Source organism: Lepus europaeus, chromosome 16, assembly GCF_033115175.1.
Source record: "Lepus europaeus isolate LE1 chromosome 16, mLepTim1.pri, whole genome shotgun sequence".
Classification (NCBI taxonomy): domain Eukaryota; kingdom Metazoa; phylum Chordata; class Mammalia; order Lagomorpha; family Leporidae; genus Lepus; species Lepus europaeus.
Window position 1 is genome coordinate 73,676,325 of NC_084842.1, and position 576,716 is coordinate 74,253,040.

Below are 576,716 nucleotides of genomic sequence, written 5' to 3' on the forward strand. Positions count from 1 at the left end.
CGACCAGGACTAGAACACAGTCCGGGGTGCTGGCCTGTATTGTTGATTTGTTTTATTTCTATTTATCTCTAGCCCGGCCCTAATTGCAATCCTTAATTGTTTTGCTTTTTATTTTTCTATTGTCCCAAAATTTTCTGCCTGCCCTATAAAGTGTGCTCCTAAAAGAATAAAAAGAGCTTTAGTTTTACATTTTGATCTTAAAGAACCTGGGATTTATTCAGCATTCTGATTATTGAATGTGTGACTCCAGAGAGATGTGCATGTATCTCCAGCTCCTATTTTTCTCACAACATTGTAACTGTGCAATGAAGACATCTTAGAGTTAGTGGAGCATCCATCACTCCACAGTCCCCTCAATCTTCCAGTAACTCCAAGCGCTGTGGGAGCGGTGGTCCCCCATGGGCTCTGATGGGTTCCCGCTGGCACAGTGGGAGGGGGACTCATGCAGACTTCCTCTTCCACTCTGAAGGCTTCTCTGATTCCACAGACAGGGACCCTCTTGGGGGGCCACGCACATCCTGGAGGCTACTCCTGACTAGTGAGAGGCAGGAAACACGGGTAACTGCTTCTCCCTTGCATTACTGAAGAAGATGATTCTAGGCTGCATTTCCTAGATCCTGCAGAAAGGCCTGGTGGATGCTTCCTCTGTCATCCACTGACCTCACCAAATCGCCTCCTCCTCTCTGTGTCACTCCACTCTATTCTGCACGTCAGCTCTGTGGAATACCATCCTGAGAAACCACCTGCACACACACCTTCATTCCAGAGCAGCTTCCTGGGAAACCAGCCCGAGAAAAGTAGGATTTTTATGCATTATCACAAATTATCCTAAACTAATTTTTAAAAGATTTATTTTATTTTATTTGAAAGTAGTTACAGAGAGACAGAGAGACAGACAGACAGAGAGATCTTCCATCCGCTGGCTCACTACCCAAATGACCACAATAGCTGGGGCTGGGCCAAGCCGAAACTAGCATCTAGGAGCTCCATCTGGGTCTCCAGGCACCCTGGCCATTCTCTGCCCTTTCCCCAGGCACATTAGTAGGAAGCTGAATCAGAAGCAGAGCAGCCAGGACCAGAAGGCACCTACATGGATACTGTTGCCACAGGTGGCAGCCCCACCCACTACCCACAACCCCAGCCCTCTCAGCATTATTTTAATAGCACCATTTACTCTACGAATTACCATAGTCTATGCAAAAGGATTTTAAGATTCCTGGACATTTAGGTGGCTTAGTATCACAAATAAAACTATGACACCTATCATTGCACAGAAAGTTTTACCTTACATAGGAATCAAAATTAGGGAGTCTACTGTAAGAATTTTGTTAAGTTTGCGATCATCACAATGACAAATTACTTTTGGAAAAGGGTTGCGTGACTTTATGGTCCAAGTGGCAATATGTGAGTCTGTTCCTTTCATTGCACCCTTGCCAACAGTGAGTACACTGGCTCAGAGTGCCCATGGTTCCACATCAACATATATTAAAATATTAGGGGGGAAATCTATATGTGTTGTGATTAAGGACAGGCACTTTTTCTTATTATAATTTCCCAAACAGTACCACATAGCAGCTATTTACATAGCATTGTATTATATATCATAAGTAATCTAGAGATGAGTTAAAAGAATAGGAAGAAATATGCAGACTCTTTGCAAATACTACACCATTTCATACAAAGGACCTGCTTATCCTAAAATTTTAGTATCTTAGAAGGGTCCTGGAACAAATTCCTTAAAAATACCAAGGGATAGCTGTATCATTATCTTCTATTATTGATAACCTGAAAGATCAGATACCATTTTTATTTTAGTTCACATTTCTTTTGTTTCCAATATTTCCTCTGTTGGTAAATGTATCTTGCCAAACAGCACTACTTTTCAGAATTTTGTGAGAGTTTGAGTTATATATACTCTGTGACATGGGGAAAGTCATCCTAGGAAATGGTGACTAGAGTAAATGCGAGTTGGAGAAGTCTCAGAGAATCTCTGCATTGGAACAAGAAGGGGAAGTGAGCTATTCATCGGGACAAATATGGGTGTCTACCACATGCCAGGAACAATGGCAGATACAGGAGATTCACAGACAATGAACACCATAGAATCATCATTTTGTCACTAACATTCTAGTGGTCATGTGAAGAGAGAACGGAATACAAGAACTGAAGTCATCCTAGAGAAAAATTATATAGGGGGCTTCCTGAAGATTGCTTTGTCTTCTCCGCTGTAGGTTAATAAAACCGGATTGTTTGGCCTGCGGTTGCTTTGGCTTTGAAAGAAAGTAGATAATAGTGTTGGTTCAGAGCTAGACATGCCTGGATTAGGTCCATGTGGTTACAAGGAAGGGGGATGACAACGGGATGTTGGAAAAAGAAAACCAAGACCTGAGAGTCAGATGCCTCACATTTCAAGGCTAAATCCAACCACTTCCAGCATATGCCCTTGGGTAGGTTAACTTCTCTGGTTGTCTCTTTCCTTATCTGTGAAATGAAAATTATAATAGCTTTCTGACAGGATTGTTATGAGACTTGAAATGTGTATAGAAGAGACTAGCAAATTACAATGGCACGAAATAGATAACCAATAATAGTCATAAAGAAAGAAAAGTTAAAGACAAAATCCTCCAAGTATGAAAACTTCCTCTGTGCAGTAAAGAATGTCAATATGACTTCGACTATGAAAATATAGATGCAATGCCAGAGTCCTGACACGAGGCAAGACTACAGAAGAAAAGACAGGAAGAAGATAAGAAATAGGAATGAACAAAACAAGGAGTAGGCACTGATTAAAGAGAAACTATTCCCAAATCACTCAAGAACAAATGATATGAAACATCTACTGAAAAGTTGTCCACTGGACAATGCTGAGATGGCTTCTTACTCCAAAACTACAACAGAGCAAATACTTTCAAAATTAGACACTATTCACTATTGGACTATTCATAGTCTAATACCAGTTAACTAATATGCATATATATGGATTGAAGATTACTACAAGCTTTATTTTTTTTTTCCTGTAGCCAGGAATGGTCTATTTAAAAATATATTGTATTGGCCGGCGCCGTGGCTTAACAGGCTAATCCTCCGCCTTGCGGCGCCGGCACACCGGGTTCTAGTCCCAGTTGGGGCGCCGGATTCTATCCCGGTTGCCCCTCTTCCAGGCCAGCTCTCTGCTATGGCCCGGGAGGGCAGTGGAGGATGGCCCAAGTGCTTGGGCCCTGCACCCGCATGGGAGACCAGGAGAAGCACCTGGCTCCTGGCTTCAGATCAGCACGATGCGCCAGCCGCGGCGGCCATTGGAGGGTGAAACAACGGCAAAAAGGAAGACCCTTCTCTCTGTCTCTCTCTCTCACTATCCACTCTGCCTGTCAAAAAAAAAAAAAATATATATATATATATATATTGTATTAAAGAATCATAAACATCACATGTATATACAGTATTAGTTCATTTTCTGTTGTTATAATTAATTGCCTGGGTCTGAGCACTGTATAAAGAAAAGAGGCTGCTGGCGCCGTGGCTTAACAGGCTAATCCTCCGCCTTGTGGCACCGGCACACCGGGTTCTAGTCCCGGTTGGGGCGCCGGATTCTATCCCAGTTGCCCCTCTTCCAGGCCAGCTCTCTGCTATGGCCCGGGAAGGCAGTGGAGGATGGCCCAAGTGCTTGGGCCCTGCACCCACATGGGAGACCAGGAGAAGCACCTGGCTCCTGCCATCGGATCAGTGCGGTGCGCCGGCCGCGGCGGCCATTGGAGGGTGAACCAACGGCAAAAAGGAAGACCTTTCTCTCTGTTTCTCTCTCTCACTATCCACTCTGCCTGTCAAAAAAAAAAAAAAAAGAGGCTTGTTTAGCTCACAATGTTTGGAGGGTTAAAAGTGCAAGGTCAGAGAGCCCTTTCAGTTCAGCCTCTTGTGAGTGTTTCTGGCTATACTACATGCTAGGCAGCATCATGGTGGCAGCACATGCAAGAGAAAGGGAGCAGTCATAGTACAGGACAGGATACAAGAGGGATTCAGGGCTCAGGCTTGTTCTTTCTATTACAGCCTGTTCACTAAGGTCCCATAAGAACTGTGACCCTGATGACTTAGCCATCTCCCATCCAGGCCACAACCCTTAATGATCCCACCACCTTCCAATGCCATCACGTTGGGAACAAAACATCTAGTACAGGAACTTTGAGAGACAAAGTCAAACCACATACAAACCATTGCACATGGTAAAATATTTTTATCAACCACTCTTTGGATGTGTATCCAACGTCTTCTCTTCAAGTAAACCTCTCCCATTTGGTCTTCTTGCCATCTTTGTTACAAAAACCATACCTATAATGCAGCATCAACTTTCATTTAAGTTTCTTTAAAGTAATACAAGAACGTATAATAGTTGCAAAGTCAGCTGAGTACAGGAGCCTAGATTTTACAAATCTTTCATGTGGGTTTTCTCTAGGTTTAATTTAATTCTATTTTGTTAAATAATTCATCTCTATTGAGAGTAGCCATCATTGTTTCATAATAAACAAAATCTCTCTTACTCATTTACTTGATAAAGATAATATTTCCATAGACTAATCATTTATATCTTTAAAAACAACTATCATAAGCAAGTGTGATAATAGACACCTTTAATTTTGAATACCATGCACTTGACTGGTAGAGGTATACATGGATGAGGGTATATCTAGAGGGTGGCCTAAGAAGACATCTATTACTAGCAGTAGAGCAGACTAGGTAAGTCTGAGCAACCTTATGACTGAAACAACTAAATGTTGGGTAACACTTGTCTAGCCCATCTTTTAAAAAGCACTGCTTACTGACACAAAAGGAAGCAATTCACAGTGGTTAAACTGCAACCAGGAACTGTGAATGGTAAGAGGATACCAAATTCAAAATTTGTTAAGAAGCTTCTGATAAAAACAGACAGCTTCAGCTTCTGCGCTCATGCTATAAAAGGTGCAGGGGATCATACTTAAAATCTAGATTCTTTGGGGCCATCAAAGAAGGAGGTACCTTTCTCTGAAGGGAGGAGAGAACTTCCACTTTGACTATGACCCTGTTGGAATAAGATCAAAGTCCGCGAACCCTAAAGGCTTCCATAGCCTTGGCAACTCATGACTAGAGCCTAGGGAGATTACTGACGCCATAAACAAGAGTGTCAAATTGTTAAATCGACAACAGGAGTCACTGTGTACTTTCGTCTCATGTGGGATCTGTCCTTAATGTGTTGTCCAATGTGAAGTAATGCTATAACTAGTACTGAAACAGTACTTTTACACTTTGTGTTTCTTTGTGGGTGCAAACTGATGAAATCCTTACTTAGTATATACTAAATCGATCTTCCGTATATAAAGATAATTGAAAATGAAAAAAAAAACAACTTGGTCTTAAATTGGAAATTGCATAGAAAATTAATCAATTTTTAAAAAATATCATGTAGGATCTCTGTCCTTAATGTGCTGTACATTGTGATTTAATGCTATAACTAGTACTCCAATAGTGTTTTTCACTTTGTGTTACTATGTGGGGGCAAAATGTTGAAATCTTTACTTAATATATACTAAACTGATCTTCTGTATATAAAGAGAATTGAAAATGAATCTTGATGTGAATGGAAGGGGAGAGGGAGCGGGAAAGGGGAGGGTTGCAGGTGGGAGGGAAGTTTCGGGGTGGGGGGGAGGCCATTGTAATCCATAAGCTGTAGTTTGGAAATTTATATTCATTAAATAAAAGTTAAAAAAAAATCTAGATTCTTAACAAGATTGATCCTATAAAGACAGCTTCCATAAGACTCATCCCACAAGACTGCATATTCAAAGTAAAAAGAGACAGCAAGAAAAAAATGCTTTGTTTTCTTCTTGCGCTAAGTGAAAAGAGGAAAATGGAGAACTTGTTAACACTAGGCAGTCATTACAGAGATTTAAAATACAAATCCATTCCTCAACTTGAATTTAAAAATCCAAAAGTTAAGATATTGGGTTTATAATGCTGACAAACAGCTCAAACAAATACAAATGTATTTTGGAGGAATCCAACAACATTGTCCTTAATAAATTCCCACAGATAAATTGCCAAAGAAAATGAGCAGACTGAAGCCAAAAATTACAAAACACAAAGAGAAACACAAAAATGATAGTGAGCAAGAATGATGAGATTGCAATGTGAGAACTGAGAATCTTTGGTGATTGCAACAAACACATAATATAAAATATACACATTTGATGTGTTTAAAGAAGCACAAAAGTTTGAATATATGAATAGAGTAAAAGAACAATCAAGAAGACTTGTAAAAAGCCTAAATTATATCCCAATGTGGAAAAAATCGAAATTATATACATAATTGTTAGATTAATAGCAAATCAGAGACAATTGACAAGTTTTATTGAACTGTTAGTTCTAAATAAAATATCTACTGTGTATCCCAAAGAGAAGAATGACTGAAAAACATGAAAGACAGTGAGAAATATGGAGTCTAGAAGACAATGTCTGAAATAAACCTGATTGGTGTTCCAGAAACATAAACCATTAGTCATAAAATGGTAGTCTATAATGTAGCAACAAAGTCTGCCCCAATCTCTGATGACTTAACAGACAAATGCATTACTCACTTATATTAAATCCCATATGGAATAGACAGCTGTTCAGGGAAATGGTCTCCCTTGCAATGCCTTAGAGATCTTAAGGATCTTCTGTCTCAACAAGTGGCCCCCATGGTTGCTACGAAGGGGAAGAGAAAGCCGAGAGGTTTCAGAAACAGAAATCATGTGTTGGATGCCTAGTTGTATCTCTGCCTTTGTTCATCACTCAGTCATCAAATCATTCCATTTTACTCACACATAAAACACACTCAGTCACAATCCTATATCACATTAGCCACTGTCTTCAGCTCAGATCCAGGAATGTGGAGTGTTACGCATATTAGTGTCTTCAGACAGAGCTGCTCTGATTTCTGAGATCTATGAAATAAAGAATTTTCATTATTCCCTATCCCATCCAACCAGCAGTGGTGAAACAAGAACAAAATATTATGAAATTACCTTCCAAAAGGAAAATAATGAGAGGCATGTAATTTATTTCACTGAAATACTCCTGGTTGACATTGTGCATTCTCCTTACTCAAGTGAGATTTTTACTCATTTCTGCCTCATTCTCCTTTATGGAAGAATCTCTGTCCATTGGTCTCATGAACCCTGATGCCACTGTCTGGATAAAATTACTCCTTTTCAGTTATTGTCTTTGGCAACATGTGAAGTGGAATTTAGGAGTCAATCACTCCTGTATCCTTCACAACTGATTTTATGCTTAAGGCAAGTTGGAACCCAAGTGTAGTTCTACATGTTGAGTCTTTTGATGTTTTAAATCAAGGTACATATTTGATTTGTCAATAAAACTTTCCTAAAATCTTAGTAAATTCTAATCTCTTTGTTTCCATTCATGTATGTATACCAATAATGATACTAGAAGTATTCTTATTGACATTATTTTCAGATATAACATTTCTTTTTTTCCTATAATTCTCTCTATATATACTTTGATTTAATGGAATTTCAAGATTATCTAACAAAGAATGGATGGTCATACCACTAATGTGATTTTATCTTGCATCATTTTTATCTATTAGTGGGTTTTGCTAATTACCCTTTCAGCTCTTTTGGCCTTTCCCATTCCAAAATGGTATGAGATTCTAGTATTGCAATATTCTCTTTTATCATGGTTGCAGAGTGACCCTACCCCTCTTGAATAAATTACTTTTTTTATTTAAAGCATATAAATTTCACGTATTACATATATTCAGATTTAGTAACATAGTGATACTTCCCACCTTACCCTTCTCCTGCCCATACTCCCAGCCTTCCTTCTCCTTCTTCTCCTATTCCCTCTCTTAATGTTTACAATGATCAACTTCCGATTCACTTTATCCTCATAAGATTAACCCTATACTAAGTAAAGAGTTCAACAAATACTAAGAAGAAAAAAACCCTGTTCCTCAACAGTAGAGACAAGGGCTGTAAACAATAATCAAATCTCAAAATGTCAATTTCACAAATTATATTTTTATGACCCTGTCAATGGTTGGGTTCTCCAGAAAATAGATTTAATAATACAGTTTAATATTCAGGGTGTTTATTAAGGAATGACTTCGGGATTAACAGCCATGAAAGGGAAAGCGAAGAGGCGGGATTGACAGAGGGGGAAAGTGAAATGTGAAGCAGGCTCATAACAGCCTCAGCCTACCTCACAGGGAACTCTAGCATTTAAATTGTGCAATAGAGTTGTCACATGGTGGGTCAAAATGACTAGGTGTTTAAATGACTGTCTGCTTTGGTCAACCATTGGAAAGGAGCTACTCCTGGAAGGCTGTGACGTTAGGCAAGGTGGCTACCTGCACTCAGCCAATTACATGAAGAGGATGCTATCTAAAGAAAATGTGCTAATAGAGCCACAGGGAAATAATCCTTCGATGAAAAGAGATCTAGGTGACACACCTCCCTGACCATCACAGCCTCTGCCTGTGTCCCTCAACTATACTTCTCAGCTTATGTTTGGAAGCAATTTCGCTGTAATTATGATGGACTTCTCTTCTTATGGAAAACTTGGAAGAGGATCATTGGAAAGGAGCTGCCTCCTCTGAAAAAGCCCTTGGAGCCACAATCAATATACAATGTTTCCATCTACCACAATATGACACAAGGCCTGAAGTCATATCATGTGGGATGGTCCAAGTGAATCAAAGATCCTTAAGCACTTTATAGTGGTGCTCATTGAAGTCCTATAGACAGGAAAGGAAAGTGTATGTTACCAGTTCCTGTAAGAATCAATGGTAGGAACAGCTCAGTGTTGTCAATTAACCACCAAAGTAGCTCATAGACCTCCTCTAATAATGATGCAGTATCAGAAGCTCACATTGGCATCTATTATTCATCAGGTGAATATTCAGCAGCAGCAATGACTACATCAGTTTGGTAAATGTGAGCCCATGTTGTTGAGTTCATAAATGACCTCTATCTATCACCATAGCCACTTTATTCATGTATCCACTATGGCAACAGTAGGATGGCCACTAACAAAAGGTTTGCTCATGTAAATCAGCCAAGTCATTTTGAATACTCGATTATTTTGTACCTTTTTAGTGCTGTTTCCATGGGTGATACCCTGTGATAAACACTGATACAAATTACAAAGATTTTTACCCTTCGCACCCATTCCCATATATATACCCACATGTCTCTGTATCAGAGTTTTTTCTCCCTAGTCTTCCAATCTTTTTTGCTGCAGACCAGTTGTCCAGGTCATACACAATATCCTATGAATCCATATTTATAAAAATTATGGCCACACATGGTTGATGACTTAGTACCTCCACACATATGTCTGTGAAATCTGAAAGAGGCAGGCATCCTTACATACATCCCTTTTTCCATGAATCAGTCACATACCTCTATCCTAATTAGCTGAAAAGGTTAATTTAATTCTGTGCCTGGAATGTCCCTCTGACCCAGAGATAATAGAGAATGGGGATATGTAGTACATAGAGAAAGAACTGTTGAGAATTGGCTGTAACTGCTTCAAGACACCAATTCTCACATCTAGTAAATGCAGCAAATTTCAAGGAGACTAAATAAAATAAATCCACATCAATCCTGAAGAACACCAAACAAAATAAATTCCTAAAAGATAGATTTGCACTGTGGTGTAGCTGGCTGAGCCTCCACTGCAGCATCAGCATCCCATATGAGCACTGGTTCATGTCCCAGCCACTTCTCTTCCAATCTAGCTCTCTGCATATGGCAGAGAAATGCAGAAAATGGCTCAAGTGCTTGGGCCTCTGCACTCACATGGGAGACCCAGAGGAAGCTCCTGGTTCCTGGCTTAGCAGTGGCCCAGCTCCCCATTGCAGCCATTTAGAAAGTAAACCAGCAGATGGAAGACCTTCCTCTCTGTGTCTCCCTCTCTCTCTACCTTCACCTCTAAGTAATTCTACCTCTCAAATAAAATCTTAAAAAAAAGAGATAAGTTTGGAAGCAAGTGTTAAGCTACCAGTTAAGACATCCATGCCCCACATCAGATTACCTGGACTTAATCACTACCTCCAGCTATTGTTTCCAGCTTCTTGCTAATTCATCCCTCTGAGGCAATGATGATGGCTCAAGTGATGGGTTTCTGCTATTCATGTGAGATACCTGGATTGTTTTCTCAGATCCTGGCTCCTGCCTGACCCAGCCCTAGACATTGAGGGTATTTGGAGAATGAACAGCAGATGAGATCCATCTTTTCCTTTCTATCTTTTTAATCTCTCTCTATCATTTTGTGTATGTGTGTCTTTCTGTCTTTCAAATAAATCATTTTAAAAAGAAGATTGCTCATAAGGAATGGAAATTAGACTTATGGATGGTTCATTGAGAGCAAGAATGAAAGCCAGATAATATGGAAATAATACCTTCAAAGTAATAAGGGAAAAAAGTGAACTATTTCTCAAAAAGGAAACTAAAGATATTTTCAGAGAAAAAAATACATGAGAAGCTCAACTCAGCGCAGGCCCTCCCTAGAGCACATTCTATGGATGTACTTTACACAGAAGGGAAACGATCACACAAAGGATGAGCTAAAATAGTGAGAGGAATAATTGGGAAATACATAAGTAAATCTAAATCAATATTGACGATCAAAAGAGCTGTAAGAATTCTAAATTATTGGAAGAAAAATAGAAAATCATCAAAATACAGAGTAACAATAAGATTTAAATTAGAAAAAAAGGATTATCATGGTTAAAGTATTTTTAGATCCTTGAATATCTGGTAAAATAATAAAATTGTGTTTTTTTAACTACTGATGTTAAAGAAGGTCCTTAAAGATGTAGAATAACAAAAGAAAAATAGGTGCATAACATCAAAACATATGAAAGGAAAAATCTGAAATAAGAAAATGAAAAAAGGAAAACAATATTTAGCCAAATAAGCATGTCTCAGAAGAATAATGAACTATAGAAATGATCCCTGGAAATCAGGAACTTCAGATTTGAAGGCCACAGTAACTTTGTTTTGTGCATGTTTCTATTTTCATTTTGTTAAATAAGAAAGTTAGTCACTTCTTTTCCCACTGGCAACATACATGTATGTGAACGCCACAGTTTCATTTTAATTGCCAGGTGCTAATAAAAGGGCTAAATTTTGTCTTAATCTGTTCTTGAGTTTATGGCACAAATATAGTAAAAGGAGCTTATGAAAAATTAAAAAAGAATATATAGAATACTATTATACTTACATACAGATCAAAGAGCAACAAAATGAAGCAATATATGTTTTAAGTGTACATATAAAAACCATAAAGAAAATTTAAAGAGTACTTTAGAGACAATTACCCTAAAGAGAACATAGGCAGAAGGAGGACTAGGGAGAGGAGGACAAGGCAGGGCACACAAGTTCCTGTATTTTAACCTGGATGGGTAGGTTCCCAGGAATTTGTTTTATTACTGTCTTTGAAAGGAATAATGTTTTAAATTTTTGTATGCATGATATATTTCATGTAAAAATCAATACACAAAGAAACGGATTTTCAAAAGCACAGCCTAGCATCTCTAGGTATCCAAATGCCCTGATTGCCAGTGAGTGTGGGTTGTCAGCAGACATGTTATAGGGAAGGGATAGATTGTCAAGAAATGCAGGAAATCAGTCCATCCAGAAAAACGTGACCCCAGCAATGCGATTCATCAGAGATCCGTTAAGAGGGGCTCCACTTTGCAGAGGTGCATCTGTTTAAATGTGCTCGCCCTGGGAGGTTAAGAGAGGAAAGAAGCCCGAGTAGAATTCAAGCTCCTGTTTGTACTCTGTGGAAACTGCTCTGGGTCTTGGATGTGGGTCCATCTGAGAGCAACGCCTGCAGTGTTAAACAGTGTGCTGCTAACTGCGTTAATACATCTGTGCTCATTCTTGTGGACTATATCTCTTCCTATCCAGCATTTTTTCCTCCATGAAAAGCACAGCATCAGGTTATTGTTTGACAAAAGAGATGATAGTTAATAAGGTTTGCATTTCTTCTAAAGTTCCTTGAATAGTGTCTGCTCAGCTCCGGAAGAAAGGAGGATGAAATAATGGTATACATTTTAATAAAATAGGCAAGGAGTTTGAGCACTAAAACTGCCATTATCAATATTACTATTATCAGTAGAAGGCTGTATACCTAATTCTCCATACAGTATGTGAAAAAAATTAAAGCATTATGTCTAATGCACTGTCAAAGGCAATGTTAATGCAAAAATTAACTATAAGAAAATACAAAAGCAAAAGAATGAAATTAAAAAAACTGATTAGAAAGATGGCAGCAAAAAGATACCTTGAGCTTCTAGAATTAATACAGAGTTTTCTAATGTAAAGCTCTGAAAAATGTCTTCTGTGAATATTCTACCTGTAGTCATTTGCATTTTCATAAATGATATGCAAACTGGCTAGGGGTTAAGATGAAATACTGACAAACCCACAAGCAAGAAATGCCCATGAATGCATCCATCCAAGCTGTCACAATTGGCCAACACACTGTTTTGTCTGAGAGAAAAATTAGAACAAAGTAATCATGATTCCTACCTAAGTGCATGAATGAAGCCAATAAGGGAAGACATTCCTTGTTCAAGTCCTGAGTTCCTGACTCCAGTTTGCTGTCTCAAAATGGTTGGCTACTGAGATGTCAGGGGAATGATGGCTATGTGGTAGATTGGCTCAGAGTGCTACAGAAATACCAAGCAGTAGTTAAGACTTAAGTTGAATCTTGAAGGGCAGACAGGGTTCTTCCAAGTGAAGAGATACTTAGGGATGAATTAAGAGAAAGATTATTCCATCCAAAGTACAAGGTAACACATGGGTAAGGGATAGTAAAGGCCTAAAAGGTTCAGAGCTCCTGGAATGAGGGCTGAGAGGAGGCTGGGAGAAAATTATGTTATAAAAGGCATCTGTGCCAAATTAAACAGCTTGCACATTCCCTAAGGAAGCTACAGCGCCTCCACAGCTGTTCCTGCAGGGGAGTATCAGAAGCAAGTTTGCTGCTGTAAGGAAGAGAGTTCCTGCCCCATTGAGGAGATAGGTTGGAAGAGGGATACTATGTCCTAGGCCCAAGGTTGGTGGCCACAGCAAACTGAAGAGAGCTTCACCATTGCCTTCCAGGTGCTCATAACCTGTCCAGAGGTGCTCATAACCTGTCCGGGGGGGGGGGGGGCAAAAACTAGCCACACAAAACCTGGCTAAGTGTTAGGATGAAGATATGCACAGTGGTGCTTCGGAGGTACAAATGAGGAACACCTCCCACATAGAAGAGAAGTCGGGGTGTGCTTCCAGGACCAAGGGTCAACTGAATCGCACCTTGGAAGTTAGTAAATAAAGGAATATATTCTGGGCTTTAATTCACTGCTCAGGTCACACCATAGGGTTAGGAGAGCATAATCAACATGAATTCAATTGAGAGTAATTTTTGGAGCATGGCAGGGAATAAATACAAAAGTAATCAATTTAATAAACCAATAAAGTCATAAGAATAGATTAAATCTTGTCAAGCACAGGAACATTTAATTGATAAACCATACACTGAGTGCTTACCAAAGGCTAGCACCCAGGAAGCTTCAGGGGAATTTACAAAGTGCTGGGGCTGTGGCCGGAGGAGCCACACACCAGGAAAGGTGTCAGGTCTTAGGTCTTTAAGCTCTTTTGAGGACTAAGGCTCCATTTTGACAACTTCTAGCTTAGGAAGCTTATATCCTAATTGATGAAGTAAGTTTTTCATGCCAGGAAAAAATAAAGGTCTAAAACAAGGCTCAGAAAAACACAGGAGGAAGTGATTTTGTATAAACTAAAATGTCCAAGGATTCTGAAAAGTAAATGAAGAAATGTAAACTCAAGGGTTTCAGACAGTGGGAACAGGCTGAATCCAGGGTATAGAAATAAACAGAAGCTTCTCTCCCCACCACCCCTTCTGCTAGTATCCATTGAGTCTGGAAATATAAAGAAAAATAGCAAAAAATTTCTTCACCTGAGGTCATTTGCTTTTCAGGGAAAAAAAAAACAAAATAACCAGTGTCCCTCCCCACTCGTAGGAGTTAGTCACCAAAGAGGTAAACGCTCAGCCTAAATCCAGAAGGAGCTTGCTGGGCACTCCAGGCAGGAAGTAGCCCCTGCCAACTCAGCACCCAGTGTGGCATGTTCAGGGGACTACCTGTGCAGCAGAAGCTTGCGAGGTATTGGCGAGGCATAGGGGGCAATATCAGAATAGCCCTCAAATGATGACATGCAAGCCAGAGGACTGACCTGGCTCCGGGTAGGGAAAGGTAGGAAATGCAGTTGAATAGGTCATTTAAGGTCCTCCAGCCAAAAAACAGCAGATGGACTTTGGTTTCTGCTAGTCCTTCGGAACTGTGGTTGCTAAGCGATTTTGCACACTTGAAAGCAATCTGAGTACATGTAGGTCTTCTAACTCCAGTTTGTGTTACCTGTAATTATTATTAATTAAGGCAGGGGCTCCTGTATATGAAAGGAGCGTGGAAATTTGCAGGGTTCATTTTCGTATTTGTCAACTTTTATTTGAAAACAGCAGGTGAAATTCTGATTTGAGCAATGTTTAGCCTCAAACTATCATGCAGATTGTTTTGGTATCTATGTAATTGCAAAAGACTGCCTTGGTCGGAGCTCCTGAACACTTTTTTATTGCTAATTTTGGCAATAAACCTGTTAATTAGTTAATTGTAAAACATTAGTGAATCAAGCAAAAAGAATCCATCTGTTTATAAAATTTCAAAGATCTCTTCTGGGCATAACATTTAAAAAACAAGAGCTGGCTTGCACTGTATTGCCTGCTAATCACAAGCAATCTCTTTGAATATTTGTACAGTCTCTTCTTAGGGCTAAAGGGTGATATTTTAATGCAATCATTTGCAGCACTTTAAGGTAATTTTGTAGGTACATGGTGCTGCATACAATTTGTTTCAGGGACTGTTGCAAACTGGAAAATTGATGAGGGATATACCTCTTTTTCAACTGTATCCCAATCTGAACCTAGAAAGAATTAGCCAGGCAGAGAAGCAGCAGAAGGTCATTCTACATAGAGAAACACAGTTATACAGGCAAGGGGTGCCCAAAGGTGCTCCACTCGGTGCCCAAAGGAACGTGCCATGGGAAAACCCAGCAAAAGCCAAAGCACTAGCCAAATAAGCAGGGGAGAAGGTCAAGCGAGTAGGGGGTGGGGTCCTGGGTTCTAGACTTCCTCAGCTGATGAACTTTCTTTGTGAATGGGGAAACTGGCAGCACATTTAGTGTGGGTTCTGTTCGGTCACTTATACTTACACTAAGGTTGTTGACAGTCATCTGGATACAGGGTTGGCTGTGAGGAAGGCCTACCACTTAAAATACAGACTAATCCGCTCCCACGATGTGAAAGCTGAACAGATAGATGTCGCAGGGCAATATAAGCCAGTGGATTCAAAACTGGAGGTACACAGGAGTGAGGGGAGAAACAGAAGCAAGTGCAAGTTGCCAGAGCTGGCAGGTGGTGAATTCTAATCCTCAGACATATGAAACCATCATTTTCATGGACACCCAGTCAGAATGAAAGTTACTGCACTTACTATAATCCGCGGTTTTTGGTTTCAGTTTGGTTCTTGAAGCCAGGATGGGTTTCTTTATATTTCTCTTGTTGCTGATCTACATACCTTTTGGTTCACATCCCAGTAGTTACCTGAATTTTCTCTCACATCTTCCAGTCCAGCTCTCTGCTATGGCCCAGGAGTGCAGTGGAGGATGGCCCAAGTCCTTGGGCCCCGCACCCTCATGGGAGACCAGAAAAAGCACCTGGCTCTTGGCTTCGGATCAGCACCATGCACTGGCCATGGCGGCCACTGGCAGGGGTGAACCAACGGAAAAGGAAGACCTTTCTCTCTCTCTCTCTCTCACTGTCCACTCTGCCTGTCAAAAAAAAAATTATAATAACAAATGTAAAAACTCCACAAAGAAGGTACCATTCTGATATCTCTAAATAGAAATCACCTGTTTTTTCTTTAAAATTTCCAATACATCTTAAACACCTTTCTAGAATGCAATTAAAATGAGGCTCGATTAGACCTCTGAGCAGGAGCACCAAGGGATCTAAAACTTTCAAAACATTCTATCTCATTTATGCTTTCTCTCTCGGCAGACTCTATTATGTCTTCACGCAACCAGTAATTTCAACACCCTGAGGGGCCCTGGCATCAATAATTCCTACGCTCACAGCTTCACCTTTACCATGCTTTCCTGCTTGTAATTCAAGACTCTAAATATTTCATGATTTTAAGGTCTGCTTTGCTTTGGTATCCCCGGTGGATCCCAATGGACGTCTGTCCCTAAGCAGTGTGGCTCGTTCCTAAAGTCCTCACTTACCTATTCAGCAAAACTTGAAGAAGAGCAGGTGCCATGAGTGCTGAGGTAGAGCGCATCCTGTAGTGGGAGCCAGGAGACCTCATGTTAAGATTTCACAGCTCCTTCACACTTCAGTCTCCTTCACACTCAGTTTCCCCAACTTCAGAAACCAGAGGATTGGATCAGACGTCACTTAGAGTCATTCCAGCTAAAGCTCTCTGGACCTGCGTTGCCCAGGCTGCTCTGGGGGACCCTCTTTATTTCCAGTTTGCTGCCAAGAGGGACAGGAATGACAGCTTCCCTCAGTGCTCCGGAGCCTGCTTTGTGTAAAGAACAAAAAGACTTCATATTCCAGAGCAAACCCTAAGTTGCAGAAGTCATTTTTTTTTCCTTTATGGGAAGCAAAAACAAAATACCATCTAAAAATATGCCAGCGTGGAACATCCCATTTGTTTCCATATTGTCTGATTTAAGGATCAAGGTCTTTTTTCAACACCGAATGTAGAACCTTCTAAATTCATCTGGCTTCCAGGATCATTTACATATCCAGTGGAACATTTATTTTATCTGACCTGAAATGAAGATGATACAACATTCTTGGCTGAGATTAAAAATATATAAGGGTGGAATGTTGATGACAAAACTCAGTATAAAGAAGAACAGGCCCTATAATACACTGTGGATGCTGATAAGAATGAAATGGTTCCTAGCTAAAGTGAGATGATAACCTCAAAAGATACAGATTAATGACAGTAGTTCCAAGATTGAAAAAGGAGAGGCAAGGATAAAAGAGGAATAAATTCAAGCATTTCAACAAAGGAGGGAGAAATTTAAAGCATAATGTTAATTGAATTATGTGTTGTAACCAGATAATACTCTATTATACAAAGATGAAAGCCAGAGTCATATCAAACCATCTAGTGGGAAGACATCAACTCAGATCCACAGGGTTTATTTTTAAAGTGGCAGTCTCTAATATAAATCTGAATTTCAGAGGCACAAATTTAGTTTAATCTTCTTAATTTATAATGGTGATAAACTTGGTTGGATTGCTCAGGAACATGTATCAAGATTTATGGCAACATTGGGATAATTGATTACATTGCTACTTTTCATCCAGAAATATATACAGAGAGAGAGAGAGAGAAAGAGAGAGAGAGAAAGTTGTCCCTTAGTGTCCATAATCCCAAATGGATCAAAGGGCTCTGTTCTTCAATCTTTATTCACTCAATAAATCTTTCTTAAGTACCTCCTTTGTGAAAATCACAGTGCTTAAGTTCAGAGCCTAGAAAATATTAGTATACTTTTTGAGAATGCAAACTCAATCATCTTTATCTTTCTATGACTAACAAGGGGCCTGTCCTAATATATAAGGGATCTTCAAGAAAAATACACATTTCACAGAAAATGTATATCATGAAATAAACTCTTCATGGATTTCAAAAATTTTTATGCTCATATTCTCTGTAGGAAACAGCTTCTAAAATACCCCCACCAGATTCCTGCACCCTAGTATTCCTGCCCTTGTATAATCTACTTCCATTGACCATGGACTAGGTTAAATGACTTTCCTATTCTACTTAATTCTATTTTATTCTGTTCTATCCTATTTAACATACTTATTTGTGTTCAATTCTACTGAATAGAAGATAACACTTTTGCAAGACAAAAGTGTTGGAATACCTCTTCTAAGACTGGACTTCAGGAGCTTAGCTGTGGCACAATATGTCAATCCTCCTCCTGCAGTCCTGGCATCCCTTATGGGTAGGCGGATCTAGTCCCAGGTGCTCCTCTTCTGATCCAGCTCTCTGCTGTGGCCTGGAAAAGCAGTGGAAGATGGCTCAAGCCCTTGGGCCCCTGCACTGTGTGGGAGACCTGGAAGAAGCTCTTGGCTCCTGGCTTTGGATCAACTCAGCTCTGGCCATTGTGACCATTTGGGGAGTGAACCAATGGATGGAAGACCTTGCTTTCTGTCTCTCCCTCTCACTGTCTATAAAACCTCTCAAATAAATACATAAAATCTTTAAAATAATCCGTCATAATCATCTGAAAAATAAATTATTCTTTAAAAAGAAGACTGGGCTATAAAAAGATTTTGGCTTTTGGGTTGAATGTTTTCTCATCCTCTCTAACTGACCTCCTCTGAAGGAAAGCACTTGCCCTATTCTGAGTTGCGCTATACTAAGGCAAGGAAAGGAGAAAGACCTCCAGCCGGCACTCAGAAACAGAAGTCTTCAGTCCAACAGACTGTAAGGAATTGAGTCCTGTCAACAACCAGGTGAGTGAGTTTGAAAAAGATCCTCTCCCAGTTCAGCTTCCAGTGCAAACACAGCTCTGACCAACAGCCCTGTTAGGATGGCTGTTATTGAAAAGACTAGAGAAAAGTGTTGCCAGGATGTGGAAAAAATGAAAACCTTTCACATTGTTGTTAGGAATATAAAATGGTATAGTCATTATGAAAAACAGTGTGGAGGTTCTTCAAAAAATTGAACCACCTTTTCATTCAGTGATTCTACTTCTGGGTATATACATAAAGGAAGCCAAATTAGTAGCTACAAAAGATGCATGCACTCCCATATTTATTGTGGGAGTATTCACAATAGCCAAAATGTAGAAACAACCTAAATGATTGTTGAGAACGTGATATATTATTGTGGTTTTAATTTGCAGTGCTCGTTTGACCATTTTGTCATACACCTGTTGGTCATTTTTATGTCATTTTTAGAAAATAATCAATTCAAGTCTTTTACCTATTCTTTAAATCAGATATTTTTCACTATTGAGTTGTATCAGTTCATTATGTATTTTTTAATTTTTTAAATTAAGAAAAATACAGAAGAGTTTTAAAAACTTGCTCCCACTGAATTGGTTTGTACATACTTGGATTGTGCCCACAGGTACTTGAAGAACACTATTCTAGAGCAATATATAACACCATAACACAACCAAAAATTGTAAACATAGGACAATTTTATTTACCTGATCACTATATCCTCTTAAGATAATCAGAAATATATACTCTCAATGGAATCCAAAATATTATATTTGTTCAGAACTGTTAACTCTTCATTTATGTTAATTAAGGGACAACTCATCACAGATGTCCTCTAGGAAGGCTCTACTTAAGTTCGGAGAAGATTTTCAGATGTCTTAAAGAGTTTGTTCCTGTCTTGAGAGTTGGGCTACGGAAGAGAAATGTTAACAGCTGTGGGAGAAGCAATTAGTGTCCATTCTATCCTGATTGAAAATTCTGCAAAATGCCCAGTAGCATTTTCTCCGGTTTTACAAAATGGCGCCCTTCTGTTTCAGAGTCCTGGGTAGCTATTGAGTTCTGATACAGTTATCATCATGCATTGCCCCATGTGGCTCCCAATTAGGGAATCGAGCTTAATTTCTCTCCCCGACCAGACTGAAATATAAAAGAGAAAGATAAGACCATCAGAGAGAGGTATGAACTGAAATTTCAGGCAAGCAGAATACATGAATATCAACTTTTGGGAGCATTCAATTAAAAATGCAAAGGCAGAGCTCTCTGAGAAACTGGTAGGCGCTGGATGAAAGGAGAGAGATTAGTAAGAACCCTGCCATGAATGCACTGTTTTCATACAATGCCCTAATCAGGAGGACAAGTGGCAGTTGTTATGAAGCAGTAAGATTCAGAACAATGCCTTTTCCAGAGAAGCAGTCACCACCAAACAAGGGCTGCAGCAGGACAATACCGACGTGTACACATGAAAGAGAATAATTACTTCAAGACGTTATGCCTGACACCTGGTGAGCCTTCCAGGTCCAGAAACAAAAACACTGGAAACTGGAAAGTTGTAGCTTATTTTTCTTTTGGCTTCCAGACTTCTTATTTCTCTCACCATGTATTTCATATTACCCCAATTATCTAAGTTAGTGCATTAACACAGAAATACTATGATCTTCCATTTTCGCTAATTAAGACTATTAGGAAGACATTTTATGCTCTTATTTTTTTAATGAAATTCAATTTAAAGTCACTGTATCAGATCTTATTAGCTGCTACATTATAACGCATAACATTTCATTGGGGTAAAATACCCAAATCAAAAATTAGATCCAAATATCAAGAATACAAACTATGATAGTAACAGAGTCATGGTTCTTTGCATATATTACAACCTGTATAAAATAAAACTTTCCTTGTGTCAAGTTTTAATCAAGTATGTCTCCAGGAAATTATATGAAGTGGAAGACCGTCTTTTTAATAAGAGTGTCCAAATTAAATGTTGTACCTATTTTAAATGGGTATGAGGAATGAATAAGGGAATTGACTCGCACGGTACCATTTTCAAAAAGGAAGAGAATGAGAAATTTTCATACAACAGAGTCAGCAAGTACATGTAAGTGTTAACCACATGGTGAGCATGTGGCTAATCACCATGAGACAGAATAACATATTGGAGGCAGATATCTCCAGAGTACATCACACAGTCAGTATTCAATATAACATTTTTGAAGAGATGGAGAAAGACTTTCTTCTCTAGTTGGGATTAATTGATACCCTCTCAGATCATATTTGCCAGGCCTACATAGGAAGGAAATATTTTAAAAATAATTTTGTGAAGGAAGAAGCTGAGGCTCTGCAAGGTTATTTATTACTGATCAGAGAACTGGAAAAAGGCAACCCTGTCTGCCTGACTCTTCAACACAACCCACTAACTTGGACTTACATGTTCTGAGTGCTAATGGGTCATTCCTCTGAGAGCTGAGGTTGGCCTTCAATGATCTCTTCTTAGTCCTTCTGTTCTAAACTATTTTAATATGTTTTTTACTCCTTCTATTATTTTGCCTTGGAAATGCTGTAGAATAACAATTCAGCCTCCTTTGGGAAATGTTTCAGCAATAATTATTAGAATATAAGTAAACATGTACCTGCAAAGCTTGAGAGAACACCATATTTCAAGTAAAACCTTAAAGGCAATATAGAAAGCTGCATAGCAGAGACCTAGGGCTCAGAAAAACCACATCCAGAACAACTGATGTGCAAGATGTTGTCTTTGCCATTGCAAGACAGAAGTGACCTTTCTCAATGATTTTCTATCAGCACTTGAAAGTGCTAAGTTCTATGAACAGTCTAATGGCCAAATAAAGGATTTCTTGAAGGTATTCTCAATTTTGCTCTTCTTCCAGTATATCTCATAGATTTGCTTCAAGGATACATCAACGTTCAAATTTTCACCAGGCTCAGAGTCACCTATTTCTCCTGGGACATCTTACCTTCAGCAGGGCTCAGCTATAACTAAAGATGAAACACATTTGGTAGGTGATAGTCAATAAAATATGAAACCTCATTTTTTAGCTAATAGGGATGGAAATGTTTTCAGCTTAAGGATAATAGGGTTTTTTAAAACCTTAATAAATTTGAATAAAAAGAACAGTGTAATGAGTAAATATGTCAGACAATAAAAAGGACAATAGAGTTTAAAGCTCAACAGGAATAAATTGCTTTACACAGACCAAATATCTTATTGCTTGAGTTTTATATACATATATATGTATATATAAATTTATACATTTCATAAAATATGTATAAATGCATATAGAAATAAATTTACAAATATATTTATAACTTTATAACTATACATATAACTATATATACAATAGCATTTAATACTTAATCCATGTCATTTATTCTTGACATCCTATCACTCTTGAAGGAGGCTTAACCACAGTTGGCCATAAAACTAAATCCATTCACCAAATTTTGGATCAGACTAAGAAAACTGGCAACCCTAATTTCCAAAAAATATTGGCAGATTGTCAAATGTAACAAATGATAGGAACTCTCAAATGCACCAAAGACTTGCTCACAAATAAATTTTTGCTGATATCTGATCTGTTGCCTTTCTTTTTTTTTATTTAGTAAATATAAATTTCCAAAGTATAGTTTATGGATTACACTGGCTTCCCACCCCCATAATTTCCCTCCCACTTGCACCCCTCCCATCTCCCCCTCCCTCTCCCATTCCATTCACATCAAGATTAATTTTCAATTATCTTTATATACAGAAGATCGATTTAGTATATATTAAGTAAAGATTGCATCAGTTTGCACCCACACAGAAACACAAAGTGTAAAAATACTGTTTCAGTACTAGTTATAGCATTATTTCATATTGGACAACACATTAAGGAGAGATCCCACATGAGAGGTAAGTACACAGTAACCCCTGTTGTTGATTTAACAATTTGACACTCTTGTTTATGGCGTCAGTAATCTCCCTAGGCTCTAGTCATGAGTTGCCAAGGCTATGGAAGCCTTTAGGGTTCGCCGACTTCAATCTTATTCCAACAGGGTCATAGTCAAAGTGGAAGTTCTCTCCTACCTTCAGAGAAATGTACCTCCTTCTTTGATGGCCCTGTTCTTTCCACTGGGATCTCACTTTCAGAGATCTTTCATTTAGGTCTTTTTTTTTTCCCCAGAGTGTCTTGGTTTTCCATGCCTAAAATACTCTCATGGGCTCTTCAGCCAGATCTAAATGCCTTAAGGGCTGATTCTGAGGCCAGAGTGCTATTTAGGATATCTGCCATTCTGTGAGTCTGCTGTGTATCCCGCTTCCCATGTTGGATCATTCTCTCCCTTTTTGATTCTATCAGTATTAGCAGACACTTGTCTTGTTTGTGTGATTCCTTTTGACTCTTAGACCTATCAGTGTAATCAGTTGTGAACTGAAGTTGATCACTTGGACTAGTGAGATGGCATAGGTACATGCCACCTTGATGGAATTATATTGGAATCCCCTGGCACATTTCTAACTCCACCATTTGGGGCAAGTCCGATTGAGCATGTCCCAAATTGTACATCTCCTCCCTCTCTTATTCACACTCTTATATTTAACAGGGATCACTTTTCAGTTAACATTTAAACACCTAAGAATAATTGTGTGTTAATTACAGAGTTCAACCACTAGTACTAGAACAAAAAAAATACTAAAATGGATAAAGTATTACATTGTACATCAACAGTCAGAACAAGAGCTGATCAAGTCACTGTTTCTCATAGTGTCCATTTCACTTCAACAGGTTTCCCCTTTGGTGCTCAGTTAGTTGTCGCTGATCAGGGGGAACATATGATATTTATCCCTTTGAGACTGGCTTAATTCACTCAGCATAATGTTTTCCAGATTCCTCCATCTTGTTGCAAATGACTGGATTTCATTGTTTTTTAGTGCTGTATAGTATTCTATAGAGTACATGTCCCATAATTTCTTTATCCAGTCTACTGTTGATGGGCATTTGGGTTGGTTCCAGGTCTTAGCTATTGTGAATTGAGCTGCAATAAACATTAACGTGCAGACAGCTTTTTTGTTTGCCAATTTAGTTTCCTTTGGGTAAATTCCGAGGAGTGGGATGGCTGGTTTGTATGGTAGGGTTATATTCAGGTTTCTGAGGAATCTCCAGACTGACTTCCAAAGTGGCTTAACCAGTTTGCATTCCCACCAACAGTGGGTTAGTGTCCCTTTTTCCCCACATCCTCTCCAGCATCTATGGTTGGTAGATTTCTGAATGTGAGCCATTCTCACCGGGGTGAGGTGAAACCTCATTGTGGTTTTTTTTTTTTTTTTTTTTTTGCTGACTTAACAATTTTTTTTTATTAAACTTTTATTTAATGAATATAAATTTCCAAAGTATAGCTTATGGGTTACAATGGCTTCCCCCCTCCCATAACTTCCCTCCCGAACGCAACCCTCCCCTTTCCCGCTCCCTTTCCCCTTCCATTCATGTAAAGATTCATTTTCAATTCTCTTTGTATACAGAAGATCAGTTTAGTATATATTAGGTAAAGATTTCAACATTTTGCCCATATAGCAACATAAAGTGAAAAAACTACCATTGGATTACTAATTATAGCATTAAATAGCAATGTACAGCACATTAAAGACAGAGATCCTACATAATTTTTTTTTCAAATTAATTAATTTTCTATGCCATTTCCATTTGAACACCAGGTTGTTTTTTTTTTTCATTTCCAATTCTCTTTATATACAGAAGATCACTTCAGTATATAATTAGTAGAGACCTCATCAGTTTGTGCCCACACAGAAACGCAAAGTATAAAAATACTGTTTCAGTACTAGTTATAGCATCACTTGGCTTTAGACGACACATTAGGGACAGATCCCACATGGGGTGTAAGTACACAGTGACTCCTGTTGCTGATTTAACAATTTGACACTCCTGTTCATGGCGTCAGTAATCTCCCTAGGCTCTAGTCATGAGTTGCCAGGGCTATGGAAGCCTTTAGAGTTCGTTGACTTTGAACTTATTCCGATAGGGTCATAGTCAAAGTGGAAGTTCTCTCCTCCCTTCGGAGAAGGGTACCTCCTTCTTTGATGGCCCCGTTCTTTCCACTGGGATCTCACTCACAGAGATCATTCATTTAGGTCTTTTTTTTTTTCCATGATATCTTGGCTTTCCATGCCTGCTATACTCTCATGGGCTCTTCAGCCAGATCTGAATGCCTTGAGGGCTGATTCTGAGGCCAGAGTGTTGTTTAGGACATCTGCCATCCTATGAGTCTGCTGTGTATCCCACTTCCCATGTTGGATCTTTCTCTCCCTTTTTGATTCTATCAGTTAGTATTAGTAGATACTTGTCTTGTTTGTGTGATCTCTTTGACTCTTAGACCTATCAGAGCTATCAATTGTGAGCTGAAATTGATCACTTGGACTAGTGCGATGGCATTGGTACATGCCATCTTGATGGGATTGTGTTGGAATCCCCTGGCACATTTCTAACTCCACCATTTGCGGCCAGTCCGATTGAGCATGTTCCAAATTGTTCATCTCCTCCCTCTCTTTTTCCACTCATTTTGATTTGCATTTCCCTGATTGCTAGTGATCTTGAACATTTTTTTCATATGTCTGTTGGCCCTTTGGATTTCCTCTTTTGAAAAATGTCTATTGAGGTCCTTGGCCCATCTCTTAAGTGGGTTGTTTTGATGTTGTGGAGTTTCTTGATTTCTTTGTAGATTGTGGTTATCAACCCTTCATCTGTTGCATAGCTTGCAAATATTTTTTCCCATTCTGTCGGTTGCCTCTTCACTTTCCTGACTGTATCTTTTGAAGTACAGAAACTTCTCAAATTGATGTAATCCCAAATGTTAATTTTGGCTTTGACTGCCTGTGCTTCTGGGGTCTTTTCCAGGAAGTCTTTGTCAGTACCTATATCTTGCAGGGTTTCTCCAGTGCTCTCATAATTTGATGGTGTCAGGTCATATATTTAAGTCTTTAATCCATGTTGAGTGGATTTTTGTGTAAGGTGAAAGGTAGGGGTCTTGCTTCATGATTCTGCACATGGAAATCCAATTTTCCCAGCACCATTTATTGAATAGACTGTCCTTACTCCAGGGATTGGTTTTGGATCCTTGATCAAATATAAGTTGGCTGTAGATGTTTGGATTGATTTCTGGTGTTTCTATTCTGTTCCATTGGTCTATCCATCTGTTTCTGTACCAGTACCATGCTGTTTTGATAACAACTGCCCTGTAGTATGTCCTGAAATCTGGTATTGTGATGCCTCCGGCTTTGTTTTTGTTGTGCAAGATTGCTTTATCTATTCGAGGTTTCCTGTGTCTCCGTATGATCTGTAGCCTTTCAACTGTCCTTGCTACATTCTTCCTGCAAGCTTTTTTTTTAGAGAACAGAGATTCACTCTAGCAAGCCCCTGAGACACATTCCTCCAACTTCAGCCAATTATACATCTAGAGATAGGTGGCAATGATGGCAGCTAAGAGAAAGATTTTAGTTTCAGAGATTTTTTTTCAGCTTATGAATTGCTTTCAGATACATTGTTTAGCTTCATCCTCTGACAGTGTCATAGGAACATGTGTTCTTCATCTGAGGGCAAACACTTGGAGAACTTCAATGACACGATTAACATTATCAAGGTATTCAAACAGTGGATCTGGAAGCTCCAATCAAGTCTTCTGATTCTTAGGCCAATATCTTTGTACACCTCATCATTAAGAGTGGTTCACTTACTAGCATATACCAAGTCCTCTCAAAGAAAAGTGAATCTCTAGAGCCCACATCAGAACTCCTGAGTCAAAAACAAGCCCTCCAGAAGACTGAGGTCTACAAAAAGTGAAGAAACACAGCATATGCTAAACACACTAACCTAGACTATACTATGATTGACACAAAATTTTATTCTAAATTCCATATGGCCCATCCAAAAGATTCCTACCTATACTGCAACAAATCAAACCCAGAAACAGTCCATATATCAAGCCTCCACAATCTTCAACATCATGATAGACAAAACCTTTAAAGACTACCCATGTAATGTGGATTTCCCAGCCATTACTTGTAGATTCTCTTTCCCATATTTCTAGCATTTGAAGATAAAGGCAATTATTTGTGCTTCTTGAAATAAAGATTATCAAGCTACTCAATTCCATTAAGGTAAAAAAAAATTTCCTATCCATGCCTTTTCTTGAGTACTTTCTTTCTTTTTTCTTTTTTTTTTTTTTTTGACAGATAGAGTTAGACAGTGAGAGAGAGAGACAGAGAGAAAGGTCTTCCTTCCATTGGTTCACTCCCCAAATGGCTGCTATGGCTGGCACAGCATCAATCCGAAGCCAGGAGCCAGGTGCTTTCTCCTGGTCTCCCATGCAGGGGCAGGGGCCCAAGCACTTGGGCCATCCTCCACTGCCTTCCTGGGCCATAGCAGAGAGCTAGACTGGAAGAGGATTAACCAGGACTAGAACCCGGCGCCCATATGGGATGTTGGCGCAGCAGGCAGAGGATTAACCAAGTGAGCCATGGCACCGGCCCCTTGAGTACTTTCAATTCCTTCTCCGTCTACACAGGATGGTGCTTTTGTCTAGTTTGTGGAAGCCAAAAGGAGTACCTCCCCACTTCCTTATGCACCCCAGGCATTGTACACACCAACTCTTTCAACAGCTTTCTTCCACTGTAGTTATATATATATATATATATATATATATATATATATATATGTGTGTGTGTGTGTGTGTGTGTGTGTGTGTGTGTGTGTCTTGGATTTCATACAGAAAAGAGAAGGCAAGATAAGGTTCCCATGTCTTATGCTGTGTAGCACTGTATTTCTTCTTTACAGTGCTCACCACATTTCTAATTACTTGTTCGATGTCACTACCTAATTACTTGTTCTCCACATGTTCTCTATTACGACTTTAGGGGCTCTATGCTCTGAGAAAATAATGGTGTCTTCTTCAATACCAGATGGATTTTGAAATTAAAAAAAAAAAACTTTCAGATAAGCTTAAGAAATGCAGTAGGATTTTTATTTCACTCATCATGACTGTTTCAATGCTTTGCTCCTAAGAGCAGATGCCGTAGCTTTTATCTGTTCAAATAACTGTGTATAATTATGGTATACAATATGATGTTATAGGATACAGAGAAAGACAGCTAAAAGGTTATTATACTGGTCAGTGTTCTTCAGAGAAATAGAACCAACAGGAGTGTATTTATACCCATGTCATGCCCTCATCCTTTCTCCCCACCCCACTATACACACATTAGAACGAACTGACTCATGTGACTACGGAGAGTAAGGAGTTCAGATCTAAGAAAGTGTGTAGTGCAGTTGCAGTCCATGCTGGAAGCAAGGAAGCAAATGGTGTAAATTTAAGTCTGAGTCGCATTGCAGAGAACAGTGTCCCAGCTTGAAGACAGTCAAGCAAAGGGTAATCATTATCTCTTACCAACCTTTTATTCTATATAAGATTTCAACAGATTGGATGATGCCCACTCAAATTGGGGAGTGCGGTTTCCTTGACTCAGCTTACAAATTCAAATGCTAATCTCATCTCAAAACATCCTCACAGATACATCATGATAACATATTTAACCAAACATATGGGCATCCCATGCTCTAATAAAGTTGACACATAACAGAAACTAGGGTTACTAGGGTCAAGTAAATCAACATATATATTATTTCAAATACTTGCTTAGTTTTTGTTTTGGAGGCAACAGCAGGCAATATCTGCAAATTTAGCATGAATCCCATATACAGTATAATTTTATTACCTATAGTCCTCATGATGTCGAGATTTGTTCTTCATACATATCTGCTACATCATATTCACTGCATTATTCTTCTGTATTTTCTCGAACCAGTACCACCCTTCCATCATAACCACTGTTTTGTTCTCTATCTCTGCATATTTGACGTTTATTTTTATATTCCACTATACATGAGATCATGTACAGTACTTTTCTTTATTTATCTGGTTTATTTCACCAAGCCTCATTTTCTCCAAGTTCATCCATTTTGTGGCAAATGTCATGATCTTGTCATTTTTAGGGCTGAATAATATTCTATTATATATATATGTATATATCACAATTTATTGATCTATTTGGCCATTGACAGACACTTTGGTTGTTTTTACATTCTACCTGTTGTAAATACTATTGAGTCTGGGGTCATTTAAATTCTTCTTGATATATGAGTATACTCAGAAATAGGATTTCTTGGTCATATGATAGTTTTATTTCTTATTTTTTTAGAAACCTCCATACTGTTTTCCATAATAGATTTACCAATGTATACTTGCACCAATAATGTACAAGAGTTCACTTGTCTTCACAGCTTTACCAACACTACTTACATTTTGACTTGCTGGTAATAGCCACTCTAATAGGTATGAGATGGTATCTCATGTGATTTTGGTTTACATTTCCCTCATAAATAATGATACTGGACTCTTTTTCACATAACTGTTGGTCATTTTATGTTGTTATTGGAGAATTAGCTATTCAGGTCTTTTGTCGGTTTTTTCAATGAGGTTATTTGTTTTTCCACTTGTGAGTGGAATGAGTTTTCTTCAAATATTGGATATTAACCCCATATCAAATATACATTTGCAAATGTTTCTCTCCTATCTGTAGGATAACTTTTCATCTGGTTGACTCTTTCGTCTGCTCTGCAGAACTTTTTTTCACTTGACATAGTCCTATTTGTTTAGTTTTGTTTTTTGCTTTTGTGGCCTGAGTAAAAAAAAAAAAAATATATATATATATATATATGTATGTATGCATATATATATAGTCATGAGCTTTTCTCCTATATCCTCTTTGTTGAGTTACTTGGTTTCTGTTCTTACAATTATACTTTTACCCATTTTGAATTCATTTTTATGTGTGGTTAAGGTACAATTTTATTCTTTTGAATACAGAAATCCAGCTGTCCTAGCCCCATTTGTTGAAGATACTATCCTTTTCCTATTTTTTCCTTGTAGCGTCCTTATCAAAAATTAGGTGACCATAATTTTTTTTTAATTTCTAAGCTCTCTATTCTGTTCCAGTGACCTTTGTGTCTATTTTAATGCCAGTATAATACTGCTTTGATTACTGTAACTTTGTAATATACTTTTGAATCAGGAAAGATGATACCTCCAACTTTTTATTTCTCGGAATTTCTTCACTCGTGGGGTCTTTTTATGCTTCTATAAGACTTTTAGGAATTTTTATAATAATTATGTGAAAAGTGTTGGGGCCAGTGCTTTGGCATAGGGGGTAAAGCTGCCACCTGCAGTGCCAGCATCCCATATGGGCACAGGTTCAAGTCTCGGCTGCTCTACTTCTCACCCAGGTCTTTGCTATGGCCTGGAAAAGCAGTAGAAGATGGTCCAAGTCCTTGGGCCCCTGCACCCATGTGGGAGACCTGGAAGAAGTTCCTGGCTCCTGGCTTTGGATAGGTACAGCTCCACCCATTGCAGCCATCCAGGAAGTGAACCAGTAGATGGAAGACCTCTCTCTTTGCCTCTGTCTCTGCCTCTGTAAGTCTGCCTTTTAAATGAATAAATAAATCTTTTTTTAAAAGTGTCATTAAAGTTTTGATAGCTATTGTATTGAAGCTGTATGCTACTTTTAGTATAGATATTATAGATATTAATGTTTTCGATATACAAGTAAGAGACATCTATCTTTCCATTTACCTGTATTTTCTTAAATTTCTCTCCAGTGCTTCATAATTTTCTGTGTACAGATTGTTCACTGCTGGTAACATTCATTCCTAGGTATTTTATTTTTGATGCTATCATAAATGTGATTGTTGTCTTGATTTCTTTTTCACATAGACAGATTTCTGTATTGAAATGCTACAGCTTTTTGTGTGTTGATTTTGTGTCCTGTCACTTTGCTGAATTCATTTATAAGTTTTGAAAGTTTGTTTATATGAAATCTTGAGAGTGTTTTAACATATAGGGTCAAGTCATCTGCAAGTAGAAATAAGTTTGTACCTTCCTTTTTATTCAATGTCTGTTATTTATTTTTCTTATCTTGTTGCTTTTGCTAGTCTTCCAGTGTTATGTTGAATAGAAGTGGTGAGTGTGTGCATCCTTGCTTTATGCCAGACCTTTCTGAAAAAGCTTTCAGTTTTCCCACATTGATTATAAGATTAGATGTAGTTTTTTTAATAAATGATATTTATTATGTTGAAAAACTTTCCTTTTATACATAAACCACTGAGAAATTTATCAAAAAAAAAAGCTAGACTTTGTTTATTGCTTTTTTAACACCAATAGAGGTGGCCATGTATTTGTATTGCTTAATTATTTTTACCTACTTCAAAGGCTGAATGAGAAATAGAGACAGAGAAAGAGAGAAAAATCTTTCATCTACTGATTCACTTCCAAAAAGCTCTTATAGCCAGGCCTGGGCCAGGCAAACCAGGATCCTGGAACTCTTTCTGGACCTCTCACATGGGTAGCAGTGATCCATACCCTTAAGCCATCATTTGTTGTGTCCCCAAGTGCACTAGCAGGAAATTAGAACTCAAATGGAATAGCTGGGATTTAAGCCAAACTCTGATGTGGGCTCCTGGCCCCCAAGTGGTCAGTTAACTATATCACAATGCCTGCACATGTTATGTATTTTTTTATCTTTCATTCTGTTACTATGATGTAGCACATTAATATTTGCATATGTTGAACAAACATTTCAAACCAGAAATGAATCCCATTTGATCATATGTAATCTTTTAGATGGAATATTGGGTTCAGTTTGCTAATATTTTTGAGAATTTATTCACCAATGTTCATCAGAAATTAGTGTGTGATTTTTTTCTGTCATTTTTTTTTTTTGGTTTAGGTATCAAAGTGATGTTGGCTTCATAAAATGTGCTTATAAGTATTATCTCTAGGTCTCTATTTCAGGAAACTTCAAAAAGTATTCATTCTTTTTTGGTATTAATTCTTCTTTGAATGTTTGGGAGGATTTAGCTGTAAAGCCAATAGTCCTTGGCTCTATTTTATTGGGAGGTCTTTGATTATTTTTTAATGTTGTGTTCAGTTTTTCTATTCCTGAACCAATATTGGTAGCTTCTGCTAGATTATCCAATGTGATTGCACATAATTGTCTGGTATAGTCCCTTATTATCACTTTTACTCCGAGGTGTCCTATGCAAGTTTTTACTTTTATTTTTGATTCTATTTATTGAGTCATTTTTATCAGATTAACTAAGGGTATGTCAGTTTTGCTTATTTTAGTGAAAATCAGCCCTTAGTTTTATTGATTCTTTTTATAGTTCTCTGTTCACTATTTGACTTATTTCTGTCCTGATTTTTAACATTCCCTTCCTTTTGCTAATTTTGAGTTCGGTCTTTTTGTGTTTTCTTGACATATAATGTTAGACTATTTGGGGTCCTTATTTTTTGTAAGATAGCCATTTTTGTTGCTATAAATTTACCTTTTAGGGACTACATAAATAAGACCAGTGTCTGCAAATAATAATTGATAGAATTAAAAAGGAGAAAATGATCATACATGGGAAGCAGGATACATAGCAGACTCATAGAATGGCAGATGTCCTAAACAGCACTCTGGCCTCAGAATCAGCCCTTAAGGTATTCAGATCTGGCTAAAAAGTCCATGAGAGTTTCTCAGGCATGGAAAGCCAAGACACTGTGGCAAAAAAAAAAAAAAATTACCAAAATGAAAGATCTCTGTGAATGAGATCCCAGCGGAAAGCTCCAGCCATCAAAGAAGGAGGTACCTTTCTCTGAAGGGAGGAGAGAACTTCCACTTTGACTACGGCCTTGTCTAAATAAGATCGGAGTTGGAGAACTCAAGAGGCTTCTATAGCCTTGGCAGCTCATGACAAGAGCCTCGGGTGATTACTGACGTCATAAATAAGAGTGTCAATTTTTAAATCAACAATGGGAGTCAATGTGCACCTGCTTCCCATATAGGACCTCTGTCCTTAATGTGTTGTACTATGTGAATTAACAGTAAAACTACTACTCAAACAGTACTCTATACTTTGTGTGTCTGTGTGGGTGCAGTCTGTTGAAATCTTTACTTAGTATATACTAAGTTGACCTTCTGTATATAATTGAAAATGAATCTTGATGAAGAATGGGATGGGAGAGGGTGTGGGAGAGGGGATGGTTGTGGGTGGGAGGGAGGTTATGGGGGGAAACCACTATAATTCAAAAATTGTACTTTGGAAATTTATATTTATTAAATAAAAGTTGAAAAAAAAACCTTACTTTCAGAAATGCTGTTGCTGCTTTCCACAGGTTTTTATATTATACTTATATTGTTTATCTCATGATTTTTTTTTAATTTTCCTTTTGATTCCTATTTTGACCCACTCTTTATTAAGGAGCATGCTGTTTAATTTTCACATATTTGTGAATTTTCCAAGATTGCTCCTATTACATATATTTAGCTTCATACCATTGTGGTCTGAATTGATACTAAATAGGATTTTAATCTTCTTAAATTTGTTAAGATTAGCTTTGTGGCCTAAATATGGTATATACTGGAAAGAGTCCATGTGTGCTGAAGAAAAATGTGTATTTTTCTGCTGTTGGATGGAAACTTTTGTTCGTCTGCTAGACTGTTGGTCAAAAGTACAATTAAGTCCAGCATTTCCTTATTAATTTTCATCTAGTTGATTTATCTGTGGTTGAAAGTGGGTATTAATGTCCCGCATTTATATTGTATTGTAATTTCTGCCTTTCTGTACAATAATATTTGCTGTTTATATCTATGTGCTCTAATTTTTAATGTACATTCATATATTTGCAGTGGTTACATCCTCTTGAAGAACTGACACCTTTATCATTAAATAATGACTTTCTTGTCTCTGGTTGAAGTTTCTGATCTGAAGCCTACTTTATCAGATATAAGTATAACCATCCTGCTATCTTTTTACTATAATTTACATGAACTGTCCCTCTCCCTCCTCTTGAAGCATATAATGTAACCTTTAAGCTTAAGTGAGTTTCTTATATACAGAATGGAGTTGGATACTATATTTTACCTTGTCAACCACTCTGTGTCTTTTGCTTTAAAAACTAATCCATTTACATTAAAGGTTTTTATTAATATGCAAGGACTTACTCCAATCATTTTATCAATTTACATAAAGCAATTTTTTTTTGACAGGCAGAGTGGATAGTGAGAGAGACAGACAGAGAGAAAGGTCTTCCTTTTTGCCGTTGGTTCACCCTCCAATGGCCACCGAGGCCAGCGCGCTGCGGCCGGTGCACCGCGCTGATCTGATGGCAGGAGCCAGGTGCTTCTCCTGGTCTCCCATGGGGTGCAGGGCCCAAGCACTTGGGCCATCCTCCACTGCACTCCCTGGCCACAGCAGAGAGCTGGCCTGGAAGAGGGGCAACGGGACAGAATCCAGCGCCCCGACCAGGAATAGAACCCGGGGTGCCGGTGCCGCAGGCAGAGGATTAGCCTATTGAGCAGCGGCACCAGCCAAAGCAAATATTTTTTTCAATGGTGTACCTTAGTTCTGTATTGTACCCTCATTCTGTTTCATTTTTTTCTTTCCCCCCCTTACTGAGTCATTTCAAAGGACTTATCTTTAAGCTCCTATATTCTTTTATCTGCTTGGTCTAGTCTGCTATTGACTCTAAATTGTATTTTTTAACCTCTAGCCAGTATAACAAAGAAAAATAAATAAAATTTGAGATGAAAAATTACTATGAAGAACTACATGCTAATAAACTGGAAGCCTCAAAGAAATGGAATCATATAAGCTATAAAGATTATATCAAGAAGATATAGACAATCTAAACAGACCCATAAAAAGCAATGAGATTGAAGCAGTAATCAAAAGTCTTCTGTCGGCCGGCGCCACGGCTCAGTAGGCTAATCCTCCGCCTTGCGGCGCCGGCACACCGGGTTCTAGTCCCGGTCGGGGCACCGATCCTGTCCCGGTTGCCCCTCTTCCAGGCCAGCTCTCTGCTGTGGCCAGGGAGTGCAGTGGAGGATGGCCCAAGTCCTTGGGCCCTGCACCCCATGGGAGACCAGGAGAAGCACCTGGCTCCTGCCATCGGATCAGCGCGGTGCGCCGGCCACAGCGCACCTACCGCAGTGGCCATTGGAGGGTGAACCAACGGCAAAAGGAAGACCTTTCTCTCTGTCTCTCTCTCTCACTGTCCACTCTGCCTGTCAAAAAAAAAAAAAAAAAAGTCTTCTGTCAAGGAAAATCCAGGGCCTGATGTCTTTATTACTGAATTCTACAAACATTCAAAGAGGAGGTAACTCCAATACTATTCAAACTATTCCAAAATATTGAACAGAATGGTACTCTGCCAGACTCTTTTTATGAGGCCAGCATTACTTTGATACAAAAATCAAAGACACGACACAAAAAGAAAACTACAGACCTATATCCTTAATGAACATAGATGCAAGGATTCTCAATAAAATACTAGCAAATCAAATCCAAAAACACATAGAAAAGATCGTATATTGCAATCAAGTGGGGTTTTTCCCAGAAATGCAAAGGTGGGCTAATATTTGCAAATCAATGAACATCATAAATAATATCAATAGAATAAAGAAGAAAAACCATATAGTCATCTTAAGAGATAAAGAGATGGGGCCGGCACCGTGGCTCACTTGGTTAATCCTCCACCTGTGGCACCAGCATCCCATATGGGTGCCGAGTTCTAGTCCCGGTTACTCCTCTTCCAATCCGGCTCTCTGCTGTGGCCCGGGAGGGCAGTGGAGGATGGCCCAAGTGCTTGAGCCCCTACACCCATGTAGGAGACCAGAAAGAAGCACCTGGCTCCTGGCTTGGGATCGGCACAGCACTGACTTTAGCGGCCATTTGGGGAGTGAATTAATGGAAGGAAGACCTTTCTGTCTCTCTCTCTCACTATCTATAACTCTACCTGTCAAATAAAAAAAAAAAAAGAGAGAGAGAGATAAAGAGAAAGTATTTGACAGATTCAATGCCCATTCATGATTAAAAACCCTCCTCAAATTAGGTATAAACAGAACATTCCTCAAAATTATAAAGCCTATATATCACAAGACAACCATCACTATCATTCTGAACAAGGAAAAACTGAAAGCATTTCCCCTCTGGAATAAGACAAGGATGTCCACTTTCACCACTCTTAGTCAATACAGTACAGGCAGTTTTAGCAACAGTGATTAGGGAGGAGAAAGAAGTAAAGGGCATCAAAATTGGAAAAGAAGAAGTCAAATTGTTCATGTTTGCAGATGACATGATGCTGTACATGGAAAAACTTAGACACTCCACAAAAAAGTTGTTAGAATTGATAAACCAATGCAGTATGGTTGTAGGTTACAAAATAAATGTACAAAAACTGTAGCTTTTTTGTATGCTAATGATGAAATCACAGAAAGAGAAATCAAGAAAGAAATACCATTCACAATAGCCACAAAAAAATCAAATATCTAGGAATAAATTTAACCAAAGAAGTGAAAGATCTCTACAATGAAAACTATCAACCACTGATAAAAGACAACATCAAGGACACACAAAAATGGAAGGATATTCCTTGCTCATGGATCTGAAGAATAAATATCATCAAAATGTACTGCCTAAAGCTATTTACAAATTCAATATAATCGCTATCAAAATGTCAATGGCATTCTTTACAGAGCTGTAAAAAACAATCCTAACAATCATATGGAATCACAAAGACCCTAAATAGCCAAAGTGATACTGAGCAAAAAAAAAAAAAACAAGCTGGAGGCATCATAATACCTGATTTAAAAGCATATTACAAAACTATAGGAATTAAAACAGTTTGGAACTGGCATAAAAACTGACAAGTAGAGCAATGGAACAGAATAGAGAGGTCTGAAATTAATCCATATACATATATCCAACTGTTATTTTTTGAAAGTGCTCAGACCATATAGCAGAGTAAGGATAATCTCTTCAACAAAGGATGCTGACAAAACTGGATGTATATATGTAGAAGAATGAAATTAGATCCATATCACTCACCATATACAAAAATCAACTCAAGATGGACCAAAGATTTAAATTTAGGACCTGAAACTATGAAGTTGCTGGAAGAAAATGTAGGGGAAACACACCTGGACATTAATGTAGGGAACGCCTTCTTAGACAAGACCCCCAAAGCACAGGCAGGAAAAGCAAAACTAAACAAATGGAACTATAGCAAACTCAGAAGCTTCGGCACAGCAAAGGAAATGATCAATAGAGTGAAGAGACATCCAACAGACTGGGAAAAAATATTTTCACACCACCTATCTTACAAAAGATTAATATCCCTAATATATCAGCAACTTAAAAAACACTACAACAAAAAAAACAATCCATCTGAAAAATGGGTAAAAAACCTCAACTGACAGTTCTCAAAAGACCTCGAGTAGCTAAAGCAATTTTATACAACAAAAACAAAGCCGGAGGCATCACAATACCAGATTTCAGGACATACTACAGGGCAGTTGTAATCAAAACAGCATGGTACTGGTACAGAAACGGATAGATGGACCAATGGAACAGAATAGAAACACCAGAAATCAACCCAAACATCTACAGCCAACTTATATTTGATCAAGGATCTAAAACCAATTCCTGGAGCAAGGACAGTCTATTCAATAAATGGTGTTGGGGAAACTGGATTTCCACGTGCAGAAGCATGAAGCAAGACCCCTACCTATTTTTTATTTCAATGATTGAATTTGTCAGCTCCAAAATTTCTTTGTGTCACTTTTTCATGATATCTGCTGAATTTCTCATTCAGATCATGAATTATTTTTCCTGATTTCATTGAATAATCCACTATATTCTCTTTGATCTCAATGATTTTCCTTAAGATCATTATTTTTAATTTCTTTTCAGGTAATTCAAAATTTTTCTTTGAGGTCAGATACTAGAAAATTATTTGTTCCTTTGACATTGTCATATTACTTGCTTTTTTATGTCTCTTACAACTCTGCCTTGATGTCTAAACACTTGGTGATACAGCTTTCTATTTGCAGCTTTGCTGAGTGGCTCTCAAAGGGGAATATTTTCACCTACAGATGGATTGAGGGTACCAGTTGTGCAGTGTTTTGGTTCAGATTGCATGTGAATGCAATGGTATAGTCTCCATGAAGTTTCTTCAGTTGTGATAACTATGAGTGCCTCAGTTGTCCAGGATACATGAGTTTATGGCAGCAATGGTGGTTTCACAAGTTATTAGAGCAAGGGTTTTTGAGATCCTCTTATTCCTGTTTCCCTCCAAGTAGTGAAATGAGCCAAAATTATTTTTTGGTGTTGTGGCTGACAGTTCATAGTCAGCCACAATGACCCTGGGATCCAGGGCAAGGTGCTTGAAGCACCCAGTTCAAAGTAGTGAGCCAAGTTCTTGGGATCAAAATCTTGCAAAGCTACTATATGATCTGAAGCTTGAGGTACAGGCCTACTCTGCATAGCAAAAATGGATACAGTTTTCCCACTAAGTTAGGATCTGTTGTTCTGAGGCGTACCCCAGTAGCTTGGGCTCAGAGGGCTGGAAAGTAATTGTGCAGGACAGGGCACGGCACTGGCAAAGCTCCAGGGAAGAGACTACTCTCTAGAGGTTCAGACCCAAAGGACAGGCTACAGCTTCCGTTTGGAACTCCAAGCCAATAAGACACAGTGACAACTCAGGCAGAGGGGCATGAGGTACAACACAGGGGCAATTCTGGACTCTCGGATGACAGGACTCAGACGCAGTCCAGATTCTGTGAGGACAGTTGCAGCAGCAGCAAGGACCCAGGAAGGGAAAGATGCTGCTTTGGTGTGGGCCCAGCAAGGTAGGCACCAGCCAAAGAATAGCTCTGCTCCTCAGGTGAGGGCTGTCTCAACAGCTCAGACAGTAGGGGGCTACTTCTGGTCCAGGTAGGCAGGAAAGTGTGACTGTTCATCCCAGCATGTCAGGTGACACAACTTTTGTCCCAGGGACAAAGGCACTCTATTTGTTCAGCCCCAGAAAGAATCACTTACAAAGATCAGCAGAGCCTCTGACTCCTTGGGGATGAGGTGTGACCAGCAAAGTGGCTCTGTTTACCATGGCTAGGAGCCCTGGCTGGGCATTATAGGTATGATTACTTCCATGTGCAAGGGACCTGAGGTCCTGGACAGGTTGGGTGCTCTCTTAGCTGTGGCACCCAGGGCACAATCATTGTGAAAATTTAATGCTCTGGGTCCCTGGACTCAGAGCATGATTTAAGCTCAGCCCTAAAGGAAGGGTTCAGCAGCTTCAAGGAATGAGAGCATGGATCAGCTCTATGGAAGCTCGAACCTAGGCGGGACATAGTAGCAGCTCTGCTCTCTGGTCCCCTTCTTTAATTATTTTGGTTAAAATGTAATTGCTTATATATAATGTACTCTGTGTGTGTGTGTGTGTGTGTGTAGTGCTGGTAGGGAGAAGAGAACCAGGAGCTTCTATTCATCCATCTCACTGATATTCTTTAATTTATAAGAGGGAAAAGGGAATGGCTTCTCATTTGCTGGTGCCTGAAACATGAACTTGGTTTTCTCATTGATTAAAAAGGCGCTATTTGTGGAGCTGGCGCTGTGGCGCAGCGGGTTAATGCCCTGGCCTGAGGCACTGGCATCCCATATGGGTGCTGGTTTGAGACCCGGCTGCTCTGCTTCCGATCCCATTCTCTGCTGTGGCCTGGGAGGGCAGTGGAGGATGGCCCAGATCCTTAGCCCCTGCACCTGCGTGGGAGACCTGGAGGAGGCTCCTAGCTCCTGGCTTCAGATCAGTGCAACTCCGGCCATTGCGGCCAATTGGGGAGTGAACCAGAGGATGGAAGATCTCTCTCTCTCTCTCTCTCTTTCTGCCTCTCCTCTCTCTGTGTAACTCTTTCAAATAAATAAATAAATAAAAATCTTTTTTAAAAAGGCACTGTTTGCACATAACCTTTAAGTTTCACGAGGACCAAAGCTATATCTGTCTTGGTCACAGTGTACACCCTGTGCCAGCACAGTGCCTGAGACAAGATGTGTTCTTCCTAAATGTCTGATGGAAGAATAAGAAAGTGAATGAGGGAGTCAAGGACAAGTGAGTGGATGGAGAGAGGAAGAGAATAAGAATTGAATATAAAGTCATGTGGGGGAGAAAAGCAGAGAACAAAAGTCAAGGAAGGGAGGAGGAGCAAGAGGAAATGATACCAGTTGATCACTATCTTAATTAAGCTATGGGGAGGGATTGGGATATGCTGGTACTAAACTTCCTAGTCCATTGCTAGAGCTCAAAGAAGCACCTGTTTCATTACAATTTAATTGTATAATAAACATTGTTATTATCCTTTACTATATTATAAATTGTGTCCTTATTTACTTACACAGAACAATTTTCAAATACCTGACAGTCTATTTCTCATGTTGTCTTTGTCATGGAATTAGGGAAATGTAGCATAAGCTTTAACTTGCAGCTTCTGCCTATTCAATAAATGAGGAAGGCCTACCTCGCAGGTAAGGCTGCAATGTGTGATATTAGGTATGCAGCAGTTATAGTCCTTGGGACTTCTGAATTTTGTCACCCTAGAAAATGAGCATCATTTGTGTTGACAGCTTTTTCGTCATTTTCCCCTTTCTAAAGAATCTATTCTAGACTGAGCTACACATTTAAATAAATTTAAAGGCAATATCAAAACAGCAATATTAACAGGACTTGTTGCCACAAAAATCTCATGCAAATTACAAAGAATTTACACAGTCAATACATTTAGCCAAAATGGAGCTTTTAGATGACATCAATCTTATGAGGTGTCAGCACACAGCAATGATATGCAGACCTTATTTCCCACATTTCCTTGATAAGCAACAATAGTGTGCTTTGGCATAGCATCCAAATTCATCAAGTAAGCCCCCGAAAGCAGATTTCTTGCATAGGATAAAGTTGAGAAAAGAAACCCCACATGCACCAAAAAAATAAAATAAAATAAAATCCAGTATCTTTAGGTCCCAAGATCCTAATGTGACAAGGATATTATTATCCACTAGAGTCCTAAAGCCTTTCATAGAGATATTTTCCCCTTAGCCCTGTTATTTTAATTTGTGCATAGATTTTAACACAGGCAATTTCCCCCTGCAAGGCCTTTGTCACTAGTAGAATTATACTACTTCTGCTCGAGTCCACTGGGCCCAAAAGATGATTTCCTTGAGGCAGAGCTCCCCACCCGACCCAGGAGCCCACCATTATCTGCACCAAGCACCCCTATCCTCCGCATACTTCAAAAGGCTACACAGCGGGGCCCAGCATGAAAACGATAAGCACTAGAAAGCTCTAGGAGTTTATTTTCCTCTGGCTGGGCATCTCAGTGTCTGGATTCCCATCAATGCCATCACAATGCATGCCTTTTAATAAAAAAGTGATCCTAACAGGATTAAATGTAATTTAGAGTCAATAAGGAGAAGTTTGCCATGGGGCAGAATTATAGCAGACAGCACGATCAGAAGGTAGAGAACGGGGAGGGTGTGCAGGGGTGCACTCTTCTGTAAAGAAATGAAACAGAAGGAGAAAAAAAAGTTCATTCTCAGCCAAACCTTCCACCAGCTCCAGCTTGCATGCAAATCAATTCACAGTCTATTAAAGCAACAAGAACTGTGTATTGTAGTTTACAGGGAGGAAGAGAGAGAGAGAAAACCAGAGATTTGCAGGAGAATGACAAACAGGGTGATTTCTCCAACAGCCTTCTTCACTGCCACACAAGGGATAAATAAAATGATTTCCGTTCTGCACAACATGAAACCTGAACCCACCGAAGGCCCACAGAGCCCACCGCAGAATTATATTTGATGCAGGACAGTTCTAAAATCATCACTCAACAGGCAGCAGCTTTGCAAGCTTGTCACTCTTCCGGGAGGCAGCCTTCTATCTTCTTCTTTTTCTTCTTCGTTTTTTAAAAGCTTTTATTTAATGAATATAAATTTCCAAAGTACAGCTTATGGATTACAATGGCTCCCCCTCACCCCATAACTTCCCTCCCACCCGCAACCCTCCCCTTTCCCGCTCTCTCTCCCCTTCCATTCACATCAAGATTCATTTTCAATTCTCTTCACATACAGAAAATCAGTTGAGTATATATTAAGTAAAGATTTCAACTGTTTGCCCTCACATAGCAACACAAAGGGAGGCAGCCTTCTATCTTCTAGGCGGGGTGCAGCAGGAAGAGTCACAAAGGAATTTAGCACTAGGCTAGAATGCTAGTCCTAGGAAGAGGGAGCCCTCACTGCAGGAGGGATTCCATGATTGCTTGGGAGCTTCCAGTGGATGGTCCTCGTTGAAATCGTTGCTTCCAGTGGAAGTGGAAGCTGGCCCAATGACTCAGGCCTCTGCACCCACATGGGAGGCCCAGAAGCAGCTCTGGCTTCAGCCCAGCCCAGCCCTGGTCATTGAAGCCATTTCAGGAGTGAACCAGCAGATGGAGGGTCTCGCCTTCTCTCTCTGTCCCTCTCCCCTCTTCTCTCTGTATCTCTGCCTTTCAAATAAATAACTAAATCCTTATAATTTTTTAAAAAAGAAATTATTGCTTTCTTTCAAATGGAAGAGATAAGCTGGTAGGTGATGCATGTAGCGAGAATTGACTATCTGAAATTATTTTTCCAATTTTAGAATCTTTACACTAATATGAATATAAAATAATAGCTACCTCTTAATGGGTATTACAATTACCACTTACTGTACAATGTTCTAAATTACTTTATATACATCATCACATTTAGTTCTCATTGCACTCCTATAAAATAGTTTTATTTTAATTTCACTTTACCATTGGGGAAAATAAAAAAAATCAAATATCTAAGTTGCTGCAGGTCATATGTTTCATAAAATGTGGGGTTGCAATCAAACCCTGGGCTATTTGGCACTATCCACATGCTTACCCATCACATCTGTTCAACTGGTGACTGAGACAGCAAAACTTGAATCAGGGGACGAATTGTGATTTGGTCAATATTATTGCCAAGAGGGGTAGCAAGCTTATTAGAAGATAGGATCCAAACACAAAACAGCCTGGGTAAGTGTAGAAGCAAGGGAAGTCATGTTTGGTGGGGACAATGACAGTCTTAGGAAAGAAGGAGTTACATGTGTTCTACTCTGTGAAATGTCAAGCTGGTGAGGGGCTCTTAGAGACACAGAGCATCTTCTGCTGAAAGGCTGTGGTGCCGCATACTTGCATGTTAGAGTATCTCTTGGGAAGTGATGGGAGCTCAGAAGCCCTGGGTGGCAGGCCTGATTCTACCACAGCCTCATTGGGAAAGAGGATGAAGCCTCTGATGCCTCCCAACCAACCGCATGGCCTTCAACACTGCCTCTGCCATTTATAACCTCTATAGTTTGCACAAGGTACTTATCTCCTCTTGCCTCAATTAACATAGGAGACCTTTACATAGGATGAACATTAAAACCTTTTGTGAGGATTAAATGAATAAATCTATATCTTAAGTTTCTATTGCAAATAAGAATCTGACTTCTTAACATCTATTGCTTTGAGGATTTAACACACAATTTTTAACTACTTAGTCATGCATGACAAGTGCTGGAAATGTAAAGATGATTAAGATCTTAAGTTATCCATCATTTAGAAGGGCAAACAAATAAACAAAATCATTCCAAACATCATGTGTCCAGTGATTAGTCACACACAGCCTAGGTCACAACACCTGGGTTTGATTCACAGCTCCCGCTCCTGACTTCACCTTCCTGCTAATGTGCATCTTAGGAGGCTGCATTAGTGACCAAAATGATTTGATTCCTGCCACCCACATAGGAGACCTAGATCTCATGTTCCCAACTTCAAACTTTGGCTCTGGCCCAGCCCCGACCATCGCGGACATTTGGAGACTGGGAGTGAACCAGTGAATGGCAGTCTCTCTCTCTCTCTCTCTCTCTCTCTCTCTCTCTCTCTCTCTCTTGAAATAAATAAAGCATAAATATTTTGAATTCTGTGTGTATAACCTTAAACCTGTTAGGATGGCCATTACCAAAAAGATTGAAGATAAGTGCTGATGAGGCTATAAAGGAAAAAGAACCCTTGCATACTGAAGATGGGAGTGAAAATTAGTACAACTGTTATGGAAAATGCTATAGAGTTCCTCAAAAATTGGGCATTTATGTAAAGGAAATGGAATTAGTAGCTCAAAGACATGACTGCTCTCCAATGCTCACCATGGCATTATTCATAACAGCCAAGATATGAAACCAACTTTAGAATACCATTCAGTCTTTACAAAGAACAAAATTCTGTCATTTAGGACAATATAGATGAGTGGAAGGTATCAGGTTAAGTGAAATAAGCCAGATACACAAATACTGCAAAATCTCATTTATGAATGGCCTCTGTACAAGCTGGATTCATAGAAGAAGAGGGTAAAAAGGTGGTTGTCAGTGTTTGGTGTGAGAGCAAGAAGGATTTGGGAAATTTTGCTCAAAATTAGGGATTGTAGACTAGAGAATGCTATTTATTTAAAAATACCTCAAAATTTACACAATCAATTTAAGCCATTTTTGTTGTCATGTCCAACCTAGATACCATAATGTATATACTGGCCAATTTCTACCAATTATTCCATTGCTCCCTTAAAGAGCCATTGCTTTCACAGCCATCTCTTATCCAAACAGCCACTGAGTCATTTTAAATGTTGAGGTTTGTCTTTAAAAATGTTTCCCTAATAATAAAGCATTAACTATGGCAAACATGGGAAAACGTTATAAAAAAGAAAATTCATCTATAATACCTCAACTGAAGTCACAGAGAAAGCCTCCGATTGCAATGGGAGAGGCAGACAAGGCAACACAGAGAATCCTAGCTTAACTCAGGGACAGAAACCTATGGGCACCAGAAGTGGCAGCAGAGTAGGACAATCCAAAGTGTAATTATGACTTGATAGAGGCTCGGTGTGGATCAGTTGAGAGTTACAAATAATGGCTTTCCCTAACTGTGCTCTCACTGTGTTATAGAAACTTCTCTAAATACATCCGCCAGCTTATGAGCAAAGTGTCCCCATTTAACAGATGAGGGAAGTGAGGCACCAGGGTCTTCAATAAGTTGCTTAATGTCACTTGGTGAGTGAACACTGGAACCCAGATTGAAGTCAAAGTCAATTGGCTTGGGAATCCCCTCTTGAAAATGACACTGTGTTTGCCTGATAGATACCAATAGTCACTCAGGAAAGGTAGCTGGTCAGGTGGCACACTCAGACATTAGCAAAGCCAGAGACAACTGGCTCTGCCTGCTCTCTCCAAGAAACAGTCCCCGACTTCTCCACAAGAGGGCATGGATCCTCCCTATGCCCCTGCCTGGCACTTGCACCTCACCTCCCATCTCACCTGCTGCTGCAGTTGATGGGGTCTTTTCTCCATTCCTGCTGCCATACCTGTATTTCTAAAACCCACCATAAAACATCTGTCAAAATTTCATCCACTCTCATTCTTCAAGCTCATCATGCTTTGTGTTGTGTACTGTATGCCTCCCAGGACAACCAGAGCCTCAAATATTGTGATCGGTGATGACTATGTGTCCTCAGGTGAGGTGTCTTGCTGGTAATTAACCAGTATTAATTCCATCAGCTGTGATTTATATGCTGCCTTCTGAGTAATAGCAGTCGGTATTCTATTCTTTCTCCCCAGCACTGAGTAATAGAATCGGTGTTTAAGGATTATCATATAAATCTACATTTTGGCGAGTGAGTGTTAGGGAATGTTTTCAATATATTACAAATGTATTCATTATTCCCTGGTTCATAAAAATAATTAAAATCTACAGGCCAAACACAAATTCCCAGAACATGAAACATTGATTGGCACTCCACTGCCAAGGCCAAGGTTGCTTGCTTCCTAGTTTACAGGTTTCTTGCTGAGAACTTGTGCCTTCATGTTCAGTAAAGGGCTTAGGTGGACAGTTCCCCCTGGTACTCTCAGGAGTTAAAACACAGCAGTGCTACACATCAGAAAGGGAAATGGCCTGTTGTCAGGTTATGTGTGTTTTTAACAATTCAGGAATGACTTTCCTTAAAATAAAAACTATCCCCCAGAAAACCCATACATAAAAAAAAAGATTTATTTATTTGAAAGGCAGAGTTGCAGAGAGACAGAGGCAGAGAGAGAGAGATCGTCCATCCACTGGTTCACTCCCCAAACAGCCGCAACGGCTGGGGCTGTGCTAATCCAAAGCCAGGAGCCAGGAGCTTCTTCTGGGTCTCCCACATGGGTACAGGGGCCCAAGGACCTGGGCCATCTTCTACTGCTTTCCCAGGCCACAGCAGAGAGCTGGACTGGAAGTGAAGCAGGCAAGACTTGAACCTGTGCCCATATGGGATGCCAGCACTGCAGGTGGCGGCTTCACCTGCTACACGACAGCACCATTCCCCCCATACCTTTCTCTTAAAAGGTTATAAATAACATGTGTTCGTGCTCTGAAAAAAAAATAAGCAAGGAAGGAGTAGAGCAAGAAATACAAGAAGATCCAATCCATCTTTGTGAGATTTAAGTCTCCAGTTAGATAAGACAAACACACATTACAAGGCTCAAATGACCTCCAAGACACCTAACTAGGGTATCTATGGATTTTTTAAGTACAGTGAACAACTTCTGTTTATCTATTGAAAGAATTCAAGTTCGGTCTCCTTGACAGGAAAAAGCTAATCAATCTTGTTCTCAAATGCTAATATAAGCAATTAAAAATAACATTGGCCAGCACCTTGGCTCAATAGGCTAATCCTCCACCTGCAGCACCAGCACACTGGGTTCTAGTCCCGGTCAGGGCACCGGATTCTGTCCCGGTTGCTCCTCTTCCAGTCCAGCTCTCTGCTGTGGCCCAGGAGTGCAGTGGAGGATGGCCCAAGTGTTTGGGCCCTGAACCTGCATGGGAGACCAGGAGAAGCAACTGGCTCCTGGCTTCAGATTGGCGCAGCGCGCCGGCCACAGCAGTGGCCATTGGAGGGTGAATCAACAGAAAAAGGAGACCTTTTTCTCTGACTCTCTCTCTCACTGTCCACTCTGCCTGTCAAAAAAAAAAATAATAACATTAATTGAAATACAGCACGGGGTTGCTATGGTTTGGGCTGGTGGCGTTTTCCTCTTTTCCTTCACCTTCACCTCGTAGGGATACAAATTTGCGGGACTAATTAGGGAGGCACCGTTTGTGTGATCCGTCTCTGGGCCATCTCTGAGTTGGCCTTTAAAAGCAGCTGAAAACTGCTGAAGACCCGAGCACTGTGGGGAAGCTCAGGCGCTAGCAGCTAGAACGTTTATTTCACCTGGTAGACCAAACGTGACAGATTGTTTTATTTACAACATGAATATTAATTTTCTAGTTTTGGTAACGAAAATACAGTACTCATTTGTATTGTTGTAAAACTTGTAAAGATGCCCTGTAGGAAAAGTAATATTCAAAGCAACATCCTAATTAAAAGGAAAGCTCAGCTGTCTTGCAAGATAATACAAGAGGGCACATAAATTGTAAATAAGATACATGATAAAAATGAAAAAGACAGGCTGGATAGGAGAGGAATGAAATAAGATTTGGAAATGTGCTTCTTAAATGAACACAAATTGTGAGATAATGTCTCATTGAACAATAAAAATAACAAACCAGTGGCAAAGATGTAATGGAATTTCCTGTGCATACCATTTTAATCTTAATATAATTTTCCCAAGTGCATCCACATTTATTGAACTACTACGACCATTTCTTTTTCACTTTGTCCAAAGTTACTGAGAGTGTGTTCTTTGCTGTAAATAATTCCCTGATTATGAACATGAAAATGATCCAGAAATTGACCATAGCTTGTAAAAGAAAAAATGACATAGCGTCTGCTCATGGCCAAAAGGCTCACAAGAATGCCAAAGTATGTGCAGCATCCTAGGAGAGACACAGTAACAATACAGACAACCACCTTCCCATGTCCTCCTGTCCAAGGTGACTCCACACCCCTGCTTACTTTTCCCTCTCATCAGGACTTTAATAGCTCCCTAACCTGCAGTGGGCTGGACAAGGAATAAGGTTGATCTCAAGGAAGTGCCAGGAGCAGTTAATGAGCACTGATGTGACTTGAGAAAGAGGTACATCAGTAGGGCTTCAGTTTCTGTCTGTAAAATGGGCAGAATTTTTAACCTCTTAACTACAAGCCTGATGCATAGTTGGGGTTTAAGTAAACACTACTGAAATAGGGATGTAAGGGTCCCAAGTCCACATATTGAAAAGTTAGCTGGAGATATGGAGTCTAGAGGATGCCCTCTGTCTTCTATTGACTCCTACTGCAGAACCATGGCAGAACTTCCAATTCCAGCGAGCTCCACAAATGGCACAGGCATTTCAACCACAAAGGCAATGAATTCCTATCTCATCTTGATATACAATCATTTTGGTCATCCAATTAATGTGTTTATCTCCCAATATATTTAAGGGCCTAAAAATTAAGAAAATACACAAACGTAGAGACCACACCCTGTTTCTTATTGAAATCTGGTTTTTGATGAACATCAACATTCAAACACTTTCTTCATCATTCAAAGTCTAATTGATTTTATTATTTTTAACAAGTTCATTAGCTGAGAATAAAATGTACCTGCTCAACTACAGGTAAAAATAGGCCAAACAAATGAACAACTATTTCATTAAATAGGTTATCAATGAATTTCTTTTGTTGAAAAGAATACATAACTAAATCACACAACTAATTTTTAACTTTGACTTTTTATGTTTGATTCGGCAGTAGAAAAATGATGGGTCATGTGATAGTTTATCAACTGAGATAGCTTATGTGATGAGACGTAGACTCATAAACAAATATTCCTATAATAAGACATCTGGTGTTACAATAGAGAATTATGAGTATCTTCACAAATTTTGTGGTTTTTATCCTAGAAAAATATCTAAGGATTAAAGTTAAAATTTCCAAGTCTGATTTTTTAATAGAAAAATCGATTTAAATAGTATTCAGATTTCATAATCACAGATTTGCATCCACGAGTTGCTGCCAAGCTCCCAGAGGCAAGTGGAGGCTGTCTGAGTGTTCTTCACCAAGGCAGGACCCCTCCTGGTGCTGCCATGCAGTCATCCTTTCTATGGTTTTTCTTCCAGGCCATTGTTTCGAATGACCTTGGCATACTCCTTGGCTGATGTGTAAGGGACTCGAGGTCTATCCAGGTCTTCAAAATCAACATGGAAGAGGCCAAACCGGGTGCTATATCCGTCGTTCCATTCGAAATTATCCATGAGAGACCAGGCGCAATATACTTGCAGATTGACTTTGTCAACTTGGATAGCTGAAATTTTCAGAACAGAGATGGAATGTTATCATTTCTGGGAAGGTTTCCTGAGAATACAGATAAAATCACTGATGTACAGATGGATCTCCTTTTCCCATTCAGCAGGTGGTCACAGTGGGAACGGATCTGCTCCCTCTCTCTCCTTCACAGCAAAACAATATGTGAGGTAATGCCTATGTTAAGTAGCTTAATGTAGCTCCCTTACAGTATACATAAATCAAAGATCATACTGTATATCGTAAACACACAGTTTCCACTTACTAGTTTTAAAAGAATTCCTTTTTCTAGTTTTTTGCTTGAGCCAAACAGGGGCTTTATTTTTAAGAAGTTGCATATTATTCTAATTGTGTGGTTATTCACTCATTTTGAGATTTGTTGTGTTCATTCTTTTACTTGAGGTACATTTTTTTAAGTAACTACCACTTTTCAGACACACACACACACACACACATACATGAGCATGCAAGGTCCTCTCTAGTAACTAGGAGTATATTCAAGGAAGACATTGTCTGGAAAAATCCCTCAGTAACTTGGCAGAGTGGCAATAAGCATCGCTGGGGAAGGCCCAGGGGTTACCTTGTATGCCCACGGCCAAACTGAGCCCTGTCTCACAAGTCTGCAAACAGAATCTCCATGAAATGGGTCAGCACAAATCTGTGGCTGTGCCTGTATCCTAGACTGAGCAGGCACAAAAGCACAGTGGCATCCCAACTGAGTCGGCTACAGTCGCCATAGCAGAACTTCACAGCCAGGGTACTTACCAACAACAGACATTTACTTCTTATAATTCTGACAGCAGGGGAGTCTAAGGTCAAAATGGCAGCAAACCAGTATTGTGAGAGGAAATGCATCCTTCGTCATAGATGACAATTTTCTCACTGTGTCTCACATAGAAGATGGAGTGAGGTAGCTCCTTTGTGTCTCTTCTTAGGAGGGCACAAATCTCACTCATGAGGCTCTACCTCTTAATTCTATCACATTAAGGATGAATTAGCACATTCATTCTGCCCCACGTCAAAACTTGGAGGGATGCCTAAGCACTTGAAGAGCCAAAGCAAGGGTCTTCTCCCCCTAAAAATTGAAAATGAATCTTGATGTGAAAGGGATGGGAGAGGGAGTGGGAGATGGGATGGTTGTGGGTGGGAGGGAGGTTAGAGGGAAGAAAAGCCACAATGATCCAAAAGTTGTACTTTGGAAATTTATGTTTATTAAATAAAAGTTAAAAAAATAAATAAATAAAATATTGGATATCATATTTTTGTGGATGCACCAGAGCCCATCCTTGGATCTGGGGATTGAAACACCAAAGTGTCAAAAATTCTATAGAGCTGTACACTGTTTTCCATCAATTTATTCCGGGAATTGAACTCATTTTTATTAGTATTTTAAGTTATGCAAATCTCTGAGGTTGTGTGAATCTTGACATTGAGCATTACTTTTTTAAAACTATATTAAGTAAACCCCATCTATGAGGGGGACTAATACTTATTTATCAGCACAGAAATTAAGAAAAATAGAGGTTTGCTTTTCAAGTGGGACATATCCTAAGTAAGTGGGGTAAAAATGGACATTCATGTAAGAAATCGGAGTTTAGTTGTACTGGGAATTGCTTTCAACCAAAATGGCTCCTGTAGCTAAATATTCAGCCAATCAATATCCACACTTCAATTTTTCTTTCGTTTTGAGAACATTTATTTATTTGAAAGTCAGAGTTACAGATACAGAGAGGGAAAGACGGGGGGGGGGGGGGGGAGGGAGGGAGAGGGAGAGGGAGAGGGAAAGGGAGATCTTCCATCTGCTGGTTCATTTCCCAGATTGCCATAATGGCCGGAGCTGAGTCAAGCCAAAGCCAGGAGTCAGGAGCTTCATTCAAGTCTCTCATGTGAGTGCAGAAGCCCAAGTACTTGGGCCATCTTCTACTAATTTTGCTAAGCCATTAGCATGGAGTTAGATTAGAAGTGGAATAACCAGGATACACACCCATGCCAACGTGGTATGCTGAGGTTGTAGGGGACAGCTTCACCTGCTACACCACAATGCTGGCTGCTGCTTATTTTTTCTTTACTGTCAATTTGTATTTTTCTGTATCTTAAAAATGCCATACTCATGCTCTACTACACATGTGCAAGTCTCCAAATCTTGGAATTTTTTAAAGATTTATTATTCATTTATTTGAAAGAATTACAGAGAGAGAGGGAGAGACAGAGTTCCTCCAGCTGTTGGTTCACCTCTCAAATGTCCAAAGCAGCCTAGGCTGAGATGTCTGAAGTCAGAAGACTGGTACTTGGGCCATCGCAGACACATTAGCAAGGAGTTAGATTGGAAGCAGAGCAGCTGCTAACTCTAACCAGCAGATGATATGGGATGCTGGAATTGCAGATGGCAGCCTAACCCACTGCACCACAATGCTGGTCCACAAATTCCACAAATTGCTTTTTTTGGCAGCAGATATTCCATAGAAAAATGTCCCTGACAAGTTAATTGAGGCATTGCTCTTCACATGTTTGCCTGGTGCTTTGCTTAGACAGTGCCTTATAAATGGCCTTGAGGGAAGAATTCAGAGATGCTGGATTGGCTCATTTTAAGTAAAATATTGTTGGAAAATAGAAAATATGGCATTGAAGCACATTAAGCTTTGCAGGAATACAAACACGTACAAACCACTTTTGCTTTTCCTACCCATCCATGTTTGCATGTGTGCTTCTTCCTCTATCTGTCAAGTAGAACCTGGAAAATGCTGTTCTTCTAACTTTAAATAAATCTAACTTAAGTTGAGGAGGCTATCTATCTAAAAATCAAAACAGTCAAAGCCAGGTATCAGGCCAAAACAACCATTTCCTTTGCCTTGTGAGTCCATCTGGGTGTACTTGAGAATCTGGTTGTTTTCTTTCTCATTTGCAGAATTACTGCCCATCAAGAAAACCTGCCAGGTATGAAGTCAGATAGTCTCCAAAAACAAACACAGTCCCACTGATCACACATAAATGGATTGATTCATGTGCAAAACTAAGGAATAAAAACGGTACCCAGCCTGCTTGGAAAGGAACCGAAAGGAAATCTTGGCAATTTCTTTGTTAACTCCCAGGAGTTCCACAGCAAGCACTTAACTGCCCCAGAGACACTGGTGGATGTCTGTGCGTTCTCATTGCAGGAACATTCAAGTAGAGAATTACCTAGTTAGGGCTGAGCAACTAGCCTGCTGGAATCCTTCTCACAGTGCCACTGCTGGGAAAAATTACAAAACCACATTGGAACCTGCATGCCTCTCCTCTCCCAACCTCCTCAAGAATGTAAAGAGACACCATCACATTCCTTGTCACAATGATTTATAAGGTCCCAAGTCTGGTAAGAAAAAAAAAAACTTATGTGACTTCACTTTCTTTCTTGAACCAGAATCATAGGCCAATTAAATACAGACCAACAGAAGCTTTGGATGGGGACAAAACATGCTAGGATAAAATGACATCTATTCAAGAGTCAGAGTTAGATTATGGATCACAAGGCCAGTGGAAAGGGCTTCACAGCCAGTGGGCTGCATGTAAAGATATAAGGAGAAAAATAGCTAAGCCATGCTGCGATGTTATAGCTGTGGCCAGGCGTTTTAATTGTCAAAAGTGCATGCTAGTGTTGTATTCAAAACATACACACACATGCACACAAACTCAAAGAACTGAAGGTACAACCTCAACTGCAAGACCACTCTCACTTTTTATACCAACTGCAAGTTCAAGAGGTTCCTAACAGCATGCCAAGCTTCACAAAATTTCATGAAAGACTCACTGAAAGCTACTAGACCCATGGTGATGGCTTCTCATAGGCAAAGACAGAGAGGGACATCAGCTAAAGAAAGAGGTGTCTCGGACAAGGTCAGAGCCCTAGAAATTGGAACTTATTACCCTCGTGGCAATGGCGTGGGTGATGCACCTGAGTGTCAAAGTCCAGAGTTTCTACTGGGGGCATTAATACATAGCTCCTCCCAGGAGCTGAGAACAAGGACCACACCACAACTGAGGTGAATCAAATTCTTTACAACACATATTTTAGAAGCTCATTATTTCATGGTGCCAGGCAGAATCTGCTCACAATTTCCTGGCTTATATAACACTGCATATATTTGTCACATGCAAGGAAGCTGGGAACCCAATACCAATGGGAATTCTTTTCTACAATTCCTAAATACAGGTAGCCTCTGCTTCCAGGATTGTGTAGGACTTTCATAGGACATCCACGAATGTGGCAAAACTCCCAAGTGATCAAACCATGAATCCACACAGCCGTGCTGCCAAGACAAGAATCAGTGGAAAGGTTCAAGACAGTGCGAAAGACAGCCACCTCGCAGAATAACGAGGGAGATAAAACCCCAGGAATGAGAAGGAGGAAAAAAATGCAGGCCTCTACATTTCCGTGTTCAGGTAATGATCAGTTCCTTTGTTTGAGCAAGCTCCTTTAATGAAAAATAAGTATATAAAGTGCTACATACATTATTTAAATAAATCTTCAAAACAACAGAAAGCTGACTATTTAGAGAATTGTGATGTCAGACCTCAAGTTTGGAGTCGATCTTCGTTGACATGGCACTTAAAGCCCTATGGAATTTTCCAGTCTTAGCTATCTGACATGGGTGATAAACACTATCAACCATGGAAGTACATCTGGGGTGAGGATATGTGTGAAAACCAATAGCCACACCACATGGCAAGTCTAGTAAGAGATCTTGGGCAGAGGAAGAGTAAGGCCTTCAATAGACTAAGCCTTTAAGATAATGGGGAAAGTGAGCCAGAAACAAACCAGTCATTGGAAAGTCTTGAATCACGTGGTGGTTCAACAAATGTTAAGTGCAGATCTTGGACTCAAGTGTTCCCAGACTGGTGGTCACTCAACTGCCTGGCATCAAGATGCACATTCAAATTCTTTTTAAAAGAAATTACTTCCAATTATTATTGCAAATATTTCAAGATGTAATCTCAGTAGACAATCATATATACCCAAACAAACACAGAAAAAATGTCTTCACGCTTAGGAACCTCCAAATATTGATGTGACATATTTGTAAAAGGAATCACTACAGGCTTGGATTTCAATAGAGTTGCACCAGTTGCTAGCTGAAAGCAGTCTCTCCTTCTACACAGAAGTGAACTATGGAGACACCATAGAGACACTCGTATCAACTTCCAGGGCTATGGGAAAGATTAAATGAGATGGCATGGACCTCAGTATAATGCTCAGTTCATGCTGGGTTTCCATTGCTTTCCTTTCTGGCCCCTGCATAGAGAAATGCATAATTCAAGGTAAAACTATAGTTATGACAAGAGAGAAAGAGAAATGAGGAGGGGGCTGGCACTGTGGCACAGTGGGTAACGCCACTGCCTGTGGTGCCGGTATCCCATAAGAGCACTGGTTCAAGTCTAGCTGCTCCACTTCCCATCCACCTCTCTGCTATGGCCTGGGATAGCAGTAGAAGATGGCCCAAGTCATTGGGCCCCTGCACACAAGTGAGAGATGAGGAAGAAGTTCCTGGCTCCTGGCTTTGGATCAGCGCAGCTCTGGTTGTTGTGGCCATCTAGGAAGTGAACCAGCGGATGGAAGACCTCTAGCTCTCTGTCTCTGCCTCTCTATAACTCTGCTTTTTGGCCGGCACCACGGCTCACTTGGCTAATCCTCTGCCTGCGGCGCTGGCACCCTGGGTTCTAGTCCTGGTTGGGGCGCCAGATTCTGTCCCGGTTGCTCCTCTTCCAGTCCAGCTCTCTGCTGTGGCCCAGGAGTGTAGTGGAGGATGGCCCAAGTCCTTGAGCCCTGCACCCTCATGGGAGACCAGGAGAAGCATCTGGCTCCTGGCTACGGATCAGCACAGCGCCAGCCGTAGCAGCCATTTGGGGGGTGAACCAACGGAAGGAAGACCTTTCTTTCTTTCTCTCCCTCTCACTAACTCCACCTGTCAAAAAAAAATATAACTCTGCTTTTCAAATAAACAAATACATGTTTTAAAAAAGAGACAGAGATCAAGAATACTTGTGAACAGACAAAAGGCTATGTGGGGATGCAGCAAGAAGGCAATCATTTGCAGGTCAATGAGAAAGGCCACAGGAGAAGTCAAATCACCTGACACCTTGATCTTAAACTGCCAGCCTCCAGAACTATGAAAAATCAATTCTGCTGCTTCAGCCAAACAGGCTGTAGTATTTTGTTATGGTAGTCCAAACAAACTAAAGCAGGTCAGGACCTGAGAATGTCTCCTTAAACTCCTTAGTGATTTCATTCCTAATCAAGTTCAAGACACAGAAGCCTATGACAGACTCTGAGATACCACAATGTTTTACACATAGTTTCCATCCTCAGAGGCATCCCTGCTGAGGCTTATAAAAGTTGGGATCACCCTCAACCCCTGTCCCTAATAGTTGTAGATGAGGAGCACTGTGCTAAGAGATGCAGCTCTATCTAGTCCAGCCCATGCCAGTTCTAGAAGTGGACAATCACTGAGATACCATGGGGCAGCTGTGTGTTCGGGACTTCCACAATGCCCATCAGCCCTCTGCTTAGTTGAAGTCTAGCCTCATCCCCAGTGGATCAGAAGAAATCCTCTCAATTCACAGTGTGAAATGGGTTCAATGGTAGCCTCCCAAAAGATATATCTTTTCAAAACCTGTGAATGTGATTTTATTGGGTCACATATATTGGTCTTCACAAATGTAGTGCAGTTAAAGATCTTGACATGACCAAAGATAATGGTGAGTCCTAAATCCCAAAAGCTGTCTTTAGAAGAGAAAGTAGAGGACACACAGAGAAGAAAGTGACAGAGCTTGGAGGGATGTGTCATCTACAAGCCAAGGAACAGCAAGGCTTCTCAGCACCCACCAGACACTGGTAGAGCAGCGTGGAGCAAATTCTCCCTTGGAGCTTCCAGAAGCAACCAATCCTGCTAACACTCTAATTTTGGACTCCTGGCCTCCGCCCCTGTGAAGGAGCACCTTTTTGTTGTTTTGAGTTACCAGGTTTCTAGTAATTTGTTACAGCAGCTGCAGGAAACTAATGCACCATGCTCTTTTACAGTGGTCGCCAACCAGGCTCCAAATCCCAAACCACCCACCTGATGTTGCTGGGGGCTGATGAGCCTCTCAGAGTCTGTTGAAGCAGGAGAGAGAAAGCCTTGCAGGGACACAGTTTGAAGCCGATTTTCTGGCAATTGCCCCCACGCTAACTTTGGAAATGTGCTTCTGTGTGGTGGGTTGGAATGCACAGGAGCATTCCACTTGGAGGACACCGCAGTTCCCACATGAGAACTGGCACACCGGCTGTTTTTCCCCTCTCTTTGAAAAAGCAAAATAAAACAACATCAGAAAGATCTAAACATAGAAAATGCACAATAAGCCCCCCAACTCCAACTAATCTGTGAAGATGTCCCAATCATCCCAACACCAGTGGCACCACTGCAGACAGGGACTCCTGGTGGCAAAAACTATGACGCTGAAAAGAGTCATTGACAACCAAAGATCTCATCTTTAAATATTTTTTTTTTGACAGGCAGAGTGGATAGTGAGAGAGAGAGAGACAGAGAGAAAGGTCTTCCTTTGCCATTGGTTCACCCTCCAATGGCCGCCACAGCAGGCGCACTACGGCCGGTGCACCACGCTGATCCGAAGGCAGGAGCCAGGTGCTTCTCCTGGTCTCCCATGGGGTGCAGGGCCCAAGCACTTGGGCCATCCTCCACTGCACTCCCTGGCCACAGCAGAGAGTTGGCCTGGAAGAGGGGCAACCGGGACAGAATCCGGCGCCCCGACCAGGACCAGAACCCGGTGTGCTGGCGTCGCTAGGCGGAGGATTAGCCTGTTGAGCCACAGCCCTGGCCCACATCTTTAAATATTTTATAGGAAAGTCCCAATTAGCCACAAATGAACTTCAAAGATTTCTTAATTACATGTACCATTTTAACTACTTCCAAAGGAATTTGGGGGTGTGAAGGGAGGCTATAAGTAGCCAGCCATTGAAAGGGAACATATGAAAATATCTCAAGTGGAAAGCTGCTCGACAATAGGTACACGTCCATGCCATCTTCTATAATTTCTCCATCAATATTACTTTTACAGTTACTTCTGCTCCAGTAGAGAAGTTCCTATGGGAATTAAAATTCTTCTCAGTAAGGAAAGCTCTCTTCTACCCTGAAAGTTGCCTTTCTTCCCCTGTGTCCTCCCTTTTTCTCTCCCTTCTTTCCTTTCCCTCTAGGACTCAATTTTCTCCTCTGTAAAATGAGGGCTGTACAATCTTCTTTGTAGGATTATGATGAACATTAAACAAATACATACAAAGCTCTATGAATAATGCCTCTTTTAGAGTAAACACTCAATATTTGCGACTTTGTCATTGCTATTGTTGTTGGGATTTCTCTCAGAAACGCGGAGGGCAACGAATGAAATCTGTTTTATCTTGTCCTCCCATCTGGCTCCAGACAGCTTTCAGAGGGTGTGGAGTCAGCACTAAATGCTCAGTGCTGAGAACCAGAGAAATCAGGGCACCGGGGAGAGTGCTGCATCTGGGACCCAGTTGCAAGCTGTGGGAATGGGTCAGCTGTGGGTCATGGAAACAATCAGTGAAAACAAAGAGATACTGCCAGGAACATCATGTACTGCTGAAGTATCCCTGCTTTTTGTGAGCTGGGAGGTAGGGAAGGCATGTCTCAAAGTCCCTGTAATCCTACCACAATATCCACCCTCTGTTTGTTAAATAACTATACACTGTGCTAGGAATTGGGTACACAATGATGAACAAAATAAGCAGCCCCTCTTTTACTGAGATTACAGCCTAGGTGGAAGGCAAACTTTAGTCAAATCATCATCCTCTGTGAAAAATGGAATGAAAGCAAGGAAGTGGGAACCATGAGGAAGAACAACATATCAGCTAGATTTCCTGGGCACTTGGGTACAACTCCCTGAGTTTCATGTGGCCATTAACTCATTTAATCTTTATTATCAGTCTGTGAGTTAGACAAATATTATCATTGGCCCCATTTTACAGATAAGGGGATTGACCCTGGAAAAATTCATACATCAGTAAGTAGAGATAGAAACTCAGCAAGGCTGATGCCAAGCTACTACAATCCACTGAGTCTTGACCACATACCATCATGGAAAAGCTCTCTTAATCAGCAAAAGTGGGATAAGTAGGCTAATAGGAGAGTATTCTACAATGAACAATAACCTAGGGCCCAAGGATGAAGTGGGGCTCCTGCCCCTGTCAGCCAGGGTTTTTTCTTAGTTTTAAGTAACAAAAGCTGACCTGGACCAATGACATATATAAAGGGTTGGTCTGAGGAAATAAGCTGAAATGAAACTTTCAGGAACAGTATACCAAAAGCAGGTACACAAAAGCACACCACAGAACTGGTTGTCTGAATAAAATGCCTCGGCTGCTAATGATCAATGATCACTGTCCTATACTTCATACTGCTGCCAAAATCCAACTTTCTTGCAATGTCAGCAGTCACCAGCACCCTGAGTTTTCCTGTACCGGAAACTAGACTGCACAACCAATGGCATTCTCAAAAAGTGGATGTGGCATTGTGGCAGAGTATATTAAACCTCCACCTACAACAATAGCATTTCATGTGAGCACCGTTCCTAGCCCCACCTGTTCTACTTCTGATCTAGCCCCTTGCTAATATACACAGGAAAGCAGCATGTTACCCATGTGGGAGGCCCAGATAGAGTTCCAGCCACCTGGTTTCTGCCTGCCTCAGCCCTGGATGTTGGGGTCATTTGGGGAGTGAACCAAATGCACGTAGAGGAAATCTCTCTCTGTCTCTTTCAAATAAATATTTTTTTAAAATAAAAGTGAGAGTCTCTGTTGCCATCCTCATCAGCACAATGAATAATGACTTCACAGTGCTATTCACCTGTCAATGCAGTACTCGGATGGGTCTAATTAATGAATCACATGTTCAAAGAAAGCCAGGGAATCTCAACCTTTATGCTGGTTAAACAAAACTCCAAAGTTTGGACATTCCTCCTATGGAATGAGTATATTCAACAAATGCTAGGCAGCTAGAAAGAATGACAGATATTCAAAGCACATGATAAAGAAGACAAGAGCAATGCAAGAAAAAGTAACAGAACACATACAAAAGCTCAGATATGGGAGCCACACCATGTAGAAAGAACATAAAGAAGACAGCTCAATGGGATCACAAAAGTAGTGGGGAAACTCAGAAGACAACATCTAAGAAATGCAGCTCCTTACAAAAATTTTAATTTTATCCCAATAGCAATGAAAAATCATTGAAAAATTTTAGCTAGGGAACTGACCTAAGCTAATTTGCTTGTTTAAGAGACTACCATAACCTCTGTGAAGAACAGATTTGAGTATATTAATTAAAGAATCAGAGATTATTTGAGAGTGATTTTAGTAATCACAAAGAACCCAGTGAGAGTCTGATCTGGGTGGCATAGTGAAGGAGAAAAACAGATGAATTTAACAGATACTCAACTAAAATCAACAAGATTTAATGATTCACTGGCCTATCAGTAGTGAAGGAGATAAGCAAACAAAATCAGCACAATTTAATGGATAATGTCGTCAATCTCTGAGCTGGGAAATACTGGACATAGACATGTGTCAGAGGAGTAGCAGGGAAGTTAATAAATCAAACCTTGGTTATGATGACTTTGCAGTGCCTTATATGACCTCCAGAGAATTGAAAAAGTAGCTGGATAGATGATACAGAGCTCAAAGTATAGCCTGAGATAGACATGCAAGTTCCGGAGTCAACATGTAGAAATGGCCATTGAAATCATGGCTGTGGGATAGAATTCAAAGAATAAGAAAACAAGCCTGACAACATTCCAAACTTTAAAGATAAGTTGTAAAGGGTCACTGAGAAAAAGAGCCAGAAATGCCAGAAATGTCCCATAGCCTTGACATGATAAAGTCACAGGGGCTACTTTCTGTGGATGTAACTTCACAAAAGTCATCCTTCCTACGAAAAACAACTGGAGAATGGAGCCTAAGGACATGTGACTCCAAGGCCCATAATCTTTCCATGGGAATAACATGGAAAGATTGGAAACCAAGAATACAAGCTTCGTACATGACACTCAAGAGTCAAAGCTGCTATGGAAAGCACACAGCCAGTCCATGTGGACAGCACAAAGTGGGTGGAGGTAGGAGAAGCTCCTGAAACATGAGTTCTCTAAGAACACTCCTGTGATGCCTAAGGCCCTACATGATCAGCCCCTGTCTAATCTCCTACATTTTCCTGTCCTCTTGCAGTGAAAACTAGAATTCTTTTTCCTCTTGAAATTTGCTGAGTTTATGTCTTTAAATTAACTTCTCCATCTACCTGGATCATTTCTCTTAGTTATCCTCTTATAGCTCTATGCTGCCTTTTTGGTCTTAGTTGCTCCATTAAGAGGTCTTTTCTTATGTCCCAATTAAAAAATTTATATCAAACACCCTATTCTTCCTCATGTCGTCTTATACTACTCTCCTTGTGGCATATATTATTAAAGAAAAATACCTATGTATTTATTTGTTATTGTACATCTTTCCTATTAGACTGAGAATGTCAAGAAAAAAAAAAAAACAGGGAGGGGCAGACTTGTCTATTCTCTTCAGTATGCTCCAACCCTGACACTAATACCTACTATAGAGTAGAGGGGAAAAGATACGAGAGAGTGGGAGGAAGGAAGGTTCGATGAGTCATTTTAACATCTTTTTTTAAATTTTATTTATTTACTTGAGAGGCAGAGTTACAAACAGAGAAGACAGACAGAGAAAGAGGTCTTCCATTCTCTGGTTCACTCCCCAAATGGCCACAAGGGCCAGAGCTGGGCTGATCCAAAGTCAGGAGCTAGGAACTCCTGCTGGGTTTCCCATGTGGGTGCAGGGGCCCAAGCACTTGGGCCCTCTTCCACTGCCTTTCCAGACCATAAGCAGGGAGCTAGCTGGATTGGAAGAGGAGCAGCTGGGACATGAACCAGCACCCATATGGGATGCTGGTGCCCTGGCAGAGGTTTAGCCTATTACGACACAGCACCAGCCCCTTAACCTTATCTTAGTAAGACTCTGATGTCACTATTTCCATGTGGGTTTTGGAATCACAGCATCTCCAGACTGAACAACCAAGACTTCAATGGCTATTTATCGCAAGTCTCCACCCAGCATCTGAATCTTTGTTGCAACATTGCTAACTATAGTGTCACATAATCAGCCTTATTTCCAGTTTCAAACTGTCCCATTCAGGACAATTTCCCATCACTTCCCACTGGCTTCCCACTTTGAGGCATTTTCAACTATTTCAGTGGCTGCTGCCACACTTTGACTTCTGGTTTCTCATGTTTCTCCAGGGACCCCCAGGTAGCCATTAGCTGCATCTCTGGGCAATTCTCTTGAGGGCTTTGCCTTGATCTGTTATCTCTGAAAGCTCTCAATGCTCACTGCCTTCTCCTGAGGCACAGCATTAAACTTGAAGGGTGACTTCTTTGTCCCTGGAGTCCCTTAGGTTATCAAAGTAGAGCTCCTGGTAAAAATGTCTTCTCAGTTCTCAAAAGAAGAAATACAAATGGCTAACCCATAGATGAAAAAGTGCTCAACATCACTAGCCATCAGAAAAATGCAAATTAAAACCATAAGGAGATATCACCTCACCCCTATCAGAATAGCTAAAATCCAAAACACTGAGAGCAACAAATGCCCGTAAGGATGTGGACAAAAGGGAACATTTATACACTGTTGGTGAGAATGTAAATTACTGCAGCCACTGTGAAAAACAGTGTGGAGTTTTCTTAAGAATCTGGAAATAGACTTGCCATATGATTCAGCATTCCCACTACTGGGTGTATATCCAAAAGACTTGAACACAATGTATCACAGAGATACTTGCACCACCATGTTTATAGCAGCACTGTTCACAAGAGCCAAAATTTGGAACCAAAGTATCCATCATCAGATGAATGGATGAAGAAAATGTGATGTATATACACAATAGAATATTATTCAGCTATAAAAAGTGAAATTCTACCATTTCCAGCAAAATGGACACAATTGGAGGACATGACGTTGAGTGAAATAAGCCAGACCCAGAAAGACAAATTCCACATGTTCTCTGTTATATGTGGGAGCTAAAATTTTAGAACAAACGAGAGAGAAAGAAATGTCTGTATCAGTATTGGTGCAAAAGTAATGTTTTAAAACTTTGCTTTATAACTTTGTCAAACCAAATGTTAAGTACGTTATACCACTATAGTTTTAATGATCTGTGATTACTTTAAAATTTCCTGTAAATGGGTGAAATGGTCATTTTTCCATTCAATTGCTGTTTATAGCCTTCGTCTATATTCCTATTCAACTAGCATCTTTTTGATTTTTACTTGTAAATAAACCTTGTATTTAGTGAAGTATTAATCCTTTTTAGTGTAATGCTTTTTAAAAATATATTATCACAAAAACTAAAACAAAAAAGAAAGAAAAAGAAAAAGAGAGAAAGAGAGAAGGAAAGATAGTGAGAAGGAGAGAGGGGGAGGGAAGAATGAAGGGAATATCATTATATTCTTAGAAATGTATCTACAAATCACATTGAATCTGTTAAAAACTAATTAAAAGTTAAAATAAAAATTTAAAAATAGAAAACATCTTCCATTGTATGAACTTATCTCTAGATTAAGATGTACATTTTGAAATAGATATCCTTTTTGTCTGTAAAAATATTAATCTACCTGCGTATAGAAATAGCCTATCTCTCCCCACCACAGTCACCTAAGAATAGCCCTCAAAGGAAGTACTGGTGCCCCAGATAGAAATATCAGAGTCATATATTTTTATGCTCAGGTTAAAGGCTAAGTTCTGGTCCCATTGGTCTAGGAGTGAAGAAAACTACCCATGGGTATATTAAAATAAAGGCAACCCTGAATGTAAGGATAAAAGAAAAATATGCAGTTTACTTCAAAAATTGATGTTAAGGCTCTCAAACTGTAATTTGCCAAACTAAACCCTAACTTAATGGACTAATCTTAACACTTTCTTAATTTCTTTCTTCTATTCCTCCCTTAAATCCACACTTACTTTGTTAAGTGTGTACTGCTGTATGAAAGTTATTGTTCTAGTCAGGATGGTTCTCATATTGGAAAAGTCAGTCTGACGTAGACCTTATATCTAAGTTATTTTAAGAGAAGTAGGGAAGCAAGGACCACATATGGGTTCCCCTAGTATAGGCGTTCACTCAATACCCACGACTTCCTGTTGTAACAAATGAAATGCATGGACCTGGTCATCTGCTCAGTGTCTGTCTTCCGCTCGCAATGTTCAGCTCCCTGAGGGCAGCAAGCACGTGGATCTTGCATTTCCCAGTCTCAGCACAGAGGCTGAGGAGGGACACCTGCTTAATGAACACATGTCCATAAATCGATAAGAAATTGCACATAGTATCAGCAACACAAGAACAGACAGTTCACCAGAGAGTAAGATTATTTTCTTGACAAAATGACAAAATTCAACCCCATGTTCCACTTTTCCAAATAAGCAAAAAGAGGTGTAGGACTTAATGTTCCTCCAACCGGATCTGTATAGTGCTGGTTTCATAACAGTAGGGACCAGAATACTGCGTTGTGATCCTTTGACCCCAGGACTAAGTCAGTAACTGGTTTTCCTATGCACAATAAGTGCTGCATATATTCTATTAGTTCCTCTACAAAGCCATTGTCAGAGGAGTCCATGCCACTTTCTAATAACAAAGGGAAAGCCGGCAAGGGTTGGTTTGAACTTCCCCACATTCCACTGCAGAGACACTTTAGTGCTCATGAAGAAGAGCTACTGTAATGACCAGGAGTTGGGAGATACAGCAAAGCAATTAACAGAGCATTAAGAAGAACAATGACACCTCTTTAAAATGCTACTGTGAAAGTTTTCATATTTCCCTGGCACCAAGTTCAAGCCCAGGTGGGCATGCCTCACCCAGACTGCCTGTCCTGGCCTAATGCACAAGTCTCGCTCGTCTGCTTTTTAAGGACAAGGAAGGACACTGCCTGGTGATACGGCCACAAGCTGTTCAGGGAAGAGACTTTGCTCAGCACATTTCAGCTTCTGAGCGAGGCTGGGTTCATTTCAGAGGGCCACACAAAATAAATAATCATGCAAAAGCAGATTCATTCTGATAGGGCTCTGACAGCTGCTCCAAGAGGTAGGTCCTTGCAAGCCCATCTTTCAACAATGAACTGACCCAAAGATCCAGGAAAGCTCCAGACAGGACCATATGGCCTGAAATAAAAACATATTTCAAACTCTGTTTATTATGCATATCTTTCAAAGGTTCACTACTCTGTGATGAAACATCGCACCTGCAAGGTTTTAATAAGCTTCCCAAGCAAATACAATTATAAAATCACAGGCACCTGAAGAATTTGTCTTCTCTTATACTCAGCCATGCACTGTCCACCAATGACTGGCCTCATTCATTTTAATTATATGAGTTTGCAGTATTTTGTAAGTTGTGATCAATACTTACTCAGAAAATAAAACTTTTATAGATCTCAGAATGAAGGCCATGAAATCTCTCTCCTTCTACACCTTGGGAACGCCAAAATTCTGGCACAGAAACCCTCCCACCCCCAGTCTGTCTGAAAAGAAAAGAAGCAATTCAATCATAGAGCTCTACAATGACAGGAGAGTGGTTGGCATGAATTTAGGCTGGACTTCTTTCATCAGCAAAGTCAGTGCAAAGTAGATGGGAGCACTGTTATTGCACAGATGAGCCCGAGACTCCTTTTGTTGGCCAATATTTGAGAATCAGTTTGTTCATCACTCAACAAATATCCACTGAGAAGCTATTATGTGCCAGACCCCAGACTACATGTGGTGATTGAGAGGCGAATGGTGAAATTTCTGTCCCCAGGAGTTAACAGAATCATGGGGAAGAGGGACCCAAACTGAGCTGGGTTGGGAATGCCGAGGGCTGTGGGCTGTAAAACACTGGACTGGCAAAGGAGTGGATGGCACAATCCTTCCAGGAAGGTCAGAGACAACTTTCCAGGGGAACAGGTGTTTAAATAGAAACTTCTGGTGCCGGCACTGTGGCGTAGCCGGTGAAGCCACCGATTGTGGTGCCAGCATTCCATATGGAACCAGTTCAAGACCTGGCTGCTATACTTCCTATCCAGCTCTCTGCTATGGCCTGAGAAAGCAGCTGAAGATGGCCCTGCACCCATGTGGGAGACCCAGAAGAAGATCCTGGCTCCTGGCTTCAGAAAGGCGCAACTCTGGCCATTGTGGCCATCTGGGAAATGAACCAGCGATTGGAAGACCTCTCTTTCTTTCTCTCTCTCTTTCTCTCTCTTCCTCTCCTCTCTCTGTATAACTGTGACTTTCAAGTAAAATAAATAAATCTGTAAAATAAAATAAAATAGAAGGCACGTGAGAGTTTATCAGCAAGTTGGGAAAGAACCATATCAGATATAGAGCTGTGAGGAGTCACCCAAAAGCTCATAAAAACTGCATATTATGGATTTCAACACATTTTACACCAAAACAAACTACCTTTTATTTCCACTTTTCTATGACCTTTTCCAAATCCCTTTGTGTGTTCTTCAGTTAATTTTCTGACCTCTCCCAAGGCTCTGGGCATTGTGAGTCACTCTGAGGCCCCAAGTCCTGTTTCTATCTCTGTCTCTCATCAGCTTGTGCCACAACAAGGCAGGTGTGTCCGAGACTGAACACTTGATGAAATGATTCATTGGAAATGGATGATCATTATGGTACGAGAATATTTTCAGGGTTGTTTCCTAACTGAGGGGCTATGTAAAATCTGCAACCTTCTATTCTCTCTACCTAAAAATAGTGCACAGTTTTTAAATCTTAGGATTTAGGGAATAGATTTTATATAAGAAGTCTCAGCCCAGCCACTATGCACGATGACAGAGTGACTAAGTCTTGCCTGCTAAGATGTTGTCTTATTCACCTTGACCCCCCCCCCCGCCCCGGCTCAACATCCAAAGAGTGTTTGAAATGTATGACAAAGGGATTATATCATACTTGGCCTTCAAAATGTGGAATATAATAAATGAAATAAAGATTTTAATGATGAAATTACATGGTACACATGGAGACGAATAAAAGGAGTGACTGCTGCTTGCTAGAGTTACTGATGATGCCATCACTACCCTGCATATGGAAAGATGAGAGGACGTGCACAGGGCAAGGGAACTGAAAACCTTACATTTCACTGTGCAAACTGCAGGGAAGAGAAAACCACCCAACAAAGGTAGGATGCATTCAACAAGTTTAGCTCCAGCTCATGCCAAGACTCTGCAAATCTTTAAACTTCATTCATTTAACTTATAAGTGTCGGCTTTGTTTGGCTTTTAATAGATCCACTCTGTCATGAGCTACGTCAATGGGGGGAGGAAAGCTATGCAGACCTCCTCTCCCTTCAACCTTTCATTGATGTGAGGGCAACTTTGGTAAATGAAAGATGGGGTTTAGCTCCATGTCAGAGAGAATAAGACAACGTAAATTCACATTTACTTGATGTTACAGGGTGCCAAGCATTGTTTCGAGAGTTTTATATGTATATTTCTTTTGCTCTTTTCCAACAATCCTAAAAGGTAGACGTTATTATTGCCACTTAATAAGATGAGAAAAAAATGTGGCATAAAAATGCTGTGTCATTTGCAAAAAGCCAGGCATTTGGTAAAAGATTTCAAATACAGTCTCCTCTTGCACAGTACAGAAGATTAGCAATTTGGAGAAAATTCTTGAAGAATAATTATCTCACCTTATTTTCATTAAGTATAATGTTTATTCTTTCAGTCAATCAACATATCCTGTTTCTGTTCCCAGCCACTGGGAATACCGAAACAACAAGGATGGGATCCCAGTCCTTAAGGGCTTCTGCTAAAGGAACACACACACGAAGGAACATCTGTGATAGAGTGTGATAGAGCTCATGGTGCATGCCCTGAGAGCAAAGAGGAAGAAATCCTAATGCAGTGAGGATGTTGACTGGGGGAGCGGGGATCCACTGAAGGCTCCTTTGGAGTAGATGATGATGGAGTAACCTCAAGGATAGAAAGAAGATAATGAGGAGGAAATGGTCATAATGAACAAGAAAGCACTGTGGCTCACTTGGTTAATCCTCCGCCTGTGGCACCAGCATCCCACATGGGCACCGGGTCCAGTCCCGGATGCTCCTCTTCCAGGCCAGCTCTCCGCTGTGGCCCGGGAGTGCAGTGGAGGATGGCCCAAGTGCTTGGGCCCCTGCACCCGTATGGGAGACCAGGAGGAAGCACTTGGCTCCTGGCTTCAGATCAGTGCAGCACCGACCGTGGTGGCCATTTTGGGAGTGAACAGATGGAAGGAAGACCTTTCTCTCTGTCTCTCTCTCTCTCTCACTGTCTATAATTCTACCTGTCAAATAAATTAAAAAAAGAAAGAACTAAGAGCATTGCATTCATCAGAGTTCTCCAAGAAAACAGCACCATGAGATCTATATTAAAGAGACACAAAGAGAGACTCCAGCTTCTCACAACTCAGATTCTGGAGGCAGGAGATCATGGCTCAAGTACTTGGGTTCCTGCCACCCATTTGAGACCCAGATGGGGTTCCGGGCTCCTGGCTTCAGCCTGGCCCAGCCCTGGCTCTTTCAGGCATTTGGTGTTTGAACCAGCAGATGTGAGCTCTGTGTGTGTATGTGCTTGCATGTGTACAGCTACCTCTCTCAAATAAATAATAAAAATACAATTTGAAAAAAGTCAAATAGAAAGAAACGAAAATATTTGTTTTAAGGTGTCAGCTCGCATAGTTTAGAGGTTGGGAGATTCCCAGATCTGCAGTTGGTAAACTGGAAAAAAACAAAGATACAGTTTTTGTCTGAGCTTTAAGGCAGGCTAAGACAAATGTTATCACCCAAACACAGGGCAGCAGAAAGAGAAAATTCTGCATTACCCACTTCTGTGTTTTATCCATGCTTTCAGCAGATTGGATGAGGCCAATCTGCTTGGGGAGGTCACCTGCCTTACTCAGTTCACAAGTCAAACATGAATCTCATCCAGGGTAACATTTCCAAAACGTCTAGGCACCCAGTGGCCTAGACAGGTTGACACATGAAGGTAACCAACACGGACACATTCTGAGAGTCTATCTAACTTGGTGGGATGCACGGCCTTGAGAAAGGCAAAAGGCTAAGAGTGACCCTAAGTACATAAAAACCATGTCATGAATTCCTTTGCTTGCCATGCTAAGAAACTGCAATGTTATGTCACCGGCAGTGTGAAACTATTAGGGAGTTTTAAATAAGGGAATTAGAAGATTAAATTTGTGCTAGGAACAACCTCTCTATCAAAAGAAAAGACTGGAGGCCATAAGGCCAGTTTGGAGGCTGTGAAAGCCTTACATTAAGGCAAATGCAATGAGATAAGAGGAAAGGACCACATAACCAGAGATATTATCAAATTTTAAGAGCCCTATAACTGGGAAGAAGAGCTTAAGCAACTCTAGTCTTATCAGTGTGTCAATTAGGTTAATAAGAAAGAGAATTCAATAGAAAATCCAGGTCTGGGGAATGAACAATGATAATGAACATAAAGCTTTTCAATTTAAAAAAGAAATTCACAGATATTAATGATTCCATTATTTCTTTAAGCAACCGTAAGAGATGAGTGTTCATCTCATCTGGGTTGAGAACACCCAGCCTAGAAGGCAACTTGCTCAGTTTCCAAAAGTAGTAAAGGAAAGAAAGGAGCTTGAACTCTCCAAATCCCATTTTCTTTCCACAACATAATCTAATGCAAAATAGTAACAAAATAATAAAGATGATGGTTAACATCATGACAGCAACTTTTCATCTACCTAAGCACTGGATAAGCCTTCAGTGTAATTATCACATCAATATGATTTTATTCTCCCTGAAGATGGGTTTCATGCAACTTCATGCTCCCATAGAACCATCCAAACACTAGCTATTTCTTGATTATTTGAGTAAATTTCTGTTATTCCTGATAAAAAAAAATCAACTCAGTTGAATATTGTTTGAGTAAATGGCACCAACCATGAACACGCAATTCCTTGAGATTGGACAACTGCAACCATTTCAAGCTCTAGTCATGTTTTGGTGTCAGATTAGACAAAGACACAGTCACACCTTATCTTGGTACATCTGTGCTGCTATAATGAAATACCCAAGCCTAGGTAATTCTTTAAAAAAAAACAGGCTGGGGAGTCTCATGAGCAAGGGACTTACATTCAGTATCTGGAGAGCTGTGTCTTGTTTGCAACCTCAGAAAAGGGTCTACCCATTCCCTCTAGCCCCTTTACAAGGTCAATGACTCTGCTCATGAGGGCTGTGCCCTGTGGCTTAATCCATTCCTAAAGGTCTCCCCTCCTAAAGCTATCACATTAAGTCTCAGTTTCCAACATACAAATTTTGTGGTGAAACATACATCTAAACCATTAACAAATGCACAGAATAAAATATAGTATTAAAATCAGCCTGGACAAGAGCTCATTATTTATAAGCCATAGGCAGTTTGCTTCATAATCACTCCATAACATTGCTAAAGTATACAAGTATGAAAACCTTCATGGTGTTAACTCTATGGGAACTGGGTGACAGTTCATCTAAGAAGTAGAACCAACTACAAAAAGTAAAATGAAGTTTTACTTCAACTCCGTGTAATGGTCACAAAAGCTGTGCAACCTGCATCAAATAATTTTATTGTCAACAAAAGTTTATGCTATTCTAGAATACATGAATACTATACAGTTAGTATTATTGAAACAATATTACCATTGTAACTACATGGGTTTGATTACTAAATGATCACTGTTTGAAAATTATAGTTGCCAAGGTAAATATTGAAAATAACTTTATTATTTGATTAAAAACTCAATTGTTATTGAATTTTTATCTTTAAGACTAAAAATAGGTTGATTTTTAAAGAATATATTTTTAAATGTATTTATGTTCTTAAGTATATATATATATATATATATATATATATATATATATATAGCAGTTAAATGGAAAAATCAGAATTCTATGCCTTTAGACCTGTCATTCACTCATACATGAGGAAAAGGTTAAATCACTCTTTATTATCAAATCTCTATAGAGATTTTTCTTTAATTTTATTTAATTTCATTTACTTGAAAGGCAGAAAGAGACAGTGACAGACAGAGACCTTCCATCCAGTGGTTTACTCCCAAAATGCCCTCAGCTACAAGGACTAGGCCAGAACTATGGCAAGCAGGCAAGAACTCAAGTATCTCATGTGGGTGGCAGGGACCCAAGTCCAGAGCCATCACCTGCTGCCTCCCAAGATGCACATTAGCAGAAGACGGAATCAGAAGTAGAAGTGGGACTCGAACTCGGGCATTTCATTATGTAACGTGGGTGCACTAAGCAGCATCTTAATTGCTGTGCCAAATACCTACTTCTCCATGGAGATATTTCTGTACTTTATAAGAGATAAGAAGCTCCTCTTTATGTTGGTCATTTTCCTGATCTCACCAACAGAAGCAAATGCAACATGACTAGTTAATTCCCTGCTGTATAAAGATTTAAATCCATGTCTGAAAACTGGACAATCAAATTATGTAGTAGCGCCGTAGCCAGAAATAAACCCAACACATAAATGCGGTTTATTCAACATTATTAACACAAATAAAATTTACACCTACAGCCCTGTGCATTAAAAAATAAGTTCTCCCATATCATATAGCAATACTTGGCTATGCCAATCAAATTAAACCACCAGAAACATGTGGAAAAAAATCAATTCTATAACAAAGCTTTGAAAAGTATGATATTTATCATGTTCAAGACAGGTTAATACCATTCCTAAATAAACTTTCTCCCTCCAAGTTAAGGCTTTCATTTCATTTTCTTTTCTTTGTTTTACTAGAAATCTACTCAATACATACATTCTGTCAGAATGGTCTTCAAGCATTTTTTTTCTTCCACATTACAGTAATTAAAGAAAAAAAAAAACAAAAATAAACCAATAAGTGTGTGTGTGTGTGTGTGCATTCACAAATAATCCTACTGGACCCAAGCAGATTTAAATGTATTGATTTTCGGCAAAGGTGGGACTAAAATCCTGTGCCAAGAATGAGAGTCTGAAAATGATCTGGTGAACAATGTTTCTAGCAAAAGCCCTGTCCCCTTGTTTCCTGTCAACAGCTTCAGCTTCAGAAACGAATTGCAAAATCACCTCAGCCAATCTCCTTGACTAAGGGGAGAGAAGCCATTTTTAATGGCCGTCGAAGCCCAAAACTGCGCACAGCTCTGCAGATGGAAACTGATAGCCTCAAGTAGAGCCTTTGTCTGAACAATAAGTGCATCGTCCATACCAGAGGATTCATATTCTTAAATTAGCAGCCTCTGCAGCCGCCATTAACTCGCATTTGAAAGACATAGTTGAGATCAGTCTTCCAAATCATGTACCACAATAGTCTCATCTGCAAGTTATTGAGCAGGTGAACAATACAGATGAGACCGGCAGAGAAGTGCGCACAGAGAGGAATGGGAGGAAAAGGAACGCTTAGGGCACATGCTGCAGAGCAAAAAGAGAACTTACAATCACCCAGTCTCATTTTGTAGCTTCTGCCATGTGAGTGTGGGGGTAAAAATGTGGACTGCAAAAACAGCCTCACTGGCAGAGAAGAAATAAATGTATGTGCCAAATGTCCAGGGCACCCTCTCAGTATTTGTGAAGAGCCCTGCTTGCTCCTTAAGAAAATGGAAACACAACTACTGTGTCATGGGGCAGATGTTGTGTATAGCAATTAAGACACCGTTTGGTATACCTACATCCTGCATCAGAGTGCCTGGTTAAGTCCCTGCTCTGCTTCTAGTCTAGCTTGCTTGCTTTCTATCTATCCATCTTTCTTTTTTTAAGATTTTATTTATTTATTTGAGAGGTAGAGTTACAGACAGAGGGAAAGACAGAGAGAGAGGTTTTCCATCCGCTGGTTCACTCCCCAAATGGCCCCAATGGCCAGAGCTGCTCTGATCAAAAGCCAGGAGCTAGGAGCTTCCTCTGGGTCTCCCAAGTGGGAGCAGGGAGACCAAGCACTTGGGTCATCTTCTATGCTTTCCTTGGCCATAGCAGAGAGTTGGATCAGAAGAAGAGCAGCCGGGACTTGAACAGGCATCCGTATGGAATGCTGGCACTGCAGCTGGAGGCTTAGCCTACTTTGCCACAGTGCCAGCCCCTCCAGTCCAGCTTTCTACTAATGCACCTGGGAAGGTATTGAAAAATGGTTCAAGTACCTGGGCTCCTGACACCCATGCAGGAGAGCAAGATGTGCTTCCTGGCTCCTGTCTTTGGCCTGGCCTACCCTGGTTTTTGAACCACTTGGGAAGTGAGCAATCAGATGAAAGATATCTCTCTCTCTCCCCCCCACCCCCCACCACCGTGTGTATGTATGTCTGTCATTCCCCCTCCCTCTCCTTCTCTCTGTCACTCTGCCTTTTAAAGAAATAAAATCTTTTTTACGAAGTTTTGAAACTCACGCATACAAAGTATCTTCAAAAGTTTATGGCAAATGAATATTGTAAAAAATTCTGCATGGATTTCAAAAATTTTGTACCACAATAAATGTATCATTTAATTCCACTTTCCCACAAACTTTTTTGAAGTTTGTATGGCAGAGGGAACAGTGAATGCAAAGGCTCTTGGACGGAAGCACTGCTGTCATTCACAGGAAGCAGGAGGAAAGCCAGGCTAGATTTGCATACACAAAGATGGCCAAGAGGTGGGAGAGAGGAAGAGGGCCTGGACAAGGAAGGGGTCTTGCAGGCCACAGAAGGCACTTGTTCTGAGTGAGGTGGAATGCTACAGAGCATTTTAAAAAGAGAAGTAATAGGATATGATTTGGTGACGTGTGAAGAATAGATGCCTAGAAAGCAGAAAGGTTACTTCAGAGGCTATTAGTCCAAGCAAGGGACATTGAAATGTCTTTATGTGCAGTAGCCATGGAGATAGAAGGGATTCTGGATGTGTTTTGGAGGAATTGATATGCAGTACTATAGAATTACATGGTTATGGTCCACAATTCTTAGTCTGAGCAACCAGAATCATTGCTTATGGAGGCAGGAAGGATTGTGAGATAATTCTTCAGATTTCTTGGGACCAAGCTAACATTTGAAATATCTATTAGGAATCCAAGTAGAGATATTGGATAGGAAGTTAACTGTACAAATTTGAAGTCAGGGAAGAGTTTACAGTGGAGTTATATAAATGGGAATCATCAGTTTATAGCGAGTTATCTGAAGTTAGAAGACTGAATGAGACCATCTATGGAGTATGGACAGAACGGATTTTTGGAAAGTGAGGTCTGATGTATGTCAGTGTTTAGAGTTCAGAAAAATGAGGAGACTACAAAGAGGCGGAGAAGAAGCTCTCAGTGAGGTAAGAGGATAACTAAAAGAGACTAAATAGTGCCTTGGAGGCTCAAGGAAGAAAGCATTTCAAGGAAAAAAGGAACAATTATATCAATTGCTGCTAATATGGAAAGATGAAGACTTGGGACTTTGTCACTCTATTGGGCCATTAGAGGTCATTGGTGTTCTTGTACTGGTTGTTTAATTGAAGTGATGGAAGCAAAGGTGCAATAGATGATTTCAAGAGCGAATTATAAAATGTAAGTGTTCAGAGGATTCTACACACTATGACGATGAACCCCAAAATGCAAACTCTTAAACACGTATTGCATTGTTAGCTCCAAAGGAGATCCAGACACTCATAAAACTATATCCATGCCCCCTCACACTCATACAAACATACAACACACACACACACACACAGAGGAAGTGAAATGAGAAATTTTATAGGAAATCTGGTGGTCATAGTGGGTGTTCTCAAGACATGGGCCAAAACATGCCGAATCTGAGTCCAAAATTGTGATATCTAAGTTACAGAAACAGAATTGGAGCAGTAGGAATTAAAAAAAGGTGGCCATCTGGCCTTGACTTACCAATGATGTTATCCTGGGATTAGAATACCAAAGTTGTGTCTTGACTCTTGAAATACTAACAGGAAATGGAAGTTAAGTCTGAAACTACACTTAGAGAGTCTCCTTCTACAGAGAAGGCTGGGGTATTCCAATAAGAAGGGAACTCCTCAACTACCAGTAGAAGCCAAGTTTTCTCTTCCCAGATTCCTGACAAATCAGATTCCTTTGTCACTGCTCATGAGCCTGTATAGACAGTTTGTTTAGGTCACTTCTCTTTCCACACACAGTGGATGACTGGGTGCACCACTCAAAGATCTGCCAATCATAAGGGCCTTCTTATTGCCCCATGATGTCTTTTAGGACCACTCCTAAGTGGGGCTTTAAGAGAAGCGACCACCCTTTTGTAGCCATACTCTCACACTTGGCCTACCTAGCACAGGTACTGAATGCCATTCTCAGGCTCTTCATGCAGGAAAACAATGATAGGGTAAACATACTATTTGAGACTTCCTCTGGGAAATTACCTTTGGCAACTGAACCAGAGTCTCTTAGTCTTTCATTTCCTCTGTAAAGCACTTCTGCGATTATAATGTCACAGTCAGGCTTATGTTGTTGTCAGTTAGGCACTTACTAATAAATCCACTAGATGATGATGAGCTCCTTGAAAGCAAGAACTATGCCTTTATTCCATTCTCTAATAAATGCTACAGTAAATACAGTGAACTTCAGCATCAGACATGGGTTCTGACTCCAAATTTGTTGACAGTAAAATCGTCAGAAGCTTAACCTTCTCTGTTTCCATTTCTATATCTACCAAATGGGAAAATTAATATCCATCCTTCAGTGTTGCTTGAATTAGCAATAATGCATACATAACCCTGCTTAAAGATCTGGCAGAAAGCCCAATAGATGGTCTCTGTGGTTGCTCTTATTGGAATTCCCAGAACCTGGCCCAGAACTTGGAATGTACTTGTAGACACAAATTGACATTTGCTGCACTGTGTGAGGAGAAACGTCTCTCAAACTACCACATTTGGGGAAAGACTGACAAATGGGTGAGATTCTGAAGAGAAAATTTGGCAGGGAGAGAGAGAGAATTCTTACAAAGTTCATGGATAAAACTATGTAGGCCTGCCCCCTCCATCTGATTTAGAGCTTATTAGTTACCCAGGGTGCAGTTAGAAGCAAGGAGGTTTCCTATCTTTGCAGCAGTCATAAGAATAAGACCAAGAAGACACTGATCACCCTACTCTCTATATGTGGAGAATTGCTAGTAGTCAAAGGCAGCCCCACAGCAGAACTTGCTTATTTCAAGACCTCAGTTCATCACCCACCACTGTGATTACAACCACTCCTCAATCCAAACTAGTCAGGTAGGAAGGTGGGTCATCTTACTACAGTGTGTGGAGCAGGAAGTATCCCTTCTTAGAATTCTCCACACTAGTTCTTATAACATGAATGGGACCCAGATGTCCTCTCTCATCTTTGCAAAGTCGGGGACTGGTGATCATTTCTTATCTGAAGGTTTGAGCAATAGGACCCTCAGGTTTCTTAGTGCTGCTGAGGTTTAGGACAAATGGCAAGAGTAGGATATCGGAAACAAGAGGGGTAGCAGTGTAGGACACGCTGTACTCCCACGATTTATCATAGCAAGGATGTATGGAATGGTAACGAAATGTCAGTAGATAGATGGATTTAAGCACTTCCCAAAGGAAGTGAGTGAAGGGACTCTGAAGTAAGGAGTCATGGGATGCATGGCCTGCCCAGTGGCAGAAGGAAGTTGAGACTAACCCAATCCTCCTGGGCCAGGAGACTGTGTAGGGCACATGTGAAAGCGTCCTCCCATTTGCACTCATAAGAAGCAGCCATTTGGGAATATGTCACAAAGAACATAGCCAGTCAGTTAAAGGAAGCAGGCCAAATGGCTCAGAGAAAGCCTGGAAGAAGCCCATTAAAACTGTCGTGTGTGTGTGTGTGTGTGGTAATAATGTAATTCTAGTGAAAACTCAAGAAATTGCAAATATGATTTCCATGCATATGGCTTAAATGGTGTATTACCCTAGCAAAAACATTTCTGTATTAAAAATGGGAGCATGAGATATTCTGATTAAATAGAGAAAATATATATTACCTTTTTAAGAGAATTAATTTCAAGGGTTGGTGTCATGGCACAGTGGGTTAAACTACTGCTGCAACAGCAGCATTCCATAACAGAGTACAGGTTCAAGGTTCGGTTACTCCACTTCCAATTCAGCTCCCTGCTAACACATCTTGGAAAACAGTGGAAGATGGCCCAAGTGCTTGGACCCAGGCCACCCACATGGGAGACTCAAATGGAGTTCCTGGCTCCTGGCTTCAGTCTGGCTCAGTCCCAGCCATTGTGGCCATTTGAGGAAGGAACTAGGGGACGGATGATCTCTCTCTCTCTTTCTGCTTCTCCCTCTTTGTCACTCTGCCTTTCAAATAAATAAAGTATTTTTAAAAGAAGAATTAAATTCAAAACTATCAACAGAGTTTTCATGGGTAGTTTCCCCATATACACATACATTTATGTTGGTATCAATATACACACATTCACTCATGAAGGTACTTCAAAAAAATTATGGAAAATAAAATTAAAAGACAAGTTTATTTGAGTGCAAAAATTTTTGAAGTCCATGAATAGCCTTTTGCATACATGCACTTACTGTGATGTTTTGAGGATCCCATATGTAGTCACTTGCTCTTAGGCTTTTCAAGTCTTCCTTAAAATTAGATTAAAAAATCACTTTCAAAATCTGATAATTTTCTAATCGTTCTTAGAGGTAACCCAAGAAATATCCTTGTCTGTTGGAAGAGTACTAGAATGATGTTAACCTGCCTCTATGGTTTTAATTATGACTCCATGGACATGTCATTGAGATTTCTTCCTGAGCAAAATGTGGTATATGTACACTATGGAATACTATTCAGACATGAAAAAGAATGAAATCCTGTCTTTTCCAAAAAAATGGATGTAGCTGTTTAGTGAAATAAGCCAGTCCCAAAAAGACAAATATCGTATGTTTTCCCTGACCAGTGGTAACTAATAGAGTATAAAAATTGTTATGTATATGAGTGAAATTCACCTTTACAGATGTAATTGTGGTTTGCGAGCCCTTGCATATACTGTTGAGGAATAGTAGTTTTTTTCTTCTTACTATTTGTTGAATTCTCTACTTAGTGGGTGGTTAAGCTTATGATTATAAAATACACTGAAAGCATGTCATTGTAAAAATAAAAGGAAAAATAAGAAAGGAAGGAGGAAGGAGGATGGGAGCATGGGCAGGAAGGAGGGCAGGTGGGAAGTCTCACTGAGCTCCTAAATCTGCACATATGAAATACATGGAATTTGGTCACTTACATAAACAAAAACTGTTTTTTAAAAGATTGAAATAGCAACAGTGTTCCTTATGTTTGGATTTGTGATATGTTGGGGAGGGTCCTTACTAATAGCTCGTACAACTCATCCTCTTGTTACCCCAATGTATTCCTGGAACCCACTCACGAACTTCTCTTGGGCATCTCTTGGTTCTGCCTGCCTTGCATCTACCTCTTATCAACCACTCCAATTTTCTTCTGAAGAAACCCTGACTACCCACCTTCAGACATGGGGTTCAGGCAGTACTCACTCCCTCCTCTGAATCTAATCACTATTTTTGCAGAACTAATGTCATGATAATTGTTCCAAAGATGGACTACTAACTCAAGTTATCTAATCAGAGCTAAGCCAAGCATTAACTAGTGAGGTAGGAGGAAGTTGTTATTTTTCCTCTGGTCTGGAACCTGGAGGAAGTAAGGCTTTATCTGCTATCTGCTATCGACTACAAGAGCCAGGAAGAAAATCCACAGAAGAGCAGAAGCAAATCATGGAGAAGAAATGGGACACTTTGGGACTTGGAGTCCTGCTAATTTGAAAAACAATCCTTGGGCTTTTCAGCGGTTTGAGCAAATATATTCCCCTGCTACTTAAATCAGTTTCTACTAAATTTTTTGTAACTGAAAGAGATGTACCTGATACACATGGTCTGTAGGTTGAATAATTATTCCATTGAATATAGAGATATCCAAATATTTTAGCCTATTTGTAGACAGTGTGTTAAGTAAAATTTAAATCAGTGAAAGTCTTCTTGGTGTTTTTCATTAGGATTTTCTCAATCAACATATGTCAAGGTATGATTAGAAAAATATCAGCAGTTCCTTCAAGTTCTAAAACTAAGATGTTTAGAGCTTTTGTATTATATAAATCAAGGAATAAACCTTGCACAAAATGGTATAGAGGACACTTGTCCCAGGAGATGATTCAATAAGTATCTCTGTTCCTTTGCTTTGCGAAATACTAGAACTTTGAGACAATGCTGTTACATTTTCAGTTGTGCAGATTAGAGACATGGAAATAAGGGTGTGAATTCTGAATAAGACAAAAAAAAATTGAAAAATCCGAAAGACGCCTTTTGTTTTGATCCCTTCTTTGGTAGCAGTAGAGATTTCACACTGGGTAATATAAATCACCAATGTGCTAATTAAGCTATGTTTCTCACTTTAAGGTCTTTTTGTGTTTCGCTCAAAGTGATAACAAATAGAACATCATCATTTTCCTTAGATCTGAGATCACAAAATATCCACAAGCAATATACAGTTGTGATACAATAGCGAGCAGAAAAATAAAGCTTTAAATATCACCTACCACAAAACTTGGAATATAAAATGTGAAATTTGCAGAGGCATGACTAATGGGGTGATTTCTATTTTTCCAGCAACCGAATGCCCAGTCCATGAACTGAGCACATATAATACTTAGAAAACAGTCTTAGAGAAAACTGACAGATATATGGGGTATTTTATCTCGTATTATGTGATTTGTGGAAGTCATCTCCACTGCAAGTACTTCAAAGGAAGGCATTAAACAAGTGTAAAATAACTAATCTACAAGTATTTATTAAGTGTTTGCTATGTAGCCAGCCAAATCCAAGGTGATTGAAGAGGAAGTAAGAAAATGAAATCTAAAGACCTTGTGGAGTCACCTGCTAACTGTAGCTCCTCTTCCATCCCTTCTCTTCCAGTCAATGTATAGGAGGCTCCCAGGCTCCTTTGGGTCAAGCACTATCTGATTCCCTGAGCTCCCCAGTTCAAGCATGTTGAGTGTCTCTTTGCTGACTACAGCATATATTCTGGTCTCTGGAGTCAGCACATAGTAGCCCCAACCTCATCTTTTAACCCCATCTCCCAGAATCCCTTCCCAGTGATAGAAGATTCATTTTTATCTGAGAAAGGTTGTTTCTAGAATAGCTGGGACAATGACAACCATAGCAACAAGGAAGATGGAGAAAGAGAGAAGGAAGAAGAGGAGTCTGATATTTTTTGATTGGTTACCATGTGCTAAGTATTAGACACTTGCTAAATAGTGAATATCTGTAAATCTCTTTGGAACACTATTTGGTATGCTCTAGTATTATCCCTGTTTATTCATATTGCAATACAAATCATACAACACAAAACTAAGTGTTTTTAACATGAACAAGAATTTTGCACATTTATAATATTGCACAACCACCCCCTCTATCTAGTTCCCAATTGTTTTTGTCACCACAAAGGAAAATCTCATATCCATTAAGTAAGTATTCTTCATTCTCCATTCCACCCAGCCTCTGAGAACCACAAATACGCATTCTGCCTCTGTATCATCCTCATTTTTAAGATGAGGAAATGCAACCTTAAAGAGGTTTTCCAAAACCTCACTTCTAGGAATAATGGAGCTAAGATTCTCTCTCCTTCCTCAAAACAACTTAAGCTCTGAGGCTTTTGAAAGTTGGAAGAATAAGCTGACCATGAATACAGGGGTTAGAGAGAGGTTGATTGATGAACCCTGGGAATCTGGTAACTATAGATCCTCTACCCACGCCAAACAGACAGCAGGTAGTTGACCAAGGACACTTCCCCAGCAGTTCTTACTCTGAGAGTCACTAGACCATACTTTCTAACCAGGGTTTGCGCCACTATTTATATATGTATGTGACAGGCATCAAACATGAGTGCAATGTATGGTTCTCAGTCAGCCAGAAGCACAGACTGCTGAATATTTTATGCTTTCAAAACTTTGAAGAAGGGATCAAATCCAAAACCTAATATAAGCCTAAAGGTGCCATCCTCAGAAAAATGGGCCATTTTGTTTCTCTCATGTTGGGATTTGGATAAAATATCTTCTATAGCAGATGTGGAGAACCTATGCTATAGCACAGTATGCATATTGTAATATTAGAATCCCACAATACAGTATTGTGTATGCCATGGTCTGGATGAAGACTGTCCCCTAGGCTTTCATGTGTTGCAGTCTTGGTCTTCAGTGAGTTGGTGTTGAGGCAGTAGGAACTTTAAGAAGTAGGGACTCTAGTTAGTTCCCAGGAACTCTTTTTTGGCATCCTGTCTTCTTATGTTCTCTCACTCCTGCTGTGCTCCTGCCAGGGCAATGCCAGCCACCATAAGCCCTTCAGGAGGGTAGCTGGTGTCTGCACTATGCCCTTGAACCTCCATATCTATAAGCTAAATAAACTTCTTTTCTCTATAAATTTCGTATCAGGTATTTTGTTATAGTAATGCAAAGTTGATTCACTCAAACTATGATAATAATCTAGACTACTAAACACACTATAATTATACTTACATCCCAATTATCCTTGCTACCTGTATCAGTCAGGATACTCTAGAGAAACAGAACCAACCCAATGTGTGTGTGTGTGTGCGCGCGCACGCGTGCATGCTGAGAGGGAAACACACACACACACACACATACAGGGAAAAGGAACATGAGAGGGAGAAGGAGAGAGAGAGGGAGGGAGGGATAGCTGAAGGGAGGGTGGGAGAAAGGGAATGAACTCACATGATTATGGAGATGGAAAGGTCCAAAATCTGCATAGCAGGCTATAGACCCAGGGAAGAGTCAGTGTTGCAGCTCAAGTCAAGGGCCACCTGGAAGCAGAATGCATTCTTCCTTGGGAGACATTAGTCTTTTTCTCTTAAGGTCTTCAACTGATTGGATAAGGCACATTATGAAGAGTGATCGTCTTTGCTCAAAGATTTAATACCTCGTTTGGATTTTAGCCACAGCAGCATCTAGACTTGACTGTGTTCACACATCTGGGCACCACACCCTAGCCAAGCTGAGACAAAAAATTAACCTTATATAATCTGTTATGGATAAACCATGTGAACCCAAAATTCATATTTGGAAGCCCTAACCTCCAGTGTGACTGTATTTGGAGGTAGGGTCCTTTTTTTTTTTTTTTTTTTTTTTTTTTTTGACAGGCGGAATTAGACAGTGAGAGAGAGAGAGACAGAGAGAAAGGTCTTCCTTCCGTTGGTTCACTCGCCAAATGGCCACCACGGCCAGTGCTGCACCAATCTGAAGCCAGAAGCTGTTTCCTCCCGGTCTCCCATGCGGGTGCAGGGACCCAAGCACTTGGGCCATTGGAGGTAGGGTCTTTAAGGAGGTAATTAGGTAAAATGAGGTTATAAGAGTGGGGTTTTCATTTGCTAGGATTAGTGTCCTTATGAGAAGAGAAAGGACACCAGGTTGTATGTACACAGAAAAGATGACACGTGAGGACATAGACAGAAGATGGCTATCTGCAACTCGGAGAGAGAGCCACCACCAAAAATGTACCCTGATGGCTCTCATCATACAATTCTAGCCTGCACAACTGACACAGTCAGTGTCTAGTATTTAAACCACCAGTTGGCTGTATGTTATAATGGCAGCCTGATGATGTCACACACACTCCAAATCCCCCCAATGGAATAATGAGGGATTTCCTTAATACACTCATCAGACTCTGACGCTCCAAAGGCTCCTATTTCAGTCCAGGCAGAATGCATTGCCTTTAAAGGCCTACCCTGCCCTGTGGGATCTGTTTCCACAGGTTCCCTCTCCGGGACCTTACTCCTCTCATCCATAACACTCCTTGCAGACTCTGTGTCATGCCAGCCCAGATACTAACTCGGGGATTTTGTTCTGATTCCTCCCTGTGCCTGGATGTTCTTCCCTCGATGTCTGTACTGCTTCCACTCTCATCTCCATACAATCCATCCCCGATTACAATCAATCCCCTGATTAAAAGAAATACATGTTGCCACCAGTTTCTCACTTCCATTTCTGCTTTGACATTCCCTCCCAACATCTCTGGTTTCCTCCCTAATCTCCATGAGTAAGGGCTATGCTTATCCACAATTTATAGATGAGAAAACTGAGGGGCAAAACATTTAATTACTTGTTTCTAAGCCAGTAGAGGTATCTCAATTTACATCCAGGCAGTGGAAGTCCATTCCTTAACTGCTCAACTAGACTGTCTCTGGCTGTTTTAAAGGCTAAAAGCAAATGTCAGTTCCTAAACTCAAGGTGTCAGGCACAGCCCAAACCTGTCATCTTTTGATAGACAATTGGGCTGATTCCATATCTTGGTTATTGTGAATAACAAAGTTTAATTGCATAGTTCCCTTTATACAAACGTGGGGACTTCCTTTTAAGAGAGATTAGGTAACACATAGGCAAGAGAGTTAGAATCTTCCCTCCATAATCCATGATATCTCCACTACTTGGTGCTATTATTAACAGCCTGGATAATAAGACTGTTATAATCACAAAAGTGACTCTTGGGTAAGTTCAGAGGCAGGTCTGTACTATAATTCATGACCTTCTCTCGGACAGAAATTAGTAGAGTTCAAGTATATATTTGTGTGTAGAGTTTTATGGAGATGCACTGTAGACAATTCATTCCTTGAGATCAAAGCCAAACTTATATGTGGCTCACATATTATAAACTTAAGGATACTATATAGTCTGCTATAACATCCATTCAATGTCATCATTAAAAATGAATTCTTAAGCTTTATTCCACTAAACCTTCCAAAGTTACCTCTGAATATCTTCTTAAACACTCTCTTTTGAGAACATTGGACATCTAGGCCTACAGAAAATTGACAGACTTGGTAACTAAAAGTCTAGTGTCATCTTGGCTCAAGGTAAGGTTTGGTCCAGTAGCTTGGATAATCTACACATAAGTCCAGTTTTCCCCTATCTGTCTGTTCTGACTTGCATACTATCTTCTTCAGTTTCAGGATTCTCTCAGCACTCCCCAAAGCTCCAGTTTCTCCCTCTGTGGATGAAACACAGCTGCCAGTGTTTTAATTTCCCTTTTCTATGCCACATGAGAAAGAACCAGGATGTTTTGTATTAGCTCTTGTGGAAGAAAGGAAATGCATCTTCGTAGAAACACCAACAAATGTCTTCTTGCTTCTCATTTATTTCTGCAGGGGCTACAACCCCTTCCATGCTCCAATCAGAATGTCTCAGGAATGGAATTCTATGATTGACTTGAGATATTTAGGACTCTTCTCTGGAGCTGAGGTTGGAGCTTCATTTTTACCAATGGTAGGTAGAAGAAATGGGGACAGAGTGACCTAATCAAAGGAAAATCAAAATACTATTAAAAGAGGAAACAGATGTGCGCTAGAATAAGGTGAGTCACAAAGCCACTTGAAGCTTTTAATCCCTTAACAAGACCTTGGTACAGCCCGTGACTGCCAATTGTGACATCTGAGAAGAATGCTCAGAGAATATAAGTCACAGTGGGTTCTGGGAGCAAGGCTACCTCATCTCCTGAAGTGGACACCTGGTACAGCAGGCAAATGCAAGGACAGAATGCTCTAGGTCACCCATGAGCACCAGAAGGTACGAGCACACCAAGGGGAGGAAGGCAGAGAGGTAGAGAAAAGAGCAAGAGATTTTTGCCTATCTGACAACTTTGTGTTCTCTGTAAGCCACAAGCTATAGCATGACAAGCTACAAAATGAGCAGAGATAGACTCTGTGAAAACAAGCATACATTACAGCAATCCTCAGATGAAGTGATTCTCCTGGGAATTTTGTTATGTCCTAGCTAATTAGCCAAATAGATAATTCATTATACTCTGGGGAATCCAGCTTTCCCTGAGGGGGAAAAAAATACTCAAGATCTGCAAAAAGAGAATCCCGCAACACTGGGAGTGAAACTAAACACAAAACAGCCCTCCTCCAGAACTTAGTCCAGCAAGGACAAAGCAAAGACAAATTATCTGGCTTTGGAAGTAGCCACTCCCCTCAGACTTCCCTCCATCCCTGCCATCTAATTTCTCTGTCCCCTCCCCCAGCATTTAGGCCTGGAGAAATCTCATGCCATGGGAATGCAGATCCTTGAAAAAAATTCTCTTTGTTACTGCCAAAATATGGAGAGACTCATGCAATACACGATGCAGACAGAACAGAGAGGGAACAAAAGGGCCAGAACTCAGTAAGCTAGAAAAGTATCACACATGTAAAAGTAGGGGGAGCAGGTAACAGCAGGAGTCCTCTCAAGCAGCCAGTGTTCTCCCAGTGCAGGACAAATTGGAAAACGGCCAAAGCGAAGATGTGGCTACACCAAAGCATGGGATCCAGTCATGAAAACCAGAAATTGGGCAGTTTGTCAATGTGTTTCCAGTATATCCAACTATTGCATGCCCTGGGCATATAGTAAAATATTTGTGCTCCCCAGAAGAAATAACCATTCTATCAGAGCTGAGTGCAGCAGGCTACTAGGTTACAGTGCTGCCCTGCCATGATGATCCAGCCACTTTTTTTCTTTCGGCTTCACTTGTAGCTGTTCTCCAGAAAGAGAATATATCACCTATTGTACATCAATAGCCTACAACTTTGAAATTTGTAGTTCAAATCATACATTAATAAATTGACATTTTGGTTAATACATCAGTATCTTACAAGTTGCTAAGTATGAGTCTACTCCATGACAAACTTACATAGTGTAGGAATGATGACAACATTTTGGTTTCTGAGCAAACAAATCTGAGGAGCAAGGCTAGAGCTGGCTATGATAGTGCCATCCAGAAAGCATTGCCCAAACATCTGGCTGGACTCTCCAGATACCATGTCTATGCTCATTCCCTTTCAGGGGTGGGGAACCTTCTTTATGCCAAGCACAATACTAAGTTATCAACTTAAAAATTATAGCTTTGGGGGGCCAGTGCTGTGGCATAGCAAGTAAAGCAGCAAACCTACAGTGCCAGAATTCCATATGGGAGTCATTTGCTTCAGCTCTTTGCCATGACCTGGGAAAGCAACAGAAGATGGCCCCAGTGTTTGGGCCCCTGTACCTATGAGGGAGATATGGAAGAAGCTACTGACTTCGGGCTTTGGATCAGTCTAGCTCTGGCTGTTGTGACCACTTGAGGGTGAACCAGTGGATGGAAGACTTTCTCTCTCTCTCTCTCTCTCTCTGCCTCTGCCTCTGCCTCTGCCTCTGCCTCTGCCTCTATGTAACTCTTCCTTTCAAATAAATAAATACATTTTTTAAAAAAAAATACAGCTATAGGCTTATTGAATTTCAAGTCCTACCCATGACTGCCTTAGCAGAGTCCAACCAAATAACTTTGTAGGCCTTATATGGCCTACAGGATAGATGAACCCCACCCCAAAACTGCATCAGCAAAGCAGATCATCAAGGTCAACTTCTCTGCAAAGGATATGTCTCCTCTTTGATTAGGTATATCAAAATGGCCTTTGCCGGCACTGTGGCGCAGTGGGTTGAAGCCCTGGCATGCAGCGCCAGCATCCCATATGGGCACTGGTTCAAGTCCCAGCAACTCCACTTCTGATCCATCTCTCTGCTATGTCCTGGGAAAGCAGTGCAAGATGGCCCCAGTGCTTGGGCCCCTGTATCCACATAGGAGACCCAGAAGAGGCTCCTGCCTTCAGATTGGCTCAGCTCCTGCCGTTGCGGCCATTTTGGGAGTGAACCAGTAGATGGAAGACCTCTCTCTTTCTCTTTGTCTCTACATCTCTGTGTATTTATGTCTTTTAAATAAACAAAACTAAATATTTTAAAAAAGAAAGTGGCCTTTGCATGTTGAGATATTGTGACTTCTTCACACATAGTAGCCAAAATTCAAAACACCACACAAAATTTTCATGAGCTCCCATTTCACAGGTGATGACAGTCTCTGAGAAGTGCAATGACTTGTCTATGGTCTTTTTTTTTTTTTAGTAAAAAAACAGAAACCAGCATTCTTAAGTGTACATTCTTTACACTGCATCAAAATGCTGCCCTAAGAAAGATGACCAAAATTATCATTAGAACCACAAGAAACCATGTCTCTATAACATTTTTTGTAGACACAATTATTGTCATGCGACTTAAACTTCAAAGCATCATTATAATCTCTATCAATATCCTCCCTTCACCAAAGAGTGAACAAATATTACATTTCAGGGATAAAACGCTCTGACATAAGCAGGTGGGAGATGTGAAGCAGGCCAAGGAATGCCAGCAGCACTTTGCCCGTGCCAGCATGATTGCAGGATCACTTTTAATCCATAAAACAGGAAGGACGGACTTGGCGATTTCCATGGCTCCTTCCAGCTCTAAAAGCCCATAATTTTAAAACATGGTGATGCTTCTTTTCACTAAAGTGAGAATCATTTTTATTTCTTAAGATTGAATAGCGTATAACACAATTTTCTTATTTATACAAAGCTATTCCAAACCAAGCTGAATTGAGCCTCAGGCTTCACAGTTTGCCTATTTTGAAGCAGAAAGAGCATTAGGGGTAAAAGAATAGCAGTGAACACAAAAGGGTAAATGGGGAAAAGGAAGGGCATATCAAGGAAATAAGGGCATCCTCATAGAATAAATGAGGGAAATAAAAGTGGACTTTGGAAAACTGCCATTTTTCACAGGCGAATAATTCTACATCTTTAATATTGAGATAAATGAATTGTTGACTAAAACATTTGGGGACAACTAACAGCAGACCTTGAATGTTAACAAAATCCTTAATTTTCATAGTCTTTATTGCACCAAATCCTAGTTTGTACCACTATACCTTCAATTTGACACAATTGCAAAAATCATATGAATCTACTTTGCCCCAGAGAGACCCCGTAGATCAAGCACAGACAGAAAAGGATAACACAACAGATTTATGTTTATCTTGGATTCAGGATATGCCTATCAGATGAAAGTGAAATTTGGCCTATGTTTAAGGTGTCATTTTAAAAACTTTCATTTTAATGACAGTGTAACAAGCAGCGTTTCCCTTCATTATCATCACTGAATTAATTACAGATTCTATAAGGGATCCATCTCAGTCCTAGGCAGCTACAGATACATGTCACTTGACTGACAAATGTTATAGGCAAATAAAGTTATGGTGAAATGATACCAAAGTGTTGGATGAGCCAGAGTACAAAATCTTGGAGAAGCTCTAAACTCTGGTTTCTAACCTGAGCTTCATAAAACTATAAGAATGTCATAGTGTAGAAGACAGAACTCAAAGCTCCTGTCCCCCACATCACACTCTTTGGGATGCTCTAACATAGTATCAATTATACAACATTTTAAAGTCTGATTATAGGATTCAAAACTATGTAAAACAATATCTAAGATGGTAATGAAGGCTTCCATGTTTAAAAACATTGAAGACTTTGCCCCATATGTTAGAATCATCATTGCTACTACAAAGTTTCCTGAGGGCTTCTGGAGGAAACAATATGTATTGATTATAATACCTATTGTTTTCTTAAAGCACTTACTAATCACAAAATTCACAATAAAATGGCCAGAGGACATGAACAGATACCTCACAAAAGAAATTCAAATCATTGATAAGTAGTCTTCTTTGTAATTAAATTGAATATAAATCAAAACAACAAAAACAGATGCATGTAAAATTTTTATCATATCAGAGTAGCAAAATGTATGTGAGTGCATGTGTGTGCTTTAAAAAGAACTCAATTTTGGTGAAGGTGTGTCAAAATTATTATACTAATAAGAGTTAATAAAAAAGTTTCTAGAAAGCAACTTGAAAAACTAGATATCTAAATAGTTTTAAAAGTACATATTTTGACTGAATAATTTCCCTTCTAGAAGAACATCCTAAGTATATAAACCAAAACTAAATAATAATGTATTCTCCAAAGATTTATCATGATTTTAAATAAGCTGTCAGTGTGAGCATAAGAATTTAATTCTCCCAATTTCCATATTTCTATAGAACATTTCAAAATATACAACGAGTAAAATTATATTAACTCTGGGAATCCGAAAATATTTATTCTGATTATCAATAACTTAAGGTTTCTAGTTTGTCTGCTGGAGAGAGGAGAGGGTAGATGACATCAAATTGAAAAAAGAAGGAAGATAGATCCGTGTGGGCAGGAAGTAAACAACACCGATGTGGAAGATGGACACCACCAAACAGCAAGATCTGAGGCTGAATTCCTCCCAAAAGAAAACCAATTAGACCCTCGAAAAGTGACTGCTTTCATTTAAAAAAAAAAAAAGAATCAGTCCTAAAAATACAGAAAATGCTTCAGTCCAAAGAGACTTACTGGAATAAAAGTGCACGTTTTGGAAAATTTCACTTTTTCATCTCAAAAATGTGTGAGCATTTGTGGCAATTATGAGACTAAAGTAAGTAATCATAAGGCCAGGAAAGAATACGTAGAAGACATAAATGGCTGAATCAAGAATCGCAACATTGAGAGAGATCAGAAAATTGGGCATAGCCAAAAATTAAATTAGAAAAGTAGAAGGTCTAGATGGAAATCTGTCCAAATCTTCCCATAAAAGAAAAAAGTTTAAATGTAAAATGAAAAAAAAAATAGAAAACAGATTAAGAAAATCTAATATTTTATTTGTTAAAAAAATAGATTCTGAGGTTCTAGAATAGATGAGCAGACCTAATTAATAAAAATAGACTAGAATAAGGGGCTGGCATTGTGGCTCAATGGGTTGATGCACTGGCCTGAAGCACTGGCATCCCATATGGGCGTTGGTTCTAGTCCCGGGTGCTCCTCTTCTGATCCAGATCTCTGCTATGGCCTTGGAAAGCAGTAGAAGATGGCCCAAATGCTTGAGCCTCTGCACCCACTTGGGAGATCTGGAAGAAGCTCCTGGCTTCGGATCCATGCAGCTCCAGCCATTGCAGCCAACTGGGGAGTAAACCATCGGATGGAAGATCTTTCTCTCTTTTTCTGCCTCTCCTCTCTCTGTGTAACTCTGACTTTCAAGTAAATAAATAAATCTTTTAAAAAAATAGACTAGAATAAACTTTCCCTGAAACTATTGTTGCAAACAATTTTCTGAAAGTCTATGTTAATGAAAAGACAAAAATCATCTAAACGTATTTCATGCATAATCAAATAGATGTTTAATCACCAACAAAGAAACAAAAGTCAGCCTATCTACAGACTTATCCATAACACTAATGTCTGGAAAAAAATGGAGCAGCTCCTTAATTAGATGAACACAAAGAAGAGGAGTGGAAGAAGAAGGAATATAGTTCTACTTACACAGTGTTGGATTTTCTGAATCTATCCTTTATGTCTTCAATGTCCTTTCTCTTATGTTAAATATCCCTTCCTGAGGAGTTTTTATAATGTTTGTTTATTTTATTTTTATCTAATTGAAAGGTGAGCAATAAAGAGATAGACAGCTTCTTCATTTGCTGATTCACACCCCACGTGCCTGCAACAGCTAGGGCTGAGCAAAGCCATAGTCTGGAGCCTAGAACTCTGTCCAGGTTCCCAGATGGACAACAGGAACCTAAGCACTTAGGGCATCGTCTGCTGTCTCTCTAGATGTATTAACAGCAATGCTGGATAGGATGCAGATGAATCAAGACTTGCACTTGGCCCTTTAATATGGGCTGATGATGGTGGCTTAACCATTATTTCAGAAGGGGCCTGAAAACATTATATCTGTTTAAAAAATACTCTTCCTCAAAAGCTTTTTCAGCAAGATCATCTACCATTTCACAATGACTCGACATGAATGAGAACACTAAGGTGAAGTATCTCATAGAAACAAAGTGTTTGGGGTTTTCTGTTGTTTTGTTTTAACTATCAGATCCATGGGTAATCTGGGTTTCATGCAAACAATCCTCTATGTATAATAACAAAGTTTTTTTAGATTTTGCTTTAATATTAGATCATTAAACCTCTTAAAATAGTGATTATCAGCATTACTGGACATTAGAATCTCCAAGGAAGCTCATAAAATCCCCAATGCCCAGGAAGCACCCTAGATGTTTAAATTAGAATCAGTGGGGGATGGAACAAGGTGTCAATATTTCTTAAGTCTCCCTAGGTGATTCCAATGTGAGCCAAGATTAAGAAGCAGTGCTCCAAAGCTTTGTTCTACATGGTACAGAAAATAGAACATAAAAAAGAACAATATCAAGATAATGTTTTCTCCCCAGCCAGAAGGTACAAACTTCCACTCTAATATTTTTAACTTGCAATATTTATTGTCTTTTCAGTTAAGATCCTGTTTAACTACTTGAATGCCATACTACGTGGACACTCTTGGCCGTGCTGGATATCACTCTTTGCAACTCTAAAGCAGCAGCTTGGGAAAGCTGTTTCCATCAAAGACTCTGTACTACATTCTTTCCTAAGAACAAAATAATCTGAACTATATTTAAAGAGCATAAGTTTAAGTTGGATTAATTTCAGAGCCAACAAATGAAATATAGATACAAAGACACTTCAGCCAATAGAGGAAATAACTATGCCATCAGACTACATACCACAGGAATATTTTTAAAGATTACCCAAGTATTTTGTGTATTTATCAATGTAATCATGAAAACAAACATTACATATCTGGGACAGTTGCCTATGTGGGGCCAAGCAGTCTCCCAATGTTATGTTAAGTAGTCTAAGGAAGCACATTAATTCTTCAGGTCACCTCAATAGCATTTGGATCAGTGAGCTGTGGCAAACATTACATGCATTCGTGCGATTCTAACACTCTTGCTACTGAAGCATGGGAAAGACAAAGAGGACTTATCCATGCAGCAGTCAAGGTCATATCTTTGATGCAGGCCAAGGAATTCAAACCAAAATGCTAGGTTCACAATGTGATATCCAGATTTACCTCTAAAACTCTTCCATCCAGATATTTATTTATTAATGTTCTCTCTTGCACTGAAGAAGCCTTCCAAGTCAAACAGTTTGTGATTGATTGGGGAAGACTTGACTTTAAAGAATTAAGTGTGCTTACTTATAATTCCACAAAGTCTCTACTTTATAATTCATGCTTTAGTCATCAATGGGAATTACTGAGATTCAATTCAAATGCAAAAATATTTACCTTGACAGAGTTTGACTAAATAAAGCCAACACATATTATCTTGAACTCAGAAGTCATATTAACTTTCAAGACCCAAAGAAAAATGAACAAAAGAAACTTTTTATGTACTGTAATCTTTCATGCCACAAAAGCCCAACCAAAACTTAAATCAAGAGACAAAAAGGGGGACTTGGTGATGAAGTGGGTGATGTGCACCAAATTCTCCCTGTTGCGTGGAAGGTTAGGTATTACCATTAGATCATTACTGCAGATTGCTCTAATATGGAATTTATGAGAATTTCATCAAGGTTTTGGCTTAAACTCCCTGAGATTCACAGAATTTAAGATTGGAAGTGATCACGACCAGACAGCAGCTGTGCCTTATATATTCCTGGATCCCCACAGAAACAAGCACACCATGGGCACTCAATAAATATTAGGTGATTGCTTGCATTTGTGGAATGACCCACCCACATGTGGTAGATATCCTCTGAGCAGCATCTTTGACAGATGGGTGTCTGGCATCTGCTTCCACCCCATCTATTGACAAGTATCTAATGATCTCCCGAGGACACTCATTCCCTTACTCAGCTCCTTTAATTGTTAGAATGCTTTGTCTTGTGTTAAACTATACCTGTCTTCATGTAATGAGCCCCCACAGGCCTGAGTTCTGCCCTCAACAACAACACAAAATGAGTCTTTATAGTCTGCTGATAGTTCCAGAAGCATTTGAACAAAAACAGTTTTTTTCCTAAACAAGGTGATCCTAGACACTGTCTTCTAAGTACAATTTCAAATGTGAATATTAATGTCTGTCAATGATGCCCAAGATGGAAAACAATATTCTCAATATCTACTGAGAATGATATAATCACATCTTAATTTAGGCAATGGTTTATGGTTTGCTTCCATAGTGTATATTCAACAATTTCTACCATGCTTCTAGTGTTGCCTCTTTCTAAATTTCTAAACTCAGAATCTGATCATGACACATTCTTGCCCAATAGTCTTCAATGATTCCACTATTTTCATTGAATCAATAGAAGTGTGTGAAGTTCCCACCACTTGCTAGGAAGGCTTCTATGTCCTGGGATGCCAGAAATGATTGGGAAGCAAGATCTCTATCTTCCTAGAGTTTATAATAGACAGAAGTACATCACAGAGCCACTAAACACTTAACACATTTAATTTCAGATAAAGAAGATGGGTAGAAATTGAATGGAAATGCTAGCCATACTTAGATCCTCTGGGAAGACTTGTATGAGGCAGTAACATTCAAGCTAAGATCTATTTGATGAAAATGCATGACCTATAATAGAAGCAGAAGCAAGCATGTTTTATCTCTCCCTTCTAATCTTTTTGACATCTGTAAAGTTTGTCAGATGCAAATTTGGAAGGCATTCCCTCAATCTCATTCAAATCATTAATTAAAGTATTGTGTTGGGCAGGGTCAAGAAGAAAGAGACTTTACAAATTCTTACTAGAATGTTTTGTGCAACATCTAATTAACAAAGCTTTGGCCGAGCAAATAATATGCTTTCAAATTTTCCAAAGGAAGATGGAATTTTTCCTCTATCAATTTTCAATTCAGTGAAGAGAAGACATTGTCTTGCATGCTATGGAGTTATTTATCTCCCTTGGCAAACTACCTAGAAAGGACCAAAGGAATTTAGATGAACACATCTAAGTGAATCAGGATTTGCAGCACTTGATCTTGTGGGAGTTGCACTGCTGGGAACAATTCAAACTTCTTCTCCCAGAGGAAGGGTATATATGCCTTCCCCAAACACCTTCCCTTTCTTGGTAGCATGTTATGAAGACTGGTAGTATCCTGCAGCCTACACACATCTATACAGTGGAAATTTGAGGGCAATATCCTAGAAAGGAGGGAAACTAATGGATAATGTGCACATGCAATGTCAATGGACCCTGCCATTGATCCTGAGAACTGGACAAAATCCAAAGCCTTTTTAATCCTCCTATGTTCTCCATTTGTAACATGGAGAATCTTCTGATGAAGGCACAATTTCCCCAGGCCTTGCCCTTAGCTGGAAAAATCTCATGTAAAGACTAAGCACAACTACTTTGTTTAGTCTCTCATCTGTTAAGCTAATTCACCAAAACTCTGTGTATTCTCCAGATTTTGACATCATAGCATCCCCTACATTTAAGACTGATGTGCTTGATAATGCAACTTTTGCTTTGCACAACTCTAGTAAAAGCTCTTGATAGCAAGTCATCTCAGACTCCTGCAGACTTTGCAACCATTTTTGGGAAAATGTCAAGTGTTTTGAGGAGAGAGAACCTCATTCCAACATTACAAAGACACCATATGGGTTAACAGTAGGGCTCATTTATAAACTCTCATGTAAGAAATACTGTTAAGCATATGAGCTGCTCAAGGTTCAGAGCAGCATCACTGTAAATGCAAAAAAAAATGTGAAGACCCCAAATATTCACAAGCAGAATCAATCAATAAATAAGACCTGTTCATACATCAGAATACTGTCACTCCAAAACTATTGTGGCACAGAGGGTTAAGCTGCTGCTTGCAACTCTAGCACCCCATATTGGAATGCTGGTTCAAGTCCTATCCCCTCTGCTTTCCATTCAACTCCCTACTGATGACCCAGGAAAAACAACATGTGATGGCCCAAGTGCTTTGGAGCTTTGTGGGAGACCAGGATTGAGTTCCAGGCTCCTGTCTACTGCCCAACTGATGCAGGCATCGGGGGAATGAACCAACAGATGGAAGATCTCTCTCTCTCTCCCTCTCTCTGTGTAACTCTGTTTTTCAAATAAATTGAAATTGGAAAAAAAAAGAATATTGTTGCTCCATTGAAAATAATAAATTAGAGATAAAAGTAACCACAGATAAATCTCAAAGGACAGAATGTTGAAAACAGATATGTGTCATAAGATAACATTAATGTAAACAGTAAAATGGAGAAAATAATATACAAATAAATTATGGATGGAAAATATGCATCTAGCACATTATTAGAATCAAGGGGATTTCAAAAGGTTCACTAAAATGCATGTCATGAAAAAGTAAGCCCATATTTCAACTTTTTTGTACAATATAAATTTATTTTTTAATTCTATATTTCAACAAATTTATAAAATAACATTTTAAGTAACACTTTGGTTCTTCTTTCGTAAAATATATGTGGGAAAATATTAACATTTGTCAAATCTGGGGCACAGTTATACAAATGCTTGGAATATTTTGTATGTTTGAAAACTGTTTTTTTTTAAGTGAAAGAGAAAGCAAGCTCAGTTTCATTTCCCCAAAGGAGTCACTGTGTTTCTTACCCCTCTGATAATGAGATCCCTATTATTCAGTGGTTCTCCAATTTTTCTTTTTTTAGCAACAGACCTCTTTTCAAATGAAAATTTTTATGGATTCCTAATATATACAACCAATAAGACTGAGGTGCCCTGGAGCCCTGCTTTCCCACCCTCCCTCTGTACAGGCTAACAGAGTCCCCAGAGTCACCTCCATGACACACAAGGCCTCTCCAAGCACAATCTGAAAGCTTCTGATTTAACAAAGTGCGAATCTCTCTTGGCCTGTACAGCAACAGGCTATGAAACCATCTTCAAGCATCATACTGGCCACTCTGGCTAGAACATTTGTGTCTTTCCTCTTCTTTCCATGCTCCTGGCTTACTAGCTGGTATTCCTTTGTATCAGAGCATGAATGTAATGAAATGGACCATCTCCAATAACTGACAGAAATTAATACCTCCACCAGCTTTAAACTGGCATTTCTTAACTGTCCTGTCTTCCATTAATCTGAGTAACAAAGATTTCACAGTACTTGTGAAATAATTTTTAAAATAGAATACCAAAATAATTAGAGTACCAAAACAAAATAGAGTACCAAAATAATTTTTTAAAATAGAAACATCAGAGATTATTTAAAAGAAAAATCTCCTTTAGGTAAAAGGAAAGCATAGGGCCAGTGCTGTGGCATAGAGGGCAAAGCTGCCGCCTGCAGTGCCAGCATCCTGTGTGGGCATCTGTTCTAGTCCTGGCTGCTCCACTTCATATCCAGCTCTCTGCTAATGGCTTGGGAAAGAATTGGAAGATGGCCCAAGTGCTTGGGCCACTGCACCTGCATGGGAAACTGGAAGAAGCTCCAGGCTCCTGACTTCAGACTGGCCCACCTATGGCCATTGTAGCCATTTGGGGAGTGAACCAGCAGATAGAAGACCTCTCTTTCTCTCTCTCTCTCTCTCTCTCTCTCTCTCTCTCTCTCTGCCTCTGTTTTACTGTAATTCTTTCAAATAAATAAATAAAATCTTAAAAATAAAAGACGGTCATAGGCACTATGAATTTTTTTTTTAAAAGGAAAGTATAAAATTACTGAGGGGGAATGTATTTACACATATTTACAAGAGAATTCAGCATTAGAAATGTCAAAAGTTAAAGAATGAGACATACTATATAAATACCCTGCAACTAATACCCAAAATACATATTTAATATGCATTTCTGTGACTAATTATGTTCCAGGAAGAGAAACCTACTGTACAAATTTTAACTTTAATTTCATGAATCTCTTAAATTCCAACATTTTATATTAACATAAATTCATTTGTTCTGCCAGGTAACCATATGCTATACTTATGAAAATGTCACATTTTGTTTTAAAAGCCTATTCAATGAAGCATTGCAATCAACCATTCAAACTTATCAAAGTTCAGAATCAAGGTGCCCAGGAGATTCAAAATAGCCCTGTAATATAAATACATATTGTCAAATATGAAGCACTCTTGCAGTAGTTGAATAGATACAAGTTTGCAGTAGCTGGAATAACAGAGACAGCTATACCATCGAGCTAGTGACTTTTAGTAGATGTCAACATGAGAAAAATCATTTTGGGGAGAAATTATACTCGATGATAGGCAACTTACTGAACCACTCCTCTTCAGCTAACCAGTTTGCTCAGTCTCTGAGAAATGACTAGTTTCTAGTAGAATGCTCATTGTTGCTTCCCAGCTAGGCAAGGGGCTCCCATGCAGTACCCAAGCTGCCATTACCAAAGAAGCCTTCCACATACTCACAGGAGCATCCTGCCCAGCCTTGCTTCCCATACCAGAGCCAAGAGTTGCTTGGGCTTGGAGTGCAAAATTACATCTTGGCCAGCTATTTTGCTCTTTGGCCTTGCTCCCCCTTTACAGAAAACAAGAAGTCTCTCCTAAGACCCTGAGTAAGTGCTGGGGATGTCAGCTAGGATGTTAACAGCATGCCACAAGAGAGAATTGGCAGCTTGCAAGGAGGGATCTCAGAGAAGGGCAGAGATGTAAAGGAAGCCAGAATGGGCTGGCGCTGTGGCATAGCAGGTAAAGCCACTGCCTGCAGTACCAGCATCCTTTATGGGAGGGGTTCGAATCCCAGCTGCTCCACTTCCTATCCAGCTCTCTGCTATGGCCTGGGAAAGCAGTAGAAGATGGCCCAAGTGCTTAGGCCCCTGCATCCATGTTGGAGACCTAGAAGAAGCTCCTGGCTCCTGGCTTCGGATCAGCACAGCTCCAGCCAATGCAGCCATTTGGGGAGTGAACCAGCGGATGGAAGACCTCTCTCTCTCTCTCTCTCTCTCTCTCTCTCTGCCTCTCTGTCTCTCTCTGTGTGACTCTGACTTTCAAATAAATAAACAAATCTTTAAAAAAAGGAAGGCAGAATGAAGGATGAAGGAGACAAAATGAGATCAATGAATATCACTACTAGGGGACTACAAGGTGACAGTATTGGTAAATTTTCGAAAAGACTTGGTTTTAAATACAAATCGTATGTCAAGCCACCTTTTAAAGCAGCATATGGCATTGACACGATGTGGGAGACAAGTGGGGAAAATGTGAAAGTGAAAAGAAGAACAAAAAAAAAAAATGAGGAGACTACAAAGTGCAGTTTCCATCAGGAAGGTAGCACAGCCTAAAAACCATTGTGAAAACAAGTCTAAAACATGCTTGAATAAGAGTGAAGGTTGATGGAACACCAAGCTAGATTGATTACTAATGTCGGTTGAGAAATCTGTCTCTAGAAATCCATAAGAAAAGAACAGCCAACCCCAGGGCTGGAAGTTTTCATTACTCATCTGCACCAAATAAGAAGGAAAAACCAAGACTAGTATCTTATGATCAAAATAGAGTGCAAAGAGCACCTTGAATAGGCTGTAAGACTGCTGGTCCAGATTATGTAAAGACTAATTCTAGAACGTCCACCAAGCAATGAGTCGACACGTTGGCTTGTGGAATTGGTGTTAAGATATGTGTGAAGGGAATCCATGCAGCAGACGCCCACTTTATCCACAGGGCAGAAGTCTAGGTTCCAACAATACACAATAAACACTTTATTAGTCAGATAGTCAGGAAGTGTAGTGCTCCAGCTAATCAAATAGCTTCTGTTAATTGTTACCACATGCAGAAAGATTAGAAATTTTTAAGGAATGAGAATAAATTAAAATACACTTAACACTGAAACTAAACTGATTATAATTTAATCTTTCTCTAATTATTCAGAATGCATTTCAGGGTCATCAAGAGAAGCATAAATTATCAGTGCTTGAAGACTGTGCAGGAAGTCACAGTTTTTCTAAAATCCTGGTTAATAGATGCTGGGTAACAAAGAATTCACCACAGTAGTTATCATTTAGAGGATTTATGTGCTAAGCATTTTTCTAGGATACGAAGTATGTCATTAAGCCTTAGCAAAAATAAATTTTCAGAGATAATGAACTGATATCCATAGAGGTAGATCAACCTGGCCAAGACTCATACCTGAAAGGATGTCCGGGCCAGGTCTTGAACACAGATTTGTCTGTAAAGAATATTCTCTTCCCTATGTCAAATGAGCAAATCTTCTTAATGTAAGAGTATTCCTAACATTTTCTGACTTTTAGTATTAAATGTATACAATCGAGGGTCTTTGTTTTCCTAGGAGTAATGAAGTATCTTCCCACACCATCCTTGACTTTGCTATCATATATATATCCACGAGGGCAACAAACTCTGGCCAAAAAATATTTTTGAACGTTATTTAAAAAAAAAAAACTGGCCAGCAGCCAGCGCCGTGGCTCAATAGGCTAATCCTCTGCCTTGCGGCGCCAGCACACGGGGTTCTAGTCCCGGTCGGGGCGCCGGATTCTGTCCTGGTTGCCCCTCTTCCAGGCCAGCTCTGCTGTGGCCTGGGAGTGCAATGGAGGATAGCCCAAGTGCTTGGGCCCTGCACCCCATGGGAGACCAGGAGAAGCACCTGGCTCCTGGCTTCAGATCAGCACGGTGCGCCGGCCGCAGCACGCCGGCCACGGTGGCCATTGAAGGGTGAACCAACGGCAAAGGAAGACCTTTCTCTCTGTCTCTCTCTCTCTCTCACTGTCCACTCTTCCTGTCAAAAAATTAAAAAATAAAAATAATTTAAAAAAGAAACTGGCCAGCTTCTCATTCAAAGGATTGGCAACATATTCTGAACATATTTAGAAGAAAAATACTTTCAAAAAACTAAGGCAATATGACTTCAGCCACATGAAAAATAACCTACTCATTCAGTGTTCACTGAAAACACAGATTCATTCACTCATCTTTTTGTGAAGAGCTAATTTTTGCATTATTCCACTCATTTTCAACTGTAAAACATTTGTTTTGAATATAACTCATAAAAGGGCACCATCCTTTAAAAGTATTGAAGATTCTGGGCTGGACTGAAATCTGTTAGAGAGAGATGAGAACAGGGACCATTTCAGCAGCAGGTGCCATCCATTCCCCCTCCCATACTACTTCCATTACCCGCTGTTTCGTCCTCAGATCACTACTCTTCACCTGAAACCCTTCTGGTTTCCTGTTCCCCGTCTCTCACCAGCACCAGCTAAAATTCTCCAGGGTTCAAATGCCTTTTCTTCCTTCCTTCATCATGCTTTCATTTATCACTAAAGCAAAAATGATCCCTGCACTGGACTTTCACAAACAAGGAGGAAGACGAGGAGGAACTTGAGGATGGTGCACGACAGCCTCAAGCCATGACACTGTTTCATTAGCTCATCTCATTCACACCCAGAAGCCTGTGCTGAGGATGAAGAGCCTGTCCAAAGACCTGGGTGACCCTCCCCCAGCTCTGCACACAGCATCGCAGGTAAGTCTGAAGAATCACTTTCTAGTGCTACAGAGTCTGTTTTCATCTGTAGCATCAAGCTGATGCTTTCATTGTATTGAAGAAAATACTACCTAAACAGTATGTTGGGATAAAAGCAGCCCTGATTGGAATGAACTCTGTGCTCAGAAATCATAACTTAAAAAGGAAAAAGGGAAGAAATCCACCAGACTTTCCCCATTTAAGGTTGCTACACAGAATTGTGGCAGTGGGAGTTCTGAAAATGCTACAACTTCACCCCTCCTAATTCAGGATCTTGCTCAGAGGTAAAGGTGTGATGCGCAAAGTAAATTTATGGAAAGTTAAAGTTACTGTACTGTTAACTGAATTAGATTGTGCATTTATGGCGAAGTTTGGAAAATCATACTTACCTGTCTTACAACTTGATATATTAGGTGGTGCTCACCATGACTGTTTTTTTTTTTTTTTTTTTTTTTGAAAGGTGATTTTGCGACTGGTGATTGCAACTGCGATGGAGTTGTCTCACTGGGGATTTTACACAAATACTTGCCACTGATTCGTTCTCCCAACTTCCTTTCTGAGGTTTTATGTCTCAACAGTAACTACATTAAACTTGAATCTGAGGTGCCCTTCTAACTGTATGAACTCCAAGGGATAGCTTTCTCAAAGGAAGAAAAGTGAGGGGAGGCTAATTTTTAATGACTGACTAGAAAACACACAGATTGAAGGTCAAAAAAGGTTACCTGGAGCATAAATCAATATCAACAGAAACAGCGCAGTGACATGCAAGATCTAATTTTATGTTCATATAACAAAGCTGTTAAAATTCAAATTAAATAACTGAATAAGAAGAACCTAGAAAGTTTTTTTAAAGGCCATTAATTATAATTCCTTAGACTTAATTTTAGAGCTTAAGTAATTATCAAGTGTTCTAATAAAATGTGATCCATGACACACCTCTCTAGAAAGAATATTTAGAGGGTCACGAAATTCTACAGCTGTCCAAATCCCAAATATCAATTAGTTCAACCTGTTCATGTTTTCCAAATGAAGAAACTGAGGCACAAAGAAGTTAGAAACAATCATAATAAACAGAAATTCTATCAAATTATTGTCATGTCAAGCACAAATTTAATATCAAAAGAATAAAAACCCATGTGTGATAATAATGCTTAAGAATTTTTCTTACACCAACAAAAGCAATCCACCACTTCTTTAAAAATAAAAAAGTACAATGGTGCTATAAATCTAATATTTTATTGAAATTCCCAGAAGTAATTCAGTTTTCCTGCTGACCCAGACACAAATCACCATATCACTCATTAAACATTTACTGAGCACTTACTGAATACCAAGGACAGAGCTCAAAACTCCAACATTTCACTCTAGCCAGAATTTTGTCTTTCAAAAACGGTGAATAAAATCTTTACATGCACTGTTTTGGCCTATGTGTGCTTATATCTTTTAATAACTTCCATTTTCTCAGGAAAATGGTTTTCTTCCTTCCATTCAGGGATTATAATGGGTATCCTCTTCAAGAATCAAAGTGTCTCTCAAGTTCAATCTATTTAACTGTCTTGCTCAACGAGTACTTAATTGTGACAAGCCTGTAGTAAAGCAGGAATACCATAAAGCAGTTATAGCACCAATTTTTAATGTTTATGTACATAATATTGCTGGCTTTCTTCTACATGGTATCAGACTCGCTACTGCAAAAACAAGACACAATGTTGTTAACCAGTAATTCACAAAATTGTGAGTCCGTGAAAGTTGGCAGAAGCAATATGTACATCATTATAGAGCAGTTGAGCAACATGGGCAGTGTTGAAGTTATGAAAATGTAAAATAAGAGATGGAGAGGAAGGCCACAGGATGGTGAGACCAATACCATTTAGGGTATGACAGCACCAGTCCAGAAACTCATTTCTTTTTTTTACTCTGAGTTAATCCCCACTGATGAACTCACAAGATCTTCATTTACAAAACATAATGTCAATGTATTAATGTTTAATGTGGAAAATCTCTTTCCAAGCACTGGAAAATGCATATTAGTTTTGTTGAGCAAGAATGGCTAACACCTAGCAATCCATTTCTTTCCATTCTTTCCATGAGCCCTCAGGGGTCCAGTGGAATCTTTTTTAACTCTTTTATCCAGGAAACTTGCCAGACACATTAGAATGAAATCTATTGGCCTCAATCCAAAGCAGTGCCCTTTCACTCATGATAAGAAGCCATGTGGAGGTCGGCACCATGGCTCAACAAGCTAATCCTCTGCCTAGCAGCGCTGGCACACTGGGTTCTAGTCCTATTTGGGGCGCCGGATTCTGTCCCAGTTCCCCTCTTCCAGGCCAGCTCTCTGCTGTGGCCCGGGAGTGCAGTGGAGGATGGCCCAAGTGCATGGGCCCTGCACCCCATGGGAGACCAGGAGAAGCACCTGGCTCCTGGCTTCGGATCAGTGTGGTGCGCCAGCCGCAGCGTGCAGCCGTGGCGGCCATTGAAGGGTGAACCAACGGAAAAGGAAGACCTTTCTCTCTGTCTCTCTCTCTCACTGTCCACTCTGCCTGTCTAAAAAATAAAAAATAAAAAAAGAAGCCATGTAGAAATCAGATTATTTTGCAGATCAGGCTATAAGAGCTATGCTAGACAGATGTTTAAGGACCACTTCATCTACACCCTGGGGGGAAGTAGATAAATTCACCTTTCCTCATTCCAGTAGTCAACTGTGTATTCCAATAGGGCTCTCTTCTAGAACCATTTTCAAAAATCATTATTAAATCCCTCCTCTATTTTCCCCCTTTGTCTAGTTTCTACTCAGTCTACTCTCATATTGAAAAATATTTCATTCAGATAAATTATACTTTATATTGTTTATGTTATATGTCTCTTTTAGAATCATAAAACTGAGCTTCAGTTTCCTGCTATTTCACAAAATAAGACAAAAAGATTGTTATTAAAATGGAGAGTCAGTATAGAATCATTTGAATTAATAGAAAATGGATTTATAGTGTTTCTTAAATCTACAGGGCTTGGGTTGGTGGGGAACCTTGAGAAATTATCTCTCTGAGAGGTGGAACTCTAAAAAGAAGCTCAAGAGGATGTCCCTCAGTTGGAACACTGCATAGGTATTAGAAAGCTAAGACAGAGAGAATAGAGAATGGCTTCCAATCAGCACAAAAACCAATTCTTGAATGTGTGATTGAGCTGCTTCTCACATGGACAACTCCATAAAATCTATTCCCATGATGCAGGTGCACCGGGTTCCTATGTTCCCAAGAGGATAGGTCTTCCAAAAGTCCTATGTTTCTAATCTTGTCAATGTGTGCCTCCCTGAGACAATGTGGGCAAGTACCTCAGCAAGAACACATGTATGCTGGAAAAAAAGTGGGGGGGGGGGGGAGACAAACTCTTATACCTTGAAACAACATGGATGGAGCTAAAGGTCATTGTTTTAAGTGAAATAAACCAGACTTAGAAAGACAAATATCATATACTTATATGTAATGTAGCAAATAAAAACATTGATTTCCTAGAATTTAAGGGTAGAATGATGGCTGCTAATAGTAGTCCCATTTCAGAGGTGAGGAACTTCACACTCAGAGTCCTAATGGTCACCTACCCAAAGGCCCAGAACAACATAGAACTCTTCTCCCAACCTCTTCGCTGAACCCTGAAAATTTTCTACTTACACGCTTTCTATTCTCCATGCTTCAAGAGGAAATGAAGGGCAAAATGTAAGTTTGCTATGGAGTGGAAGTGAGAAAAAAAAATTAGAGAGGGAGGTCATCTTGCTTTTTTCTACTACGGTTAGCTCCATAATCTATGGCTGAACTTATGTGTGCTCTAAGTGTATGGTTCGTCAAACACAAATACTGGAAATTATTTTCTTCATGACTTCTGAAATTCCACAAATAGAATTACCATATGAAATCCCACTAGTGAGAGCATATATTCAATGAAAATTAGATCAATTACTATGTTGAAGAGATGAGTGCATTCCTATATTCACTGCAGCATTAATCATAATATCTAGATATAGAAACAACCCAAGTGTCTATCAACAGATGAATGAATAAGGAAAATGTTGCATGTATACAATGGGATACTACTCAGTCTTACAAAGGAAGACAATGCTGTCATCTGCAACAACATAGGGGGCTCTGAAGGACATTCTGTTAAGTAAAATAAATAAGGCACAGAAAGACAACTGCTGCATGATCTCACTTATATGTGGAATCTAAAAACTTGATGTTATGAAAGTAGAAAGTAGAACAAGCGTTACCAGGGGCTGGTAGATGGGAGGGGTCATAGAGATGTGGATCAAAGGATACAAAAGCACACTTACATGAAACAAGTTCAAGAGCTCTATTGTTCAGCATGGTGACTATAGTTCATAAATATATGTGTATATTTATATATATATATATATTCTTGAAAATAGCTACAAAAGTAGATCTTCAGTGTTTTCCCCACAAATAAAATGGTATGTTAAATAATGAATGTTATCTCAATTTAGCTACCCCAGAATGTACACAATAAGTAGACACAATTTTTACTTGTCAATGTAAAAAAAAAAGAAAGAAAACAAAAAAGCTAGCACCCTCACAGTTCCTGTGCACAGCCTTGGACTCTCTTCCTTCTCTGGTCTGACCTGGCTCCTCTTTTGGTAGCAGGAGCCAGTGCAGCTGGTAGCAGCCTTGCAAGCAATACCAAGTCAGTCCAACATCCAAGGCCAGCTACACCCAAAGCCAAACAAGCATATGTCATGTGGACCCTCTGTGAGCACAGAGATGAACTGCTTCCTAGGGCCAAGGTGACAAAGGTCTCCTTTGAGAAGCAATAAAATAATATTTGTGGAGTGGGAATCCACACACAAGTCTTTGAGTCTCTCTTCTGAGCTTCCAATGGATTTTTAATTGGCTAGAGTTTCTCAAAGGTCAGTGTATTAATTTTTGAGATCTTTCCTTAATTCACAGGGATTCTCCATGCACATTTAGAAAAGCACAGGTGCTTAACACATTTTGTCCAGTTAAATGGGCCTCTGTGATCTGAAATTGGCATAGGCAGGTGGCTGCCAGGTCTTCACTAGTTTGGGAAATGGATGTATTTCTTCTTTACTGGCTCTCCACAGGAAGGGGGAGGGCGATGCTGACAGACAACAGCAGGGTGATTCTGCACTCAGCATCTTGTCTTGGTGGTACATCCAAGCTGCAAGATTTATAACCTTCTTGTTACAATGTATCAGCTTCAACACTTCCAGTGAAGTCTTCAATAACTTCGATGACATCTTGCTGAGGGGTTTTGTCATTAAAAGCCTAAAGCTGGTCATTAACAATCCTTCTCTGCGATCATCTACCGCTGTGCCAACTCAGGCATGGATCTCACTAAAAGTTGGGCAGCCTAAGAAACTTTCCAGAAGGCTGCTGCTTCATTTTTTTTCCTGTGTGGAGTATATTTCTTTAGGGAAAGAAAATACAGCTCCCAATCATTTAATCATTTATTTCCCATTATCTATGGATCAACCCTTCTCTGATAGACACAGCCAAATTCAACAAGCACATGTAGAACACTAGTTTGTAATAGGTAGGGTACTTGTGGTTGAAAAAGTAATATGAAAAAAATGCAGTTTCAGCCCTCAGGAAATTCTTGATACCCCCAAAAGTTAGCCATCATTCACAGAATCGAACTGTTTGGCTAGTTCACTTTTCACCACCCTTTAAAGGACAAATGTTCTTATTATCCCCATTTTAGAGAATGCATGACAGAACCATGCCTATGTAAGGATTTTCCCAAAGCTACTGAGCTCTTAAGTGAGAAAGCAAGGTCTCAAATCCACGTCCGACTTCAGGGGCAATCATGTACTCCAAATGACAGGACTGGGCCAGGAAGAAGGCGAAGGGTAGGGAATCCCAGGCTGAAGATGGCATGCAGCAAACTGAAGCAGACTCATGGGGGTACATATGAGGAATAGGTTGAGACAGGCTGGAACCCCCTTTCAGAAGAATCTGGGCCCTGGGTGGAGTACCGCCAATGGGGAGCCACCTCCCCTGGCTTCACAAACTTCTTCACCTCCATAAGAACCCTTATGATAGAGCTAGCCATTTGTTTACAGGTGAATACAAACTTAGCCAATGGCTCTGGTGTGTCAAGGGCTGGTATAAATGTTAGGAATATAATGAAGACTCATACCACATGAAAAAATCTTATCAGTTTGATCACCACTGAATCCTAAATTTTGATAAAGATTCATGTGGCAGAGCAATTCCTCGCTCCTTGACAGCTGTTTCTGCTGTCAACAATTTGATTTTTCACCTAATCTGCTAACCTCTCAGATGGAAACACTGATTGGAGTTGCTGCTTCTCCTCCAGAGATGCAGACTGGAAATAGCCACCAGGCCAGTGTTACGACACCCATTCAGGGTCCTCAAAAACAATGATAGAGAAATTCAGAAATGGGGAAACATTCTGCTATACTTTAGAGAGCAAGGAAAGAATAGAAAAATAGCAAGACTGGGAATGGCATTTTTTTTTAAATAAGAATTAACTTGGAGGGGATAGGCATATTTTTAGAATGTACACTTTATAATAATAACAATAATTGTTACCATTTGTTAAAAGCCCTACTATATACCGGGCAATCATTAGGGGGTGTTTATATAGTAACTGATTCAATGGAATCTAATGGAAAATCTAAAGGAAAGAAAAAGGAAAGGAAAGAAAATCTAAAGGAAAGAACTATCCCCATTTTCACAGACAAACAAACCGAGGCTTAAAGAGGCTGCACAGTAAGACAATGACCCCTATTGAATAATTTGAAGAGCTTAAATGCAACCAGAATTATGCTTTTGCACATTTCTGGTGTTGCATTACTCTCATCTCTATCTACCTTAATTAAAATATAACCCATCTAAGGGGGTTTAAATACAATTAAACAATGCAATGATTAAAAAGGCACACTAGCGGACTTCTCTTTCTCAAAATGACACTTTTCCTCTCTTTTTTTTTCTCCTTTCCCAAAAGGAAACAGAAACATTAGCTTACTTTTTACTGCTCAATTAATTACTGTGGGATTTTACCTGAAGAGACCAGTAAGACTTCCAGGCAGACATCATTGATCCAACTATAGTGTCATTATGTGCCTGTCTACATGTGTGATGTTGGAAGAAGACTTTGTTCGTGGGAATCACAAAGCCATCATCCATCTGACTCCCTGGGTCGTGGTGGGCTCACACCTGCAGTGCTTCCACAATTGTCTTCCTTGGCTGGCATGATTTTTAATCGCTCATAAGGTGTTTCTTACTACTGAAGTTCTTGCCAACCAGCACCATCAGGACTACTTAGAGGAGCATCAGGAAATTGGTTAGTGAGTTCAGCTCTGCTCTTCCGATGAGAAGTGGGATACAAGGTGTCTGAGCTTTGACTAAGGTCAGAGAATCCATTGGCTCTTCCAGAGTTGGCATGAGGCACTTTCATAGACATCATACAAGCCCAGAACACTAAACATAAGGAAAAGCTTGTGTGTAAAAAATCAAACAAGCACTTTGACTCCAAAAGTCCTGAATTCACAGGTCATATACAGCTAACACCAGAATAAGTGATAAAAATGACGACAAATGTATTCTGCCTTGTTCTGAAAAACATTGTTTAGTAACTTTGTACTCTTGAGTAAATGACTTCATATCCTTGGAACTCAATAGGAGTACTGATTTCCAACCATGGTTTTGAGAATAAAATGAGATGACAGTATCAATTAAAAAACTTTCTGTTCCAAGTGATAAAATCCCAATCAGAATAAGGATAAGCACAGGAGCACTTTATTGTAAGTAAAAGTAATGTCTCCCAAGAATATAGATGCAGCTAGATGTGAGGCCATTAGCAGTGAGGGCACTGAATCAAAAGTGGAGTGGGACACAAACCAGCATCCATGTGTGATGCTGGTGTTGCAGGCAAGGGCCCAACCCTCTATGCCACAATGCTGGCCCCGTGTGGGAAACCTGGAAGCAGACATCCAAGTGCCATCTAGAAGGCCTCCCTGTTTCCTGTCTCCATTTCCCTCTGCTCATTCTTGTCTCCATTCTCACTGCTCCTAAGTTTATATGGTAGAACCAAGTCATCAATGGCCTACACAGTTACATTTCCCTCCACCCAGACTAAGAGACACACTAATTGATCCAAGTTCTCAATCTCAAGGAAGAATTGACCCAGCTCATGCCATTTGCCTATATCTGGGTCAATCAATCAATTACCAGCAAGGAACAGTGTTTCATCCTACTTGCTTGTCTCTGTCTGTGGTAGGCATGCGGATAGAAGATGGGCATTTCATAGATGAAAGCGAATTGGTTACTAGGAAAGAGAATTTCACCACAGAAGAAATAAGTAGGTTCTACTACAATAATAAACGAAAAAGAGCCATCACTGCATTCCAATTCAGAATAAAACATTTATGTATAGAATTTTGGTCAGGGTGTATATTTCTACACATTTTAAAAGGTTATATTTGTTTAAAAAGCAAAACAAAAGTAGTAGTATGTGCTCCTTATAATGAATATAGTCTATTGCTAAAGTTCAGAAGTAGACAAATGCCATAACAATGTTTTAAATGTGTAATACTTTTTCCACTGAGTACTTGAAAGATTCAATATAAATTCAACAAATGGGAAACTAGAATTTTAGGGGGCCAGTGCTGTGGCAGAACAGGTTAAACTGCTGCCTGCAATGTTGGTATCCTACATGGGCACTGGTTTGATCCCAGCTGTTCCACTTCCCATACAGCTCCCTGATAATGCACTTGGAAAGGCCGCGGGGTTTGGCCCAAGTGCTTGGGCCCCTGCACGTACATGGGAGACCTGGAAAAAGCTCCGGGCTCCTGGCTTCAGCCTGGCCCAGCCCCAACTGTTGCAGTCATTTGGGGAGTGAACCAGCAGATGGAGGATCTCTCTCTCTCTCTCCGTCTCTCTCTCTCTCCTTGGCTCTCTCTGTCTCTATCTCATCCTCTCTTCCCCTAGCCCTATAACTCTGCCTTTCAAATAAATAAATGTTAAAAAAAATTAAGGAACTAAAGTACATATGATTCCACAATGTACAATGATCCAACTTATAATTTTTAATTTTATGACAGTGAAAAAGTGGTACACATTCCAGAAACTCTACTTCAAACGTTGAATTTTGGTCTTTTCCTGGGCTAGGAATTTGTGGTCCTACACTCTGTCATGATACTGGCAGCAACAGCCATGGCTCCCAGTGAGCCATGGACCCACAACTCACACTCCACAGCAGACTATGTCATATGCTGTGATATTCAGTAAGTTAGGAGGATTTAAGGTATTTTTAACTTATGATATTTTCTGTTTAGGATAGATTTATTGGGACATTACCCCCATTGTAAGTCAAGGAGCATCTGCAGTTGAAACTATTTCCAAAAGCAAGAAAATGCCCTCATGTGATTAGCACTGAAGAGCACCAAGCTGGGAATGAAAAAAAAGCCAATTTCTATTTTTCTCTTTTTTTCCCCAAAATACAGAGAACAATTTTAGACGAGTCATTTGCACTCCCTGAATCCATCCATAAATCTGCCTGATGGTAATTAGCCTCCCTGTCCTTCAAGATAGAGCCTGAGAACATCCATGGACTGCCAATGAACAGGATTCATGCACAGGGGAAAATGCAGGGGAATCAGAAACCCAGACGTCTCTCTAATCAGAAGGTGAATCCCCACCGAAAGAAGAATCCATTCAGTGTATAAAAAGTAGAATTATTTTGCTTGGGTCAAACTATAGGCATCCAATTGTTCTCTATCAGGCTAAGTGAAGAATTCAATCGGTGTATCTCAAGTTTCAAGAAAAGACCATTTTGTTCACTTTCCAGAATTCCCTCTGACTGCTTCCAGTTTAATACTGAATAATTTTGGAAAGAACCTTTCGGTTTGAATGATAAGAGATAAGTGTCACTATCATTGTAAAAGCAAAAAAGAAAGAGGAAATTGAAAACCTCATTTTGCATTGGATTTTGCTGTCACCATATGATTGGTTTATAGAGAGGTGGAATTAAATTTAGTAAGCACCAATGTTCTAAGAGTTGGCTAAAGCAAGGGGCGTGCAAACTGGTCCAGAAATGTGTGTTACCACTTAGGGATGGTTCCTTCACATTCATTTTCAGTATAAAAAGAATTCCAGGAAGGGAAGAGAGTTATCATAACAGTAATAGTGTCAGGAAACACAATTCACATGTTCTGTATGACAGAAAAAAAGGAAAATGACTTCTCACTGGGCTGCTCGGCAAAGCTTAAATGAAACAAACATTGACAGAGGACCCATGCCATTTTGAAGTTGATTGTACGAATGGTGAAATTCGGGTCCTTTAGAAGTCCTTTCAATTTGTTTCTTGGTAGATAGGACATTAAAATATGCAAATAAGCATGCTATAGTTGATCAGGGCTAATCTTTTTGTAATAACTCATGTTCTCTCCCAACAGCCTCCACTCCTTCTATCTGTGTCACCTTCACCCTGGAGTCAGAATACTGAAAACAGTTGCTTTTTACTTGAGTCAATTTCAGGAGGTTGAACCCGGGCCAAAATCCTCGCCTTCCTCCTTCCTGAACACTTTTTCTCCCCTGTCCTAATTACATGACTTTACACTGATTTACATGAATTTCAGCTTTCAAAACCATTGGTCTTTGCTGAATGCAAATAGGCACATGAGAAAATTATATTAAGTTTGCACAATTGATCTTTCATCATTTCAAATGGTACCTTTGCACAGCTCCTGCAATGTCTGTCTGAAACACTCCCAGCGCTGAGTGTCATCAAGAGATGGGGGGTCACGCTGGGGGAATCCATTCTCAGTGATGTAAATTACAGGGTTATTATACGTATCCTAGAACAAAAGAGCAGAAGTTTTATTCCAAACAGATGTTTAAAGAAAAAAGAGCTCATAAAATCAGGTGCATTACCCTCTATCTTCTCTAAGCTACAACCCCAAAACTAGTTTCCATCAAATTGCACTGACCCTATTAACTTAATTTTCCATGCACTGACCTTTTATGACTAACAATGGAAAAGCAAAACTGTGCAAATGTCCATGAAGACAGTCAAATGACTCTTATTATAATGAGAAGACAGAAATATCTTTCTTCCATCAGCATCTGCCAACTGTCACTGCTCTTTAACCCCTTGGTCTTGCAAGCAGCTACATTCTCTCCCCCACAGGAGAGTCCAGAGAAATGATAACTTAAAATTTCAACTTCAGGGTCCGGTGCTGTGGTATAGTAGATTAAGCCTCCACCTGTGGAGCCAGCATCCCATATGGGCACCAGTTCGGGTCTGGGCTGCTCCACTTCCAATCCAGCTCTCTGTTAATGGCCTAGGAAAGCAGTAGAAGATGGTCTGTGTGTTTGGGCCTCTGAGCCCATGTGGGAGACCCAGAGATAACTTCTGGCTTCAGATCAGCCCAGCTCTGGCTGTTGCAGCCATTTGAAAAGTGAATCAGTGGAAAGAAGACCTCTCTCTTTGTCTCTCTCTCTCTTTAACTCTGTCTCTCAAATAAATAACTTTTAAAAAATTTTAATTTCTGCTGAATGCCATACAGTCTAGCTGACACCCAGAAAAGTCTTATCACCTCATTCCTTAAAATGCCTTTGTGTAACTGCAATCAAGACACTAGCCTAATACACAGGCCCAAGTTACTCTTCTACTTACATCTGATTTTAACAATAAGTCCTAACTCTGACTACCACTTTTGAAGCCCTTTAACAACTGGTTACCCCTCACTAACTCAAGTATTAACCTGTATTTTCCAGGCCAACATATGTACATGCTGATACCTAAAACCCCTCTTTTTAAAGGTCCCTATGTACACTTTGCCACCTTCACATAACTGGGTGTATTTGCAATCCACCCATGCATTTACCTTAATGTGTTTCAGTAGTTTACGTAGGCCCCATGGTACCACGTAGACCCAATGCACACCTCTCCAAGATGGATCTGCAAAAAAGTCGATCTCCACATCCTGGAGGATGGATAGTTCTCCTGTCTTGTTCTCCTGGTGCTTTACTAAGCGGGTTGTATAATATTGCACAGCAAAGAAATCAGCAGTACCTTTGATCATTTTCTTCTCTTCTTCTGTAAATTCAGGGAGCCTGGATGATGGGTAACCTTGCTTTTTACTCATAGAGGCTATCTGGGACTTGACGACATCGGGATAATCACCATCGATGAATATGGGTTTAGCAAATAAGCCCACCTCGAAAGCAAGGGCTCTTTTAGTAGCTTCTTGGTCAGACACTGAGTTGGAATCTGCTGGTTCCAACCAGGCAGCAAAAAGTGATAGGGACACCACACCCTTTTGCTCTTTTCGGAATAAGGAATCATAAGTGTGCCAGGATCTGGCATGAGCCTTAATCAAATTATGTGCTGCCTGATAACCTCCAGTCCCAAGATGGGGTACCCCAGGGGGGAAATGACCTAGGTCATAGGCCACCAGGGCAAAAACATTAGGCTCATTCATGGTAATCCAATGCTTGACTCGATCCCCAAAGGTACTGAAGCAAAACCGAGCATATCTGACAAAGATTTCAATGGTGGCCTCTGACAACCAACCTCCTTGGTCTTCTAAAGCCTGAGGCATATCAAAATGGAAAAGTGTCACTATGGGTGTAATCCCATTTTTTAACAAGTCGTCAATGATCTTGTTGTAATAATCAACTCCTAAAAGAAAAAATAATATGAAAAAGAAAGTTATTTTCAGCCTATTGACAATATATTCTTAAAAGCAGAAAAACACAAGTAGTTTCCTAAATGATTTTTATTCAAAATAAAGTACATCATTTCCTAGATATAATCAATAAAAGGTTTGGCAGAACCAGAATTCCAAAGAAGACTGGCTGATCAAGAAGTAAGAGTGAGAAGTAACATGATAAGAAAATCATCTAAAAGGGGTCCAGATGTCCAAGTCACCATCACCTAACACTGTGTTATATTCACCCTTATTTTGAAATTATTTGATTTTTGGATCTTCATTTTTATCTATCCACTTCCCTAAAATACCAGCCCCACGATAGCAGGGATCTTATGTCCAGTACATTTCTAGATCCCCAAATCCTGGAAGAGTCTCAGACATTTATTAGATAATCAATATTTGTTGACTCAATCAAAGGACAGCAATAGTATCACCTATACGGTAAAGGAATTGATCAAGATGACTTTCTTATTGTTTTTTTCAGACTTGTTATGCCCATAGGCCAGGAAAGAAGACCTGTAAACAAGAACTTGGCATCTGTCCCAGAATGAATGTGGGATCCAAGTTCAGAAATCCAAAGCTGGGATATTGAGAGAACTGGAGGGGATGGGTTGCTCTAAATTTCTGACCTAGTCCACACGAATGAAAGTCATCCTTGACTCTCAGCTGATTCTTCTAGAACTGCACGTGTCTAAGGGAGAGCTTTTAGGATTGTGAGACTTCAGAAGAATGTTACTAAGTTGCAGATGATTCTGCATCACAAGTTAATGCTAAGAAGATATTGGGTTTAGCCTAACTCTTAACTTGGAGAAGACTTTTTGAAGAGAGGCTGGTATCAGTGCTTCACATAGTTTTATTGTTAAATATATGGAGGAAACCTAAACTTTAAAAGAGACATACTATCTTGTTTTAAGAGGTTGTTTCTTGGAAAAAGATTATAAAACTGTATGGACAATTGTATTAACATTGAACGATGGCCTGGAGTAAAGGTCCCCCTCCTTAACTTAGCAACCTCCCATTCAAGAAATAACAGATGCAGGCGTTTCTTATAGCAGTTAAGATGCTGGTTAGAAAGCCAGTGTCCCATATTGAAGAACCTGGACGCAGTTTCTAGTTTCTGCTCCGGAATCCAGCTTCCAGCCTATGCAGACCCTAGGAGGCAGCATTGCTGATTCAAGAAAATGGGTTCCTACCACCAACTTAGGAGACCTGGGTTGAGTTCCAACCTCCCAGCTTGAGCCAGTCAGGTCCTGGCCATTGCAGGCATTTGGAGTAAGAACTAGAAGATGAGAGTGCTTTCCCATGTGTGCGCTCTTTCTTCCTCCCTCCCTCTCTCTTTTCTCTCCCCTGCCTCTAAAATAAATGCTGCTTTAAAAAATAGATATATATATATAATTTTAAGACTTTGCATGTACCTCATTCAATCAGTCTTTTGTTCATTCATTAAATACACGTTGATAGAGAAACTACTAAGAAGAATATACAAACATAAGCAAGAAAAATACAGTCTTTTCGTAGATTTTTCTACCCACTGGTTCATTCCCCAGTGCCCACAAGAACCAGGGGCGGTGGGGCAGTCAGAGGCCAGAAACTCAATCCTAGTCTCCTGTGTAAAAGGCAAAGACCCCATTACTCAAATGTTCACCTGCTGCCCCTCAGGGTATGCACTGGCAGAAGATAGATAAGAAACAGATCCAGGACTCAAACCCAGGAATTCCAATATAGGATGTGGACTTCCCAAGAGGTTACTTGAGTTCTCTACCAAACACCTGCCCTGATAAACAGTATCTTTGTCTTCAGGAAGCTTATTAGGACACGCTACAGATAAATTCATAAACAATAAAAATATGGTACTATCAATAATGATAGAATACCCAGTCTATGCAAAACCCAGAGTGTTTGAAAACACATTCTGAAACTAATGGAGCATAATGATTTTATCACTGAACTATGATAGAAGGCTACCTAAATTCCACCCCAGCATCTTCCACTACTAACTCTATGACCTTGGGAATTTTACTTGAGCCTTCTGAATTATCTTTCCCCATCTGTGAAATGTGGATAATGCTAGAAACTGACTTCAATGAATTGTTGTGAGAGTTTAATGAATTGATAAATGGAGCATGCTTAGAATAGCTCTTGGCATTTAGGAAGGGTTCAGTACAGGCTAGCTATCAATTTAGCAAAAAAAAAATTATCTTTACTGTTCTTATTATTAGTGAACATCTAAGCTAATAGTTAAAAGATGAACATAAGTTATCCATAGAATGCAAGGAGGAAAGAGTGACCCAGGAATTCAAAAAGGGAAAATGAATGCATAGAAGACCAAAAGCAGCATGAAAATTAAGAACCCAAATGGGAAAAAACCAGGATGCCTATTTAGAATTTGCTACAGTAAGGAAGGAACTCAGTCACCATCACATGTATTTGACAGATACTGCAAAGGTAGTCAGAGAAGAGGAACGGCTTTATAGCACCAAAGTGTGACTTCAGGTATGCTCTGATTAGAGGCTGTTGGCACAGGGCAGCTGGAGGCAGGCTAACTAGAAAGGAGACAGCCTACACAGCTGCTTTGAGGAGCACAGCTGGCTTTCTCTGGTTTGTCCTGAGTTGGAGGCAGGGGGTGGAGGAGATGGCTATGGAGAAGCTGGCAATTGTAGACCACATTCCGACTATTTTGGACTGCTCGCAAAGGTTGTGTTTTGACTTCCTGTGCTTATTATGTAAGTCAGAGTTTTATCGTTTATTATATGACCTGGCCATTATTTATCTATTTCTTCTCTTAGAAGAGGTTGCAAGGAACTGAAAATTCAGTATAATGGTAATTTATTGCTCATGAGAGGAGGACTAAGGATGTGAAGAGGTAAGTAGGGTGAGCAGAAGCCAAATCGAGCACCATCATGTTTTTCAACTTTATCAAAACATTTTATTTATTTTGCAAACTAGACCATGATATGAATCAGGAACACCTGTATGCTAATTCTCACCTGGTAGGCAGAATAGCTCCTCTCTCTCTCCTGTAGATGTCTATGCTCTAGTTGAGGAATAGGTGAATCCGTTTCCTTACACAGCAAAAGGGACCTCACAGATGTCATTAAGATAAGTATCTTGAGATTGGAAGATTTCTCTAGGCCCAATATGAGTACCCACATGAGTAATTAAAAGTTTAAAAGTAAGAAAAAAAGAGGTTAGAAAAGATGTAACAAGAGAAGAAGAAAGGGAGGGATTGGCAGCAAGCAAAGGATTCAACCCACCACTGTCGTCTTTAAAGACAGGAATTCTTCCAACAATCTGAATAATACAAGAAACAGATTTTGCTATATATCTTTAAGAAAGAATGGTAGCCCACAGACACCTTGATTTTAGCTTTGAGGAGATCCATGTCAGACTTCTGACCTACAGACCCTAATGGAAAAAATTTTGTTGATTTAAGCAGCTAAGATTGGATCATTTACAATAGCAAACAGAAGGAAAATGTTCTTCAAAATGTCTTTTTCTTTCTCAATGAAAGAGAATTCTAACATCTAATCCCCTATATGCCCACAGTTCTTCATTTTTACATGGAATATCCAAAGATGGTATGAGTAGAATAATCTTTTCTTAAGATTTATTTTATTTATTTAAAGGGGTGGTGGGAAGAGAGACAGAGATCTTCCAACTGTTGCTAAACTTCCCAAAGGCTGAAAACAGCCAGCATTTGGCCAGGTCAAATCCAGGAGCCAGGAATTCCATCTGGGTCTACCACATATGTGGCAGGAATACAAATACTTGGGCCATCTTCCTCTACTTTCCCAGGCACATTATCAGGAAGCTGAACTGGAAGTGGAACAGCCAGGACTTGAACCCGTCTTCCAACATGGGATGCTGGTATCATAGTAAGTGGTTTAAACTGCTGTACCAAACACCCACTGTGATGGAATAATTTTAACATTGATAATGTGTGAAGGTTTTCATAGCCAACATTTACATTGAATTTAAACACAAAAATACTAGCTTAATTTATTGAAATCTGGTACTGTATTACCAGATACCATGTTTTGCTTAATCCTAGCACTAAGCACAAGAAAAGGGCATTTTATTCCCATTAAACGTAAGAGAAAACTGAGTCAGAAAGCCTCAATATTGGCAAATGGTACCAAGATTTAATCCCAGTCTGTCTCAGTAAAAAGAAAGAGCTGTTTCCACCGTGACATACTGGACCACTTCCCACATTTGCTGATGTTTCTAAATCAAACGAGACACTCATAGCTGTCTATACTGTCCTTTGCAATCACTTCCTCAGAGCTGATCAGAGTATCAGCTTTATTTATTTATATTAATTCATTCATTCACTTATTTCACACATTCTTTGGAGGAATCACTAATGTAGATCAAATAACATGATAATCATCAGTTGAACTGAAGATAAGTAATTCTCTTTCTCACTCATCAGCATGGTCGGCAACAGAGCATTGCATAACTAATATTTAATTTCCCAGAACTGAGTACTTTGCTTCTGGTTTGTACAGTTTATTAGATGCTGTAATGAAACTTTTCCATGTGGAGTGGAGTGGATATTTAAAAGCAGATTGCCACTCTCCAACAGCTCATGCAGAGGATCCTGTATATATCACAGAGCCTCTCTACACCTGAGTTTCCTTGTCTGTTCAAGGGGAAGGTCAGTGGTGCTGCTTTATGAGTTCTGTCAGTACTAAATGAGAACAAATTGTCCAAGCTTTATTTAGCTTTGTTTATCAGACAAGTACAATTCAGTGGTAACTAATTCTCTAAATACATGTATATTTGTAAAGGGTCATCTGTTACCAGTGTAGACACTTTGAAACATGCAAGGTCATTTGGATCCTTCTATCCTGCTGGATATTTAGGACAGGATTGCTTCTTTTAAGGACTGACATTTCTATAGCAGTCTTCATAGTCTTTGTTCTTCTATTTGAAAGGACAGAGAGCTCACATCTTCTGGTTCCTCTGCAAATGCCTGTGGCTGGGCTGGGGTAGGGCTGGGGCAGAAGCTGGGAACTAGCAGCAGGGAACACAACCCATGTCTCCCATGTGAGTGGCAGGAACCCAACTACTTGAGCCATCCTGCTATCTCCCAGGGTCCCCATTAACAAGTAGTTGGACTCAGGAGCCAGAGGCAGAGATCAAACCCAAGTGCCTGCCCCACTTCTCTATTTTAATTAAGCCCATTTCTGCTTATTTGATCTTTGAGTTAAAGGCATTCTGGATATGGGAAAAACAAATGAACAAGAAACCAATCCAGGCTAACACAAATCGGAAGGTGGCATGAGGGGCAGTTGGGTGATAGATGTGGGGAACATTGGCATCTTCTGAAATAACAGAGTGATATCTACACTCAATTCTAGAAAATAACTGCAGCTGCAAATCAAGCAAGAGCTGTGAAAAATCTTTGCTTCTTAGGAAAAATGTATCTCTCTTCTCCCAGCTCTTCTCAACACTTCTATTTCATGCCTTTCCCATTCTTTAAGAACCAGTTTTCTTCATATACCCAATTTTCCAATGTTTAAATTGTCTATTCCATCTACCAAAGCTACCTCCGTGCCCCAGTGCCAACCACCAACCAACCCTGCCTCACAGAATGTCAGTTGCAATGGTCCTTGTGGGAGGAAAACAACTGGGAAAGCTCATCTTTTGCAGTGAGGTCACCCCAGTTATCTATCACAGGGAAGGAAGACTTTCCTTTGTCCTGTCAGTTGTGGCCAAGAGAGGAGAGGATACAGAATACAGAAACAGACAAATTCCCTTAGAAGAGGATATGGCTGAAACTTACAGGTATGAAATATTCAGTAAATAATAGTAAGGAGCAAACAAGAATCCTCCTCCATCAAAGAACAGAATTCCTTTTGATCAAGTGTTTGCTAAGTGTCATGGACATGATCACTCTCTTGGGTTAATTCCTCTCTAGAGCCACACCGTGAATTTCTTCAAGGGCCATAGGTTGTATTTCAAAATGCGTGTATTAGTTTCTTATTGTGGTTGTAACAAATTGTCACAAATCTATTGGCAGAAACCAACAGAAATTTACTATCTTATAGTCATGGGAGTCAGAGGTTCAAATGACTCTCAGTGGACTAAGAATCAAGAGGCTATCAGCCCTACTTTCTTTCTGGAGGTTCTCAAGTAGAATCCACTTCCTCACTTTTGCCAGGTGGTGGAAGCCTCCTGCATTCTTTCGCTCATGGCCCCTTCCTTTACCTACATCCTCCTGCCTTCTCTCTGACCTCTGCTTGGGCCCTTACATCCCTTCTCTCCGACTCTGATCCTCCAGCCTCCCTCCTATAAGGACCCATGTGATGATACAGGGACCACGAAGACAAAGCAGGATAATCTCTTCGTCTCAAAACCCCTAACTTAACTACATACATAAGATCACTTTGACCCTGTAAGCTGATAGAATCACAATTTCTAAGAATTAGAACAGGGACATGCTTGGGGAGCCATTTTTCGGTTTATTTTGTTTCCCAAAATAGAATAGAAGGTTAATGCTTGTTTGCTAACTGCACTCAAATTTTCATTTATTTTTATAAGGTTTTTAGTACTTGTATCCTTTTTTTAAATTTGAGATGCAGAGAGACACAGAGATAGAGATACACTGCCGAGATCTTCCACAGATTGATTCATACCCCAAATGCCCACAACAGCCAAGGTTAAGCCAGACCAAAACCAGAAGCCTAGAATTCAATCCGTGTCTCCCATGTGAGTGACAAGGGTTCAAATAGGTAGGCCATAACCTGCTACTTCCAAGTGTATGCAGTAGCAGGAGGCTGGAATTGGATGCAGAACTGGGCCCTGAACCCAGGTACTCGACTACAAGTTGTGGGCATCCTGAGCAGTGTCTTAACCACTGGACCAAACACCCATCCCATATTCAAAGAAGCCATTCTGTGTAAATATTCCTTGTTTTAATTTCCAATACTTCAATTTCCTAGTAATCACCTGAAATTTACTCTCATAATAGATAAAAAAATGCATTTGAAGATTTGAGAAATGCAGCAATAGGTGATTTTGATTGCCAGCTCAATCCCTTCTTGCTAAAGCTTAGAAATTTTCCATTTGAAAGACAAAGGCTGTCTAACAATGCCACTTTGTAAAATATTCTCCCCATGTGGGGACATAGAATCTTAAGTTTTTCAAACGTCCTGCAACCTGGTTTTAAAATGGGAGTCAAACACACACAAAAGGGGTTCCTTGGAAAAGACAGTGATGAGAGTTTTCTAATTCTTTACATGCTCTTTGAGAAAATGTTTAAAAGGAAAAAAACAAATGATGGCCTTTCTGAGTTAAAACAGTTCCAATTGCTTCAACAGATCACTGCACAAGAGTGAACAACTGCTTATTGAAATTCCACCGAATGGAAGAACCTGTAGTGCCCCAGTGTCCAGGGAAAAGCCTGTCAGATTAATCAGCTAGGGCTTTACAAAAGCAGGGACAAAACACAGGCAGCTCATTGTAGCAGACCCAGGGTCACCTCATGAGATTTGCAGGAGCGATTTCCCCACATCTTTCAGGTAGCTCCAATCACCCCAGGGCCACCACCTCCACCTTCTAGGTTTCCTGCTTCTCTGCTCATGGATTGCTGATCTGCAGTTTGCTCCCATGAACTCTTTTTTTACATCTTAAGCTGGGTTTTAGAAGCACGGTATATTGACCCATCAGTACACATCCATAATCCTTTATATGAAAATCTCAGAGGAAAACATGTTCAGAGTTTAGGGGTTTAGTTTAGGGGTTTAAAAAAAATTAAACACAGAACATAGACCATTCCTGATGGATCAATTCCAATGGATCTGTACCAGTATCTCTTAATAATTCTGCAGTAAAGTATATAAATATTCTCACCAAGTAGAATAAAGATAGTTTTTTAAAGTGACATCAATTCAGGTCAACTTTTTCTAACCCTTTAGTGTTGTAAGAAGTCAGTATAAGGGCCTTTGGTTTTAAAATTTCAGATAAGGGATTATGGACCTATATTATAAGTGGGTATTTTGTTTTTGTTTCCCATCCAAATGGAATTTCAGGGAAAACTTTAAACTCCTAGAACGTTTGGAAAGAGTTATGGTGATGTGGGGGCTCCACTTCATGTTACCAACAAAGATATTGCAGCACAGGGCATTCATGATGGTTGGTGAGACTGAAAATGTGTTCTAGACGATTTATTAGGTTTGTTAGGTGAGAGAGATTTAAGTTGAACTCTGTTATAACTTTGTTATCAGCAAATTTATCTCAGGCTTATACTCTGTTATTATTACTCCTCCCTATTTAGGGGGGACCCTCATTTGTAGGGCTGTTATGAGTACTAAGCCAACAAAAGCAAAGCAACTCTTGGCACAGTGAGCTGCAGATACTACATGTTCAATAAAAGGCAACCATTACTATTTTTAAGGTGATTTTTGACAATTGTTATGGACTTAATTCAATTAAATTCAGCAAGTATTTGCTGCATCTTACCCTGAAGGCATTGGACTAGTTTTTAGGGGTGAACTAGACAGAATTATCTGACCATTATGCTGAGAGCAATTTAGGAGATTCTCTTATGCCTATGTTACAACTACTTAGCACAGAACATTTTGTTTGAATTGAATTAAAGTCAAGGTGCTCTCCACATAACAGGAACTATCATAAGAGTAACAAAGAGGAAGGTGAAAAAATGCCCAGAGAGCTTTGCAAAGTGTTATGAGAATATGAAAAGAAAGAAAAAAGATTGTTTCTGGATTAGAAAGAGAAAGGCATTAAAAATGGGTCATCACTCATGCTGGGCCTGAATAAGAAGCTAGGCTTTCACCAATCTTAGCTGAGTGATAAGAAAGACCATTACAGTCAGGAAGAAGGGCTTAAGCATATTCCCACACAAGTGAAAATATATATAGCATGTTTAATAAACAGTAGGTTATATACTTAGGAGATTGCATGGAGAAAATGCATGGGTCAAATGAATGGGAGAACTGCAGCCTGTAGAGCCTCGGAGGTGAATTCAAATCAAGTCAAATAGAATTAGGAATTGCACTTGAAGAAATGGAGACTACATGGAGGCTTAGAATGACTATTTTTTTTATCTTTCTTTGGTGTTAGCAGGAGATAGTCCAAACCAATATAATTTGGGCCAAGCTTTAGGAAAATTGGTGTGGTGGCAATTTATAGGAACAACAGAAGGACAGAGAAAGAGAGGGAAGTAGGTAGATCTATCAAGGAAAAATCAAAAAGTCCTTGGTAAGAATGGTAAACACCTAACCTAGGGTAGCGGCTGAGAAATGGTTAGGAGGGAATGAGTTAAAACACATTTGTTTAATGGATCATAACTGACAATCAATTTTGTATTGTTATCAAAAAAAGAACTCAAAGATTTTTTCAGTGTTTAGGCTTTGGAGGATGCTGTTGCCAGATAGAAGGGAGAATTTGGATGTTAGGTTAGAAGAGCTCTATTTTAAACTGGACAACAAATTACCTCCTACTTAAAGTGAAAAATAAAATGGCAAATGGAAAGAAAGAAGTAGGCATTCAGCCAAAAGTAATTCATAGAGGGCTAATGTCTTCGGCAACAGATCTGCTAAGGTTGCCCTGTCTCTATGGGTGGAGGCTACTGGAGGGCCATGACTTGTAATTCCACTGTAACTCCCTTCCACAAAGCACAATCATCCCACCTGAAGAGAAATGATCATTGCAAGTGAAAAAAGCCATGAAGAATTATTTCCATGGGTTGGTACATGTGGGGAATCATGTAACTTTCTCAAAAAGAACCCATTGGTATCAATGAAGGCTCTTGGAGCAAGGAGAATGGGAGGTAACAGGTGCCCTCACCTTCAGGTCTTGTAAGTGCCCATCCTATTTTAAAGAGACACTCCTTCAGTTTTACATCCTAGGCACCCCACTAGCCTCACCCAGCCCTGATCTTATATGTAATGTAAAACCTTTCCTCAGACAGAGTAGTAATAAAGGTTATTTTTTAAGAAGCCATATGTTGTAGTGTAGAGATTGGCAAACTTCCTGTGAAGGGCCAAATAGTAAATATTTTAAGCTGTGTAGGCCATATGGTCTGTACCCCAGCTCCTCACTTCTGCCATAGTAGTGGGAGAAGCAACCATAGATGATGTGTAATGAACAGGCATGGCTGTGTTCCAATAAAACTTTATTTACAAAAACAGGTGGCAGGCCAGATTTGGCCCCCAGGTCACAGTTTTCCAACCTTGCTATGTGGAATGTGCTAGATGGACCTTAGGTTTAAATTCCAGATCAACCATTTACCAAATATGTGGATGTGGACATACGTCTCAGGAAAATGTGATCATTATACCTTCCTTATTGATGGTAAGGATTAGAGAAAGTGTGTTTAAAGTGCCCTATAAATAACAGGCATTCGATAGGCTGGTGAATGGTCCTTTAAATTACAAGGCATAATAGCCAGGGGCATGCATTATGGCACAGTAGGTTAAGGCACTCCTTGAGATACTCATACCGTATCTAGGGGTACCTGGTTCAAGTCCCAGGTACTCAAAATTTCCAATTTGGATTCCTGCTAATATATCTGAGAAGGCAGAAAATCATAGCCCAAATACTTGGATTCCTGCCATCCACGTGGGTGGCCTGGATGGAGTTCCTGGCTCCTGGTTTTGGCCTGGCCCAGCCCTGGCTGTTGTGGCCATATGGGAAGTGAACCAGTGGATGGAAAATCTCTCTCCATCTTTCCCTCTGAGTTGCTCTGCCTTTCAAATAAATAAATAAATCCTTTAAAAAAGAAAGAAAAATATTATAACTAATAGTAATTGAATGTTTATGATCTATCAGTTATTCTGTTAAGCATATTATAAATACTTTATTTAATCTTCCAAAATTCTCTGAAGTAGATCTTATCATAGCATTCCTTTCTACTCATGGAGAAACTGAGGCATTCAGAGATGTCCAAGAGATGTTTATACAGAGGGTAAACGGTATAACTGGTACTTAATCTTAAGTAAGTGAACTCCAGGGGACTCGATGCTAACCCCTGTGATAGAGAATTAGCTCCACTAATTCAGTTCTGACTGAAATGCTCAGATTCATCTCAAGTTCTTCAGGGATTTCCAGAACTTATCACAGGGTTACACAACTGAAAATAGTTTAATACATCACCTTCAGGCTAGCACCCAGAAACACTTATGCCAATCTCCATCCTGCCCCGCTACCCCCACAACCCAACAGAGATCACCATCATGAAAACTAAATGATATCTGAAAAAGCTAATGCAAGCCCACTTCAAAAAAATCCATCCTATAATCACTCTAAAAACTTGCAATTTCAAAGCTACACTGCAGAATAGCATCCTGGATTAATTATGCCAGACTGCAGCAATAACCTTGAATTAAAGCTGCAACCTTCTATTTTTAAGAAATACTTGCCTTTCTGGTTGATGAAACCTGTCGTCCCATCAGGTAACAGACGTGACCAGGAAAGAGAGAAGCGGTAATGAGTCAGTCCAAGCTGTTTGATACATTTCAAATCTTCCTCCCACAGAGTGTAGCTGCTACAAGCTACATCGCCAGTCTGGTTCTTGAAAACTCTCTCTCCTCCTTGATGGGTGAATGTGTCCCAGGCACAAGGGCCTTTTCCATCTGCATCCCAGCCCCCTGAGAAAACAGAGAAAAGGAAATGGTTACATTTTTGACATCAAGAAGCATATGTGGAATGTAAATATTTGTCACCAAAAGATCATACCTCATGAACCACAATGTGCCATATTTATAACTTTTTTTTTCCTTTTTTTTTTTTTTTTTTGACAGGCAGAGTGGACAGTGAGAGAGAGAGACAGAGAGAAAGGTCTTCCTTTTGCCGTTGGTTCACCCTCCAATGGCCGCCGCGGTAGCGCGCTGCGGCCGGCGCACCGCGCTGTTCCGATGGCAGGAGCCAGGTGCTTCTCCTGGTCTCCCATGGGGTGCAGGACCCAAGGACTTGGGCCATCCTCCACTGCACTCCCTGGCCACAGCAGAGAGCTGGCCTGGAAGAGGGGCAACTGGGACAGGATCAGTGCCCCAACCGGGACTAGAACCCGGTGTGCCGGCGCCGCAAGGCGGAGGATTAGCCTGTTGAGCCACGGCGCCGGCCCATATTTATAACTTTAAAATGTGCTTTTCAAATAAGATGCATGTGCAGGTTATGTGTGTTTAGCTGTTCTTGATCCCTAAAGCTGACTAGTGGCAAATGAAAATGACGGCATAGTGCTGCAGCATAGTAGGTTTTCATGGTTCAATATCTGAAGACCTCCCAGCATGTAAAGAGAGGCAGGCCCTAGCTTGTGTAAGTCTGAGTCTGGTACACCCTGTCCCCATGGCCGTGACTAACAACAAGCCTTGTGCTGATGTGTGACAGGGATTTGATACTTTTGATGGAACAAAGACATAAGCCTCAGTCATTCTAGCTCATTGTCCAAAAGATGGATAAACACGGGAATGGATTCCTTGCCCTTGAATCTCAACTGGGTCTTACACCCCGTTGCCTGCATACCCCACCCTCCACGGCCACCTGAAAGACCAGTTGCTGGAACATCTGAAAGACCAGTTCCAGGAATTCCCCTTAGCCTGCTGCCCCCTACCGTCACCCCCATTCCTAGCCCTCCTCAGATATAAAAAGGCCAGGCCCCTAGGGGCCACCTGTTCCATCATGTCCATGCTGGCAGTTGATCGCCCACCTCTGAGAATTTATTTCTTTGAATAAATTCTGTCTGGCTGCAAATTTGTACACTGCCTCCTCTCTATTCTGCACCTCTTTTCCTAACAATTTTAACCTTAGCTAAACCTTATTTTTCTATTACTCCACAACAGAGACTTTGGTGGTCCAGTCAATTAATTGTGGAGAGAGGCTGGTTTTCACCACTTTTTAAAATTTTTATTTATTTATTTGAAAGCCAGAGTTACATAAGAGAAGAGAAGCAGGGGGGTGAGGCGGTCCCCCATCCAATGGTTCACTTCCCAATTGGCCGCAACAGCCAGAGCTGCACCAATTTGAAGCCAGGAGCCAGGAGCTTCTTCCAGGTCTCATATGTGGGTGCAGGGGCCCAAGGACTTGGGCCATCTTCTTATTCCTCTCTCAGGCCATACCAGAGAGCTGGATCAGAAGTGGAGCAGCCAAGACTAGAACTGGTGCCCATATGGGAGCTGGAGCTCCAGGCCAGTGCGTTAACCCACTGCAACACAGTGCCAGACCCCTTACCATTGTTGAAATAACATTGGTATCAAAATTCATTCATTCATACCTCCTTTAATTCAACAAATGTTATGCTACAGCAGAATAGATAAAATCAGTTACAGGAAGTTCTTTGAGGCCATCACTGAGTGACTACTATTCCAGTTTCCTGCCTGGTACTCAGAAGACTAGGTAAATCTCTGGTCCAACAAAAGAACAGCATGGGTTATAGGAAGAGACAGGAGGGTGTCCTGAGGAGACAGAAGCTGCCCAAGGAGGAACTCTGACAAAAAAAAAATAACTATTGATATCAAGGTCATATATCAAACATCTATACTAACAAGCCATGCATATTGAAATGTATCCTGGAACCACGTGGCTGCATAGAAGCAAGTTGTCTTACACACTCCAGTGACTCGCAAGTAATGTCTACATATGGGGTTTAGAGGAACAGGGACAAAAGAATATGAATATTTAATCTTAGAAATGCATATAAATATAGGCCGCCATTGTGGCATAACAGGCTAAGCTGCCGTCTGCAACACCAGCATCCCACATGTGTGCCAGTTAGAGTCCTAGCCACTCCACTTCCTATCAAGCTCCCTGCTGAAGGCCTGGGAAAGCAGTGGAAGATGGCCCAACTGCTTTGGCCCCTGCCACCCACATGGGAGACCTGGAAGAATATCTGGGCTCTTGGTCCAGCCCTGGGCATTGAGGCCATTTGGGGAGTGAGCCAGCAGATGGAAGATAACGCTCACTCTCTCTCTGTGCCTTTTCTCTCTGTGTAACCCTGGCTTTCAGATAAATAAAATAAAACTTTTAAAAAAGAAATAGAAATAAATAATAAAATATAACTTTTCATATATGATACTAGTTTTTAATAATTGATTTGATAAATGAAGCAGCTTAATCTCAGAGAGTTTAAGCAGTCATATGCCAGCAAATATTTAATTTGCTATTTGAAGGGATCTTCAAAAAGTTTATGGAAAATGTGTAATACAAAGAAACTATGCTTCAGAATGTTTTTGAATCAAAATAAACTTATATTTTAATTCCATTTTCCATAAGCCTTTTTAAGTCCTCTCATGTGTAAAAATGTACATTATAAATTTTAATGATGTAAAGGAATATAATACACAACTTATCAATACTAACACTCTTCTGTCAATTCTGTGTACCAACTGATTCTCACAAATGATCTTCTTGATGTTTTCCAAACTGTTTTATCAGCAACTGACCTACAACTACAATCTAACAAATGTGTGTATTTCTCATATGACTCTCAGCTGTTATTCTTATTTAAATTAACAGACAAAATGAAAGGAAAACAAAGATATACCAAGACTTCTCTTTGCTGAATTGGGAAACAGCTTTTAAATATTACAAAAATGTTTCCTCAGTCTTTTGTGCATCTGTAACAACTACAGATATGACATAATTTTATGTCTTACTAACATTTTCTCTATCACTTTCCAAGGTCTAGACAAGCAACAAAATAATAAATTAAATTATGACTGATGCCTGTGATGTCAGCATCCCATATTGAAGCTCTGGTTCAAGTATTAGCAGCTCTATTTCTGGTACAACTTCCTGCTAATGAACCTGGGAAGGCACAGGTGATAACCAAAATGCTTGGGCCCTGCCACATATGTAGGAGAGTAGGATGGAGTTCTTGCTCCCGCCTTCAGCCATGCCCACACCTGGCTGTTGTGGCCATTTTGGGGGTGAAGCAGCAGATGGAAAATCTATCCTCTCTCTCCCTCTTTTTTTTTTTTTTTTGACAGGCAGAGTGGACAGTGAGAGACAGAGACAGAGAGAAAGGTCTTCCTTTTCCGTTGGTTCACCCCCCAGTGGCTGCTGTGGCCAGTGCACGGCGCTGATCTGAAGCCAGGAGCCAGGTGCTTCTCCTGGTCTCCCATGGAGTGCAGGACCCAAGCACTTGGGCCATCCTCCACTGCACTCCCGGGCCACAGCAGAGAGCTGGACAGGAAGAGGAGTGTCGGGGGTAGAATCTGGCGCCCCGACTGGGACTAGAACCTGGTGTGCGGGCGCCGCAGGTGGAAGATTAGCCTATTGAGCCATGGCACCGGCCTCCCCTTTCTCTTCTCTCCTCTGTCACTTAGCTTTTAGAGTAAATTAAAAAATAAAAATAAATAAAAAATAAAATCATGACTTGTAGCACTTGCCAGTTTCTTTGGTGTAAATACCCCCATCACGTTAATTTAGGCAATAATGTGGTTCCTACCACAGAGGGCAGAGTTGGGGAAAGATGAACAGCAGAATACCTCTCCATAGTACTTCTCCCACCAGACACAAGAACTCTAAATAACTTCAGGGGCATAGATAATAGTTAGGAGTAGCAAAATAATAAGAAAATAATTATTTTGAGTATTTGACTTTGCTTTCAATATAAACTATTTACCTATAACTTTGTATTATTAGTTTTTAACAATAGCTAATTTAAGAGTAAGCTCACAAAATTGCCAGAAACTTAACAGTAGGCCTTCATGTACCAGAACAAGCTGGCTTCTCCACACCATTGATGGTAACTTGCCTAAGGCCATGTGGTTAGCATGGAACAGTGCCAAGACTCATAGCCAGATCTGGCAGATCTTAGAGTCCAAGTGCTTTCACTGAACTGTGCTGTTCTTAGGAACAATGACTCTGAGTGATTAGAGGGTCAACTGATGTCGACACTACTCTCTGTATGTATATTATAGGAATTGGCTCATGTAATTACGAAGGCCTAGGAGTCCCACCTGCCATCTGTAAGCTGGAAAACTAAGAAAGCCAGTAAGCTGGTGGTGTAACTCAGATCGAGTCTGAAGGCCTGAGAAACCAGGAGCAGCAAAACCCAAGGGCAAAGAAGATGCAGGGCACTGCTCAAATGCAGCAAGTTTGCTTCTCCTCACGCTTGTTGTCTTCAGGCTCTCAAGGGGTTGGCTGATGCCTACCACACTAGTGAAGGTGGTCTACTTTCCTCAGATCACCAATTCAAATGCTAAACTCTGCCAGCAACACCTTCACAGACACACCTAGAAACAATGGTTTACAAATGATCTAGGCACCCTGAAGGCCAGTCAAACTGACAGGTCAGTGGAACAATTACCTACCACTTCTCATTTTTTAAAATATGTTTTTTATGTTTATATTTTTTAAATGTTTTTTTAAAATATGTTCTGGGATTTTCAACATACGCAGAAGTAGAATAGTACAATGAAGCCAACATACTTGTCACTCAGCCAGAGCAGTTTTCAATATTTACCAATCTTGTTTCAGTTAAATCCACTCAAGCTTCCTCATTCAATCTGTGAACATTCCAGTATGCATGTTTAACTGATAAAAATACCTTTATAATTGTGGTAACATATGCATACCATAAAACTAACCACATTAACCACCTGTGAATTTTCAGTTCTGTGATGGTAAGTACTTTCACACTGTCCTGTAACCAACACCACCATCTATTGCCAGAATTATTTTCATCTCAAAAATCAGAACTGTAAGAATTAAACAATGATTTCCCATCCTTCCTCCATCTAATCTCTGGAAGCCACCATTCTACCTTCCATCCTTATGAATTTGAGCACTCCATGAAATTCACATAAGCAGAATTGTACAGCATTTGTCTTTGAGGGACTCATTTAATTCATTTAGCATTACAAGTTTCATCCATGCTGCAGCATGTCTCAGAATTTCTTTGTCTAAAGCTGAATGGTCTGCCATCGTAGTCTACATCATATTTTGTTTGTATATTCATTCAACATAGACATTTGGTTACCCCTAGATGATTCTCAATAATGCTGCTAGTTACCTTACATACAAATATCTCTTTAAGATCATGCTTTCAGTATTTGGGGTATATGCCCAAGAGTGAAGTTGCTGGATCATATGATAATTCTACTTTTAACTCTCTGAGGAACCCCCTACTGTTTCCATAGCAGCTTCCCCACTTTATTATTCCATGAGGAGGGTACAAATGCTGCTATTTTCTTACATCCATATCAACATTTATTTTCTGGTTCTTTTTTTTGTTTTTGATTGTAGTCAACATGTTAGTTATGTGATGCCTTATTATGGTTTTTATTTGGAAAAAGAAAATAAGAGGTGCTAGTGCGTAGAAATAATAACTAAATAAACAAACATTATAAGGCCTAAGAGAGGAAAAAAAAACAACAAAGCTATCACTAACCAAAGTACAATTACCTATATAGAGATTACATCAAACCAAGAAGCTTCTGCACTGCCAAGGAAATACTCAGCCAAGTGAAGTGGCAACTGACAGAATGGGAGAAAACACGTGCAAATTATGAAACTGATAAAGGATCAATATCAGAATCTATAAAGAGGTAAAGAAACTCAACAAAAATAAAACAAACAATCCAGTTAAGAAATGAACAAAGGACTTGAATAGGCATTTTTCAAAAGATGAAATCCAAATGACCAACAGACACATGAAAAAATATTCAGGATCAATAGCCAACAGGGAAATTCAAATAAAAAACAAAGTGAGATTTTACCTTACCACAGTTAGAATGGCTCTCATACAGAAATCAAAAAATAATAAATGCTGACAAGGATGTGGAGAAAAAAAGTTCCTTAATCCACTGTTGGTGGGAATGCAAACTAGTACAGCCATGGTGGAAGACAGTATGGAGATTCCTTAGAAGTCTGAAAATAGATCTACCATATGATTTGGCCATTGCACTCCGGCAATTTACCCAAAGGAAATGAAATCATCATATCAGTTATTTGTACCCCCATGTTTATTGCAGCTCGGTTCACAATAGCTAATATATGGAATCAATGCACATGCTCATCAACTAATGACTGAATAAAAAAATTGTGTACACACACATACATACTACAGAATATTACTTACCCATATAAAGAATGGAATCCTGTCTTTTGCAAAAAAAATGGATATAACTAGGAACCATTATACTTAGTGAAAAAAGCTAGTCCCAAAAAGACAAATACCATAGGTTTTCCTTGATCTGTGGTAATTAATACAGTACAAGAAACATAATGTATATTTGCAAAATTGAAGTTTTGAGAATTTACTATTATTTATAGTTCTTATCTCTACTGTTGTTGAACAGGTTTTTTTCTTACTTATTGCTGAAATCTTCACTTAGTGGAACATTAATCTTATGATTATAAAATAAACTGAAAGTATGTCATTGTAAAAATTAAAAGAAATAATAAGAAAAGAAGGAAGAGGCAGGGTGGGAGCATGAGCAGGAGGAACAGTAGGTTGGAAAGTTTCACTATGCCCTTAAGTCTATAGGTATGAAATACATGAAATTTGTCCATCTTATGTAAATAAATAACTTGCTAAAAATTCATTACCTAAGTACAAATTGCAAAATTGTCAATAAGTATAATTTATATAATTGAATAATGGTTTGTTACAAGTGAATATTGAAAACCATGCATTCTAAGACAGTAATAATTACAAAATATAACATTACTATAGCAACAAAAAAATGCCTGAAAGTACATATAATAAAATATATGAACATTTTATAGGAAAATATAAAATTTCATTGATAAATACATTTTTAAAAATGGTGTCATATTATGCAGTATATAGATATTTATTAATGTTGTCTTCACTGACTATGTTTTACATATTACTATTCCCTTCTTTGCTCATTTTGTAATCTACCTTAGGTGAATATAAATATATACATCCCTGCTTTCTTTAAAAAAAAATCTCATGATTCATGGGGAATTGAGTAAAGTAAATAGAATGGCTTTGCCTCTAGTGAGGAATATAGCTTTAGGCTCTGGTCCTGCCTAGCAAAATTTAAAAAGAAAACTAAATGCATCAAACTCTTTCTATGCAACTCATCAACTTTCCAGAACAAAGTTCAAGAACATTTTTAGGAATACAAAAGTATTCCATTCCAAAAAGGTAAAATTAACAATTTCACATCTGATTAAAATTTCCCAGATGTTCAAATAAGTAGCAAAATACAATTCCAAAATATCAAATAATTGAAATCAGCCCCAAAATGACCTAGTATTAGCATTAGAAATCCACTTTTAAGCAGTTTTTATATCTGTATTCTACATGTGCAATAAGCTGGAGGAAAGATCGAGTATCTTAGGCAGACATGGAAGATATTACGAAAACTAAGTTGAACATGTACAGATAAATACTAGAATACCTAACATGAATAATACACTAGATGGGATTAATTGCAAGTTAAATATTGTAGAGGGAAAAACTGGGGTGCTTGAAGACATAGCAATAGAAACTCACCAAAATGAAACATGGGGTAAAAGAAATTAGCTCTGAGACAACTTCTTCAGTCAGACAAATAGACATATAATCAGAATTCCAAAGGGAGAAATAAAGAGCCAAAAAAATTAAAAAATAATAACTCAAAAATTTAAATGTGATTAAAACTGTAAACTCTTCTATCCAAGATCAATGAATCCCAAACATGCAAGATACGTGAAGAAAACCGTGAAAGCACCTCATAATTAAAGCCAGTGATGAAGAGAAGTATTTTGAAAGCTATCAGAGGAAAAACACATACTCGTATAAAGCATAGCTAAACAATGACACGAACATAGAAATGCTTCAATTAAGAAGACAACGCAGTAACATCCTTAAACTAAAGAAAAATCTATCTAACTGTAATTCTATACCCTGTAAAATTATCATCTAAAAGTTAAGAGTAAATACTTTTTACACACAAAAGATGAAAGACTTCATCACCAGCAAGCCCTCACTACAAGGAACTAAAGCACATTCCGTACGCAGAAGGAAATGGATGCCAGATGGAATGCCTCCTAGAGCTCTGCACAGAAGGATGAGGAGAAGCGGAAATGGTAACTCGATGGGAGAAATATGATTTTTATTATTATTAAAATACCTTTAATAGGTGACCTATTGTTTAAATAAAATAATGGAAATATGGAATAGGTGTTATACCACATGTAGCTTGAAAGTGGATGACAAAAAAAAGTTTAAAACAACACTAGCATAGAGTCTGGGAGGGGTGAAATGAAAGCTTACTGTTTTACGACTCTTAAGTTATACATGAAGTGAGATGCTATCACTTGACAGTGACAGGCTAGAAGAAATATACTAAAAACTTGAAAGGAAACAGAGAAATAATAAAAATGAGACGTAATATCTAATAAGCCACTAAATAATAGGCAATGTAATCACTAAAAAGTTTATCTGAAACAGCAGAAAAGAGGAAAAAGCATAATATATAGATGGGACAAGTAGAAAACAAATAGGAAGTTGTAGATTTAAACCTAACAATACTGATAATATTAAATGTAAATGAGTCAGTTAAGAGATCATCAGACTGGATAAAAATGAGACTCAGCAAGAAACTCACCGTAAATAGAAATTCACAAAAAGATTAGAAGTGATAGTTTGAAAAGATCTACCATGTTATCATTAATCAATTCTGGAATAGCTATATTGATATCAATGCAGATTCCAGGGCAAGAATATCATCAAATCTAAAGGAATTCACTTTTTAATATAGAGGTATCAATGTATCAAGAGGATATAACAATTTTAAATGTATGTACTTAATAACAGTTTTGAAATACAAAATTCAAAACTGATAAATTATATGAAATTCATAAATACACAATTATATTTGGATTTTCTTTTTTTGTTTTTTTTTATTTTTTTAACTTTTATTTAATAAATATAAATTTTCCAAAGTACAGTTTATGGATTACAATGGCTTTCCCCTCCAAAACTTCCCTCCCACTCGCAACCCTCCCATCTCCCGCTCCCTCTCCCATTCGGTTCACATCAAGATTCATTTTCAATTATCTTTTATACAAAAGATCAATTTAGTATATATTAAGTAAAGATTTCATCAGTTTGCACCCACACAGAACATAAAGTGTAAAATACTATTTCAGTACTAGTTATAGCATTAATTCACAATGGACAACACATTAAGGACAGATCCCACATAAGGAGTAAGTGCACAGTGACTCCTGTTGTTGACTTAACAATTTGACACTCTTGTTTATGGCATCAGAAATCTCCCTAGGCTCTAGTCATGAGTTTCCAAAGCTATGGAAGCCTCTTGAGTTCGCTGGATTTTCCATTAAAAAGACCAACTAAAATTTAGAAAAATATACAAAGATGTCAACAGTTCCACCACAAAAGGGTAGTAAATGTTTTTTAAAAGTAAGAGGTCATTAAAAATTTGGGAAATGCAAATCCACATGAAATGCCATTCTACACCCATAGACTTGGCACAAATTTAAAAGCTGGGCAATATCAGCATTGGAGAAATTGTTGCTCAGCAGGAATACAGACATAGCGCTGGCTAGAGAGCAGTGTGGAAACACACAGTAATACTGAAAAAACAGAATATACCGAACACCAGTGATTCACATACCACAGTATGCCCTGTTTCTACAGATGTGGGTCAGGAGACATAGGTAGCCATAACTGAAAGAGTGTAAAAGAAGAAGGAAGAAAAGGAAAGAAAAAGAAAACCACTGAAAACAACAAAACCTCTTTTATTCAGAGCATAAACAAACTACAGAATATTCACACAAGTACAGACTATGCAGGAGTAGGAATGAATAAAGCACATCAACACAGATCAATATGCTTAAATCTCTCAAATATGTTACAGAGAAGGTAAAGCAAGTTGCAAAAACATACATGATATATGTCCATTTATATAATTCTAAAATATGTAAAACTAATGTTCTCATGTGGCAAAATCACAAAGAAAAACAAGGAATTGTTGAATGAAAAACTTATTTTAGTGGATTCTCCTGGGCAGAGGAGTAGGAAGACAATCTAACAAAAACTGATTTTAAAATGCATTCTATTATTCATAGTAAAGGCTCTTTATTGAGCACTAGCTGCCAGTCAATCATATCCCAACAGCTTGCTACAACAACTATATTTTTTCATAACAACCCTTAGAAGATGTACTTCTGTTATTCCAAAAAAGTATAAAAGGAAAGTAAGGCATGTGAGGATGGAGTAACTGTTCCAAGATCACATAGCTGATAAGTTTGAATATCAAAACATGATACCCCACTCAAGGTTCAATGCAATGAGTATTAAAAATAACTACACAAAACATGGCCAGTTGTTGTTTGTTTTCCTTCTCAATGGCCTACTGTTGATTCTACAGTGTACATCTAGACAACACTTCAAAAAATAAGAAGCCCATGAGAGTATTTCAGGCATGGAAAGTCAAGACACTCTGGGAAAAAAAAAAAAAAAACGAAATGAAAGATCTCTGCGAGTGAAATCCCAGTAGAAAGAACGGACCATCGAAGAAGGAGGTACCTTTCTCTGAAGGGAGGAGAGAACTTCCACTTTGACTACCACATTGTCTAAATAAGATCGAAGTCGGCGAACTCAAAAGGCTTCCATAGCCTTGGCAAGAGCCTAGGGTGATTACTGACACCATAACAAGAGTGTAAATTGTAAAATCAACAACAGGAGTCAAAAAGTACTTTATACTTTGTGTTTTGTGTGAGTGCAAACTGTTGAAATCTTTACCTAATATATACTAAATTGATCTTCTGTATATAAAGATAATTGAAAATGAATCTTGATGTGAATGGAATGGGAGAGGGAGCGGGAGATGGGAGGGTTGCAGGTAGGAGGGAGGTTATGGGGGGAAAAAGCCACTGTAATACAAAAGCTATACTTTGGAAATTTATATTTATTAAATAAAAGTTAAAAAAAAATCTACACAAAACATGGCTAGTTGTTGCTTGCTTGTTTTCCTTCTCAATGGCCTACCGTTGATTCTACAGTGTACCTATAGACAACACTTCAAAAAATAAGAATATTCCATATGTGTCTCTAACTAAGAATCAGTGGCCTGTCTTGTATGACTTGGTCTGTGGGGCTCTTGGTTTCCTAATTTTACAGGTATCATGGCAAATGACATCGCATCACTTTCACTATTGTCATGGAAATGCCCTTTGGAAGTTCATTGATCTATGTACACCTCATTCCTCTGCACAAAGGAAATCACATTCAAGTAAAAATAAATAAATACAGGGAAGGTATATGTGTGTGCCTACCTGCTTATTTTCCCTTTAAAAGCTAAATTATGATACAACCACATCACCTTCACACCACCACACTCACAACAACCTCTAATCACCCACTGAATAGATTACACCTATGGAGGTACCTCAAAAGTTCATGGAAAATGATTTAAAAGGTCAGTTTATGTTGATGCAAGAAAATTTTTAAATTCACACATAATTTTTATAGCATCCATTTTTCACAAAATTTTTGAAAACCCTGTAGTCATGGATTTAAAATATTTTTCTACCAAAATAAATTTCCCTCCTATTTTCATTTTCCAAGAACTTTTTGAAATACTTTTGTAGCGCTAGTCATTTTTTAAAGTACATCTTTGGCCTCTTTCACTTTGAGTTCTGTTGAGGCAGGGTCCATGTTCTCCTGACTTATCTGTGTCTCCAATAGCCAGAATGATGCATAGAAATAGTATATGCCCAGGAAGATGCCTTCTGCGTGGTGTATTTGACATAAAATAGAAATGTTGATGTTTACTGCTCACTGCTTTATTGAGACAGGCAGAAATTATCATCCAGCTTGAAAGTTATTGCCAAGTCTTTATCTGAAAGATAAAATGTGGCTAAAAGTCCAACTAACTGCCAACATAAGTTATGAGCTTGTGTGCTTTCAGAAGAAATTGCTTGTTTATTTTTACAACTGAAGCTCATTAAGTATATTAGACATAACTACTCTGTGGAAAAGTTTGAGATTGCGATGGGCTAAAATCCCTTGAGCTGAAAGCAGCATTCTGTGCCCTATGCTGATCCAGAAATGACCAGGGTCACAAGCAAACCCGGCACACCCATGGAACCACATCTCACTATCATGTCACAGTAACACGGAAGCTTCTAGACAGGATGTCTCCAAAAGAAGAAGAGGAAGAAAGAAATGAGGAAGTATCTGATATATTTGAATTTATTGAGAAGCAATTTACATTTCTGGCAGATAGTGTAGGAATGAATTCATGAAGATCCCCAAAAAGAAAACCAACAACAGCAAAGAGAGTTATTAATTCCCAAGAGAAACAAAAACTACACCAAAAAATGGAATCATAGCACATTTGAGGCTCAATTTAGAAGAATATTTACATTAAAATGATATAAAAACTGAGTAACAAACAAAATTTGTTCCATAACAAACTTAGGAAATTAGAGAAGAGGAAGTTTGCTTTGTGAGTATCATGGGATAAATGGGTTCAAAAAACTCATATGACCTAATAGAAAGGAAGTTCGTATGTCAAATGTTTAACTAGAAAATCAAATAATAGCCATTAATGCATGTCACTTAGCAACATAGAAATAACTATAAGAAAAAGAGAGTGAAAAGATTCAAAAGTTTTGACCTAGAGGAACATGAGTAAGTTGAAAGAAGTGATCTAGAAGACTTTCATTTTTTACTGGACAGTATAACTTACAGTATACTATTTCAGTTGTTGAATGATGAATATACTCCACAAAGATAGCACTAAAAACTAAGTTAGAAAAATAAAGATAACCATAAAAGGAGAGAAATTTTAGACTTAGATGCCAAGTGAGTGAGCACTGCCGTTTCATCAGGGTGAGATCCCTAGGAGGCATGGAGAAACATGCAAGTGTGTTTCTGGTTGTCCTAGTTCTTGGGATGATGTGGATGTTGAGCGGCAGTACCAACAGCAAGAGCTGCCAAGAGCAGAGTGGCCAATGCAAACAGGAGAGTGCCATGCCTCCACTGGGAAACTCTGCACTAGATGGGCCAAAGGGAAGAAAAAGCAGAAAACAGAGGGAGAAAAAAAACTGAAGTAAATTATAGCATTGAATAACAGAGTAGAAAAAGTTGAGATATATCAGTAGTAAAAGTTATATATCATCAAATAATCCTGTTTGAACAAAGGTGAAGGTTGAGGAAAAATATTTACCATACAAGTACTAACAAATATAAAGCAGACCTAGCAATACTGATATTGTTTCAAAATGAATAGAAAGAAAAAGCATCAAATGGAACAAATAGTAGTATTTCCATATTCCTCAAATTCATAGTCCACCAAAATCATGCAACAATCATGAAATGTTATGCATCTAACAATGGAGGTTAAATATAAAACACTTATATAAGTATAGGGACATATTGAAAATCCTACTAACACAGTGAGAGATTCTCTCAGATAGCAACAAAGAAAAAGAAAATTTAATGAGCATAGACTATAAGCATATTCTCTATGGTAAACACACATATGTCTATATATGCAGATATACGATTCACAATTCACAATCACATAAGAAAGAACAAGAGGCAGAAATTTTTACTCAATAACAACCAAAAATTATTTTTAAAGATTTATCTATTTATTTGGAAGTCTGAGATGCACAGAGAAAGGGAGAGAAAGAAAGAGAGATCTTCCTTCCACTGGTTCACTCCAAGATGACCACAATGGGCAGAGCTTGGTGAGGCAGAAGACAGGAACCAGGAGCTTCTTCTGGGCCTCCCATATGGGTGCAGGGCCCAAACACTTTGGCCTTTTTCCACTGCTTTCCCAGGCGCATTAGCAAGGAGCTGGATCAGAAGTGAGGCAACTTAACCACCTGCACCACAGCACTGGCCCTCAAAAAGTTATTTTCAAGCATCCTTGAAATATTCACAACTGTAAGAATTCATGTGAGATATATTGTCTGACAACTAAACATAAAAGACGAAACAAGTAAGGAAGGCAACAGAGGAGGAAGGAAGAAACTGTGGGAAGTAGTGAAAAAAGAAGCCTCTCCATTACCTCCTCCAGTCTATCCACTTGGAATTGTTTTTATTCTAACTAAATCTTAAACAGAAAATAAAAACAATTATATTTAAGGAAAATTGTGTCAGTAACATTAAGGAAGCAAACACTTGAACATAAGCATCTCTAATGAAGCTGAATTCTTTAAAATAGATGTTTCTAAATTGAAGCATTTAATGTGAAAATTTTTAGAAATCTCTGCACAGAACATAGTTGTTTCTGCTGGACCATTGCATCCATATAGCAACAGCAACCATCAACCCAGCAGTACAAGGATCTTCACTTCAGGAGTGGCCCCAGACAATCGACTTTCCCTCAAGACCTCTCGGCTAAGAAATAAAGTTGTCCAGTTCTCCCGAGACCTGCACCTCCAGCTCTCTAGAAGTAAATCAAGTTCCCAGGCTGAGAGACTCAAACCCAGTCAAGGTTGCTTTTATGTCACTGTGGAACTTCACAGATGCACAGAGTTCAATTCCTTTTTGTCACTAAGCTTATTTCTTCCAGGTTCAGGTGAACATCTGTGAAATTAGACAATTCTACATAGCTCCTTCCTGAAACACAACCGTCCAAACTCTTCTCTGACGTTGGGGAAGCCATCCCTTGATGGATTATCTATTCATTTAAGACCTGACTTTTCCCTTCAAGCTGCCCAGGCACACACATACACACACACACACACCACCTCTTCTATACACAGAGTTAGATGCAAAATTTGTTGAGAAATTTCTTCTTTTAAAAAAATCTGTCAGTAAAATTGATCAAGTTGAAATAAATATGTATTGCATTCTGGGATTATTTAAGTAACTAGTAGCCTGGAAGAGTCAAAAAGACCCAATGACTGAATAACTTTGCCCATTCTTTCTTTTATTTTCATTCCTTCACTCCTTGGTAAACTTCTACATAATGGTTTTTAAATGGGGTATGAAACTGAGATTTTGAAAATTGGATTGAAATTAAATAAAAACAACACCAAAGTGACTAATTCTAAGAAACACTAAATAATGTGGAAGTACATATAATTTACTACTCTTACATACTAATATATACAGTATATTAATATATACTACTAATATGATACATGTAGTAGATGACAAAATGCAACATCAACAATAGCAACAAGATAAAAATAGAGTTTTGGGTGCCAGACCAAATCATACTCAAATCATCATCCCAAGACCAAGGTCACAACCCCTCACGCTCATCCCCATCAAGGGTGTCAGTATGCCAGCGGAGTGGGGATTAATGAGAATTTTCCAGACACACTCTCCCTGAAGGAGAGAACTGGCTGTGTGGTGTGAGTCCCCCATGCCTCAAAGAAGCTGGAAGATGATTACCCACCTGGAAGACACTTGTTGCAGACAACATTCTCTGATTCCAAAATTCACATACTGCAGCCCTATCCCCCAGTACTTGGAATGAGACTACATTCGCATAAGGTACTTCTAAAGAGGTAATTAAGTTAAACTGGGGGGGGGGGGTGCTTTTGGAATGAGGCTGTAAAAGAATAAGATGGGTGCCCGTACAAGTAGAGGAAGAGATACCAGAGATGCCTGCAAAGACAAAAGAGCATCTAAGGACAGTGAGAAGGCAGCCGTTGGCAAGCCACAGAGTGAAGCCTCAGGAGAAAACAAAGCTGCCAACACCTCAAGCTTGGACTTCCAGCCTCCAGAAAGGTGAGAAAATAAGCTTCAGTTGCCAGTCTGTGGTCCTGTCCCCCGGCAGCCCAGCAGACTAACACAGCGCTCAACTGAGCAACTCAGAGGTATGATGTGTCCCCTGCAGCCAAAGGGATATGTGAAATTGGGGTCTTGTCTTCTACTAAGCGAATCTAGAACCCAAGAGAAAAAGAAGAGGAAAGAAGCAAAGGAAAAGAAAGGGGAAAAAAGCCAAACAAAGCTATAGCTGGGTGAGAAAACCAACCCCTCAACCCCTCCACAAGACACTGAAAAAATGACACACTTGTGTTTCCCATGGACACAAGAGGGCAGAGGTGCAGAAGTAGGTGTGGTGCTGTTGTAGCACCTGGCCAAGGACGTTTAAAGGGCAAGTGGATTTTGTATTAGCTTCCTGGGGATGCTGTAACAAATTACAACAAACTCCATAGCTTAAAACAACTGAAATTTATTCTCACACAGTCCTACCGTCCAAAGGTCCTTAATCAAGGTGTTGGGAGGGTTGGTTCTTTTGTAAAAATTCATTTCAGGCCTCTCTCCCAGCTGCTGTGGGCTGCCAGCAATTCTTAACGAACCTTCTCTTGTAGATCCATCACTCCGTTCCCTGCCTCCATAGTCACCTGTCCTTCCCCTTTGTGTCTTCACCTTCTGTGTCTGTTATAAGGACATTTATCGTGGGATTTAGGGCCCAACCTAAATCTAGGATGATTTCATTTCAAAATCCTTAACTTACTTTAATCTGCAAAAATCCTATTTCCAAATAAGGTCACATTCACAGGTATTAGGGGTTAGGACTCAGAGCCATTATTCAGCCCCCTGTAGACTTTACCAGACTGAAGGTAAATGTCTGGATTCCTGGGGACAGTGGAAGTGATGAGCTGCAGGACACAGCATCACCTGCAGCTGAGACACTAGGATCCTCCCAAGCAAAGGGACACAAAAGATGGCCAGCAGAAAAAGAACCTGCCAAAATCAGAATGTGAAGGTCCCCAAAGAATATACTGTTGCTTTTACTTTGACGTCAACAGGTCTGAAGCCATGATCAACACCAGAATAAAGAAGCAAGGAAAGAAAGATGGCCTCACAGCCTCCTACAATAGAGCCAAGGAAAATTTAACCCTAAAGCTGATTTCAAATTTTAACTATCTCATGGTTTGATTTTCTAAATACCAAAATGAGACTGTGTTTTGCAACCTAAAGTGCCCATATGTATCAGCCAGGGTCCCAGCAGGAAACAGATGGCACTCAAACTCTGGTAATTTAGGAGAGTTTCATAAAAAGACTACTTAAAGCAGTGTGAGCAGGGTTTGGGTAAAGCAACAAAGGATGGTGGTACTTCAGGGTTTGCAGCAGAGGGAAGCAATTACAGCACATGAAGGGCCCAGGGGCAGAACTGGTTTCCAAAACCCACAGGGAGTAGCAGTTTGCTGAGGACCACTTGGCAGGAGAGCAGGCCTTTAGCAGAGGGATGTGGACAACCCCCTGGCCACACAGCAGGAAGGAAACTGGGAGAGTAACTGGTGTCTCCATCCTCCCACTCTACCCTCGCAGCTCTTGCTAATGCTTTCCCTTGATCAAGGCCAAGAGAAGATAAAGGACAAGAGAATCCATTGATGCCATTCCCATAGGTTGGCTTCCCAGGGCCCAGGACAGGTAAAAGGAGAGAATGCAGCTGGGCAAGCAAATTGAAAATATTCAGTGCACAACAGGACTTGAGGCTGTCAGTAAAATAGATCCCTCTGCTGTTTTCTTCTAAATGGGGAGAAAGGAGCTACCATGGGCAACAACATCAAAGTTGCCTCCATGAGAGTTCCCTGAGACCCCTACTTGTTGTATGCACGGGTGTAATCTATAACAGAACAGGATTGTAATTTAACTCCTGATGTGGCAATTCAGGGAGGTAATACACCCCTATTGGAGGAAGCAGGGGGAGGAGAAACTTCAACCCTGTTTCTGGGACTTGACCCACTGGAATCCAACCCTGCACTTGCCATGATTATTTTCTACAGAGCCTAATCTCTTCAGCCACAAAGTCTTCTCTTGCTTCAGTCTTACCTGCTTTTGCTTCTGCTGTTCTACTGCAATTATTCTTTCCTCTTTTAGTTAACTCCCCACGTGCAGCCATGCACGCATTGGATCGTAGCATCTGGTGAAAGATGCTTTCCTCTGTCTTTACAAGAAAAAAACTCCTCTCTTGCCATCATGCAAGCTTGGCATTACTCTGCTCTGGCCTTGGCTTCCACCCCGACTGTGCTCATCGGAGCCCCAATTGGAAGAAAGGAATGGTACAGCTGAAAAAAGATCGTAAAGCCAGCAGCTATCAAGTACTGAGCCCTGATAATAGGATAGGCACTCTGCTGGGCACTTCATGTGCCTACACTACTGATCTTAACACCTTCCATTTAAATATGAGGAATCTTACGTTTCCTTAAGTCAAGAATTTGGAGAAGGCCGTAAGAGCTAGCAATTCCTGGAACTAAAACTGTAAGCTCTGTGTAACCAGAAAAGCCTTATCTTTGTAAAAGTCTTTTTAAATTTATTTTATTTACTTGAAAGGCAGACAGGGAGAGAGAGGGAAAGAGAGAGAGAAAACACAGAGATCTTCCATCCACTGTTTCACTAACAAATGCCTGCAACAACCTGGGCTGACCAGGCTGAAAATCAGGAGCCCACAGCTCAATCCAGGTCTCTAGCATGGGGGGCAGGGACCCAATTCCTTAAGATGCCATCACCTAAAGGCCTCCCAGGGTGTGCATTAGCAGGAAGCTAGAGTGACAGAGCCAGGACTTGAACCTGGAGACTCTGAAATCAGATGTGAGCATCTTATCTGCTGTGTCAGATGCCCACCCCAAGGCCTATTTTAATCATTGCTTTATAGTCTGTCAACTAATATTTTCTATAATTGACTTGTTTCTATGGCTTACTATCACCACGACTTTTCACCAACTTGTGTGTGCCTCCATTTCGTCATCAATAAAATGAGAATAATACCCGTCTTCCTACTTAGCAGAGTTGTTGAGAACATTCATTGAGTACATTCAGTTGATGCACTCAAAACCAACTCCTTGGAAAGCTGTATAATTGCAGTCATTATAAGCATCTTTTGTACCTGCTGTGCTTTGCTGTGCTTTCTCATGGCTTCCTCCTCTTAGAACAAATTCCAGAGACACACATCCTCTGAAGAACCCGCACTCTCCAAGGATCACAGTACTGGTCTCACTCTCCGGACCAGCCAATGCTCTGGCTGCAGGGGGCTCTCCAGACCTGTGACCACCAGGCCTGCTGCTGTGCCCAGTGAACTGGGTCCACATATTCCTGTGTCTCCTCAGATGCTTCTCTTCAGCCATCCCACTGACCACTCAGCACCTTGAAAACTGTGTCCATCCTGTCCCACCGCCTCTAGACAGGAGGAATGGCTCTTGGACAAAATGTACCAGAAAAGCTGTCCACAAGGGCAGCAACATTTTTTCTCAGAGGCCCTTTTTTCTGTTTCCCTTAAAAAAATAATATTCTCTTATTACATAACCATGGGACAAGGGATCAAATGGCAATATTTAAAATGCAAAATGTGCCCTACATCCAAAGAAGAAGTACCTAAGTCCTTTAACCCTTGCGTTTCTAGGCTACATAGAAATTACAAAGTGCTATTGAGCTGTCATTTCCTAGTGGCATCATATGAATCATGAAATACCTCCTCCCCAAGAAACCTCAACTCCTGGGAATTTACCTGGCCTGATTCCAAAAGCCAATCAACTATAGACTTCTATAAGCACTAGCTCAATTTCCACTGCTTGTTTATCATTCAAAAATCACAGATTTTCTTTGTACAATACAAATTAAACCCAAAAATTGACTTCCAGAATCTATTTCTTGAATTGGGTAGGTAGACTGATCCTGGTTGTCAGTTAAAAATGAGCGTCTTATTTTAAATAATGCCACTTTGATGTATGTTTTCTAGAATGCCTATATAAATTTAGAATCCATGAAAGTGTGTTCTTGGTCCACTTTTATGTCTAAGGAAACTCACAGGCTTCTAAGGCAGCTGGATCATTCTTTTATCATTTCAACAATTATTCATGGAGCACTACAATGCTCTGGATAGGAGGCCTAACTCTGGGGTTAAAATCCTAATTCCCATTTCCCAAGAAGTGAGACGAGCTGAAGAGAGATGGGTCACATCCAGATATTAGCATCCTAAAGAATTCTGAACCCACCACCTAATGAGGCAAGAATTCCTAACTTGCTGAAGCAAGAATGTGAGGTGACTTTTTTCCTCCAATAATTAGGAAAAAATTCTACCACTCCCACACATTAATTCATCCTGGACAACTTAGCTTCTTTGAGTCTGTTCTCTGTGGAAATAATTATGTCCACCTTGCAAAATTTTTGCAAAAATGTATATAAAATGTCTGGCATAGTGACTGGCAAATAGCAGCTGTTAAAAGAAAAAAACAGGCAATTGTTATTGTTATTTGTTCTATGTTGTCAGGGTGGTAAGCTTTTCTACAGGTGATTTCAATGTTTTCAAATATCTCATTTGACTTGTAACTTATTTAGATCTGTGCCATAAATCCAAATGCATTTAAAGACAGACTATGTTTATAAGGGAACTCTGGCATAATTTTCATCTTTTGGAAACCTGCTGCCCAGAATCAAAGCATGAGAGAAAGTAATAGCCCAACTTGAAATATAATTGTCATCTCCATTGTCCGAGGGGACCAGAGCCATCCATGCCCCACAGATAGGTGTGTGGTGGACAGAAGGGGCCTCTTGCAATCTGCATATCCTGTTTTTGTTACCTTTGAAATAGTTAAGGAGAAGAGATGGGGGAATCTCAAATGTCACAGCAATTTCCTCTTGGCCCACTGTCACATTTCATGAATTCTTTTGCTGAACCCATTTGGATTAAGCAGTGACCCAATCCAAACAAACTGCTTCTGTGCCTCATCTCCTATCACCTGTTTACATTCCAAGACATCTGCATTGCATGGCCCAGGTAGATCCATTAAATCCTTGAACAGTGTTCATGGCTAATTTATTTATTACTATTTCTCTGAAGCTCAGGTTTACAAAATAAACTGATAGAAAACTATGAAAAATATTTTTAAAAAGAGAGAGAGGGGAAAAAGGTGTATAAGATATGCAATTTCAGCCTGGGAATTCTCAAAGCCACCTGGTGAATGAGAGACAATCATTTCCTGTAGGTTTTAGGTAAAGATATAATTTACCTTTGTTTGCAGGCACAAAACTCTAAGAAAACATTACTTGCTACCAATGCCTCTGACTTGAAAAAATATTTATGAGATTGAAATAGTTACCCAGAGGCAGATATTGCATTTCAATGTCATAGGTCAGGCACATTGGCTAACACCCCAGATAATATTGATGTACCTTCAAAATTTAAAATAACATTTAGACCATTTATTTATTCATTCATATAGAGAGCACCCATCCTGAAGTATCTGGGACACTGAACAAGGTTTACATAAATCTGACTGTTTTTTCCTCTGGGCCATTTGGCTCAGTGTGGTAGACCATAAATATTCAATAATACTTTACAATGACAAAGCATCTTTTATGCAAACATCGCTAAGCACATTATTCACCAATATTATAATCTCCTTTTTAACCTACTGGTAAAGTCACAGAAACTAATTGACTTTCTTCAAGGTCCCAACACAAATTGTTTATTTTGTAGATCAGAGTCCAGGTGTCCTGATCCTAGTTATAACTAAAGGGAGAAACAAACAAACAAACACATTTTTAGGTGCTTAAGCAGATGACCTACACTAAATATTTCTAAATTGAATCTATTAGGCAAAATGTCTTCCTTAAAGATGTTAAATGTTGTGATGCATCCAATTGAATTTTATAACTTTTGTTCCAATTTGCCCAAGGCCAGTTACCATTTTCTGAGCCCCAAGAATGACCTATTTTAATTGAATTCTGTTACAAACACTTAAACTTTCACACTCTAATCAAATCAGGTCTCTAAATAGAAATTAAAGTTGGAGTAAGAAGAAAACTTTTCATGGAAAGGACCAATTGAAGTAACAGCAAAGCCATACGACAATATCCAAGCAAAAGGAAAAACTGGGCAATTCCAGTGAGATTTGTATAAGTTTCACAGTCCATGATACAAAAGCAATAAGAAATACCTTATTTTATTTTACCTCTCTCCCCAAATGTTAAATTATGTACATTGACTATAGATAATAAAATACCAAGTGCAATGGGAAGACTTATCACGCCACCCACAATTCTGTCTGTGACCATTGTAAACCCATGTTTCACAAACCCCCAACCTCAGGGAGTAGACTGGATGGAGGATCACAGCCAGGAGCCCTGAAGATCCATCAGTTTCTGCAAAGGCCACACTTCCCTGGGCTGTTCCAAGCCAGAGCTGAGTGTGGCAAGGCTACAAAGGCTCACCTTTTCCTGGAAGATGCAGGACACTTCTGACAGGTGACTTTGGATCAAGGACCCCCAGAAGACCTTGTTCAACTTCTTTCTGAACTGCACTGAAGTCCGAATGGCTCATTCAAAGTTGCTTTCTTTCCTTCTTTCTTCACTTGTCAGATGTACATTCCAGCCCCTCTGGCTCCCTCCCCATTTTCTATCTTGGGATTTCCTCCAACAAGCTTTCTTCATGTTCAATAGAAGATGCAACTAACACACCTCCAGTTGGCAATAATGATAAAAGTGGTGATGATAATGGTGATAGCAATGGTGATATTGATGGTTGTGAAGGAAATTACGATAGTGAGAATTATCATTCATTGAGTTTTTTAAATGTGAGGCTCTGTGCGAAGAGATTGCCTAAATTATTCCATATTATATTGTCAATAAACTCCAAAAGGTGGATGTTACTCACCTTAGAGATATGTATTAAAGAGGTTAAGTAACAAAAACAAAACACATCCTTATCAGATTTGAATTTTTTATTTTCCTGTCCGAGTAGCAAATAGAAGCACTGATGACAATAACCACTGTTACCTCTCTATATTTCACATTATAGTCTTCCAGGTCTTTTTCTATTCATCTATTATATAGTAGTAATTAATTCAATCTAATAAATGTAAAAAGCCACTTTTTGCAGGAAATAGAATTTTTCATTGAACTGTTTAATTACTCTAAAACTTGCAGTTATCCAATTCACATTGGTTGTGTGGACTTGATCCAATCATTCAAATACTGCTAGTTAATATATTCTAATGAAGTACTTTCCAGATTTGTGTCACATATTTGAAAGGGCACTTCATCCAATCTGTATACTTTTGGAAGGATTTTTCCAGGCCATTAAAACAAACAAAGGTCAAGTAAATGAGTCAATGCCAAATAACTAGACAATAGAACCATTAAAACACCTAAAATAACAATACCCAGGCTCCAATTTTAAAATTTATTGACACTACTAAATAGACTACTTAATAACAAACCGATAGGCTTTTCTAAGTGAAACAACTGGTACAATGAAATGCACTTAAAAAGATTTATGCCCGAGAAGCATCTTTCTAAGAACGAACATTTGCTTGGAACTTGTAGCAGTTTTCTGATTCAAAAACAGAACTTTGATGGCAGCAATGCATTTGGAATAATTTGAGGTTCTTTTGATTCAGAAATGAATTGACTTTCTTCACAGTCCCCCAAGAACTGCTGGGTCAGTCTGCAGTCTTGGCAGATTTCTGCCAGTGTCTCAAGGCAACTCCCGGATTGCTGAGTTTTCTGGGCTCTTCATGTTAAACATTATTTGAGTAGCTACAAATGATTTCTACCATCTGCCAACTGGTGGCACAAAGTGGGGTGTTTCATCAGCAACCCTCAAAAGAGACCTCCTAAAGAAATATGCGTTCTAACATATGCAATGATACTTTATGACACAATACCAAACACCATCCCTCAAACATGCCATGTATCCAAGCCCCTAGTACCTGCAAAAGACAGCTATTTGTGGGCTTCACTCTGACTCAGCGATTCCACTATGAGCCTTCCCCTGCTATTGGAGTTTGGATGAGTTCTGAGCAGTAATTGTATGGCAAAACACTTGACAAAGGTCTCAACTTTGTAAACATTGGAATGCTCTACTTTCTCTCTCCAACTCAGTAAAAACCTTTACCTCTAATTTTTTAAATGGTTTAGAAACTAAACCTCTAAACGTTTTCTTAACTCACCAAAATCTTCCACATTGGGAACTCCTTTCCCAAATATAACAATTCTTTCAAGTATCACCTCTGTCCTTTGAAACTTCATATTATCTACCCCATTCATGAGGCTGTGAGTTCCATGCTTGTGCTGTGTTTCTTGTGGAGCTTGTCACATCCACACATTCCCCCTCTGTCACTAATGAGCTGTGCAGAATTGATTATGTCAATCTCTCCAGACCCTATACAATTAGGAAAGTATATAAGTGTTTCAAAAATTATGTCTCCTGAAAAGGAACAAAGAATGGAGAAGAAGCAATGAAGAGTGGGATGCTGAGAGGATAAGCACAGATTCTCCCTGCCTTCTCTTCCAATCAGAGAAGCTCTATCTGTAGCTTTTATTTATTAGAAACCAGTATGAGATTTCCTTGAAAACCTGATTTCTGCTCCATTAAAATACATGCAAAAACCACAGGAAAAAAAAGCTTTCTGAAATTTTACTACTCATCTCAAAGTTCAATAAGAATGTCAGCTCCTTCTGATTCTTAATCCAAACATGCAACCTCACTTATCTTCACTCTTCTTCTTGTTTCCCTCAGCACCATACACTAGCACCCTCTTTCCATTCTGATTTTAGTCATCAGCTCTATACTGGCGACTATAAGCCAATCCGGCCCGAAATGTAGATCTGAACTTTCTGCTGCCTCCCAGACATCTCTTGTAAATATCCCAAGGGAATCTCAAACCCAGAATGAACCTGTTATGCTTCTGCCACAGGGTCCCCAAGGCTTCTCCTTCACTAGGATGCTTTACTTCTGTTCTTAGCATTGTTAGCCAGGCAGCCAGCCACCTAAACTACAATCACAAGTCTCCTGACTCTTCTTCTTGTTTCCTTCAGGTCATACGTTGCATTCATAAATATGTTCTTTTGGTTTCCCCCTCAATGATATCCCTCTAGTCGTTTTTCCCAGGCTGTCTCTCCCACCCCAGTTAAGCTCATCATCATCATCTGCTCCATCAACTGCTATAACCTCACAACTGGTCTCTAGACTCCATATGTCTTTCCTTCTAGTCATTCTCCATACCACAGTCCAAACTCTAACATCCAGACCTGATTGTATTATTTCCTTTAATTAAGAATATTTTATTTTAAAGTTACCAGGTATCTAATGCACATGATCCAAAGACCAGATACTTATCCTTGTACTCTATGTGTATGGACGTATTCCACCATTCTAGATTCAGAACCTGTCATCCAACCTATCATCACAAAGCAATAGCTTAAGGCAGGCTCTATCAAAGCATGAGCTAGCTGCTGGGGTATTTGCAAAAACTCAACTTCTACACCCCCCTATAAATATTATCATCATAGAGTCACATATGAGATCTCAAATCTACATTTTAACAAAAATGCCAAGTGATTCTAATACATTCTAAAGTATAGTTGGCCTTCTGTATCCATGAGCTCTGCATCTAAGGGTTAAACCAACTGCATATTAAATTTTTTTTTAAATAATGTTTATATATACTAAACATCTACAGACTTTTTCCTTTCTGGATGTTATGCCCTAAACAATATAGTACAGTAAGTATTTAATAGTGTTAGGTAATATAAGTAAATCTAAAGATAATATAACATATACAAAAAACTGTGTGGGGCTATATGCAAATATGACATAATTTTATATAAAAGTCTTGAACACCCCTGGGAAGTCTTAGAATCAGTCTTCCATGAATAAGAAGGGATAACCGTCTTAGAATCCTAAATCATTTGCCTCTTTAATTTGACATGACTGCCTCATTCTACATTTATAACATAAGTTGTCATACTTTTGTCCCTTCACTCAAAATATGTGGTTGGCTTGTATACCCTTTCTTGTGTCTTTCCCTGAAAACAAAACAAAAGCATTTCTCCCAAAAACCCAACTTAGATTCCTCAAATAATCTCCTACATAGCCTTTATTCTTGCATCTCCTCTCCTCCCACTTTTGCTCCTACAGGATTTTGTTTTCTTGGCTGTTGGATTTGTTAACTCATATCATATTCAGGTGTATGCTTCTGTCCCCCATAGACTACTGGTTATAAGTGATCATTTTATTCACCTTCATAGCCCCAGGCTATAAAACTCATGGTTGATCAATGCTAATTGGAATAAAGAAATTGGTACACAGCAGTAATTCAAATAAATATTCATTCAATTTAATTTAATTATTCATGTTATGCTAGAAAATCCAGGTCTCTAAATACAAGATGGGGACTTTTCTGGATCTTCTTGAAAAATTTCTCTCTATAAATCAGTCATCAGTCATCAACAAGCCAACCTTATCAGAGATTTGGTAGGATGGTGTGTGGTCTTTATTTGAGCTGTGGTGAGAGAACAAACAGTATTCTCTAAAGATATCTGCCTTCAGCTGTATAATATCCTGAGAACCCCTCCATTATCTCTTCATCATTTTCCCACATTTGCCAAGTTCTCGGCACAGTGGGCCACGAAAGAATAGACTGTAGTCCCAATCAGCTCCATCACCATATCCTGCTCTTCACTCAAACAGTAGGAGGTGATGAACAAAGCCTCTTTGTAATAGTTCATCCTGTGAAAGAGCTTGGTGCCCCACACTCTGTTACTGAATAGCTGATGGGCCTCTCTAACCTGCACCTGCAATCTAATCCTAGATAATAGCTCCTAAGTAATGGACCATCAAGAGAAAAGGTTGCTTTTTCAAAGATCCCCAAGTACGCATCTGTATGATGGACTACAATGACTTCAAGGAAGATTATTTTCTTTAGAGTAAATAATACACTTTTTTCCCCAAGTCTCAAAGCCTATGTTTAAATGATTATTCCTAAGTGTTGTGGGAGACATTAAGCCTTATCTTGACAATTCCCAATGTAAAACTGGGTAATGTTTCAAAAACATTGCTTGTGTGTCACATGCCCAGAAACCTACCATCATCTCTTGCATTGTACTCCAAATTCCCAGGCTGACCCTGAAATCTATTTATCTCAGTGCCTACCTGAAAGCTATGCAGTGACTCCTACCCTACCCCACTATTTACACGATTGTTCCTTTGGGAAAATGTCCTCTAAATTCTCCATCGAGAGGTAGGCAAGTACATTTCTGCCAGCCTGGGGGGCATGGAGAAGATAAAAGGGCAAGAATGAGAAGTGAATGAGGTCAGACATTCCCAGGAATCAGGATCCTGTTAGTATTCATTCAAAAAACACCCTTCTCTCAAGGATCAGTGTTCACTAAGAACAAAATATTATAGTCTCCACTTGTACGAGAGAGATTCTCAGAATCCAAAGTGGCTCCCACCCCCTCTTTGTCATCTAGTTGGAACATAAATGGCGTTGTAAGATTTGACATTGAATCTGAAACTCTCTGACCTCCTCTCTATTTCCAATTTTCCTCTAACTCTTTTAAGCACACATTGTAACTGATATACATTAGATACATTTTAAATGGGTACATCATAGGAAATATTTTCTTGTTACAGCAATTTAAAATGAAATATATTTACAGATTCAAAAATTTTAAAAGTTCTTTCAGATTAAAATAAAATCAACTTTTATTCTATTATTAAAATGTAAAGGATTTTTTAAATCTCATTTATTTTGTCAATTGGTTCTGCTTAGTATTCTTCAGCCCAGTCCACTCTCAATTATCCATGCTAAGAAAGAGGGATCAGTGGCCTGGATAATCTAAAACAGCAGACAATTTTAAAAGCCCTTGTATTTGGCCTGGGCATACTTTACAATCAAACTCTGATTATCCACATTAATGAAAGGAAGAGCAGACACCTTGAAAAAGATCCAAAGCCAAAATAGATCTGTTCAGCTTATTTAGGGCACCCCAAAGAAAAGGGTCACCCAGTGTAGTAACAGGAAAACAACGGCAATGTGTTGCTGCCCATGGAAACCACCCACACCTTCAAAAATGCAGACAAAAAGCTACAACTTCGCAGCAACACTTCTCATGGTGTTTGTCATCTTTAGACAAGGGAGTTACTTCAAACATTTCCCAGGTAAAGAGGCATATGATCCACACCATTTCAAGTACTTACTGCCAGAATAGACGGTTCATATGTGCTGGACACTTTCTTGGTGGGGGAGGATTCCCTTTGCACCATGAACACTCAGCCCCTCACTACCACTACCAAATTCACAGCAACACACTTGGAAGAGTAGCATAAAGATTAAAGATCAAAGAGGGGGCCGGCACTGTGGCATAGCAAGTGAAGCCGCCGCCTGCAGCGCCGGCATCGCATATGGGTACCAGTTCGAGACTCGGCTGCTCCACTTCCAATCCAGCTCTCTGCTATGGCCTGCGAAAGCAGTACAAGATGGTCCAAGTCCTTGGGCACTTGCACTCACGTGGAAGACCTGGAAGAAGCTCCTGGCTCCTGGCTTTGGATCAGCATTGTTCTGGCTGTTGCAGCCATCTAGGGAGTGAATCAGTGGATGGAAGATCGCTCTCTCTCTCTCTCTCGCTCTCTCTCTCTCTGCCTCTCCTTCTCTCTGTATAACTCTTTCAGTTAAATAAATAAATATTAGACAGCACCTTTCTTAGCTCCTCTGATAATGACTCTGTCCGTTGTTCTAGACCCTGTCTAGTGCACTTGGGCCTCATTCCTTTGTAATCATAACCTCTACTCTACCACCAATGGCTCTACTCCCAACCTGTGTGTACTGATGGTCCTCTTCTCCACTTAATGCTGTATAATTGTTCAAACCTGGTAAATGCCACTCTTAGGATCATTGGTTACTATCCTCACTCTGTCTTTTATGACCTTGTCTAAATATGATCAGAGTCGGCAAACTTGGAAGGCTTCCATAGCCTTGGCAACTCATGACGACAGCCTAGGGTGGTTACTGGCACCATAAACTAGAGTGTCAATTTGTTGGGTCAACAACAGGAGTCACCGTGCACTTGCTCCTCATGTGGGATCTCTGTCCTTAATGAGCTGTACATTTTGATTTAATGCTATAACTAGTACTCAAACAGTATGTTTCACTTTGTGTTTGTATGTGGGTGCAAACTGTTGAAATCTTTATACTAAATTGATCTTCTGTATATAAAGAGAATTGAAAATGAATCTTGATGTGAATGCAAGGTGAGAGGGAGCGGGAGAGGGGAGGGTTGCAGGTGGGAGGGAAGTTATGGGAGGGGGAAGCCATTGTAATCCATAAGCTGTACACTGGAAATTTATATTCATTAAATAAAAGTTTAAAAAAAAATCAAAGAGGCAGTGAGCTTGAGTAGAAGCAGCCCCATCCTGGACATTAGGAAGCCGGAGTCTTTGTCCTCTGCTGGTCTCCGTTTGTGTCAATACTCAGGTGTGCATTTAAGCAAAGAGAACAGCATGTGCAGAGATAGACCTGAAACCCATGGAATATAAAGAAGTACATGTGTTTCCTTTTGGTCAAGGAATAAGATACAAATGGAGAAAAAAGCAGTCGATGGAACTGGAAATGTAATTATACATGAAATTACAAATTTTCCTGTCACACAAGAGGTCCAGAAATCATCCTGTACGTGGTAAGAAGATATGAAAATCTTTTAAATAATTGTGAGAATTCACTGAACATTTACGGTTTGCCATGCACTATTCCCAGCATTTGCTATGCATAAGCATTTTTAATACTTACAACAACCCTGAGAAGAGCATTGTTACTGTTCCCATCCTACAAATGAAGGAACCAAGGCCTACAATGTGCTGAGATTGCTGCCAAGATCACAAAACTGGAAAGCAGTGACATTAGGGCTCAAAGCCAGGTCTATTTTCTCAGCTCTTACTCCCTCTCTCAGGAAGTAAACTGCAGTCGGAGCGGAAAAGGCCACCTAGCAGCAAGGTGCAGGAGCAACTGGAGGAGCATGAGTAGGAGGGAAGAAGGCTTAAAGAAGAAAAGAGATAGATGAGAAGTTCCAGAACAAAAGGAAAGGAGATAATGACAAGTGGTGGAGACAAGAGCTGTAGAGGAGAGAGAAGGAAAAAGCTAATTGCTTATGTTGTACCTGAGCGAGTGTAAGCAAATTTGATGGTCCTTTATTGCCGGATTGCTGGCGGTGGAGAGTGGGCTCATGCCCTAAAGAACTCTCGACCCTGAAGCCCAAAGCAACAGGATTTATAAAGGCAAAAATGGCAAAATTGGGAGGGGAATTCATGGTTGCTAGGAACAGGGGGGAATACATGGTTACCGGGGTCAAGCTGACCTAAAACCTATGCGAAATTAGTATCAATTATAATCTTGACAATACCAGTTACAATCTTAACAATTCCAATTATAATTTTGACATTAATCCAGGTATTGGTTTTAATCATATGTAGGACATAGACAAATTACATTTTTATCATTAACCCAGGTGTAGCCTATCCATTTCCAAGCTTGAGCGATCATGGTAGGGGATTTCTGTGCTCTGCCAAGTGTGATGTAGTGGACTGCTATTGTCCAACTATTTTAGATCATAGTTTCAGACCAGAGTCTCACAGTGGGGGGGGGGGGGTTCTCCAAAATGGAGTCCCTACTGTCAAGATGTTACTACACTTAAAGGAAAGAGAAAGAAGAAGCATCTGCCATGAGTTCTGTGTTTCTGGCTTGGCTTTTCTGTGATAGCTGATTTTTTTTAATTATTAATTTGAGAGACAGAGGGCTCCTATCTACTGGTTCACTCCCCAGATAAACCCATAATAAACATGGCTGCGCTAAACGCAGAAGTCAGGAATACAATCCAGTTCTCCCACATGAGTGGCAGGAACCTGAGGGTCTGAATTGATAGGAAGTTGAAATTGGGAGCAGAGCCAGGACTCAAACCCAGGTAGTCTGATGGGGGATGCAGGTGTCCCAGTGGCTCCTTCCCACTAGGTCAAACGTCTGCCTCCCAATATTGAGTCATGAATCACTTAGCTTCGTGTACCAGTGTGACTTCAGCTGCAAAGCAACCCACACCACATGGGAAGGCCCAGAAAGCAACAGCACCATTGCCGTTTTGATTTCCCCAGTATGATGTTGGCACACAGTCATCCAAATAAGCAAATGGTCTTTTTTTAAGATTTCAGCCAGTCCCAAAAAGACAAATATCACATATTTTCCCTGACTTGTGGTAATATACAGAGTATCAAAAACATGTAATGGACATGAGCGAAATTGACATTTTGATTTAGTTATGGTTTACAGCCCTTGTGTATACTCCTGAGGAACAGTGTTTTTCTACTTACTACTTGATGAGTTCTTCATTTAGTGGAGGGTCATGCTTATAATTATCAAGTAAATTGAAAGTATGTCATTCCAAAAATTAAAAGAAAAATAAGGGGGGGGGGTGGGAATGAAGAAGGGAGGGAGGGTGGGATGGAAGTGTCATTATGTTCTGAAAACTGAATATATGAAATGCATGGAATTTATTCCCTTTATATAAATGATAGAAGACAGGAAAAAATATTTATTTATTTATTTGAAATGTAGAGCTACATAGAGAGAGGGAGAGACGAAGAGATTTTCCACAGCTGTTGTAAATAATTGGAGAGTGAACCAAAAGGCAGGAGTTCTCTCTTTCCCTTTCAAATATATAGAAAATGAAAAATATTTTTAAGTAGGTGGAGAAAAGAAATTGTGAAAAATGCAAATGGCTTGGAGCAGCTGACACCAGAAGCAGAAGCCTAGCTATGTGGTGTCTCTGGATCCCAAGAGACCTCTCCACTATGACTTTTTCACACAGTCTGGATCCTGTACTTTGTCTTTTTACACTGTACGGAATTCCATTAATTCCACAGTTGCTCATTCTCCTACCCTGTTCCAGTGGCTATAACGGAAGACCATAAAACAGGTGGCTTGTAAACAACAGGCATTGATTTCTCAGTTCTGGAGGCTGGAAATCTGGGATCAGGGTGTCATAAGGTCAGGTTCTGGTGAGGGCTCCCTACCTGGATTATCCACAACCACCATCTTGCTGTGTCTTCACATAGCAAAAGAAGTAAGTCACAAAGAAAACTGTATTTAGCACACAGTTTTGGAGAATTAAGGTCCAATATTGAACAGTTCCATTTGGCTGGTCTCCAGTAAAGGCCTTTGGGTAATTCAAAACATGGCAGATGGTGTCCAAAGGTGGAAGCACATGTAAGACAGATCACATGGCAAGAGAGGAAGCAAAAGAGCCAGCCTGACAAAGCCAAACCCACCTTGTAACACCTGCTCTTGGACTCACCAATCTGGTCCCTGGAGACCCAATCTACTCCTAAGACGTGAACCTTAATGCCTCCCGAGGCTGGTCCCAGCCCCCAGTGACCAAATCACCTCCCAGGAGGGTTCACCTCTTACAGTCTTCACCAGCTCTCAACACCATTACACTGGGGACTGAGCCTCCAGGACATGAATGACGAGACCATAGCAGTGATCATGGCTCTCTTACAAGTGAGAACCAGGATGATTTGTCTCTGTGCCTGACTTGTTTCACTTAGCATAATGCTTTCTACTTCCATCCATGTCATCACAAATGATAGTATTTCCTTGTTTTTAAAAGGCCTAACTGGGGGCTAGCATCATGGTGCAGTGGATAAAGCTGCCACCTGCAATGCCAGCATCCCCTTTGGGTACCAGATCGAGTCCCAGCTACTCCAACTCCCTGCTTATGAGTCAAGGAAAGCAGTGGAAGATGGTCCAAGTGTTTGGGCCCCTGCCACCCACATGAGAGATCTGGAAGAAACTCTGGGCTCCTGGCTTTGGTCTGACACAGCCCTGGCTGTTTGGCCATTTGGAAAGTGAACCAGTGGCTGGAAGATTCTCTCTCTCTCTCTCTCTCTCTCATTCTCCCCCCCCCACCCTCTGCTTCTGCCTCTCTCTGTAACACTGCCTTTATTTATTTTTTTTTTGACAGGCAGAGTGGACAGTGAGAGAGAGAGAGAGACAGAGAGAAAGGTCTTCCCTTGCCGTTGATTCACCCTCCAATGGCCGCCGCGGTAGCGCGCTGCGGCCGGCGCACCGCGCTGTTCCGATGGCAGGAGCCAGGTGCTTCTCCTGGTCTCCCATGGGGTGCAGGGCCCAAGCACTTGGGCCATCCTCCACTGCACTCCCTGGCCACAGCAGAGAGCTGGCCTGGAAGAGGGGCAACCGGGACAGGATCGGTGCCCCGACCGGGACTAGAACCCAGTGTGCCGGCGCCGCAAGGCGGAGGATTAGCCTGTTGAGCCACGGCGCCGGCCAAACACTGCCTTTAAAATAAATAAAATAAACCTGTGTTTAACACAGATGAAGTATAGCAATTCAGGAGAAAAGGTTGAGGAAATCAACCCAGAACCAAAAAAGCACAAAATGTAAAAATAAGGTCTCCAGGGCTGGCACTGTGGCTCACTTGGCTAATCCTCCACCTGTGGTGCTAGAATTCCATGTGGGTGCCAGGTTCTAGTCCCGGTTGCTCCTCTTCCAGTCCAGCTCTCTGCTGTGGCCCAGGAGGGCAGTGGAGGATGGCCCAAGTGCTTGGGCACTGGCACCCACGTGGGAGACTAGGAGGAAGGAGCAGTGGCCATAGCAGCCATTTAGGGGGTGAACCAATGGAAGGAAGACCTTTCTCTCTGTCTCTCTCTCTCTCACTGTGTAACTCTACCTGTCAAATAAGTATAAAAAATTAAAAAAATAAAAAAATGAAAGTAAAGTCTCCAATATTCATCCAATAATTTTTTTTAGAAAGAGCAGGAGAGAGAGAACAGCATCGAGAATTTTGCAGGTGAGAAATCTAAGACTTAGAGAAGTGATTCTAAAAATACTGCTCTAGTAGTCCACAACCAGACATTTATATGGTTTAGTTGTTTCCCACTCCTAAGCTCAAGGCTGAAAGTCAATCAGCAATGGAAACATGGCCCCAGCGGTTGCTAAGGGCATCCACTCTGATTGGCCATTGCAGGTCTGGTCTAGTCTATGTCTACTATTTACAGTTGACATCTGACTGGTGAGTGTGGATAGTGCTTTCCTTGATGAGAATTTGAATATCACTCCTAAGCCTGTATTCTTTCAATGATGCCTACATCACTAACTTCATGGTAAAAATGCATATTTGAGATTTTTATGAGTATCAGATTTGAAATAGAGGGAAAGATACTAGAGTGTTCTCTGTCATACTTACATTTAAGCTATGATAGTTCTCACAGGTAAATTTTTTCTTTTCTTTTTCTTCTTTTTCACTTTTCTTCTTCCTTTTTCCTTATACACCAAGAGATAAATGACCATGCTTTAAGCCGGTTTTTCTTTCTTCTTTCTAGATATGAGGCAGATCTTAAGCAGATAGCCCAGTTCTAGAAAACTATGAAGGGCTTTCAAGAGAGAAAGTTCCAATCTAGGATGTTTAATCCAAGGGGGCAGGGAAACCAGAAAAGAGGGACCAAGATACACAGCTAAAATAGGCTGAGTGGAGAAAGCAGACAGGAAGTGGTCTGCAGAAATACAGGCTCTGTGCTGACATCCATAGCAGGTACATGCAACATGCTGCTAGCTCAGGTTGATATTGACAGTCGAGCTTTCGGAAAAGACCAGAGAAGAAATAGCCTGTATAGAGTTGCCAGAAACTTGACCTAAAACTAGCTATTACAGCTGCCTTGTTCATTCGCTCATGTTTGTAGGGCAAAAATAACCACAGATTTGCTAACTATATGATTCCACCTTTGACACGCCAAGGCGACAAAGAAATGGCCAAAGTCAGAGATGACCCCTAGTTTCTGCCAACATAAAGGCAAAGTTAAATCAAAATCACATACTATATTGGTATCTAGTGCAACATCAAGGGCTCACAGTGGCACTCACAAAGCTTCCCCTTTGTCTCCTTAACACCCACAAATACAGATCCCACTAGGAAGTATTAAGGGAATAGTGTAGACTTTGCTTAGGATTTGTGGGATTTTACAGGAAACATTCAGCCTTGAAAGTATTGGGAGTTACAAGCCCATAAGAGCTGTAGACCTGGGTCCTAAATGCCATTTTTGTAGCTCCTCTATGGCCTACCAAGAAAGTAAACAAAATGCCCCTGAAATTCCTCCTGGAAAGAAAACAGAGGATAAAGTCAGACTCACAAAGGGTTAAAAATCATGAGAATTTTTCACTACTTAAAAATATTCTGTACGCATGATGATTGCATTTTCTTCCCTGCCTCTTAGTCTAACAAATATATTTTATAGGTTTTACAATGTTCTTTACAACTCACCTAAAACACATAATTTTCTTCCTGCTTATACCACTTATTTATTATTTATTTATTAGATTTATACTGTGCTTTCCTCTAAAAGGCTCAAGGCACCACACAGCCTACTCTTATATAATAAACATTAAACTCTTCTTTAAAACCATAAACAGTGAAGTATCCAGAGGAGGGGAAGAAAGGACATAAATAAGAAGAGGAAGAAGGGGGAGGGCAGTGAGGTGCAATGAGGCTGCTGTTTGACACACACGTTCCATACAGGAGTGCCAGTTTTATTCCTGGCTCTTCTGCTTCTGATTGGCTTCCTCTTTACATTTCCCCAGACAGCCGACGATAGCTCAAGAACTTGAGTTCCTTTTCATCCACATGGGAGACCTGGATGGAGTTCCAGGCTCCTGACCCAGCCCTGACTATTGCAGGCATTTGGGGAGTAAAATAGCAGATGAGATAGATCGCTCTCTCTTCATCCACCCCCCCTATCATTCTATCACATATATAAAAATAAATTAAAATTTTTTAAATACTAATCACAGATTTTTTTAAAAAGAGAGAAAAGCAGGCATTTGATCAAATGTGCAACCAAGGGACCAGCATTATAGCACAGAGGGTTAGGTCAGCTCCTGCAATGCAGGCATCCTAGTAGAGCACCGATTCACATCCCAGCTGTTCCACTTTTAAACTAGCTCCCTACTAATGTGTCTGAGAAAAGAGCAGACGATTGCTTAAGCACCTGAGACCCTGTCACCCATGAGCAAGACCCTGATGGAATTCCTAGCTCTTGGCTTTGGACTGGATCAGCTCTGGCTCTTGCAGCCATTTGGAGAATGAACAAGCAGAGGGAAGATCCTTCTCTCTCTCTCCTTTTGTCTTTGCTACTGTTTTTCAAATAAGTAAAATAAATCTTCTTAAAAACATATACAACCAAATAGTCAAGATATGCCCTGGTTTGAATGTGGTTAGTCCTCTAAGACTTTATGTGTTGGAAGTTTTGTCCCCTGTGTGGTGATGGTGTTAAGACAGTAGACTCTTTAGGAGGTGGGGCTTACTGCAAGGTAATTATGTGTTTGGAAGCACTGCTTGCAGATGGGATTAAGATAGTTCTCCTAGAACCGCAGTTAGTTCCTATGAAAAAGAGTTATTATGAAGGAGCAAGCTTGTCTTTCTACATTCACTGGCTTCTTGTCTCTCCTCCTAACCCCTCTTGCACGTGCTCCTGCCATGATTCCCTTCAATAGACTCTCACAGACACCAAACCAATGGGGCCAACCAGATCTTGGATACTGAAACTGACTCCAAAATTGTGAGCTGAATACATTCTCTCTCTCTCTCTCTCTCTCTCTCTCTCTCTCTCTCTCTCTCTTTCTCTCTTTTTCTCTCTCTTTCTATACACACTCACACACACACACACACACACCATTCTTGGGTACTTTGTTATAGTGACAGAAAATGAACTAATACAATGAATATGTGATCCCTGTGGCTTTTAGTTGACCTAACCTGCAAAGACCAAGACGATGCCCTCATCTCACATAACAGAGCCAGAATATCTCTACTTTTCTGTGGGAGAGAGGGGAGAGAACACTAGTTTTTATTCAGAATTCTCAAGTGAGTATCTGAAAACAAAGAAGAGTACACTTAGACAACTGTGTTTTCAAAATCAGCAGCAAGAGATACAGAGTAGTGTTTTACAAGAAAACACTGAAATGTTAGATTTTATTTATAAATACAATTCAGAATACCTATGACTTCTAAAATTCTATAGACTTTCAGAGGCCGTGGAAGCATAGAAGTTCAAAGAGTCTCAAAAATCAAACGTGACAGATTGGCCTCAGCTTTTAAATCTCAGGTCATCCTGGTTTGACAAAGACACATGTTGACTTGCTGTGTCCATAATGAAGGCAACAGTCGAAAGGTTGGTTAAGCATTAACTCTCCCAGCTGCTGCTGTGGTAGAACTTGTCAAAAATGAGCAAGGAAAGAGTAGATTCTAATTTGCAATCAGAGTAACAAAGGACAATTCCCACTGAATGGAGCAGACGATGTTACTCTCCTTATCAAGGACAGCATGCATCCAAGAGAAAGAAAAACAATGGCACTGATGTCTGAATCATTCCCTTTACAGTGGCTGGTTACTTCATAAAGAAAGAAGTTTCCATCAGTTCACAGTGTTGGAGGTTCGACAGCATGGCACTGACATATGCTGGTTCTGGTGATCACATGATGGCAGGAGCACATGTCAGAGGGAGAGGTGACATGGCAAGACAGGAAACCAGAGAGCAAGGAGGGACCAGTGTGGCTCCTTCCTAGCAACCTTCCCATTGGAACTCCCAGGGTCCTTTCAAAGCTCTATTAATTCCTCCAAGAGGAACACCCCAAAATGACCCAATGCCCTTGGGCCAGGCCACACCTCCTAAAGCTCCTATCACCTGTCTAACTACCACACTGGGGACTCAGCTTCCAACACACAAAGTTGTGAGGGACACACTCAAACCATGCTGGTACTAGTATTGATATTTTAGTATTCGGGAAGTACTGTGTGCCAGGCCCCTTTGTGCTCCAGTTACATATGCTAAGCTCTTTAATCCCTAGAACAAATGTACAGTGAGTGTGACCACTTCCCTTTTCTGCAAGTAAGGAAAGTGAGATATAAATAAGTTACATACTCAAAGTCACTTTGAACATAAGTGCTTGAGTAGGATCCAAACCCAACAAAAAAGGTTAGGAGGAGCTCCCAGGCTAGACAACAAAGAAACATAGAAAAGCCACTCTGAGTTGATAGACTACAGGCTGATGACTCTTAGCAAAGCATGTTGGATCGAGTTCCCTACCCTAGAAGCTGCTAGGAGAGTTAATAGCACAATCACAGGTTAAAGAATAGACAAAGGTCTTAACACCGCAAGGCCAAATTTGTCGCAGTGCAGAAGAGCATGGGACCAGCTGGCTAATGGCAGACAGAGGAACTGCAGTAACTTTGAAACTGCCTGAAGAGAGGAGATCAGCCTGGATCAGTTTGGTTGCTCCAGGTCCTAGGAAAGCAGAGACTGGAAGTTGGTAACTGACACCCACTGTGCTGTCTTGCACAAGAGGCTGCTTATTTATTCTAAGTTAACTGAAAAGTTCTATAGTGAGTCATTCTCAGTATTCATTGTGATCTCTCAAATATGAATACCACACTAAGTGTCATCTAACTTATGCCTCATAGCTATGTGATACAGTAGATACCATCATTATTCCCATCTTACAGTTGAGAAATATTAAATTTTGCCTAAAGCACTCTGTATATAATAAATTATAACCTAATATCTAAACAAAATGCAAATTGAGAGGCTATTTTTCTAGCAGGTAACTGAGTCTCAGCTAAAGTAGAAAAAGCTTTTAGCCAAACACAGGCTGCACACTGATAAGACATTTCCCAACAAGTTACACTCTGAGTTGTAACCAAGTGGGCTATTTCTGCATGTCACATCCTTTTTCTGTCTATAACTACTGCCTGAACAGAGCTCTCTTCCCTGCTTCAGAGAGAAGCTCAATTCATGACTCCTTTCCTTGCTCCACTGCTAAACTGAATTGTTCTAAAGTTTCTCTTATATCAGGAGGCACAGAAAAGTTGAGTGCATTGCCCAAAGTCACCAGGCGAGTGAAAGCAGAAACAAAGTTCAAGTCTACAGAGCCTGGCTCCAGAGCCCAGCTTCATGATCGCCACTCTGCCGCTTTCAGAGCATGGTTCTGTGCACCCAGCACCCGTGTTCTGCCACCTGCATGATCTGCCTACCTGCCCTTCGAGAACGAAATGAATAAGGATCAGCTGTTTTATTTTCCCTCCTAGACGGCCAGCCCACTCAATCACCCACCCTAACCTAATGAAAATTGTCTGGGAGGTGAAAGAAGATACCCTGTAGGGAGAAAGTAGCATGGAATCCTTGCTAACCAAGATGTTCTCAAACATTCTTTTAAGAGAGCCTTGTAGCACAAAACATATATGTGCAATAATGCGGGGTCCTCCACAGGAGGCATCTTCCACAGGGCAGTCATTGCAATTGCTGTAACAGCAGCTCCTCACTCCCATTTATTCAGGCCTGGTAAATATGCACAGAAGCTGGGAATACTAAGCAGCATGGGTTGCTCCAAGATCAAGTTGTACTGCCTCCCTTTCTAGAAAAAGAGCCCATCTTCAAATGGCTCTCTCTCCTTAACATCTCTAAAGTCTTGGATGAACAGACACTAATTCACAGAGATTCCCCCTTGGTCATCCAACCTGGAGTGGCCACTTTCACTGATCCTTTACTATAACACCCTCCTGTCATTCTAACATGTACTATAAGAATTATTTCATTGATTGGTTAATTTGTTTTGGTTGGTGTATTAGATTTCCAGAAGAGCAGTAAGAAAGTACCATACCACAGATGGCCTAAACAACAAAAAGTTCTATCACAGGCCATAAATCCAAACTCAAGGGGTTAGCAGGGCCCTGATCCCACCAAGACTCTAGCTAAGTCCTGCCTTGCCTCTTCCTCGCCTCTGATGGTGGCCATTAGTCTTTGGAGTTCATTGGCTTAAGGTGCATCCCTCCAACCTCTACCTCTGCCTGCCATGGGACATTCTCCTTCTGTGTATCTATCTGTGTTCAGATTTCCTTCTTCTCAGGACGCCAGTCCCATAGGATTAAGGGCCTGCCCTAACCCAGGATAAATTTATTTCAGTTAATTCTATTTTTGAATGGCTAGTTCCTGCCTCCAGAACTGTAAGAGGATACCTTTCTGTTGTTTAAGCCTCTTAGTTGGTGATAAGTGGTTACAGCAGCCATAGGAATCTACTACAAGGATCTCACTTAGCCTTGTTTAACCCCAGGTTTCACCACTTATTTAACCAAATATTTTCCTCCATGGTAACCTACTAACAATCCCTAAATCCTTAATAATTTACTTTTAGAAAACTAAATTCAATCTTCCCATTTTACACATGACAAAACTGAGACTCGGGGAGAACAATGGAGGCACCCATGGGAGGACAAGGCCCAGGGCCCAGCCTCCACGTCATCCCGGGTGCTCTTTACTATATCAGATACTGCTCCCCTTCACTGCACGGAGCCCCTGCATGTGGGGTGACCTTTATGAGATTTGTCTCCGTGCCTGCTAGGAAAAGAACAGGGCACTTTTCTCCGGTAATGAAGGGCTCCTTGAATCATTTCACCCAATATTTTTTTCAGCCACTAGGAGAAACTGCTCTCCTTTTGAGGGGAGCTGGGTAAAATGTGCCCAAGAAACCAATTACAAACAAGCAGTTGCTCCAGTGTAAACTGATGTCTCCCGTAGCGTTAGACTGCTGGAAAATACAGCAGTAGCCCGAGCTTCACCTCCACCCTCCACTACCCCAGTGCTCAAGGAAACAGACATGGGAACATGGGCTGGTGCTGTCTGAAAGGGGGACCATGTCATGGATGGCATCCTGAGCTCTCCAGTCCCTTCCCTTCTTGTGGTCAGCCTCCTCCCCCTACCGTCTTCCCCAGGCACCCAGCACCCACCACAAGGGACCCAGTCCAGCCATGGCGAAGGGGAGGGCACTTCTCCTACCTTCCACTTGATAAGCTGCAGTGGCGGCCCCCCATCCGAAGTCTGCGGGAAAAGCCATGGTTTCGGAAGCTGCCAAGTTGGAACCCTCAACTAACACAGCCCCGTGCCCTTCAGCCAGAGAGCCAGGCAATTGTGCGGACAATAAGTGATCTCTCAGGTGGCAGATATATATGCAAACGAGATAGGAGCCAGATTATAGGATCCCACTTGATTGGCCACAGCCTTGATAAGAATCCACACTTTGTACAAGGTGAGCAATTGCACTTTGTTTTCCCACTGCGCCCTGATTAACGGAGTTGCTTAGTCAGCTTGGGTGCTAAGTTGATCTTTTCCCTGTTCCTGCAACACATGGACTTTTACAAGGTTATATAATCCTACTAGCACGTTCTCTTGGTTAATTTTCCCAATTTCTGACGCCTACCCTTAGAGATTACCATTTCAATTGCTTCTTCTGATATTTATGCCCATGTTTTATAAGAATGGGCTGATTTTGCTACATAAATTATTTTTCAATTTCAGTAACTTTTGACTTCTGAGTCTAGGGGTGGACAATCTGGTTGTGCTCTCTCTCTCTTCTCCTTCCCTTACCTGCCTCAATCCACCCAGCATAATCATGGCTTCTCTGTTTAAATAAACTCAATCTCTACATTACTCTGACTATATGTGGTTCAAAGTTGAGCCATGTTGCACACCATGCTGACATGCAGCGTTTTATTTTCTCTGGGATTAACCATCCACTCTTTATAGCTACTTAATCTTCTCTAATCACTAATTCACCACAAAACACTCCAACAGAAGTGAGTCTCTGAGCTGTTCCAACAGCTCTCTTCCCCGCTCCATTCTGCTCTGCGCAATATGAGGCCACACAGAGCTGTGGTCTGCCATCTCCTCCACATTCCTCCGAGAGCTGACTTCATGTCTCTTCACCTCTCGCCTCGCCTGGCCCCCTCTGTTCCCCCTCCTCTTCCCAGGATGCAAATCCGTGAACACACCTCTCTGTTAAAGGGGCCTCGAGAGATAAATGTCCTGAAATGCTGTGGTTCTGGGATTGTCTTGAGTCTAACTCATGCTTCCCATGCGGTGTGTTTACTTCAGCGTTTTATGATGGAAATAATTTTCCCTTGGAATTCCGAAGCCGTGGAGAAGTTAGTGACGACCCAGGCACTAGCCTTCTGTACATAAAGCCTGCTCTCTTGGCCATCCTGCCCTGGCTGCTCCCCACACTTTGAGTGCTGAAGTTCCACAGTCACACAGCCTATCCTGAGACTTCCCATTGATTCTGCCAGGTCCCACAGGCGCCAAGTGGCAACGCAGAACAGTACTGCACAATGTGGACAACTGGAAGAACTGCGTGAAGGGTGTATGGGAGCTCTGTGCTTTTGCAACTATTCTATGCTTCTCATAGTAGGCAGAACAAAAAGTTTACTTTTTTAAAAGTGCCCATGGAGAAAGGAGTTAGGCATAATCAAAGTGAGGAAGATGCTTTATTGAGTTCCCCACGACCGCACTACATCTTCCTACACTGTGTCCTAACAGGAGCACAGGTTAGGAGACAGAGATTGAAATCCTACTCTCTCCTGTTACCTTAACCCTGAAAAAAGAGGCTACCTGTAGAAGGAAATAAGGGAAAACATTTCAGACATCAAAAATACCTGTTTCCTGAAATAATATCAAAAACGCAGGTCAAACGATTAAATATAACTGGACAGTCATTCGATTTTGAAGTAATCATAAATAGTAAAGGGTAAAAAAGAGAAATGTTTTCACTATGCAACACTAGATGGCAGTATTGCAATTTTTTAGGTTTACAAGCGACTGTGTGGCTTGGTGTTAAAATTGAGTTATCCCACCAATCACTTTCTGCTCGCTAACACGTGTGCTCTTCCAAAGACTTCTCCAGAAGGAACAATCCAACTTTTCAGGGATCCATGTTTTCTGAAGTCATTTTTTCCCAAAGAGCAGAATTTAATTGTTCTCTGATCAGATGCTAGTACAGCATTCTCAGGTATCGGGGTGTCAACGACCTCTTTATAGTCTCTTTATAAGTGAGGCTACCAAGTAGATTTGTTTTCTATAACTTAGGTGGTCTCTATTACTATTTATGGTGTTAGAATATAAACCTAAACTTTTTTACACAATATTTATTTTTGGCTTCATTTAAGACTGCAATAAAAAGCATGCTAACCTATTTTATAAATATTTAATAATCTATTTTATAACCTATTAACCACTGAATAAAAGACAAATATTAACTGAGAAGAGTTGTATTGTTTTATTTTTTAAGACTCAATTATTTATTTAAAAGTGTGATGGGGCGAGGGGGAGAACTTTCACCTACTGGTTTACTCCCTGAGTGGCCATAATGGGCCTGGACTGGGCCAAGCTGAAGCCAGGAGCCAGGAACTCCATCTGGGTCTCCCTCGTGGGTGCCACAGTCCCAAGTACTTGGGCCATCCTCTGCTACATTGCCAGCTGCATTAGCAGAGAGCTGGATCGGAAGTGGAACAGTCAGGACTCAAATCAATGCTCCAATATGGGATGCTGGCATCACAGGTGGTGCCTTAACCTGCCAAACCACAATGTTGGCCCCTTGTTTTACATGTCTGCAAATCTCTTTCACACCTGCTGTAATAGGAGACAGCTGGATACTCATATCTGCTTCCTGGTGGGCTGCTTCCTCTGGAAAACTCCACTGTCCACTCATAGAAGAGAGATGGGAGTGAAAGCAGCAAACCGTGTCTGAGTGTTACTACAAAGCCTTGTGGACCCCAGATGGGTCACCAGGACCTGGGGACAACAGCTCTCTCGGTGTTCTCTCTACCCTGTCCTGTTACCCAGAGCCCCATCTGTGTCCTTCTCACCTTTCAGAGAACTCATTACTACATTTCTTTATTTTCTTTATACAAACAAAATTCTAAGTTCACAGTCCCATCAAGACAGGCTGGTAATTTAATTTGTCATTATTTGGGTCCCCTCCACTCCAGTTTTGGGCCATTAAGAAAAACGAGGTCCTTGGGGCTGGTGCTGTGGCACAGCAGGTTAATCCTCCGCCTGTGGCACCAGAATCCCATATAGGCACCTGTTCTAGTCCCGGCTGCTCCACTTCCAATCCAGCTCTCTACTGTGGCCCGGGGAAGCAGTAGAAGATGGCCCAAGTCCTTGAGTCCCTGCACCTGCATGGAAGACCAGAAAAGGAAGCTCCTGGCTTCTGGCTTCAGATCGGCACAGCTCTGGCCATTGTGGCTACTTGGGGAATGAACCAATGGAAGAAAGACCTCTCTCTCGGTCTCTCCCTCTCACTGTCTGTAACTCTACCTCTCAAATAAATAAATAAAATCTTAAAAAGAGAAGAGAAGAGAAGAGGAGAAGAAAAGAAGAGAGAAGAAAAGAAGAGAAAAGAAGAGAAAAGAAAAGAAAAGAAAAATGAGGTCCTGGAGCAGGTGTTTGGCACAACAGCTAAGTTGCCACCTGTGACTCCCAGCTCAAGTCCCGCCTACTCCATGTCTGATCAGCATCATTCACAGCGGATTGAGTTCTGAACTCCTGGCTCCAGCCGGGCTCATCCCTGGCTGTTGTGGGTATTCAGAGGGCAAACCAAAAGATGGAAGATCTCTGCTCAGTCTCTGTCTCTCTGCCTTTCAAATAAAGTGAGAATAAATAAAATTTTTGAATTTTTAAAAATTAATTTTAAACAACAATATTGGCAATGACTAAAGCTTGGAGCCTTTTCAGGGGCCTGTGAAAACATTAGAATTCTTGCAGAAGAAAAGAAAGAAAACTGAGGTCCTATAAGACCAAAAGTGTTTTAATTGCCTGGTGTCTCTGTTCTCCCACCCCTCAGTTTGGGGCCACACGGGTTAAAGCCAGATATTCACTCTGCAAACTATCAAGTCCCTTCAAATCCACTGATTCTGCTGTTTAGACAGGGAAATCCTCCTGCAAGAGTGTACATCTGAGGATGTTCAGCTACGTTCAACATAAGCACACAATAACCCCTTTGAGTCCTGCCACCTTCCCAAGAGACTGCTGCAGAAGAGCAAGACCAACCCTGCTGTTCATGAGAGGCAGGCACTGTGTGCATCCCAAGCTGGAGGCCTACATTAGTTACTTGCATTGAGGTCCTTTTCTCTAAGCATTCGGTTTCCAGAAGTCCTGGGAGTGCTAAGGGACTATGAATTCAGTGCTCTCTAGGAGTAAACCAAACCAAACCAAACCAAAACACCTTGCAGAAGCCTGCTTCTTTGTTAACGCCAAGACCTTTAACAAATACTAAGCCTCATTAGTCAGACTCTGCTGAGATTCAAAAATTGTGGCATTCAGAATGTGCCCACGACCTGTATTCAGGGAAAAGTAAAGTTCTAAATGAGCATTTTCTGTCTGTAGCAAAGATGTCTGGGTGTTATAGCCAATTCTATCTCCTTTTCCAGCTGGGTCTGCTGTTAAATACACTTGTCAGGTCCCTTGCAAATAGGTGTGGCCACAGAACTCTGTTCAGCTAGTAGGGACTATGGGCAGGGGACTGTGCACCCCTTCTAGGTGGAGTCACTAACATTTGCCTACACAATCACAATATTTCTCTTAATTCTTTGATCCACTGGTTAGGTAGACAGACTGCACTGGCAAGCTCCAAGGCCCTAGGAATTCCTAGATGGGAGGAACTTGGTTCCCATGGAGCACTGCCCACTCACGACCAGCCCCTCAAGGAAGCCACTTAACACTGCAGTGAATAAGAACAGAACTTTGGTTTTGTTAGAGAGTTGATAACAAATACATTCTTGGAATAATAACTAGATTGGGGCAGAGGGCAGTTGCAGGTTCTGGAGGGGAAGAGAGGAAGTGATCCTGGGAAGCAATATAATGACTTTGTGAGGAGCTAGATGGGCTAATGTGAAGCTAGGTCTGGCCTTTGTTGGAATGGTGAAAGGGGCAGTCCATTTAGTGTGGACAAAATGCTTACTTCTCCCAAGAAGCTGCCATTAGCAAGATAAAATTACTGAACCCAACCTTCTGAGCTTCTATCATGAGCATAACAAGAGGAAATTTCCAATCCCATCCTTCTGATGGGTTTTTTGTTTTATCTTGAGCAGGCCACACAGGATTACAATTCTGGTCCTCGTGATTTTCTCCCCACCCTCTGATTGATTGTTAGCTGTTATTTTGCTCCCCCAAATTATGCATAAAAGACCCCACCCTGCCAGGCTTCTCTGGTCTTCCTCCCTTGGAGCCCCTCTCCTGACTGCTGCAGCAGGTTTCAGACTTAAGGAAATCTTGCTCTGCTCACTGTCCAGTCCACGGAGAAATTCTACATGAGACAAGATCCAAGAACGCCCTCGCCCTCACTGTTTCCTGTAACAACTTCAAAGTGCTCTCTTCCAACAGGGGCTCCTCTTCAGTGATAGCACAACCCTGGAGAAGAAAGGAAGCAGGAGAGCAAAGGGAAGAAGCTCAGATGGGCAAGGCATCCTGAAGACCAACACGACCCCAGACACACACGGGGTTATTCATCTTGATCTCTGCCTTGGCCAACAAAGAGCTAGTCAGATGTTGGCCTAGGAACCCACATTTTACAAAAGTTATTCCCAAACAGGGCCCCTCACTCCAGCAAGTCATCAGTTAGCTGAACATCTCAATAATTCTAATTGCAATCATATATTTACTTCCTATGAAGTCTTCCAGGCTATCTACAACATCAGTTTTATTGCTTTATGCTGCAATTATGTAAACTCACTGCGATAATACCAGCTTCTCGTGTATGAAAAGGCAAAAATGAATTCGTTTGAATAACGCTGTTGCTTAATCAATAGGATCTGACAAAGTGTGAGGTAAGGAAAGTCTATCAGTAATAAAGGGAATCTTTGAAAATTCTGACAACACATGATGTGTGTGTGGTGCGTGTGTGTGTATTGTGTGGTGCACATGTGTGTGTGTGCATGTGTGACAACTAGGGGTCCAGGATATTTATTCATCTGGACCACCCACCTCTGGTAACAGAATCGGATTTTCCTATGGAGATATGCTTTGCCCTATGCAGCCTATACGCTTTGAGAAAATCTGACACTGGGCCCCATCCAATAACTCATCAGTTCCAGGGATCAGTGCAAGGCTGTCTTCATATCTCATTCATTGACTACAGGCATTGGATCAGACATAGGCCTAATCAGTTGCGCGGTGCCGGCTGCAGCGCACTGGCCACAGCGGCCATTGGAAGGTGAACCAACGGCAAAGGAAGACCTTTCTCTCTGTCTCTCTCTCTCACTGCCCACTCTGCCTGTCAAAAAAAAAAAAAAAAAACAGTGATAGGTGAGAAAAAGTTTGTTGGGGTCTCTGAAAAAGAAACTTTTACCCTCTTTCCTAGAAGGTATCCCAAGGGTCAGGCTCCTCCTGCTGCACCTCGATGAGCAAGGGTTTAGCAGCCATTGCAGAGATGTAAAAAGCATCAACCCAGTGATACAGAAGCAAGGTGGAAGGAAATAATCCTTGCAAACCAGCCAATTCCCTGTGTGGCTTAGGCCTTTCTGAGTTGGGTTTCCTGTTGACTTGGCAGCTAAAAAACTGAAATACTGGGTATGTGTGTGTGTGACCCACTCGTAAGTGCATGAGTTACACCTATCCACCCATGTGGTCATGCCGCTGTAGATATGACACGTGAAATTGAACATGTGTATCTGTGCACGGTTCCTGCTTGTGTGCCTTTGTGTCATCAATCCCCACCAAATAAAAGGATTTCAGAACCTTCACTGGGTATTATTCTTCGCTGTCTTGAATGCTGGCCCAGATCACCAGCCTGGAAATGAAGATATATGTGAGATAATTAATGGCAGGCTCACGTGGGATTCAATTACACTATTTGCGTTTATTTAATGAAGGCTGTACACCCCATAAGATTTAGCATGAAAGAAATAGAAAACAACAGCCGTGTATCACTCACCATTTCAAAAAGCCATATTGCTATAGAATTAAGGATTTATTGTTGAGTAATTTTCAAAACAAACAAAAAATGTGCTCTGCCTTCAAGGTGTTGACAGGCTGATACTAATAATGGCATACAAGTAATCACAAAAACCACTCAATACCACTCGAAGCTCAACTGTGAGCTTATTGCTCTGAGAATAAAGGGCAGTCAGTAGAGGCAAAACCCTTGCAATTCCTTTTGGGAGCTTTCCAACAAATACACACAGCTGTGGTGTGGAGCCCAGCAGAGCTCATTTAAGGATGTTATTCAGACCCCAGCTGCCAGGGCCTCTGTCTACCCCAACAATAGGATTCAGACTCCTCAGACAGGCTCTTCCCACAAACTTGGGGTTAGAAACTCAGGTCCTCGATTTTAAAATGCCCATCCTCTAATGTGATCTAACTCCACTGGTACTTTTGGAGAAGTGGTGAGCAGAGCTGGGATTACACTGAGGCAGTTCAGGTGCCAGGAGGGCAGAATTTAAGGAGGCGCTGTCTCTGAGTCCTGGCCCTGGTAAATACCAGGAAGAGCGCAGGCAAGTTCAAAGCCCTTGCTGCACACTTAGAGCTGGTTTTGTTTCGAAGCCATGGCAATGCACAGGTGTGCCACATGCCTCAGGAGCGGGCTGCAGCTAATCCACCTAAGGCCCATGCGTGTGTGCACACCGGCGAGTATCTTTGATTATTAATCTTGCTGCAGGGATTGAGTTTGGAACTTCCAAAGAGCTTTCCTCCCATGGCGAATAAATCAGTGTACTGGAGGTTCACAGTGTGAAAAGGAAATATCAAAGAGTAGAATGACACCCAATGCAATGTAGTATCAGAGAGAAAAAGAACAATGTCAATGACAATACAATTATTTGAGATCAACTAGATTGGAAAACAGGCACAACTTGGAGCCTATGAAAAACTAGGAGAGTGTAGCCAAGTTTCTCTTTGGGATTTTTTTCTTTTTATCATTTATTTTATTTGTTTGAAATGAAGAGAGAAATAGACAGGAAGATCTTCTGTTCACTGGTTTATTCCCCAAATGCAACAGCTGAGGCTGTGCCAAGCAGAAGCAAGGAACCAGAAATTCCATCAGGGTCTCCCACATGGGTGGCAGGGGCTCAAGCGCTTGAGCCATCTTCCACTGCTTTCCCAGGTACATCAGCAGGGAGCTGGAGTGGAAACAGATCAGCCAAGACTCGAACCAGTGCTCATAGAGGATGCTGGTGTTGGAGGCAGCAGCTTAACCTGCTGTGCCACAAAGTTGGCCCCTGTCCTTGGGATCCTGAATCAAAGGCTAGATACCCCTGTCCTCCTGCTTCCCATCACCTCCAAACACTGAGGATGCTAAGGTCTGGAGGTATCCTTAGGATGTCAGTTCATCTTCAGCCTTAGGCCTCTTCTCTATTCAAAGTCAACATAAATATTCTCAAGCCTGCAGAGTTCAAAATGTGGATTAGAAGCACACTGATCCCCAGTTCCAGATCAGTGTGCTTCTAATCCACATTGCTTTCTGGGCACCCGGGGAGAGGTCCATACAGTGTTGTTCCTGATGCCGGGCATGCTTTGAGCCCTTGATGTCCTGCAAATGAAGGAGAAGGATGTCTTCAAATTTCCTGTAGCCAGAACCCACTTAGGCACCAGCCTTGACTTCCCCATGGAAGCAAGTGATGGTGTCTACATCACAAATCTGAGGAGGACCCACTGAAACCCTTGCTAATGTCAGTGTCACATCCTCTGGGAACACTGGCAGAGAAGTGCTGCTGACACTGGCTGCTCCTACTGGAGCTGAAACAGCCCCTAAACAGTGCCTTGAATGCAGATGCTATACACCATCAAGTCCAGTCTCCTAGGCTCCCTCCCTGAGTTTAAAGTGTGCCTTGCCTTTTCATAGTACTAAAATTAACTCACTGAATGGAAGAAGTAGGAGAACCAGCCCTACAAAGTTCTAATCACCAGACTCATGAAGTCATTTGCTTCTCCAACAGATAACACCTTGATGGCTCATCTTGTTTCAAGAGGTTCTATTTAGAGGAATTCTAGATCTGGGCAGGGGAACTCTAGGCCCAGGGCATAAAGAAACCATCACCTACTGGCAGCTCCTAGGCTGACTGAAACCCCCTTGGCCATCATAAAAGCTCCCAGAAGAGAACAGCATTACTGACCAAACAGGAACTTGCACACAAGCTGAACATGTATCTGAGCCAAATAACCACTGTGACTCCAACCAGTCCTTTTTCTCCTGGCTAGGGGACAAAATGCAAGCTGTCCCTAGTCTTTGTTTCCCTTATCCTTGATCCCCCCTTCCCCGTAGCCTCTTTACCAACCTCAAAGCACCCTCATTCAGCAGGACAGTGGTTCTGGAAACGTGATTATGCTGCCTCTTCATCTCTCAATAAAGTAAATGTTCTCTTTGCTTTATCCTCAAGCTTTGTCCTCATTATTTTAATTTGATACCATTGACAAGGACTGAGCTTTTGATAACAGACTCACTCCTATTGATGTAGGCACAGGTGTATTAATCTTACTTCAGGCTCTTGTCTTGCACAAAGTGGTAAGAAAATGTATTCAAAAGGTGAGAAAGTGAACACACATGCATGTATAAGCTTGGACTGCCCTACACAAAGAAATACCCATTATGAGTGGGCATTGAGCCAGAGCATTGCTCCAAGGGATGAGAGGTGGGGAGGAGGAAAGGGCACCTGTGCAGAACCTCCATTCATTGACAAGAGAGAGATCCCTCCGCCCCAGTTGTTGTCCTCTTGTGAGATAGTAGGTGGTACCTCTACAGGTGTGAAGCAACCTGGGAATTTTATGTACCACCCTAAGTTCCATGTGAAACTCCATATCCATATTTTCATGGTATCCCCCCTTAAGTCCCAGCTGAAGCAGGTTCATCCAAGAAAGGGGGCATTTTGATTGACAAGCAGGAGCAAAGAATTAGATACGGAACCTGGCAGTGACTTCTAGCTCACACAGACCGAAACTAGCTCTCTAGCCAAAGCACATCCTTGCTGGTCCTTCAAACCTGAAAGCTTTGTTCACCAGATTCAGGCAGCCTTCAGAGAGCTGTGTTTTCTGATGGTTAGTGACTCTAGGGCTGACCAGTACCACCAGCCTCTCATAGAGGTGTATTATTATTACTGCTACTACTATTATTTTTATTACCTTTTTTATTTTTTTATTTATTTGACAGGTAGAGTTATAGACAGTGAGAGAGAGAGAGACAGAGAGAAAGGTCTTCCTTCCGTTGGTTCACTCCCCAAGTGGCTGTCACAGCTTGTGCTGCACCAATCCAAAGCCAGGAGCCAGGTGCTTCCTCCTGGTCTCCCATGGGGGTGCAGGGGCCCAAGCACTTGGGCCATCCTCCACTGCCCTCCCAGGCCACAGCAGAGAGCTGGACTGGAAGAGGAGCAACTGGGACTAGAACCCAGTGTGCATATGGGATGCCAGCACCACAGGCAGAGGATTAACCAAGTAAGCCATGGCGCTGGTCCTATTCTTTAAAAAAAAAAAAAAAGATTTATTTATTTATTTGGAAGTCAGAGTTATACAGAGAGAGGAGAGGCAGAGAGATCTTCCATCTGATGGTTCACTCCCCAATTGGCTGCAATGGCTGAGCTGTACTAATCCGAAGCCAGGAGCCAGGAGCTTCTTTTGTGTCTCCCATGCGGGTGTAGGAGCCCAAAGACTTGGGACATCTTCTACTGCTTTCCCAGCCGTAACAGAGAGCTGGATTGGAAGTGGAGCAGCCAGGTCTGAAACCAGTGCCCATATGGGGTGCTGGTGCTTCAGGCCAGAGCGTTAACCCACTGCACCACAGCGCTGGCCCCACCGCTACTACTATTATTCACATGCAAAGAGATAGAAGTAGACATTGAAAGATCTCCCATGCACTGGTCACTCCACAGATGTTCTCAATAGCCAGATTGCACCAAGCAAAGCCAGCAGCCAAGAACTCTATCTAGGTCTTCCACATGTGTGGCTGGAATCCAGCATCACCTGCTGCTTCTCAGGGTGTGCATTAACAGGAAGCTGGAACAGGAAGTGGATCCAGGATTGAAACTGTCCCCTACACAGTTCCTCTGAGGCAAGATGCTAAATGCCATCAGGTCTTGGACTTCCATGGCTCCCAGCCTCCCTCCCTTAGCTTAAAATTTCTGTGTCCTGCTTGGATTGAAAATCAACCTCTTACTAAAATTAGCACAATGAATTGAAGGAGTGATGTGACTGATTCTATAGGATCCCTGAACACAAGACTCATGAGGTCCCTTATCTCACATAAATAACATCTTGATGTCTAGTCTTCCCTTGAGAGGTTTCTTTCCGAGAACCTCAGGCCCTGAGCAGGAAGCAATGAGTGCCTGACAGGAGCCCACTTTGCCAGCATCAAAATTCCCAAAATAACAATCAAAGGAGGGTCACAGTACTACAAACCAACCAGCATCCACCAATGGAGCCCAGGTGTTGGGTCTGAACGGATGGATGCTGGCCCACAAAGTTCTGCATATGTATGGACCAACCATGGAGTTGGAGACAAATTGGACAAAAATCTTTCCTTCTTTCTTTTTAAGATTTATTTATTTATTTGAAAGTCAGAGTTACAAAGAGAGGGAGAGAGAGATCTTCAATCCACTGGTCACTCCCTGGATGACCACAATGCCAAGGCTAGGCTAGACTGAAGCCAGGAGCCAGGAGTTTCTTCCAGGCTGCCCACATGGATGGCAGGATCTCAAGTACTTGGACCATCTTCTGCTGCTTTCCCAGGCACATTGGCAGGGAGCTAGATCATAAGTGCAGGAGTGGAGACTGCAACCAACACTCATATAGGATGCAGGAACTGTAGATGGAGGCTTAACCCATTGAGCCATGGCACCAGCCCCAAACAAACACCTTTCAACCCCAACTAAGAATCTTTCATCCTAATCCTTTAGACAGAACAAGAATGAATGAATACCTTCTGGATTCCTTGCTCTGAGCCTCGAAGTAAACCTGTACTTTCTTCCACCACCCTGGTATCAGTAATTGGCATTCTGTATGTTGGGCAAGTAGGCTCAGTTTTGGAGGTTCTATATCAATTCCCCCAACAATTTTGCGGATCTTTTTTAAGCAGGACTCAAAACCAGGCACTCTTATAAGGGATGTTGGTGACCCCTATTGCACCAGCTGCCATTGTCTCTTATCCACACCTTCCTGCCATTGTTCTGTGTGACACAGACTCTTTCATATGTGGACATCGCCATCCCATGCAACAACAAGAGAGTTCATGCACAGGGGAGGGGATGGATGCTGGCCCAGAAATTTCTCCATATGTATAGCACTGTCTCCCAGGAACTCCTTTAGGAGGTCAGGGCTCATCTCTAATTCTTTTGAGCATCTGCATCTGCAGAGATTGAAAAGGAGGACAAGGATGCTGCTGACAAGGCTGAGATCAAGGAGGAAGTTCAGGGTCAATGGACAGCTCTAGCTTCTGGGTTCATTGCTATTCAGCCCAAGGTCACAGAATGGACTGAAGATGCAAGTAGTCTCCTTGCCTACTCAGCAGATACTTACTAAAGATGGGAGTACTCAGTCTAGCCCTGGAGACCTGTCAGCAGCCCCTGAGGCTCGGGCCCCACAGTGGGCAGGAACCACCACTGAGTGGCCTAAAGCTGCTATTCCACAGGCTGTTAAGCAAAATGAAAATAACTCTGATAGAAAACAAACACCAGCTTCTAAAAATTGACCTGGAAATAACTAAGTATTATAAAATAAAAAATTGATTGTTCCTTGACTTTGTCCCTTGTTCTGGAAGTTCTAGCCCCTTGGTTCCACAGAACCTGAGTGATCTGAATTCATATGCCCTCTGCCCACATCCACAGCAGGGTTCCTCTTGCAACTTCCAACAAATCTGCTAGTTTTCCATTCACCACTATGATATTTTCCTTTATAAATACATGATTAAATTTTAAAATGGGAGTCAATCTAAAGTCAGTAAAGCAAGCATTATACAGTTACGGCAAAATCAAAGAAGTGGTCTTGAGGGGTTTTCGATCTGGGAAGCTCTGTCTCAGGCCTTCATTTTCACCCTTTTTATGGCAAAAATTTATGTATTTTATTTGAAAGGCAGAGTGATGAGGGAGACAGAAAACAAAAGAGAGAGATTTTTCCATCCACTAATTCACTCCCCAAATGGCCAATATAGACAGGGCTGGACCAAGTTGAAGCCAGGAGCTGGAAACTCTACCTCAGTCTCCCACATGATTGGCAGAGATCCAAGTACTTGCGCCATCTTCTGCTGTATTCCCAGGTGCATTAGCAGGGAGCTGGGTCAGAAGTAGAGCAGCAAGGATTCAAATCTGCACTCAAATATGGGACATTTGCATCACAAGAAGTGGCTTAACCCATTGTCCATAATGTCAGCCCCTATTTTTAAGATTTATTTTTATTTATTTGAAAGGCAGAATGATGGAGAGAAAGGGAGAGATAGAGAAAAAAAGAGATCTTCTATACAGTGCTTCTCTCAGCAAATGACCCCAGAGGCCAGGAGCTAGAACTCCATTCAGGTCTCAGTCATGGGTGGCAGGGCTCAAGTGTTTCCCAGGCATGTTAGCAGGAAGCTGAATCAGAAGCAGAGTGGCTGGGACTTCAACATGCACTCTGTCATGGGGTGCTGCTGTCTTATGCAGGGGCTTAACCCACTGCACAACAACATCAGTCCCAATTTTTATCAATTTCTCCCTCTGTTTTAGCATGTACTGTAATAGTACAGAAGTGTTGAAAATGTTGACCAGCTTTGCCTTTGGTTGTTTTATTGGAGATGTGATTAGAATATTAAGAAGTATTTTCAAAGGACAGTGACACCTCTTTTCTCACATAGCAAAGAGTAGAGGCATAGGCTTGGGGATCAACCAACAGGCCAGGCACGAGGCACAGCTTGAATCTTTCTGGACCATGAGCACTTGAATGCTTTTCTTGACTGCTCTAAGTGAAAGCTTTCCATCTGTAAAAAAGTGATCCTTATTCCTACTTCATGTGATGGCTGTGAGGATTATATGAGACAACACACATGAAGACTTTTGAGAACAATGCCAGACCTGGCAACTCCCACCTCAGCAAAAGCAATCATGATTAAGATACTACAATATATTCAAGGTAGCAACTTGACTATCAGAAGGCTGTAATGATAGTATAACCTGGGTTGGAATGGGGTATTTTTCTTTTTTTAACTTTTATTTAGTAAATATAAATTTCCAAAGTACAGTTTATGGATTACAATGGCTCCCCCCCCATAACTTCCCTCCCACTCGCAACCCTCCCATCTCCCTCTCCCTCTCACTTTCCATTCACATCAAGACTCATTTTCAATTCTCTTTACGTACAAAAGATCGATTTAGTATATATTAAGTAAAGATTTCATCAGTTTGTACCCACACAGAGCATAAAGTGTAAAATACTGTTTCAGTACTAGTTATAGCATTATTTCACATTGGACAACACATTAAGGACAGAGATCCTACATGAGGAGTAAGTACACAGTGACTCCTGCTGTTGACTTAACAAAATGACACTCTTGTTTATGGCGTCAGTAATCACCCTAGGCTCTTGTCAAGAGTTGCCAAGGCTATGGAAGCCTCTTGAGTTCGCCGACTTTGATCTTATTCAGACAAGGTCATAGTCAAAGTGGAAGTTCTCTCCTCCCTTCAGAGAAAGGTACCTCCTTCTTTGATGGCCCATTCTTTGCACTGGGATCTCACTCGCAGAGATCTTTCATTTAGGTTTTTTGTTTGTTTGTTTGTTTGTTTTTGTTTTTGTTTTTTGCCAGAGTGTCTTGGCTTTCCATGTCTAAAATGCTCTCATGGGCTCTTCAGTCAGATCCAAATGCCTTAAGGGCTGATTCTGAGGCCAGAGTGCTGTTTAGGACATCTGCCATTCTATGAGTCTGCTGTGTATCCCGCTTCAGAATGGGGTATTTTTCCTCAGAACTCAAGATATAAATTAATTGGGGTGGACATTTGCCCCAACAGTTACAGTGTCAATTGGGACACCTATTTCATATCACACTTCTTTTCTAGCTTCCTCCTAGTGCATCAGGAGATAACCCAAGTGGCTGAAATCATTGCCACCCACAAGAGAGATCAGAATTGAGTCCTGGGATCCTGGCTTCAGCCTGGCCCAGCCCTGGCTGTTGTGTGCAGTTGGCGAGTCAACCAGTGGATAGAAGATCTCTCTCTATCTCCTTCTGTGCATGTGCATGTGTATATATTTAACAATATATACAAAATAAGCTAATTGACAACAGAGCATGATCTAATGGTAAGCTAGTGGGGAGGAAGCACAGACCACATGTTCAGGTTTTTCCTTGTCTCTCTATCTCCAGAGTCAAGGATGTTCCTTTCCTCTGGGTACAGGAGGAGCTACTGAGTGAGAATCTCAAGATCTGCTTCAGAAAAAGGTAAGGAAATACTTTCTGGGTTTTATGTCCTGATTCAGGGGAAGAATGATGGGAAGGTGAGAGTGACCTTGCTGTTTCAGCTGCCTCTTAAATACAGCAAGGTGCAATATTTAGGGGCAATATCCTGAACCCTATCACAACCCAAGCAACAACAACAGATACTAAATCTGTAACCTGTTTCCATATTCCAAGCAATATTTTCCACTAAAGTGTGACAGAATATGCCGCTTTAGCAATAGGCACTTTACAAACAGCAGAAACATGGGGCCAACAATGTGGTGCAGAGAGGGCCAGCATCACTTATCAGAGTACCAGTTTGAGTGCTAGCTGCTGTTTTGCTGTTTTCAATCCAGCTCCCTGCTAATGCACCTGGCAATGCAGTGGAAGATGTTCCAAGTGATTGAGTCCCTGACACTCATGTGGGAGACCAGGATGGAGTTCCTGGCTCCTGGCTTTGGCCTGGTCCAACACCAGCTGTTGCGGCCATTTGAGGATTGAACCAGTAGATACAAGATCTCTCACTCTGTCTCTCCCTTTCTCTTTCTTGCTCTGCTTTCCAAATAAATGCATAAATCTTAAACACACACACACACACACAAGCCAGCAGAAAGAGAAGGGGCAGTTTGCCCCTCTTGTCCCAGTGAAAAGAGACATTATCATCATAGAGAGGAGAAAACTCCTTGGACAAAATGCCTTTCCTGTTCAAGGAGAGAAGAAATATCCTTGTCACAAAAGACTGAGAGTCAAGGTAGAGAAAAATCTGTACCATCAGAGCTCATTAAAATAACTCTTGAGTTTCCTTCACCTTCCCATGTGTTCTGATGACTTTTCCCTAACTGCCACTCTATTGAATCTACTGTATACACACTGGAGTCTTGTGACTTCTTTGAGTCTTCATTTTCCTACTGGGGCTCCCATACACATATAGAAGTCTATATGCTTTACTCCTGTTGATCTGTCTTAAGTCAATGGAATTCTCAGGACCCCTGAATTCTATGAGGTGAAATGTCTTAGTCCATCTCTGCTACTGTAACACAAGACCTGAGACTGGGTAATTTATAAACAGTAGAATTTATTATGCTCCCAGTTCTAGAAGCTGGGAAGTGCTGAGGGCCTTGGTGATAGGTCATCCCTATGGCAGAGGGAGAGAAAAACGCAAATGCAACAGAGGAAGGAGGCAGGGGCAGATCTCAGCCTTTTTTTTTATAAAGAACCCACTTCAGAGATAACCATGATAGCATTAATCTGTCCAAGAGGGCGACCCTCATGGCCTGATCACCACTTCAGGGCCCCATAACTCAACACAGAAGCTTTGAGAAGCACATTCAAACCATGACACCAAAGATAAAGGAATCACTGCTCTTCGTGTGGTTCAAGTTAAGCCCTACAGTAAGGTGGACATGTTCTTTGTGTGGAGCTGTCATGAGGTTATCCTTATATTCTTTAGAGAGGTGAGCAGAAACCATAAAAATGAGAGAAGAAAGAGGAAAAATTATAAATCTGTTTTTGAATTGCATGTTCCACTAACTTTTTTTTTCCTACTTTTACTTATTTAAGAGGCAGAGAGAAAGAAAGAGAGAGAGAGAGAAGAGACAGCTCCATTTGCTGGTTCACTCCCCAAACACCAGGAACTCAGTCCAGGTCTCGCAGGTGGGTGGCAGAGGTCCAGTCACTTGAGCCATCACTTGCAGCCTCCCAGGATGTGCATTAGTTGGGAGCTGGGATCGGGAGCAGAGTTGGACTAGAAGCTAGGCCTTCCATATGGGAACCAGGCATCCCAAGTGGCATCTGAACCACTGGACCAAATACCCTCTCTGAGAGAGAGCACATTAGGGATGAAATCAAGCCCCTTCTATTTGGGTACATTTGGACATTAATTTTGGGAGGACAAAATACTGGCCTATGTTTTTATATCCATTTCTGGATCACTTTCCTGAGCTTGAATGCAAATTTTGTTTTATTTTTACCTCTGTCATTTAGAAGCCTCAATACTTCAGCTAACAATAAGGACTATTCCATGGTGTGATGCCTAACACATATTTAGTTTGGATTGTTTTCTATTTCTTTCAGTAATTGTATTGTCAACCACTAAATGGCATACACTGATAAACATCTCAAATTATATTTTGCGTAATTTTAAAAGGTTTATTTATTTATTTGAAAAGCAGAGAGTTACAGAGACAGTGAGAGGGAGAGACACAGAGAGATTTTTCCATCTGGTTCCCTCCCCCAAATGGCCCCAACAGCTGGGGCTGGACCAGGTGTTAGAGGCAGAAGCTCAAGTTGCTGTAAAATAAAGCTCCTCACTCTCCCAAATTATCTTTATTTCCCTGCTATACTAACTTATTTCATTTTACCTCTGGCCTCTGCAAACATGTCCCTGCTAATTTTGGTTCTTGCTCTCTCTGGGGGTGTCCTTTGTGTTGTTCTCCTGTGTATAGATCTAGGCTTCCGAAGCTCCAGTGACTGGGATTTTGTGGCAGTAAGAAGCCAGATACTCCAAGGATCATTGCTCCAATCTTGGCAATTGCCCAGAAGAATGAAAGTCTCTCACATTGAAAAGAACTACTATTATTTTACCCATTTTTGATGCATTCAGGAGAACTGTCCATTTTTATTTAGTCTAAGGAGAAAAACATTTTTTATTTGCAATATTCCCCACAAATATGCTATGTGTGGCTTTTATAGTTAAAAACGCATCATCTCCTCCAAGTGTAAATATTTTCTTGGGATGAGAAATCCAATAAAACCACAGGGCCCTAGCTTTTGGGGTTGATAGAGACAAACCTTACTTTTCAAGCTTTCACTCTAAATGTGACAGCCATGGATTTTATTTTAAAGGTTACACTTTGCATTTTTAAAAAATGTGTTCATAAGATTTATTCCTATGTGGTTAAGTGTTTCCACAGCTCTGAAGTCACCTGCTGTGGTTGGCCTGGCTTTACATTTGGGAAATCATTTATGGGAAGTGAACAGTATTTCCTTTGTATCTTTAACTACAGCTGGCTCAGCCTCACCTTCACAATCAACAGAGTTTCCAAAATTATTTTCCTGGTGTGCACTGTGATTCTTTACTTCTCTCAGACACACAGAACAGAATTGCCTTATCCCAAGCCCATACTTGAAATTTTGAATGTCAACAATGCTTTCACTCTTTTTGAAATGGTTAGTTGAGCCCCAAGGAGGGGCAGTGCGGTACCAAGGCTCTGTTGGTGCAGCAAAGGTTGCTCTTCCAGGTCTCCATCTCTGTATCTGTATTTCCTACCACCCAATCTCTGTCGGTTTCCCACTGACGTATTTCTTACAAGACACATTTCCATCCTAGTGTCGAGGTCATGACAATATTTATCTTCATTGACATTTGTGTTTTTTTTTCTCGGTGTTCTACAATGGGGTAACATTATCTATCTAGAAGGGGCAAAGTACAGAACACCCACAGACCCTTGATTCTAACCACGAGTGTTCTTCAAAGCAAGTTCTATGTGCATTCCTCTCCACCCAGCCAGCAGGGAGAGGAAACACAGAGCCACACAGGCCTACTGTTCTCTCCTGAGCACTTGCAACAACTGCTTTGAATGGCAACATAGACGCCTTGAGCAATAATGTCACAGCTGGCTGCTAATCATTTGAAGCTAAATAAAGCTAGCATTCCAGGGCCCTTGCCCTTCTCCTGCTCTGTCTTTCTTTGTCCACTTCAGCACATCTATTTTTTTTTTTTTTTTGGAAGCAGAACTGCATGAAGTACAGCAGCTCTTTGTACCATTTGCTGTAGCAGTGAACGACTCACAGCCCTTTCCAGAACTCTCTCCTTCCTCTCTACAGTGGTCAAGTGGAAGTCAGACCTTCATTCAGAGTCATAAAACATAGAAATGAAGAGGCCTTATTCATGGGCTTTGGAGAGGCATCCTCAGCAGGGGCCAGAGAGTCTTTACAGATGGAAGCAATATTAAGAGTCATTTAGTGTAGCTCAATATTCGTAAAGGAAGCCTGGAGCCAGAGAACTGACGGGAGAAGCTCTGTGGCTAGTCAGCAAAGCCAAAACTCCAGTCCAAGTTTCCCCCTACGTGGCATTTTCATTCCCTGTGAAAATGCAACCCATTATTATTCTAGAAGGCAGAACACATCTCTACTTTAGAACCCACGCACCAAAAGAGCTTCCCCCACATCTTGTCTGATATAGTACCTTGCTAGGACATCAGAGAATTCTGTATTCCTTCCATCAGCCACACACTTATCTTCACTGGGAGTTCCAGTTTCCATAGGTTCAATGGTTCTTCAAAAAGTTCTTAGAAAGATGGCATTAAAATAAGTTTATTTTGGTGCCAAGAATTGTGAAACCAATGCATAGTTTTCTCATAATATGCATTTCCAAAAGCATCACAGAATTCCATTCCTAGCCAACTCTTTTTTTTCCCATGGCTTTCATAAGTAAAATCACCCCATCTACTCTTTCTCTCTCTGTGTCTGCTACAGAAGTAAAAATGGCTAAGGGAAAAACAAAACTGGACATACACACTGATACATTTTTGGCCCTGAATAAAGGAACCAGAATAAAGGAACCCATGATATCATGCACATCCTGAAAAACTGGTAGAACATTGACTAACAATACTAAACCAGAGGCCAAGGTTGTGGTACAGTGCATTAAGCTGCCACCTGCAAGGCCTGCATCCCATAGGACCACTGATTGGAGTCCTGGCAGTCTGATCCAGCTCCCTGCTAATGCACCTGGGAAAGCAGTATAGGATGGCCTAAATACTTGGGCCCCTGGGTTCCTGGACCAGCTTCTGGCTCCTGGTCTTACAGCCCTGGCTGCTGCAGCCATTTGGAGAACAAACCAGTGGATGGAAGATCTCTGTCTCTCCTTCTCTCTCTGTAACTCCGCATTTCAAATAAATAAATACATCTTGAAAAAGAAGGCAGAAAGAAAGAGTAAGCTCAGCCTCCAAGCCAAGGGGGAGACTTCATGTGATCAGCTTACTTTGGGAAAATATTCCTTGCTAGGATCAACATATAAGCAGAATTCTGGCATATTAACAGTACACTTTAAAAAAAAACCTGCCAAAATATGTTTTTAAAAAGATGTATCTATGTACTTATTTATTTGAAAGGCAGAGTGGAAGAGAGAAGTGGGGAGAGAGGGGGGTCATCCATCTGCTGGTTCATTCCCTAAATGCTTACAACATCTGGGACTGGGCCAGGCTGAAGCCAGGAGACAGGAGCTCCATCTTGGAGTTCTGACATGGGCAGCAGGGGCCCAAGCACATAGGCCATCGTCTGCTGCCTTCCCAGGCACATTAGCAGGAAGCTGGGTGGGGAGCAGAGCATGTGGGACTTGAATGGACACTCCACTTTGGTGTGCTGGCCTTCCAAGTAGCAGCTTAGCCTGCTGAGCCACAACATCGGGTCCCAAAATACCTTATAAAAATTTACTCCCCATAATGACAATGATTCCATGACAAGGAGACAAACACTCTACCTGGGCTAATTATGTAATTATAGTAACATGTAGTAACATGAATATAGCTTGTGTTTGACAGCATGGCAACACACAAGTGTGGGATCCCAGCAACTCCTGTCTGTTTAGTTTCCTTTTTTTTTTTTAGATTTACTTATTTATTTGAAAGGCAGAGCTACAGAAAAGGAGAGGCAGATACACAGAGAGAGAGAGAGGGAGAGAGAGAGAGAGAGATCTTTCAACCGATGGTTCACTCCCCAAATGGCTGCAATGGCCAGAGCTGTGCTGATCTGAAGCCAGGAGCCAGGAGCTTCTTTCAGGTCTCCCACGTGGGTGCAGGGGCCCAAGGACTTGGCCCATTTTCCACTGCTTTCCCAGGCCATAGCAGAGAGCTGGATCAGAAGAGCAGCAGCTGGGACCTGAACCAGCGCCCACATGGGATGCCAGCACTGCAGGCTGGCTTTACCTGCTATGCCTCAGCGCCAGCCCCTCTAGTCTTTTTTAGCCTAAAGCACTCAATTTGCCAAGATATCATCCTTTTGGGGGAGCGGATCATGCTCTGACACTCAACAACAAACAGGAGAATGTCCAGCTCCTCCTTTGGAGACCAAACAGAGCCAGCACTTGGTTTACCACTACATTTGGACCTCACACTCAGTACACAGCCTCAATCTAGAGACCTGTACTGCCAAGCCAGTTAAAAATAAGAGAGAAAGCTGGCCTTGCCAAGCTGAGTACTGACCATTTACCTTCCTACTCCTTTCTCTCTTCACTAACACCTAATTCACAGAGAGGACACGGATGATTTGAGAAATAGAATGAACAACAATAACAAGCAGACTTACAGACGTGTCATTCTCTCAGTAAATGTCGACAGTATGAATGAGACGTGGAATCACAATGTGCAGGCCTAGGACAAGGTGTTTTTCTTATTTATTTTCTAATTGACATGTCAAGCTGTACATATTTATGGAGTATCACGTAATGTTTCAATACATGTGCACATTGTGTGATTTCCAAATCAGGGTGAGCATATCTAGCTGCTCAAATACTTAGTGTTCTTTGTGTTGACAGCATTCACAATTGTTTCTTTTAGCTTTCTGAAATAGACTACTGTGTATTATCATTCTGTGTGCTTATCCTATGCACAATTCAATGGCGGGCATGGGGAGGGAAAGCACACTAGTGTGGACCCCAGGTTATCATATTCACTTTGCCACACAGACTTAGTTCCTCTTCACAGCCAACCCGAAGGCCAGGAAGTCCTACTCTTTTTGAAGATTTAGAAATGAAGGGTGGTCAAGACTAAGTACCTTGCTGAATTCAAAGCTACTGGAGAGTGGGGATATATTTAACAACAAAATATACTGGCTGTGCTGCAAATCATGATTCTTTTTCTAATATTTTTAAAAAATATTTATTTGTGAGACAGAGTTGTAGACAGAGAGGAGGAGACACAGAAAGACAGAAAGAGTGCTGGTTCACTCCTCAAATGGTTACAAGGCCAGGGCTGGGCTAGGCTGAAGCTAGGAGCCCAGAGTTTCTTCTGGGTCTCCCACATGGGTGCAGGGGCCCAAACACTTGAGCCACCTTCTGCTTTCCCCGGTGCATTAGCAGGGAGCTGAATCAGAAAAGCAGCAGCCAGAACATGAACCAGGGCCCATATGGAAGGCCAGCATTGCAGGTTGAGGCTTAACCTGCTATGCCACAATGCCAGTCCCCCAAATCATAATTCTTGCTTCAACAGCTAAACACTCAAAGCTAATATCCAAAATTCGAAGATGGTGTGAAAATGCTGGCTCTTCATTGCTCTGCAAGAGGACAGACTTAAGCCTCATCCATTCTACCTTTTTGTAAAGATAAATTTTTAAAAAAATCACCATTTTCCAAGTAGGCAAATTCCAGACTTTTCTAAACAAACAGTAGCTTTGAAAGAGAAGGTTAAATGCTGGAAGTTTAATTGTATCTTCAAATCAGTGGGTGAAAGTCTTAGGCATTAAATGGGCTAATAGGCACTTAGGTCTGGTCCCTGCTAGAATGAGAAAAGGTGGACAAGATGCTTGCTTCTTCCCAGAAGCTACTTTTAGCAAGATGAAATACCAATCTTGCCCCTCTGAGTTTCTAGTTTTATCATGAGAATAGAAAGTTACCTATCCTGCCCTTCTTTATTTTTTTTAAACTTTTATCTAATAAATATAAATTTCCAAAGTACAACTTCTGGATTATATCAGCTTTTTCCCCCCGTAACCTCCCTCCCACCTGCAACCATCCCATCTCTTGCTCCCTCTCCCACCCGATTCACATCAAGATTCATTTTCAATTCTCTTTATATAGAGAAGATCAATTTAATATATACTAAGTAAAGATTTCAACAGTTTGCACCCACACAAACACAAAATATAAATTACTGTTTGAGTACTAGTTATACTGTTAATTCACATAGTATAACACATTAAAGACAGAAACTCCACATGGGGAGTAAGTGCACAGTGACTCCTGTTGTTGATTTAACAATTGACACTCTTATTTATGGCATCAGTAATCACCCTAGGCTCTTGTCATGAGTTGCCAAGGCTATGGAAGCCTCTTGAGTTTGCCAACTCCAATCTTATTTAGACAAGGCCATAGTCAAAGTGGAAGTTCTCTCCTCCCTTTCAGAGAAAGGTACCTCCTTCTTTGATGGCCCGTTCTTTGCTCTGGGATCTCACTCACAGAGATCTTTCATTTAGGTCATTTTTTTTTTTTTTGGTCAGAGTGCCTTGACTTTCCATGCCTAATATGCTCTCATGGGCTTTTTAGCTGGATCCGAATGCCTTAAGTGTTGATTCTGAGGCCAGAGTGCTGTTTAGGACATCTGCCATTCTATGAGCCTGCTGTGTATCCTGCTTCCCATGTTGGATCATTCTCTCCTTTTTAATTCTTTCAGTTAGTATTAGCAGACACTAGTCTTGTGTATGTCATCCCTTTGATTCTTAATCCTATCATTATGATCAATTATGAACTGAAACTGATCACTTTGACTAGTGAGATGGCTTTGGTACATGCCACCTTGATGGGACATTTCTAACTGGCACATTTCTAACTCTACCATTAGTATCCCGCCCTTCTTATGGCTGTTTGTTTGTTTGTTTTTATCATGAGCAGGCTAGGCAGATTACAATTCCTGCCTTCTGCTGGGTTTTGTGCTACTTCTGATCAACTGTTAGCTGTTATTTGGCTCCTCCCTGGAATTGTGCTTAAAAGACTCCACTATAACAAGTTTCCCTCAGGTCTTCCTCCCTTGGAGCTCCCCTCCTGACTGTGGCAGGAGGTTTCTGACTTTAATAAATCTTGCTTTGCTCACTGCCCTGTCCGCGTGGAAATTCTTCTTGTACACGAGACAAGAACTGAGGTTGCCTTTCTCATTGCCATTTCCCTGTAACAAAAGGAAATTCATTTGGAATGTGGGGACACATGTTTTCCTGCGTGACAGTCACTGCAGAGAAAAACTCGAGAATATCACCCTCCCTTTCTTTGTGACTCCTACTATTGCTGAAATCATCTTTCTTTGGGGCTTTGACATCTGATGTCCTAGACTGCTAACAGAAACTCTGTCTCCAAGATACCACTTCTTTGGTATAACACAGGCTTGCAGTTTCTTTCCAGGCATGAATTTAAAGCTCTTTCAGTACCTAGGCTCTGTCTTAAGGAACTTGACATCTATAAAGAATCCGAGCTTATATTCCCATGTAAGACTCTGAATAAGTTAGGAAAGTGGTGGTGAGCAAGGAATAGAGAGAATTGGATACAGCTAGGATTTCTAGCCAGAAGAAAAGCAAAAAGGACAGGAGGAAGGAAAGGAGTATTAACAGTTAAACTTAGGTGCAAGGTGTTCAGTATGCCACCTACTAGAGTTGGTACAAGGAAACCTGCTGATTCAAGTGGGAAAGAGCAGACTCTAGTTCCAAATGTGCTCTTCCTAATTTTGTAAGTCAGCAGGAGGATTTTTAAAGGGAAAAGTGGATTTGGAGGGGTTGTCAAACAGGTTTCAGGGGTAGGTGCTAATATCACTTAAGTGCAGTCTTCTTTGATAGGAAACTTGGCAGATTCGCCACCTGCTGGTAGTGGTCACTTAAGTGCAGTCTTTCATAGGAAACTTGGCAGATTCGCCACCTGCTGGTGGTGAATTCCTGTCTTATCCAGGTCTGCCTTTCTGACCATCTATTTTTCCAACATAAGCTTCTGAAATTCTTAGGTCCCATCCGCTTGAACAATCATTTTGATCAGCCACAAGATTAGCAACTAGCTTTGGTTAATTAGACTGTGATAAGGAAAGGAAGATGTGCTTTCTATCATGGCAAATGTAAAAGGAAAATGTAGTATGATTATAGGATGGCAGGGGAGGGAAGGGAAGGCACAGGAAAGGGAGGGAATGGGACAACAGGGGAGGGAAGGGGAGAGTGATGATGCTTTTCCCAGCTTTCTGCATCCCCTGCAAAATCTTTTCATGTTCATTTTTCAAGAATCTTGGTCTTCCTCTTTCTCCTCTTAATGCTTCTCTTCAACACTTTAAAATCGCAAATTAGGTAGACCATCATTCACTAATGGCTCAATTGTACTCCATGAGCAAAAGTTAATTTTCTGTTGGTGGACAAGCCCACACCTTAAGACTTCACGACTTAGGAGCTGTTAACGACTTGTAAATCACCCCCAGGAAAATGGCTCAACAAGCTGGATCTGACAGCCACGGCAAGAACCACATCAGTGGGTGGATATGCGTTCTGAACACAAGACACAAAGAAAAAGCAAAGCAAAGAAGAACACTGGTTGTTCTTATTTAAGATCATAAAGTTTCTCAGAGATGTTTCTTCCTACCTGATTTTATAAATGAGGAATTTGAGACAATTGCCAACAGTCTCAGAACAGTGCGAATTGGTCCCAGAATTTATTGCATTTCACTTGCTGTAAATAAGCACCATTCTAGGCTGGCTGGAGGGTGCTCATAGAAAGGTTGGAACATTACAAAGATCATCTTGACAGCCACTGGGAAACCTATAAATTTGAATTATTACTTTCAAATAAATCACTGTATAGATTTGCATAGTCACAACTATTATACAGTACTGTTACGAATATCAAGTCAAGTCCAGAAAGAATTCTTTTGTCTTGGAAATGACACTTATTATGCATTTACATTAACTGGGAAAATACATAATGGGGGGGTCATTAGATTGAGAACAGCAAAGCCTTAGATTTCTAGGTACACAAATCAAAGTCTAATTAAAGGTAAACAGTAAAATGAAAATAAAGCTTAACCAATCAGAAAGTGCTAACCAACGTCTAACTAGAGATCTCATATGCTCCTATGCAAATAGGATTAGACACCCAGGTAATTTCTTTACTTGGCATCCATCTCAGTCTCTCAAGGCTCACTACTAAAGAAGAGCTCTCAACTTTTCCTAGCTTTGAGTGCTCCCTAATCATAAAACATTAATGCTCAAACAAACCCTGCTAAATTTATTTTTCCTAAAGTTTTTCTTTTAGGTGCCTGCATTGTGGTGGAGCAGATTAAGCTACTGCTTGCAACAACTCAACAATTATTACGCTTGAAAATGACAGTGAATTCCGGTGAATTCAATTCCAGGCTCTGCCACTTATTATCTGTAAGTATTAGGGTGCTACTTGAAATGTGACGCATTGGAGTAAAACTGACATTTTGAGATTTGATGATTATTTACAGCCCTTGTCTCTATTGTTGAAGAATGATGTTCTTTTCTTCATACTATTTGTTGTACTCTTTACTTAGTGTAGGGTTAATCTTATGAGTATAAACTGAAAACAGATCTTTGTAAGAATTAAGAGTGGGAATAAGAGCCGAGACCGCGTGCAGCTCGCTACCACCGCACCTCGCCCAGCCGCTCCGCCGGGCTCCACACTCCCGCTCGGCAAACCATGGATGACGATAGCGCCGCGCTCGCGGTGGACAACGGCTCCGGCGTGTGCAAGGCCGGCTTCGTGGGCGCCGATGCCCCCGGGCTGTCTTCCCCTCCATCGTGGGGCATCCTCGGCACCAGGGCGTGATGGTGGGTGGTCCTGACGCTCAAGTACCCTATCGAGCACGGCATCGTGACCAACTGGGACGACATGGAGAAGGTCAGGCACCACATCTTCTACAATGAGCTGCGCGTGGCGCCCGAGGTGCAACCGGTGCTGTACGTGGCCATCCAGGCCGTGCTGTCCCTGTACGCCTCTGGCCGCACCACGGGCATCGTGATGGACTCTGGCGACGGGGTCACCCACACGGTGCCCATCTACCAGGGCTACGCGCTGCCACACACCATCCTGCGCCTGGACCTGGCCGGCCTCATGAAGATCCTCACGGAGCGCGGCTACAGCTTCACCACCACCGCCGAGCGCGAGATCGTGCGCGACATCAAGGAGAAGCTGTGCCACGTGGCGCTGGACTCCGAGCAGATGGCCACGGCCGCGTCCTCCTCCTCCCTGGAGAAGAGCTGCCCGACGGCCAGGTCCTCACCATCGGCAAGGAGCGCTTCCGCTGCCCCAGGCGCTGTTGCAGCCCTCCTTCCTGGGCATGGAGTCGTGCGGCATCCAGAAGACCACCTTCAACTCGATCATGAAGTGCGAGTGGACATCCGCGAGGACCTGCACGCCAACACGGTGCTGTCGGGCGGCACCACCATGAACCCCGGCATCGCCGACCGCATGCAGAAGGAGGTCACCGCCCTGGCGCCCAGCACCGTGAAGATCAAGATGACCGCTTCCCCCACCGAGCGCAAGTACTCGGTGTGGATGGGCGGCTCCATCCTGGCCTCGCTGTCCACGTTCCAGCAGATGTGGATCAGCAAGCAGGAGTCGGGCCCCTCCATCGTGTGCCGCAAGTGTTTCTAGGCGGACTGTTAGCCGCAGTGGCGGGACACCCTCTCCCGACGGAACCTAACGCGCAAGAGACAAGATTGGCATGGCTTTATTCGTTGTTGTTTTTTTTTTCTTCTTCTTCTTCTTTTTTTGGTTTGTTTTTTTTGTTTTGGCGCTTTTGACTCCGGATTTACACACTGGAACGGTGAAGGTGACAGCAGTCGTTGGAGCGAGCATCCCCAAAGTCCTCAAAGTTCTGCACTGTGGCCAAGGACTTTGATTGTACATTGTTTTTTTTGTTGTTGTTGTTGTTTTTTCTTTTGATAGTCATTCCAAATATCATGAGATGCCTTGTGACAGGAAGCCCCCGCCCCACTCCTGCCAAGGAGAAACAGCGGCGCAGTCCTCGCCCGGTGCCACCCAGGGGAGGCGGCAGCATCTCTTTTGTGTAAATTATGTAATGCAAATTTTTAAAATCTTCGCCTTAATACTTTTTTCAATTTTTTTTTGAACGGTCAGCCATCGTGGCACCCCCTTTTTTTGTCCCCCACCTTGAGATGTATGAAGGCTTTTGGTCTCCCTGGGAGTGGGTTGAGGTGTGGAGGCAGCCAGGGCTTCCCTGTACACTGACGAGACCAGTTCAATAAAAGTGCACACCTGAACACACACACACACACGAGTGGGAATAAGAGAGGGAGGAGGAAGACGGGTGAGAGCATGGGTGAGAGGGAGGCTTGGGTGGGAAGTATCACTATGTTCCTAAATCTGTGTATATAAAATACATGAAACTTATATAACTTAAATAAAATTTTAGGAAAAGTATTAGGGGGCAAGATATGCATTGATTTCCTTATAAAATGGAGATGGTACCAACTTTTTTCACAGGGAACATTTAAAGTGATAATGCATGATTATATTTCACATATATAGATACATACACTTTTAATTTGATTTCATCACTACTCCAAGTCCTTGTGAATTGAACCACAGGATCCAGTTGAAAGAAATTCCATATTTTTAAAAGAAAGAAAACAGATTTTTCATTTATTTATTTGAGAGGAAAAAAAACAGAGATAAGGAGGGAGAGAGAGAGAGAGAGAGAGAGAGAGAGAGAGAGAAAGAGGAAAAAGATACCTTTCATATGCTAGCTCATTCCCCAAATGGCCCCAACAACCAGATCTGGGCCAGGCCGAAGCCAGGAACAAAAGTTACTCCATCCTGGTCTCCCACATGGGTGGCAGGGACACAAGTATTGAGCCACCATCCACTGTCAGCAGAAAGCTAGACTAGAAGCTAAGCAGCCAGATCTCAATCCAACACTCCAACATGGAATGCTAACATAGCCAAGAATCAACTAAACCTGCTGCCCCTTCTATATTTTAAACAAGGCTGACTGCTCCATCTTTTTTTGAAATATGCTAGAACATATAGCTGAACCAATAGTTAAGTTTATTTTTGTGCGGTGAGCTAATCTATCTAGGACATCAAATCATCTATCAGCAGCTTCCTGTGGATCACAACAGAGAATGTTGGGTTTTAAGGTCTTCCAGAAATTCTTTTTCCTAAATATCCTTCTCAGACCCTGCAATCCACTAACAGATATGACTTTAGCATTTACAAAACAAGAGCTTTCGATTAATTATGCTCTAAGATTCCCAGGTCTTGTAAAGCCACTAGTTGGGCTCCAGGGAGAGATGATGAAATATGAGTTCCGCTCTCTTGCTTCAGAGAGAATATAGTATGCAGAGCAAATATTTTCCATTGACTAAGGAAGGAAGAGGAGTTATGGAGTAGAATGCAAGGCGGTCTGTTCTTAGCTTAAGGGTGAAAACACAGCATACTCTTATTCTGGTCTATTTTCCATTTTGTACCATATCTTGGATTCTGCAGTGTTTCCTGCATTGCTGTGTGGTATATACAATCACAGCACTCAGACTTGCAAAAAATCATTTTCAGTGGGGGCACCGCCTGACAGCTTCTTGCTTATCTCATGAATGCTTCTGACAGCCTAACAGGGTTGCCTTTCTGAGACTCTTGCTTTTCTGCAGGTTCTAACATCTTCCCCATCATCCACTTCATCCTGACATCTGTTCACTCACTTCAGGAAGGCAACATGAAAGGTGACAGGGAGTTTTGGTGTCAACAAAAGGGAAATGAAGCATTGGATTGTTGTTTTTGACTCTCACTGGAAGAGCTTTGAGGACATTTAATTAGCTTTGAATTTCATGAACTGTAAGAGTTACCCATTTCATAAGACTTGTGCTACTATGCGCCTTTGTTAAAATTTTCTCAAACAATTGATTCTTTGTAGCCATTTCATTTTCATTATTTTCACTGGTATAATACTAATTTTCATTCTACTCAAATGATTTGTTTTTTCATTCTATCTTCTCTAAAAGTAGCCAACATTTTTAAGTATTTAATATGTATAAACATTGTTCCATGTCATTTAATCCTCCAACGATAGCCATATTAAGAAAAGTATTACCTATAACCCATCTTATAGGTGAGAAAATAGAGACGTAGAAAAGGCATATAATTTGCCAGGAGGTAAAACAGCATGATTAGAACTCAGTTTTGTAGCCAGCGCTGTGGCATTGCAGGTAAAGCTGCTGCCTGCAGCGCCAGCATCCCATAAGGGCTCTGGTTCAAGTTCTAGCTGTTCTACTTCCAATCCAGCTCCCTGCTAATGCACCTGGGAAAGTGGCAGAGAATGGCCCAAGTTCTTGGGCCCCTGCACCCACGTGGAAGACTTAGATGAAGCTCCTGGCTCCTGGCTTCCATCTGGCCCAGTCCTAGCCATTGCAGCCATTTGGGGAGTGAACCAGTGGATGGAAGACCTCTCTCTCTCTCTCTCTCTCTCTCTCTCTGACCCTCCCTGTAACTCTGACTTTCAAATAAATCAATAAATCCTTAAAAAAAAAAAAACCTTAATTTTTCTGACTCTGAGTACTGAATCTTTAAATTCTGTGTATTAGCAGCTCTGAGATCTGTTTAGGCTAATTTTTAGAACAGAAGCAGTGTATTGCTTTCATATGTTTGAGTCTATCTCTTTCTAACACTTTTCACAGAGCCTCTTGCCTCGTAGCTTCTTACTAAATATTTCAGAACAATATGGAGGAGAAGGAAAAAAAGGAGGAAAGGGAAGAAGAGACGGATTCTAAGAATGCTGTAATAACTGTAATAAGGCTCTTCTTTCTACAAACATCCCCTAGTTACTCTCAAACCTTGAGCTCTGGCCAACAGCATCCACTCCCCATTCCAGCTTCCTGAGGGGGGATGAGGATGGGAGGTGAGCAGGACATGCAATTCTAATTTTCTGCATGGATGCCTTAGTTACTGTTAAGATATTGTCAAAGGGAAGTAATTTCAAAGAAGAGAATTTAACCTGATTAAGAAGGTCGATTAAGATTGGCTTTTGAGAAAATATTAAAAGCTCGGAAGCAAAAGAAAGATGAAGATTTGGAAGCCGTTAAAGGGGCTCCTCAGATATCAAAATGGCAGCAGACAGCTGCTCACTGGCATAGCACAAAGTCTTTATATTGATGCCTTTTATGACAGCAATCACAACACAAGTGTGCCTTGCCAGTCTGTTCAAGCCAAGCACATGCATGTTAGCTGTGATCCTAATGAGCTTCATGTTTCAGCTGAGAGCCTGGAGGTCTTCCATTTAATTGCAAGAGTCTCCCTGCATTCTCTTGTTCTCTTGTTGGGCATTAAGGGCTTAGATGCTTATCTTAGCACATGGAATTTAGCCTAGTCCTGTTGTTTGAGATCTTGTGAATTAATTTTTTTCCTCCCTGGAGATTCAATGAAACCAAAGTAAACATCCCAACCTCTTCTTACTTAAAGAAGAGATTTATAACTTGTAATAAACAATATTCCATATGTCAAACTCCTTGTTTGAGCAGTCATTGGCAGAGCGTCCAGCTTCTTCTAAACATCCTTCTCTTTCTTCTCAAGCTGTGCAGTAGTTATGACCTAGCATTTGGCCTGAAGAGTAGCCAAGAAAGAATGTTGGTACCATGTCCTCTGGAAGTATCTCAGAGACGAATGCTCTGAGAGCAGCTAACTTGCATTCTCTGACCTCTGCAAATCCTACCTGTTTTTATGTCTGGGTTTTATATCTTCGGCAGAATCCGAAAGCTGCCAGTAAGGAATGTGGTCACTCACTCTCTGTTCAGACCAACTCTACTCAAATTTGGTGCTGCTAATAGTAACAACTAAAGAGAATGCTGCCAAGTTGGACATTGGCTGAGCTATAGCCAGTGGGCAATGCCAGGCAGGCAAAGCTACTACAATGGAAATGGCATTCCCCAGGAGAGACAAGTGGTAGGAAACAAGAATCAGCAGCAAATGACAGAGTCCTTTTTATTTTTCTCTCTAATTTTCTTTCAAAGTGAGAAGCAAGACTCTAAATTTCAAAAGTCCATATTTTATTTTTTTCCAGAACACAGAAAAGTGATATTACCCCTCCAGGAGTTCAAATGACAAAAGGAAAACCTTGGTGTTGCTGTACACATGTATATACTCAGCATCCATCGGACACTTCACTTGGTGAAACTGGGCAGGGTCTTCCTCATTTTACATGGAGAAATTCTAAACTGAAAGTGACAACAGTTTGCAACTTGACACTTCCCAACATGATTCCTGTAATAATATGCTACCTTTAGAAACCCCAAGTATACTTCAAAAAAGTTCATGGAAAAATGGAATCAAACGTTGAGTTGATTAGGATGTAAAAAAAAAAATTGTTAAAATCCACACATAGCTTTTTCATAATATGCATTTTCTATGTCCTTTTTGAAGACCTTATGCATGCTTGAAGAATAAAGGATACAGCATAAATGCACAATGTGTCTTAGGATTAGACATGAGTACTAGGTTTTAATCTAATCTTACATCTGTTTCTTCAGTTTGCTAAGCTTTCAGGAACTGTGAGACAATTCTATCATTAAACTTGGTCATCTCTTTTGGATGTGTGTGCAGACATATATGGATACATGAGTTTTACTCAATCTATTTTTTCCTATTTTCATTATTTTCTTATCTTAGATTTGGAGAAGTATTTCAGATACATTAGAAAAACTAGAGAAACAAAGATAAAAATAGAAATCTCACTCCCAGAGGTAAACATTTAACATCTTACATTACCTCCTATCAGTCAACATGTTATGTTTCATACTTTTAAATGAAACAACCCCATTTCACTGCATTATTTCTGATAGTTTGTTTCAGAAGACACAAAAAGACTATTTTAAACTCAGTTTTAGTATCTACAAATTAGAGCTGAGGGTATAGCACTTATATGTATTTTCATGTATATAGAGAGTCCAAGAAAACTTTCCAAAACTGAAGCATATTTAAAATTAAATATAGTATAGTGAATACTCATTTACTCTGTATTCAATCCATACTCCCTTCTAATATTCTGTAAAATTTACAAGATAGGGATAAAATGACAGGTCAAAGAGAATGAGAAACGAGAGAGTAGCAACACATTTTGAGAAGATGAAAACCAAATAGTAACAGATTCATCAAAAGAAAGGAAAACAAAACCAAAGCTGCTAGTGGGAGTCAGCTCAGACACAAGATGATTTAGTTTTTGGACTTTCAAAACCTAAAAGTGATTTCGCAGGTGGGGCTGAAAGCTGCAGGATTTGCTGAAAATGTTTCTTCCAAGAAGTAAGATCCAATACTGTGCTAGTAACCAGCTTCCTATCACACACCACCCCACCCCAAACAGAATCCTCTTTTCCAATTTCCATGGTATAAACACTCCTACCACGGCCATCTACAAGCCAACAATACAATGTTACCAAACACAGCATTGGCAAGATGTAAGCATGTGCATTCGAGAGAAGTGGCTCAAGCTGGTATTATCACATCTTCTATTGGCCCCTTTAAACAGAGGAATTAGTCAAAGATTGGCTGCTCCTTCTATGCGGACATTTCAGAGACAGACACAGGACTTCAAGGATATGAGGGTTAGTTAAGTAGGAGGTGTAGCATGAAGGGAGGTTACATGGAAATGTATTTACATTTCAGCCTCTTTCTCTCCTAGGTTTCCAAAACAGTCCACTGTTTGAAGGCAGGAAAATTCCTTTAGGAGGAAACTGAAAACAGAGCAATAGATAATAGTATTTCGGGGTTCCTCAACAAAATGGTCCAGCCACATCACTCCACTCATGCCCAGAGCTTCAAATCTCCTGTTCCGTGTACTGCATTTAAAAATGAATGGTGGGGCAAGCATTCTGGCACAGTGGGCTAAGCCAACACCTGGGAAACCATTTAGTCACAAGCCCTCTGCTTCTGATTTAGCTTCCTGCTGATGTACATCAGAAGGCTTCAGATGAGGACCCAAGTTCTTTGGTCCCTGCTACCCATGTGAGAGATCCAGATGGAATTCCTAGCTCCTGGTTTTGGTCTAGTCCAGCACCACCAGCACTGAGGAGTAAACCAATCAATGGAAGATCTCTCTCCCACTCAGACTCAAATAAATAAATTAACAAATCTTAAAAAATGCCAATGAATACAGGAGATATTATGCCAAAGTATAGTGCCTTGGCATATTAGGTATAGTAAGCTCAAGGAAATTGAGAAAACAGCATAAGCAAAAGTGTTTCTTTTTCTCTTTCTCTCACCTTTTCCCACTTTCTGCTCTCAGGAAATAAAGAGAATTCTCTGACCTATCTCCCCTCAAAGAACATTTTAAGACCCTTTGGTTGCACAGAGTCCCATCCTGTAGCTGGTGGCCAAGAAGAATCTGAACAGGTCTTGCTCACATCCTCCCATTAGAGCTTGCTCTTTGTCCTCCAGTCACTTCTACACAACCACCTGTTAAAATACTTTGTTTTTCCTTGGTTGTATTTATTTCTCATGCCGTATAAAACTTAGGTTAAATAAAGTGCGTATGCTTTTCTCTTGTTAATCTGCCTTTTGTTCTACAGGTGTCAACCACAAGCCTTGTGATGACTAAGGAAAAGATACTTCTCCCCTACAATGGAAAATTATATTGGTGTTGGTAATATTAGTTGTGCTACTCTGAAACTCCTGTGTGTAACATAGGGTTAGCATGTGTAGTTACTTGACGCTCTGTCATTCCCTATGAACTTGAGATCAGAATTCTTGATGTAGAACATAAGAGACTAAATGTAATATAGAAAGAGTTAGACCTTCACATTCACGGTTAATTGATTTTGGCTGTCAAGGCCAATCAAAGAGTAAAGGAAAGTGCCAATTAGATTGTTGTAGGCCAAGAACATAATGCTTCAGTCACATCTCACACCATCTATAAAAATTAACTCAAAATATATCACAAATCTAAATGTCTACTCTAAAAATATAAAGCTTGTAGTAAAAAACATACCAGATAATGCTTGTGACCTTGGATTAAATGAATATTTTTTAGATACAACACTAAAAGCAAAATCTTTTTTTTTTTTTTTTTTTTTTTGACAGGCAGAGTGGATAGTGAGAGAGAGACAGAGAGAAAGGTCATCCTTTGCCGTTGGTTCACCCTCCAATGGCCGCTGCAGCCAGCATATCTTGCTGATCCGAAGCCAGGAGCCAGATGCTTCTCCTGGTCTCCCGTGTGGGTGCAGGGCCCAAGGACTTGGGCCATCCTCCACTGCACTCCCGGGCCATAGCAGAGAGCTGGCCTGGAAGAGGGGCAACTGGGATAGAATTCGGCGCCCCAACCGGGACTAGAACCTGGTGTGCCTGCGCCGCAAGGTGGAAGATTAGCCTGTTAAGCCACAGCGCCGGCCCTGAAAGCAAAATCTTTAACATAGAAAGTCAATAAATTAGGGGCTAACGCTGTGGTATAGTACGTTAGCCTCTGCTTGCACTGCCAGCATCCCATATGGCCACCGATTTGTGTCCTGGCTGTTCCTCTTCTGATCCAGGTTTCTATTGATGGGCTGGGACAGCAGTAGAAGATGGCCCAAGTGCTTGGACCACTGCCCCAATGTAGGGTGCAGATCCAAAAAAAGCTCCTGGCTTTGGATTAGCTCAACTCTGGCCATTGCAGCCATTTGAGGAGTGAACCAGAATATGGAAGATTCTCTCTCTCTCTCTCTCTCTCTCTCTCTCTCTCTCTCTCTCTCTCATCCTGTTTCTCCTCCCCCTCTGTAACTCTGCCTTTCAAATAAATAAATCTTTTAAAAAAGAAAAAAAAATCTGGCATCAGTAATTATCAGGGAAAAGCAAACTAAAACCACAATCGGATATTACCACACAGACACTAGAGCAGCTAGAATCAAAAAGATTGACCGTAAAACACATTGGCCAGGACGTGGGAAAATGGAACTCTTAACTTTGCTAATGGGAGCACAGGTTGAAACTTTGGAAAACATTATGGCAATCTTCTTAAAACTAAACCTTATCATGCAACCCAGTAATTCTATTCTGAGGTATTTGCTTGAGAGAAATGAAAACTTAGGCCTATCCAGAGATGTGAATGACTCTAATAGCAGCATTATTCATAATATTCACAAACTGGAAACAACCCAAACATACATCAACTGCTGAATAGAAAACAAAATGTGAGCTATCCACACAATCCAATCCAAGTCAGTAATGAAAAGGAATGAATTACTTTTACATACTGCAACGTGGGATAACCTCAAAAATACTGAACATATTGTGCTATCTACATAAAATTTCCAGAAAAGGAAATTCAGAGACAGAAAGCAGATCAATGACCACCTGGGGCTAGAACAGGGATGGTGATTGCCTGCAACTAAATGCAAGGAAACTATGTGAGCTGGTGAAAAAGGTTAAAAACCAGATTGTGATGTTGGTGGCTCAACTCTGTAAGTTAACTAAAACTCATTGAATTTACAGTCATGATCAGTGAATTTTATTGTATGTAAATTGTACCTTGATAAAGCAATTAAAATTAGAGAACTTGCCAGGCCTAATTAAAAAGTGAACAAGACTGAATTATGGTGTCTGTCACACACACTTTGGTCATGAATCTACAAAGAAATGCAGGAAGTGATTATTATTCCATTGTTTAATTTTATAGTTATCTCAAATTACCTTAGTGTTCACCATCCCATGGGTAAAAAAAGTATACTAGCAGATGGCCCAATTTTCCTAATTTTAGTATTATCTTTTCCTGTGGGATTTCCTGCTTCCTGCAAAGTCTCCTAAAGTTAATTTTAAAAGTCTGTGTGAGTGACTTATGGGGCTCATACACTGAATTCTCAGTCAGAATTATCTCATGGGATCAATTATGTTCTTCCTCCCATTGTTACAAATTATGTAATTTTGGCAATTCTTCCTATGAGTTAAAAGCTCTTATATTTTCATTTTAAATTGGCATCACCAAATATAAAGACAAATGGTAAAAATCTATGCTAGTAATTTAAAATTTTAATTTTTTACTTAGGTTGACATGAAATGGCAAGTACATCATAAAATTTCAAAAGAATCTGTAGAAGGAAAGAAATTTATACTTAAGCATCTTTAAGACTTTTTTTCCAATTTTTTCAACAAGACCAGTTAGGAGGAGGTACATTACAATATTGTGCAAGATCTCACAAATGTGTAGCTGGCCCTGACGTGAAGGAACAATTTTGATTAGGGACAATGGTGCTCAGGTATACTTGAGAACAGATACTGATAAATGTAAAGGCCATCCCAATGTGTTGATTTTTAATTAAGACCTGGGACTCATGCACAGGCCAGCTCCCTACACTGGCAAATGCAGGATCACCTGTAATATGGTTAAGTAGCAGGAAATGTAAGTAAGCTCCACAAATTCTTAAATAAGATAAGGCATGTTCTGCTCTTTCACTTTAAAAAACATATTCCTTTGCAACAGCTGAAAAGTCAGATGCAAATTTAGAAGTTTAAGACTTCTTAGAATTCTGTGTAGGATGTATTCGTATGGGATTGCTCCCTTCCCCCCCACCCCCGTTCTCAACTCTCAGCTGTGACATTCTCCATTTTGTTTCCACTTCTTGTTTCTTCTCATATAAAAGGGCTTCATGCTAATATGTGTAGATACCCGAGCCCACATATTCAATCTCCATCTACACCCCTGCAAGCAGCCAGCCTTGTCTTCCCCACAGACAATTACACAGACAAGACTACACTAGCTATAGCAGTAGAACTCTGATCCATCACCCACAGCAATCTGCCCAGAAACCAAATCCCATCTACAATAATTAGCCGAGGAAGTCAGCCAGTGGTAAGCCAGGTTTACAGGAAGCCAGATCACCGTCTTCAGTGAAAATTCAGAAATCTAAACAAAACTTCTCCAACAATCAGCCCCAAATGCCCCTGAGTTGATTAATAATTGACAGTTTCCCTAATTTTTGTCCCCACCTCCAACTTAGTACCAAGCAGAAAAAAGCCAAGTGCATACCACTAACCTATCTTATAGGATTCCATGCTTCTGGTTAGCCCACCTGACACTCCCCCAATCCAACAGTCTCTAATCAGAGCCCACCTGGAGCTTTCCTACTCCCCAGAAGGCTGCTCCTAAGGCTGGGCTGAAGCCCTCTGCAGCCTGGGTGACCTGGGCCCACCCACATCTATGAGTAGGGTGAGGGCACTTCACGCCATCTGCCAGGGCTTTCCTCTCCACACACCTGGGACAGTCTTGACACCTCAGTCCTCCAGTTTTGACTCTGTGGCAAGAGAGAATTACATTGATGGTTTCAAATCTCATTTCCATGACTTCAAGATCCACTTACGGACATTGCTCCTAAAAACTGGACTTGCCAATACCTCCCTTGTGAAACCACAGCATTGGGTCCAGTTGAGTGCAGTTTCTGTCTTGGGATCCAAGCCCTGAAGAGCCATAGGTGTGTTAAATAAAAAAATTATCCCAACACTTTTAAAGATGATAAGGCAAACTTTAGGCAAAATAGATGGCTACAGTGAGGTTTGCAGCATGAGAAAGCAGGCTTCACTCCGAATACAATAAAAACAGAGATTTACAGCCAAGGAGCCTGCTGAAGAGGCAGTGGAGTAAACGTTCCTAAAAGAAACCAACTCAGCAAAAACTGGACTCACCAAGCCAAACGTAGAACCCAAGGTCTGGACCTACTCAGAAAGTGGAGCCGGAGGAGCCTGACTCAAGTTTGGTCAAGGAGCAAGTCTTGGCTCGCTCTCCTATCTCACTCTCTGTTCTGCATTAGATTGTGGAACTGTCCAGCAGCTATTGTAGCCAAGGGCACTCCATGCCCATCATGTCCACTGTGGGAAGAAGACCATAGTTTGACTCTGGGCTCTACTACCTGCAGCTGTAGTACACTGGGCAAACCATTTATCCTTGTTTAAATGACGGTTCCTCGTGGATAAAAGGAGGACCCTAATATCTGATTGGATAGAGTTGGAGTGTTGCTTATATTGGAGAAAAGGTAAGTGTAATGTTGGGCACACAACTGCTGTGTTCTGAATGCTAGTACTTACTTATGTCCTTGCCACTGGCACTATTGTCGTTATTGGTGTCTCTTTTTCCTAAACATTCTATTATTTCTATCTAAGTAAATATACCAAATTGTGTGTTTTTGTAGCTAAGAGAGATTTGTAACAAACACACACACAAACGCGCGCGCGCACACACACACACTGCATTTTAGAGAACAATCTTGCCTTGACAGAAGGAAGACAATGATCCCCAATGGGACTTTTCCATTTCTAATTTCAGTCACTCTGTGGTCCTGTGATGACTATAGCTGACTAATCAACTAAATATAATTATGCACAATTCCAAACATATTATGAAGTAATAAGGCCTTTATTTTTCATTGTGCCCTGAATGCCTGTATCATTAAAGTTGTAAAAACAGAATTTAATTTGGGCCTATTGAAGGGAAAGTCAAAGGAGTGAAAGAGGTGACAAGAAGGCCTAGGCTTTTTCTGTTCAGCCTGCAAAGATGCAAACACCTGAACCAAGCTTTAAAGGGGTATTAACAGAGGCCAGTGTTGTGGCGCAGCAGGTAAAGAAACCCGTAAGGATGCCAGTTCGAGTCCTGGCTGCTCCACTTCTAATCCAGCTCTCTGCTTTTAGCCTGGGAAAGTAGTAGAAGATGGTCCAAGTCCTTGAGCTCTTACACCCAAGCAGGAGACCTGGAAGAAGTTACTGGCTCCTGGCTTTCGATTGGCTCAGTTTGCCATTGCAGCCATTTGGGGAGTGAACCAGTGGATAGAAGACCTCTCTCTCTCTCTCTCTCTCTCTCTCTCTGCCTCTGCCTCTCTGTAACTCTACCTTTCAGATAAATAAATAAATCTTTAAAAAAAAAAAAAGATGTGAACAGCCTCACAGCTGCCAAGTCATACACAAGACTCACTTATTCAAGTCAGTATTGTAGAAACTATATCCTTGAATCCTTTGGAAATATTTGTACATGAATGTCAGAAGTTGCTATTGAAATGCAAATGGTCACATGTGTCCTTGAAGAACTAAACATATATGCCCAGATCACTAGAACATGTTCAGATTGCCCCAGAGGAAGGCAAATGTGTTGATCATCACGGTTTCCAAAGTTTCAGAGCTGTAGGTGAAAATTGGAAAGCTAAAGCAAATAAGACCATAGGCTTTTTTATAAAGATTTATTTATTTATTTATTTGAAAGTCAGAGTTACACAGTGAGAGAAGGAGAGGCAGAGAGAATGAGAGGTCTTCCACCCATTGGTTCACTCCCTGGTTAGCCACAATGGCAGGAGCTGTGCCGATCCAAAGCCAGGAACCAGGATCTTCTTCTGGGTTTCCCATGTAGGGCCATCTTCTACTGCTTTCCCAGGCCATAGCAGAGAGGTGGACTGGAAGTAGAGCAGCCGGGTCTCGAACCGGTGCCCATATTGGATACTGGCACTGCAGGCAGAGGCTTTATCCGCTAGGCCACAGGGCTTGCCCCAACCATATGCTTTTACAACATAGTGAAGATATAGCTTTATGAAATGCTGAGCACCACTATGCTCTGTAATCTATAAAGTAACAGAGTAGCTAGAATCATTATCTCTGATGATGAAACCCAATATGATTCTCAGAATTAGCCACATAGAACTAAGGTATGCGCTGCAGCCTACATCTTCAGCCTACAGCCAAGTGTGCTAGTTGTCAGTATATGCTTTGTTTAAAAAAAAAAAAATAAGCGAAATAATAGATGTACTTTCAAAAAGAAAAGAACATAACATCTCTCACAATTAGTTTGGAAATTATTTTAACAATTCTTCTCCGAATGAGAATCTGAAATATGGTAATACCAAGCTCACTTCCCAAACTTTAAAACCACAGGTCATTGGCCGGCGCCATAGCTCACTGGGCTAATCCTTCGCCTGAGGCACTGGAACCCCGGGTTCTAGTCCCCCTCTCTGCTGTGGCCCGGGAGGGCAGTGAAGGATGGCCCAAGTCCTTGGGTCCTTGCACCCGCTTGGGAGACCAGGAGGAAGCACCCGGCTCCTGGCTTCGGATTGGCACAGTGCTGGCCATAGCGGCCATTAGGGGAGTGAACCAACGGAAGGAAGACCTTTCTCTCTGTCTCTTTCTCTCACTGTCTATAACTCTCTCTGTCTCTCTCTCTCACACTGTCTAACTCTGCCTGCCAAAAAATTAAAAAAAAAAAAAAAACCAGGTTATTTTGAATTCTAGGTGTATGATATTCCATACTTTCCCCTACAACCTGCTTCAATTTTAATTGTAGGTAAAATCACGCGTGAATGTGAATTTCAAACCTCGGCCCTTTTATCATACCCAACATGGACCTACATTAAAATCCTAATTAGCTTCAGGAGAGTACTATAGTGAATAAGACAGGAAAATTTGCAACTACTTCAATTCAACTGCTTGGATCTGATGTTTCAGGATCTGGGAAGGTAACATATTTCTCTCTTCAGCACTTTAGTTGTATGCGTCTCCAATTCTGTTAGAAGTTACAAGAAAAATGTTGGGTTTCACATCAAAGATAGATTACCCTTAAAAGGAACATTTATCAGAGGAAATATTAATTGGTTGCTGGAAAGTACAACTATACAGATAAAGAAATCTGGAGTGAAATGAAAGATAAAAGTAGGAAAACATAGTTAATGAAGAAAGGAATTTCCTTTTATGCATGTGGGAGCCTGCATGCACGTGTTCATTTTTCCTGAATATTTAAGATGTTTAGCTAAGCAATAACATGCTATTAGCTTTGCCAGGCAAGTTTTGCCTTCGCCTCTTCTGCTCTGTGATGGGAGGTCCTCCCTCCCCTCTTTTTCCCCTTGACAAAGTTTTATAATTCTGCTCAGTGTTAAAGAATGCCTGCCATGCTGCTTATGCATTAACAGCCACAAATTAGGATGCAGAGGAGTGGCATGCCTATTTCCAACACACACATGCTGAGAGCTGGCCTAAGATGCATGAAGAGCAGAAAGAAGAGTGAAGATCGTTGTTTGGGAGATGTTGCCATCTGAGACAGCATTCGCAGCTGTTGTACCAGGGTTTAATGGTTCCAATCCAATACATTGGAACCCTTAGCACTACAGTACTGATTATGCATAAGGTAAGGTGCACGGGGTGTGTGCAGATTGGCAGAGAAATGGTCCAGAGGTCTCAGGAAGAGGAGCAAAAAGATCAATGTCAGAATCCTTCCTGCTTATTAATTTCTGAAATGCAGTCTGGAAGAACTAAAAAAGAGAGCTAAGGATGAAAGCAGCAGACACAGCAGAAGTGAGACAAGTTGCTTCCTTTTCCAAAACTGTCTTCCCCAAAACTTCAGATCACCTTCATTCTTCTGCAGTATATCATTAAACATGACCTTCGTCACTAACCCCTCTCAGCCCTCAGAGAAACACTTATGTGCTTCCTTGGCATATATCACCTCAATAAAAAGCAATTGTATTCAATGTCATAGACACGAGAGTTGTGCTGCTGCAATGTTGGAAACAGATAGGGATTCAGAGTAAGCAGATCATTTGAGTGAAAGGAATTCAGCAGGAGAAAATATGAAAATACAAGTTAACCTGGAAAGTCGTCTTCCATGGCATGAATCAATACATTCTTATCTCATGAAATATAATTTATGCCATGGATCTATTTCCTTACTTCTCTTTGTCATTCAAGTCTTATTTTGGAGATAAACCCTTGAATTAACTCAGTTTTTGCAACAGTTATAAGTGGTGGTTAGAGGTCATTCTGAAATACTAAACAATTACAATACACTTAACTTTGCATAGGTACAGGTTAAGATGTAGCATGCATAAAGGGAATTACTAATTCTTCAGATTAACCACTAGATGGACATTGAATGCCAGAATTGAAAACAAACATATGTATTTGATAAAATTTAATTAAAATTTCAAAGATTAAGTTAAAGTTCTAGTTATTCCAATGTAATGAATATAAATTGGTTCCTTAAAATTTTAATGGATGATTTAATATTTTAATAGGATAACTATGTATACATAAAAAACTACCATTTTTTCTTTTAGTTTTTGTTTTACTTTGCATTTTTGATGAAATATTAATTCTTAAATCCTTTAGATTAGGATTAACAAAGTATAGCATGTGTAAATAACGGTTTATTAGAACACATCCACACCCATTTGTTAACATATTTTCTGTGACTATTTTAGCACTAAAATGGCAGAATTGAGGAGCTGTGACAGAGATCATATAGCTGGAAAAACCTGAAATATTTAACTTCTTTGAGGTAGCTTTGTGGTCTCCTATACTTTAATACTGCCAAGAGAACATAAATTCAGTGAAATTTTGGTAACAACAATATAGTGATTTTGTTATTTATGGTGATTTTTATAAAATATAAATATTGGATCCATAACCAGAACATCCAGCCACTTGTGAAAATTATAAAATCAGTCATCATTGATACATTTTTCCAACTTTCAGTCACCTGAAATTCATAGCTTTACACATATTTTTCCATTTTGTCATTAAGAAGGCATTTTTTTGATGGTAGGAAATAATTATGTAACTTAATAACTCATAATTTGATTTATAACTTTCAAATAATTAGATAAATTGTCTTTGGGTCTGCACTTGTACTTGTGCCTCAGGCTCTGAACACAAAAGGGGAGAAAAATTAACGGAGAGACCTGCTTCTCTCCTGCAAGAATCCCTGCCCAGGGAGTCTGTGCAATTATCTATCTGCAACCCAAACTCAGGGTTCTTCCAAGCACAAGAAATTGGGAGCTTTGAAATGACTTCCCTCTTCCCTTGCTCAACATTTTTAACTCTAGAAAGCCTCAGGAAAATCTTGGAAATCTGTTTTTCCTTGTATCTTGGTCTACAACAGATTCTTAGATAGGATTTGTGCCTACCAATGTTCTTTGTAAGAGAGTGCCAAGGTTGGGTGGGAAGCAAATAATACAACACTGATTTATGCATTTATATTTAAACACTTATATTTAATATATTTATTCTCTAATTTTAAATGTGAATCATAATGAATTTCCCCAATTTTTCCAGGTTGGTATAATCTGGCCGAAAACGAAGACCAGAGATTTTTCTCCCTGCTACTTACGTTCCTACTCCATTGTACCCAGATATCCATTCTGCTGGCTGAATGTTGATTTAGGTTGGCAAATGCACCATTTCTTGAGGGATATCCATTACCTAGAACAAAATGCGTGTCTGCCAGGTTTATATTTCAACCTCGGCTTTATTGCAGAGCTAACGAAGCTTCCTTTACCACCTGTCATTTGCCCAGGCCTGTTCTAAAGCCTGGGAAGGCCCTAGCAAGGTGTTCCTCTGGTCATGCACCACTTTCTTCTACGATTAAGCTATTGCTAACTTGCCAAAGAAAGAATTTTGTCCACTTTGCTAGCATAACTAGCAAGAGAATATGAGGTTAGGACCTTAGGGTGTATCATGGCATGACAACATCATGATTAGTTATGTTCTCCTCATTCATAATGAGTAATTACTTAAATATCTAACTTTACCTGTATACATCTGTGCTGTGTCTCCCAGATTACATAAGGTTCCCCCATGAAACACAGATATGTAGCTACTAGTTATTCAATAAATGTTTGATACAGGACTGAATGAGCTTTCACAATGAGAATAATCTCAATCTGTCTGATACAATAATTTAATTTTATTAAAAAACGTATGACAGTAAGTAAAATGCTTAATTCCTTACAAACTACTCTGGTATATTGAGAAGAGGTTGGGAAGAGCATACACTTTAGGGTCAGAAAGAGGTTTGCCTCCTTCCTCCTATAGTTGAAACATGGTCAAGTTATTCAATTTCCCTTGAGCCACGTTTTCCTAGTCTGTAAAATTACAACAACAATACTTTGAAGAGCTATTATGACGATGAAATGAAATGCTATACACATATGTCACCAAATCAGACCGCTGAGCATACAAAAAGCAGAAAAGTGTTAGGAGTGCCGGTACAGGAGTTGAATGCCCAAACTCTTAAGCCAGATCTCCCGGTTCAAACCCTCACTCTGCAGCTAGTCCACTATATAGTCTGGGACAAATTATTTAACTTCTTCACACTTCCATGTCATCATCATTAAAGCAGCAATAACAATGGTACCTATTTTAGAAGGTGGTTATGAAGATGAAATGAGTTCATCTCTCTCAAGCACTGAGGGCATTGCCTTTGGCACCTAGAAAGCTATATAAGTATATATTAAATTGTCAGCTATTTATTTATTGAAAATCTTTATTCCACTAGACCAGAACTGTTCTATTAGGTACATGCTATAGAAGAATAACCATAGCATTATCTCTGAAAATGTAGGGAGTTTGTTCTAATTAAATCCACATTTCATTGTTTAGGCTTCTTGTAACTGCAGAGTTATAGACCTTCTTGAAAATCCAAAGTTTTGCATCTATGGCAACCTGTTCTGCCTTGTTACCACACATAAAGACCCCAATTATACTACTTGGTTACTGCTTTCAAAAGCATTTTTGGTAACATTTGAAGAAAAAGAGTTCTAACAAAAAAAAAAAAAAACTATTGTTTTCTTTGGGATCCAAGAAAGTTTAATTAAAATGCCAACATGATCAAGCAGGCTAAGAATGTTTTCTCATTATTCCAATTAAGAGTCAGTAAGATTTGATTAATATTATTCTGACTGCTTTGGGCTCTGGCAGATCTGTGTGTTTTCATTTAGTTATTCATCTCTAGTATATCCTATTAATTATCTCTCTCCTTCTCCTTGCCTCTCTCTTCTTCAATATAATCTATTTTTTCAAAAGGCCTCCAGAGTTTTTTCCTTAAAATAGCAAGAATTATTTTAAGTGCTACAGTTAATTTTAGTCAAAAATTTAAATACCATTTTGAGGTAATTCATGTCCTAGATTCTTAATATAAAAGGAGCACGTGAGTTTAAAAAATGAGCTTTCTCAGCCTTGATATAATTTACTAGGTAATCCAGTGTCTACCAGAGAATTAAAATGATTATTTATGTCCTCAGACTCAGAGAATTGGGGAAACACTGAAGTGTGCTGATTTTTTAAAAAACACAGTTGGAATTGTTTAGTAATGCTTCATTTATATGCAAAAAAACCTAACACATATTAAAATAAATATGCAATTCTGTGTTGATTTCAACAAAATGAAAGGAAGCCTATTTATCATCAAAGCTTATATACTCAATACCTACCCAAAAATTACATAAATGCTGTGCCACGTTTGAAATATTAAATAGATAGAAGTCTAAAATCCAAAGTTACGACTCCCAAAGAAATGATAACTCATTTCTTTATATATTTGGAATATTGAATTCTTGGCTTAATATGTGATTCTGAGTAGGTGTATAAAATGGTTTTCTTTGGGGAAAATGCCTAGTTAGTGTTCTTTTTTAGCCTGATAATTGTGCTGGTATTTTAAAACACGTTATTACACCCAGAGGTTTTGGAAATGGCCGTATGTTTTATAAAAATATGAGTAAATGTGAGATAGAATTATGCTGCAGTTTCTGTGAAAACCATAGATCTTAATTGAGTGGCTTTTGTATTTTTAAACCTCACTTACATAAACACAAAAATAAAATATGAGTTTTAAAGAGGACATCTAGAATTGTTTCCACACCCCTTACAAACTTAGCTCCATACTTATGTGCACAAAAACACACATGCAAACACATAGACAAGATTTCTTCCATGAGAAAAAATAACTCCAAAAAATCAGTCATATTAGAACATGATATGTAAACACAACTGCATAATGATTTTCTGCTTTTTATCCTTGACTTCATTTCTCTTTTACTTTTTTTTTTTTTACTTATTTTTTGCTTGTTTGCTTACTTATTTAAGAATGTGAAAGAGAAAGCAAGATATACGGGGGTTGGTGCTGTGGTTAAGTCCAGCTATGGCGTTGGCATCCCACATGGGCCCCAGTTCATGTCCCAGCTGCTCCCCAGCAATCCAGCTCTCTGCTAATGGTCTGGGAAAATGGTATAAGATGGCCCAAGTGCTTGGGTCCCTGCACCCACATGGAAGAACCAGAAGAAGCTCCAGGCTCCTGGCGTATGATACACCCAGCTCCAGCTGTTGTAGCCATCTAGGGAGTGAATCAACAGATGGAAGTCCACTCTCTCTGCTTCTCCCTCTCTCTGTCTGTAACTTTCCCTTTCAAATAAATAAATAAACCATTAAAAAGCAAGATATACTTACTCTGCCCCATGTGCCTATTACCATCACAGCCAGAGGCAAATATTTCTGTCCCTTTATCCTTTGGGTAGCAACTTCTGTTGCTGAAAGGCAATGTTCTTAACAGCACTCTTATACACAAAACACTAACTTTTTCATGTACTCAGTCTGTATTAAGTAAAAGACAGAAAGCATTGTTATGATGATCATTATTAAAATTCCACAAGATTTTTGAAAAGTCTTAATTTATCCAGCTCTGTTTGATGATGTAAAGAAAGGAATTCAAAGTGAAAGTATTTCTTTTAAGAAATGAAAAACCAAAGCTCTTGAAAGACATCAATGTCAAGGAAAACTCTCCCATGAAAAGAATTAAATGTGGCAGTTGGATTCACTCTTTGATGGCAAAAAGAAACATAAGATGTGATATAATGATATTACAATCATTTTATTGCAAAGTAGATGAGAACCAGTCATTAACAGTGATAAACTCTAAATCTATTTCCTGTGCTATGCAAAAATGAGGATATTTACTACTTTCTGGGCAATGATAAATCTCAATATCATAATTCATATAAAATATTTACTTAATGCCTGATGTACACTGGGTGTTCAGCAAATGACACTTCATATTCCTAAGTAAGATCTCAAAAAAATTTTGTTTACCATTTCATACTATAGATACCTTTCTTTTTTCAAACTTACATCTTAACAATTAATAAACACAAAATGGGAGAAAATATTTGTGAACCATACACTTTGTAAGGGACTCACTACCCAAAATATATAATGAACTCATATGTAACAACTCAATAGCAAGAAAAAAAATAACCTGATTAGAAAATGGGCAAAGGACCTAGACAGATATTTCATAAAAGAAGACATACAGGGGCACACATTTGGGAAAGGGGTTAATATGCCAACTGGGACACCTACATTCCCTATTGGAGTGCTTGTATTTGTTTCCCATCTTTGCAGGAAATAGCAGGTTAGAAGCGGGTCCCTGCCACACTTTGGGAGATTCATAGTGAGTTCCCAACTCCTAGCTTCATCTTGCCCCAGCCCCAGCTATCTCTCGAATAAATAAAATGAATAAGCAAAGATTATTCTAAATAGAAGAAAGGAAACAAATGGCCAATAGGTATGTACATGAAAATACACTCAGCATCACTAATGTCTAGGGAAGAGCAAATTAAAACCACAACAAAACATCACTTCACACTTTTTAGTATAGCTTTTGTCAAAAAGATGAAGGATAACAAGTGTTGGTGAGATTGTGGAGAAGAGGAAACTTTGTAAACTGTTGGTAGGACTATCAACTAGAAGAGCCAGATAGAAGAGTCCTCAAAAAACTAAAAGTAGAACAATCATCAGATCCAGCAATCCCACCCTGGATACAAATCCAAAGGAATTGAATTCAAGATGCCAAAGAGTTATCTGCACTCACATTGCATTGCAGCACTAATTACAATCAGCAAGATAAGGAATCGACCCAAGTGTCCATCAACAAATGAATGGTGAAAGAAAATATGGCATACATACAAAATGGAACACAAGACAGTCTTAAAGTAAAAGCAGTCCTATTACTCTCAACAACATGGATGGAAGTGGAGAACATTTTGCAAAGTGAAATAAACAAAAGAAAGACAAATGCTGCTGGTGCTGTGGCTCCATAGGCTAATCCTCCGCCTAGCGGCACCGGCACACCAGATTCTAGTATCGGTTGGGGCACCAGATTCTGTCCCGGTTGCCCCTCTTCCAGGCCAGCTCTCGGCTGTGGCCCGGAAGTGCAGTGGAGGACGGCCCGAGCCCTTGGGCCCTGCACCCCATGGGGAGACCAGGATGAGCACCTGGCTCCTGCCTTTGGATCAGCGTGGTGCGCTGGCCACAGCACGCCAGCCGCGGCGGCCATAGAAGGGTGAACCAATGGCAAAGGAAGACCTTTTTCTCTGTCTCTCTCTCTCTCTGTCCACTCTGCCTGTTTAAAAAAAAAAAAAAGAAAGAAAGAAAAGAAAGAAAAACAAATGCCAAATGCCGTATGACTTCGCTTATGTGTAGAATCTAAAAAACCTACTCACAGAAGTGGAAAATATAATGATGGTTAGCAGATTCTGTAGGTAGCATGGGAAAGGATGGGGAATTGTTGATCAAAAGAGTATGAAGCTTCAACTAGACAGAAGAAGGATATTTGAGCTCTATGTATGGAAAGATGACTATAGTCAATAATAATGTGTATTTCAAAATAACTAACAAAGTTCCAAATGTCTCAGTACCAAAAAAAATAATACATAAGCTGATAGAGATGCTAAATAGATAGATATGATTATTCCATATTATGTGTGTATATGTGTGTATAAATGTATGTTTTAAAGCATCATATTGGGCTCCATAAATGTATACAATTATGATTTGTCAATCAAAAATAATATTAATTTAAAATCTCATACAATACTCCCATGTCTATAATATGAAATGTTATCTTAATAATATATTAATCATTTTGCCATAACTCCCTTAAATTTTACTGTTCATTTGCTTTTAAATTTCTAATTAAAGAAAATGTTCTTTTTTTTCTATTCCAAAATAATTTACTCAGATGTTTATACATTAAATGTTTGAGAGTACTTCAAAACATTTGTAGAAAATGCACACTATCTTTTAATCCCATGTTTCTATGAATATTTTGAAGTATCCTTACATTTTGAAATCAAGTTCCTTTACTTTAAAGATGAAATATCTTCATCTCTTTGCAAATTGTTTTTGTTTAAAGAAACCCCTTGTTTTTTATCAGCAGCTGTTGTATCTAAAATAATAGTGTTAAACCAACATTTCCTCTTAACCATGAATTAATGAGTATGAGAAAGTTACGTAATTGAAATTTCTTTCAAGATTCTTCAATTCTGTTTGTAAAAATAAACATCTTTACCATAGCCTCCTGAACACTCAATGACTAAGTTAAAACTCAGACTTAAGCATTTTGTAAAGAAAACTAAATTATGTTTAAACTCCTCAGTTACTTAGAATTTTAAAACTAAGAAGAAAATTTGAAGGTACTAATTCCTTGAACTTAAATGTGCTTTTGTCCCTTTGTTGTGGTGTTTAATTTCAGCAACCCACATTGCATTCAGGATGCATGAGCTCCTTTATCTAATCACAGGCTGCCAGGAATCTGCTTAGACATTCACCTGGGTTAATACACATATTATTGTTCTCTAGTTTGGAAAATGAAGCTTCGGACAGAATCCATTATCTGTGTCTGTTGGTTTGCCTGAGCAATTGTTTTCCAAATGCATATTAACTTTATTTTTTATTATTTTCCATTGTGATCCACCTGCATCCTTGTACCCTGAGCCACAGCTCAGTTCTTAGATGAAGACAGCTTTGACAAGTTGTGCAGTGCTGAGAGGTGGGGATGAAATGTCTCAGATGGTGAAACCCTCAGTGACCTTGACCTCCTGGGGGCAGATCCGAGCTAACCTGTGAGGGACACTGGGCAGCAATCACTTGGCAATCATTTGGCCTTCAGATGTCTCTTCAGTATCCATAGTGAACTCCAACAAACAAAAACTAATTCCCAATATGCCCAGACAGGATAAAGATCCAGAGGGCATGCAACATTCTGTAACCCACTGGAAAGTCAAGTTATGCACTATTGGTCATTAGAAGGCCCTGAGACGTTATGAAAAAGTTTGCTTGATTTTGGTTAACCTTACACTTTATTGAGCCTAGAATTCTTTAAACAAAACAACCATAAAGACCTTTGCCTTTTTACACATACCTATTTTTACAAGGGACAACTATTACTAACAAAAAGTACACAATTGCAGTTGCCACACAAATGGAGTAGAATGCCTGTTAGCAATCATTTTCCCATCTGCGAGGCACAACCAAGATCACATCTCTGGCCAACTAATGGTTTAGAGTAGTGTTTCTCAAAGTATATTCTATAGACCATTAGCTTCTAGAAATGCTGGTGAAAATAGTCCACAAAAAAAAAAAAAAAAAGAGTTTCAAGGTCAAAATATTTGGGATCTACAAGGTTGGGATTCAATGTCATTGTGCATTCCAAAATAGGAAGAATTTGCTGAGTTTCATCAAATTTATTTGACAATCGACCACCTTTTTGTGAATAATATCTTAATGGATTTTCCCTATCAAATTCACTTTGGCAAACATTGGCTTAAAAATTTAGCTCAGAAAACATTCAAAGACATACAGATTGGGCGCCGGTTCTAGTCCCAGCTACTCCACTTTCAATCCAGCTCTCTGCTATGGCCTGGGGAAGCAGTTGAGGATGGCCCAAGTCCTTGGGCCCCTGCACCTGCATGGGAGACCAGTAAGAAGCACCTGGCTCCTGGCTTCGGATCAGCGTAGCTCCAGCCATTGTGGCCATCTGGGGAGTGAACCAACGGAAGGAAGACCTTTCTCTCTGTCTCTCCCTCTCACTATCTGTAACTCTACCTCTCAAATAAATAAATAAAATCTTAAAAAAAAAAACATACAAATGACTCAGGTGAAAAGCTATCAGCAGATGAGCTAAGATCTGGGTAAGTTCTTAGATTAGAGAAATAAATACAGAGAAGTTGCATAAGAATTGTCAGACATCTTGGAAATCAAGAAACTTTGCACTTGTTCTTTTTTTTCTTTCAAAGATTTATTTTATTTATTTGAAAGGCAGATTTGCAAGGAATGAAGGAAAGAGAGAGAGAGAGAGAGAGAGAGAGAGAGAGAATCTTCCACTTGCTTGTTCACTCCCCAAATGGCCACAATGACCAGGCCTGGGTTTGACAGAAGCCAAGAGCTAGGAGCTTTTCTGGATCTCCATCTTCTGCTGGTTTCCCAGGTGCATTAGCAAGGAACTGGGTCAGAAGTGGAGCAGTGGGGACTCAAACCAATGCACATATGGGATGCCGGAATCACAGGCAGCAGCTTTACCTGCTATGCCAAAAGGCTGGCCACAAGAAAGTGTTTTTAAATATCAAGGAAAGATAGATTAGATAGGAAGGTTGAAAGAGAAAGAAAGACACAGATATAGACAAATTTATATAGATGATGTTATAATTATGATAATTAATTATATGTAACCAAAATATATTTCCCTGAAAGAATATAGTATGTCTCTCTGTGTGTGTGTTCATTTTATTTTTGTCCAAACCAATATTTATTTTGCATCAAGTCTATTCCAAAAGCAGGTGTCTTTCTAAAGATACTAAAGGACTTAGGTGGGTCCATGGCTTCTGAGAGCCTAGGTCCACTGTTGAGGCAGTCATGCAAATAGACTCAGTCTTATGACAACTGCAGGGACAAAGCTGCATCTTGAGAGTCTCGGAGACAGAGTAAATGGACCAAGAGCTAGCAAAGACTCAGGTCAGGAAAGACTTCTTGGAAGACTCTCGAGCCCTTTTTCAACCACATTTCACCATCAACCTCTTCCCCTACTTGGAGATCATATAAAGTACAGAATTATATCCTGTAAGTTTATCTTTCTTTTGTAGCTCTGAGAATTTGACAACAACAAAAATGTCTTTGAAATTTCAATCGAAAGCCACATTTACCCAGTGGCAATAAAATGCTGTCATTAAAATAATTAATGTGACCTCTTGTGCTTTATAAAGAACAAGAAATTATCACTAATGAAGACAAAAAAAAATATTGGTTTCAAGAGTGAGGTAAAACTATCATTCAGATCACCCATGTTGAAGAAATACTAAAAATCCTCTTTTTTTGCTGACTGCAATCTGCTGCTAAATTGAACCTTTGAACCATTGAATCATTAATTTTAAAAAATCGCACTTTGCCAGCCAATTACTCAGCATTCCATGACATGATCAATGCTGTTAAAGGTTTTCAGCTCATTGTATTAATCAATTAAATGCAGAATATAAACAAAAAACAACTGTCAGCTGGTCCGAATCCATTGCTGATGAACTGCTGTTTAAGACAATTAATAACGAAGCAATGCTTGAAAACTAAGGGCAAAGGCCTAATTGATTTTTCAAAAGTAAGAACACTCTAAATGCTCAATTAGTTAATAATTTGCCTACTAATTGATTTCTTCAAGGTGTCTGACTGACAAAATTGAGAAAGGTTCTATAATCGCTATCCTTCCACAAAAAAAAAACATGTTTCTAGGCATCTAGGAAGGTTAGCAGATCAATTTAGACTCCCAATTAATAGTGTAGGAAACTTTTTCCAAGGATGAAAAAGCAACTATCAAAAACAAAGAAATCATCAACTAATAAAACTCTGGGGAGTGCTTTATGAAATGAACTAATGTCATAAAGACAACAAATAAATTAAATAGGAAAAAGTATAATGAAATGATGCAAAGATCTATCAGAAATTACAGACATTTACCAAATGCAAAAGCACAAGTTTGAGATTGAGAGACTTGTGAGGAAAACACTTTCAATTACAGATAATGGACTAAACAAAAAGAAATGAATATGTGAGGAAGCTAAACATCCTTTTATTTTATTCCTTAATTCTATATTTTCACTGGACTGGGCAGGTTATAACACTTTCTGGAAGCTAATAAGTGGTTGTAGATGATAATGGAGATTTTAGGTGCTAATAAAGAAGTCCAAAAACATCCTGAGAGTGGATTACAGGGCCAACCATGCTGAATACTAGTAACTTTGTTACTGGACACTTTTTCTGAGTCATTGTTTTGCATTTTACACAGATTAACTCATTTAATCCTCACAAATTCCTAAGAGAGATTAAGTGGTAAATCCTATGTCTGGAATTTCACTCTGAACAATATGGCTACTGGGGCCATGGCCCTAACTTCCACATTCTTCTCTTTCAAACTGTGCATGCTTTAGCACTTTATATAGGTTTTCTTAACTAATCTCACCACACTCCTCTGGGTAAGATATTATTTTGTCTGTAGTTTCCTGATAAAGAAATTCTGATCAAGTCATTTGTTCCAGGACTAATGGGCCAGAATACACTCTCTCAGAAACTAACAGGACTGATAGCAGAACACATGATCTTTGAGCACAATTCTGGACAGACTGAAGTTCTACCACTGGTTATATTTGATTTTTGAAATTTCTTAAAAATATATCTTTTAGTTACTGGAGACAGAGAACTCCTATATCCCTCCCATAATGGCCAGGGTTGCATCAAGTCAAAGCCAAGACCTGGGCATTCAATCCAGGTCTCATGTTTCTTTTAATTTTATTTTATTTATTTATTTTTTTTTGACAGGCACAGTGGATAGTGAGAGAGAGAGAGAGACAGAGAGAAAGGTCTTCCTTTTTTGCCGTTGGTTCACCCTCCAATGGCCGCTGCGGCCGGCACATCTTGCTGATCCGAAGCCAGGAGCCAGGTGCTTCTCCTGGTCTCCCATGCAGGTGCAGGGCCCAAGGACTTGGACCATCCTCCACTGCCTTCCGGGGCCATAGCAGAGAGCTGGCCTGGAAGAGGGGCAACTGGGATAGAATCCGGCACCCCAACCGGGACTACAACCCGGTGTGCCGGCGCCGCAAGGCAGAGGATTAGCCTGTTAAGCCATGGTGCCGGCCCAGGTCTCATGTTTCTAAGTGGGTGGCAGGAACCCATCTCCTGAAGTCATCATCTACTCTCTCCCAACATACTCATTGGCAGGAAGTGGGAATTGGCAGTTTAGCTGAGAGTCAAACCCATGTGCTCTGACATGAGATGTGAGTGCCAAGAGGCATCTTTATTTAAGATTTACTTATGTATTTGAAAGGCAGAATTACAAGACAGAAAGAGCTGGTTCGCTGTCCGAATAGCCGCAATAGTTAGGGCTGGGCCAATCTGAAACCAGGAGCTTCACTGAGGTCTCCCACATGGTGGCAGTGCCCCAAGCACTTGGGCCATCTTCTGTTGCTCTCTCAGGTGCAACAGCAGGGAGCTGGGTTGGAAGTGGAGCAGCTGGGACTCAAACCAGCATCCATATGGAATACCGGCCAGCATTTTGGGTGGTAGCTGAACTCACTATGCCACGGTGCTGATCCTGCCAAGAGGCATCTTGACTGCTAGGCTAAATGTCTGCCCTTGACCTTTGATTTCTCACTGTTCCTCACTACCCTCCCAACCTTCTTACTCTACCCATAATTTTAATGTAACCAAATGGATTTACTTCTTTTTTTCAAAGATTTATTTATTTATTTGAAATTTGGATTTAGAGAGAGAGAGAGAGAGAGAGAGAGAGATCAGTCTGGCATCTCTGGGTCACTCCCCAATTGGCCGCAATGGCCGGAGCTGTGCTGATCCGAACCCAGGAGCCAGGAGCTTCCTCCAGGTCTCTCATGTGGGTGAAAGGGCCCAAGGACTTGGGCCATCTTCTACTGCTTTCCCAGGCCATAGCAGAGAGCTAGATAGGAAGCGAAGCAGCTGGGACTCGAACCAGCACCTATGTGGGATGCCAGTAGTGCAAGTGGTAGCTTTCCCTGCTACGCCACAGTGCCGGCCCCATGGATTTACTTCTTTTTCAGGGGGTCTTATGAAAAGATTTTTTTTTTTTTTTTGACAGGCAGAGTGGACAGTGAGAGAGAGAGAGAGAAAGGTCTTCCTTTTGCTGTTGGTTCACCCCCCAATGGCCGCTGCGGCCGGCGTGCTGCAGCCAGCGCACTGCGCTGATCCGAAGCCAGGAGCCAGGTGCTTCTCCTGGTCTCCTATGTGGGTGCAGGGCCCAAGCACTTGGGCCATCCTCCACTGCCCTCCCGGGCCACAGCAGAGAGCTGGACTGGAAGAGGAGCAACCGGGACAGAATCCAGCGCCCCGACCGGGACTAGAACCTGGTGTGTTGGCGCCGCAGGCGGAGGATTAGCCTAGTGAGCCACGGCGCCGGCGAAAAGATTTTTAATAAGGACACATTGCGTATAAAAATCTTAAGGTAAGAAGATATTTATAGCGGTAAGAATATATGTTTATGTGTATAAATATTATAAATTCTTTACTGTAAGTTGCCATACATGATGAACACAAAGAAAAGAAATACATTAGGTAAAAATAACAAGCACACATTAGTTTTTAGCTAAAATAATTTTCTGCTTAAGGACCACTTGGCAAGGCAGGGGATGCAATGGTCCAAGAAGCTCCCCACGCATGGTAATTGGTGGGTGATCCTAGCCTAAGTGAAAACCTAGGCATTTTTCTTTGCCTGTTAAACTTTGCAGCCAGCCTCATGCTTTGCCTGAGAGAAGAGAATTATACCAAATATACAGAATAAAGACTTATCCTGGGTTTGGAGTTCTAAAATCTGTTCCTGAACCTTACATCTTAAACAGTAGACTTGAAAGTATGTTATTTTAATGTGTAACAATTGCGGGTTTTTTTTTTTTCCTCCTTTGCTTTCTTTCTTTAAGAAAAGTTACATTCCATGTGTACAAAGCCAAGTTCCAAATTAATTGGGTCACAAATTGTATGTGTAAACACTTGACTGCAGAACAGATAGTTGATCAATGAGATTGCAATCTAGATAAGTAGATGATGGTTTTCTTCTGAGGAAAGAAAACAGCATGACATCTGGAATGCATTTCTAAGAAGGTGAAGTAAGCAAAGGTAGGTAGATGGAGGGCAAAGGTACTTCAGCCCACGAAATCAAGTTGGTAGTGAGTCTTATGAAGACATCACCATGACAGCTAATGGCTCTCCCTCTCCCTCTCCCTCTCCCTCTCCCTCTCCCTCTCCCTCTCCCTCTCCCTCAAGCAGCACCAGGAATTGGACAGGGGCTGTTCAGGCAGAGGGGACCTGAGTCAACTCCGTAGGCTTTCTTCAGCTCCTGGGAATGTGAAACAATCATCTTTAAGTGTCTCATGTACTTGATCACACAAGTGTATGAGGAAGGATATCAAGCCAGAAGGGACCTTTCCCCAGGCCAAGGCAGATCCTGAGCAAGTACATTCATCTGTTACTAGCAACAGTGGGGAACTACATGAAATTCTCTTCAAAGACGATGGTGATTCAACACAGCATTCATACATAGTTATGTTTTTCTTTAAAAATGTGTATTTTCTATACCTGAAATTATGGTACATTAATAATGACAATCCCAGCAATGGAAAAGGTTTAATCTGAAAAATATCAGAACTCCTTCACAGTCACTGTAATTAATTGGAAGTTTATAATCAAAATGAATTGAAAGATAGATATGCTATTTTAGTCCATTCGGCTGCTGTAATAAAATATTGTAAACTGGGTAGCTTAGAGTCCACGGAAATTTATTTCTCATAGTTCTGCAGACTGAGAAGTCCAAGATCAAGGTAGCTTCAGATCCGTTGTCTGAGCCAGTGCCACTTTCTGGCCCACGGAGGGTGTCTTCATTCTTTGTGTTCATTTGGTAGGGATCAAATGAACTTTCTTGGGCTCCTTTTTAGTTTTTTTAAATTTTAATTTCATTTTATCTGAAAGGCAGAGAAATAGAGATCTTTCATCTGTTGTTTTACATCTCAAATGTCTATTACAGTCAGAGCTGTACCAGGTCAAAGCCATAAGCCTGAAACAGAATTCTGGTCTCCCAGATGGATGGCATGGACCCGAGAATTTGAGCTAACATCTGCTTCCTCCTCAGTTTCACTCACGGTGATGCCACTGATAAAAGCATGTGGCTCAGCAGATTAAGCAGCATCTGCAATGCTAGCATATCATGTGGGCAACAGTTTGAGTCTCAGCTGCTCTAATTCTCATTCGTCTCCCTGCTAATGTGCCAGGGAAAGCCTCAAAAGATGGTCCAAGTGTTTAGGCCCCTGTCACTCATGTGGCAGACCCAGATGGAGTTCCAGGCTCCTGGCTTTGGCCTGGCTCAGCCCCAACCATTGCAACCATTTAAGGAGTGAACCAACTGATGGAAAAACTCTCTCTCTTTCTGTCTCTCCTTTTCTCTCTCTAGTTCTTCCAAATAAAAAATCTTTTTAATAAAAAGTATTTTGTGCAGCACACCCTGTTCATAGCAGCATTATTCACAATAGCCAAAAAATGGAAACAGCTGAAGTGTCCGTTAATGGATACTCTCCTGCAGCCAAGTGGGAGATCCAGAAGAAGCTCCCGGCTCCTGGCTCCTGGCTTGTGGCTTCGGAGCAGCCCAGCCCTGGCCTTTGCAGACATTTGGAGAGTGAACTAGCAGATGAAAGATCTTTCTCTCTCTACCTCTGCCTCTCCCTTTCTATAACTCTGCCTTTCAAATAAATAAATAAATCTTTAAAAAAAAAAAAGACATCGGGGCCAGCGCTGTGGCATAGTGGGTAAAGCTGCCACCTGCAGAGCTGGCATCCCATATGGGCACTAGTTTGAGTCCTGGCTGCTCCACTTGCAATCCAGCTCTTTGCTATGGCCTGGTGAATCAGTAGAAGATGGCCCAAGTAGGCATCCTATGTGGGCGCTAGTTCGAGTCCTGGCTGGTCCACTCCTGATCAAGCTCTCTGCTATGGCCTGGTAAAGCAGTAGAAGATGGTCCAAGTCCTTGGGCCCCGCACCCGGCATGGGAGACCTGGAAGAAGCTCCTGGCTCCAGTCAATGTGACCAACTGGAGAGTAAACCGTGGATGGAAGACCTTTCTCTCTCTCTCTCAATGTAACTCTGAATTTCAAATAAATAAAATTTTCAAAAAAAGAGAACTACTGTATGATTCACCTATATAAAATGCCTAGAGTAGTCAAATTCATAGAGACAGAAAGTAGAATGGTGGTTGCCAGGGGCAGAAGTAGAGAGGGGCAGTGGAGAGTCAGTTAACATTTAAGGATAGAGAGAGGGAGTTATTTAGTGTTTAAGGGATGTAGTTTTAGGTTTGCAAAACGAGAAGAATTTTGTGGCTAAATGTGGCTAAATGTGCCAGTAGCACAGTAATGGGAGTGAACTTAACAGAATTGGACAGTGCACTTAAACTTGTTTAAGATGGTAAATTTTGGCCGGCGCCGCGGCTCACTAGGCTAATCCTCCGCCTTGCGGCGCCGGCATACCGGGTTCTAGTCCCGGTCGGGGCTCCGGATTCTGTCCCGGTTGCCCCTCTTCCAGGCCAGCTCTCTGCTGTGGCCAGGGAGTGCAGTGGAGGATGGCCCAAGTCCTTGGGCCCTGCACCCCATGGGAGACCAGGAGAAGCACCTGGCTCCTGCCATCGGATCAGCGCGGTGCGCCGGCCGCAGCGCGCTACTGCGGTGGCCATTGGAGGGTGAACCAACGGCAAAAGGAAGACCTTTCTCTCTGTCTCTCTCTCACTGTCCACTCTGCCTGTCAAAAAAATAAAATAAAATAAAATAAAATAATAAAAAAAAAAAATTTAAAAAAAAAAAAAAAAGATGGTAAATTTTATTTTACACAAGTTCTATCACAGTTTTAAAAAGAATTAAGGTAAAAAAAATCCTTTTGTAAAGGCAAGAAACTTGTATTTATCTCTTAACTACAAATCTCCTACACAGGAATTCTTAAAATACAACACCCCTGTATTCAAACAATTTATATGAGACCTAGGGTTACTTAATGGCCAAATTCATGTGCAACTCCCTAGGGACTATATCCAGTATGCTCTCCATTGTATTGTAATAAATTTATACTTGAATATACATGAGCAATTAGCTCATTCAAGGTCATACAAACATAAGTACAAAATATGGTATGTGTGATTTGTGTTTTGTAGACAAAATAATCAATGTATTTTGATGAATATTTTAATACTATCCTTGATTTGTGAATTTCAGGTGAATTTATTTTTAATTAAAAATATTTTCAGAGTGACACTGATATCCAATATTTCTATTGGTTTACTTATAGACTTTGTTCTTTAAATTAATAAATCAAGTTTAATACATATTGAAATACCTAGTAATTCATTTTCATTATCTGTAGCTCCAAGCCAACAGATTACTATCCTTGCCTGATCCTTATAAAGGGCATCTGGATTTCATGTGCTGCCCACTCTTACAGAAGTCCATTAAGTATGCATGTATCATATGCACATACGAAATAATACAAAAAATGGCTACCGTGAACCAAGAACAATTTTGACATTATACAATACTCAGATGTAATTTAAAAAGAACTAATAGGTTCCAACTGACCAAAAGCTTTGTTCAAAGTGGCACGATGGGAACCAGCATTTGGCATCGCAGTTAAGATGCCACTCAGGACACCAGAGTGCCTGGGTTCAAGCCCTGGCTCCACTCCCAATTATACCTTCCTGCTGATGCGCACCCTGGTAGTCAGCAAGTGATGGCTCAGCAGTTGAGAACCTTCCACCCACATGGGAGATGCAGAATGAGTTCCAGGTTCCTGACTTGTGCTTGGTCCAGCTATGCCTTTTGCAGTCATTTGGGGAGTGAACCAATGGTTAGAAGATCTCTCTCTATCTCTTTCTCTCTTCTCCAAATTTTTCAAATGGAATAAAAATAAAAATAAATGACATAGGGGGTTGGGCAAGATGGCGGAATAGGAAGGGAGCACACTGATATTCTTCGGCAAGACACAGGTTAATAAAAGTGGAGATACTGCATGGTCAAGGAAGAGTAGGGGAAGAAACAGCAGAGGAAACTCTTCCAGAACTAGTGATTCACAGTGGACTTGCATGGAGAGCGTGGGAGCCCAAGTTCGGGACACCAGCGGCAGACTCAACGCACCAGCGCTGGAACGCGAGGTGAGCCGAACCGCAATAGCCCGAGACACCAGCGGGCAAGCGGAAAGAGGAGGCTAGAGGGAACGAGGCTTGAAACTCCGTGGGGAAAAGTTCACCAGGCTAACTAGAAGAGAGAGAGGGAAAAAAAAAAAAAAGTGACCGATACGGACACGAGTTTCTCTCTCTCCGCTCACCCCTCAAGGGCGAGCAAGACAAAGAGCAGGCGCCATTTTGGACATACGTCATAAGCAGGGCGACCTCAGGTCTGCACCGGCCCTGAGCCGAGCAGAAAAACCTGACTCTGGGGGGGTGAAATAACAGGAGATTAGGATCTAACTTGGCAACCCAGTGGGAGACTGCAGGAGAATTGGAGCCCACACTGAGGGCAGCAGAGATTCCCTGTGTGGTCCTTGGGAAAGAGCTTCCAATCTCTGGCTCCTGTGGGTATATCATTTGCCTGCTAACTACCTCCAATTATGTTCATCTGTGTGGAATTACTTCCCTTTTGAATAAAAAAAAAAAAAAGAAAGAAAGAAAGAGAGAGAGATTTACCACGCCTAACCTGGGAGTGTCATCTTGACACACCCTCAACCCTGAGGAACCAAACACAGCTCTCAGTCCACACCCATCTCAAGCGTCTAAGGCTCCACTGAAAGCAGACAGTCCACTTAATCTAGAGTCATAGTATAACAAGAAAAAAACACCACAGTGAAGAAACCAAATATCTCCAACATGCCATACAACAAACGCAAAAACCGAGGTAACAAGAACAAGGAAGACACTATGATGCCCCCAAATGAAAAAGACACCCCAACTCAAGATTATGAAGATGATGAGATCGAAGAAATGCAAGAAGCGGATCTCAAAAAATTGATAAGAACATTAAGAAGTTCTCAAAAACAAATTCTTGAACTACAGAAATCCCTAATGGACAAGATAGAAAATCTCTCTCGTGAAAATGAAATATTAAGGAGGAATCAAAATGAAATGAAACAACTAGTGGAACAAGAAACGGTGATAGTGACGAGAAATCATAATGAAATGAAGAATTCAATAGATCAAATGACAAACACATTAGAGAGCCTTAAAAACAGAATGGGCGAAGCAGAAGAGAGAATATCAGACTTAGAAGACAGAGAACAGGAAAGGAAACAGGCAAACCAAAGAAAAGAAGAAGAAATTAGAAATCTAAAAAATATTGTCGGGAATCTACAGGATACTATTAAAAAATCTAACATTCGGGTTCTAGGAGTTCCTGAAGGCATGGAGAAGGAGAAAGGATTAGAAGGCATTTTTAGTGAGATACTAGCAGAAAATTTCCCAGGTTTGGAGAAGGACAGAGACATCCTGGTACAGGAAGCTCACAGAACCCCTAATAAACATGACCAAAAGAGATCCTCACCACGACACGTTGTAATCAAACTCACCACAGTGAAACATAAAGAAAAGATTCTAAAAGGTGCAAGAGAGAAACGTCAGATTACTCTCAGAGGATCTCCAATTAGACTCACAGCAGACTTCTCAGCAGAAACCCTACAAGCTAGAAGGGAATGGCGAGACATAGCCCAGGTACTAAGAGAGAAAAACTGCCAGCCCAGAATATTATATCCTGCAAAGCTCTCATTTGTGAATGAAGGTGAAATTAAGACTTTTCATAGCAAACAGAAACTGAAAGAATTTGTTGCCACTCATCCTGCCCTGCAAAAGATGCTTAAAGATGTGTTACACACAGAAACACAGAAACATGGTCACCAATATGAAAGAAGGTAAAGGAAGGAAACCTCACAGCAAAAGATCACAGGAAGCTCAATTTCTCTTTGACATAGAATTAAACTCTGATGCTCTGTTAGAGCAATGTTTTAAAGTAATCTATTATGTTCTCTTTATGTCTGTTAAATTCTAATTGTTCAAAAACAGCTGAATTTTTATTAAGAGCTATGGCTTATTTAAATATGTGCTTATTTTCAAAGATTTGAATAATCACCTTGTAACAATGATCAAATTTGGTCTATGTTATGTCATGATTTTAAGGAATCTTATTTCAACCAGATATTTTGGATTTTGATATTGGTCTATTATGCTATAACATAGCATATGTGCGTACATATTGTATGTCCACATGGGGAAATTTTATTAAGAGTTTTATTTTAAATGGCTTATAGATAAGATTGTCCATAAATTTAAGCTGCTAAAATCAATCAAAGATACATTTTAATTTGTGTGACCTGAATCTGTGTATCATATGTTTTAAACTTGTTGGTAGAAAGAAACTAAAAACATTTTATATGGTTGTGCTTAAGTTTACTGGTTAAACAAACTACACCATCTTAGATATTTAAGAGGTGTTTTCAAATACATGATTCTTAAAATTTATAGAAGGCATTGGACCTTCTGGTAAATGTTTTCTTAAGTTGTTATCTAATGGTTGAAACGGTTTGCTAAGTATTCATGTAATATTGCTATTGTCAGCAAGCGATCTAGGACTTGCTCCCTCATTTCTCTACTCTAAGCCCAACTTGTTCTTTCATTTCTCTATTCTCTTCAAGCTAGGGAACTAATTCTATTATGAAGGAATCTGTAGGATGCACAATTTAATCTTTAGACCTTATAAAAGAGATGGCTAACATGTTTCTGTAATAACATAGCCAAAATAAGAACTTAACTAATAATCTCATAGCTAGATTCATATCGCCATCAGCAAAGTATACAGTAAGTAGAAAAAAAAAAACCTCCCTTTCAGACCAAAGGGAAAGAAAGTTTTAAAGTGAGAATATAATTTTCCTCATGGGCATTGTCTACCTTAGAAAAACTACTACAGAACATGCCTGTGACTATAGACCTGTAGTTCAGGCCACCGAAGATTAGAGATCAGACTTGGGCACTCCCTTGACTTGCATCCTCTGGTCTGCTTTAACACAAACCAGGAGGAAAAGAAAGCTAGGCATCAGAAGCAATGGGTGGCAGGCCTATTCATGGCTGATCTGTACGGTGATCTGCCCTCAAGGAGACCCAACAGGCCAGTCCACTGTAGTGGCTTTCAAAGTGGTAAGCCTGGGCTTCAGCAGAAGTCAGCTTGTGAAGAGCCCTGGCAGCTCTGCCAAGAGTTGGATCACTGGAAATGGACCTGCCCTGGAGTCGAAGGATGCCCAGGTCTGAGCCACAGATCTTATTGGCTCCAAGCTGAAAAGCCCTTCACTCAGCCCAACTTCCAAAGTGACCACTGCAGCTGAGGGGATGGTCAAGTAGGGTCAGCAACATTGCAGGCAGAACTGTAAATTTCTTGTTAGAGATGCCCCCTGCCTTTACCTGGCCAGCTCTCCTCCCAGGCCAGCCAAGTAATGAAAGTCAACAGAGTGCCTTCCCCTAGGAGGTTCACACCTCCCTTAGGATGTACCCCATGTGAAGAGATAGATAGGTCTGGGCCTCTTAACTTACAAGGCCTAAAGCCCAACAGATTATTATCAAGCCCCTTCTATCAGGTTCTATTTGCCTCTCAATCAGAAAACTTAATTATAGCTTAGACAGCACCTTTCTTATCTCCTCTAATAATGACTCTGTCCTTTGTTCTAGACCCTGTCTAGTGCACTTGGGCCTCATTCCTTTGTAATCATAACCTCTACTCTACCACCAATGGCTCTACTCCCAACCTGTGTGTACTGATGGTCCTCTTCCCCACTTAATGCTGTATAATTGTTCAGACCTGGTTAAGGCCACTCTTAGGATCATTGGTTACTATCCTCACCCTGTCTTTTATGACCTTGTCTAAATATGAGCAGAGTCGGCAAACTTGGAAGGCTTCCATAGCCTTGGCAACTCATGACGACAGCCTAGGGTGGTTACTGGTGCCATAAACTAGAGTGTCAATTTGTTGGGTCAACAACAGGAGCCACTGTGCGCTTGCTCCTGATGTGGGATTTCTGTCCTTAATATACTGTACATTTTGATTTAATGCTATAACTAGTACTCAAACAGTATGTTTCACTTTGTGTTTCTATGTGGGTGCAAACTGTTGAAATCTTTATACTAAATTGATCTTCTGTATATAAAGAGAATTGAAAATGAATCTTGATGCAAATGGAAGGGGAGAGGGAGCGGGAGAGGGGAGGGTTGCGGGTGGGAGGGAAATTATGGGAAGGGGAAGCCATTGTAATCCATAAGCTGTATACTGGAAATTTATATTCATTAAATAAAAGTTAAAAAAAAAGAAAAAAAATGACATAAACATATATGTATGAATTGATATTTCAGAGCTTGTTTGATTATATTTTATGTTTATCTGAGATTTTATTTACCCATGGACTTAGAAGGAAAGAGGACTGGGGCTGGCGCCGTGGCACAGTAGGTTATTTCTCCACCTGCGGCACCAGTATCCCACATGGGCACCAGTTCTAGCCCTGGCTACCCCTCTTCCAATCCAGCTCTCTGCTATGGCTTCGGAAAGCAGTAGAAGATGGCCCAAATCCTTGGGCCCTTGCACCCGCATGGGAGACCAGGAAGAAGCCCCTGGCTCCTGGCTTCGGATTGGCATAGCTCCGACTGTTGTGGCCATCTAAGGAGTGAACCAGCGGGTGGAAGACCTCTCTATGTCTCTCCCTCCCACTGTCTGTAGCTCTACCTCTCAAATAAATAAATAAAATCTTAAAAAAAAAGGGAAGAGGACCTTGTTTCCCCTCATAGCCATACTCAGAAAGGAAGAAGCATTTTATGGTGGAAAGACAACCGGTGTGGGAATTGGGCATACATATCCTTCTGCTATACAACTTTGAACAAGTCATTCCTCCTTGGAACTCATTTTTCTCTCCTGATAGGGTAAGACAATGAGAGCAGTTGGGCTCAGATGTCTTCCTGTCTCATATATTCAAGTTGTGATGCTTCTAAGACTGATGCACATATCAGGTTCAGGCTATATTCAGCACACCCAAGGCTCACAGTAAACCTAGGCTCTCTCTCCTCCAACCAAGTTGGACTAACCAGTTGGACTCACTTTATGATTCCGAGGGTTTCATTAATAGTGATGATGACAATGACAGGAAAGATTTATTGAGACTTACTAGAGGCCAGGCCCTGTTTCTAACACATTGGTTATAAGAATGACTAATATTCCAACCCCTAACCCATATCCATGCCCTTTACAACTCTCTCTGCTTTACAACAGAACTCTATGTATCTGTGTGGCATGCTGTGCCCAATGGGATGCTATAGGTAGAGCGTTTGCCAGCTCTGAGCCTAGTCTCCAACCTTTCTCTTGGCACTCTGCTGCCACCATGAGCACAAGCCTAGGCTAACTTGTCCAAGATGAAAGAATGTTTAAAGCAGAGTTATCCTAGTCACAGCTCCAGTCTGGCAGAGTTCAGCCATGATGAGCAGAGCCTCCCTATCAACCTTTAGCTGATCACAGAGAAATAAGTGCCCAGCTCCGTCCAGCAGAGCCACCACGTTAAAATAATCTATGGTTCCTCTCATTTACAGTGTGTCCTGTGATGCAGCATCCTTGAGTCAATAGTTAACTGTTTCCCTGCTCTAAGCACATCATTTAGTTATTTCATTCACTCCTCACAAAGGTCTAACTTGAGCACCATTATAATTATCCCATTTTAGAGAAAAGGAAACTAAGGGACAGAGAGATTAGTTAATTTACTCAAAAATACAAAATCATATTTTCCCAATGGTACATTATAATAGGTACTATTATTTTAGAGACAACTAAGAAAAAGAATGAAAAATGTTTAAAAGATACATTTTAATTTCAAAGATGTCAAAATGTGAAATAGAAGAAGTGCATTCTAGAATTGAAGTGTGGGAGGAAGCAGTAGGGGCCAGGTCTTTGGGCTAGAGAATTTCATGTACTTGAAATAATTTCAGAAATTTAATATTTAGCTGGTACTTGGGAAACTGTATGCACATTTTACAGTTTGCTAGAATAGCAGACAATGTGTAACCGATTTGTTCCTCTTAAATATCTTTTGGGGGTGCCCGAAGCTTTTAAATCTTCCTCTGCCCAGCTCTGCAAACTGTGCTATATTCCTGACACTCCAACTGAAACTCCTATTCTTGGCTATATACTTCATTGCCTGCATTATTTCATTAACATTTTCTCTTCCTAGAACCCTCTCAGGTTGGTTGGTTTTCTAAAAATTCCTCTAATTCATCTATGTCTCTTAAAAGAAATTAGATGCTCACTTACTAAATATAGTATTAATGAGACCTAATCACTAGTGCTGAATTAGATTAATTACCTTGCTTGTTTTGAATGTGACACTCATCTATCAATTAAGATTCCACATATGTGTGAGTCCCCTGTTGTATTCCCCGAGACAGATTAATCTGACCATGGCTTTTGGAGGTAGATAGATCAGGATCAAATATTGCTTCTTCTGCTGCTTGCTATTAGGTAACCTTGGAGAAGTGACTTAACATCTGTGAGACCCAGTGCCTTCTTCTAAAAAGAATACAAACACTTCAGCCAGTATCTTCCAGGATTTGTTCAGAGAAAAAGAATTAGTGGGGGCAAGAGAGCATGTGTATATATACTTGGTAAAAATATATGATTGGGGCTGGCATTGTGGCACAGCAGGTTAAGTCACCAGTTGCAATAGTGGCATTCCACACCACACTGCCAGTTGAAGTCCCAGCTGCTCCACTTCTGATCCAGCTTCCTGCTAATGCACCTGGGAAGTCAGCAGAAGATGGTCCAAGTACTTGTGCACCTGCCATCCATGTGGAGGATCCAGATAAAATTCATGGTTGCTGAATTCAGCCTGGCCCAGACATGGCTATTGTGGCCATCTGGGGAGTAAACCAGTAGAAGATTTCTCTATATATATCTATATCTATATCTATATCTATATCTATATCTATGTGTGTATATATATATATATAAATCCCTGTCTCTCTGTCACTGTCTCTCAAATAAATAAATCTTTACAAAATAAAGTAAAACGCATGAAGATATTATATGTAGACATATCTTAATGTACCAATTGTATATATTATATGTTATAGCATACATTACATATCATGTGATCATGTATGAAGACATTATATACTACTTATCATAGGGATTTAGTCTTGGACATTTGGGCAAGCTGGTTGGATCACTGAGGTGAGGTTGTTGTTCTGCTGTAGCTGGAAACCAGCAGAGCCAGCACACTGGAAGAAATGAACACGAAGAATAAACTGGAACCTACAAGACTGAGAACTCTCAAATCCACGTTGGTCTCTCACTATCTCCAGGCTTCCAGCAGGAATGACAGGGGTGCCCTACTATCTAAATTCATTCCCTCAATCACAGACTTAAACACACACTAGGCCCAGGCAATGGAGAAGCTGAAGGACTTTTGAAGCTGAAAGATGCAACAATTAATGGAGGTGCTACAAATCTGCCTGCTGCCTTGGGCACCAGGCTGAATCAGCATATCCACTGCAAGGTGTACAAGCCACAGCAGTACCCGGCACTGTGCACTTAGTTCTGCCAGACTTAGCAAATAACAATACACAGTGGCCCATGAATATTTGATTTTACATAAATAACAAATGGTAGATTTTTTATGCGTGTCCCAAATATTGTTAACATATCTTTATAATATAAATGTGTCTGATACATGATTGGCACATACTTATATTGAAGAATTATTTTTGCTTATCTGAAATTCAAGTTTAAGTAGGCATTTTGTGTTTTATTGGCAATCCTACCTGAACCCAGTATTCAGCTTTTTTTTTATATCTTCCAACCCAAATGCAAATTGTGTCTTGGGGACAAATCAAAACCACAATGAAACAGCACCTCAAACCCACGAGGAAGGCCACTGGTAAAAGAACTGAAAGCTGCAAGTGTTGGCAAGGACTCAGAGCAATCAGAGCCCTGCTTACTGTTGGTGAGGTGATGCAGCAACCACTGAAAACAGGATTGAGGTCCCTGAAAAAATGAAAAACAAAATTACCACATGATCTAGCAATTCTGCTCCTGGGTATATCGTTCCATATTGAAGTGGAAACCGATGCACTTGCTAAGTAGAGTCACAGGACTCCTCTTTGAATAAACTATCTTTGATTGGGAAAAAAAATCTTGTAATGGTAAAAACCAAAGGGATGAATATTAGACCAATTGCAAGCTTTACATGAGATGAATGTTACCATATTATGCATGCAATGAGAGGAAAGATTTGAGCATTTGAGTGAGAAAAGCAATGGAGAATAACATGGGAGCAGAGAACTAAGGGGTGAACAGAGGGTTAGCATGATAAGGTATTCTAAGCAAGAGGTTGAGGACTGGGGTAGGGAGGCTGAGGGACTGCCTTAGAGTCGTGCAATCTAAAGTTCCATTTCACACCTTCACTTCCCAACCAAGAAAACCTCTTCCCTCTGTCCTTCACTGCTCTGAAGCCTACACCACTCCAATCCTCTGTTTCACCTCCTGCATTCATGAATGGTGTGAGGGGATGGTTGTTATTGTTATTGTTTTGGAAGAAGCTGATATCAACATTGAATGTGAATCAGAGACAGACAAATTCAAAGGAAGGAGCAGCCAGGAGAACATAAGCTTACATGGACAGGGAAGCAGGTGTAGAATAAGAGAGTGGGGTTTTCCACAAAGATATGAAGGTAAGTTAAGGTTAAATCTGTCTAATCGTCAAAGTGTTGGGAGAATTTGCCTGACATCTACATAACACCTCATTCCAGAGGACCTTCAGATGATATTTCCTCTATGAAGTGGTGGGAATAACTGTTCCTTTTTTTTGCCAGGCAGAGTTAGACAGTGAGAGAGAAAGACAGAGAGAGAGTTACAGACAGTGAGAGAGAGACAGAGAGAAAGGTCTTCCTTCCGTCGGTTCACTCCCCAAATGGCCGCTAAGGCCGGCACTGCGCCAATCCGAAGCCAGGAGCCAGGTGCTTCCTCCTGGTCTCCCGTGCAGGTGCAGGGATCCAAGCACTTGGGCCATCCTCCACTGCCTTCCAGGGCCACAGCAGAGAGCTGGACTGGAAGAGGGGCAACCAGGACAGAACCTGGAGCCCCCAACCGGGACCAGAACCTGGGGTGCCGGCGCCGCAGGTGGAGGATTAGCCAAGTGCACGGCGCCGGCCATAACTGTTCCTTTTAAAATTTAGTTCCAACGCAGTCTCCCAGTTTAAAACAATAATAAAAATATGAAGAATGCACATCCAATACACCTGAAAAACACATTCTACACAAATTATTCATCAAATTGCTAGCAGTGATTGTGTGGAAATATAGGGTCTATGTACTCTCAACTATTGTATACGCTTAAATGTTTATAAATATAACTGTACTTTTTATAATTATCATGTATTATATTTTTCAAAATGTAAAGATTTCTAAACCCTTTAAGAAAAAGATTTACAACTGCATGACAGACGGTGAGGGATTGTAACACCCTTCCCTCAACATCTGACAGCTAAAGCGGGCAAAAGAAACCTTTAGAGATAGAGATATTTAAGCAGCACAATTCGCAGGCTTAATCTATGGGATACATAAACAGTACCACAGTAGGGGAGGGTATTTAGCCTAGTAGAGATGCCCCTATTGCCGGTCAGAGTACTGCGTTTGATTCCCAGCTCTGCTGCTAATTCCAGCTCCCTGCTAATACATCCTGGGAGATAACAGATGATGGCTCAAATACTGGGGCCCCTGCATCCATGTGGGAGACTGGGATAGAGTTCTGAGCTTCTGGCTTTGGCCTTGGTTGTTGTAGAGTGAGCCAGTAGATGAAAAACCTCTCTCTCTCTCTCCCCCGCCCCCTTTCTCATTCTCTGTCAACTAGATGAAAATAAGTATTTTTTAAATACACCATGCACTAGACTATAAAGCTAATAGCCACACATTTTTTAATCATCAGTATTTTACGGACTATATTCTTTGACAAAAATACACATCAGTAACCAAAAAAAATGCATAAGCCCTATAAAAATAAACATAAATTATAATTGAAATTAATAAACACTTAAAACTGAATAAAATAAAAATACTACATACCAAATATTGTGGGATATGGCTACAGGGGGGTCTAGAGAGGCAACTTACAGCCTGAAATGTATGTATATTTAATAAAATAGAGAACTTAAAAACGAAGTTTTAATCATTCAAAATAAGAAAGTTAGAAAATAACTATACTAAATCCAAAAGGATAAAAAGAAGAAAATAATAACAATAGGGAAAGAAATTATTAAAACAGAAAATAAACATATAATAGTACATTTAACACAGCCAATGATAAGTTATATGAAAAGATTCATAAAAATAACAAACCAGTGCAAATAATGATCTCTTTTAAAGATAAAAGAGAAAGAAAAATTAAGCACACTAGAAATTTGAAAAGGAACACAATGTGAAAAATCACAAGGTTTTACAGGCTCTTGGCCAATAAATTATAACACTTAAGTTGGAGGACAAACTCAGAAAATACTGAATTACCAGAGCAGGCTCAAAACAAAAGAGAAACCTAAATGATTATGAACCCATAAATAACTACATATCTCCACAAAGAAGCACTCTCAATTTGCAGTCATGGTGGATCATAGTTCAATTTCAAGCCTACCCAACTTCTATGAAAGAATACAGAAAGTGGGCCGGCGCCGCGGCTCACTAGGCTAATCCTCCCCCTGCAGCACCGGCACACCGTGTTCTAATCCCAGTAGGGGCGCCGGATTCTGTCCTGGTTGCCCCTTTTCCAGGCCAGCTCTCTGCTATGGCCCGGGAAGGCAGTGGAGGATGGTCCAAGTACTTGGGTCCTGCACCCACATGGGAGACCAGGAGAAGCACCTGGCTCCTGGCTTCGGATTAGCGCGATGTGCCGGCCGCAGCAGCCATTGGAGGGTGAACCAACAGCAAAAGGAAGACCTTTCTCTCCGTCTCTCTCTCTCTCACTGTCCACTCTGCCTGTCAAAAAAAAAAAAAGAATATAGAAAGTGGGACCAACTCCCAACTCCCATTTTGGGGTTAATGTAACTTGGACACAAATATGGGAAAATGATAATATAAGAAAGGAAAGCGATAGACAAATGTCACAGAGGAATGCTGATGCAGAAGCCCCAACCAAAAATGAGGGCAAACCAAATACAGCAATGAATTTAAAAACTTAAAAGTACATTCTAACTGAATTGGGCTTCTTACAGGAGAGGAGACTGGTTCAACTTCAGAGAATCTCATAACACCAATCTTTCCACTAACAACAGAAAATTCAAAATAACAGACTTTTAAAAGTCATGTCTTGAGCAGCCAAGGCTGACTGGGAAGTTGTACTGTTCTGACCAGAGATGGAAGGGAGGTGGGCACCCAGGCAGCGGGAAGCCTGAAGCCAGCCTGCAATGTGAGAGAATTCACTAGGGCCTGGAAAATTCATCCCTGACTTGTCACAGCCCTACAGGTACATGATGCAATGCCCATGGCTACCCATGGTGAAGAAAGCAGTCAGGAATACTTTGCTCCAAAACAGAGACCCCAAAGTCTTTGATACAGAATTATTCAGGGGCCAGCACTGTGGCATAGCAGGTAAAACCTCCACCTGCAGTGCCAGCATCCCATATGAGAGCAGTTCGAGTCCTGGCCACTCCATTTCTGATCCAGCTCTCTGCTATGGCCTGGGAAAGCAGTACAAGATGGCCCAAGTCCTTGGACCCTTGCACCTGCATGGGGGACCCAGAAGAAGTTCCTGGCTCCTGGCTTCAGATGGGCCCAGCTCCAACTATTGTTTCCATTTTGGGAGTGAATCAGCAGATGGAAAACCTCTCTCTCTCTCTCTTTCTCTGCCTAGGCCTTTGTAACTCAGTTTTTCAAATAAATAAATAAATCTTAAAAAAAAAAAAAGAATTATTTAAAGGTGCTTGATGTGGGCCTCCTAACTAAAGGTTTAATCACTAGGCCAATCACCCTGCCTCTAAGCAGTTTGAGCCACCACCAGGCCTCATGGTGATCTGTGGCCTGAGAGGTTGAAACTTGGCAGTCTAAAACATTTCAAGCAGGGAATTTTATTTAAATGTGGACAGAGAATGGGCAGAAGGGGCTTGAATGGTGGCAGATAAGGGAAAGGACTTCATGGTGATTTATGTAACCAGCAGCTAGGAGGGAAATGTGCATGGTAAAGACAAAAACAGTTATACAGGCAAGAGACAGAGGAAGAGTTTCATGGTGAGAGTTCGATAGGTGTAGTCTGTAAGCATAACAGTCACTCCATTAGGCCACATACTCCATGTGTAATTAGGAAATAAAACGTCAGGGATGTACAGCTTCCACTGCAACAGAAAAATACTCATTCTATGGTTCTGATTTTTATTAAACATTTCTATACTTAATTCTAAAGCTAATTCACGTAGGGCAACCAATGACTACCTGCTCATAGACATTCTTGAGAGAGTCACACCCAGAGGAGGCTGTGAGTTGCTCTGATATGGCCTGCAAAACCCAGTTTTTGTTGGCTATGTCAATGATTTCACAACTCCAAGAGGACTGGTTAGCTTATGCCAATGGATCCAAGTTACTGGCCAATATTAAATGATTATTCCACCTAGTAAGAGTTATTTCACTCAAGTTGATAAGCTTAAAGTTGTATAAATGCCTAGAGACCTTCATACTTAATAGTTTCTAAGAAATATAAGTTTAAATACTTTTAGTCTGATCATTCAAATTTTTTCCATTCTTAAAATTATAAAACTCTTTAAAATACTAACACACATATATTGCTTAAATAATGTAAAATATGACTAATATGTGAATATGTAACTAATGTTAGTTAGATACTATTATATGAAATATCATATACTATAAATAACATTAATACATACTGACAGGCATGAATAGATACATGATTTGATTTGAATATTTCATGTGTAATCGGCAGTTACAACTTATGGCATAATCTTTCTTCTCATCCCTCTAAGTGAGAAAATGTATTGAGCTGAAGCATTTACACTATTTATTTCCATGCCCTTAATAATGAAATTAGTCAATAACACTAACATGATTGAATAACAAGACTGGACACTTAGGTTAGCTATTCTTTTGTGTACATCATTATAAACTAATCACTTTCCAGATTTACAGTGTGTCAATTGACCAGATCCATTATCCTCCTTTTGGAACTCAAATTATTTCAGGTACACCCTAAATTGTTTCCTGTGGTCTTTTGACATAGTACCATTAATCTTCAAAAGCTTCCTTGAATCCTAGCACAACCAGATGCTCCAGGCTCACTTCCTGCCTTAAGCCTCTGTAGGGAATCAGTCACTTTCCAAAAGGTTGGCTCAGTAGTCCTGGATACTCAAGTGCATGACAGAACAACCTTGCTCTTGGGTCTGGGCCATGTCAGTGAACAGGGCCAAAAATATCACATACACCTTAACCTGTGGAATGGCACGAATTCATGTTAAGCTTTCTAATTCTCTTCTTGTAAAATGATATATTTATTTTCTTCAGTTGAAAAGCAGAGAAATAGTAGGAGAGAGATAGACAGATGTCTCCTGTCCCTTGGTTTACTCCCCAAATGCCCACAACTGGGACTCGGCCAGACCAAGGCTAGAAACCAGTTTCAGTCTCCCACATTGATGACAGGGATGCAAGCCCTTCACCCCTGCTGCCTCCCACAGTGCACATTAGCATAAACCCCTAATCTGGAGCAGAGCCTGGCCTTGAACCCAGCACTCCATTCAATATGAGAGGGAGTAGTCCCAAGCAGCATCTTTACCGCTGCACCATGTGTCCACCCCTTTCTTTCCAATTCTCTCTTAATGGTGCAGCATCCCCAGTTAAACTCCTGATTGATAATTACATTTCCTTTTTCTCACACTAAAAATCTTGACTTGCAATGAAATAAGTTAAGTACTTATTTACCAACAACATAGGAAAAGCAGTTCTGAAATAACAGCTTAAAATATAATCAAAAAAAAAAAAAAGGCTACCAAAGTTCAAATGTTTAGGTAGTTGCTTTTGACTTTAGACTGCATTCCAGTAAGCATTTGCGAGCAAATTAATGTGTTCTAGATCCTCTCAGATTCCCTCAGTTCACCTGACTCTGTGTGTACTTACTGAATAGACAGTTTGGTTTAATTCCTAGCACTTTTACTTTGCGTGCATTGGCATTTGAACAGCTGTACTGGAAAACTGTAAAAGTAGAGACTTTTATCTATTCTGCTTTTCTTGGAGATTGCCAATAAAGAGGAAAGTGTCCCCTACTATATTACTAGGCTACTAGTCTCTCCTAGTAGTGAGGAACCTCAGCTCGGTCTCTAAAATTCTTATGTACAAGAGGTTTTGTTTTTTTTTTTTTAAGATTTATTTATTTATTTGAAAGTCAGAGTTACATAGAGAGAGGAGAGGCAGAAAGAGAGGTCTTTCATCCTCTGGTTCACTCCCCAAGTGACAGCAATGGCCGGAGCTGCACCGATCCAAAGCCAGGAGCTTCTTCCAGGTTAGGAGCTTCTTCCAGGTCTCCCATGTGGGTGTAGGGGCTCAAGGACTTGGGCCATCGTTTACTGCTATCCCAGGTCATAGCAGAGAGCTGGATCGGAATAGGAGGGACTAGATGCTGGCTCTTCAGGCCAGAGCTTTAAACCACTGCACCACAGCGCCAGCCCCTGTACAACAGTTTTATTTCACCACCAAGTTATCCTTTCATACTTAGTATGAGAAGCTCTGTATATCATCCATGTAAGTACAACAATATATACAATAAAAAATGATTAGCTCAAACAATTACTTCTTTTATTTTTTATCTTTTGGTAATAAAAATCTCTGTATTTTTACATTTTCAATTCACTTTTGTGAAATCTACAAATCTCCAATTTTGGCTAAGCTTTAAAAATGAATTTTTTTTCTCGCTTTGGTAAACAAGTAAGATCTTTCTTTGATGGCATACTACTTTCCCTTGCCAATTTAAGCAATCATGCTATGAATTGTCATATCAAAGTTTAGAAAATCTAAGCCTATGTAAAATCACAAAACTGATCCTCTATGGGAAGTAATTTTCACTATCTTCCTGCCTGAGTAATATAAAAAATATTTTTAAATATTATAGTGCTGAATTTATTCATTACTGCTAAGACCATAAGACCATTACTATCTATTACTATTGGTCCCACGCTGGCTATTTCAGATAGTTCTAAATGCCTAAAACTGTAAATTGAAAACTCTTAGGCTATTCTAGCTTACTAAAGTGTTCAATTCATGCGGTGTTATCTCAAATAATATTTATACTTTTGTTATAAAAAACATAAAATGTATCATCCTAACAGTTTTTCTGAGTTTTTATAAAATTGTTTATTCATCTGATTGAAAGAGTGACAGAGAGAGAAAGGAAGAGACACACACATAGAGAGAGAGAAAGAGAGAGAGAGAGAGAGAGAGAGAGAGAGAGAGAGAGAGAATCTCCTGGTTCATTTCCTAATGCCTGCAACAGCCAGTACTGGGCCATGATTAAGCTAGGAGCCAGCAACACCATCCAGGTCTCCAACAAGGGTGGCAGGAACCCAAACACTGGTGCCATCACCTGCTGCCTCCCAGGTGCTTTATCAGGAAAGCTGCATCCCAAGCAGAGGTGGGACTCCATGCTAGGCACTCTGATACTGGGTGCAGGCATTCCAAGCAGTGGCTTTATCTGCTTACCCACAACACCTGCCCCTACCATCTTAACCATTTCAAGTATACAGATCACTGATACTGCGTACATTCCCATGGTTGGGCAACCATCACCACAATCCATTTTAGATTTATTATCATCTCAGAAACTAAAACCCATTAAGCAACTCCCTACTACCTATTCCTCAGCTACTGACAGCCACCATTCTACTTTTTTTCCTCTATGAATTTTGTCTACTGTAGATTGATCATATAAGTGGAATCATACAGTGTTTGTCTTTCTGTGACTGGATTACATCACTTAGCATGATGTCCTCAAGAATTTTCCATGTGATAGCATGTGTCAGAATTTCCCATCTGCTTCAGGTCAAATAATATTTCACGGTATGAATGAATATTCCCTATTTTCTTTACGTATTCAGTTGCTGAAGGAAACCTGGGTAGTTTCCACCTTTTGATTGCTAAGAATAATGCAGCTCTGAACATGGGTGTACACATGTATCTTTGAGATCCTGCTTTCAATTCTTTTGGTTACATACACAGAAATGGAATTGCTGAATCACATAGTAATTCCAATTTTGATGTGGGCCATTTGCATGACCTTACATTTTGGAAGGTAAAAATCTGTAATTAATGTTCTGGCAAATTTGGTTTATGGAGGGGGCTCTCTTCCTAATGAATAGACATTAACTTTCTCACTGAGTCCTCACTGGTCTTACCTCAGTGTTTGTTCATGGAGATGGGGCAGGAAGGGAGAGAGAAGAAGAGATCTTTCTCTTCTTGTAAGATCCACCATCCCATTCTTTGATTTCTTCTAACCTTAATTACCTCCTTATGACCCCAGATCTAAACAGTCAGGGCTTCCAAATATGACTTTGGAGGAGACACAATTCATTCCCCATTAGCCGGTATCCTAATTTGTATTAGTTGCCTAGCCCTAGCCTCTGTAGGTTTTTAATCATATAACCTCTGAGATATAGAGGCCAACTTTACCTTAACATTACTGTGCATATTAAATTTGAGAATCACAGGTTTACTTGATTTAATTTATTGGTTTAATCAATTTAACTACCAATGTGATACCCTTTTATTACTTACTTCTACTCATCAGTATATATATATATGTTATTTCTCTAGTCATGATTCATCCTTCAATAACAAATTAGCTCTCAAGTTCTTAATCTTTTTTCTACTCAGGTGAGTCTGAACAAACACTGAAAGGCTGAAGGACCTTTAGTTACTAACTACAGAACTGGGCATCCTCATCTTTATGCCCATCTGCTATATTCTTTTTTTTTTTTAACAGGGGATGACCTACCACCTGCTATATTCTATATGTAGATCAGGTTCAGTCTTTGCACTCAGGTCCTCACCATGGAATTTGTGTTGTTTACTGTCAGCTGGTCTAATTCCTGAGGATTTTAAAGCCAGGAACTGCATTGTGTTCACCCTGTTCGTACTGGTGTCAATCCCTGGTACATAGTGGCACTCAAATGTCTATTCATTTAATTGGTTTTTTTTTTAGATTTATTTATTTGTTTATTTGAAAGGTAGAGTTATAGAGAGGCAGAGGCAGAGAGAGAGAGGTTCTCCATCCGCACGTTCACTCCCCAGATGGCTGCAATGGCAGGAGCTGTGCCGATCCAAAGCCAGGGGCCAGGAGCTTCTTCCGGGTCTCGCATGTGGGTGCAGAGGCCCGAGGACTTGGACCATCTTCCACTGCTTTTCCAGGAGATAGCAGAGGGCTGAGTCAGAAGTGGAGTAGCTGGGACTTGAACCGGCGCCCATATGGGATGCTGACACAGCAGGCAGAGGCTTTACCTGCTATGCCACAGCGTCGGCCCCTCATTTAATTGTTAATCATTAAATCATTCATTTAATTTCAGCAACACTAAAAAATAAAATATTTTATTTTCTTATTTGGTCACTCACTTATTATAAAGTAAATGCAGGCTGGTGCCACAACTCACTTGGCTAATCCTCCACCTGCGGTGCCGGCACCCCGGGTTGTAGCCTTGGTCGGGGCACCGGATTCTATCCCGGTTGCTCCTCTTCCAGTCCAGCTCTCTGCTGTGGCCCAGGAGTGCAGTGGAGGATGGACCAAGTGCTTGGACCCTGCACCCGCATGGGAGACCAGGAGAAGCACCTGGCTCCTGGCTTCGGATCGGCGCAGCACAGCACACCAGCCATGCGGCCATTTGGGAGGTGAACCAATGAAAAAGGAAGACCTTTCTCTCTGTCTCTCTCTCTCACCAACTCTGCCTGTCAAAAAAAAAAAAAAAGTGAATGCAGACCAACTTCTGTGTTGGTCTACTACCTGTTAACTGCTGGCTTATTTTTCTAGGTACCATATTTTGTCTCTTCTTCTGGATTTGCCATCAGCATCTACAATGGTGATTTTCTGAGTCTATGCCAGTTATAATTTCTATTTACAGAAACTGGGCTACAGTCTACTGTGCCTTTAACACGACAGTAACCACAGTGTGACCACAGAAAATTCTTTGATCCTTAAGGCTCTGGTTACTTTGGAGGGAAAAGGTGGAATTGAATGCTCTTTAAACTCTTCCTGCTTTTAAATTTCTGCTCAAGCACTGTTGAGACTAATAGAGAATGACAGAAGTGACAATACGATTTCCAGACACAGAAATTGGCAGCTTCTACTTCCTTTTCCTGGAGCTCTGAGTTACCTTGTTAGAAGTCTGATGACTGTTGGAGAGAAGAGGGCCCAGAGACTATAAAGAGAGAACAAATCGGCTGAGCTCAAACTTCCAGCTGTCTCCCCCAAGGCACTGAGTCAGTGGATAAAACCCTCCTGAATCCAATAAACCAGATCAGCCTCCAGCTGAAAAACACCAGTGAACCCAGTGGATCCCATACAGAGCAGAAGAATCACCCAACAAAGCCCTGCCCAGATTATTAAACCAAGAATCCTGAGCATAATAAGTGGGTTATTTTTACAAACCTTAGATTCGAAATTTTTGTCACACAGAGATAGATCACCAGAAAAAGTAGATAGTAGCTTATATTTGAAATGGTAGCTCTGCTTCCAACAACACTGTAGTCTACATATCCTGAAAACCTCCCCTTTACAGAATACTGTAACATACCGGAGAAACATATTTTCAATGCATAGCTAAGCCCATAAGAGGATAAGAAAGTATTCATAAGTGAAGAATCCTAGGATGAATCTCAACTAGTAAGCAGGCACTAAAACTGGAAGCTGCCTCAGAGCATTGGCTGACCAAAAAGCTAGAGCCTTGAGTTTTAATGGATGAGAGAAAGTCTTAGGCCTTCACAAAACAGGGAATTGAAATGGAGATGCTGAATAAAGCCAGGAGCCTAAAGGGTTGCCTCCTGAATGAGCAACTAGATAGAAAAACATGAATCCTATAAAAAGTTATAAGCGGCAAATTATTTTTGGCCTTGCACGAAGGGAAAAGTGAAAAGGACATCTCTGAGAAACTGCCAACAGAAGCGATCCTCCTAGAGTGTACGCATATATCAAAACGTCATTTCCTCCAGTCAGTTAAAAAGTAAAAATATAACAATAGCAACAAAAAGCAGCAGTCCCCAGATGCACTTGGGTATTGAATTCAAAACTACCTACATGTTCAGACAATGGGAACAGTTCCAGGTATGGAACAAGAGCAAAAGTAAACCATTATACTTAGTGAAATAAGCCAGTCCCAAAAAGACAAATACCATATGTTCTCCCTGATCTGTGCTAACTAATAGAGCACCTAATGGTAATCTACAGAAGTGAAATTGACACTTTGAGTACAAGGATTTTGAACAGCCCTTGCCTCAACTGCTAAGAAAGAGTTGGGTTTTTTTATACTATTTGTTGAAGTTTTTATTTAGTGTAGAGTTAATCTTATGAGTATAAAGTTAATTGCAAATAGATCTTTGTAAAAAAATAAAAATGGGAAAAGGAGAGGGAGGAGGAATAAGGGTGGGAGTGTAGGCAAGAGGTGGGATAGGGTGGGAGGAATCACTATGTTCCTAAATTTGTATATATGAAATGCACGTTTGTATAATTAAATAAAAGGTTTCTAGGTAAAAAATAAATACGTAAAAAATGCAAAGAGTATGTAGAAAATAAATCTCTTCTAAGGAAAGGATTCTCAATTCCAATCTAATAAGATTCCTATGGATAAAGACAGTGGTGGGCTGGAGTTGATAAATGCACACTTGCTTGAGAAAGCCAATTGTGGGCATCTTTTCCCAACTTCAGGGATGTCAAACCGGTAGTTTATAATTGGCTGTCATGGGAGTATTTACACCACAGAAATCAGCAAATGCCACAAGTCAGGCTTTTCACCATGGGAGCCAGTTTAATCAGCATACACACTAGTTAAAGGTCCCAAATATATGAGCTCCCTCTAGAAATATCACAAACAGGTGTCAGCAAAAACAAAGCACAGTTAAAACCCTAAAGGCATAGGATTCATTGTAAAGACACTAAAATCAGAATCTTTCATGTGCTTAGAGAAAAATAAACATGGGACAAATAATGAGATTATAGAAGTCATTAAATGGGATGGGAAACATTTAGGATGGGGCAGGCACTTGGGCCAGTGGTTAAGATGCCACATGGGACAACCTCAGTCCATATCAGAGGGCCTGGATTTGAGTCCCAGCTCCACTCTAATTGCAGTTTCTTGCTAATGTGCGCCCTGGGAGGCAGCAGTGAAGGCTCCAGTATTAATATTCTTCCCACCCACGTGGGAGGCTTGAATTGAGTTCCCACCAGCTCCTGGCTTCACTTGGCTCAACCCCAACAGTTGAAGGCATTTGAGGATTGAGCCAGTAGATGAGATATCTCTGTTTCTTTGCCTTTAAAATAAATTAAAATATTTTAAAATATATTGATTTTTATATTACCTGAAAAATTTATGATGGAGGATACAACATAAAATTACTTGGGAATCTTCATTCAGTAATGTACAAGAGGACTTCAAAAAGTTTGTGAAAACTGCATATTATAAAACACCCCATGTTTTATATATATATATATATACACAAACCACCATGTGGGTGGGCATTTGATGCATCAGAGTGCCTGGTCTGAGTCCTGGCTCCTCTGTTTCCAATTCAGCTTTCTCTTTATGCACACCCTAGGAGGCACACATGTTAGATCAAGGGTTTGAGTTTCTGCCATCACTGTGGGAGACCTGCACTGAGTTCTGTACTCCTAGCTTCAGCCTGGCCCCGCCTTGGCTTATGTGAGTGATTGGGAATGAGCCAGCAGGTACAAGACCTCTCAGTCAATCTCTCTTTTTCTGCAATTTGAATAAAATCAAAATAAATAAACATTTGTTTAAAGCTGCATGGATTTCAAAACTATTTTGCACCAAAATAAACTTATTTTTTGAGCTTTTCATGAACTTTTTGAAGTCTTATTGTACATGCTCTCAGCTGGAATACAGAGAAAATTGAACTTGTTGTACATCTACCAGCTATAATTCTGCCCTGCTCTTTGCTATGTTCTAGAAAATATACGGCTGGTGTTATATATTTCCCTCGAGTGGAAATATGTGCCTCATATGATGAGTTAAAACAATTGCTACTACACACGAGTATGTGGACTTTTAAATTTTTATTTTCTGTCTTATGAATTACATCATCCTTTTAAAGTTAGCTCCAAAATCCCTTGGAATTTCATGCTTGATAGGAGTGTCTTTCATTCTATGGAGGCTGCTCTTGGTGACCTGTACATAGGTTCAGAAGTGGCACTGGTTGCCAGAAACACAAACTTGGATTACAAGTCCAGAGGAGAATGACTGAAGATGGAAGTAATCGATCATGCCTGTGCGAAGCAACCACCTCTGAATCCCTGAATTACAGGTTTCAAGGAGTTTCTGGCTTGGTGAACACATTCATGTGCTAGGAGGTTGATTTCCCCAACTCCATGGAGACAGAAGCAACTGTGCTGGAGATCTCTGGACCATGCCATGTGTACCTTCATCTGTCCATTTGTATTATAATATCTTCTGTAATACACCAGTAATAGTAAGCAAATGTTTCTTGAATTCTGAGTTCTAAAAAATTATCAAACCTAAGGAAGGGGTAGTAGGAATCCCCATTTTATAGCTGGTTAATCAGAGAAACAGGAGGTCTGGACTTGGGATTAGTTTCTGAAGACAGGGCAGTCTTATGCAACGGAGCCATTAACCTGAGGGCTCTGTGTTAACTTCAGGTAGTGTCAGAACTGAATTAAATTATAACACTCGACTGATATTTGGAGAGCGGCAGAATTGGTTGGTATAAGAAACACATACATATATACATACACACACGCACATTTGGCATCTGACATGTTAAGAAATAGTACATCACTGGTATTTTCCATTCTTTGTGTTGAACTATATCATCCCTAACAAGAATGATAGATATTAATATGATGAACATCCAGGCAATCCTATATTCATACCTCCTGTTTTCCTACCTTTCCTCCATAGATTCAACCAAACTTCAAATTAATATGTAAAAACCCAGTGACTGAATTTGTGTTTTATTGCATATTTTTGTATATATAAATAATACATTGAATTATCTTTAATGTTTTAAAACATTACATAATTCAGATAGACACTTTTTTTTCCTTATCATTAAATTTTTGTTAGATTTTCTCATGGCAAAAATGAATGAATTAATAATACTACAGGTTCCAAAACTGACAGGTGGCACCAGCTTACTCTTTTTATGTTCTGTAGCATTATATTACTTGAAAATACATTTTATTCAGTTATTTTAAAAAACAATTTAAAAATATTTAGTCAAGTTGCAGGTACATAAATGTTCTGTCAGTCTCATTCACTGTACTTGTAGGCCAGTTAGAACTCAGTAGAAGAGGATGAGCTGAAATAACAGCCGTGGACTCAGAAGTGATTTTGATAAATGGTACTAAAGTTAAAGGGAACTGGATCTAAAAGTCCATCAAAGCTTCTGTGGAGAAGCCTTCTACTGGGTCTCTTCAGTTATTATTTCCACTCTACTGGACTTGACTGCACCTTGTAATAGTAGCCAGATGCTTGAACTATTGCTCTCAGCTCTAATCCAGCCAGGATTGGGGCCCCATTACTCTCTGTGTGCAGTGGGCTCCCCCATTTATATGTATTCTCTGCTCTGAGCTCCTTGCCTTGTCTAACAAACCTACTCTAGCAGCACAGAGGTCCTCAACTAATGCTTCAACTTGAAAACAGTATTAAGAATTAACTTGCCTAGAGTCAAATTCACTCATTTTAAGTATACATTTATGTGAGTTTAAGCAATGGTGTAAATTTATAAATCCATGTAGTCATCAACACAATCAAGGTAGAGAATATTTCAATTTTCACCCAAAGATCATTTATGTTCCTTTTTTTGTAACCATTTTTTTGCATTTTTATTTTTTACTTGTTAATTTATAACAAGTTTTCATATGTAAAAACTTATACACATAATTATACATCCCACCCTCCTACCTCCGTCCTTTCTTTTTCTTGCCTTTTAATTTTTGCAATAATATACTTTCAACTTCCTTTTAATCACAGGCTTAATCCTCCACTAAACACAAAATTTAATGAGTAGAAAGTAGAAAGACCACTGTTCCACAGTGATGTAACAATAATCAAATCTCAAGATGTCAATTTCACTCATATACAATACCATTTTTTGTACTCTATATATTAGCTACCAGAATCAGAGAAAACATATGGCATTTGTCTTTTTGGGTCTTGTTTATTTCACTAAGCATAATGGTCTGCTCCAAAAGCTAGGATTTCATTTTGTAATGACTGAGTAGTATTCCATTGTGTATATATATCACATTTTCTTTACCCAGTCATCAGCTGATAGACATCTGGGTTGATTCTATATCTTAGCTATTGTGAATTGGGCTGCAGCAAACATGGGGATACAATGAATTCTTTTGTATGATGATTTTGTTTCCTCTGGGATAATTCCCAGGAGTGGGATGGTCATATGGTAGATTGATTTTCAGATTTCTGAAGATTCTTCATGCTGTTTTTCATAATGGCTGTACTAGTTTATATTCCCACCAACAGCCTATTAGGGTACTTTTTTCTACACATCCTCACCAGCATTATTATTTTTTTGATTTTTGGATAACAGCCATTCTAACTTGGGATAGATGAAACCACACCATGGTTTTTATTTGCATTTCCCTAATGGCTAGTGATCCTGAGGAATTTTTCATGTCTGTTGGTCATTTCTATTTTACCCTTTGAAACATGTCTGCTCATGACCTTTGTCCATTGCTTTTTCTTTTTTTAAATATTTTTATTTATTTGAGAGGCAGAGTTATAGACTGTAAGAGGGAAAACATAGAGAAAGGTCTTCCATCCCCTGGTTCACTCCCTAAATGGCCTCAACAGCTGGAGCTGGGCTGGTCTGAAGCCAAGAGCCAGGAGTTTCTTCTGTGTCTCCCATGTGGGTCCAGGGGCCCAAGCACTTGGGCCATCTTCTACTGCTTTCCCAAGCCATAGCAGAGAGCTGGATCCGAAGAGGAGCGGCTGGGACTAGAACCAGCTCCCATATAGGATGCAAGTGCTGAAGGTGAGGATTAACCTACTGAGCCACAGAGCCAGCCCCTGTCTATTTCTTCAATGGATTGTTTGTTTTGTTATTCTTGAATTTCTTGAGCTTTTTATAGATCCATGGATATCAATCTTTATCAAATGCAGAGTTTGAAAATATTTTCTCATAGTCCATCAGTTGCCTCATCATTTTGTGAGAGTTTCCCTTGCTGTGTAGAAGCTTCTTATCTTGATATAATCCCATCTGTCTATTTTTGCTTTAATTGCTTATTGTTTCTGGGGTCTTATCCAAGAAGTCTTTGCTCAAGCCAATGTCTTGTAGATGTTTTCCTCTAGTAAATTGATAGTACCTGGTTGCATGCTTATATCCTTGATCAACCGTGAGTTGAGTGAGTTGATTTTTGTATAAGGTGTAAGGTAGGGCTCTTATTTCATGCTCTGTGTGGGGACATTCAATTTTCCAAACACAATTTGTTGAAGAGACTGTTCTTGCTCCAGGGAGTGATTTTAGCTGGTTTGTCAAAGTTGGTTATAGGTGCATGGATTAATTTCTGGGATTTTTTTCTCTTTTTCAATTCTCTTTATACACAGAAGATCAGTTTAGTATATATTAAGTAAAGATTTCAACAGTTTGTCCCCACATAGTAACACAAAGTGAAAAATACTGTTGGAGTACTAGTTATAGCATTAAATAAGAGTGTACAGCACATTAAAGACAGAGATCCTACATAATATTTTTTTAAAAAAATTAATTAATTTTCTATGCAATTTCCAATTAAACACCAAGGTGGTTTTTTTTCATTTTCAATTATCTTTATATACAGAAGATTGATTCAGTATATGCTAAGTAAAGATTTCCTCAGTTTGCACCCACACAGAAACACGAGGTGTAAAAATACTGTTTCAGTACTAGTTATAGCATTAATTCACATTGGACAACACATTAAGGACAGATCCCACATGAGACATAAGTACACAGTGACTCCTGATGTTGATTTAACAATTTGACACTCTTGTTTATGGCATCAGTAACCTCCCTAGACTCTAGTCATGAGTTGCCAGGGCTATGGAAGCCTTTAGAGTTTGCTGTCTTTGATCTTATTCCGATAGGGTCATAGTCAAAGTGGAAGTTTTCTCCTCCCTTCAGAGAAAGGTACCTCCTTCTTTGATGGCCCCGTTCTTTCCACTGGGATCTCACTCACAGAGATCTTTCATTTAGGTCTTCTTCTTTTTTTTTTTTCCAGAGTGTCTTGGCTTTCCCTGCCTACAATACTCTCATGGGCTCTTGAGCCAGATCCGAATGCCTTAAGGGCTGATTCTGAGGCCAGAGTGCTATTTAGGACATCTGCCATTCTATGAGTCTGCTGTGTCTCCCCCTTCCCATGTTGGATCCTTCTCTCCCTTTTTGGTTCTATCAGTTAGTATTAGCAGACACTAGTCTTGTTTGTGTGATCCCTTTGACTCTTAGACCTATCAGTGTGATCAATTGTGAACTGAAGTTGATCACTTGGACTAGCGAGATGGCATTGGTACATGCCACCTTGATGGGATTGTATTGGAATCCCCTGGCATGTTTCTAACTCCATCATTTGGGGCAAGTCCGATTGAGCATGCCCCAAATTGTACATCTCCTCCCTCTCTTTTTCCCACTCTTATATTTAACAGGGATCACTTTTCAGTTAAAATTTAAACACCTAAGAATAATTGTGTGTTAATTACAGATTTCAACCAATAGTACTAGAACAAAAAAAATAATAAAATGGATAAAGATTTACACTGTACATCAACAGTCAGGACAAGAGCTGATGAAGTCACTGTTTCTCATAGTGTCCATTTCACTTCAATAGGTTTCCCCTTTGGTGCTTGGTTAGTTGTTGCCGATAAGGGAAAACAAATGATATTTGTCTCTTTGGGACTGGCTAAATTCACTCAGCATAATGTTTTCCAGATTCCTCGATCTTGTTGCAAATGACCAGATTTCATTGTTTTTGATTGCTATATAGTATTCTATAGAGTACATCTCCCATAATTTCTTTATCCAGTCTACTGTTGATGGGCATTTGGGTTGGTTCCAGGTCTTAGCTATTGTGAATTGAGCTGCAATAAACATTAATGTGCAGACAGCTTTTTTGTTTGCCAATTTAATTTCCTTTGGGTAAATTCCAAGGAGTGGGATGGCTGGGTTGTATGGTCAGGTTATATTCAGGTTTCTGAGAAATCTCCAGACTGACTTCCATAGTGGCTTAATCAGTTTGCATTCCCACTAACAGTGGGTTTAGTGTCCCTTTTTCCCCATATCCTCTCCAGCATCTATTGTTGGTAGATTTCTGAATGTGAGCCATTCTCACCGGGGTGAGGTGAAACCTCATTGTGGTTTTGATTTGCATTTCTCTGATTGCTAGTGATCTTGAATATTTTTTCATGTGTCTGTTGGCCATTTGGATTTCCTCTTTTGAAAAATGTTTATTGAGGTCCTTGGCCCATCTCTTAAGTGGATTGTTTGTTTTGATGTTGTGGAGTTTCTTGATTTCTTTGTAGATTCTGGTTATCAACCCTTTATCTGTAGTATAGTTTGCAAATATTTTTTCCCATTCTGTCGGTAGCCTATTCACTTTCCTGACTGTTTCTTTTGAAGTACAGAAACTTCTCAATTTGATGCAATCCCAATAGTTAATTTTGGCTTTGACTGCCTGTGCTTCTGGGGTCTTTTCCAAGAAGTCTTTGCCAGTACCTATATCTTGCAGGGTTTCTCCAATGCTCTCTACTAATTTGATGGTGTCGGGTCATAGATTTAAGTCTTTAATCCATGTTGAGTGAATTTTTGTGTAAGGTGAAAGGTAGGGATCTTGAAGAACTCAAACTATCCCTCTTTGCAGATGATATGATTCTTTATTTAGGGGATCCAAAGAACTCTACTAAGAGACTATTGGAACTCATAGAAGAGTTTGGCAAAGTAGCAGGATATAAAATCAATGCACAAAAATCAACAGCCTTTGTATACACAGGCAATGCCACGGCTGAGGAAGAACTTCTAAGATCATTCCCATTCACAATAGCTACAAAAACAATCAAATACCTTGGAATAAACTTAACCAAAGATGTTAAAGATCTCTACGATGAAAACTACAAAACCTTAAAGAAAGAAATAGAAGAGGATACCAAAAAATGGAAAAATCTTCCATGCTCATGGATTGGAACAATCAATATCATCAAAATGTCCATTCTCCCAAAAGCAATTTATACATTCAATGCAATACCAATCAAGATACCAAAGACCTTCTTCTCAGATCTAGAAAAAATGATGCTGAAATTCATATGGAGACACAGGAGACCTCGAATAGCTAAAGCAATCTTGCACAATAAAAACAAAGCCGGAGGCATCACAATACCAGATTTCAGGACATGCTACAGAGCAGTTGTTATCAAAACAGCATGGTACTGGTACAGAAACAGATGGATAGACCAATGGAACAGAATTGAAACACCAGAAATCAATCCAAACATCTACAGCCAACTTATATTTGATCAAGGATCCAAAAGCAACCCCTGGAGTAAGGACAGTCTGTTTAATAAATGGTGCTGGGAAAACTGGATTTCCACGTGCAAAATCATGGGATTTTTGTTCTATTCTGTTTCATTGGCCTACATGTGTGTTTTTTGTGCCAGTACCAGAATATTTTGATTCTGAGTGCCCTGTTGTGTGTCTTGAAATCTGGTATTGTTATGCCTTCAATTTGTTTTTATTGTTTAAGATTGCTTAAGTATCTGTGATCTCTTCTGTTATTATATGAATTTTAGGATCCTTTTCTCTAGATCTGAAAAGAATTTATTGGGTATTCTGAAACTGATTAGATTTGAGTGTTTATAGCCCTTGTTTATATTTCTGTGGAACAGTGGTCTATTTTTTTTATTTGTCAAAGTTTATGAATAGTGGTACATATATTTCATATATTTTATGAATAGCCTGTGACTATAAAGTATATTGAAATTACGTTATTGTAAAAATTAAAAGTAAAAAAGAAAAAGAAGAGGGGCGTGAAGGTGGGGAGGAGGGATGGAATTATGGTTATTTTCTTAGGACTGCATCTACAAAATAGATGAAACCTGTTCTCCTTATATTAATAAATTTTTTTAAAAAAACAGAAAAAATTCTAAGAGAAGTCCAAACAAAAAAGACAAAAGAGAGGCTTATCAAACACTTGTTATCAGACATTTCCAGACAGAAGTCAATAGATTTCCTTCTTTAAATAGTGTTGACAGAAAATTTGAAACCTAGAAATATACTCATGTATCCAGCAAAAGTATTTCTTCAAAAGTAAAAGCAAATTAAAACTATATTTGTAGAAACAAAACTGGAAGAATTATAGGCAGATTCACTAACAGAAATATTAAATCACATTATCAAAGTGAAAATTTGATCTATATAAAGAAATTAACAATGAAAGTATTGAAATGAGGGGGCAGATTTTTTCCAATTTTAAAATTCTTTTAAAATATAATCAATTATTTAAACAGTAGTACTGCTATAATCCAAAAGTTGCACTTCTGAAATTTATATTTATTAGATAAAAGCTTTCTATAAAAAATAATAATAAAAGATAAGTCTTTTATTAAATGCTAGACAAGCAATATATTAAAAATAATATCTAATTTTTGTGTGAATTTGAATCTATCAGTAAGATTAAACATGTCTTATGTTTAAAAAAAGTAATTACAAAATTTGGTGTAAATTATATATGGAAAATATATGTAGAAAGTATATAGAATTAATCTGTGGCTAAAGTATGACAACAGCACAAATGCAGGAGTGAGGAGAAGGAAGTACATTTATGTAAGAGTTTTCATTATACATGAGAGTAAGATTATATCATTTTAAGTAAGTTGTAATAAAGATGCTATAAAGATTTAAAACCATATTGCAACCATTAAAACAATCAAAAGAGATATCAGTAAGTCTGTAGTGGAGAGAAAATGGAATCCTGAAATACACTCAATCCTGAATGAAGGCAGGGAGAAAGGACAAAATGAGTAAAGAACAGAGGGATAAAAGAAAACACAGATAGCAAAGAAGTAAATATAAGCCAAACCACATAAACACTTACATTAAGTCTAAGTGTTTAGTACACTCCAATTAAAAGATATTGTCAGATTAGACAGTAAAGCAGTCCTAATTATACAACACTATAAGAACACATAGATAAATGAAAAGGAAAGGGATAAAAAACAAACAAACAAACAAACAAAAAAAAAATGTCATCCCAACCTAAAGGTTAGAAAGCAGAAGCAGGTATGTTAATATTACAAAAGAATAGACTTCAGAGCAAGGAATAGTGCCAAGGTTGAGGAATGACAGTTTCTAAAGATAATAAAGGGATTCATTCCTCAAAAAGATATAACAATTCTCCAGGGCCAGCATTGTGGCACTGTGGGTTAGGCTACCTCCTGCAATGCCGGTTCAAGTCCTGGCTTCTCCACTTTCAATTCAGCTCCTTGCTAATGCTCCTGGGAAAGCAGCGGAAGACAGCCCAAGTGCTTGCACCCCTGCATCCATGTGGGAGCTGTTGAAGAAGCTCCTGGTTTCTAGCTTCAACCTGGCCTAGCTCTGGCCATTGTGGTCATTTGGGGAACGAGCCAGCAAATGGAAGACTTTCTCTCTCTCTCTCTGTCTCTCTCTCTCTTTCCCTCTCTCTCTGTAACTCTGACTTTCAAATAAATAAAGTAAACAATTCTCAATGCATATATATCAATAACAGAGCTTTAAAACACATAGTAAAAATTATTAGAAGTGAAAGGAGGAACAAGAAATCCACAAAGCCAGAGGTTTTCGCAACCTTCTCCCATAGTTGAAAAAGCTGGAAGACAGAAAATGAGTAAGGACATGTTAAAGTGATCATATTAGGTGTTTAACTGATTATATAGATAGGATTAAGTGTCAAAGGGATCATATAAATAAGACCAAGTGTCTGCTAACAACAATAGATAGAATGAAAAAGGAGAGAATGATCCAACATGGGAAGCGGGATACACAGCAGACTCATAGAATGACAAATGCCCTAAACAGCACTCTGACCTCAGAATCAGCCCTTAAGGCATTTAGATCTGGCTAAAAAGCCCATGAGAGCATTTCAGGCATAGAAAGCCAAGACACTGTAGCAAAAATTGATCTACACAAAGTATCTCTGAATGAGATCCCAGTGGAACGAAGGGATCATCAAAGAAGGATGTACTTTTCTATGAAGGGAGGAGAGAACTTCCACTTTGATTATGGCCTTGTCTAAACACTAACAGAGTTTGTGGACTCAAAAGGCTTCCATAGCCTTGGCAGCTCATGACAAGAGCCTTGGGTGATCACTGAGGTCATAAATAAGAGTGTCAGCTGTTAAATCAACAACAGGAGTCACTGTGCACTTGCTCCTTAATGAGTTGTAGCAAGAGAATTAATGGTAAAACCAGTCTTCAAATAGTACTTTATACTTTGTGTGTCTGTGTGGTGCAAACTGTTGAAATCTTTACTTAGTATAGAGTTGATCATCTGTATATAAAGATAATTAAAAATGAATTAATGAAGAATGGGATGGAAGAGGGAGTAGGAGGTAGAATGATTTGGGTTGGAAGAACCGCTATATTCCAAAAGCTGTACCTATGAAATTTATATGTGTTAAATAAAAGCTTTATTTAAAAAAAAAAAAAGAAAATCAGTAAGGACAGAGAAGACTTGTACTTAACCAAAATAATGGGCATTTGTAGAAGAATTCATCCAACAAAATTAAAGTATAAATGCTTTTTTACTTTTTGTCAGTTTATTTCATCTCTATGTTCTTTCAAATATAGTATAGTGGGGGACAGCGCTGTGGCTCAGCAGGTTAACATCCTGGCCTGAAGCGCCAGCATCATATATTGGCCCCGGTTCGAGTCCCAGCTGCTCCTCTTCGGATCCAGCTCTCTGCTATGGCCTGGGAAAGCAGTTGAAGATGGCCCAAGTCCTTGGGCCCCTGCACCCATGTGGTAGACCCAGAAGAAGCTCCTGGCTCCTGGCTTCGGATCATCACAGTTCCAGCTGTTATGGCCAGTTGGGGAGTGAACCAACGGATGGAAGACCTCTCTCTCTCTCTGCCTCTCCTCTCTCAGTGTAACTCTGACTTCCAAATAAATAAATAAATCTTTAAAAAATAAATAAATAAAATATAGTATAATGTATATATACATTTATATATGTATATACATAACATGTGTATATATTATATAGAATACATGAATATGTATTCTATGTAATATATGCATATGTGTGTATACTTATATACACACACTCTTCTGTTTATATATCTTAAATTCATTGATCTATCTTACAACTCCTACTTTTACCTGAGTTGGTTTGTGTACATTTGTATTTTCTACAAAAATGCATAATCTATTCAGTAGACAAAAGTAAGACTTCTCATCAAAAACTAACATACACGTGTTGGCGTTTTGGTGTAGTAAGTTAAACCACATCCTGTGATGCCCATATGGGCGCAGGTTCCAGTCCTGGCTGCTCTACTTCTGTTCCAGCTTCCTGCTAATGTGCCTGGGAAAGCAGTGGTAGATAGCCCAAGTTCTTGGGCCCTGCACCCATATGGGAGACCTGGAAGAAGTTCCTGGCTCCTGGCTTTGGACTAACCCTGCACTGGTGGTGGCAGAGTGGAGCACAGGATAGAAGATCTCTTTCATCCTGTAACTCTACCTTTCAAATAAATAATTAAAAATCTTAAAAAAAAAAAAAACCTTTTTAGGCAAAAGTCAATGGAACCATACGAGTAAAAGCCTGACAGAAATTTTCCACCTGGAAAGCTACACATATATCTAATGGAAATACTCTTCAAAAGGGAAGGCAAATAAAACCTTTCTTTGGATAAAGTGAAGCTGAAATAATTCATTACAACAGAGAAACACTAACAAAATACCATAGGCCGAGTGACATAACTGCGGGAATTTGTTTTTCTCACAGTTCTGGAGAGAGAAAATGCAAAGCGTGGGAAGGTTTGGTTTCTCCTGAGGCCTCTCCTTGACTTGCAGGTGGCCACACATGGCCCCTCCTCTGTGCTCACACATCCCTGTGTCTCTTTAAGGACCCCAGTCCTTAGAGTCTCTATGGGAAATCGAATAGCATTATTGATTTTAATATTAATATTTTGAGAGTTCTTGCTGTCTATTCAAATAAGAATTCTGAATACCAGCTTGACTAAACCAGGCATCACGGTTAAGTTTTTAGCATTTATTCAGTGAAAGAAATACACAGGAAAGTGAGGGCTTTATTTAGGGGAGAAAAAAGTCTGTAAGTGCAAGCTGGGTCCACACCAGGCAGAGAGCAGACCAGGAGCCACATGGAGCAAAGCGTGGCAGCTTAGCATGGGCAGGAAAGTAGAGAGAGGTGGCCAAAAGGCCATGCACCAGCAGGTGCAGGATGACAATGGAAGGGGCCAACTGCTTCTCCAGGCCTTTTATTCACTTCCAAAAGAGCGTGGTTACCTAGTCTGATTGGCAGGTGGGCATACAGGGTCAGATGGGGGTGTGAGATCATGAAAGGAAGCAAGGCAAAGGTGTGGGCTCCAGCTCACAAATCTAAACAATTTAATCCTCTCTGCCTGCCTATATCATATGGGCCCATTTAATCTTATTTATCTCTCTAAAGGCCCTCACTCCAAATACAGCAGCCCCGTTGGAGTCTAGAGCTTTTATCTTGAGGGGACACAACGCAGTCCAGAACAATCCCTAAATCTTCAGGTGGAAATCTAACCTCAGAAAGCTTGGTAGGAGAAGTCAGAGTAAAATACACAGATAAAACAAATCTGCAAATCAGTGGAACATGCACCCTCAAAGCCCTAACTCAGTTGTCACTGGTAGAGTAAGTAACTGATTAAATAAAAGATCAGATTAGAAATCTTATGCACCAGTCTCTTAAAGTTGGTCGGGGGTGCTTTAGAATCTGTAACTTGGAAACATATGCTTGCTCCATTTTCATCCTTGTATTTCCAGGCAGGTGAGAAATAATCAGCTAATGCATATCTAACATCGCACATTTTCCTTAAACCCTCATCCCTTGGCAAGAAGCACTAATTTTTAACTGGACACTTTTGCATGCCTACAGGAAGAAAAAGAAAGAAAAATTAATTTCATGGTCTACAAGATTTATTGCACTGAAAATTCGAGTCAAATTGTAAGCTTAAAAATTATAATAAGGTTCATAAACCCATTATTACCCTGAGTTATTGCCCTGAAGCCTCAAATTTCATTTTCTGAAAATCTATGAGGAATGGAGGATATTTTTAGGAACAATCTTACTTTGTTGATAATTTTTTAAAGGGACTCCTATGCATTGTACTTAGATTTACCCATTGTTTTGCAAATTAGTCATTTATACCTTTCCAAAATGTGCATGCCCTACAGGCTGAGCTTAGCTTGCTGATCTTTGTGAACCTCTGAAAATGTCAGTTTCAATAGAGATTTTCTTTTAAATAAATGTGTGATTTCCTATTATGACCATGTAATGCCAATTGCCCAAGAATAACAAGGAAACAACTCTTAATGCATCTATTAAAAGCAAAGCTTGAGAATACATTATTTCAAAGTCATTTCAGGTAGCCAGTAACTACAATTCTAAAATTAAATGAATTTTACAAAGTTTAACACACACTATCATTACTTCAAAGAGTTATATAAAGACCATGGCTCTTTGGAGAATGTCAGTCTTTGGACAACCATTTAATTAATGTTCCATGAATCACAATTAATCTTATTTAGGAGATTGGATCATATAATTAGTTTACAACACATGATTGAAACAATAAAATGCTCTCAGTTATGTAATTGTTCATAATTAGTATATTATGTTACTGTCCTAGTTTTTTATATTCAAACAAATTGTTTAATCATTATTTGGCATTTCATATTTACTTAGCATATGCTTTTATTGTTAAACTTAGCTTTATTCTTGCAGAGCTCAAATGTGATTTGTTCAATGGAAGGAAGATGGTAAAACATTTAGGTAAACATTGCCATAGCTGAATATGTAAATTCTAGAAATAGATGCAAAGGATTTGAATCCTTTCTGACAGCACCCTAAAATCTAAAATAGAGAATAAGTCAAATCATCTTAAAAGCGTTACCCATGCAGAACACAGACTTATTAGAGTTTTGTTTGAATCTGACTTTAAAATCTATGGTAATCCTATATCATTTGTCTCTGACAGTCGTACCCGCAGTGAAGAATTAATCTATCAGAGTTACTGTCTCTTCCTCTTCTTTCTCTACTTTATCTGCCATTCTTATTCTTTTTCTATCTCTTGTACTTTTCCATCTTTTCATTTCTTTCATTCTTTTTCTCCTTTTAATTGTCCTTCTAATGCCAGAAACCTTTACCCAATCAAACCACAACTACTAAACTTGGCATCCTAGAATTCTATTATTAGTAGTTTTTCTGTCATAAAATGTTCCTTTGACAGAAAATAGTGGGGGTTAGAAAATACAGTAGTTAGTTTTAATCTAGGACATTTCAAAAACAAAAAATACAAATAAGAATTAGTCATCATTTCAATTTATTTCATGAATGAGAATTAAACACCGAAAATATGGAGATGCCATTTTCAAGTTCATTTTTAGTTTAACCTTTGTGTATTTGCAAGGCAGAGAGACAGAATGAGAGAGAGAGAGAGAGAGAGAGAGAGAGAGAGAGAGAGAGAATCTCCTATCTGCTGAATCAGTCACCAAACGCCTTCAACAACTAGGGCTGGCTCAGGCCAAAACCTGGAGCTGGGAACTCAATCCAGTCCTCCACCGAAGTGGCAGGGACTCCATTGCTTGAGCCATCGATGCTGCCTACCAGGATGAATATTAGTAGGGAATTGGATTGGAAGCATGACCAGGGACTCAGACCAGGCACTCCGATGTGTGATACAGCAATCACAAGTAGTGCTTTAACTGCTGCATTAAATTCCAGCTTCTCAAGTTTATCATCTTCAGGCCTGTGTCAAGATTTTTTCAGGAATCTATTGAAAACAAATTGATTTCACTTCTCAACTGGTCGTTTTTATGGGTTTAATTCCTATGTTGATGTCTCAACTCCAAGAATCTCAAAATGTGACCTTACATGGAAATATTCTCTCTGGAGGTTATCAGGTTAATATGACATCATGAAGGTAGGCCCTAAAACCTAATAAGACCAGTGTCCCTATAAAAAGAGAGAATTTTGGTATAGAAATACATACACAGCAATAAAATTATGTGAAGATGGAAGCAAATTATTGGGCTGATATTTTTACAAATCAATGAACATCAAAGATGGCCAGGAAACCACCAGAAGGCATGGAACACACATTCTCCCTGGCAGTCCTCAGAGAGAACCAAACCTGTCAATACCTTGATCTCAAACTGCAGGCCTCCAAAACTTTAAGAAGGGGCCAGCATTGTGATGCAGTGGGTTAAGTCGCCACCTGTGATGCCGGCATCCCACAGAAGGACAGGTTTAAGTCCTGAACGTTTCACTTCTGATCCAGCTCCCTGCTAGTGAGTCTGGGAAAGCAGCAGAAGGCCTGATTGCTTGGGCCCTGGTCACCCACCTGAAATACTTGGATGGAATTCCAGGCTCCTGGGTTCAGCCTGGCCCAGCTCTGGTCATAGCCATTTTGGGAGTGAACCAGACAATGGAAGATTTTCTTTTTGTGTCTCTCCCTCTCCCTAACTCTGCCTTTCAAATTATATAAATATTTTTATTGCTATATGTCCAACATTGGGTTCTGTTTCTCTAGAGAACCTGAAGAATACAATGTAATTTGTTTTTGTTACTTATGATTTTCGGTCCTGAAGATTTGCTCCTATGTTTTCTTCTAAAAGTTCTACAATTTTAACTTTTACATTTAGGATCACAATCCATTTTGAGTTAATTTTTGTGTACTGTGTGAGAAATAGCTCCAACTTCATTCTTTATATATAGATAACCAATTGTGCCAGCATCATTTATTCATAAGACAATTGACAAATGTATTTCCTTGACACTCTTGTCAAAAATCAACTGACTATAAACATAAATGTTTATTTCTGGATTCTGTTCCATTCCAAGGACCTATATATGTATTGTTACAGTACTATACTGTCTGATTTATTGCAGCTTTGCATTAAGTTTTGAATTGGGAAACATTAAGTGGCAGCATTCAATCTCCCATCACTCAATCTGACATACATGATAGTTTTTGTAGGTGTTTGTTACCAAGTTGAAGAAGTTCTCTATATCTAGTTTGTTGATTCTTTTTATCATAAAATGTTGATGATTTTTGTATATCCATAAAGTAATCTGGTGGGTTTTGTCCTTATTCTATTCATGTGGATAATACATTACATGAATCAAGTTTTGGATGTTATATCAATCTTGCATTCTGGAACAAGTCTTATTTAAAAATTCTGAGCCTGTGCTCTTGTGACATAGCGTGATATAATACATCAGTAATGTCAGAAAGCTTGTTATAAAATATGGTAAAATTAATTCTGCAATGCTTAGATTTTTGAAGTTTTCCACTGTGAAAGCTGGATATACATTGATAATACAGTTGTGAGTTGAGAATCATTTTCCTATGTCTGTTATCCTTGTAATTTTTTTTACCCTGGTAGCAATGAATCTTCAACTCAAATGAAAACATGATCAGAATTAGAATCCCTCAAGTTAGAATTAAAATCACACAATAGTTAGCTATTACATTAGTTTACTAAAACTACTATAGCAAAGTACCATAAAGTTAAACAAAAGAAATCTGTTGTCTTAAAAGATTTTTAGGTTTATTTATTTATTTTAAAGGCATTACAAATAAATGAAATATAAAACTTAGAAGCCACCAGATTGTAACAAAAACTATTATTTTAAAGCCTTACAAATTCATACTTGCCAACCTAGAATGTTATAAAATATAAACCAGAGTAAATAAAAATTAAATACAATTAAACCTTTAAAGTTAGTAATTATCTGAGATAGTATACATTATAGCATACCATTGGGGGCTAAATTGTGCTCCCCCACTCCTCAAACTTGTATGCTGAAGCCTTAAGTCAAAGTGTCTCTAACTCTGTTTAGAGAAAGGGCCTATAATAAAGTAATTAAGGTTAGATAAAGGCTTATTCAATCTGTGTGACATCCCTGTAAGGAGGAGAGTTGGACATGAGAGAGGTACCAGGGATGCTCACACATGGAGACAAGGCCATGCGAGGACACAGGAGCAGGTTGGCATCTGCAAGCCAAGGAGAGAGGCCCGAGGAAGTCAAACTTACTGATGTCTGGATCTTGGACTTCCAGTCCCAGAACTGTGAGAAAATGAATTTCTATTGTTTAAGTCACCCGACGTGTGGTGTTTTGTTGTGGCAGCCCTGGAAAACTCATGCACCTAACAAAGAAATGTCAAGGACACTTTTTGATATGTTCTTAAATTTCCCAGATTACCTGATTCCTACATTTTACAATAAGTATTAATTTTAGGGAAAAATGTTTATATATTGCATGGGATCAAATAAATATACCACATGCCAAATATACATCACATTTTATAATAGCTGTACTTACCAGTACATAACAGGAATTTTCCAATTTTTAAGGTCAAATTTTGAAATATCAAACATTTATTTTTAAAAACTCTTATAATTTGGAATAATTGTTGTAAGGAGTAAGTGAGATTCCAAAATGAATCTTCTGGGGCAGGTGTTTGGTGCATTGGTGAAGACACTCTCACGACTCCTGCAACACATGTTGGAGTGCCTGAGCCCACCTTCCTGCTACTGTGTACCCTGGGAAGCAGTAAGTGATAGGTATCTGGGTCTCTGCCTTGCACTTTGAAAACTGTGTCGAACCCTAGGCTCCTGGCTCCATCCTGTCCAGCCCTGGCTGTTGTGTGTATTTGAGGAGTAAACCACTGGATAGAAGATCTCTCCCCATCTCTCTCTCCACATGTGTGCATGGGCGTATGTGTGTGTGTGTGTGTGTCTGAAAGCATGCACGCCTTTCAAATTAATTCTTTAAATGAATCTTTCATCCAAGAAGATGGAGGTTGTTAGCTTTATCCAAAAATCTCTTCCCTTATCCCCAACTATGTCCAATCTAAAATCAGGGCTTTTACTACTAGGCAGGAATTTTTTTTTTTTTTTTTGACAGGCAGAGTTGAAAGTGTGAGAGAGAGACAGAGATAAAAGTCTTCCTTTTGCCGTTGGTTCACCCTCCAATGGCCGCTGCGGCCGGCGCACCGCACTAATCCGATGGCAGGAGCCAGGTGCTTCTCCTGGTCTCCCATGGGGTGCAGGGCCCAAGGACTTGGGCCATCCTCCACTGCACTCCCTGGCCACAGCAAAGAGCTGGCCTGGAAGAGGGGCAACCGGGACAGAATCCGGCACCCCGACCGGGACTAGAACCCGGTATGCCGGCGCTGCAGGTGGAGGATTAGCCTATTGAGCCATGGTGCCGGCAAGCAGGATTTTTGAAGTGTAGCTTTTTCTTTCTTTCTTTTTATAACCTTTACCTCAAACCAAATCTTTTATTGCTTAATTGATCTATGGTTTGTTCTTTTATTTTAATTTATATGAATTTTTCTTTTTTTAAGATTTATTTATTTATCTTACAGAGTTACAGAGAGAAGGAGAGAGAGACAGAGAGAATCTTCCCTTTGCTGGTTTACTCCCCAAGTGGCTATAACTTCTGGGGCTGGGCAAGTCTGAAGCCAGGATCCAGGAGCTTCTTCTAGGTCTCCCACATGGGTGACAGGGGCCTAAACACTTAGGCCATCTTCTGCTTTTTCCCCAGGCACTTTAGTGAAGTGCTGGATCAGAAGTGGTGCATCTAGGACTCAAACAGACACTCATGTGGGATGCCAGAATCAGGGGCGGCGACTTAACCTGTTATACCACCACGCCAGCCACTGTGGCCTGTTCCTAATTTATAATGCAAGTTTAAATCTCAGTGAGAAAAGCAGATTTTTTAATAAATAGTTTCATTTCTGTATTTTTTTTTTTTTTTTTGGTGTCACACAGAGGCATCCTGTGTGATACCATGGGTGCATTCATTCTGTGTTGCTATTATCAGGTCTGGGTAGATCCACATTATTCCAAAATTATTTAAGTCAAAAATGAAATCACTACACAGAGACCATAGTCTTACTAGGGTGCATGAAAAGACAAAATTATAGCGCATTTAGTTTAAAGACCTTCAATGGCTTTTATTTATGATTCTAAAATCAGGTAATATCTCATTCTATAAAACAGAATCAGTGTCCTAATGAAATAAGTAGAGGAAGTTGGCTTTTACAAGCAGAAAAAGGCTGAAGAAAGCACAAAAGAGAACTGAAAGCAGAACATACTTTTATTTTTTTTAATTTTTTTTAAACTTTTATTTAATGAATATAAATTTCCAGTGTACAGCTTATGGATTACAATGGCTTCCCCCTCCCATAACTTCCCTCCCACCCGCAACCCTCCCCTCTCCCGCTCCCTCTCCCCCTTCCATTTGCATCAAGATTCATTTTCAATTCTCTTTATATACAGAAGATCAATTTAGTATAAAGATTTCAACAGTTTGCACCCACATAGAAACACAAAGTGAAACATACTGTTTGAGTACTAGTTATAGCATTAAATCACAATGTACAGCACATTAAGGACAGAGATCCTACATGAGGAGCAAGTGCACAGTGGCTCCTGTTGTTGACCCAACAAATTGACACTCTAGTTTATGGCGCCAGTAACCACCCTAGGCTGTCGTCATGAGTTGCCAAGGCTATGGAAGCCTTCCAAGTTTGCCAACTCTGATCATATTTAGACAAGGTCATAAAAGACAGAGTGAGGATAGTAACCAATGATCCTAAGAGTGGCATTTACCAGGTTTGAACAATTATACAGCATTAAGTGGGGAAGAGGACCATCAGTACACACAGGTTGGGAGTAGAGCCATTGGTGGTATAGAGGTTATGATTACACAGGAATGAGGCCCAAGTACGTTAGACAGGGTCTAGAACAAAGGACAGAGTCATTATTAGAGGAGCTAAGAAAGGTGCTGTCTAAGCTACAATTAAGTTTTCTGATTGAGAGGCAAATAGAACCTGATAGAAGGGGCTTGATAATAATCTGGTGGGCTTTAGGCCTTGTAAGTTAAGAGGCCCAGACCTACCTATCTCTTCACATGGGGTATATCCTAAGGGAGGTGTGAACCTCCTAGGGGAAGGCACTCTGTTGACTTGCAGAACAGACTTTTCAAAGTGACTTCCTGTACACAGCTTATGGGTGCCACCACGTTGCTTTGCTTTAGTACAAGGACTCAGTCCAAATCAACATGTTCTTCCACATTTTATTGAGCAGCAGCATGTAAGAACTATAGTGCAGAAAAGAAACCATTTCTCATCAGACAAGGACCGGGTGTTCCCAAATGCCATCACATCCCAGTTTAAATCATCAGTGTTAAAAGCTGTGTTTTATACTCAGTCAACCCAGAAAATCCCAGCCTCAAGATTTCCCCATGGGTAGGTGGGAAGGCCTCATGACACTTGGCAAAGTTAAAATGTTGTGCAGTTCAGCAAGGGAGATGGCAAATGAAACTTACTTATTAAAATGTGTTGGTAAACTCCAAAAAGCTATTTCAAAAGAGTGTTAATGCCATACAAATTTGGAAAAGGCAGGGCCGGCATTGTGGCACAGTAGGTTAAGCCATGGCCTGCAATGCTGGCATCACATATGAGTGCCAGTTGAGTACCAGTTACTCCACTTCTGATCCAGCTCCCTGAGAAAGGAGTAGAAGACAGCTCAAGTGTCTAGGCCCCTGCCATCTACCTGGGGGACCCAATGAAGTTCCTGGCTCCTGGCTTCAGCCTGGCCAAGCCCCAGCCATTGTAGCCATTTGGGGAGTAAAGCAGCAGATAGAAGAGGTCTTTGTCTCTCCCTTTTTCTCTGTAACTCTGCCTTTCAAACAAATAAATTCAGGAAAATCTATAATTTACGTCAAGTAAAACACTGATGACCTATAATGGTCAAATTTATTCTCAAAAATAAAATACTGATAACCCTTTAAGGAGTCACATGGTTGACCAGGGAGCAGATTATTAAAGATCTCCATGGTCTTCAAGATTTAAAAATTTTAAAATGTGTAACACCATGTCTTGTTTTTCCTCTTGAACATTGCCTACTAAGTTTTTCTTTGCCAGGTCACTTGTATCCCACTTAAAAGTCTTTTAACCCAAGCTCTTTCAGTAAGGAAAAGTGAAACCGGCAATGCAGGAATGTTCAAACAGTAGATAATTCAACCCCAATCATGTGATGGATCAGGCACCCATACAGATATTAAAAAGCATTGATGAAAATTATCAGGGCTTCAGAATTTTAAAAATATTCTGCTTTTCCTCTTGAGGGGCACAGCTCCTAGTTTAACCTAACCTGTGCTTTTTTTTTCAAGCCTGACTAGGCAGTTGCAAAGGCTTTGCCTGGCAGGCCCCACCTGAAGAAAGCCGCTCCGCCTGCCGCAGAGGACAGCAGCCGTGACTCACGGCACCGCAGTCTCCTCTTGAAGGGCACTGCAGAAAAGAACTGAGCCTCTGCAGCTCATTCTCTTCACACACTCACAGTGCTGTCTCCCCTGGGCCTTCCCCTTTAAGTCTCTCCATCCGAAGCCTCGGGCAGAGGTCCTTTCAGATGTCTCTGCCAAGGAGAAGACACTGGTCTCCACCCGGGCTCAGTACCCTCTCCAAAACTCCTAGCCATTCCCCTCCACTCTCACCCTGGCACCAAGATTCATAAAAATGCCAGCACATGCTGCCTGTGCCTCTTCAGCAGAGAGAGGACCCCAGAGAGGGCGCCATTCCCGTGGGCAAAATGGAACAGGGAGTTGGTGCTTTCCCTGGCTTTAGCCCCTTGCTTTTATCATCTCAGTGAGTGACTGTAGATTTCTGTGCTTAATCGTTGACTCCTTACTTAAACCCAATGCTCTACACTGGGCAGCGCAGCTCTCTCACCCATCTCAAAATCTACAAATTTACTGATAAAATATTACCTTCCAGGAGTCCACTATTTCACAAAATGGTGATTCCAGTCTTTCAGTGGCTTATACCAACACCCAGAGTCACTAACTCTTGTTTTCTCTCATAATCTATATCTGACACCTTACCAAATTTACTAACTTGAACTTTAAAATATTTCCAGAATAATGTAGAAAGCAAGGCTTTTGGAACCATTTTGCGATCAGCACCTAACATCTAAATAGCCACAGGAACAATAGTCTTTACAATATAACAGTCTGGTCTTCAACTATACTCACCTCTGTGATAGGCTGCTCCTAACACAGCTCTAGTGATCTCACATCCCTGCAGCCACTTCTGTAGGTAATGCCCTTCCTTAAATGTCAGAGGACCTGATGACTTTCGCTTTTTTTGAAAAAAAATTATTGTGTGTATTTTATACATAGTATGTATAGCAAAAAAGAGAGAGAATATATACATAGTAAAATGATTAGTTAAACAAATTAACATATCCACTATCCCACATAATTTCCTTTTAGTTTGTGTATGGCAGGATCACCTGAATCCATTTTTAGCAAAAATCTTTAATACAACATGATATTATTAACTACAGTGCTCTTTAGACCAATTTATCCTACATATCTGCAGTCTCTTATCCTTTGACTTACACTTCCCATCTCCCACCCTCACCCCTGCTAACTACTCTTTTACTTTCTATTGCTGTGTATTAAAATTCTTTTCCTTCCTTCCTTCCTTCCCTTTCTCTTTTAGATTCTCTATACAGATATTATGCAGTGTTTCTCTTCCTGGGCCTGGCTTATTCATGTAGACTAACAGCCTCCAGATTCATCCGTACTGTAGGACATGGTGGCAATGTCCTTCTTTATGAAGGCTGAATAGTATTCCATCGTGTACCTGCTTATCCATTCATTCAATAATGGGCAATCCCATTGTTTCCATAGCTTGACTCTTAATGAATCAAACACAGTAAACATGATAGGATGTTACTTCCACATGTGGTTACAAACACTCTGGCTTTCATTTTACTGCGATTTCTCTCTCAGGCTCCGATGGAGAAGGCTACCTGGTAAAGATCTGAAGATGGCCTCTGGCCACCAGCCAACAAGGTACTGAGACTTCAGCTCAACACTTCATAAGGAAGTGAACCCCACTGGCAACCACTGAGTGAGTTTGCTGTATTTCCTACCCCAGTTGAATCTAGAGATTACATACCAAGGCCCCAGCCACCACCTTGATGAATATCCTTAAACAGAGGGCACACTCTCCATCCACAGAAACTATGGAACAACAAATATATGTTGCCTTGAGCAGCTAAATTTTGAGGCAATTTATTACACAATAGTAGATAAGGTATATGAGGATATTTCAAAAAGTTCATGGAAAATGAAGTTAAGTTTATTTTGATGCAAAAATGTGACAAACATGCATATTTTTTCATAGTAAGCATTACCTATAGACTTTCTGGAGAACCGTAGTAGAAGGCAAATTTTATTTTTATTTTTTTAATTAATTATTTATTTATTTATTTTGACAGGCAGAGTGGACAGTGAGAGAGAGAGAGACAGAGAGAAAGGTCTTCCTTTTGCCGTTGGTTCACCCTCCAATGGCCGCCGCGGTCTCCCATGGGGTGCAGGGCCCAAGCACTTGGGCCATCCTCCACTGCACTCCCTGGCCACAGCAGAGAGCTGGCCTGGAAGAGGGGCCACCGGGACAGAATCCGGCGCCCCGACCGGGACTAGAACCCGCTGTGCCGGCGCCGCTAGGCGGAGGATTAGCCTGTTAAGCCACGGCGCCGGCAGTAGAAGGTGAATCTTAAACAGCAGCCGAAATGACTGCTGGGAAAGTCAGATCAAGCCTCTTCTCCACCTGCAATCACGCACTGGCGCCAGTCTCAGAGTGAATACAGGATGCTGCAACGGCTGACGTGAGCACAAGTGAGCAGATGCGCCGGTCTCTGTCTCCTGCTCTTGTTTCACACTAGCCTCCTTGCTGTTCTGACACAGGCCAGAGTGCCCCCTCTCATTCTGTGCACCAGTGCTTTCATCCACCTACAAGGCATTTCTCCAGGTGTCCACATGCTTGTTTCTTCCCTCCTTTTAATGTCCTTCCCTAAGAGGACTTCCCTAACCACCCAATGCAGCATCAGCAACTTCCTTCCTGTCACTATCTTTCTTCCCTGCTTTATCTGTCTCCCTATTGATCACATCTGACATATGTCTTCTTGTACTCTTGTGGGTGGTCCTTTACTTCCTATCCAATAAAAGCTCCAGGAAAGAAAGGACTGATGCATTTGCTGCTGTATCTCCATCACTAGAACAGAGATTAACATATAGTAACCACTCAATAAACATTTGTCCGATGAATGAATAGATTGCTCGTCCTTTAGCAGAGAAATTGGTATGTCTGACAGTTATAATCATTTAATGGGGAAAAAATGAGGATTGGACAGAACTCCACTTAGGAACTATGTAGCAAACAGCACATAAATAGTCATGGGAATATGAATCGCTATTAACAACCTTCCATTGGTTAGGATGTGAAGCAAAATCATAATTTAATGCTATTATAAACTAGTAATTTTTCACATAAAGAAAAAGAATCTGTTCCATAATCACAGACTGTACCCCTAACCTTGGCTAATCATCTTGCAAATGCACTCGATTAGTCAAAATGCGTAATGCGAAAGGGAGCGCCAGTGGCTCAGGCAGCACAATCCATCACCCACACAGGGGAAATAACTCAAATTTCGTATCCTACTAATGGTGGGTCAGTAGCATCATTTTGTATTTGAAGGGCAATCTAAACCAAATTCCCTAAAATGCACCAAAATTTGGATAACCATTCTGTGCTAACACTAGCATTATCTAGCAGAACAACAGATTTAACATTTAAAAAATTTGTAGCAGTTGGGAAAGCAGTAAAATTAAAAGCATAAAAACAAATCATGCAAGGCAATTTTGTTGGTTGTTTTGAAAGAACTTCTAAATGCATGGCTATTGAAGGACACAACATTTTATCAAATTGTCAGACAATTTTTTTTTTTTGGTGGAACCTAACAATTTGTTTAAAATGGTTTTTTGCTGCATTAACATATATTGAAAATAGGTCAAAAGGTAATATATACCTTTTTAATACCTAATTCCTGTGTGGAATGACTGTAGCATCAATACTGTGATGTAACATTTTAAGAGTGGAAGGCAAATAAATGAGTAATAAGAACCTCTAAGAATAGTCAGAAAGACAGAAAAACTAAGTGACTTAGGGTGTCTAACCACATTAAAGATGGCAGGAAGAAATTTTTCAACTGTTTGGAGCAAGCAAAAATGGGATAGGCCTACTGTTTAAGGAATATAATGTGAAAAGGTGATAGAACACTAAAATATTTCAATTTGGCCTCCTTCAAGTTGGAAAGGTTCAATTTGAGAAAAGGAATTATAGTCCAAGATAGTTGAAAAGATAGTAAAAAGGGCACATAGCTACTTTAAGTGAATTTAAGTCTCTAAGACCAAGCAAATTACATCCTCAGAAGCTGAAGGAATTTGCAGATGGAATCTCAGAACCGTTATTTGGGATGAAGAATAGTGTAGAAGTCAGAAAATTGAAGGTAGTGCTACGTGGCTCTGTTTTTTTAAAAATAGGAAATGTATGATTTTTTAAGTGACAGACATAGATAAGCAAAATGCAAGAACGGATTTAATAAGCAAATAGGTTTTAAACATCTAGAAAATAACATAGTGATAGTTATACATTAATGAGTTCTTACAAACTCATTAGAACCCATCTGCATTGCTGTTGGTTTGCATTTGGTTTGTCGTTTGTTTTATTTTTAGAGGGAATAAGCTTGGCAGATAAAGTTTCCCGAGCTTTGGAGGCAGGGAACTGAACATGGGATTTGATTCCTGGCCATAAGCTTTATCTTTATCTTCCTAAGTGTCTTTGGGCAAGATACACCACCACCCCCACTCCCCATCCCTGCCCACCCCTCCATTTACTCCCAAGACTGTCTCAAAGATCTGTTTTAAAGATCTTGTGAGCTCATCAGGGTAAAGTCTTGCACCACCCCACGTACAAAGTTAACTCAGTATAATGAGTCAGTGGAAATCCTCCATTTCTCTACCTCTATATTTCACTGGAGAGACCTACTTCTCCTGAGATCATGGGAGAAGCAAGTGGGCCAGCCCAGCTGTCTCTTTGCTCTTCTCTTTTGGAGTCAGCTTATTGGAGGTACCAATGTACTCCATGTGCCTTTTCTGTCAGCTGGAAAATTCATTAGGGGAGCTTTGGTTTGTACAAAGGGGAGGCACATCATTGTCCTTCACTGCCTACGACTGGGTAGGAAAAATACCTGATGCAGGAATATGTCTAAAAACCTCAGTGCCACAGATTAACCCACATTCTTCACTGCAGTTTATCATCAAATGAGCTGAAATTCTAATTTCCATCCAAGCATGACTCCTGTGTCCTTTTTTTTTTTTTTTTTTTTTTTTTTTTTTGCCAGGTAGATTTATAGACAGTGAAAGAGAGAAAGGTCTTCCTTCCATTGGTTCACTCCACAAATGGCCACCATGGCCAATGCTGTGCCAATCTGAAGCCAGGAGCCAGGTGTTTCCTGCTGGTCTCCCACACAGGTGCAGGGGCCCAAGCACCTGGGCCATCCTCCACTGCACTCCTGGGCCACAGCAGAGAGCTGGACTGGAAGAGGAGCAACCGAGACTAGAACCCGGCGCCCATATGGGATGCCGGCACTGCAGCAGAGGATTAACCAAGTGAGCCAAGGCGCTGGCCCCTCCTGTGTCCTTCTTATTGGGAGATCAAATTTAGGGGTAGGAGTGGAGAAAAACAGCTTATCAGCTAAATGGAATCTCAACAAGACAATAATAGTGATGATAAAATTAGGATATCAGGATAGTTCTGCTTATATATTTTATTTTTTGGATTTCAATTCCTTAATTGACAAAATCTCCTATTGCATCCAGATGAAAAAAATTGTGAAATATACAAAAATACATAAGTAATAAATTATAGAATATCAAAAAGGCATTGATTAATAAGAGTAAATTCTTTTTTTAAAAGATTTATTTATTTATTTGAAAGTCAGAGTTACAAAGAAGGAAAAACGAAGAGAGAAATACCTTCCATCTGCTGCTTCCCTCTCCAGATGGCCACAATGGCTGGGGCTGGGCTAGACCAAAGCCAGGAGCCAGGAGCTTCTGCTGGCTCTCCCTCGTGGGTGTAGGGAACCAAGACCTTGACCCATCTTCCACTGCATTCCTAGGCTCATTCGCAGAGAGCTGGATAAGAAGTGGAGCAGCTGGATAAGAAGTGGAGCAGCCAGTACTTGAACCAGCACCCATATGGGATGCCAGCACTGTAGGTGGTGACTTAACCTGCTATGCCACAGTGTCTGTCCCAAGGACTCCAATCTTTCAACACAAAAATGAATCAAAACCAGTCATTCTCTTAATACTGGGTGCCTAGATAAAAGCCGGTGACCTTTCAGATATATTATTCTTATTTCATAAACTGAAATACAACAAAATAATCTGATTCCCATAATATTTTTTCCTTATTTTTCTTCATAGAGCTTCAGTATTGACCTCAAATCACTATAAATTCTTTAGATAGTATGTATCCCTTAACTGTGCCACATCTGACCTTTTGAATGACCCAAACAATCGATAATCATACATTTTTTGGTTCAGCTTCCAAAGTGAATGTGTACATTTCTCTCTATGGTATAAAATTTGCAAATATATGTAAAAAAGAATAAACAATAGACTAAAACTCCCTGTATCCATCATCTAGTGTCACAATTGTTTACTTCAATATTAATCTTACTTTATATATAAATTCTACTCTCTCTGTTGGAAACAAATTTCAGATAGCATTTCATTTCAGTGATAAATACCAAAGGTGCTCTTTTAAAATATTTATTTATTTACTTGAAAGTCAGAGCTACAGAGCTACAGAGAGAGAGAGAGAGAGAGAGAGAGAGATCTTCCATCTGCTGGTTCACTCCCCAGATGGTTGCAATGTCCAGAGCTGTGCTGATCTGAACCAGGGGCCAGGAGCTCCCACACAAGTATAGGGGCTCAAGGACTTGGGACATCTTCTACCACTTTCCCAGGCCATAGCAGAGAGCTGGATTAGAAGTGGAGCAACCGGGACTTGAACCAGCATCCATATGGGATGCCTGCATTGCAGGCCGTGGCTTTACCTGCTACACCACAGTGCTGGCCCCTAAAAGTGCTTTTAACACTGAGGCAAAGAACATATCCCAACAAGATATGAGCACAGAGTTGGTGTGTATTTTTCTAGTATCAGCAATCCTGTATTCCAGTTCAAACTTAGGTATTTATACTAATTCTCTGAAGGCAGGACATAGTACACACTACCTTTTCTGTCAAAAGGATGATCACTCTAATAGAAAATACTGTTCAGAATCCATTAGCCAAAGTAGTCAGGAACTATCATAGCAATTTACATCATGTGGTATAAGTTGATCTCAATTATTTATCCAGTGAATTCCCAGAGGGTCAAGGAAGAGCGCTGAGGTCCTGCACTGTGGCGTAGTAGGCTAAGTTTCCACGTGTGGTGCCGGCATCCTATATAGGCTCCAGTTTATGAACTGGCTGCTCCTCTTCCAATCCAGTCTTTACTTATTGTCTTGGAAAGCAGTAGAAGATGTCCTAAGTCCTTGGGCCTCTGCACCCAAATGGGTGACCCAGAAGAAGCTCCTGGCTCCTGACTTTGGATTGGCTCAGCCCCAACCATTGCAGCCTTTTAGGGAGTGAACCAGCCAATTGAAGACCTCTCTCTGCTTCCCCCTCTCTCTTTAACTCTACCTCCCAAGTAAATAAAATAAAATCTTTAAAAAAAAAAAGAATGAGAGAGTCCAGGTGATAAATGAACATGAGAGTAAGAAAGAAGACAACACTGGTCATGATATGTCCACAAAATCATCAATATCCCACTGCTATATACTATTGAAATATCCCATACTGACATTACTGAGACTATTATGTATTTCTCCAGATTACAATGGTTACAGTTATCATCAGAAACCACCTTGCAAGTGTTCAGGAAGTTATCATTTTTCTGGTCCAGAGGCCAGAACACACAGAAGGGAACATGCTGCTTGGGACATCCCCATTCCATGTCTGAGTACTTGGGTTCAAAGCCCAGCTCCACCTCTGGTTCCACCTCCCAGCTAGTGCACACTGTGGTATGCAGCAGCCGAGAACTTAACGACTTGGGTCCCTGCCATCCATGTGGGAGAGCTGGAAAGAGTTTCTGGCACCTGACTTCAGATTGCCCTGCCATTGTGGGCATCTGGGGAGTGAGCCAATGGATGGAAGATCTCTCTATATTTCTGTCCTCCAAATATTCTTGAAAACTTGAAGTGTAATTTCCCTTTATACAAAACAACTAAAAGACCTTGTAGAAAGCTGGCCCCTCCAATATCACTAAACACAGCATGTTGGTTAAACGAAGCTAAGTGTATTGCTCACTCTATTAAGACAAGATATTTTTTCCACATAGCTTTGGTAATGTCTCGGGAGTGGAACAAAGTCATAGTTCATCGATAATCAGAATTTTAGTTCAAGGTGAATCTTAAATACTAGAGTGCTTGATTATAGTTGTATAAGGATGAAGATACAATACCCTAGGATTCATGGAAACAGCAAGGCAAGACAAAGTGTCATAGAATGCAAACCATCTGTTAGTGCTTTCACTGAAGAATTGATGAGTCTCTGGGGAAATCACACCAATGAAAAGTAAAATAGTAAAATTATGTTAAGATAAAGAGCTATGATGAGAGTGAGGGGAGTAGGCATTTTAATTCCTTAATATGCAAACTCTGATCAACAGTTGGTGGCCTTAGTTCTCAACCTTCATATTCAAATCACAAAAGTTGCCTTCAAATAAATCATGACAGATAGCTAAGCTATGTAATATGGATAAGATATATACATGTATTTAGAGATAATCTGTATATACATATACATATATATATATAATATGTATCTATAGTGTATGGTATTTAATTAGTCTATCCATTTATAGTTGAGATTCTAGTAAAGAGTCTCTGAATGTGATCCAGTAGTAATCTATCTTTTGCATTCTGGAATCTTCTTCCTTGTGTCTCTCAAAGTGTAACCCTATTTCATTCTCAGCATCCTTAATCAGAGTCTGTTACCAGTTGCAGAGAACTTTCAGACTTCACAGACAACTGACAGTTTCTGCATCTGCAGTTGCTCAAAGTTTAAATTATGTGAGTGCAGGTGCATCGCTGTCTATGGTAAAAGCGAAGATCCTTGTTCTTTCTGTGTAATGCTTTCTCCTAGTTTCTTTGAAGCAGAAACGATTTTTCATTTCCCTGGGTTATGTACCATTTCTGAAATGTATCCTGGACATTAACACAATTAAGCATCCTCTCTGAGAGCAGCAATTTGCTAGGTTTAGAGTTTAGTGCTTGTACTTCCTGGCTTTAAGTTCATATTTCTACACTACATTTCTAGCGTCAACGGAGGTATTTTGGGAGTTCCTAGATCATTTGATATATTAATTATTTGAGTACATGTAGGGAAAAATAAAGTTAAATTTCTACTATCACCTCCTTATACCATCATATTAACACAACTCGTGTTCATGCTTACACAAAGTAAATTTCATGAAATATGCAACAAAGAGAACAATCTAAGCTTTCCTCAGAGTGTTAGCATTAATCTTCTCTGTAACTTAAAGAGCAGGTCAGCTTAGAAGGGTATCTGATGAGTTGAGACAGACATATGCCTTATATTTAGAAAGTTCTCATTAATTTCCTCAGCCACTTGAAGAAAGTATCTCTCTCTCTCTGACATTTTCTTCCAAGGTGTGACACAGGACTTTTACCTAAATTCCCCATTGTTTAAACCAGACTGAAAGATTTAAAATACTTGTAATTTATTGAGTATTGAATTCTAGGATGTACTAAAAGGGATAGGAATCACAACAGCAGTTTGATACCAAGTAATCAAGCTTACCTTATCATCTTAGTCCATCTGTGCTGACAAAACAAAACACCCGATACTGGGTTACTTATAAAGAGCATAAATTTACTGCTCACAGTTATAGAGGCTGGAGAGTCCAAATTCAAGGGGGTAGCAGGTTCAGTGACTTGGGAGGGCCAGCCACCTCTGTTTTTACAATGGCACAGTGACTGCTGTGTCCTCACATAGAAAGCAGAAGGGCAAAGGGGACCTATGTTAGTTCCTCTTGCCCTTTAAAAGGCTCTAATCCATTCTCAGGGAGCACAACCCTCATTACTGAATCACTTCCCAAAAGGTTTCACCTGTTAAAGCTACAGCCACTAGGATTAAATTTGCACATGACTTTTAGAGGGAACACATTCGTATCACAGTGTCTAACTTATTAGACACTGAGGATTCCTTGCAGAAATTCCTCTTAGCTAGTTCCTGTCATGTTCCAGAAATGCCTCAATGAAACAAAGGTCATTTTTTCCTATCTGGAAATACAATCTTATATATGACTAGATTCTTTGGAGACTAAACCCTTTAATCCCCTCCCCCCAAAAAGAAATTCTCAGTGGAGAAAAGATTCCAAGGGAACTGGTTTTCATCCTTGCCCGCATTTTCACTAGGATTGTCTTTCTGGTAGACAACACACGTTGATCTGCTTCATGTGAGAGCTTGAGGGAGTTCTACCAATATTTGTGGAGAAGACTTTTAAGGTTTCCTTTGCCACATGTGAAATCTCACAGAGGCTGTGGACTAAATTTCTGCAGAGGGACTAGAGAGAAGTGGTCATCTGGGTATCTCCAAAGCCCATCTAAGTAGATTAAAAACCCAGCCTGTTACCAATGAGCTTTTTCAGCCTTGGCTGCTGGTAATTTTGTGTGTAAAATTCCTTAAGTAGGATTTCTGTCTCTAAAGATGTTTGAACAAGAAGGATGTAATTGTTTAGAAAGACATTTCTTGGGAAACAGCTATATTAGTTCATCAGCCAAGGAGTTTTAACTTTTGAGTTCCGACTACTGGCCTGAGGTTTGATTTTTAGAATAGCTGATACTCTGAGCAGCACTAAGTCCCCCAGTAAGTTAATCACTTGGGTTATACATTTGATGGGCATCCTTGCAGTATCCTTGCCTTTTTTATTAACAGATAGTATATCAAAATCACAATTCTAAAATAGATCTACCAATGGTGTTAATATCAGCTCTCTTACATGGTGCTGGCTTGCAAGTTCAGGTAAGGGCTATGAGTTCAGCTACTTGAACTGATTTGACTTCAGGCTGTATAATGAGGGATAAGTTTAAATTGCTGTGAGAGGACTGGACCTAATGTGCAAGAACATATTTTTGTGTGTAACCACACAAGAAAACACGCCGTAGGTTTCTAAAGGAGTTTGAGCAACTGGAACTACGTGCTGTTCAAGAAAAGACTTTCTTAGGAAGTATCTATCTTCTCATATTTCTCAGCTAAGGAGTTTTTTTTAACTTCAGGACTTTGGCTGCTCGTCTGATATATGCTTTTTAAGAATTTAGAAATTACAGATTTTTATGATGCCTGCCATGGACTGCATTGTGTCTCCCCAAAATTTTGCATGTTGAAGCTCTCACCCACAATGTGACTGTCTTTTGAGATAGGAGATTTAAGGAGGTAAGTGAAGTTAAATGAAATCATAAGATTGCATCCATGGTCCAATAGAGTGAATTTCCTTATAAGAGATACTAAAAATCTCTCCCTCTCATTCTCCCCTCCCTCTCTCCTCCACTGTATTTCCTCCTCCCTTTCACATGAGGACACGGCAAGAAGACAATCATCTGAAAGTTCAAAGAGATTCTCTTCCACAAACAGAGTTGTCTGGCACCTTGATCTGACTTCCCCACCTTCAGAACTGTTAAAAAATAAATTTCTGTTGCCTAATTAACCTAATATGTAATATTTTGTTATGGCAGTGTGGGCTAATACAGTGTCCTACTTTCAAAGGCCAGGGGTCTCTAAATGTTTCTGTCTTTTGGCTGATCGTAGGAAAGAATGACCTCTGTAGATAATCTCTATCTCAAATTAGGTAGAGTAGGAATATGAAATGAAACCTTGATCCCAAGTCTTCAGAATGCATTGTTTTTATGTGATCAATGTGCATTGTGAGAAATAATGTTGCTTTCCTGAAAGGGAGTCATCAGACAATATTGAGTGTATAGCAGTATATGACCTCATTATGTATATGTATGTCAGGTAGCCTGGAACAAATACAGACAATGAAATGACTATAGCGTTTCTAGCTGTACCACATTCTAACCTACCAGGCATCATTGGCCCAAGGTAACTTCAGGCTAAGGACTCCTGAGCATTCAAAATGCAATTGAAGAATTCATATTGATTTTACAGGTTGATACCAAAAGGATTTCTTGGGTTAGACACCCTCTCAATATGGCTCTAAGTGCTTATAATTACATTTCAAACATCTGCTGCAACAATCACAGCTCTGTGCTCGTTTTTGCAACACATAGATTGACAGACACCACCATTACTGACAGAAGTTCTGACTCAACCTCAACTTGACTTGGGAGAATTTGTAGTTGGGACCCTTATCTGAGCTGTCACCATTATGTCTTATCAACCCCAAGCAAATGGCCAACCCTGGATGGTGCTATTAAGATTGCCTGAAATAAAAACGTTGGAGGAACTGGACTCCAATATTTGTCAAATTTTTTTAATCTGTAAGGTTTTATATTTTCATTTTCAACAACTAGAATTGAATTTTCTGAACATCATATTGCAGGTGGGGAGCAATTGGGGACAACTCAAGTGAAGATCTGCTCTGGTGGTTCTCAGCAGGGTCAGCTGCACCCTCCATTTTTATGAAGCCCAGAAGTTTTCATGGCTTTGACATTTTTAAAAGGGCAGTGCAGAAATTAAAAGAATAACATGAACATTTTATGAATTCATAATTTAAAGCAAAAATTACGTGAAATGCAATTTCAATGTCCATAAATAAAGTCTGATTGGGACACAGTTTCATCCATCCAACTCTATATTTATCAGTACTTTCATGATAGCTGTTGAAACTGAGACTGGATACCTGGCAGAAGCTATCTGTTATTTTACACACACACACATACACAATTGTTGAGCCCTGCTGTAACATTCTGGAGACAAAGAAAAACTCCCTCTGAAAGTCATCCCCAATATTTTCACTTGTTTCCCCCCTCAAAAAAAAAGAGTAAAAATTTGCTAGAGACTTTGTAAAGGACAAGACCAGCTATTTATCTTTAAGAGACACGAATGGGCAGAAGTTGGCCCTGACTCAGGGATTGATGGATAAGGTGTCATCCATTAGGTGTTGATGACAATAGAATCCTAAGCAGCACCTCCTCAGGTGCCATCTGGCAAGGAATTTTTAGCTCTGTCTCCTAAGAACTAAGCAGAGACACAAACAAAATAATCATTTTCCCTCGATTCCAGCTGCAACTCAGGAGGGCTCGGCTGGAATCCTCACCCTTGTTTAGGACTCAGAAGCAATCTCACTAAACTCTATGCCACAAAGGCAAAAAAAAAAAAAATAAATATATATATATATACATATATATATGTTGTTCAGAAGTAGAGGTAAAAGTAGAGGGGGTAGGTGTAGGCAGATGTAACAAGGAGAACATACTGTTTTGGTTGCTAGTGCCTGTTGTTCCTTTGGTGTTTAAATTGGTACCCATCTCCTTTGGTGTTCCCAAAGACATTTTTAAAAGGATTAAGTAAAATAGACATTGATCTTTATAAAGGTTTCTTCAAATCATTCTTGCACTAGAAGACCTCATTAACTTATTAAAATAAGAAATCAAATGATCATAGAGATTGTCTTAGTTCATTTCTGTGCTGCTGAGACAGAATAAAAGACACAGTAATTTATCAAGAAAGGAAATTCTTTCTCAGTTCTGGAAGCTTAGAAGCTCAATATCAATGTACAGGCATCTGGTGAGGGTCTTTGTTTTGTGTTATCCCGTTGTGGGATTGGAAGAGCAAGAGAGCATGAGACAACTGGGGCTTATTTGGTGACAACCTCACTCTCAAGATAACTAAACCTGGGGCCGGCGCCCTGGTTCACTTGGTTAATCCTTCGCCTGCGGCACCAGCATCCCATATGGACACCGGGTTCTAGTCCCGGTTGCTCCTCTTCTAGTCCAGCTCTTTGCTGTGGCTCAGGAGGGCAGTGGAGGATGGCCCAAGTGCTTGGGCCCCTGCACCTGCATGGGAGACCAAGGAGAAGCACCTGGCTCCTGGCTTCGGATTGGCGCAGTGCCGGCCGTAGCGTCCATTTGAGGGGTGAACCAACAGAAGGAAGACCTTCCTCTTTATCTCTCTCTCTCACTGTTTATAACTCCTCTACCTCTCAAATAAGTTTTTTTTTTAAAAAGCATTAAGATAACTAAACCACTCTTGCAATAATGACATTAATCATTCCCGAAGGCTGATGTTGTGATGCATCAGGGTTAAACCACAGCCAACAGTGCCGGCATCCAATATGGGTATTTGTTGGAGTCTTGGGTGATCCACTTTTAATCCCACTTCCTGCTAATGTGCCTGGTAAAGCAGTGGAAGATGGCCTAAGTCCTTGGTTTCCTGTACCCATGTGGCTGACCTAGATGAATCCCCTGGCTCTTGGCTTCAGATTGGCCCAGCCATGGCCATTATGTCTATTTGGGGAGTGAACCAGTGGATGGAGGATCTCTCTGTCTGTGTGTGTGTATATAACTCTACCTTTCAAATAAATAAATCTTTTTAAAAAATAATTAAAAAATCATTCCTGAGGACAGAGCTCTCACAACTTCATCACCTCTTACTAGGCTCAGTTTCCAAACACTGTCACACTGTGGGTGAAGTTTCCAACACATGACTTTCAGGGGACACTTCAAACCACAGCAAGGGTTTATCATCAGCCTCTTACTATGTATTTTCCATATTGGAAATGCTGCATTTGCGCTGTATTCTACATTCTCTCTCTCTTCTTCTTTTTTTTTTTTTTTTTTTTTTTTTTTTTTTTTACAGGCAGGGTAGATATTGAGAGAGAGAGACAGAGATAAAGGTCTTCCTTTATTGTTGGTTCACCCTCCAATGGCAGCTGCGGCCAGCATGCTGCAGCCAAAGCACCGTGCTGATCCCAAGCCAGGAGCCGGTTGCTTCCTTCCGGTATCCCATGCGGGTGCAGGAACCCAAGCACTTGGGCCATCCTCCACTGCCTTCCTGGGCCACAGCAGAGAGCTGGCCTGGAAGAGAGGCAACCGGGACAGAATGCGGTGCCCCGCCCGGACTAGAACCCGGTGTGCCCGCGCCACAGGCGGAGGATTAGCCTATTGAGCCATGGCACCGGCCTATATTCTCTCTTCACTCTTTTCTACTTTGTTGCTTCCTTCTCCTCTCCCAACACTTGAAAATTGGCTGAGTTAATCCATTTTCCTTTCTTAGTCTAATTTTTCTACTTAGGAAATCTCATCCACACCTATGCCTTCAAGTAAAATTGATATGCCAAAAAATGCAAAAGCCTCCAAGCCTTGCACAAAACTCCAGACTATTTCTAGTACACCTATTTAACACTGCCACATGAATGTTTAAAATGGACCTTGCATGCAACATTTCCCAATAGCATTTACTCACTGTTCCTCCTCAGAACTGCTGCTGCTATGTGGTTTCCTCTCTTCGTGAACGGCATCCTCATTGAATCTGGTAAACAAAAAACAGAGTCATTTCTGACATATTCCTCTCTGAAGTCCTCCATCCACTATGAAAATGAGTCTTGCGGTTTTAAAAATACCGTACCATTCAAATACACCCATATCTTTCAGTTCCATTCCCACCAACCTAGTTTAAACAACTTGGACCTCTGAACTTGGATATAGACACCTAATTTTTTCCCAAAATCTATTCTTGTGCAGCCACTCATCCTCCTCCTATCTTAATGCAAGAGCCAAAAGAAGCATATAAAAATGCAACTTTCATTTTTTTCCCTCTGGTTAAAAAAAAAAAAAAAAAGTGCTTCACTGGTTCCCAAACGTTATTAAGGTAAAAAAAACCACTCAATTAACAAAGCCCTTATGCCCCACCCCATCTTATCTTTGCCTCTATCATCAGTCTCATGGATAACACTCTTGCCTCCATTTCAGTGCCCTCCATGGTCTTTTCTCATTTTCACAAGTGTTGTCCCATGTTCTTTTCAGCTACAAGAACTTTCCACAATCTGTTCCTCTCCAGACTCAGTTACGATGTCTCTCGCACAGAATGGAACTACCTCAAGACCACCAGAGATGCAGAGATATGGAGCTATGGAGTGTCAATGTGTCTTTGCCTTGATAGGCTCCTAAGGACTTAAGTCATTATTCCAGTTTATTCACCTTTTCTTCCTATGACCTGATCTCATTGGAAGGAGTATTAAAAAGAACAGCTTGGGTCAAGGTATTTTTTAAAAAAAGGAAGAAGAAGACTAAGACAACATGATGCCCCCAAAAGAACACAGCAACACTTCAATACTAGAATCTGAAGATAATGAAATTGAAGAATTTCCAGAAATGGAATTCAAAAAGTTGATCATAGGATTACTTAGAAGTAATGAGAAGTAAATCCAAGAACTAAAGAAATGCATACATGACATGAGAGAAACTTTTCCCATGAAATTGAGATTTTAAAGAAAAATCAAAATGAAATATTGGAAATGAACAATTCAATAAAGCAAATAAAAAAATGCTGTGGAAAGCCTTAACAACAGACGTGGTGGGACAGAAGAAAGAATATCCAAGTAAATAAAATAAAAATGGAAATAAAATAAATATAAATAAAAATGGAAAACATTTACATTTTTTGCTCTTGTCTGTTTTTAAAATCAATGCTTTTTATTAAAAAGTAAATACATTTATAAAACTACTTAAGAATCAATTGCACGGGCCAGCGCCGTGGCTCAATAGGCTAATCCTCAGCCTAGCGGCGCCGGCACACCAGGTTCTAGTCCCGGTTGGGGCGCCGGATTCTGTCCCGGTGGCCCCTCTTCCAGGCCAGCTCTCTGCTTTGGCCAGGGAGTGCAGTGGAGGATGGCCCAAGTGCTTGGGCCCTGCACCCGCATGAGAGACCAGGAGAAGCACCTGGCTCCTGCCTTGGGATCAGCGCGGTGGGCCAGCCGCAGTGCGCCGGCCATGGCAGCCATTGAAGGGTGAACCAACGGCAAAAGGAAGACCTTTCTCTCTGTCTCTCTCTCTCTCACTGTCCACTCTGCCTGTCAAAAATAATAATAAAAAAGAATCAATTCCAAAAGGGACACACAATGAAATGTCTCATTCTCATCTATGATATCTCCCCCAGAAGAAAGCTATTCATTATTAACATTTTATATATTCTTCCAGATGTTCTGATTCATACATGGTATGAATTTATTTAGAAATAGTGACCCACTATCTTTTTTTGCTTACTTTGGAAATCATCACGGTTAGGATTCATGGATCCTGTTACTCTTAAGCCTTGATTGCCCTCCACTGGTGTATTACCAAAATTTGTTGAATCTGTTCTCCTTTCTCAGCTAGTTACTGGATGCATGTGCTATTTCTGCCCTTTTGCCATTACAAAAAGCAGCTCACCAATGTTCCATGGGGACTGTCTTTGCACACATATAGGTATTGATTTGAAGAAAAATTTGCTATTATCTCTTTGAAAAATGGCATCACGCCATCCTTCATATAAGTTGAATCAATTTATGTTGTTTCCAGTGATGTGACTACTATCTTTCCTGTATTTGAAGATCATTGAGTATTATCTAATTCTTTAATTTTTTTTCCAACGTGATGGGTATGTAGGGGCATAATTCCTCTCCTGCCACTTCTAAAGGGTCAGGTTGGCATAACAAATTTATTTGATCACAGTTTTATATGACATAGGAGCATTCAAACTGAAGAGCCAAAGACCCAAGATGAACCAGCTATTCTTATGTTTAAGTTTCATAAATAAAGCATGGACAGCCACTTTGAAAAATGGTTGGACAAATAAGGTACTCATAGTGGAAATGGGGTGCAGAAACTCAGCAAGGTCTCTCTCTTGTCATTCTTCTTGGCCTCCCTGTGTAGTATTAAGTCTTCTCAGATGTGGGGCAAGAACTGTTCTAAAATGGAAGCTGTAGGACCTACTATCACACAAGGTAATTCAGAGAATTTCCCTATAGTCATCTCTGACACAGAAAGACAGGGAATGGTAAGAGTAATTTTTGTTGTTGTTGTTTAGAATGTGTGGCTTGTTTTCAGAAAAGGAGTTCTATTTTCTGTGATCCTCACTGGGGAAGAGAATTCTAGCTTCTGTGCTTTTCAGGGAGAGAGGGGGCCAGAGAAGGAGGCCAGAAGAAGGTAAGAAACTTTGCTTCGGAGGCCTTCACCTTGAGGTATCATTTTCTATGCCCATCCTGGTGAAAACTGGAATCTCAGTTTTTGTTGGTGGATTGATTTGCTCCCATTTCTAGAATTACTAATGAGGCTGAGCATATGTTCATATTGTACAGCCTTTTATTCGACTTTCTGTGAACTAGCCATTCATATCTTTCTTTTATTTTTGTTTAATTCATTATTTTCTTACCAATTTGTAATAGTTTCATATAGTAAGGAAATTATTCTTCTATTGTATATACTGAAATTTAAAAATTTTCAAGAGATAAAGTTTGTCAATTTGAGCTTTATGTGTTGCTGTGCTGTATGTATGTATAAACAGTTACCTCTGCATATATAGTCATATGTCACATAATAAAGTTTTTTGTCAACAATGGCACATATCGCATATACAATGGCTGTCCTAGTGATCTCTTTCTTTCTTGTATCTTTTTCTCATTTTGAAATTAGATGATGCTCACCTTGTAGAAGGGGTTTAGGAGGACTCCCTACCTTTCCATTGTTTTGAATAGTTTGAAAAGAATTGAAATTAGTTCTTTTTTTAAAGTTTGGTAGAATTCAGCAGTGAAGCCATCCAATCCTGGGCTTTTCTTTTTTGGGAGGGTCTTTAATATTGATTCAATCTCTGTCTATCTTGGTTATTGGTCTTTAGGTTTTCAATGACTTCATATCTCAAATTTGGTAGATTGTATGTGTCCAGGACTCCATCCATTTCTTCTAGATTTTCCAATTTATTGTCATATAGTTGGTTTGCAGTAATTCCTGATGTGTGTGTGTGTGTTTTTTTTTTTTTTTTGTGGTATCCATCATTACATCTCCTTTTTCTTCTCTGATTTTATTAATTTGGGTCTTCTCCCTCTTTTTTGGATTAGTTGGGCCAATGGTGTATGAATTTTATTTATTTCTTCAAAATGCCAGCTCTTCATTTCACTGGTATTTTGTATTGGTTTGTTTTAATTTGTGTATTTTTCTTCTAATTTTACTTATTTACTCCTATTAATTTTGGGTTTGGTTTGTTATTGTTTTTCTAGATTCTTCAGATACATTGGTAGATCATTTATTTGATGCCTTTCCAATTTCTTGTGTAGGCACTAATTGCTCTAAACTTCCCTCTTAACACTACTTTTGCTGTATCCAATAGGTTTCAATATGTTGCACTGTCATCTTCATTCATTTGCAGGAAGATTTTTACTCCCATTTTGATTTCTTCTATGACCCAATGTTAGTTAATTCGGGAGTGTTGTTCAGTTTCTATGTGTTTGCATATTCTCTAGGGATTTTTAACTTTTTTCACTTCATTCCATTGTGGTCATAAAAGATATATCATATGATTTCAATTCTTTTTAATTCTTTTTAATTCTTTTTAATTCACTGAGAGTTGCTTTATGACCTACCATATTATCTATCTGAGATAAAGTTCCATGTATTGATGAAAAGAATTTGTATGCTTCAGCCGTGGAATGAAATGTTCTAAAATATTGGGTTTGTTGGGTACATACTGTAGATTACCTCTGTTGCTTCCTTGTTGATTTTCTGTCTAGTTGATCTGTTCATTGATGAAAGTGGGGTATTGAAGACTCCCATTATTATTGTATTGGAGTCTATGTCTCCCTTTAGATCCATTAACATTTCTTTTAAATAGCCAATTTCCCTGGCATTGGATGCATATACCTTGACTATAGTTGTATCTTCCCACTGAATTGATTCCTTAATCATTACAAAATCCTTTCTTTGTCTCTTTTAATAGTTTCTGTGTTAAAAGCTATTTCTTGTGATATTAAGATGCAGATACCTGCTCATTTTTGCTTTCCATCATCATGGAATAACTTTTTCCAGCCTTTTACTTCCAGTCTGTATGTATCTTCATTGATGAGGTGTGTTTCTCAAAAGCAGTAAATAGATGGTTCCAGTTTTATAATCCATTCAGCCAGTCTATCATTTAATTGGAAAATTTATGCCATTTACATTCAATGTTATTTTTTATAAGTAATGATTTAGTCCTTCCATTTTTCATACATATTTCTATTGTTTGTTTTGGATTTCCTTTGTATTTTTTCTAGGAGATTTCCTGCCTTCCCATTCTTTTTTTTTTTTTTTAAGATTTTTTGTTTATTTATTTGAGAGGCAGAGTTACAGACAGTGAGAGGGAGAGACAGAGAGAAAGGTTTTCCATCTACTGGTTCACCCCCCAAATGGCCACTACGGCTGGACCTGTGCTGATCTGAAGCCAGGAGCCAGGTGCTTCCTCCTGGTCTCCCATGTGGGTACAGGGGCCCAAGCACTTGGGCTACCCTCTACTGCTCTCCCAGGCAATAACAGAGAGCTGGAGTGGAAGAGGAGCAGCTGGGACTAGAACCGGTGCCCATATGGGATGCTGGCGCCACAGGCAGAAGATTAACCTACTGTGCCCGTGCCTTCCCATTATTTCATAATGATGACTATCATTCTGTTTCTGTGTGTAGCACATAATTAAGAATCATTTGCAAGGCTGGACAAGTTATGACAATTTTTTTTCAATATCTGTTTGTTTTGGAAGGTCTTCATTTCACCTTCATTTATAAATGAGAGCTTTGCTGGGTACAGTATGCTGGTTGACAGTTTCTTTCCTTTAGGACTTGGACTAGGTCTCTCCATTCTCTCCTGCAAGTAGGGTTTCTATGAGCAATCTGCTGTATGTCTACTTGGGAATCCTCTAAAGGCAATCTAGAATCTCTGTCATGTACATTTTAGAATCTTTTCTTTCTGTTTCACTGTTAAAAGTTTGATTAAAATGTGTTATGATGAAGATCACTTCCGATCATGTCTATTAGGAGTTTTATGTGCTTCCTGTATTTGGATGTCCCTTTCTCCAAATTAGGAAAGTTTTCTGCAATTATTTCACTAAACAAGCCTTCTAACTTATACTCTTTCCATGTCTTCTGGAACCCCTAAGAAATGTATATTTGGTCATTTGATAGTATCCTATAAATCTTGAACACGATTTTAAGTTTTCTAATTTCTTCTTCTTCTGTTTTTATCTGAGGTATTTTCAAGGATTTGTCTTGTAGCTTATATATTCTTTCTTCTGCCTTACCAAGTCTGTTGTTGAGGTTTTCCACTGAATTTTCTATTTGACATATTGAATTCTTCATTTCTAATATTTCAGTGTGATTTCTCTTCAATATTTCAATCTAAGCAAAATTTTTCATCCATATCATGTATGGATTTCTTTATCTCATGCATTTGTTTCTCTTTCTGAGTAATTTTTTTAAAATATATATTTATTTATTTGAGATGCAGAGTAAGAGGGACAAAGACAGAGAGAGAGGTCTTCCATATTCTGGTTCACTGCCCAAATGGCTGCAACAGCTGGGCTGATCTGAAACCAGGAGCCAGGGGCTTCCTCTGGGCCTCTCACATGGGTGCAAGGGCCCATGCACTTGTCCATCTTTCACTGTTTTTTTCCAGGGTATTAACAGGGAGCTGGATTGGAAGTAGAGTGGCTGGGACTTGAACCAATGCCCACATGGGATGCTGGTGCTGTAGGCAGATGCTTAACCTACTATGTCACAGCACTGACTCCCTGAGTAATTTTAGGATCATTCTTTTGAATTCATTTTCAAGCATTTCATCAATCTCTTCATCTTCACATTCTAATATTTAAGTATGTGTTACTTTTGGATAGTCATGTTATCTTCCTTATTCTTGTTTCTTATATTTCTACATTTGTTTTTAGGCATTTGTGGAAATACTTGTTGGTTTTCTTCTCTGATGAGTTTTGTCTTTCAACTATGTATGCCTCTATGGCTTAGTGGAGTGTCTGCTCCTTCAGTGGATATCCAGAGATACATGCTGAGTGGGGTCAAGGAACTCTGGTCAGTGCTCAAGGGTGGGACAAGGATCCAGGGTGACATCTAAGCTGGGGGTGGTAGATCTTCTCTATTGTCAGCAAGGCGGGGGATGATCATGTCTATTGGTGTAATCATAATCACACCTTCAATGTAATTAATGTCTGGGGCTAGCCCACAATGGGTTCAACCTCTGCAAGTACATGAAACACTCAAAAGATCTGTGCAGTCCTCAGTTCTCATGGAACCCTCTGGCATGACCCACCCTGGGCTAGGTCAGGAAGCCCTGAACCTCTGAAATCAGTCACAAAGTGCAAGGTTCCCATAGTCACAGAATGTAGAGAATCCACTCTCATCCCCACAAGCCTGCCCCATCCACAGAGAGAGCAGAGGTGTTCCCAGAGTCAGCTGCCTGTGAGTACTCCACCTTGGCAGTATAAGCCCTAGAGCCTGTGACAGGTTGAGAGGATGGTAGCACCTCACAATCCTAAGTGTGTGCCCAGCCCCCAGCCAACCCTCCCAGCTAGCCTCAATTCAGTGCAGAACATGGATTTTTCTTCTGGTAATATCCCCTTATCAGGCGTGCAAGAGCCACTGTAGCTTCTACTGGTGTCCAGATGGATCTTTCTCCCTGCCAGCTACTGGGTGCCCTTGAAGGGGGATAGGGAGAAAGACATTTGATTTTTCTTCCCTGGATTAGGTGGGTACCCTCTACCCTCCCCACCTAAGCCTCCTCCCTCTGCATCCCACTAGGGCTCCAGGCTGGAATCAAAGTGTTGTGGGCCAGAGCCATGGCTCACTTGGTTAATCCTCCGCCTGTGGCGCCGGCATCCCATATGGACGCCAGTTCTAGTCTCGGCTGCCCCTCTCCCAGTCCAGCTCTCTGCTGTGGCCTGGGAAGGTAGTGGAGGATGGCCCAGGTGCTTGGGCCCCTGCACCTACATGGGAAAACAAGAAGAAGCTCCTGGATCCTGGCTTCAGATGGGCGCAGCGCTAGCTGTAGCAGCCATTTGGAGGGTGAACCAACGGAAGGAAGACCTTTCTCTCTGTCTCTCTCTCTCACTGTCTATAACTCCACTACCAGTCAAATAAAAAAAAAATATATCCCTGTTAAATGACATATTATGGTATATTATTATATTTATATCTACATGATTTTTAAATTATATTTTACAATTATATTATTATATATTTAACTCATTTAACCCTCTATTATGGAAGAGAGGACCTTGATGGTAAGTAATAATAGCTGGTAATTTAAATTGCCATTATCCTCGGATGAAAGGATTTAAGTATCCTCGTCACTGGAATTAAATCAGTATACGTTTGTCCTCCCTGAATAACAACAAATATCTAGAAGCAGTAACCATGACCAAGGCCTATTCATTCATTTATTTGTCCTTAATACTCAGAGTGTTTTATACACAATAGGTTCTGTGTTATAATATTGATTTATTCAATAAAAGGAAGAAATTCTTAAAATAATACTTAAATTTTAAAAATATATTAAGTGATTCATGCACATTATAAAAATAGCAAACAACAAATAGAAAATGAGGAAAATTCAGATGTATGTCTACCACCCAGAAATAACCATGATTAATATTTCATTACTTTTCATTCTTGTCATTTTTGTCAACATAATTCTGCTAGTCAACTATTTTTACTACAATGAAATACTTCAGAGAAGCTAAATTTTTTAGACAAAAGGTTTATTTAGCTCATGGTTTCAGAAGTTCAAGTCCAAGATTGGGTATCCCCATTGGCTTAATGACTGGTGAGAGTAGTGGAGTGTATGTAGAGGAAATATTGCCTGACAAGCCAGGAAGCAGAGAGAGAGAGAACAGCTGGGTCTGACTAAGGCTTTTATAAGCAATTTTTCTCATGAAAACTACAATCTAAGGCTATGCCCCAAGGATCTAAAATCCTTCCACTGGGCCCCATTTCTAATCACCATAACTGGACTCATTTTCTGCCCTTTTGGTACCATTAACATTATCACTAACTGCGAATGCTGTGACTGTGGTTTGTGCTTGACTTTTTTTTTTTTTCCTGGGATTTTACAATGTGAGGATGCTGTGAGAGCAGAGCTGCCAGTGGCTAATTTTGGGTGAGAAGTTCTTATCTGAAAATGAAGCCATCAAAAAGCTAAGAGGAAGGAGAGACATGGGGCTGTGGCTTCAGCCTCTGGGTCCAGCTATGCCTGAAGCTACTTCCTTTTTAAAGGAAGCATTAATTCCTTTTTGTATATAAACTATTTGGGATTCTGTTTCTGTCACTATTACCTGAAGCAGTTTGGATTAATATTAGAGTTTTGACGGTATTGCATGGTGTTATGGGCAGGGCCTGACTCTTGACTTTTCCTTTCAGAGTTCTATTATAAGGAAGAGAGGAGGTATTTGAATAGGCAAATAATAAAAGCATAAATTATTCTTAGTGGACTAATTAAGTAATAACCTCTGGGAGGCTCAGTAAAGGTGAGTCACAACTCTAGACACTGCCCTAGCAGAATCTCTTGCTTGACTTAAGACGCTGTATACATTGCCATATTCATTGCCAAGAGCTTGTTTTTTTTTATTATACGTTTTCATCAGAATGCATTTAGCTTTATTTAATGAAGATTACAGGAGCTAATTAAGTGGATTTAGAATTTAACAGACATGCCTTTTGCAATCAAACAGCCTTCAAATAGATGAGTAATTTTTCTGGTTGGGACTGGCTATAGAGTCGTACAGCCGGAGTTTTACCATTTATAATCTAGCAGTGAAGCATCAAACATTCAAAATGTTTGAAAGAGAAAATGCAAGTATGAGGAATTTCAATGTGTACTCAACTGAACTATGAGTTGAACTCAAAAAGAAAAGCTTTGCCTAAACTTCATGTAGAGATTAAGGTGTAGTTGTTTGATAGATATGCAAAGACAAATTAATGAATAGAGAAATATTATCTATTCCTATTCACCTATCACCTATTCACTCATTCTGGAAAAACTTACAGAGTGTTCATTGCATACTAGTCACTGTGAAAAGCCCTGAGGATACAATAATAAACAACCTGCAGTCTCTCCTCTCTCAAGCAATGTATATTTAGATATATATTAGATATTAGATAGATATATATATATATTTAGATATATCTCAGTTATATCGAATTGTACTTCAAATGGATGTATCTTACTCAGGAGTGTGAAGTTTTTTACTTGGAAAGGAATGAAAACAATTGAGGTAACTAACTGGACAAATACAATTGCAGAAGTCAAGTGATATGGAGAAGATAGGTTTGCTTTCTCCTGAATTTGCAGTATGTTTGCCACAATTTGCCCTCTTGCCTTGCTGGTAGAGTTATCATCCAAGAATGTTCAGAGGACTTGTTTTAGAAGAATTTAGAGATGCAGAGATGAAAGGAGCTGATACGTGTAAGTGAAATGTACTGCTATTACAGACAAAATGTCTTTTGTATTGTATAATGGTATATTGTAATTACATAAAAAGTTTTTCCTAGCAATTTCTTCCATGCAGTACTTCCCTACCTTTCTAAGATATAGGGGGTGATTTTTTTGTTTCTCAAATTTGCATGTAGAGAAACAGATATATTTAGTGAACAACTTAGCTATATAATAGTTTATGATCAGGTGTATAAGAAAGTCAGATTTGAGTATTACAGGGGGAGAATATTACACTGCAAAGTCTCCCCAATTCTCTAGATCAGGTTTTTACATGAACCTAGGGTATGAGCTTAAATACATTAATTCAAGTGATTTAGAATTCAGTAAACAAGGCTTTTACAACCAACAAGACTTCAAATAGATGGTAATTTTCAGCTTCATCCGGAATATGAGGCCAGGGGCCAGATTCAGATTCAACTAATCTTTACTAGCACCTCTATGTGCGAGTCATGTGCTAGATGCTTTCAATGTCATATTAAATTAAATTAACCTTCAAATTAAAATGAAACTTCACAACAAATGAAAATTAGGCACAAAAAACTAACGCAAGTTTTCCCAAGTTAAAACAGCTAAAGATAGAATCAGTATGTTAGAACAGATCTCCTGACTTCAAAATCAGTGTTTTTTCCTCTACTTCAGCACTTTCCTATATTTTATCATTTTTGGAGTTATACAAAAATAAACATACAAATTGATGTATTTGAACTAAAACAATCCTAACACCCAAAATTCTAAAAATATTTGCATAATGAAAGTGATAATTGATATACCTAAGTTAAAATTTTTAAAGGATTACTAATTCATACAAATTGTTTTTGATGTAATAATGTTTGAAAATACATTAATAAATAATTCAATAATGCCTCTCAGTATACAAAAGGACATAAAAAGATAAGTATAGCATAGAAGGCAATATAACAGGAGGTTCAATGTGTCACCAACATAGCGCTTTGGAGCTTGATTCAAAGCAGTAATTACTTTGTTGAAAAAGGCATTATTTCAGATATATCTTGTCATTCGACTTGTCTCAATAAATGGATTTTGATATACTAACTGACACTAAAGAAAAAGAATACCCTTGGTAAAAATAAAAATTTAGATGGAAATTTTATGATTGGCAAATTTGCTACCAAGCCCATCATTAATAGTTTTCAGTTGGCTGACAGTCTTTACTCATTAAAGTTGGTATGTGGGCCTAAAGTTGGCAATAACCTAGACAGCTGATATAAAAAGACAGGTCATTATGCATGGAGACTTAAAAAATACATCAAAAATGTAGATTATGAAAAAACTCGGCATGGATTTCAAATTTTTTGCACCGAAACTTATTTTGCACCAAAATCAACTTGTCTTCTAATTCCTTTTCCACAAACTTAAAAACAATTTTTAAAATTTATTTTCATTTTATTTGAAGGCAGAGAGAGAGAGAGAACAAGATCTGCCATCCACTTTCAGTGCCCAAATGCAAGCAACAGCCAGGGTTGGGCCATGGAAAATCTAGATGCCTGGAACTCCAACTGGGTCTCCTAAATGGGTGGCAAGGAACCAAACTCTTGAGCCATCAACTGCTGCCTCTCAGGAAGTGCATTAGTAGGACTACAACTGGGGTACTCTGAACTTGAAACAAGCACTCTGCTAGGGATGCATGTATTTCAAGGGACAATTGCTGCACCAACGTGCCCCACCTCCACAAATTTTTGAAGAACTCTTATTTATGTAGGAGATAGATACTCAGGAAATACTGCTGTTTGGGGAAACTAGCTACAGCTGTGATGTGGACTGTATATCCCCCAACGTGTGTTGATTCATCTTTCATGCAATATTTTTTCAATATTACTAATGAATGTTGGATTCTGCCAAAGAAAATAAAAATGAAAAAGCAAGGAAGTTATTTGATACTATGTAGAATAAAATGAGCCCTTGAAGATGTGACAGAAAAATGAGCATAAGCGTGGTGAACAGATCAAAATGGTGGAACAAACGAGAAAATCACTTAGAATAGAAAAGAATGGACGGACCAAATATTCATGATTCATCAAATACACACAAGGCCTATGGGATACTCAATATCCATGAGGCAGAAAATTCAGTCACCAGTTTGGTCCCACAAGTCATTGGTCCAAAGAGCAAAACAGAGCCGCTTACCAGGCCATTTGGCAAGTCATAACTGACTAGGTACCATTGTCCTCTCCTCTCTCCATCAAGGCAGGTGGTCCCAGTATTTTGCATTTGTTGGGCCACCTTGCTCACAGACCTCGTCTGATCCTCTGAACCACACTGTCAGTGGGTAAATCTGATATGGCTGAGCAAGAAGAGAAAATGAAAAAGAGATGGACTAGCCAAGACTGTTTGTATTAAGACTGCGTGTGTTCAAGGGATGTGATCCTTCACGTTTGAAGCCTGTCTCTTATGGGTTAATATACTACATCTCTTTCTCCTTCTTCTTACTGTCTATTTTAACTGATTTATTCTAGTTCCCGATAAAATATTTTTAATTTACATTCAAAGGCTTAATAATGTCCCACCAAAATAAAAAGTTAAAGAAGTAAAAAGCAAACAGACCCTCGTCTAGTGGAAAAATAGGCAAGGGTTATAAACAGTAATAAAATGGAAAGATGACCATTTCACCTCTATACAGTAAATTTTAAAGTAATCAGGGGTCATTAAAACTATAGTAATATAACATTCTTAGCCTTGACACAGGTATAAAACAAAGATTGACAAAACTATATTTGCAGCAATACTCATGCACAGAGGTATTTCTTTCTTTTTGGGGAGTTTTTTTCTTTTGAAATTTCAGCTCCCACATGTCAGGGAAAACATGTGGTAGTTGTCATTCCATGCCTGCCTTCACTGATCATGATGTCCTCCATTTGTATCCATGTTGATACAAATGGTAGAATTTCATGATTTTTCAATAGCTGAATAATAGTCCATTGTGTGTGTGCATAGTGTGTGTGTGTGTGTATCACATTTTCTTTATCCAATCATATGATGATAGAGACCTTAGTTGATTCTAAATTTTGGCTATTGTGAACAGTGCTACTATAAACATGGTGGTGCAAGTATTTCTTCATGCAATATGTTCATGTCTTCTGGAAGTGGATTGCTAAATCATCTGGCAAGTCTATTTCTAGTTTGCTAAGAACTCTCCATATTGTTTCACAGTGGTTTCACTAATTTAAATTCCCATCAACAGTATATAAATGTTCCCCTTCTTCGATATCCTCACCAGGATTTATTACCCTGTGTGTTTTGGATTTTAGCCATTCTGAAGGGATGAGGTGATATCTCCTTGTGGTTTTGATTTCCCTGATGGCTATTGATGTTGAGCATTTTTTCTTATATTTGTTGGCCACTTTTATTTCTTCTTTTGAGAAATGTCTATTGAGGTCCTTTGCCCAATCCCCCACTGGATTTTTTTTCTGTTTTTTGTTTTTGTTGTTGTTTTCAGTTGCTGATATTTTGTATCTATTAATATTTTGTTGGACAGGTAGCTAGCACATATTTTTCATCATTCTGTTGGGTATCTCCACTTTATTGATCATTTTCTTTGATGTGCAGAAGCTCCTGAGTTAATTCCATTTGTTTAATTTTGCTTTTGTTGTCTGTCCTTTGGGGGCCTTGTCCAAGAAGTCATGCCATACACCAATGTCTTGGAGTGTTTTCCCTACATTTTTTTCCCAGCCACTTCACAGTCTCGGGTCTTAAATTTAGGTCTTTGATCTATTTTGAGTTGATTTTTTGTATATGGTGAGAGATATGGATCTAATTTCATTCTTCTACATATTTACATCCAATTTTGCCAGCAACATTTGTTGAAGAGATTATTCTTATCCCAATGTATGGTCTGAAAACTTTTGTCAAAATTCAGTTGGCTGTATGTATGTAGATTAACTTCTGGGCTTTCTATTCTGTTCCACTGTGTTGGCTGTTATGTCAGTACCATGCTGTTTTAATTACTATAACTTTGTAGCATGCTTTTAAGTCATATATTGTGAGGATTCCAGCTTCATTTTTATATTTGTTGTTGTTGCTTAGGATCACTTTGACTATTCTTGGTCTTCTGTGATTCTGCATGGTTTTTAGGATTTTTTCTAATTTTGTAAATGATATCAGTATTTTGTAGGAATTGCATTGAATCTGTAGATTGTATTAGGTAGTATAGACATTTTAATGACATTGATTCTTCCAGTCCATAAGCAGGAATATCTTTTCATTTTTTGTGTCCTTGCTGATTTCCTTCACCAATACTTTTAAATTCTCATCATAGAGATCTTTAAATTATTTCATTAAGTTTGTTCCTAAATATTTTATTTTTTGTGGCTATTGTGAATAGGATTTCACTCTTGATTTCCCTTTCCGTGAATTCATCATTGGCATATAAAAAAGCTACTGTTTTTCACATGTTTATTTTATTTTATTTTTTTTTTGACAGGCAGAGTGGATAGTGAGAGAGAGAGACAGAGAGAAAGGTCTTCCTTTTTGCCATTGGTTCACCCTCCAATGGCCGCTGCGGCCAGCGCATCTCGCTGATCCGAAGCCAGGAGCCAGGTGCTTCTCCTGGTCTCCCATGCGGGTGCAGGGCCTAAGGATTTGGGCCATCCTCCACTGCCTTCCCGGGCCATAGCAGAGAGCTGGCCTGGAAGAGGGGCAACCGGGATAGAATCTGGCGCCCCAACTGGGACTAGAACCCGGTGTGCCGACGCCACAAGGCGGAGGATTAGCCTGTTAAGCCACGGTGCCGGCCTCACATGTTTATTTTGTAATGTGCAACTTTACTGAATTCGTGTATAAATTCTAACAGCTTTTTGGTGGAGTGTTTGGTTTCTTCATTTACATCATCAAGTCATTTGCAAACATGGATATTTTTACTTCTTCTTTTCCAATTTTGATGCCCTTTATTTCTTGCTCCTCCTTAATCGCTTTTGCTAAAACCTACAGTATTATATTGAATAAGAGTGATGAAAGTGGACATCCTTGTCTTGTTCCACATCTGAGGGGAAATGCTTTCAGCTTTCCCCCATTCAGTATGATATGGCTGTTGATTTGTGATAGGTAGCCTTTATAATTTTGAAGACTGTTCCTTCTATTTTTTTTTTTTTTTGGCAGGCAGAGTTAGACAGTGAGAGAGAGAAAGACAGAGAGAAAGGTCTTCCTTCTTCTGTTGGTTCACCTCCCAAGTGGCTACTACGGCCAGCGCGTTGCAGCCAGCGTGCTGCGCCAATCTGCAGCCAAGAGCCAGGTGCTTCCTCCTGGTCTCCCATGCGGGTGCAGGGTCCAAGCACTTGGGCCATCCTCCACTGCCTTCCCAGGCTATAGCAGAGAGCTGGACTGGAAGAGGAGCAACGGGGACAGAACCAGCGCCCCAACCGGGACAAGAACCCAGGGTGCCGGCACCACAGGTGGAGGATTAGCCTAGTGAGCTGCGGCGCTGGCCTAGACTGTTCCTTCTATGACTAATTTGTGGAGAGTTTTTATCATGAAGTAGTGTTGAATCTTATCAAATACTTTCTCTGCATCTATTGAGGTTACCATATGTTTTTTGTTCTTCATTCTGTTGATGTGCTTTATGACATTTATTGATTTGCAAATGTTGAACTACCCTTGCATCTTTGAAATAAAACCCATGTAATCATGATGTAGAATCTTTATCATGTGGTTTTGGGTTTGATTTGCTGGTTCATTGTTGAGAATCTTTGCATCTATATTCTTTAAGAATAAGGGTCTGTAATTTTCTTTTCATATTATACCTTTTCTTTTCATATTATACCTTTTATTGGTTTTGGTATCAAAGTGATGCTAGCCTCATAAAAAGAATTCCATCTTATTGAATATTTGGAAATAATCTGAAAGTGTTGGAATTAGTTCCTCTTTAAGTGTTCATAGAATTCAGTTGTAAAGCCTCCAGATCCTGGACATTTCCTTGATGGAAGACTTAGGATTACATCCTCAATTTCATTGCTTTTTTTTCAGATTTATTTTTATTTATTTGAATGATAGAGAGACGGAAGTATATATAGAGGGATCTTCTGTCTACTGGTTCAGTCCCCAAATGGCCATAGTGGTCAGGGCAGGGCTGACCTGAAGCTGGGAGCCAGGAGCTTCATTCACATCTCCCACATGGGTGCAGGGACCCAAAAAGTTGGGCCTTCTTCTGTTGCATTCCCAGGCACACCAGCAGGGAGCTGGATCAGAAGTGGAGTGGCCAGGACTCAAACTACTGCCTACATGGGATGCAGGCATTGCAGGTGGCGGCTTAACCCATTAAGCCACAATGCAGGCTCTAACCTCATTGCTTTTATGGTGTATTTATATTGTCTATATCTTTTTTTTTTTTTTGACAGGCAGAGTGGACAGTGAGAGAGAGAGACAGAGAGAGAAAAGTCTTCCTTTTGCCGTTGATTCACCCCCCAATGGCCGCTGCGGCCGGTGTACCGCGCTGATCCGAAGCCAGGAGCCAGGTGCTTCTCCTGGTCTCCCATGCAGGTGCAGGGCCCAAGCAGTTGGGCCATCTTCCACTGCACTCCTGGGCCACTGCAGAGAGCTGGACTGGAAGAGGAGCAACTGGGACAGAATCCGGCGCCCTGACCTGGACTAAAACCAGGTGTGTTGGTGCCACAGGTGGAGAATTAGCCTATTGAGTCGTGGTGTTGGCCAGTCTATATCTTCTTGATTTAGTCTTGGTAGGTTAAATGTATCCAGGAATTTACCCATTTCTTTGAGCTTTTATAGTTTATTAGCACATAGCTTTTCATAGTAGTTTCCTATGTTCCTTAATACTTAAGTGGTTTCGGTTGTAATGTCTCCTTTTTTATCTCAAATCTTAAGTTTTTTCTTTTTTTCTTTGTTACTCTGTCCTAGAGGTTTATCTATTTTGTTTATCTTATGAAAAAAAAAAAAGCTTTTCTGTTTTGCTGATTTTTTTTCTTTTTGGTTTCATTTATTTCTGCTCTGATCCTTATTATTTCTTGCCTACTGCTGATCTGGGGTTTGTTCTTGTTTTCTAAGTCTTTGAGATGCAACATTTGATCTTCTGAGACATTTCTCCTTTTTAAATGAAATCATTTAGTGTTATAGACTTCCCTTTTAATACTGCTTTTGCTGTATCCCACTGGTTTTGATATGTTGTGTTTTCATTTTCAGTTCTTTTAAGAAATTTTTTGATTTCCTTTTCTAACATCTTCAATGATCCATTGACCATAAAGTATCTGTTGTTTAATTCCATGAATTTATGAATGTTGTATGCATTTTCTTGTTTCTAACAGTTTTATTCATTTGTGGTCTGAGAAGATACATGGTAGGATTTCAATCTTTTTACATTTACTGAGACTTGATTTGTGGCCTTATATATAGTTTATTCTAGAAAATGTTCCATGTACTGTTGGGTGAAATGTCATGTAAATGTCTGTTAAGTCCATTTGCTCAATACTGTGTTCAGGTGATGTGATTTTCTTTCATGTTTGAACCCTACCCCTATCTCTTTTTTCTTCTTCCCATATTGTGTTTTAACTGATTTAACAAAATGTGATTTGAGCAGCTTATTTGGACTCTGAGCCTTCCTACTCACAACATCTGTGCTAACCTGCCTGGTTGTATACTTGGAAGCTACCATTGCATCAAGGCAATCCCCAATGATACTGCTAGTCTATTGTGCCTCATGTTTCTTCCTTATATTCACAATTAATAGCATGTATACTGGAGTGGGTAAAGAATATACCATTTCAGCAAGGTACTTGATCATGTAAAGAGAACATTTAACTGTCATGGGGAGATAGTTCAGTAACAGTCTGGTTGCATCGGAAAAACAAAAGAAGAATTGACAGTACAACAGGATAAAATCACAGCTCTTTCAAACTGGTTCCAATTGAAACTCTCTTTTCCAAAGATGAGATACAGAGACTTCCCAAAAGCCAACATTTCTCATAAATAGGGAGCCAGTGCAGGAGCCAGTGCTATTCAAAGATGCTTGGGCTGACTTGTGACACTACTGCTATTCCTCCATGGGTCCTGGATAATGACCAAGTGCATATTCTAGCACAAAGATTCTAATGACTAAATATATAAATTCATAGGTTAACAGAAAAATACCAAATAAACAGAAAATGTCTATTAACAGGGTTTATGGAAGCATTACTGAGACATTTCAAGTGCTAATGGATCTTTTTTCTTGCTTTCAATTTGATGATGACATTATGCATTTCCAATTGATTGTCAAAGACTGAACTTTAGTCAATCATTTTAATTTAGCTGACTTTAACTAAAAGTTAAAGAGAGTTTGTGACCAGTTATTCAAAAAATTAATTTGACAAAACTTTTATTCACTGGTTAATATAGTTGTGGAATTGTGTTAGAGGACTGGTACATAAAAATAAATGAGATTTATGTTATGTGAATGAACAAATGCTTTCAGTGCCTACTATGTGCCAGGCACTAGACAACCCCAGTAACAGTGGCTTAAAACAGAGAATATTCTTTACTGGGATAAAGAGGTCCAGAGATTTGATTGGCAACTCAAGTATGATGACCTCAGTGACCAATATGGTTTTTTGTCTTTTCATTTCTTCCATTTATTTTGTAATTTTTCCTTCAGATTTTGGCCTTCTGATCACAAAATGCCCATTTCAGCTCCAGGTATCATGTTCCTGCAGGACATTGTTCCAAAGAAGAAGAATGTTGAGTAGGAACTCTTCCAAGCTTCTCCCTCTCTTCCTCTCTCTCTCTCTCTCTCTTCCCTGTCCCCTTTGTGCATGTGGACGCACACCTACACATTCCATCCTGACCACTTCCCACACATTTTCTGATTGGTGCTGAGCTGTAGCACATTCTACAGTGCTGTTCAAAATGGTATCCACCTGTCCCATGTAGTTGATGAAAACCCAAATTGTGGTTCACCAGGGAAAATCCAAGATGGCAGAATAGGAGGGAGCTTACTGCTCTAGTCTAGGGGAAGATAGTTTTTAAAAAATGGAAAGAATGTAGTCTCAGGGAAGAGTTAGAGAGAAAACAGCAGAGGAAACTCCATGCAAATTAGAGTGAACTGTGGACGTTTGTGGAGGGTGTGGGTGCATACAACTCAGGATCCCAGCAGCCAAAGAGTCTCAGCACCAGCTCTGGAAAGTGAGGTGAGACCAGACTGCAGCAGCCCAAGCTGCTAGCAATAAAGCTGTGGGAAGAGCCTGTCATGAATCTGGCTTGGAGCCCTGTGGGAGACAGTGTATCTGCCAACCCAGAGGAGAAAAAAAGGCAGCACATTTCTCTCTCCCTGACCACCCTGTACCGATGTCCTGTAACAAGCCGAGAGAGGGTGGGCACCATTTTGGACATATGTAACAGCCATGCCAGCTAATGTCCAGGGGCCCAGCAACCAGCTGAAAGGAAGCACACAGAACTCCGAATAGACATGACCAGAAAAGGTCTTCACCATGACATTGCAGTCAAACTCTTCACAATATAACATAAAGAAAAGATTCTAAAATGTGCATGAGAGAAACACCAGATTACTTTCAAAGGATCTCCAATTACTTACAGCTGATTTCTCATTAGAAACCCTACAGGCTAGTAAAGAATGGTGAGATATATTCCAAATCTTAAGAGGAAGAAACTGTCAACACAGAATACTGTACCCTGCAAAACTCTCATTTATGAATGAAGGTGAAATAAAGACCTTCCCTAACAACCAAGTTGCAAGAAAATGTCACTACCCTTCCAGAATTATAAAAGATGCTTAAGGATGTACTACACATAGAAACACAGGAACATGGTCATCACTATGAAAGTAGGTAAAGGCAGAAAATCTCCCATTAAAAGTACAAAGGAAATCCAAAGTAAATAATAGGAATATTTATGGAAAAAAATGGCAGGGTAAAGTCATTACTTATCAACAGTCACCTTGAATGTAAATGGTCTCAACTCTCCAGTTAAAAGATACAGACTGGCAAAATGGATTTAAAAAGCCCATCTATTTGCCGTCTATAAGAAACACATCTCAGCAATTAAAATCACAGATTGAAGGTGAAAGGATAGAAACAGATATACTATGGTAACAGAAACTGAAATGGAGCTGATGTAGCCATCCTAATATCAGACCAAATAGATTTTAACACAAAAACTGTTAAAAGAGACAAAGGAAGGCAGTATGTAATGATTAAGAGATCAATTTAACAGAAAAATGTGACAATTATAAATGTATATGTGGGGCTGCCACTGTGGCATAGTGGGTAAAGCCGCCACCTGCAGTGCTGGCATCCCATATGGGTGCCGGTTCTAGTCCTGGCTACTCCATTTTCTATCCAGCTCTCTGCTATGGCCTAGGAAAGCAGCAGAAGACAGTCCAAGTTCTTGGGCCCCTGTACACATGTGGGAGACCTGGAAGAATCTCCTGGCTTCTGGCTTCAGATGGGTGCAGCTCTGGCTGTTGTGGCCAACTGGGGAGTGAACCAACAGGTGGGAGAACTCTCTCTCTCTGTCTCTCCTTCTCTCTCTGTGTAACTCTGACTTTCAAATAAATAAATAAATAAATCTCTTCAAAAAATGTATATGTACCTAATTACAAGGCACCTGGCTATTTAAAAGAAATGTTAATGGAACTAAAGGGAGATATAGACTCCAATACAAGAGTAATGGGGGACTTCAATACCCCGCTTTCAGCAATGGACAGATCAACAAAACATAAATTCAGCAAGGAAACAACAGAGTTAATTGACACTAATAGATGAAATGGACCTAACAGATATCTGTAGAATTTTCCATGCTAAATTTGCACAATACACATTCTTCTCACAAGAACCTTCTCTAGGATTAACTACATGCTAGACCATAAAGTAAGTCTCAGCAAATTAAAAAAAATAATTAAAATAATAGCATGAATCTTCTCTGACCAAAATGGAATGAAGTTGGTAATCAATAACTCAGGAATCCCCAGAAAGTATGCAAACACATGGAAACTAAACATGTTCCTGACCGAACAGTGGGTCATTAAAGAAATAAAAAAAATAAAAAAATTTCTGGAAACAAATGAAGACAACAATACAAGATATTAAAACATATGTAATACAGCAAAAGCAGTGTTAAGAGGAAAGTTTATAGCAATAGGTGCCTACATCAATAAATTGGAAAGGCACCAAATAAATGCGCTATCAATACATCTCAAGGACCTAGAAAAACAACAGAAAACCAAATCCAACACTAATAGGAGGAAAGAAATAATTAGACAAGAAATAAACAAAATTGAAACGAAAAAAAAATCAGCATAATGAAGAACTGGTTTTTTGAAAAAATAAGCCATATGGACACACCATTGACCCAACTAACCAAAAAGAGAAGGGAGAAGACCCAAATCAATTAAATTACAGATGAAAAAGGAAATGTAACAATAAACACTACAGAAATAAAAAGAATCATCAGAAAATACTACAAAGAGCTGTATTCCTGAACACATTTAGCTAGATTCCTGAACACAGTCAACCACCTAAATTGAGCCATGAAGACATAGAAACCCTAAACTAAACAGACCAATAACCAAGATGGAAGTTGAATCAGTAATAATGACCTTCCCAGCAAAGAAAAGCCCAGGACCCGATGGCTTCAATGCCGAATTCTACCAAACATTTAAAGAAGAATTAACTCCAATTCTTCTCAAGGTATCCAAAACAACTGGGGAGGGAATCATTCCAAATTCTATCTATGAAGCCAGCATCACCTTAATTCCTAAATCTGAAAAAGAAGCAACAAAGAGAACTACAGACCAATTTCCCTAATGAACATAGACACAAAAATCCTCAATAAAATTCTAGCCAATCAAATCCAAAACACATCAGAAAGATCGTATTCCTGGACCAAGTGGGATTTATCCCTGGTATGCAGGGATGGTTCAACATTTGCAAATCAATAAATGTGGTATATTACATTAACAAATTGAAGAACAAAAACCATATAGTTATCTCAATAGACGCAGAGAAAGCATCTGATAAAATACAATAACCTTTCATGATGAAAACTCTAAGTAAAACTCTAAGCAGATTCTATATACAGGAGCTCCAAAAGACTTCACTAAGAGACTATTGGAACTCATAAAGAGTTTGGTAAACTGGCAGGATATAAATCAACACACAACAACCAACAGCCTTTGTATACACAGACAATGCCACTGCTGAGAAAGAACTTCTAAGATCAATTCCATTCACAACAGCTACAAAAAAATCAAATACCTTGGAATAAATTTAACCAAGGATATCAATGAAATTTAACCAAGGATATCAAGGAAATACAATGAAAATTATAAAACATTAAATAAAGAAATAGAAGACACAAAAAGATGGAAAAATTTTCCATGTTCATGGATCATAAGAATCAATATTACCCAAATGTCCATGCTACCAAAAGTAATCTACAGATTCAATGTGATACCAATCAAAATACCAAGGGTATTCTCAGATATAGAAAAAGTGATGCTCAAATTCATATGGAAACACAGGAGACCCCGAATAGCTAAAGCAATCTTACACAAGAAAGACAAAACTGGAGGCATCACAATACCAGATTTCAAGACATACTACAAGGCTGTTATCATCAAAACAGCCTAGTACTGGGACAAAAACAGATGAACAGACCAACAGAACAGAAGAGAAATGCCAGAAATCAACCCCCTGCATCTACAATCAACTTATCTTTGACAAAGGAGCTAAAATCAACCCCTGGAGAAAGGACAGTCTCTTCAATAAATGGTACAGGGAAAACTGGATATTCATATGCAGAAGTAAGACACATGATGCCTAACTTACACCTTATACAAAAATCCACTCAGAATGGTTTAAAGACCTATTGCTACAACCTGATACCATCAAATTATTAGAGTGCATTGGGGAAACCCTGCAAGACATTGGCATAGGCATAATGTTCCAAGGAAAGACCGCAGAGGCACAGGCAATCAAACCCAAAATTGACAAACGGGATTACATCAAATTGAGAAGCTTCTACACTGCAAATGAAACACTCAGCAAAGTGAAGAGGCAATCAACAGAATGAGAGAAATCATTTGCGAAGTATGCAACTGATAAAGGATTAATAACCAGAATATATAAAGAGATCAAGAAACTCAACAAAACACAGCCCAGTCAAGAAATGGGTAAAGGACATAAACGGGCATTTTTCAAAAGAGGATATCCAAACACACACAGGGAAAAATGCTCAGGATCACTAGTCATAAGAGAAATGCAAATCAAAATCAAAATGAGGTTTCACCTCACCCCTGAAATCATGGCTTTCATGCAGAAATCAATAAACAACAGATGCTGTGATGCTGTGGAGAAAAAGTACCATAATCCACTGTTGGTGGGAATGTAAACTGGTAAAGTCACTATGGAAGACAGCAATGGAGATACGTCAGAAATCTGAATATAGATCTTAGCATATGTCCCAGCCATCTCATTCCTGGGAATTTACCCAAGAGAAATGAAATCAGCATATGAAAGAGGTTTCTGGACCCCCATGTTTACTGCAGCTCAATTCACAATAGCTAAGATATGGAATCAACCCAAATGCCTGACAAATGCAGACTGGACAAAGAAATTATGGGATATGTACATCATGGAATACTACATAGTGCAAAAAAAAAAAAAAACCCACGAAAACCAGTCATTTGCAACAAAGCAGATGAAACTGGAAAACACCATACTTAATGAAATAAGCCTGACCTGTGATAACTAATAGAGCACCTAAAAGATAACCTACAAAAGTGAAATTGACCCTTTGAGAAGCAATGACTTTGAATAGCCCTTGTCTCGAATGGTGGGGAGTAATTTTTTTTCTTTCAGGTTATTTGTTGAACTATTTACTTAACATAGAGCTAATCATATGTGTGTAAAGTTAATTGAAAATAGATCTTAGTAAAAAACAAGAATGGGAATAGGAGAGGCAGAAGGAAGAGCAGTGGGCGAGTGGGTGTGAGGACGGGTATGGTGAGAAGAATCACCATGTTCCTAAAGTTGTAATTATGAAATGTATGAAGTTTGAGCTGGCGCCGCGGCTCACTAGGCTAATCCTCCGCCTTGCGGCGCCGGCACACTAGGTTCTAGTCCCGGTTGGGGCGCCGGATTCTGTCCCGGTTGCCCCTCTTCCAGGCTAGCTCTCTGCTGTGGCCAGGGAGTGCAGTGGAGGATGGCCCAAGTGCTTGGGCCCTGCACCCCATGGGAGACCAGGAGAAGCACCTGGCTCCTGCCATCGGATCAGCGCGGTGTGCCGGCCGCAGTGCGGCAGCCATTGGAGGGTGAACCAACGGCAATGGAAGACCTTTCTCTCTCTCTCTCTCACTGTCCATTCTGCCTGTCAAAAAATAAATAAATAAAAATTTAAAAAAAAATTTTAAAAAAGAAATGTATGAAGTTTGTATTCCTTAAATAAAATGTTTCTGGGGAGAAAAAAAGAAAAAGAAAACCGGAATTGTGGCTCAAGTGACCAATGGAATAAATTTATAGTTTTGTTTAATTCATTTATGTTTATATGTCACAAGTGTGTAGTGGCTACCATATGGAGCAGCTTTTGATTCTCATTAGCTAGAACGAGGCCATATGGCCACTAACAGTTGCAAGGCAGGCTGGGAAAATGCTTCTCTAGCTTTATGGGGATAAAGTTTAGGAATGGCTCTTCAGCAGCAACAAAAGTTGCGTGTCATAAAAATTGAGCAAGACAGAGCATCTCAGAGCTGATACTGTAGGGGAGAGATTAACACAAAAATGTAAACAAAGGAATAAAAATGGAAGCCAAATTCAGGTTTGGACATGTTGTAAAGTTGGTCTAGATTCTAGAGTAATGTTACAGGGAATGATGGAACATGATAGGGAGTTATTTATGAAGGGAGTCAAGAAAAGTTTCCAAAAGCTCCTAGTCTGGTAGGGAAGAAAGGCAAGCATGAAAAATAAATTATCAATAATTATATATATATATATAATATGGACAATATATATAATATGGACAATCATGGGTTTCCTCCATATATGTTCATATATATATAACATATTTATTACATATGCATTTACATGGATGCACCCTTGCACACAGAGTTACTATACTTTCTCTATTAAGAAGAAAAAACAAAGCATCTCTAAATGTTTTACCTAACAGAGCACAACAGAATTTGCAGCACAGAAGCTCTGGAACGTAGTTAATTTACCATTCCATTCTTAAAGCCATACTTGATGCAATACAGTTTTACTGGTTTGTTTTTGTGCATGTATGTATGGTTAACAGGCCAATTCTCAGTTTCTATAGGACGTTCTGCTCCACAGTGGGGCAATCAAAGACTAAGAACTTTGAAAGGACCCATGAAGTCATACAACTTCAAATGGTGTGTTATTCAGGAAGCCTGAGAGGGCATCAACAGAGTAAACAGACCTGCCTCGCAAGAAGCAGTCAAAGCCAGGGTTGCTTGAATTGCTGGCATGATCGAGGAGAAGGGACAGTAAGCACAGTTAGTGTCATCCTCTGAGAGCTTTCTCAGTGCAGCCAGGACTACTTGTCATATCCTTGGAATTCGTGCTGGCAAAGAATGACAGCTGAGGGTTCCACACACTCAAAGTTCTACATTGTAGAAAAAGAAACTTTGGAGGAGTGGCAAGATGGCGGAATAGGAAGGGAGCACATTGATAGTTCAGCAAGACACACAGGTTAATAAAAGTGGAGATACTTCAGAGTCAAGGAAGAGTAGGGGAAGAAACAGCAGCAGAAACTCTTCCGGAACTAGTGATTCACAGTGGACCTGCATGGAGAGCGTGGGAGCCCAAGTTCGGGACACCAGCGGCAGACTCAACGCACCAGCGCTGGAACGCGAGGTGAGCCGAACCTCCATAGCCCGAGACACCAGCGGGCAAGCAGAAAGAGGAGACTAGAGGGAACGAGGCTTGAAACTCCGTGGGGAAAAGTTCACCAGGCTAACTAGAAGAGAGAGAGGAAAAAAATAAAAAAAAGTGACCGATACGGACACGAGTTTCTCTCCCTCCACTCACCCCTCAAAGGCGAGCACGACAAAGAGCAGGCGCCATTTTGGACATACGTCATAAGCAGGGCGACCTCAGGTCTGCACCGGCCCTGAGCCTAGCAGAAAAACCTGACTCTGGGGGGAGGGGTGAAATAACAGGAGATTAGCATCTAACTTGGCAACCCAGTGGGAGAATGCAGGAGAATTGGAGCCCACACTGAGGGCAGCAGAGATTCCCTGTGTGGTCCTTGGGAAAGAGCTTCCAATCTCTGGCTCCTGTGGGTATATCATTTGCCTGCTAACTACCTCCAATTACGTTCAGCTGTGCGGAATTACTTCCCTTTTGAATCAAAAAAGAGAGAGAGATTTACCACACCTAACCTGGGAGTGTCATCTTTGACACACCCTCAACCCTGAGGAACCAAACACAGCTCTCAGTCCACACTTATCTCAAGCCTCTAAGGCTCCACCGAAAGCAGACAGTCCACTTAATACAGAGCCATAGCGTAACAAGAAAAAACCCCACAGTGAAGAAACCAAATATCTCCAACATGCCAAACAACAAACACAAAAACCAAGCTAACAAGAACAAGGAAGACACTATGATGCCCCCAAATGAAAAAGACACCCCAATTCAAGATTATGAAGATGATGAGATAGAAGAAATGCAAGAAGCGGATCTCAAAAAATTGATAAGAACATTAAGAAGTTCTCAAAAACAAATTCTTGAACTACAGAAATCCTTAATGGACAAGATAGAAAATCTCTCTCGTGAAAATGAAATATTAAGGAGGAATCAAAATGAAATGAAACAACTAGTAGAACATGAAACTGTGATAGTGACAAAAAACCACAATGAAATGAAGAACTCAATAGATCAAATGACAAACACATTAGAGAGCCTTAAAAACAGAATGGGCGAAGCAGAAGAGAGAATATCGGACTTAGAAGACAGAGAACAGGAAAGGAAACAGGCAAACCAAAGAAAAGAAGAAGAAATTAGAAATCTAAAAAATATTGTCGGGAATCTACAGGATACTATTAAAAAACCTAGTATTCGGGTTCTAGGAGTTCCTGAAGGCATGGAGAGGAAGAAAGGATTAGAAGGCCTTTTCAGTGAGATACTAGCAGAAAATTTCCCAGGTTTGGAGAAGGACAGAGGCATCTTAGTACAGGAAGCTTATAGAACCCCTAATAAACATGACCAAAAGAGATCCTCACCACGACACATTGTAATCAAACTCACCACAGTGAAACATAAAGAAAAGATTCTACAAGGTGCAAGAGAGAAACGTCAGATTACTCTCAGAGGATCTCCAATTAGACTCACAGCAGACTTCTCATCAGAAACCCTACAAGCTAGAAGGGAATGGCGATATATAGCCCAGGTACTAAGAGAGAAAAACTGCCAGCCCAGAATATTATATCCTGCAAAGCTCTCATTTGTGAATGAAGGTGAAATTAAGACTTTTCATAGCAAACAGAAACTGAAAGAATTTGTTGCCACTCATCCTGCCCTGCAAAACATGCTTAAAGATGTGTTACACACAGAAACACAGAAACATGGTCACCAATATGAAAGAAGGTAAAGGAAGGAAACCTCACAGCAAAAGATCACAGGAAGCTCAATTTCTCTTTGACATAGAATTAAACTCTGATGCTCTGTTAAAGCAATGTGTTAAAGTAATCTAAAAACAAAAAGCAATTCAAATCAATTGGCAATCTACAAAAAGAGTTAAAGATTTTAAAAGCTATTATTAAAATTGCTATATTGGTCTATTATGCTATGTTATATGTGTGTACATATTGTATGTCCACATAGGAAATTTTATTGAGATAAGATTGTCCATAAATTTAAGCTGCTAAAATCAATCAAAGATACATTTTAATTTGTGGGACCTGAATTTGTGTATCATATGTTTTAGACTTGTTGGTAGAAAGAAACTAAAAACATTTTAGATGGTTGTGCTTAAGTTTACTGGTTAAACAAACTACACCATGTTAGATATTTAAGAGGTGTTTTCAAATACATGATTCTTAAAATTTATAGAAGGCATTGGACCTTCTGGTAAATGTTTTCTTAAGTTGTTATCTAATGGTTGAAACGGTTTGCTAAGTATTCATGTAATATTGCTATTGTCAGCAAGCGATCTAGGACTTGCTCCCTCATTTCTCTATTCTAAGCCCAACTTATTCTTTCATTTCTCTATTCTCTTCAAGGTAGGAAACTAATTCTATTATGAAGGAATCTGTAAGATGCACGATTTAATCTTTAGACCTTATAAAAGAGATGGCTAACATTTTTCTGTAATAGCATAGCCAAAATAAGAACTTAAATAATAATCTCATAGCTAGATTCACTTCGCCATCAGCCAAGTATACAGTAAGTAGAAAAAACCTCCCTTTCAGACCAAAGGGAAAGAAAGTTTTAAAGTGAGAATATAATTTTCCTCATGGGCATTGTCTACCTTAGAAAAACTACTACAGAACATGCCTGTGACTATAGACTTGTAGTTCAGGCCACCGAAGATTAGAGATGGGACTTGGGCACTCCCTTGACTTGCATCCTCTGGTCTGCTTTAACACAAACCAGGAGGAAAAGAAAGCTAGGCATCAGAAGCAATGGGTGGCAGGCCTATTAATGGCTGATCTGTACAGTGATCTGCCCTCAAGCAGACCCAACAGGCCAGTCCACTGCAGTGGCTTTCAATGTGGTAAGCCTGGGCTTCAGCAGAAGTCAGCTTGTGAAGAGCCCTGGCAGCTCTGCCAAGAGTTGGATCACTGGAAATGGACCTGCCCTGGAGTCAAAGGATGCCCAGGTCAGAGCCATAGATCTTATTGGCTCTAAGCTGAAAAGCCCTTCACTCAGCCCAACTTCCAAAGTGACCACTGCAGCTGAGGGGATGGTCAAGTAGGGTCAGCAACTTTGAAGGCAGAACTGTAAATTTCTTGTTAGAGATGCCCCCTGCCTTTACCTGGCCAGCTCTCCTCCCAGCCCAGCCAAGTAATGAAAGTCAACAGAGTGCCTTCCCCTAGGAGGTTCACACCTCCCTTAGGATATACCCCATGTGAAGAGATAGATAGGTCTGGGCCTCTGAACTTACAAGGCCTAAAGCCCAACAGATTATTATCAAGCCCCTTCTATCAGGTTCTATTTGCCTCTCAATCAGAAAACTTAATTGTAGCTTAGACAGCACCTTTCTTAGCTCCTCTAATAATGACTCTGTCCTTTCTTCTAGACCCTGTCTAGCACACTTGGGCCTCATTCCTTTGTAATCATAACCTCTACTCTACCACCAATGGCTCTACTCCCAACCTGTGTGTACTGATGTTCCTCTTCCCCACTTAATGCTGTATAATTGTTCAAACCTGGTAAATGCCACTCTTAGGATCATTGGTTACTATCCTCACTCTGTCTTTTATGACCTTGTCTAAATATGATCAGAGTCGGCAAACTTGGAAGGCTTCCATAGCCTTGGCAACTCATGACGACAGCCTAGGGTGGTTACTGGCGCCATAAACTAGAATGTCAATTTGTTGGGTCAACAACAAGAGCCACTGTGCACTTGCTCCTCATGTGGGATCTCTGTCCTTAATGTACTGTACATTTTGATTTAATGCTATAACTAGTACTCAAAACAGTATGTTTCACTTTGTGTTTCTATGTGGGTGCAAACTGTTGAAATCTTTATACTAAATTGATCTTCTGTATATAAAGAGAATTGAAAATGAATCTTGATGTGAATGGAAGGGGAGAGGGAGTGGGAGAGGGGAGGGTTGTGGGTGGGAGGGAAGTTATGGGAGGGGAAAGCCATTGTAATCCATAAGCTGTACACTGGAAATTTATATTCATTAAATAAAAGTTAAAAAAAAAAGAAAAAGAAACTTTGTACAGCACTTTTCAGTTTTAACATACTACTACTTGTGATGTACAGTAATATTTATTTCCAAAGATGGTATGAGTGATTTTTCTCCAAGAATGGCTGGAATTATCCATCTAATAAAAACATTTTCTCTGTATTCTTCTTTGAATTCATAGTACCATTTGTATCACCTTTTCTCAGGATTTTGTACTTTATATAGCTTTCTCAACTACAGTGAAGTAAAGAAAAGTTATGTGCCAACTTCATATTAGTACTTATGGTGAATAAATTTCAGAATACCTAAGCACATAGGTCTCAACTATAAATTTAACAGACATATAAAATTATAGATATTTTTGGAGACTACTATCACAAATTACACAGTTGAGTTTCCCACACTTAAGAAATTTATAGGGGTTAGCACATCTGGAGTTAAGTGCATAAACTCACCCTGGCAAAAATCACCCTTGCGATTATGCTATTTCATCTGCCAGGTAAATATTAATGAGAAACTTTAAAATATGCATGTATTCATACATTCACATGACTATTCATACCTATATCAGTAGCAATAATGTTTACTATAAACTTCCATTTTGCCACAGTAGGAAGATTTTAGCTTTATAAGGAAAACAGGTGATGATAACGATGATGATTTTGTTAGAGAATAACAATTCTGCAAATAAATTCAAGGGAAATGTGGCCGATTTCACCCACCTTAATATGGAGGCACCAGTTTGCCTTCTAAGGTTATTTATAAAATCATAGCTATTTAATGATAATCTCCCACTTTTCCTACCCATCATAGTGCTCAGATCTGTGCTGTCCAACACAAACATGGTAGCCACTGAGCATTTAAGTTAAATTTAATTAAAATGAAAAACTCACTTATCATCTACTAGCTAAATTTCAACTGCTATATAGATAGCTATAACTTGCCTCCTCACTGGACAGCAAAGATCTAGAACAATTTTTAAATTAAAAAGTATTCATTTTCATTTTGAGAGGAAGAGACACACAGACATAGAATCATCTGCTGGTTCACTCCCCAAATGTCTCCAACACCCAGGTCTGTGCCAGGCTGGAACCTGGGGGCTAGAACTCCATCTGGATCTGCACCATGGGTGGCACCAACACAAGTACCCAAGCCATCAATGCTTTCTCCCAGGGTGCACGTCAGCAGGGAGTTAAGAGTTGAAACTAGAGCTGGGACTCAAACCAGGTGATGGAACAATGACATAAGCCTCAGCCATTCTCCCTTACTGCCCGAAATAGATAAACACTGGAATGGATTCCTTGCCCTTGAAACTCAACTGGGTCTCACACCCTTTTGCCTTCATACCCCACCCCTTACAGCCTCCTGAAAGACCAGCTGCTCTGAATACCTGAAAGACCAGTACCAGGAATTCCCCTCTGCCTGCTACCCCCATCCCCAGCCCTCCTAAAATATAAAAAGGCCCGGCCCCTGGAGTTGGGGCCTTCTGCCACGTGTTCCACCAGTGTGTATGCGGGCAGTTGGTCACCCACCTCTATGGATTTATTTTCTCTGAATAAATTCGGTCTGGCAGTAAATTCGTACACTGCCTCCTCTCTATTCTGTGCTTCTTTTCCTAACATGTTGGTGCCCCGTGTGAGGAGGGCTCTTTTCCTAACACCAGGCACTTGGGTCAGAACAATTCAGTCATCACAGAATGTATTACCAGATAGTGCTGGGCAATATTGAGTTTATACAGTTGAACTCGGGAAGTCTTGGTCTCATGAACTGCCATTCAAATTTAACACAATAGTGTACGGTAAATGGAGAAATTCCTGGTAGGATGGATTCACAAGACACTGGTCGCTGAGACAAACTTTACAGGGGTCTTAGGAAGTACTGCCGTTACACACAGGAAAGCAAATCTGCATTTTCTAGGGCACCTACCAGAGTTCTCCTGGGATGAAAAACCTCCAGGGCCAGTTCCCATGTTTGTGTGACCTTCCTACTCCATAGACCGTCCGCAGTGTGCAAGATCCCAGAAAATCCTACCCCAAATTCCCAAGACCATTTTTGGCCAGGGCTGGTGTCTTACCAGATGTCTTCTCAACAGAAGACCTAGGACTGGCACGCGCATTCCTGGGCCCAACAGTGGCTGCTTGAACGTGTAGACAGACCCGGGGTAAGCCTTGTGCAGTGTCCACACACTGGTGCAGAAAGTCTCTCTTGTTCTCAAATGCAGCTGAGCCTACGAATCAAGGGGGTGCGACTGCAGGCGCACAGGACCCCCTCCTACCTGACAGATCTCAGGGCGGAACTCCAAGCTATCTGAGAATTCTGAATCCGCACCTGGCCTTCCAAAGTTGCTGGGAGGGTGCATTTCTCAAGGTCGACTATCGACTAAAACTCATTTTGTGAAAGCTGTACACACTGCTTGCACAGTTTTAAACAAACGGTAGGCGGGCCCTGGGTTTGCAAACGTTAGGGCAAGGCTGGGGAGGTCTTAAATGAGCAATGAATTCAATTCAGCTGGGGTTTCTTGGTGGCCTTGCTCACCATGGCTCTAGCTGGTTAACGTCTGGGTTCTTTTTGGACAGGAGAGAGCAATTTCTTCCAAAAGGCTGCCCTCCCATTGCGCCCCCAATCCATTCTCGGCAGGAACAGCGAGTTATTGCAGCTACAGGAAAGAAATGGCTCTAGAGAGTTCACTTCACCGGAGAGGAACCTGTTTCCTGTCTCCGATGTATCTGAGACAAATGAGAATTGCATAGTTAGGGAGGAAGGTAATTTCCTCGAAGATACTTGGTTTCGTGCACTTCACGGGTCCAGGAAATTCAGCCCTCCTCTTCTTCCTCACCCGCTCCTCGGCCCAGACCGGCGGCCCCAGGGGCGCACCGGGCCGCTTTGTCTGGAGGAGGGCGAGGGCGGCGGCGCAGGGAGACCTGAGGAGAGGGCCACCGCGACTGGAGTTTACCCTCGAACTTTTTCCACCCGCTCCAGGAGTTACCGGCCTCCACAGCTCCAACCCCTACTCCGGGGTCGCGGGTCCCGGGAGCGAGCGCCTCCCTCTCGGAGCGCAGTCGGAGTCTGAGGAGGAGGAGGAGGGGAAGGGGCGGGGAGGAGCCGCGGCCCGGACCGCGGGAGGCGGCGGCGGCGGCGGAGGAGGCGGTGCTCCCGCCGGGCCGGAGAGCGGCGCTGGGACCCGTGCGGCCGTGACCCCGCGGCTCCCCCGAGGCCGAGCGCCGCCGCGGCGGACAAAGAAGCATGCGGGCGCCGAGCGCGGCCCGTCCTCCCACCGCCTCGAGGCTCCGGGCGCCGCCGGGCTCGCGCCGCGCCCCCGCCCGCTAGGCCACCGCGCCGCCGCTCGGCCCGCAGGCCCGGCCCTCAGCATGGTGCCGCCCGGGCGCCGGCGGGGCCGCTCGCCGCCGCCGCCGCTGCTGCTGCTCGCGCTGCTCGCGCTGCTGGGAGGCGGCGGCGCCGCGGCGCTGCCCCCCGGCTGCAAGCACGACGGGCGGCCTCGAGGGGCCGGCAGGGCGGCGGGCGCCGCCGAGGGCAAGGTGGTGTGCAGCAGCCTGGAGCTCGCGCAGGTCCTGCCCCCGGACACGCTGCCCAACCGCACGGTCACCTTGTGAGTAGCGCGCGGGGCGCCCGGCCCTCTCCGTCCCCTCCCTCCCCAGTCTCCTCAGGGCGTCCCGCGGGCACCCGGGCGCCTTTGTGTGAGAGCAGCCGCAGGGCCGGGGACGCGAGCGAGGCCGCCTCCCGGGCTCCGCTGCTTTGCAAAGTTTTCGGGTTCCCGGGCGCTGCTCTGCTTGGCGGCGCGGAGCCACGTGGGGATGCAAGTAAACACGCCGTGGGCCGAGTTCGAGCTCATTCATGCGGGCCGGGGCTTGCAGACACCCCGGTCCCCCGGGGGAACCCTGGGCTGGGAGAGTCGGCGGCAGCGGGGCTTGGGTCGCCGCTGGCCCGGGAGCATTCCCTCGCCCTTTGTTAGCCCTGTTTTATTGCGCCCTTCGAGACAGCCTTGCTTGTGAGGGCTGGAAACGTGCGAGCTGAGCGTCTGCCTGGGAACCCGGTTTCCGTGGCTCTGGAGCTCCCGTTCAGAAGTCAGGGACTTCTCGAGTGAAAATTGGGGGTTCGTTGAGCCTTGTGGGAGGGAGCGTTTGGGTGGAAGTCGCCTTGTGGAGGCGTTCGCGGCGCAGCTTTGCAAGGTCTCGCCGAGCAGTTGGCCCCAGCGGCTCCAGATTTTGTTTTCTGAACGTTAACTTGGTTTAGGAAACTTGGGAGTCCTAAGCGTTTCTAATGGATCTTTTGTCAGACTGGCTCGCTGTTCCTTTTCTGTTGTTTTGGTTGGTTTCCTTAAAAAAAAAAAAAAAAAAAATCAAGGCTGCCACTTTGAGAACAGGAGGGCAAGGGCCACAGTACCATCTCTGAAAAAACTCCAGTCGGGGTTGTAATTTAACTCGGCTTCAGCAGGAGACTGTATGAGTAAGGACGCGGGCCAGCGTTACCCACACCTGGTGGACTCTTCATTTCCGTGTTTTGAATTAGGAGACATTGGGCTCAGGACCACTGTCAGTGTGCATGGCAGGAGGTATGAAGATGGATAAAATAGTTTGTTTTTGTTGGACTTCTTTAAGCCATCCCTCCACCCCTTGGTGGTAGCCACAATGGTATTTCTTTCTTTCTTAGCTGGATTCTTTGAAGTGAAAATTTTGGGCATGGGACCTTAATTACAGTCTTGAGTGTAGTGGAGAAAAACCCCTGTGTTGGAGAGATTTTCTTTGTTACTCTACAAAACAGAAATTAGTCATCACCCAGTGGCGGTGTCAACACTGAGGTTCTGGGTCGGTGAGTGGCGCTTAAGTTGATTCTTGTTTTGGGCCAGTTTCTCTGAGATGTCAGCAACTGCAGCTGGATTGGATCAACTCCTTACAAATTGATTTTGCTTTGCAGAAAAAAATAACAGGTGATATGGTAGAAAATCACGTTTTGGTGCGTTATCAGGTACACTATTTCACTATATTTTTCCAGAGCTGATTTAAATGTTAGTGCCTTTGAAATATTTTAATTCAGTGGCTTTTTGCATCTGCAAGCTCTTTAGATGAAGTGTAACTGATTTCAGGATCAGTTAAAGCTGCTGCTCTGATGAAGTGGGCTTGAAGTGTGTGGGGCCTGGTAGAAGAGGTTATGGGCCTGTTCCCTCATTACACTAGGCGCGGGGTTGGAGTCACTGGAGACACGACCTGTGCTGTTCCCACAAAGACTTAGTGTGTCTGAGGCTGTGTCCCACTTCCTGCACTGCAGTTAAGATGCTTTCTTACCTTTTCCCCTTGGTTTCTCTCCTTTGTTCAGTAGTTTTTGTGCAATGCCTTCTTTCGTGTTACTTTCGTGGGGCTGCAGCAGATGGGCACAGACTTGGTGGCTTGAAGCAACGAGTTTCTTCTCTCAGTCTCAGGTCTGAAATCAGGGTGTCAGCAAGGCCATGCTGGGCCCGAGAACTTGAGGGGAGAATCGGTCCATGCTCCTTTTAGCTTCTGGTGGCCCCAGCTTACCACAGCTTCACTCTGGTCTCTGCCTCTGTCTTCACATGGCCTTGTTCCCTCGATGTCTTTGTGTCTCAGATCCTCTCCTTTCTCTCTGTCTCTCTCTCAAAGATTTATTTATTTGAGGGACAAAGTGAGAAGTCTTCTATCCACTGGTTCACTCCCCAGATGGCTGCAACGTTGGCTGGAGCTGGGCTGATCGATAGCCAGGAGCTTCTCCTGGTCTCCCATGTGGGTACACGGGCCCAAGCACTTGGGCCATCTCCCACTGCTTTCCAAGCATCATCAGGGAGCTGGATCAGGAGTAGAGCAGCTGGGACCTGGACTGGTGCTAATATGGAATGTGGGCACCACAGGTGGAGGCTTAACCTACTGTGCCACAGTGCCAGTCCCCTCACCTTTCTTTCATAAATATACAAGGTACTGCTTTAGGGTGTACCCAAAGTCTACAATAATCTCAAGATATGTAAGGAGGTGCCACTGTGGCACAGTGGGTTAAGGGCATCCCATATGGGTACTTGTTTGAGTTCTGCTGTTGGACTTCTGATCCAGCTTTCTGTTAATGTGCCTGGGAAAGCAGTGGAGAATGGCCCAAGTACTTGGGCTCTTGCACCCACGTGGGAGACCTGGATGAAACTCCCAGGCCCAGCCCTGGCTGTTGTGGTCATCTGGGCAGTGAACCAGTAGATGGAAGATTTCTCTCTCGCGCTCTCTCTCTCTCTCTCTCTCTCTCTCTCTCTCTCTCTCTCCATCTCCATCCAACTCTTTCAAGTGAATAAATCTTTTAAAAAATTTAGTTGCATCTCCAAAGGCCCTGTTTTTGAATAAACATTCAGATGTTCTGGAGATTAGGACTTGCAGGTATTTTTACACGAAACTGTACAACTCACTGTAGAATATAAGTAAAAATGTGGTTTTTCTGCTCTGGGATCTTACAGGTATCTGGGGAGAAAGACTAATGAATAAGGCTCAGAACATGCGCATGTGGCAACGGAACCAAGGAGGCCATGGCGCTCTCGGAGCGTAGTTGGTCAGATTGAGGACCTGAGGATCCTGAGCTCTCTGAAGGATGAGAAAAGAAGAGGTTAGGGCTGGAGGCCCCTGGCATGCCCGCTGCGCTGGATAGGGCAGTGTCCAGGGGGATGCTGTGCAGTTGGTGTTGGTGGATGTCAAGGGCAAGTGCCAGTGGCTAGAGTGCTCAGAGAGGAGGCTGTTTGAGCCAAGGAAAGCTCCCTGGTTTGAGCTTTGATCTCCTATGTGAGGCCAAGTGTTTTGAGCTGAGTTGTGATACGCATGAATAGAGAAAAATTAATTGATAGTGTGTTGGGAGGGTGGCAGGGATAGGAAAGAATTTTTATTTTAAATAATGAGAAATAAGGCTATGTCTGTGTTGTGGATGAACTGGGTTTCACCAGAGCCTTTAGCTGTCTTGGTGAACAGCCCTGTTTAAGGAGGGAACTCTGGTGGAAATCCTGGGTTGGCCACCCCTGTTCCCAGTATCTCATGTGAGCTTTTGCAGTGAAGGATTAAATTGTATTTGTTATCGTATTGTATTTGTTATCGTAACACAGGATTTGAACAAAATGTTCTCTGCATTTAAAGTTTTGTTGGAAATATTCATCATTTATTATATTTCAGTGTTTTCTGTGAAATGCTTCCCAGTATTTTAAGTTTTGAGTATTTGGAGGACTTTGTTGAAGAAAGTTTTATGGACTCAGCCCTGCTTTTCCAAATGTGTTTTTCTCATGCTACAAGGTGATTCTAGACAAAGTTTTTAAAAAGGTTATTTTTGATTTGTTAAGTCGCTTAGAAACAGTCCCAGGCTTTTCTCAGACTGTTTAATAAAGATGGTGCACGAATTTTGGCTTTTCCCTTTATAGATGTATTTGCTGTCAATGGACTGATGATTCGGGCATTGCCAGTGTGACTCAATACCAGGTCCGGTAAAAGGGATGCTTGGGAGCAGGGATTTGTACTGGAGGACAATTAGAGAAGTTAAGGAGTGGCCCTAATGAATAAATCCTGTAGGGCAGACTGTTTCAGTGGCTTAGGAAGCCAGACAAGGCAGGTGATCAGCGTGGCCAGGGAGGTGCCAGAGGAATTTATTTCCTGGAGAATTTGGGACTTGAGTCTGGCCTGAAGGAGCGGGGAGAGGGTATGCTGGAGTGAGGGTCCTGTGGTGGCTGGGCCAGTGATGGCAGGTGGTTTTGGGCCCATTGGCCTGGCCGTGGCATTTCATACCCACTCTAGGTGGTGGGGGACCTGGGAAAAGGAGGTGGCCCTGGAGGAACCACACTGGAACATGGAGGAGCCCAAGACATCCAGGAAGGATGGAGCAGCTGCTGAGGCTGAGGGAGCTAAGGGGAGTACGTACTCCTAGAATCCAAGAGAAGTTTATGCTTCAGGACAGGCAGGCCACCCCCATTGAGAGGTGCTGAGAGGTCAAGTACAGGAAGACCAAGGGCCAGACCACTGGACTTGAGAGCCTGCAGCTTCGGTGTCCTGTGGGTGCAGTGGGTGTGCACTGCCCTGCTACTGAGAGAAGCTCGCGGTGAGGGTGGGTAAGCGATGGGGTGGGGGCACAGCATCTGGATGAGGGTATGGCACTGAGGGAAGGCTTCCCTTGTGGGCAGGAAAGTTGGAGCATATCTGAGTAGGACCCAAGGTTCATTTCACAGAGAGAGAGAAATGGATAGTGAAGGGAGAGAGGGGCTGAGCTGGAGTGCAGGAGGAAGTTTCATTTTTCAAAAAATGATAGAGAAAGAGAGCAGGAGCATGCGAGAGATGCAAAGTGATTTTAATGAAAGTTGACCAGCAAGCCGCTCTAGCCTGAATTCCTACCAGGGGTCAAGGGTATGGTTGTATCTTTGAATCCCAGGTCTCTCCTCGCTCTGCAGCCTGCTTTCCCAGCATCCAGCACACATTCTGTTTTCCTTTCTGTGGATGTCTGGTGAGATCTGTAACTTAACTGTAGCGTTCTGGCACAGTGCCGAGTGCAGTGGGTTCAGGGATGAAATAAGAAGTACCAGCCTCATACACAGTCTCTTTTTATTATTATTATTTTTTAATTTTTTATTTATTTGAAAGGCAGAGTTAGAGAGAGAGAGAGAGAGAGAGAGAGAGAGAGAGAGAGAAACAGATCTTCCATGCGCTGATTCACTCCCCAAATGTCCACAGCAGCCAGGTCTGGACCAGACTGAAGTCAGGAGCTTCTTCTGGGTCTCCCACATCTGTGCCAGGGCCCAAGACTTGGGCCATCTTCTGCTGCTTTCCCAGGTGCATTAGCAAGGAGCTGGATCGGAAGTGGAACAGCCTGGTCTAAAACCAGCATAGCAGCTTTACCTGCTGCACCACAGCCCCGACCCCCACCCCTACCCAAGGTGTGCCTTTCCCTTGGAAGTGTGCTTCCTTGTGTGCACTGGCTCATACAGTTGCCCCGGGCACAGCATCCAGGTTCTGGTGAATTCTGAGTCCCTCATCATCCTGCTCCACTGCTATAGACTCTTCACTCTCAGGCCTAATGTTTCAGTTCCTCTCCTCTGTCTGTGCACTCTGTGTTGGATTCTGTGATGCTGGGTGCTGCCGTCACTAGGCACCCTCCCTGGAAGGGATAGGAGCTCTGAGATACTTTGTGTGGTGCTTACAGCCTGGTTGCATTGGTAATTGTTCTCCACTGGCAAGAGATACACAAAGATACCAGTGGACGGTGGATAATCAAGAGAATGAAGGGTGGAACAGGGATATGTGTTCAAATTTGTACTTTTTCTTAGTGGATGAGAACATTTGTCTTTGCTTGTCTGTTTAGTGGTTTGGCTTAGCATCTCATAGCTGTAGGATCCCTGGTATTTGAAAGGCTGAGTTAGAGAGAGACGAGTGGGGAGAAAGAGAGAGAAAGAGAGAGCTCTTCTGTCCAGTGGTTCACTCCCCAAGTAGACCATCTTCCACTGCCTTCCGAGGCACATTAGTAAGGAGCTGGATGGGAAGTGGAGCAGCCAGGACTCGAAACAGCACCCATATAGGATGTTGGCATTGCAGGTGGTAGCTTAACCCATGCCTCCGCAATGCCAGCTCCTTGTTTTATTTTTGAGATTTATTTTTTTTTTGAAAGGCAGAATTATGGGTGGGGGGGAGAAAGGGAAAGATAGGGAGACAGACAGATATCTTCCATCTGCTGGTTTACTTCCCAAATGGCTGCAACAGCCAGGGCTGGGCCAGACTGAAGCCAGGAGCCCAGAACTCCGCTCAGGTCTCCCACACTGGTGCAGATGTGAAAGTACTTGGGCCATCTGCTGCTTTCCCAGGTGCATCAGCATGGAGCCAGATTGAAAGTGGAGCAGCCAGGACTCAGTCTGGTGCTCATTTGGGTTGCTGGCATCACAGATGGTGGCTTAACTTGCTGGGCGACAACACCAGCCCGAGGATCCCTGTTTGGAGCACAGACAGAAAAACAGTGAGTCATCTAGTTACCATTGACTTCCTTGCTCTTGGGTGTGTGGCAGGTTCGCACACACACAGTGCATTGGGAAGTGGCTGAATTCCTATCAGGAATGTTGCTGAGGGTCACTGTAGAATCTGGGCAGACTGAGCCTCTGAGCCTCTGGTCCAGGAGTGCACATCTCAGGTTCTTTTTATGTGACGACACGGTGGCATGACCCAGCCTCTGAATCCTGTTGCTTTGTGCCTGCCAGAGCCCGCCAGCAGCAGCAGCAGGAGTCTTAGAGCACAGTTGGTGGGTTTGGCCATTGACCAGATCCAGAAACAAACGAACACAGAAACACTGGGAAAGGCAGTTCCGTCGTCTTCCTGGGAGCCTGTAAAGATAGTTTGAAAGAACAGGCTAGAGACAGAATTAAAAACTGAGAGTAACTCAGAAATTGACATAGGGTAAAGCTTCCTAGAATGGTTTTCAATGACACTGCCTTCTCAGCTGCCTCTCCGAGAGCTGCTGTTTCCTGTATTGGTCTGACCCTGTGGAAGAATCTGATGTCCAGAGGACGTGGCTAATTTGTTGTTGTGTCAACATTCTTTTTTTTCCATAAACAAAAACTGAGATACAGAGTTCTTTAAATTTTGGTAGCTTATTAACTCAGTTTTGGCCAAGATTAAGAAGCTGTAAGGGCAGACGTGCACCGTAAGTTTTTAGTTGCTGCCTGCTACACTTTGGTTACCACTGAGCCTGTAGTGTTAATTGCATGCGCGTGTGTTCAGATGACAGGGTTTCAGTCAGAAGAGGGAGCTTCAAAAGAGTCGGCAGTTTCTTCCCTTGTCTCAATTTCCTGCCCCCTGGACTAAAAAGTTTCCAGAAATTTCTCTTGGCTCCTGAGGTTACTCACCTCCGTGTTGGGGGTGGGGTGTCACGGGCCCCCTTCCAGGAGGTACTTCTCTGACTCACCCGCTGAGCCCACCACAGATGTCAGGGTTTGCTTTTGCTTTTTAGCTAGAGAAAGCCTTTCATGTCCTCCCCTCCTTCCTTTTTGGGGCTTGAGGGGAACAAATGCAAGGTTAAGGGGCTGATGCAGAAATAATCCAGAAACCCCACCACCACCACCCCGCACCCCCCCACACTCCTGCCTCCCCTCCACCCTGCCCCGCACCCTCCTCTTCTTTTTCCTATTTGCTAGCTACAAGCTCGGTTTCAGTCTGCCTTCCCACATACAGAAGACTGTTCAAAGACCAGCATTTGCTTTTGATATTTACTCTTCTCCAGTGGCATTCCTGATAATTCCTGTCCTGGTGTTTTAAACAGCTTGCATTCATTGAGCAAATAATTATTCAGGGCCTGACCTGCTTGTGGTAGTTTTAGGTGGATTTAGGTGACTTTTTTTCTCTGGGCTTGACATTTGTTTTGGCTTATTAGGATGTTCAGTTCTGGTCTTTGGGGCTTTGCTGCAATGCTTTCTCTTGCTTTCTGTACCCTGTCATGCTTTCATGCCTCTCCCTGCTTAGATGTGACCGTCCAGCTCTTTTTGATGTGACTTAACCTGTATCTTCCTTCTTTGTCACTCTTTGCTAAGACAGCAGGAGATAATAGGGGGGTGACTTGTGGCTTTTGAGAAATTGTAATAGGCATTGGCAGCTTCTGAAGCTTCTGAAATTTGCAAGACTGGTTTAGGAGTAGTCTTGATATTTTCATTTTATTGAAGCCATGGGGTGAGGGGAGGGAGGTGGGGATGGAGGAAGAGACAGAGACAGACAGATCTTCTGCCCACTGGTTCTTTCCCCAAATACCTGCCACAGCCAAAGCTGGGCTAGGCTAACTCCAGGAGACTGGAGCTCCCTCCTCGGTGAGTGTCAGGGATCCAAGTACTTGGGCCATTATCTGCTTCCCAGTGGGTGCGTTAGCGTAAAGCTGCATCAGAAGCAGAGAGGTCACTGGGACTTGAAGCAGGCACACCTATGTGAGATGAGGGTGTCCCAAGCGCCCTCCCACCCATGAACCTTTTTGTTCTTTGACCCTCGTTGTTTCTCTCATGCCCATCTCCTGGGCACCAGAAGCTCCCTCCACCCTGGAGTGTCTCAGGCCTCCTGTATCCTGTTATTTATGGCAGCTCTTCCCAGACTTATGCCATTACACACCACAGGTAGGCCTGGGTGGTGTCTGTGCCACACACCGAAGGGAAATGGTGAAGCCAGAGGCCCCTGCCCCAGGGTCCAGGGTGGTGGTGTTGGGCAGGATGGGGAAGGGGCTCTCATTTCCACCTGCCTGGAGCTTGCTAATGAGTTTGCTGTTAAGACTTTCACGTGCATCGCCGGAGAGCCTACCCCACAGACCACATTTTCAGATTTCATCGTTCAGGGATGGGGCCTGGATGTTGGTGTTTTTTTTTTAGAGCCCATAGGTGATTCTCCGGTCACCTGGGTTGAGAACCCGTGGTTGAGTAGCCCAGCGACCTGAGCATTAACTGTAGTCCCCGGCTGTCATCTGCTGCAACACAGAGGTAGCAGGAAGAGCAGAGGAGCAGACGGAAGGCAGCTGCCTCCATGGCGCGGAGCGGCTGTTCCAAGTGCGGTAAAGATGGGTGAAAGCCAGACATTTCTTCCTAGGACAGATAACCGAGAGCTTCAGCCCAGACCATGTGCGCAGAGCCATGAGTGACTGTTTTTTTTTTTTTTTTTTTTTTTTTTGACAGGCAGAGTGGACAGTGAGAGAGAGACAGAGAGAAAGGTCTTCCTTTGCCGTTGGTTCACCCTCCAATGGCCGCCGCGGAGGCGCGCTGCGGCCGGCGCACCGCGCTGATCCGATGGCAGGAGCCAGGTGCTTATCCTGGTCTCCCATGGGGTGCAGGGCCCAAGGACTTGGACCATCCTTCACTGCACTCCCTGGCCACAGCAGAGAGCTGGCCTGGAAGAGGGGCAACCGGGACAGGATCGGTGCCCCGACCGGGACTAGAACCCGGTGTGCCGGCGCCGCAAGGCAGAGGATTAGCCTGTTGAGCCGCGGCGCCGGCCCATGAGTGACTATTTGTAAAGCTGGGCGTGATGTGCTGAAGTTGGCTTTCCTACCTGGGCAGTACTGTTTTAGAGATGTGCAGCTACACGAAGAAACTGGAAAGGGAGCGTCTGTAGCAACCACAGTGCTTGTCCAGCTGGTATTCCTGGGCCTGCTGCACATCAGGATTGGACCAGGCAACAAAACAGACATAGCCTCTCCCCAGTGTACCTCAGAGCTTTTCTTTTATATTTAGAGTATTTATTTCCTGGTAGTAATACCCTGTTATTACAGAATAATAAAATAGTATGGACAAACTGTGAGAAGCCCGGGTTCCCACGTATGCACCTATGCTGGGGATTTCATTGAAACTTTACTGGTCTGTGCAGTAAACAAAAAATAACTTTGTTTTCATTTTAATTAGTTGGAGTTTATTACATTTTAACCTGTCTATAATAGGGCCATTTGTATCTGGCCACCTTCTTTGAACATTTCCAGTTTCCAGTGCAGTTCTAAGTCAGTGAACAAGGGAGACGTGTTGTTCCTAACCATGCGAACACCCTGGGGTGTGTTCACACCCACCTCAATGGCATGTGGTCATTCACCCCTGGCTCTGGCCTGATGATGCAGTCCAGAGAGGTAGTAAACAGGAGAGGTGGGAGGCCACTGCTGGCACAACAGGGCAGACTGCTTTACAGGATACTTTTTTTCCCCAAAGTAAAAGGAATACTCTAAAAGAATGATAAAAAGTACAATAGATATGGAAACTGGTAACATATCACTGTTATTACTAAGTCTTATGTACTGCACATCAAATTCATAAATGAGGGGCCAGCCTTATGTCAGTGGGTTAAGCCGCTGTTTGCAGTACCTGTATCCTTTATTAGTGCACCATTTTGAATCTGGGTTCTGATCCAGCTCCCTGCTAATGCATCTGGAAAAGCAGCAGAAGATGGCACAAGTGCTTGGGCTCCTACACCCACATGGGAGACTCAGATGGAATTTTGGGCTCCTGGCTTTGGCCTGGCCCAGTCCTGGCCATTGTGGCAATTTGGAGAGTAAGCCAGCAGATGGAAGATTCTCTCTTTCAAATAAAATGGATAAATATTTAAAAAATATGTAAATCAGTAACATGGTTATTATCAAGTATGTGCTATGCTTTTATACCACCTGTAGCACAATAGGTTTGTTTGCACTGCTTCACCACAGATATGGTGTAGTATGTTATGCTGTGATATTATGGTGGCTATGACCCCACTGGGCACTGAGGACTTCTCAGCTCGATTATAGTCTTTTGTTTTTTAATTTATTTTATTTATTTGAAAGAGTAACAGAGGGAAGTAGCGCCAGAGAGAAAGGTCCTCCATTCCACTGGTCTGCTCCCCAAATGACCGCAATGGCCAGAGCTGAGCCAATCTGAAGCTAAGAGCTTCTTCTGGGTCTCCAACTCGTGTGCAGGGACTCAAAGACTTGGGCCATCTTCTACTGCTTTCCCTGGCCACAGCAGAGAGCTGGATCAGAAGAGGAGCAGCCGAGACTCGAACTGGCACCCATATGGGATGCCAGCATTAAAGGCTGGGGCTTTAATTGGCTGTGTGGGTCTGTCATTGATGGAAGTGTTGCACGGTACATGACTTGTTTTTTACATCTGATACTCTTGAGGTTGTTTCTGTCGTCTGGGACACAAGGTGGGACCAGAGACCTCCTTGATGTATTCTTGACTTTATGATTGCCAGGCATGCTGGGGAGACCATGGCAAAGAAACTTGCTCTGGGTAGCCCAAAACCATTGCCAGACTGTGAAGCTGAGTCAACTCAGATGTCAGGCATTTGCCAGTTACTTTCTCTGCTTATCAGCTGAGATGACAGACATGCTTGGTTCTTAGTTTAAATAAATAAAAGTTCTTTCATTTTTTTTCTCACATATTGCCTTCTAAGTGTAAATTGCATAATATTTGAATTGTGCCTATTGGCAGTCTTTTCTTTGGTTCTTAGTATTGAGGGGGAGCTTGGTAAAATTACTTATCCTATGCAATTACAGCTAAATGGCCCATCACACATCTATTTAAAATTTTATTAAACCTATTCATGAGGACCTGGCACTGTGGCACAATGGGTTAAGCTGCTGCCTGTAGTGCTGGCATTCCGTATGGGTGCTGGTTTGAGTCCTAGATGCTCCACTTCTGATCCAGCTTCCTGCTAACATGCCTAGGAAAGTAGCAGAAGATGGTCCAAGTCCTTGAACCCATGCACCCACATGGGAGACCTGGAAGAAGCTCTTGGCTCCTTGCTTCAATCTGGCCCAGCTTCCAGTTTGTGGAGCCATTTGGGGAGTGAATCATCGAATGGAAGATCTCTCTCTCTGTCTCTCTCTGCCTCTGCCTCTCTGTAACTCTCCTTTCAAATAAATAAATCAATAGTAACTCTTTAAAAAATAAACCCATGGCTCACTTGGTTAATCCTCCACCTGAAGCACCGGCATCCCATATGAGCACTGGTTCTAGTCCTGGCTACTCATCTTCCAGTCCAGCTCTCTACTGTGGCCCAGGAGGGCAGTGGAGGATGGCCCAAGAGTTTGGGCCCCTGCACCCGCATGGGAGACCAGGAAGAAGCACCTGACTCCTGCCTTCGGATCGGCACAGTGCCTGCCGTAGTGGCCATTTGGGGAGTGAACCAACAGAAGGAAGACCTTTCTCTCTGTCTCTATCTCTCACTGTCTATAACTCTACCTGTCAAATAAATAAATTTATGATTCTGATGGATAGTGCCATTATTTCCTGAGAGAATATCTTGTTACAATTGCCAATTCTATCTGCTTCTGAGAGTTAAAGAACTATGCTTGCTGGCCAAGGTGTCTCCCAATAGGAATAAATTTGCCCCCGCTGAGGCTGTAGAGAATAAAAGATCTCTGAGATTATCTAAATGCCCAGCCCCTTCCCCAAGCACAGGGCACAGCGTGGGTGACTGGCCGGTGTTGGTTCTGCAGCTGTAAGTCACAGCTTCAGTGAGGTGACCTGGTTCATCAGCTCCACTGAGGTGTGGGAGACTTTGCTTCGCTCCCTTCTTCATGTAGCACCTGCTGCCTTGACAGACATTGAGCAGTGATGGCCTGGTTGTGTTTGGGATGTAAAGGAGGTAGCAGGTTGTGTGGGGGAGTTAGCCGTTCTTAGAGTTATTGGAAGGAAACTGTAATGCATGTTCTTTAACACAGCTGTTAAGATTTTCTTTCTTTAAGCCTGCTTGAATCTAAGCCTAATTAAATTGATTCCTTTCCCATCAAGATAAGGCTGAAAAGCATTCTTTGTGCCATTTTTCCTGGACTCTCTTCTCTTGAAAAAGGCAAACAGAAATTGACTGCTGTTAGTTTTCACTCAGGGCAGTTGTAAACACAGATGTCCTCTCCATTAGAGTCTTCATTTTTTATTTAACCTGCCTTTTGTTTGTTTGTTTGTTTTAATCCAACCCAAATGTACACTCTGCTTTCACAGCCAAGACTCCACTGGAATTTTAAACAAGGAACTTGCAGTCTGTGCCTGTGGCCCGTTTCAGGCTGGCTCCTGGGTTCTTTGTGGCCACCTCCTTCCTTGTGTTGGCTTGGGCGTGGCAGCTGCCTCTCTGTATTGCAATGATTTATTTACAGGCCTTGCCTATTTTTTTTTTTTTTAAGATTTTATTTATTTATTTGAGAGGTAGAGTTACAGACAGTGAGAGGGAGAAACAGAAAGGTCTTCCGTCCGCTGGTACTCCCCAAATGGCTGCAATGGCCAGAGGTGCGCTAATCTGAAGCCAGGAGCTTCTTCCAGGTCTCCCACCGGGTGCAGGGGCCCAAGAACTTGGGCAATCTTCTGCTTTGCCAGGCCATAGCAGACAGCTGGATGGGAAGAGGAGCAGCCAGGACTAGAACCAGCGCCCATATGGGATTCTTGGCACCGCAGTATTAACCTACTGCACCACAGCATCGGCCCCAGTTTTACCTCTTCTGTGATTATGGACTCTTGATGGTAATCATTATCTCTGTATTCTGGCATTGTGCACGTAAGTGCTTATTGTGATCTTCATAGTCCCCTTGACTTCACTATTCTGTTTCTCAAGTAGGAACAGGGGAGGAGCTTTGCATTCTTTTTATGCACCATGACTCTGTCTTGGATACACTTGAGACCCATCAAAGCAGAAAATCCGACATACAAGGTCAAGGCTTCAAGTCCCCCTCACCATCTGAAATTGAACATGATTTTCTCTTACCTCGGTTAATTCTGTCTTCATTTCTTGATCCAGTTCCTTCCTACTTCTCCAGAAACCCTAGCTGATCTTTCCTGTTTTAACCTTCTCATCATGCATAGCCATGTCCTTTTCTCCCCTGTTAGCAAAACTCTCCCAGGTGCCCCCTTTGTGGCACCATGATGAGTGATCATGCTCTTCACAATTAAGCTTCTTGAATCCGCTTGTCTTCAATTCCTTACCTCTTATTTCTGTTTCATTCCATTGCTCTTTTTTTTTTTTTGATTGGTTGGTTTTTGCCCTCGGCTCCGCTTAGGTTAGAACTTTTTTTTTTTTTTTTTTTTGACAGGCAGAGTGGATAGTGAGAGAGAGACAGAGAGAAAGGTCTTCCTTTGCCGTTGGTTCACCCTCCAATGGCCGCCGCGGTAGGCGCGCTGCGGCCGGCGCACCGCGCTGATCTGATGGCAGGAGCCAGGTGCTTCTCCTGGTCTCCGATGCGGGTGCAGGGCCCAAGCACTTGGGCCATCCTTCACTGCACTCCCTGGCCACAGCAGAGAGCTGGCCTGGAAGAGGGGCAACTGGGACAGGATCGGTGCCCCGACCGGGACTAGAACCCAGTGTGCCAGCGCCGCAAGGCGGAGGATTAGCCCAGTGAGCCGCGGCGCCGGCTCTAGAACTTTTAAAATATTCACCACTACATATTTCTTCTTCTTCTAAACCTTCAGCTTGATAGTCACATCTGCTTTCACACTGCTACTTAAACCATTCTTTCATCTTCCCATGGTTTGGGCTGAAAGTAGAGGAAGTGGTCAGCTTGGTTTTATCCTTCCCTGCCAAGATAGGCAGCCCCAGGGGCAGAACCTGCTGGGGGTGGCTTTTGCCGCATGCTCTGGGGAATGTGTCAGCCACTGCGAACCCATGAGTAATAAAGATACTCAGCTTGTGATTTTTGCTCACTCAAAGAACCCTAGTTAGCTATTCTAGGATTTGATCTGTTAGGCAGCTTTGTTGGGAAAAACAATATGTATTTGATTTCTTTCCTCAGGGATAAAGTTGAAAAACTTGTCTATCAGCTTAGCTGAAAGTTGGCTTCTACAGGCTGGGATCATGATTTTGTAAGAACTTTATAAGAATTTTCTTTCCTTTGTTCTTTTGTTCTTTCTTCCTTCCTCCCTCCCTTCCTCTCTTTTTCCCTCCTTCGCTCTTTCTTACCCCCACCCTTTAAGCTTTGTAATGCTCTCTTCCTTGTTTGTCGTCTTTTTCCATTTAGTGATTATAAAACCATTTAAGTTGGAAGTGCTGTTAGGCATGCAGCCAGCATGAGAGTGGAAAGTAGGGATAGCTTCTGTACATGGTCTTGGGGTGGATGTCCAGGGAGCGAGTAGGTGGTGGCAGCTGTGGGGAGTCCTCCAGCCTGCAGTCAGTGGATCACAGGCTCCCTTTGGGCCTGGAAGGATAATTCTAGGAGGTGAGCATCACATGGGTCACTGAGCATCTTCCTTGCTCTCATTTCTATGATGATGTGCTGGTTGGCGAACTATGTAAGTCATAATGGTTGTAGTTCTGACTCAGAGTTTAGTTTATCCAGGGATGCAGCTTCCTGTTGGTGTAGTACAGTGAAACTAGAGAGCCTGGCTTTCTCATTATTCTCTTCCAAGACAGAAGGATTTCAAAAACATTTCTTTTTATCCTTCTGACGAAATTAACTTGACCTGCTGTTTCTCCTCCTGAGTTACCTAATAATCAGGCGTGTTTGGGTTCTGTGAGGACACTGAGCCAATAGGAAAGATGAATGGGTGGATGAAAGATGTGGTTTTTTTAATAAATATATTATTTATTTACTTGACGGGTAAGTTATAGACAGTGAGAGAGAGAGACAGAGAGAAAGGTCTTCCATCCTCTGGTTCACTCCCCAAATGGCCACAACCATTGGAGCTACGCCAATCCGAAGCCAGGAGCCAGGTGTTTCCTCCTGGTCTCCCATGCGGGTGCAGGGGCCCAAACTCTTGGGCCATCCTCCACTGCCCTCCTGGGCCACAGCAGAGAGCTACTCTGGAAGAGGAGCAACCAGGACTAGAACCCAGTGCCCATATGGGATGCTGGCACCACAGGTGGAGGATTAACCAAGTGAGCCATGTTGCTGGCCCCGTTTTTTTTTTTTTTTTTTCTTTAACAAATTTATCTGTTGACAGAGAGAGAGGGAGGGAGAGAGAGAGTTTCCAACTGCTGGTTCACTCCCCAGATGACTGCAACGGCCAGGGCTGGGCCACGCTGAAGCTAGGAGCTTCATCTAGATCTTCCATGTGGGTAAGAGGTCCAAGCAGTTGGACCATTGTCTGCCAATTTTACCAGGCCATCAGCAGGAAGCCGAATCCACACTTGGGAGAACCATATGCCTTACTCTATCAATTCTAATGCTTTTTTTTTTTTTTTTCTCAAAACATCCTCATAGGCACTTGTGGAAATGGAAATTTTTTTTTTCATCTACCTGGGCATCCCTTAGCTCAGTCAAGTCAATATGTAAAATTAAATCACAAAGATTTAAACACTGTTTTTGTTAAAGGTAGTTTGACTTACTCCTAAAATTGGTGTTTTGATAATTATCTTCAACTCTCATGACTAGATACCAAAGATGTCTATAGATCCCTCTGATTTTCAGAATTTGAGATAGGAGCATCCTTAACTGATTTAAAAGTTACAGTAACTAGAATTTGTGTATCATGTGCAAGGTGCTGTGCCAGATGCTTCATGTACAGCATCTCAAGCATTACAACAGACGTACCAGGTTGGTGTTGTCACATTTTACAGGTATGGCACCTGTAGTACGGGCAGCTACATTGGTCTTCTCAGGTTTCATGTTTCGTGGGTCCTAGGGTTTGACTTTTATCCCAGGCCCATACTGTGGCTCCAGGCCTGCAATTCTGTTGGCAATGTCCATCAAAGTCACAGACAGCTCCAGTGCTTTCTTTGGCAATGGATTGGGGGTAGCAAAGCTTTTGTATGACAGTTGATTCAGAAGATTGGTTTACAAGGTTGAACCATTCCTTTTTTTATTTTCTTTTTAAAGATCTACATATGTATTTATTCGAAAGGCAGAGCTATACAGAGAGAGAGGGAGAGACAGTGAGACAGATCTTCCATCTCCTGGTTCACTCCACTAAGAGCTGCAACAGCCAGTGCTGGGCTAGATTCAAAGCCAGGAGCCAGGAACTCCCCTCTGGTCTGCTCAGTGGGTAGTAGGGGCCCAAACTCTTGGGCCATTATCTGCCATATTCCCAGGTGCCTTAGTAGGAAGCTGGACTGAAAGCAGAGTAGCTTTGGTGCTCTGATGTGGGATGCTGGTGCTGCACCACAACACCAGCCCTAAACCATTCCTTTCGAGGTGGCTGGCTGATGGGAAACAGAGGAACTGAGAATTTGTGCCTAGTATGTATTCCATCCTTTGACTGCTTTAGGAAAGGATTGTGACCTCCCATTTCTTTTTTTTTTTTTTTATTTGACCTTTTTTTATTTCCCAACCCCCCCCCCCCCCAACAACCCTCACAGTATCACTAAGATTTTTTTTTTAGAGGTCACAGAAATTACATGAACATTTAATGAAGCTCCAGCCATTTCATTAAAACAGGCTCATTACATCATTAGATTGCTTTATAATGGCGAGTGCAGGGGATGTTTTCTTGGGGGAGAGGGTTGGGCCTGCTGCTAATTAGTGTCAGGCCTGCCTGGAGCCTGAGCTTTGCTTGCCTTTTCTCACCACCCTTAGCACTAATTGCCCTCACCAGCCGAGACCTGCCTCCCTCCCCAGGGCTGATCCCTACATTGCGACCTGCGGTCTTTCTTGCCCCTGAGATGCGAACACGTGAGGAGGTCTTCGCGTGTCAACTCCGGTTTTCCCCTTGTGCACTCCTGTGTTCTCCTCTGCCCCAGGAATTCATATTTGTAACCCTCGGTTCCTTGGGTAGGTCAGCCTCTTTGTCTCAGTTTCTGAGTTCCAGAAGCATCTGCAGTGTCGTGGACTTCAGGAACGTGGATTTTTTTTTTGTAGCCTGGTGACAATTTCGTTGATGACTGTACACACACAGAGAGACACACACTTTTCCCCTTTTATTTCCAGGTTTTTATGGACTTCCTGTAGATTCTACATCACTGGATTATTTTTCTTGCCTGTATTCTCTCTCGTCTTTTACACCTGTGCCTGTACCACCATGCATAAATCCCACTTCACTTTGACACCAATGGTTTGGGTGATTCTGGTTTGCAGTGGCCCTGTTGCTCCCTCTACCCTATCTCACTCTCTGAGTGGGCCAGCAGTTCCTGGTCATGATGCCTGTACAGGTTATAAAAGTACATTTGGGCTGTAAATGTGAGCTTTACCATGGTTGCCTGATGTAGGGCATAGGTGCCATTTTTTTTTTTTTTTTGGCCAGTGTCCTGGGAAGCCCAAACTCTGTTAATGCCTATATTGTTTCTTTGGTTTTAGAGGCTTAAGATCATTTTGGGCTTATGTATACTGGTATGCAGGGTTCTTCACAAATAAAGAGTTTTGAGTAGCCTGTCTATCTCCACTTCCTGTCCAGCTTCCTGCTGATATGACTGGGATGCAGCAGATGATGGTTAAATGTTTGGGTTCCTGCCACTCACCTGGGCAACCTGGGTGGACTTCATGGTCCCGGCTTCAGCCTGGCCCAGACATGGCTGTTTCGGGCATTTAGGGAGTGAAACAGCCTGTCACTCTGCCTTCCAGATAAATAAATCAATAAATCAATTTTAAAAAAATGGGATCAACCACCTGAATTTATAAAAGAACACAAGAGATTTCTTACCCACAGAATTATTTAGCTTCTGTTCTTAGCAGTTAAGCTCTGTCCTTGTCACAAATACTGGTATCATGGCTCAGTCCTTGTTTCCAAAATGTGCTACCCAGGAATATTTTTTTTATTAAACTTTTATTTAATGAATATAAATTTCCAAAGTATAGCTTATGGGTTACAATGGCTTCCCCCCTCCCATAACTTCCCTCCCGCCCGCAACCCTCCCCTTTCCCGCTCCCTTTCCCCTTCCATTCATGTAAAGATTCATTTTCAATTCTCTTTATATACAGAAGATCAGTTTAGTATATAATTAGGTAAAGATTTCAACATTTTGCCCATATAGCAACATAAAGTGAAAAAACTACCATTGGATTACTAATTATAGCATTAAATAGCAATGTACAGCACATTAAAGACAGAGATCCTACATAATTTTTTTTTCAAATTAATTTTCTATGCCATTTCCATTTTAACACCAGGTTGTTTTTTTTTTTTTTTTCATTTCCAATTCTCTTTATATACAGAAGATCACTTCAGTATATAATTAGTAAAGACCTCATCAGTTTGTGCCCACACAGAAACGCAAAGTATAAAAATACTGTTTCAGTACTAGTTATAGCATCACTTCGCTTTAGACGACACATTAGGGACCAGATCCCACATGGGGTGTAAGTACACAGTGACTCCTGTTGCTGACTTAACAATTTGACACTCCTGTTCATGGCGTCAGTAATCTCCCTAGGCTCTAGTCATGAGTTGCCAGGGCTATGGAAGCCTTTAGAGTTCGCTGACTTTGATCTTATTCCGATAGGGTCATAGTCAAAGTGGAAGTTCTCTCCTCCCTTCGGAGAAGGGTACCTCCTTCTTTGATGGCCCCGTTCTTTCCACTGGGATCTCACTCACAGAGATCATTCATTAGGTCTTTTTTTTTTTCCATGATATCTTGGCTTTTACCCAGGAATATTTTAATAGGGCATGGCTCCCAGCATTTGGACCAGCTGCCAAAGGATCCTTTGGGGATTATATTGGGAAAAAGTGCTGGCTCCTATACTTGCATATATGATTTGAAAATGTTTTTGATGAAATAAACTTTTAATTCTGTTCTTGCAAAGTTTTCAGTTACCTTCATAAATGCCTATAAATAAGTAAAAAATATCTGGATGATCCATCGAAAGTATGGCCGAGTTATACCAGGTAATGTTTGCCACGTGTGCTGGATGCTGTGGTTGGTGTCTAAGTGATGGATTAGTCGCTTTGCGCAGTTCCCTGATGAACTCATTCTCAGATGATCCGTGTTTTGAGAGAGTGAGACACAGAAGCTCATTAAGTTCCCTGTGGTCACCTAGGCAATGATGGAGCCAGGATTTGAGCAGAGGCTGGCGGACTCCAGAGCCTGTCCTCAAAGCCAGTATGGTCAGGGTGGTAATGGACAGCTAGGATACTGGGTAGGCCACGGCCGTCTCACGAGGTTGCTTGACTTCAGCAAGAGATAGAAATCAGTCTTGAGCCAGCAGAGTGGGAGCGAAGACAGTTTTTTATTGTACAGAGTGGTCAAGAGCAGGCTCCTCTACTGAGCAGCCTGCCTGTGGTTTCACCTTCTCCTTGATTGTCTTTAGTAAAGGTATGCTCATATCCACGCAGAATAGTCACCTTATCTCTAGGAAAGGAGGGTACCTTCCAGGAATTAGGGATCTACTTCTGTTTTCTCCTTGTATGGCCACTTCGTGGGTTGTCAGTGTCATGGCAGCTGTACAGTGTCATGGTGCTAGGGGTGGGGATTTTTACTATACTGATGTGTTAGAACAAGCGTATCCTCTGGTATTGCAAAGCTGTGGTGTGAGAAGTGCCTTGCAGGGAATGTGTGTATTGGGATTTCATAGCAATTTTTATTTCTTCCAAGCTGGACTTCATCATAGGTCAGCAGAAGACTGCTCTGCTGGGGACTAAGAATGTGTGTGTGTGTGTGTTTTTTTTAATGTTTTAATGTATTTATTTGAGAGGTACAGTTACAGACGGAGAGAAGGAGAGACAGAGAGAAAGGTCTTCCATCCTCTGGTTCACTCCCCAAATGGCTGCCATGGCCAGAGCTGGGCCGGTCGAAAGCCAGGAGCTTCTTCCGGGTCTGGCACATGGGTGCAGGGGCCAAGGACTTGGACCATCTGCTGCTCCTTTCCCAGGTGCTTCATTGGGGAACTGGATTGGAAGTGGAGCACTCAGGACTCGAACCAGCGTCCATATGGATATGCTGGCACTGCAAGTAGAGGCTTAGCCTGCTATGCCACAGTGCCAGTCTGGACGTATGGGTTTTCACAGTTGAAATGTATTTGGTGATTGGGAAACTTGAGTAATTGAAATGTTATATCCCCACCCCCAAACAAAAAGAAATGTATTCTTCTCATCCATTGGCCCTTATGTTAAAGACAAAATTATGGACCACCAGGAAGATTTTATTGAAGCCTGTTGTAGTTGAGGTGAGGACTGTCACACTGGGGAAAAGAGAGCCATGGAGTTTGTGGGTGGCTGGGGTCAGTGGATGCAAATACTAAGACACATGGGGACCAGTGTGTGGCAGAGCTTGTAGAGCTATCGCTTGTGGCACTGGCTTCCAATGCTGCTATCCCACCTAAGAGTGCAGTACAAGTCTCAGCTGCTGTGCTTCCAATCCAGCTCCCTGCTAATGTGCTTGGGAAGGCAGTGGGTGTTGCCCAAGTACTGCCAACCCCGTGGGAAACCTGGATGGAGTTCCTGGCTCCTGGCTTCAGCCTGGCCCCTGAGCTGTGAACCAGAGAATGGAAGACTTCCCTCCCCCGGCTCAACTCCCACCATTCTGCTTTTCCAATAACTGAATGTCTCTAAAAAGAAAAATAATAATAAAACAAGAATCTCCTGTCACCCAGGTGTACCTCTTTAAAAAAAGGAAGAACATGGGGCCGGCACTCTGGCTTAGCTGGTAAAGCTGTTGCCTCCATGCCAGCTTCCCATATGTGCTCTCATTCAAGTCCCTGCTGCTCCACTTCTCATCCAGCTCCCTGCTGATGTGCCTGGGAAAGCACAGAAGATGGCTCAAGTGCTTGGGCCCTTGCACCTACGTGGGATACCCAGAAGAGACTCCTGGCTTCTGGCTTCAGATTGGCCCAGCTCCTGCCGTTGCAGCCATTTGGGGGAGTGAACCAGCAAATAGAAGATCTCTCTCTCCCTTGGTCCCCTTACCCCCACTCCCTACCCCTGCCACAAGCTCTCTCTCTGTAACTCTGCCTTTTAAATAAATAAATAAATAAATATTTTAAAAAATGTTAGAACAGACATCAAGATTCGGGGCTCTTGGGAAAGTGACCTAACAGGATTTTTGTGGAAGGAAGGCAGGCCAAGGTGTTGAAATGTTCCTAGGGCTTCTGGGGGTGAGGAATTTGATCAGATATCCATGGTGGGGGTATTTTCTCCACATTGACTTAGCAGGATTCTTGCTGAACTGGAGTCTGCATGGACAGATCGCAGAGTCCAAGTTTGAGGCCTCTTTGAGAGGAAGATTCAGAGGAGCCTGGCTGAGATCTGATCAAGGAGATCATCTTTGCCAGGCATTGCGAAAAATTATGTGCAATTATTGTTTTGTCAACCAAGAATTGTGGCTGTTTGTTTTCTCTCTTGTTATGTAAGAACCTACGTCATATCCTGAGTCTCGCCTCTTGACCCACAACGCCTGGAGTATTTACTGTCTTGCACTTTTGGAAAAGTTTGTGGACCTGTGCTGCAGAGTTTGAGATCTGCCCTTGTGAATCTTAACAGCCTTGCGTTGGAGCACAGTTTATGACTGATAGGTGGACTTTGTGCTCCTGTTCTCAGACTACTGGCTAGGGGCAGAAAGGGCTTGGCTGACTTAGCCTACACGCTTTTCCAGTTTCTTCCTGACTGTTTTCAGCTGGACAGCCATAGGGTCTACCTGAGCCCGTGTGTCTCTGAATGCCTCTTCCACTTGCCCTGCTCCTCCTCTTCAACCCATTCAGGAGAGCAGGAGCTGCCTCGGTATTGATGGCCAGGTCCGCCCGATCAGAGGCCCTGGTGGCTCACTGTGTGCCTGGACTTCTGACCTACAGAAGTTCTAGCTAATAAATGGGTGTGAGCTTCACCATCATGCAGCAACGGAGAACTAACAGCTGCTAAGCCGTCTTCCTTTACAAGGATTTCCTTCCTTGTCCTTTAAAGTCCTTCTCAATTTTTGTTCCACAACAAGGCTCAGGGTGTTTTCTTGAATCATTTTACTTCTCGTCAGTGTTTAAACTGTGTATTCACTTTGTCTCAGTGACACTTCCCACTTGCTGAATTGAACACTAGGATCCGTGTGTCCTATTAGTCACTGAGGTCTGCTTTTGTATACTTGCAGTTACTCCTGGCACTCAATAGTTGGCACTCAATAGTTGCTTCAGTAGAGTACTAGGTCCTCAGTGAGAATTTCAGCTGAAAAATCAGACTCAAAATCCAAGAGGAGCTTCAGTATGATCCCAGTAGAAAGCTCCCCATTTGATTAAAATGCCAAATAAACTTGCTTTTATTTTTATTGTACTCATATATTAAGTGTCTTGTGTTCTGTATGATGTACACAAACTTTGAAAAACAAGCTCCCTTTTCTCATGAATCTAATATATTTGTAAGATAAGATGAACTGTTACTTAGTAAACTGTTTTTCATTTTAGAAAGAAATCTCATATGGCATTTAAAATCCTTTAGTTTCTCTTAATGATCTAAACTTTAATTTAATGTAAACTTCCTTCGTTTAATGCTAAAGCAGAAAAATAGGTTCTTTCCTTTTTAATTTGTGACTTCTAAATAAAGAACACAAGATAATAATAAAAAAGCAAGCCTGTGTTTGTTTTTTAAAAATGTTAGGTGTTTGATTACAGTGCCTGGGAACTTGAAAGGTTATTTAATGAACCCCATGAGGAGTAACTGGTGCCAGTATACGCAGGTGATGCTTGTTGTTCTAATGTAATTACTATGGCACCTCGTAATCTCAAGCATCCGTTTGATGATAAATTATATTGTGACTCCATAATAGTATGTTACCTGTTTGTATCCTGACTTGCTGTCTCATTTTAAATAATTATTCACCTTGCAGACACTGAAACTGGAAATGCTATTGTGTAGTGCTTCAAGAAGGCAAGACTGCATTCTCCACACTGAACTCTTTCTTCATTTACCAGATCCATAGAAGAGATGTTAAAACCATGTCATAAAAACACCCACAGATTCTCGTGTCTGTTTGGAAACAAAGAGAGTCATTTTCTTTATTATGGAAATTTCCTGTACATATACCCATCAGTGTGCCTGAGACATGGGAGTCTTTCCAAGTCTTTCTTCAAATTAATTTCCTCCTCTTTTGTCCTTTGACTTTTGTATGAGAATCTATTATATATTTCTGTTTGTGTTTGGATGTGTGTGAATATAAATATATATTTATCAGTTTAACTAATTTTTGTTTTTTAAGGACATTTTATTGAAATATAGTATGTATTCCAAGTAGTACACATAAATATACAGCTAAATGAATTTTTTTTGTCCTCTGGCATTTTCATAACCAGCACCCAAATTAAGAACAGAAACATTACTGGTACCCTAAGATTCCCCATTTCTCTCCCTCCATTCCTTTTTTTCTTTGACATGGAGAGGAAGAGTATATTGCCATTTACATGATATGTTTCAGTGAAGCAGTATTTATAGCTAAATACTAAATGATAGGATATCCACACAATTTTTATACTCCCCCTATTTCGCAGATAAGAGAAGTTATTTTTCATTCTGGGTCTTAGCAAAATGATCTCCAGCTGTATCCATTTTGTTGCAGATGTTGGGATCTCTTTTTTATGACTGAGTAATATTCCATCATGTATGCCACATTTTCTTTATCCAGTCATTAGTTTATGGTCATCTGGGTTGATTGCATGACTTAACTATTGGGACTTGAGCTGTGATATACATGGAAGTGCAGAGATCTCTTTGATAGGCGGATTTCATTTCCTTTGCATGTATTTCCAAGGCTGGGATAGCTGGGTCTTATGGAAGATGTATTTTTAGTTTTCTGAGGAGTCTCCATGCTGTTCCATATTGGATGTACTAGTTTGCATTCCCCAGACATCGGCAGTGTTGTGTAACCATCATCACTGCCTTCACCCAAAATCTTTTCATCATCCCCACATAGACTCCGCCTGTTAAATAACAACCCAGTGTACTTTCCTCCCTCCAGCCTCCTTAGCATCCACTCTACTTTGTGTGGAGACATTTCCTTTAAGTCCCTTAATTATTCCACCCTCGCAGGGGGCTCCCTTTTTCTCCTGGGAATTTTTATTGTTGTATACTCCGAGTGCCTGCATCATAGCTCGGCCTGCTTGGCAGTCAACCAGCATGCACTGCTGAGTAGAATGTTGACTGTTTTCTAGGTACGAAGTGCAGTTGCTTGGATCTTCAGAAGTGGTCATGAGGAACTGCTGTAAGTGCTTGATCACACATTTTACATATTCGTAGAAACCTTGTGTTCTCCCCTAGCAGTGGTCACTATGCTTTACAGATGAGGCTTTTAGTAACTGAGAAGCTAAGGAACAGGACCAGAGTCAGGAATGTTGTGTGCCAGGGTCTGCTCTTGTGATATTACATGCTCGGTAATTACTGGAGGAGGGCAGAGACTGTGACCCAAAACAAAAATTAGAGGTGCCAGTCAGGGAACAGAACCACCCCTCTGTCCCTAGCAGGTCCCAGCCCCTGACTCCTGGATGTTGGATCAGAGTAATGAATAGTTGTGCCCAGGGTGTTTAACAGGGTTCCTGGCATGTGAGCTTGGGTTAATGCATTTAACAGGCACTCCCGTGTGTTACCCTGTGGAGTGAATGGTCAGTGAGATTTTAATGTGGGTGTTTGCAGACTCTTAAGTGGAAGTGTTAGTGCCCCTGCATGAGGGGGAAGGAGTGGGCTGGAAACCAAGCTGTCCTCTAATCACTTAGCAACCAGAGGGGATAAGGAGAGGACCGAGTCTCTGACTTTTAGGACATGATGCTTTTACGTCCTCCTAAGTGGATGTGCATACGTTGATCCACATTGGTTTACTTTTTCTTCATTCCTCCCAAAATCTGTTGAAAATAAGTTTTATAACCACGAGCACACCTGTCGCAAAGCTAGGACATGAGAAGGGTACTGTGGCCAGCGTGGAGCTGTGTGGGCAGGTGGGAGTGGATGGATGGCACAGCAGCACAGCCACACTGCACAGTGCACACAACCCACGGGGAACCAGAGCCAAGGAACCAGAAAAATGGATTCTCCTAATGATGTGGAAGACTCCAAGAACTGAAACTATGGGGAGTGGCAGCAAAGTAATGAAGGGTGCTGGGCCAGAAATTTGTAAGCCTGGAACAGCTGCTCCCTTTCTGTTCTCTGAGTCTGGCCCAGAGGGGTAGAGTTTGCCTGCATCACAAAGCTGTTGAGCTCAGTTGCTTGCTTGCTTGCTTGCTTTTTTCTATTAAGATTTATTTATTTATCTGAAAGGCAGAGTTTTGGAGATAGATGGAGAGACAGAGAGGAGGAAGGGGGGGGGAGAGAAATAAAGATATCTTCCATTTGCTAGTTCGCTCCCCAAATTTCTGTAATGGCCCTGGCTGAAGCCAGGAGCCTGGAACTCCATCTCGGTCTCCCACATGGGTGGCAGGGACCCAAGCACTTGGGCCATCCCTTGCTTCTTTCATAGACGCATTAGGAGGGATGCACTGGATTGGAAGTGGAGCAGCCAGTGCCCATATGGGATACTGGAATTGCAGTTGATGTCCTTACCCACTATGCCACAGTGCTGGCCCCTCAGCTCTGTTTTAAATAAAGTGGCAGGTTTGCTGGATGAGAGAGCAGGAAGGGGCAGTTGTAGGAGCCCTGGGTATCATTTGTGTCTGTACTCCCAAGGATTGAAACTTCTGAACCTTGATATAAAAGCAGATTTGTTGTGCATTCACCGTTATTTTTGTGGATACTGAAGGATCCTTATGCAGTGACCAGTACCTGTCTAGCCTGCTCCATGTGTGTAAGTCTAAGCAAACAACCAAGAGGCATCAGACACTTGTGGAAAATATCAACAGGATGAGATAGCTCCAGGTCAGTCCACTAGATTGGGAAAATAATTAATACAGGAGAATTCTGCTTCATAGTTTTTATCCAAGAGAAGAGCATACCCAAGGGACAGGAACAGTTCATGGGAAAGGTAGAGAAAAAAGAGGCAGTCTTAGAGGTTAACAGTGAGATTAACATGTTAAGAAGTCCTGCCTTGGGGTCCATAGTTGGTCCAAAAAGCAAAATGAATACAACTCAGGACTTAGAAAATTAGCGGTCTGGAAAATTGAGCAAAGGACTTATTCTAAAATTCACAGCAAAAGGATTAGAACGGGAATTTTGAAGCCGGACGAAAAAATGTGAAGAATGGATATAAGAGGAGGTGTCCAAGTAAGTGACAGATGGACGAGGAAAAGGCAGGCTAAACACGGTGACGCTTCAGATGCCACAGCAGTCAGATGCTCGCTGGCAAACAACTGTTCAGGAAGAGGGCCCGAGAGACAGTGATGGAAGAGCTGCTCTCTTCCCCACCCCCAAAAAGTGCCACTTCATCAGTGCCTCTGTCACCCCCAGGCTTCCCAATCAAAGCCCTCCTGAGTCACATACCCATTTATGTTCTGCATAGATAGCATTTCATGCAAGCTTTTAGTATGAAAGTAGTTCTAACAAGAACTAACAAGAAAAGTCAGGAGAATAAGAGTAGGGGATAAGAACCTTTGTGTGTATTTTTATCCAGATTGACCTGATTTTTCTATCACTAAGCATTTCACTCCTATATCGGTTGTTTTTTCTTTCTGCCTATGCATGTTGAATGTATTTTGAATCATTTCAGAGTGTATCCCATCCATCATAATTGCAGAGCTTCCGTAAAAATGATCTGCACTTTCCCTGTAGCATCTTTAGTCACGATCCTGCGATTCTGCCATCAATGAAGAATATTAAGGGTTTAGTTTGCATTTTTTTTTTACTTGGTTAACTTAATGAGCTTGCTCTGTGCATTTAATCACATATCACTGGAATGCTGGCTGTTCCTCTGGTACGAAAGTTGCCTGGCAGCTTACGGGAGACGTGAGCTGTGTGAACGATAGATCCTTGTGACACGTGAATGAGTCCCTCCAGCCTCTTCGAAATGTTAACTTCCGAGAGATTTAGCATTTCTCTTCCTTTAATTACTCTGTCAGATAGTATGCAGTCTTCTATTAAACAACTTTTTATTTCGGTGTTGTGTCATAGTGAGACCTTAATGTATAAACAGTAAGCCATAATTAAGGATCCAGATTCAACTTAAAGTTCAACCACATTTTGGGTGTGTGCCAGCAGTGACAACTACAGATCATTTCCTAACTTCTTCCTTTCCCAACCACTAGAAAGTTCTTTTGGAAATGATCTTAACATGGTCCGGATTCTAGAAAGGTTAAAAGGTGGGAAAAGTATCTTAGGGTACTTTTAATATTAAAAGAAGAAATAAAACTAGGCTTATTCTGGCAGAATTTTTGATCCTTCCCTTCTCTCCCAAATCCTGTGAGCCTCAGAGCACAGAATGCAAATGGGATAGAGGCTTGGTACCTGGATGCTGGGTACTTGGATACTGGATACTGGATGTCGTATCATCATGTCCTCAGGGAAGGATCCATGAACACAGAAACAAACCTAGCCACTTTTGTTTTTTAATTTATTTTACTGGTAGAGTTATAGACAGTGAGAGTGAGAGACAGAGAGAAAGGTCTTCCTTCTGTTGGTTCAACCCCCAAATGGCCGCTATGGCCAGCGCTGCACCAATCCAAAGCCAGGAGCCAGGTGCTTCCTCCTGGTCTCCCATGTGGGTGCAGGGGCCCAAGCAGTTGGGCCATCCTCCACTGCCTTCCCGGGCCACAGCAGAGAGCGGGACTGGAAGAGGAGTAACCGGGACTAGAACCTGGTGTGCATATGGAATGCCAGTGCCTCAGGCGGAGGATTAGCCAAGTGAGCCACGGTGCCGGCTCCCGCCACTTTTTTTAAATCTTATTTATTTGAAAAGTGTGTGTGTGTGTGTGTACGTGAGAGAGAGAGAGAGATACGGGTACCTATCTTTCATCTATTGGTTCATGCCCCAAGTGGCCACAACAGCTCAGGCTGGGCCAGGCTGAAGCCGGAAGCCAGGTCTCCCACATAGGTGGCAAGGCCCACTTGGGCCATCATCTGCTGATTCCCAGGTGCATTAGCAGGAATCTGTGCTGGGAGTGGAGTAACTGGGACTCCAACTGATACTCCCGATTTGTTGCCTGGACATTGCCTGTGGAGTGTGGGGCTTTTGTTTAAAAACTGAAAATGGAAGGCCAGTGCTCTGCTGTAATAGGTTAAGCCTCTGCCTGTGGCGCTGGTTCAAGTCCCAGCTGCTCTGCTTCTGGACTAGCTCCCTGCTGATGGCCCGGGAAAGCAGCAGAAGATGGTCCCAGGGCTTGGGCCCCTGCACCCATGTGGGAGACCCAAAAGAAGCTCCTGGCATCAGATCAGCCCGGCTCTAGCTGTTACAGTCATTTGGGGAGTGAACCAGCAGGTGAAAGACCTCTCACTCTGTTTCTCCTTCTCTCTGTAACTCTGTGTCTCAAATAGATAAACAAATAAGTCTTAAAAAAAAAAAAGCTCAAAAACTGAAAATGAGGCGGATCCTCCAGATTTCGCAGGCGGGATTGTCAGCCAGCTGCTATCTTGCATCACGGCCTTTCCAGAAAAGAGATCTGGCTACATATCGCTTCTGTACCAGGCATTCCTGGAATCTTAACTGTTCTTCTTAGTCTGAACGTGGACCTTTGTGAGTTCCCCAGCTTTCCTTGTTTTTTTTGTTTTTTTTTGTTTTTTTGTTTTTTTTTGTGTGTGTGTGTGTTTTGTTTTGAAGAAGTGAATAATACCTGTGCCATAGAATTCTTGAGAAGGAAGAGTGAGAAGCTGGACCACACAACCACTCAAATATGCACCAGGCTGTTTTCTTTTTTAGAGAAACAGTGATGGTCAGATTGGAAAAGAGCTCTGTGGTTTATGGATTTTACCTTGTCATGGGAGACATGGTAAATGTTCAGAAGCCCAAACAGAATAATTTCATAGGATGAGAGTGTTGTGAGAACAGGGTAAAGTGGGGCAAAACAGTTTTTGACATACAGGGACCAAAGAATGTCACTTAATTTTTTTTCCCCCGAATGAGTGAATGTGTCTAGCCAGGAGGAGACACTCTGCTGAGCAAAAGTAACAAATAATGCTGATGGCAAAATGGGTGTCATTGCTATGCCAAGTTTAAAATCAAAGCAGTTTTAAAATAAAGTTTGTTCAAACGATGGAAAGTTTTGAAACTCACTGGATATTCTATTATTCTTACTTGCTAGGAAGAATTAATTTAGGGATTAGTACTTGATTGGCATTTACGCAAAAGCAGAGAAGCAGCTAAAGAGAGTAAAACCAGAGTTGGCGAAGCTTTTCCAAAAGGGAAGTTAGCAAACACTTTAGGGTTTGCAGCGGAGAGTGTCTCTTGTGTTCCCACTTCTCACCTCTGCAGTTCCAGCACAAAAGCAGCTGGGGACAGTGTATGGACACCTGGGTGTGGCATGTTATTTACGAACATTGAGATTTGCATTTTGTATAATTTCCTTGTGTCTAGAAATATTATTCTGATCTTCTTTCATCCTTTAAAAAAATGTAAAAGGCGGAGCCAATGCTGTCCTGTAGTGGACTAAGCCTCACTTGCAGTGGTTGGCATGCCCAAAGGGCACTGGTTCATGTCTCTTCTGATCCATCTCTCTGCTGATGGCCAGGGAAAGCAGTGGGGGATGGTCTAAGTGCTTGGGCCCCTGCACCTGGGTGGGAGACTCGGAAGAAGCTGGCTCCTGGCTTTGGATCGGCCCAGCTCTGGCCATTGCAGCCTTTTGGGGAGTGAACCAGTGGATGGAAGACCTTTCTTCCTCTCCCTCTCCCCTCCCCTCCATCTCTCTATGAGTCTGCCTTTAAAATAAATATTTTTAAGTATTAAAAAAAAAAAAAAGCCCTTTCTGTGCCACCAAGGCTCTGGAACTCATGGTGAAGGCTTTTTTTTTTTTTTTTTAAGACTTATTTATTTATTTATTTGAAAGAGTTACAGAGAGAGAAGGAGAGGCAGAGAGAGAGAGAGGTCTTCCATCTGCTGGTTCACTCTCCAATTGGCCACACTGGCCGGAGCTGTGTTGATCTGAAGCCAGGAGTTTATTCCAGGTCTCCCATGCGGGTGCAGGGTCCCAAGGACTTGGGCCATTCTCCACTGATTTCCCAGGTGACAGCAGAGAGCTGGATAGGAAATGGAGCAGCTGGGACTTGAACCGACGCCCATGTGGGATGCTGGCACCGCAGGCAGCAGCTCTACCTGCTGTGCCATAGAGCTGGCCCCTGGAAAAGCTTGTTAAAACCTTCTGTAGGAAGCGTGGCAAACAACAGCTCCACAGTGTCAGATGGGCAAGGACGCTGTATGCTCGGGGAAAGCAGAGGGATGACAGGAAGTACCGTGGCGTCAGTGGGCAGATGGAGCTGTTCTAGGAAAAGGCTTAAAGCAAAAGGTGATTGTGCAGAGGCTTGCATGTGTGGAAGCCAAGTGCAGGTCTGAGAGCGTGTCGGCTGCTAGGAGATGTGAGAGGAGACAGGTTGAGCATCCAGGTCCAAGCTTCATCTTCCATTTTGTTGGGACAAGAAAATCTTAACGTTCACTTTGTTTGGTGACACTTGGTCTTTTGGGAGGAAATGAGCTATAGCCATCAGTAAAATGCCTTTTGTGGGAAAATCTGTTTCAGTAAAAAGTAACAGCCAATCTCTGAGGTCACAGCTTTAAAGAAAATAGGCTGGTTGGACCTGGCCAGCCTCTGCGCTAGAGCTTTGGACAACACTAGGTGTTGGTAGATTCTGGGTCATTTTGGAGGAGTTGATGTTCCCGATCTTAGCTTACCACAGGTGTGTGTGTGTGCGCCACTTGTGGCTAGTGCCTCACCAGGCCGAAAGCATAGCTTGTGTTTCTCTTGTCCATGACAGAGAATAGTGTAGCCCTAAGGCATACTTTAGACCCAGGAAGTCGGGCGGTGTCAGGCGGTGGGTTGTATTATGTGAGCTGGTCAGGCATTCTCAGTCTGTAAATGCTTGCTGTGATCCTCTGAAGGAATACCTATAGAGCCTCCTCTCTCCACATCCTCCCCTCTGTCCTCCTCAAGGTGTCCAATTTTGTAGAAAAACATCCCATAAAACTCCTATCACTGGAACCCACGTGAGTGATTAGTCCTTAGCATTTACAAAAGGTAGTGGGATGAATCACTTTTTTATAAATGATACACAAATATATAACATGATATGTTTTACACAAGGATGTGGGTGCTCAGAAAGTTTGCAGAGAAATCAAATTAAATGTAGAAGTTTGTTTTGGTGCAAAAACTCTTTTTGGTGCCATCTTTTTCAAACATGGAAAATGTGTGCTGTGGAAAAAAAGATTTCATAGATTAGCAAAATTTTTTGTGCCAAAACAAAGTCAAACTGTTAATTCCATTTTTATGAATCTCTTGAAGTACTCAAGAGGAATTAGTAGAGCAAATGTTATATATTCCTGCATACTTCTGCCCTGCATGGTGCTAGCACTGGTTTATAGCAAACTTTGAGGGGCTGTTTTCCTCAGAATATAAAATGTTTTACATTTCTTCCCATTCTGATGTTAAGTGATTTATGGTGTCTTGTTTGAATCTTAATTTACGTCTGTCTCATGATTGTGGATGTACTTTCTTTCATATAATTATGATCTGTTGGTGTTTATGTTTATTGATCTGTTTTGAGGATTTTTTTCTTCAGTAGAGATTTTTTTTTTCTTTCTTTTTTTTTTTTTTTTTTTTGACAGAGTTAGACAGTGAGAGAGAGAGAGAGAGACAGAGAGAAAGGTCTTCCTTTTTCCATTGGTTCACCCCACAAATGGCCACTATGGAGCCAGGTGCTTCCTCTTGGTTTCCCAGGCGAGTGCAGGGCCCAAGCACTTGGACCATCCTCCACTGCACTCCCAGGCCACAGCAGAGAGCTGGACTGGAAGAGGAACAACTGGGACAGAATCCGGTGCCCCAACCGGGACTAGAACCTGGTGTGCCTGCGTTGCAGGCAGAGGATTAGCCAAGTGAGCCGAGGCACTGGCCTTTTTCTTAATTTTTTAAAACTTTTATTTTTTATTTTTTTATTTGTATATATCTCATAAATACAACATTATGGACATAGTAATTTTTCCCACCTTACCATGCCACCCATTCTCTGCCCCTCTTCCTGCTCTCTCTCCTGTTTTATCTCAGAAAGAAAAAGAAAAAGAAATAAAGAAAAAGCAAAAAAGAATGAATGGAATAAAAAACTAAGAGAACTGTTCTTCTATGGTCTATACAAGGGCTAATCTATGTTATAGCTCCTTGAAGGTGATTTCGCTTTTTTTCCCCCACTTCCTTTTTTTCCTTCCTTCCTCTCCTTTCTTTCTTTCTAGAAACTTAATTGTCTTTAAAGAAGAATCCAAGGATGATGCATCTTTGTGAACTCTTAGACATAACTATAACTTAATGAGACATAATAATATCCTTCATTTAATACACTGAAAGGAAGCGATTCTTGAGAACAAATTTTACTACTAAGTTTCATGGTGCAACTCTTTGGGGACAAAGATGATGCCTTGGCAGTGAGTGCACAGTGACTCTTGTTTATTTAACAAGGAACACTCTCAGTGATCACCCAAGCCTCTTGACATGATCTGCCTTGGCTAGGGAAGCCTTTTGGATCCACTAGCTTGACAGGGCATAAGCAAAGTGGAAGTTCTCTCTTCCCTTCATCGAAAAGTACATCCTTCTTTGGAGGCTCCTTCTTTCCACTGGGGTCTCACCCACAGAGATCCTTTAAGTAGGACATTTTTTGCTGGAGTGTCTTGGCTTTCTATCCTGAAATGCTCCCCCTGGACTTTCCAGCCAGACTGGAGTGCCTTAAGGGCTGATTCTGAGGTCAGAGTGGTACTTAGAGTGATCGTTATTCTATGAGTCTGCTGTATGGACTACTTTCCATTTTGGAGCCTTCACTCCTTTTTAATTCTATTATTGTTTCCATACACTTAGTCCTATTTATATGATCACTGTCACTTGATCCTATCTATATGGTCACTTGACCATTTTATCTTATCCATTTGGTCTTTATTACACTTAAGTTGCTAATTTTGTCAGCTGCTTAAGAAGAGATTTTGGGGTCCTATGGCATGTTGTTTAGCTGTACCTTTAGAAGTGAGTCTGTTGGGAAGTATGTAAGACTATACTGAAAAAGTTCTTTTATATTTGGGAAATTAGTCTTCTGTGTCTGATAAGGAGTTATATGTAATTCTCATTTTTTAATGGTGCCAATGGATTAAAAATCAAAAGTATTTGAAATGTGCCATCTTAAAATGTCACATTTACTTTTCCTCATTCTGGAACATTCTTAGCTATTGTAGCTTGGAACTCTGTCTTCTGTTTTGTTTTGTTTTTTTTCATTTTTTCTATCTATGAGCCCCATTTTCATCTTTATCTTTCCTTCTCTTGTAAGGATACTTGTCCCTGAACTTAGAGCCTATCCCATGCCAGGATGTTCTAACCCTGGGAGTCCCTGTCTGACCTTGATTATGTCTCTAAGCAGCCTTTGTCTGGATGCACTCACATTCACAGGTGTGCATTCCGGTCACCTTCACAGGTTCCAGGTACACATGTCTTCAAATGTGCTATGGCCATACAGTCCATTGCCCTAACTGATTTTCCCTCTCCAAAAGTTGATGTCAAGAATTATATTCCTCATATTTGATCCTAATGTTTAATACTCTTGCTATATTTTTAAATGCATCTCAAAAGGAAAATGATTTTGTGCCTTCTGCTGTGCAGGGTGTGGGTGCTGTATTAGCAGCTTTCAATAATTGGCTCCATTCTGGGACTTAACAAAAGCAAGCTGCTGAGAATTTCTGATACTCAATTTTTATTTCTTCTGCTTCACAAACTCTTGATTTTTGTGGAAAAAAAAAGTCTAAGTCTTACTCCTTTTTTCCTACTTCAGCCTGTGTAGGAGAAACTTGGTCCTGTGTTAAACGAGAAGCATGGAACATCAAATCTTCCTTAGAGTGTTTGAATTCAAGAGACATAAGCCCAGAATAGCATTCCTGAGCATTGTCTATAGATCATGTGGTGTTAACGTCATTAGTATAGAACTGAATTGGGTACATATAAGCTTTACAACCTTGGTCAAGCTTTATATTTTTCATTTACTTACCTCCTAGGAAGTTTGAAATTCCGAAGATGTCAGCAAAAATATTGATTATGAGTGGGTTTTAGGTTTATAATGATGCATGATATTATGCAGTTGCTATTCCACAGACTCGTTTCAAAATTGAGCATAAAAGCTGTCTGCAGAGTAGATTTATTCCTACTGATTCTCTTTTCTTGCTCTGAGTCCTTAAGCACGCCGTGTAATGTGTAGACTGAATATATTAACTTGAGGTTGTAAACTATATTTTTAAGGTTACGGTTACAACTTTTTAAGTGTGATGAAATGTCTTGGTTTTTACTCTTCTCAATAAAATCTATCATTTATTGTACTGAAGCCGTTACAATGAGCAAATGACAGTCCTTTTTACTGAGGCAGTGCTGAACTGCATGGGTGTGACTCGGCCACTACCCTCCTGCTGTTTCGCAGGCTCCTTCCAAACCTGGTTTTCTTTCCTCACTCAGAATTGGGACTCAGGACACCGGGCCGGGAAGTTTTGTCGTGTTCCTTGATTTCCTTGTTTTGGGCTTAGTGGTTGTAAATTCTCACTCACCGTGAAGTTCTCAGTAGTGTTGCTCAGGAAAGCAAGAGCAATTATAGAAAATTAAATGAGGCCGGAAAGGATCTTGGTAATCATTCTAGTCTAAAAAAAGGTCTAGGCTTTTTTTCCAACTTAAAGGGGAAGCTGAGATCTGCCTAGGAAAGTGATGTGATTGTCACATACAGAGTCATCTAGTCCTGGTGGGGTCTTGATTAAAACCCTAGACCGTGGGGCCAGCTTTGTGGCTCAGTGGGTTAAGCTGGCAGCCCATATGAGTACTGGTTCCAGTCCCTGCTCCTTCGCACTGGTTCCAGCTCCCTGCCCGTGTGCCTGGGAAAGCAGCAGAAGGTGGCCCAAGTACCTGGGCCCCTGCCACCCACCTGGGAGACCTGAATGGAGTTCCAGGACCTGTTTTCAGCCTGGCCCACCTCTGACCTCGAGGCCATGTTGGGAGTGAACCAGCAGATGCGAGGTCTCTCTGTCCCACGCTGCCTGTCACCCTAAGATGAATCTTAGATATTCAACTTACAGACACTAACTGTATGCATGTCCATAGCATCCTTTTTCCTTATATCAAACTTAGAACTGTTTACTGTTTACTTCTTGTCCTTTGGCTTTTGATTAGGTGTGATAGGTATGATTTAAGGTGTGACAAGTTGCCCGAGTGAGTTATTTTAGGTGGTTTCTCAAAGAAGGAATGAGGCTCCCTTTTTTCAGTGCTCTCACAAATTCTGGGCAGTAAAGGATTTCTTAGAAGTCCTCATGGGTTTAAGCATAATATGCTAAATTACTTTGATGTTGAAAGTATGTACAACTTACAGTTTTTTTTCCCTGTCATTTTTTAGGATTCTGAGTAACAATAAAATATCCGAATTGAAGAATGGCTCATTTTCTGGGTTAAGTCTCCTTGAAAGATTGTGAGTATTCTTTCATTTTTGTCTCTTAATAAAAATTGAGTATGTCCAACATTTTGTTAGTGAAAATGTCAAGAAATAAATTTTTAAAAATAAGAAATTACTTAAAGCAGAGATCTGTAGACTCCTGTAAATGGCCAGATAAGAAGTAATTTTAGTTTTGTGGGCCGTATGGTTCCTGCCATAGAGACCGTTCTGTCCCAAGCAGACACCTGTCTTACATATTAGAATGCCTGTGTTACATGTTAGAGTGCCTGTGTTTCACTTCTAGCTCCGCTGTTGCTTCCAGCTTCCTGCAAATGCACATCCCGGGAGGCAGCAGGAGGTGATGGCCCACAGTTCCCTGCCACCCACACTGGAGACCTAGATTGAGTTCAGTTCAGGGCCCAGCCCTGGCTATTATGGAAATACAGGGAGTGAACCAGCAGATGGGAACTCTCTTTGTCTTTCTGCCTTTCAATCAATAAAATAAATAAGAACTTTTAAAAATTGAAAAAGATATTTGAATTTATTATGATGCAAAAATTTGGAAACCCATGCAAAGTTTTTCACAGTATGCATTTTCCACGAAGTTTTTGAAGACCTCTCATACTGAGTAACAATGTTTATGTGTAATGAATGAATTAATGGACATGTCTTTCCAATAAAGCTTTATTTACAAAGCAATCTCTGGGCCATAGTTGCTGACCACTGACTGAAAGCTTAGATGCTGTTTTGAAACTCTGTATCCTGAAATGTGTATTCCTTCTCAGAAGTCACATAGAATTTTAAAAACATGACAAAGGGAAACACTCTTGATAAACTTTGTTTTATTCAGATTTTCTGTGCAGTAATTTTTTTTTCTTGTTGTTGTTAGCAGTTAAGTCTGGTTTTGCTTGTAATCTAATGTGTTCCAGGTAGGGCTTGTGTGTTGCTTTGTGAATTTGAGGCAGTGTTTAGAGTGCTGTTCGAGGATCATGTTTCAAATTCCTCGTTTCCTCATGCAGTTAGGATAAAAGTTCCAAATACACAGGGGCTTCACACTGGGCGTCTCTTGCTGTGAAGTAGCAAACTGTCCTTGGTTTTCTTATTTCTCTTTACTCTGCCTCCACTTCTCTCCGGGGCCTTTCCTCAGCCGTTTCACAGGCAGACTTCTGCAGTGCCTCACTGCCTTGGAGACTGACGTGTTACGTAAACATATCCCGTCTAGAGTTCTTCATCCTTTATGCATGCCGTTTTCATTGAGATCAGATGGTTTAAAGTTTGGTTATATACAAACGCATGCCCTCACACACACAGTCACTCATATTTATAAGTGGATGCATGCCCACAGTACACACACAGCCATGCGAGTGTATGCACAGAGACACACATATACAGACATTTAAAAGCATTTTTGGCATACCAGTATTAATTCTTGGATTTTTTTTCTTTTTTTTACATTTACATATCCTGTCCAGTCCATGTGCTACATTTGCATATCCTGTCCAGACCATGTGCTTCTGAGGATGCTGACTGCACCCTCCGCTCCAGGCCCAACAACTTTGCGCACGTTCCATGGTCGCTGTTTCAGGAGTGGCCATTTGACCTGATTATGATTGAGTGCAGATGTTCTTGCGACTTTTGAAAAGGGATTTCCTCACTGTCTCCAAGAAAGAGGGTCATGTCCTGACAGAGCAGCCATCCTGCCACCAGCTGGGGCCAGAGCCAGCTCTCTGAGGGTGGCAGGGATGCCTGGGAGGACGTAGCCTGATTGTCTCTGAGCTGTTAGGGTTACGTGTGTTTTTCTGTAGCACACTGTCAGGCGCGTTATACGTGCCCACTTGATCACTGGAGGATTCAGCATGGTGTTTTTCTAAAAGGAAGGATGGCGGGTGCTTCTGGGTTGTGCCACTTGCTGTGTTTTGGAAACATTTTGCTTTTGGTCCCCAGGCTTGATGCTGTGCACTTAGACCATAAAAAGTGTAGGCATCATAGCTGATGCTCTTTGCTGTGCTGTGAGCTGCCGCACTTACTTTTTTTTTGTGTGTGTGACAGAGTGGACAGAGAGAGAGAGACAGAGAGAAAGGTCTTCCTTTTCCATTGGTTCACTCTCCAGTGGCCGCCACGGCCGGCGCGCTGTGGCTGGCGCGCCGCGCTGATCTGAAGGCAGGAGCCAGGTGCTTCTCCTGGTCTCCCATGTGGGTGCAGGGCCCAAGCATTTGGGCCATTCTCCACTGCATTCTGGGCCACAGCAGAGGTGGCCTGGAAGAGGGGCAACCGGGACAGAATCTGGTGCCCTGACTGGGCCTAGAACCCGGTCCCGGTGTGCCGGCACCGACCCCTTACATTTGTTTTTAAGTTCCCTTTGTCTTTGACCTGATTTCAGCCATTTGTTGATGGTTACAAATTAGCTTCTTAAAAAAAAATTAAGCCTATTTACTTGAGAGGTAGACAATGAGGGTGCTGGAGGAAAGAGAAAGAAAAAGAAAAAGCTTGTATCTACTGGTTTATTGCCCAAATGCCTATAACAATAACAGGGCTGGACTGAAACTGAAGTCTGGAGCTGGGAACTCCATCCAGGTGTCCCACATGGGTGGCAGGGGCCCAACTACTTGAGCCATTGCTGCCACTTCTCAGAGTTTGCATTCCCAGGAAGCCAGTCAGGAGCCTGAGCCTGAAATCAAACCCAGGCACTCTGGTGTCAGACATAGGCATTGCACCTTAATCTGCATCTTAACTGCTAATCCAAATGTCTGTTCCAGGCAGCTCATTTACATTCTTGTTGCGAATATTTATTCCATGTGGACGTTGTTCTAGGCTGGGATTTGTTGATGAATCTGTAGTTAGCAAATTGATGACCTATTTGAAATACTAAGGATAAAGAAAATGTTTAACAGGATGTGAATACTGAGAGTGCCAGTACTGCACTATATGCTCGTTGGTATATGGTAGGATGAGGAAAAATTTAAGGCAACACTGAAAAGTGAGAGCTTTGCACCTGCTGGACAAGAGGTGTGGGGTATGGTGAAGCAGACAGGCATGTCCGGTATAAAGGAATTTGAACTTACACTGCGTTTGACCAGTGCCGTAGTCGGACGAGTGGCTTCGGATTATGTACATCAGAATCGCCAGGGGAACGTGTTAAAGCACAGGCCTCAGAGTTTCCCACGATGTTGAGCTTGGGCTATGGTTTTGTTTTTCTTGTTTTATTTGAAAGAGATAGAACTAGATCTTCCATCTGCTGGTTTACTCCCCAGATGCCTTCAACCCTGGGGTGAAGGGGGCCCAAGTTGGGAGGCCCAAGTGAGCAGCTCATTCCAGGTCTCCCTCATAGGCAGCAGGGGCACAAGCGCGTGAACCCCTCACCTGCTGGCTCCGTGGTTGTGTACTAACAGGAAGCTGGAATTGAAAGTGGAGCCTGGACTGGAACCCGGACACTGCGCTAGGGGCTGCAGGTATCCCAGGCAGTATCGTAACCACTGTGCCAGTTGCTCACCCCAATCTATTGACTTCTGAGATGGCTGTGAGATTTCCAAATGTAGACATGGAGTTGGGTAATGCTATATGCCGTCCAGAATGGAAAGGAGGAGTATATCTGGGGCATAGGTACAAATTGGAGTCTAGAGACTTGAATTAATTCAGTGTGCAGCAATGCTGTTGCCTAGGGTAGTGTAGTGTGAGGAGAAGAGGTGAAGCATCAGATGTCAATGATAAGGTAACTGTGGTGGGGATGCCTTTATTCAGCAAATAAGCATGGAGAATTCCTGGCATTTCTCAGGTGAAGAAAACATGGCTTTACAGTGTAGTGACAGAGGAAATAGACAATAAAGTAATTGGGGGAGGCATGGAAGACAAATTGTGACAAATACCGTGAAGCAAAACTCAGTGGGGTTGGGGTAGGATGTGGGCTCTGAGTGTGTGCTACCCTGGGAATGGCAGCACAGACCCAAGGGAGCTTAGCAGACGGCTGCAGAAGCCTGCATGGGCCCTGCTGTCACATCTAGCAGGAGATGTTGTTTGTTCCAGGAATCTGTGTTTTTTTTTTTTTTTTTTTTTTTTTTTTTTTTTTTTTTTTTTTAAGATTTATTCATTTATTTGAAAGTCAGAGTTACAGAGAGAGAGGAGTGGCAGAGAGAGAGGGAGAGAGGTCTTCCATTGATGGTTCACTCCCCAGTTGGCCCCAATGGCCGGAACTGTGCTGATCTAAAGCCAGGAGCTTCTTCGGGGTGTCCCACAGGGGTGCAGGGGCCCAAGGACTTGGGCCATCTTACACTGCTTCCCCAGGCCACAGCAGAGAGCTGGATTGGAAATGGAGCAGCCGGGCCTCGAACCAGTGCCCATATGGGATGCTGACGCTTCAGGTCAGGGCGTTAACCCACTGTGCCACAGCGCCGGCCCCGGAATCTCTGTTTTGTGCCCTTATTTAGTAAGCCTACACAGTGAAGCTGTTAATCTTGGATAACAGTAATTTCCATAGATCTCCTTAGCAAAACACTCATATTCATCAATTTAAACATTTGCAGCAAAATAAACCTAATGCTATTTTGCACATACATAACTGGAGTTCCCTTTTTCATTATTATTATTAAAAAATAGGAATATAAAAATTATGATTCCTAATGGTTTCTCCTCAGGTTTTTTTATTTAATTATTTTTTTATTTGAAAGGCAGAGTTACAGAGAGGCAGAGGCAGAGAGAGAGAGTCAGAGAATCTTCCATCCTCTGGTTCACTTTCCTAAGGGCTGCAGTGGCCAGAGTTGGGCCCATCTGAAGCCAGGAGCTTCTGGGTCTCCCACGCGGGTGCAGGGGCCCAAGGACTTGGGCCATCTTCTACTGCTTTCCCAGGCCATAGCAGAGAGCTGGATTGGAAGTGGGCAGCTGGGACTCGAACTGGTGCCCATGTGGGATGCTGGCACTGTATGCAGCATCTTTACACACTCTGCCACAGACCCAGCCCCTTCCCCTCCATTTTTAAAATGTACTTTAAAGAGCTGTTTTTGGAGTAGAGACTTTTACATCTGTTATACACACATTCTTAGTTCCGCTGTCTATAGCCATCCTGCCTCTCTATCTTGCTTCCCTTCTTCCATCCTTCTTCCACTTCCTTTCTTGTTTCACAGGAGTATCATTCTTGTATTGTGTTATCTATTCAATTACTGGAATTTAGTGGCATTCTGTCCCCACAGACCTATCTGCTTACTGTAGTGTTGCCTGCTGCTCAGTGCATTTGTTTGTTGTTGTTTTTTAAAGATTTATTTATTTATCTGAAAGGCAGAGTTACAGAGAGAGATCTTCCACCTGCTGGTTCATTCCCCAAATGGCAATAATGGCTAGAGCTGGGCTGACCTGAAGCCAGGATCCAGGAGCTTCTTTCTGGCTGCCCCATGTTGGGGTAGGTGACCAAGCACTTGGGCCATCTTCTGCTGCTTTCCCAGGCGCATTAGCAAGGAGATCAGAAGCGGAGGAGCCAGGACTTGAACTGGTGCTCATCCTGGATGCTGGTACCACAGACAGTGGCTTTACCAGCTACGCCACCGTGCCGGCTCTGCACTGTTGAGTTCCACCCCAGAGGCTGTCCTTGGAAATTAGAAATGAGGACTGCCTGCCTTGGAGCTTTGGAGTCAGATTTCCTGGCTCCCAGCAGGGTCATGGAACTGCTTTGTGACCTTGTTTTGGAGGTGATCTTGGGACCTGGGCCAGCTCAAAGGCCCAGTTTCGTCCTGAGGAGGGTGGCTCCGGGAGACAGACGGAACCACCACGGAGACAGCCCTGCTGCTTGATCCTCTGGAGCGCCCAGAGTTGTCTTCTTCTCTGATGCTGCACTTGTGATCCAAGAGCTCTGCTGCGTGCAGTTCCAGACTTCGTATCTGATGTCTGCTGTGCCCTTTTCTAAAGGAGTTAGTTCTTTGACCAGGAAGTGTTAAAATATTCCTTCAGCTTTGTTAAAAAGAATTCTTGTGCCTCCTTTCTTTTATGTTGTAATGATCTAACATGTTCAGATGTAGCCATACATCCTGAAGCTCACCAGGGAAGGTGAATGGGAGAATCTGACTATAAATATCTTTTGGCAATACCTGATTAATAAGGCTATCATTAAATATTATATAATATGCCAAGAATTTCTTGTTATTAAAGAAAAAGTGCATCTTTAAATCATTTTACAGTACTCGGTTATTCATGAGCGGTATTTTGTAGAAACACATGCAGTTCATCATGGACCACAGATTTATGTCCTGTTTCAGCTAAATCAGTTCCTGTTGCAGACACTGTTTAAAATTTGAAAAAGGAAACTCATGTTTTTAAAAAATGGAATCGACATTGTATATTTCTATTTGCAGAGTGTTAGCTTATGCAAAGCAAGGAGGAAACAGATGGGTTGAGTTTTCTCATAAAATCATCTTCTCTTTGAGATGTGGGATTGAGGTCAGTTGGGGAATTGGGGAGGGGGAGATAGGAATAAAAGTTGGACCTGCTGGCTAACTGTTACAAAGTTGGGGATAGGGACCAGCGTTGTGGCATGGTGGGTTAAGTCGCCGCCTGCAACACTGCCACCCCATGTGAGCGACGGTTTGAGTCTTGACTTCTCCACTCCTGATCCAGCTGCCTGTTAATGCACCTGGGAAAGCAATGGAGGTTGGCCCAGGTAGTGGGGCCACTGCACACATAGGAGAGACATTGATGAAGCTCCTGGCTTCTGGCCCAGCCCTGGCAGTTGTGGCCATTTGGGGAGTAACCAGTGGATGGACTATCTTTTTCTGTCTCTCCCTCTCTCTGTAACTCTGCCTTTCAAATAAATAAATCAAAAAAAGCTCAGTAATTATTAACAACTTGTATCATTTCCCTGTACTGGACTATGCCTACATTTATATGTGTTTGCTGAATTATTTGCCAATGTCATGAGCTCTGCCTTTGTGGAGAAACACAAATGATTATAAATAAGAAATAGTATTCCCTACAGTATCTCACTTTAATGAATAGCCTAGTGATTTGATGACTAACCATAGCTTGAAAAACATATGTACTTTAGTTTTTTATTTGCTTTCTTGATTTGAAAGACAGAGAATGCTCTAATTCTCTGGTTTGCTCCGTGAATGCCCCCAACAGTCAGAATTTGGCCAGGATGAAGCAGGGAGCTGAACAGTCAGCGTTTTCCATGGGTGACAGGGACCCACATTCTTATGCCATCACCTACTGCCTCTCAGGGTGTGCACTGGCAGGAAGCTGAAGCTGGGGGCAGGGCTTGGGACCAAGGCACTCTTAAGTTCAATCCCCACATTCAATGTGGTGTGTCAAACAGTAGGCCAAACACCTGCCCCCAGTATTCTTATATAAGTTATGCAATTGTGAGTCTCAGGCGTGGTTTATTTGTCTACCCATTTAACCATCTTCTGTGGCCCAGGATTGTCCCCTCAAGTCCCTGTGTTGGAGTCTTAACCCCCAGTGCAGCAGTGTTGAGAGGTGGGGACTTTAAGAGGTCATTAAGTCATCATGAATGGGTCGGATTCTTCCTGTGGCATTGGGTGGCTCTTGATGAAAGGAGTCCGGGCCCCTTCCTTTTGCCCCTTCCACCTCTTCCACGCTTCCTGCCGCTGTCCCTAACTCTCATATGCATGTTCGTGTCCCCTTACCTTCCACCGTCCATCTTGGGGTGACCGTGCACTTGGGGTGCAGCCTCTCGACTTTAGGCTTCCAGCCTCCAGAACAGTAAACAGTAAATCTCTGTTCTTTGTAACTGTCCCACTCACAGGTGTTCCATTAGAGCAGCACCAAGTAGACTTAAGTCACCAGCCCTCCACCTGCTGCGTCTCCAGCGACTCCTGCTCACTGAGCAGAGCAGCCTCTGCTCTTGTGGAAATTGTGGTCTCTCCATGACGACAGTGTGGGCATCGGGAGGGGAGTGTGATGAGAGCCACAGCAGGGAAGGCAGGGGCACTGTTGCTTACAGGTGTTTGTTTCTGGAGGGAGGAATGGTGTTGAATGCCAGGGCTAAAGAATGGGGAAGAGTTAGCCAGGCAAGAGAAGCAAGGTGGAGGTGAGGGTGTGGGGAGGGGAGATGGAGATGTCGGGGACAGGGAAACCCATATGTAAAGGTCCAGAGGTCAGAAAAAAATAAATGATCCTTTCTAGAAAGATCACACAGTGTGACTTGCTGAGGAGTGGGAGAGTATGTGTGAGGGCAGCTGTCAGTGCAGAGTGGAGTGGGCGCAGCTGGGCCATGTCTGAGGGCCTCCTGGTGAGTTACCAGGGAAGCTTTGAGCTTCTTCAGGGCGGACTGTGGAGATTTTGGAGTTTTTAACCACAGCAGAGACGTGACCAGGTTTATGGTGAGAAGATCACTTTATATGGGGAATTGCTGAGAGAAGCAAGGACCCCGTGAGAACTGAGTGTGTGTTGTGTAACCAGAGCCGTGATGGTGTGGATGACCCACACGACAGAGATGGATGACTGAGGCTTATGTGGAAGGCTGCATTTGCCATGTGGAGTGATTTTTTTTTTTTTTCAGTTAGTTTTCAAACATACAGAGGAGATGAAAGAAGAGGATCACCAGGCCTGCACCTTGATTGCATCCTGGCCAGTGTTTTTGGCAAGTTTCCTTTGTCTGTCTCCCTGTTGCTGTAGGGATAGATTTTGTTTAAATCCTGGCCAAATGTTAACATCGAGAACTTGACCAAGGTTCTTAACTCTTTCTGTACACTGGTTTCTTGACTGGAAACAACACCACCTCTTTGTATGATTGTGAGATTCTAATGGGCGGATATGTGACAGACACCTGCTCACTGGATTTAGTGATGCGTGTAACTGAGGTGCCTAGAGTTGGCATTGGATTTCAGGCCTGGCTGGACCCAGGGGCTCACCATCCATTTTCTTTTCCCTTCTATTGGCTCCACCAAGCAGAAGTTTTGCCACTGTGGTAAGAGCACCACTTACAGTCCCAGGCCTATGTCTTGAGCTGTAATCAAACTAGTGGAAATGGCCATGACTCCCTGAGCCCTCCACACCCAAAGACTTTGGTTTAAGTAGCCAAGGTCTCATAATCATGCCATTGACCAGGGCCAGGGTTGTTTGAAAGACCTGGACAAGCTGAAGCCAGTACCTCATCTGGAGCAATGGTGTTAGTTGTTTTTTTTTTTTTTTTTTTTTTAAGATTCATTTTATTTTTATTTGAAAGTCAGAGTTGCAGAGGTGGGGCTGGAGAGGAACTGGGGCAGGAGCTGGGCTGATCTGAAGCCAGGATCCAGGAGCCGCATTCTTGGTCTCCCAGGTGGGGGCAGGGGTCCAAGGACTTCAGCCATCTTCTGCTGCTTTTCCAGGTGTATTAGCAGGGAACTGGATCAGAAGTGGAGCAGCCACTTGAACTAGCACCCATATGGGATGCTGGTACTGCGGGTGGCGGCTTTACGCGCCCACCATGGTGCTGGAATTTTGAGAGCAGTGTTCGCACCATATGGAGAAGCAGGGGCGTCACATTACGGGAAGGCTGCCAAAACCAGCCCCCGAAATGTGCTTAGGACAGCAACTGCACATTAAATAATTGATGATAATCCTGAGTATTGTCATAGTCACATTATGGAATCCTTCATAACTGCTACGTTTTCCCACCTCCACCTACCCTAAGGTTTTTGAATGAGTTCTAGTCTGTTCCTTCCTGGTATCTGCCCTCAAAAACAGAGTGGGCAGCAGTGTCTCCTCAGGTGTCGGCACTGGTTGTCACTGCTTGGTCTGTGTGCTGGCAGGTTGATGTTGCCACACCAACACCTTCACTTGCGGCTCCCAGATGAGGTGTGGTCAGGTGATTTGTCTAGACGCATCCCAGAAGGTGCTTGTATTTGTGAGAAGGAAGAGCAGAAGGCCAGCATGAGGGTGGGCATTTGGCCTAGCGGTTAAGGTGCCTACATCCCATATTGGAGTGCCAGGGTCTAATGGTCATATCCAGCTCTGGACTCGAACTTCCTGCCGCTGCACACCCTGGGAGGTAGCAGGTGATCCCTCAGGTAGTTGGAATCCTGCCACCCACGTGGGAGACCTGGATTGAGTTCCTGGCTGCCTGCTTTGGCCTCTGCCCAGGCCTGGCCCCATGCTGTTATGGGCTTTTAGGAGGTGAGCTGCTGGATGGGAGCTGTCTTCCTCCACATCTCTGCCTCTCTAAATAAATAAATAAAATAAAAAACTGGGGCCGGTGCTGTGGCATAATAGGCTAAGCCTTTACCTGTGGTACTGGCATCCCATTTGGGCGCTGGTTTAAGTCCTGGCTTTCTACTTTCGATCCAGCTCTCTTCTAAGGCCTGGGAAAGCAGTAGAAAATGGCTCAAGTCCTTGGATCCCTGCACCCGCGTGGGAGACTGGGAGGAAGCTCCTGGCTCCTGGCTTCAGATTGATACAGCTACAGCCATTGGTGTTACTTGGGGAGTGAACCAGCAGATGGAAGATCTTTCACTTAGCTCTAATTCTCAAATAAATAAAATTAAAAAAGAAAAAGAAAAAATTAAAAGCAAGCAAGCATGTAATGCATTACTGAGCAGTCCTTGCTGGTGAGGAGCACAGCTTAGACCCCATTCCCTGGAAGCTGGACTGTGGACTGTTCATCTACTCCCCTCCTTCATGGAGGGAGGGCTCTTTCCAGGGTCCTTCACGCCTTTCACTTGCTTCCTAGCTTCAAGAACTCAGGAGGTGGCTGAGAGAAGAGCTGCATGTAGGTGTGTCGCGGAGTAGGCACCGCCATGTTGTCAGTACCATTTGGTCCCCAGGACAGGTGCCCTGGAGTAAGAACTTCTGGGGCCAGAGCATCACAGCAGGGAACTTGCTTGCTGCAAGATTTTCCTCTGTTGAAACTGCTGCTCCATCTTTTTAATCACAGTTAAGAAGAGAATTTAAAAGCCAGCTACAAGTCCCAAGAGGCTAGGATTTGTGAATTTGCCTGAATATCCGCTAAGACCTTTTGTTCCCATTTTGGTGAAGCTTCTTAGTTTTTTCAGATATTTTCAGTTGCTTTATTTAAAAAATGTCTTACTGGCTGGGGCACAAAACTCATATAGGTTCCAGTGTAGCTACCAACATGGAGAAAACTTTTTTTTTACCCTCTGCTTGTGGAATATAAAATTATCTGAATTCTGGTCAGTGAAACGTTTATTTAATAGTGGAAGTCAGAGCACTGATTTTATATCTGTTTAGTAGTTGTTCCCTTTGTCTTAAATTGTTTTGAGGTAGCAGATTCGGGGAGGGTGGCTCAGTTTGTTTGGAGAAACCTGACTCTGACTTGGAGTGGGGACAAGGAGTTGACCCTAAGCCACTCCATGGCAGAGTGCCTGCAGTGTCAGGATGGGGGTGAGGCAGGAGAAAGGCAGAGTAGGGGATTCCGGAAGCCATGGTGTTCACAGGACACACAGCTTGCCATTTCAGAGAAACCCTCTCTTTTTATACATCCAAAACGTTGATTGCTGTTTTTTGACAATTCTAACAGACATAGAAAAATTATATGTATTTTGGGGGTACCATGTCATGCTTTGTTACATGGTGCCTTGTGTAATATTCAATCAGGGTAGACACAGTTATCCTTTCAAGCATTTAACATTTTGTTAGACTGAAAGCATCTGAAATCCTATCTTAGAGTTTTTTTTTTTTTTTTTTAAATCGTACTAGATTGGCATTATCTGTAGTCACCCTCCCTGCGGGGCAGTGGAACTCCAGAGCTGCTTGCTTCTGTCCAGTGACAACCTAGCACCTGTTGTCAGCCTTTCCCTGTCCTTCCCCATCCTTCTCCCTTTCTCTTGGAAAGCACCATTCTATTTTTATTTCTGTGATATCACCTGCTTCTTCAGTTCCACATATGATATTTGACTTTCTCTACTTGGCTTATCTCACTTAACAAAATGAGCCCCCGTTCCATTCAGGGTGTGGATGGAATGACAATTTTGTCTTTGTTTGTATGGCCGAGTCCTAATCCATGTGTGAGCATGTCACGTTTTCTTTATCCGTTCGGTGAAGAGACACTTGGGTTGTTTCCATCTCTTGAGCTGTTGTTTAGAGCTGCGAGGAACATGGGGATGCTGCTGTCTCTTGGACAGATGGACTTTGTGTCTCTTGGACGTATACCCAGGAGTGGGACTGCTGGACATAGGGCAGTTCTGTGTCTGGTTTTTTGAGGAACCTCCATGCTGTTTTTCACTGGCTATACTTCCCATGGGCAGAATGCCCAGGTTCCCTTCTCTCCCCCATCCTCACCAATGCTTGTTGTCTTTTGTCTCTTGGATAAGATGCAGTTTCCTAGAGGGAGGTGATGCCTCCTCCTGGTTTGGTTTGCATTTCCCTGATGACTAGTGATGTTGGACATTTCTCCGTGTACTTGTTGGCCATTTGGATGTCTTCCTTTGAGAAATGTCTGTCAGGTCTGCTGCTCATGTTTATTTGGATTACTTGTTTGTTGTTGTTGAGTCAAGGTCCTTCTACATTCTGTATGTTAACCCTTGTCAGATGTATAGCTTGCAAAGGTTTCCTCCTGTCCTGTAACTTGTCTCTTCACTCTGTTTGCTTTGCTGTGCAAAAGTTCCTTTAGTTCGCTGAAATCCCATTTTTCTATTTTTTTCTGTTATTTCCTGTGCCTTTAGAGTCTGATCCAGAAAATCCGTGCTCATCCCAATGTCCTGAAGTATTTTTCCTGTGATTCTTCTAATAGTTTCAATCTCCGAGTTTTGTTCTTTAATCCATAGTGAATTGATTCTTGTGCATGATGAGAAATAGGGATGAAGTTTCGTTCTTCTGCCAATGGCTAATCTAGCTTTCCCAGCACCATTTATTAAAAAGACTGTCTTTTCCCCCATGTGTGTTCTGAGCATCTTTGTCAAAGATCAGTTGACTGTAGATGTGTGGGTTTGCTTCTAGGGTCTCTTTTGTGTTCCATTGGTGTATAGATCTGTTTTTGTGCCAATACCATGCTGGTTTAGTTACTGTAGCTTTGTGTTATATTTTAAAGTCAGATACTGTAATGCTTCCTGCTTTGTTCTTTTTTCTTGTAGTCGCTTTGGCTATTCAGGGGTGTGTGTGTGTGTGTGTGTGGTTTCATACACATTTTTTTTTCTAGTTTTGTGAAAATGCCATTGAGTTTTTGATAGAGATTACATTGAACCTGTAAATTGCTTTGGGGAATATGCATATTTTGCCAACTTTTCCATTCCATTTTACCATGAATCCGAGATGTCTTTTCAGTGTTTTGTGTCCCTTTCAGTTTGTCAGTGATTTGTAGTTTTCATTGTAGAGATCTTTCACCAGGGCTTCTTTGGTATTTTTTTTCCATAGTGATTGGGAATGGCATTGCTTTTTTTTTTTAAGATTTATTTATTCATTTGAAAACCAGAGTTACAAAGAGGCAGAGAGAGAAGTCTTCCATCTGCTGTTCACTCCTCAAATGGCTGCAATGGCCAGAGCTGGGCCGATCTGAAGCCAGGAGCCAGGAGCTTCTTCTTGGTATTCCACTTGTATGCAGGGGTCCAAGGACTTGGGATATTTTTCACTGTTTTCCCAGGCCATCAGCAGGGAGCTGGATCAGAAGTGGAGCAGCCTGGACTCAAACTGGTGCCCGTATGGGATGCCAGCATGCAGACAGCAGATTTACCCGCTAGGCCACAGCACGGCCCTGGCATTGTTTTCTTGATTTGTTATTCAGGTGATTCATCGTTGGTAGATAGCAGCAGTTCTGATTATAGTACATTGATGTGTGTATCCTGAGTCCTGGTTGCATTTGCTCATTTGTCCTCACAGCTTTTTGGTGAAGTCATTGGGATTTTCTGAGTATATGACTATGCCGTCTGTAAGCAGTGAGAATTCGACTTCCTCTTTTCTGGTGTGGATGGCCTGTACTCAGTTAGTCTAGCTAGGACCTCTAGTACCATGTTGATATAAAGGAGGTGGAAGTGGGCCTCCTTGTCGTTCCAGCTTTTAGAGAGGAATCCTTCAGTTCCTCCATAAGCAGTCTCATGTCAGCTGTCGGCCTATTACATATGGGCTCGTTTGTCCCAAGAAGCATTTGTGAGAATCTGATCCGTGCCCGTCAGCATGCATTTGGTGGAATGGTCATGTGGGAAGCCGCAGTACCAAGGACACATCAAGACTGCAGTGTTTACGGTCAGCCTCGCCAGGATGTGTTGGTGACACTTCCAGGAAACTAGCCCCCATGTTGTAACTGCTGCTCTATGGCAGTGAGGGTAAGCCATTAGAGAAGAATACGTCACACATCAGACCGGGCAGCAGGCAGTTTTCACGAACTGGTGGGACAGTGACATGAATGTGCCCCCCTCTCCGTGGGAAGGGAGTACTTGGATCCATGTTCACTGTGCACAGACTGCCTCCGAGACGCTCTCTATAGCTCAGGAAGAAAAAGGTGCAGTGTTTCTGGCATTGGTGGCGTGTGAGAGGCAACTTGGGGTTGTTCTCTAGCATAGAGCACGGGATGTGCAGGGGTTGCTCCAGGTCGTTCTCGTGGTCACGGGGTAACACAGGCACCTTGTTCTTGTGGTACTCAGGAAGGCCCTGCACAGCTCAGGAAGTGTGGCATCTGGGTTCCTGGCTGTGTTGACCTTTTCTCTGTGTCTCTGTTGTGGTTTCACCAGCAGTGTGTGCATCCCTGGGTCACTTGTTATGATCACAAGTAGAGTGGGAAGCCCCGGTGTGTCTGTGCAAGGAAGTGGCGGTGTTGCTGTGATTAAGCAAAGGCTTCCAGAGGTTTCTGGTTCCTTAGCCTGGCATCAGGCCCCCTAAGATGACCAGAGGTCACTCTTGTCCATGGGCAGGATATAAATGAGTCCTGACAAACACACTCTTACCAGTGGCCAGAACGTGGTCCGGGAAGATGGAAAGTTTCTGACCACCAGCTCCCTGCAAAGATCTAGGCAAACACTGGAACAAGGCACATGAGGTTCTCCAGCCTAGCCCAGGTACCCAGAGGAGAGCAGCAGCCTTAACCTAGAACCCAAAAGCGCAAGAGCAGAGGGATTGGCTGTGCTGCTCACTGCTGCGCCCTAGTGGTGCTGTTCTGGCACGGAGGGGCCAGTGTGCTTGAGAGGAAAGAGTGAAGTGTGGCTGCTGTGAGATACTGCAGGGTCTGGAGCTCGTGCGCCTTTCCTTGGAGCTGCAGGTTGTGGTTCATCACGGGTTCACTGTGTATCCTCACCGTAGAGAACGCCTAACTGTAGAAGCCCAGGAAGGAAAGAAGTAGGAAAATTTGAATTTGAGAGTGTATACTTTTGAAGATGTTTTTAAAATAATTTAGTTGAATGTTTGTCACAAATATTATCACTGATTCAGTTTGATAACTGAAATGCAGCCTTCTAAGGAGGAAATGATAGAAATACTGTGCATGATTGTAGTTCATGATAGCTTTGACTTGGGATAATATTAGCATGCACACATCTTTCCTGACAAATGTCTTGATTCTCATGTTGACCAAACCAGAGGGTTTTTATCAAATGTGAGTCAGACTCTGCCATTTACTGCCAGGGTGGGCTTGGCTTGGCTTAAGCTTTCTCACGTCAATTTCCTCCCATTAGTATGTTTCCTGCTCTTTTCTGCTTGGCAGGTAAGTGAGGTGTGCCTCAGTATTTGTGACTATGTCAATGTGTGAATAACTCTTATTTATTTTTAACAGGGATCTCCGGAACAACCTTATTAGTAGTATAGATCCAGGTGCCTTTTGGGGACTGTCGTCACTGAAACGATTGTAAGTGTTTGGATCACTTGCTTATATAAGTCTGAATTGCTCCTTTGATAAGTGGCTCGTAACTTACTTTAGCATGAAAATAAAATGGGTGTGTCATAATATTTAGAACTTCTCAGTGGCCAGGTCCCTGGAAAAAACAACAACAGGGTATTTAATATACGCAGCTTACAAGGTGGTTAGTTTGCCCGGCCGTTAGATTTGTTTGGTTGTGGTTGTTTCGGTCCCTCAGGCTGTGAAGCCATTACTGCATCAGGTTTGCCAACAGAATCTGTAAGTTGCTATGAGTCCGTTGAAACTGTTGGTTGTAAATGCTGTGTAAATTGGGGCACGTTTCTATTAATGGTTTAGTCTTGCCATTTTCATGCGTATTTTACGCATATATGTATGTACATGTGTATGCATGCACGCATGTATGTTTTATCATTATTGTTGTTATTAGGACTTTAAAACCAAGACCTTTTACTGTTGAAACTAAACAACTTCCCCAGCTGCTTGCTGTGCTCCTGTCAGTTGCCGGGTGAGCAGGCTAACTTTGCAGAAGCGCCTCCTCACCCAGGCCCTGTGAACTGGCCTGCCACCCCTTGTCCCTTCTGAAGATGTTTCCCAAGCACTGGCTCTTACCATACTCTGACTTCCCTGGAGGAGTTCCTAGGCTCCCGGGAGGAAAGGGTATAGGAGAAGAAAAGTCATCTTCCCTCAGCTCTTTGAAGTTCTCCGCTGGGACCTGTGTAACAAAAGACGGATGAACAAGAAGAAAGCAAGAGAGTGTATTAACGTGTATTTCTTACGTACGTGAGACTCGCTCTCAAAGAGGTAGCCAAGAACCCTGGCTTCCCTGGCGTCATCAGCAAGCACTGGAGGAGTGACAGAACAAAGGAAAAGGACCTTGACTCTCTAGGGGCAGCCGACTGGGAAGGCAGACCTGTGGGAGACTAGTGTTAGGGAGAGGCCAGTTCCTTTGCTGGGAACGCGGCTGCATGCCCTGCTAGGCGTGAGAGCCGGGTGCCCTCTGCGGGGGTGGGGACGGAGGGGTGCACCTCAGTCCTTCCTGGTGGAGAGGGGTGGAAGTGCGCCTTTGTGAATGGGCCTTCTTCCAGACAGACAGGAGGCAGGCCGGGAGCTTTCCTGCACTTGATTCTCCGTTGTCTTCAACTCAGAATAATGCTTACGCCAAGGTGGCCTATTTGGGGGCTCCATAGTCTGCTACTCTTCAATGAAAATCCATGCTGTTACATTAGGTAAAATCATAATGGTCTGATAGAAGAGGAAGGGCATGTGCGAAGGGAACAGCCTGCTGGGACAGCTGCCAATGTGTAGATTTGAATTTGCTCCTGAGTTCTGAATGTGGTAGTTCTCCCCTCTCTGTAGGGAATATGTTCAAGACCCTCAGCGGATGCCTGAAGCTATGGATACTATCGAACACTATGCCTTTTCTTACATGTACAAATTATGATAAAAATTAATTTATAAATCAATTTCAGTTCAAAGATGAACAGTAATTCAGTAGTGAAATAGAACTGTTCTAACAAGGTACCATAATAAAATTATATGATTATGGTCTCAAAATATCTTACTGTACTATGCATAGGTACTGTGTATACATGCGTGCATATATAATATATATATATATAATATATATATAATGCAGTACTGTATCCGTTCTGTTTGCAGTTGGTTGAGAGCAACTGAAAACGAAACCTCATCTAGGAGGAGACTACTGTTAGGTGCTGAAAAAGAACAAAAAAGGCTTTGTAGGCAGAGTCAGCCTAGGGTGGAAAAGCCTGTCGCTGGGGACAGTAGTTGAGTTCTTTGGCCAGAGCGTGAAGGAGCATGGGAGTAAAGAGTGTAGGGAGATGAAGCTGGTTGGAGATCAGGAATTTCAGATCTCTTCTTTGCACACTAGGGAACCCCACAGTCTTTTGTTTCAGAAGGATTCTAATGGCAACAAGGAGAAGCCACAGATGCAGAGACCAGGGACAAGAGACACTGGGGAGAAAGACCAGCACCATGGTTTGCTTCCCCTTACAGCCATCATTTCAGCTGACTCATTTTGGGGGGAGGTGGAAGGTTTTTATTATTACTTTTTTCCTTCTCCAAGGTACGTGGGTACGTTTTGTGAATATGTGTCTGGTGTGTCCCATAGCATCCATATTGTAACGCTGGCTGTGGCAGCTCTCAGGGTAGGTCTAACCCCAACGCTTGTGCTTCTGCCTTAACAAGGACTTACGCACTGGGCTCAGTTAGCGCTCAGGTGTCGAAGTGTTAGATCTAAGGTAGGCAGCACAAATGGAGGTCCTAGGTTGACCGTAGCAGACACTTTGAAGGCAAAGAGGAAGAGCTTGGTTTGAACCATTCCTCCCAGTGATTCCCATGTTAACATTTGAGAATGTCTAGATTTTTCCCTGCAGAGGGCCACTTCTTATTCCTGCCCTCTGGTCCACACCACTGTTGGCACAGCTTTTAGATCAGAAGAAGTTGAATGCTAATAATTTCTCCACTTTGAAGTATAGGTGGAAGGAAATTGGAATTTTCATAAAAAAGCCCTTTTGTGAGGACGTTTTAAAGATACTTCAGAATATCTGAGGTTCCCATCTGCTTCTGTATCCTTCAGTAAATAATTTCCCAAGTACTGCCATTTAGAAATAAATAAAAAAAGTTCTTGTTCAGTAGCATTTAATTTAATTTAATTACTGATACTGTACCAGACATTGCCTTAGCATTTTTTCATTGCATTACACATTAAGTAGTCTCTTGTGTTCTTGCCTAGGAAGGTAATTGCCATTTATAATGTTCTTCCCACTAGAAAACACATTCTTAATTCCAAACAGCTGACTTGTAATTGAACGCAAGGAACAGCTTGCAAACTCAAGGAGCCCTGCACGCACACCGAGAGGGATAGGAAGCTATTCGGCAGTAGTAACGTTTGCTGGCTGCTCAAAGATACAGGCAGTTTTTCTTATGGGGCTTTAAATCATTTCATGTCGATTGTGCATCTCGCTTGACAGCCCTACATAAAGTGATTTTGTAAGTGTCCCATGCCTTTGCCTTTAGTTTTATAGGTAATTTGAATCAGGAAGATTAAGTGACTTTCTGAAGGATTAACTACCAGAAGTAGGTGAAACCTAGACCGATTCAGTTTCTCTTTTGCTTTATCAACAAATTCAAGCTGATTTTAATCCAAATGAAAACCCGTTATCGATACGTCAACACCGTTTTAAGTAGATATAGCTGTAATGAAATTGTTTCCTACAAAATTTTGGTAATTACACCATTTAAAGCTCAGAATTGAGACAGGATAATGAATAAAGTCCGGAAATGCTTGTTTAAGCAACGTTTTGCAAAATGATGCCTAATTTTCTTAAATGGTAAAACCCAGAAATAAAAGGAGAATCAGCGGGAATGAAAAAGAAAGTCCCACATGTTTAAACTTTAAGCCATAATATTCCAAGAGCCGGAGCTGGGAACAAGAAGTGCAGCAGGGCCTTGCATTACTTGAGATTCTTCTGTCCAGAGTTGCAACAGTGAGAGTGAGAGAGAGAGAAATACGGATAGAGATTGATTCTATTACATTATTGAACACCAGGATTACCTAGACTAGCTTTTGAAATGTCTAAGGGAAATATAAATTGGGTAGGTCCCTGATTCACCTGCTATGTCCTTAACAATTTCAAGCCAGATTAATACATTTTCTGCTGTTAGCAAGTTTGGAGTTTGGAATCTTAACAATTTTAGTCAGAAAAGGAATAATTTCTACTGCTTTTCAAAAGAGTAACACAAAGTGTGGCTCAAAAGACCATGTTCTTCTTAATGGGTTCTAGTGTTCCATAGCCCAGTGAGTCCACTGTAGTTCACAACGATGTGTTCCAAGCTGTGTAAGTACTGAGCAAGGGGGCTGATGGCTCCAGCGTGGAGGAGGGGTGGGAGGTGAGGATGTTCATTGCCTGGTTTTATCAGTTTGTGCTGTACACAGCTGTTGAAATACTATGCTGTGTACTAAAAGTGCACACGGATTATTTGTTACTCACACCTTTTTAAAAAGTAAAAAAAAAAAAAAAAACAAAAAAAAACCAAAAACGATAAACTCCAAGGGTGGGCAGTGCAGGGGAGAATGTGTATCTATTCATGATAGAGAATAATATGGATGCTGAAGAACACAAGGTAAAAGTACTTTTGAAAATTTGGCTTAGAGAGTTCTAATTCTTTTCTCTAAATTCAGAGTATAATGAATTATTCAAAGTGTAAGAAATAAAAGTGGAGATTCACTGTCTTCGGATTTTTCTTGTGTTGTATTTACTGAGTCCACTGATGATATTGATGGGAGATGTGACGTGCACTTCAACAGTTTGAGGAATTGTCAGTTGTTATGTGCCAGCAGCTTTTAAACCTGTGCAGGCTTCGATTAAAAAATAAAATTGCATTTGTTGTCCTTGATATAAAGCAAAATAACTAAAGAAAGATGGGGTAAAACATTAATTAAAAATTCTCTGTGTTAAAAATGAAAGAAATTTTATAAATTGAGGAGAAAAATATTTAGAAACCAGCAGTTCGATAGGATGTAGATTTAGAAGTGAATGAAAAAAAAATTGGTCCACTGCCTAGACATTGTTAAGGTAATTTAGCTTGCTACTAAGTAAAGTAGAAGTTTTTCGTTCCAGTCAAAACTTCTGAGTATTTAAGGAGAGGAGTTAGAAAACATTACATTTCCATTGTTCTTGAGGAAATAAAAGCTTCATCATTTTGATAACCTGCCCTCTTCTGCATTGTCTTATTTGTTGGCCGAGCTGTGGCCTGTGGGTCACCTAAGGAACTGGATCACAGACAAGAAGGTAGATTGAGTCTCTGTTCACTCCGGAAGCTTTATCTTGAGTGATTGTATAGGAGCAAATGCTTGAAAAGAGAGGCATTATAATTAAGCAATAGTCTGTGTTTTCCATAACTAAGTGAAAGTAGGATCATTTTCTCAGTGCTAACCTTATCTCACCTAAGTCAGGCAGAGTCTCAAAGCTGCTCAAAAGAGAGATCTTGTATGTATGATACCTGAGTACTTTTCTTGAATTAAGTATATGAGAAATTTATTAACCAAGAGAACTAATTGAAGACACTTTCCCCTACCTTCTCCCTAGGGACCTGACAAACAATCGGATAGGATGTCTGAATGCAGACATATTTCGAGGACTCACCAATCTGGTTAGGCTGTAAGTATATCTTTTCTTTCCTTGAGAAATGTAAGGAAGGGGTGGGTGTTGTAGTGCATTGGGTTGAACTTTCACTTGGGATGCCCATATCACATATCTGAGTGTCTGTTTGAGTCCCAGCTGTTCTGCTTCTGGTCCAACTTCCTGCTAATGGGACTGGGAGGCAGCCGATGGTAGCCCAAGTATTTGAGTTCCTGCCACCTATATGGGATACCTGGATGGAATTCCTGGATGATGGCTTTATCCTGGCCCATGTTTATCTGTCGTGGGGGGGGGGGGGGGGGGGGATATGAACCAGCAGCGGGAAGTTGTGTCTGTTTCTCTCTGCCTTTCAAAAAACAAAAACAAACCAAAAACTTGTCCCAAGTTTAATCCAGTATGGGGAACTCTGTGGGCTATGCTTTAATACACTCGATTCTATAGGTGATTCTGATGCACAGAAAGTGTGATAATTGCTGGTGTAGGCTAGGGTGTTGGTCTCTAGCCAGACTGATTTTTAAATGGTCTTAGATCTGCCATAGAATTCTCTGTCTCTTGCTGTCACTTTGCCATTCAAATAAATAAATAAACAAGGGGCTGGCATGGTGGAGCAGTGGGTTAAACTGCCACCTGTGATGCTACCATCCCATATAGGCACCAGTTCGAATCCCAGCTGCCTCCTAATACACTTACCTGCTAATGTGCCTGGGAAAGCAGCAGAGGATGGCACAGGTCCTTGAGCCCTTGAACCCATGTGGGAGACCTATAAGAAACTCCTGGTTCCTGGCTTCAGCCTGTCCCAGCCCCAGCACTTGTAGCCATTTGAGGAGTGAACCAATGGATGAACGACCTTTCTCTCTGTCTCTCCCCCCTCTCTCTGTAACGCTGCCTTTCAAATAAATAAAATACATCTTTACAAAAATTAAGCAAAAAGAATCTGTGAAAGCATTTGAACCATTATGCATGATAGTTTAATATTAAAGTAGCAGCTATTGGGACTATAAAGAGACAAAGAACTGGGATGTAAATCAGAGAACTATAATGTTCTTAAAATGCAATACTGGTTAAGTATCCCTTACCTACAATGCTTGGGATTAGGAAAGGTTGGATTTCAGATTTTGGAATATTCGCATGTACATAATGACACATTTTGAGAATGGGAACCAAATCAATATGCAACATTGGTGTATCTTTCATATATACCTACTACATCTAGCAGTATTTTCAAGAATTTGGGGCATGAAACAAAGTTTCATGGATTGAAATTTTCCACTTGTGGTTTCATGCCAGCAGCAGTCATAAAGTTCAGGATTTTGGAACATTTTGGACTTCAGCTTTACGGATTAGTGCTGGTCCAGCTTTAAGACATCATCACACCGCACACACGCACACAGTGTAGTTCATGCAGCACAAAAGACACTCAGGTGGAGAAATGTGATGGAAGCTTCACTGGTCTGAGAAAATCTCTTGAGGAGGTAAAATGCAAGCTGATGGTTCAGAAGATGTGCAAACATTTGGATTAGAAAGGAGAAGAAGCTGAACCAGTCATGCGTGGAGGAGGAACCCAGAGGCGAAGGCCAGTGGAGTGGGAGTTAAGTAACCAGTTGAACTGTGCCTCTGACGACATGGCTTGGAGTGAGATATTCAGCCTTTCTGTTTTTTGTCTAGGATCAGTGAGTGCCTCGTAGTTAACTGTAGGAATTAATTAAAATTTGACTTATTTAAGGTTGTTTGATGATTTATGTGTAATACAGACATGGAAAAACTTGGTATAAACCAGCGGATCTAATTTTGTTTTGATTAAGTTCTATTTGAGAGTAATTAGAAATAAGGCTGATCATTTATAAAAGAGCTTACTGTTGGAATGTATGAAGTAGACAGAAGCTTACAACAAAGTCAACAGTCGGAAGCCATGGGAAGCATTTCTGTGGGAAGTTGATACTGATTCATGTTTCAGAGATGAGTAGCCTGGGAATGGGGTTCAACGTGGAAAGCTGGATCTAGGGCAGAAGCTCTGGGAACTCTAAGGACTTTCTGCTCCGGGTGCCTTCTAGTATGTACCTTTTTTTTTTTTTTTGACAGGCAGAGTGGACAGTGAGAGAGAGACAGAGAGGAAGGTCTTCCTTTTGCCGTTGGTTCACCCTCCAATGGCCGCTGCGGTAGCGCGCTGCGGCCGGCGCACCGCGCTGTTCCGATGGCAGGAGCCAGGTGCTTCTCCTGGTCTCCCATGGGGTGCAGGGCCCAAGCACTTGGGCCATCCTCCACTGCACTCCTTGGCCACAGCAGAGAGCTGGCCTGGAAGAGGGGCAACCGGGACAGGATCGGTGCCCCGACCGGGACTAGAACCCGGTGTGCCGGCGCCGCAAGGCGGGGGATTAGCCTGTTGAGCCACGGCGCCGGCCTAGTATGTACCTTTCATTGCATCCAACTTAACTTTGGAAGAGCAACCAGGGGCTTATCTTGGTTAGGCCGGTTTCCTGTTGCTCCAGGCAACTACCCAGGACTGGGTAATTGATGAAGAAAGGGGTTTACTTTGGCTCTGTGATTCTGCAGACTGAAAAGTCCAGGATTGGGAAGTTGCATCTGGTGAGGACCTCGTGTTACTTTCTAGTGTAATGGAAAAAGAAAAGGCGCAGTGAGCATGTGTGGATGAGGGAAAGGGAGACAAACTCCTGCCCCAGCCAGTCCAGGAAAAGCCTGGATGCCTTGTTGAAGTCTGCTCCCATCTCCCCTGGGCTGCGCCCTCCAGGTGCTGCTTCATTTCAGGGAGTTTCAGAGGAGACAAGCCATGTCTAAACCATAGCAGAGCTGAAATAGTGATCTACAGAGGAGCAGAGGGGATTTAAAATCAGTTGTTCCACTCTGTATGTTTGGAGAAAAGATAGATGGCCTGACTGACATTTTTAAGTGAAAGACTAACTGGATATATAGCTTTGCTCATGACTGGAAATTAATAAAAATCAGTTATATTTTAGTTCACTATAACTGAATTGCAAATATTTTTATTTTAGTCCTTTTTTTGTCTCGAAGTTTTTACATTTTTAGTTTTGAGGACTTCTTTGAATTGGTAGAATTATACATTTAGGGAGGCTGGCACTGTGGCGTAGCGGGTAAAGCTGTCCCCTGCAGTGATGACATCCCATTATTGGTGCCAGTTCAGGTCCTGGTTGCTCCACTTCCAACCCAGCTCTCTGCAATAGCCCGGGAAAGCAGTAGAGAATGGCCCAAGTCCTTCTGCCCCTGTACCCACATGGGATACCCAGAAGAAACTTCTGGCTCCTGGCTTTGGATTGGCCCAGCTCTGACTGTTGCAGCCATTTGGGGAGTGAACCAGCAGATGGAAGACCTCTCTATCTGTGTCTCTGCCTCTGCCTCTCTGTAACTCTGCCGTTCAAATAAACAAATAAGTCTTTAAAAAATATGCATTTAGGAAGAAAACTATTTTTGGATAGGAATGACTCAAGTAGTAAAAAAGACTGAAATCTTATTTTGTTGATTTAATTGTGGATTGATTTCTACTTTGGACCTAGGGATTTGACCCACTGCCAAGTGTTCTTTAGGCAAAAAGGTATGTGAGACAGGATTTATGTTAGGACATTTATGCTAGTTACTGTTTTCTTTGATTTTCCTTTGTCTAGAAGTTCTAGAAATCAGGCTGTGTATTACATTTTTTACTAATTAACTCAGTGCCTGCTGTGAGAATTCACAGGTCATAGCCACATTGAACATTTATTCAAGAGAATCATTAAAACACACAAGTAACATTACCAGGTTTCCTACTTTGAGATTTGATTGATATGATTTTGTAGCCCATGGAATAATAGATTTTGAAAAAAGGAATTTATCGATACATTAGGTTCTCAGGGTCACAGCAAATGCATGATAATTACTACAACACAGTTCTCATCCGTTCTCATGTTAATGTGATTTTAATACGTGGAGAACAGTGATAGACTTTTGTGAGTCTTCTGAATGGAAGAGTCTCTGGCATACACAGCAGTATTCCAGCTGATACTCAGATCCTTTTTTGAAGAAGATGGCTATTGAGGAAGATTCTGAACATCAGCAGTCTATTGCAGTGGAGCTGTGCGCAGTAGTTTGGGTTGACAGAGGTCTAGAACTGCAGATCTGGAAACTTGGGGAAAATGTTCTGTCTGGGCTGCTCCTGCTGCCAGATTTCTGAGCTCTGTAGCCAGGCCATCTGCTGGTTGTGGAAGCTGATAGCATTTTGAAGATGTGGAGAATAGCATGTTCTCCATCCAACAGGAGGACGATCTGATAGGCGAGGAGCTTACGTTAGGAGTCAGAGAGCTCTTTACTGACTGCCTTCCAAAAGAGAAGCTACACTGCAGAAGCCAGCCCAGAGTGGATCTGTGTAGGAGCTGTTTCCTTTGCCAGCTCTCCGAGGGAACTCTGGGTCTCTCTGGAACTGGAGATGCAGACCGACGGGGCCTCTTAGCCACAGAGCTGGAATCCGAGGCCTGCAGGGCCCTGCCGAGACCCTGGCAGAGTCTGTAACATTCTTGCCCAGACTCCTCAGCGTTCTTTTTTTTTTTTTTTTTTTTGTGACAGGCAGAGTGGATAGTGAGAGAGAGACAGAGAGAAAGGTCTTCCTTTTGCCATTGGTTCACCCTCCAATGGCCGCCGCGGTTGCGCGCTGCTGCCGGTGCACCACGCTGATCTGATGGCAGGAGCCAGGTACTTATCCTGGTCTCCCATGGGGTGCAGGACCCAAGCACTTGGGCCATCCTCCACTGCACTCCCTGGCCACAGCAGAGAGCTGGCCTGAAAGAGGGGCAACCGGGACAGGATCAGTGCCCCGACTGGGACTAGAACCCAGTGTGCCGGCGCCACAAGGCGGAGGATTAGCCTAGTGAGCCACGGCGCCGGCCTCCTCAGTGTTCTTAAACAAGCCTCGGCTTTGGAGATTTAGGTTAAGAATTGACATAAAGCTTTCTCCAAATGTGTCGGAGGCCTCACTGGACATGGGAGGTATATAAAATTGATTGATTTTATGTATTGGTCTTTGTTTAACTTGAAAAAGTTCTCTTTGAACTCTCTTTTGAACAAGTGTATCCATATTCCTGACCCCAGGCTCTCCCACTGTCACAGTGGAAATAGCTGGCTGGCTGGCCTAATAAATCATATGAAGCTGCTGTTTTTGTTTTTGTTTTTTTTTTTTAAGATTTATTTGTTTATATGAAAGTCAGAGTTAGAGAGAGAGAAACAAACACAGAAAGAAAGACGTTCCATCTGCTGGTTCACTTTCCAGATGGCTGCAATAGCCAAGGCTAGGCCAGGCTGAAGCCAGGAGCTTCTTCTGTGTCTCCCACATAGATGCAGGGGCCCAAGAGCTTGGGCCATCTTCCATTGCTTTCCCAGGCCATTAGCAGGGAGCTGGATTGGAGGAGCAGCAGCTAGGACTCGAACTGGCACCCGTATGGGTTGCCAGCATTGTAGGCAGTGGCTTAACCCACTGTACCATGATGCCAGCCCCAAAACCTGGTACCTTTAGTACTTCACTATGAGCAATATTTATAGCTTTCCTTATATGCATTTTCCCTATACAAAAGATTCTGTACATGTAAAAAATTTATACAAAGAACTTCCTTTATGCAAAAAATTATGGACGTTATTGAGTAATACAACCACATAGAAATGAAGGAAGTGAACATATCCCTCTCCATCACTTTATCACAGTACTCTGAAGTAGCCTGCATTTATGGTTTGGTGTATACATTTTTGTATTTCTTTCCCATTGCTCCCACAAATGTATAGGCAGACACACCTGTGTGCTTGCTAGTCACTATAAAGTATTCCAGAAGTAGAATAGGTTATGATTTAGTCAATCATTGCTCTGTTGGAGATTCTATTTGGTTGCATTTCCTTTTCCCTTAAATCTGTCCTGACAAGCATTTCTGTGCACATGGCCCACCACTTCCCTTGGTATCAGTCACTGAGTTAATGCACTATAGATTGAAAATACTCAGAAAAACAGTCGTGTCAGTACAGAACTTGAACAGACTTTCCCCCCTTATTGTAGTTTACCGAACAGTGCAATAACTGTTTGTATAACTACTCAAATTTAGACAGGATTTGTCTCCTGAATTCATATAAACATTTTAAATTTTATTTTCCAAGGATTTATGTATTTATTTGAAAGGCAGAGTTAGAGGGAGAGACAGAGACAGAGAGATCTTCCATCCACTGGTTCACTCCCCAAATGGCTGCAATGGCCAGGATTAGGTTAGGCCAAAGTCTGGTGCCAGGAGCATCTGGGTCTCCCATATGGGTGCAGGGGCCCAAGCACTTTAGCCATCTTCCGCTGCTTTCTCAGATACGTTAGTAGGGAGTTGGATTGGAAGTGGAGCAGCCAGGACACGAAGGAGCACCCATATATGGGATGCTGGGACTGTCGGCAGTGGGTTTATCTGCTGTGTTACAGCACTGGCCCCCATGTAAGCATTTAGACCCTAAAGTTGTAAGTTTGAGAAATGTTGAGAAATGGTTGAAAAAAAAAAAAAAAAAGTTGAGAAATGGTGCTGAAAGCATAGAAACTGAATCCACTGAATTTTAGAAGTGATTGAGTTAGGTTGGATCATTAAGACAGAGCCTCCACAGTTAGATCCTAATGGCTTTATGATACTACAAAGACCTAGATACGTACACTCTGTTTCTCTTACTATGCTAATGCTCAGTGCTGCTTTGAGACTGTGCCTACAAGAATGGCAGTATCAGATGCCAAAGCAGCAGGGCCTGCTCTGTCTTGGACTGTGACCCTGCAGAGCCAAAGGCCAAAATGTACCTCTTTCCTTTTTAAGTAGCTGTGTCAGTTGTTTCATTATGGTCATGAAAAGCTGACCAGTGCAACAACAGTTGTATTAGGTTGTATACAATTACTTTTCAAAGGATGTGCACAGAGGTACATAAATACTGTATCTTTTTACATAAGAGGTTAGAGCATCTTCAGATTTTGGTGTCTGTAGGGGTAGGGATGGGGGATCTGGGACCAATCCCACAGGACTACAAGGGGACAGCAGATAACGCATCTCATAACTTTCAGGAATTGAAATAGATCTGTCCAAAACAAAGTTGGAACCTTTATTAGAAAGTAAGAAGAAAATAGGGGCTGGCGCCGTGGCTCACTTGGTTAATCCTCCACCTGTGGTGCTGGCATCCCATATGGGCCCCGGGTTCTAGTCCTGGCTGCTCCTCTTCCAGTCCAGCTCTCTGCTGTGGCCCGGGAGTGCAGTGGAGGATGGCCCAAGTCCTTGGGCCCTGAAAGCATGGGAGACCAGGAGAAGCACCTGGCTCCTGGCTTTGGATCGGTGCAGTTCCAGCCATAGCAGCCATTTGGGGAGTGAACCAGCGGCAGGAAGACCTTTCTCTCTGTCTTTCTCCCTGTCTATAACTCTACCTGTCAAATAAAAAAAAAAAAAGAATAAAATAACAGAGGGTGCAGGTGGGGGAGGGTGGTTGGATAATTTGTCTGCTGCTCCATTCACTCGGGTCTTCAAGCCATAGGAGCAGTGGCTTTGCTGTTGCTGTCATCATTCTCAGCTGCATGCGTGTGTGTGTGTGTGTGTGAGAGAGAGAGAGAGCGCACATGTGAGCACGAGAGCAAGCAGAGTGATTCCAGTGTGTTAATATATGTGTACTCTTTTATGGCTCTCAGACTCAAGCGAATGACTTCCCCTGGCGTTCTGCCAAACACACACACACATAGCAGTCTGGCTGTGCCGGGGGAGGAAATGGTTTGTGAAGGGCCTTAACATGTTCTTCACCGGTGTGATTTCTTCCTCTGTGACTTCTAAGGGAAAATACCTAATAATATACCTAGGAACCGGGTGTTCACTCTAAGAGGCAATTCTTCTGTTTATACTTACATCCTGATTACTAGCGTGGATTTTCATTTTCAACTTGAAAACTTCAGAACACACAATGAGAGCTCACTGTATAAGGAATCCCTGTTCCCTTGTTTCGTCACTTGATCTTGGAGCCAGTCTTGATTTAGAAGCTCTTTCTGGCCTACGTTAGTTTAAACCATCCCAGTAATTGCATAATTTCGCATGAGTAGCTTCGTAAAAGTACATTTGTTCCTGTTAGTTGCTTGTAGTGGACTCTTTCTCAATTGTTAGGGTAAGGTCCCTGCCATCAGCTGTACCCTTTTTAAACCTGATTTGGTATCCACTCTGATAGGCCAGCAAAGAAAAGGGCATCTCTTTGGTTGTTATTTTGACCTTCAAATACTCTTTTTTGTTAGTTGCTTTTTTTAGGTCTCTAGACAATTCTAAGAGGTTCAGAAGGAAGGAAGGGAGGGAGGGAGGAAGAAAGAAAGAAAAGAGAGGAAGGAAAGAGAGAGAGAGAGAGAGAGAGAGAGAGAAAAGGAAGGGAGGAAGGGAAGAGGAAGGAGGAAAATCCTAAATGAAGCATGTGTAAAAATGGTGATGCCCTATCCAGGAACTGCAGTGGCTGCAGGAGCACAAGGACAGGTGACCTCCCACATTCTCTGCCCTGTTCCCACTGGAGAATCTGTCTGCCTATCATCACTGTCTCCTGCCCTGGAACAGACCCCAGGGGAGAGATTGGTCTCGTCCAGGCTTCTAGATGCCTACCTACCCTCCACTGTGGCGCAACAGCTCAGCTCTTGAGAACTCAGTTTTGCCACATCTGGGTCCTGCTGCATTTTTCCAGCACCCTCAGTGCCTTTTCCGTATTAGGAGCCTCCTGCAGGGGAACAGCTATTCACTGTGGTCAGACACCTGCTGTCTCCCAGCATGACACTAGCTGACAGAGGGCCTCCCTTCTCTCTGGGTCCTGGAGCTCCTACTGGGGCTTGGAAGAAATCCAATCAAATTGTAGCATGGAGTGTGTTCTGTGTTTCATTCATACCAAACATGGCAAGGATTGGGTCATTTATTAATGCCTTTCCACACAAGGGAATACTGGAGAGATAAGGTAATTTGGCCAAGACCAAGGTTGCATTATAGCCTCTATTTCTTATTTTAAATTTCGAATTCCTTCCACTCTGCTTACATTTTCCATTCAGTGACAGTGCGATGCTGCCAGCAATCACTGAGGTTGTACTTTTTCTGTTCTGAATTTAAAAATTTTAACTCTTATTTATTCTTTAATTTTTCCATGCAGCTTTCTTAAATGTTACTGAGTGAACGTATGGAGGTAATTCTAGTGGGAATTCAGTACGATATCTTTTAGGTTCACCTGGCATCTAGTATGTCTATTTTAAATTTTTATTCATTTATTGAGAGGCAGACAGAGCTCCCATCTACTGGTTCTTCCCACAAACGCCTGCAGTGTCTGGGGTTGTGCCATTCTGAAGCCACAAACAGAAACTCAATCCAGTTCTCCTACTTGGCTGGCAGGGACCCAGCCACTTGAGCCATCACTGCTACCTCTCAGCGTTTACTTTAGCTGGAATTAGAACTGGAGCTAGGACTCAACTCCAGGCAGACTAATAAGGTATACAGTATCCCAACCTGACTGTTGACTGACTATGTCCCATCATCCTATAAATAGGACAAGGAAAAAAACTTAACTAGAGCAACACATATATCAGTATAGTAATTTTTAAATAAATATGATGTCATTGAAATATCTTTGAAAACTGGAGACTTAAGGTGGTTTGTAAAGTTGACAACTTGGCACTTAAAGGGGTATAATGGGACTTAGCTCACCCATGTTTTTAGCAGTTTGTTCACTGCTTTATGTAAGCTCTGGAGGAAATTATTACTAGCTGCTCTCTCTTTCACAGCTTCGAAACCACCATTGTGAATTCTTCATACCATTATTTAGAATTATAGAGCACTTCAGAAAATAGGAAATTGTAAAAAGTGGTCTATATTGTCGTGTTTTTAAAAGCAAAATTATTTCCTGTTTTCCAGAAACCTTTCAGGGAATTTGTTTTCTTCATTATCTCAAGGAACTTTTGATTATCTTGGCTCATTACGGTCTTTGTAAGTAAGACTTGTCTTTATTATTTTGATAAACATTTTCAGTTTTGAAAATTAAAGATGTATGATTTAAGAGACTTCTTGAGGAAAAACCTGTGAATTTGTCAAAGTTTGAATCTTGAGAGCTCTCATTCACACTGGAAAACATACAGTAAACATTCATAGCAATTGTATACCAGGCAATCCTTTTCTCCTTAGAATATTATATCACATAATCTATATTTAGAGTAAATAGATTGGTAATTGTTTCTCTTTTGTTCTTTTCAAATCAGAAAATGTGTTGATGTTAGACTAATTAAGTCCCTGAAGTATAAAATATCCCTCCCTATAAAGAATTTGTAACTAAGAATATTTTTTACTTCAGGGATTTAATTTTGTCCAGTCACCTGTGCTCCAAAAGAAATCCCAGGCTTTGACCGATATTTCCAGGGCTGTTTATGGAAAACGCCTTCTTCAGGAAGGCACCAGAAGTTCTTCATTCATTCATTTCTCAGCTTCCATATTGATTGACTTTTCCTCCATACACAGTTGCGGCAACTGAGAAATTGCACAGGAGTTACTTTCTGAAAGTAACTGCATTCCCAGATAAACTTTGCCGTATGGCAACCTATAAGTTACGGTAATTGCTATTGGAATTACAGTTCCAAATAATGTTTTTCAAATTTTCATGGTATATAATTTAGGGGATTGCGTGTCTCTCTTTCCCAGGGAAAGGTTTTGTCTCTCCCAGATGCTTCTGCTCTGCTGCCTGCCTCCTCCCCTCTGTTCCTGCTTTTTTCTCATCCTGTCATTTAATCTGCTCTGCAAGCTTTCACAGAGATGAGCTCACAGCGTCCCATCCAGCCCCAGGGCGGGCACCTGTGTGCACTCCACCGCTCAACGCTGGATCAGACTCTGCCTGGTCTTTGTGGTGCCACTGTGCACTTACCCAGGAGGCTGCTTCTCAGTGGACACATTTCCTTGTGGTATATTTACTGGGCTCAAGTCAGCCATGGCTGTGTAGTTTAAGAAATAAAAGACTACAAAGCTAATCTGGCATGCAAAAAAAAAAAAAAAAAAAAAAAAAGGGCAAATTGCAAGTACTTTTACCTGCTGGTGTTAGGAACTGACCAGAAGGTAGTGCTTAGTAGTCACTTGGGTATTGTTTTACAGTTTGTTTCCACCGAGCTGTACGCCATCCCATTATTTTTTTCTCTTCTCCTCCCTTCTGTCCTCTCCTGCCCTGCCCTTGTTTGTGCCAGTGCACTGTCCGTGTCAGCAGCATGCATAAGTTCTCTCTTTGCACACTTTGGCTTTGTTTCTGTAGAACTTACTACATACTCTTTTGCTCCCCTTATATAGTATCTTCCATGTCGACTGGGAGCAGTATCTTGTATTTATTTTTATGAGCTGGATTTGCTGTAATGTGTGGCATATGAGTAGTGCTTATAGTGAAAAGAGTATTGAAGATTAGTGTGTGGATATACAAGCTCTATATATCCTTTTTTTTTTTAATTTCTTACATCCAAGTATCAGATTATAAAGCCATTGGCCCTATAGAAAAATAATCCTCTGTTTTCTTTCTTATCAAATATAGATTTTTTAAAAATATTTTTGATTTGTTGAATCTTTGTCCATTAAGTTTGTAAATGCCCATAATGTCTTTTTCCTTTAAATTTGTAAGTATCTATAGTGTCACTGGATACAGAGCAGAAAAGTGTCTGGAACTTGCAATCTAATCATGTATGTAGAACAGGCAGTCCGAGGTTGCTGTTATTTCAGTGCCAAAAGCAACAGAGAGAATTTGTAGCCATTTTGGCTTAGAATATGCCAGTGGCGCTGTAAAGCTAGGGAAGACTGCAAACTCCATTATTAACTGCATGTGCTTCGTGATGAGTGGATAGAAGCTTGAAAGACAAAAGGGATGGGGGTTTCATGTTGTAGAATCTTGGGATAAGGAGCTGGTTATGTAGAAGAGGGACATCTGACGAATAGTTTTTGTTTCTATACCAGCGTCAAACACTGAGTCCCACAGTCAGGAGGGAGCAGATAGGGGTCCTGCACTCTGCATGACGGAGTATTGGAAGGTAGACCATCAAGTTGACGGTGTATGTCACAGTCATGGTGAAGGTGGGCAGCGTTGTGCTTGTAGTTTCATTTTATTTCCTGTACTCTCTAATTTGGATTTGTGTGCTAACAGGGAGTTTCAGACTGAGTACCTTCTGTGCGATTGTAACATACTGTGGATGCATCGCTGGGTAAAGGAGAGGAACGTCACCGTGCGGGACACCAGGTGTGTTTATCCTAAGTCGCTGCAGGCCCAGCCAGTCACAGGTGTGAAGCAGGAGCTGTTGACGTGCGGTAAGGAAGAAACCAAAACAGAGAAAGCGTTTGCCCTGTTTTGCCTTGCTGCTGTGCTTTTCTTGATAAACTAAACTTGCCTGATGGAGCTGAGTGAAGTATAGTCATTAATCCTTGTGGATCTGATGGTATTTAGTTTATGCTAATCATCAAGGCAGGTGGATGAGAGAGCATTATTGTTTCTGTTGATCTTTAAAGGCCACTGCTTGCAGGCTCTGAGCAGCTTTCTGGATTGAAAACCAGTTTAAAAAGCAGCATAGATGTTTTCTGTTTGGTGGCAAATTAGGAATCTGTTGATAGAGAGAAAATCTCGGAGTATTAGTACTGTTTGCTGGGAGTGTGAACTGAAGCATCTTTTTCTGAAGTGTAGTTCAGCAGTATGTCCGTGTTTTCAAAGGGCTGATACAGTTAGATCCGGAAATTCTGTATCATGGAGTGAATTTCAGCAAGTGATCAGCTACGTATGTCGATCTTTAGATGTTATATTTCCCCTTTCCCTAAATTCTCAAAGACGAGATTGTTTTAATTGCTTCTTACATCCTTTCAATGAAGTACTATAAAACTGTTGACAATAATGATTTTGAGGATTAGATCAAGAATCAAGGGAAGTTACTCATTTACTATGTGTTAAATGGGAAAAAAAGTCCCATAAACTGAAAATCATCCTTAAGATTGTATAGGGAGATCCTGGTTGTCTTTTGTTTGGAAATAAAACAGGTTTTTTTCTTTTCTGTTTATTATCATCATAATAATTATTTTAAAAATATATTTGTGTTCATTTACATGGAGCAACAGAGAGGAGAGAGACAGATTTCTGTCATCCACTGATTTACTCCCAAATGCCTGTAACATCCAAGATTGGACCACAGTGAAGCCAGGAGCCTAGAACTCCATTGAGGTCTCCCACGTGGGTGGCCCTAGCATTCAGCCATCTGCTGTCTTATGGGATGAATTAGCAGGAAGCTGATTTTGAAGTGGAGCAGCTAGGGCTTGAACCAGCACTCCAATATGGGATGTAGACATCCCAAGCAGTGGTTTAAACCCACTGTACCACAATGTCTGCTCTATCATCATTATTATTGTTTCACAAACAAAATCTACTTATTAAGAAAATTAGTATTTGTGAAGAGATATGTTTTCCCTGATCGGCGACAATTAACTGAGCACCAAAGGGGAAACCTGTTGAAGTGAAATGGACACTATGAGAAACAGTGACTTGATCAGCTCTTGTGCTGACTGTTGATGTACAATGTAATACTTTATCCATTTTAGTATTTTTTTTTGTTCTAGTAGTAGTGGTTGAACTCTGTAATTAACACACAATTATTCTTAGGAGTTTAAATTTTAACTGAAAAATGATCCCTGTTAGGAATTTGGAAAACATTATGCTGAGTGAAATAAGCCAGTCCCAAAGGGACAAATATCATATATTCTCCCTGATTAGTGACAACTAACCGAGCACCAAAAAGGAAACCTGTTAAAGTGAAATGGACACTAAGAGAAACGGTGACTTGATCAGCCCTTGCCCTGACTGTTGATGAGCAACTTAATACGTTATCCCTCTTAGTATTTTTTTGTTTGTTCTACTTAATACTTTTGGTTGAATACTATAATCAATACACAGTTATTCTTAAGTGTTGAAACTTAACAGAAAAGTGATTGCTGTTAAATATAAGAGTGGGAATAAGAGAGGGAAGAGATGTGCAATTTGGAACATGCTTAAGCTGACTTGCCCCAAACGGTAGAGTTAGAAACATACCAGGGGATTCCAATTCAATCCCATCAAGGTGGCATGTACCAATGCCATCTCACTAGTCCAAGTGATCAATTTCTGTTCACAATTGATCATAATGATAGGACTAAGAGCCAAAGGGATCACATAAACAAGACTAGTGCCTGCTAATACTAACTGATAGAATCAAAAAGGGAGAGAACGATCCAACATGGGAAGTGAGATACACAGCAGACTCATAGAATGGCAGATGTCCTAAATAGCACTCTGGCCTCAGAATCAGCCCTTAAGGCATGCGGATCTGCTGAAGAGCCCATGAGAGTATTATAGGCATGGAAAGCCAAGATACTCTGGCAAAAAAAAAAAAAAAAAGACCTAAATGAACGATCTCCACCTGTGAGATCCCAGTGGAAAGAACAGGTCATCAAAGAAGGAGGTACCTTTCTCTGAAGGGAGGACAGAACTTCCACTTTGACTATGATCCTGTCTAAATATAATCAGAGTTCGTGAACTCAAAAGGTTTCCATAGCCTTGGCAACTTGTGATAAGAGCCTAGGGGGATTACTGATGCCATAAACAAGAGTGTCAATTTGTGAAGTCAACAACAGGAGTCACTGTGCACTTACTCCTCATGTAGGATCTCTGTCCTTAATGTGCTGTACATTGTGATTTAATGCTATAACTAGTACTCAAACAGTATTTTTCACTTTGTGTTGCTATGTGGGTGCAAACTGTTGAAATCTTTACTTAATATATACTAAACTGATCTTCTGTATATAAAGAGAATTGAAAATGAATCTTGATGTGAATGGAAGGGGAGAGGGAATGGGAAAGGGGAGAGTTGCGGGTGGGAGGCAAGTTATGGGGGGGAAGCCATTGTAGTCCATAGGCTGTACTTTGGAAATTTATATTCATTAAATAAAAGGTTAAAAAATTAAAAAAATAAATAAATAAAAAGAAAACAAATTTTCAAAAGAGCAAAGAAATAAAGTCCATATTTATATTCTTATCATTCAAATATAATTATTATAGGCCATGGGTGTGTTATCTTCTGCATCTTTTTCCTGTATTTTGACAAAAATATCATTGCAGTCTAAAAGAACATTTAAATAATGTAAAACTTATATATACCAATCCATTATGTAGATACAGCTATAATTTAGCACTTATTATTAATGCATATTTAGCTTGTTAATAATTCTCCATAAGTAATGAAGTGATAAATTTATTTATGTGCATTTTTGCATGTTTGCTGTTATTCTTTAGAATATATTTCTCCTAAAAGTAGAATTGTTATGTTAGACAAATGAAAGTATTTTAAAGGTTTTCGATGAACCAATGATATTCGTGTACCTTTTCACACATATGTTTAGAATCTCCCTTTGATTTTTCTAACTGGATGGAAAATGTCACCATTTATTTATTTTAAGATTTTTATTTGCTTATTTAAAATGCAGAAGTGAGAGAGAGAAAGAGAATGAAAGAGAGAGAATGAAAGAGAGAGAGGAGGAGAGAAAGAGATTGAGAGAAGTCAAGGTATGCACTACCCAAATGGCTGCAATGGCTGGGGCTGGGCTCTGTTGAAGCCATGAACCAGGAGCTTCATCTGGGTCTCCCATGCGAGTTCAGGGACCCAAACACTTGGGTCATCTTCTGCTGCTTTTCCAGGCAGGTTAGCATGCAGCTGGATCAGAAGTGGAGCAGCTGGGACTTGAACCTGCGCCCATATGGGATGCTGGCTTCTCAGGTGATGGCTTAACTGGCTATGCCACCTTGAAACTGTCATCTTTTAAAAAGTGATTTTAGGGGTCAGTGCTGTGGCATAATAGGCTAAGCTTCCACCTGCGGCACCGGCATTCCATATTGGTGCTGGTTTGTGTCCTCATTGCTCCTCTTCTGATCCAGCTCTCTGCTCTATCTTGGGAAGGCAGTGGAAGATAGCCCAAGTGCTTGGATCCCTGCACCCCCTTGGGAGACCCGGAGGAGGCTTCTGGCTCCTGGCTTCAGATTGGCCAGCTCCTGCCTTTGCAGCCATATGGGGAGTGAACCAACAGATAAAAGACCTTTGTCTCTCCCTCTCTTTGTCTGTAACTCTGCCTCTCAAATAAATAAATAAAATCTTTAAAACCAAAATGATTGTAATCTATGGGATTAAAAAAAAACTTTCTTTAAATGTTTTGAACTTTCTGCACTGAATATGCGTTACATTTACAGCCAGAAACCAGTGTTTGAGTCAAAGGTAATATAGTCTCCAATATGTATTTTCAGTTTGTAAATATCAGTATTTACTTGTCAGCAGTTCAGGTCTCCAGATGTAAGTGTTATACTACAGCTTGTTCTTGTAGTTTGCTCCTGTGGTCATCTGACAGTTTTATGAAACCACCACAAAGGAACAGCTCTGAAGATCCCAGCGGAGTGTGATGTGCTTTGTCTTCATTTGTGATGACCTGTTTGTGTATTTCTAGAATAGCCTTGTTGGTGCTAGCGTGAGATACTGGGTACTGAAAGAGATGTGTTTTTCTCCTGTCATCATTTTACCTAGAATTTCATAGCTTTTGGTACCTAGGCAGCGTGAACCCAGTGGCATATGTGTTAATGACTCCTGGTTTTGCGTCTGCAGATCCTCCCCTGGAGTTGCCCTCCTTCTACATGAGTCCATCTCATCGTCAGGTGGTGTTTGAAGGAGACAGTCTTCCCTTCCAGTGCATGGCCTCCTACATTGACCAGGACATGCAGGTGCTGTGGTATCAGGACGGGCGCATAGTGGAAACTGATGAATCGCAAGGTATCTTTGTTGAAAAGAACATGATTCACAACTGCTCCTTGATTGCAAGGTAAACTTACAGATGAAGACTTGTGTCTGTGGATTTCCTCTGTCCTTTAAGAATTGCAGCATTTAGTTGGAATGTGCATTAATTTTTTTTTTAAATTTTTTGACAGGCAGAGTGGACAGTGAGAGAGAGAGACAGAGAGAAAGGTCTTCCTTTGCCGTTGGTTCACCCTCCAATGGCCGCCGCGGCTGGCGCGCTGCGGCCGGCGCACCGCGCCGATCCGATGGCAGGAGCCAGGTGCCTATCCTGGTCTCCCATGGGGTGCAGGGCCCAAGCACTTGAGCCATCCTCCACTGCACTCCCTGGCCACAGCAGAGAGCTGGCCTGGAAGAGGGGCTGCCGGGACAGAACCGGCGCCCCGACTGGGACTAGAACGTGGTGTGCCGGCGCCGCAAGGCGGAGGATTAGCCTAGTGAGCCACGGCGCCGGCCTGTGCATTAATATTTTTGCAAACAATTCATATTTCCATTTCCTGGTTGTTATTTATTTTCTAAAATAGCTGTCATCCCATTCCCTTTTGGAAGAAAAAGCTTGATATAAAAGGAAACCACTAAAAAAACTGGGACCTTTGTGTTTAAAGTTCTAGGAGAAAAATTTTAAACTGTCAGTTTCTTGCTCTGTAAACGTTTCTTGCTGCTAAGCTCTGTTATCTTTTTTAGGAATCTCTTGATTTTCATTGTTTTATCTTATGATTAATGCTCAATTTTGAAATATTTCTTCTCCCACCTACTGGTATAAACTATTATAAGTCTGAACTATAAATTCCATGGATTAGTGTGAGTAATGGAAGAGTTAATTCAAATGAGCTTTTTAAAATAAAACAAGGAAAAAAAAGCTAGAATGTATATGATACTGTCACTCTCCAAATATATATATATATATATATTTTTTTTTTTTTTGCAAAATCGTTACCTATAGGCACCAAATTTCTTTTTCCTTTCTTAAGTACACCCCACCTCCCCACACTGCTGAGAAACTGAAGAGTCTCTGAATTGAGATTCAATTTTGGAAATTTCTGTGGTCAAGTACTCTGTAATTTCTCTTCTGAGACTTCCTGCCTGTTTATTAGAAGCATGTTTTCATTTATGTCTTAAAATATTTAGAGTGAGCGCTTTTAAAAGTTTGCCTGCTAATTCCAGCATCTGGGTCACTTAGAGGTCATCAATACTGAGTACTTCCCTTGAATATGGTGTACATTTTCATGTTTTTTAAAAAAACCATGGTTTATTTGTGTCATAACGTTGAGATACATCCTGGACATTATGACTGATTCGCTGCAGAATTGGGAAAGTATATTCTGTGGGCCGTGTCTGGCCCACTGAGCCCGTGAACGAAGGACAAATGACTGCATTTCAGATGTTTATGTAAACACCTACATAACATCCTTAATACTTCCTGTCTGGCCCTTGAAGAACGGATTTGCTGACCCCTGTCTCTGAGTTTGCTTACAGTCCCCCCGAAGAGAGCGGATGTGTATTTGGTCAAGTAGTTAGCTTGTCTGAGCTCCACTCCCAGCTCTGTGTCCTCTGTTAGGCAACCGCTGAAACCTTAGTATCTTCCCTGTGTGCGTCGTTCATGGGTCAAGGAGAGACCTGCATGGGTCTAGTAGATGGGAGTCCTAGCCAGGCTCCTTCCTGCTGCTCTCTTCAAGACTGTGAGTTGCTATTTGAGGGGACCTGCCTTTAGGTAGAAGCCATTGCACATCCTTTCTGTGTTTGCTCCTCTGTGCCACTCTCTTCTTCCTGGTGACAATGGCCTTCAGTTCCTGCCTGCTTTTGATCATTCTTCTTGTGTTCACACAGTTGTCACTTTTTAATTTTCCCACAGTTTATAATGGTTAACTGTAGGAATGATGGTTTATATATGAGCTTCTTGGCCATTACTGGAAGCAGAATTCCCATCACAGGGGATAAGATTGTTAGAGTTGATATATTCTTTGTTATACCAACTTCACTGGGCTTATAATCCCATGGCATATGTATGTATGTATGTCAAAACTCACCAGACTATACACATTAAACTGTTCATTATATAAAGAAAATAACTCACATATAATACAACAATAAAGCTTTAAAAATAAGGAGCCATTCTGGATAAAAGATTTGATTATTTTGAGAATTCTTAAGTTGTGCAACTATAAAGTTAGTAGATTATTAGTCTATTTGTGTATTTATTACTTAAGTTAGTCTACATTCTTACAGTACAAAAAAATAATTCTAAGGATAACAAATTAGCGCAACATTTTTGCTGGTAGGGATATTTGAGTCAAGGGAAAATCTTTCTCACCAGACTCAGAAGTAATTTAACCACAGTCACCCTAGACTAATCAAGAATTATAGAAGAAAGCATACTATTTTTGAATCGGGTAATGTGGGATGCTTCTTGATTCCTTGTTGGTCTCCTCATGTCCTTGATCCTGCATCAGAAAGAGCCCCACTGGTTGTAGTGTTCTTAGAGGTGAAATTGGAATGGCTTCTTTTTCCTTATGTCTTCAAGTCTGCTACCTTGAAAGGACTCGAAGTCTGATTCCAGTGATTGCTTTCCGACCACTGAAGGCATTGTAAAAGCTGTGCCCAGAGAGGTTTGCAGAATGCAGTAGGGCTGTAGTTCCTGAAGGGGAAGCTTAAGTGCCCTGGGGTAGCACCGTGAATTCACAGAAGTGCTCCAGGAGTTTGAAGGGGTACTTCTAAATCAGTATGTGTTGGAGGCCATGCAGCTGCTAGCTCACATAGGTCACGGCGTCACCATTATTAGATCATGCTACATCCCCTTTGAGAGTATCTGACTTCAAGATGCTGGGGTTCAGGCTGTTACTGGGGTCCCCCGTGGGTACTGTGTGAAAATTATTGTGGAACAAGAAATAAGGATGTCTTCCTCTGTCCTGAGTCTGAGGTTTGATTATGGGCCAGGTATCAAACAGGTATCCACATCCCAGTAGGAAGTAGTTGTCATTATTGAAGAATGAAATAAAATTCTATTTCAAATTTATATGTGTTTTTCTTTTTTCAAATGGCTACCAAGTTACTAGGATAAGGTACACAGTTTTGGCATTTAATTTAGTAGTCAGATCCACCAAAGGCAATTTTTTTGGATTAGGAACACCATGGAAAACTTGGTGAGGATTCTTTACTGAGGAAGTTTGAGAACCTCTGAATGCAGGAATGCTTTCCTTTGCCAAATGTTTTAAACTTCTCTTGCTCATTCAGTAGAGCTACATAAAGTAGAATGTTAGGCAAACTTTCTGGGTTATTGAAATTTAATGTCAAAGCCTGCACCACAGCTCACTAGGCTAATCCTCCGCCTTGTGGCGCCAGCAAACCGGGTTCTAGTCCCGGTTGGGGCGTCGGATTCTGTCCCGGTTGCCCCCCTTCCAGGCCAGCTCTCTGCTATGGCCCGGGAAGGCAGTGGAGGATGGCCCAAGTCCTTGGGTCCTGCACCCGCTTGGGAGACCAGGAAAAAGCACCTGGCTCCTGGCTTCAGATCAGCGCGGTGCGCTAGCGCAGCGGCCATTGGAGGGTGAACCAACAGCAAAGGAAGACCTGTCTCTCTGTCTCTCTCTCTCTCTGTCCACTCTGCCTGTCAAAAAAATAAATAAATAAATTTAATGTCAAACTCTTTTTTCCCCCTTTGGTCACTTGATCTTGAAAATAATAATTATGATGTATTGATTTGTTTTTCTGATTTATTTAGTAAAGATAGTAAATGATGATTCAAATGCAACAGAGTCTCACATCTTTGTCATGGCCATTGATGATTTAGGAGACTGGACAAATGTGTTATTAACTTAAAGACATAATTGTATAAATTAATTAAAATGAAACATGCTTTATGTCTTATTATTATCATTTATGTCTACATAACTGCAAAGGATAGTGGGTCATTGGGAGAAATAAAAGCTAATTGAAGGTTATAACATTTGTTCCTTAATAGATTTTCCATTAGAGAATTGTGACTTACTCTTGAAAGAGGGATTTACTGTCAGCTATTTAGAAATATAGCTATTTTATAAACTGAAATATACCTTTCCAGGGAGAACTTCTGTGAAAGCATAACTTGGTAATCTGTTCCATCTTATAGAGATTTAACTGATTGTTTTTAGTATAATCCCTTTTTCACAAAAGATTTTACTTAAGTTATTTCTTCATTATGTTATTTTTGTATCTTCATGCCTCAGTATTGTTCTCATAACCTCCGAGAGGGAAGGTGTAGCTTGGAAACCTAAGTGTTGCTAGAGAGCACTGTGGTGTTTCTGCCATTGGGTGCTCCTTGCTCCCTACTGTACCACGTTCTCTGTTTCTAAGAGAATTCTCTGTACTATGTTGCATTACAGCTTACTCATACTTCTTTTGCTGCCCTTATCATTGTCTGGACTTGGCAATGAAGGATTCAAAAGAAAGGGTCAGTTTTGTTTTTATGTAACAATTGCTGGCCCGCAATGGATATATGTACATTATTTGCTGAGTGTTTCAAGCCTGTATGTGTTGTTTGCCCCTTTGCCTAATTATATTTTCTCTCTTTTAAAATCTCTCTTCATGCAGTGCCCTAACCATTTCTAATATTCAGGCTGGATCGACTGGAAATTGGGGCTGTCATGTGCAGACCAAACGTGGGAACAATACGAGAACTGTGGATATCGTGGTATTAGAAAGCTCTGCTCAGTACTGTCCTCCAGAGAGGGTGGTCAACAACAAGGGTGATTTCAGGTCAGTGCCATGCGGAGCTCTGGGAAAGTTTGTCCAATTGGCTTCCAGTTCTCCTCCTCCTCCTTCCTTTTCTTCTTCCTCCTCCTCTTCCTCTTTCTCCTTCTCGTCCTTCTTTTCTTCTTTTTTGAGTTACTTATTTTAAACGCAGAGTTAGAGAATTTCCATCCATGGTTTCACTCCCCAACTGGCTGCAATGGCCTGGACTGGATAGGCCAAAGCCAGGAGTCTGGAACTTCATCTGGGTCTCCCACATGGGTGCAGGGGCCCAAACACTTGGATCATCCTCCACTGCTTTCCCAGGAGTGTTAGCAGAGAGCTGGACTGGAAGCGAAGCAGCCCAGGCTTGAACGGATGATAATAAGGGATACTGGCATCACAGGCAGAAGCTTAACCTGCTGTGTCCCACAGTACTGGTCCTACCCCCAATTCTTTCATTCTCAGAGACACATAATTGAACTCCTATACTCACTAACAAAATTTGAGAAATATGTGTATATACATATATGCATGTATGTCCTTATAAATCTACCTCATAGGCCGGCGCCGTGGCTCACTAGGCTAATCCTCCGCCTTGCGGCGCCGGCACACAGGGTTCTAGTCCCGGTCGGGGCACCGGATTCTGTCCCAGTTGCCCCTCTTCCAGGCCAGCTCTCTGCTGTGGCTAGGGAGTGCAGTGGAGGATGTCCTAAATGCTTGGGTCCTGCACCCCATGGGAGACCAGGAGAAGCACCTGGCTCCTGCCATCAGATCAGCGTGGTGCGCCGGTCGCAGCGCGCCAGCCGCGGCGGCCATTGGAGGGTGAACCAATGGCAACGGAAGACCTTTCTCTCTCTGTCTCTCTCTCTCTCTGTCCACGCTGCCTGTCAAAAATAAATAAATAAATAAATAAATAAAAATCTACCTCATATATCTTTTAGATTGATGGCTTTTAGAGTCAAGTGTAGAGATTTTAAAAAGATTTAAAAAAAGACTTGCTGATTTAATATCTCTAGAAGTAGATTCATTTTTAACAAATGGTTTTCTTGGTACAGGTTAAGAAATACTATTTTAGCGGTCAGTGTTGTGGCACAGCAGGTTAAGCCACTGCTTGTGATACTGGCCTCCGGTGTGTGAGTGGCGAGTCCTGGCTGCTTTGCCTCTGTCCAGCTCCCTGCTAATGTACCTGCCACCCTGTGGGAGACTGGATGGAGTTGTGCCTCCTGGCTTCAGTCTGGTCCAGCCCTGGCCAGTGTGGCTATTCAGGTAAACCAGTGGATGGAAGACCTCTCTTTATGTCTCTCTGTCATTCAAATAAATATATAAATATTTCTTTAAAAAATACTTTTCTAGGGAAACATTTTGAATAAAATAGTACAAAATTCAGATGGATTAATGGTCCTTCTGTTTCTTAAGGGCTCCTTTATGGGTGAAGGGTTTGCATTGCTAACTCACTTGGAACTCTTGGTTGAATAGAAGTCATAATTAGGAGGAACACACACCTAATTTTCTTCTCCTGTTCAGTTCTTTTGTCAGTTAAGCGAGAAGTACTTTGGGGAATGACAGTGTTTGGGGGCCTGAAACATGGCCAGCTGTTAAAATCATGGCGGGTGGGGAAGGGTGACATGTTGGACTTTGTGTTAAGATACACAGACGAATAAGTTTTTTTCAGAAGTGTAGAATTTGTGAGCAGTAACAACTTTGTAGACTCTCCTTACTATCATCGCTCCTTTAAAATATCTTTAATTTTAATATTTACTTGATGTGCTTTATGTTCAGATATTTTAATGAGTTTATAGTTGTTTTCCTGTTTAAAACAACATAAAGGGGCTGGCGCCGTGGCTCACTTGGTTAATCCTCCACCTGCAGCTCCAGCATCTCATATGGGCGCTGGGTTCTAGTCCCGGTTACTCCTCTTCCAGTCCAGCTCCTGCTGTGACCTGAGAAGGCAGTGGAGGATGGCCCAAGTGCTTGGGCCCTGTACCCGCGTTGGAGACCGGGAAGAAGTACCTGGCTCCTGGCTTCGGTTCAGCATAGCTTTGGCCATGGTGGCCATTTGGGGAGTGAACCAATGGAAGGAAGAGCTTTCTCTCACTGTCTCTATCTCTCTCACTGTCTAACTCTGTCAAATAAATAAATAAAACAAAAAAAATAAAGATTGCTTAACACCTGGTTTACATTGTATCTGACGATACTTTTGCTACCCACTGGCTGTAACTCTAGCCTTTTTATTTTTGTTTTGTAAGATTTATTTATTTATTTATTTATTTATTTATTTGAAAGTTACATAGAGAGGGAGAGCGAGCGAGATCTTGCATCTGCTGATTCACTCCCCAGATGGCCATAATGGCCAGGGTGGTACCAAGCTAAAGCCAGGGACCAGGAGCTTCATCTAGGTCTCCCACTTGAGTGGCAGTGGCCCAGTGCTTGGAGTGTCTTCTGCTGCTACTCCCAGGCCATTAGCAGGGAGCTGGGTCAGAAGTGTCTTAGCCAGGACTTGAATCAGCACCCATATGAGATGCTGGTGTCTCAGGCAGCCGTTTTACCTGCTACACAACAATTGCCCATAACTACAGTCTTTTTTTTTTTTTTAAGACTTATTTATTTGCAAGTCAGAGTTACACAAAGAGAGGCGAGGCAGAGAAGGAGAGAGAGAGGAAGGTCTTCTATCGATGGTTCACTCCCCAGTTGGCCTCAATGGCCAGAGCTGTGCTGATCCGAAGCCAGGAGCCAGGAGCTTCTTCTGGGTGCCCCACACCGGTGCAGGGGCCCAAGGTCCTGGGCCATCTTCTACTTTCCCAGGCCATAGCAGAGAGCTGGATTGGAAGTGGAGCAACTGGGTCTCAAACTGGCACCCATATGGGATGCCAGCGCTTCAGGCCAAGTTGTTAACCCGCTGCGCCACAGCGCTGGCCCCATAACTACAGTCTTTTAAGTGAGAAAATTGTTTGGTGTTAATTTTTCAAATTCAAGGTGAGCCAATAATAATATCCTTGGCTAAGCTCTTCTTCATTGCTTTTTTTGGTTTTGATATTTTTTTTAAATATTCCTGACACGAGCATATGGAAATCAGCATTGCCAATGGCTATATCATTTTTTTTTTTAAACAGGCAGAGTGGATAGTGAGAGAGAGAGACAGAGAGAAAGGTCTTCCTTTTTGCCGTTGGTTCACCTTCCAATGGCCGCTGTGGCCGGCGCATCTCGCTGATCCGAAGCCAAGAGCCAGGTGCTTCTCCTGGTCTCCCATGCGGGTGCAAGGCCCAAGGACTTGGGCCATGCTCCACTGCCTTCCCGGGCCATAGCAGAGAGCTGGCCTGGAAGAGGGGCAACCGGGATAGAATCCGGTGCCCCAACCAGGACTAGAACCCGGTGTGCCGGCGCCGCAAGGCAGAGGATTAGCTTGTTAAGCCACGGCGCCGGCCGGCTATATCTTTTATATGTGTTAAAATATTGATCTATAATATTTGTATTGCACACTTTAAGGTGATATATATAATACTGGTTAATTTTGGTACATGTAGCATATCTTTAAAGTATATTATGTTTTTGGTTTATGATGGATTTTATTTTACTTATAGCTTTTGAGTGTTTTTCATTTTTAAAATAGAAGAAAAATTTAAATACTTAACTAGTGAATGAATTATTTAGCACTCTTTCAGATATTACACATTTAAACTTCCATTGCATTAATAAGATTTAGTCTAGTATTGCTTGATCTGTTATGCAGTTTTTAGTAATCAGTTCTATTTTGGGGTGACTGATACTGTAATTTAGTAGTTCCTGTGTTATTTGACAGCTATAGCTTGTATTAAACGTGTTCAATTTAATTCCCAGTTTTGGAGATTAGGGCCCAGATAACGAGGTTTTCTCCTGACTCAGCAGTGAGAATCCATGTCAGTTGGGCTGTTTGGTCACTGGTGTTGTGAGTGGCTTCTCCCTGAAGAACTCAGCTGCAAACTGAGGTTGCCGTGGTGGTGGGGTCTTCATAACCGTGTCCAAGGTCGGAAATTTGCAGGGAGGTATGGGACTTGGCATACAGTTGTTCTCACACTGAGATACCTTACTGCGATGTACATAGAGCCTACACCCTCCAGTAGGAAAAAAGGCGGCAACCTTTATACAGTGTTTCTGCCCAGGGAAGCTCATTAGAGACTCAGCACCCAGAGTTTTTCCTGGGAGATGATCATGGAGTCACTGTCCTTGGCATGCCTCAAAACTCCAGACCCCCAGGATGAAAGCAGGTTCAGCATAAATCACTCCGCCGTCCTAACCACCCTTACCCATTAATGCACCTTACCCATGGATGCACCTCAAGCTGTCAGATTCCCAAACGTGACTTGAAGGGCTGATCTTTCTTGGGATACCAATCTTGGACCTGCTATGGTGACTTCTTTCTTCCCATAGGCTAACTCTTCTATAAACCATCAGGTTCTGTTTATACTACGTAAGATTCTGACTTTATATATTTAATGGTTACATAAGCCAACAGAGATGGCAGTCATTGAAACAAACAAAACCATTTGTTGTTTTACTAGGCACTGTATGATTTTCCTATCCATAGCAATCTTTAGAGGCATTTAGAAATTTATTCTAGAAAATTGTTTTACTCTGTTAAGGTGTTGAAATATACATTCAAGGCCTGTGGACTAAGCCACTGCTTACGATGCTAGCAGCCCATATTGGAGAGCTGAATCAAGTCCTGACTGCTCTGCTTCTGATCAGCTTCCCTCCACTTGGGAAGGCAGTGGATGATGGCCAAGGTGCTAGGGCCCCTCCATCTATGTGGGAGACCAGGAAGGAATTCCTGGCCTCTGGCTTTGGCCTGGCCTAGCCCTGGCTGTTGCTGCCATTTGGGGACTAAACCAGTAGATGAAAGACCTCTCTCCTTCTCTCTGCCTTTTACTTACATACATACATACATACATATGTATATACATACATCTTTAAAAAAAAAAGCAGCTGGACAGGTTAGTCCAGGTTAATTTTTTTCTTTAATATTTTGGTCTTTATTCTTAAAAACTAGTTTTGTTTATTCCTTCTCCTTGAATTGCTCTATGGTTTTGCTTGATGTGTCCTAATCCTTGATTTCTTAGCCTTCAGTTGCTGTACTTGATTTACTTCTTTCATGTAGCTTTTCTGACACCTTTTGTCTGTGTCACCCTAGGTGGCCGCGGACGCTGGCTGGCATTACCGCGTATCTGCAGTGCACGCGGAACACCCACGGCAGTGGCATCTACCCTGGGAGCCCACAGGATGAGAGGAAGGCCTGGCGCAGATGCGACAGAGGTGGCTTTTGGGCAGATGATGACTATTCTCGCTGCCAGTACGCAAATGATGTCACCAGAGTTCTTTACATGTTTAACCAGGTAACTAGAAGGTCTGCAGACTCACTCAGGTTCCTATTAAAATGCGATGCTCAAAGCAGCTCTGTAGGATATTCATTTAGGGGTGAGTGTTTGGCCTGATGGTTAAGATGCTGTGTGCAATACCTGCATTTTAAAGATTCACTTACTTGTTTGAAAGTTAGAGTTAGAGAGACAGAGAGAGACAGAGAGAGAGAGATTTTCCATCCACTGGTTCACTCCACAAATGGTGGCAGTGGCTGGAGCTGGACTGATTGGAGCCAGGAGCTTCTTCCAGGTCTTCGACATGAATACAAGGGCCCAAGCATTTGGGCCATCTTCTGCTGCTTTCTCAGGCACATTAGTAGAGAGCTGGATCAGAAGTAGAGTAGCTGGGACTTGAACCGGCGCCTCTAGAGCATGCTGGGGCCACAGGAATACCTGCATTTTGTATTGGAATGCCTGGGTTTGAGTCCTGGCTCCAGTCCTCATCCCAGCTTCCTGCTTATGCAGTGGTGATAGCTCATGTAGTTGGGTCCCTGCCACCTGTAGGAGAGACTTTGCTTGACTTCACTGGTGCCAGCTTCATCCTGGCCCAGTCCTGGCTGTTGTGGGCATATGGGGAGTAGACCGGCTGATGAGAGTTAGATTTCCCTCTGTGTCTCTGCCTCTGGAGTAAATACATTAATTGAGAAAAGCCTAAATACATGAGATGTTTCTGTAAAAAAACCACTACAGAGGTATTTCAGATTTGGGAGCCTTAGGTTTTGGAATATTTGCATAGGCATTGCCATTGAGCATCCCTAATCCAAAAATGCAACTTTGAAAATGCTCTGAAATTCAACACTTAGTGAACGTTGTATCTTTTATAAAAGCTTCTGATTTGGCAGCATATTGGACGTTGGATTTTTGAATTAGGAATGCTCAGCTTGCATGAGGATTTGGTGTTTATACTTGATTTATCTCTCTCTTTCTCTCTTTTTAAGATTTATTTATTTATTTGAAAGTCAGAGTACAGAGAAGCAGAAGCAGAGAGAGGGAAGTCTTCCAGCCGCTAGTTCACTCCCCAGATGGCTGCAATGGCTTGAGCTCTGCCCGTCTGAAGCCTGAAGCCAGGAGCTTCTTCCAGGTCTCCCACACAGGTGCAGGGGCCCAAGAACTTGGGCCATCTTCTACTGCTTTCCCAGGCCATAGCAGAGAGCGGGATTGGAAATGGAGCAGCTGGGTCTTGAACTGGTGCCTGTATGGGATGTTGGCATTGCAGGCGGCAGCTTTACCCGCTATGCCACAGCGCCCTCCCCAATACTTGATTTATGTTTCTTGGGGATCATGTCCTAACTGGTGCTGAAGGCTCACTGTGGCATTTTTTGTCTTAATAAGATTTATTTGAGGGGCCGGTGCTGTGGCGCAGTGGGTTAAAGCCCTGGCCTGAAGCACTGGCATCCCATATGGGCGCCAGTTCTAGTCCCGGCTGCTCCTCTTCCAGTCCAGCTCTCTGCCATGGCATGGGAAAGCAGTAGAGGATGGTCCAAGTCCTTGGGCCCCTGCACCCATGTGGGAGACCTGGAAGAAACTCCTGGCTCATGGGTTCTGGTCGGCACAGCTCTGGCCATTGAGACATTTAGGGAGTGAACTAGCAGAAGGAAGACCTTTTTCTCTGTCTCTCCCTCTGTCTGTAACTCTACCTCACAAATAAATAAATAAAATCTTAAAAAAAAAAAAAACCACAAAAGTATAACATGAATAGAATAAAAGATAATTTAAAAATAAAAAGATTTATTTGAAAGACAAAGTTACAGAGAGAAAGGGAGAGAAAGAGAGCCAGAGAGATCTTCCATCTGCTGATTCTCCTAGTGGCCGTAACAGCCAAGAGCCAGAAGCTTTGTGTGGGTTTCCCATGTGGGTGGCTGGGTCACAAGTACTTGGGCTGTCTTCTGTTGCTTTTATCAGGCACGTTAACAGGAAGCTGGACTGAAGTTGAGCAGCTGGGACTCAAACCAGCACTCACATGGTTGCTGGCCATTCAGGTAGCAGCTTGTCCACTACGCCTGTGGCATTTTTCGTTCTAGCCACAGCCTGAGAGCGTGCCTTTGTTTGAATGCCATATGTCATCTGTATCCACCAGGCAGATCACAGCCATCCTCACAGCCTGCTTGGGAAGCCACTTCTTGGGTGTCTTTTATAATCCCTTTTTCAAAACTGACTCGTTAGATTACTTGTACTGCTTCTGTGCCTTTCAAATATTTGCTTCTTGCATCTCTGCAAGCCGTTGCCGGACGGTGAGGATCTGGAAGATGGCTTCCGTGTTACGCATTTTCTTTTGCTTCTTAGCACCTGGTATAAGCTTTGTGCAGTGACTGGTGCTAAGTCAGTGTGTAAGTTGATAAACAAATGTCAAAGATTGCTGGCAGTGCGTGGCAATAAAGATTAGTGGCTCAGTACTTGGTCCATAGCCTTGTCAGTGTGAGTTCCAGGGGAGGTATCGATCGCTCCCAGCTGGAATACTCGGGAAAGGCTTTACTAAGCAACCTGTACTGAGGTGTGTGTAGAATTTATATAAACAGAGAGGGAGATGTGGGGCAGCGTCCACCTGCAGTGCTTCCCTGCATTGTATTTCATCCCACATTTGGAAGATTTCCCTCTGGTTAGTGTCCTTTAAGACTCCTTCCAGCTTTCTCAAGTTTGGAGAGCATTTAGCAACAGTCACGACGAGCAAATAAAGAGTTTGAATTCAGCGCAGTGTTTGGACATGCAAACTTAAATTGTCAACATTTTGTGGATCATTCTGCTGAGTGCTCTCTTCCCCTCTTTTTGTTTTTCCATAGATGCCCCTCAATCTCACAAACGCTGTGGCAACGGCTCGGCAGTTACTTGCTTACACCGTGGAGGCAGCCAACTTTTCCGACAAGATGGATGTTATATTTGTGGCTGAAATGATCGAAAAATTTGGACGATTTACCAAAGAGGAAAAATCAAAAGAGGTATTTTTCTAAGTTCAGATTTCTAGCACACAGTATCAATAAATGGTAATGGGGTAGCGTTGAAGCCGAGTATTTTGACGCTGGCTAATTTTTGTTTATGCTGGCTATTTTTGAAGGAAATATGCTTTTTAGTTTCCCAGACTGCATTTGAGAAACTTCTGCTGCAGCCATGAGAGTGACCTGTTTGATGGTGAGAGGCGTAGAGGTGAACAATCAGTTTTTGGACATGAAGGTGTTGTGATGTAGCAGAGCAGCCCGTGGGAAAGCAGCCTTCTCCCTCCGTGCTGGGTCATCCCAGCTGCCTGCTGTCGGGCTTTCTGGGGACCTTGTCCACACAGCCATCTGCCTATCTTTCTTAATGTCACCCAGGTCTTGTGGCACTTTGCCTAATTGGTTTTATAATGTCCTGGAGAAGTAAGAGGCTGTTTAGGAACTTTTTTGACATTCCAAATGATTGGAATACACAAGTTTGGAAAATTGAGTGACTTTATATTTTAACAAGGCCACATTCAAACTCCAACATGCTTGTCAGGATAATAACCTGTAGAGAAAAAGAAATGATGGTGACAGTTTTTCAGAATGAATGAGCTGCAAGTAAACAATGTGTTCCATATTTTTTAAGAGGCTGAATCAATGTATTGTTAGCCTGCAAGTTTTGAGGTATGGGAGAACGTGATATATCCTGTTTCTTCTGTGATACAAACACTTGCACAGAAATGAATTTTAGAGGAAGAAGGAACTACATCAAGTAGTTAAACTACGTCAAGCAGTCAAACTGAAGGCCAGTGAAAATTAAGTGATTTGTCCAAGCAGGGCTCAAAGCAGGCCTCAGGCACCCTCCCTGGCTTCATTCCGGAGTGACGTTCTGCAACATGACCCTGACCTTGTAGTGTGGTGCTGCCCTGGCTTCCCCAGTGATGGAGCACACGCTGGGCTAAACAGAGTGAGTGATTTATGTAGGACACCTCAGATCCTTTAAAATAATATTGCTACCAGGTACAGCATATACTTTGCTTCCCTAACTCAGTTAAGCAAGGATGTATTGATTTATTTATTTATTTATTTTTTTTTATTATTAAACTTTTATTTAATGAATATAAATTTCCAAAGTATAGCTTGTGGGTTACAATGGCTTCCCCCCTCCCACAACTTCCCTCCCGCCCGCAACCCTCCCCCCTCCCGCTCCCCCTCCCCTTCCATTCATGTAAAGATTCATTTTCAATTCTCTTTGTATACAGAAGATCAATTTAGTATATATTAGGTAAAGGTTTCAACATTTTGCCCCCATAGCAACATCGAGTGAAAAAACTACCATTGGATTACTAATTATAACATTAAATAGCAATGTACAGCACATTAAAGACAGAGATCCCACATAATTTTTTTTTTCAAAATAATTAATTTTCTATGCCATTTCCATTTTAACACCAGGTTGTTTTTTGTTGTTTTTTTTTTTTTTTTCATTTCCAATTCTCTTTATATACAGAAGATCACTTCAGTATATAATTAGCAAAGACCTCATCAGTCTGCGCCCACACAGAAACGCAAAGTATAAAAATACTGTTTCAGTACCAGTCATAGCATCACTTGGCTTTAGACGACACATTAGGGACAGATCCCGCATGGGTGTAAGTACACAGTGACTCCTGTTGCTGACTTAACAATTTGACACTCCTGTTCATGGCGTCAGTAATCTCCCTAGGCTCTAGTCATGAGTTGCCAGGGCTATGGAAGCCTTTAGAGTTCGCTGACTTTGGTCTTATTCCGATAGGGTCATAGTCAAAGTGGAGGTTCTCTCCTCCCTTCGGAGAAGGGTATCTCCTTCTTTGATGGCCCCGTTCTTTCCACTGGGATCTCACTCACAGAGATCATTCATTTAGGTCTTTTTTTTTTTTTCCCATGATATCTTGGCTTTCCATGCCTGCTATACTCTCATGGGCTCTTCAGCCAGATCTGAATGCCTTGAGGGCTGATTCTGAGGCCGGAGTGTTGTTTAGGACATCTGCCATCCTATGAGTCTGCTGTGTATCCCACTTCCCATGTTAGAAATGTGCAGGGGATTCCAACACAATTCCATCAAGATGGCATGTACCAATGCCATCGCACTAGTCCAAGTGATCAATTTCAGCTCACAATTGATAGCTCTGATAGGTCTAAGAGTCAAAGAGATCACACAAACAAGACAAGTATCTGCTAATACTAACTGATAGAATCAAAAAGGGAGAGAAAGATCCAACATGGGAAGTGATTTATTTATTTTTGAGGTGAAATGTCTCAGTATCTCACAGTTCGGTAACACATTTTGGAAACGGGTCTCTAGTATGTGAGGCCCCAAACGTGGCAGGCAATCGTCACTAAAGGCAGGAAGATAGATGTGTATGTCAGTGGGACCAGGCACCCGGCCATTGAACTTCACAGTGGGAGAACATTGCAACATTGCTATTGGAACTTCAGAGACCATGGTTTTCCTGCCACTTGATTGTGTCTCTGGGCCACAGTCCACTTCCTGGGGTTTTCCTAGCGCTGGGAGAAGCCTTTTGGAGTCTGGCATTTTGGTAACACTGCTCTTCGTTGTTGCTCATAATCATAGGGTGGCTGCCCGCATAATTAGTAGTCATTTCTGGAAGGGGAATGTTTCCAGTTAGGAGAATAATTGTCATGACAGCTGGAATGTAAGCATTGGAAAAGATTTGGTCAGATTATAATGTGTGCTTCTTCCTGTGCTGCCTGGATTTTGATGTGAGCGACTTTTGCTATGTTCCACCCGACTTGTGGAGAGCAGTGCAGTGCCCAGAGAACTGCTTGCCAGTTGTGGACGGTGGTGTCCTTAGAGTGCCTTGTTGAGACCTGAAAGCAGATGTGTGTTCGTGAGTTAGGCATCGACCACAGGCGTTCCCTTACTTTTAAGCAGGATGGTTTTTACCTTGTTTGACTTGAAACATTTGTGTATACAAGTGAGAAGATACAAATGAAACAGTTTTGCAAAAACAGTTGCAAAGCTTGCCTTTAGTTTTATAGGGTTATGAAATTTAACTTTCTTAGGATTCCAGAACCTAAGAAGGAGGTCCTTTTAAAAAATTACAGATGCTTTAGTTACATGTCTAAATGTTTTGTTTGAAGGAGTTTGGTGTCGGTTTCACACTGGTTAATATAGTATGGTCAAGTAATACCTATCTCTAGAAACAAGAAGAACTTATTTGGGATAAATAGGTGAAGATACTGGTAGAGGAAAAATGCCAGGGACTGAGTGATGGATGTGTAAGTGTAACGACGCAGTGTTCCTGTGATGGCAGTGAATCACATCCTGTCCAGTTTGTGGAGTCTTAAACCACAAGGCTTAGTTTTCACCAGTTCTTATTCTAGTGAAAATAAATGATGAGCTTTAAGGGCTTGGACTTTTTTCTTTCAAATTGGAGAGGCTGAGGCAGACAAACAGAGCTTTTGTCTGCTGGTTCACTGCCCATTGTCTGCTCCCCAGGACAGTGCTTTCCAGAAACTCAGGGCGTGGCTTTGTGAGGGTTTCCTGGAGTTTCTCAAACTTGGACTTGCCAGAGCCCCCTGCGGGGTGGGTCAGAGCCGGAGACCGCTCCTGTGCACCCACCTCCTCCTTGTTTCTGATCCAGTGAGTCTCAGGTGGATTGTAAAATCCGCATTTCTAGTCGTTTCCAGGGGATGCTAGGCACTTTATCTGTTACCCTTGTCAAGAACTACTGTGTATCTCCATTCCCTATCCTTATAGTGTTTAATTGTTTTTCCTTTAGGTTAGATTTGTGTTTTGTTTTGTTAAAGAAAATTTCCTTTAAAAGGTTTAGAGATAGGGAAAGAGATACAGAGCAAGGTCTTCCACTGGTTCTTTTCTTAAACGCAGGCAGTGGCCAGGACTGAGCTGAGGATGAAGCCAGGAGGCAGGAACTCAAACCTGGTCTCACATGTGTTTGGTAGATCCCCACCCAGTGCCTTCTCGGGTCTGCATTGATAGGAAGCTGGAATCAGAGGCTGGAGCTGGCTACTGAACCCAAGTACTCTGATGTGGGATGTATGCATCTTACCGATTATGATAAATGTCTACCCTTTGTGTAACTTTTTAAAAACTTTTCAAGAACCTTTTACTGGAAAATTTCAACAATATAAAAGAAAGAATATAATCTTTAATACCTATTTATATCTCACTTAGCTTCAACAGTTTTACTTGGCTACTTATTTATTTACCAATCTGTTTTACTTGGCTACTTATTTTAAATATTTATTTATTTGAAAGGCAGATTACAGACAAGAGGGAGAGACAGAGTGAGAATGAGGGATCTTCTATCCACTGCCCACCCTCAGATGGCCACAACAGCCAGCTCTGGGCCAGGCAGGAAGTTAGGAGCCTGGAACTCCATCCAGGTCTCCAGTATGGGTGGTGGGGGCCCAAGCACTTGGGCCCATCATCTACTGCTTTCATAGGCTTGCGAGGAGGAAGCTGGATGGGAAGTGGAGTAGCCTGGACTGGAATTGGCACTTGGATAAGGGATGCTTTCATGGCAGGTGGTGGCTTATCCAGCTATGCCTCAACGCTGGCCTGTGTGCTTATTTGCTTTATCCCTACCTTCTTTCATTCTCAGTGCTGGAACATTTAAAAGCAAACCCTATCTTTCATTCACAATTTTCTATAAAAAAAAGGACTTTAGAAGTTGTGACCCGAACTAAGTATAAGTTTTTAATGTCATCAAAAATGTAGTTTATATTCAATTTTCCTTGGTTATGGTTTCTTAAAAATGTGGACCTTATCTCTGGTTACCTCACTGAATTCATTCATATCGTTTTGTGGTTGGTTAGCTAGGATTTCCTAGACAGAGACTTGTGTCCCCAGCAAATAATCATTGTTTTATCTGTTCCTGTATCAGAGTTATTGCTCTGTCTTTGTACAGTGGTGAGGACGTGCAGAGCAGTATTGGAGGCATTGAAAGTGGTCTAAACTGCCATTAGGTATGATAAGTGCTTGTTCCTGCCACTGCCCCGGGAAAACCCAGGGTGGGGATGCTGATGTAATTCTTACTTTGAGGTTTATGAGAACCCAAAAGTGATGTGAACTTTGACCCCAGTCCTTCAGGAGGTCGACTTGGGTTCACAAATTGTCAGAAAAGAATTTTTTTTTTTAGCCTCCTCTTACATCAAGACCGGCCCACTTCCCTGCTGTTCCCCTCTGTGTGGCCTGGACAGTGCTGGTCAGCACTGCTGCTGGGGCTGCCACTCCCCTGGTTCTCAGTTTTTTAAGAGTCAGGGGAGGTCTTCTACTCAGGCCTGGATTGGAAGCCAGCTCCCGGCCACCAGGGTTCAGCCTCCTTGTTGGTGTTTTGCTGTTGGCCTCTGGAGGGGTCTGTTTGCTTACAGCTCTGCAATGCATTTGCAAAGCTGTCTTTTCCTTTTTGTATTGCTCACTTTTTGCGGGAGAGTTGACCAGTCTTCCCTACTTCCAGAGAGGGAAAATGCAGCTCACTGTTGTAATCCTGAAAAGAAAACAAAATTGTCTTCCTTGGAAGTGTTGGAGAGAATCCTAGGCCAGAAGCGTTTCCGCTAGTTCTGAAGGAGTCGTGGAGGTTGCCCTTGAAGTTGTGCCTGTCATGAGTAGTGCACCTCACGTGTTCGAGGGAGTTGTGACAGCAGCTGCTTGGCCTGCCCTGGGGAAATGCTCTCCTTGGCATTGTGAGGCTAAGGTTGTCTGTGCCTCCACTGGAAACGCATCCAGAATCAGTTTTTCCCCAGTCACAGCAGCAACACATATTTTTCAACTTATGCCTCTTTTTTCTCTGCAGTCTATGTTCTCTCTGTATTTGTAGCCTGTTGATTAAAGAAGAATGACCTTTTTAGTTTTGCTTTTTGGTAAGCTACCGCAAATCCTCTCTGTAAGGAAGTGGAGACTAGCTGCAGTAATTACTGCAGGCCGTGCTGTTCCCACCTCCTGTCCCTGCTTTTCCCACACATTGCCCAGCTCCGCATCCACATCCTCTTCCTTCTCTGTACTCCTCCTTTACCAGGACGTCTGAGCCTTAGTCTGCCCTGAGTTGTGAGGATCATCACAGTCAGACCTCAGCAGAAACCTGCGTTGCTGGGAAGCCTCCCTGGGATCCCACATCACTCAGGACACTGACACCTGCCATTAGTGACATAGATGCACTTTTTTTTTTTAAAAAAAGATTTGTTTATTTATTTGAAAGGCAGAGTCACAGAGAGAGAAAGAGAAAAGTCTTCCATCCGCTGGTTCACTCCCCAAATGGCTGCAATGGCTGGAGTTGCGCTGGTCCAAAGCCAGGAGCCAGGAGCTTCTTCTGGGTCTCCCGTGCAGGTGCAGGGGCCCAAAGACTTGGGCCATGCTCCACTGTTTTCCCAGGCCACAACAGAGAGCTGGATCGGAAGTAGAGCATCCAGAACCCAAGCCAGCACCCACATGGGATGCTGGCACTGCAGGTGGTAGCCTCACCCACTACGCTACAGCGCCAGCTCCCATAAATGCACTTTTAATTCTTGATTATCAAAACTGAGCAATTTCTTCATCAATAGAATTGGGATAATGGCATACTTTGAGATAGGTATGATCTCAACAGTGTACTTGATTTTATAAGTAGGAGACAGCCATGAAGACTGCTCTAACTTAATACCAGTATTGATTATGATGATGTCAGGTTTGGATGATGACATGCCAGTTCCTGGACTTCTCACGTCATCTTATTGGCTGTCACAGAACAGTTGCCCAGCTTGCTGTCCTACCTATACAGGACTGAAATTCTTGCTTTTTTAGTTAATAGAGCTGATAAAGACATCCCTTGCCACCCAGGACTTGAAAATGTGAAGTATGGGAGAAGTATAGACTGGTTAGCTTTTCTCAAAAACTGCATGATTGCTCAGTTGATACCTGCTGGGTGTGTGAAGATGAATCTTTTGGGTTTTTCTTTCTTTTTTTTTTCTTTTGAATTTATCATGGAATGAGACATTCTGAGTACGTCTTATTAGATATACTGGTCCAATTTTACGAGTGAGCAAACTGACTCTTGGAGACGCTAACTGATTTGAACTCTTAACTAGAAATATCTTTAAAAGTTTTATTTAGTGGCTGGTGCCATGGCTCACTTGGTTAATCCTCCGCCTGTGGTGCCAGCATCCCATATGGGTGCTGGGTTCTAGTTCCGGCTGCTCCTCTTCCAGTCCAATTCTCTGCTGTGGCCTGGGAGGGCAATGGAAGATGACCCAAGTGGTTGGGCTCCTGCACCCACATTGGAGACCAGGAGGAAGCGCCTGAATCCTGGCTTCGGATCGGCGTAGCTCCGGCCGTAGCGGCCATTTGGGGGGTGAACCAACAGAAGGAAGACCTTTCTCTCTGTCTTTCTCTCTCACTGTCTAACTCTATCTGTTAAAAAAAAAAATTGTTTATTTATATATTTGAAAGGTTGAGTGACAGGGAATCAGGAGAAAAGAGACAGAGATAGTGATCCTCCAGCTGTGGTTCAGTTCCCAAACTCCCCTCACAGCTAGAGCTGGGCCAGGCCAAAGCCAGTAGCCATAAACTCCACCAGAGTCTCCCATGTAGAAGTGATGAACCCAGGCACATGGACTATCCTCTGCTACTGCCCAGGCACAGTAACAGGAAGCTGGATTAGAAGTGGAGGCGGGACTCCATCCCAGGCCCCTCTGACACAGGATACATGCTACGTCCTACCTAGGAGTATTTAACTCCAAGGCACATAAATATTCTCAGGTTTAGACACAAGACTTATGTATTAAAGTCAGGTATCATCCAGTTTAGTGTATACATTGTCTGTTTAATGTGATAACATTAGAAATTTGTGAAATGTATAGGTTATTTGACCTAAGTTTGATCAAAATTCCAATGACATTAGTGAAGAACAGGAGATGCTGTGTGTTTTACAACACATGACATTGAACACTTTCACTGTTAAGAACGTGGCATTTTTGTTTCTTCCCATTTTGTCTCTGATAAAGTACATTCACAGGTGTTTTTTGTTGGTTTAGTGTGACAGGTGCAAGAGCAGGTGCCTCATTCCTTCTGACCCTTTTGTGGCTGAAATGGCCTTCAGGGAATGAGGCCAAGGAGAAATGCTGGGCTTTGTAAATGCCAGTTGTACTTTTTAAACTGTCTCTGTGTGTCAGATTTCAGGAATCCCTTTTTAATCCAGTGTAATTTTTCAGGCACTGTTACCCCTTTGTGTCTTTTCTGGCTGCTGTGACAGGTTCAGAACTACCTCTGGAACCAAGCTGCAGGAGCATATAGCATTATATGATTATCTGCTCTAGGGAATGTTGTGGCAACAAATCCCTTTCCTCAGCCCTTAGCCATCTGACGTCAAATAATGAGAAAAACGGCTTGTTCTTAGCTAAGGCAATCACTCTTGTCCGCTCTGTTGTCTTAGAGGTATTTCTTTTCTTTACGATTATGAACACCCAGTTACATTCCTTTCCTGACATTATCTAGTAGAGCAGAGCCGTAGGTCTTTGGTCAGGTAATTACCATAGTTTTTTCTTTTTTTTTTTTTTTTTTTAAGGAAAGATGCCATGTCTAATAGGTCTTACGTCGAATCCTCCTGAAGTCCATGTGTTTAAAAAAGCTTAGTTACAACTGTGCTGATCTGTAAATATATTTCAGTAGAAGCTTAGAATCAGTATTGTATTTTTATATTTTCAATTTTTCAGCAAATAGGAATTTTATTTGTGATAGAGCACTTGATCATATCATCTCTTTTACCTATTTTATGTTTGTACCAAACTGTGAAATAATGTCAGAATAATAGATAAAAGCGTAACTGAGTTATTCTGGTGACTGAATTCTCATCAAGAATTGGGACTTTTTTTTTAAGATTTATTTATTTGAAAGGCAGAGTTACAGAGGGAGAAGGAGAGACAGAAAGCTTTTCTACCCACTGGTTCACTCCCCAATGGCCACAATAGCCCACTGGGCCAGGTCTAAGCCAGAAGCCAGAAGCTGCTTCTGGGTCTCCTAGGCACTTGAGCCATCTTCCGTTTCTTTCTCAGACCATCAGGAAGGAGCTGGATCAAGTTGGAGTAGTCAGGACTGGAACCAGCACCCATATGGGATGACAGCACTGCAGGTGGCAGCTTAACCAGCTGCACCACAGTGCTGGCTTCAAGAATTGGGACTTCTTAGTCCAACTTTTGTTGGACTAAACAACTTGGACAGATTCCATAACTGCTATATCAGGAGTTAGTACCTCGCTTTGTAACTACAGGAATTAGGGTTTCTAGTAGAATGGCATTCATCCGCTGACCAGTGTGTTAGGAAAATACCCATGATGCTCATCCTCCCATGAGATGTTCAAAATGAACCAGCTGAGGATCTACAGAGCTTGATTATAAACTCTTTAATTTTTGTTGAAACCCATTGTATTAATTTGTATTTGTATGGTAATTAATTTGTATTAAACCTATTGTATTAATTAATCTTCTATTTGTGAGTCCATGCAGATAGGGTCTTTGGATTAAATTTCATTATTCTTTGTTATTACCCTGCTGATTTCCTTGATAGCCATTAATACAATTTAAGCAACTTTTTTTTTGAACTTTTATTTAATGAATATAAATTTCCAAACTACAGCTTATGGATTACAATGGTTTCCCTCCCCCCCAAAACTTCCCTCCCACCCGCAACCCTCCCCTTTCCCGCTCCCTCTCCCCTTCCATTCACATCAAGATTCATTTTCAATTCTCTTTATATACAGAAGATCAGTTTAGTATATATTAAGTAAAGATTTCAACAGTTTGCACCCACATAGCAACACAAAGTGAAAAATACTGTTGGAGTACTAGTTATAGCATTAAATCACAATGTATAGCACATTAAGGACAGAGATCCTACATGATATTTTTTAAAAATTGATTAATTTTCTATGCAATGTCCAATTTAAAACCAAGTTTTTTTTTTTTTCCATTTTCAATTATCTTTATATACCGAAGATCGATTCAGTATATACTAAGTAAAGATTTCATCAGTTTGCACCCACACATTTCCTTGCTTGTTTGGTATTTTCTTCACTAGACTAAAAGCTTAAAGGTAGAGCTTCTAACTTTCTTTCATTGATGTATCTCCATTGCTTAGGACAGTGTCTGGTTCACATTAACCCTCAATTAAAATTTAGTCCATATACATTGTAAATGAACAATAATAATAAGCATTTGAAGTGGACATTCACAAGCTGTGAGTAAATGAACCTTGATGGTACTGGCTTCTATACCAGGTTTGACACTAGTGGATAGTGGTGTAGGTAGGACACTGTGGTGTCCCACCCTTCAGATGTTTACACTGACAGTAAAGTGAGGAAATGATTGTGATGTGCTGTGGCAAGGGCAGTGCAGAGTCAGGGGAACTTTTCACTGGATCAGGGTGGGAGAGTGCTTGCAGAGGAGGTAAGAGGCAATTTTGTTGAATTGGTTCTCTACATAGGAACACAGTTTTAAAATGTGCCCCTCTTACCACTCCTTTTAGACATCACCTGAAAAGAGAGATGCATTTTGGGATTGAAATGATTTTTTTTAAAAAGCAATACAAAAGCAGGCAACTTTTTCTTTTTTGAATACCTACTATGTACCAGGCTGAGATTCAGGAACCTTATATTTGCTACTGGAACTTAATCTGCACAAAGTTTAGGAAAAAAGAAAAGACAGGACTGCTAGTATCCTGTTTAGCAGATCAAGTCAGTGCAGATACAGGGAGATGACATGCCTGGCTCAGGTAACATTGGTCAGCATTGGGAGTCCTGGTCTTCAGTCGTGTGGTTGCATCACCCTATGTTCAGGGTTGGGATCTGGGAGGTTTCTGCGTGCCTGCTTTCTTTGTAAAGTGACCTCTGCACTGACTGGGCTGAACTTTTTCCAGGCCCCTCTCAGCCCTTATGATTACACATTCTGTGATGTGTACAGGATTGAGGATCTCAGCTGGGATCTTCCGGGCTGCTCGAAAGACATCTATGGAGATAGCCCGTGCTGTCAGCCTTGGCACCGGGGTGTCCTGCCTTTGATTAGAGGCAGGACCAATCAGCATGTGCACCGGGGCGGGGCGTCCTGCCTTTGATTAGAGGCTGGACCAACCAGCATGTAAATCCTCTCCTGCTACCTCTGGAATATTTTTGTTGCTCTTTCTGCCAAAGATGGCAGAAATCCCCTTTGAGCATTTTGCTCCACGAAGACCCCTGGGACCCTAGTGTGTCTCCTTGTGCCAGGACAGTTCAGTGCATTTCTCTGAGGTGGGACACACAAGTCACGGTAAGCAATAGTTGAGTTTTTACTGGCATTGCTTGACAGGTGTTTCCATCCGTAAGTTACAAAGGGAGCTAATGAAAAGAAACCCCTTGATGAACAAGTAAAGCAAGCAGTGGAAAAGCGAGCACCTCCTATGATCCATTTATTTCGTGGCCCTGGGCCTTAAAGCAGTCTTGGATTTGGGAGGAAGGAAGAATGAGTTCACACGTATAAAGTGACAGAGCCGTGGGATTGCACAGCACAAATGGGAAAGCAGCAGCAGTTGGACATGCCTAGAATTTTTAACATGGCAGGAGACTAAAGAGGTAGGCAGGGTGTATTTTTAATAATAGTAGAGTTTGATTTAAAAAGAAGTGTTTATCAGTGGTTTTCCAGACAAAGAGATCTTTTTATTGTCGTCTGATGTGACATTTTTTCCTTATGTAGTCTAATTGCCTTTTCTTTTCCTTCAATTTGAGCTATTGTTGGGCAGCCTTTTCAGTAGCGATGTGCAGGCTGCTTAGGTACACTGTTTTGAGCGAAATCAAATGGCCTTAATTGAAGATGCCATTTATGTCTGAAGATGTTTTAATGAGATTCCTGTTGGGGTTTCATGTGACAGTTTAGACTGAAGGCCAATCTCATTGTCTTTCTGGGATTTTGATTGTGTAAAACAGCCTGTGCTGGTTTTCAAGATCTTTCTCTTTTCTCCTGTGTGCCCACTAGCTAGGTGACGTGATGGTTGACATTGCAAGTAACATCATGTTGGCTGATGAGCGTGTCCTGTGGCTGGCACAGAGGGAAGCTAAAGCCTGCAGTAGAATTGTTCAGTGTCTACAGCGCATCGCCACATACCGGCTGGCCAATGGGGCTCATGTTTATTCAACAGTGAGTGTCACATTATCATACGCTTCCAAGGGAAAAACTCATTTAAGGCAACTCTCATACAAATGAGATAAGTCTCTTCCCATGGTGGGGTGGATGTATTCTGTTACTGCTGACGAGTACTGAATTTCTTTCACTAAAACATTTGAAAAGTTGTTTGTTTTCAAGTACTATGTTTTCTTGGTAACTTGAAAATACTTTCTTACTCTGTAATTTGAATGGTTATGAACCGTCTCATCCGTTGAAATGCTCTCTGTGACGGAAATGAGAGTGCTCAGTGCTGCCCTGCTTGCACATGCAGGACATCAAGCTGATACTCTGCCATGCACCCTGAGGGATGTGTTGAGAGACTGCTTGACTGCCTGCCCAGGCTTCCATCTCCAACGAGGCTGGGGATGCCCGCCAGCACCTGCAGAGCTACTGGGATCTTTTAGTCAATCACTCTCGGGATTATAAGATACTCAAATGTAATCCAAATAGTATTCAACTTAGTTTGTGTTAAATTGAACTGTTCTTCATTTCTTTGGATACTACTTAATTTTTCTTTTAAAAGTACAGTAAATATGATAAATAATTTGTTATTCTATTAGTAATCATATACTGACCTAGTCCATTGTTTTTGTTTCCCAATTATTTTTACTGGTCCAGGTGGAATAGAATTCTCTGTACATCCTCCTGTGAATTTATACAATTCATAATTACTTTTTTCCATTGACTTCTGAGTTTTTTTTTTTTAGTTACACCATGTTTTATTATTTCTTTTGCTCAACTAATTTTTGCATTGCTTTCCTGAATAATAAGTACGATGGAGGCCTAGCATTGGTGCTGTTTTTAAATATTGTGTGGGTCATTTTCCTCACAGATACAAATTCTGTGGCCCTGTTTGATACCAGATTGTCATTTTTATGGTCATACTCAGTGCTGTCTGGCTGCTCGGACCCTTTTTAATCCCGTCCTTGAGTCCTGCTTATGCAGCTGGAACAACTTCCTTTTTTTCATATAAGGAACAAATTTAATGTATTTCATATATATACATTTTTAAGAACATAATGCTACTTCTCCCTTGCGTCCCTCCCTCCACCTCCCTTTCTTTCTTTTAATTTTTGTGGTGAAATGCTTTCAGTCTACTTTATAATCAAAGTTTAATCTTCCACTAAATAAAGAATTCATTAAGTAGTAAGTAGAAAAACCCCGGTTCCTCAAGAGTATGGACGCGGCTATAAACAGTAATCAGATCTGAATTATTGATTCTTCCGAGACCTCAATGGTATAAGAAAGGTCATGGTGAGTATTTGCACTCCACTTCACAAAAAAGTTTTACTTCTGCTTACACCAAAGGTGATACTTCTTCAGTGAAGTGTGCCTCACCATATTAGCTTGCTTTCTTATAACTGGGGTCACACGTGTTGGGCACGAGTAGTTCTACTTTTCAGAAGCTCTGTTGGTTAGGCACTGGGTGGGCTAAGCAGGTCGGATGCCTTTTGGAATGCCTGCATCCCCTGTCAGAGTGCCTGGGTTCCAGTCTTGACTCTGCTTCTGAGTCTAGGTTCCTGCTGAGTAGTACTCTGGAGGGAAGCTGGTGATGGCTCAAGTGCTTGGATCCCTTCCACCCTTGTGAGAGGTTCAGACAGAGTTCCAGTTACCTGGCTCAGCCCTGGCTCAGCCCTGGCTGTTGTTGGCATCTTGGGGAGTGAACCAGCAAGTGGAAGAACTCTGCCTCTGTCTCCTCTCTGACTTTCAAATAAATAAAAGTTTTTAAAAAATTTTAAGATTCTGAAAAACAGGATTCACCTTATTAATTTACAAAATTTAAATGCTGGGCTGGTGCTGTGGCGTAGCGGGTTAAGCTGCCACTGTGGTGCTGGCATCCCATATGGGCACCGATTTGTGTCTTGGCTGTTCTTCTTCTGATCTAGCTCTCTGCTATGGCCTCTGAGAGCAGTAGAAGATGGCCCAAGTCCTTGGACCCCTGCACCCACATGGGAGACCCAGAAAAAGCTCTTGATTCCAGGTTTCGAATAGGCTCAGCTCCAGCCACTATAGTCATTTGGGTAGTGAACCAGCAGGTGGAATACCCTTCTCTCTGTCTCTCCCTCTCTCTGTAACTCTACCTTTCAAATGAATAAATAAAATCTTCAAAAAAAATTTTAAATGCTAAGACTTTTCACAAGTGTATATAATCTCTGAGGCAAAAGCTGGTGCAAGGATTTCTTAGTCTTAGAAAGTTTAGGAACTGCTAACTATTTCCTAACACATACTAGGGTTCTTCAAAACAGTTTCTGGAAAAATGGGACTAAAAGATATTTTATTTGGGTGCAGAGATTTTTGAAATCTGTGAGCATGTGTGGGAGGGCCTTCACACAGTTCACAGCAAATGCATCTTATGAGAAAACTATGCATGGATTTCAAAATAATTTCCATCAAAATAAATGTAATCTTTAATTCCATTTCCCGTGAGCCTTTTACAGTCCCCTCATATATGATACTTGCCAAATTCTGTTTTACGCTTCATATTTAAAAAAAAATTGTATTTTATCTCCCTAAGAGATTTTTAATCATCCTACACCAAAAATCCCATGCTGAACTGTTACTGTAGGGTACTGAGCAAGTTGACTTCCCTGTGTGGTTGCGCAAGCTTAATCCTCCCTTAACAAGGGAAGAGAGACCTTAGGATTTGCAGTAAACCCTGGCACCTTGCTGGATATGAAACTGAGACTCACCAGTGTGTGATTTCTCGTGCCCTCTTGGACATGGGGCTCCCACCCGGGATGGTGCTGGCCATCCCCGTAGGCATCCTGGCGAATGCTCTCACAGATCTCAGTTCAGCAGGTCTCATCTTTTTCAGGTGATTTTTCAGATCCAGTTGGCTCTTTAAAATCTGTTTTTTTTCCTACCCTTTGAACCTTCCACACCATCACAGTTTTGGACTGAGTCTGGGTCAAGTTTTTATTAATGGCCTTAGTGCAGGGAGTTAACTTATAGAGAAAGGAAAAGTGAATATGGCCTGTTGGGTTGAACCAGGTACTTTTTTTTAGTGTGTTTCCCAAACCCTAGTAGTTCCTGTTCATTCCCCTGTAGGATGATTGTCACGGTGGTGGCCAGGGTTTGGCGAGGATCCATTGTTCTCTCTGATTATCTTAGAATAAGAAAATCTTCTATTTTTGTCATGTAATTTCCTGTAAAGGGCTTTTCAAATTTTATTATTAAAATTATTTATGAGAATGACAAAACAGACAGACTTAGAGGGAGGGAGCTCTTATCCACTGGTTCACTCCTAAAGTGTCTGCATCCAGTAAGGGCTGGGCCAGGGCAGAAGCCAGGAGCCAGGAACCCAATCCAAGTGTCCTATATATGTAGCAGGAAGTCAGCAACTTGAATCATCACCACTGCTTGCCAGGGTCTGAATTAGAAGAAAACTGGAGTCAGAACCCAAAGCTGGGTATGTGAGCCCAGATACTCCAGCAGAGGGTGCGGGCATCTCAACTGCTGGGCCAGCCACTGCCCTCTGAGCTACATTGAGTTGACTTCTAGTTGGTACCTGATCTAGCTTACTTTGTGACTGACTCGTTCTTTTCCCTTTTCTTACACTACCAGCTCTCTGCACTGTGTTTTTGTGTATGAGAATCTGGGCTTTCTGGTTTGGCTCACACATATAATGGTGTGTGTTTGGAAGGTCTTTTCTCCTCATATTCTACATCTGTTGTAACCGCTGTCTGCTTGCCTTTTGAAGTACTCGCCCAACATTGCTCTGGAGGCGTATGTCATCAAGGCCGCAGGGTTCACGGGGGTGACCTGCACCGTGTTCCAGAAAGTGGCCTCCTCTGACCGCACCGCACTGTCGGATTATGGCAGGCGGGATCCCGACGGAAACCTGGACAAGCAGCTGAGCTTTAAGTGCAATGTTTCCAATACGTTTTCAAGTCTGGCCCTGAAGGTATGTTGCATTCTCTCATCATTTAAGACGACTTATAGTTAGATTAGAATGCTCAAAACGATTTGCTTTGCAAATTAACTTTATTGAAGGTGCTTTTTGAGGTAGGAGGGTGTGGGGAATATTGTTATGAATCTGCTGTTGTTTTAAAGGAAATTCAGGCCAGGAAGAGCCCCTGGGCCCTGTGGGTTTCTTGCCTGGGCATCTTCTTTCTCCACCCAAAAAATGCCAATATTTACATTTTCTGACTGCAGTGGTATAAATGGAACATATTCAGACATTTTCCTTGACCTGAAGGTTTCTTTTGCTCCTGATTGTAAGATGTGAGAATGTTTCCATGGGCCTCTGAACGGATGGCCCGCTGCGCCTAATGGAGGAGTTTGCCTGGAGGCCTGGTATTGGCTTAAGTCAGCTGTATTCCAAGAAATGCAAATACGCGATACAAATTCAGAAATTTGTGTTTCATGAGAGCAAGAAAAATGAAAGCATTTTCATTGATTTTTAAAATTGGAGCTCTGAGGAGCCACGTTTTCTCAGCTTGCTTCATGTGGGCATGGGCCACTGTGTTCTCTGTGGTTTTTTAACTCAATGGCACTTTCTGTGTTTCTGGTTCTTTCCTGAATGACAGTGCAGACAGTGTCCTAGTCATTTTTAATGGCCATGTAACCATTGATCAGACAGGTGTTAGGTGTTCTGGTACATTGCAAGTGCTTAATAAATATTGGATGAGTGAATGATGAATTAATGTATTTTGTCATATTTTACCCTGGTGACCTCAGTAAGATGAGCCAGTTTGCCAAATTTAGAAATATCCCAGCTGTCAAAGACAGTCTCAACTGGGTCAGAGTGCCTGATGATGAGATAGCTGTTTGCTACCACAGACTCCGAGGAAAATTGGCAAGGTTTGTCATATGAGTGTGCTACATGCACCCAGCCGAGCCACTGCTGTAGCCCTGCTCAGGTTCCTTGTTGTGTCTTTTGTTGTTAAAAACAGACCATAAAAGTCATAGAAGCCGCAGCACACACCAGGCTGTGAGAGAAAGGCATGTGTTTGAGGAGTGCTGAAAACTGATGAGCTCTTCTGTGGTAGGTGATCAGAGGAGGTGCAGACAATGAAGGTATTTCCTCAGTTTCACAGCCTACCCTTGTGCCTGCTAAGGTAGAAAGCTGGAGAGGAACACTTCTAGAGTTGTCAATTTCATGCTACTCTATCCTTTTAAAATAGCCTGTGGCCAGAGAGCAAGGAGACGTCGCACTGTCACTCACGTTGCACTGATGGATATGAGTAAACTGAATGAAAAAATGAACACATCCTTCCTGGCACAAAATTAGTTCTGAATTTTAGCATCAGCACCACAGAGTGTACTTTTAGCATCTTCACCTTTGTGCTAGAGCATGTTTTACTTACTGTACCTCCTTAGTATTTTTTAATCCTTAAGCATACTGACTAAACAACCTGAACATCCAGCAGTTGATGACATTATTCTTAAATGCGAACACGGCACAGCAGAGGACGTTAAACTCCTGAAAAGCCTGTCCTTATTTAGCCTTCTGCGTCCCACTTGATTTTCTTCCTACATACTTCTTGAATCTGGATTCTCCTCTCCGTGCCGTCACCACAGCCTGGTGTGGGCTCCCGCCCTTGTTGCCCCAGCCTCGGCGAGTTCTTGTCTAGCCTGCGTCTCTAGGGTATTGCAGAGGAATCCATCCTCCTCATGTCAGTTGATCTACCCGGGGCTGTGGACATGAGCCAGCTTGCAGAGGGGCTGCCATGCCCGTCGGTGAGCTGCCGAATACCTCCCTACCACATTGCAAGGCGGGGCTGTTCCCCCAGACCCCTCAGTGCTTCCTCAGCCCTGCTGGGCCTTCTGTCAGAAACATCACCCACAGCTTTGCACAGCTTAGCAACTGAGGAGTCAGTGCCTGTAGAGAGGGAGGGAGGGAGAGAGGAAGAGAGCATCTGGGGGCCCTTTGTGGAGACGTTTCTGATTGTTAGGGCTGTGCTTTTTCAAGCTTTTCACACTGGGAGTATTACCTTCATAATGACCCAAGTGCATACCTACCTACCTACCTTATCAGCGGCCTGATAACTGCTTCTGTCTCTGGAGACACCTGTTTGGTGGCTTTGTTGTTTGGTACCTGCTCTCTTGCCCCACATATGGAACTCCCTCCTCTGCCCCCGTACCATGGCAGCAAAGTCGCCTTGGTGCCTTTCTCAACCACCTGGCCACTCTTGAGTCTGGCTCCTACTGCTTCTTGTGTTCGAATCCCCTGCTCACTGCCTGCCTTCCCTGACTGTTCATTTTCACCCAGCAGAATCTCACCTCCAAGAAGCCTTTCCTAGTAGCATCCAATCCATCCTCTCTCCCGTCCTCACTGCCTTTAATGTCTCTCCCTCACTTTCCTGTAATGTTCGCTCAACTTTTTTTTTTAAAGATTTATTTTATGTATTTGAAAGTCAGAGTTACAGAGAGGTAGAGACAGAGAGAGAGGTCTTCCATCCACCGGTTCACTCCCCAGATGGCCGCAACTGCTGGAGTTGTGCCGATCTGAAGCCAGGAGCCAGGAGCTTCTTCCGGGTCCCCCACTTGGGTGCAGGAGCCCAAGGACTTGGGCCATCTTCGGCTATCCCAGGCCATTCCAGAGAACTGGATCAGAAGAGGAGCACCCGGGACTAGAACCGGCACCCATATAGGATGCCAGCACTTCAGGCCAGGGCGTTAACCCACTGCGCCACAGCACTGGCCCCCTGCTGAACTCTTTCAAGATTTATTTATTTATTTGAAAGAGACAGTGGGGGCATAGAGACAAAACTTCCATATGCTGATTCACTCCCCAAATGGCTGCATTGGCAGGGGCTGGGCCAGGTGGAAGCCAGGAGCCAGGAACTCTTTCTGGGTCTCCCACATGGGTAGCAGGGGCCCATGTCCTTGGACCATTTTCCACTACTGCCTTCCCAGGTACGCTAACAGGGGACTGATTAGAAGTGGAGCAGCCAGGACAGTAACCAGTGCTCAGGTGAGATGCCAGTGTTACAAGCTTCAACCTTACCTGCTGTACCACAGTGCCCGCCCCCGCTCTGTTTGTTTCTGTCATTGCATGTCACACATGGGAGCCATGATGGGCTTCTCACCTCCCACACTGGGCACGGAGTACTTGAGAGCTGACCCAATGCTTGAGTCACTAATGAATTCAGTAGGAGATGGAGTAGCCTGCTGTTTGACTCTGATTAATGGTAACCGATCAATTTTTTTTTCTTATTTTTTCTCAACAAAATGATTCTTTTCAGTTATTGGCACCATAACTCAGGTATGTTTGTTTAACAAATACTGATCTACTTTCGCGAAACTGCCAAGGGCGTTTAAGAATTAGCTGATGTTTTGAATTCAGCCATAATTAGCCAAAACAAAAATTCGTTCCTTAAAATTTACTTACTTGGAATTCAAAGATTCCCTTTTTTTGTCCCTATCCCAGACTTGGGCTTTTTTTTTTTTTTTTTTTTGCCAGGCAGAGTTAGAGAGAGACAGTTTATAGACAGTGAGAGAGAGAGAGAAAGGTCTTCCTTCCATTGGCTCACTCCCCTAGTGGCCGCTACGGCCAGCGCTGCGCCCATCCGAAGCCAGGTGCCGGGTACTTCCTCCTGGTCTCCCAGGTGGGTGCAGGGACCCAAGCACTTGGGCCATCCTCCACTGCACTCCCCCCCCTACCCGGGCCACAGCAGAGAGCTGGACTGGAAGAGGAGCAACTGGGACTAGAACCCTGGGGTGCCGGCGCCACAGGCGGAGGATTAGCCAAGTGAGCCATGGCGCCGGCCCAGACTTGGGCTTTAACCTAACTGAAGGCCTTTCAATTTTCCAGCCCAGTCATGTGTCCTCGTGTTTCCCACCTTCCCCTCTGCCTTTTTTCATGCCCTCTAAGTGAGGTTGCTAGATGGAATTCCTGCTGCTCCCCTCTAAGACGGCATGCAGGCTGCATCTCCTTTCCTCCCTGCGGCAGAGTGAGTCCTCGCCCGGAATCCCTGAGTACTTTTGTCCATTCTCGGGAATAATTAAAAGGCGTTCGGATGTACCTCTCACCACTTGCAGTGGGAAGCCTATGATATGGTGACTTCACGGTGTGGTCTCCGTGCTGCCAGACAGCTTGTGTTCATGTCAAGCACCGTTTCATGGGACGGGTGTGGAAAGGTGGGCAAGGGCCTTCAGCCTCTGAATTTCAGTTCCTGGCCTGTAATGTGAGGATCACGAGACAGTGCTTAACTCAGTTGCCGTTGAAGGGCTTCAATGAGGCAAGCATGCTGACATTCAGAGCAGCTGCTGTGCAGGGTGAGCACTCAGTACGTGTTCGTTCTTGTTAGTCTTGTTTCCGTCGTCACTGTCTCTCCCTTGTTAGATAATGAATTCTGGAAGGTAAGGACCACTCCCTCTTCTGTTGTTTATCTTCACATTCTGCACAGTGCCGAGAAACTAAACACCCAGAGAATGTTGTTAAGTAAAATTAACATTCAGACTTAATTAGCAAAGACAATCATTGAAAAAAAATAATTATAAAGGCAAATTTAATCCTTGTTAATCTTCAGCAGTGAGATAATCAAAAGGTGGTATACAGTTAATAGCTAATTATACAAAAATCCTGGACCGTATTCTAATAGCTATCTGTTTAAAATCAAGCACGTAGGTAGTTAAGAAAACATGCAGGAATCACTGTTTTGTTGTTTTGCATTAGATGGCTTTTTGACTAATTCTGATTTTAGGGGAAGAACTTTATAGACTTTAACAAATTAAGATTTCTGGAAGTTTAGATTTTTTAATTACATACTGGAAGAAGTACAGATTCTTTCATACAGCAAGATGTTAAGATCTAGTGGAGGTAATTGAGTTAACATCCATTATACCAATTAGACTGTTTTCTTTTTAGCTTAATGTCATTGCAAATAGTGAAACAGACAAGAATTTGGCAAATAAGATAATAACAGCTTTGTGATAACATCATTTCACATGTGCTCATACTTCATCGGTATTTAACATTAATTGAAACTGCGTTGAAGTGCAGACAGGTTGGAGCTCTAGATTGTTGGTGGTGGCCTCTCTTCTCCCTCCAGCCTCCTTGTGACCATCTGCAGTCTGCCACAGTCATGGCGGTAACTCCCACCCTCGGGTGCCGGGATAGCCCTGATCCCATTTAGTTCTCTCCACCGTTTGACAGACACGGTGGGAGCTGTGTTTGGTAGATGAGAACCAAAGGTCCAAAAACCATGCCGTGTGAAGCAGCAACTAACTGGTGAGGCTAGAACCCGAGTGCTTGTTTCTTACTAAACGTCCCCTGTCCTTCTTCGTCTCCATGACACATGCATTCTATTTGGGCAATGAATATTCCCAAAGCCTCTTAAGAGAGAATTTTCCCATTTCTCAGCTTTGATCTGTGTGTTTCTATCTATTTCCATTGCTGTAATCTGTATAGTTGGAATTACATGGTGCAGTGAGATTATAAACTTTGTGTTCCTGTCTTTAGGCCGAGTGGCAATAGGTATAATCGTGATAAATGTAATCAAATTAAATAAGTATTCTTCAGTGATCTGTTTTCATTAGGTCTGCAACCTTTCTGTAAATAATGGTCAACATTTCTTGCAAAGAAATTATACCTGCAAGTGTTCCATTCTTAATGCGAAAACGGCTAAATCTGAGCTGACTTGGTCTGCATGGAACTCTTTACTTATCCCAGGGAAACTATATTATGATTTAGTGACTTTTTTTTTTTTTAAGGAATCTCAGATTGGATTCCTATTTTTTGAAGATTTATTTTTTATTTATTTGAAATTCCGAGTTACATAGAGAAAAGAGAGAAAGAGAGATATCTTCCATCTGCTGGTTCACTTCCCAAATGGCCTCAACTGCCAGGACTGGGCCAGGAGCCAGGAGTTTCTTCCAGGCACTTGGACCGTCTTCCACTGCTTTCCCAGGCACATTAGCAGGGAGCTGGATCAGCAGTGGAGCAGCAGGGACTCAAACCAGCTCCCACATGAAGTGCCTGTGTCACAGGTGGTGGCTTTACCTGCTACCACAGTGGCAGCCTCTGCTGGACCTTGGAGGATATTTTAGGAGCCCTAAAAGTAATAGCCATGGATTTATAGCTCATGTCCTTCAGTGATCTGGGGCTTTTGATGATATTTTTTGTTGGTGTTACAAATTAGAACTGGTGGGGAAGGCCTCTTTTGACTTTTAGAAAACATGGATGTTTCCTGTGTAGCCCTTTTACAAAATGCTAAGTAAGGGGCCGGAGCTGTGGGGCAGCAGGTAGAGCCCCAGCTTGCAGTGCTGTCGTCCCATATGGGTGCCGATTCAAGTCCTGTCTGCTCCACTTCCGATCCAGCTCCCTGCTGTTGTGCCTGGGCAGGCAGCAGTGGACTGCTCAAGTCCTTGGGCCTCTGCACCCACGTGGGAGACCCAGAGAAAGCTCCTTGCTCCTGGCTTCAGATCAGCTCAGCTCTAGCCATTGCGGCTGTTTTGGGGGGTGAAACAGCAGATGGGGGACTTTTGTCTCTCTCTCTCTCTGCCTCTGCCTCGCTCTGTCTGTAACTCTACCTCTCAAGTAAACAAACAAAAAAAATAGAAAAAAGAAAATGTTAATTTTTAAGCATTTAGATTTATTTATTAGATTTATTTATTTAGATTTAAGCATTTAGATTTATTCTTACTATACCTTCCCAGAGAGGCATGCTTTGTTTCCAAGTAATTCTCCATTCACAATAAAATAATTTTATGAATTTAATAGTGCTTAGGTTTTAATAAATGCCCATTATAACACACTTTATCAGGATTTTGAGCTTCTAATGAATCGATCTGTTTATGGTTTTTCTCTTTGCATGCCTCATTATGTATTTAAAAGAAATTTATATGCTGAGTAGAGATTTACTAGATTACCAAATGAGTATATAATAAACTTTGTTTCCAAGTCAAGTTATATTTATAAGCGAGAATAGCAGAAACCTTTTAAGGCATTTTCTTAGGCAAAATATTTCTACCAGATATTTTCTTGGCGTCTTCCTTTTAAAAGTAATATTTAAAGTACATTCATCCAACATATTTATGGATATCCAGTGTGTTCCAACAGTGTTCTAAGTCCAGCGGTTAAATAATCCTAAAGTCAGTCATTTGCTTAAATAGAGTCTTATGGTTGATAAAAATGTTGTATGCATTTTGTTAATTTCGCAAACATTGAGCAGTTTTTATCAAATACAAGTGCTGGAAAGTATTAATGAGGGGAGACACACCCCCACTCCTCTTCCAAATAGGTGACTGCAGTGACTTCTCTTTCTGTAGTCAGAGACCTGAGAGCTGCTTCGCGTCACAGATGTCCCCAGAAAGAAGGGGCACAGAGCTGCTAATGCCAGAACATCGGGAGATGTATTTCTTCATCCACGCAAACTGTATTTTAAAGACTCTGTGCTATGTGTACAGTTTTTCTCCTAGCTTCCCACCTTTCTCATTATGAACCATTCTCTCCATTGCCAGCAAGATTATCTCATTAAAAGTCAAATTGGATGAGTTCAAGAGCTTTGCCACACAGGAGCAGAGTGGAACATTTCAGCTGTACTGGCCTGTGCAGCATGCACAGTGGAATAAAAAAAGCAGAGAACTCAAAAATTAATAAGCTCAGTGTGGCTGAATCATTGCTTGTGGTAGAGGAGTGTCAGGCGATGAATGCGAGAAGTAGATTTTAGTCAAATTATTTGGTAGACTTAGGATCTGGGAGCAGTAATCACACATTGCAGAATCAGGTGTTATTTAAACTGGAACAACGTGATCAGATTTGTTTCTCAAAGGAAAACTCTCTTGGCAGTGTGAAGATTGGATTCAAGGGAGGGAGATTGGTGGCCAAGAGAATGACTTTGTAATATATTGTTAAAATAAGATTTTTGTTTTAAAGACAGTTAATTGTTTGCCTCCTTGGTGTACAGAGTTTTTTGATTGAATGCTGAATAATTTATGATTTAAAACGCCCCAATAAATAAATGTGATATTCAGCGGTCTGTCAGCATTTTCATTTGTTCCTATTAATATTTTTCTACACGTGTTTCTGAGCCTTCTGGAAACTGTTGCTAAAGTGTGTTTGCTGAATCTGAACTTCTGTTGTCTTTGCATAATTTTGTTCTTTTGTTGTTTTGAATCTAACATTACCTTAAAGTTCCATTAGCCCACATAAATTACACTCACATTTGTGATACGCTGCCTTTGCTCTCTTTTGCCGTATCGTTGTAAAATTGATGGAAAGAGTGATTCCTGAGATTCTTACCTGTTTAGTGCCATCTCCTTCAGCAGTATGTTAGGGGAAAGATAGCTTTGCTATTTGAAATGTGATCCTGTTTACTTCTTTAACTCCTACAAATGCAGTTTGCATTGCTGTTGATTTTAGGCTTCTTTTGATCTGTGTTCAGACGCTTCACTTAACTGATTAGTGATGCTGGCCCTTCACTTCTTACTCTTTGAAAAACGTGTTCAGCAGATGATGAGAGGACTTCCACTATTCTGTGACCCATTGCTCTGATTTCTGCCTACTAACGTGGCCATTTTTTTTTTCCCCCTATCTGCTTTCAGAACACCATCGTGGAGGCCTCTATTCAGCTCCCGCCTTCCCTTTTCTCACCAAAGCAAAAAAGAGAGGTGCGGCCAACCGATGACTCGCTCTATAAGCTTCAACTCATTGCATTCCGCAATGGAAAGCTGTTTCCAGCCACTGGGAATTCAACAAACTTGGCTGACGATGGAAAGCGGCGTTCTGTCGTGACCCCCGTGATTCTCACCAAAATAGGTTTGTACGTGGCTTATGTTACCCTGTGGTCACTGGGCATCATGGCTGCGGAGCTCACCGATCCTAAAAATGCTTTTTCCTGTGCTTTCTCATTTTAATGAGTCACTAGTGGGGAAAAAAATATCCCATAGAGTACCCATTAGCGTGTACGTTGACATTTAATTGTCTACAAAATTTGTTTCAGAATATTTTTATTTCCTCTTTTCTCCAGATGGTATGAATGTGGATACCCACCACATCCCTGTTAATGTGACCCTGCGTCGAATCGCACACGGAGCAGATGCTGTCGCCGCCCAGTGGGATTTCGATTTGCTGAATGGACAAGGAGGCTGGAAGTCAGATGGGTGCCATATTCTCTACTCGGATGAAAACATCACTACGATTCAGTGCTACTCCCTGAGTAACTATGCGGTTTTAATGGTATGGCAGTTGTTAACTTATGCACAAACACTGAGTATTCTAAGTTTTCCCTATGCATAGTTCAGCTCAAGTGAGGAATTATATATGTGTGTGTGTGTGTATGTGCACATATATATATAGATGGCTCCTTTTTTTTTTTTTTTTTTTTTTTTTTTTTTTTTTTTTTTGACAGGCAGAGTGGACAGTGAGAGAGAGACAGAGAGAAAGGTCTTCCGTTGCCGTTGGTTCACCCTCCAATGGCCGGTGCGCTGCGGCCTGCGCACCGCGCTGATCCGGTGGCAGGAGCCAGGTGCTTATCCTGGTCTCCCATGGGGTGCAGGGCCCAAGCACTTGGGCCATCCTCCACTGCACTCCCTGGCCACAGCAGAGAGCTGGCCTGGAAGAGGGGCAACCGGGACAGGATCGGTGCCCCGACCAGGACTAGAACCCGGTGTGCCGACGCCGCAAGGCGGAGGATTAGCCTAATGAGCCGCGGCGCCGGCTGCTCCTTTCAGTTATATAAGAAACAATGCTTTATATGATTCTGACTTTCCGGGATAGTTGAGTTACTACCAAGTGAAATGTGTGAGATTGAATTTAGCATAGGATTTCTCTGTATACTTTGTAAGTGAATCAGTTCAGTACTAGACTTTGACTATTTAAAACATGGAGACATTTTGGATTTATGCCATCTACTGTCAATCCAGAAAGAGTGACTCACTTGCCCAAGGGTACAGAGTGAGCAGTAAAGGAAAATTTTCTTGCTTTGGTGTCTAGTGCCTTTACATTGTAATTATTTTAAGCTCTTTTTGAAGTTAGAATTAATGGGGATAATTTCAGTTTTGTCACCTGAACTGATAGTATTGACATAAATAATATCTTTTAATGCCAATCAGAGTAATTCTGTTTTCTTGTTTACCATTGTAAACAGCCTTCAAATCTTTATGGTAAAATAACTAGTAATTAATGTACATAAATAGGTCTTTTTAATAGATAATGAATAATTTCTAAACAGATTATTATAAAACCATTATAAGTATAATTATTTTGAAATAGTAACATCATGGACTATTTTTGGAGTATAATGTTGAATTTAAAAGACATTTCCCAGAAGTGGTCTGAAGTTAATCTAGAAAACTTATGAGGTTTTTTATTTCTGTTTCCAGCTTTGAATCTGGTATCTAGAAGCTACTTTAATGAATGACTAAATAATCTGGGAATACAATGTACATTGTGTGAATTTTTTTTTTTTTTTTCAGAAAGCAAAATGACATTTGCTTTAGAAATGATCTTGAAGTAAGCCTGAATTATAATAAATTTCCTTCAACTCTTTCTTGGTTTTCTTTGCTCCTCAACTTCCTACAGCTTACCCCTGCACAGTCAGGCTGACAGAGACATGGATGGATTATTTAACAAGGCCTGAGGATTATCTTTTCAGTGACATCATTAAGCATTGTGTACAACTGAAAGCAATACACTTGAACTTGCCCTCTGCCCCACTGACACTGGATGAAATCTATCCTAGTTAGACTCAGCTGCATTTGCATAAGTCATTTATTCTTCCAAGCTTAATGTTGATCATTTATGGTTCTCTTCACAAATGGAGGGTGTCTGATTTCTAACAGTTTGAGTCTGGTTTCTGTGAGATCACATTTTAATATTTTAGAGTTGGTTTTTAAAGCATGAATCGATCGTTAAAATGTGAGATATTTTCTTTCAGTGTAAAAACATTTTTTCACTCAGGTTTTGAGTATAAAGTTACAAACTATGATGTACTGAAGGCAAAATAATAGAGATACAGCATTTTTATATGATAGTTACCTAGGAAAAGTTGTATAAAATAAATGAAACAGGACACACAAACACACACACACACATGGCTATTTATCAGCTCCACTGTGATGCTGCACCTTGTGAAATTTCTATTTTCGTTTAATACCAGTTTAAAGCATCTATTTTTGAACTTCCGAGCTGTTCTGCTAAACTATTTAAATTAGTTTAATCCTTTTCTAGAAGGAATAAGCTATTCTTTTATCTTTCAGACTTTTAATCTTTTAAAAAATGTAATACACAATTCTTTAAAGCTAAAATACAGTACTAAGATATTTTCTATTTCAAAATATTCTTTCCCTGTTCTTAGATGTTACTTTGCCACCTAGAGGTGGCAAAGTGAACTGTATCTGAAATTAACAAAATTATAATAATATATGGGAGTTTTTAGGGTTGATAAGGTAAATGTAGACTTAAATTATACACACTCAAATAATTAAAATTAGGTCTAAAGTAGAAGAAATATACTTAAAATTAGAAATCAGTATATTTTATTCTTTAAACTAAACTTTAGAAATATTTGTTTATCTGACATGTAGTGTTACAAAGAGAGTGAGGCAGAGGCAGAGAGAAAGTTCTTCCACCCACTGGTTCACTCTGCAAAAGGTTGCAATGGACAGAGCTGAACTAAGCTGAAACCAGGAGCCAGGAGCTTCACCCGGGTCTCCCACGTGGGTTTAGGGGCCCAAGCACTTGGGCCATCTTTCACTGCCTTCACAGACATAATTAGCAGAGAGCTGGATCAGAAGTGGAGCAGCCAGCACACAACTGGATGCCTATATGAAATGACAGTGGCTCAACTCACTGTACCGTGACACCGGCCTCTTTTTGAATAATAAAATCCTGTTTTTCTTGAACAATATTATAATGTGTTATTTTATATAGTAAGTTGAAATTCTTATTTGAGAAGTAGTCTGGAAAGCTTTTCCTGATTTTTTTTTTTTAAGAATTTTCTATTCAAAACATGAGCATAAAGAATGTTTTTGCAGTGGACAACCTAGTTTGGTTTCGGTGTACATCTTGCTGTACTCAGGGGTTTCTACAGTCTCAGTGGGAACCAGAGGAAGAAGCCCACTGGAAATTGTGTTTCTTGAATAATATGATCAGAAATAATCAATTTGGGATGAAGATTCACAAAAATGGGGTTAGTAAGGGGGAAAAAGCAACTTAATTAGAAAGTACTATAACAGGGTCAAATTAGTGGTACTTAAAATTCTGTTCAGTAACAGTAATGAAGATAAAATAATCTGTACACCGTGATTCTCCTTTAGTTATTATTCAACTATAAATAGGAAACTGATGACGTTTTCAAATTTGGGTAAAATGAACTGGATGAGAGTAGACTTCATTTTCACTTACTCTGTCACTGACTACAAATGCTAGTCGTGTTTCTGTTTAAAAAATTGTAAAATAGCTTCCACGTTCATGTGGATCATAGGCAGCTGCTGTTATTGCTTGCGTCTTGTTGAAGAGATTTTCTTGTGTTTTGAAATAAAATGAATGCTTAGCCAGGTTTCACCATTCGTGCATAAGCATTTTCACTGTATAATATTCCACTCATGCTTTCGTGCATAGAGCAGGTATCTGCTCTTCTCAAAGGTGCCTACCATGCTGTGTTTTTACACTGTGATTAGTGATGTTCTTGTGACACCATTACAAAGCCTCTGTTAGTTTACTACTACAATTGAAAATAATTTGATCCTCATTTTAGTTCTTTAACTTGTTTCCTGTCCTGATACCTCAGGCTTCTAAATTATCTTAAATTGCCTTTATTCTTTTGAACTGCCCAACCTAGCCAGGTGCAGTGGTTTTATTTTTATTTTTCCAAGGCTGTACAGCTAAGAACGGTTTTAAAATTTTTTAATGGTTCTATTTTTAAAAGATCAGTAAGTACTTGCAAAATAGCCAGACTTTGCCTTTTGACCCACAAAGTCTAAAGTATTTGCTCTCTGTTATCTAGTCTTTTTTTTTTTTAAATCAGGAGTGCTCTGTATTTCCCTGTGTGGCAGAGGTGTTTGTGTCTTTCTTCTTTCTTGGAATTTTAAGAGTTACCATCCTCTGTTGAAGCATCCAGTTTCTTTTTCATTCTGTATCACAGGCATTTGGGCTTTTTTGTTTTTGAAAGATTTATTTTATGTATTTGATTGGAATGGCAGATTCATGGGGTGTGAGGGGTAGGGAGATCTTCATCAGCTCTTTTACTCCCCAAATGTCTGCAACAGCTGAGGCAGGGCCAGGCTGAAGCCAGGAACCAGGAACTCCATAGTGGTGCCCATTGTGGGTGGTAGGGGCCCTTGGGCCATCTTCTGACGCTTTTCTAGGAACATTAGCAGAGAGCTGGAATGGCAGCAGAGCAGCTGGCACCCAAACCAGTGCTCCCATGTGGGATGCTGCCATCCCAGGTGGCAACTTAACTCACTGCAGCCCTTACATTTGGCTTGTTTTTTTTTTTTTTTTTTAGATGTTTTTACTTTTAATTGACACGTAATTACTGTATGTATTTATGGGTGCAGTGTGGCAATTCAGTATGTACTTGATTTTTGAAAAATGCTGATTTCATTTGTATATTATATACAGTCTATTTTGAGGACTTAATGGCACCTGGTTTGGTATTTTATTAGCTAATACCCTGCTCCCTGTTTTGTTACTCTCTGCCAAGGACTGTGGGAAGCAGTTTTCTCCGCCCTCCTTCTGCCCCTCCCTGCACCCTGCAGAATGACTGGTGAGGTTGCATTTTATGGCAAGCTAATTGCCCCAAATCGTAGAGCTTGTAAGTGACACCATGTTATGGAATATTTCTTACAGGACTTTAAAACTAGCAGCACATGCAAGGAGTCCTCAGACTCAGTCCTAGATATTGAAAGTTTATCCCCAATTATTAATTCTCCACTGGAATGGCAGCTTTTCATAGAAACTGGGGTGAAATGCCTCTACTTTCATTAGTATCTAACTGGCTTTCAGTGCCCCCAATTTTTTAATTTTCCTAGTAATATTCTAGAGTTTTAGCAGAATTTCAATGCTTTGAGGCCACAAACCACAGACTGATACTGTAGGTGTCATGCTAGGGCGGTTTGCTCAGAATTGGTCATGATGGGCCTGTCTCTTGTGTTTTTTTCCCTTATGTGTGCTTGCTCTGCAGACTGAGCCCTCCCAGGCCTAGGGCTGCGCTCTGCCTGTCCTCTGCATCTCTGGTACTTAGCACTCTGCTTGGCCGTGGTGGGCACCCAAGCAGTATTTGTCAGGTAGAGAGAGGAATCCTCAAGTGTGAGGTTCATGGGAATGGGGTGGGGCATTGCTTTTGGAGTTTACTTCCCCATGCTCTGTCTCTGACTTCCCAGTTTCTGTACTTTTTGTCATTAACCGATCATCTTTTCTTAAAGAGGGAGGTTTGTTAAAGTATCCTGATAGGATCTTTTTAGATACATAATTGTATGGTCGGCTTCCTTTTCTTCCTAAGGAACTTCCTCCCCTGCTCTCTTGAGGCCTTCTTCTGTGGTCTGTTTTTGTCTGTCCCGTTTTTTTCATCGAGCTTTCCTTGTTTTAGCTATTTTCTCGAGCTTCCTGATGAATGTGTATCTACTGTGAACTCCTCGCTGTACTCAGTCATCATTTTACGTCTTTTAAGAGTCAGTGCAGAAAGAGAATTTGGCTAAGGGACATGGGAAATCTGTAGCTCTGGCTCCCATATCCCTAGTTTTTTATTATGGCAGCTGTGCCAGCAGGCAGGTGCCTGGAACCTACCATAGTTCTTTATGACAACAGTAGCATGAAGATGTCCACTTGCATTTTAGCGAGACAGTGGCTACACTGTGGTTCGATCACAGAATAGGTAGTCAGGTTACTTTGGACTTAATTCTCACTGCATGGAACTTCCCTGTGCCTCTGTTTTAAGAACTACGAAGTCAGGCTAATAATGGACCTACTTTAAGCATTGCTCTATGAAGCTGGATCTAGGAAAGGCCTGATTATGGTAAATGCTGCGCAAGTGACTTGCTATTACTGTTTATTGATTTTTGAGCTCTTCTGGCTGTTCATCTTTGCCCATGACCATGCTACACTTACCAACATTAAACTTTGTGATAGGATTGCACGTCCATCTCCCTTCTGACTTAGCTCCACAAGGGCAGGAACCTTGTGTTGGTGTTGTATCTCCCTGGCCTTACACAGTGTTTGATTCTTTCATGTTTGTGGAAGTAGGAGTTGAACTTGACTGCCAGTGGGCAAACTTTGTTGACTTGGAGATGCCGCGCTCTCTTGTGCCTTCTCATCTGGCCCTGCCTGCAGTGACTCAAAGGGGGAGTCTGTGGTTGCCGCTTCTGAGTCACCCACATGTGGGCAGCTGTTCTCTCCCTCCATGGCACTCATGGAGAGTCAGTATTCAGACTGAGGACGTAGATTGTCTGGTTTAGAACAAGAGTATACTGTAAGCAGTTAACACAGTGGAAGGTAGGAAGGCAGAGTGGCGTATGAGGAAAATAGCACTAGACATCAGTCCTTGAATAAAACGAAGAGATAGGAGGGCCGGAGAGTTTTGTTTATCGGTGTGTTTTAGTCACTTAAGAAAATGTTAATAGTGAAGTGTCCAGCACCATTCTGCTAGCGTGATTCTTTCTGTTTGCTTTTAGGATTTGACAGGCTCTGAACTTTATACCCAGGTGGCCAGCCTCCTGCACCCTGTGGTTTACACGACTGCTGTCATTCTCCTCTTATGTCTCTTGGCTGTCATTGTCAGCTACATATACCATCACAGGTAAGAAGTCCAGTTTGGCAAATCTGTTTGTGTGCACTATGATTTGAAGGGCCTCAGTTCACATTTAATTAGGATAATCTTACCACGAGTACTTGAGAGTACATACAAACCTTCTTAATTTCCTACCATTAGAAACGCAATTAGCACACGAGATGGTGAATCCGTCCCCTTTGGCCTCCAGCTAGTTTGCTGGGTTTGTGTCCAGAAAATAACGTCATGGGTATACAATGGTAGCCGGGGGTGGTGGTCATAGGAGCGTCAGAGTGTGTAGGAAGTCTAGGTTGCTTACCGCAGAGGCACCTGTATAGGTGAGTCTAAGTATAAGGCTCTGCTAGTATTTTAATGAGAATTTTTGCCTGTTGTAATGTTCTTTATTTACTGATGGCTATTTAAAGAAAGCTTGTGGCATTTAAGCATGGAATATAGTTTTCATTAATTGGAGGCAAAGCTACAGAAACTTTATTTTATGGTAGGAAATAAAGAACTAAAAGAATTTGCTGAGCAAAATTCACTTTACAAAAGGTTTTGCTAGAATGTATTTTCCTATTTAAGCCGGACACATGTGACATTTCTTGACATTTAGTTAAGAAACAAAAGGAGATTTTGATACAAGGAAAGATTCCGGCATTTCCTGTGAAAAGCTGGGAAGAAAGTCATCGGGCATTTAGACCGCGTTACCATAGTAAGTCAAGCAGAAGACCCACTGATGCTTGGAAAGGGCTGGGTGGCCAGGCAGGCAATCTGCTCTGAGATGGCGAAGTAGCCAAGCCCACAGTCTGCTCTGAGATGGCAAAGTAGCCAAGCCCACAGTTTCCAGTGGTGGAGAACGCGCATGGCCTTGCCTGGATTCATAAACAAGTAGTCTTTGTTAATACATCAAGTTTTGTTAGGAGACTGTAGTGAGTTAAATGATTCCTCAAGTCCTGCATGTATGTTATGTGAGTATATGCTTGTTAAATAAGGTATTTAAATGTCAATTTAAACTTATTTAAATTTGGCCATTTGCACAGGTGGAATTAGCTTATAGGTGGACATCATAATGTCTCACCTCAAATATACTAGACTGACTATTAATCCCCTCTCCTCTCCCTCCCTCTTTAACAGTTTGATTAGGATCAGTCTCAAGAGCTGGCACATGCTCGTGAACTTGTGCTTTCATATTTTTCTGACCTGTGTGGTCTTTGTGGGAGGAATAACTCAAACCAGAAATGCCAGCGTCTGCCAAGCAGTAAGTTAAAGCGGAAAAAATGGAAATGGAAAAAAATGTTGACACTAGGAAATAATTTCATATGTTTCATTAAAGCCTTTTCTTTTGAGCTAAACCTAATGTCCGTGACTTGAACGGTTTACCAGTATACTTCACATCATTCCATAGCTGAGTACGTAACTTCAACAGCTTGCTCCCTTTTCACTGTGCATTCAGGTACTCATTATGTCTGCTGCAGTACCTAACATGTAATTTAAGAAATTTGTGAAGTCCTGACTTTTTACTAAAAAATGGTATTTTCAGATAATAGAATTTAAAAAATTAGTTCACTCACTGATAAAAGCATTAGAATTTACAACAGGTTTTACTGTAAGATGTAGCAATAAAAAAACTTACCAGGCCGGCGCCGCGGCTCACTAGGCTAATCCTCTGCCTTGCGGCGCCGGCACACCGGGTTCTAGTCCCGGTCGGGGCACCAATCCTGTCCCGGTTGCCCCTCTTCCAGGCCAGCTCTCTGCTGTGGCCAGGGAGTGCAGTGGAGGATGGTCCAAGTGCTTGGGCCCTGCACCCCCATGGGAGACCAGGATAAGCACCTGGATCCTGCCATCGGATCAGCGCGGTGCGCCGGCCGCAGTGCGCCGGCCGCAGCGCGCCAGCCGTGGCGCACCAGCCGCGGCGGCCATTGGAGGGTGAACCAACGGCAAAGGAAGACCTTTCTCTCTGTCTCTCTCTCTCACTGTCCACTCTGCCTGTCAAAAAAAAAAAAAACAAAACAAAACAAAAAAAACTTACCAGGTTTGATAAATATGAAGAATTAAACTATATTCAACTCTTTCCAAATAAATTCTTATATGTGTAGTCTTAGTATTTCAATATAAGAAACTGAAACTCTTCTTATAGATGAGTAGCAAATAGGCAATATTTCATGTCGGTTTATGTGTTGTTTTCCGTATGCTTGGTAGCATAGGTGTAACACAGTAATTAAGGATCATGCTCCTGGATTTGGGTTTCCCTTCTACCATTTGTCAGCTGTGTTTCTGTGGGCAGTTGATTGAACTCGTATTCATTGTTGTTCTTTTCAAATTGTGTTTACAAATGCATAACATAAGATGTACCCTCCTGACTTTTCAGTAGAGTGTACAATGTTAACTGTAAGCACAGCATTGCATAGCAGTTCTCTCCACGTTTTCTTCTCATGTGAGTGATTCTTTGTTCCCATTGAAGAGCAATGCCCTCTTTCCTCCTCCCCCACTCCCTAGCAAACAACACTTTAAAGAATTTGACTTTCATGGATTTAGATAATAATACAAGTGGAATCTGGCAGTATTTAGCTTTCTATGATTACCTTTTTTGATTTAGCATAGTGTCTTCAAGGTTTCATCATGTTGTAGAATTTGATGTTTTTTTAATGGCTGCAAAATATTCCATTTTATGTATATACTATTTATTTATCCATTCATCATCCATAGACATGTAGGTTGTTCCTGCCTCTTGGTCATTGGTAAAAGTGCTGCAGTGAACACAGGAGTGCAGATACCTCTTTGAGGTCATAATTTCAGTATTTAATCTGTGGCTCAATTTTCTCACCTGTAAATTGGGAATGATGATTAAATTGTCAGATGATGTGATTATTTATATTTTAAAAATTACACATAAAAAAGTAACAGAAAACTTTGCAAAACATAAGCATAATACAAAGGTTTGCTGCTGTTGTGCACAAATGCAACTATAAGAAAACAATGAGAATATATGGTTTATATATTAACAAAGACTGGCAAGTACCTAAGATAATAAAAGTTGTTAAATATTTAACAAATAAAATTATGTACGAAAAAAGATCTAAATAAGTGGAAAGATACACTCGTTCCCAGGATGGGAAGATCTAATATCAGAGAAATTATTGTTACCTCTGTTCTCTGTCTCACATGGAAGAAGAATTTCCAAGAGGACAGCAGAGAGATTTACATAGATTTATTAGAGTCAAAGACCTCCAGCCAGAGCAGCAAGGAGGGGGGCTTCCAAGAGAGGAAAAAAACCCAAAGAACCTTGTAGCACTGGGGTTTTTAAGTACAATTTCAAAGGAAAAAAAAAAAACAAACAAACTTGAGTATCAAATTGGCATTCCCTTACCAGGTAGGGACAAAACCCAAGGACCTGATTTACAGTCCTTTATGCCATCTAGCTTGCTCCTGATAAAACAGAAAACCCCTCTAGAAGGATTGAGGGGAATCACTACCCCCTTGCTGTTCTCATGGTAAATTTGTAAACTTGGAGATTCCTGTAGAAGGAGGACACTTTGATCTGCTAAAGATAACCTTTTCAGGGAGAGCAGGCATCTCACTATTCCAAATTTCTACCAGGGAACCACCCTGACTGCCTATTACCCATTTGACTCCTCACAACTGGATGTGCTCTGGGAGACTTTACCTTCTGAAGGTACTCATGTACTCTGGAATCCAACAGTTTCACCCCTGGCCTCACAAAGCATCTCCTTGCCTGTGTGCATATGAATGTGTCCATGGACATAATATTCATAGCAGCACAGTACACAATAGCAAAAATCCTGGAAGCAACCCAAATGCCCATCATACAGAGAGTGAATGAATGAACTGTGCTATACAATAGTCAGAAGTAATGAATTACGGCAAGGCAGAACAATATGAATGGGTCAAGTGAAAAAAGTTAGGTTCCATAAATTAGATTCATTTTTTTTCCAAAGATAAAACTAAGTAAAATAAAAGGCACACTTTTAATGAAAGTAGCTGTGTGCAGTGAAACCATGTAAAAAAAACAGCTAAGATATTAGGTGATGGTTCCCTTGAGGGAAGGGGTGCACGTGGTTAGATACAGGTTAATGTCAAGGTCATGTGGATAGGTTCTCAGATACTTAGGATGTTATTTGCAGCAACTAATTAAATAAATAAAGCATGCTATTTTCATTCCAGTCATTAGATGTGTCATGAACCTCAACCTTACAAGGAGTCTAGTATTGGTACCTGAGACCTGTCCCCAGAAATCCATCAGAAAATCATTTAGGATGAAAGAGAAACTTGATTTCATTAAACCATGTGCAAGCTGAGGAGATACAGCCATTGGTACTAAAGAAAAATGCCCTCTGAGAGAAAGAAAAGGCAGAAGCATGGATGGGAAGCCCTCATTCTGGTGGATCGGCTTGCCCTCCCTCCCTCCCTCCCTTCCTATTTCTTTTTAAAGATTATTTACTTGAAAGTTGGAGTTAGAAAGATAGAGAGGCCGGTGCTGTGGCTCACTAGGCTAATCCTCTGCCTGTGGCGCCAGTACTCCGGGTTCTAGTCCCGGTTGGGGCGCTGGTTCTGTCCCGGTTGCTCCTCTTCCAGTCCAGCTCTCTGCTGTGGCCTGGGAAGGCAGTGGAGGATGGCCCAAGTGCTTGGGCCCTGCACCTGCATGGGAGACCAGGAGGAAGCACCTGAGCCAGGCTTCGGATCGGCGCAGCACGCCAGCTGTAGTGGCCATTTCGGGGGGGTGAACCAACGGAAGGAAGACCTTTCTCTGTCTCTATTTCTCACTGTCTAACTCTGCCTGTCAAAAAAAAAAAAAAAGAAAGAAAGAAAGATGGAGAGACAGAGAAAGAAAGAGAGGTCTTCCATCCACTGGTTCATTCCTAGATTGCTGCTACAGCTAGGTCTGGGCTAAGCTGGAGCCAGGAGCCAGGAGCCAAGAGCTTCCTCCAGGTCTCCCACCTGAGTACACAGATCTAAACTCTTGAACCATCATCCTCTGCTTTTCCCAGACCATTAGCAGGGAACTTGATTGGTAGTGGAGCAGCCAGGCCACAAACTGGAACTCATGGGATACCAGAATTGCAGGAAGCAGCTTAACTTACCATGCCACAAGGCATTTTTTAAAAATAATTCATTTAAAAGGCAGAGAGAGAAATGTTACCAGAGAAGCAAAGGGTCCTTGTCTTCATGCAAGAAAGAATACAGGTGTGAGACAGAGTAGTGGAAAGCAAAATATCAAAGTTTATTAGAGTAGGGACATCTGTAAGAATGGATGGGCACCTCTCCAGACAGGACCTGAGAGAGTGTGCAATTCACATTTAGGCTGGGGTTTTTAAGGGGATGGGTCTTGCCTTCCCTCCCCCTCTCCTTCTCCCGAACGAAGGACTTGTTGGTTGTAAATATGAAAAATTCCTTTCTGAGTTTTTCCCCCTGAAGTTATCAGACAGGGGAAGCCCAGCTAGCATCCCCCCGCCTTAGAGGAAAGATGTTTATCAGGCCAGGTAGAAGGGGCAGGACCCCCTGGAAGGTCATCAGGATCCAGGCAGGACTTAAGTGCAGATACTAGGCTGCACCTGGAAGGTTACCGAGTCGAATGGGCAGGACTCCCTGTGGGTCCCGATGGTGTTCCAGGGGCTGTCTAGAGGCTGTGTGTGCAGTGCAAACAGAAAGGGCTGCCAAGTTCAGCTGAGGGTGTCTCTACTTTAGGCAGAGAACAGCAGAGTTCATGGGCAGTCTCTACTCAGCCCATTGTGGCAGGACTCTGTATTGAATTTAGGGCTAGTGTTATCCACTCAGGCTCTGTCTAGAAGGTTCTGGGGTTCACAGATCCAATTAAAAAAATGTATGTGTCTGAGAGTTAGTGAAAGGATTAAATGACTCAGTAGTCTCAAGAGGAGCAGGCCCACAGCTGACTGCTCGATAACTGCTGTCTAGTTTTGCTATGAGTGTTATTGATGAAGTTACCTCTCAGCTATGTGAGGTATTTGTGTTTGGTGCCAATACTATACCCTGGAATATAAACTTCTGCTTGGAGTGTACAACAAGTCAGATCAGGGTCTCAGATCACCCAAATGCACATGCAAGAAGACCATGCTTACACATCCTCAGTCTTCCCCCTCTTTTTCAGGGGCCCCCACTCACTTTCCAGGTCTCTTTCACTGTTCCTAAGAGTCCCTCCCGTACCACCTGCTGTTATGCTGTGGTCCTCATGAATAACCTGGAGTACCTGTAAATCCTTACAGTTTACTGTGTCATGACTCTGGCTTCTGATTTCTCCCTGGATAGGAAATGAAACAGTTGGTGGATTCACCTGTGTTTATACAGAGTCCAGGACAGGGCTTAGCCAAAGTCGGAGTGCAGCAAACAGTTACTGGATACTGGTTACTGCAAACAGATTCCTCGAGCAAATCGTCTGTTAGCACAGTACCTGGCACACACTGATAATAGTTATAGTCACAGTTTTATGTAAAGATACTCATTGGCTGCATGAAGCAGACCCAAATTTATTTCAGTCAGGAAATTAGTTGAACGAGGCCATTGTGGTTTGTTTGTTTTTTTTTAAGATTTATTTTATTTATTTGAAAGAGTTAGAGAGGGAGAGACAGAGAGAGAGGTTTTCCATCCACTGGTTCGCTCCCCAGATAGCCACAGTGGTGGGAGCTGTGCCGATCCGAAGCCAGGAGCTTCTTCCAGGTCTCTCACGTGGGTGTAGGGACCCAAGGACTAGGGCCATCTTCTAGTGCTTTTCCAGGCCATAGCAGAGAGCTGGATCAGAAGTAGAGCAGCCAGGACTAGAACCGGCACCCATATGGGATGCCGGCGCTTCAGGCCAGGGTTTTAACCCGCTGCACCACAGCTCCAGCCCCTGGAACGAGGGCATCGTAAAGATGGCTGCTTTCCATTGTCCCGGATGCTGTTGTGCACCCTTTCTGAAAGGAAAGGAGAGGAATTGCCCTGCCTTTTTAGGGTCTCTAGCAAAATGTTCATGTTAAAAGTTTACGAATGGGGGCCAGTGCTGTGGTGCAGTGGGTTCACGCCCTGGCCTGAGGCAGCAGCATCTTATATGGGCACCAGTTCAAGTCCCAGCTGCTCCACTTCAAATCCAGTTCTCTTCCATGGCCTGGGAAGGCAGTGGAAGATGGCCCAAGTCCGTGAGCCCCTGCACCTGTGTGCGAGACCCAGCGGAAGCTCCAGTCTCATGGCTTCGGATTGGCGCAGCTCCAGCTGTTGCAGCCAATTGGGGAGTGAACCAGCGGATGGAGGACCTCTCTCTCTCTCTCTCTCTCTCTCTCTCTCTCTCTCTCTCTCTCTCTCTCTCTCTGCCTCTCCTCTGTGTAACTCTGACTTTCAAATAAATTAATCAATTAAATTGTTTATGAATGAAGAAGGCAAGGCACATCTCCAGACGGACGTTTGCATGTAGTCTTCCCTTGTGTTTAAGACTTCCTCCGCTGCTTTTAGGAAAGACATAGCATAATGATGCTTCTGTTTCTGACTCAGTAGTTGGTTCGCTTTGCGATTGTGACACTTAACTCCTCTAATAGCCAGCCAAGCAGAGAGGGTGGTGGAATAAAAAGAAAAGGAGTGGCTGAGGATTCCAGGTTCTATCAGGTGAGTTCTGATTCCACCTCTGCTTAAACAGCTTGGATTGTTAGTCACCTCACCTCCTCACCTCCGAGGGCACAATGTTAATTAATTAATGGGCTGGGCTGCTCAATTAAATGATTGTTAAGTTCTTCTGAATGGAAAACTGAACCCTACTGTGCACATGTTTTTCCATTTGCAGCTTTGTATCTGCACATAATTCATATCATTTGGTCTTTCTTTGAAATCTTTTCGTTTTATTCGAAGGCAGAGAGAGAGAGAGAGAAGGCAGAGAACTTTTTCTTCCACTGGTTCACTCTCCAAGTATTTGCAGTAGGCAGGAGTGGGCCAGAGTGAGGCCAGGAGTCTGGAATTCAACCCAGGTCTACCCTGTGGGTAACAGGGACCCAAGTACTTGTACCGACATATGTCTTTGTCTAGGGTGTACATTATCAGGAAGGTGGATCAGAAGTAGATGAGCCAGGACTCAAACCCAGGAATAGGTGCCCCAAGCACTGTTTTTACTACCACGCCAAATGTCTGCCTGTGTTTCATCTTTCTTGTTTGCCTTTTAGAGCCCAGTTGTTCTACCAGCAGTGTGATTGGGTCCTGATAGTTTCTTCCCCACAGTGATTGGTTGAGGTTATTTAAGACGACACAGCCAGGTACTTCCCACTCTGCCTGACCGGCCAGTTCCGGGTGGTGCCTTTGGTGCATTCTGTGGTCTTCCACTCCCCTTTGCAGGTGGGAGAGCTGCAGGAGAACTAAGAAGCCAAATGACAGAACACATGGACCAGCAACTCAGGGTTGAAGGGGATCTCTTCCACATAGTGTGAGACTAAAACATTGTTTGGGCTTTAATTTTCTGGTCCTCAGTTTCCTTAGCTGTGCTTTGAAGGGATTCAGCTGGATGTTACTTTAGTTACCTCGTTGCTGTGCCATTCCATGAATCACACTATAAACCGTACTGGCAGCTACATCTCTCTCTGCTCCTAGACGATTGCTGTTAATGGCATGTGGGTGGCATTGGGGAAAGTCTAATTAGTGAATCATAAATCCTTCTACTTGCCAACCACTGCCAGTGTGTGATCTTCACTCACACTAACCTAGGAGGTGCCTTCTCGTCCTGTATTTTGTAAATACGTAAGCTTAGTCACAGGAATTTGGGTAACTTTCCCACAAACACTAGGGCTGTTAGGTGGCAGGATTGGGGTTCAAATACTTGTCTTTGAGACTTGGGGTGCCCCTTGCTGTCAATACTGTTCTTTCCCATTTAGTGGGAGCTGGCACGCAATTGTAGAAAATGGCAAGGACCTTGGCAGCCACCAGGCTTAAGTGGAGTCATAGCCCTCTGAGAGGTAATTTCACTTCTCAGCCTCAGACTCTGTGGGTCTCCAGATGAGTAACACCGAGTGACTGGTAATGTCAGGGTGGTAATGTCAAATCACATACAGAAAAATGTTTTTGGACACCCATAGGAATTCATTACTAGAAGCTACTGCTATTGGAATTTTTATATATTATATATGATTATATTTATCACAAAAGTCCATTTTATGCCCCTTTTGCAGCTGACGTGTGGTAAAGTGGCTTTCGTAAGTAATAATCTGTTGAATTTAATTAGCTGTGTATATGCCCTACAGATTAGATTATCTGTCTCCCAGTTGTATAGAGAGTTTCCACGTGGATCTTCGAGGTTTTTTTGGAAGAAAATATGACAGTGAGGTTGTGTTTCACTCCCACCTGTCAGATAGAGAGAAGCAGTACATCTCAAAAGACAGGATACCCTCTCTTCTGGGTCTCAGTTCCTCTGTTTTTCTTGTTCTTGTGCAATATTTAGTGATTCACTTGTGTGGCTCAATTTGTAGATGTCAGCCCAATCATTGACTTTCTCAGTGGGCAATAATCTTTTAACTGGAATGCTTCAGTATCTCTAAGAATGGACTCTAATCTGGAAACTTAGAAATGCCATAGGAGACGCTACAGAGCCTAATGATTAAGTTTTTACCTTTAGAAAACTCTATCTTGCACCTCCTATGTTGAAAATATTTTAAACTGTATTTTTAACTTCCATATTTTCAAACTCTCTCTCATTCGCTTGACCTTTATGTCAGAAAACTCCAGCAGTTAAATAGTACAGCCTTCCCATCTTAAGTCCCTATCAATGGTGTGTCTTGAATTTATTGCTTTCTGAGCACCAAATTCATTTATACTATTTTTATGCATGGTATTTGCTATGACTTTAGATAGCTCAAAGGGTTATTTTACGCTTTTTGTTCCAGTTCTGTCTGTAAATTTTACTTTCACAGTGCAGTCAGCAAAACTACTAGGAACCAAAGAGGCACTTTGCTCTTTAAGAAGAAAACTTCTGACTTCTCTAGTTTGGCCAAGCTTGATCCTGCCTCCCAGCTGCCCCTCAGTTACTGCGAGACGTAGCCTGGATGGTGACTACCTGGGGTTTTGATCCTGTGAAAATAAGACTTGAGCTTTTATGTCATCAACTTTTTTTTTTTTTTACAGGCAGAGTGGATAGTGAGAGAAAGAGACAGAGAGACAGGTCTTCCTTTTTGCCGTTGGTTCACCCTCCAATGGCCGCTGCGGCCGGCGCATCGCGCGCTGATCCGAAGCCAGGAGCCAGGCGCTTCTCCTGGTCTCCAATGCGGGTGCAGGACCCAAGCACTTGGGCCATCCTCCACTGCACTCCCGGGCCATAGCAGAGAGCTGGCCTGGAAGAGGGGCAACCGGGATAGAATCCGGTGCCCCGACCGGGACTAGAACCCGGTGTGCCGGCGCTGCAAGGTGGAGGATTAGCCTGTTGAGCCACGGCGCCAGCCATATATCATCAACTTTTTATAGTGTGCAAGAAGAAATCATTATATACATAATAAAGAATTACAATATTCATGATACCTATTTTTCTTTTTAATATTTATATTTTGAAAGAGTTAAACAGAGAGATATCTTCCATCCATCCACTGGTTCACTCCCCTAATGGCTTCAACAGCAGGCCAAAGCCAGGAGCTGGCAGCTTCATCTGGGTCTTCACATGGATGCCAGGGGCCCACATACTTGGGGCATTTTCTGATGCTTTTCCAAGGCCATTAGCAGTGAGCTGAATTGGAAGTGGAACAGCCAGGATCTGAACTGGCGCTCATATGGGATGCTGCTAGCATCACAGGTGGTGGTGGCTTTACATGCTACACCACAACACCAGCCCAGTATTTTCTTAAATTTTGGGCCATCACTGTGGTTTAGCAGGTAAAGCCGCTGCCTGCAGTTGCTGACATCCCATATGAGTGCTGGTTCGAATCCCAGCTGCTCCACTTCCGATCCAGCTCTCTGCTGTGGCCTGGGAAAGCAGTGGAAGATGGCCCAAGTACTTAGGCCCCTGCACCCATGTGGGAGACCCAGAAAAAGTTCCTGACTTCTGATAGGCCTAGTTCCGGCCATTGTGGCTGTTTGGGGAGTGAGCCAGTGGATGGAAGACTTCTCTCTCTTTCTCTCTCTCTGCCTCTGTGTTCTTCTGCCTTTCAAATAATTAAATATTTTTTTAATTGATTTCAAAGCTTTCTTTTCCACTATCCAGTCTTCATCTAGAACTGCATTGTCAATTGGAGTTCTTTAAACAAATCATAGGATAAACATGCTCCTTAAATCATCCACCAGGGAGTAATCCTAATTGGTACAATTATCTATCTAAATTACAATCACACTCTACCGAGCACTTATTGTATCCCAAGGATTGAAAAACATTTTTGCATTAAAATAAACCTTTACTTTCTTTTTAAAGATTTTTTTTTTTTTTTTTTTTTTTTTTTTTTTTTTTTTTTTTAGTTGAAAGTGAATGTTAGAGGGAGAGAAACAGAAAGAGTTCTGCTGATTCACTCCCCAGATGACTGCAATAGCTGGGGCTGGGCCAGGCCAAAGCCAGGAGCCAGGAACTTCTTCCTGGTCTCCCACGTAGCTGTCAGGGGCCCAAGCACCTGGGCCATCTTTCACTGCTTTCCCAGGCCATTAGCAGGGATGCTGGATTGGAAGTAGAGCAGCCAGGACTCCAGCCAGTGTCTGTATGGAATGCCATCGTTGCCGGCAGCAGTTTTTACCTGCTATGCCACAACACTGGCCCCTACTTCCTTTTCTCCATGAAATTTTTGAAGTGCTGTCATGCTAAATTGAGTAAACTTAATTTCAGAAAAGGCATATTATTTCATCAAAGCCATACTCCTATCATGTAACAGTAATAATACATTTTACTTTTTGTTTATTGTATACCGGGTAGTGTATCACATGCCTTCTATAGTCCATCTTATTTAATCTCACAGTATTTTAACAGTATTGTCAGAGTTTCAAATAAGGAAGCCAGTGTTTGAGATGTGTATAACCCAGGTCACATGATAGGTAAGAGGTAAATACCACTTTTAAAAGCAAGTGAAATTTCTGATATTCAGGTTTACTCTCGTGACCACTGATACACTGCTTTCTTACTACTTTAATATGTGAATGCCGTAAATTAGCACTGAGATCTCATACAGTCTCCCAGTCCCACACTGCTGGTATTTATCTATGGGAAATGCCATCAATCTGTTGAAGAGACACCCGCACTCCCATGTTTATTGCAGCACGAGTCACAGTAATCAAGCAAGGGAAACAGCCTAAGTGTCATATCAGTGATGAATGAAGAAAATATGGTACATATATACAGTGGAATACTACTCAGCCATAAAACGGACAGGATTTTTGTCATTTTCAAAACTTGATGGAACTGAAGGTGATTGTTGTATGTAAAATAAGCCAAAACCTGAAAAGTATCCCATGATCTCTTTCATAAATGAACCTGAAAAAGTTGTTCTCGTAGAAGTTAAGAGTATAATGGTGTTTATCAGAGGCTGCGAAGAGAAGGGGGAAGGAAGGACTAGGGTGAGGTTGATTAATGGCTACTAAGTTCTAGGTGTATGGGAATAACAAGTTTTTGTGTTCTGCTCATTAGAGGAGGGTATAGATCATGATAATGTACTGTGTATGTCTCACTAGAAGGATTTTTCAGTGTTTCCACCATAAAGCAGTGTTGAGAGAGAGGTGTGTTTCTCATGATTGGACACTGCACAATGTGGGCACCTTTCAGCGCATCGCATGGTACCCCATACGTATGTGCGGTTTGCATGTGTCAGTTCAAACAACAACATGAAAAATAACTCAGGTCTCTTACACAGAATCTGTTCTTCGTGTTACTCTCGCCCTCTGTGTTCTTCCTGAAAATGGGCATTAGAAACTGAACTCTGTAACCTGGCATCTCTGAAAACCATACCTTTGGTTTCCAGGAGCTGGTCCTGTGTTGTGTGAAGGGTCACCTGGTGTGTGCTAGTCTGTTGGTTTGTGTTCTGGAGGAACATATTCCTCTGTCTTACGCCGCTTTGAGTGCTTTGTTTTATTAACAAGCAGAAAAGTAGTTGATCATTAGAATCCACTTTGTATTTCATTAGAATGCATACTGCTTTTGAGCGAACTTAGCAATCTTCGTGATAAGTCATAGTAGGAACACTTTTTTCCTCTTAGTTTATATATTCTTCCTTCTTCCTTGTAGGTTGGGATAATTCTTCATTATTCCACCCTTGCCACAGTCCTGTGGGTGGGCGTGACAGCTCGAAACATCTATAAGCAAGTTACTAGAAAAGCAAAGAGGTGCCAGGACCCCGACGAACCACCACCTCCACCAAGACCGATGCTCAGGTAGATCTGATGCCTTTGTTGTAACATCTTCAGTATTCTCTTAAATGTCAGTTAAACATTTTGTTTGTCAACATTGACACATAGGTCATCAATTATAACTCAAAAAAATGGAGACTGCATTCTGGGAAGGAAAAGAATGGATTAGAAACTGGGCAACCTGCAGGTTATGCTCCTGCTGTGTGTGTGTCCTGAGTTAGCTTCATCCCACTGGCTTCCTGGCTCATCAGCTCTGAAGTGGGGCAGATTTTACTTCATAGAGCTGTCACTAGGAATGAGTGAGTTACTGTGAAAAACACTTGAACTGATCTGACCACGTAAGAGGCATTAAGAAAATGTTAGCTCTTTTTCTTTCCTTGAGGTCATGTGTTAGAGATTTCCACCTGCTCAAGTTTGTGTCCATGTATTCTCTACAAAAGACACAGCGGAGTTGGAGTTATGTCCTCCCTACCCATTAGAACAGAAGCCTTGTCAGTGGTTTATCCTACCGTAAGAGCACAGCCCTATCAGTGCTGGCTGTGTGTGTTGACCGCCTGGCCCTTGGTGTGTGCAGTCTGCAGGAGAAGGGCTGACCAAGGGCTGCAGAAGGGCTGTAGTCGTGTTAGGTTTTTGGGAATTCCAAATGGAGGCGCCATTAACTTGGGAAGGATCCTGGGCTGTTTGAAAATGCTGAACCACTATCCTGAACCTTGCTTCATGTTCAGGCAAAGGATGGGTGGCATGCCCAATAGAGGAGCCAGCTGAGTTCAGGCTGACTGGCGTCTGGGGGCGTGGTGCAGAGCGGTAGGAATTCAGCGTGGGAGCTGGGTTTGGGGCCTTTGGGGCCATGTTGAAATATGAGTGGCCACCAAAGGCTTAACTAAGGGAGTAACCTGACCCAGTGTCACTTTAGAAGGAAGGCCATGGCAGTAGTGTGGGATGTAAATCTGATTCCTAGACAATAAGGAATTCCCCGGGGGCCGTTGCTGAGGTCGCCGGGAGGGCTGAGGCCAGATTGCTGGCCTGGAGAGGAGGGAGGAGGACACTGAGAGTGTTTCTCTGGGATATGGTCCAGCCAGGTTTAATGGGCATGAAGAAGAGACACATGCAGCTGGCTGCACCTTACCCACTCTGTTAGCTAGGATTCCTCCGTAGATGGTGTTTTGTCTGTTGAGGAAACTCTGCAGGGAAAGTAGCAGTGGTGGATGAACACAGGGCAGGGGGCTCACCAGTACTCCTGGTGCCAAGTAGACCTTTTTGGAGCTTTAGGGGTCAGCAGACAAGCCGAGCTAGACACAGTGGTGAGGCAGGACACGCTGCCAGGTGCGGCTGTTGAAGCTGTGATCATGAACTAGATCCTCCCGGAGAAGTGAAGAAAAGAACAGTCCCTGGGCCACTCCTTGGCTTCCTGGCTTGGCGGTGAAAGATCAGGGGAAGAAATGAAAGAGAAGCCCTGAGAATGTGTGTGTTATCAGCGTGAGAATGGGTCTGGGAGGGGAGTGTGCTAGAGACACAAGAGGTGGTGTTTTTCGGGTGACTGTGCTTTCCTAGGGATTTGAAAAAAAAAGTCACAAGAGGTTAAGGAAAAGGCTGTGTTGGCTTCAAACATTCTCACAGTGATTCTAGGATGGGAGCCCCACCCTAGAGCTTGTGGACCCCTTCCTCCCCTCCCTCTGTGCTTGTACCAAAAGAAACTACAGCTGCACTGCTGTGTGGAAAGAAGTGGGCCAGGGTGGAGAGTGGACCAGGGCTGGCCCCAGCTGGCTGCAGCCAGAGCACCTGCAGCCTGATAGTGCCACGTGTCCTGGAGTTTGCCACTGAAGGGAGAGAAAAAGAAGGTGGTGGTGCAAGCTTGTAGAAGGATGGGGAGACTCAAGCTTATGTATAAGCTAAGAAGAGACATTGCAGAAGAAGTTTTGAAACCCACAAAATAAGAGTTCGTTGGTAACGGGAAGTCTCAGAGGGGAAAATGTTGGCAGAGGGAGTGGCAGAACCCGAGATTGTTTTTGGAACAATGGCCTTCTTTTCAGGCTAGACTAAAATGTGAATTAGTGTGGTAGGAAGAGGGAGGAGGGAACATCTGTGCAGCACGAGACGGGGCTGTAGATCCATCAGTTTTCAGCAGTACTAACAACAAACTTAAGGAGAAACAGTGTGTGGAAGAATATGCCATGGACGCTGCCGTTATACAGCACGTTCAGGACTGGGGGCCTTGTCTCAGTAGGAGCGAATGCAGGATTGAGATTCTGATGGTGCCCTGGGGGATCCAGCTGGGCCGAAGGTTCTTTTCAGGGAGAGCAGAAATCTCAGAGGTCAAGCTTTTCTTTACAGTCCTGATCACCACTCTGTCTCCTTCAGTTCTTACTGCACCTTGCGACCTGTGCCTTCCCAGCTGCTCCGGCAGGCAGGGGGCTGCTTCACCCTGAAGGTGCGGCATCCAGATACCATCCTTGTCTTAGGATCGGTTGGCCTGGGGTAGGAAACAGTGATCGGTGGTCCTACAATAACCGGGCTTAGCTGAGCGCTGATCAGTAACTAAAACAACATTGCCTGTCATGCTGTTCCTGGCACCGCAAGGTCTCAGTGCCTCTTGGGTCATGGCCTGAATTTCCAGTTCATCAGCTGAATCAAAAAGAAGCCAGTTCCTCATAAAGTTACAAGGAGCCCTTCCTGCTCCTCTGTGGCTCAGCACTGCTGTGCAAGTCCACAGGGTGGCAGCAGCTAACCAGGTTTCCTCAGCTCTGAAACTTCCTGGGCCTGTGCTTTCAAAGAAATCCAAAACAAAACAGACACATGCTATTGCTAAAACAAAAACAAAAAACCTGCAGCCTCCTGCATATAACGCTCAGTATGTTTTTGGAATAAAAGTTTAATAATCTTGCAAAGAATGTCTTAGAACATAATAACACACAGAAAAATCTGGCATAGACGGACATTCACTGCTGTCACTCCTCCTAGGTTTTACCTGATCGGTGGTGGGATCCCCATCATAGTTTGTGGCATAACAGCAGCAGCCAACATCAAGAATTACGGCAGTCGGCCAAACGCACCCTAGTGAGTATTGTATGTTCTTTGTGTACCTGGCCCAGTTGCTTCTGTCTGTTTTTGTTTAAGCATCTTTAGGCACCACCGGTTACTGCGCAGCATCTGAGCTGATTCCCTGTGTTCTTTCCTAGTTGCTGGATGGCGTGGGAACCCTCCTTGGGTGCCTTCTACGGACCGGCCAGCTTCATCACTTTCGTAAACTGTATGTATTTTCTCAGCATATTTATTCAGTTGAAAAGACACCCCGAGCGCAAATATGAGCTTAAGGAGCCCACCGAGGAGCAGCAGAGGCTGGCGGCCAATGAACACGGTGAAATAAATCATCAGGATTCCATGTCTTTGTCTCTGATTTCTGCATCGGCGTTGGAGAACGAGCACACTTTTCACGCTCAGCTCCTGGGGGCCAGCCTGACGCTGCTCTTGTATGTGGCTTTGTGGATGTTTGGGGCCTTGGCCGTATCTCTGTATTACCCTCTAGACTTGGTGTTCAGCTTCTTTTTTGGAGCCACCTGTTTAAGCTTCAGTGCGTTCATCGTGGTTCAGCACTGTGTGAACAGGGAGGACGTCAGACTCGCCTGGACCATGACGTGCTGCCCGGGACGGAGCTCCTACTCGGTGCAAGTCAATGTACAGCCCCCCAATACCGGCGGCACGGCCGGCGAGGCTCCGAAATGCATCAACAGCAGCGCAGAGTCTTCGTGCACAAACAAAAGCGCATCGAGCTTCAAAAATTCCTCCCAGGGCTGCAAATTAACCAACTTGCAGGCTGCTGCGGCTCAGTGCCATACCAATTCCTTACCTTTGAACTCCACTCCGCAGCTTGATAATAGTCTGACGGAACACTCAATGGACAACGATATCAAAATGCACGTGGCCCCTGTTGACGTTCAGTTTCGAACGAATGCACACCCAGGCCGGCACCATAAAAATCGCAGTAAGGGACACCGGGCAAGCCGACTCACGGTCCTGAGGGAGTATGCCTATGACGTCCCGACTAGCGTGGAGGGTAGTGTGCAGAACGGCCTGCCTAGAAGTCGCACAGGCAACAGTGAGGGGCACGCGAGGAGTCGGAGAGCTTACCTGGCCTACCGTGAGAGACAGTACAACCCGCCCCACCCGGACAGCAGCGACGCTGGTAGCACGCTTCCCAAGAGCGGCAGGAACTTTGAAAAGCCCGTTTCAACCAGCAGTAAAAAGGATGCATTGAGGAAGCCAACCGCAGTGGAACTGGAAAGCCAGCAGAAGTCGTATGGCCTCAACTTGGCCACTCAGAATGGACCAACGAAAAGCAGTGGGCAGGATGGGCCCTTACACGGGGTCGATAGCACTGGCAATGTCAGGACCGGGCTGTGGAAACATGAGACCACCGTGTAGCGCTCCTGGGCTTCCTAGGCAGAAGTTGATATGAACTGTGATATTCACATTCCTTTAAGCTCTAAACATTGGAAAATAGACGTTTACAGCCACCTGAGGAATTCAAATCCATTTTGAATAAATTTCTAAAGTTTGGATTTCATTTGTTTTGTATCCCCAAATTGTTGCCTTCCCCCCCTTAGAAAATTTACAGAAAACCTTGAAACCATTGTTTTAGTTGTCAAAGCCCCAATAGGACAATTTTGGGAATCCAAAATGTAATGACTTGGACTCTGTACTGTTGAATTAACATTTCAAGCTTGTATTTAATATAATAAATAGGCATTTGTCATTTTGTCTGTTTTTCATTTTTATATTTTACAAGACAAGTGTTCTATTTTAGTGAAATTTATGCTTTGAGGTATTTTAAGGGTAATTGTACATAAATATGTGACCAGATAGATTACATGGTTACCAGATACAGCATATGTAGAAGTACTTTTTAAAAAGTTCATGGATTTCTGAGTTAAAAGATAAATTGATTTTAGTATGAACATTTTTTAAATTCATGCATAGTTTTTTCATAATACTCATTTTCCATCAAGTTTTAGATGACTTCTTATAAATCAAAGTGAATTTTAGATCGATATGTTTTGTAAATATAATTGCAAACAGTACAGAATTTTGAAAAGTTCTCCTACAGAACTTTTAAAAGTGGAAATGCCTAAAAAACTTTGTCCAAGTTGCATCATTTTGCCCTATCACTTTGATTGTATTAGTAGTTTCCAACACTTCTGTGACTTTTCACTGGTTTATATTTGAGTTTTATTTCCTTACTCATTCTTTTTGTTGGGTGTGGAGGGCCAACCCATATGTTGCTTTTGAATCTAAGTGAAGAGCTGCCATATAAGATTCACGTTCACTCATTCTGGACTTTACAATTTTGGCTGTTATGTTGCCTTTTATTTTGTCCTTAGAATGAAGTTCCTTAGGTTCATGCTAAAGTTCAGGTCTTTAATTTCTATTCCAAGGGTAAAACCAGCTCTTATCCAGATGTTGTCCCGGGTCACCTACACGCCTCTGACCCTCCTGTTCCCAGTCCTCAATCTCAGTGGGATCCCCAGTTCCCTATCTTATGCATTATAACACCAGAAAAATTGACACAGCTTAGATCTATTTTCAGCAGAACTAAAAACTTGAATCAAATCAGATTCAAAAGTACATATTCAAGACACGCTAAAAAAGGCACGGCTTAGCTTGAGAAACCTCAAATCCTGAGGGATTAGCTGCTGGTTTACAGAGAGCAGTTCTCAGAGACACCGTGAGATGTTTAGGGTACATGTTCACTCCTCATTAGGTGACTGCATTAGAAATAGGTTACTTTGCTTTGCAAGAATATCACAGAGTTCTACTGAAGCTTGGTGTTTTTTTTTTTTTTAAAGATGATAGTTGCAGAGACAGTTTTGGTAGTAGAAATATGGCAACCAATGGATAGATTTGCTATTTGTGCTCGTAATGTGCTTTGTTATTGTGTGTGGAGGATGGTGTTTACCGATGATTACCTAATCAAGCATGGACTAGATAATTCTTAACTCCATTCTTACTACACGTACTTACGTTATTTTGTACTGTTGTATTCGCATGTTTAACCTGTTTGACCCACTAGCCAGCTCTAAAGCTGTAGGCAAGGAGAGCACTTTGTTGCTCTCCTTTTTCCTACATCAGCACAGGCAATGAGGATTTCCCTTCTTGGAATTGTCAATAAGCATTCTATTCAAACATAACAACTCCATTTAGGTAACAGGAAGAACATGAATCAGGAATGGGAAAGGATTGGAAAAGCAATCAAAACACTTGTAGAAAATGAATATTTCATTAAAAATAGAAAGTGCTGACTGATGACTTTACACAGCCTTCATCACTGATTGAATTAATGTGATGTGTGGGATTTGAATAGCACATTACATTCTCTCATCTTGGTCATCTGTGATTTATGTCTTGTTGCTGGCTGAGGTTTCTGCTTTTTAGAGAAATGTGAGCTATTCACAGGTGTTTCAGTTTCTTAGAGATCAGTGCATCCATTTTATTCATTTCATTTAAAAAGTTTGGCAACTGAGCCTCAAAGAGTTTCCAGCCTCTGGCGTGCAGCAGGTTACGCCATATCCAGGACTAGGGCTTGCGCTGCCTACCATGTTCCGTTGCTTCTTAAAGTGCTTGGTATCTGCAGTTTAATCCAACTTTATTCCATCCTGATTATTTCTTTAGTTTCATAAGGAACTTTGACTCTAAGTAGTTATATCCATCCTCCTAGGAGACCACGTGTGACTTATTCTTTAATTCTGTGAGTTATTTTTTGAAGTCATGCCATATAATGTATATAACACATTGCACATATACAGTACCTATGTATATATAATATATGTGATATATATTATATACATTATTTGCACACATTCTATACATAACTGGATATTATATTCTAACCTGATTTTTTAGATTGTATTAGGAAATTTGGGATATATTTTGGGTTTGATTATTATACTAATGTAAAATGTACATTAATATTTCAGTCATTAACAGATTACAACTGATTACTGAATCGAAATATTTTGGAAATACCTGTAGCAGTATAACTACATCTGTGTTCAATATATTTATATAAATAATATATATGGTGGCAACTTATATATAGATTCTGGTTGGAATGTATAGATTGAGCTCATTATAGAGAAATCACAATGTATAAATAGACCTGAATTTTTCAACATTGAATTCAATATGCCCAAACTGGAATTGGTTGAGAATATAAAAAACTGGGGAAGGAGAGTTGATAATATCTGATACAGGAATTAAAGTAAATCACCACAGAAAGTGAGGCATGCAATAGCAATCCAAATTTAGAACATGTGGTAAGTATTTTTCTTTACATATTTCAGTGATCATTCATCTTTAGTTCAGAGGCCGCTGTGTTTGTGGGTTCCACGTTCACTGATTCAGCCAACTGTTGGCTGAAACTATTTTTTTAAAAAACTTACATGTATCCTGAATATGCACTGATCTTTTTGTTTTGTCATTATTCCCTAAATAATATAGCATACCAACTATTTACATAGCACTTACACTGTGTTAGATATTGTAAGTAATGTAGTAAAATGTAGTGATGATGTGCCTAGGTTATGTACAAATACTGTGCCATCTTATAAAAGGGACTTGAGCATCTGTGATTCTATTTTCTCCAGTACTCTTACTGGGAGGTGATTGATGATTTGTAGTTACTTGAGTCATCCCATCGCTTTTGCGAATTTTTGCCATATTTTACTTAATAAGTATAAGCTTTCTTTATCTGCTCAACTTTCATACCTCCTTATTTTGATAGTTTTTTTCATATTCAACACCAATAGAAATTTCTGTCATGAAGTCCAAGAGAAGATTCTTGAATATGGTCCCACTTCAGAATCCAGAGTGTAATATGCACTTGCCAGTGTAGGCAAAACACTAAGAGTATCTTACTGCAGAACAATTCTAACCACGTTTCTGACAATCCAAGTAAGATCATCATCTCATATAGAATAATCCATAAAATATGAGGGCACTTCAGATGGTTTGTAGAAAAATGAAATTAAAAGATAACTTTATACTGGGGCAGTTTTTTGAAATCCATGCATGTTAGGGATCTTCAGAACTTCCATGGAAAAATGTATATTAAGACAAAAGTTTGCATGGATTTCATGAAATATTTTGGTACCAATCTATTCTTCTATTAATTAGATTTTCCATGTACTTTTTTAAGTACCCTAATAGGAAATTTCTAGACATTTAACTTACTTCAGGTTTAAGTTGGCAAGCTGACAGCATGACAGGCCTGAGGGTTTTGTTGGTAGTGGGACTGAAGGCCCTACCTCATTACATCTATGCAGGGATAGGTCAGGCGTTGGCAACCAAGATGACCAAATAAAGCTGAGTCCCCCAAAGGACTGCATCTATGGGGGAAAAAAAAAACACGCTTAAGGCTGAGAACAGGGAAGTTAATCAGTCATGTTCTGGGTTCTGGCTTGTCTCCCCTATAAGTTTACAACCACCAGGTGGTTAACTTTGTACTGCCTGCAGCCTCCTGTACTCCCAACATGTTAGGGTAACAAACATGGCCTCGTAGATGTGTCTCTTCCGGTATGGAAGAAGCAAATACAAAACAGCGCCCCAATAATGCATTTCTCAGCTGTCTGTGAGATTTGTGTGCTCAGATGCCAGCAGTCTCAGGCATTCAGCACTGCTGTATCTAGTCTTCTGGGATGAGCTGCTGTCGTTAACAGTTGTCTGTTGTATGCCTTCACCTTCCTCTCCTTTACATGGACAAACAAAATGAAGTGTGATTGCCTGGCTGTAGTTAATCTGCAGAAGTGGGCACGAGACCATACCAGGACGGGCAATCTCTTCCCTGGGTACTTACCTAAAGGCTGTTTGGTAGTTAAGGAACTCAGGATTCTTTGACTGATGGATTCTGCCTTGTAACACTGTCGCCAGAGTGATGCAGAAAACCAAAAGGACAGACAGAAAGAAACTGGAGTCCCAAGGCTTTTTATTGGTTATATTTGGAAAGAATCTAAGGTATTGCTGCATTTGTCTACCTTTGGGTTCTATGACATCAGCCCACCTGCTCTGCCTCCCTTTGGTTGGAACTAGAGCTGATATACATTAATTTCCATACAAGAAGAATTCAAGCTAATACACGAGTAAAATCTCCATTTCATTTTTTGCATATTCTCAAAGATGTCTAATTTCAATGTTTGAAGAAATATTCCAGATCTACCCTTCAAATGCTGTGATTCCATTTTTGGATAAACATTTTAATTCATTCTCATTATTTGAGTACAAATGTGTTATAATGAAAATGTAATTTATTGTAATTCCATATTTTTTTTAAAAAATAGCCATTATACTATTAGAGGAGAAATTAGGAATAAAGAAATATATTCCTTTAGGCAAAATACAGTATGCTAATTTTATAAAATCCACATTTAATATTTTGCAAGAGAGGTTTGCTCTCCAGTGTAAATTGCTCTTTTTCATATGAACAGGAGATTGAGTTTTCAATTCAAGAAGGAAGAGCATTTATAACTGAAAAGCTATTCAGAAGCAAAATACTTTTGTGTTCTATAGAATGTTATTCATTTAATATTCACCTTTGAACGTTTGAAATTCCTTTTGAGTCATCAGACACATTTTGTTGTGACAGATAGGATACACTTTAAGAATTTAACCATTGAGGCCAGCATTGTGCCACAAGGGGTTAAGCTGCCCCCTGTGAGGCTGACATGTGAACCCTGGCTGCTCAGCATCTGATCCTCCCAGTTACTGCACCTAGGAAAGCAGCAGAAGATGGCCCAAGTGCTTGCGCCCCTGCCACCCACATGGGAGACCAGGATGAAATTCCAGGCTCCAGGCAACCATTTGTAGAGTGAAATAGCAGATGAAAGATTCTCATTCCCTCCTCATCCCCCTCCCCATCCCCCTCTCCCTCCCTCTCTCCACTCTCCTCTATTTCTGTAACTCTACCTTTCAAATAATAAAATAAATCTTATAAAATGATTTAGCCATTCATGAAGCTCCATTTGTATTTTCATATTTCTGCTTTGGTGAAAAAGTGAGTGTGTGATGTTGGAATGGAATTCTCCCTGCTTCTGTGTCAACTTAGGAGCCCATCAGTGGATATCAGGATTGCTAAATGGAGTAAAAACTGCCAGAAAAAGCCTGTTCCACAACCATAGATTCTAACAGGCCAAGGATAAAAGAAGAGGCCAGACAGACTTTTGCGAAGGAGATTGGAGAAGTGAGGTTTTGGGGAGAGCTTTTTTGGAGGAGTTGAGTGCTACCTTATTTCATTCTAGTGGGAGGGATTTCCACGAGCAGACCTAGAATGGCTGCTCTGTGGTCTTTGAAATTTAGGCATAGTAGCACTATGGCTCACTTGGTTAATCCTCTGCCTGCAGCACCAGCATCCTATATGGGCACCGGGTTCTAGTCCTGGTTGCTCCTCTTCCAGTCCAGCTCTCTGCTGTGGCCCTGGGAGGCAGTGGAGGATGGCCCAAGTGCTTGGGCCTTTCACCCGCATGGGAGACCAGGAGGAAGCATCTGGCTCCTGGTTGTGGATCGGTGAACCAACGGAAGGAAGATCTTTCTCTCTCTCTCTCACTGTCTAACTTTATCTGTCAAATAAAAAAAAAAAAAGAAATTTAGGCATAGTGAGTTGGGATCCAACTCATTTCAACCCCAAGATAATGTAGAGGGCAACAGGTTGTGGTAGGCAGAATGATATTCCCACAAAGGTGATTACATCCTAATGCAGGGAGCCAGGGAATACATACCTCACAGGGCGAAAGAACCCTGCAGACAGTTCAGCCAGGGGTTTCGAGACACAGAGATTATCCTGGATAGTTTGATGGTTCTAATCATGCAGGTCTTTTTGAAAGGGGGACAGGAGGGTTAGATTCAAAGGAGATGTAATGGAAGCAGAAGTCAGATGGATGTGTCATGGAACAAAGAATGCAGGCAGCCCCTAGAAGCTGGAGAAGGCAAGAAATGGGCTCTCCCCACGTTCCGAGAGCTGTCAGAAGTAGCACAGCCAGGCTGCCCTCTTGATTTTAGCTCACTTAAATTGATTCTGATTATCTGACCCCCCAGGGCTATAATAAATTCTTGTGGTAATTTGTTACTGAACTTACAGAACATGAATATGTAAGCTGCAGCTTTGGTGACAGATCTCAAAGAAGGCGGCTGCTGTGATGCAGGCCAATAAGCACAGGATGTGGGGAGAAAGATGTATGGAGATTTTTCATGGACCTCACAAGACAGCCATCTGATACGCATGTATTTGTGAGGTCTGTTCAATAGTGCCCCACAGAGGAGCAAGGAAGCATTAGCAGGAAGAGGCGGGAGTGTGCCATTTGTTTTCTGTTGTTGTGGAAAGATTACAGGTACCTTTTCTCCAATTTGTCAGTGCCTATCGATAAGGTGCAGAAATGGGGAAGCTGTATTCCAAGTGTAGGGTTTGAAAGATAGTATTTCTAGTCACTTTGAAGGTAGTAGAAGATTTGATGTTAAAACAAAGTTACAGGTTTATTATCTTGAGCTTGACTTTTAATTACTTAATGATTTTCAGTGGTATGAAGTGTCCATAGACCCTGTCAGAATTTTCTCCTAGGGAGAATTTTATCCCTCACTGAGTTAAGTATGAACAGACAATACAATGTGAAACACAGTTATACTTGTAAATTTTATGAAAGTTTTCAAATAGGTAAAAAGTAGTGTTACAAATTGCCTTCTAATATGTTATTGAGGGTATGACTTTAATTACAGTTAATGAGTTTATTAGTGTAGGAGCCTAAGCCAATAGGATTGATGGCTTTATGAGAGGAAGAGAGCTTTTTCTCCAATGCCCATGCCCAGAGGAAAGATCACATGAACACAGTGAGGAAACAGTACCTGCAAGCCAGAAAGAGAGCGCACTAAAACATCCATGTTTAGGGATAGGACTTCCAGCCTCCAGAACTGAGAAAATACATTTCTCTGGCTTAATCCACCCATCTATGGTATTGTGTTAGGGTAGCTTGGGCAGAGGAATGCACCCTGTACCCACACCTTATCTTCAGTTACAATCAACATTATGTCCAGCTGCCTTCATCTCTTCTCTCATTCCATTCTTTCTTGTAAGGATTTTTAAATCGAACTTAGCATGTGTTTTTCACTTCTAAATATAATCATGTATATAACCAAAAGATGATTTACAACTTAACTATTGAGGTATACATCTTTACAATTTATTATTTTCTTGCTTCCTCACCCTTCTAGGTACACTGGGAATTGAAGTGAGTTATGGGCATGTGATACTCTCAGTACTGAAATGAAGTAATTTGTATTAACTAGTACCCATGCACCCCCAGATCCAGTGCCTTCATATAAGATTTTCTCCTAATTCTCTGGTTTGAGTGGGCATTTCTTTTCTTCTGAAACAGTTTGGCTTCTCTGTATGCTCAGTTGGCAACTTGGTTGTGGCTAGATGGACTTGACTGGCTTCAGCTGTGATGGTATCTTTTGCTCCATGTGTTTTCTCACCAGTGAGCTAGTTCTGAGTTTTTTCCTGTGACAAGAGTTCTAAAGAGCATCAGCAGAGTGAACCCCAATGCACCAGCGCTTTTCAAGTCCTTGCTTCTGACACATTTTGATTTGCTAATGTTCTCTTCATTGAGGTAAGTTACGTGGCCAAGTGCAAACTCAAGAGGTAAAGAATAGCCTTCACAACCTGATGACAAGAGCTGTAAGGTTGCACTGAAAGGGGTGTGCATGCAGGATGACAAGGGTTTGGGGCCATTTGTGCAATCTGTTTAAGATTTGTTAGTTATGATCAGCTGAGGATTTTCTTCTCAATATTGTGTATGAAGACCGAACAGCAAGTTTAACAGTTGGTAACTGGAAGTGGAACAAAGCAGAATAGGATTAACAGAGAAGGAAAAGATAAGTTTCTAAGTGGCCATTAATAATATATAGAAAAACAATAGGTTTATGTGTTGATTGTCACTGAAGATTTGCTTAATTAACAAGTATAGTAACATTCTTGTAAACTTTCTTTTTAAAAAGGTCTATTTTTTTAAAATTTATTTATTTGAAAGGCAGAGCAAGAGAAAGAGCGAGATCGAGATAGATATGTCTCCCATCTACCATCTATCTGCAAATGCTTAAAAAAGCCAGGGCTTGGCCAGGCTGAAGCCAGGAACATGGCACTACATCAGGGTGTATGACAGTGGCAGGGACTCAACCACTAGCCCTGTCACCTGGTATTCCCAGGAATGCTGTAGTAGGAAACTGGATCAGAAGCATTCTAGTGGGGACTTGAAGCATGCATTCTGCTATGGGATGTGATTGTCCCAAGTGGTGACTTACCCCGCTGTGCCACAAGACCTGTCTGTGTAGATTTTGAAATATTTTCTATATATATGATCATTTTGACTGTAAATCATGATAATATATAGTCATTCTTTCAAGGCTATATGTATTTGGTTCATTTTCTTGCCTCATTTCCAATCTTAGAGGAAAAGTACTCTTTTACCATTAAATGCAAATTAGAAACAGGCTTTTTGTTTGTTTTTTACCTATTTCCTTTTTCCAATTTGAGCCTATTTATATTCTGTTTTAAAAGTAGAAACATTTTTTTCTTCATTGACATTAGATCTCCCTTTCCTAGTGTAAGACTGGAACTATGAATCAAAATTCTGCTTTATCTGCATGTACAATATTTTTAAAACTTTAAGTCATCTTGAAATATTTTCTGATTGTCCTTGTCATTTATTTGTGGACCCATGAGATGCCTAGAAGTGTGTCAGGAGACTTTGTAGCTATCTTAGTCATTATTGACTCTTAAATAACTTACTTTATCATCATAGAACATACTTTGTATTTCTTCAGTTTGGGAGTTATTTTATACTAAGCAGCTTGATCTATGGCATCAAATGTTTCATGACAGTTGTTGAATCTGTTATTTTATTAGTGTTAATTAGGTTACATTGACAGTGTTCTTCAGAATGCCTCCATTATTATTGATAGCTATCTGCTTGTTCTCTTAGATGCTGAGGAGGAGATGTTGGAAACTCCAATGATAATTTTGAATCTACTTCTCCCTCTGTTCTTTGTTTTCTTCATGCATTTGAAACTCTACAATCAGATGCATGTAAAATTAGTATTATGCCTATTATAAATTTATAATTTTATTATTTAAAAATATTATCATAATATTTCTTGTCTCAAAGTCTATTTTGACTTCATTTAATAAAGCCTCATCAGCTTTCTTAGAATTAAATTCTTCATGTGATGTATCTTTTTCCATATTTTTAATTTTAATCTTTGTGTATTTAAAGTGAATTTCTACCTGCGCCGTGGCTCACTTTGTTAATCCTCCGCCTGCAGCGCTGGCACCCGGGTTCTAGTCCCGGTTGGGGCGCCGGATTCCGTCCCAGTTGCTCCTCTTCCAGTCCAGCTCTCTGCTGTGGCCCAGGAAGGCAGTGGAGGATGGCCCAAGTGCTTGGGCCCTGCACTCGCATGGGAGACCAGGAGGAAGCACCTGGCTCCAACTTCTGATCCAACTCTCTATGGCCTGGGAAAGCAGTAGAGGATGGCCCAAGTCCTTGGGCCCCTGCACCCATGTGGAAGAATTGGAAGAACTTCCAGGCTCCTGGCTTTGAAAATTGGCCCAGCTCTGGCCATTACAGCCACTTGGGGAATGAACCTGCAGATGGAAGGCCTCTCTCTCTCTCTCTAACCCTCTGCCTTTCAAATAAATAAATAAACCTTTATATATATATATATATATATATATATATATATATATATATATATATAAAATGCTAGTTCAACATATATTTCCTATTAATAAAAATGAAAATATCATCACTCTTGTAAATTAGGGAACTAATTGTGATAAATCTGTAGATCTAAAGAAAATAAACTTTATACTTATTAAGACTATTTCCAAATTAATGAAACAAACCCATTTAATTAAGCAAGGAGGCATTATTGTTGTTGAGGATCTGTGTAATTGTGTTATTCTCTTCTTTTTTCAATGTCATATACCTTTTAATAGTGTCATTTCTTTTCTTCATTTCCTACAGACTAAATTTGATTATATTTTGAGGAAACACTCTTAATTTACATGGCTTTTAGACATCATTATTTTTCTGGATCAATTTGTCTGATTTGAAATTATTTAAATTTCTTGTCGCTCGTTTCTTTGGTCTTATGTGAAGAGTCCTGAGGGACATTAATTTGGAATTATTCATTCATTTACAGAAACCAAAGAAAACTTGCTAGAGATTTAATTTCCTTTCATCGTAATTGTAGAAATTCCATTTTCACAGCTTATGATAAAATTGAACCCCTAAAAGGTGATTATTTTTGTATGAAACAAGAAGAATCTTTGTACTTCAAGGATCCTGCATTGCTGCAAATGCAAAATATATATAAACACAGAAAAACAGGTGTACCAGATTCTGTTTTCCATTATGTCCTTTCCTGACACACTATCAAAACTTGCCTCTACACAACCACCCCTAGGGTAGATGCAGCCATCCAGGAACAATCAGAACCAAAAGTAGAACCAAAAGCAAGTTCAAGCTGAGCGTCGGATTTAGCACTGTCCCATTGTGCAGTTACTTAACATGTGACTCCGTACAGAGAAGCTTGTCTGAAAGAGGTGTAGATGTGATTTTTGGAGTCTGTAGAAAATCCCAATAATTTTCATAGGACACTCACGCAGTTTAAAAGTATGCTACCTCAAGGACTGCCACCTTGGTTTAGAAAGGAGAAAGAGTTAAAATTAAAAACAAAACAAACAAAAGAACACCTGTGGGATCCCAACCTCCTCAGGAGGAAGACTGGGAAATGGCTGGAAACAGAGCATTTTTAATTGAAATCAAGAATGTTTTTGAGGAAAAGGTAATGAGTTTGAGAGCAGAGCACAGGGTAAAGGTGCCCAGGGAGGACGTGGTCCCTGGCAAGGAATGCTGTTTGTTCTAGCTGGATGTGATTTCTGGGACCAGTGGAGTATGGGTTTGCATAGTGACTGTGATTAGGGTGGAGGTGGTCATAAGCAGCAAAGTATAACACTTTGAAGCCATTCCCTTCCGAAATGTAATGCATTTCCCAGTGTCTGGAATTTGAACTTAGCCATGTGACTTGTTGGGCCAATGGGTCATTAGTAAAAGTGACACAGCAGAGGTTTCAAAGTTGGTTGTTCTTTGATGTTTGTTCCTGCTTGCTTCTTCCTGGAACCCTGGACCACCATGAATGGAATACAGGCTAAGGTATGAAAGATGAGAGAGTTCGTGAACCTGAGGCAAGCTATCCAGCTGGGGCCCCTGCTTCCAACCAGCTTGCCAACCACTAATTATATGGGAGAGGCTGACCTATGCTACCTAAATATAAAGTGCTGGCACAGAATACAGCAAACCCATGGGCTAGCACTGTGGCATAGTGGGTTAAAGCCTGGTCTGCGGTGCTGGCATCCCTTATAGATGCCTGTTCAAGTCCGGGCTGCTCCACTTTCCATCCAGCTCTCTGTCGAAGGCCTGGGAAAGCAGTGGAAGATGCCCCAAGTGCTCGGGCCCCTGTACCCATGTGGGAGACCCATATGAAGCTCTTGGCTTCGGGTCAGCCCAGCTTCAGCTGTTGCAGCCACTGGGGGAGTGAACCAGCAGATGGAAGACCTCTCTCCGTGTCTACCTCTCTCGGAAACTCTGCCTTTCAAATAAATTTAAAAAAATCTTATAAAAAAAAATAACAGCAAACCCAGAGAATCATGAAAAATAAGAAGTTTTAAGGTGATTTGTTATGTAACAAGAGCTAACCAATAGCAGTAACTATGGAGGGGGATAAATGTGGGGATATTAATTTCTTAATCAATAGAAATAATGTGGGCCTTTCTCCCCCTAGATGAATACAAACCTAACTCATTCAAAACCTGGTTCAAGCAACAACATACTGTAAGTATTCCTGAAATAGAATGAATGAATGGTGTTGTAAGTTTTTCTAAAATCACAGTGTAAGCTTTCAGTGTTAGACTTGTGACATCGTTAAATATTTATCTCCTCTCTGGCAGAGGGGAGGAGAAGAAGCTAATTGCGTTTAGCTGGAGAGTAGTGATTGCTAATGGGAGATCTCTAACAGTTCTCCCATATCCATTCTCTGTTTCTTTCTTTCAGTAGTCAAACCTCATGAGTTTAGCTGGGTCTCTGACCACTCAACAAGAAACTACATTTTTCTGGTTGCCTTTGCTGCTGAAAATGGGCATGTGGGAATGAGCTGTATGGCAGACAGTAAGTATCAGGATCCTTCCTTGGCAGGGTCAATTCCAGGCTCCTGGGAGAGTTATTCTCAATGTGTTCATGTGAATTTAACTTTGTGTTAGTTTGATTTTGGGCTAGAAGTATTACAACTTGTAAAAGAAAGACTAATCGCTTATGTTAGGTCTACCATCTCTTTCACTGTTGTTCTTCTCCTATGGTGTTGCCTATGGTAGAGTGGCCACAGAGCTTTTGGGGAGCTGAGACATTGACATTTAGTGAGATGAGTATGCATGTGGCTTTCTAGTCACTTTCTTGTAGAGTTTGATTAATGGTAGGCTTCCCAGTGAAGGGATACCTTTCAGCGCCACTCCAGCTTCCCCACCGTGCAGTACTGATCAACACAAAGACACAAAGGCACTGGACTATAGTGCAAATGTGTCTTAGGGTGCGTGGCACAGCAAGTGTGTGGGTAGTGGAGGAGAAGAAGGTTGGATATGTACAGAAATAGCAGCTAGACTAGAGGAAGGTCTTTCAAATTATTGGGTTGGAATCAGAGTTGTCAATTCACATAGATGCTTCATTAGCCTGGGAGCTCTCTCCCGTCTAGAACCTACTTATATAAAGTAGAAAATTATGGACATACTATGAATTTTATTTGTTATGAGAACCACACAAAATATAATTGATCATAAATCTTGTGTTCATGGGGCTTTTAGTAGTACTATAAGAAATATATATGTACTTTAAATTTCTGGTTTCTACATTTCAGAGTATCATTAAATGCTTGAGGATTGTCATTACCAATACTGGACTGTGAAGCTGAAAGAACCTTTTATAAAGCATTAACAGCAAAATACAAATATAATAAATTATACTAGAAGAATTTATTTTTACTATAGAAAATGGTAGTATAGAATTAACAAGAAGCAGTAAAAAATGTGGGATCAAAAACAAAGGAAAGTAGTATTGAGGTTTTGTTGGAAGATAGTAACAATATTTCTTTTTCTGTGTTTGATAATTACTTTGGAATGCATTTCATTGTTGTTTCATTAGACCATATTAAAATCACTTTCACCCCAGACATATTCAGGTGGCATGGAGTGGGGAGTGGTTAGATACACAATATATGGGGCTGCTCTACAGGGTGTGAATAATGCTTTTACAGACTGTAGAAGTTAACAGAGAATTAATCTTTTTGCTTCCATTATGCTTCCTATCCCAAAGCTTTGCTGTTTTAGTACTAATGGTAAGCCTTAAGCAAAAATGATATGCAAATTAATTAACTGAAACTCACAATGTTTTTTCCTATTGTATAAGGTTAATAATATAGGATCATGTCTGATTGTTTGAGTACTCACATTTCCTGAAATTCTTCAGAATAAGAAAAACTTGTAGGCTGGCGCCGTGGCTTAACAGGCTAATCCTCCACCTTGCGGCGCCAGCACACCAGGTTCTAGTCCCGGTCAGGGCGCTGGATTCTGTCCCGGTTGCCCCTCTTCAAGGCTAGCTCTCTGCTATGGCCCGGGAAGGCAGTGGAGGATGGCCCAAGTGCTTGGGCCCTGCACCCGCATGGGAGACCAGGAGAAGCACCTGGCTTCTGGCTTCGGATCAGCGCGATGCGCCGGCCGCAGCGGCCATTGGAGGGTGAACCAACGGCAAAAAGGAAGACCTTTCTCTCTGTCTCTCTCTCTCACTATCCACTCCTCCTGTCAAAAAAAAAAAAAAAAGAAAAGAAAAGAAAACTTGTGCCAATGCATTCCTACTAGATTAAGATTCTTGGTGGTGGTACACAGAATTCACTGATTTTGGATTCATCTCTGGAAGTTTAAGTGAGTAAACTTAAACACATTTCATAAAATTCCTAATAAAAGGGCATTTCAAAATTATGTCATAAAATAGCGACCTAGGAAAGACTAAACTACTGAACATTAAACTTAAGCTATTACAAATTTATGAGTGGGAAATTCTTAAAATTTTAATTATTTGTGGGGTACTGTTTGACAATATATCTATAAAATATATAGTAATCATGAGGCCGGCTCTGTGGAGCAGCAGGTAAAACCCCCAGCCTGCAGCACCAGCATCCCATATGGGTTCAAGTCCCATCTGCTCTACTTCTGATCTAGCACCCAGCAAATGCTCCTGGGAAAGCAGTGAAAGATGACTGAGTGCTTGGACCTCTGAACCCTTGTGGGAGACCCAGAAGAGGCTCCTGGCTCCTGGCTTCAGCCTGGCCTGGCCCTAGTCATTGCAGCCATTTGGGGAGCGAACCAGAGGATAAAGGACCTCTGTCGGTCTCTACCTCTCTATAACTCTGCTTTCCAAATAAATAAAATAAATATTTAAATATATATACACATATTTGTATATATTTATATAATCAAATCAGGGTAGTTCTTAAATTGTTAAAATGTTTTATCAACATAATAATTGTTTATATTCCTACTAATAAAATCAGGATAGATATTGTTCCCATCTCATTATCATTAATGTTCAGAGCCTTCAAGTACCCTCTTCTAGTTATTCATAAAATATCTAAAAGCTCATTCAATTTTTTGAATGCAGCTGTTTAGTCCATTGACTCTTCTTCGTTATAATCCAGACCAGGAATTCTGATAAGGAAATGTTCACTGAGCTACTGCGATGTATAACACAATGTGCTTTGTAGGCCCAAGAATTAGAGTATGTAGATAAACAGATAGTGGATAAATGTACCCTATAAGATAGACGTGTCAAATAAGATTTAAATCAGGTTCCACGGGGCTCCCACAAAGAGGATGATTCATTCTGAGTTGAGAAGAGTCCATTAATATATTCACCAGAAATGAGATATTTAAGATGGTCTTGAAATATATGTTCATTTCCTAGGGCTGCATAACAAAGTACTATAAACTAAATTGCTCAAAGCAACAGAATTTATTCTCTCATAGTTCCAGAGGCCAGAACATCCAAATGAAGGTGTTGGCAGAGCCGTGCTCTATCCGAGGGCTTTAGGGGAGGATCTTCCCTTACTACTTTCAGAATCTGGTGGCTCCAGGCATTTCTTGCCTTAAGACACTGTCACCCAGTCTTGTCCTTAGTCTTCACGTGGCCATCTTCTGCCTGTGTATCTCTATCTTCACATGGCATTCTCTTCCCTATGTCAGTGCTTGCTTCTCTTTGTTTTTGCTAATTTATTTTTAATTTTATATTAAAAACTTAATATCTAGAGGACAGATTCATGCACTCCATAGGTACAGTTCCAAGAAGACAGCCACCATTCCCTCAGTCCCCTGCCCCCAACAAGTCCTCCTTCCTCCCTCTCCACTCTTTCTTAGTTTTTGCAAAGACCTAATGTTAATCCACTCTATAGTCACATGCTTAATTCACCACTAATCGTAATATTCAACAAGTAAAAAATAAGAAGACCACAGTTCTACAGGAATATAAACAAGGGCTAAAAAGAACAACATATCCCAAAATGTCCATTTCAAACTTTTGCATTTTTATATTCGATATTAACTACCACATATCAGAGAAAATATGATATTCGTCTTTTTGAGACTGGCTTATTTCACTAAGCATAATAGTTTCCAGCTGCATTTCATTCGTTTTATGATTGAATAGTATTCCATACTATATTTAAACCACATTTTCTTTATTTAGTCATCTGTTGATGGACATCTGGGTTGATTCTATATATTAGCTGTTCTGAACTGAGCTGCAATAAACATGGGGATACAAATACCTCTTTCATATTCTGATTTCATTTCATTTTGGAGAATTCGCATGAATGAGATGCTGGGTCATATGGTAGATCTGTTTTCAGATCTCTGAGGAATCTCCATACTGTCTTCAGTAATTGTTGTATTAGTTTACATTCCTACCAACAGTGGATTAAGGTACCTTTTTCCCCACATCTTCACCAGCATTCATTTTTTTTTTTTTGATTTTTGAATGATTGACACTCTAACAAGGGTGAGGTGATATCTCATTGTGGTTTGGATTTGCATTTCCCTAATGGCTAGTGTCCTGAGCACTTTTTCATGTGTCTGTTGGGCATCTGTATTTCATCATTTGAAAAATGCCTGTCCATATACTTTGTCCATTTCTTAACTGACTTGTCTTCTTGTTGTTGAGCTTCTTAAGCTCCTTATAGATCCTGATGTTAATTGTTTATCAGTTGCATAGTTTGCAAGTATTTTCTCCCATTTTGTCAGTTGCCTCTTTACTTTGTTGAGTGTTTCCTTTGCAGAAGCTTCTTACCTTGATGTGATCCCATTTGTCTATTTTTGTCTTTATTGCCTGTGCTTCTGGGGTCTTTTCCAAGATGTCTTATAGAGTTTCCCCCAATGTTCTTCTCTACTAATTTGATGGTATCACGGTATAGATGTAGATACTTGATCCATTTTGAGTTGATTTTTGTATAAGGTGTAAGATGAGGGTCTTGTTTCATACTTCTGCATGCAGAGATTCAATTTTCCCAGCACCATTTGTTGAATAGACTCTCCTTTCTCCAGTGATTGATTTTAGTTCCCTTGTCAAAGATTAGTTGGCTGTAGATGGATGGTTATAACTGCCCTGTAGTATGTCTTGAAGTCTGCTATTTTGAAGCCTCTGACTTTGTTCTTGTTGTTTTAGATTGGTTTAGCTACTTCGGACTTCTTGTGTTTCCATTGAACATTTGTATCGTTATTAATAGATCTGAGAAACATGTCATTGGTATTTTGATTGGAGTTGCATTGCATCTGTAAATTGCTTTTGGTATTATGGACACTTTGATGACATTAATTCTTCCAGTCCATGAATATTGAAGAAGTTTCCATGTTTTTGTGTCTTCTTCTATTTTTTTAATGTTTTGTAATTTTCATTTTAGAGTTCTTTCACCTCCTTGGTTAAATTTATTCCAAGGTATTTAAATTTTTTTGTAGCTGCTGTGGATGGTACTGATCTTACAAGTTCTTTCTCAGCATATACAAATGTTGTTTATTATTGTGTGTTGATTTTACATCCTGCAACTTTATCAAACTCTCTTATGATTTCCAATAGTCTATTAGTGGAGCTTTGGTTCCCCTATATACAGAATCATGTAATGCGCAAACAGGGGTAATTTGACTTCCTTGTTTGCCATTTGTATCTTTTTAATTTCTTTTTCTTGCTGAATGGCTTTGGCTGAAAATTCCAAAAGTATATTGAATAGGAATGGTGAAAGTGGGCATCCTTGAGTGGTTCCAGATCTTAGTGGAAATGCCTTCAACTTTTCCCTCATTCAATATGATGCTGGCTGTCAGTTTGTCATATATTGCCTTGACTGTGTTGAGGAATATTTCCTTAATACCCATTTTGCTTAAGATTTTTGTCTTGAAAGGATGTTGTATTTTAGCACATGCTTTTTTGACTTCTATTCAGATAACCATATGGTTTTTATTCTTGAATTTGTTAATGTGATGTGTCACATTCATTGATTTGCTATGTTGAACGTTCTCTGAATACCGTGTATAATTCCCACTTGGTCTGGGTGAATGATCTTTCTGTTTGTTGTTGGATTTGATTAATATTTTGTTCAAGGATTTTTCAATTTATGTTCATCAAGAGTGTTGGTCTATAGTTCTATTTCTTTGTTGTATCCTTTTCTGGTCTTGGAATTAAAGTGATGCTTGCTTCATAGAAGGAGTTTGAAAGGACTCCTTCCCTTTCAATGGTCTTATATAGTTTGAGAAGAAAATGGAATTAGCTGTTTAAAATTTTGGTAGAATTCAGTAGTGAAGCCATCTTGTCCTGGGCTTTTCTTTGGTGGGAGGATGTCTAGTACTGATTGAATCTCTGCCTTGGTGATTGTCTACTTAGATTTTCTGTATCTCCATAGCTCATTTTTGGTAGATTGTGTATCCAGAAATCTATTTCTTCTAGATCTTCCAATTTGTTGCCATTTTGATGCTTAAAGTAATTCTTGATCATTTTTATTTCTGTGACATCCATTTTTCCATCTCCCTTTTTATCTCTGATTTTATTGATTTGGGTCTCCTCCCTCTTTTTGTAGTTATTTGGGCCAATGGGATATCAATTCTGTAAGTGATTTTCTATTGACACCCTCTTGGGGAGCAGAGAGATAAGTGAAAAATGGCCCCAGACCAGCTCCTTAGAGGCCTGCTGTTCTCTTCCTTGCAGGAGAGTGTTCTGCTGAGACTCAGAGATAAACTGTGGTTCAATCTTCAGGTTTTTTAAAAAAATATTATTTATTTATTTATTTTTTGAGAGGCAGAGTTACAGACAGAGGGAAAGATAGAGAGAGATTTTCCATCCTCTAGTTCACTCCCCAAATGACTGCAAAGGTCAGGGCTGGACAGATTCAAAACCAGTCTCCCATATGGCTTCAGGGGCCCAAGTACCAGGGCCATCTTCAGCTGCTTTCCCAGGCCATTAGCGCAGAGCTGGATTGAAAGTGGAGCAGCCAGTAATCAAACTAGCACCCATATGGGATACCAACACTGCAGGCAGAGGCTTAACCTACACCACAGTGACAGGTCCCTCAAGCTTCTTTTATACAGATATGTGCAGGGTGCCCAGGGTACGAGGCCAGAGCTGCTCGCCTACACAAATCAGAAAACTTGGATCTAGAGAAAAATTTTGAATGGGTTATTAATGATGAATGAGATGATTTTTGAGCACCCAGAGGAGAGAATGAGCTAAGGAGATAGATGCTAAGAAAGTAAAATTTAATATGAATGAATGAATAATTATGCCTCTTGTTACAAGGAGTTGACCTTACAAAATAGGTGGGGATGAGACTTGTTTCAGCAGAAATCTCTGTGGAGAAAGACTGCAGAGTTTAGAGGACCCAGGGGCTTTACTTGACAGCTTGCTGTGGATTTACTGTGATGGGACTGCTCAAAGTGAATGGGCTATTAGATTCAGTTATTAGGATGAGTGTTTCCAGCCCCATGGAAGCAATGGGCTTTGCCCAATCCGTGAGCACAGGCACAGCACATCACTTTGAGGACTTGCTGCTTAGGCTGAGGGGACTGAACTGTGTCAGCGAGACAAAGTGAAGACTTTCTCAGTCAACAGTCTAGAGGGGTTGTTATCATCGGTATTATGTGAAACGACTGTGTCCTAGATACCTTGCTGAATGCTTTACGTGAGTTATGATCTTTGTTACCATGTATTACCATGATATGTACAGTTACTCCTGTCACCTGTAGTCAGTGTAGTAAAATAAAATATTTGGGGAGGCCATATTATTCATATATCTTTCATTACAGTATTACAGTCAATCCATTTTATTGTGTTTAATTTATGAATTACATTTTGTCATATGTATGTAAGTATGAGAAATCCTTTTTTTAAAGATTTATTATTTTATTTGAAATGCAAAGTTACAGAGAGGCAGAGGTAGACAGAGAGAGAGAGATCAGTCTTTCATCTGCTGGTTCACTTCCTAAATGGCTGCAACGGCTGGAGCTGGACCAGAGCTTCTTCCAGCTCTCCCGCATGAGTGCAGGAGCCCAAGGACTTAGGCCATCTTCTACTGCTTTCCTAGGCCATAGCAGGGAGCTGGATCAGAAGTGGAGCAGCCAAGACTCAAACTGGCACCCATGTGAGATACTGGCTGCCATAGGCCGTGGCTTTACCCACTATGCAACAGTGCCGGCCACAAGAGTTTTGGAAAATATCACCTAGGAAAAAACTTCACAGGGATTTCATAGATTTTCTGCATGAAAAAAAGTTTATTTTTACTTCCATTTTTTCCAGATGTTTTTGAAGTCTCCCTGCATGTACAAGTGTATAAAACACAGTGTATTTAAGGTTTGGTACTATCCGAACTATCTGGCATCCACCAAAGATCTCGGAACTTTTTCTCTGCACTTAAATTGGGACTACATTATCATTACCATATTGGGTATTTGACATTATTATCCTCATTTTCTAGATGAGACAAAGAAGACTTAATTTTCAGTAGCTGTGCGAGATTGAATGTGCCAGAGCTTGGATTTGAATGCAGGTGGACTATGACCCCAAGTCCTTTCTCCTAGGCAGTACACTGTAACAGCTCACTGCAGTTCTCCAGTAGCCGAAGAGCCTTAGTGTTACAGGGAATGTTAGCAGTTGTATTGTGTTCCCACAGAAGTCATGTTAAAGCTCTAATCAGCAACACAACTCTATGGAAAGGTATGATCCTTATGATCTCATTGCACTGCCATTACCTCTCTGAAGAGAGGAAGATCATAAGGATCAGGCCCTAATCTAATGTGGCTAGTATCCTTCTAAGAGGGGGCAGATACAGGCATGTGCACACACAGGGAAGCGACCACACAAGGACACACGGAGAAGTGGCCATCTCCAGGAGAGAGGTCACCTACAGGAGGGAAAAACAAAAACAAACAAAAAATAAATGCCAAAACTTTGATCTTGGACTTGCAGCCTCTAGAAGTGTGAGAAAATACATGTCTGTTCTTCAAGCCACCAGTCTGTGGCATGTTGTTATGGCAACCTGAGCAAACTGACACAAGGGACATTTGGTATAAGTTAACAAGCACTGGACTGAATGCAAAGATGGCAGAGATCTTGCTCTTGAGGAGTTATGACTTTCTAGGATCTCAAGGAAAAGCTCCAACGTGGACGACATGGAGAGACAGGTTTGGATTTGATAAGGGGAAGAACATTCTCTAAGATGTCTCCCAAAAATATACTGAGTTGCCTTGAATTATAGTTTTTTTTCTGGCTAAAAGACAATTCAAAGGACAAACTTTTTGTCTAGTGGTAAAGATGCCAACATCCCATATTGGAGCAACTGGGCTCAATTCCTGGCTCTGGCTCCACCTTCCTGCCAGTGCGGATCCTGGGAGGCAGCAGCAATGGCTCAGACAATCAGGTTCCTGCCACCTATATGGGAGATCTGGATCTGGTTTGCCTCTAGCCCAGTCACTGCTGCTGCTGGCATTTGGGGAGTAGACCAGTGAATGGGAGATCTGTCTCTCCTCCCCCCCCTTCTCTGTCCTCTGCAAATAAATAAAATGTTAAATATTTTCATGGGCATCTTGTGTGGGTGACCCATTTTTGGTGATATTGAAGAAAAGATTTCCACACTCAGAGTTAGTCAGACTAGATGAACTTTAAAGACTTGTGTACTTCTTACCTCTTATCTCTGTTCTTTATGACTTAGGCTTTTTGAAAAACATGTAAATATATTTCCAAAAATGTTTTTAGATTTGCAGAAAAGTTGTAAAGATAGTGCAGAGCATGCCTGTGTAGCCCATCCAGTTTTCCCTTTCGTTAACATCTTATATCACCATGCTACTGTATGGTTGGAATGTAGCTTGTGTCCACTGAAACGCATGTTGAGTTGTGGTCCCCGGTGTGATGGCTTTGGGAGGTGGTGGCTTAAGAGGTGATTAGGTTGTTAAGAGAAGTTAATGCTTTTATCAAAGGAGTAGATAGAGCTCATGGGATTGGATTAATTACTGTGAAATGAGTTGTTTTAAGCAGGAAAGTCTCCCCTGTTTCTCTTCCACATGTGCTCTGCACACGTCTGCTTCCCTTCTGCTTGTCTTTGAGCTGATGCAGCACAAGGCCCTTCCCAGGAGCCAAGCAAACAGTATTGCCCTATTGTTGGACTTCTAGAAATTTAATCTAATTGAGCCTCTTTCTTTATAAACCACACAGGGGCAGGTATTTTGGCGTAACAGCTTAAGCTACTGCTTGTGATGCCCAGCATCCCATATAGGTACCTGTTTGAATCCCATTTGTTCTATTTCTATTCAGCTCCCTGCTAATGTGCCCAGGGAAAGCAGCAGAAAATGTCCCAAGTGCTTGGGCCCCTCCATCCCTGAGGGAGACCTGGAAGAAGTTCTTGGCTTCTAGCTCTTGCAGCCCTGGTAGTTGTGACCATTTAGGGGAGTGAACCAGAGGATAGAAAGAAGATCTCTCTTTCTCTCCCTCTCTCTGTGTAACTCTGACTTTCAAATAAATAAATAAATCTTAAAAAAAAGAAAGCAAACAAAAAGCATCCAATTTCAGGTATTTTGTTACAGCAACAACAACAACAAAAGACAAAAACAGAAAAGATTAAGATGGGTACATTTGTCACTGATAATGAACCAATGTTCTTTTGAGCTTTTTTTTGATGAAAGCATTGCTTTAAGTTTATTCACACTAAAGTATTTCCTTGCTTTGAAAGTAACATAAAAATAAAAATACTGGTTGTTTCTTAGCAAGGAGGAGAAAGCAAATCTTACGCTCCAAATTTCACACAGGAGGGTGGAAAAAAGCTTTAGAATCTTGAGAAATGGTAGATTTCTCTAAGTGGAAACTGAAAACTTGAGGAATATCATAAATGTCTGAGAATAAAAAGACAGCTGCTTTGGAAGCTGTTATGCACCGTATTCACAATGAACTTAGGTTAGAGCTTCCTGCAGACTTCTCTCTCTCTTTTCTTGTTATTGTTAAAAAATAACCTTAAAGGCAAAGCCCAAATTTATATTTTGCTTTCTTTGTCTTTCTGATAATAGATCTCTCCCTTTGCTTCTTAATGCAGCTGAAATACGAAAATGCTTTGTGCGCTGCCTATGAGCTTCCCAAACATTTGAGGTGCAGATACTTGCTGTGGAATGCAACTGGGTTTTCCTGTGTGGCCTGCAGTTCCCCATGGTGCCCTTGACTGTCTAGTTCTTGCCTTCATCCCAGTCACCCCAGTGCCTTGGAGCCAAGAGGCGCTTGTGGCAGAAGCTCGAGAATAACTGATTCTCCTTTAGCGCTGTATTATCTATCTATTGGGGATTTTTAGAATTAAAAACTCCATAATGAAAGATATAAAGAAAAAAGATTTCATAATGTGATCTATTCTTTTTCCTGGGAGGTTAAATTAAAAGCAGTTGAAAAAAATGATCAAGTGTCTCTCCATAGGTCTTGGCAAGTTGAAAATCTCTCTTACATGATGGTATACCCTCACCTAAAAATCTAATCTGTGAAATTCTAGACTTTCCCAAAGCACTAAAAATGTCCTTCCCACCTCAGGCTGTAAAAAGTAGATTTTAATGTAACTCTGTCAATGTCAAAAAAGAACCAATGTGATAACACCAACTAAGCTGTGAAGCCCACACAGCAGGGGGAATGGTATGCTAAATATCAGCTTCCACTTGGCACTGGATTATATGAAACATACTAAAAATGAGAAGGCCTTCTGCCCATCATTGGAAGTGATTTGTCATCACTCAGCTTGGCAGCCTTTCTCCTCCTGTGAAAAGACAAGTATCTCTGTCATCTTCTCTATGTCATAACAAAGATGCTATCTGTCCCTTCGCTGTCATAACTGGACATGGCCAGCATGTTCACCAAGTTGGAGGAGAAACAAATTTTAATTCTTGTAGGAATATAGCTTAACATGGCTACAGCCATCTTGGATATAATCATTGTGTTGCCTCTATGTGACTCCAGAGATTATCCCAAGTCATGTGGTATAAACAGAGTCCTTATAATAATCTGTTGCTCTTAGCTGGTGCCTGGAATGTCTATGTCTGTCTCTATGTGAACATGAATGTTTCTTGAAGAAGTCCAGCAGCATTCCTATTAGCCCTTGGCTACCTTCATCTAGAAAACCTTTCTCTCCTGCTTCATGACACAGAGATTCATTTGTCTTGCACCCACCTGAGGCCATGCTTCTGTCCATATGCCCCGCTGTCCAAGAAATTATACTTTGTATATACTTGGATTTGTCCACCTCTTTTTAGTTCTCCCTACCTGTGGTGGCCTGTTCTTGTGTACTGGGTTTTACCAAAATGATCCCACACAGCCCTATACAATAGCTAATAAAATGTGAGGGCCCAAAGCTATAGATGTAGAATCAATGAAGACCTTTAGAACAACTACAGATAGTCTAAAAGTATTAAAATCAGCCCCAAATTATTGAACTCTATGATTAGCATAAAGTTGATCCTCTGTATATAAAGTCATACTAAAAATGATCCATAATGAAGAAGGAGATGGGAGAGGGAATGGGAAGTGGGATGGGAGCAGGGGGTGGGGTATGAGGGAAAGAACCACTATATTCCTAAAGTTGTATCTATGTAAAAATGCATTCATTAAATAAAAATTAAAAAAATAAAATCAGCGCAGTGCACCAAATAGTAGAATCAGCATTAACCCATGAGAAAATATGGGAATTAATGGACTCCATTAAGTCAAATCAAAAGGGGGTGATTCATGCAGTAACAGGACAAAAAAATTACCCCTAATCTCCTTGGGGCAAAAGTTTCATTAATCGTTTCATAAGGAAAAATTAGAAGTTAATAGCTCCTGCAAGTTTGCTGTATGCGTGTTTATTTATAATAAATTTTGCAGAAATATTAAGTGAATACCCTTCTATATTCCAGGTTCAGTGCTTCTCAACTAACCTTTGAGTGAGTTTTTGAAATCTTGAGTCATAGAATCTTTCATCAGTGATTAAAGAAGTAACTTAACTTTCAGTCATACAAGACCATGCAGCCAATGGCTGATTGCAGAGTGGACAAAACCAGGTAGGTGGCCTTCTGTCTAGGTGCTACTTGAGCGAAGCATTCATGCCAGGTACAGCCACTGATAGCCCTGATTTCTGTTGTCAGTGATCTGTGTTTTCTAAAATGTATCAGGCTTGACCATCTGCAACAGAATTCCCACAGGGCTTGTTTACAATATAGTTTCTGGGGCTCTTCCCATGCCTAATGAATTAGAATCTGCGAATGTGCAGGAATCTACATTTTATTTTTTAAAAAGATTTATTTATTTATTACAAAGACAGAATGACCAGGATTGGTGGGGGGTTGGGGGGTGGGGGAAAGAAGATTAAGAAGCAGAGAGCAAGAGGTCATCCATCTGCTGGTTCACTTCCCAAAAGGACTGAGCGAGGAGCCAGAAACTCCATCTGGTTTCCTATGTTGGTGGCAGGAACCCAAGTGTTTGAGCTGTCATCTGTTGTCTCCCAGGAGCATTAGCACAAAATTGGATCAGAGGCAAAAGTGGGACTTGATCCCAGACACCCTAATACATGATGGGGGTGTCCCAAACGGCAGTTTAACCCATCAAATAACATGCGCTCCCCACGAATCTACATTTTAAAAATGCTTAGCTGCTTTTAATGAGCAAACTAGAGATTGAATACTCCTGTTTCAGGAGGGATTAATTTTATATAGCAATTCTCTTAGAAACCAAGAGGTAATTACTCGTATATAAGTTTTCCCCAGTAACAGCTCCTTGTACCCCTCGATGATGTTCTCAGGAAGCCTTTACTTCCATCTGCAGAGTATTTATCGTCAGTATGTGCAGGAAGTGATGAGTACCTGTCTGAGAACGATGTGTCAGAACTGTGCTGTATATCTGCAGGTGATTCACAAATCACTCAAGCAATTTGTAAGGCATTTATTGGTATTTTGCAACTGAAGCAAATCTGTTTTGTCAAGTTGCCTATTTCTTCATCTATCTGCTTATTTCCGCAGCAAGTTTTATGTGTTTTTGTAAATCACCAATTAAAGTAACTAGTTACCAAATGGCACTCCACTTGCAGTTCTAGTGGAAACTATTCTCAGTGAGATTGCGTATTCACAAACATTAACAAGCCTGCCCCTGTGGCTGGTGTATTTAGACTCACAATTGCAATTTCATCACTTACTAGCTGTGTAACCTTGGGGAAAATATTTAACTTCTCTGTGCTTCAGTGTTTTTTTATCTGCAAAATGGCAAAAATAACTGCACCTCTCTCTTTGGTCTGTGTGGTGGTTGTGTAAGTTGTGAATTTCAAGGCTGAGGTCTGTGCCCACCACAGAGCAAGCCCTCAGAGTTAGCCATTGCCATATTAATCTAGGGCAGGTCTCGGCTCGTTAATCCATTTGTTTTCTGTATATTCTCCCATTTCCTTTTAGCTCTCACTAGCGTCTTTAGGATTCTCTTTCCTCCCCTAGCCAATGCCAATGCTGAAAAAATATTCAAAGAAATTACCAACTGAATTTCTAAACAAAGATTTTAAAACCAGTTTCTTTCCCTTCTCATGTCGAACATAATATTGAGAGCTAGGGGGCTGGCATTGTGGCAGTGTGAGTAAAGTTGCTGCCCTTGATGCTGCATTCCATTTGGGCAGCGCTTTGAGTCCTGGCCACTCCACTTCTGATCCATCTCCCTGCTAATGTGCCTGGGAAAATAGCAGAAAATGTCCCAAGAGTTTGGATCCTCGCCCCCATGTGGGAGACCGGGATGAAGGTCCTGGCTCCTGGCTTCGGCCTGGCCCATTACTGGCCATTGCAGTCCTCTGGGGAGTTGATCAACAGATATAAGATATTCTCTCTCTCTTTCTCTCTCTAATTCTAACTTTAACTAACTCTATAACTCTATAACTAACTCTATAACTCTAACTCTAACTCTAACTCTATAACTCTAACTCTATAACTCTAACTAACTCTATAACTCTAACTCTATAACTCTAACTAACTCTATAACTCTATAACTCTAACTCTATAATTCTATAACTAACTCTATAACTCTATAACTCTATAACTAACTCTATAACTAACTCTAACTCTATAACTCTAAGTCTATAACTCTATAACTAACTATAACTAACTCTAACTCTATAACTCTATAACTAACTCTATAACTCTAACTCTATAACTCTGTAACTCTAACTCTATAACTAACTCTATAACTAACTCTAACTCTATAACTCTATAACTAACTCTATAACTCTAACTCTATAACTCTGTAACTCTAACTCTATAGCTAAATCTATAACTCTATAACTCTATCTCTAACTAACTCTAACTCTATAACTCTATAACTAACTCTAACTCTAACTCTAACTCTATAACTCTATAACTAACTCTATAACTAACTCTATAACTCTATAACTCTGACTTAATAAATAAGTAAATATTAAAAAAAATAAAAAAATAAAGAATGTTGAGAGCTTGGCACTGAGGGAAGGGAACAGAAAAAGCAGAATAGGGAGTCTGGAGGGGAAAAGCTGGAAGGTGAAGCTGGGAGTCCACAGGTTGAGTGGGAAGGGAAGAAGGGTGCCTCTTGCAGATGGCCTCTGCTGAGCATGCCCTCCTGTGTGAGCACCGCCCACGCAGCTCTGATGGGCAGTGCAGCTGCTATCTGCAATCCTGGGCTCCTGGACACATCCTCTAGCAGGGTGAGGAATCCAGTCTTCCTGAGTGGCTATGGGAGCTTGCGAAGAGCAGCTCAGCTTTCCAGAATGTTGTATAGAAACAGCTGGGAATTTCCTTAGGAAGGGAGCAGTGGACAGTGGTTTTTTTCCATTCAAATAAGAAGATACTTCAAAAATTTTATGGAAAATGGGATTGAAAGGTTTAAGAGCTAACATTTGACATAGCAGTTAACACACTGCTTGGGACACCCACCTATCATGTTAGAGCGCTTGGGTTTGTGTACTGGCTCCACTCACAGTTCTAGCTTCCCACTATTATACATCCTGGGAAGCAGAAGATAATGGCTCAAAAATTTGAGTTCCTGCCTCCTACCTAGTAGAATTGAATTAAGTGCCTGGCTGTCAGCTATGACTTGATTCAGTTTTAGCTATAGAAAATATTTGGGAATGAACCAGTGAGGTTCATTCTCTCTCTGTCTGTCTGTCTGTCTCTCTCTCTCTGAATTTCAAATAAAATATGAATAAAAATTTAAAGATAAGTTTATTTTGGTGCAAAACACTTTTGAAATCCGTAGATACAAAGGGTCTTCAAAAACTTCATGGAAAATGTGTTTTAGGTAAAACCCTGCATGCATTTCATTTTCTTGCACCAAAATAAAACAATTTTAATTGTTTTCTATGGATTTTTTAAAAAAGATTCAGTTTTATTTTAAAGGGAGAGTTACAGAAAGAGAGAGAGGGAGAGAGGGAGAGAGAGAGAGAGAGAGAGAGAATCTTTCGTCTATTGGTTCACTCCCCAAATGACCACAATAACTAGGTTTGGGTCAGGTCAAAACCAGGAGCCTAGAACTCTATCCAAGTCCCATGTGGGTGGCAGGGGCCTAAGTACCTGGACCATCAAGAGCTGCTTTCTCAGATGCATTAGCAGGGAACTGGATTGGAACAGAGCATCCAGGACCCAAACTGGTGTTCTGATATGGAATGCTTGTCTCTCAGGTAGTGGCTTAAACTGTAGCAGCTTAACTCAGCCACAACACTGGCCCCAGTTTTCTATGAACTTTTTGAAGTATCTTCATGCGTAAATCTGCCTATTTAATAGAAAAATGCTAAGTTACACAAAGATCAAGCTGGTATTTAGATGCTTTTACTTTCTATATTACAGAATTACAGAAATTACACAAACCTACTGATTAATTTTAGAGTAATCATTTTTGAGAAAGTTAAAAATATCAATTCCTCCTTAAATAATTTTTCTCTCTAGAATTTTATATCTCATATTACTTTAAAATTTTTTAAGGAACTTATTAATACATTAGATTCTTAGGGTCACATAAAATACATGATAATTACAACAATTCTCATGTTAGTGTGATATCAATACAGAGAACAGATTCTGTGTAGTTCTGAGATAAAATTCTAAGACTATAATGGTATTTCTCTTTTTCCTTCCCTTCATTTTTTCTTTCTTTAAGTTTTTGACTATAATGGAAATTTTAAAATATTATCTCAAAAATTAAAAAAGAATCACTTCTTTTTATCCTTTAAGAAAAGTCTTTTAAACAATCTTAAAAATTATTTTCTTATCATATAAACCTCCTCAATATCCTGCCACTTACTACCATGTCCCATAATTGTTATTTGCCTTCTGAGTGAGCAGCATACCACCTCTGGCACGGAACTTTAACTTTTAATTCTTCCCTGTATTTATACTTGATCTTAGCCAAAAGGCCGAGAAGTGATCTCTCCCCTATATTTATATATGTGTATGGCAGTGTATTTGTATGTAGCTAGTTATCTATCTATCTATCTTATAGTAGTAGTATATTATATATATTATATATACATCATATAGTAGTAGTGTATTATGTAAGTATGATATATTTGAAAAATCACACTTTCCAAAATTACCAAGGACCTTAACTGCACACACATCTTTCATTCATTATTCACGTTGAATTCCACACGTATGTGACACAAATTCCCTAGTCCACTTCCTTGAAAGTATCTTTCCTCAATTTCTATAGTATTCCAATCTGCTGATTTCCCTCATTTATGATTGCTGATATCATAGACATCAACCTTGGCCTCAAGAACCTTATAATGGAATGCAAAGAACAGGGTTTGGGCACAAGTTCCAAGTGCTGATAAGTCTCAGGCAGAAACCTCTTCTGGCCAGCGGTTTTCCTCTACACACCGACTCTTACCCATTCAGGTGCCAACCACGAGTATGGGAGACTTTACAGGACCATGGCAGACAGAGGTCACTTGAACAGAGGATATGGGGACTTTTGATAAGGAGCTGACTCTAGGATGGACAACCAAGGATGAAGGATGGAGGAATTTCAACAGTCAGTGCTAGAGGAGAGATGCTCCACATGGATAGAGCAGTGGCCCAGCAGTAGAAAATATTACATGTTCTGGATCTTTCTGTGAGCTGTGCACTGGTATGAAGTGAAAGATGCAAACTACAGCAGATTGGGGTGGGCAGCAGGAGGTGTATATATCTGTAGGCAAAGGGGATCAGTGATTTAGGAACAGAAGAGAGTCATTATTACGTTTCACTCCAGTTAGGACAACTCTGAGGTGTAACTCATTCTCCAGAGCTCCCTGTGGGTCAGGTGAAAGCTGTACTGTGTGGGAATTTGCTTGAGATCAGACCCTGTGGCCCCCCCCTAATCCCCACCTGCCACTTCCTTGACCCTTGGTGGGTCTTGCTAATGATTAATCTCTATAAAGGATCCACTTCTGGTGAAACTGACCTAGAAACAATTTTTACTGAGGTCTAATGGGAATGCTCATTTATTAAATGATACTTATTTCATTTCAATATTTAACATGGTATGTATGCTTTCTTCATTTTAGTTGAAAAAAAAAGTCATTAACCAACATTACATGTAGTACCATCTTAGGATGCCCTCTGTTGTTTTATAAATTTTCACTCAATATTATTTGACTTAAAATATTTTATAGCAAGCCATACAGAAATTTCTTCTACTGAGTATGTTCATGTATAAAAAATACAGATTGTATATTTTATGAAAGCTAGAAATTGCTTTAAAAATTCCATTACTGAATTTCTAAAGTTTGAGGTTCTAACTTCTTAAGTTGTATTCCAAATATAGTAAATGTGCTTTTATAAAATGGGTACATTTTAAATTCACAGGATTCAGATAATTATATTTCTCTCAGTATTATGAGCAAAACATTGATATGTTTCCTTCCTTCATTTCCCAAGCTGAACATTTTATTTCTTCCTGCAGGACCATGGATAAGCAAATCATTCCAAATTTAGCACGTTGCGACATCTCATGTTTAAATCATAGATGTTTTTATGGGTTTTGTGCCTGTTGCCAACTGTGTCCTCAGCTTTACTTCAGGTAAGATTCTGAATGATGGCACTGAGCTCTGTATCCAGACTGCGATAGTGATGAACTCCCATAAATGACTAGGCCATAAATATGTCTTGTATTCTTTAAATAGAACTCAATAGTCCACATGATATGCAAATCACTTCTCTTTAGCCGCTTTCCTTAGGCTGTATGCAATTAAGGGGGCTGAGTGCTGGTCACATGGCATGTAACTGTGTAACCTCAAAACTCCTTGGACTCCAGGGAAAACAGACACAAGGGAAAATTTGAATAGAAAAGAAGTACTTTCATTTTTAACCCTTCTGAAATACATGGCATTTGTTCATTCTTCTGTCTTGGATATTACATTTTGAATCCTGATTAGTTAATGTTCTAAAATCTCACTGTAGAATGGGTGCTCATGTATGAAGAATTAGCTGAATCACCAGTTGAGAAGGCCAGAAGGTGATAGATAACTCAGGAAAACTATTGCAAGATTGAAAAGCAGCTGAAAGATAAAAGGTTAATAACCAGCAGTGACCAAGGAAAATGCTGAGATTAAACTCTATCATCAGATTCCAGGGCCCACTGGAAGTTGGGCATAAGAGATGAGGCTGAAAGAACAGAAGTTAATTAAAGGCAGGCGTGGAGGGGGAGGTGGAGAAAAAGCAGGAACGAGGCAGGATGATTTGGGACTTTTACAGTATTCTGAGATCGAAGAGGCTGCCGCATGATGCCTTGGGAATTTGGTCCCATTTAAAACTGCAGGATCAAGCGAATGAGTACATTATTACAATCCTCTTATATAATAGTTAAGAATGATTCACTCTTTATAATTGAGGGGCATAGCAGTAAGCAGTGGTGTTACAAATAATGATGATAATAATCATCATTGTGACAATAATAGTAATAAAAATAGCTCAGACTCACAGGGGGCTTATTTATATGGTGGATATATGTGCTGTGCACTTTTACAAGGGCTTTTTAGATATTGCCTTCTTACACTTACTGTATGAGGTGTTACCATTATAATTTCCATTGTAGGCATGACGAATCAGAAGCACAAAAAGGCAAAGTGCTTTGCTGAAGGCCACTCAGCAGGTGAGCGGTGGAGCCAGGCTTCATACACCAGAAGTCTGGCTTCAAGATCTGCAATAAATGGTTCTCAGGTTACCTAATCTTAGCTGAGAGGACAAGAAATGCCTATCACCATAGAAATGACCATACACGTAATTTTGTCTTTGTCTTAGTCCATTTGCTTTAGCAAAGTACTTTAAATTGGGTAATTTATATATATATATATATATATATATATATATATATATATACACACACACACACACACACACACACCTTATTTGGCTAATGATTCTGGACACTCGGAATTCTAAGAGTGTGGTGCTGACATCTGCTTAGCATCAGGTGAGGGTAGGTGGCAGCATATGGTGAGACAGACCAAGCATGCCAGCTCAGGTCTCTATTCTTATTACAAAGCTGGTAGTGCCATTGTGAGGCCCCTCTCTTATCTCATACAATCCTAGTTACCTCCCAAAGACCATGCCTCCAGATACCATTCACCTATGAATTTGAGAATTAAATTTCCAACACATGCAAACTTTTGGGGACATATTAAAATCACAGCAGTTTTAGATTTTGACTTGATACAATCCATAGTAGATGTCTTGGAGGCCTGGAGGTTAGAGGGAATGTTGAAGATGGCTGTTTGTGGAGGTGGTAGGACTTTGAGGATTCAAAGATTAAACTCAAACTGTAATAAACAAAAAAGAGGATTCTGAAAAACAGGAGTTCATCTGCCAGCATGGCTGTGTCCCAGGACTTGATCTAACTAAGAACATTTCTCCTTTGCCCTGGATTTTTTTTTCTTCTCTAAATATAATTCTCAAACAGGACTTCCTCAGATTGGCCTCTTGGTGGCTTCAGAGCTGCGTCCTGCTCATTAACATCCTCCCATTAGAACTTCTCCTACCTCCGGTTTCCAGAAGAGTTCCAGGTGAGGAATTTACTGGTGTCCACGTCTGAGACAACTCAGAGGCAACTCTCTGTATTGACCTGAGTTATGTGCCTGGGTCACCAAGGCGCTTGCACGCCAGATGACCTCTCCCCAAAAGAATACAGATTAAAAGCATAAGAGATGTTACTTCCCAAATTTCAGTGCAACCCTACAGGAGAGAAAGATGATAGACTTTGGGAGAAAAATAAAACTGTTACAGATCTCTTGCCCCTATATCTTCATGGAATATATTGATTAAACCAAGTCAAATATGCAGACGACTAAAAGGCAACATGTAAAAGTGACAAAAGTTCTTGGGAACTCTAAAAAGGAAGGCTTTATGTAAAGTTGTAATTTGAGTTGGATGTTAAGAATGATTTTAAGGAGTAAGTTTGGGGAGCATTAAGAGAAGGCAAAAATCCTTTCCATTATGGCTTCTCAAATAATTTATCATTCTTGTGATGAATTTGTCCAGGAAGCTGAGATCTACTAGAAGAATTGGGCAGGTTGATATATTAATAAATTCATTTTCATTAAACTCAAGCGGGCTCATGGCACTGGCTGGACAATCGTATTTGCTTTCTTTAGTAATTCTCACTTTCCCACTTTCTGAAATGCAAACTTCAAAACTTTTTCTCTACCCCCAATCAAGACCGTCTGCTTCTCAGGCAATCCTTCCATTCTAACTATAACCGTATTAGTCCAAACTACCTTCTGTTTTTACCTGAACTATTGTAATACTTCAGTATCAGTCCATTTGATTCCACCATTGTTTTTTTTCTCTCTCTCTTTTTTTTTTGTTGCCCCATCTCATGATTCCAACCCAAATACAAAGTATTATGGATGGATGTAGTAGAGTTAATCATTAAAAAATAATTTAGAAGAGTCTCGGAGTGAAGGAAATGTTAAAACCAAGATGTGGCTGGAAAGACATGCCTACATCTTTAAATGAAGCCAATAGAGAGTGACAGTGCCAAGGGAAGGCGGAGAGGGTTATTAATGGGGGAAGTCCACAGAGTGGAGAATTAGGATGGTGTCTCAGTTAGTGGGAGCAGCGGTGTGCTGGGTGGCTTAAACCACAGGTACTTATACCTCATAGTTATGGAAGCAGGAAGTCCAACACCAAAGTGCCTCCATATCTGGTGTGTGGTGAGTTTGCTTTCTAGTTTGTGGATAATGGTCTCGCTCCTTCCTTGCAGGAAGTAAGCTCTCTTTTTGTAAGGGCACTGATTCCATTCATGAGAGAGGAGCTTTTGTGGCCCAGTCACCTCCAAAGGCTCTAGCTCCTAAAATCATGGGGGCTTAAAATTTCAACATATGGATTGTAGAAGGACATAATCATTTAGTCCATAATAGACTGTGTTCAATAAAGACAAATATTTCACTAAAAATGGAAAAAAAATAGAAATGTTGCTGAATGTTTCAGTTGGTAAGCTGTTGGCTTCCCAGTCTGAGCTCAAATGTGGAGAAGCTATAGAAGTGAGTCACTAGGACAAAAATTTGCTCAGTATCTGAATTAACCACCCTCTAGGCCTTTCTCTGTGCATTGGAATTTAATTGTGGATTCAGCATAATGAGGAGTGCAGGGTAATATGCATGGGGCAGAGGTTAGAGAAAAAAAATTAGGATATTTATTTATTTATTTATTTGAGAGAGAGTTACAGACAGAGAGAGGTAGAGGCAGAGAGAGAGGTCTCCTATCCACTGGTTCATTCCCCAAATGGCCACAATGGCTGGAGCTGGGCTGATCTGAAGCCAGGAGCCAGGAGCTTCTTCTGTGTCTGCCATGTGGGTGCAGGGGACCAAACACTTGGGCATCTTCTACTGCCTTTCCAGCCATATGCAGAGAGCTAGATCAGAGTAGGAACAGCCGGGACATGAACCAGTGCCCACAAGGGATGCCAGCACCACAGGTGGAGGCTTAGCTTACTATGCCCCAGTGCCGGCTCCCCAGAGAATTTTTTTAATTTGTGTTCTTTTTAGTGGCTTGTAGTTTATGCCTGAGCCACTGCGAGGCCCTAAATTCACACACCCAAGTTATCTTTGTCCAGGGTTTTTTGGATAATGTTTAAGCAGTGTAAACAATTCAGCTTAGTTTGGGAGTATTTAAGATCAAAAGAAAACAAATGGATTGAGTACAATGACAATACAACTTATACATGTGAAGAAAATGGAGCATATTATAGCACATATTTCTTAGAAGCAGATAAAAATTAAGCAAATTTGCATGGTTTCCATTCATCAGGGGTTTCTTTTGTTTTTTCTTTGCCTCTTGGGAAGTTGTTACCTTGCTGACCACTTGAGAAATATGATAGTTGAGAAATGTTGCTGACCTGGCCAGTTAAGGAAGGTTATGCTAACCTGATCAGTTGCTAAGCACTCAAGGCACGCTGCTTTGTGGTGTGGTGTAGTCTGATGCTAGAACCTAATTTCTCATATGGGACATAAGTGTTTCCTATCTCTCTGCCTGTTTTTTTCTCTTACTGCCTCCTCACATCTTCATATTGATGTGATATTTGTATCCATGTATTCTTTAACAAAGTCTGTTCTTGGCCTTTGCCCATATTTTTAAAAGTTTATTTATTTTTTTAACTTTAATAAATATAAATTTTCAAAGTACAGCTTTTGGATTACAGTGGCTTTTTCCCCAGCATAACTTCCTTCCCACCTGCAACCCTCCCATCTCCTGCTCCCTCTCCCATTCCATTCACATCAAGATTCAGTAATTATCTTTATATATAGAAGATCAATTTAGTATAAATTAAGTAAAGATTTCAACAGTTTGCACCCACATGGAAACACAAATTATAAAGTACTGTTTGAGTACTAGTTATAAAGCTTATTTATTAATCTATTTGAAAGCCAGGAGACACACACACACACACAGAGAGAGAGAGAGAGAGAGATCTTCCATTAGCTGGCTCACTCCTCAAATGGTTGCAATGACTATGGCTGGACTGGGCCAAAGTTAGAAGCCAGGCACTTCATCAAGGTGTCCCACATAGGCATAGTAAGTACTTGGGCCATCTTCTGCTGTTTTCCCAATCACATTATCAGGGAGCTGGATTGGAAGTAGAGCAGCCAGGTCTTGAACCTGCACCCGCATGAGGTGCCAGAGCTAGAGAAGGTGGTTTAACCCACTGCACCACAGCACTGTCCTATTCTTTGTTAATTTCTTTTTGCTAGTCTGTTGTAGGAGTCCCTTATATGCTCACTTATCAAATAAGTTTTACAAGTGAGTATTTTCTCTCATTGCATAGACTGATTTTTCATTCTGTTGACTCTTTGTTTTGCCTGTCAAAAACATTTTAGTATGATATAAACCCACTTATCTGTTTCTGCTTTTGTTGCCTGTGGTTTTGGTCTTATATATCCATGTATTTATTACTAAAACCAGTGTCGGAAAACTTTCCCCATTTTTCTTCTCATGGTTTTAGTTTCTGGTTTTATGTTTGTTTTAATAGATTTTGAATTGATTTTCATAGAAGGCATAAGATAAGCATCTATTTTTTTATATGAATATCCTGTTTTCCCAACACCTTTTAGAGATTGTTCTTTCCTCTATGTGTTTTCGGGGCATTCCATTGAAGGTCTGTTTGTTTCAGAGATCTCTACTGTGTTCTTTGGAATATATGTTTTTCTTTATGCCAGTACCATTCTGTTGGAATTATGTTAAAATAAGGCAGTGTGATGCTGCCAGCTTTGTTTTTCTTCATAAAGTTTTTTTTTTTTTGCCTTTTTGTGCTCCTTTATGGTTCCGTATGAATTTTAGAATTTTTCTTCTTTTTTTAAAAGAGATTTATTTATTTATTTGAGAGGCAGAGTGACAGAGAGAAGGAGAGACAGAAAGAGAGGTCTTCCATCCGCTGATTCACTCCCCAGGTGGCTCCAACGGCTGGAACTGGGCCAATCTGAAGCCAGGAGCCAGGAGCTTCTTCCATGTCTTCCTTGAAGGTACAGGGGCCCAAGGACTTGTGCCATCTTCCATTGCCTTCCTGGGACATTAGCAGGGAGCTGGGACATGGATCAGCACCCATATGTGTTGCCAGTACTGCAGGCAGAGGCTTACCCTACTATGCCACAGTGCCAGTCCCTAGAATTTTTGTTCTATTCCTATAGAAAACCTGTTGGGATAGCATTGCTTAGTAGCTATAGATTGGACATCTATTAATGTGGACATCTTAGTATTGAGTTTTCCAATCATGAACATGGGAAATCTTTCTATTGATTTCTTTCTTTAATTACTTTAATCTGTTGCTTTTCAATTGTCAGTATGCAAGTATTCCACTTCTTAGTTTACCCTGAAGTACTGTGTTCTTTTTGCTGCTTTTGTAAATGGGATTGTTTTCTCAATATCTTTTTAAGTTATTTTTTTAGTATATCAAAATAGACTGATTTTTATATATTGATTTTGTGTCTTGCAATTTGATGAATTGGTTTATTAGTTCTACCAGTTCTATTTTGTAGCCTTTAGGATTTTATATATATATATATATATATATATATATATATACATATATATGTATGATTTTATATATATATGATATATACATGATTTCATCAGCAAACAGGGACAATTTTACTTATTCCTTTTAAATTTGGATGCTTTTTAACTTCTTCTTCTTGCCTGTTGTGTTGAATAAAAATGAGAAGAGTAGATATCTTTGTCTTATTCCTGATCTTAGAGGAAAAGCTTCAAACTATTCACTGTTAAGTATGATGTTAGCTGTAGGCTTTTGATTTATGACCTTTACTTTGTTGAATTAATTTTCTTTGATACTTAATTTGTCAAGAGTTTTTCTCATAAAAGAATCTTGAACTTTATAAATTTTTTGCAGCATCTATTGAGATGATAGATTTTTATCCTTTATTTTGTTACTATGGGATGTCATATTTATGGATTAAGGTATATGGAACTAATATTGCATTCTAGGGAGAAATCCCATTTGGTCATGATGATCATCTAAACATACTATTGAATTTGGTTTCCAAGTATTAAAATTCTTTAAATAGTCATCCCTGTTAGTACTGGCAATTCCATCATTCAAGATAAAAACCCTGATATCATCAAAGATTCTTTTTTTCTTTCTTTCATCCTCTACCACCTAGTTGTCATGAAATTTAGAATTTGGCTCCTCATCTCATCTTGCTTTTTGCTACTATAGTTATCTATTGCTACTATAGTTATCCTATATCAACATCATCTCTTATTTGAGATAATGGGCTATTTCATACTAGTTGAGGTATTCAAATAGTTCCTATTTGCTCTAGTTTTTCGTACTCTTTCCCAGTTACATCCCAATTCAGCACAGCCCCTAACACTTGAAATGTCTGGATGAGTCATGAATTCCTCCCATGCTTCCCCTTCCACTCAGGGGGAGCACAGGGCAGCGTGTAAGAGCTCTGGCTCCAGAAACAGACTGACTGGGTTTGAATCTCAGTTCAGTCCTTTGCCACCTGACTGTAGAAAGTTGCTTTAAGCTACTTGTGCCATGGTTTCTCCATTGAAAAGATAGAAAGTAACAGAAAATATCTTAATGGGTTACAGAAAGGATCAGATACAGCAGTAACTGAAAAGCACTAAGAACAGTACTTGGAAAAAAGTAATGTCATACATGTGTCAACTATTACTGTTATTTTAGTAAAAGTAAAATAATCTTATAATAACATTTATGGCTATACACTATCTAGCTACTTCTCAGGTAAGTGCCTTGTAACCCGGAACTTGGGGCATTTCTCTAGCACAAAAAGCATTGCCTGGGGGCTGGCACTGGGATGTAGTCAGTAAGCTGCCACCTGAGACAGCAGCATCCCACATGGGTGACGGTTCCCATCCTGGCTGCTCCACTTCCAATCCAGCTCCCTGCTAATGTGCCTGGGAAAAGCAGCAGAAAATGGCCCAAGTCCTTGGGCCACTGCCACCAATGTAGGAGGTGTTCATCCTGCTCCCCACATCTGTTATGGCCATCTGGGGAAGGAACCAGTAGATAGAAGATCTGTTTATCTTGATCTCTCCCTCTCTCTACAATGCTGCGTTTCAAGTAAGTAAATAAATCTTTTTTAAAAAAAGAAGCTTGGATTATAGTTTGTGCAAAACAAATATTTTTTTAAGATTTATTTATTTATTTATTTGAAAGGGTTACACAGAGAGAAAAGGAGAGGCAGAGAGAGAGAGAGAGAGAGAGAGAGAGAGGGCTTCCATCTGCTGGTTCACTCCCCAGTTGGCTGCAATGGCAGGAGCTGTGCCCATCCGAAGCCAGGAGCCAGGAGCTTCTTCTGAGTCTCCCATGTGGGTGCAGGGGCCCAAGGACTTGGGCCATCTTTTGCTGTTTTCCTGGGCCGTAGCAGAGAGCTGGATTGGAAGTGGAACAGCGGAGTCTTGAACTGACGCCCAAATAGATTGCAGGCACTGCAGGCGGTGGCCCAACCCACTATGCCACAGCGCAGGCCTTTCAACAAATATTTTTAAGTGAGCTAATGAATCCAAAAGAGCCAATGAAGTATCAAGGAGAATTCAACATCTTAGTGAATCATAAAAGTTATACCACAATTCAATGGAGAAATGAAGGACATTTTTATTGACATTGCTGAAGAAATTTGAATTTTTATATGAGAAAAAGTAAAAATGGCAAACTCTAGGATAATTAGAGTTCAATTCAAAAACTAAAAAAAAAATTTTCAATAAACCCTAAACCACAATCATAAAGTCAAAAATGATTGAATTGTTACTATATTAAAGTGAATTATTCTAGTCAGTTAAAGACACTGAAGATAACAAATACTGACACAGTAGGAACAATATTTGTGACTTTAAAAACTAAGGGATTATTCTCTCGAGCATAACAACATCTTTTTTTTAAGTATTTAAGGATTTTATTCAGTGAGAGAAATGTGCAAGAAAAGTCTAGAAGCTAAGTTGGGTCTTTACCAAGCAGAGAGCAGGCCCGGAGCGAGCCATGTGGAGCAAGCATAAGGTTGTGAGCAGCCATAGGTAGCTTCATGCAGCAGCAAAGAGAAGGCAAAGTGCAGGCCAATAGGCCTGGGGCAACAAGGGAGGGGCCCACCTTGTTCTAGGCCTTTTATTCACTCCCAAAGGGGAGTGGTTATGTAGTCTGATTGGCAGGTGGGGGCAATGTCTTTTGATCTGTAAAATAAAAGATGACAAAATAGAAAGTAATCAATTTACAGAGGTTAAGTGCTTTATAATCCTGACAGGTCTTTTTACCATCACTAATAATCAGAGAAATGAAATTAAAATAATAATGAGATAATCCTTTATAATCTTTTTGATTGATAATGATTAGAAATGAGGATAACAGCAAGCATTGATGATAGTAATGAAATGTGAATCTTGATGTTCTGCTGGAGAAAGTATAAATGATGTGGAGCACTGGAGAAATCTGGAAGTCTCATGAAGTAACATATGTATTCACTCTAAAATCCCACACTCCCTTCTTGGCTAGAGACCCTTCCCCATTTGTAGTGAATTACCAGAGGAAATTTTCACTGGACAAAGAATAAGCAAAATGAGGCAGATGCACACACAGACCAGTTGTACAGCATTTGGAAGCAATAATCAATGTACTATATGGAGAATGACAACCAGATTAGTGGATTGATACCATTTATACCAAGTAAGACCATACATGCACATAAAACATCCACTCCAGCCTTAAAAGGGTATGCACATATCCAAGGACACAGACATGTTAGAGATGTAGGGTCAGAGGAAAGGGAAGGGAATAGGGGGAAGGGGGACATTTTTACAAGTGGAGAAGAGCCGATGGAGCTCCCATGCTGCTGATGAGATTTGAATACCCATGTACAGAGAAAAATTGAGTGAATAGAAAATCCAGAATTTGGCCATCATTCCACTGATTGTTCTTCAGTGGTTTTGCACTTGGCCAGTTTCCAGTGTGGAATACCTCCAGCTCTAGGACTGGGCTGCAGGGACAATATCTGCTGTGATATTGTGTCTGCAGTGTGTGTTATTGTGTCTTCAGTAATGTGTTTTATTGAAGATGACCGGGGAGACCTCTGCCATTCCGTGGAAACACCACTTCTGGAAAGCAGTAACCAGCATCCATGGAGGTTCTTGGCCTGAGTTTCCTTCAGAAATGTAGATTAGGTATAGGAATTCAGTATGGCAGTTAAGGTACTACTGTGATACAACATCCCATATCCTGCTGCCTGGGTTCTGGTCCTAGCTCCACTAATGATGCTAGCTTGCACTAAGGCATACCCTGGAAAGCAGCAGGTGATGGTTCAGATACTTGGGTTCCTGCCACCCATGTGGGAGCTCTGGGTTGAGTTCCTTGTTCCAGCTTCAGTGCCTGGGTTGCAGTCCTAGTTCCATTCCTGATTCCTGCTTCCTATAATGCACATCCTGGTAGGCAGCAGGTGGTGCATCAAGTACTTGGGTCCCTTCTACTCACATGGGAGGCTGGGACTGAGTCTTAGCTCCTGGCTTCTGACTGATTCAGCAAGTGCTATTGCAGATTTTTAGGTAGCGAATGAAAGGTCTCTCTTTCCCTCTCTTTCTCTCTTTCTCATAAATTTTTTAAAAATTGAAATCTTAATAATATGAACTCTTAAAAGACATAGAGATGAGCTGTGCACAGAAGAAATCATATTTACTGCCAAAAAAGAAATCAAATGCATAGAAGAGAAATATCCATTTATACCTCAGTAACCAAAAGGGGCAACAATTGGCAAATATGAGAGTATTTCCCAAAGCTAACAGAAAATAGAATTAAAAATATGAGTTTATTTTAGTGCAAAATATTTTTGAGCTGTTTTTTCATAATATGTGAAAATGCATATTATGAAAATATGCATAGATTTAAGCATTTTTTGCAGCCAAGAAAACCTCATACTTTTAATTTCACTTTTTAATGCCAACCCAATTTGTGGTTTAACTTGTGTTTAGAAAATGTAAACCTGTAATTTTACCAGCAATTCCCAAATCATAAGCCAATTTTATTTCAAAAATTATTTTGTTATCCTATTGTTTGGAAACAAAAACATCTTTTCATGTAAAAGAAGTGCTATAAGCGATTTGTAGCTTTCCATGCCAACCCACTTCCCTGGGCACTTGGCCCATTCTAAGCAAAATTTGGAAAAGTTTGACATTTATGTTTGACATTTTCCCTGCAAGAGACACAGGTTGTGCTGCATATGCCCGCACACCTACACACACACATACCCACACACAATGAAATTGTGCTGAATTTTAAGCTAAAGAGATATTGGGGAGGAACTGCAGGAGTAAGTAGGAATACATTATTTCCCTAAACCAGTCATGTGTGGGTATCCACATCATTTCTAAATGCTCTTTAGAGGAGGAACCAGGATCCCCACGAGAAGCATTCACGTGCAGGTGCTGTGCAGGTGTCCAGCTGCATAGTGGTGTTATGCACCATATGATGCATCTTTTCTTTTCTCTCTCATGCTTGTGTGTGATGGTAGCCACGGCTACGAGAGCAGCAGGCAGCATTGGACATTCTCTGCTATCTAAGGTAATTTAAAAGCCTATGGGTGACTCACTCCTTGCTTGCTTCTGGAATCTATCATATGATTGTATGGCCAAGAGCTTGGCCACAACCTTAATTTATTAGCCTAATTCTGATAGTCTCAAAAAAGTAAAAGACCTGCTTTTGGTTTATACTAGGTGAATAGAATTTTTATTTCAGCTTTTGATAAACACAGAAAAGGGAAAAGTAAGGCAGTGTTGTCTGAAGGGAGAGGGATAGGTGAAATCCTGAAACAGATTCTGCTGGTGTCCAGGCTGAGTTCATTCACTGATCCATGTTCTCAGCAAAGCCTTCACAAGAGTCTGCACTGCCCCGGGCACATTGCAGGCTCAGGAGCTACAAGACCGAACCCAGCAGACAGAAGTTCAAGCATCAGTGGTGAGGACAGAAATAAGTGAGCCCAGGGTATAGAACATACGTTCAATGACAATAATTGATGAAGAGCAAATTGTCAGGAAAGAGGTTTAGGGGATTTTCGGAGGAGGTGTGGCATGGAGAAGGCCTCATGGGAAGGTGGCATTTGAATAAAGACCGAAAAGGGTGAGGCTGTGGTCTGCGGGAAAGGCAAGTGATGTTTAGAACACTGTGAGAAGGGTCGGTGGGTCCACGTGGCCTGAGTGGGGAGAGGAGGGGGGCTGTGAATTGAAATCATGAGAAATGAGGTTTGCTTGGTTTGGGGAAGGGGACAGAGAATGGAGACAGTCATCTCCTGATCCCCTCTGTGGGTCTCAGACTTCACCAAGGCTGAGTGGTGGAGCTTCCTGTTTTCCTACATCCCCTAGTAGTTAGTTCCACTCAGGACTTCTCCCCCTTCCTTCTTCAAATGCTCTATACCTTCCACTTGTTTTCTTCTCTGCCGTCACAGGCAACATTGCCTGCTGCCATGAAGGTGGGAGTTGCTGCAAGTCATGAGAACGCTGTCTGACTCAGGGGTTCGCAGTATTTGCTGGCCTTCCTCCGGGACCCATGGCCTTGCAAGCACCGGTGCACCTGCTTAGTGGCACTTTGGCAGTGATGGCTCGTGGCTGGCAGTGGGAAGGGTGTGGATGGCAGGTCCTTGGACAGAAACCTCTTTGCAAGTTGGCACTTGTGGTTTGCTATTTCCAGCACTTGGCCATGCTGAAGGCGCCCCTCAGGGAACTCATGAGCTCGGCCTGGCCTTCTGGAAGAAGACAGCTTCAGAAAATGCCCTGAGCCTCTGCTGTTCAAGCAAAGTCAGTCAGAGAGCACAAGGTGGTGGCAGGGCAGCTGGGCGAAAGCAGAAGAGGGGACAAGTCAGTCCATGAACAGCAGAGGGGCTGCTGCCCTTGTCTGCTGCTTGGAGGTGACAGCAAGAAAACAGGCAAGGATGAAATGGCTCAGGGCAAGTGGGAGATGAATGGAGAGGCGTTAGCAGGAGCCCAGCAGCACCAACATAGGTTTACTTTCAGGATGACTCAAGTCCAAATGTAGACACATTCTGTCTATATCTATTTAGCTAGCTAGCTAGCTATCAATCATCTATGAATACATCCATCTATTTACCATCTATAAAAAGAAAAGCTGACCCATATTTTCTGGAAGGAATAGAGGTTTCTCTTGACATTTAGGCTGTAATGAAGAGATTCGTTCTGTTTAAAACTATTTATTTTCTGCTCCATAACATCAAATACACACACTCACAATACACAAGTAATTTGAATGTGCCCCCGCCGCCCAAGTTTCATCTATTGGAAAACTCAATCTCCAAAGTCATATGTCAGTCATATTTGGAGGTGTGGCCTCTAGGAGGGAATTAGGTTTAGATGAGGTCCTGGGCAGTTGGATCTCCTCTAATTGTATTGGTGGCTTTAGATGTAGACAAAGAACCAAGCAAACAAGCCTGTTCTGTCTCACCAGGTAATGCTCATGTCTCTCTCAGGATGCTGCACCACAGTCCCTACCAGCAAAGAGAACCTTATCTGATGTGGCTGTCCAATTTTAGACTTCCTAGCTTCAGAACTGTGAGCTGAATAAAAATGTTATTCTTTATAAATTGCTCAATCTGTGGGATTCAGTTATAACAACAGAAAATGGACTAAGACACGTATCACAGAGGGTATGTATAACTTTTCATTAGAATATCAGAGGAACACACATACACGGTACTCACATTCATAAAGCACCCATGTCACTACCCAGATCCAAGTAAAAAGTTGAAGTTTCAACTGATGTGGGTTTTAAACACAAGGCTTCTAGTCCGGGTTAGCTGGAGGGTTTGTGGAACACTCCAGAGCTAGAATTGAAAGAGTGAACATTAGCTCCAGGACGGCACCCAGAAATGAAGACAACACTGCGGCCTCCTCGTCCAGGGACTGCTGCTAGGAATTGTTAGCAGGGAAGGAGCTTTTATGTTTCCTCGAGCTTCGTGAGTTCTTAGTCGGAATGAATCCCAGTAACAAAAGACCAATTACCAAGAGAAAGATGAACAGAAGTTTCTGGCTTATGTAGCATCTTACACAAAAAGCAGTAAACTTTTAGAGAAATGATGAGAGTGAATCTCTTCCAACTTGTGGGAAGGGAAATAAAGCAGATAGAGGCTAATTGGTAGAGCTTGTTGGTGTGGGTTCTTCAGGTGCTGTCTGCAGAGAGATGAGGGTCTGCTTCTCTTCTGTCCTTCCTGGAAGAAGGGAGGCGGGATATCTTTTGTCGTTGTAAATCTATCTTCTGTGTTTAGGCAAATAGAGGGTAGGTGGAGAACTTTTCCACATCTGCTTCTTCTTAATTATCTTCAGCTCAAAACAATGCTTATGCAAAAGAGACATATTTTGAGATGCGTTTTCTGGTCTCCCACATGATCTAAGACAATTTTGGAAAATATATACAATGTATGGAAGTACTTTTGATAACATAAAGTGTGGAAGATCATGGCAAAACATGCTTAGTAGTGTTTTTGTTATTCCTAAAGGCTGTTTTGCATAAACACTAACATTTGGGTTATTCACAATGGTAAATAAGAATCTTGAGGAAAGAAATTCAAGTGGATAGAATTCTATATATTTCCCCTCCATTCCACACTTATATACAGGTTAAAGGACATAAGGTTGATCAGATGTGTTAAAAAATGGTCTGAGGAAATGTCTGCCCATGGTAAATCCTGGAATAGATTTCTGTGTATTGAATGAGTAAAAAAATGAGTAAAAAAATGTTTAGAATAGTTTATTGTTTTTAAAATCAAAGACAGTGAAATTGGTGAACTGAGAAGTGAAAGGAAAATGTTACTAGCTTGAATTGTGAAATTACAAAGACACAGTTTGGATATAAGGTAAAAATAAATGGCATATCCTCAACTGTAGCAGATTGAAGCCTGAAAATAAATACAAAGAGAAAACACATTGTTTTGTAGTGCAGCTCATTATCTACTTGAAGCTGAATTAGCTTTATACTTTGATAATTTTTGGTAGGTGGTGTGTATTTTGGCTGATTGTGTATTCCCCTGGTAAACTATTACAGTAAATTAGTAAGCAGTGTTTTTTTAAGATTATTTATTTATTTATTTATTTGACAGGTAGAGTTACAGACAGTGAAACACAGAGAGACAGAGAGAAAGGTCTTCCATCCAATGGTTCACCCCCCCAAATGTCTGCAACGGCTGGAGCTATGCCGATCCTAAGCCAGGAGCCAGGAGCCAGGAGCCAGGAGCTTCCTCCTGGTCTCCCATGCGGGTTCAGGGGCTCAAGCACTTGGGCCATCCTCCACTACCCTCCCAGGCCACAGCAGAGAGCTGGACTGGAAGAGGAGAAACCGGGACTAGAATCCGGTACCCATATGGGATGTCGAAGCCACAGGTGGAGGATTAACCTACTGTGCCACGGCGCTGGCCCCAGTAAGCAGTTTTTAAAGGTGATTGTCTAAAGATTTGACGAGACAAAATGCTCTTTGTTAACATCTTGATGAAGAGAACATGTCACCCTCACATGATTAACTAAAGCAACAAAAAAATACCCATACTCTCCTCCCTGCCAATAGATCAACCTTCCAGCAGATTCCATTTTGACAATGAACTCTCTACCTGCTCTAAAACATTCAATAGCTTTTGCCTAATGCAGCATTTCCCAAACTGTGTGCCTGTGGCACACTATTGTTCCACAAGATGCTGAGAGGTACTTCTTTTAAAAAGAATTGTGATTCAGTAATTTTGAAAAATGGTAAATAGATTTATTACTGCAGGATTTTAAAATCATTACATATATAAAATGCATCACAAAAGCAGGTTATAATATGTATTCCCTACACTATTTAAACATAAAAACCTTTTAGTCTTGAATTAAACCTTGTAAGATACAAGAATTTGTAATAAAAAATAACAAGAATGCAAGCTAATCTTCTGATATTCAGAGAGCTCACCAAGATCCCATCTTAGTTTTGTCATCTATTTTTTTCAAGAAAAGTGATTTTTTTAAAAAAAAATTATTTATTTATTTATTTATTTGAGAGGTAGAGTTAGAGAGAGAAAGAGACAGAGTGAAAGGTCTTTGATCTACTGGTTCCCTCCCCAAATGGCCACAATGGCTGAAGCTGGGCTGATCTGAAGCCAGGAGCCGGTAGCTTCTTCTGAGTCTCCCACACAGGTCCAGAGGCCCGAGCACTTGGGCCGTCTTCTACTGCCCTCCCAGGCCACAACAGAGAGCTGGAGCAGAAGAGGAGCAGCCAGGACACTAACTGGCACCTGTATGGGGTGCTGGCGCTGCAGAAGGAAGCTCACCCTGCTACACCACATTGCCAGCCCCTAGGTATTGTTTAATATTTCCCGCATCTACTCTGTTCTTTTTTCCATTTATCCAATATATTTTTGAAAATGTCTTCTACATGCCAGGCACTGATTTGGTAATAAACAGAACAGGAATAGTTTCTCTCCTAATTAAGTTTAAAATAGAGTAGAAAAGAGAGATACTGTACAGTTACCAGTAAGAATTAGTACACACAATAAGTACAGCTGTGCTATGGTTACTGTGACCAGCTACTGGGTAACTCCTGATGTCCATTTTTCTCTCCTTCATGATAAAGCCTTGATTTCTTTTTTTTTTTTAATCTGGGAAAAAAAGCTACCAGGAATAAAAACTGTCTCTTGGTCTCTATTATATTGATGTTAGCAAATGACTAAATTCTGGTTAATGTGATATGGACAAAAGAGCTCTCTGTGCCTTCTGTATGATTTTTCTGTCAACATAAAAGTGTTCTAAACATAGTCCTTTTTTTTCTAATGTGCAGCTTCCACTGTCTGAGTGTTGCGATGACATGGGCCGTTTTGGACTGCATAGAAAGGACATGGCCTTGGAGCTGCTGGGAATGCATGCAGAAGGTGCCCTGGCTTCTGAGGGTTTAGTAGAGCAGAAAAACCATCCCCATTCAAAACTTGAGATGAGAGACAAAAGTAAAGGGCTACTTTGGTTAGGCCACTGTTGTTTTAGATCTCTGTCACTACAGCCACATTGCTGGATCCCCTTATTTAGAATTTCACACTTGGAGTTGAGTCCCTGGACATACAGAACCTGAAAATGTGCTACTGGCTTCGCAGGCGAACAATGAGCAGTAGGGTTACAGATGTGCAGGTTGGAAAGCTGGCGATCCTTGTTAGTGTTAAAATTGTGAGGCTAGAGATACCTCTGCAGGATGGGCTCAGTAGCCTTAGGGAAAAGGAAAACATACGGAACAGATTTTATAGGTGGTGGTAGCGCTTTTTGATAATTTAAAATTTTTTTTCTTTTACTTTCAGTTCACAAATTATAAGTCTTTTTTTTTTTTTTTCAATTTTTTTTTTAGCAAAGTCCTCTAAAAAGAATGGACTGAGGCCAGAGCTTGGAGGTCTGTAAGGAGGGAAGGGAGGGGATGTTGCTTGCTTGGAAGACGCTCTTCCCACAGACCAAAGCGGGACATGACAGAGAAGGATGTCACTTGGGGTGCAGTAGAGTTGTGCATTCCATATGAAACGTGGCTTGACAGGATTCTGTTCCCAAACGTTTCCCACCAGCCTCCTGTTGGGACCCCTGGTGGACAATGTGAGCCAGACCAGTGCCAGCAATCAGATTTAGGACTCTGCCTTGTCAGCCAAGCCCAGGTTTTCACTTGGCCTTTTTGGTACCAACGTGAAAAGCGGAGGGATTAACAGAACAGCTAGATCTCAACAACCAGGAAATCCGAGGTCAGAGTTTTCAGCTAAACCTAACACAGTGTGGAAAAGACAAGTGGCTACAAAAGGGGTTTTTAATCCACTTTGGAAGTTCAGGGGACCTCTGACTCTACATGGTCCACCTCTAGAAGAATTGATAGTTAGACTCAACTTTGAAGGACAAGTTGTGGATTAATCAAGGCGGAGTAGGCAAAAGACTTTTCCCAGCAAAGAGCACAGGGCGAAGGCGGGCACACGTGAGAACAGAGAGAAACCCCAGTGTTGTGTTCTTAGGTGGTAACCGTGGAGCCTCTTTTGGTGCAATGGAAATGACAAAGGATTTTGAGGGATTCCGATTTGAGTCCAGATACTTGGTCTGCTTCTGATTTGTTATGTTATACTGGCTATGGTAATACATTGTCTCGTGTTAAGGGGATAATTTTACCTTCTTTTAACATGTGGAACACTCAAGTAGCAATGGACCCTGCCTGTTCAGGTAATGGTCTCTCAGGTGGTTCTGCTTACCTGGTTTGCTGTCTGGGAATGAAAACCCTGACTCTCCTAATCACATGGCTGGCTCACTTTGGGTAGTGTCTCAACAATACTCAAAATAGTGATTTTCTTGATATAAATACAACAACGATGAGTTGAGAAAAACCCACATTTATAGGTGTTTTTTTCTTTTATAAAATTTTTTATTAATATAAAGAGAGCAGATTTCATGCATTTCACATATACAATTTAAAAAAATTATTGAAGGTATACAAATTTTATATATTTCCCATATAGTCAGGAACATAGTAATACTTCCTACCCTGCCTTTGCTCCTGCCCACACTCCCACTCTCCTCCCTCTCCTAGTCCCATTCTTAATTTTTACAAAGATCTATTTTCAGTTATCTTTATACTCATAAGATTAACCCTACAGTAAGCAAAGGGTTCAACAAATAGTATGAAGAAAAAAACACTGTTCTTCAACAGTTGAGACAAGGACTGTTAAAAATCGTCGAATCTCAAAATGTCAATTTCACTCCTATCGATTACCTTTTAGGTAGTCTATTATCACAGGTTAGGGAGAAGCGATATTTACTAGACAAATGAAATGTAATGAGTCTTCTATAAAATGCTTACTTACAATGTGACATACTTCTTGGGCTAAATCTAACTCTTTCTTCCTAGAAACTGGTAAAACCTATAACAGATATACTAAGGAAGCTGTTTCTATTGCGACTATTTTTTAAAAGATTATTTATTTAAAAGGCAATGTGAAAGAGAGAGAGAGAGAGAGAGAGAGAGAGAGAGACATAGATCTTGGATTCCCTGTATCATTCTCCAAGTGCCCACAATGGCTGGAGCTAGGCTAGAATGAAGCTTGGAGCCCTGAACCCCATCCAGGTCTCCCATATAGGTGGCAGGGACCCAAGCACTTGCACCAACTTCTGTTGTTTTCCAAGGCACATTAGCAGGGAGATGGATCAGATGTAGTAGTCAGAACTCAAACCAGTACTCCAAGATGGAATGCAGACGTTATAAGCATTGGCTTAACCCACTCCTCAATGCTGGCCCTTCTATTGTGTTTCCGCACTGGGTCCTCTCACGCCACCTAGTTCTAGATCACTCACTGCTGGGAAGTCTATTTGGAATCAGATGTATCTATTGAGTTTGGATCCAGATGAAACCAGAATGTACAGATACATTTGGTGTCTTTGGATCCAGATGTCCTTGGGTTTAGATTCTGGTCTGCTTGTTACTAGGAATGTAATTTTGAGTTTCTCAGCCATATTTTAACTACAGTTTTTTTCTGTTAAAAGTAGGGATAATAGGGGCCGGCACTGTGGTACAGTGGGTTAATCCGCTGCAGCTCTGTGGCACTGGCATCCCATATGGGCGCTGGTTCTAGTCCCACCTGCTCCTCTTTCAATCCAGCTCTCTGCTATGGCCTGGGAGAACAGTAGACGATGGCCCAAGTGCTTGGGCCCCTGCATCTGCATGGGAGACCAGGAAGAAGCACCTGGCTCCTGGCTTTGGTGCATCGCAGCTCCTGCAGTTGTGGCCATCTGGGGGAGTGAACCAGCGGATGGAAGACACCTCTCTCTCTCTTTCTCCACCCACCTCACTGTCTGTAACTCTACATCTCAAATAAATAAATAAAATCTTTTTTTAAAAATGTAGGGATAATAAATCGAGCTTATCAGACAATTGCGAGAATTAATGATAGCATGAAGCTTGTGATGATGTATGTGTCACAGGGAATGTATTTGCTAAAAGTTTGAGTAATTATTTATTTTTTTGTTGTTCCTGGTAATCGTCCTTTTTCAGCCTCGCACTAAAATGTGACAGTCTGATTTTGCTCATGTTTCCAACTGTAAACCACAGAGTTCTAATCAGCTCTATTTCCCCATACAGACCCTTGTATGTCTACAGTTCCTTGTCTATTAGTGATGGCAGTGATGACACTAAAGGAATTCCAGCATTTTTCCCCAATGTCTTCTCTAGTGCAAGCAAAGAATTATTCCTCTCTGTGCCTTTTGATAGAGATTGTGTGGGTGGGGGCTTTATAGACTACTCCAGCTTAAGAAATGGAAAAAAAAAAATCAAGGCTGCCTGCTACAGTAAAACGTCTCCTCCAGTACTGAAAACTGACTTAATGTTGTACTCCAGTATCATATTGTTTTTTGTACTGTCGACTGAACCACCTGGGATTCTGTGGCTTAAACATTTCATTTTCCTGTAAGTGTGAGATACAGTGAAGCAACAATAACAGAGATGGTAAGTTACATGGAATGAGAACTATACTGAACTAGCAAATGATGTACATTCCAGCAAATATAATCTCACATGGTCAGTTCACTTGAAAACATGCCTGTGACTATAGACTTGTAGTTCAGGCCACCGAAGATTAGAGATGAGAAACTGGCACTTCCTTGACTTGCATCCTCTGGTCTGCTTTAACACAAACCAGGAGGAAAAGAAAGCTAGGCATCAGAAGCAATGGGTGGCAGGCCTATTAATGGCTGATCTGTACAGTGATCTGCCCTCAAGGAGACCCAACAGGCCAGTCCACTGCAGTGGCTTTCAATGTGGTAAGCCTGGGCTTCAGCAGAAGTCAGCTTGTGAAGAGCCCTGGCAGCTCTGCCAAGAGTTGGATCACTGGAAATGGACCTGCCCTGGACTCGAAGGATGCCCAGGTCAGAGCCACAGATCTTATTGGCTCTAAGCTGAAAAGCCCTTCACTCAGCCCAACTTCCAAAGTGACCACTGCACCTGAGGGGATGGTCAAGTAGGGTCAGCAACATTGCAGGCAGAACTGTAAATTTCTTGTTAGAGATGCCCCCTGCCTTTACCTGGCCAGCTCTCCTCCCAGGCCAGCCAAGTAATGAAAGTCAACAGAGTGCCTTCCCCTAGGAGGTTCACACCTCCCTTAGGATATACCCCATGTGAAGAGATAGATAGGTCTGGGCCTCTGAATTTACAAGGCCTAAAGCCCAACAGATTATTATCAAGCCCCTTCTATCAGGTTCTATTTGCCTCTCAATCAGAAAACTTAATTGTAGCTTAGACAGCACCTTTCTTAGCTCCTCTAATAATGACTCTGTCCTTTGTTCTAGGCCCTGTCTAGTGCACTTGGGCCTCATTCCTTTGTAATCATAACCTCTACTCTACCACCAATGGCTCTACTCCCAACCTGTGTGTACTGATGGTCCTCTTCCCCACTTAATGCTGTATAATTGTTCAAACCTGGTAAATGCCACTCTCAGGATCATTGGTTACTATCCTCACTCTGTCTTTTATGACCTTGTCTAAATATGATCAGAGTCGGCAAACTTGGAAGGCTTCCATAGCCTTGGCAACTCATGACGACAGCCTAGGGTGGTTACTGGCGCCATAAACTAGAGTGTCAATTTGTTGGGTCAACAACAGGAGCCACTGTGCGCTTGCTCCTCATGTGGGATCTCTGTCCTTAATGTGCTGTACATTGTGATTTAATGCTATAACTAGTACTCAAACAGTATGTTTCACTTTGTGTTTCTATGTGGGTGCAAACTGTTGAAATCTTTATACTAAATTGATCTTCTGTATATAAAGAGAATTGAAAATGAATCTTGATGCAAATGGAAGGGGAGAGGGAGCGGGAGGGGGGATGGTTGCGGGTGGGAGGGAAGTTATGGGGGGGGGGGAAGCCATTGTAATCCATAAGCTGTACACTGGAAATTTATATTCATTAAATAAAAGTTAAAAAAAAAAGAAAAAAAAAGAAAAATAAAACCCTAAAATAATAAAATTATTATGATCATTAAAAAAAAAAAAAAAAGAAAATTGACTGTTGGATTGTCTAGGAGGGCTTTTAAATAACTAGCTCTCTCTCTTAACATTTAAATCCTCCCAAGATTTTCATAGTTTATTCAAAATGACTCTGCTTATATATAATTTGTATAGGCCAATGAAGGCTATTAGTTAAAATATTCTATGGAGATCTCTTCCATAATAAATATGTGCTGAAACCATATTAAATAGAGATGAGCCTAAGCCCTAGAAGGGCTCCAGAGATTTCCTGTTTTTAGTTACCTATTTGGTTTCTTCTCTATCTAAAATACAATCTATTTTACATGTCAATGGAAGCTGCTTTTAATTATGACACATCTAAATCGCAATCATCACTTTTTGTTACATATGGCACCTATTTTCTTCCATGAATAAACGATTTCACAAATCAAGGTAGAAGAATGTACTTGCTCGTACAGAACACCGCTTTTCCAACAATGCAAGTGATTGTACTTGGCATGCTTTACTCTGATGCATGCATGTATTGAATAAGTGTATTCTGAACATCTACTCTGTGCCAGACACTTGGGAGTATCTGAGATACAAAATTACTGAAAACAGACCCTTATATTCCAGGAATTTGAAATCTATTAAACATACACATTAGAAGAAACATGATAGTTGCAAGTAACAAAGGTGTATTTGTGGTGAGAAGGAAGATACTAGTGATTTGGAAGAGAGAGTCTGGGAATCTCTTGATTTTCTGCTCCAAGTACTATAAAGAACAACTCTTATTCTGTAACTAGCCTGTACTGGTCCAGTTTTGAGTCTCGCTGGTCTCACTGTTTCCATTTGTTAAATGTTTATGTATTTTTTAAAAGATTCATTTTATTTTTATTCAAAAGAATGATAGAGAAGGAAACACAGGAAAGAGGGAGAGGGGGAGGGGGAAGAGGAGGGGAAAGGGGGAGGGGGGAAAAGGGGAGGAGAGAGGGGAGGGGATGGGATGGAGAGAGGGAGAGGGGTAGGGTAGGAGGAGGGGAGGAGATAGGGAGGAAGAGAGATCTTTTATCCACATTCCCCAATGGCCACAACAATCTGTGCTTGGCCAGACTGAAACCATGAGCCTGGGACTCTATCTGGGTCTCCCCAGTGGATGGCAGAGGACCAGTGACTTGGGCCATCTTCTGCTGCCTTCCCAGACACAATGACAGGGAGCTGGAAAGGAAGCTGAACAGCTAGGATTAAAACAGGTGCTCATATGGGATTCCAGGATTGCAGGTGTTGGCTTAACCCATTGTGCCACAACATCAGGCCCTATTTATTTTCATCTACTTAAAAGCTGAAGTGAGAGAGAGAGAGAGAGAGAGAGAGAGAGAGAGAGAGGAGAGAGAGAGAGAAAGAGAGAGAAATCTTCCTTTCTTTCTTTTTTTTTTTTTTTTTTTTTTGACAGGTAGAGTGGACAGTGAGAGAGAGAGACAGAGAGAAAGGTCTTCCTTTGCCGTTGGTTCACTCTCTAATGGCCACTGCGACTGGCGCGCTGCGGCCGGCGTACCGTGCTGATCCGATGGCAGGAGCCAGGTGCTTCTCCTGGTCTCCCATAGGGTGCAGGGCCCAAGCACTTGGACCATCCTCCACTGCCTTCCCGGGCCACAGCAGAGAGCTGGCCTGGAAGAGGGGCAACCAGGACAGAATCCAGCGCCCCGCCCGGGTCTAGAACCCAGTGTTCTGGCGCCGCAAGGCGGAGGATTAACCTAGTGAGCCACAGTGCCGACTGAGAAATCTTCCTTTCATCTGTCGTTCACTCCCAGATGGCCTCAACAGCCGGGGCTGGGCCAGGCCAAACCCAGGAGCCAGGAGCTCCATCTGGGTGTTGCCCATGGGTAGCAGGGTCTCAAATACTTTAGTCGCCATCTGCAGCTTCTCAGGATACATTAGTAGGAAGATGAATTGGAAGCAGAGTTGCCAGGACTCAAACTGGCACTCTGAGTTGGGATATGAGTATTCCAAGTGGTCGCTTGACCCACTGAGCCACAATGCTCCCCTTGCTGTTTCCATTTTTGCCACTCAACAGTACATTCTCCACAAAGAAATATGGTATTTAAGAAAGTATAAATCAAATCACATCATTTTGCTGTTTAACTTGCTCCAGTAGCTCCCAGTTGAACTTACACACTTGGTGTTTAAATCAACACCCAAGAAATCTTATTTCAACCAGATATTTTGGATTTTGAGCCTTCTTGGCATTCTTGACAGGCATTCAAAAAATCAAAGTTTCAAACAATCTGGTCTCTAAAATTTCCAGTAAATCCTGGACTTTGGTTTTTCCAGTTTGGGCCCAACTGAAAAAATCGAAGGACCTATGTCTCTCATCTTATAGAGACACCAACTAATCAGTCTATTTGGAGTATATTAGAAGTACTGTCAAGATGTGATGTGGTACCAGACTTTAAGTTTCTATAATGGAAAGTGCTATTAATACAAATGTTTGAGAATTAAAAAGTCTAATGATCTTGTGTTACTAGACATGATAGTTATCTTAATGAGAAAGCCCCAGAGGCTTAAAGGGTTAAATACTTGTAAAATCCTACAGGTGCTTTCAAAAATACTGTGAAGTAAGCAAGTGCCTCTTGTTGGTTGATGAGTTTATAATTTTAAACATGGCGACTTAAAGTCTTTTGTCATCCACAGTTATATATGATCTGCTGCTCATAAAACTAAAGCGTTGTTGGTTCTGTGTTTAGCTGTCCTCCTATAGGTTCCTATGGACTTTTTCCAGCCACTTTTATTGTATTCAGTACTTTGGGATGGCTCTATAAACAGATGAAGCCAATAATGTATTAACAGTACCAACTGAGAGAAAGTATGGTTAACTGAGGTTACTAAAAAGAAAAAGCAATTCAAATCAATTGGCAATCTACAAAAAGAGTTAAAGATTTTAAAAGCTATTATTAAAATTGCTATATTGGTCTATTATGCTATATTATATGTGTGTACATATTGTATGTCCACATGGGAAAATTTTATTAAGAGTTTTATTTTAAATGGCTTATAGATAAGATTGTCCATAAATTTAAACTGCTAAAATCAATCAAAGATACATTTTAATTTGTGGGACCTGAATCTGTGTATCATATGTTTTAGACTTGTTGGTAGAAAGAAACTAAAAACATTTTAGATGGTTGTGCTTAAGTTTACTGGCTAAACAAACTACACCATGTTAGATATTTAAGAGGTGTTTTCAAATACATGATTCTTAAAATTTATAGAAGGCATTGGACCTTCTGGTAAATGTTTTCTTAAGTTGTTATCTAATGGTTGAAACGGTTTGCTAAGTATTCATGTGATATTGCTATTGTCAGCAAGCGATCTAGGACTTGCTCCCTCATTTCTCTATTCTAAGCCCAACTTGTTCTTTCATTTCTCTATTCTCTTCAAGGTAGGAAACTAATTCTATTATGAAGGAATCTGTAGGATGCACAATTTAATCTTTAGACCTTATAAAAGAGATGGCTAACATTTTTCTGCAATAGCATAGCCAAAATAAGAACTCAAATAATAATCTCATAGCTAGATTCACTTCGCCATCAGCGAAGTATACAGTAAGTAGAAAAAACCTCCCTTTCAGACCAAAGGGAAAGAAAGTTTTAAAGTGAGAATATAATTTTCCTCATGGGCATTGTCTACCTTAGAAAAACTACTACAGAACATGCCTGTGACTATAGACTTGTAGTTCAGGCCACCGAAGATTAGAGATGGGAAACGGGCACTCCCTTGACTTGCATCCTCTGGTCTGCTTTAACACAAACCAGGAGGAAAGGAAAGCTCGGCATCAGAAGCAATGGGTGGCAGGCCTATTAATGGCTGATCTGTACAGTGATCTGCCCTCAAGGAGACCCAACAGGCCAGTCCACTGCAGTGGCTTTCAATGTGGTAAGCCTGGGCTTCAGCAGAAGTCAGCTTGTGAAGAGCCCTGGCAGCTCTGCCAAGAGTTGGATCACTGGAAATGGACCTGCCCTGGAGTCGAAGGATGCCCAGGTCAGAGCCACAGATCTTATTGGCTCTAAGCTGAAAAGCCCTTCACTCAGCCCAACTTCCAAAGTGACCACTGCACCTGAGGGGATGGTCAAGTAGGGTCAGCAACATTGCAGGCAGAACTGTAAATTTCTTGTTAGAGATGCCCCCTGCCTTTACCTGGCCAGCTCTCCTCCCAGGCCAGCCAAGTAATGAAAGTCAACAGAGTGCCTTCCCCTAGGAGGTTCACACCTCCCTTAGGATATACCCCATGTGAAGAGATAGATAGGTCTGGGCCTCTGAATTTACAAGGCCTAAAGCCCACCAGATTATTATCAAGCCGCTTCTGTCAGGTTCTATTTGCCTCTCAATCAGAAAACTTAATTGTAGCTTAGACAGCACCTTTCTTAGCTCCTCTAATAATGACTCTGTCCTTTGTTCTAGGCCCTGTCTAGTGCACTTGGGCCTCATTCCTTTGTAATCATAACCTCTACTCTACCACCAATGGCTCTACTCCCAACATGTGTGTACTGATGGTCCTCTTCCCCACTTAATGCTGTATAATTGTTCAAACCTGGTAAATGCCACTCTTAGGATCATTGGTTACTATCCTCACTCTGTCTTTTATGACCTTGTCTAAATATGATCAGAGTCGGAAAACTTGGAAGGCTTCCATAGCCTTGGCAACTCATGACGACAGCCTAGGATGGTTACTGGCGCCATAAACTAGAGTGTCAATTTGTTGGGTCAACAACAGGAGCCACTGTGCACTTGCTCCTCATGTGGGATCTCTGTCCTTAATGTGCTGTACATTTTGATTTAATGCTATAACTAGTACTCAAACAGTATGTTTCACTTTGTGTTTCTATGTGGGTGCAAACTGTTGAAATCTTTATACTAAATTGATCTTCTGTATATAAAGAGAATTGAAAATGAATCTTGATGCAAATGGAAGGGGAGAGGGAGCGGGAGGGGGGAGGGTTGCGGGTGGGAGGGAAGTTATGGGGGGGGGGAAGCCATTGTAATCCATAAGCTGTACACTGGAAATTTATATTCATTAAATAAAAGTTAAAAAAAAAAAAAAAAGAAAAAAAAAAAAAAGAAAAGAAAAAAAAAAATAAAAAATAAATCAACACCCAGCCAAGACCTTTGAGTCCCCCCATGATTTGCCCAGGCTGTTCTTCTTCCTCACCTCCCCTTTCAGCTCCACTTTATCATAGCTACGAAATGTAAAACCAGTGCCCCATGTTAGCTGCTGCAAGTTCAGTGAATGCGCCTCTGTGTTTACCAACTTTCATCTGGTTTTTACTTATGTCCAGTTTGCTCTTACCTCAGACTTTCTTTCTTTTTTTTAAAAGATTTATTTATTTACTTGAAAGTCAGAGTTACACAGGGAGAGGAGAGGCAGAGAGAGAGAGAGAGAGAGAGAGAGAGAGAGAGAGGTCTTCCATCCGATGGTTCACTCCCCTGTTGGCCACAATGGCCAGAGCTGTGCCGATCTGAAGCCAGGAGCCAGGAGCTTCTTCTGGGTCTCGCACATGGGTGCAGGGGCCCAAGGACTTGGGCCATCTTCTATTGCTTTCCCAGGCCACAACAGAGAGCTGGATTGGAAGTGGAGCAGCTGGGTCTTAAACCAGCATGCTGTGGGATGCAGGCACTTCAGGCCAGGGCGTTAACCCACTGTGCCACAGCGCTGGCGCCAACCTCAGACTTTGTGAATGAAAATCTCTTCCCTAAGATGTACTCATGGATGATTTCTTCTCTTGTAGATTGTAGTTCAGAAGTTACCTCAACAGCCTCTCTCAACTTATTTCTTATTTGTAGCACCTAAAAATATATGAAACTGCTTTAACTTATCATTTGTTTTATAAAGATATTTATTTGAAAGGCAGATATGTACATGTATAGATTTATGCACATATATAACATATCTTATGTCTACTGATTAATTCTCGGATGCTTGAAAATGTTAGGGCTGGGCCAGGCTGAAGCTAGGAACCAGATATTCCACCTGGGTCTCACAGTGGGTGGACAGGGACCCCAGTACTCAGGCCATCATCTTCTGCCTTCCCAGGTGCATTAGCAGGAAGCTGATTTGAATTGAAGCATTAAAGACTAGAAACCACACTCCCATATGGGATACAGGTATCCTAAACCATGGCTTAATCTGATAACCACAATACATACTTCTGTACTATAATTTGTCTTTTCTTGCCAATCTCTTCTCACTCCTGCTTTACACACACACACACACACACACGAATCAGATATAAACTTCAAAAAATCAGGGACTTCTTCTGTCTTGTTCATATTTATCCATTCAACACATCGTATTTATTAAATGAATGAGTAACTTCAGAGAAGAAGACATTAGAAAGAGGTAAAGATGTTGTCAGGTTAGAAAGTGGGATAAGTATTTAAAACTATAATCTGTTGTTTTCCCCAGATTTTCTGGTGAGAATGAAATTTACAGATAATAAACTAACATTGCCATGGCTAATGTTCCACGCGGGAGTAGCTTTCTGACAAGCAGGCATGGCATGGAATAGGCTTCACTTGGAACAGCCAGCCCAAGAGTACGCACTGACAGCTGGAGCAGGTTCTTACTTTTTAAAACTTTTGAGTATTAGAATCAGTGTCTAACAGAAAGATTGTATCTTTCCAACTATACCTTCACTGTTTGGTATATTTATGAATAAAAATTCAGTTTGTAAGTTAAATATGTGTGTGTGTGTGTGTGTGTGTGAGAGAGAGAGAGAGAGAGAGAGAGAGAGAGAGAGACTGCAAAGGGAAGTCTCAAGAGTTTGCTGACAAATATGTTGGTCCAAATGGAAAACCCATAAGGACAACATTACAAGTCATTTGCAAGAGGCTCAGAAATAAAAGCTCATTTAATTATCTGCTACTATAGCGTTTACATAGGGAGCATCAAACTAAACGTGACAAGAATTTCTAAACATGCATACACATACAAACTCATATAACTTTATTCAATTTTCTGGGAACCATTTCTACTCTTAATTGAATCTTTCAGGTCCTCTTGTGATTTATGAAGCTATTGGAAATAAATCAGCTTCCGTCTTCTCATTGTCTTAGGGGTAGTTCCTGTTTTCCAGGAATCGTGAGAATTTGTCAGCTAATTATGGCCACTGGTCTCTTGCAAGTCAACAGTGTCAACCACTCTAGAACACTGCAAAGTTAGAAAGTGGGTGATTTAGTGAAGAGGTTTTTTTTTTTTTTTTAATTAGCATTTATATTTTCCCAAGAAACTTATAGCTATAATAATGTTCTAGTATCTGTGATGTAGGCATTCTTATTATGTGACATCTAATTATTCTATTTTCTTATTCCCAGTAGAAAATTAGTTATTGTTAACCTTCTTGTCTTTGAGCGTTTGGATTTCTTCATATCTTCTACCCACACAGAGCTCATCTCTTCTCACAGCTTCCAAATGCTCCTGTTCCAAAGCGTTTTGGTTTCCAGGTTAGTCTTTTTACTCACGCTCTAGGCTCATTGTTTTAAGTGACTCCAGGACATTTCCATGCAGTCCCACTACCAAATAAAGTTCAGCTGACCCCAACCCAACCATGACTGTCTTCAGAATCCTCTTGTGTCTTTCACTCTTTTATTACATTCTCTCCCTCATGCTCCTTTCCATCCTGGATTCATCCCTTCCATTCAAGCTGTAATGCAGACTTGGGAGTTACAGCCTGGATTCATTGCTTCTCCTAGTTCCATTGGTTACACACTTGGACAGACATCATCTCTCTTTCTCTTGTTACTTTGCTCATAAATCCAGATATACTTTTTCAGATATACTATTTCCAGATAAAAATGGTTATAAAAGGATCCAGGAATTCTCCATTTGCCATGGAGAAAAGTGCTTCGTATTGTTTCTCAAGACAATTCACGCTAATATAGTTTGTTGGGTTCTTCCTTCCCTTATTTCTGGTAACCAAGCAGCCCAGTACTCCTGACTCCTTGATGTGCTCTTCAACATTTTCAGGTGCTCCTGAAATCTTTCCTGGTCATTCGACCATACAGCATTTTCTTTTAAAACAGTATCCCCTCGGGTGTTGATTTGTGTGGCGAGGTCTGGTCTCACTCACAAGAACATGAGTTCTGTATGGGCAGGGACGTTATTGTCTGCTACCTCTGTGTCTTTTGGAGAGCTAGCATTTCTTTTTTGAAAGCCTTAGTAAACATTCGAGTAATCAGCCTGTGTATGTCGACAAGGAATTTGTCTAGTGTGTAAGTTTCGGGAGTGTAGGGTTCACACTTAACTGTGTTCCCAGCTTTGCATCCAGTGAGAAACACAAAATCTGCTGCCTTGTAGATATCCTGTCTACATTATGTTTTTTTTTTTTTATTAAGAGAATGATTGAATAAGAGCTCAGAGATAGAATCACAAGGAACAGGTTGAAACTCTCCTATGTCTGTTTTTAACAGAGAACATTGAACAAGTAAATAATCAGGGGAAGGAAGAGGACCTAAGATTGAACCCTAAATCAAATGTCACATATCCTTAGGTTAAAAGTGGGACCACCAGGCTGGTGCTGTGGTAGAACAGGTAAAGCCACCATCTGCAGTGCTGGCATCCCATATGGGCACCTGTTCATGTCTCGGCTGCTCCACTTTTGATTTAGCTCTCTGCTATGGCCTGGGAAACCAGTGTAAGATGGCCCAAGTCCTTGGGCCCCTGCACCAGTGTGGGAGACCTGGAAGAGGCTCCTGACTCCTGGCTTCGGATCGGCACGGCTCTGGCCGTTGTTGCCAATTGGGGAGTGAACCAGCAGATGAAAGACCTCTCTCTCTCTGCCTTTCTTTCTTTCTGTGTAACTCTGACTTTCAAAAAAATAAATAAATCTTTTTTTAAAAAAAGTGGAACCACATTGTACATGTATTAAAACACTAGCATAGGAAGATGCATCGTGAGTGTCAGGATACAGTCACGTGGGGCAGGTGGGGGCGGCGGGATTTGGTTTCACAGCCAAGAAGCAAGTGTAGCTGTCCAAAGATCATTGTTTTACCATATGTTCCTAATGAAGGGGTTTTTAGTGCTTTTATTCTCAATTTTAGTGTTAGTTCCTCATGTTAGGTGCTTTTATTTCACATTCTAGTCTACTCCAGCATTTGTTGCAACTGTAATAGAGTGATTTTTTTATCTGTTGTATTTCTTTAATATCTCCTTCAAGAAGAGGAAGGTGAAAGCTTCTTGTATCTCCCCTGCCTAGAATTAGAGCCTGCAGCATTGTAAGTGCTCAGGACACCTTGCTGAATTCATGAAAAAAATCCCAGTCTGTAGTTAAACAACTCTGTGTGTGCGTGTGTGCATGTGCGTGTGTGTGTTTGTGTGCATACACAGTGAGAGAAGAGTGACAGAGAAAGAAAGATTAAAGTTCTCACTTGACCCAAAGATCTAGGAAGCTGTCAGAGTAAAACCGTCAAACCATGAAAGGAATGGAGAATAAGTGCTAAGAGGAAAAATATTATAATTGTCGTTGTGAAATATAGACATAAGAATGTCGTAGATTGAAGGAGCTCTGTGAAGTGAAAAGTGCCTATTTCTGGCTGTCTTATTTCCTTTGTATCTGTAAAATGACAATACGATGTTTTCTCTTTTATGAGGATCACTTAAGGCTGTGTTTTTGAAGCACTGAACTGTCTGGTTTCTTCACAAGAAATTGCTCATCCTCTTGAAAATTTTCTTTTAATTCATTAATGCATGAGTTCTTCTCCTTTGAGGGAATACAGCGAAATAAACCCAAGTAGAACAAAGGAGGAAGAGCTACAGAACATAGTGTAAAGGAATGGATTGCACACATTCAACAATCATTCAAAGTGTCAGGAGAAGAAAATGGAAAATATTTCCTCTGAATTTATCCTGTCCTAAATACTGTATTTGTGCCTGTGTATATTTGCATATGTAGTATATATGTTTGCACACACATGCACGCAAATATGTGCTCATAGACAGCTCAGAGTATATTTAGTTGTACACAAGTATTTTCATTAATACAGATAAGTTAGCATAAATATGCAAATAAGTTTACAAAATAAAAAATTTTAAATAGAAGGTTGAAATGATCCTTCTTGCCCCCCCTTTTTTTGATTGTAGTGACTGTATCAAAATAAGCCACAGAATATTCCCCCTTATGTAGTTTCAATAAAGTTATCATTTTTCTTCAGGTTCTAAGGGCCACAATTAAGCTGTTCAAGTAAACACCAAGGTGTTTCCTTTATTTACAAACTGGGCAACAAAAATCATTATAGAGCAGTTGTCCTATGACCTAAATGCCCAACATGGTGGCATTAAACATCTATGATTTTTTAATAAAATATTTACTTATTTGAAAGACAGTTACAGAAAGAGAAAGGGAAAGACACACAGAGAGAGAGATTTCCATCCACTTGTTCACTCCCCAAATGGCCACAGTGACCAGACTGGGCCAGGCCAGCGGCAGGAGCCAGGAGCTTAATCTGGGTCCACCATGTGGGTACAGGGACCCATGGACTTGGACCATCCTCTGCTATATTCTCAAGTGCATTAGCATGGTGCTGGATCAGAAGTGGAAGTGGAACAGCCGGGATTTGAACCAGCACCCATATGGGATGCTGGTGCTGCAGGCTGTGGTTTTAACCTGCTGTGCACAGCATGGCTCCACATCTATGATTCCTAATTGGTCAATTTCTAATATGAAAATAGACAGAATTAACCCGATCTTGGGTCACTTTCTCTGAAAGTCAGATTCTTGAGATATTTTTGTTAATAAAATTGGTCACATCAGTCAAAACTCTTTTACAACCAAGACGTCAGATGAAGCTCTGTTGTGCTATCTAAAGAACAATTGTTAGAAATGAAATTTAAGAGAGGGTTGAAACATAAGAAAGATTTGTAAATAAATAAAATCATTTCCCTCATAATAAATTCCATTAGAATTTGTCATTGAACAATGAGATACTTTCTGACATTGAACATGTGTCAGAAATGTTCATGTATGTCATTTAATCCTTGCTGCATTTCTATGAGGGAAATCTTCCTATTTTCCTTATTACTCCTCTCTCAAACAAGAGATGACTGACAGTGGCAGGAAGGGGATCATGAACGTGCTGCTACCACACAGCCAGTGAGTGGCTAAGCAGAGTGGGTCCAGAGAAATGGATCCCCAAGGCTGCAGGCTTCACCACCATGCTGTTAAGCTATTGTTGGCTCATCTCTGTAACAATCAGAATCTGTCCTTAGAAAAAGTACTACCAGTGAACTGATTGGATATGATTGAGTGATTTTTTTATGATCCAGACAAAAGGCTATTATGTCTTTGTTTACTTCTGATGGAGAACAGGTGTATATTTTCTGCTGAAAAATTAAGAAACTTCTATCAGGGTTTTGGTACTGATGTGGCTTATGTGATAATTTATTTGTAGTCTGCCTGTCATTGACCTACAACGGTAGCATCTGGCTTTGCTTACTAAGACACAAGATCTCATCATTAACCATCTTCGCTCTATCTGCATCTGCTGTGTTTTGCCCTGGAATTTCCAAAACAACCCTTCTTGACATGAAAATTTTAGGTTTCATACAAACAGGCATTTCATATCAAAAAGGAGCATGAGTGGAAGTTGTGTAACAATTTAGTGCTGTCTGTTGGAGGAAACAGGACTCCAAATAACACATGGACTCTGTTTAGAGTAAGCCCCAAAACACTTGAAATTAGTTTGCTCTTTTGAGGAAACATTATGGACCAGCCCTTCAGAGTGCATGTGAGCACAGGGGCCAGAATTTATGGCAATCTAGAGCGTCTTCTGGAAAGCTGTTCCTAGTCTAGTGTAGGAAGTATGGTGGGGGAGTGCTGTGTTTTAGGCAGAGGGCAAGTGGACAAAAATCAAGGAGATGGGAGGAAATGAAGACTGCTGGAAAGCGAGAGGCTAGAGGGCCTCATGGGTAAGGCAGAATGGCTGGAAAGCTAGGTGGGAGGCAGGTATGGAAAAACATTATATGTTATTCAAATAAGTAATTTTGTTCTATGGGCAAATAAGACTCAGGGAGTCATTAAGCAGAATAGCAGCTTAATTTGTTTCAAATTTTAGAACATTCTCTGGAAGCAGGTTAGCTTTTGAAGTAGAGAGAAGTGAGGCTAGGGTTACGGAGGTCTGGTTAGGATGTTATTGGAGTGACCCTCAAGGGGATGTAGGCTGGAACTGAGGGTGTGATAGTGAGTTGGGAACAGGGTAGATGTGAGAGGTCGCTATGAGTTTGACTCTGGTTCAGAAACTGCTTGTGGAGGTAGACAAGATTCAAAGATGGCTACCAGGTTTCTGAGTTGGGTACTGGGAGCATTAAAGAGCGTTGTACTTGCTTGTCTGCTAAGAGCAAAAAACCAGGGATGGTGGGCATTGTTGCATCAATAGGACAGGTGGAGGCTATTGGATGGCTTGGATAGTCAAGAGGACATGGGATTTCAGTGGAGGGGAGAAATACTGTCTTCCACTGAGGTAGAACAGAAGGTAGAGGGAGGGTACAGGTAAGTCCACAACAGTTTTGTGGGAGTAGGAGAAAGGCCATGTTCTGAAAGCTGAGGGGCTTCCTGGGCTTTTCTGAAAGGCCAGAGAACATCTCAGGTGATTAGGAGAGCCAAGGACCAGGGTAACAGAGTTGAGAACAGTGGTGAAAGGTAGAACTAATGTGAACAGTAGAAGGAAGAGGCGTAGCGGTGGCCAGGCATCCTGGTAGCTTTGAAGGGGATGATGGAAACTGCTTGCTTTATAATGTGTATCATAACTGACTATGCTTGACATGGTATTGCTGGGGCCATCATTCATGTAACCTAGAGAATCTTCATTGTTGAGAGCAGGGCATGATTCATATGAGATACTCAGTATATCTCTGTTCACTTGCCATTTGTGGTGCTACAGAGTAGACATGATATACTATTAGGAAACAGAACTTTTGTTGGATTCTTTTTTTTTAAGTGCATTAAATGGCAGTACCTTAGAGAACACTGAAAGTAGAACAGTCAATATTTTAGGATGAATCTCCCAGGAGCGACTTTCTCTGTATGAACAGGTGTATCTGAAAAGACCAATTTGCTGCCAATAGTCACTTTCTGCCGTAGACTCAAGGTTTAATGATTTAAGGCAAGGCAGAGCACCTGGCATTGTTTACCACACTCTTTCTTCACCAAGTGACAAGCTGAAAGAATCTGCGTGGGTATTTCAGGAAGAAAAGTGAAGGAAATTGGAGAAAGTGATAAAAGTGACAATGAAGGGGGAGAGGGAGCTGTGGCCAACTGCCAAATGAAAGTTTGATTGACACTTCAGGCTATATGCTGTAAAGCAAAGAACACAGGGTTGGAGTAAAATAAACACCTAGGTTCTAACTAATTATGTGACCTTCAACATGTGATCTTTGATCAGCTTTCTGATTCTCAAGTTCTTTGTTTTCAAAGAGAGTCATATGCTTTGCCTGAGATGACTCTTTTAATAAACATTTTGTGAACTTCTCTGCATTCCACAAAAGTGTTTTTATTATTGTCAAAAGTTTCAGATAAGAGCCTTGATCCAAAGGAACTTAAATGGCCTGTATGACATTTCCAAATTTTTATCTCCATTGCTTTTATCTTTGCTCCTGCTTACCCCACTCCCAAGTCATCTCTGGTTTGCTTTCTTCAATATCACTAGTGTGTTAATCTCTAGATAATCTTTACATAGAAATTGAAGCTTAAATCTAATTCAGTATTTGTTTCCAAAATATCTTTTTTAGTTTATAATCATCCTGCTGGTTTCTAAAATTTGCAAATACCAGACCGTTTGTCAATTCAATTCAACAAATGCTTACTGAGTTTTTCATTATGTGCTATGCTTTGTGTTAGGTGCAGAGGTCACAGTGATGAGGTACAGTAAGGATGACGGACAAAACTGACTCTTCACAAATAGGTACTAAATGTTGATATTAAAGTATGAGGTATTAATGGAAATGCAGGAAATAGATTAATGCTATGAAGGCAGTTTACAGAAACCTTAAATGCAGTGGTATTTGACCTTGGCCATGAAAAATGAACAAGAGTAATGCAGTTTCACCAGATAGTTGAAGAGGGAATGACATTTCTATTAGATAAAGGATAAAGCCCAACCCTAGGCAAGAGTGCTGTGTGTTGGGAGAAATGGCAAGTGGTCTAGATATTGGATTGCTCATTTGCTAATGGTAAGTTCTTCCTAGAAGCACAAAAAAGCCAAATTTTTACAAAAAGGCCTCAAAACTGGTTGTTTCTACTGCTTTTGGAAGGCCATGTCCACCAGAGAATCTGGAACTAGATGGGTAATGATAATCCCATTTAACAGACGAAAGGAACTGTCACCTGGAACAAAACACAGAGACCTGCAGGCTAAGCCCCATGTTTTGTGGAAAGGCCCAATGGTAGCTAGATATTTGCAGTGATGTAGGAAAAGGGAACAAAGGACAGGAAACAAGCTTACAAACTGGTCTTGTACAGATAGATAAACACATACACAAGCATACATACCAATCCTCTAGATGTTCAGATACCTGTAACATGTATGGAAGCCCACTCCTTCTCTCTGCATTCTTGTGGATCTCATGATGTAATCAATCATTGCAATTATGTAACTACTTTTTTTTTTTTTAAGAGTCAGAGATGCAACTGGAATTCATCCAGACTCTACCACTTGTTATGTGTAGGAACATTGTTGATTTTTTGGACCTCAGTTTGCACATTGGTTTAAAAAGTTGGGAAGATGGATACATTACAAGAAGGCAATAGGAATTTACAGTGACTTATGTAAAACAATCTGCAAACTGCTCTCATTTGCAGCATTCTCAGTGAATGGTGTCCATATTGCTCTAGTCTTAATCCTATTGCCTTTCCTATATATTTTATAATCCTAAGATTTTCATATGCTCTTACGCTTTCATATCATAAGATTTTCAGACACTGTTATTCCCATATGACTGGATTTTCTGGAGCTAGAGGTCTTGCATAGAAATTGATGTGGATAATAATTTTCTTGTGGCAAGAGAGGTGAAGAGTTGTGCTTTACCTATTTTATAGATGCTGACATTGAGGCAGAAACCTTAGATATGCCCCAAAACACTACAACTCTGAACTAAAACCATAATTAAATGCTGTTATGTCCAAGCCTGCAGACTCAGTCCTTTACTTCTATAATCTTGTCCATGCAACTATTTGTCATCAGAGTGCTGAAAGGAACAACACTCATACAGTTCTTTGTGTACTATGGCTAGCATTTCATAGGGAACAAGTTCTTTAGAAAAGAAAAATCCAATTTGATAGAATTGAGGGTAAAAACAAAATAAGGGATTATAATTTAATTGTATTAAATAAAAAATATCTGGATATATTTGCATATACAGGCACATAACATGATAATGGCAAAAGGAAAAAATAATTCTTTTTTGTGGTTCCACAATTGGATTTTCCCAAAGATCAAAATAGAACTCAATTCTTTGGACTGGCTTTGATGATACTGTTGATGTCGGTAAAAGAGAATGCCAAGAGCAGGAACTGAAGCTACTGAATATTGAATAGCTTCCCTCAAAATTTATTGTCCCATTTATGTATTTGAAAATCTCAATTGTAAGAGGAATGATATATGTCTCAGTTAGGTACAGCCTTATATATGATTTTTCATTTTGGAAATTTATTGATATTCCTTAGGCAATTCTTCTTTCATGCAAAAGGCAGTAGTGGCATAGCATTTAATAAGTTTGCAGCAACATTGAGAGCTATTGATCTGAATTAGTATATCTGCATTTTGCCTAGATAGTTTATTATGATGATCCACATGTAGTGAGATGTACAGCCACCCAGTTTCTACTGACTACGTTAGAAAACATATTACATGTCATCAAATATATTACAAGTCTTAGGAGAATTTATGCAGCAGTATTTTGTTTTTGTATATTGAGTTTTTTTCCTGGCACTAATGTCAGTGCATACATGCATAAAACAATACTTGGTAAACATTGAATAGATGAATCAATGTGTAAACATTTTGTATAACATCAAAGAAAATAAGTAGTGAATTTAGCATCAAAGGTTTTGCTTGAGAATTTCTAAGACCTCTGGTCAAAGAGAATCACATGGGTTGGTTAGGCTAGTTTAAAAGTCACTACCTTAAGACTCAGATGTTGATGTATTCATTTGGCTGCATTTCTGACTTACACAAGGTCTAAGTTGGGAAAGCCTATGGATTGAGCTGAGTCAGATACCCCAAAGTGGTATTTGTTGTTAGAGAGACACAAGTGATAAGGTATGAGTGCCAGGATTTGCATATGTCTTGTACGCCAAAGGTTTATTTGTTGGAACTTTGCCCTCAAGGTAATGGTATTTAGAAGAGGTGGAACATTTTTAAAGGGTAGGTCCCATTGGAAGTGAGTCAGTCATAGGGGCATCACTGTTATGAATGGAATTACGTCTTTATTGAGAGATTGAGTTGGTTCTTTTTAGAATGGATTGGGTCCTATGGAAGTAAGCTAGTTCTCACAGGACTGGATTAATCACCCCGAGAGTGGTTTGTTATAAAGTAGGTCAACCATCTCTCCATCTCTGTCTTGCACATGTGCTACCTCCACACATGCCCACTTCCCCTTTTCACTTCTTCACCATGGGATGACACCACACAAGGCCATCATCAGAAGCTTCCTGGATATGGCAGCCTGATCAAGGGTAGAATCATGAGTCCAGATAAACACTGTTTTATAAAGTATTCAGCTTCAGCTGTTTCATTGTAGTAACAGAAAACAGACTAAGACAGTGAATGTCAATAAATAGATTTATGAACTGGGATGCTGGTGGGAAGGATTCAGGACCATGTTGCTTACAGTTTAGGAAGTTTCTAAGAAATCACTAAGAACATGTGTGAATATTACTGTTTTTACTTGTTGATGGATATGTGGTTACGTTCTATTAGTTGAAAACTATCAGGTCAAGATGAATTAAAACTATTTTAGAATTCAGTTTAAAGATATAATCATGTAACTTTTTACTGTTTAAAAATTTTTATTAATATAAAGAGAACAGATATCATGTATTTCATAGGTACAATTTTAATAAGATAACCATACTTCCCACCCTCCCTCTCTCCCTTTCTCCACCTCCTGCTTTCCTTCCTTCCTTTTTTTTACATACCAGTCACAATGTTAAGTCTTCCTGTTGTTCTCTTACTTAAACCTGTTATTACTATCTTTATTGTATAATTTGACACTGAGGACTAGTTATACAATTTTGGAAATTAACTCCAGGGTATAGGCTCTAAATAAGGATGATCCAGAAGTAGAATATTCCCTGACATATCTGGGGAATATATATTTTTTTTTTTGCACTCCATTTTTAATCTGGTTACCTAGAGTGACTGACAGTCATTTTGTGACGATAAATAAATTAAGACATTTAACCGTAATGAAACAAAAATAATGTTCTGAACTTAATTGAATCTTAAAGTTACCATTTCTGTAACATTTTTGTAACATTCTTTTTGTCACATTTTGGGTTGATGTTTGCATTCATTCATTCTGTAAATATTTACTGAGAGCCCACAATGTGCCAGACATTGTTTTAGGCTCTTGAATTCCATCATTTATGAAACTGACAAAGATTCCTGACCTCATGAGTCGTACATACTAGCAGGAGACATGGGAAATTCAAAAAGAGACAGAACATATAAGCAAGCCACTAGGTTTATTTGAAAATGACCCTGCTTTAGATTAAAAAAAAAGAAGAAGGAAAGAAGAGTTGGGAACATTAGATGTGCCTCTGTGGGAGGTTAGTAATTTGAAATAGAGTGGTCACTCAAATTTCATCAGGAAAGTGACACTTGAGCAGACTATATGCGTACCTATTTGCGGTGTTGATCATTATAAGTAGAAGCCTGAGCGATCTGTCACCTGACCTGGGAGATTAAGAGTTTACCTGAGGCCATAAGCAAAAACAGAGCTGAAAGTTCCATATGCAGTGTGGTCCCAGAATCTTGGTCTCATATAACTTTTGAGAAAATTAAAGTATGACCTCCCATTTCTCAGTGATAAGCTTTGTGCTTGGATAGTCGTGAGAGCACACAAGCTGCAGTCAGCCAGAACCATCAGTATGGGTCCTTCTGCAGGATGACATCCAACTGCGGGTTCTCCTTCTGTGAGTCAGGTGTGAGGAGTCAGCACTGCACCTCTGGGGAGAACACAGGGTGTCTTCTCCACACCACTTCCTATCTCATTGGACCCCTTTCCCAGTACACTTTCTCTCATTCTTTGGGATGTTAAGATAAAGATAGTTTTAGTCCTTGGTGATAGGAGTTGAGGCTTTGTGGAGATAGTCCCTTAACTCTGAATTTTAATACTGATGAACCACTGCTAATCACAATCTCTGATTTGCATTTAATTGGGTCTGCAGTTAATAAGAAAAATAAGATTAATTATTACCTAGAAAATCCAATATGGGGGGAGGGCAACTATGTGTTCTGTGGAAGGATGACCTGTTCGTCAGATGAGAGTAGCTCTCTTTTCAATTGCTGTTCTCTTTCTTCTCTCAAGGCTCACTTGTCTCAACCCTTCTCCAAAGACTTTGGCATTCAACTAGGATTGGCTATTTGACTGCAGAAGCGTGCAATCAGAATAAAAGCCAGCACTGACAAGAAAGTAGTCAAAATAGGGTCACTGTCTTGGTAAGACTGGATTGGCAATCTGAGAGAAGAGCCTTTTCTTTTGTAGAAATTTTTATACCAGGGCTGGGATTCTTGACAGTGAGTTTGTTTAGCAGCAAGAGGTTGTCAAACGCTGCAAAACTTCTGAAGATGCTGACTCAAGATTGTTCAGGGCCCCTGTCAAACAGATGAAAACTGACTTTTAATTATTCATAGAATCTTTTGTGAATTGAGAATGTGTGTGTTTGTGTGTGTGTTGTAGTTTTAGTTCATATTGCTGGTGAAATCTTTGGCTTCCTATTGCACAAATATGAGGGAAAAGATGTACGACATAGCATAGTGGAAACTGGAGATTTTAGAGTCTAGCAAATATGTGCTCATGTACAAGTAATATTTTTATGATCATTTATCATCTGTATCTTTTTTACACCTGCTTTCTGATCATAGGTTAGTTTCTTAATCATATTAAATCACAGTTTCTTAATTTCTAAGAGTTGATATTGGAATAGCTCCCAACTTGCATTCCTATTTTTTTGTTTTTAGAAAGCTTTTACTTAATAAATATAAATTTCAAAAGTACAACTTTTGGATTATAGCAGTTTTTCCCCCCATAACTACCCTCCCACCCACAAACCATCCCATCTCCTACTGCCTCTCCCATTCCATTCTTCATTAAGATTCATTTTTAATTATCTTTATATACGGAAGATAAACTTAGTATATACCAAGTAAAGATTTCAACAGACTGCACCGACACAGACATACAAAGTATAAAGTACTGTTTGAAGACTATTTTTACTGTTAATTCTCATAGTACAACACATTAAGGAAAGAGATCCTACATGGGGAGCAGGTGCACAGTGACTCCTGTTGTTGATTTCACAATTGGCACTCTTACTTACGATGTCAGTAATCACCCGAGGCTCTTGTCATGAGCTGCCAAGGCTATGGGAGCCTCTTGAGTTCACAAACTCTGACCTTATTTAGACAAGGCTATAATTAAAGTGGAAGTTCTCTCCCCCCTTCAGACAAAGGTACCTCCTTCTTTGGCCTGTTCTTTCCACTGGGATCTCACTCACAGAGATCTTTCATTCAGGTCATTTTTGCCACAGTGTCTTGGCTTTCCATGCCTGAGAAACTCTCATGGGCTTTTTAGCCAGATCAGAATGCCTTATGAGCTGATTCTGAGGCCAGAGTGCTGTTTAGGGCATTTAACTTGCATGCCTCTAATAAAGATTCAATGAGAGAAAATGTGTGTCATGAGGTAGAAAAACCCATGAACTCACTCAAGGCTCTTATTTTACAAATAAAGAAACTACAATTGACTTGTTTTCCAGGTGCATGTTTTTATGTTAAACTCTGAACACAATGGTCTACCTGCTACTGCGTGCTGGAGGATAGGAAACACTTATAAAGAACACACATTACATAATGTAACTATATGAAACTTGGAAGAACACATATCATTGATTCTAACTACAGGAAGCTGGAGTCCAGCAGGACAAAGGGATACAGACGCAAGGAGGCGGCACAGCCAGTTGGAATTACAAATGAGACATCATGGCTGAAGGTTGTGTAGCAGGTGGAGTTGTGGCTTCCAAAAAGATGTGTCCATGTCTGATCCCCAGAATCTGTAAATGTGACCTTACTTGGAAACAAACGTCTTTCCATATGTAATCAAGTTAAAGATCTTGAGATGAGATCATCCTGAATTATCTAGGCCTAATTATAATGGCAAGAGTCCTTAGACCCAGCACAGAGAGGAGTGAACAGGATCAAGTAGTGAGATCAGAGGCAGATTGGAGTTGTGTAGCTATATGCCCAGAAATGCCAGGCACGAAATGTAGTTTCATCACAGCCTCTGGAGAGATCACCATTCTGCGAATACCTTGATTTTGACCCTATAATTTTGACTTCTGACTTTAGGCCTCTAGAATTGTGTGACCATAAATTTCTCTTGCTTTAATCACCAAGTCTCTGGTGATTTTATGACGAGTTAAGGCAGCTCTTAAAAGCTCTGAGACAAAGCACTGAGAAGCAAGTCATGTGCTGTCTGCACTGCAATTCACATGCGAGTATTGGCAGGTGAGGGGGATGAGGATGCCTTTTGTAAAGCGTCTGTTGCTTCCATCCTACAGGCATTTGGAATGCTTTATTGGAGCTCTGTGCCTTTATATATTAATAGAGTTCATTTTTTGAGAAACAGGTTGTTTTAAGTTACTTAAGGTCCTTGATTAGTGTGCAAATCAATTGACAAGTCAGTTGCAATGTAACATGTTAAGAGCTGTGATGAAGGTGGTACTGGGCGCTGTCAGTCACACACGGAACAGGAGCTCATATGCTCTTTTTTATATAAAGCTTTATTTAATAAATATAAATTTTGTAAGTATAACTTTTGAATTATAGCAGTTCTTCTCCCCATACCAGCCCTCCCACCCCCAAACCATCCCATCTCCTACTCCTTCTGCCATCCCATTGTTCATTAAGATTCATTTTTTAATTATCTTTATATACAGAAGATAAACTCTATACTAAGAAAAGATTTCAACAGACTGCACCCACACAGACATACAAAGTATAAAGTACTGTTTGGGGGCTGGTGCTGTGGCATAGTGGGTAAAGCCACCACCTAAACTGCTGGCATCCCATATGGGCACTGGTTCAAGTCCTGGCTGCTCCCCTTCCAGTCCAGCTCTCTACTATGGCCTGGTACAGCAGTAGAAGATGGCCCAAGTCCTTAGGCACCTATACCCATTTGGGAGACCTGGAGGAAGCTCCTGGCTCCTGGCTTCGGATCTGCACAGCTCCAGCCATTGTGGCCAACTGGGGAGTGAACCAGCGTATGGAAGACACTGCTCTCTTTCCTTCTCTCTCGCTTGCTCTCTCTCTCTGCCTCTCCTTGCTCTGTGTAAATAAATAAATATTTAAAAAAAATGAAAAGTACTATTTGAAGACTTGTTTTATCATTAATTCTCTTAGTACAACCCATTAAGGACAGAGATCCTACATGGGGAGCAAGTGCACAGTGACTCTTATTGGTTTAACAATTGACACTCTTATTTATGATGTCAGTGATCACCTGAGGCTCTTGTCAAGGTGCTTATGCTCTTGCCAGGGAAAGAAAGCCACCAGGACAGACTTCATGATGCCTAGGCTGAGACCTGTACTTGTTGGGTTGGAGAGAGATTTTGCTGGCTGGAAGAGCAGGCAAAAGACACTCTCCTTGATATGGGTGTCCTGAAGCCTAGAGGGCTGTCTATTTATCACCAAGGCTATTTCTTCTTTCTCATGACCTGGCCTGTCTATATAAGGAACACTGTGGCTGTTTGCTGGATTGAGATAAATATTAAACAAAGAAGTGCGCCAGACTAAACATGCAAGCCAGGTGCTCTGGAAAGATAAGCTCAGAATGGGTAAGGGCAGAGTCATGGCGGTGACTTAAAGCTTCTGGCCAGGTGGACACTTGGCCTCAGTTGCACAGTGGTCACTTCTGCCTGTGGTTTAACTGTTCCTGTCTCAGAGGCACGGGCCACCATTGCCCCAACCCCTGACTGCCCTTCAATTCACTGCCCTGTCTCCCATGCTGGACAATGGAAATGAGGAGAGAGAAAACAAGTCTCATTTTGTGGATGACAAGCACTGTGCTATGCTGTTTACATCCATGATCTGATTCAGCTCTCACCACATTCCTCTGGGAAATGTATTGTTGAGTTCCCTATTACAAGAGAGGGGTACTCTTGTTAGATGAAGTAACTCCCTGAGAGTCGAAAGCCATGGAAGACCTTTGAAGACCCGGCTTCAGTTTACTCCTCCATCTCAACAGATTACTATCTGCCTCGTGGTTTTCACTCAGGCTATAGCAACCTGCCACACATTCACCCTTCTGTACTTAGTGCGAGTAGCTCTCATCTAGGAGCAGTGCTGTCCTCCAGGAGTAAAGTTTCATGATGTCTGGAGACATGAGCACCACCATTGGAGAAAGGGAAGCTACAGTCATTTCGTGAATAGGGACCAGGGATGCTGCTAAAGATTTTTACAAAGCATAGGGCATCCCCCTCCCTTTCCAGAGAGAAGTAACTGACCCAAAATGTCAGTAGTGCCAAGGATGGAATACTCCTGAGTAGAATGAACCTGTCCTTTTCCTCTTTTAGCCACATTCTTTCTGTTCTGCTGTGTTTCTGCTTAGCTGAGGAGCCACTCCAGGGAGAAGGCCCTTTCTGGTGTATCCAGACTTGATTAGATGCTCTGCCTCTGTACTCCCAAAGGAGCTCTACCTGGCATTGATAATGCTATGGGTTCTATACTGTCCTGTTCATGAATCTGAGACTTCCACTGGGCAAAAAACTGAATTCCATCCATCTTAATATCCACAGAAGCAAGTGTAGAGCCTGTCAGGTGCTTAAGTTGTATTTGTTGGATGAATGAAGTGCCGATTTGGGATTTATACATGACACAGAAATTGGCCAACTTAAGGTAATTGTTCTCAGAATACAGTGATTGGTCTGACACTAGTAGGCAATATTGCTGCAGGAATCCAAACCCAATTCTTTTTGTTTTTATCTCTGGTCTCTTGAACACAAAGGAGAACAGAATATCAGAGGAAAGAAAAGGTAGAAAAATATACTGATCTATGCTCTTCTCTTTTTTAAAGATTTATTTGAAAGACAAAGAGATTGAGAGGGAGGAGAGAGAGAGAGAGAGAGAAATAGGAGAGAGAGAGATTGCCCACCTACTAGTTCACTTCCCAAATGCCCACGACAGTGGAAGATTACCAAGATGAAGCTGGGAGCCAGGTACTCCACATGGGTGGCAGGAACCAACGTATACCTGGGACATCTTCAGTTGTCTCCAAGGCACAACAACAGGAAGCTGAATCAGAAGCAGAGTTAGGACTTGATCCCAGACACTCTGATATGGGGTGTGAGTGAGCTTTATCTACTGCAATACAATGCCTACCTCCCATATTCTTTTCTTCCCCCTCAAGTGTGATAATCAAAGGGATAATGAAAACAACTTAGATCGGCTGTATCATATCCAGTGGAGGAAAGGTGGAGAAGTGACAATATTTGTGCAAGGATCTGATTCCAGAAAACCTATTTGAGCCTTTGCTTGCTTCTGTCAGAGAAGTTCAAGTGGCAACAGTACTTGTGGAAGTTGACAGAGGAACAGGATGAAAATAGGAGATATTTGAGGCACTTGACCTGCTATTTCTTTTAAGGAGAGCACCTGTGACAGCTTGCAAACTCCCTGGTTAGCAATGACACTTAGAAGAAATGGCTGTCAAAGGAACATTGAGGACCAACTTTCCTTGTTTTCCCTTTTCATAGTGTCAGAAGTTAGATCAGCAGGAGCAGAGAAAAAGGTTTCTCTGCAGCTGCTTCGTTAAGCTCTCCTACCTGCAGCAGAAGAGTATCCAGTGGTGAGGAACTGGAGCATAAACTTTGGGGGAAAATATGATTATATTGAAAACTTCATTTACTGTCAGAGCAGCCTGATGGGAAAGATGGATGACAGTGGACATTTTTTTCTTCCACAATGATTTTCCCCTTAGAGTCCAAATATTTTGCCTTTCCAGTACTCATCCAAGTCTTCTTTTGGAGAGAAAACATCATGGTTAGGAAAAATATGCAAGATGAGCTAAAGCAAATTTTTTCATGGATAGTATGCTACGTGGAACAGGCAGTGAGCAATAGCAGTCTTGGGAGTTGAATGATTGCATCGTAAGACTTTGGGTTCCTTTTGTCAGGGAGGATGCTGGACAGATCGCCGGGAAGTACCTGGTCTCTATCTCCCATGCAGTGAACCATCTGTCCTTTTATAGCCAGTCTTGAAGTTAATTCTTCTAGGACAGCATAGAACATTCTCCCCTTCTATGGAATCCAAAGAGGTCAGATTAGGGAGGCATGGGCAGAACACAGGCACAACTAAATGAGAGTCAAAGGAAAATAGAGTTTTAATCTTTAATAAAAGATTTAAATTTTAATGGAGTTGATATTTAAAATTTTTTCCTTTAGGATATATACTTTGAAAATAAATCCCTCTCTAACCCACGATTAGAAAAATAATGTCTGTTTTTCATCTAAATGTTTTGAAGCTTTGTTTTATGCATGTATTTTTAATTCACTGGAACTTTGCCGTCTTGGTAGAGGCAATAGAGGGATTTATTTTTACCTTTGTTTATAAAGCTAACAAATTATTCCTACTGACCTATATTAAGTAGTCTGGAATTACAAAAAAGTTAATTAAGCATAAGCTTCAGGAACCCTCACTTGCACAGTATCTAGACACAGAATTAGTAACATGGACCTATACTTATGTAAAATTTTCAAAAATATTTTTATATTCATTTCCTTAAAGACAATTGCCACTGTTTGTTGTGTAAGCCACAGGTTCACAAAACATGGGTGCATTTGGTGCCTATTGATTTTTTTAATGCTGTCTGTGGTAGGTAGAATAATGATCTTCCAAAGAAGATCATTACATCCCAGTTCCTAGAGTGTGAAAATATTAGGTAAAAGGGCAAAGGAAAATTAACATTGCAGTTGGAATTAAAGTTGCTAATAAGTGACTTTAAAATATGAAGTTTATCCATGTCACCACAATGTAATCATGAGATGCCTTAAGAGTGAATGAGAAAGCAGAAGACAGTCAGAGGACCATGTGACTACCAGAGGGTCTGAGAGCTCTAATGTTGATGCTTTCAGAGCTGTTGGTAGAAGGGATGAGTTAAAGGTGGCTGGGTACTAGGAATGGGAAAAAGCAAAGAAACTTATGATGCTTGAAATAAACACCTGCTTGCTAATGCATTTATTTTAGTCCAGTGAGACTTGTGTTGGATTTCTAACCAATGGAGATGTAAGGATAATTAATTTGTGTTTTTTAAGGCATAAAATTTGTGGATAATTTGTTACAGCAGCAGTGGAAAACTACTGCACTCTGATTGTCATCCAGGCTAGGGTTTATTTCTGTGCCTTCTACTTGATTCTATTGGTCACTCCATCTATTCTTGTGCTGAGAACAAAGGTTCTCAATTGCTGTAACTTAGTAAAGATTTTTGCTCTCTTGCTTTCTTCAAAAACCTCTTAACTTCCACATGAAGCTTGTACTAGGCTTGCCATACTGTTTACATAAACAGTGTGATAAAAAGTAACAAAACAAAAGCTCTGTGAATGTTTATCTTAAACTGTATTACATTCAAGTTGAATATAGTATATTGCTTCATTTATTTACAGCAGGCTCTCTGAATTTTTATTTTTTAGAATTGGTTTATAATTTTCCCCATCAGCGCTTACAAAATCATTTGTTAAATTTATTCCTACATAATTAATTTTTAGATATTGTAATGAAGTATTTTCTATCATATTTTCAAATTGTTTATTAACTGTGTAAGAAATGGATATTCAGTTTTTCTTGCCAATGTTGTAACAAGAATTCTGAATGAATTACTTTAGTGTCTCTAATAGTTTGTTGTTGGGTTATCAAGGAATTCCTGAAGTTACATCGTTTGCAAACTATAACACACTTTTCTATTCATTTTTAATTTTTAAATCTTATTTCCTTATCTTGCCTAGGGATTTGTACATTGCTGAGTGCAAGAGATCTTAGTCATGTAGCTGTCTTACACTTTTGTTTGTTCTAAGGAATCCCTGTAAAGTGGGCATATTAAAAACCAATTTATTATGAGTTTTGAACATACAACTTTAATTAAGAAAACGACTTTTTAAAAAATTGGTTTAGCGATTTTTATCATGAAGTTTTTCCATCTACATTTGTTCATGTAAGTCTTTTTAATTTTAAAAATATTATTTGAAAGGTAGAGTGACAGATAAGGAGAGACAGAGAGAGAAACAAATCCCTCATTTGCTGCTTAACTCCCTAAATGGCCTCAAAAGCTGGGGCTGGGCCAAACCAAAGTCAGGAACCAGGAACTCTATGTTAGTCTCCCACGGGGCGGCAGGGACCCAAGTACTGGACCATCTTCTACTGCCTTCCCGAGAGCATTAACAGGAAGTTGGATCCAAAGAGGAGCAGCTGATACTCCAACTGGCAGTATGGTATGAGATGCTAGTGTCACAAGCAGTGGCTTCACCTGCAGGGCCACAATGCCAGCCCTTTTCTTTTTATATGCAATTCTAGTGATTATATTAATAAGTATACATAATGTAAATATTATGTAGGATAATCTTTGCTTTCTTGAGATTAATCTCTTTTAGTTATAGTGTATCCTTTTAGCAGACTGCTAAATTTATTTCACGAGTGTATATTAAACATTTTGCATCTGTATTTTTAAGAGAGATTTTGTGCTATTCTTATCTAACTTTGATATCAGTGTTTCTTTGCCTTGTAAAGTGGGTTGGTTGGTAGCTTTCTGTTTTTAATATTTTGTGAAGCAGTTTTCCCAAGACAAAGATTATTTTTCTTGGGGTGATTCATAAAAATTTCTAAAGCCATGGAGGCCTTGTATATTTGGGGTTTTATGCTTGTTCACATCTGAACAGTTATGCTCCATGTGTCTTATCGTGGGACTTGGACTGAAGGATTCTAGTTGAGACGTGTTGTTCTCATAGGAAGACATGAGCAAAGACTTAAAATCAAACAGTGCAGACCTGTGCTAGCTTCTTCTCAAAGCTATCAGAGAAAAGTCAGTAGGCCAGACGAGGGCTTGATACCATGATATCTGCTCAGCAGTTGGGTGGTAAGTAGTGAAGAAACACACATAGAAATCCAGTTAGATTGATGTTCATGTATATGATGGCAAGATTTAGATAAAACTGACAACTCTGGTAATTTTGAAGGCCATACATTTGTTTATCTTACATGTATAGAAGAAGAACTTAAGCACCAACGTTAAATCTTAATGCTTGTTAATAAATGCCTTTTGTAATTTAATTCCGTAGTTCATAGGCAGTGATATGTCATAGATTTTAAGACATCTCTTTATTTTATGTGCCATTAACAAAGGCAGGAAAAAGTCAATTAAGCTCTGGCATTATATATTTGTATGGCATCAGTAATGAAAAGCAGCCCAGTCTAAAGATGCTGAAGTGAGAAATGAACATGCTCTTAGGATCAATGAAATATGGTACAAAATAAGAAATGAGTCCAAGAAAGAATTGGACAGCTTATGAGCAATAATTAAAGGAAAAAGGGTCTAGGAAGTCAGGATGCTGATGTATTGGAAAAGCGAACAGCTGGTAGAGCCCAAAATAAGAGATGTGACTTTAAATGACTGAGATACAAGGACCCAGTAAACTCTCTTGAGTTGAACGGAGAGACTCAGCTTTGAGGCCTCTCTGCTCAAGTCTAAGAGCCTCAAGGTGGATGCCGCTGTGCTGAGAGGGGAAAACAGGAGTGAGAAACAGAGAAAATAAAGAGATCTGAGATCCAAGTCTACAAAAGTGTTTTGGATAATTTAACAGCCCACAGATGTAACAAGAAGCGAATCAGAAGCATACCAATTATTCGAGGGAGACTGCTTCCAAAGAATTCTTCAGCATTCTTTCTTCACCTAAAAAAGCCTGTGACTGTTCAGTGAGTCTTAAAACAACTCTCATAAAAGAAGTGGGCTGTGTGAGCTGCACAGCTCTCAAGGAGGGAAAGCGCTCACATTTGATGAGTACAAGATAGGTAATAAATCATAAAGAATGTCACTGAGTGAAGCCCAGATCATTAAAAACAAAGAGCAAGTAATTTTTTTCCTCCAGAGAAAATTGGGGTCTATCCAGGGTAGAGGACTGTCACAGAATAGGTTCAGAAGTATTTCAGAATTGCCATGGAGTGGGAGCTACTAAGCATCTTGCAAATTTCTGTTTTCTGAATGAAAGTGTCTGTGTGGTTATTATGTTCCTCTCCTACCATTGCATGGTGCATGTAGGGGAAAAATGATTCATGCGTTTAGCTTATAGGTTGTTGTGTTGTCAGAGTCACATCTATATGTAAATGGAGTAGTTACCTGGAAATCCTTAACTTTAAGCTGGTTTTAATGTATACTGAATCTCTGGGATACTTTCTTGAGGAAGATGTGACATGCTCAAGGTGTGGGAGGAGGAATGAGATGCATATTTAGTGACAAGAACTAGGGATGGGCTCTGTGGCTGTGATGCATGTCTGTTAAACTCACGCCATTTTCTTGTGTATTGTACTGGAAAACCATGTTTCTCCCATTGTTTTGGTGAGGCCATATGTCTGAGTTCTTACCAATGGAATATGGAGAGAAGCGATGTGCTCCACTTCTAGACCTGGTCATCAACTCCCCTGCAAAAGCCATCATGTCTGTCTGCCTTTAAGGAAGACTTGGAGGCCTATGTTAAAACAGAAGGAGCCTCCTTGCGTGTGAGTAAAATCCAGAACAGAAAAATTCACCTCTCCCTGCCTTTCATCCACCCCTCCCTGCATTTCATCCTCCAGTGACTATGGTTGAGAGTAAACAATGCAATTTTATTGTAGTAAATGAAATTTTGTTTTTTATTTCTTACTGCAGAATAATTTAGCCTAGACTAATTAATACAATCCATCAATTTCTCTCCATTGCATTATTATTATTGGTTGGCCATTTATTCATTAATATTGTCCTACTTTGAAAATATCTCTTCCTTGGCCTCAGAGTCTCCTCTAGCCCATTTTCCTACTCCCTGTTCAAAGCATAACTTCCTGAAAGAATCCTCTTCTCTTAAAGTCACCACATCTTCTATCTCCCATTAATGCCAAGCCCAATGACTGTTTCTCTGTCCTTATTTGGTTGAAACTTGTAGCAGTATTTGTAATGGTGGACCATACCTTTGTTCCATTTTTATTCCTAGTGTATTGCCATTTCCTTTTCTTTTTAAAGAAGATTTATTTATTTTAAAGGCAGAGGCAAAGAGAGGGAGAGAGGGAAGTGAAGAGGGAGAAAAAGCAGGAGAGAGGAAAGAGTGGGCGTGAGGCACAGAGGTATCTTCCGTCTGCTGGTTCACTCCTCAAATAGCCCCACTGGCCAGAGCGTGATTCGACCAAAGTCAGGATCCTGGAACTCCACCTGAGTCTCCCATGTGGGGGGTGGAAGGTCCAAGTACTTGGACCATCTTCCATTGAATTCCCAGGCACATTGGCAGGGAGCTGTGTGAGAAGTGGAGTAGCTGGGACTCTAGCATTGTTTCAATATGGAATGCTGGCACTGCAAGTGGCAGCTTAATCCACGGTGACACAATGTCAGCCATTTCTTCTTGACCCTGCTTGCTAGCTTCTTCCCTTCACTAGATCTCAGAATTTAGAAGCAACTGAGAACTCTTCTTAGCTTTCTAGCTCACATCCATGGTGACTCAGTCACACCTACATTTCTGAAATATACCATATTTATACCAGTGGTTCCCAAATCCATAGCCCTTCCCATCATAGCTCTTCTTCCCCAAGATTTCCTGTCTCCAACAGTGTCACCACTGAAAATTCCCCTTTGATTCTTTTGTGATTCCTTTCTTCCTCACATCCTTCATCAGCCTTTCATCAATTTGTCCTCTCCCTCACCGCTACTGAATTATAATTCAAGCTACCAGCATCGTGTGCTTTGATAAAGCTTCTAGCTTTGGCTGCTTCTGTTGCAGTCTTCTCAGATCAGTCAGTGGAATCTTTTGGAAAGATAAATCAGAGAATGTCGCCTTCCTGCTGTAGGTCTTTAGGAGCCTCTGATTTCTACTGGAATAAAATCCAGATTCATTAACTCACCCTGAAGGGCCTTACATAGTCTGTCTCCCACCTAACTCTGAATTCTCCTCTTCTCAAATTGCTCCTCTATGCAGTAATTTTATTCTTACTCTGTTTTTACTGTCCCTTAATTGTGTTAAGCTCATTCCTACTTGGGGCCTTTGTATACTCTGTTTATTCTGGCTGGAAAGATTATCATTTGGATCTCATGGTGATTGCATCTTTCTGATCATCTATCTCTGCAAAATAACCCTCTTGCCTATACAAGCAAAGAGACAATCCGTCAGTCATCTCACATCCCTTCAGCAAATTTTCTGCATAGCATATATTTGGATCTGAGTTTATTATTTTTTATCTGTGGCTGATTGACAATAAGGAGGTGTGACTTTATTTTAATAAGGAATGTGTTCTCAGCGTTTGAGCTTAACTAATTCTATCATTATTCATAAACAAGTAAAGGGAACTTTGGATACTTAGCCTTTCCATTAGGAAATATTCAGTAGGAGCTAAATATAATGGATGTAGCAGTTAACTAAAGAGAGGTGCTGGCTTTTGTGCAGAGAAACTTAATAAAACCATTGGTTCAAATAATTACTTAATTATAGTATGCCCGAGTTTGAATGCCACCCAATTGTGGCTCCATTTCCATTTACAGCCAAGATTGTGCTGGAACCAGCACTTTGAATGCCATGGCAACATTGCCTGCTGGAACAGCTCATCCTTGGTGAACACGCTTTTTTCTTTCTAGTTGCCTGGGCACCACTTTCCCTGCATTGCAATCAAATCTTTGCCCTATGACTTGTCGGTTTTCAGAAGTGGTCTCACCCTTTACACATCAACATTCCCACTGACCGAGGACATGTGCTCACTCTTTAAATACATACTTATTCACATCCTCCATGATGGAAGTTTCAGTCTGGGTTCAGTTTGCCCTTCCTTCTGTTGACCATCCCACTGTCATTCCTGTTCCTGCTTTTCTCTCTCCCATACTGATAGAAATGTGGCTCAGTTCTCTCAGCCTCAACTCTGTCTTGCTGGCCTGGAACTTCCATGAATATAATACCAGTCTGGTCACCAAACTCTTCATTATTACCACCTTGGCACTTATAATTCTTGAATGGCTATTCCTAGGCAGTTCCTGTTGAGCACTGAACCTACAGTTAGGATCAAACTTTGGCCTTTAGCAAAAAATCTTCCAGCAAAAAGTGATAGGACCTCATGATGGTACGCGGAATTAAAGTGCTTCATAGCTTAACAGCGAATTGATCTGGACACATTCCCCAGACTCTGAATTCTTGTCATTAATTCCATATGTGGAAAATTTTAGCTACTGGTACCACTTAGGATGATTCCGAAGCTGTCATCTGAGCCTCGTCTAGTCCAATGACCTCCAAGGAAACTAGTTTGCTTCTAAAGGTCTTATCTGACCCACCATTTGGCAAAAGTCCTTGGAGACCTAATCTAATTAGTGCTTACTGTCTTTTGAATAGATCAAAATCTTTTAGGGATGAACTTTGAAATTTGAATATTAAATAGACCATCTGCAGAAAAAGTCTTCCTTCCTCCTGAGGGTGAGTTCTGTATCAGTTTATCAGTGTTGCAGTAACCAATTACCACAAACGTTGTGGGTCACACAACAAAATACCTTTTCTTATTGTTTGAAGGCCAGAAGTGATAGTGTAAAATGTCGGCAGGCTTGTCTCTTCCTGGCTTCTTCATGATAATCCTCTCCCCCTGTTTTCACATAGTCTCTGTTTTGTGCGGGTCTGCATCCAGCGTTCCAGTCATAGTGGATTAAGGTCTGTCCTAATGACCTCATGTCTTCGCACATGACTTGTGCAAAGATTCCGTCTCCAAATACGATCACATTCTAGGAAGCTTCAGGTTAGAATTTGGAGAGGTACAACATTCAGCTCACAACAATATCTTGAGCCTTTTGAGACATAGTCCATTAAAAGTTTCATTCTCTCCTTATGTGATCTCCTACAGTTAAACAAGTAAATGATTAACATGCCTTAGTCTGTTCCTTCCAAAGATCGCTGTGACGCTTCCTTGGACATGGAGTATCCTCTTCCTTCTGGTCGTGGGGCTTCTACCACTGCACTCAGGTCTCTGATTAAATAGCACTTACATCCTTTGAGTGTCTGATACATGGTAGGCCTTCATCTAAACCTTTATGTATTTTGCCGTTAAATCTCACAACTAGCCAAATTTTTTGTGAAAAATAAAATGTGTTTAATGCTTTATCATTGTGGATTGCATGATACATATTAGGAATATCAATATATATTGAATGCATAAGTAAATGACTACTTATGTAAAGCTGAAACAAATGGAAAGGAGTAAACTCAGCCAGCAGGGGTAGGCATTGTGTGTGCCCAGGGTTAAGCCACCTCGTTGGACCCTTGCATCCCAAATCAGAGAGCCTGGGTATGAGTACCACCTCTGCTTCTGACCCAACTTCCTGCCAATGTGTAGCCTGGGAGGCAGCAGATGGTGGTATAAGTTCTTTTTATCCCTCCCACCCACATGGGAGGGCTAGATAGAGTTCATGATTCCTGCCTTTGCCCTGGCCCAACTATGGCTCTTGTGGATATTTAGGGAGTGATACGGCAAATGCCAGGTCTCTCTCTCTCTCTCTCTCTTTCTCTCTCTCTCTTAATTGCTCTGCCTTTTAAAGAGATTAAAAACAAATAAATAGACTTTAAAAAGTTAGCCAGCAGGCTTAGGTTGTTTAAATACAGAAGTGCTCAATTTTTAAAATATTACTATTGAAACAAAAATGCAACACTAAAACTTTCTTATGGATTTCAAGGGTGTCTAAGAACATATGAGTGGATTTGCGTATCATAGAATCACAAAGTTACATTATCAATCGTGAGGGTGAAACCCTTATAAATGGGACCAGTGTAACCTTTTAAGAAGAGGCCAGAGATTTAGCTTCCTCTTTTCTCACCGTGTGTGGATACAGTGAAAAGAGGGCAGTTTGCAGCCCAGTGGCAGAAACTGGCCATGCAGGCATCCTGAGCTCAAACTTCTAACCTCAGGAACTGTGAGAAATGAACTTCTGTTGTTTATAACCCAGTGTGTATATCTGAGTGGTTATTGCAGCAGCTGTAACTTACTAGAGCACTAGGAACATGGGAAGGGACTTGGTGGCCTTGGGATTCAGGATGATGGTGGAATAGCATATTGGAACCCCCATGGATGTTGAAAGTTGCTCCTATCAGGATTCAAATACCAGTTCTGCTCTTGCTTATGGTATAAATGGGTTAAACTCCTATAGCCAAAGATTCCTCAAAAGTAAAATAAATAGTATATTTCCTATTTAATAATATACTGAAGAATAAGTTAAATTGCATACTACCTAGTACAGTGTCTAGTTCATAAGTAAGTCTGGCCTCAGAATCAGCCCTTAAGGCATTCAGATCTGACTGAAGAGCTCATGAGAGTATTTTAGGCATGGAAAGCCAACACACTCTGGCAAAACAAACAAACAAACAAACAACCTAAATGAAAGATCTCTGCGAGTGAGATCCCAGTGGAAAGAATGGGCCATCAAAAAAGGAGGTACCTTTCTCTGAAGGGAGGAGAGAACTTCCACTTTAACTATGACCTTGTCTAAATAAGATTGGAGTCGGTGAACTCAAAAGGCTTCCATAGCCTTGGCAACTCATGACAAGAGCCTAGGGTGATTACTGACACCATAAACAAGAGTGTCAAATTGTTAAGTCGACAACAGGAGTCACTGTGCACTTACGCCTCATGTAGGATCTCTGTCCTTAAAGTGTTGTACAATGTGAATTAATGCTATAACTAGTACTCAAACAGTACTTTACACTTTGTGTTTCTATGTGGGTGCAAACTGTTGAAATCTTTACTTAGTATCTACTAAATTGATCTTCTGTATATAAAGCTAATTGAAAATGAATCTTGATGTGAATGGGATGGGAGAGGGAGCAGGAGATGGGATGGTTGCAGGTAGGTGGGAGGGAAGTTATGAGGGTCAAAAAGCCACTGTAATCCAAAAGCTGTACTTTGGAAATTTATATTTATTAAATAAAAGTTAAAAAAGAAACAAAAGTAAGTCTTCAATATGTTAAAGCTGCTCTGAATAGAAAACTATGGGAAAGTAATACAATGATAGAAATGCTTTTTAAAAATGAGTTAATTTCAGTCTTTGGGATATCTGAAAGGCTCCATTGTTCCAGGATCTGCTGTGGTAAGCACACCAGAACCTGCCTGTGAGCATCAATACTGGCATGATCCCTGATGTTAGTTTTCCACAGTGGAGTCACCTTCCGGGCCATGACTGATAGAATCTCAAGTCTGACAAGAAATCAGGAATGATCCCTTTCTAGCCATGACATTCTTGGGGCTGCTACCAAGCAGCAGTGACCAGTATCTCCCCTTCAGTGGTGGTAGCTACAGTTCCAAGACAATTGCAGACAATTTTTAACTTTATCCAGTTGACTACTTTGAGAAAGATTATGAGATATCATTTCATTATCCCCAATTATCCTAACATCCAAACAGAGGAAAACCATTCCCCATAAGCAAACACAAGCGAAGGAACTCCCAGAAGCCCAGAATGGTCCTATAATACATGGATGATCCCATAGGGCTTCAGTCTTTAAGGACACTGTCATTTGTGAATCCTGCAGAAAAAATGACCTTGCTGACCTTGGCCTTCCTAGAGCTTCTTAAATGCAGAGGTAATTAGCATGCAGTTTGAATCACTTACTCTCTGTTGTTCAGTGGGTACAGTTTAAATGGAAATAATTTGCACAACCGAATTTTCTCTCTCTCTCTCTGTGTTGTATTGGGAGCTTTTTATTGTGAATTATTCCATAAGGTGAATTATCTTAATGGATTCAGTGGATATGAAAAATTAACAGATGTTTGTGGAAGTCAATCTATTTTGCTTTCAAAATATGATTTAAGCTCATCTGTCTTCAAATAGCTCCTAAAAGTTTCAAAAAAGTAGTCAACTACCGAGTGTGTTACTGAAAGAAAGCTGTGTACAGAGGAACTACGTATGCCAAACTGTATTTTAATTTTTCAAGGAAATGGATGCTTTTTATTGTTTGAAGTGTTTACCATTTCTAAGGGAGGCATAGAGCCTATGCCTATGTGGAAACCTTTCTGTAGCTTCTAGAAAATTGAGGAAATGAGTTTGCCAGCAGAAGTGTTCTATATTAAGAACCGTGCACATTGGCAGATAGTCAAGGGAGTGCTACCTGAGTGTAGACAGCCATTTAGGACTATTCAGATTTAAATCTCCAATTTTAGCTGAACACCACAGTGGAGCAATAAACCCACTTGTCACATTTATGCTTGGCTGAAGTCAGCCAAAATCCAGTGTTGATGTTATCTACTCTCAGAGTTATGGACATACCTATTTGCAAATGGGTCATTGTTTAAATGAATTGGTATAGTAGTGGAAATCTAACCTCCAAATGAATAACTTCATGGAGATAATATTAATAACATTTGTCATATATCTATTGTAGAGTATTTATTGTATTTTAAGTCTAACTCAGGAGAAGGATTATATAGTCTGGAAGACTTAACATGACATAAACCTCTACTGGCTATCTAGGGCTATAAGATATATGCAGACCTATGAAGATCCATTTACATTAAGACCCATTACTATTAGCTATTCTATATAAATTTTTGAAGAATACAGGCCAGCGCCGTGGCTCACTAGGCTAATCCTCCGCCTTGCGGCGCCGGCACACCGGGTTCTAGTCCCGGTCGGAGTGCCGGTTCTGTCCCGGCTGCCCCTCTTCCAGGCCAGCTCTCTCCTGTGGCCAGGGAGTGCAGTGGAGGATGGCCCAAGTGCTTGGGTCCTGCACCCCATAGGAGACCAGGATAGGCACCTGGCTCCTGCCATCGGATCAGCGCGGTGCGCCGGCCGTAGCGCGCCAGCCGCGGCGGCCATTGGAGGGTGAACCAACGGCAAAGGAAGACCTTTCTCTCTGTCTCTCTCTCTCTCTCACTGTCCACTCTGCCTGTCAAAAAAAATAAAATAAAATAAAATAAAAATTTTTGAAGAATACAGTTAAAAAAAACTGAATGCTTAGTTTAAAATGCTAATTTTTGAACCTACCCAAATTCCAAAAGAAATTTTTAATACAATCTGGCTACAAATGGGCACTTTACCTTGAACATTTTGAGAATAACAGACCATTAGGCAGTTGTAAAAACCGGAAGGAGAGAGGGAGTGGGAAAGGGGAGGGTTGCGGGTAGGAGTGAAGTTATGGGAGGGAAAGAAAAAAAAAAAAAAGAAGGGAATTAGCCGGGACCTGAGCTGGCACCCATATGGGATACTGGCACTACAGGCAGTAGCTTAACCTGCTGAGCCACAGTCCTGGTCCCAACATATTTTCTATATGTTTAGAAACTACACTTACCATTGTGTACAGCTACCTATAGCATTCAGTACAATAACATGCTGTATAGGTTTGTAGCCTAAAAGCAATAGACTATCTCAAGTAGCCTATGTGGGTATTAACCTATACCGTCTGTGCTCTTATAACAGCACTTGATATGCTCTCAAAATGTTGAAATCTTTATGATAAATTTCTCAGAATGTATTCCCATGGTAAAGAGAAGCATGACTGTATGTACATATGTGAGCGAAGAAGAAGTATAAACACTAAGATGTTAGTGATTATTTCTGGGTAGCAAGTAAGTCTGATTTTATCTTCCCATTTTGATTATCTGTAATTTCTGTTTCTTCCACTTTTTTTCATTTGAGAGATATCAAGAAAGAGAGAAAGAACAAGAAAGAAAGAGAAGGAATTGAGGCTGGTGCTGTGGCTTAGCAGGTTAAACCTCCACCTGACACACTAGCATCCCATATGGATACTAGTTCAAGTCCCGGCTGCTCCACTTCTGATCCAGCTCTCTGCTATGGTCTGGGAAAGCAGTTGAAGATGGCCCAAGTGCTTGGACCCTGCTCCAGCATGGGAGACCCAGAAGAACCTCCTGGCTCCTGGCTTCTGACTTCAGATTGGCCTAGCTCTGGCTATTGCTGTCATTTGGGGAGTGAACCAGTGGATTGAAGACCTTTCTTTGTCTCTCCCTCTCTCTCTCTGTAACTCTACCTTTCAAATAAATTTAAAAATCCTAAAAAAAAAAAAAGTATTAATTCAAGTAAGGTGTTAGTTTCCAGTTTAACTCCTTCCTTGAACTAAACTGAAACATTTTCTCTACTGTTTTGAACTTATTAGCAATTTAGTTACTGTAGCTAGCACGGTGGGGCAAGAGAATATAATGTGTAATTCAATTATGAACAAATTGTAATCTCTGTTTCAGAACAAAAATATTATTGCATTGACAGGAAGCTTACAAGGAACTCTAGTTCAACTCCTTCATTTGATAGATAAAGAAAAGGAATGACTTCCATAAGGTCAAACTACTAATTAATGGCAGAACAAGACGACATGTCTAGGAGAGCCTAGATTAATTAGAGTAATTAAAATTAATAGCAGTAACAAGACCCATCAATAATTTCTCTAACAATATTTCACTGCATTGGCTTTTTTTTTTTGCACATGATAAACTGTTACTGAAAAACAAAATTATAAATAAATCACTTCCATGTCCACTGCAAAATAATGTATAATCATATTAATGCATTAAGTTAACTAGAATTTATGAAGGAGTAAGGATTTCTTGGGACACACACACAATCATTTGTGAAATTACATGGTTACCTGATAGTGCTTTCCATGGACCTCCTTCTGCAGATCACATCAGCACGGCTGAGAAAACTCTGCAAGGAACTAGAGATTGAATTTGCCTGAAGATTGAAAGCTTTGTATAACTCAACAGATGAGAACAAAGTGAGAATTTGGACTTTCAGATCCTCATACTCCGAGGTGTGTAGGCATATGTGTGTGCTTGTTTTCTCCCTCTCTTCAAGACTGAATACATTGTCTCCATCCTAAAGCATGATGAATTTCAGAACATATGAAGTCAAGTTCCTACAATAACCCAGTCCTCCCAAACTCTGCAAAAATTGTTTTGATATAAATCTTTTTCTTTAGGTGAATGTACTTACTTTATTCTACAGTTGGTGTACACTTGGGGTGTGTATCATGTGTATCCTTTACTTCATATACGACACTTTTTCATATGCAATTGAGTAAAGGAGGGGCAGAAGGTGCTTATCAAATCTGAGAGTTACTGTCATTTCCTCAGATGCCTCTCTTTTTTTTCTTTTTGCACATGATAAACTGTTACTGAAAAACAAAATTTTAAATAAATCACTTCCATGTCCATTGCAAAATAATGTATAACTATATTAATGCATTAATGTTTTACTCTTCATATTTAGTCCATCAGTAAATTGAATCCTACATGATTTCTGTGTCGCCTGAATCCATCTCTCCCAAGTCTTTCAGCATTGTTAATAACCCCTCAATGTTGTTCAATGGCCTGCTGACTTTATGCCCTGTGTGGGCATATTTATTTTTAATAACAGCTTTGTTGAGGGAAAATTCACATGCCATCAAAATCATTCTCTTAAAGGTTACATTGTAAAGATTTTACATATGTTCACAGAGTTGTATAAGGATCACTGCTTTCTAATCTTGAATTGTTTTTATCATCTCCAAAAGAAACTCCATTTCTCTGTTCCTCAGTTCCTAGCTTGATGGCTCTGCCTCTTCTGGACATTTCATAGAAATGAAATTATGCATGTAGTCTCTTGTGACTAGCTTCTTTCACAAAGCAAGATATTTTCAAGCTCATTCATGCAGTATGCATCAGTATTCCATTCCTTTTAGTTGCAAATCAATCATTCATTGTATGAATATATCACATTTTACTTATCCATCATCACTTGATGGATATTTAAGTTGCTCTACTTTTTCTTTACTTTTTGCCTTTTTGACTAATGCTGCTATGAATGTTCACATACAATTTTTTGTGAGGACCTGTGTTTCATTAAAATATATACCTAGGAAAGGGAATTTGAATCATATGGTACTTTTCTGCCTAATGTTTTGTAGAATTGCTCAACTTTTCCACAGTAGTAGTGCCATTTTGTATTCCTACCAGGATTCCAACTTCTCTACATCTTAGTTTATATTTCTTTTTGCTTATTTTTGGGGGACTACCTTATTTCATAAGTGTGGAAGTTTTTTTTTCTATTTTTTTGTATATACTTTTCTTTCTTTAATGTTTTGTAACTTATCATTGTAGAGATCTTTCATCTATTTGGCCCAATTTATTCCAAGGTTCAAGATATTTAATTTTTTTGTAGCTGTTGTGAGTGGTACTGATCTTACAAGTTCTTCCTCAGCCATGTCATTGTCTGTGTATTCAAAGACTGTTGATTTTTCTGTGTTGATTTTATATCCTGCAACTTTACCAAACTCTCTTATGAATTCCAATAGTCTATTACTGGAGGAATAGTGAATGGTGAAAGGGGGCATCCTTGTCTGATTCCAGATTTTAGTGAAATGCTTTCAGCTTTTGCCATTCAATATGATGCTGGCAGTGGGTTTGTCATATATTGCCTTGATTGTGTTGAGGAATGTTTCTTCTGTAGCCATTTTTCTTAAGGTTTTCATCATGAAAGGATATTGTATTTTATCAAATGCTTTCTCTGTATCTACTGAGATAATCAGATGGTTTTTATTCTTCAATATATTGATGTGATGTGTCACATTTATTGATTTGCATATGCTGAACATTCTCTGAATACCAGGGATAAATCACACTTGGTCTGGGTGAATGATCTTTCTCATGAGATGTTGGATTCAATTTGCTAGTATTTTGTTGAGTATTTTAGCATCTATGCTCATCAGTGATAATGGTCTGTAATTTTCTTTCTTTATCATATCTTTTTGTTTGTTTGCTTTGGAATTAAGCTGATGCTGGCCTCATGAAAGGAGTTTGGGAGGCTTCTCTCCTTTTCAATTGCTTGAGAAAAAATGGAATTAATTCTTTAAAAGTTTGGTAGAATCCAGCAGTGAAGTCATCTGGTCCTGGGCTTTTCTTTGTTGGGAGGGTCTTTATTACTGATTCAATCTCCATCTTGGCTATTGGCCTATTTAGGTTTTATATGTCTTCAAGACTCAATTTTGGTAGATTTTATGTGTCAAGAAATCTATCCATTTCTTCTAGATTTTCCAATTTGTTGGCATATATCTGTGGTAATTTCTGATGATTCTTTTTATTTCTGTGTTATCCATTGTAATATCTCTTTTTTTCATCTCAGACTTTATTACTTTATGTCTTTCTTCTCCCTTTTTTTGTTAGATGGGTTGATGGTTTATCAATTTTTTTTTAAACCTGTACTTCATTTCTCTCATCTTTTGTATTTTTTATTTCAAATTTCTTTATTTATTCTCTAATTCTAATTTCTTTCCCTCTCCTAATGTTGACTTTTATTCTTGTTTTTCTAGGTCCTTGAGATGCATTGTTAGGTCATTTATTTGATGCGTTTCCAAATTCTTGATGTATGCACTGATTGCTATAAACTTTGTTTTATCCCATGGATTTTGATATGTTATGTTATCACCTGCACTCATTCTCAAAAATTTTTATTTCCCTTTTGATTTCTTCTGTGATCCACTGTTCATGCAAGATCATGTTGTTCAGTCTCCATGTGTTTGCCTATTTTCTACAATCTCTTAAGTTGTTCATATCCAGCTTCATTCCATTATGGTCAGAAAAGATACATGGTATGATTTCAGTTTTTTTGAATGTATTGAGACTTGCTTTAGGGCCTAGCATGTGGTCTATCCTAGTGCAAGTTCCATGCATTAATGAATAAAAAGAATGTGTATTCTTTAGCTGTAGGATGAAATGTCCTATAGATATCAATCAGATCTATTTGGTCCAGAATGTAGATTAACTCTGTGGTTTCTTTGCTGATTTTTTTGACTATTTGATCTGTCCATTGAAGATAGTGGGGTTGAAGTCCCCCGTTATTATTGTATTAGAGTCTATGCCTCCCTTTATATCCATTAGCATTGCTTTTAAATAGCCAGGTATTGGGTATATGTGCATTTACTATAGTCGTGTCTTCCTATTGCATTGATCCCTCAACCGTTACATAAAGTCCTTCTTGATCTATTAACAGTTTTAGGTTAAAGTATGTTTTGTCTGATATCAGGATAGCTACTTTTGCTCTCTTTTCTTTCCATTAGCATGGAATATCTTTTTCAAGCCTTTCACTTTCAGTCTCTGTGTATCTTTTTTGGCGATGTGTGTTTCTTGTGGGTAGCAAATAGATGGATCTTGTTTTTTTAACCCATTCAGCCAATCTGGATCTTTTAATTGGAGAATTTAGGCTATTTACATTAAAGGTTATTATTTATATGTAACTACTTGGTCCCATCATTTTTCCATAAATATCCCTACTTTTGCTTTGAATTTCCTTTGTAGTTTTACTAGGAGATTTTCTGCCTTCCCATTCTTCATGATGATTACTGTCTTTCTGTGTTTCTGTATGTAGCACATCCTTAAGAATCATTTGTAAGGATGGGCAAGTGGTGCCAAATTCTATCAATTTCTGTTTGCTTTGGAAAGTCTTGTTTTTTAAAAATGAGAGCTTTGCTGGGTACAGTATCCTGGTTGACAATTTTTTTTTCTTCGACTTCGACTATTTCTCCATTCTCTCCTAGCCTACATGGTTTTGATGAGAAATTAGCTGTCAGTCTACTTGGAGATCCTCTGGAGGTAAATCTGGTGGGTCTGTTGTGCATATTTGGAATCTTTTCTTTGTGTTTTACTGTTGAAAGTTTGACTACAATCTGTTGTGGTGAAGATCTTTTCTGGTTATATCTATTAGGATTTCTATGTGCTTCCTGTACTTGAATATCCCTTTTTTATCCAAATCAGTGAACTCTGCTGTTATTATTTCACTGTCTAGACCTTCTTTTTGTTTTTCCATACCTTCAGGAACTCCTAAGACTCATATGTTTAATTATTTGATAGCATTCCATAAATCTCAGTTAATTTTTCTAATTTCTTTTTCTGTTTATCTGTTTCCAAAGATTTGTCTTTTAGCTTGGATTTTCTTTCTTCTGCCTCAACAAGTCTATTGTTAAGGCTTTCTGCTGTGTTTTTAATTTGACATATTGAATTCATTTCTAATATTTCAGTTTGATTTCTCTTTAGTATCTCTATCTCATGGCAAAATTTCCAACCATGCCATGCATGAATTTCCTTAACTCATGAATTTACTTCTTATTGCTTTTGAACAATCCTGGGATCATTCTTTTGAATTCCTTTTCAGGCATTTCATCAATCCTTTTGTCATTACAATTCTAATATTGAAATACTGTTGTGTTCCTTTGGGGGAGTCGTACTATCTTCCTTGTTCATGTTCCTCATGTTCTATGTTTATTTTTAGGCATTTGTGGAACTACGTGTTAGTTTTCTCCCTCATGGCTTTTGTCTTTGAAATATGCTTCTCTGTCCCAGTGGAGTGTCTGCTCCTTCAGTGGATATTTAGAGGCATGTGCTGGGTGGGGCCAGGGAGTTCCTGTCAGTGCTTGGGTATGGTACAAGAGTACAAGGTGACACCCAAATTGGGCATGGTAAATCTGCTGCATTGTCAGCAAGAGGATGGTATGATTATATTGGCTGGTATGATTACTGTCTTATCTCCTCTCTGACAAGGGAGTCAATGCTGAGGGTTAGCCCACAGTGGCTACCAAGCCCACCCATGCATTTGCAAGAGTCACACAAAGGATCTGTCCAGTCCTCAGAGTGAGTACAGAACCCTCCATAATGACCCCCCTCAGGTACTCAGTGAAATCTTAGCCTCTGAATCCAGACACAGTGATTGCCCAGAGACCCAGCTTCTCGGCAAACCCTGTCGTGCAGTCACAGAATGTCCATAGTCATAGTGTGAGGGCTCCCACAGTTACAGGGACCGGGGATCTGCTCTCAGTCCCATGAGGCTGCACTGCACATGGAGAGAGCTATGGAGTCCAGCCATGACAGTCTGAACACAGACTCCAGTGATTTAGAGGGGGAGGGGAATGCTTCACAGGCTCTAATGGACACCTTGCCCCCTGCCAACCTTGCAGGCCAGAGTCAAAATCAATGGGGAACATGGACTTATCCCTCAGATGAAATCCCCTATCCACACAAGTGCCAGCTGTGACAACGTGTGCTTGTCCTGTAGGATGCTGCTTCTTCCCTACTATCTGCTGGGAGCCCTTGTTGCAGAGATAGGAGGCACACAATGAGCTCTTGCTTCTTGGTTTAGGTGGGCACCTGCCCCCAGCTGGTGCTCCAGGCCTGACTCCAAGTCTGTGTGTTCCACAAGCTTCTCCCTCAGGCAATATCACCGGCTTCACTGGCTGCTGCGGTCTCCTTTCATTTCTGTTCAAGATGGTTTCTCCTCCTGATGCTGATCCTGACATGGATAGGAGTGAGTGGAGCAGAGGAGCACCGCCCAACATTTTGTGCGGGAGGGGAAGAAGCAGGTCAGCTTTCCTGCTCCAAGCCTGACAGTTGCTCAGACCCCAGGCAGCTCCCTAGGCTGAAGCAAAAGTCAATGGTGACTGTGGAATAGCTGCTCAGCTAACGCTGCCAGTGGCAGGGCACGCAGGTCGCAAGGTGATTTCTTCCTACTCTGTCGTGGTAGGATGGCAGCTCACAGCCAGCAGCTGGCTGCACCTGCACCATGTGGCTCTCTGCAGTGGTATCCCTGTCCTCTTTCCTCCTGCCCTGTGGAGTCTTCACTTTTTTCAGCTCTTTGCCAAAAAGTTCTATCTATCAGGTCCCTGGAACCGTGGTTCTTCCTTTGTTCTTTTCATGTCCCAGAACAGCTGAAGTTTGTGTGGCTACACCCTATTCAGCCATCTTGGATCTACCTCAAGTGTTTTGGAGGAGCCTCTTATGTTGCAAAGTTGTCTCCCCACACCACATTGGGTTGTTGTGATGTGAAACAATCACTGCTGATTGGGATTCTTGACATGCCCTGAGGTTAGGAATGTTCCTACCAACTGTGCCGAGTGAGGTCACCTGAAGAGAGCTACCAGACCCCGGTCAAATAATGATGCTCTCTGTGGAGGGTCTTTTACAGTGTATTAGCCCGTTTGCCTTCTCCAGTGTCTGCTAGGCAGCTGCTTTTCCCAGCTGTCATGGCAGTAGCAAGACCATAGCTTTTCAAGCGATGACAGAGTCTGGGAGAGGGGACTTGAACAGAGAAAGAAATGAAGAAAAGAAGCTGATTTTCACTGGGATTCAGTTGCGTTTTTTAACAAGCACCCCTCAGATTGCTGCAAGCCCCTGCTTACTTTCCAGCATTCTGGAAAAAGTGGTTTTTGACAGCATTTTGCCACTTTTCTAAGTGCCTTTCTGTGGAAGTGAATTTTTGGATATCCTAATTCTGCTACTACCGAAGTGCTTCTTCCCTATTCCTAATTTAAAGGCTTAGCTTAGGTATGGTCTCTTTGGAGAAGTTTATCATGGACTGATGGGACGGACTCATTACTCTGGTTCTGTGCCCTCACAGGGCCCTGAGCACCCCTTTCCAAACCTCTTGCCATATTACAGTGTAATGGTATGTCTGTTTGGTTTCCTTTCACTGGCCTGTATTTCAGTTAGGAACACAGATCGCATTCCTAACTTACTCATTTATTTCCTTTTTCCTTAAGTGTATGTTATATTCCCTTCTTCCAAAGTTATTCAAGGAAATACATACATAAAAGTAAATGTTAGGATGAATAATTGATGGATCTTAGGAATAGAAAAAGAAAATTAGGGCTAAGATTCATCCTGCATTTGATCTCATGTTGTTATTAGTTTTAAAATAAAATTTGGCCTTGAGATTCCTTACCCTAGACCCCTGACAAAGTTTTTCTTTTCTTAAATATTTAATTATGGCTTACAAAGAGAAAGGCAAAAAGAAGAGGACACTAGTAACACGCCTCTAAGATCTGTTACACGGTCTCATGGTCAGTTTGGGAGTAACACACTTACTTTCAGTAATGTTTTCCTTTCTCAGATATGTGCTCAGGAACCTATTTTGTCAATGTTACTTTAAAGTTTGGTCTCTCCACTTTGGTTCTTATTGTTTCTTTTTTTAAACTTTTATTTAGTGAATATAATTTTCCAAAGTACAGTTTATGGATTACAATGGCTTCCCCCCCCATAACTTCCCTCCCACCCGCACCCCTCCCATCTCCCACTCCCTCTCCTATTCGATTCACATCAAGATTCATTTTCAATTATCTTTGTATACAGAAGATCGATTTAGTGTATATTAAGTAAAGATTTCATCAGTTTGCACCCACACAGAACATAAAGTATAAAATACTGTTTGGGTACTAGTTATAGCATTAATTTACATTGGACAACACGTTAAGGACAGAGATCCCACATGAGGAGTAAGTACAAACAGTGACTCTTGTTGTTGACTTAACAATTTGACACTCTTGTTTATGGTGTCAGTAATCTCCCTAGGCTCTAGTCATTAGTTTCCAAGGCTATGGAAGCCTCTTGAGTTACTGACTTCAATCTCATTTAGACAAGGTCATAGTCAAAGTGGAAGTTCTCTTCTCCCTTCAGAGAAAGGTACCTGCTCCTTTGATGGCCCCATTCTTTCCACTGGGATCTCACTCGCAGAGATCTTTCAATCTTTCATTTAGTTTTTTTTGTTTTGTTTGTTTGTTTTGCCAGAGAGTCTTGGCTTTCCATGCCTACAATACTCTCATGGGCCCTTCAGCCAGATCCGAATGCCTTAAGGGCTGATTCTGAGGCCAGAGTGCTATTTAGGACATTTGCCATTCTACGAGTCTGCTGTGTATCCCACTTCCCATGTTGGATCATTCTCTCCCTTTTTAATTCTATCAGTTAGTATTAGTAGACACTAGTCTTTTTTGTGTGATCCCTTTGACTCTTAGACCTATCAGTGTGATCAATTGTGAACTGAAGATGATCACTTGGACTAGTGAGATGGCATTGGTACATTCCACCTTGATGGGATTATATTGGAATCCCCTGGCACATTTCTAACTCCACCATTTGGGTCAAGTCTGATTGAGCATGTCCCAGATTGTACATCTCTTCCCTCTCTTATTCCCACTCTTATATTTAACAGGGATCACTTTTCAGTTAAATTTCAACACCTAAGAATAATTGTGTGTTAATTACAGAGTTCAACCAATAGTATTAACTAGAAGAAAAAAATACTAAAAGGGATAAAGTATTACATTGTACATCAACAGTCAGGACAAGGGCTGATTAAGTCACTGTTTCTTATAGTGTCCCTTTCACTTCAACAGGTTTCCTTTTTTGTGGTTGGTTAGTTGTCACCGATCAGGGGGAACATATATTTGTCTCTGTAGGACTGGCTTAATTCACTCAGCATGATGTTTTCCAGATTGCTCCATTTTGTTGCAAATGACCAGATTTCATTGTTTTTGACTGCTGTATAGTATTCTATAGAGTACATGTCCCATAATTTCTTTATCCAGTCTACTGTTGATGGGCATTTAGGTTGATTCCAGGTTTTAGCTATTCTGAATTGAGCTGCAATAAACATTAATGTGCAGACAGCTTTTTTGTTTGCCCATTTAATTTCCTTTGGGTAAATTCCAAGGAGTGGGATGGCTGGGTTGTATGGTAGGGTTATATTCAGGTTTCTGAGGAATTTCCAGACTGACTTCCATAGTGGCTTAACCAGTTTGCATTCCCACCAACAGTGAGTTAGTGTCCCTTTTTCCCCACATCCTCACCAGCATCTATTGTTGGTAGATTTCTGTATGTGAGCCATTCTAACCGGAGTGAGGTGAAACCTCATTGAGGTTTTGATTTGCATTTCCCTGATTGCTAGTGATCTTGAACATTTTTTCATGTGCCTGTTGGCCATTTGGATTTCCTTTTTTGAAAAATGTCTACTGAGGTCCTTGGCCCATCTCTCAAGTGGGTTGCTTGTTTTGCTGTGGAGTTCTTGATTTATTTGTAGATTCTTGTTATTAATCCTTTATCTGTACCATAGTTTGCAAATATTTTTTTTTCCATTCTGTCAGTTGCCTCTTCACTTTCCTGACTGTTTCTTTTGCCGTACAAAAGTTTCCATGCCCTTATGTTGAGACCTTCCTTTCAAAGAATGAAGATTCACGTATGCCGAAGTGCTATGGGTACAATAAATGTTCCCTAAAGACAAAGTTCCTGGTAAGAAAGAGCCTTGGGGAGAAAGGGTTCCACTCCTCTGTGCTTCTGATGGGACTTGGCCACATCCTCTGGGGGTTAGGGTGTCAAGCTGCTCTCTCTACTTGGAATAGTATAGTGAGATCTGTTAAGTACCTGATTATCCAGCCTCCTTTGACTGAAGTTTGTAGCACTGAATAGATTGTGAAGAAAGTAAGACAAAGGAAAATGTGTTGGGGAGAGACTTAATTTCTTGCTCTCACACCAAATTGCATATTTATCTATAGAGTAGGGTCAGAGTAGTATTTTAATGGGTTTGCAGCCTTTTGAGATGCTGATGAAAGGAGCTAGAATATGGCCTCTCATTATTTTGTGCAGCCTTGGCACTGAGCTCAGCACTTCAGAGCCCGGAACCTTCAAGGAAAAAAAAAATGGAAAAATATAAATTAACCCTTTCCTCTTCTAGAGAAAAATGGAAAGGCTGCTGACTCAAGGACAAGAGGCCTTCAAATGAATAAGGATTTCTTCATGGAAATTTGCTTTCCGTATTTCTTCCTAGAAAAAAACACTGCCAGTTTTTAGGACAAATTCATGAAATGAATATATTATTCTGAATTTTCCTTAGAATTAAATAAATCTTTCATAAGTGTAATTGTATCAAGTTACCTAATTTCCATTTAATTTAAAATCAATTTTTCTAAAAAGATAATATTTCAAGCTGAATTCTCTACACCGACTTTGAAACTTTAGGGAAGCTGCTCTTGGGGTGAAGGATTAAGGAAATGCTTCTATGATTAATAATAGGAACTGACAAGAACTGAGGAGTTTAAAAACGCTTTCTCATTGTTACAGCAAGTGAGTCGAGGTAAGCCAGGTCAGATCCAGCAAAATTTAGATCCAAGTCTCTCATTTCTGTAAAAACAGGGTTAAAAATTGAAATAGTCTTATGTCCAGGACATTCTGAATATTTTCCTTTCTTTTTATAGCAAATATTTGGTGTATTTGATTGACTGTTCTTGCTTTTTCTCTCTCTCTCTTTTTTTTTTTTTTTTTAGCTCAGGGGATAAAACAAATATTAAGCAGTAAACAATCTATTTTGAGTATATTAAGATCCAGAAATAAGACAGAATCAAGATGAGAAGCAGAAAAAAATCTAATGAAAAAGAAGAGCATACATCTAATTATAATATTCCTGTTTTATCTCCCATGAAAGATCATTATATGGTGAATCTCTCAGAGTCCATATTGTCCCTGTGTTATTCTCCCATATTCCAACTAATGATCACTCTGTCTCTAGACATAATCTATAAATATTGGCAGCCGACAAACTCAGGTAACCTGAATAGTTGAACTACCTCATTAATCTCTGATTTTTTTAGGTCTCATGTAAAGTAGTAAGAAGAGGTTGTTACTTGTAGAGACAGAATATCATAGTTCAGGCTGCTTTAATGAAAATATCATAGGCGCTGTGGCACAGTGGGTTAAAGCCCCAGCCTGCAGGTCTAGCATCCCACATGGGCACCAGTTTGAGTCCCAGCTGCTCCTCTTCTGATCCAGCTTCCTGCTAATGTGGCTGGGAAAGCAGCGGAGGATGGCCCAAGTCCATGGGCCTCTACACCCACATGGGAGATGTGGAAGAAGCTCCTGGCTCTTGGCTCTTACAGCTATTGAGGGAGTGACCTCTCTCTCTGTCTGTACCTCTCTCTGTAACTCTTTCAAATAAATAAAATAACTCCTTAAAAAATCATAGACTAGATAGCTTAACCAAAAAACATCTATTTCTCACAGTCCTAGAGACTGGGAAGGCCCCAACCAAGGTGTCAACAGATCTGGTGTCTGGTAGGAGCCACTATCTTTTCATAGTACCCTCCCCTGGTAGAAGGCAGTGATAGTGAGGTCAAGCTCTTATATCTCTTCTTTTCTTCTTCTTTTTAAATTATTTATTTATTTTTTGAAAGAGATCATGAGAAGGAAGAGACAGAGAGAGAGAAGAGAGATCTTCCATCTGCTGGTTTACTCCCCACATGGCTATCATGACCAGATTTGGGCCAGGAGTTTCATCTGTGTCTTCCACGTGGGTGTAGGGACCCAAGCACTTTGGCTGTTCTCTGCTGCTTCCCCATGTGCATTAGCTGGGAGCTGGATTGGAAGTGGAGCAGACTGGAACCTGCACCCATAGGGGATGCCAGCTCTGCAGGTTGCGTGTTAACCTGCTGCGCCACAGCGCTGGGCTCAGGTTTCTTCTTTTAAGCCATTCATGAGGCAGGCATTCTCCTGACCTGTTTATCTCCCCAAGGCCCTGCCTCCTAGCACCATCACTTTGTTGCTTAGGAGGACAGACACATTCAGTCCATAGCCCAGGAGTTCATAAAGAAGTGTGGCAGTTAACTTCAGATTGGACCAGATCTGAGTCTTGCCTAGCATTCTTAAATGCCTGGGCATGCATGAATGATGAGTTGAGTCTATTTGCATTAAGGGCAGAAATACTGCTCTGTGTAGAATTATGATAAGAGATGGAAGAAATGAGAAATACTGGTTTGATTCAAGAATAATGCCTGAGAATCACAGAGAAAGAGGATTAGAGTGTATAATGTCCTTTTTTTTTTTTTCAAATTCTTTTCTAGTCCACTTATTTCTAAACATAGTATTCCGTAAAAAAGACTACAAGAATGAGCCAGGAGAGGCAGCTCATGAAAATTTCACCAGCACTGAGATTCCAGCTGCACGACACTGAGACCCCTAATCAGAGGGTAACCCAAGGGTGGGGAGAGCATGCCTTCACTTTGTTGTGGGGATAACAGTGACCAGCATTCTCGGTTAAGACTGATGCCACGGGGTGAGGATGCCTGCATACTGGACTAAAAGAAAAACACAGGGACTAATTTCTAAACAAAAAGTAGTTGAGCTGGTAATAAGAAGCCGGAACAGAAGCTAAGAGCAGAAATTGTAACTTTGCAGGGCTTCTGTAGTACTCACGGAGAGCTGTTCTTATCTGTGGAGACAGCTTTCTGGCTTCTGAAACCTTGGAGATGACAAGAGAAGGAAGGAGTGAGATTAATGATGGTAAAAGCCTGTATCAGAAAGGGCTAAGGTGTTGAGCATTCCACATGTATGGGAAGCTTGTACGGATGTCGAAAGGTGAATGCAGAGTCAGAAGGCAGAGTGTGGAACTTCTATTTTTCAGAATGCGGAACTTTTAAGGGAACCGTTTCTTTAGTGACAACGTGATGAGACCAGGACACTCTATAGAACTTGTGGGAAAAGAATCAACCTTAAGTCCCTATGAACATTAAGCTGAAGGAGGACTAAGAATGTCATAATGACCCCATGATTACACGTAGAGGTCATTTTTACTTATGTTTGGCACCTTCACTCCAGGCTGGCTGTAGAGAACTTAGTATTATCCCCATCGCGGAAGTGAAGGAAATGGGCCCCAGTTTCCAAGGTTCTGAAGCCGATGAGTGGAAGAGTTTGGATCAGTGCTGGAGGTTAATGAGTTCATCTCGGAGAAGTGTTGCTGTTCCAAGGCCTTTAGCATTCTAAGTGCTGTCTCATTTGCAAGAAGGCAGGGACCTCTCACGAGCCAAGTACTTCATAGTTAGGGATGAGTTTTAAAAACTGCAAAGGGAAAGGAATAATTACAAAAGCAAATTCTGGATGCATGGTGTTGGCTGGATATTCTTTGGCAAGAAGAACCAGAAGCAGTTTGCAATAGAACTGGTAAGAATGGCAGACATGGAGTGGTTCTGGCAGGCCCTCAGAGCACAGATGGGGCAGGAGAGGCATGGCCCTCAATATAGCCTACAGTAAACATTACCTTTCATTAACAGTATCCTCCCTTAATCAACCTTAAGTCCCTAAGAACATTAAGCTGAAGGAGGACTAAGAATGTCATAATGACCCCATGATTACACGTAGAGGTCATTTTTACTTATGTCTCCTTGGAGCCAAGAATAACATAGAGATTCAAAAATCCAAAGATTTATCAGGTGGGTATGGTGGATTTCTGTTTTTGTTTGGTCCCTTGGCACAGAGGAAGGCTGTTTAGTGCCACTCATGCTGAGCAACTCCTCAGGAGTTCTGCAAAGTCCTGACAACACAACAAACCCCCTTTTCATCCTCTGAGGATATGCTGACCCATATCAATTCCTACCTACTAACTCAAGTGCTATGAGAATCCTATAATATGTGCTTCTCCAATTAATTATTTAGAAAATTTTACTATGACATTTTGAAGCACAAAAAAAGTAGAAAAAAATAATAGGATGTCTGTGTTGCCCACCTTCAGCAGTTAAGGACACAAAGTCTTTTAATTCCAAGGATTAATGTTAAAATATATGTTATGACATAGACTGCTGGTTCTATTCCAAAATTCTTCCCCTTTCTTCCATAGTTGTAGAAGCCCAGATGTTTAGATGCCTAGGGTAGTGGCTGCATTCTCCATCCTAACTTGTAGCTAGGTGTGACCATGGGATTCAGTTCTGGCCAACAAGATGGATATACCTCCTAGGCATGCTCTGTAAGTGAAGGAATGTGGCATTTTCCTCTCCCTTCCCCTCTACTTGTCTATGTTGCAGATAAGGAAATGAAGTATCTTGGACTGGGAACTGAGACCACATCCTTATAATGGTACAGCTACAAAACAGAAATTGTCCAGGCCTGTGAAGATTTGGAAGTGGAGAACCACCATACAGGTTGGGCTACCAGGTGAGAGAGAAACACACGTTTATCTAATTTATGACGTGTAGCCTTCTAACTTAAACCAGTGCAAAACCAATGTCCTAATAGTCTTCACAAATGATCCTGTAATATTTGCAGAGTAGAAATCTGAGCATGTGTTATTAATACCAGTTCTCTGATTCAATAGTGTTGATTACATTTAGCTCAGCTGTTATATTACATACAACTTCCCTTGTTCTGAACATAAATTTCTGAAGTACAGCTTATGGATTACAATAGCTTCCCCACCCCCCATAACTTCCCTCCCACCCGCACCCCTCCCCTCTCCCACCCCCCTCTCCTCTTCCATTCACATCAAGATTAATTTTCAATCATCTTTATATACAGAAGATCAATTTAGCATATTTTAAGTAAAGATTTCAACAGTTTGCACCCACACAGAAACACAAAGTGTGAAATACTATTTGAGTACTAGTTATAGCATTAATTAAACACCTAAGAATAATTGTGTATTAATTACAGAGTTCAACCAATAGTTTTAAGTAGAACATAAAAAATACTAAAGGGGCAAAGTATTAAGTTCTTTTTTTTCTTTTTTTTTGTTTGTTATATAGTTATAATTTAACAATTATTGCCTGAGTGTTAGTGATATGCCAGGGATTATTCTGGATGTTGGGAGTGTATCAGTCAATAAAAAGAAATAAAAATCTATGCCCACATGGACCTTACATTCTGTTATGAGCTGAATGTCTGTATCCTCTCAAAATTCATATGTTGAATCCTTAGTCCCCCATGTGATGGGATTTAGAAGTGGGGCCTTGGAAAGGTAATTGGGTTTAGATGTGGTCTGAAAGGTGTGACTTTCATGACAGTGTTAGTGCCCTTAGAAAAGGGGATGACTGAGAGATCTGTCTCTGTGAGCAAGAACGGGAAAGCCCGTTTGAGGACGTGGTGAGAAGGCAGTTGTCTCAAGCCAGGAAGAGATCTCACCAGGAACTGAATCTGTTGATACCTTGATCTTGGACTTCTAGCCTTCAGAACTGTGAGAAATAGATGTCTATTTATGCTATCCAGTCTACGTTATGTTTGCATAGGAGCCCAAGCTAAGACACACTAATAGATTCTTGCTTTCTCCTCTAACTTTGTATTATGAATCTGTTTATTCATTCATCAAATATGTATTAAGTGCCTAATATATGATCTGTTGTCGGCATTAGGGATGCAGAAGTGAAAAGGCAAAATATCATCCCTCTATTCCTGGTGCTTACATTCTAGAGGGGAAGATAGATAAGTAAGATCACTATGTATTACTAAGAAATATATTCTTTTTTTAAAAATTTTTGACAGGCAGAGTGGACAGTGAGAGAGAGACAGAGAGAAAGGTCTTCCTTTTGCCGTTGGTTCACCCTCCAATGGCTGCCGCAGCCGGCGTACTGCAGCTGGCGCACTGCGCTGATCCGAAGCCAGGAGCCAGGTGCTTATCCTGGTCTCCCATGCGGGTGCAGGGCCCAAGCACGTGGGCCGTCCTCAACTGCACTCCCGGGCCACAGCAGAGAGCTGGCCTGGAAGAGGGCAGCCTGGACAGAATCCGGCACCCTGACTGGGACTAGAACCCAGTGTGCCGGCGCTGCAAGGCAGAGGATTAGCCTGTTGAGCCATGGCGCCGGCCACTAAAAAATATATTCTATAACAAATAATGCTATATGCTGTGGAGTAAAATAAGGCAGGAAGAGCAATGGGAAGTTGTGTGGGTGGAATTTAATATTTCAGGTGGGGTAGTCAGAGGCCACCTCAGAGAAGGTGATACTTGCATGAAGACATAAAGGAATGATGAGTAAGCTATTCAGATGTATGGAGAAGCAGCTCAGGCAGGAGGACTTGCAAGTGAGAAAGCCCAGAGATGGGTAACATGTTCTGGGAACTGTAATGAGCCTCTTGTAGCTGGAGCTGAGTGATCAAGGAGAACACTGGTGGGAGATAAAGTCTCATCCTCTGAGGCCTTGTAGGCCCAGGGTTCTTGAAAGCTCAGGCATCTCTCCCTTCATACCTAGGTCAGTAGAGGTAGGGCCCCTACGGTCTTGCTAGTACCCCCTTGAGGGAAGGTTTGGAGAGGAATTTGAAAAAGAGTTCTAGCAACTGACGAACAGGAAAAATTTGGCTTAGGACAAAAGGACTTACATGATCCTAAGTTCTAGAGAGGGCTTCCCACAAATAGATGTTTCAGTGTTGTTGCTGGCCTGAACTGGAGTCAGTGTAAGAAATCAATAATGTAGTGGTGTCCATTGCATGGCCCACTCCAACAATGCTGCTGGGAAGGAACTAGAATCCTGCATTACCAAAGGTACACCTGCACTCTCCTGGCTACCAGCCTTGCTCTGCAGGTCCTAACAGATTGGACCTGCCAGGAGGGAACAATAGAGCAGGGGCTAGCTCTGTAGCATAAGGACTACTTTGGGTCCGAAAAATGGGTGATAATAGGAAACAGCTGATGAGAAATGGGAACCATTCCCATTTTTTCCCCATCATTCTTCCTCTATACTGCATGTCTTCCAGAAGACCTGTTTGAGTAAAGGCTGAGGCTGCATTAAGTTCAACAGAACGGAGCAGTGCATGTAGCTGATTGGTCACACACAACACGAGCAAGAGGGTGAATGAGTGCTACAGATTTCACATCCCTCTACTAAACCATTACTAATTTAAATGAGGACACTTCAGAAAGTTTGTGAAAAGTGGAGTTAAAAGGAAAACTTATGTTGGTGCAGTTTAGCAATGAATGATATTTATAATATGCCTTTTCATAAAATTTTGAAATATCCTTGCCATGGTGACATAAGTATTTCCTAAAAATATTCCTTTTATAACAAACTTATTTTAAATTTGAGAATAGTGGAATTCTTTGCCCAAAGAAAGACTGGAAATACCAAGTTCAAAAGTGGGTGTAGGGGCTGGCATTGTGGCTCACTTGGTTAATCCTCCTCCATCCCATATGGGCACCATATGAGTCCAGAGAGCCCAGATCTCTGCTGTGGCCTGGGAGGGCAGTAGAGGATGGCCCAAGTGCTTGGGCCCTGTACCTGCATGGGAGACCAGGGAGAAGCACATGGCTCCTGGCTTTGGATCGGCGCAGCGCTGGCCATCGTGCCCATTTGGAGAGTGAATTAACGGAAGGAAGACCTTTCTGTCCATCTATCTCTCTCTCACACTGTCTGTAACACTACCTGCCAAGTAAAAAAAAAGTGGGTGTAATAAGAGTTTAGGTTTTGTAGGTACATAACAAGACATGGTCTTGAGTTAGGCAAACTGAGAATATTATGTGCAGATGGCATAAGACTTTTTCTGCAACAAAGCCCCTCATACATCATGGCTCCTACACCCAAGAAGAGGCAGCTCTGTGCAGTTGCATTCAAGGAAAATCCTCTATTTCTCATTCTTTTTCTCCTGGCTCCTCATTTTTAGCTTTGGGCTTATGCTTTTAATTGCAGATTTTGTCCTGGGACTTGCTTCTTCAACCCTTCATATGGTTTTCTTAAGCACTTGAACACACATTCTCTGTTGAAGTTGCCCCAGGAAATCCCTGGGGTCTCAGAGGGGATTGCAGGAAGTATGAAAGCCAAGCAGATGATGTCCTCCTCCCCCACAACCTGTAGTCACCTTGGGAGCTCAGGCAAAGTCGGAGCCTCTTTGTGTTCTAACTCCAGGAAGGGAGTTTTGCCTTCAGACTTTTTTAGAGGGCGGTGGTAGAAAGGAGCAGGAGAGAATAAGTGTACAAATAGGAAGGCAAAGGAGTTGCTTTGCCTTTTTTTCAGACTATTGCTTTTCCTGTTTCTTTAAAAGTACAAGAGATCATTTTCTCTCCTCCCTTGCCTGAGTTTCTCTAGGCTTTGTTATTTCATTCTGACACACTATTTTCTGAACCCTTCCTGTTCTCCTTCCCCTGCTATTTTATAGGCGACAGGTAAAGTACAGTACAAAGGAAACAAACAGAAGCCAGTGGCATGCAAGAGACCTGTTGGCCTGGGCCACCTGCGGGAAGGCATTGAGGCAGAGCTCAGTGACCCTTCTTTTGAAACAGAGCAATGTGCCTGCAAATGAAATCAAAGGTGCTTATAAAAAGAATTCCCTCTTTGGACCTGGGTTTTTTTCCTCCAAGCTCCAGGTCCTGCTGTCTTCCTGCTGTCACAAGGGAAGGACCCATGGTCCTACTGCTGCTTTGAATGGCAAAAGCTTTAAATGGTAGCATGTCTTCCTGTTCAGATTGCTGAAGCCAACTCTGCGTGCAGCTCCAAAACCTGGCTGGGAGCTGTTACCAATGATTTTCCTTTCCTGTTTCATTTTCTTTTTAAAAAAATACAGTCCCTTTTCTCCCCTGCTATAAATGAAATGGATGCTTCCTACAGGAAATCACTGTAGAAGTATGCAGAGAGAAAAAAAAATCTCACCCTCCAGCTCCACCACCAAAAATAAGCCCTGTGAACATGTTGACATTACATTCTGGACTTTTCTCTAGCACCCTTGGAGTTAGAAGAGTCCCAGTCTATGTGCATTATTTTCTTATTTCTCAGATATTCAGGATCTCCAAGTGTGATTTCATTTTTGGATAAGGGACAAAGAAAGAAAAACACTGGACGTAGAAGTCATAAGCCCAAGCACCCTCTGTGTGATAATAGTCTGTGATCTCTGTGGACTCCCAGATTGGTGCTTGCTTACAGTAGTTCCTCTTTAGATCCATCTGTTAATTAGGGAGAGGAATGAGTCAGCAATGACCTGGGGAATAACAACCAGTCCTCTGAGATGAGTAACTTGCCAGCACCTTCAGCTACTCTTCTGAAGATTCTGGTACCCAAGCACTGGAAACAGTTTATTTCCAGACATCAGAGTTCTCAGAGGAAGCGAGTTCATGAAGAGATGGCTGGCAGTTTTCAAAGGTGTGAGTAGGGTAATGGCGCCTTGTCTGGGCAGGCACCACATGGGTTGGAGATGACTGGACTCCCGCCATTCCAGGCTCCACATCTACTGCCTCTGTGTGGGGCATGAACAGTGCAGCCACATATGGTAGCTCATGGCATGAAAGGGGAGTCAGGGTTGCTCAGTCTAATGGTCACCTTGGCCACTTCATGTGTACCTTTGGCCAGTTGCTGTCCTTTTGTGTGTTGGCTTATTCCCTAGTAAAATGAGTGGTACAAAATTAAATAACCTTTAAGATGCCTTCTATGTCACACATTCCAGTTAAAAGGCAAAATATATGTTCCAAGATGTTGCCACACTCATCAATACATGCTCAAATCTCACCCAAGTTCTCAGAGAACTGCCTGTTCCTTACAAACCATGGGTGATCTTGAACATGATACCTAACATCTAAACCTCTCTTTACTCCTTTGTTAAAAGGCAACAGGAATGTGCACCTGTAGGCCTATTACTAGGATGCAATGAAAAATAATTTATTCCACAAATATCTATTCAGCGCTGACCACATACCTGGCTTAGTTCCAGGAACCATGGGCAAGCAGTGAGCAAGTAAAATCTCTCATCCTGTGAAGATGCTAGGCTGGATAGTGCTGAAGGGAGACAGGAAACAAATAGAAGTGCCAATGCTTTGCAGATGATTAAACTTCACGATGGGATGGAAAGCAAGCAGGAAACCATTTCTGTATGAAGGAGCAGGGACAATCTTCCCCATGGAGATGAAATCCAGGCTGAGATGTGAATGACAAGAGAAGCCAGCAGCATGGAAGGGCAGGTTGGGAAAGGCAGACAAAGCACAAAGTATCTAAGAAGGAAGGCAAAGAGCTTGGCACCTTTGGGGCTTGTAGGGATCCAATAAGGTGGGAGCAGGGAGGGTGAGGAGGATGAAGGTGTGAGAAGGAAGTGAAGGGAGGAGTGGATCACAGAGGGTTTGACAAGCCAGGAAAGCAATGTGGACCAGGAAGAGCTTTAACAGCTCTGGGCACAAAGGTACTCTTGCACCATGTCTGTGAGCATGAGGCAAAGAGAGGGTTCTGCAGACACCAGTTTCCTGCTTGCCCTGAGAGTGTAAGAGAAAAAGGAGCTTTAGCAAATGGTGCTGTGCCAGACGGTTTCCGTGGTAGCAGAGAAACCCTGGGGGAGAGAGGGGTCCTAGGCTGCTCTTCAGATCAGCAATCCGTTCCTCACAGCAGGCAAAGTGACAAGAGAGAGCCATTAGGTTCACAAAGGAAACCTTAAAATAGACTTGGTTAGAGATGCAAATTCAGTTCAGTGCAGGTCTCCCAATGTCTTTAAGCTTAAAAGAGCCCTCTGGGAGTGAAAGGGGGAAAGAGAAAAGGAAGGCAGAGCAGATGGCTCCATGAACGGGACCTGAGCGCTTCAGACAACCCAAGAGAGTCTTTATTAATGAGAAGAAAGCTCCACGCAACAAACCCGCGTGCCTTCCATTATTAATAGCATTATTCTTCCATTTATGAATTGCTAACAGATCCATCCTGGGCTCTTTGAGTTTGAGAGGGAAAGAACGATGTTCCTCTGCCTACGTACAAGTGAGCTGCCAGAGGGTCATTTCCCAGGACTTTAAGGAAAGTGAATGTTCCAGAAGAGAAATAATTACAGTTCTTGGTTTCCAACTGTCTGAGTGGCAGCTCAATTGGTTAATTGACTCTGCTACCCTGCTCTGTGTTCCTGAGGCTTTTCCACATCATTGTATTCTTTCTCCCACATCTTGGGGAGTTTCCACAGTCCTGCAAGCTGGGCACATTTAGGTTACCTTGAAGGGCAGGTCCACCATAGGCAGCAATAGATATCTAATCCTCTGCAGCTTGCTGTGCTGGTTGTCTGTGGAGTTGGAGAGTCTGGGTGTTCATTAGCATCTGTGCTATTTTCATTAGCATTCATGAGGGCCATCTGAAAAGCCTCAGAGCCAGAGAGAGAGAGAGAGGAATAATTCTGTGCTCTAGGGACTGACTAGGGGAACTTTCCTGGTTCATTTTGGCCCCAGTGAGGACCAAGGAACCATCATTTCTATCCCAAGATGCCCATCTTAGCACCCAAATGACCATTCTCGGGGAAGTTTGGAAAATAATATTTTAAAATATTTTATAATGAAGAATTTCAAACATACACACAAGAATAAATAAGACTCTTCAAGAGTTTACTGCTCCATCAATAATTCTTAATATTTTGCCAATTGTTTAAAACTCTATTTCCCTCTGTTTTTTCTTTGTAATTTTCAGATCTCGCATGATCTCATCCCTAAATTCTTGAGTATGTCTCCAATTGATAAAAATGTTCCCCTCTCCATTTTTTTTGCAGGTTGAGTTCCCTGAGAAGCAAACTCTGAGAGTGAAATGGAGCCATGGGCAGTGGCTTTAGGATCTGCACCCACAGGAAGAAGGACAGGAGACAAGCTGGGAGAGGGAGAAGCTGGGTTGCTGGGCTGTCCTCCAGAGCACTCAGCTGACCTCTGAAAATGCCACAAAGGGCACTTTTGACTGGTCCAGAGTCGGGATGAGCAGGCTGAGCCTTGACATTCCCATAGAACCCTCACACTGACTGGGCTGTCCTTGGGAAATTGGTGTAACCTTGGTACTAAAGAGTAGTTTTTGAAGAAGCCCATGGGTTAACTGGCAGGCCTCCCAGCAGTGGAGGGAACAGATTTTCTGTTTCTGAAGGGAACCCCGGTGGGTCATCGAGTGTCTACTTTAGACATGATTACACCCAACAAAGCCAACAAAACTCTTCAATATCATCCACTAGTGTCTAAACAAGGTCTGCCCAGATGAAGAGTTATCTTAAATTGGTTTAAAAGATTTCCTTACTGCAGGTTAAGTCTGACTTTTCAATATGCTAATGAACATCAAGACTCTTAAAAGGGTTCTGTTTTACCCCCTTCTTTATTTACTTGAGAAGCAAAGAGAGCAACCGAGAGAGACACACACAGAGAGCTCCTATCCAACGGTTCATTCCTCTAATGCCTGAAATGGGAACGCAGTCCAGGTCTCCATGTGAGTGGCAGGAACCCAGGTACTTGAGCCATCACCATAGGATGCACATTAGCAGGAAGCTGGAATGGGGAGTCAGGGTCAGGGGTCAAACTCAGTCATGTAGGACACTGGCATACAAATTGGCATCTTAATCACTGGGCTAAACAATGATCTATATGCAAAAATTTTACTCAGTGTCTTTACCATTATGTCCAATGCCTACCCCTCCAAGAGAGTTCTTAAATGTCAATATTTTAAAAAGTTATGTAACCATTTAATATATCCTTAGTTTTATTTATTTATTTGGTTGGTTCATAAACCAGAATCAATGTCCTGGAGTATTTAGTAAACAAGGAGATATGATTTTTTAGACTTAATATTTTATTTATTATTTTTGATAATATATTTTAAATTTACATTATAGTCAAAGACCTAGTGCTCCACTATTTTACAGTATTTGAGAATATCCAAACCAAGTCTCTCTTATATGACAAAGAACTAAGTGTTCAGAGTAAATACAACTTGATGATACAGTTCCTTCCAAGACAACCACTAATTACAGGAGCATCTGAAGACATTTTGTTAGAACAGGACATGTACTAAAAATATCATGCACTTTATTACATCCACAGCCTTTCACTAATAGGACTTGTTGATACGGTCATTTCTGCAGTGGAGGTGTGGTAGAAAATGTGGAAATGGATGAAGAGTCTCTGTAAATGTCTTGAAGATATTTTTAGACTGCTATGAAGACTCATTTATAACTGCTAGTTCAAGCTTAAGGGGCTGGTGTTGGAAACCGAGGCACTGGAAAGAAGCAGTTCTCCAAGGTCTAGTGAAAGGTCCATAAATCAATATATTCAACTTACACATATGCGATAAACCCAGGCATTGGTATTGATTGTTACAGGGGAAATACAGTTTCTTCCATAGGTGTTTTTGTTGGAGTGAGGAGGGGAAAGATGACCATGGAGCTTAGCAAGTCGATGTGTATGCAATCAGTTTCCCTTGTTGTTGTATGGTTTCTTCTCTCATGGGATTTTTTCAAAACAAAAATACTACCTCGATTAATCTAAGTGTTCAAGCATTATTGTACTTCATGGAGAAAATTCTTAATCACACAGCTATTAAGTGAGAATGTTGGCAACATGATCTAGACACTTGGATGGTAACTCTATTCTGTCTATTGGTGCACTTCACCAGGAGGTTCAGAACAGGGGAAGAACTGGAAGAATAGGGGGTTGGGATGTCTGGAATAAGGAGTAAATTTGCCAGGCTTCCCTGGGGGAATTTGATGATCCAGGAGGAATCCTCCTCTCCACAATTTATGCGAGAGCTCGGTGCCTTCTAAACCTCTGGGGTTGTTTTCTGGTTCATTGTGAGAGATGGTGTGGAAGGACAGTACAGACCTGAAACCAGATCTTTGTGCCTTACAGTTCTAACTGTACTCACTAGCAGTATGTTTCATGCATTACATTCAGAACATCAGTTTTTATTGATTGATTGATTGATTTGATAATGCCTATCTCCTTCAAGCTGTTTATGGCAATTAAATAATGTGCTTTTTATGAATTGCCACTCAGTAAATGCTAATATTCTTTCTCTTATTCCTGAGTGAATTACTACTCATCTTTAGCATTAGAAGTTGTTGGTTTCAAAAGCAAAGACTAGGCTTTCCAATAAAACCAGAATTCTTGGATCTCTCCTCCTCCCTTCCATCCCATTTCCTAAGAATCTATGCAATACCTTCTGTGAGAGTTTAGCTGTGCACACTACTAAATTATTTTATATATTGCTAGAGAAGTCTCTGAAGGGCTCATACTTATCTGCCTATCACATTTGAGGTCACTTCAATCAATAATTATTAATGAAAATTTAAGCTACAAATGACTGAGTACTTACTATGACCTAGCAAAGTGTTTGATAGGCAGTAACAACTTTATGGAGTAGGATCTGTTATTATTCTCACTACATTGATGAGGCTTTTGAGCAATGGGATTGAGTAAATTGCCCTAGATCATGGAGCTGGTAAGTAATGGAGCAGACTTTTAAACCTGCTCTTGATGACATCAAAGACCCTTGAGCAGACACTGTGAAAAAAAAAAAAAATGACCTAAATGAAAGATCTCTGTGAGTGAGATCCCAGCAGAAAGAATGGGCCATCAAAGAAGGAGGTACCTTTCTCTGAAGGGAGGAGAGAACTTCTACTTTGACTATGGCCTTGTCTAAATAAGATTGGAGTTGTCGAACTCAAAAGGCTTCCATAGCCTTGGCAAGTCATGACAAGAGCCTAGGGTGATTACTGACACCGTAAACTAGAGTGTCAATTGTTAAATCAACAACAGGAGTCACTGTGCACTTACTCCCCATGTAGGATCTCTGTCCTTAATGTGTTGTACTATGTGAATTAATGGTATAACTAGTACTCAAACAGTACTTTACACTTTGTGTTTCTGTGTGGGTGCAAACTGTTAAAATCTTTACTTAGTATCTACTAAATTGATCTTCTGTATATAAAGAGAATTGAAAATGAATCTTGATGTGAATGGAAGGGGAGAGGGAGCGGGAGATGGGATGGTTGCGGGTGGGAGGGAGGTTATGGGGGGGAAAAGCCACTGTAATCCAAAAATTGTACTTTGGAAATTTATATTTATTAAATAAAAATTTAAAAAAAAAAAAAGGCCCTTGAGCAACAAAAACACTTGTAACAGTGTCTCTTCCAATCCTAGTGGACAAGGAGTTCTTGGGCCTGTAGAAGTATATGGAGAAAAGAAAGTGCCAACTGTTGGAGGACCAGGAAATATAGTTTAAGTAAATTGGCCAGAAATTCAGCTGAAGCTTGCTCTTTCAAGTAAGTAAATGTATTAACTTCAGTCTCTCTCTAACTTTGCAGCTGTTGATTATTCTTATATCAAAGATACTGGTCAAATTTGAAGCAGGAAATTTGCAAGAAATACCTTCAACTTTTTTTAACCCCTAAATTTTGTGATCACACAGAAAGAGAGTGTGTTTGCATCTAATCCATTGTGTCTGTGCCCCTGAACTAATAACTTTGGGTAGGAGAATGGAGGGCTGTCATTGGATTAGCCAAAGTCGTGTTCCTGTAACCTGTGCAGTTGGGTAGAATGGAGAGGTTAGAGTAAAATTTCAGTGAAGAAAGGGAATGATAGCATATTGGAGAATGACAGGAAGATATGCTGTGCAGAAAAAAAAAATTTCCCTCTTACATTAAGTCACTTAAAGCTTATTTACATGTAAACAAGTCACTTCTTTCTAAACTCTCTTCATCCATAAGGAGAGTAATAATTTTCCTTGTAAGGTGGTTGTTGAGGGACAAATGAAATGCTAGATTAGAAAGAAAAACCTTTCTAAACTTTACAGTCCTGCAGAAACATTAATTCTTACTAGGGTCTTTGAAAACCTGTTGTTTCTCTACTAGTCTTGCTCTTACATGTGACATATTTTAGGTGCATTCTTGGCATCCAATACTTGCAAGTCATGCTTTATACTAAACTAATTGAAATGTATGTATTACCCTAGACTATGCATGCTTTATATTCTTCAGCCTGAAGAGAAGCAAACATGAGAGTTAAAAAAAAAATCCAAGATATGGTTATTTATATCTCATGTCTGCCAAATTCTCCACGAATGTACAGCTTAATTTCAGGCTTACCTTAAAATATCTCTGCTACAAGGTAAAAGCTGGGTGACAGCCTGTGTATAAAAATAAATACATGGTTTATACAAAGGCAAATATAATGAAGGAAACCAAAGCTCAGGAAGATGCGGGTGAAAACTGAGTTGTGATCAGTTTGTACATTTTAAGGTAAGTGAGAACTTTGCTGAAGGTTATGAATCAAGGGGAGAAAGCAGTGATTCTCTAAATGATTAAATCTTCACATTGTATCTTCTTATAATGCTCTAGCTAATCAAAGTGGAGTTGGGGTGCTTGACCTTAAAGTCAAGAAGGAAATCTTGAATTTCTTCAGCTTCCTGCTTCAGCTGAGGAGTTCTAAAACATAGCTATGAGAATGCCATTTTTAGAGAACGTCACTAGTGATGAATTATGTTCTCTGGTTTGGTAACCTTGACACACTGGTACCCTCTCTTAGGAAGTTGTGTATGTCTTAACATTGTCATCACTGCTTTCCAGACACCTTAGTTTCATTAATATTAGTTAGTGGAAAGACTAAAGAACTGGAGGTAGAAAAATGAGCCAGTACTGCGGCTTAGGATAACTACATTCCCAATCTTGAGTTAATCCAATTTTTTTCAGGAATGTATTTTTGCAGTTGGGGGTCATAAAATTAGAATCCAGGGAAAATCTACCCATTGTATTTGATTAACATATCTCACAAATCTCTTTAATCTACAACTACACACCACTTCCTATCCTTTTCTTTTTCTCTGCTATATAGTTGTCAAGGATGCTGGGTCATTTGGTCTGCAGAATTTCCTGTGTACCAGATTTGACTAATTACACTGTGTTGCATTTTAAAAACATGTCTCTTTACCCTTCCAATTTACTGGAAAACTGTTAGATGAATCTAGAGGCTTGATTATTTTCTTTTGGCATATATGGTGCAAGTTAATTTGGAGATGGAAGCAGGCACTAACTATATCATTGCCTTAGGGGACATGTGATGGCCAGTTATCAATCACATTGGTAGGACAAACAATGACCCCGCTTTCCAAATAAATTCACGCTGTTTGGATATCCAGGATCTATGAATATGTTATGCAACATGGCAAATAGACTCTGTAGATGTAATTCAGGCTACAGATCTGAAAACAGGGAGAAAGCCAATATTACCCAGGAGGATTCAATATAATTCCATGAACCTTTAAAGACAGAGAAACTTTTCAGCTGCAGTCAGAAGCACAAGCACAAAATGGCGGAGAGGATGGGGTAAGTCAGAGAGAGAGCAAGTGTGAGGAAGCTTTGCTCTGCCATCACTGGCCGTGAGATGGATGGGCACATGTCTGAGCACCCAAAGAGGCCTCCAGAAGCCTAGGGCAGCACTCCGCTGACAGCCAGCAAGGAAACGGGATCTCAATGCAAGCCCTGTAAGAAACTCCATTCAGCTAACAACCTGAATGAGTTGGAAGTGGATTTTCCCCAGAGCGTAACGGTGAGAGCCCAGGCAGCTGACGTCTTCTTTCCAAAACCAGGAGCTGAGAAACCAATCAACCTAAAAGTGACTTTTCACCTACAGAACTGTGAGTAATGATTTATGTTGTTTTAGCCTGCTAGATTTGTAATACTTGTCAGAGAAACAATAGAAAGGTAATACAAGAAGATGTCGGTATTGTCAGCCTGACTCATTTATTAAGAAGTTCCCCATCCACCTTCCACCTGAAGGCTTCAGGAGCTGTTGATCCTTGTGGCTTACGTTTGCTGTTGTGTTTAGAGAGTCGCCAAATGGGGCTTTTTGCAATTCTATCATTCCTTCTGAGTTTATTATTTGATATTTTTCTGTAAAGAAGAACTTTTTCTTTTCAATCAAAGTAAGCTTTGTACATAAAAAGGTGGATAAATATGTGTTTTTTTCTCTTTATTTATTAGTCTTAGAATATTGAGAAGGTTGTTTTGATGCGATTCCAGGTGGCCAATTTTTGATGTAATGTGATTTCATGGATTATTGTATATTTATGTGTTTCAACTATAGTATTGCCATTCATTTCTATTGGGTGCTTAACTGGTCTACATTGGTGGCCTTGTAAAGTGCCTAAAGTTATTCCCTTGAATTTTGTCAAGACCTCACTATCTTATGGTAATGTTTAATTCAAATGTTCCAGTAGATAGTTAACGTTTTATTTTTGTGCTTGAATTGTTTTGTTAAAAATTTTGGTTTTTAACATTAATATGATTTATTATTGGCTTTGTTTACCTACTGTCAACTAATGCCAGTATTACTAATAATATTGATGAATTTGGCTTAAGATTTCATTGCAGTTATTTTGCTATGGTTGTTTTTAGAATTTATCCTTCAAAGGAAGCATAGTCCACATCCTATAATTTAAAATACTGAATTTTTTTTCACTATATGATTACATCAACAATTTTTATATACATTAAAATCTTTTGTTTTTGTTTTTAATTCAAGGGGTTAGTTTTTTTTTAAAAAATGGCGACTATATTGATAAACTTTCTTTGTTAAGTAACAGTTAAAGATACAATCATGTAAGAACTACATGAAAATCAATTCTTCAAGTCTAAACAGTGAGGATGCTGCTTTTGTTAAGCCATTTTTTTAGTGTTTATTTTTTATTTTTTCAAGGTTTCTATTTAATGAATACAAACTTCATATGTACAGCTGCCCTCCTACCCCCACCCTCATCCCACTTTCTATTCCCTCTCCCATTCCATTTTTCATGAATATTTGTTCTTAATTTACTTTATATACAGAAGACCAATTCTATACTATGTAGAGATTTCTACTATTTGTACCCACATAGACACACATAGTATAAAATACTGTTTGAAGACTAGTTTTATCGTTAATTCTCATAGTACAACTCATTAAGGACAGGTGTCCAACATGGGGAGTAAGTGCACAGTGACTGCTGCTGTTGATTTAACAATTAACACTCTTATTTTTGATGTCAGTGACTACCTGAGGCTCTTGTTATGAGCTGCCAAGGCTATGGAAGCCTTTTGAGTCCACAAACTCCGTCAATATTTAGAAAGGGCCATAGTCAAAGTGGAAGTTCTCTCTTCCCTTCAGAGAAAAGTACATCCTTCTTTGATAGCCCCTTCTTTCCACTGGGGTCTCATTCACAGAGATCCTTCATGTAGGTCTTGGCTTTTTATGCTGGAATGCTCTCCTGGGCTTTTCAGCCAGATCCGAATGCCTTAAGGGCTGATTCTGAGGTCAGAGTGCTATTTAGGGCATTTGTCATTCTATGAGTCTGCTGTGTGGCCTGCTTCAAGGGGTTAGTTTTTGTTTTACTTTTGTTTTCGAATATGTGAACATGTACATTATTTTAACTCAAAATAGATAAATAATAGAAAAGACATTCTGAGAATTCCAGTTTATATGGTTTTGCTAACATTATTGTCTTTTCTCCATCAGTAACTGTTATCACTCCTTAGTTTTAAGTCAATTTTTAATTTTAAAAAATGTAAACAAATATGCAACATGCATATATATTTGTATATATATGTATTCATAGTTTTCTTTACTTAAATAAAAGTTAGCCTTTTTAGCATACCATTTACCTTGTTACTTCTACTTAAAATTTCCTGGTAGTTATCCCATGGCACTGTATAGAAATATTTCTCATTACTTTTTATGGCTATACAACATTACATAATTGATTCACAGTAAATTTATTCAGCCTGTTCTATTTAGTTGGACACTTGGGTTGCTTGTCATCTTTTATTATAAATCTTTTATTATAAACAGCCTGTCAGGGGGCCTGTGACTGCAGTTTTTATTTTGGCTTGTGTATATTTGGTATGTATTTATAGGATTGGGGATCCTGGGCCAAAGGGTAAATATACCAGCCATTTTGATAAATATTCCCCTATTTCACTACATAGAGGTTGCACATTTGCAACCCAAGAAATAATTTATGAGAATTCACCATCTCTTAATGAAAATTTACTTGCTTTGCCATTTCTTGACTTGAGTAATTATTGACAAATCAAGCATGCCCATTGAGCATTGATTCTCCATATATGAATTTTTGAACACTAGGAGCATATAGTGTGAGAAGTACAGAAAGAAAATATCCTATATAGAATTAGTGATTAATATATGTAGAGCTTGTTTTCTTTCTTTCTTGCATAAACTCTAGAGGTGATTCATTTGATAACTATGTGTTGAGAGCTATGTGCTAGACACTATACCAGAAGTTAGAGATCCAGTGGTAAATAAACCATTAACTTTCCTTTCTCATACAACCTACATAATAGAGAAATTTGCAGATATTTGAAAAAGAGCCTTTCAAATATTATGATGTAGAAGCACAGTGATGGGAGAGAGAGCTGAAGTTATCAGGGCCTTTTTTTTTTTGCCTCAAATCTCTGATGAAAAATAAGAATATATATATATATATGTGTTTGTGTGTATAAATTTAACCTAGACACACGGTGTTTTGGAAAATGAAATATACTTTTAAATATTTAAGCATTTCAAAAATTTACTTAGCAATTGTTTCTATCCTTGAGGAAAAGAATAAAAATAAAGATGTTGTATTTCTTGAAATAATTTAAGGATTGTTATTAATTCTTTGTTAAATGATAGATGGTAAAATTCAGCAATGAAACTATCTGGTCCTGGGCATTTCTTTGATAGGAGACCTTTTACTACTGATTCAATGTTGCACTCATCACTGGTATAGGATATTCTTCTACTTTGTGATTCAGTCTTGGTGTATGTGTCCAATAATTTGTCCATTTCTTCTAGGTTATTGAATTTGTTACCATATAGTTGTTTTTAATAATTTCTAATAATCCTTTGTATTTCTGTGTTGTCAGTTGTAATATATTCATATTCTTGTAAGACTTTCTGTGTTTGAATCTTCTTTCTTTTTTCTAGTTATGGGTGTATCAATTTTGTTTATCTTTTCAAGCATCCAACTCTTCATTTCAGCGATTTTTTTTTTCTTTTAGTCTCTGTCACATTTTTATTTGTGCTCTGAGTTTTATTACTTCTTTTCTTCCTTTAACTGTGAATTTGATTTGTTCTTGTTTTTCCAGTTCCTTGAGGTGCAGCAGTACATTGTTTAATGTAGATGTAGGTTAGTGTAGGTTAGTGTAGCAGTATGTTGTTTGCTGTTCGGTATGTAGGTGTTGATTGCTCTGAACTTACCAGTACTGCTTTTGCTGTATCCATAGGTCCTGTTGTTCTTCTTCTTCTCCACTTCTGCCTATTCTCTGTCAGACTCCCCTGGTTCTCTTAGTTGTTATTCAGTCATTAAATGTTACTGAACATCTACAATGAGACCTATTTCTGGCCTAGTTACTGAAGGATAAACTAAAGACCTAGATCAAAGATTGCCTCCTCCTAAAATATAGTAGTTGGGTGGGGAGGGTGTGGGTAGAGAATTTAAAGGTAGTAACGGTGATTACATGCATAATAGATAGCAGAGATTATTCTAAGGATTATATATATAGATACTCATTTAATATTCACAATAATTTTATGGGGAAAAACTGTATTTGTTGTCACCATTTAATGAAGAGAAAACTGAGGCACAGAAAACTTCAAAGGTTTGCTTGTAGTCTTTAGGATAGTGGAAGAGCAGAGCAGAGACAAGCAGTCTGGCTCTGGAGGCAGTGTTCTGAACAGTATGCATTAAAGTGTGTTATCTATTACGAATATCTGTAGCTGAAAGCTCCATGTATATGACATGGAGTTCATTGCTTGAAGATCGTTTTCTGTAGATGTTTATAGCTTCGGCTAAGTGCATGGGTATGGACCGTGCTGTACTTCATTGATGTTGATCATCTACCCCAGATCATAAGTGCCCAGGGTGGACCTAGTAGTAATATTTGCTTATAAGAATGAAATTTGAGGTTAAAGATTGAGATTCTGCAATGGGAATTTAACACTGGAATAGATGGTATTGATTTGGAGGGATATGAGACAAGAGTAAATTGAGAATAAAACTCTAGAGCCTGAACATGTAGGGCAGGGGAAGAGTCACAAAGTAGGTAGAGCAGAAAAGATGATGGACAGGGGGAGACCAGAGCAGAGCATGCTGAAGGGGACCAGCTAGCAGAGTGGCCAGGATGGAATCATCCCTGCCATCAGATGAGGCGGAGAATCACCTCGCTTGCTTGCTGTGAGAGAAAACATCTCTGCAGCAGACGCCTGGGGGCAGAGGCTCTCTCTGTGTGGGGATTGCTGATCTCTTGTCTTTCTCAAGTCAGGCACTTCCCTTTCTTAGAAAGGCCTTCATGTAATTGGAGGCCTCAGGCGTTCAGTTGCCTTCCACTGACTCTGTGCTGTCTGGACATGCCCCTGGACAAATAAGGTGAAGCTGGGTGTGCTTTCGATGGAGAAGATGTGATTTTTGACTCACCTGTATGATAGGATGGACTGGACTGAAGGCATGGCTGGGGGAGGAAGGGAGAAGATGGGAGACTTAGGAGGAATGACACTGACTCAGAGACAGTGAGTAGCATTCAATGAGTAAGCAGTTAATTTTTTTTTTAAGATTCATTTATTTATTTGAAAGGCAGAGTGACAGAGAGAGGGATCATCCATCTACTAGTTCACTCCCCAAATGACTGCAATGGCTGGAGCTGGGCCAATCTGAAGCCAGGAGCCAGGAGATTCTTCTGGGTCTCCCACCTGGATGCAGGGGCTCAAGCACTTGGACAATCTTCCACTGCCTTCCCAGGCACATTAGCAGGTAATTGGATCAGACGTGGAGCAGCTGGGACTCGAACAGGTGCCTATATGGAATGCTGATACCATCTGCTATGCCACAGTGCCAGCCCAAGGAGTTAATGTTCTTAATAATAATATTAATGACACTGTCCCCACCAATATAGCAACAGTATTATGCTAAGACTCTCACTGCTGCTGCTGCTGCTGCTACTACTACTACTATAGTCTATACATTGTAGTGATGTTTTGGTCAACAACAAACCACATGTACAACAGTGGTCTCATAAGATCATATCACCATCCGGTGCCGTGGCTAAATAGGCTAATCCTTCGTTTGTGGCGCCGGCACCCGGGGTTCTAGTCCCGGTCAGGGTGCCGGATTCTGTCCTGGTCGCTCCTCTTCCTGTCCAGCTCTCTGCTGTGGCCCAGGAGTGCAGTGGAGGATGGCCCTGCACCCGCATGGGAGACCAGGAGAAGCACCTGGCTCCTGGCTTTGGATCAGCGCGGTGCGCCGGCCACAGCAGCCATTGGGGGGTGAACCAATGGAAAAGGGAAGACCTTTCTCTCTGTCTCTCTCTCTCACTGTCCACTCTGCCTGTCAAAAAAAAAATATCATATCATCTGCTGATGTTGTAGCCATTTTAGTTTTTGTGAGCGCACTTTGGTGTTCACATGATGATGATGAAATCACCCAATGATGCATGTCTCAGAATGTATCCTCATCCTTAAGTACTACATGACATTTTACAGTTGATCCTCTGCATCTGTGAGTTCTACATTCACAAACTCCACCAACTGTGGATCAAAATTATTTGAATAGATAGTGCTTGCATCTGTATTGATTGTATACACATTTTTCTTTTTTTAAAGGTTTATTTATTTATTTGAAAGTCAGACTTAACACAGAGAGAGGAGAGGCAGATAGAGAGAGAGTTCTTCGATCCGATGGTTCACTCCCCAATTGGCCGCAACAGCCGGAGCTGCGTCGATCCAAAGCCAGGAGCCAGGAGCTTCCTCCCGGTCTCCCATTTGGGTGTAGGGGTCCAAGGACTTGGGCAATCTTCTGCTGCTTTCCCAGGCCATAGCAGAGAGCTGGATCGGAATTGGAGTAGCTGGGACTAAAACCGGTACCCATATGGGATGCTGGCACTTCAGAACAGGGTGTTAACCTGCTGTGCCACAG

At 41.0% G+C, this 576,716-nt stretch overlaps 2 protein-coding genes and 1 pseudogene across 5 annotated transcripts; 2 read left to right on the forward strand and 1 right to left on the reverse strand.

The window, feature by feature from the left end:
- Window positions 1-47,028: 47,028 nt before the first annotated feature.
- LOC133775314 (cytosolic beta-glucosidase) lies at window positions 47,029-314,911 on the reverse strand. 4 transcript variants are annotated; one of them, XM_062213553.1, is made up of 6 exons: window positions 314,842-314,911; window positions 281,997-282,062; window positions 123,227-123,454; window positions 111,012-111,808; window positions 109,856-109,979; window positions 47,029-48,885 (listed from the first exon to the last, which is right to left on the reverse strand). In XM_062213553.1, exons 2-6 carry the CDS (start codon window positions 282,055-282,057, stop codon window positions 48,683-48,685), a joined length of 1,413 nt encoding a protein of 470 aa, XP_062069537.1. In that variant the 5' UTR covers window positions 282,058-282,062; window positions 314,842-314,911; the 3' UTR covers window positions 47,029-48,682. The 4 variants fall into 4 exon arrangements, with proteins under 4 accessions (XP_062069537.1, XP_062069536.1, XP_062069539.1 ...); XM_062213552.1 differs by having other exon boundaries at window positions 314,809-314,880; XM_062213555.1 differs by lacking the exon at window positions 314,842-314,911 and adding an exon at window positions 313,930-314,088.
- On the forward strand, window positions 191,140-192,096 carry LOC133774851 (actin, cytoplasmic 1-like; annotated as a pseudogene).
- Window positions 314,912-315,223: 312 nt separating the features above from the next.
- Window positions 315,224-452,185, forward strand: ADGRA3 (adhesion G protein-coupled receptor A3). Its single transcript, XM_062213349.1, has 19 exons — window positions 315,224-315,462; window positions 351,559-351,630; window positions 367,223-367,294; window positions 372,418-372,489; window positions 382,371-382,442; window positions 384,619-384,779; window positions 389,132-389,345; window positions 393,881-394,045; window positions 399,186-399,387; window positions 402,189-402,344; window positions 414,315-414,476; window positions 418,204-418,407; window positions 426,996-427,209; window positions 427,421-427,629; window positions 434,064-434,188; window positions 435,293-435,416; window positions 447,321-447,466; window positions 450,401-450,496; window positions 450,619-452,185. Exons 1-19 carry the CDS (start codon window positions 315,224-315,226, stop codon window positions 451,859-451,861), a joined length of 3,948 nt encoding a protein of 1,315 aa, XP_062069333.1. The 3' UTR covers window positions 451,862-452,185.
- Window positions 452,186-576,716: the final 124,531 nt, after the last annotated feature.

What these genes read in the sequence shown, in the direction of transcription:
- ADGRA3 (XM_062213349.1), top strand. Translation starts at nt 315,224, where the DNA reads ATGGTGCCGCCCGGGCGCCGGCGGGGCCGCTCGCCGCCGCCGCCGCTG. An exon ending in CGTGATTCTCACCAAAATAG is followed by an intron (nt 427,210 to 427,420) that starts GTTTGTACGTGG and finishes TCTTTTCTCCAG; the next exon opens with ATGGTATGAATGTGGATACC. An exon ending in GTAACTATGCGGTTTTAATG is followed by an intron (nt 427,630 to 434,063) that starts GTATGGCAGTTG and finishes GTTTGCTTTTAG; the next exon opens with GATTTGACAGGCTCTGAACT.
- LOC133775314 (XM_062213553.1), bottom strand. Translation starts at nt 282,057, where the DNA reads ATGAGGATGCCGTTCACGAAGAGAGGAAACCACATAGCAGCAGCAGTT. An exon ending in AGCAGTTCTGAGGAGGAACA is followed by an intron (nt 123,455 to 281,996) that starts GTGAGTAAATGC and finishes CTGTTTTCTCAG; the next exon opens with GGGGCTGGGATGCAGATGGA. An exon ending in AACTACTGAAACACATTAAG is followed by an intron (nt 109,980 to 111,011) that starts GTAAATGCATGG and finishes CTTTTGTTCTAG; the next exon opens with GATACGTATAATAACCCTGT.